General features: G+C 38.4%; 2 protein-coding genes across 15 annotated transcripts in view; one reads left to right on the plus strand and one right to left on the minus strand.

The window, feature by feature from the left end:
* SLF1 (SMC5/6 complex localization factor 1) overlaps positions 1-1422 on the plus strand; it is a 65087-nt gene extending 63665 nt beyond the window's left edge. For both annotated transcript variants that reach the window (XM_037032443.1, XM_037032444.1), the window contains one exon: positions 441-1422. In XM_037032443.1, the coding sequence (XP_036888338.1) occupies positions 441-922 (482 nt within the window). In that variant the 3' untranslated portion in view covers positions 923-1422. The remainder of the gene's footprint in view (positions 1-440) is intronic.
* Positions 1423-14256: 12834 nt separating this feature from the next.
* Positions 14257-484902, minus strand: MCTP1 (multiple C2 and transmembrane domain containing 1). 13 transcript variants are annotated; one of them, XM_037032108.1, is made up of 24 exons: positions 484147-484900; positions 282334-282448; positions 246093-246235; positions 238063-238142; positions 234542-234653; positions 225871-225909; positions 224904-224939; positions 219013-219072; positions 212774-212851; positions 208062-208232; positions 205720-205850; positions 193025-193211; positions 188225-188318; positions 169709-169811; positions 167875-167977; positions 167443-167544; positions 166989-167063; positions 164873-164992; positions 106360-106479; positions 79850-79903; positions 23037-23146; positions 20384-20493; positions 16430-16527; positions 14257-15504 (listed from the first exon to the last, which is right to left on the minus strand). In XM_037032108.1, exons 1-24 carry the CDS (start codon positions 484858-484860, stop codon positions 15433-15435), a joined length of 3027 nt encoding a protein of 1008 aa, XP_036888003.1. In that variant the 5' UTR covers positions 484861-484900; the 3' UTR covers positions 14257-15432. The 13 variants fall into 13 exon arrangements, with proteins under 13 accessions (XP_036888003.1, XP_036888013.1, XP_036888015.1 ...); XM_037032118.1 differs by lacking the exon at positions 484147-484900 and adding an exon at positions 328640-328744; XM_037032120.1 differs by lacking the exon at positions 484147-484900 and adding an exon at positions 303791-303940.
* Between the last annotated feature and the right edge of the window lie 53013 nt (positions 484903-537915).

A 537915-nucleotide genomic window follows, 5' to 3' on the forward strand; every position in this document is an offset into this window, starting at 1 on the left:
GTCTGTGCGAGGTTGTGTGGTCCTTGCACGGCTCCAGTCCCCTGTCACCAGTGGCGGGGGCGCTACTTTCCCTCTGGTAACGTTATGAGATACCTATAAGACATGCAGAATTTAAGATGAGAATATGGATTAGTTTCTGGGAACATTGAAATTCTTATTTGAGGATGGTAATGTATGAAATTTCATAAAAGATTTTTTCCATTATAATTTATACATTACTTAGGCAACTCTCATTAGGTGGTTGACTAGAATTTTGGTTTCTCTAAATGTACCTTTATTAGGCAGTCAGTGTGCATAGCCAGTTAATTATATGAACATGAGTTAGTACAAAGTATGATTGTAAACAGAGCTCTGGAAGCTTTAAATAAAGGGAAAGAGAAAACAGCTGTGAAGCTGCCAAAATAAAAATGTTTTCATATTTTGCATTCTATTTTTCACAGGCCCCGTGCTTTTACAGCAGAGGAACTCTAAGGGGGAGTTGCCCCTGGATTATGTTTTATCATCTCAAATTAAGGAAGAACTGTTTGCTATCACAAAAATGGAAGATACAGTGGAGAACTTTCATGCACAGGCAGAAAAACATTTTTACCACCAGCAACTTGAATTCAGCTCATTTTTACTCAGTAGGATGTTGCTAAATTTTTGTTCAATTTTTGATTTATCTTCAGAGTTTCTCTTAGCTTTCAAAGGGTTAACTCATCTAAATGAACTGCTTATGGCTTGTAAGAATTACAAGGAAACCACCAGTGCTCACACTGACTGGTTATTGGATCTTTATGCTAGAAATATAAAAACTTTACTGAAGCTCCCAAGTATTCTTAAGGAACTGCCTGAGAATTTAAAAGTGTGTCCCGGAGTGCACACCGAGGCCTTACTGGTGACGTTGGAAATGATGTGTCGGTCAGCCACAGAGTTTTCGTGATGATGCCAAAAAATGAGTCAACTTTCAAAACCTGTTCAGCCTGCTTTGTCATTTATATGGACTTCATAGCTCGTTACCAAATGTTGATTTGATTTGATTCAGTGACAGAATTTGCAGCCTTGCTGAATTTCAACAGCACTTAAACAACTTCTTGAAAACTTTAGTATAGGTTTTTCTGTCTTTTTCCTGTATAGAATTTGACTCAAAAGTGAAAATATAGTTTTGCTTGGAATATACTGCTTTCTTTAATGTTTATGATTATTTTGTGTCCCAAAAGTGGTATTATTTATCTATTTATATTGTATATGTAAAAAATTAATTTAAATATTTTTGTAATGTTCTCTATTCTAGATGTTCCAGGTCTTAGAATCATGGTGAGAATATTTATGCAAATGTGCACCTATAAACTTGTAGCTCCCTATTTCTTCTCTGTAGTCTTCTTGTACTAAAATACCCATTTTAGTTTTACGTGTTTCTAAAATAAACATTTCTAAAATTTACCATATTCTTTTCCTCATTTTTAAATGCAGTGAATGTGCAAAGTTTAACCATATGATATCTTGATCTGTTTTATTATAGCAGTTTATGTATAAAAGTTGTTTCTACTTATGCAATCAATAGTCTGTTAGTGAAAATTTTGCATACATTTTATTAAATATTAAGGTTATAAATGGCAACTAAAAATAGATTTCAGATTATCTAAAATCTTAATGCACAGTATGAATTTATAGAGTAGTAATGTTTTAGTTCATAGTTTTTTGCTGAATAGCAATTTATAGTAAAACGAAAAGAAAGGGTGTGGATAACAGCCGCTTTTGAAACTGGAGTTGCTTCACTAGTGGGAATACATTATGTTGTGATGCAGCTGGAAAAAAACATTAAAACTTTCATTTAGCTTTTATGTAACTAAAGTGATGATCTCCAAGCAATCAATCTGCTAAAGAAGCATACTTTAGTTTTATCTTATAAGTAGATCTTTTAACAGATAGAAATACAACTATTTGTATTTGTAACAAGATACAAATGCTGAGTGTTTTGTTACTGTGTTTACAATCTAAAATGAAAATTACTATAAGTATATCAGCTCTGATTAAAAATCAATTTTTCCTACAATTTTAAATCAGTAATTTTTTACATACTGTAAGAAATGTTTCTAGTTAGCTTCAAATATGACATCATACCAATTCTTTTGAACCTTTACTTAATCTGTCAAAGCCCCAAAGAAAATGTGATGAGAGGACACTATCTAAGGAAAATTAAAATGCCCATAGATTCCCCAGATAATGAATAAGAACATTCTTGTTCCAAAGAGTAAGACAGACATACTTTAATATCCTTGTCTAATTTCTTATTAACTAAATTGCAAGGCCAGTTCCTTTCTGAGCTTTGTTTCATTTTTTTGCTTGTTCATTTGTTTACAGTTTAAACAGCATTACTCTATACATAATTACGAATTAATATAAAGCATCTGGGTTTTAATCCCTTCTTATTTAGTAGGATTTAGCACAGAAATATTCATATAGCATTGGAAACAACAAACAAAAGCAGAGGTATACGGTGCATGCATTCAACCTCTTGCATATACTTTTGTCTCCTCATGCCCTCTCTGGAGTACGTATGTGATACACAGGAAAGCACAGGTTAGACTGTGACCATAGGGGGCGTCCCTGAGCTTTGGTGTCTTTACCTATTAAATGGAAATAGTACCAGGTATAGAGGTAAGTTAGTCTATCACCTTTCATAGCAGTAGTAAATGTTACTTTCTTTCTGGTTCTTACCTCCTCTTTAGAGTTGTAATGAATCATTTAAGTAAAAAGTTACGGGTTTGCACTGCTAAGAAACAGTTTTTGAAAACTAAATGTTCCTAAGAAATATTCATTTAGTTTTAATTAGTATATTTTATATTTGCATTTCTTAACTGCTAGTTTCTACGAGCCATGGCGACATGAAGTATTAAACACTTAAATGTCGTTGAGGACTCTGTCTTTGAGAAGGTATTGCAGTTTTGCACTTCTGCAGAAGCACAACTTGGCAAACATTAAGTTAACTATGCTCTGTGGCCTTGTTAGCAATACCAATAAATGTAAATGAACCTAAACCTGCAATGAGAACATTTATTTCCAACATAATTTCTTTTATTTTAGAAAACATAATTGCCTCAAGTCTATCTTTGAAATGGAGGAAGTAGAAATTTTATTAAATAAAATAAAATTTATAGACTTTGAATCCTGGCTTTTTAGTTGTAGATGTCTCAAAGTTACAGTAGCTGAAGACAAGGCTGAGTAATGCTGTTCTTCACTGCAATCTCCCAGAATTCATATCATAGTCAATGGAATTGTGTTTTACCTGTTTGTTTGTTGGTTTGTTTTTTAATTTAAAAGCCTGTGAGAGCCCTTATTACAATATAAAGAAAGCTTGGAAGATTTATTTTTTAATAAATTTTATTGATTATGCTATTACAGTTGTCCCAATTTTTTCTCCTTTGCTCCCTTCCACCCAGGACCACCCCCCACCCCATTCCCTCTGGCATTCCCCTAGTAGTTCATGTCCACGGGTCATGTGTGTAAATTCTTTGGCTTCTCCATTTCCTATACTGTTCTAATATCCCCCTGTCTACTCTGTACCAATCAATTTGTACTTCTTAATTACTGCGTCTTTTCCCCCATTCTTCCCCTTATCACTCCCAACTGAGAAGCCTCCAAATGATCCTCATATTTATGATTCTGTTTCTGTTCTATTCGTTTGCTTAGTTTGTTATTTGGATTCAGTCTTTGATAGTTGTAAATTTATTGCCATTTTAATGTTCATTGTTTTGATCTTTTTCTTAAATCACTTTAACATTTCATGTAACAATGGCTTGGTGATGATGAACTCCTTTAGCTTTACCTTCTCTGGAAAGCACTTTATCTGTCCTTGGATTCTAAGTGATAGCTTTGCTGAATAGAGTAAAAACTACGTTGTAGGACCTCGCTTTTCAGTGAATACTTTGAATGCTAGTATTTTCTAGCCTGAGAAGTTTCTTTTGAGAAATCAGCTGACAGTCTTGTGGGAACTCCTTTGTAAGTAACTCTCTTTTTTTCTTCCTGCTTTTAAGATTCTCTCTTTGTCTTCAACCTTTGGCATTGTAATTATGATGTGTCTTGGTGTGGTCCTCTTTAGATACAACTTGTTTGTGACTCTGATTCTTGGACTTGTATGTGTATTTCCCTCACCAACCTAGGGAAGTTTGCTTTCATTGTTTTATCAAATAAGTTTTAAATTTCTTGCTCTTTCTCTTCTTCCAGCACCCTTATGATTCAATGTTGATACAGTTGAAGTTGTCCCTGAGGCTCCTTACCCTGTCCTCATTTTTTTGGATTCTTTTTTCTTCTTGTTCTGATTCAGTGTTTTTTCTTCCTTATGTTCCAAATCATTGATTTGATTCTCAACTTCATCCACTCCACTGTTGGTTTCCTGTAAGTTTTGTTTATTCACTTAGCATAACCTTCATTTCTGCCTGGGTCCTTGTTATGCTGTTGAAGTTCCCCATGAGTCCTCATAACCAGTGATTGAACTCTGCCTCTGATACATTGTTTATCTCTATTTTGTTTAGTTCTTTTTCTGGAGTTTTGCTCTGTTCTTTCATTTGGGCCATATTTCTTTGTCTCCTCATTTTGGCAGCCTCCCTGTGTTTGTATGTATTAGGTAGAGCTGCTTTGACTCTTTGTCTTAGTAACATGGCCTATTGTAGAAAAGTGCCTATTGTAGTTAAGTTGGATGGGGTGGAGCCTTAGGTAATCACCAGGGTAGGGCAATCTGTGTTAACCAGGTTGATGGAGTCTCAGATATGGCGTTGCCCCTCTGTTGCTGTTTGTGGGGCCGGGCACTCAGAAAAGAGACAATAGCCACTGCCTGGCCTCTGTAGTCTTGACCTGGAGTAGGCTGTCCCCCAGCACTTGCCCTCATGCCAGACACTTCCGTTGCTCCCTTTATGTCACTGGTGACCTTCCAACTACCTACCACCCTGGTGCTGGAACCCAGAGGGAGTGAGTCTGCGTAAGTCCTAAGACCATTGCAGGCCCTTTTAGAGGAGACGCTTGAGAATCCCACAGTTTCTTCTGCCACCCCAACCCCTACTTGTTTTTTATAGCCAGAGGTTATGGCGATTTATCTTCTTGGCACTGGAATCCTGGGCTGAATAGTCTGGTGTGGGGTTGGGATCCCTTACTCTTGAGGTATCTTTCCCGATTTGTATCCACCAGACATGAGCGTGGTAGTGCCCATTCTGCATCTCCGCCCCTCCTATCCATCTGAATGAATGTGACTTCTTTAATTCCTTGGTTGTCAGACTTGCATACTGCTTGATTTTCTGACAATTGTAGGTAATAGTAGTTTTGTAGGTTAGTTGTAATTTTTGCTGTGGTGTGTGAGGAGGCAAGCTGTTTACCTATGTCTCCATCTTGCCAGAAGTTCTGGAAGGAGATTTCTAAGCTGTTGGAGTTAAGTTTTCATTATGCATAATCCCCCCAAATATTTGGAATATAAATGATTTAAAATGTTAACTGGAATCTCTCTAGCAAGGGTCTCCATAAAGTTGGAGTTCTTTAGCTTTTTAATTCTTAATTCTGTATGCAAAATAAAATAGTTGAAGTATATACATTTTCTATCATTAACTCCAAGATGACCAGGAAAACTAATTACTAATTCTTGTGTAAATCCAATGTGAAATTAATCAATGTTTTGATTAGCTATTATGTAGCAGGTTGTATGCCTGATGGGCTAACCAAAATAAAAAAAAAAAAGCTTACAGTCCAGAAAGATAAACTGACTTTAAATATTCTTAGTTTTATTATCTTCTGTAGAGGCTCTTGAAAAAATTAATTTCAGCTTTGTGCATTTCTAAAACTTACAGTAACAATGCTCTTTTAGTTTTTGAATGTGAATATTACACGGCCTTTAAACCAAAGGGTTGCCAGTTCAATTCCCAGTCAGGGCACACACCTGGGTTGTGGGCCAGGTCAGGTCTCCAGTAGGAAGCATGCAAGAGGCAACCACATATTGATGTTTCTCTCCCTCCTTCTCTGCCCCTTCCCCTCTGTCTAAAATAAATAAAAAATCTTTAAAAGAAAAAAGAAAAAAAAGTGAATATTACAAAGGTCTTAAAATGTAATCCCTCAATCAGTACGATTTCAGCAATTTTATTTCAGACTTAATGGACTGTGGGGTATGCTTTTGCATCCTTAGTGAACTAGGACTCATTCCTAGGTAAACACAAATGCATTAATGCTAGTGTAGTTTATATAAACAAGAAAGTGTTTGCCATTTTTGTTTATGCGGTTACAGAGACTTAAATGAATGCTTCCATGTGAAAAAATTATTGGTGGAATGTACAGTCCATATGACTTCACACACCTTTCTAGTTAAGTGATGAACTTGATGAGAGCCTGTCACTGTTGCTCCTTAATCACTAGGAAGGGGTCATCATTGAGTGACATGAGGCACTCTTTCCCTCAGGCATTTATCACGTAGCTTCCACACCAGGCATACCTCCTTTTGACATGGAGTTTGCAGAATTGAGAATGATAATTGTTTTTACAGCATGTGGATTGAGTCAGTGATGGCATTATTGAAATTAGGCTGTCCCTGTTGATGTCAAAACTAGAAAAATGTAATACTTAAATATTTCTTGTAAATTATAAAAAAAATTCACCTTGTATATTAAAAGTAAATTATGGGAGAATAAACTCTGATGGTTATTTGCTCTGATATAGAATTAGAGATTGTTAGACTAGTAAATAGAAATGGTTTCAGTATTGTTTTATTTGGTTCCAGGTATACATCTTTCAAGGTACTACAAATCCTACTAAAACAAGGCCTTTTCAGAGGAAACAAATGTAAAATATTTTTATATCATTGATTGTTAGATGTTTAAAAAAAGAGTTTTCCCTCTTAAGTAAATAGTAACTTTGGGGAACATTCAAAATATATTTAATCGTGTTTCCCAGTTTATGAAAACACCAAGCAACATCTTTGTTTCTTGAGAAAATATGAATTCTTAAGGGGGAAATATTCTATTAAGTAATTTGAAAAAGAAACTTCTTAATAATGTTTCCCAATCACAAATTCAAATGATTAACTTTTTATTACAGAAGAATCTTTTCTGTGTTTATACTTTTGTATTATAAATAAAATTATATTTTATACATTTAATATATAAATATTTCCCAATATTTTGAATATTTGAACTCAGTACTGTAGGTTTTTTTCTTAGTATATGTATATAGTTTTGGTTAGAAGTACACTTGTATACCTTTATTTCTTTTTGTTTTTATTTTAATCAAATTTATTGAGATGACATTGATTAATAAAATTATATAGGTTTTAGGTATACAGTCATACAATACATCATTTATATATTGGAACAGTGTTTACCACTCCAAGTCTAGTCTCCTTCCGTCACCATTTGTACTTCCTTTACCCCTTTTCACCCTCTTCTGCCTCCCCCAAACCCCTCCCTCTTGCATTCACTATACTCCTGTCTATGTCCACGAGTCTTCCTTTTTTCTATTATCCCTTCACCTGTCTCACCAAGTGCCACCCTCCTTCCCTGAGAGCTGTTCACTGTATCCATGAGTCTGTCTCCACTTTGTGAGTTTATTTTATTTTGTTAATTAGATTTGTTAATTAGTTTATTTTTATTTTTATTTTTATTTTATTTTGTTAATTAGATTTGTCCTTTTTTTAGGTAAAAATCTTAAAATATAACCGTTAGCATTGCATACAAATGACTGATTTTTTTTTTGTAATGCAGCTATACTGTTGAATATATACGGTCCAGCACAAATAATGCTCCTTTTTTATTACAAAAACTTCTATTACAAAATCATAAGCATGTAATCTGTAACATAACTATATCACACTCTAGCACACCATTTGACATTTTAGGTGAAATGTTCAAATTAAAACTATAAATAATTATACCCATATTATTACCCTACCAACCACACTCAAGCAGGCATCACTGCTGCTGAACCCTGTACATTCACACACATACATTTTTATTGTAAAACCAGATATAGTGAACTCTTTTCTGGCTTCTTAAACCACTTGCTGAATTAAGACCAGATAGTGTAATTAGCAAGTAACCAGTGATCACTCATTATAAAAATAATATTCCTAATATAAATAAACATGGACCAAAAATATATAATAAAGTTCCTCATTTAAAAACATCCCTAAATAGCAGTCTCCAATTAGAATTGAAAATTATTCTACATTTTTTTATTCTGACCTCCAAATCTTTATAGAATGTTCAATCCAGATTTGGTAAATCTAATTCCCGTCCTTTCAAAAGTATCTAAATTGGATCAAGTGAACTTTAATGCACAATAGTGTTAAAAATTAATAGAGAATGGCTAACTCCTTTGGAACATATGATTTAGTTCTACCAAACAATGGGCTTTTTGAAAAAATGGAAATGTGCTCAGCACTTCCAGCAGTTAAATGCACCGCAATGTAAATCTGGAGTCGGCTTTGAATTTACACCTATTACACTATCATTTATCTTAATAGTAAATGAACTAAAATTTCCAATGATTCTCATTCTTCTGTCCTGAAATGAAATAGTCATGTTGAATGAAATCATTAATCTTAAAGTGGTGACAGATAAAAAAGAACTTAGTTTGTTGTCAGTACTTCTTGACTTAAAGGTTAGGTCAGCAATGGTTAATGTCATGACACTGATAAATTTTTCCAGTGGCCAGAACGGTTTGATTTATAATAGTTTTTTGTTTTTGTTTTATGATGTGTGTATCTAGGATATCAGACTTCATCCTAAACACGTATTTTTCTATTTTGTGTTGTTTCTCTTTGGCAACACAGAGGTAAAATTACAGAGCAATAAGTAAAATTTGGTAAAATTAAAGTATGCATTTTAAAGAGGTTTTCATAAAAACAAACAAAAAATGTACCAGTGAAAATTGGGCAAAGGGATTGGGGGGGAGGAAATGGGTATGAATCATTCTTTTTTAAAGGAATTGAGAGGAAAGATTTTAGATGTTTATTGATTGAGAAGTTAGGTAACATATACAATTAGATATAAGGCATATAAACAAATCTAATCTCAGGAATAAACTTTTAAAAAATGTTTTAACAATGTTTAGTATAACAATGGTGAAAATTAACCTTTTGTGGAAACATCTTTTAGGTGCAAGTCAAGAAAAAAAAAAGAAAAATAGCAGTTTTAATGAGATTATCAGAAATAGGCTATTTTGACCAGTAATATTGTCTTTTCCTCAAGTTTAGGTAAAGCTAGATTTCTAATTTCTTATTTTCTCATGATTTCAGTTCTTTTACTATTTTTTAAAAATACTTTTAAGTACATACTCAGTCATGTTGGAGAAAATGGACTTTAAAAGATGTTGAAAGTTGATTATAAAAAGTGGCTGAACTGGTTCCCTCATGAATGCCATTTTTATTGACTGATTTTAGGGTGTTTTTTTAATGGAAACTATTAAAATGTAATGAAAATTTTCCCTAAGTAAAATTACATAGGGGAAAGAATTGTAAGTAAATATATTTCTAACAGCGGTGGTACTTGTCAAAGAATTTTGAATATTTTCTTTTCACTTCTCCAAGTTTCCTTGTAATGGGATTTATATTTATTTTTAACACCAATAGCCAATTTATTTTTTAAAAGCAGTGCTCCTGATGTAAGTAAGAATCAGTCTTAAAATTTTCTAAAGTTGTCTTCTTTAAACTAGTGTCTCCTGGATTTTTAAAATATACAGTGCATTTTTAAAATACGCCACTTTCCTTCAAGTTAGGATATAATTAAACAGTATCGCAAATCTCAATTATACACTTGTGCTTCATGCCCCTCCCTTCACAGTGAGCCTGGCTCATCTTGGTAGTGATAAGCTTCTTTGGTGTTCATTGGGAGCCCCTTCCAAGCCCCGCCTCACCAGGGTGGGTGGAGTCCTTCCTCCTTAGTAGGATTATTATTTTCTCTTTTTTTTTATTGTTGTTCAAGTATTGTTCTCCCCACCATCCTCCCCCACCCCCACCTCCTACCCTCCATCCTACCCCCTTTGGCTTTGTCTATGGCTCCTTCATACATGTTCCTTGACGACCCTTCCCCAAATTACAAAAGATTGAACTTCTTCATGCAGACACCTGTGGAGTCATGATAACATGTCTTCGGCATCAGCTTTATCTGATTTTAGAAGTACTCATGGAAGGTGAAAAGTACTTGTCCTCTGGTGGGGTTTTTTGTTTTTTTTTTCAGATTGAACACCAAAAGTAGTGAGCCCGTAAGAGTAAATGATGGCTGCACTTATCAAAGTTTGTACCTTAAACAATTTTGGAGGGAATTCACTGCTGTGTTATTAAATTGAGAATTTGTTCTTCCATCATCATAGATACGCAAAACATTCACTTTCCAACATCGATCGTGTTATTTACCATGTTAATGCAGATACAGCCAGCCATTCGGTGAGAGAAATCGGAGTCAGTGTCTTGCCACAGCCCTCCAGAACATGTTATTTTGCACCTCGTCTGTGAAGGCTAGGACAATGGCTTATCTTAAGGTGCTGTTTTAAGTAGTACAATAGAAAACACAGTGTTTTAGCAATTGTTTTATATAAATGCATTGGATGCCTACCTCATAACTACAGTACACTGGAGGGTGTATCACATCAAGGTGTTTGGGGGGAGATTTTTCACCTGCCTGTCAGGGTTGTGTCATAGTCATGAAGGATCATGGGAAATCAGGTAAGGAACTAGATGTGTGTTCTTCATGTTAGCATCGTAGTGCCACAAGAATAGATGGTGTGTGCCTGGTACCTCACCCCACGAGAGTTCCTATGCCTAACTCTTGGTTATCAAGTGCTGAATGTTTTGTGATACCCCCACCCAAAAGTAGTATTTCTCTGTTGTATCTGAAAATGCATTTTTTATCCTACAAGGGAATTTAATAAGTAATTTTTAGCAACCTCAAATAAAATGGAACACCATTTATTGATCTATTTTAAGACTACTCCAAACATTCATAGTATGTTGACTTTTCTAGGTGGGTTTCCATGTACTTCGAAAACCCTTCTATGGTTAGCTAGGTCACTGTGTTCATGGATTCTGAGTGGGTAGGAGTTCTAGGACAAAGGTAAGTGGTAGGTTTGCCATTGTGTAAGGTTGGGTCAGAGCTGGGGTTAGCTACCTCCCTTATAAAACAAACATCCCTCTCTGTATAGAAGAAAATAGATATTTGCATTTTTATCATCGTTGACACCAATAAATTGTCTTCCATGGTCTAGTATCATGTTACACACAAATTTTGACTTGTAATTGTCAATCAACGATAGTATAAAGGAAGACTGTTTTGTGGGAATGATACAGAGTTTGGTTACAAGGCTTATACTTCTCTGAGCAGCTTTATTAAAAGACGATCTCTGAACTTGGGACAAATATTGGCATTTCCTTTCCCTCACCTTTTTTCCGTGGTCCAGCTGTCTCTATAATTTCTCTTAACTATTATTACAGGTGTGTCTCCAATCAAGAGACAACCTGGAAGTGGTTGGGGCCAGGTGTGCACCTTTCTCTATGCAAGTAACGTTTCCTCTAAACTTGTTACCATTTTGAACTCTGGCAAAATAAGGTGCTTCATGTTGACTCATGATATCCTGAAGCGTCTTTGACCAGGAGGTGGAACTGAGCCTATATCATCACCTTGCCTCACCAGCAGCAGCAGACACCCTCCTCTGCCAGCCAGCTCTGAGGATCTCATCAGATGCCTTCCTCCTGAGAAGATTAAGAGATGGTTTGCAGGTTTCCTCATCAGCTCTCAGCTTGGTCACTCCTTTTCTTTTGGGGAGCATTCTGTTGCAATTCCATTTTTGCTGCAACCGAAAAAACTTTGGCACTGCCAATTTCATAACTATTTCTGTTCTTAATTCAAACAAAGACTCCAGCTTAGAATAACACTATTAATTGACTAGAGCAGAATAGCAATGCCATTTGGTTACCTTTTAAAAAATGGAGTCTCATAATTTTTCAGTGACATTTGGAGACAAAATGATAACATGAAAAACCTAACTGCACAAAAGGACTGCTTTTACATAGAACAGTTTTTTGTTGTCAATTTAGAATGTAAAGGAAGGAAGATCCCAATAAATTGACATTTTTCTGAGATGAATTATATATTTGATTGTTTCACTTTGGGGGTGAGGGAACAATTTAATTCAGATCACTACTATACAAATGTAAAAGGGAAGTCATAGGAGGTTACATTTTCTCCAGAAAAAGAATGTTTTGTGTTTTTTCTTTCAGTGAGTTATACTAGTCCTGGGAAAGAGAATTATAATGGAAAAGAATGACACTATTGTAAGTATTCATTACATTATTTTTTGTGGTTTTAATTCATACTTGACTGAGCAGTTAGAAAAGACTGATTCTAGATACTATAATCAAATGAATAGGCATCTGTACACACACACACATTCACACTTGACATTTAAAGTCCCAGAATTTAAGTAAGCATTAATTTAATAATACCTGAGGCTTTTGCAAGAAGTATAATGGTGGCTATTTTTATTTGTATTTCTGGAGCATCTACTGCCTTATATATTTTGGGGGTTTGTTTTAAGCTAAGTGAGTATACAAGTCAAAGATAAACATCAAGTTACATTTAACATGTGTAGAAATTAAAGTTATAGCCTGTGAGTGAGACTTGTTAATAAAAGAGTTGAGCACATTCAGTATTAGGTACATTTGGATATTGAGATTAAAATGGGAAAAAAATAGTTCCTAAGGTCCCCGGATAGGAGAGCTTACTACTAAAGTTTTCTTCACTTTGAAATACAGAGTGAAATTCTATAAAAGGTACTTTCAGAAACCTGTCAGTTACATTTTGCTTTAGCTCTACCTTAGCTCCAGATTTGATTTAATATATTATTCGGTTGATCATTGCCTGTGACAGGGCAAGTCACTCAGTAGGTACTTAGTCAGTATACCACAAAACAAAGTCATTTAAGGAATCTCTCAATTCAGGTTTTCCTTGTGCATAGAATGGTTTGAAAATAAGAATTTGGAATCCCTGTAGAATCTATCAGTTTGAGTCTGTGGAACTGTATCAAAATGAACCAGAAGTACTAAGTTCTTTTTATAGAAGAAAAAAATGCATTCCTTACAAATTGTCATAGTTTGGAATATGAATGACCTTCAAAGAATTTACTCACTAAAAGATACTGGAGGAAAGATATCTTGAAATACTTACATGGCAAATCTCAAAACTGAATAAAGCTAAATATAGGGGAAATAAACAGTTAAAAATTCTTTAAGACATGTCTCTTGTTTTTAGCCTACGAATGCTATAGTTTCTAAGAGCAATGACGATTCCTCTGAATATCACTTTCATGCCTCAAGACAGTTCTTCCTGGATGCTCACCCCTCTGAAGGTACTGTTTGTTTTACAACAATCTAGGATTTGGGGAAAGCCTTGTTTGTCCAAACCATGCATCACTCTCCATCACTCCTCTCTCAGCCAGCCACCCACTGCCCCCCCCAAAGAAAGAGTACTGATTATACTTAGAAAAGGGTTTTTTTATATTTAATGCGGTGAACGTATATAGTCAACATTATTATTGAACTAAACATCTGAAATTTAATGGAATGAAACAAACAAATTAGTCATCTGTTAATGGTTACTATCTACTAGGTACATCTGAGGTTGTAGAATATCAGGCATGTAGACATCTGAGTAGACACCGTCATCATGAAACATAAATCTCACACAAGATGTAATCAAAAGTTATTTCAAACAAATTACACTATCGATAAACTTTCTGTAGTAACATCAACTTCATGGAGTATTATGTTTTAGCAACGAACAGTGACGGTATGCGGATGTAAGCATGTCATGACAAACGCACTAAATAGAGCATATTGAGGTCACAGCCTTTCTGGAGAAAGGGATTTAATTGACAATCTTTCAACCATAGTATATAAACATCAAAATAGTTCTATCATAAGAAATAGTATTTAACAACACAGCTTTAAAATAAAAATACTTTAAAAATCAGCTTTGATGAGATTAGTTTTAAAGAATCTTTAGAATGAAATATATATTTCTTGCTTTTTGTTTTTCTACATTTTCCAACATAACCCCCACCTTCACCCCATCCCTTTATTATTAATAAAGTAGTGCAAAACATTGTAGCAATTTCAGCCAAGCTTAGTCCCCTACCAAGTTGGTGGGGGAGATAAGATACTCTCACCAAATTATTTCTCTTTCCAGAGGTATACTTCCTTGATATGACAGGAAGCTAGGTAGAAAAACTACCATAAGAGTCTTGGGAATGCAATTTTTTTAAATATAGATTCTATAGTACGTAGTGAAACATTTGTAAAGGCAAACTCCCCCTCCCCATAAGCAAATAGGTTTTTGTAAAACCTATTTTACAAAATAGGTTTTCATGCATTCATATTATCAACAATGATTATTTTTTTCTACAAATGAATGTAATGAAACACTGGCATATCACTGAACACATTGCATTCTCGTCTACATTAAAATCCACACTAACAACAAAAATCGTAGTATGCACTAAAGCATTTCAGTAACCTAAAGAGACAGCAGATACTTTATTTTTCTGTGAGAACACTTGAGTATTAAATATTTCTAGGTACACAGAGGTGTAATCTAAGAACAAAAGCAATATGGATGTAGTTTGCTAGTATGTTTAACTACTGAATTTTGCTAAGTTGCTAACTTGGTACAAATTAAAGTGGTGATAAATATAAAAATTCAGATAGGCAATCATTTATAAACCTGGCAGTATTTATGTGTAATCCAGTAGAGATATTAAGGTTTTAGATGGAATGATAGAAGGTTTAGAAGTTTTCTTTGTAGGATTTCAAAGTGTAGAAGATTCTTTTGAGGGGGTGAATATACCTTCACTCAGTAGCTTAAAATCAGCCTTTTGCTCAGAAATAAACGTTGGGATCTGAAATCAGAATTCATGTTAAATTGAAATATATCTGTTCCATTATTCAGGTGTTGGGACTCCCCCCTCCCTTTTGAAATGTATAAAACATAGAAAACTGTAATGGATTACTTTTCAGATAAAAATAGTCACATTAAAAAAACATTAAAATCAAATGGACATTTATATGTTATATAGATTTAATCAGAGCAAAGCATTTAATCTAATCTAGTTCTTCCACTTGTGGTTAGGGAGTGTGTATCTCCCATTGTGTCCATCCTCACGTTTGCTGTTCCAATGTGTCATATTATTATCCACAGCTAACAAGGCTTTCACACAGCAGTAAGTAAACCTTTATCAAATTGATTCTGTACAATGGAAGTATATTTTCAAAGTCATATGCCCTTGTACACTATTTACAAATTCTCTTGATCATGATAGAAAAACAAGCAAAATAAATAAAAAGCAGAAAGAAAGGAAATGCTGCTGAGGCTTGAAGGCTTTTTCTTTTATCTTCCCAAACAGATGCTGGGCTTCTCAGAGCTGGCGAGCTGGCTAGCCAAGATTGTTTTTCTTCCTTTTACACGGGCTATGAGAGGGATCTGGTTTCAGTTCTTGGTATTGCACCTGTTTAAACAGAGTTCAGAGAAACACTGGTCAGGTGGTCACTCTCTGGCAAGGGAAGGAAAAGCAAAGGAATGAAAGACTGCTTGGAGGAAAAAAGGGCTCACTCTGGAAGCTGGATGAGACCTGCAGCTGGGATGCCGGAACGATAGAATGAAACAGCGAGAGTTGGAAGGGACATCCTGCCAGAAACTGCATGGGAGCCCTGATGTGAACTTTGGTAACAGACTGGAGTTTTCACTGTCCATGAGACATTCAAAATGGAAACCATCTCCATCTATTGATTCTGAAGGGTCAGATAATGGTTCTTTGCAAGTTATTGTTTGGACTTATAATATAGGCTTAATCTCCATCCAGCCCACTCTCACGTCTGATACTAAATCAAAAACTGAAACAAAGGAAAAAATGTAGCTGTAACCCAGCTTCCAGATTTTGATAAAATGATTTTTCATTTTACTCTGAAAATAGTTGATGATTAATGAGCAATAATTAACCTCAAAGGATTTTTAAAGAATTGAGATGTGCCCCCCGTCATCACTCTTCCCTCCTCACTGACTCCAGCATATGCATCTTTAAAATTTGTTTAATTTGTGCAAATTGTGCAAAGAAGTGTTTTTCTCCCAAATGTCCACCAGCACACTTTACTCATCTAATATTCCTATTTCCCCTCTTCAGGTAACAGTGACTTCCCCAGAGACCCCAGCTGACCCTTCAGTGGAGACCTGTTCCTGACAGCTCTGGTAGGTTCCTCACGCAGTTCCGTCTCCTTCCCCATTCTTCTCTGTAAGCTTAGCACCCCAAGTGGACTAAGTTTCTGATGGCAAAATCTGCCACAGGCTCTATTAACTTCACCTGTCTCCTCTTAAAAGGCTATAAAAGTTAGAAACTAATGCTATACTAAATCAAAATAATAATGAAAAGTACATACCACTTGTACATCTGAAGGGACTCTGGAAAGGAAGTCAAGTAGTTCATTGTTATCAATTGCATAGGGACACCGAAGTTTTTTTGTAAATTTATTGATGCCTGAAAAGGGAGCAGATCAAACAGTATTGAAATCTCCAAAGTTTGGAGTTATAGAAAACACATTTCTGGCAAATGTACTAAAGTGATTCAAAGGTCTGGATTAAGCAGTCCTTTAGCCCTGACTGAATTAACCAATGCAGTCTTCGGCCATACCAGCCTGAATGCACCAATCCTGCCTGAATGAACCAACGCACCCAATTTTCTCCCTCCCTCTCTCCCTTCCTTCCTGACTTCTTCATTCCCTTCTTCTCTCCCTTTGTTGTCCCTTTCCTCTCTCCTTCCCATCCCAGTGGCTGCTGTTTTTCTCTTTGTACTTCAGTGACTTCCTTTGCAGAAAAAAGGCTCCTTATTTGGGCAACAAAAGACACCTGGCAAGAATGAGCAGTGACCTGACTTGCTTCTCCCCTCAGTGTTACAGAGTTAGAAGCTTTGCTTTAGAGTCAAAGACGAAACAACTTCCTACATTTTGGATTGAGATGGTTTTTAAGGCAAGAAGTTGTATTGATTGGTTTCCCCCTTTTTAAAAGATAAAAAAAAATTTGCATGTGTAGGGGGGGATGAGGGATGTCTGTTTGTATGCTAAATGTTTAGAAGATACTTGACCTTTATTTTATTTCAAAACAAATCTAAATGTATATCTTCTTTCAGCTAGGACCTACATAGACATTTTTCCACAGAGGACATACAGATGGCCAACAGGTACATGAAAAGATGCTCAACATCACCAGTCATCAGGGAAATGCAAACCAAAACCACAGTGACATATCACTGCCCACCTGTTAGAATAGCCATTATAAAAAAGAAACGTGTTGGCGAGGATGGGAAGACAGAATCTTTGTGCACTGTTGATGGGATTGTGAAGTGGTGCAGCCAGTATGGAAAACAGCATGAAGTTGCCTCAAAAAATTAAAAATAGAACTGCAGTATCATCAAGCAATTCCACTTTTGAGTATCTGAAGAAAATGTAAACACTAACTCAAAAATATATGTACACCCATGTTCATTTAGCATTACTTATAATAGCCAAGATATGAAAACAACAAAACTCTCTACCAGTTGTCTACCAATTGTCTATTGGATGGATAAAAAATGTGATATATATACATATATTTATATATGCATATTTATACACACATATATACACATATGTGTGTTATTCAGTGGTAAAAATAGAATGGAATCTCGTCATCTGCAACTACATGGATGGACCTTGAGGGACATTATATTAAGTGAAATAAGTCAGACTGAGAAAAAAATACCACATGATCTCACATGTGAAATCTGAAACAGAAACTAGTTTGTAGATACAGAGAACAGATTGGTGGGGTGGTCACAAGAAGAGGGAGTTAGGTGGGAGGTGAAGGGAGTCATACGGTGCAAATTTCCACTAATAACATACATAAGTCATGGGATGTAATGAACAGCTTGGTGACTTGTTAATAATGCTGTATTGCGTATTTGAAAGTTGCTAAGAGTACATCTTAAAAGTTCTCATCACAAGAAAAAAACTTTCCATTTCTACATCTCTGGCATTGGGATTTTTAGAGACCAATTTTCCTATAAAATTACACAAGATTTACATCGAATGCTTGCAAAAGACCATGCCATGTTTGACTCTCTTGGATCACTTCTTGGATTAGAATAGCCAAGAAATTAGTGACAAACAGTGCCTACCCACACTAAATTATTCAACAGTTAATCCTCTGCACTACTCAAAAGTCAGTGTGGCTAAGGGGTCAGTGGAGGTGAAATTGGAGCTATTATACAAACAAACAAAAGATTTAAAGAGATAGGAATGTCAAAATATAAAACTAGAAGTATCTATTCTATGTATTGTATAGTGTCATGTAGGATTTCAATGGGATAAGTCTATTCTTTTAAATTTGTATTGCACTTAAATGATCAAACATATACAGATAAAAATATATCCATAAACAGCTTCATATGAAATCAGCAGTCTGGTACAACCGAAGCCGTTAACTAGAGCACCTTGGCTCTCTCTAGGGTGTGTAGCAGGGTAGTATTATTCAGCAGTAGTGATTTTGGTCCCTGTGCCCCCTTGTGAGACCCATCTGAAATTTCTGGTTAATATTTCAGCAATCACCTACCACTTAAAGAAATACTGTTCTTATTTCCTTGGATGAAATAAGGCCAAACACATTCTCTAAAAATTACATTTAAGACAGCTAGCCAGTGAGGCCATGCCAGGTTACACAGCCAGATGTCCGCCATGGGTTCCAGTTTCTGAGACCCTGGGAAAGTGAAACCGGAGGTTCACCACCTATCACAACAGAGATGGCAGGCCTGACCTTAAGTTGGTTAAAGGTAATAAACTGCCACACCTCGTGCCCTGCCCCAATTCCTTCACTAAAATAGCATCTGTTTTAAATATCAGGAAGAAATGAAAGATGAGGGCGTGAACATACAACTGGGAAATAAGAACATGGTGGAAAATGCCTCTTCCCTAGCATGGTGAAAGTACTGTCTTAGCTGAAACTGTTTCTCTAAACTATCGAAATTTACAAAAGAAAAAATCTTCATTCCCCCTACCCTTCTCCTCCTACCCAAGATACAAAGGTAATGTCAGTTATGGTAAGGGTTAGGAGGGCTTACTTTTGATATGAAAAGAGGCCCAAAAAATAAGGGGATAGGAACCTTTAAACTGGAGGGCTTGGAAACATCAGACCCCCTTTTCACTATTCCAGCACAATGCTGTAAAAGCCTTCAAAAGAAAGGAACGAATGTGCTCTTTTATCTTTCTGCTTTCAGTGTTTCCTGCAGTTAAGACTCATTTCAGTTCTCTGTATTTTGCATAGGTTTAGCAGTCTTAGGTGTATGGGGGCCAGGGGCAAGTAGAGAATTCTGCTTCTACCCAACTACCGATTCGTGTGTGTGTGTGTGTGTGTGTGTGTGTGTGTGTGTGTGGTTACTGTTGCAGTTTTATATGTTAGTCAGTCTTGGAGATTAAGAATTGAATTTTTCAGCCCTGGTTGGCGTAGCTCAGTGGATTGAGCGCGGGCCTATGAACCAGACGATCGCGGTTCGATTCCCAGTCAGGGCACATGCCTGGGTTGCAGGCCAGTTCCCAGCAGGGGACACACCGAAAGGCAACCATACATTGATATTTCTCTCCCTCTCTCCTTCCCTTCCCCTCTAAATATAAATAAATAAAATCTTTTTAAAAAAAATAATTGAATTTTTCAAATCAAGAACTTTGTCAGATGGGAGGAAAACTCAAAACTGAAGAATGCTGAAACGTGGTACACGAGAACTATTGGCCTACAACATAATCGCATTAAAATTAGGACCGCAAAATATCACCTTTAACTTGGGTTCTTGCAGAAGTATTCTTATTAATACACATAAAACAGGTTTCTTATTTCTGAGCAGCCTGTCAGTGCCAAGGACCCTTTCCCTGCACCCCAAAGGTGACCTCTTAAACAGGAGGTTGTATATAGTACCATGTTTACAGACACTTCCACAAGACAAAGTACCATAGCACAAAAGCATATTGTCCTAAATGCACCACATGGATCGAAATGCCTTGTTTGTTTATGTATAAGTGGGGAAAATAAATCAGAGTGATATCTAGACAAAGCAACTCTTTGATATATGAAGAATGCACAACTACATGTTTATAGTATGATGCAGCCTATAGTGCCAGACAAGAAAAATGCATTTTGCAGGTGCACCTAAATCTTTAGACTGTTGTGATTTTTAACCAACCTGTCTCTTTTCATCATGGAGGAGCTTCATGACCATAAATGTAGGAAACTACTGACAGTGTAATTCATCCCTTAAAAATAGTTTGTTCTTAGCAGCTAAGACAGTTAAGGAAAAAAAAGGTTTTACTTACCCCAGACAAGGACAATGTATCTCAGTGGAATGAAGTAGAGGATGACTGTGAACACACAGAGGGCAACGATGGCCAGCCAGCTTAAGAATGGGACCGTCCAGTTGAAAGTACTGAATGAGAAATTAACACATTAGCAACTGGCATTTCTAATCAGGAAGTGAGGAGGCCCCCAAAGACACTTAAGGAAAATAAGAAGTTGTTTTTCTTCTCATTTCCTGGTAATGTGTATTATATTCACTTGGGGAGGGGTTTATCCAGGATAGTATTTGATCTAGTAAAGGGTTATAGTTAAGAGGTTTTTTCTTCCAGTATTATGCCTCAGCATAACACTTGGGAGTTATTTCTTAGCATTGAAGCATGTGGCTTGCTTCATGCTTCATGCTTGTGTCTCTCTAGGTCAAATGTTTTCTAATTTTTTTTTGTAAGTAAAAGAACCAAAGTTGGATCAATCTGGTTGTCTTGTTTTCAGTCACTCTTAGGGTCCTCTTCCTCCCATGCCAGAGTGAGTGCCCTGAACAGTTGCCAGGTGAAAGATCACGGCTCCCCTCCCTTACTGACACCTGTGCTTCCCTTGGTTCTGCTGCTTCTGGAGAGAACAGAAGGCTGAGGGTCTGCTTGCTTCCCTGCAGCTCAGCCCAGAGCCATCCATCGAGCCATCCATCACACTGTCCCATGTGTGAGGACACTGGCTCTTCACTCAGAAAACCCTCCTTCTGGGCAGCTTCACTGAGGGCTCCCTGTGTTCCTTCTCCTCTTGGAAGAATAAATATAAAAGAAGCTTTACCAGGGTACCTAATGTTAGAGGAAACAAGACGGCCCTTTTCTACTCCCACAATGCATTATGGACTCTAAATCTAGAACATGACATCCCCCCACCCCCCAATAAAGAGATGCAGTCCAAGAAACTTCTGAAATGGATAGTAACAAGTTGTACTTATAGAGGCTTATCACTTTGCACTTAAAGATCGCTTCTGAATCTGCTTTCTGCACAGATGTATTATAGTCTGTTTGACCCTAGGGGAATTTCTCAATTTTAAATATTTGAAAGATTACTGTGCAGAAGAGATGGCTCTTACAAGACTCACTGGATCCTATGCTGTGCTTCTATACCTCAGCCTATACTTACACCTATCTCACTACTATACCTATGGAAAGTGCTTCAAAACCCAGTTTACCCCAAGGTTGGTCCACTGTCAGGAACTAGTCATAATCTTCAACTGGCCATGATGTTTTCCAGCCAAGCAGCTGTTCTGAAGCCTCCTACCACCCAGAGTCATAACGAAACCTCTTGGCCTCAGACATTCACTAGCCTGACCTCAGAGCTGACTGAGTTGCCTTCTAGTATAAATGAGATGCTGCTGTCACGTATCAACACCCAGAGTACCTCAAAGAAAGGACAACACAATAGGGAAGTGCCCCATGTAGGACTTCACCCTGTGTTTCAGTTGACAGGATGAAGAGAGCAGGGAAACATTCTTAGAGATGGAGGGGAAAATCAAATGGAAGAAGGAAAGAGCACAGATATGAGAATCAATTTTCAGAAGTCTGAGACCGAGTGTTGCTTAGAGGCACATTTGGAAACGAGAGGAAGGCTGTTCTGTCTAATATGCTCTGAGAAAGGAAACTCAGCACCTATGCATGTGTGGAACTGTATTAAACAAAAAATCATATGAAATAAGATTCATTATCCTTTGAAACATGAAAGGCACCAGATGAATGACTATAGCATTAGTTTAAGTAATTTGCTCCTCTCAAATTCTGTGTAGGCCGAAGGAGCCAAATCTGCAGAACACCTTTGGTTATGAAAAATAAGCAATGAATAGGTATATGAAACTGGGAAAATGCAGGCTTAACTGGATATACAGCACCCTTCTTAAGTAGACCATGTAGCAGTCATTATGTAAGCCAATTTTACATAGTTTAGTAGTCGAGGGTCTCAGTACATCTTTTTACTGAAAAATCAACTGTTGTAAGTCACCTTATTGTTTATACAATAAACAGTTGTTTATATAAGTGTAGTAGTAAAAGGGATTGTTTGAAGTAAAGCACAAGTCGTATAAAATTAAGAATGTAAGTTTCATAAATTTTCATTAGATATCAATGAAGCTATATTTCCTTATTTAAAAAATTAAGGTGATTCTTTTAAATTTTTCAAAAATTCTAGGCATTTTTTAAATGACAAACCATTAGTTTATTTCATCTATAAGTTGACAAGGTGCTATATATATAATTCAATTTTTGAAAAATTTTAGAGTAAATTGAAAAAAAACCTCAACCAGTAATGTAAGTGTATCTTGATTACCTGAAATCCTCATTTTGTGTGGCTTATTTTTTTCTATCACAATTTCATATCCTGTTTAAGAACAAAGTCTTTTATTGTGAAAATGTGCTAGAATTTAGAAAGGTGTTATTTCTTCAAAGCTACAAGTATGACTTCTTTCCAAGCAATATGTTCTAAATTTCAGGAAGAAAATTGACAGAACTTTCATAAAACCAAGACTGGCAGGAGCAAAGTAAATAATGATAAAACTGAGCAATAGATCACCCAGAAGGAGTGTCCTGTGCCAAAAAGAATGTGGCATTTCACCCTCTGAGAAACAAATGGACACTCTGTCCCACAGAAGGCCAGGGCTCACATGCCAGCATCACTTACTTCTTTATCCTTTCGCCAAAGGAAGCCACTTCATCTAGGATGTTCTGGACACTGATACATACCTCCTGGATGGCATAGATTTTATTTATAAATCCCTTTTTTTCACCGTCCTAAAATACAATAAAAAGAGAGGTTCTGTATGAGTGACGGTATTCTTTAGTGCTTGAATTTCTTGACTTGTCCCTCTCTTGTATTTCTAAACCAAATGAACTTTATGTCTGATTATATGTAAATGGACACAGGGAGCCCATGAGAACTTCAGAATATAAAGGGAGGTGGAGGAGGAAGAGTAGCCAGCATTATAGTGTGCTAGTAAAAAGGTGTCTGCAAAGCAGGAGACTCAGATTCTGTTGCTTGTGCCCTGATGAACAGAAAAATATCAGTCGGGGAGGGAGGATATAAAGGTGTAAGAGAGAGGTCACATCTCAGAATGGCCAAATCCAGAACCTGTGCTGACCTTGGACCCACCGTGACTCACAACTTAGCAGACCCAGTTTTTCTGAGCCACTCACACCTAAGTTTGGTCTTAGCTCCAGACATTTCAATAGCAGAGGATGCTGGGTACAAATGAGAGGGGATGCTGGGTGCCTGTGAGGAATGAAAACTTCAAAAACATGACAGGGTCAAGTTTTTGGAACCCATAAAGTGGACACTTCTTAGTACCTTATAGAGATGATATACACAGTAAGCCCAGCCCCTCTTAGGAGTAATGGTAGCATATGCTGTGTCAGTCAGGGTTCTAACTAAACATTCCCTCCCCCCTTTGTACTTAGTTCTTCATTTTTAAACTTCGGCTGGAGTTAAGCAGACTGGTGTGCTCCAGGGAACAGGTGGATGGGGATTGAGCATAAAGCACCCAGAGAGTGGTGTTAGCCTGGGGGAGGTGTGTACACTTTGTAATTTTAGACCCAGAGGAAGAAATAGTGGTGGCCTTTCACGACTGAAGATTCTGCTTAGTAGCCTGGCATCACAGGCCTGTGCCTAGGCTGTTTGGTGGAGACTATCCAACCCTGATTCCATGACTCCGGTCCTCCATGCCAGCTTGAATATCTATGAAAATGTAGATCCAATTTCATTACTTTAACTTCTTTTGAACACTTGTGCACTGTGCCAGAACACTTGAGACCTCATGTGGCAGTTAGTGCTTGCTGAAAGCAGCCAGGAAGCTAGAATAATAATGTCGTCATGTTGCACATTTACATACTGACTTTCATTTCAGAAGAGTCTGAAGCACTTTGCACTGTGAACACTTGGCTGGGGCTGGCATCCTGCCACCTTAGAAACCTAGGGTAAGGGAATGACAGGTGTGTTTGCAGCCTCCAAGGATAATAGGACACAGTGGTACTAAGGACATGGAGGCCAGTTTTATAACATGATCTTTAGATACCAGTCCCTTAGATCTTTTGTTTTTAATTTCATTCCCATGGGAGAAGTTGCCTGCATTATTCATCTTACCTGTGCCACAATGGACTAGCAGACAATGAGGTACATGAGATATATAAGGCTCAAAGTATAAGGTAGATTATGTACTCTCAGAGTCCCCACTATCTTCAAAAGTTGTCCTTTTGTCATTGCAGAAGGGTCCATCAATTTCTCATCTTTTTTCCCTCCCCAGTAATAAAAGAAAATGCATAATTTTACCAACTTATTTTACACTTTAGAATAAAATGGATAACCAGTGACTTGAGTCCCTTTCTCGTTATCAGGTTGGTCTGCTCTAATCATCCCCATGGCCTTCAGTGTTCTCTCTCAAGCATTGGCTAAGTTCACTTACATCTATGAAGTAAACTGCTCCTATAAATATTTTTCCACATACAGAATAAATCAAGCTGGAGTGGAAGCATGCTGGTAGTACAATGAAAGTTCATTGAGAATAACATCTTACCAGTTTGAAATTAAGTCATGAAAAATAGTAGCAATAAAATATATAAAACACTTAGGCATAGCATTAACACGAAATGTACAGAATCTATATAAAGAAAACAGAGATGCTGTGTTTCTGCAATGGGACACTGAATTATAATAAAAGAATGTATTCTAAGATGGAGGCATAAGTAGATACACTTTGCCTCCTCACACAACCAAAAGAAGGGCAACAACAAATTTAAAAGCAAAAAATAACCAGAACTACCAGAAAACTGCACTATAAGGAAGTCCAGCAACCAAGGTGTTAAAAGAAGAAACTTCATCCAGACCAGTAGGAAGGGCAGAGATGGGCAGCTGGAGTGGAAAGGACATGCAGCAAGGCAGTGGCTGGAGGACCAGGTGACCCCACATTTCCATGTGGTTAAACTGGGAGGAACAGCTGGAGAGCGAGACAGACCCCGCAACTCAGGATTCCAGTGTAGGGAAATAAAGCCTTGAACCCTCGGAATACAAAACCTGTGGGGGTTGTGGTGGTGGTGGTGGTGGGGGGGGCAAACTCCCAGCCTCATAGGAGAGTTTATTGGAGAGACCCATATAGTCCTAGAACATATACAAACCCACCCACCTGGGAATCAGCACCAGATGGGCCCCAGTTTGATTGTGGGTAGTGGGGGAAGTGACTGGAAGCCAGCATAGAGCTGAGCAAGCAGCATTGTTCTCTCGGACCCCTCCTGCACAGACAGAGCCACAACACAGCAATGTGGGTTTTCCCACCCTGGTGACCACCTAAGGCTCTGCCCCTTACTGTGTAACAGGTGTGCCAAGATGAAAAAAAAAATACGGCTCAAGTGAAAGAACACATCAAAGCTCCAAAAATAGAACTAAGCCATGAAGAGATAGCCAACCTATCAGATGCACAATTCAAAACACTGGTAATCAGGATACTCACAGAAATGGTTGAATATGGTCTCAAAATAGAAAAGTGAAAGGTATGAAAAATGAAATGAAGAAAAATCTACAGGGAACCAACAGTGACAAGAAGGAAAAAGAACTCGACAGCTTGGGGCAGAAGGAAGAAATCAACATCCAACCAGAACAGAATGAAGAAACAAGAATGCAAAAACATGAGGAGAGGCTTAGGAACCTCTGTGAAACTAAACTTCCCAACATCCAAATCATAGGGGTGCCAGAAGGAGAAGAAGAACAGCAAGAAATTGAAAACTTACTTGAAAAATGAACGAAGGAGAACTTCCCCAGTCTGTCAAAGGAAATAGACTTCCAGAAAGTCCAGGAAGCTCAGGGAATTTCAAAGAAGTGGGACCCAAGGAAGCACACACCAAGGCACATCATAATTATATTACCCAAGATGAAAGGAAGGAGTGAATCTTAAAAGCAGCAAGAGAAAAGGAGACAGTTACCTACAAAGGAATTCCAGACTATCAGCTGATTTCTCAGAAGAAATCTTGCAGGCAAGAAGGGGCTGGAAAGAAGTATTCAAAGTCATGAAAGACAAGGACCAACATCCAAGATTACTCTATCCAGCAAAGCTATCATTTAGAATGGGAGGGTAGATAAAGTGCTTCCCAAACAAGGTCAAGTTAAAGGAGTTCATCATCACCAACCTCTTATTATTTGAAACGTTAAAGGGACTTATCTAAGAAAAAGAAGAAGGTCAAAACTATGAACAGTAAAATGACAATAAAACTCACAACTATCAACAAATGAACCTAAAACAAAAAAAAAGTAAACAACTATAATAGGAACAGAATCACAGAAATGGAGATCAGATGGAGGGTTATGCGTGGGGATTGAGAGGGAGGAGAAGGGGGGAAAGGTACAGGGAATAAGAAGCATGATTGGTAGGTACAAAATTGACAAGGGTAGGTTAATAACAGTATAGGAAATGGAGAAGCCAAAGAAATTACATGCCCAACCCATGGACATGAATAAGTTGGGTGGTGGAGTGTGAATTCTAGTGAGAGAGGAGTGCAGGGTGAGGGGAATAAAGAGGAGAAAACAAGTGGGACAACGTAATAGCAATAAAATATACTTTAAAAAATAATATTCTTTTTTTTTTCAGTTGAATGTATAGGTTTAATGTGATTTCAAGCAAATCCCAATGTGTCTGGAGGGGAGTGAAATTAGGAAAATGTGATAAAGTGCATTTTATAAGCAACAAATTTTTGTAAAAGAGAAATAATGAGAAAGCATGTATTGTACCAGATATTTAAGTAATTAAAATATGAAAGATAAGCACTGAAGGAGAGATTGGTGTATGATAAAGCTCCGTCATAAAGACGGAAGTACAACATTGCTGGTAAGTATGTTACCTATTGGGTGAAGATGATGTTAGATCCTACCTTAATAGATTCTCCGATCTATTGGAAATAGCACAAAACTACCTTAGCAAAACTACCTCAGATAGAGAGCTTCCATACATTCTAGAGTAATTAAAAAGTGAAAAGCTAAGCAAATTATAAAAACAGAAGAAAACATAGGTAAGTTTGTTACTAACCTTGGGACAGGAATGAACTCTCTAAACATACAAACACTACGGGAAACCACAAAGGAAAATAACTGATAGCAAAGGTTACAGAAAATTGAAAACATTATGTCAAGTCATAAATCTAGAAGGCTAAGTGGGGAAAATTAGCAGCAAATATGACAAATCAGGAGAGAGGATTCCCAATATATTCAGTAAGCATCTGAAAAATGCAGTTTTGTCTACAATAACAGAAAAAAATCACATTATGGTGCATGCAGTTGATATACTATTATGAAATCACAAAATATTTTTTCAAGAGAATATTTAATGAGAACAAAAATGTTTATGGTCTACTAGCAACTGAAAAATCAGAAAGTAAATGTGATATAGAGTATAAATAATACTGACTTTTTTTTGAAGTGGTTAGGTTGGAAAAAAGGTGAAGGGAATGTGTCAAATATTAAAAGTAATGGAAGTCTATCTTCTTCATACCTTCCTGTAATAATCAATTTTTTGTAATTAATGTGTTTTACTTTTATACTCATATTCTCCAATATCACTATTAAAGGAACAAGTGTAGAAGTAATAAATGAATTGATACTCATTGACCATGATCTTAATGGTTTATTTATCTTTTTTCTTGTGTTCTTTTTATACCTATCTTAAATTATTTTTAGAAAGAAGTAGAATATAGACACTCACTGAGCACTGTAAAGTGCTTTTCACATAGTTCATTCAATTCACACAACCTTTCTACAATGTAAGTATTTTTCTCCACTGCACAGAAGAGGAAACTGAGGCTGGGAGAAAAGTGGCAGAGCCTGGCCTAGAACTGACTGGCCAACTGCAGAGTCTGTCCAGTGTGTACCATGAGATCTTTCCATTCTACTCAGGAAGATTTCAGTGCCTACCTAGAATTCCTGTGAGCTAAACAACAGGGCAAGACTTGAAAACATTTAGAAAGTTATATTGTAGACACCATGATCAGCAAGAAAATGACCTCTGAAAACAACTGTTCGAAAGTGGAAAGTATAAGATGTGGTAGAAACTACTAGAATTAATTTCAATACAGGGGCAGGCAAAAGTAGGTTTCCTGTGCCATTGTAACATTCTTTTGAGTTCATAAAGCCATTGTAATAATCATAACCGGCATGTCTTTTCCATATGAACAACTTTAAACATATTTTTGCCCACCCCTGTATTACAATGTGCTAATGCAGTGAGCCATGATTAAATATAAGACCGTCATGAATAAGATGTATTATTTAAGGCATTTCCAAGATCGTATTTAGTATCTACTTGAAAATTGAAAGTGCTGATGTATAATTATTGGCTAAAGAGTTTTAAAAATCTGCTCACTGTTGCTTTTTCTTATTTCTTCTCCACTGTCACCCATCCTGCTAGCCCCTCACCCCGGGCCACCAAAACCCAAAATAAGATAGTCTGTAATATTGGCAAAGTTTTGACAAGCAAATGCTTTGGGATAAAATTTTTATTTTAAAATCTTTCATCAAATTCTATATTCCTCCACTGTGGTCTCCAACCAATGAAGTAATTACTCTTTATATACAGTATATGACCCAGAACTGCAATGGGTAATGGAATTGCTCTGGGTTGCATTCCAATATTTCATCCTTTTTTCACTAATGTTCAATACTTTATTAGTATAGAATAAATTGGTACATTTCTTTTATTGTCGTTTTTGCTTTCCTGTATAAACTAGCTTGGATGAAAGAAATATCATAGGGCAGTTAATCATCCAAAGGCTTAGTAGTGACACGGGTTTTTTTTTTTAATGCATTATTAAGGTTTCTTTTGAAGACTAAAAAAAAAATTACCCATAAAAAGAGCTATAACTATAAATCTGAGAACATGTGAGATTTATATTGTACAACTTTTTCTAATGATTCTATATAATTTTTAAAAATCTTGTTATTGTATTTTAAATAGTTCATAAAACATCAATAATTGCACCTTAAAATACAGCGATTCCTTTATATTCACCTATTTTACTATCATATATCACAACAAACAGTTAACTATATTTTTCCAAAGAAGTATCTGCTTCCTGGCTTTCAGATATTTAGGAAAATTTAAAGACCTAAAAATCAATAGGAAGGTCTTACATATTTGGAAGATCCTGTTCATTGATTTTCAAACTGAATAGCAAGTGCCCCCGTTCACTGAGTCTGTTCCAAAAGGGAACGAGAAGCCAGCATGATAGGTGTTGAGATGTGTACTGTGGGGATGGGTTCCTCATGCATCCAGCTGCTTCCTGTCATGGTCATTAACGCTGTTTAGAGGCCCTTCCAAAGTGGTCATCATCAGTCCTGTTGACATCACAGAAAATGAATCTGTTGAACACCTGTGCCGTATTGATCACAGCAGGCGTGTAGAAAGTTTGCTTGAAATATCAATGTTATAAAACTAATGCTATTTCACTTTCTAGAGTGAGATTGTCTCAAGAGTGTGAAGTATGTATAGGGGAGGGAAGGGGGCCACTGACTAAATCTTACATTTAGGTCTAGCATAAAATGAAACAGTCCTAGCAAACCAAGGCACAGGTTCGCCTTACTGATTTCCTAGAGGAAGCATTCAGATTTGCCACCCCAAAGAGCTAACCTTGAGCATAACTTTACTTTTCCTTTAAAGTCTTGCTAGGTAGCTTCTGGCAAAAGGTGAGCGAAAGATTGATATTTGCTATGAGCCAACTGTTACAATTTATTATTGACTTTAGCTCTTCTGTGAGCAAATATAGCCTCACATCGCAGAAAGTGTACAATTGTTTAGAATGTGTTTGCTTGATGTGATTTATTTTTCATGCAAAGCATAGTTTTGGTACACGACTTTCTTAGTTCATTCAGGAAAATGCCCTGCAAGACAAACTTTCTCTCAGGTCTGTACTTCTAACCCATGGAAAATATATTTGATAAGAGGTATAAATTGAATAAAGGCACACAAAGTGATGAAGTGTTTCCCCTGTGCCAACATTCCTTCTTTTTCGGATGTAGAAAACTATGTTTCAGCCTGAAATTTAGAATGCTAAAACTCTCACAGAAGCTTAGCAACTCACAGAGACCCTAGATGTACTGAATCTTCTCTTAGTGTCTTACTTGGTTCTCATTACATCACATCTAACCCCGGGTGACTTGGTGCCTGGCCCCTTTCCCTGATATTAACCTTAAACATAGAAACCCTCCACGGAGACATTAAAGGACTCTGAGATATATTTCAGGTTAAGAGGACAGATGGACACCAATTAAAACAGTACTTTTCCTCTTAAAAAATAAAACAGCTCTCAAAAACATCTACATTTCTGGGTTATAAAGAGGACTAAAATAAGACAAGATATGTAGAGCTCTTGGTACATGTTGTGTACAAATAAACTGTCTCTAATTGTTACTACTAGTAGTAGTATTAAACTTACGGATACAATTTCTTATTAAAAGAATTCAAATTATTGTAATCTATTTTTGCTTATATTAAAAACAATTTTTGAAATATTAGAATTCCCAAATATGACATCTTTCATGCATGTTTAGTTTCTCCCCAGAAGACATAGTGTTAACTTGTCAGATTCCAAGATTCCATTTTAGAAAATGATGTTACTTTTAAGAAGATGTTTTTCTCCCTTCTGCTGACTCTGCACATATTTTGTGAAGAATAAGCATTTACCTGGTCTTAATTTTGTTGTTTCCTCTGTGCAAGGTAGCCCGATGCTTTCCGGAACTCATTTTCTACGACGCAATTTTTAATCACACTTAGTTGCACCTTGCCCTGTTAGTTTAATGTTATACATTTTCCACGTGACTTTCAAAGAATCCTCACGACCCACAATTCCACTCTATTCCTTTATGAAATGCGATGAGATGTTGATTTACGGTAGCAGAACTGAAGTCCAGAAGTAACAAAAACAACCTTATTTGGCACCAGCCACATTCATCCCACACAGAAGCTACAACCATGGGGCCAGCGGCGAAGGGACATGTGTCTGACAAAGCGATAGGCTATTGAAGGCTTTGTGAAATAAGCCATGGGTATACGACTCAATGATAATTTTGTTCTTTGGCGGTGGGGGAGAAAAATCACATTTCTTCAGGAAGTTTTTTAAATTTTTTTATTAAGAGCTTTTCTATGTAAAATCTAGCACTTTAAAATGATCTGTTCTCCCTTTACTTTGGGCCTAGGAAACTGTGTCCTCTGGGCTGGGCAATATAAACAATAGCTGAACCCAGCTGCCATTTTTGTAATGGCAGCTGGCGCTCGTAAGGGGTATGCTGAAAGCCAGGAAAGAAAGAAGGGAGGTAAGGGAAAAGAGAGGATGGAAGGAGCAAGAAGGCAGGAGCAGGGAAACAAACGAACAAAAAAAAAACCAAGAGAGAAAAGAGGTGGAGATTGAGGGAAAGAGAAGGGGGAAGGAGCAGGGGAAAATTGCAGCAGAGACTCTCCAGGAACTGAAAGGATGGGTAGGAAGCCTGGCACTTGGCGACAAACATGAGGAAGGGAAGAAAAATATCTTGGGTTAGAAACAAAGATGACAAAGCTAAGGCCCAAACAAAACTTGTTAACTGATCTTGTTGCCTTCTAATTAAACAGAAGTAATTATTTGTAAAAGGCTGTACATGCAATATTTCATTTTCATTTAATGTAAATAAACCTGAATTTCTTGCTGCTCAAAACTCATTCACCATGTGTGTCCTAAGGGACTTGCAAATCTCCCTCTTCCTAATGATTTAAGAAAACTTCTTTTAACTGTCCTGCTAGTACTTGAAAGCTCTTAAAAGATTAGGACTATATATCAATATCAAAACCTTTGACTTAATCTCCTCACCAGCAGACAGGAAGTGAACTTTCTAGTGAGTGGCTTTATAGATTATCCCATGCCGGGCTTTGGTCCCATGAGAAGTTCTCCTTTTAGAAGGACTCCCGAGTGAAAGAAAGGGCCTAATGACCTGGCTCCGTCCGGGCTAACTCCACAGAAACAGCAACAGAGGCTGCAAAGCTGCTGTTCCCAAGGAATGGGAGAGGAACAGGAGTGAGTGACAAAGGAGACTCTCACGCAGGACAGTGCAAGTGTTGAGATAAGACTTTGTTTGCCTCCCAGGGTTTTCTGTTAAGTCCTGATGAACAGATTGTGGCAAGGTTTTGAAAATGAAAGCATACTCAGGATTATGGTGGCCTGGGACAAGCCACTGCCTGTCCTCTGACCTCATTTTTTTAAAAAAGAAAAAGGTTAACTAAAGTGTATCCTAAAATCCCTCTGGTTACCCATTTGCCATTTTACAGAGAAGACAGAGCTGTGGGTAGCCTCCATCACTCAGGGCCACCTGAAAGCTTACTTAAGGACGTTGCTGGGGGGTGGAAATTCTCCTGCTCTTTCTATGGGTTCAGTAGTTGAATCTTGTGTGACAATAAGGAACCCAAGCTCCAGCTTATTTCTGAATCCAACAGCAAATGCGAGGCTAGTTTTTCTTTTCCCTAACTTCTAATGAACCAGTTGTGGGCATATGTGTGATTTTAAAAAACATTTGAAATCATTTGTCTTTTTCGAGTGTGTCTTTAAATAGGGCTAGAGTTCAGATGCAGAGCTGCGAGGGCAGTTGGGAGTTTAGAGAAGGCTGGGCGCACTCTATTATTCTAGATGCCCACAATCACAGAGCAAATGAGCAGATTTCAGACTGGCTGTATGGCTAAGCATGGTTCAAATCCCCCCTCCACATTTCCTTAGCTATGTAATTTTGGTCAACCTACTTATTTTCATCTGTGAAATGGGGATAATGATGAAACCTATGTAATGGTTGTAAAATTGAGTGAGTTTAATCCATTATGACAAATGTCTGGAACATAGGAAGTACTCGATGCATGTTAGTCATTAATATTAATAATTTGAACAGAGTGAAAAAGGAAATAGTAAAATTTAGCATTTAAAAGTTTTGTAAGTCTTAATAAAGATGACAGGATTTCCTCTCTTCTTATTTATGATTTATCTCAGGCATATTATTTTATGTTTTTATAACTTCTTTGTCATCTAATATGATCATGGGTGATCTTGTACATGCCACTTCTCACAACCCCACAGTCACACAGTCCTTGCAATAATAGGTATTATTCTCATTCCCTACACGAGGAAACGGAAGACCAGTTACCTCACGTCCCAGCTCAAACTTCCACCCAATCCACACTTGCTCTTCTTTGGTGCCTTCAGCCATATCTGTTCTCACCTGAGATATGGGATTTGAAAAACGAGCAGAAAATTCCTGTTTGTAGTATTCCCTGCTGAAAGTTACATATTCTTCCTAGACAATATTCATTCGTGTAAGGCAAACACCTCTTTATCCTGTGGTTTTTACATGTCATTGCCAATACAGATAAACCATTAGAACCACTGACTTGTCCTTCAACAAGCCTCATGGTTGAATCAGGACCAGAGCTCATTTCATTTTAAACAGTACAAGCTTTGTCGCTCATCTACTTACCTGTGCAGTTTTTAACCAAAAAATCATATACCAGAAGGCACACACATGAAGATGCAGAACCCTCAAAGATTTGTTTTCTTGAGTAGATTCATTAGAATAATTATTTGCCTATTTACCTTTGTATAGGACTTCATGGTTGATAAAGCATTTTCCATTTATCTTCCCACTGTGACTGCAGGAGCAGGTGACTCCCCCCTTTTACAGATGAGGGTACTGAGGTTTGGAGAAGTCCAGATCTGGGCACTAAAGAGTTCCTGAGACTTTAACCAACATCTCAGGCCTGAAATTGGGCTCCTTTTCAGGTCACTGTCAAAAAGCCATCAAATCACATATGGTATCTCTTCACTATATTGTTTTAGATATTTAAACTCGGCTCTTCCCAAAAACTCATCTTGAGTTATAATCAAATTGTGTGAGAAAAGAATCATATTAGTATTGTAAACACAATGCTCTTTGTGATATCTCCAAAACCAAGTAAGGATTACTTTGTGAAATCCGGAGGCTATTTTTCTTTACAAATATTTTACAAGACAAACTTGTACCTTTCTAAAAAAGCACATCTGTTGCAAATTACTCCCTTACAGAAAGAGAGAGAATCACCATCCTTTCTTCCCATCTGAGCTTAAAAGAGATTTGTTGACATATTCTAAGGCCGGCACAGACAAAACAGCACAGGAAAGAGGAGGCGGTCAGCAGGACCAGGGCTCAGCTTTGCCTAAACTAATTCCACATGCCCCATGAACCATTAGCTGTTTTTTATTTCCTGCTCTAAAGATCTGTAGTGAAAATAATCTGGGGTAGGGAAAAGCTGCACTTATTATTTCTTTTTCCCCAACAAGATGCTGTGTTAGCAAATAGAACAGATGAGCCACCTTTCGAAAACCGAGGTCTTCAATAACCCATTTTTCAAACACGGCTGGTATTTCCTTTCCAAACAAAGATGGGCTGTGACTGGAATCAATTTCATCATTTGGATGGTTACAATTGCCAAGTTTCTGGAAATAATCGCCATTTAAATACTGGATAATATTTTTTATAGGAAGCCAACAACAGTTTTATTGCTATTTAATTTCCATGATTTGTTTGTTTGCTGTGAGTTTTCAGTGTTCTGAGAACAAGATGTTTGGGGATAGGGAAAACCCTTAAGAACAAACAGGTCAGGGGAAAAACAATGCCAAAGCCATGGTAATGCCCTGCCTGAGTCAACCGAAGGAGGGAAATTAGCATTCGGAGAGAAGCCATTTTCTCTTCTCACTATTTTGGGCTTTTCTCCCTCACTTTCCCTATGATTTTTGCACAATACGAAATCTACCGTTTTCAGACCTTGGCATAATGAAGGAGGAAATCAAGGACAAGATCGAGGCTTCAGATGAATCCTTCATGAAGATAATAGGGCTCATCCATGAAATCTGAAAAAACAGAGATGATGTTGGTACAGGAAAGGGCCCGTGAGTTTGGAGGGAGCGAGGCCATCTCTCTCTATTGATGCCGTATGGAGCACAGACCTGAAAAACAGCTGCGCGCTCTATGGGATGCTGCTGATACATGGGGCGGACCCAGTCCGCAAACCCCGTCCTTACTGCAGACTAAATCACGCTGCAGCAGACTTATTCTGAGGTCAACCTGGAAGAAAATGCCAAAGGCCCACTTTATCGAGCTGACAGCAGTATTGTTGTTTACTTAGTTGTATGGATTATGGTCTGTCTTTCCATTTATTTAGGGAGGGGAGGTAGGGAGTGAGAAAGGGCAAGAAAAACTTGAGAAGCAATTTGAAAAAAAAATCTCAAATTATTTCACTGGGGATGGCCATTAGCTTAATAGGATAAAATAAGTGCTTCAGAAATAGTTGTTTATATTCCTGAATTTAAATTTCTGCATTAAAAATAAAAGGGCAGCCATCAGCGGAGGCTATGATATATTTTCCTGGGCTGGTCCTAATGAGGCAGATGGAGGCCGTTGGCTTGAAGCCTGTTGTACATTTTACAGCTGTGTGATGGCATATATGTTACTTAGCCTCTTAGGTACTCGGGATCCCCATCAGTAACATGGAGATAACGTCCGCCTGAGAGTGCTGATGTGGGGACAGACGGGAATACCACATGTAAAGCCACTGGCACATTAGTAGATATTAAATAAATGTTCCTTTCTCCCCACTAATGGCCTTTCTTCTCCGAGTGTAACATTTCCCCCGCCTAATTTCTCTCTCTTATTTTCCTCTTTTTTCCCTGGAGTTTGTATTTTGAAGCCTGATTGTCCTTCACTTCAACCATGTCACCTCTCCATTTGAGCAGGGTTGTGTTTAGCCAAATCTCAGTCCATTCTTTTTATTCATCTAGTCAATACATATTTCTTGCCTGCCAACTATAATACATATCAGACACCATTCTAGGCTCTGAGGGTACAGTGATAAACAAGACAGAACCAAACAAAGATAAATAAAGAAGAAAATAGCAGGTAGTGAATGTACACTGAAGAAACTCAAAATAGGTGCACGTCCTGGAGAGCAGCCCGGTGCACAAGGAGAGCTGCCTGAGGCCCAGCTGCATGGCTGGGAGCTGTTTCGGTGAGAAAAATAAAAACTACTCTTGTTGTTCCAAACAAGTGAATTTAACACAGTGAAGTAGCTACACTGGTAATGAAAGAACTGAGAATGAAATGGAGTGACAGATGTTAGGAATGCTGAAAGCCACTACCGGATGAAGGGGATGTTTCTGGGGCTCAGATGCTACACAGACAAACCCACCAGCAGAAACCAGAGCCATGGCCAGGGCTGCTCAGTAGTATTCGTGACCAGGGAGGAGGCGCTGTCTCTGTCCATTGCAGAGCTGAAGCACTGAAGGGGCCCAGCCCTAGTCAGTCCTGGAAAATGCCCCCTGAAGCAGAGGTGGGGTGCTGCCTGGAGAAAGGGGTGCATGGAGAAAGGGCAAAGAGGAAAGAAAGGAACTGTCCTGTTTTTTTCCTGCTTTCAGCATCTCCCATTGGTCAAATCCTCCAAAAGCCATTGTCAAGGTAGCTGGGAAATGTGGTTTTGAGAAGTGGGGTGGGATCAACCTGGAAGCAAAGGCAGGGACCAGAACAAGCTCTGAGTGATCACAGGGAGCTATCTGGAAAGACTAGGGAACCAGTACAGGTAATGCAAATGCACAAAGGGAGAAACCAAGTTAACTTGCTTGAGGAAACTGAGGATGCATAGAACGTGGTGGCCAGGAGAAGGGAGGGTGCCAATGAAAGCCTTGTGAACCCAATACAGGAGTGGGGAACTTATTACAGGTGTGATGGGAAGCCACTGGAGTGTTTCAACCAGAGGAATGACGTGAACCTAATTTATGTTTTTAAAAGACATTCGGGCAAAATGTATGGTAAAAGAAAAACGAGATGGGAAATTACCACTGTAGCCCACAAGAGAATGATAGCTGAGACCAGGGTGGACATACTCAAGTGTTTTGGAAGTAAAGTCATGTAGACATGTTAATAGATTGTATCTAAGAGGTAAGAAATAGAAATCGAGGAACAGCCTACATTTCTGACTCAAGCAACTGGGTAAACGAGGCTGGTTTTATTGAGCTAGAGAAGAGTATAGGAAGAGCAGCGTTTAGGCCATGGGTTTGTATGACATGCCTGGTGGATATCCAGGAAGTGATATCAATAAGTGGATGGATATAAGAATCAGCGCTGGAGATGCAGATGTGAAAGTCCCTGGTATTTCACAGGTTCTTAAGATCACACTAATAGAAGGAGTCATTCAGGGAAAGGATGTAGACAGAGAGGGGCCCAGAACAGAGTCTCAAGGCTCAACAAAGCTGCTGACCAGATGAGAAGAAGCCAGCAAGGGAGACTGAAAATGACTGAAGTAGGAGAAATATTAGAAAGAGGCTTCAGAGAAGTCAAAAGAAAGTAGTTCCAGAAGGAGGGAGGGGCGACCTCTGAAACTGCCGTCAGGTCAAGAAGTACCAACGGCCTGGGCAAATGGAGTTTATTGACAAGAACAATTTCAGCTCAGTGGTGGGGACAGCAGTTGTTCATAGACTGAGCAGAGAACGTGAGTGAAAGTGGACACACTGTAGACACCTCTCTCAGGAAGTTTTGCTGTAAAGGGTTAACAAAAAATGGAGAGGGTGCTGGAGAGCACATGCAGAAGTCAAAAGGGGGACTTTTGTTGTTGTTGCTATTTTTTAAGATGGGAAATACTGCCTGACTACTCAGATTATGATCTGTCTTTAACAAGATCCTCGGTGATTCACATGCACCTTCATGTCTGAAAGGGGCTACCCCAGGCTGCCTTCTCTTGCTCTTGGAATGATCTAGCATAGAGGAGAAGGGACGCTGCAGGCAGTGGGCACGAGCTGCAGGAGCAATGTGTTTGGGAAGGAATGGGACAGAGCCCGGTGGGGAGGAGAAGCAGGGATCCCGCTTTTCCTGTGAAGGGAGGGAAGGTAAGACAGTGTGCACGTAAAGTTGGTTTGGGATTTGGCAGAAGGAGGGTATGGAGGTATGGGAGTCCCTAACTGCTTCCGTTTTCTCAATGAGGCAGGAGGCGAAATCATTTGCTGAGAGTGAGCAGAAGCAGGGGTGGGTGGAGGAGGCTGGTGGAGACAGCGGCCAGCGTGAAAGTATCTTTTCACTGGCAAATACATTGTCCTCAGGTGTGTTCACAGGCCCTGTGTGGTGATTCATACAAGCTCTGCACTGTCGTACTTGCTATCGATTTTTCATTTTAGTCTCTTTCACTGCCTTAATAAAATTAAGAATCTTATCCACCTTGCCTAGCCAGTCTCCTATTTAACCCCCTTTTATAAAGCTTAAAAGGATGTCACATTCTTTAGAGTTAAAATGTCTAAGCCAGCATTGTGTTCAATAGCCATGATCTGTTTCCATAAGGAGAAAAAAGACCCTCCTTTTGGATAAGCCCTGCCCCCCACAGAACTAAGCAGTGCAACTTGTACCTGACCCACAACCAGGCCCCTGGGAACAGAAACATATGGCTCAGTCACTGTGCCTCACTACGGCTTACTTTTTATACATGGCTCTTTTGACTTCTAAGGAAACCTCAGATAGTTCTTGGCTAAGTAATTGGAAAAACAATTGACAGTGTGGTCAGGTAGCCGGTAACCTAGGTTTGTTTCATGGTGCTGGCATGGTGGCAGAAAAATCAGTCTCTGAAATCTGTGAACAGCCCTGCCAGGCTGATAACATCTACTGGGGAATTATTTGTTGCTGCCGCAAAGGAGCTTGGTTGACCTGAGGATCCACTTGCCTCTCTCTGACTGGTCATATTAAAGGAAAAAGAGAAGGTTCCTACTGTCCTATCACAGTGCTTAGTTCTAGTAGAGTGTGTTTCTAGTCCTGGTTCTTTACATAAACATTTTTCCACTCCATATCCTGAGTGGACATTTAACCCCAGTCCCATTTGTGCCATCGAACAAGAGGCATTGTTTGGATGTAAGCTGGAAAGAAGTGGTGACCCAGAAGCGAGTTTCAATGTGGTACCTTGGAGGAGAAGCTCAGTGGGCATCGCATACAGGTACTCCTGCCAGCCGACTGTCAGCCGCACTCCTCTCCTCCTGTGAGAGCCATTCGTTCCCGCTAAAACCCCATTCCCAAATGTTCCAGAGGGGAATTAGAAATAGATACACATCTGGGAACCTCTGTGACATTAAATAAAACCATAAACACTTCAAGTTCCAGAGCATGGTCAATGCTAGCAACTCCAGCCAACGACAAACACACACACAAACTGCAGGAGAGGCTGGCCAACATAAAATCCGGTGGTTGGATCAGAAACAGAAGAAGAAAACCTCCAGTAGGAAGGAGTTGGGGATGGCGCCACCGCAAGAGGGCATGACCTTACTTCCAAATCTTTCCTCTGAGTGTGCGTTCCACGCGGACAAAGAAAATTAGTTTCCGTATGTTTTCTTGCAGAACTTAATAAATCAGTACATATTTAGAGAAATTTAAGATCATTCTGAGTCTAATAAGGTAAATTAATCTTGAATTTATAAAGTGTTTCCCTTACTGCTTGATGTATAGTAAGTTCTCAAAAATGTCACTTACCATTTTAATATTGTTAGTTATTTTTGTTACCATTAGTGAGTGTTGGAAGATAGGTTACGATAAATATTGACTTTCCCCCTATCTGATTTTTATGTTTCTATTGCTACCGGATACGCACAAACACTGAAACGCCTCTGTTGACGCACGTGCCTTGATTGTAAGCATGGAAGTTGCAACAATCTGCTCTTCCTCAAAAACACTGTGCAGAGTTGATGGAAATGATTTTTAACCTTCTGGTTGGTGTGACTTCTTGGCACGTCTACCAGTATTATGAATTAGATATTTTATCAGAGCCAAACCGCCGCTCTGCAGAAACACAAATAGGAGCATCAGTCTCCAGACAGACACAGAGCTGAGGGGAACAAAGACAGCACTGGAAACGGGCATTCATCACAAAGACTTTTTATTATTCACTTTATTAGTCGGAAGGCCCTGACTTTTCCTTGCCATTTCTGTCTTGTTTCTCTGTTTCTGAGAGTCATTTAAATACTTCTCTCGAGTAAATTGGCATTTATTTATTCCTACTGACTTAGTAGAGATAGCAGGTGATATCCCTTAAAAATGTAAAATCAGTGATTCCAGGTAGCAGCGGAAGGTCGTTTTATGGAAGACCTGTTGGAAGTGTCCTCTGGGTGTCATCAGCAAGGGGGAGAAAATTGTCCCAGTGACTGCAGTTCAGAAGCACAGTGCTAAAAAGCATTAAAAGGCAGCATAATCACATTTCAGGAAAGGTCCATGAAAGGCGGTGTTTCCTTAACATTGCTGACTGCTGTGATTTTATTTTTCTAGTATAACATGTTTGCCCACCTAAAGGTTTGCATATTTCTTCTTAGTACCTTATTAGCTTGATTAATAAATATAATCAACCTTTTAGTTGCTTAAAAAAATTAAATCATCCAGGTATGGTTTATTCCATTGTTTTTATATATTAAACTTTTAGACCTATAACATTTAAAGTTGAATTTGGCACAATTATTGGTAGAATCCTTTTATCTACCCCAAATACAACAAATTTGATCATTCTCATCTGCTTCATTAGCTAAGTAAACTCACCGCTTTAGAGGGTGTGAAATTACTCAGAACACATGTTAGAAAAGCGTTTTGTAAAACTAGTATTTAAAATATATTTAATGAGATTTAAGTCAGAGAGCAAGAAGGGGTAGAGAATTTGTCCGTTAAAAGTTCTGCTTTATCTTATTTGTGGGAATTACAGGAGTGATGAGAAATTTCTCAGGGCTCGAAGGTGGACATCAAAAGGTTTGTGGCTTTAGGCAAACATCCAAAACCCATCGTAATGCAATAAGTTCTCCAGTGTCCTCAGGCACAGCAATGCGATCAATAGAAGATTTCCATCTTCTTTCCTTAGAACAAAATTCTGGAGGTCACAGGAAGGCTCTGTGCGTGTTCTGCGTCAGCGCATAGGTGCCAATCATTGTGCCCTTAGGATGGTCCCGGCTCCCCCAACTCTACTCCCCTCCCCCCACACCAGTAAAAGGAGATGATCCACACCTTAAAGGAGCATTAGTAGGGTTAAGTAAAATATTTGATTAAAAAATTAGTCCCTTCCCTCTTTCTCAATCAGCTTTCAGTTCTTTATTCACAACCAGGACACAGTAATGACTGTGAAGCAGAANAGGAAGGCTCTGTGCGTGTTCTGCGTCAGCGCATAGGTGCCAATCATTGTGCCCTTAGGATGGTCCCGGCTCCCCCAACTCTACTCCCCTCCCCCCACACCAGTAAAAGGAGATGATCCACACCTTAAAGGAGCATTAGTAGGGTTAAGTAAAATATTTGATTAAAAAATTAGTCCCTTCCCTCTTTCTCAACCAACTTTCAGTTCTTTATTCACAACCAGGACACAGTGATGACTGTGAAGCAGAAAGGGGAGGGAGGCATCCTGAGAGTCTCACTCCTGCCTGATACTCGGCTAAACTCTTCACTTGCATTAGGAACACACTCCATGAGCAACCCAGCAGAGACCGCACTCTTAGCCTCATTTGCAGATGGAGAAATATCATCTTAGAAAGATCACAGCATATATAAGTGGCAGAGTGGGGACCAGAACGTAGATCTGTCCATAGTCAAAACCAGGGAAAAAGAAAAAACAAAGATCAGGCCTGGTGTTACAGAGAAGACCTTAATGTTTGATTAAGTAACTCCAATCCTAGTTCTGTGATCCCTCCTATGGGCAAAGTGATGTTGTAATTAGCATTCAAATTATCCCCTCATGTACTTCCAATCCTTACTAAGTGTACCAGCTGCCACGTACATCCCGCCACCATCCTTTCCAGAATCTCTGGAAGCTCTGCTGATCAAATGCAAACACTCTCCAGGACTCATTAAAATAGCTGTTCCTTCCTCTATAGTTAGACATGGCAAGAAAAATAGTTTTGTTTTTTTTTTAGGATGGAGTCTTATAACACTTATTGTATTTCTCCCTAATCATAAAGATAGTACATGTTCATGATGGAAACCTGGAAAATAAAAGCTATCATAGAAGAAAGTAAAAAATCTGGCGAACATTGTTAACATTTTAGAGTATATCCTTCCAGTCTCTCCTCTAGTTGCTAATTTTTCTATTAATCAGGTGAGTGTTGTGTGTCAGGCATGTGTCAGATGCTCTGGGTTCAATGAGCAAGAGAGGCTTCATCTGGACCCCTGACACCAAGCATATAAATTGGTTGCACTTTTCAAAGGAGATTCCATAGTGTGCACACATGTGTACATATTTGTTGCTTTTAATCTCCAAATGATGAACATTTTTTATTCCTTTCTTTGTTTTGTCATCCTAAGTAATGATGCAAAGAATATCTTTGCACACATGTCTTTGGTGTATCTTTTACAATGTTCTCGATCTAAAGTCCTAGAACTTGAAAGGTGGGAATGAAGGATACACATATTTTTTTTTAAATTTTAAACAAAAAAAGGTTTTTTAAAAGTAGATCATACATATGCAAACAGGTATGGAAAAGACCTCCTTTTACTGCCTGGCTCCCAGCCAATTTGCTCCCCTTCCCGGAAGCAGGAAGGTCACCACTTCCTTACACATTCTTGCAGAAGCTGTTCTACCCATAGGAAAGCAAATATATGTGGTAGTCAGGAGTGTGTGTATTCTTTTCTTTTCTTCGGGCATAAACAATATTATAAATACTACCATGCCTTTTTTCTTCTTAACTAGATTAGGCAGTGAGAAGACCCATATCAGTGCTGAAAAGTTTCTTCATTCTTACAGCCCCATAATAGTCCATGGTATCGATACACTGTAACTTATTTAATCATTTTCCCTTAATGGAGGTGTAAGTTCTTTACCAACAGTTGCTATTACAAAAAAAAAAGTAGAAGCCAAGCATACCTTGTGTATATGATAATTTCACACAGGTGTCAATGTACCTGTAGGATAACCTTCTGGGAGTGGAATGGTTTGGCTGCAGGATTTGCGGTTTTGTAATTTCTACACCTATTGTCCAATCGCCTTCTAGAGAGACTGTACAGCTCCCCTCCCACCTGGAGGGCGGGATGTGCCCAGGTCTGCCAGGCTGCCTCAGAGGTGAGCCGGGTCTCTTCCCCGTGCTTTCAGGAACATTTGCAGATCCAGGCTAATTGCTGCGACCATTCCATAGTGTTAGTTTGTACACCTTTAACCAAATATGTGTCTATATGAAATTTTGAATTATGTGATAATCACTTTTATTTACATGATTACTGAGTACATTATATATCGTAGATAAGGGGGCAGTGACAGTTTTCCTCTGGCTGTGGAAGGCCAAACCAGGTCAGTATGTTACAGTATCGGAGGATCATGAGTAATTTCCAAACTACTAATACAGTAGAAATTTTCTGGTTGAATGACAATAGGTATCTACCGGGATTTTTGTGCAGGAAAATTCAACACAGCAGCAGAGACAGGCAGTAGAACATTCGGGGAGGCCCACGGGCCGTCCCCCCGAACAGCCCTGGGCTGGGCCCTCGGTTTGCTGACTACTTGTGTACCCAGCTTATCCCATCTGAACTCAGTTTCTTTATCTTTAACATATGATTGATAGTACTGCTTGATTGTTAGAAATATTAAGTGACATACACTAAATAATAAATGACTGTTACTATGACCCCCACTCGTAATACTGTTGTGGAAGCACAGTCCCAAATCCAAATATTCTATTCTATTGTAAGATGTGTTCCTCCCATATTTACATAAATAAATAAAAGCAATATAAACACAGGTTAACATTGAGAATTTTGCATAACCAAAATCTGGTTGGGATAATCTATACAGATTAATACCAAAGGGCCAGGACTCTCAAATACACACACACATGCCCAAGTGTGTGTGGAAATATTTTTAATAAAAGATTGCAAGAAACAAAGAATACACGAATATCTTTTTTTAATTTAATTCTTATTCAAGTACAGTTTTCTGTTTTATATTCCCTGCCCTGCCCCCCCAGTGCTCCCCACCTCCCTTCCATTTCCGCCCCCCACCTTAATTATTGTCCGTGTGTCCTTTATACTTATTCATGTGAATCCCTCCCTTTTTCCCCTATGATTCTCTCCCCTCTCCTCTCTGTACCCTGTCAGCCTGTTCTGTATTTGAGTGTCATTGGTCATATTTTGCTTGCTTGTTTGTTTTGTTGTTTAGATTCCTGTTAAAGGTGAGATCATATGGTATTTATCTTTCACCGCCTGGCTTATTTCGCTCAACATAATGCTCTCCAGTTCCATCCATGATGTTGCAAAGGGTAGGAGCTCCTTCTTCCTTTCTGCTGCATAGAATTCCATTGTGTAAATGTACCATAGTTTTTTGATCCAGTCATTTACCAATGGGCATCTAGGTTGCTTCCAACTCTTGGCTATCGTAAATTGTGCTGCTATGAACATCGGGGTGCATAGGTTCTTTTGGATTGGTGTTTTAGGGTTCTTAGGATATACTCCTAATAGTGGAATTGCTGAGTCAAAAGGCATGTTCATTTTTAGTTTTCTTAGAAAGTTCCATACTGTTTTCCATAGTGGTTGTACCAGTCTGCAATCCCACCAACAGAGAATACACAAATATCTTTGCATGAACTTCTTTTGAGTCATTTTCAGAAGGTAATAGAGGTAAGCTCTGATTGCCTGATTGGCAAAAATTACTATGCAATTGTACCTGATTTACTGAGATCAAATGGAAAGGACACTGCATTGTTTTTTGCATGAGAAGAACAAGTGTTAATTCATGAAGGGTCTCCTCTATGTTCCATACTACACCAGGCCCTGGGAGAGACTTCTAAGCCCAACAGATGTGGACCCTACTTTCCTGAAGCTTATAGTCAGGTAAAGTACCATGACGGAGACAGTGCATGTGAGACACACTCTCGCTGAGCTCACTGGTGGTGGGAGGAGCTTGCCAGACAAGGCTATTATCTAACACATTATGCCAACAGTGAAGTAGAAGCAACAGGCTATGCCCCAGAGCAGTCAGCTCAGATATTATTGGGTTGGCCAAAAAATTTGTTCGGGATTTTCGGTAAGCTGGCTCTAGTAGCATTCGTTTGCCTTTAACTTCATTCAAAACAATTTTGTTGGATTGTATTGTGACAGCTGTCACATCAGTTCCCATTTAAAAAACATCAAAATTGGTGAATTTTTGTGTAGCCATTTCATTATTGAAGATGGAAGGAAATAAGCAATATTTTCAGCATATTATGCTTTAGTATTTCAGGAAAGGTAAAAGTGCAACTGAAACACACAAACACATACACACACACACACACAAAAGATGTGTGCAGTGTATGGAGAAGGTGCTGTGACTGACTGAATGGGCCAAAAGAGTGGCTAGCAAAGTTTCATGCTGGACGATGCTCCATGGTTGGGTAGACCAGCTGAAGTTGGTAACAATCAAATCGGGACACTTATTGAGAACAGTCAGTGCTGTACCACACAGGATACAGCCAATATACTCCAAATATCCAAATCAATAAAGTTATTAGTGGACATGAAAAATGCTTTTTTATTTTACTGAAAAACTATATGGGTTTTTTGGCCAACCCAATAGAATGCACGATTTTCACAGCACTAAGCACCTAAATAGTTTGATTTTATTTATTACCAAAGATACTTGTCAGTATTTGGATACTAAATAAGTAAGTTTCCTGGGTAGATGAATAGGAAAAATTAAAATAAAATGGGGGATCCTGGAAGAGTATCATTTAGCTTCAATTTTGCACACGGGTTCTTATAAGTTCGAAATAAGTACTTCAGAGTAATAGTTCAGTTTTTTCTATTAATAACTAGTTACATAAGTTATATTTTACTAATAGAAAATCTAATTCGATTTAATTAGAAATAGAATTTTCAAAATTAAACAAACCTTTCAACTAAAGAGCAGTAAATCTAAAGCCACGAATAATACACGTTCGCCACCCAGTGGCGCTTTCAGTAAACTGCAGTCACGTTACACTTAACTGTACTCTGCTAATTTAAGTGAAGGATAACATCAGAAACTTTACTGATAACTCCTATTTTCTACATAATTTATGATGTTTTAGCCCATAGAAATTTAGCAAAAGAACCTTTCACTTTATCTTCAACTTCCACCGTGCCGGCCATCCTCACCTTTTCCTGGCACTGTGGCTGGGTTCTCTGACTCTTAAACACCGCCATCACAGCATTTCCCTGCTTAAGAAATATGAAATAGATTCCTTTGCAGCACATTCAATAGAAGCACCTGGGCCTGATGCAAAGTGACTGGTCCTGAACTTGCGCATCAAGCTTAACTTTGTCTAGCAAGAGGTTCAAGCGTGACCACTCTGTGAATACAATTCACACTTCCCAGCCTGTCCCTGTACTGAACTCCCAGCCTGCGGACTCCTCATCCCTCCCCTCCACCTGGGGAATTTCTACCCATTCTTCAAGACTTAGCTCCAAGTCCATTGCCAGTAAGAAGCCTTCATTGAAGACTGCAATCCTTGCATCTCTCCCTGTGATGAATTTTGTCTGTAGGGTTACACTTCCCCTTGATTTGCTTTTACTACCCTCTCATTAGTATTTATTATATCTTCGGCCAGGTAGTTTTCCAGCTGATGCAGAGACCATTCGCATGTAGCAATTGTTGTTGTGTGTTTTCAAACCCTGTCCCCATGCACCCAGCTCAGTGAAGAATACGAAGCTCAATAAATGCCAGAGGGTTACGTCCACCAATCCGTAATAGCATTTCATTATTCTTTAGTCTGCAGATGACTCCCAGGTGTGGCTTCTGATCACCCTGTCATCTTTCGCTAGTTAAAACACATGTGATATTTTCAACAGCAGCAGCAGCTTCATGTCAATATATCTGCATATTCAGTGAGGAGGAAAACTGGCATGATGTTTCCTAGTAATTTAGGTTACGAGAACAGACCTTCTTTGATTACCTGGGTATTTAAGGTGAAAGTTAGGGTTAATATTGGCAAGGATTTGTCTCATTTATTCATTTCACTTTGTATGTGCGGATCAGTTGTAAGTGATTTATGAATGCCTTTCAAAGGTCACTATCCATCTTTAAAATACATCAATCTTAAGTAGCAACCTTCCACTTTGAAGAAAGAAACTTACTGTTTCACAAACACATTGGACAAGAATGTGGTTTGATCAACAGGACATAGGATGCACGAAACCAACATTTATTCATGGGACACAACCCAAGGCAGCCAGCACACTTCTGGTTTTGATTAAAACTACTGCCATGACAACTAATGGGTCTAGAGGAACACTTAGTTCTTAAATTAATTCAAATACACCCTGGACTGACAAAAGGCATTCAACTTTGCCACATGGGCCTGCAATGGTATGGCATTCCAATAGGAAGGCTGGTCGGTGTTGGTCTTCCTACGATGGATAAAACGGGGAGCACACCCCCCAACCACTGGCATCCCCAAGCTTCACTTTAACCCTCCGGTTATCAGCATACAACAGGGTGTTAATGCTCTTTAATTTGAAATAAGGTTGAAGACAGTTTTAAATGCATTTTTATAAGGCTCAAATCTCTTCATCACATGAAGTGCTACAGCAATTACTTGCCAGACACAATATTTTCCTGAATCATACACATATTGAAAATATATGCATATATACATTACAAAAATAAAATTCATGTTGACTTATCATTCCTAAAATAACTTTCTCTACTCATATCCATTTATCTCTAGACAAACAGCCATTGAAAATATGATTTGCCAAGGATTTGAATTTGTGTATCTGCAGGCAGCATATTCTTACAATAAAAAAGTAGAAAAATCTATTTACATGCCTTCAGTTATCTTTGTTGAACTTGATTTTTTAGATATAAATAACCAAACTCTCAATGTAAGCCTGACACTGATAATGAATATGTTTCCGATGGCAACAGGAAAGCCTACTACTGCGGCAATTAAATGCAAATGTTTTGAGAGCAGGCAGTATTCAAGTGTAGTCGAAGCCACTGAATGAGGAAATTCAGAAGTTAAGTGGCTCAAAAGGAGTAATTTAAACTCGCTGAGTCAGATTCTTCCAGTGAACAAGCTGCCCCTCGAAAGTAAATCTGATGTGGTTGTAAGTGGTAGAAGCTCTGTGTGTTGAATTTCATAGTTTTTATATGAATTATTCCTGATCCCTTAGCAATTTTTATGCAAAGTACACAGGGTGTCATTCTGATGGAGTTCCCATCTCTGCTCATTTAGTCAGTCAGTCTGTATTTCCTGAGTGTCCACAGGGGCAGTGCTGTAAACCAGGCATTTGGAGGTACGGTACTTCTGTGCCCTGGAAGAGCTGAACAATCCCTACATGCTTTCAGATACTTGAGAATCTTGAGTCCATTAATTTTGGGGGCAGTGATCATGAGGTAGGCAGGATTAACAAAAGAAGACCTCCTGGAGAAAGTAAGGACAGAGGATGCAGAAACACACGGATTATTATTATTGTATGCGGGTGAGAAATGAATGTGCTGAGTTAAAGCCAAGAATCCACATGACGGGGAGCTGAGGTTGGATGAAGCTGAGGGGGAAGCTGCCGTCTGGGTCCGCCTCCTCCCTCCCTGAGGGGCCAAATGCTCCCTCTCCCCCCCCCCCCAACCCCCGCAGCCTATAACTGATGTGAGAGGACCCAGAGAGAGTCTTTGTTACAATGCTGTTGTCAAAACTTAAAATTTCAGGTATTACACAGGAAATACTTGGTCTCTGGAGATACTCTCACATAGTGGCCCTTGTACATCAATACCTTAAAATAAAAGAAGGAACTAATGATCCCTCACAATACAAGTACAAAAATGTAACTCTGGTTTGCGCATTTCTAATTGTACTTTTCTTCCTAAACCAAAGGATAAGAGAAAATGTTAAGAGATACTCTGGTTTTCAACATTAAAATATTTGTATCTGCTTTTAGTAAATAAGGTGACTTTACTTTCCTTGTTCTAATAATTACAGTGTTAAATTCAAGATGGATTCCAATACAAAAGCCATGCTGGTTGAAAACAGAAATAATGCAAGCTCAGGACTCAGACCTGACGGCTACTCCGGAAGGCTCTGCTAATGGTACTACGTTCCTTGTTTGTTTGTGTGTTTCTTTCTTTAATTGAACTTGTGTCAGCTTCCCCTGAGATGCTTCACTAATAGTTGAATAAGGGCAGCCCATGCCACCAGGTGAGGCACTCCATCTGCTGAGAGTCACCAGCACCTCCTAGACGTGGACTTTCTGCAAAGCAGCCTATGAGAGCAGCATTGGGCTAGTAGAGGGGCAAATGCTTGACGACCTGGCTTGGAATTCCACTCTGTGACCTGGCATAAGTTTCTTAGCCTCTCTAAACCTCAGTTTCCTCATACGTAAGATTGGGTTAACAGTAATACCCATCTCTTAGGAAGGTTATGAGGAGCAAACATAGCAAAATGAAAATGCTCATCCGAGTGCTTGGCCACAGCAACAGTCCATAAGTGTTAGCACTTAGTTTATTTCCAGAATGTTTAAATTGTATCATGGATGCCGTGTTGTGTAAGGCAGAATCTTGAGTGCCATTGTTAGGGTGAAAGTTCTGGAAAGTGTAAAACTATAAGAAGAAATGAAAAATAAACTTTTTCACTAGTTTCAGGTATTTCTGCTGGCTTTCCATTGCTTGGGGCTGGTGGTCCTGGGCAGACAGAGTGCCCTGGCTGTCATTTGTCTCCATGAGGTGACAGCTGAGCGGGGAACGGGGGCTGCTGGCCATCAGATGGGACAGCCCTCCACAGGGGCTCTCCGGGCACAGGCGAAGGGCCCAAACACTGCCTGCTAAAGCCACGTCAGAGGAGGAAGGAATTCAAAATTTATGAAGCTGCTTGGTTTTTCCAAGAACCGGGCAACAAAATATTCCTTTGGTGTTTAAGTACTTCATGCTAAATTCTTAAGTGGAGGGAACAATAAGGAAAAAATACTGTATTAAACCATCAATACCATTGATTAACTTGAGGGAGTAGCATCTACATCCTCTCATGTCAGACTAAGAAAATGTCAGTTAGATCATCTTTCTATCCACGGCGCACGTACTCAAGGAATAATTCAGTCACTGAAACCAAACGGAACACCTAGCATCCTCCAGGCTGTTTCTGAGTAACTGATACAGAGATGATAACACAGTTCTCGCCCCTAAGAGAGCAGGCTGAGAAATCCTTAGGATCCTACCTAGAAGCATAGAAAGATGGGCAGATAGCAACTGGTGGCTTCAGGGAAGGCTTCACAGGGAAAGCAAATGACTTCGTAATCTACCGACGAGAATAACCAGGAACAGAATGAAAATCTAATGAAAACATCAATGCAATCCAGTGCAAGAAAAAAATCTAGGTAATTATTCACTGCTTCACTCCCATGTTTCTACAAATAGACTAAGAATTGACTACACTAAAATTAACCTGAAAACTATTTTTGGACAAATATTAAATGTTGGGCTGATTAGCAAACTAGCCAACTTACTTATATGCAACTCGGTAAAAACGAGATCAAGGGTCTGTGACATGCCAAGCACTGATTCCACGCTGGGAAGAGGGCAGGCAGGAGAGCAGGCAGAAATGAGAAAGGAGGCCTGCAGTCTCAGGAAAGTGAAGTGAGATAAGTGAGAATTTGAAAAATGCTTTGTGACAGGTGCCAACGAGTAGCTGCCGGGGACTCAAGCTCAAATGCCTGCACAGGCCAAGCTGGGCGAGAGGCCACCAGAGCCCAGCGCCCCAGGACAGATGCCATGTGGAACCCCAGACCCAAAGTGACCAGAACTTCCTTTTTTTTCCTAAGAGAAGCTCAAACTCCAATTTTTTTTTCTGTGAGAGCTCCTGATTTTTAAAGATTGTTTTAAAATCTTGCTCATGCTGAATTTAACCCCTTGATTGCAGTCCTTGTGTCTCCAACACACAGAGATAGTTATGGTGGATAAAGGATTAGGGCAGGGGCTTTCTCACTGGATTCAAATCCCACCCTGCCTGTGCAGACTCAGCTGAGTTTCAGTCCCACGGTTAAAATGGCTGAGTTTCAGTCCCACAGTCTTTAAACGGGGGACAAACAGGTCTTTCTCATAGGGTTTTTGTGAGAAGAAAAATATGAGCTAACATATAGTAAGCTGCCCGCAAATGACAGGTTTATTATACCCTCAGAAAAGGCTTCATTAAGGAAGAGGGGTGAGAGCTGGCTCGCCGGGGAGAGGCAGGGTTTGGACTGGCAGAGACAGCTGTGGGGTCGGGGGGGGGGGCTCCCAGGGATTGGGGGGAGAAGGAGCGAAGGCATGGACACTGCAAGGAGGCAAAAGACCCCATCTTGGAAAAGTGATGTTGCCTGGTTTGAATGGAACAGAGTACGTGATGGTGTCAGACCAGGACCCACGTGCTGGGGCTCCCTGAATGCTGCTACCTGAGCGTGGGCTGGACTTCGTGTCATGGGAAATGAGAAGGCAGTGAGGTTTTCGAGCCAGGAGTGAGAATCAGATCAGGACTGTTCTTTATGATATATTTATTCCCACCAGTGTTTACTGAGGGCCTACTATGTGCCAGGTGCTATGTTTGGCTCTGGGAATGCAGCAGTAACCAAGGCAAACAAACCAGGTCCCTGGTGCCAGGTGCTATGTTTGGCTCTGGGAATGCAGCAGTAACCAAGGCAAACAAACCAGGTCCCTGTACCATGGAACTTACACTGTGGGAAGCAGATGTGGGTTGGACTGTAGGAGCCCAGGGCTGAGGAGACCAGGCAGCTGGTTGCAGCGAGAGATGACCAGGGCCTGGTTTAAGGCACTAGTACTGAGATGGCAAAGAAGAAGAGTCAAAAGAAGTAACAGGTTGTTGGCAAAACTGAGGTTTTGGGGCTGGGGTGACAGGGCAGTTACAATGCATTAGCAGACCCAAAGAAGGCACGAAAAATGAGGAGGCTTCATCCTTGCAGAGTTGTGATAAACGGCACACTGATTGGTTGTTGGTGGCCCCATTACTGCAGCATCTTGGCTAAATGATCATTTCTGAAGAAGCTGGGTTTTCTCACCAAACACTAATTCTTAATTGAATTACATCCACAGATGTGACACCAAGGCTGACTAAACCTATGATCAGCTCCCTCCCCAAAATGCAGTATCAAAGACAGAGCCTGAAGACAAAGCATTTCATGTCAGACAACCATTTGCTTTTAAGATGGTGAAAAACAAGATGAGAAGAAAGACTCCAGAGCATTCTTATGATATACTCCCATCTGCATAGAATAAAAACGTTCCCTGGCCGGGGTTTATATGTGCAGATTTCTTTCTGCATAAACCCGAGTACAGCGAGGTCCAGGAGGGAATTTAGAGGCTTCGGTTTGAGGACTTGCTTAACACCACCTTTGTGTTTGGGAGCAGTTTATCCACAACTGAACTGCCCTTTTACCCAAGTGGATCCGTTATAATGTTCTAGACGGGGATTCCACGGCTATGCCAGAGCTGAGAGAGTGTTCTTTGGTGCAGGACACAAAGCAGGATAAAGGAGCTGCATTGTCTTTCTTGACCAATTCTTACAGAGAGACCATTTCTTTCCACTTCTAAGGGAAGGGGTTAGGAGGCATGTGTAATATATAAAAAATTAGATCGGATTGTCCTCACGTCGTTTGCACTTTCTCTCTCTCTCTTTTCTTTTCAGGGAATAGGAACAGTGGGCAGTTAGAGTGACATGAAAGACAGAGGTGGAGAGAAAAGACATTCAATTACTCTCCATCTGAGTATCTTCAACAAAAAGCCTCAGGTACTCTTACAGAGTGAAATTAGGTCCAAATCATTTTATTTATATTCTTAGCATCTAGCACAGTGCCTGACACATAGTAGGTGCTTGAAATACTTAAGGAAGTAAATGTGTTGAAGAAATGATTTGTAGAAGTAATACACATCTGTAGAAATGAATAAACAAAGTCAACTTTACATAATGAGTCTTCTAGTTAATACCTGCAAGTACCTGGATATTGAATAAACAGTGATTCAGATAATAAACTGTCCTCCTACAATAAGAAGTACAAGAGCTGATGATCACTGATGGCGTTTTAGATGCTCAAAGACATCATCGGGGCCGCAAGAACTTTCTGTCTTTCCATTCCTGCATGTTCTCTCTGGTGGTCTCGTGGTGGCAGGGTGGATGCGCCGACCAGAGGCATCACATCCGCATTCAAAACTGAATGAGAAGAGAAAGGATGGAGCCAGCGCTATCTGTCCTTTTTAAAAAAAATCAAGTAAAAAGCTTTTCTAGAAATTCAAAAAAGCCCTCTTTTTCCAGAAAACATCTCTGGCAAGAACTATATCAGATGGTCATTTGTGGATGTAACAAAATTTTAGAAAATGAGTATTTAGTCATATTTGTTGCCATCAGGTATAAAACCAGTCTTCTATGAGCACGAGAAATGGGAAAAATGGGTACTGGATAGACAGTTTACAGTGTCACACTGTTAAAGCCCTTCCCACTAGGGAAGGCCCACCCCTTCTGATTACTCAAATTATTGGGCTGGCCAAAAAGTTTGTTTATTTTTTTCCTTAACATGGCTTAGTAGCACTTAGTTGTCTTTAACTTCATTCAAAACAATTTTCTTAGATTGTATTGTGATAGCTGTCATATCAGCATACATTTTAAAGAACTTACCAAAATTGGTGAAGTTTCATGCAGGCATTTTAACATTGAAGATGTGCAATATTTTTGGCATACTATGCTTTATTATTTCAAGAAAGGTAAAAACGCAACTGAAATGCAAAAAAGAAAAAGAAAAAAGATTTCTGCAGTGTATGGAGAAGGTGCTGTGACTGATCCAATGTGTCAAAAGTGGTTTGTGAAGTTTCCTGCTGGAGATTTCTCGGTGGACAATGCTCCACAGTCAGACAGACCAGCTGAAGTTGACAGCAATCAAATCAGACATTTATTGAGAACAATCAACGTCCTACCAGGCAGGATACAACCAACATACTCAGAATATCCAAATCAAAAAAGGTACTGGTGGAAATGAAAAAAACGTGTCTTTTATTTTACAGAAAAAAACTAAACAGACTTTTGGGCCACCCTGATACGTAAGGCCCTGTATTAACTTATGGTTGTCACAATTTCCCAAGTGAAGGCAGAGCCTGTTTTACTCATTCCGCCTATCTTTTACACAGGAGGCCCTCAATTAGTGCTGTTAAATTAAAAACATTATGTTTTTTTGAAGTACATGTAAAAAGATGTTTTTAAGTAGCTATAAAAACAAAAACTATGAATTCATTTTTTTACATTTATGCATTAGCCAGCATTCTATTTGACACACACTAGTTAAAGTAGGTTTAAAGTGTAGTTTCAGGAAGGGACATGAGAAAAATATAAACAACAAATGTAAAACATCCTTATAATCTTAACAGTGCAGACAAAATTGAAATTCGTCTCTATAAGATGAAGTTAATTTCTTGTTTTTTTTTCCCACTAATGCATTCTGTACCATAAAGATAGATACATTCTTCTGGAAGTACTAATTCTTTTAAGTTTAGAAACCTTACCTGCGGTGGATCTCAGTGCAGTAAGGACTTCTCATATCCCTTGCTCCAGTGCTTAGCACTGTACAGTCTGGCCCTAGCCAGCCTCCCTCATTCTGTCACTCACAGCTCTGGTGTCAGAATATTTTGCTCCAGCCAAGTTCTTCTACTCATTCCTCCCCAGTGCCTTATGGGCATCCGACTTCCCTTGACTTCAAATACCTTGGACTCCTCTCATGGCTTGTCAGAATCTGATTCAACTTTCAAAGGTGGTTCAAACATCAAGTTAATAATCAGATAATATGAGTTTCCAGCATTCTTTTACTTTTAATTGATTTAGAGAAAGAGAAGGATGAGAGAGAGAGAGAGATTTGTTATTCCTCTTATTTATACATTCATTGTTTAATTCTTTTATGTGCCTTGACTGGGAATTGAACCTGCAACCTTGGCATTTAGGGACAATGATCAACTGAGCTACCCAGCCAGGGCCAGATTCCAGCATTCTCTAGGCTGGACATACCCTCTGCCTATGGAACATTTTCTGCCTATGTTGTGTTTTGTCACTTCAGTTGTCCAAGATTCACATAAGTAAACTATCATCTTAACCTTTCTCACTCAGCAGAGCGCTGCAGTGGCAATTGTTCCTTCTGCAGTGGCTTTGCTAGAATTCTGGAAGTGGTTATACTCACTGTTTGATGAACAATTATATTAGTATACTTATATGTTCGCTAACATTTACTATATAGGAACTGTATAAAGAACTATAATTTGGTGCTTATAATATTATGAGGTACTATTTGCATTCCCATTTTGCAGATGAGGAAACAGAGGAACTGTATCTTAGTTTCTAACCCAGAAGTCTGTAGATTTTTTCTGTTAAGGGCTATATAACAAATATTTTTACTTTGAAAAAACACGCAGTCTGTCACAACTGCTCAGCTCTGCCATGGCAGTACAAAAGCAGTTGTGGACACCAATTAAACAAATGGATGTCACTGTGCTCAAAAATGTACTGACAATAACAGGCAGTGGCCTGGATCTGGTGCATGAGCTGTAGTTTGTTGACCTCTTCTCTAGTCCAAACAACCCATTTTATATATTAGGCCAAGAGAGGAAAAGCCACTTGTTCCAGACTGCACCAGAGGCAGATCTAGAATCCAGGTCTTCTGACTGGTTGTTTATTCGTCTTTAATACTAACTGAATTTGGATAAATATTTCATAATAAATTAAGGTTTTGAAGCTATAAGGCAGGTCTGAAACTGTTGTCCAATTACATCATTTTAACCCAGGTAATTAGATTTATACATGTGGATTTTATTCTACTTCTGTTTTAAACTCAGTTTCCTTACTCGTCTTGCAGAGGACAGCGTTTCCCAGACCAGACCATCACACGCCACAACTGCATGTGTAGTGAGGACCCAGCGCTTGTTGAAAAGCAGGCTTTGGTGTGTTTGGTACTCCTGGAACGCTGTCGGGACAGCAGTCCCTTAACGAGATTCCTCAGAGTGGCTCTGAATACACATGGCTCCCTGCCAACTCTGTAACGTGGCCTTCTATTTTACCAGGGACATTCTGACATGGTTGGAAGGGGCAGGTACATCCTTTGTGGTGACAGAACAAAACTCATGATTGCTTGACCTCCTTGGCCCCATGCTCTAAAAATTTTTAGTTCTGCATTGTTGATTCAACTCTTTGACAGGAAATAAAATTTCTGTGGGGAAAGCTGTTACTCTGTGACCTTTGTTCCTTCTATTAATAGCCATGGAATGTCCTGGAAAATGTCCTTAATACTCTCTTGCACATCTACTTCTCGAGCTCTGTCATCAGCACCCCGAGTTCCTCCATCATTGTCTTAGGGTTCTGTAATGACATTAATAGCTTTAAAGAAGTATTTCTTGGAGCCAGAAGTATCATAACACTATATTTCAAGCTTTCTATTGGGACTGCAAACGAAGCTAAAGCTGAGAGAAGTTGATTGGACCTATTATAGTTTACTCTCCTGGGTAAAGACAAGATGCTGTTACCTTGACTGTTCGCGGTGACTACCTGGGAGCAAGCTGGCCTTCCCATGCAGGAACCTCAACCCATCAGCAGTCTGGGAGATGAGCTGACTCTAGAAGGTCAAGACATAGTTATCCTTCAAGCTCCAGCTGGAACTGTGGCCCCACAGCATTCTTGTCCTTGACTTAAGCGATGACCCGAGTTATATTTTGATTCTGAGCTTCCATATCTTATCAGGTTGTACATATCACATTTCAATACTTAGATCAACCTTGAAAGAGGTTCAGAATCTTCTCCAGCCTGTATAATTTTTGCTAGTCCAATCTGTCATGAAGGAGGCCATAGAAGAATTTTTTCTTTAAGTAGACAGAGGTATTTGCTGTGGATGAATGGACAGAAGACACCTGCAATGGTGTCTTAATAGTTGACACCTCTTAGCACTTAAGATACACGCAGCCCTGTGCTCTGAAGCCTGTTTTTGAAGAATGGAAAATATTAAAAATATTTTATCAAAGTGGTGGAAAAAGAGCAGTTTCCCCAGATTTCAGAATCTATCATACTGTATTAAAGTGAATAAGTAACCTCCTGCCAGGGGTAACATTTGTGGAGCCTTGACCAAGTGCTTATAAATACAGTTACCAGTGCTGTGAAGTCAATACTATTACTATATCCATTAGACAGATGAGCAAACTGAGACAATAGAGAGTTAGGCAAAGTTCCCAAGACCATTTAGCTGGGAAATGATGGGATCTAAACTGAGGAGGCCTGATTCCAGAGCCTGAATGAACCATCACTCTAATCTGCACAACCACCTGGTAAAATCTGTGTCCTTCAGTGCAGACTTGATGAATGAGAGACAAAGCATGGGTACAGCATATTCCAGTTTCCTTCCAGTAGAATACTACTGACCTATTAATCCCACCTTGTGCTCTTGTCCACTCCTGTACAGTCATAGAGGGAGGTACTCATCACAGAAACCTGTCACTGTATTTCCACATTGCTATTTCCCAGTGGTGACCAAAGTCCACACCTTGCTTCTGTAATGTTAAGTGAAGGAGGGGGGGGGCATTAAGTTGTTAACAGATAAAATTGCCCATTTGGGGGTTAACAAGGCTTGTTTATTATAGTCATTTTCTCCCTTCATTATTTGAGACTCATGAAACTCCTAGACCTTTCTATTAATCATTAAGGCCATGCACAAATATTCTGGCTCTGTCTTTTTGGGCCTGTGGTAAGATTGTACTTCTCCAGCTTCTAGAAATGACTTGCACTGGCCAATGAAAGGTGAGCAGAAATGGTCTGTGTTGTTGAGCGCGGGCCTGCGAACCAGAGGATCGTGGTTCGATTCCCAGTCAGGGCACATGCCTGGGTTGTAGTCCAGTTCCCTGCCGGCCAACTCCCAGCAGGGGACGCACAAAAGGCAACCATACATTGATGTTTCTCTCCCTCTCTCCTTCCCCTCTAAAGATAAATAAATAAATAAAATCTTAAAAAAAAAGAAAAGAAATGGTCTGTGTTGCTTCCAGGAGGAAGCCTTAAAAGTCAGTGTGTGCTTTACCATGTTTCTCCTGCCGATGTGCTAACTGGCAAAACAGAGACTGCTCTGTCAGAGCCCAAGGAGCACAACAGTCAGCGTAAGGAGCAAAGCCCCCTGCCCGCCTCTGATGAACGCATAGTATAAGCAGAAGTAAAGCAGTGTAGTTCTGAGCCCCCAAGATGTGAGGTTGTTACTGCAGCAAAGCCTAGCCTGTCCTGACTGGTCCATTCTTTCAGAAAATATTGATGCCTAATTCAAAGCAGCAACAGAGACAACATAGTAGAAGAAGGGGTTTAGGCTCCTGGCTGTTGTAAAGGCCATCAATGCTACCAGCTAACAGGAAATATCCAGGTGTTGCCAAAAAGACTGGAAATAGCAGTACAGAAAGAAAAAAGTCCTCATCACCCAGGGCTGGACCCCAGTCAGGATTTCTCTGGAAGTAGAAGTTGCAATTTCCACTTCCTGCACCTGGCCCCAGCTGACAGAAGCACCCAAGAAGCCCTAGATCTTTCCCAGGTGTCCTTAGGCACAAACAAGCATGCCCTGAAAGCAGTGTGGAGTTTTTAACCAAAAACTGGCCGGGCGGAGGAAGCCACTCAGAAGCACTGACACACACGATCCGTCAGCAACTTCCCTGACACACACGATCCGTCAGCAGAGCAGCCAAGGGCTTTTCTCTCCTTTTCTCCTTTCAGTCATGATCGAAAAGAGAGATGCTGCGAGTGAGGGGTTTAAACAGAAAGAAATTGAAATCCATGACAGTGATGACTTAATAATATTTCAAATTACAGTTTTTAGTTCAGGTAATTTAGCATACCAAATCACAGTTTAATTTCCTTCTACAGAGCCCGGGCACGTGAGACAGTGTATGGGAGAAGGGGCAAGGTAGATGGAAGAAGGCGGTGAAAATGAGAGTAAGAAAAGAAGATTTTTGAGGTCCCGCAAATGCAGGTGCCCTTGAAAGACTAATAAAAATGACCTGCAGAACGTAAACAACAGCTTAATACATGTGAAGGCCACAGCCCCGATCTTTGGGAGCCCAAGAGTCCTTGCTTCCTTTTGTTCGGGTGCAAGCTTCTCCTGCCTAGTGGAATGTGGGATCAAGTCCCCAGAAGAAATGCATAAAGTGTGCAGAGCTCTGACAGCTTTGAAAGGAAAAAATGACTTTGAGAGTGTCAGCAAAACGGAGCTGCTGTTGAATGGCATGTGTCCTTGATTGTGCGTGGCATAACGCCTCATGAAGGAAGGCAGGGTGGGGGAGCTGAATCACTTAATGATCTGTCTTTTGTTCTAGGATCAACCTCCCAGAAATAAACCACTATGCAATCCCTACTCACCACTCACCTTGCAAAGTATTCAAAAATAGCTTCCTCACATGTATCAATTAATTCACCTGGCTGAAGCAGTGTCTATGTGTTTGTAAGAGAATTGGGAAAGAATTCTCTTGCCTGAATTTCATTCAAAATAATCGCCTGAGTTCCAGCTGTGACAGGGTAGTGAGGACCAGCTCTTTGAACTTGCTTGGGAAATACTAGTTGTTCAAACTTGTCGGTATCACCCAGTCAGACTGCAGCTGATCAGCTTGCCGGAATGTTCAGCAGAGAACCTTGGAGTAATTACATGCCTTTGCAAGTACCCAAGTTCTGAGGTTAGGGGTTAAATAGCTAGGTTGAGTTTTTAGGTGCTTGAAACTAAAGTTTGCAAACTCTAGTCCAGTGACTAAAAATCACCTAGTTAAAAAAAATTCCTAGATCCCACTCCATTCTAACTGAATTAGAATCTCTTGTGGGTGGGGCAAAGGAATCTATGTTTTAAAATGGTCCCTAGATGACTTTGATAGAAACTAGGGTCTTTAAAATAGCCTTAAATTTAGCTGAGTCATAAAAATAAATAAATAACCCCCCTCATAGACATAAAAATCACAAACACAAAAGCACTCAAAGAAACAAAACTCAATCCAAAGAACTTATATAAATAGAGAGATCATACCCTTTATCAGCTAAACCAAGACAATTCAGAGAATGAAATTGGGCACTATTAATAAATAATACAGCAGGGAAATGGGGGACTCTACTAAAGCAAACCAGGACTCCTGGTTCCTTGTGTTCTAAGACTAATCTAGGCATGAAAGTTGATTAGGCTTTATGCCTCCAACCCAACAGGAAGCCCTCATCTAAGTCTTGAAGCTTGTCAAGCACTGCAAAGATTCTCACAGGGAGGGGCTGATAAACCCTAAATCCAGAGGATCTGGGTGGGAGGCTTGCACCGGCTTGGACAGAGCAGGAGAAACTCTCAGCTCCCAATTATCCTGACTAGGAAGAGAGCAGTAGAAGCCTTGACCTTGCAGTGGGAGAGTGCATACAGCAGTGACGTTTATCCACAGCAACTTCATGAAATGTGAAGGACTGATCCTCAGAGGCACAGAGGAGGATAAATCAACCAGGCATTATTCTACTCCTCACACTCATCTTCCAGTTTCCAGGAAACTCCTTTTCCCCGAGTTTTCAGTTTTATTCTCATGTGGTTTGCACAAACCACCCAACAATTATTGTCGCATGGATTTCCTACTGCTTTCTTTCTGGGGGTAACTATTGCAATAGTCTTGTAGAACAAAGAAAGAATGGGTTGTACATTTTCATTATTCAATGTACACAATGTAATCAGTGTGTAAAGGAAGTTTTAGACACTCAAAGTAGCTAAATGCAAAAGCATGTGTTTCTAAGAAATTTCACTCATTTCTTTAGTTTTAATAATGATTGTGAAATAAAGTTATTTTTGCAAATAAGTACAATGATGTTATTGCATGCTTACTTTCAGAGAGGACTTCCATTTTGAAAAATAAGCTCAAAATATAATGTTTATTCAACTGTGCATCTCTCAGAAAAAAAAATTCTACTCTTAGCTTTATGAATAAACTGCCCAATTTTGGAGCCTCCTTCTTAAAATGTGAAGACTAAAGAAAACACAGAGGCAGAAGAATCGGTATCTAGAAATTATGTGGAGGGTAAACTGCGCTTCTACAGCCCTGTGTGCAGTCGCCAGCACATGGAAGGGAAGGAGAATGTAGTTAATATGGGGACCCCCGAGAAAAAAGCAGTATCTGAGGAAACACTGAAATAATTACTAAGTATGTGTATAAAAGAGGCAAGTGATAGTTACAGGAGAAGGGGAAGAGAAGGAAAGGAAGAGAAAAATCGTTCTTAGATGATTATAAAATATATCTTATTTACCTGAGAGAGTTAAAGTGCATTGGCTATGCTTTTTAAAAACTGGTCTTAATTACCCTTGAGAGCAGAAGGCCATATGAGGTAAATATGTTTTTAGATAGTTTTCTAAAATATGTATAATTTACTCAAGGAAAGAAGGACTGAGTCCTCTAGAGCCAGCGGAGCCTCACAGGTAAATACACATTTGAGTGGATTCCTAAGGAGGATATTACGTTCGGTGGCTGATGGGGTAGATGTCTACGAAGAAGCTGGGAAGGTCCGTCAGCTAAGCACATAATAAAAATGTATTAGGAAAATACATCTTTTTCTCAGTGGACTATAATTGGCTATGCATAATAAGAAGCCTTATTTTCAGAAATGTATTCTGCATCCACAGAGCTTTAAATCTCAATAACTGTGTTATTTTTAAAACTCAAAATGCTAAGAAATATTAGTGAGAGTGACAGAAGAACCACATGGTAGATGTCATTCTACAATTTACAACTCTCTTTGACAACTTTTTTTTTCTTCTTTTAAAGCAGACTTCGTCTAAAGCCATGGGTGAAAAGTTAAAGAAGATGGAAAACAAAATTTAACTTTCCTTACTAAACAGTTTAATTGATGTTTTCAGAAATGTCACAGTACATTTAACTTTAAAAATATATCCTCTTTTATTATCCAGGAAGAATTTTCTATTACAAACAACAAAGAGGAAGGAAAGATAACTTAAAGTGTCCAGAGTAACACAATTACCTTGTTCTGCCATTTGCGCCTTGGTTTGGTGGGCAAGCCTCCCCTGTCACTGATTAACAGGCTTCCTCCTTCTAACTCTTCCCCATTCTTCCATCCCATCCACTCAGTTTTGGCTTAACTTGTCTCTTCTCATGTGGACTTTATTGTACCTGTCATTATGGATTTTTTGGTACTTGTCATTATGTCCTTTCTGTGTTATCATCCTGTTTCTGTACAAATCATTGTGGGCTGTTGAGCTGCAAGCTGCCCTGATTTGATTGCTGTGTGTATGCTCCCGTTACGGTACATGGCCCCAGCCAGGCTTTCACGGTCATTTGAGGACCTGTTCATTCATCTCGCGTTGACAGGCCATCACATTCCTCCCAAGCACTCTTTCAGTCATCCTTCTTTCTCTAGAGCCTCCCATTTCAACTTTCAGCTCACAATAGGTGACTATTTCTTCCTCTTTCCTGAGACAGCTGAGGCCACATGTGTTTGCTCAGCACCCACCCTTTCAGCCAGGATCTACCCATAGAACTTCATCCCTTCTCTTGTGCTCTTTCTTCCACCCACTCCTGTCTCTTCCGAGACTTCGATTCTCTCGCTCTAGAACTCAGCCTTCCCTACTGGTTCCTTCTAAAATAGCATGAGTTCTCCATTACTAAAACAAACCTTAAATTCTTGCCAACTGCAGAAGCTCCTGTCCCTCCTCCTCTACCCTTTCGGAGTCAAACCCCTTGGAAGGGCGCGTCATACAAACTGCCTTCGGTTTGCCTTGTGCTTTCTGCTCTTACCATTCTAGGGAAACTATGAGCATCAAAGTCGTGACTGATCTAATTGTCACTATTCATGATGTTTTTCTCAGTTCTCATCTTCCATGAGCATTTGCCATATTGAATTCTAGTGAAATATTTCTCGGAACACTTGGTGTACATGAAAAGGGCCCTTCTAATTCCCCTCCTACCTCTCTGATGGTTCCTGCTCAGGCATTTGCTCTGTTCCTTACCCTCTCTGACCCCTGAAATGGAGGCATCTCCACAGAACTGTCCTCAGCACCTTCCCTTTCACTCTCAACAGCCTCTGTTTCAGCCATTACTTTTATTTCCAATGAGTGCTTCTCAAAGTTGAGTTTCTAGCCATAACTTTGTTTGAATTCCAGGTTTCTGTTTCTAGTACCTGCTGGAATACCCAGTTCGATGAACTGGTGCCATTTCAACAGACTCGGGACAAAAGGCATACCAGAGATTTTTAGCTCCTTGAGAAAAAGAATTAGGTCTCATTTCTTTTTAATCCCTCAGAGCACCTAGCACTTTGCTTTGAACATTCCAAGTACATAACACATTGTTGCATAAGTGAATGAAAGTAAAGATTCTGGAGTTATATTCACTGAGATGACAGTTAAAATTGTGGGTATAGATTAGTTCTCTAAGGAAGAACACAATTGGGAGGTGCGGCCAAACACTGGAGACAAAGTCAAAAATTAAAGTGTTCGGTCAAAAATTAAAGTGTTCGACTAACGCAATGGGAACATACAGGGAAATAGAGGGGTGTGTTAAAGGGTGGTCAAGAGGGCAATGGGATAAGTGCATTGAAACGGTGTAGGACCAAGTGAAGTTATTGATTTCTTCAAGAAGCAAGTTTAGTAAAGTATTAAAGATGGAAGCCACAAAGGAATAATGAAGATTGAACAAAAGTGAGGTAAAAATGGAGGCCACAGGTGTGAAGCCTTCCTGAGAGAGAAGGGGAATGAAGGAAAAGAAAATTCATGGACAGATTTTGAGAATATCAGATTAAGTGAAATAAGTCAGACAGAAAAAGTGAAGAACCATAAACTGAAAAGCAACAAATAAACAAACAAGACAAGCAAAACTCATAGACACAGACAACAGTATGGTGGTTACCAGAGGAGAAGGGGCATGGAGGGGAGGTAGAAAAGGGGAAGGGGGTCAGATACAGAGTGATGGGAGGAGACTTGACTTTGTGTGGTGAATGCACAATATAATGTCTAAATGATGTACCACAGAATTGTATGCTTGAAACCTATATAATTTTATTAACCAACATCCCAATAAATTTAATGAAACTTAAAAAATGGAAAACTCACTACACTGTTCTTAATATGTGTTAGTACATGAAATATGAAATAGACATTTGTCACTGGTATGCAAAAGTTTATTAAGTGCATGCATGCATGAGTATGTAGGAGAATTAATGGAGTGAATCATATTGAATATGAGAAAAGTACCATATTTTGATTTCTTTTTACTTAATCAGAAAATTCGCACCTTCATTTCTGTGTTGTGGATGAGTACACAGATGCTCACATACCTATAGGTGACAAAGTTGACCAACCCTGTAAGATAAAAACTGATCTCTTTCTATCCTGTTGCTCTTCTACCTGTTGTTGTGGGAAGAGTCTCACACAGGAGGTTATAGTTCTGTGATTTAGACTGTGGGGAGGGGAACATTTATGAATAAATACAAGGGATTTTAATTTTCATATGACTGTTTAAGTATAAGCTATAACCCCTCTAAGTGGGTGGCCTCAAGTGGCTCCCAGATGGATAGTTTATTTTATTAAAACTAATTGTTTTGTATGTTTGGAAAATGTATAATTTTATCATCACAGAGAAAAATCTGCACAATATCATTAAAATATGAAAAGCAAACATGACTTATGAGAACAAAGAACACCTGAAATCAATAAGCATCTATTTACTTTTCCTCATATAATGAGAAGCAGACACCAAAAAATATTTTAGATATGGGTTTGCCTTTTTTTAATGCTCTGAACTTCATGCTGAGTGGAGAAAACTTATACTTGATACATTCAACTTAGAATACATTTTCAAGGTGAATTACTAAATTCTGAAAAGCTGACCTTCTAATGAAGGCACTGATGCAAGCACGGAGTTGGTGGAAAAAACCACAAAGACATAAAAATGCGTAGATATATGATCAACGGGGGACAAATTCTGAAGGAATTATCACCAGATCTCTACGGACAAGGCATATCTATTGAACATAGGCTTTGATTCCATTAATCCCCTGACAAAAGACATCAGGCAGAGTTCTGGATACCAGGTGTGTAAACACTAAGAGATCCTGATATTACACTATCTTTCCCGCAGAAATCCGAACACAACTCAACCAGATGCAGCAGTCAGCTTCCGCTGGGAATGCTACCTACCCTTTTACTACTGGTATCATTATTGAAATGTTTAATGTAGGAGAAACTGAAGGCCAAAAAAGAACATGCCTGCACTTAATTTCAAGTGACAGCTAATACGATGCATTAAAGGTATAATACTATACACATGGTAGTTATATATAAATAGTAACATTAAAAGGGGTTACAACATCCCTAAGACATCCTAAGTCTAAAACACTTAAAAAGCACATTTGCACTACAATTTATCTTAAATTAGCTTAATTGGTTTCAAGAAGCCTTCAGATTAGTGATGGGCTTTGACTCTTTCTGATTACGAAAGAGAAACACAGATGAACACTTTTTAGGCAGCCTGGTGTCATCCCCAGGTAGACTACCAGGTAACCTGTGTTACTTAAATGCCATTAACTACCAACGAGTGGTATTTTCACATATGTTTTATGTAAGTGTTATTTTCCTAAAGTTGTTAGTTATCTTCATAAATATAGCTGATGCAGAATGTCTTTACCCCCCTCTTTTGTTCTTTCTATGCATTCATTATCCAGGAACTTCTTCAAAGAGAAGGAGTGGCACAGGGGAGGCAGTGACGGAGCTTGAATACTTAGCAACCATTTTCCTGTTGAGGGTGTGTGTGTGTGTGTGTATGTGTGTGTAAAATCCAGTTACATTCTTTAGCTCGATTACTTACAAATAACTTATCTGAAGTAGAAAAAAATGAAGTAAATCTGTCTGTTGGAGAAGGTTTTTTTCCCCATATGTTATCTAGAGATAAGCCAGCCTGTACTATTAGATTTCCACTGACAATAATCGTGCATGCATTCTGATCTGATTGGGTATTACATGGTGCAAAAGGTGACACGTTTTCTCTAATATACCCCATTAGAAAGGAAAGAAATTGCCAAAGTATGAAATCTGAGGACCTTGACTCAGAAACTATGCGACTTTGAGGTCAGTGCAATGGAAAAAAAGAACTTGTTCAACCACCCCAGGCACTGAAGGTTGTGACAAGCAAACGTAATACCCGGGGCACTTATTCTGCTGGATAATCAATAAACTCTTAACACTATCAGACTGAAACAGCTGTATATTCGTTTATCATATTGCCTTGTATGTCTCCGAAATATTCAAGTACGGAATCACAGAGAATACAGATGCTGGCCCCATTCCCAAATCACTGCTGATCAGAACACTCAGCTAAGACACGAGAACCAAGAAATAGCATTTATGTGCACAGCACGCCAGACATTGGTTTTTAACATCCACGTGATGCAGTGTTTCTCACTACAGCAGAAAAGCCTCAAGCCCCAAGAATCCCTCAGAAGAGTCTTGACCGAGCTACTTACAGTTTCTACAACAAACTTTTTAGAGATATTAGTGATTTTTAAATCCTATGAGAAATGTCCTTGAACAAACGAGTAAAACACCAGATGTGAACTGTTGGCAGTTTCAAATTGCATTTTCTAAAAAGTAGGAAGGCTTATGTTTTAAGAAGAAAATGTTCCTCAACCTCCTTTTCTCACTTGACTTTTTTATTTTTGCCAGCCAGAAAGTAAGCAAAGCCTGACTTCCCGATCACAGGGCAGGGGCACCTGTCTTCCCTCATGGATGGAAGACAACAGATGCCCATCACAATTTGAGTAGGAATTTAAGAAGAATTCTTTACAACTCCTTTCTACCCCCAACTAGCTCCAAGGGAGAGCTTAGCTAGCAGGTGAAATTTTTGGATTGAATCTTTATCTCTGGGCAAAGGAAAAGATGTGAGTAGCCTCCGAGATTTCAGCAGAACAAGAATGACAATTCATATATTCCTTGACTGTGTCTTATTTTGTAAATAAAAAACAAAAAATGAAATAAAAATACATAGGATAATAACACTTGAATATACTGGGCAATATGAAAGTGCTATGTTTGCTTGATGTTTGAGATAAACTAATTCGGCACCATGTGCTGATAAACCTCAGATAAAGAGCGAGTCTCCTGGTAGGCAGTAGGGTCCACACTCCTTAATGCTAGACGGCAGTTAGAGAAGCTTTTGCTCTTTGGAGATTGTGGCTGATTTTACTTTCCAAAGACAGCCACAGTATATCTCTCATCCCTTAGATTCTCACTCAGTGTGACGTTGACACTCCTGATTAAGAGGTAGCGCCGAATCCGTCCTCTCTTAGAATCTGGGCTGGCCTTAGTGGCTTGTTTGACTAATATTAATAATATATACGCAGAAGTGACTTTCTGGGAATCTCATGGCAAGGTCCTAAAACAACCTTGTAGATTCCACTGGGCCTCCTGAAACACTCACTTTTGGATTTTCCCTCTCAGGACGGAGCTGCCATGTTGGGAGAAGCTAGCAAACAACCACTCATCAGCAGAGAGAGGCATCTTGAATATTCGGCCTGGCTGAGCCTTTAGATGGCCACAGTCCCAGAGGTCTGTCTAGAACTACAGGAGAGAGTTGGGGAAGAACTGCCCAGGTGAGGCCAGTCAACCCACCGAATAACGAAAGAATGTCTAATTGTTACTTTAGTCATTAATGTATATGTGAGTGTGTCTTATGCAAAATATAGTGAGCTCTGGAGAGAGACTAGAGTTTGAAGTTTGATTTCACTTTTGTGACTTTTACTGAGTTACTTTATGTCTCAGAGGTGTCAGTCTTTTCATCTAAAAATGTAGTGACAATAGTGGCTGTTTCTCAACGGACCCACGTTCCTCCAGCATCATTATTTCCCTGATGACTCTTAGATCAAAGCCAGAAAAAGCATGGTTACTAAAATACCTTTTGCTCTGAACCAACTTTTGAGGCATTAAGTATATTTTGTTTCCATTTACATCGATACTTCTTGTTTTTACATTGGATCTGTACTTACTTATTGAGAACACACTGGATAAAAGGCACTGTATATGGACCCACTGCAATAATTTTTCCGAATGCTCGCCTAAGACTTAGTGCCCAGGGCAAAGAGGGCTGGACCGGCATGTAAGACACATCCTCTGTCTCTACTGACTAGAATGGGCTATGGCTACGGCGACGCAAAACTGCATTCCAAGAGGCCTAGCTGTCATCTCTAGATAGGTCGACAGGCTTTGCTATAACAGGACTGGGGAGGAAAATTAATTAGAGGATTTGTTTTCTGATCTCATTTTCTTCACGTCAGACAAGTTATCTAATTCCTACACGTAGCATCTTTATTAGATATGTTAACTTGTTTTTAGGCTCAAGTACTTCTCTATTTTAGTCACATTAACTGATTTCTAATCTTAGCTACTTCTCCATTAGTCAAGTTAATCTTCCTGACACTGACCCATGGGAATGATATTTGATAAGTCAGTGCACAGCGTTATTGTGAACAGTAAATATGGTAAGGAAGGGAAAAGGACTTAGAAGCATGTGCTGTGCTATACAAATGTAAAGATGTCTCAGCCGGGCATCTCATGGCCACATGCAGCCCTAACTTCCCCTCACTCTGTTCAACAGAATGTTTAAAATAATCTTATGACATTTACTATTAAAAATCTCTTTCAAATTTGTTTCTTTCTATTTTCATTATTACTATTCAAGTGCAAGATGCCATTATTTCTTGCCATGGCCACTGTGGCACCTCCTTCCTTTGTATTCTGTTCCCTGCCCTATGGCCCACTTTTTCTTCTTAAAGAACAAGTTTCACCACCACAATTCCCTGCTTCGGAACCGCATTCGATCCCGCATTGCCTGGAGATATAATTCAAGTTTTTTAGATGATGGGTAAAGCCTTCAGTCTTTTTAGAATATTAATACCTTTTAATGGTTCACACTGTTTCTTTCTTTTATTTCAAAAGAATTATAACAAAAAGTACATGAAATTTAATATGAGATTCAATACATTGGACAATCACAGAATCTAAACAAGACAAGTTCATGAAGTACAATCCTTCTCGCGGGGGCAGAACCTTCCATTTCCCACGAAACAGAGAGAACCACGACATGATTCGATAGGATCACCACATCCTGCCTATTGTTCTAATTTCAGAGACTGGCAGACTTGGAGACGAGCAAATTAAGAAAACAAATAAAACAACAAAGCCCAGTGCCTCAATTTCCCTCTCCACTTTTTCTTCTTTCATTTTTGTCATACAACCAGGTGAGATGAGGGTGTGAGACAGAGCCCTGGTGGACATTTCCCTGAGGTGACTGAGAAAAGTACTTTGCATCAACTCTTCGGAGTTGTAGCCGAAAACCTTAAGCTGGGGGGGGGGGGGGGGAAGAAAATGGAGCTATACAAGACTCGCTGGGGTCCACAGCATGGGTTTGTCTCCAGAAGCTTCAATGTACCTTTCCAGTGTCCTTTTCCTCCCATTCCACCTGAATTTCAGGCTCCTACCACACCACATGCTCCTTGATGTGGCATACCACACGTCCTCTTACATTCTCGTTCCCCCTTCAAGACCCCAACTAAATGCCGCTTGCAACCTCTGCTGACAACTCTGTGAAAAGACACCTTCCTGATTTTCCCCACCCAAACTCTCTCCAAAACTTTATCATCACATGTTTCTCACTGCAATATAATGACTAGTTTACATAACCAAGGAATCCAACAGACAGTGACTACTGAAAGCCTATATTATGTCATATTCATCTTTGTCTACTCAGTGATTGGTCCCTCAATATATGTTCATGGAAAAGAGTATTTTTCAATCAGAGAGACACCATAACAAAATGGTTAAACCCATATGTGAGACTGGGCTTCAAGGGGTGAGGGTAGGTCTGTGAACTTAGAAAAAAGTATTTTAAATCCTTTCTGAGACTTTGATGTTTATAAAAAAATTTTATGTTTTAGGCCAAATTATAATATTAGACACTGATTCACACAGAGTGGTATGGGATGGGGTGGCGTATCTATCAGCATAGACTAAATTACATTGTAGTAGCAAAGACGGAAATCACAGAGGCCTATAGAAACACAGGTTTGTTTCTTGCTCAGGCTACAGGCCCATCATCAGGGCTGGTGCCATGATGTCTTTATTTCAGAACTCAGACTAATGGCAGACCCTCAGAGTGAACAGTTCTGGCTGTATTTCAGAAGGAAAAGAGATGGCAGAGCCCAGAAGAACTCCTGAGCTTTCTCAAGAAAGGAATCTACTCAAGATGTGGTTGAAGGTAAAGAAGAAACATTGTTACTACTGGGTTAAACCCTCTAGAATAGTTTCCTGTTGGTAGGCATTTAAAAAAACACCCCCCTGACACAATTATAGTCATATATCTGTGTTTATTTTGAGTCTAGCTTAAGTTGAAAATTTAAGAAATAGTACCATAAAGTTTTCAAATCTATTGATTTTATATTAGTTGTGGAGGGCAATGAAACACAAAAAGTACAGTGTTTTTTGTGTGACAAGATCCTGGCCAATGGAAGCATGGAACCAATAAAATTGAAGGAATACCTATCACTGCCTACTTTGGAAATCTATTAGACATTGTGGATTTTTAAAAATAAAAACATCTTGATTTTTAAAGACTTGGACTCTACCTGGCTTTGGATTTGCCCTAAGGAAAAGAAAAACATTTTTTTTTTTTAGTTCATCATATTAGCAAGAAAAATAACCCACATGCCACTGGAAATATTTTGGTGAAGCCACACTTTTCTTGAAGTTGTGTTCTCACCAAATGATGTCAACACTGCAAGAATTTCTGACATTTGCTTAATATTTCCCTTTGGCATGTAACCTAATGAAAATAGATACCTGCATTTGCATAGCCAACTCCTGTTGCAAGTTATTACAGTCAGGGAAGAATTCCTATGCATGAAGTCCTTTAGAATCTGCAGAGTCAATATCGTTAGCATGGTAAAGCCTTTCTTTGCCAAACAAACTTTCAGGCAGAATAAAAATCTTGGCACTCTGGACTCAGATGGAGCATCTGTGATGCTTGGCAACACATCTGGTTTTACTGCTTTGGTGAAAAAACATGCTCCTCGTCTCAACATACAGTGGTGTCAGCCGGTGTCAACGACTCTGCCAGCGACACTGAAAAAAACTGTGTCTATTTCTACGAACGTTGTCAACCTCCTGAGAGCCAGGGCTGACATGCTGCTATTTCGAGAGGTTTTGTCAAGAAATGGGAGTGCGGGAGGAAGTTCACTGCTGCAGTAGAGAAGAAGTTAACTAACTTTCCAGAAGACCTGTCTTGACACATTTGGTTGACCTTCAAATAAGAAGTTCTGCTTTTTTGAGGCAGAGGAAATCTAATTATTAGAATAATCCAACAGGAAAAAGTCCATTCATAGTTTGCTTTACTTGATGGATATTCTTGCCAAATTACCTAGTTCAATCTTTCCATTTAAATTCTTTCAGCTTAGCTGCCACTCTGGAAGGGCATAGGGGCAGACATGCACCTGAACATGCCAAGGCTGGCAGGGCCAGTGCTTTTGCACACCGAAGCGAGGAGTGACAAACTTCGCCCATTCGCTTACAGAGAGAAGGACGGAAGGATGGCTGGAATCATTAAACAGAACTCCTTGAATGCTATTTCTGTCTCCAGTGACCTTAATGTGAAACCATGAATATACAGTCCTTTTTAAAAAGAAATAATGTAGTACTAATGATGAAGACTTTTCCAAAGATGATCTCCTTGACACAATGTGAATTCGACGAGGGTTCCGGAGGACTCCAGGAATCCCACTATGTCTCATAAAGCCTCGGCGACTCCCATGTTGTTTGTTACTCTTCTCTTTCACCAACTCAGTGTTTTCCAGCCTGACTGCCACGAAACTGGAAAGTCATGGCCAAACGGCTGTCCAAAATAACAAGCTGATGGCTCCATCAAAAACCACTCCACAATTTCAATATCAAAGCCAAACACCAGCCTTCTTGTAGAGGCTTACTTTTGAGCTGAATTAGGCTTTATTTTTACTTGCAAAATTTGCATTTATCTCAGGTGTTTGAGGAAAATAGGCATTAATGTCAAGAGGAGGGTGGTAAGTGCAGTGGAGATGTGCCTTTTTAAAGATACTTTCTAGTCTTTGTGAAATAATTCCATTTCCATTACAAAAATGGTATAAATAAGATTTTTCTATGTGTATTAATGTGTTTTCTCATGGGGAGAAAGTTGACAGCTTTCTTTAGATTCTCAAAGGGTCTGCTACCTCAGTAAGGCTAGTACCCTCTGCCTTGGTGCTCTGTAGAGTGAACCATTTTAAGGAATGGAACAAATGTTGTGAGGAAGTGAAGTTCTTCTGTTGAAAACCGAAGCACCCCACACCTGGGTGCTGCAGTCACCAATGAATAAAACGGGCTCCTAAACAGCAAAGGAAGCACCTGCACTAGAGACGGGCACTAATCCACCCTCATTTTGGACAAGCGTTTGTGCAACAAAAACAGAAGCAATTTGGATAAGAATATTTGATTAGATGCTGTTTTTAGTTTACATATTCAGTGAATAACTTGTGACATACATGTAGAGGAGTAGGACTAAGTTAATAAGGACAAATTATGTAGAGCTCAGGTCTAGTGCTTTACAATGTAATATTTTCTTGAGAAGTATAGAAAATGCAGCTGGAAGGCCCCTGTATTAGCTCCTATAGCTGCTCTCACAAATTGCCATACACCTAGTGACTTAAACAACACAAACTTATCATCTTAATAGTTCTGCAGTTCAGAAGTCGGTGATGAATTTCACTGGGCTAAAATCGGGACATGGGCAGGGCTGCATTTCTTTTTGGAAGCTCTAGGAAAGAATTCATTTTTTTGCCCTTTCCATCCCGTAGAGGCATTCACATTTCTTGGCTTATGGCCCCCTTCCTTTATCTTCAAAGCCAATATAGCAACTCACCACCTCCTCAGCCCGCCCCCACTCAGTTTGGATTTCAGTAACGCCAATGCTCTGGCCTTGGCCATGTACTCTGTACAGGGTACGGACAGGTGCACCTTCTGCTGCTGATTCTGGGTTTTCAGGTCTCCTTGTGCTTGTTGAGCACACGGTGCGGGGCACGTGCTTTTCTGGGCCACAGATATTGGGGCTGGAGAACTTCCTGAAGCTCCCCTTCTGAGTTTGCTTAATGATAGCGAGAAGAAGGGTGATGCACTGGCCTGGAGCTCAGATCTTGGAGACCCTGAACCTGGTGCTGCCTGTCACTTTGACGATGCACTGTTGGGAGAGTTCCACCTTTGGGTCATCCAGGTGTTTCAGGGGCTTTCTTCTTGCCCTGAAGGTTCCTGATCATTGGTTTGGGCCATAGCTGTGCAAGCAGGCAGCAGCTCCCAGAGACTCTGCTGGCCTCTTCCAGTTTTAAGGCCACTTGTTATAGCAGGCCCCCTCAGATAATCCCGCATAACCTCCCTACCGTAAGGTCAGTTGATGAGCAATCTTCATCCCATTCCAGTGCCTCTTTGTTATGTAGTGTAACATATTCACAGGTTCCAAGGATTAGGACAGATGTCTTTGAGGGGTTATCATTCTGCCTGTCATACACCCCCTTAGTTGGTATGGTGGGGAAGGGCTGAAAGTACCGGTGAACAGTGAGGAGAAGTAGCAACCAGAAGTAAACAGGCCTTAGTTGGCATAGACGGAACATTCCCTGACTATGCCACCAAATACTTAAGATCATGCCTGAGGTAATTTGCATCTGTACTTTGATTTTTTTTTCCTGGAAAACCTAGTCTTAAGGAAGGGTAAAGATGCCAAACTTGGAAAATCTGAGGGTTAGTACTGGCTCTGCCACTTATTATCTGTATCACCTTTGCCAATTCATTTAAATTGGGCTGAACCACAGTTCCCTCATTTTAAAATGAGATTGAGCTAGGAGAGGGAGGGAGAGGAGGGGCTGGGAAGCGTTGATGGTCAGGGGCTGCTCAGAGGATGGCAGATCTCATGGGATCTCCTAAGTTCCCTTGGCCTGCCAAGGGAGTCCTGGGATGAGAGATGATGCAGCCCCTAATCCCAGTCTTCCACTAAGAAGTCTGGCTCACACCATTCATCATTCAAACCCCAGCCCTCCTGGGAACATCACCAGTCAGAGCCACAGTGCTGCAGACACCCTCTCCCTGGGGACTCAGCCAGGTGAGGTGTCTGGGCTGTGCTTAAGGACTATTTGGGACTATTTTGGGACTTAAGGACTATTAAGCACAAGCTGAGGCCAGAATGAGGATGTGTACTGCCCATGTATGGACAGAATACCCATTGCCTTCGAGGAGGCGTAAGGCCACAGGGCAGAGAGGCAGCCTTCTGAGGCACACCTGTCTTGGGCATCCTGCAGTTGTATGTTGCTGTGTCTAGATTAAGCAGAGAGGGTTTCTACCATCTTGAGGTCAATGAGCTCTGAGCTCAACAGATCTAAGCACCAACAGGTCCCCAACAGGAGGAATGGACCCATCCCCACTTTTTGCCAATTTTATTCTTATTTGCTCTTCTGCCCAGAAGGAAACAACAGAAGGAAGGAGCCCAGTGGGTTGGTTGCATGTCCAGTTGCCTCTCACCCCAGAGCAGAATGAGGAAATAAGTGGAACATATTGTATTATAATATATACCTCAGTTTACACCTCTGGTATGAAATGTTTCCTATAATTTTTGAGAGGACACGTCTGATTTGTTTATCATAGAATAGTTATATCACAGCCTAACAATAGATACATACAAGGAACACAAACACTGCTCCATTTCCATTCTAGAGCATGGGTGGGTCTGGATGGTTGTAGCAGGCAGAATTGTTAGATGGCTGCCAAGGTTCCACGTCCCAGGGCATTCGTCCTGTACACTCCATTCCCCCCGTGTGTGAAGGATCTAGAAATGTGACGGGACAGTCATTCCCATGATCGGGTTATGATGGCACACTGACTTTAAAATGGGAGATTATTTTTGGTCAGCCTGACCTAATCAGCAAGCCCTTAAAGGGAGGAGGCTCTTCGGGAAGAAGGAGTTTTGAAGGGTGAGAGGGATTTGACAGGAGGGAGGGTCTCCACTGATGGGTGTAAATTTGGAGAGGGTCATGGAAGGTGGTCACTAAACAGAAAGCCGACAAGAAAACAAGGGCTTCGGCCTTCTAACTACGAGGAACTGAATTCTTTGGGCAAATTGAATGAGCTTGGAAGTAGACTCGTCTGTAGAGCCTCTAGACCGGAATTCAGCCTGACTGATATTCTGAGTGTGAGGCTCTGAGCAGAGAATTCTCTCAAACCACTCCTGGACTTCTGACCCACTGCACTGACAGCTAATAAATGCGGATGGTTTTAAGCCTCTAAATTAGTGGTGATTTTTAATGCAGCAATAGAAAACTAATAAATTAATAAAATGGTATTCTACTTAAATGTGACTTGGAATTTTTTTAAAAGAGGTTTTTTCTTGTCTCCTCTTTCCCTGCTTTTCTCCAAAGCTTTAATCTGTTTTCCCTGTGTGCAGTTATTTTATTGAATAAGAAAATGCCATATTGTCAGATTAAAATCTTCTCTCATATCATGTATCAGAGTTATCTTTTTTCTTCCCTCACAGTTGGTTTGAGACGCAAAGATCCATGCACCTTGGGTATATTATATACATGCTTAGGGCTGGAGAATCTAACTGGAAGATATAGATTTCAAGAATTAAAGCAAACAATCTGTGTATTTTGAAGTAACTCAGATATGTTTCATTCACTGCATTTAGTTATCTTGATACACAGTAACCTTGACATAATGGTTGAAGAAAAAAGGAAAAGCAATGTGAGCATAAACGCCCGGACATTTTAATATCTTTTATCAATAAACATTACTAGAATGCCATGCATTTGAGTCCTTGCCTTTCCTGAGGAAAACCTGCATTCTATCTTCTGCTTCCTGATATTGCAGCTGGGTCCCATTACAAGGGGAGGACACACCACGGGAAACATGCCTAAACTTTTTAAGCTACAAAACAAAAGTTGATATTCATTAATTAGATGTCTAAGTTATGTAGATTGACCACTGTATTATATATAACATAGTGAAAAACACTCTCCTATGGCTTGTTGATAGCTCCTCCTAGGTAATTTAGCTAAGCCTTATTTACAAGATATTCTATTAACCACAAAGTCAGAATTTGGTGTCAGGTCAGAAATCAGATCGAACTGTGACTTTGTGGTTGGTGGCTGAAAAAACTCTCTATAGAGAACTGAGAATGCAGTATGATGTCTTTCTAACATTTAATTGCATCTCTGGCAAAGCTAAACATAGCATTACTACGTAATGCAGGTAAGTAAAAATATTAACAAGCCAATGATTTAGGCTAAAGTCAACAATGGATTTTGAAATGAAGAATAAGTCCAAGGATCACAAACCCTCAGCTGTGTTTAGTAAAAAGGAAGGATTCACACACCCCAAAATACCCAAGAGGCCACAATGTACAATGCTTAAGATCTAGGGATCCAGGTAAATGATGACTGAGCTTTTACCACCTTCACCCAAAGTCTTCCCAGGTGCTAAAATCAGCACTAAAGAAAAGCTATTACAAAACTACCATGTTAAGTAATTATATCTTGGTCTGCTTCAACTTCTTATACCATCTATGTAATTATGTTGAGAGAAAACACTCCAAGCTCAAATGAAATAAATGACTTCAGTTTATGCCCACACGGACCTTGTCAAGTAGCCAATGACTTGCCCTTTCATTGTGAGTGACTAATATCAATGCTGGCTCTAAAGAAAGACACTTTTCATAATCGCCCAACAATCTGCTAAGTGAAAACATATGGATAAGCTTAGGCAAAGCCTGCCAGGGGTCTTTGCTGAATGGAAAACAGGTGCTCTCATTCTGTGCCATGTAATACCCCGTTTACCCCCAAGTCCAAAGGTTATAGGACTAATAGTTGCCTTGTGGAAATCAGGGAAAGCCAAGACACCAGCCCTGGTGAAACATCTGGGACATATTTTACATACTTGCAACATATGCTTCAGGTTCAATTAAAGTGAGGCTTTGGCACATTTATTAATCTTTTTTACTTTTATCCTATAAGAGGACCCACTGACCTGACCCCACTATTATACCATATGAGAAAACAGAGAAATAATGAGAGCTAGAGGTCAATACCTGCTCGTATGGCAAAAAATACATTTGTTTTCTCATGAAATTCCATTATGCATGACTCTATACACAAACTTTAAATAGAGGAACCAATGAATTTTTTAAAGTAGGAAATTACCCTTCTCCCACTCAGACACACTGATAGCCAAGGCTTACAGCATTCACCACTGCGAGAGCCGGTCCAGAGAAGCTGGCAAATAGAAACTTGAAGAATCCTTTCATATTTCCATTTCTTAGAGTAGAAACTTTGTACTTCAAAATGTCCGCTCTAAGAATATTCCCTCTATTTTGCAAGCCTCTAAAGCCTACTGTAAACTATTACATTTGAGATTTCTTTCTGTTCAGACATGATTGTAATGGTATCAATTGCATTATGAATTAAAAAAGAAAAACCTTATATATATCACTCAAATAAAGGAGTGGATTTATGAAAATCAGCTCACAGTCCTTTCATATGGAAAACACACTGTTTGTTGGCATCCCATACAGAGTTTGTTGGCATCCCATACAGAAGAATCCAGTTGAATTACATAGTAATTTAAGCACGCCTTTCAATTAACTTCAGTAACTTGGTCTAAAAATGTGTTCAAAGGAGCGGGGGGTGTCAATTTCAGACAACTGAACACTGGATTACAAAGGTACTGGTGCTGTTTCCACCATGGCATGTTCTACTTGGCATCTATGTTTTGGTAAGCTGGCTAGCCAGGTGTGCTATTGATTTTCCACTGCCACCATCCTCTCTATTAAAAAATGACCATGAAGTGGAAATTAGTGGTATTGAATATCAACAAACTGGCTATAAAATACAGTCTGACTTCAAGCAGGGACAATGGAAGCACTAGACTTCACTAAGGGTTTCCATGTATTAACAGTTCTGGGGAAACACCCACTGCCAGAATGGATCTTTATGGTGGCTTTAATAATAAAGCAGCAACAAGCAAAGGAAAATGGCCATAAATAGATGGCAGCTAAGTGTTTATCAGCAGAGAAATGATGATTCAGAGCTAGCATGTTGAGTTAAAATACAAGCTCTCTACAACTCTACAACTGACCTTAACAATAAATCATACCATTTATTGCCATAAGTGTATGGTCTCGTTATTAAAAACAAGCACATATGTGTTTTTGTAGGAAGATTTTGTTAGTTTATGCTTGCTGATATTGCTAATGACTAAACGATGTACATAAGAAAATTTTTACATTAAAGCTTTATTAATTTAAAAATGTTTGAAAGAGCATTAGAAAGGAAAAAGTGTGTGTGTGTATGTGTTTCCATTTTCTTTTTAGCAATAAATATTAGGGAAAAATCATTTGGGAGTTAACTAATCACTGTGAATTTTTTTGACATTTCCAGTGCTTGCCGCTGGCACACAAATTCTTAAACTAAAATATGACTTTACATCTCCACTGGAATCAAAGGTCAAGGGTATAAATTAAGATACACTGTTTTTCTCCTTCCTTCAGAAAAATTTCACTGCTTTACTTTAACAGAATTCACATAGATTCTGGTGAAAGTCAAAATCCGGTTTTACATGTTAGAACTCATGAACGAGAGTCTTGCTCACCCTCTCAGTCTCCCCCGAGGACGAGTCACATCTTGAAGTGCCCGACACGACAAACCAGCATTGCTGCCCTCCCTGCCTCACAGGCCATTCTTCCGACCCCAGGCACTGCGGCAGCAGTGCGAGGTCATTCCAATCCCTCCCCCGAGTTGTCCTCTCTCCCCAGGGGACAACCAATCCAAGTAGTCCTAGGAACTAGCTGTTATTTACTGTAGACACCATCCCCAACCCAAGGAGCAATTGAAAAACAAGCCTCTCCAAACACGCTTTCCTGACCAGGAAGGCACAGGGCCATTCCAAGCCAAGTCTAGGCAGAGGGCAGTGAGCACCAGCATCATTTAAATGCCCCTCTGCTCACATGTGTTCCTTTGATCAGCAATTTTTCGAAAATTACAGATGACAATATCCATGTTCAACTTACGCAGCCTGCTATTTTTCCTCTGCTCTCTCCCCTCAAAGTGTAGCCCGATTTGTAACACTCAAGATAGGACAAATTTTTGCCCTTCAAAACAGTTGTCACTGCTGTTATCTTCAGGAGAGCTATCAAGTTCCAGACAAGCTGAATTATTTTTTTTGTCCCTGGCAGAAAAATATTTGACCCAGCTCTGGACAAAAGCGAGGAGGATTTATAGCCCTCTCTCCCTCTTTGCAACATGCGGTGGCATTGTTAGGATGATAAACAGCACCGTCCAATTTTCTGGACTCAAACACTTCAACTCCTTTGTTAACTGTCTGTGAAAACAGTGTCATGTCTACATTTCCCCGTCCCCAGGTACCCGAGCGCTGGGAAAGATAATTACCTTGTCATCTTTGTCATCTTCTTCTTCCTCGTCCTCTAGCATGTCCTCCACTACCTGCAGACAGAAACAGAAGTCATTTTCATGCTCTTAAAGGAGAGAATTTTGTTCTGTCATTTTGAACCTTTTGGAAATGAAAACTTTATTAACGTTTGCAACAGATGCACTGTGAGGGAATATTTGATCTGGAGATCGGGATGAGGAAAATGCCATGCCTTTAATTGATTAAAACCAGGGAACTGAATCCCAGTCAGGGGTACCCTATTTGTGTGAAATATTCCATGACAACCTAAAGAATCTGAAACATGCATAAGGTAAATGAACATTCATTTGAGAGATGCATGAAATCAGGAAATTTCCTTTTTACCTACTTTGCTGTCTATACTTATCAAGCGCTTTAAATTTGGAGCTAGATAAGTAAGCAGAAACAGCTCTATTTTTAATTTAGTTTCATCAAACTCTGCTCATTGAATCACGTGGGTGGTCTACAGCATAAAACTAACCATACCTTTCATGGCTCCAGTTTAATTCTGTGTATAACTGTCAAGTCTTGACTATCTCTGTATTACTTTTTGATTTTGTGGATTAGCTGATATGCTAACATTAATTCTCTGCGATTTACAATGAGAATGGATGTTATTGTTGAAAGAAGAAGTGTATTTAATAATCAAAGGTGTATAATGTGCAAGTATGCAGGTGGATATGCATACAGGTCTTTTTTTAATGGCTTCTAGTTTATCTACTTCAGCAGAATGGAATCGTCATTTTGGATTTGCCAGACAGTTTCTGTTTGCCTTGAACATTATATAACTACAGCCATTATGACTAGGACTTCGGGAGCTATATTACGGTTTTATACACCTATACATACATGCATCTACACACAAACACAACACTCGATGGAAATAAAAAATTTTTTTTCAATTGGGGGGGTTGTCGTTCAAGTAAGTGACAACTGATAATTCTATTCATGTCATTTCTAAAACTTGTAGCATTTCTACTTTTTTATCTAGTCTGCATCTCTAGCTCCAAATAAACTCAATAGATAATGTGATTATCAAATATTTTTAGCCTTTCTCCCCAGGCTGATACCTGTAGAAGATAAGAGATCACTAACCCTTCTTTCCTGGGGCTTTATGCTTCAGACAGGAATATGCATAGTCACTGAATGAAAACGTCAATAACTAAGACTGTATCATGGGGAGAGTTACATAAACTAGATAACATTCCAGGACTCGCAGTTATCCTAATAATTTTTCTCACATATTCTAAAAGCATTAACTGCTTTAAAATAATAGCCCAAACACAAACATCCAGTTCTTATGAACCAATATGGCTCAAAGCATCTAATAACCTGAGAGGCTGTTCTTAATTTAATGTCGTACTTTAAATCTTCTATTATATAGTTCGTCCAAATTGTCTTTCATTTGACATTCAGCATTTTGAATAAACTGTAGTCAAACAATGTGTTGTTTCCAGTATCACTTGAGAGTTTACTCTTATTTTGGAGACATATAAAGCAATTCAGCCTCAGCAAGAAAGAAGGACTCTTGACCTTCTCTCTGTAACGATATGCAGCCACTCCATAAGCACCATTATAAACCCCACTGGTCCAAGGAACACGGTGCTAGGTAGTGTGGCAGTACAAAATGGATAACACACAGATAATTCATCTATACTCCTATCAGTTCTCAAAAGGCTTATAATCCAGTAGAATTTTAATGAGGACTATAAGATAATTTTCCTGTTGGTTTTTAATTTCCTACAGTTTTAAAGTACTCCTATCATAGGTATACAGACTACAATAGTAATAATGTATGACTTAGGCACCATATCCCAGACTATTCCCAGCTGGGCTGTGTTGGAGGTTCAAACAGGAAAAGCAGTCACAATATTTCAGTACATTGTATTACATCAAAAGAAAAGAATTCACCAAACAACAAGTAGCTGAACTAGGACTCAAACCCAGACTGTGGGATAACAGAGTGGGGTTTCAAACCCCACCCAGTTCTTAGAAAAAACAAAACAAAAACCTAACCCTCACGAGATTTTTTAAAATGACTATAATTTTGTATCTGTAATAAAATGATGTTTTAAATTTTAGATTTACAGCTAAGTAATTTTTAAGGTTGATCATTATCTATTTCATTTTATTTTTTTGGTGGCAAACTAAGTATCCATTGACAGACAAATGAATAAAGAAGCTGTGATATATATCTGCAGTGGACTATTACTCAGCCATAAAATATTATAAAATGGAATATTGCCATTTGTGTCAATAAAGATAGACCTGGGACCTAGAAAGAATTACAGTAGGTGAAATGAGTCAGAGAAAAACAAATATGATATGATATTGATTGTATGTGAACTGGAAGAAACAAAATAAACAAAACAGAAACAAACTCACAGAGAAACATTTTGATGCTTGCCAGGATGGGTGAAAAAGAGGAAGGGATAAGATGTGCAAATTGCCAGTTATAAAAGCAGTCATGGACATGTGAAGTACAGCATAGACAATATGGTCAATAACATTTTAATAACTATGGAGGTGTCAGAGGTGTACTAGACTTATTGAGGTGACCACTTGGCAAGTTATAGATGTCTAATCACTATGCTATACACCTGAAAGTAATTCACTATTGTATGACAACTGTAGTTAAAAAATATAAATTATTAAAAACAAACAAATAAAAATTATATATACTCATTTTACGGTATACAACATGATGATTTAATCTGCATTAGATTAAGTTGTTTTTTGCTAAAATTACCCATGCAAATCATGTATCAAAAATGTCAAGGAAAATAAATGAAGACTATGCTTTTATTCCTGTGTATGAACTCTGACAATATTTTCACTAGTTATTACTGAGAATCTTACATGCCTCCCGTCTTCAGTGCTGACCATCACACTGCAGGTGCTAGAAAGTCAGAGTGGTGGTGTTACACTGTGCCCAGCAGACTGCAAGGTAATAGTGGGTGCTCAAGAAGTATTTGTTGATAGAGCGAATAGATGCCTGCATCGTCTATTCTTCATATCCTTGAACACACTTTTTGGTAAGGTGCCTATATTTCTCTCACAGAACTGAACTAGCTCTCCCGGAAAGATTTGTACTTCATTATGCAGGTTAATAAAAGCAAATATTCAAAATGTCTTCACATATCTGCCTGAAGATACAAACCATGAATATCTAACCTTTATTTTAAGATTTGGAAATCTCCATCACCTTCAAGCTGATTTTCAAAAATTCAAAACATTTTTGAACCATAAAACAAACCAAAAGCTGAATTGACACATTGTAAACTGCAGATCTTATGTTCAAGAATGACTCAAAGTGGACTACAGATCCAGGCTCTTCATTTGTGAAACCCAAACGGTTCTTACCCTTCACAAGTGGGTAATTGGCTACGCACAATTGCTCCACAAATGTGCAGCCAGAACCACCCAGTGCAACCATTTGCTTTTACATTAGGCAGAAGAGTGTTGTGTTAGCGAGGGGCCTTTGTGTTCTGTTTGGCTCTCTAGTGAGGGCTTTCCCTTCCTCCAGTGCTCTTTTAATGTTACATCATAAACATCTACAAGGGAGGATTTATAATATAGCTGGTTTCTTACTGATGCCTCTAAGCTGGTTCAGAATGTATCCCACTATTATATTTTGCTAAGATGAAGCTTAAGATGGCTTGGAAAATAAAGATAGTAATAGCACCTATCTCACAAGCTGATTGGGAATCCAATGAGGCAATGTATACAAAGTGCTTAGCACAGGTCCTGTATTGAAGTACTCATAATGTTAGTTATTAAAATAAAATCAATTTACTAATATTTAAAACATTAATGCTTGGAAATTAAATTTTATCTGTATATAATTTTTCTGTGTTCTTAATGGCATACAGAATTCTAGTTCCTGTTTCACAAACACTAAGAAATACATAGAAGGGCACAGGTTGAGGTGTGGCCAAAGATCCCCAATTAAAGTGATAATGCTTTCACAACTAATTTTCAGGCTTTACTGGTCCAAGGAAATAGATGGCTTTGAAGGCCACAGTGTCTCAGAAGCTGGGCTGCACTTGAAGACCAGAGCCCTGGCCAAATGCAATGCAGATAGAAACTGCAAACTGAGCTTTTAAATAAAAACAGTGTGCATATCACTGAAGTGCATTTAATGACTGCACAAAATTGCAACCTTTCCCAGAGAACTCACATAACACCCACTATTTAGAAAGAGAGTGCTGTAGTTCAACACTACTAAGGAAAACAAATAAAATGAAGGAGTCCTATTGTCCAATCCCAGCTCTTTTTCCTCTTCAAATAGAACCAGAGAAGGACTACTGAGCTTTGTTTCCAAGCACACGAAGTCCAGTTGCCCAAACATCTGTCAGGAATCATTTTATAACAATACATATGCATTGTATTGTTATAAAATGTATTTGTATTTCCTATATTTGTATTTCCTTAAGAAAAAAAAGAAGTGATGAAAAATGCACGTGTTAGAAAACATACATTTTTACAAAGTTGTTTGTTTTCTTTTTCCTTGAAGGGGAATATCTTAGATGGGCTCTAGAATTTTCTTTCCAAATTATGATTTTTGATTCCTTGCTTGAAAACAAGTGGTATTAATCAAACAAAGGAAGGGCACCAGGGAAATCAGAAAGATGTAATGCAAGCAGTTAAAAGTGACATGACCTTCTGTAATGTCGCCCGTCACGGACTTATATGCCACACACTGAAGGAAGGTCTGGAGAGAAACTGATTCTTGGTACTATTCCTTGAACGTAATACTAATAAAGATGACATTTTAAAAACACACATAGATAGCCCTCAATACAGCATGCCAGCTACCCTACAGCCCCCCGCCCCCAGAAAAAAAGCAGGTAACCTTTTTGAAAGCATAATGTTTCTCCTTTCTTAGTCCATATTTGATGAACATTTGTCATTACCATATAAAATACAATATGTGGCTGTACATTTCTAAAAAGCCTATTCTCAAAATAAAGCAAAATTGAATCTGTAGAATCTATGTATTTTACATAGTTGTTTAGGAGCTTTTAAAAAAAAAGCTCTTATTACTTTTATTGTGACTTTTAATTATAAGTCAATACAATTAAACAATTTATGATTTACAAGGAAATAAAATTTTATCTGGGTGAAAATGTTAATAGTGATGTTGGTAATCTGAGTGAAGATGTGACCACATGGTTAGAACTATTCCACCAGACAAAGATGTGCAGGCAAGGGGACCAGACGGACACCGAGAAGGAAGATCCGGACGGTGCAAGGAGGAGGGAAGTGAACTCAGGTAAATGTCCTATTAAAATCATTATGGGATGGTGGATACTAGTTATGCCTTTTTAATACCAATTTAGGTGCAAGTTGTAAAACTGACAGGACAAAAGGGGGTTAAAAGTTCCATGAAGAATCATGTCATATTATGATGTTCCCAGGGATAAAGTCTTACACTAATTTATACCCCTTTAAACAAAAAAAGGAACCAAAAGAATCCTGGTGGGGTCACCCTTATCTCGAGTAACACAAAGCCAAAAAGCTTCTAAAGTCAAAGCCGACACAAACCAGTTTCTTTCATATGTTTATTTTTTCCTTGGAAATAATCTTTGAATTAAATGGATGTTTTGCTATGTTCAGGATGAATAGTTGCACAATTCAAATTGCTTTACTCAAACAGTATATAAAAAAAAGCAACACTTCCAAATTAAAGAAGAAATCACTGCTGTCCAGATGTGCAACTCTGATGTTAAAAAATCAAAGAAAGAAAATTGTCACAAAAAACAAAGTTTTGTATTTCTTTCATATCCATAGAACATCTGAATGCATACAGATACTATCTGGATATACTACAAACTAAATGCCCATTTCCACCCTAAAGATACAGAAGAATTTGGGGAGAGGAATATTCTTCAACCTGGTCTAGAGTCCATTTATTTCATTTCCTGTGTGCATAATCCAAGTATAGCATGTATTTGTGTGCCAATGGATTTGTTACATGTGCAAGCATCAGATAGATTGAGAAGATGCATATAATCACCTAGATTATTTCAGATCAGCCTGGCTCTAGACTTCTGTGGTCAGTAAGATTATCATAGGTGAGCTTGTGCTGTCATTTTCACAAGAGGACATCTTCTGCTCACAAGATTTTTGAGAAAAAACTTTTGCAAAATGAATGGTGCAATTAAACCCTACATATAATTTACTCTATGTCTGAAAAAACAATAAGAACCATTAACAGGTCTGGGATATGCTGTCTCATCGAGCATATCTCAAAAGCAACTGCATGTACGATGGCTGCTTAGTTTGATTCATGCTATTAAGAATTTGACCTTGGAGTATTCCAGCTACAGTAGTCATCAAGATAACTGAACCTCTAGATGTAATAATAATTAGTGTGATAGACTCGCCAGTGAGATTGAATATATCGCAATACAAAAGAAGGCAGACTAAAAAGAAAAGCATTACTACTTACTGCTAAAAGACTTCCTGATTTTTAGAGAGACACTCAAATACAATTATTTCTTCTTACAGAATGCATTTCCTTGGCTCATTCTGGGAAGTGCCATGTTGTAATTTAGTGTGATTCTTAATAGGAAATGTGGCTTTAATGTGGCTATAAGATGACTTTTGATGTATACCACTGATTACATACAGCCTGTACTCTGCATCATCAACAACAGCGTTCTTATTTGCAGTATAATATGCTTTACTGTAAGGTGCAAGGACGGTAAATTTATTTTACTGGCCAAGACTAAGTAACCTTTCATTTTTAAGTGTCAGCTTAATATGCAGAAAAACCCTCCCATTAAAAAAGGTTAAATATAATATAAATTCTATAATCAGTATGAGCATCTTAAATGACTTTCTTCTTGTATTTCCTTCTCAGCATTCCTAAATGTTCATTCTTACACTTACACAAAGCACTGTGAATGGAATTCTCGTGTTTATTTGAACTATGTCTCCACCTAAAGGCTTCCCGATGTATTGTATTTTTGCTTGCAGGGAAATTCTAATCCTGGCTGTCTTTAGGATATTGCATATCAATGCAATTCAGTAGGGAAGATGAGTCAACTATTAACCTACAAGATACTTTTTAAATAATGCTTTCTTGAAACTGTATTATTTGTCAGGTTAAAACAAGTATGCAAAAGGTCAAAATATTGAATTGTTTAATGTGCTTTGCCAATGACATTAAAAGAAAACTATTAGACTTATAACTAATATGTTTTATAAAATTTAAATTTTCAAAGCAAAACATCTTCCCATTAATAATAAAAACATATCAAATAAAAATTATATATGTAAGCCTTGCTATATAAAACAAAATTTCCATTCCAGAGCCAAAAATTTATAACAAAAAGGCCTAATTTTAAATGTTTCAAATTTTAAAAACAACCTAAGGAATTTTTATTTTTTCAGTGTCTCATGAAAAGTCCACATTACCTATTTAAAATACTTTCTGCCAAGCAAGAAGGAGCTGCTATGGATTCTGTGAGAATTCTATGTTCTTCAAACTCCAGTCTTCTCAGAAATGTCCTTTGCTTTTTAACCCCATCGGATATGTGTGAGAGCATTAATCTACCACAACAAGAAGTTCTTAAGAGGTAGATATATAGTTCAGCACATGTAATGCAGGAAAATGCTACACTTTTGGAACTTTACAGATCTTTATAGAATTGGAAAAACAAAAAAAATTTCCTGGAGATTAATGGTAGCAAACTTTGTTAGAGATTTGATTCACTTGTTACAAAAATTCACAGCTACTGCCTACATGAAGCGATGTACTGGGAGTATAGAAGCAGGTGAGGGGAATAGGCGGACATTTGAAGAAAAAAATATTCTGATGCTAATTTGATTTTTCTTTTTCTTTTTTCCCCCTTGTGCTGAGAATATTTTGAGGCCTGAGAACATTTTTAGAAAATCGAACTTTAAAAATGAAGCATGTTTTGAATATCAAAAATCACATAGTCAGAAAATGTTATTCTTTTTTCTTATATCCTTTTTCTATACACAATAACGAAAAATATTTTTGATCTTTTTTTGTAAAGAATAATCACCTCGCAAAACACAATCTGTGTGGGTTTACATTTGAACTGGAAAGAATGTCTGTGGTGAATGGTAATTGTAGTATAAAAGCCTGAATGAAAAGAATGTTCATGAAACCTCACACAAAACCTTTGTAACCATTTTATCATGGGCTTCCCACAATGTAATACAAGAGCTCTACATTCTAGGAAAAGCTGGCCTGGTCCACTTATCATTTTGGCTTTATGTAGTGTACTGTGTGATTGCTAAATTAGCACATAATGCATTTATAATATTTATAGTACCAACACTTAGTTAAATAACCTTTATGTAAGATTTATGTCGATTTTTTTATTTCTCATTTAATGGCAAATTATGAAGAGCATGTTTCATAAAGATAATTCTCCATTTAAATTCATCAGTCCATTAAATATTAAAATTATGTTTCTGATGCAATCGAGAACAAATTTGTCCAGCTTCAGTGATTATTTGTACTCATAAAAATTAGGCTTGATTAATAAAATTTAAATGCTTGATTAAGTTGACATTTTCATGTTCTATTCTGATTTATTAAAATGAGTCCCTGCGCCCAGGCCTGGTATGCTAGTGTGCGTTTACCTTTCACCTCCTTGCAGTTGGCATCCAGAGTGAAGCTGTTAGGACAAAGTATTTAGTCTTGGATTCAGTGATAGCTCCAGGGAAACACCTTGTTCTTGGCTGACAGTGCCACCAGCACTCGTCTTTACACATTGTGCAGGGTGGAGATTTGTATAACAATAACCAGGAAAAATGTTTCTTTCAAATATCTATGGGTATGATTTGTAAAACAGCATACATTTATAGTGTTTCTGTAAAATTCAGTTACCAAGAAGCCTTAATCTGTAGAAGACTGCTCAAATATCTTCATTTGCTTTTTCTGTTGATATAAATACATTAAAAAATGTTTTGTGGGACTTCCAGATACATAGAAGGGGGATTATAGAGACACAGGAAATCCTTCTTTGGCAACGCTGTTGTCTTCGTCTACAAACTCAAAATCTAGAACCACTAGCGGCCATGTAAATCCATCCTCTCCAATAGTGCTTTCCAGGGAACAACTCTCCGGAAAAGGTAGGGACTTCTATAATGTTTAAACTCCCATGGTGCCCACACTGGCCTGGCCTGTTCTATACAGGGCTGTGTGCTAATGGTCATTTATTGAGCACTCACTATATGCTTAGCACAGTATGTTCACTGGCTCTAACCCTCACAAGACCTCAACCAGGGGGGCATTATCAGCTTTTTAACTGCTGAGAAACCTGAGGCTTAGGAGAATGAATAAATTTGTATGGCTAACAGACAGAACGCACGGAATTGAATTCCAGGTCTTTCTAATTTCACAGTTTGGGCTCTTAACCTTTACCAACTGGAAAGGGGTAGTGGTAACATTCCTCTTAAATATGCTTTCGATCTGGCCATGGGAGTGTAATTCATCTGGAAACTTTGTTATGCTACCAGAATACTTGGCTATTTTTAAAATAAGTGATATGGTATAACAGTTATTTTATTTTTCTTGAATGATGAAGTAAATTCCGTAACAAATGACAGAGAATGTCTCTGAAGGCGTGTGTAAGTCGGGCTGCCTGCACGCACTGCTCCAGTGCAACCTACGGGGTGGGGAAAGGCTTTCAAGTTACGTGCTGTTGATACACGGACCTTAGGCAACACTGAAACAAATTACGAATACAAAACTCTCAGGATTATTGGACTCCTAATAATAGCTCTGATTTATAAACATTTTCCACACACATATAACATGTGATTTGCACTTTTAGTTTATTAATGGAGGTCTTGCAGTCTCCTGACACCTTTCCAAACCTGGGGCAACAATGCTACACAAATACTGTAGGAAACCAGATGCGAACACTACCCATTACACAGGGTGTGATGATCCACAGCAGTTATGCAAACCAATCAGGGGGTCACGAGTCAGCCAGAAGGTGCTTCTGTTGGCCCCACATCCTATCTCCCTAGCCATAAAGTTTCACAGAGTTGTGGCCCCCTACAAAGAGTAGTGTGCAGAATCATTCAGAAAGAGCAAACAGGACATCACTACAAATAGGTAGTAGAACACGTCCACCTTGAGCACTGAGACCAAAACTGTAGATATCCTTTTTCACTCCGTTCCTAAGTCTTTAATTATAGAATGGACAAGATTGTAGAGGCAGATCTTTTGAAAGAACAAAGATAATAAAAATATTTGGTTAACACATGGATAAATGCTTGTTTTGGACACATTAGAGAACCATCTCAATGGCGAATTCTTTGGATCCATGGGAGGCTTTGAGGGGAGTTTAAGAAGCCGATTTTCCAAGGAGTTCCTGGGGCTCCAGGGGTCAACTGGGGTTCAAATAAGAGACAATCAGCCATTTATGGGGCGAGATCTAAAGGTTTCCTTCAAAGTTGCCAGGATAATCTATTGGGTGGGAAAGAAGCTGGGGGGTTTCAGGAGAGAAACTGTCTAAAAGAATGCAGGGCATCTCTTTACCCCGTTGCATTCTCATATGGCTCTTTGGAGAGCCTGAGCGAGGTGGGCGGGACTCAGGAAGATGGGAGCAAAAATGTAAGATTAACTCTAAGCATCTTCTATGACAGCTACCACTGACTTTAAATTCTAATTCTCTTTCCTGAGTCCCAATAGACATAAAGCGAGAAGTTTATATTCCCAAGAGGAAAATCTTTAGTAAATTGACTGTTAAAAACAGAAGTGTTTATCTTTAAATCTTTCTCTATCTAAACTGACATGTCATGTACAGGTAACACTCATCTTCTATCGGTCTATGATTTTATCTTTTCAGTTTGAAGTTCAGCTGCAGTTTGAGAATAGAGTAACATAACAGCCAATACACTGGAGAAGTATTAAAGGCAAATACAGAGTTAGACTCTGGGAGAAAGGGACAGATTGAAGTGTGGAATAAGAGTTGTGGCCACAGACAGATTGTTCCCTTTCTTCATATATGCAGCCCCTACACATGTATCTGGGATGATCTCAATGTTCTTTGGCTGCACACTCTGCATATTACACAGAGACCTCTAACACGGTACCTATTCTACTCATGTATTGGATTTCGTTGTTTGTTTCCCTCACTATAACCTGTGATGGGCAAGGACCAGGGTTTAATCCGTTTTGAACAACAGCCAGCACAGTGCCTGTAAATGTTTCACCAATTTTTGTGGAATGGAAATAATTACGCATGAAACTTAGACAATTTTTGATTTGGAAAGGAAGATCAGACTAAAATATTTACTCATTCATCAAACATTTTTTGAGCAACTATTATGTTTCTCTGTCTGAGACCTATTGCTCTGGGCTGGAATTACCTATAGCAATGGAAGATTTAATCATCGGAATAACCTCAGGCTGGTGGGGAAGACTAACAATGAGCTGAGTATTAGAACACAATAGCAGGACATGGGGTCTCAGGGGGTGAGTTCACTTAACCTCTTAGAGAGAGCATTGGTGGGAGTGGGCTGCTGGCAGGGGGTGAGAGTGTGAGAGAGGTCAGGGGCGGCTCCCCAGAGGAGACAGTACAGACAACTGCTGATTCTCCAGGCATATATGTATAAAATATTAAAGCCTTAATGGGTGGGAAGAATACTCAAAACACCTGTACTCTGACCCCAAAATTCTCTTCAAGGACTTTATCAGAGGACATTACTGGAGACCTGCTCAAAAATGTGGTTGGGATTCTCTTTGCAGCAGTAGCTGAGGTGGCAAACATATTGGAAACAAACATTTCTAAGATGAGTGTTTAAGAAAAATCACTCATGGGATGAAAACTATGTAGGAGTTAATAATCACGTGGTTTGCCAGTGATATGTGGGATACTTATATATGTTGCTGAGTATAAAAAGTAGGTATGTTAAGAGTGTGCTTAATGTGATTTAATTTTTGCAATAATAAAATGTGTATGCCAAGAACAGGGAGTATTTTTTAAAGAACAGGGTAGAACACACACAGAGAGTGTATCCACTACTTGGGGAACTACCAATATAGGAACTCTGTTCTGGGTACTGCTGTGGCAGCCCCAGCCACCGTGGTCCTCTTCTCCTGAGGCCATGAACCCACCACCACGCCTCAAAATTCTCCTTCTTTTTGAAGACAGAAGGCCTTTCCTTCACCTCTTCCTCTGTAGTGGGGCCTTAAACCCCAGGGCTAATGGAAGCCAACACCTGCCCATCAAAGCCAACACAGTCTCCTAAAACTTCCCAGTGCAGGTCAAGGAGGCACCAGGATAGCTGAGCCCTCATAAGAATGTGTGTCCTGCCTTTGTCAGACCCAGTGGCTGCACTGTCTATCCCTGGTGCCCACTTGGCTTCCAGGATTCCTCAGAACTGGCATAGCCTATGCGCCTCCATTAAGTTCAAGAGCCAGGGTGTGCTGCCCTTACCTAGGCCACGATGTCTGTCTTGATCACTGTCTCTCTAGAGGTTACCACCTTATCCTAGGCCTCAGTTTCCCCTCTATCCCTCCTTCCCTACTTCCTACTGTGTCATGTTGACCAAGTCTTTGCCTCTCTGGAGTCTGTGGAATAGGTGATTTGGAGGAGAGGCAGAAAACACTTGCCTGGAAGCCATTCAGAACTGGATTCAGGTCACACTGTGCTGTGTGAGCCTTTGCAAGTGACATAAGCTATCTGGGCCTTGGATTCACGCTCTCCCAAGTGGTCAATGGTTGCTTTCAACTAAAAGGGGCAACAAAATAACATGGGCATTGTCTGCTTCATTCTGTAGCTCTCCCCATCTTCCCACTACCTCCACATTTTGCTCGCCAAACATTCTGTACTCAGAAACAAACAAACAGAAACCAACGAGATGCACCTACAAACAATCCTGCCAGAATACAGGTGGGATACAGCTGAGGCTATGGTTTGGATGGAGCTTGCTTATAAGGAACGTCCTGTGCCACACTTGAAGCTGTTGTGGAAAGACCAAAGTAGCAGAGGAAGATACACTTTTATTTCAGAACTATCATCTTCCTGTAAGTCTCCAGGCTAGAATACCAGGAGCAATTTGGGGTAAAGTTGCCAGAGAAAGACAGGACATCCACTTAAATTAGAATTTCAGCTAAATAATGGCAATATTTTATTATAAATATCTCCCATTATTTATCTGAAATTCCGATTTAACTGGGAGTCTTTATCTTTATTTCCTAAAATAAGGTTTATAGGCAATCCTATCTTGGAGACAAATTCAGGAGGCTTCAGGGACTGGAATTTGAGGGAATTAAGAGACGTAGAAGGCCCCCCAGCCATTCACTGAGAGGAAGGAGATGGCTGCACGGTAGTGGTGAAGAGTGGACTGGATGTGGGAAGCCTGTTGGTCCGGGCCCAGAGACGGATGAGGCGTTGGTCATCAGTGTGTGGGGAGACCCATCTGCACACGGAGCGGCTGGCATAGCTAAGCAGTTGGTGAACAGCTTTGAAAGGGTTCACAGGGGATGAACTTTTCTACTGACATCTGATTGGCTGTTGGTGTCTACTTCTTTATGCTAGTGAATTTGTTGGAAAACTAAAGGTCTTATTCTTTTCGTGATCCTCCTTACATTTTTTTTTTTGCAATCTGGTGACCTTCGGAAAAAATTGAGAAAATTGCTGTTGAAATAAGCAGGAAAGAGAAAAGAGTGATCATCCATTTTTAGATGTGTTTACAGGCTGCATGACTCAGTGCTGCTTCTGTTAAGAGCAAGTATGTGGTCTTTTTTGGTACTGAGATGCAAACACAGGAGGCTGTGGCCTACAGCACTTTCCGTGGATGATAAAGCCCTGATGAAGTACGAGGATCTGACTGTATGTGAAGGTGCTTTACATGCGGAGCCCTTTCCTCTCAGCTCAGCTTTGGCCAGTCTCCTTAGGTCCTGTTAGGAATATTTCACTTATTCAATAGTTTATTTATTCAAATATTTCATCATGGATTTCTCTGCAGCAGAGAACACTGGCTGAGAAAATAAGAAGTTTGATTTACTGGAACACAGGTCAAACAATCAGATATTTCTTCGGTGACTTGTGTCTGGTGGACCATCCCATATTGTCCAAACAACAGCAGCATTTATGGAGGCAAATAAAATTCTCGAGGTGATGTCAGCAGCCTGGCAGTGTGAGAAGACCTCTGGGTCCCCCATCCCATCTTTGTGTTACAACTAATTGGACAGCTATAACTCAACAAAGGATTCCCTGCTCCACACACAAATGTGTGAGAGGCCCATGCATTGAGACATCTGAAGGTGAGCATATCAGAGCAAGCAGGGGAGATAGGATGGGGAAGGACAGAGACAGGAGCAGCAGACACAGTCCAGCACCCACAGTGGCCCTGCTGCCTTGGTAGCTATAGAGTCAGACTGCAGCACTCATTTGGCAGGTCACGAAAAGGCAGAAGAACCATCCCCGCCTTAGTGGTCAGTACACATTGCAGCTATACTCAGTGGGGGAAAAAGCCACAGATATGGGAACCTGCCTCCCTGCCCCTGCCCATCCTGTCCCCTAACTATTGCAAGGCACTTGGTAGAGGCCACTGGGATATCTCAGACACTACAGCACCACTGGGGGTTCTGGTTGCAGGGAACAAGCCTTGGGAACTCTGGCCTAGAGCCCCACCACCTGCACATCCCACCATGGGGCAGTGCCCTGAGACCAAGGTGAACCAGTCACAGAGGGGATGCCCATCTCTGGGAATACGAGGCATTTTCAGTGGCCATGGGGATATAGCTCCACCAAGCTGCTGGAAGTCCCCGTAGTGCACATAGATTACTCTATTCAGCAAAGCTATTATGTAGAATGGAAGGGCAGATAAAGTGCTTCCTAGACAAGGTAAAACTAAAGGAGTTCATTATCACCAAGCCATTATTACATGAAGTGTTAAAGGGACTTATTTAAGAAAAAGAAAATCAAAACTATGAACATTAATTAAAAAGGCAACAAATTCACAACTATCAACAACTGAATCTGAAAAAAACAAACAAAAAAACCCACAAAACAAAACCTAAGGGAACAGCCAGAACAATCACAGGTATGGAGATCATTTGGAGAGTTAGCAGGGAGGGGGAAGGGGAAGAAGGGGCAGAAGGTACAGAAATTAAAAAGGGTAATTGGTAGAAAACAAAGACTTGCTCTGTTGTACCATCTACTGGGAAACCAAGAAAAACCTCTACTTATCATCCTGCTAAATTGTTAAAAACAAAAATCAAAACTTCAAAAATACGAGTTCAGTCCCCCAAATGTCCTGGCGGAGATATAATCCATCAAATAGCATGAACAGCCAAGGTGCCCAGGTAGCTCGGAAAGAAAGTAAAGTCTCCAGGAAACAGAGTCAAAGACTCAGGAGACTGTGTTTTGAATGACCGAGGATTCAAGATTGCAGTTCTGAAATAACAAGATATAGGAAAACTCAGAAAGGCAGCTCAGCGAGCTCAGGAACAAAATCAATGCACAAAAGAGATTTTTGTTCATTTCACTCTCTTTGTCAACAAGATTGAAACTACAAAAAAAGAACCAAACAAAAATGCTGAGGCTGAAGAACTCAATAAATGAGTTGAAGAATGAACCAGAGAGCTTAGGAAATAGAGCAGACCAGATGAAAGAATTAGTGATTTTGAAGATAGGAATCTAGAAATAACTCCAAAGAAGAGAGAATTGAGAGTTTAAAACACTGAAAGAATTCTATGCAAACTGTCTGGCTCCATTTGAAAGAGCAATATAAGAACAATGGATATAACATGGAAGAAGAGAGGGAGAGGAAACAGGGAGCCTATTCAAGCAAATAATCAATGAGAACTTCCTAAAACTATGGAAAGAGCTGCACCCTCAAATCCAAGAAGCTAACAGAATATCTAATTATCTCAACACAAAAAGACCCTCTTTCAAACACATTATATTAAAATTGTCAAAAGTTAATGACAAGGAAAGAATCCTTAAAGCAACCAGAAAAAAACCCCACAAAGACTATAACCTATAAAGAAGATTTTATCAGATTATCATTGGATTTTGAGCAAAAAAATACAAATCAGGAGAAAGTAGAATCAAATATGCAAAATATTAAAAGAGAGAAATCACCAGCTAAGAGCAATATAACCACAAAGATATCATTTGGATAAAAAAGAGAAGTAAAGTATTTTCCAGACAAAAAAGCTGAAGAAATTTACCACCATAAGACCTGAATTACAAGAAAGGTTGAGAGGAAGTCTTCTACCTAAAGAAAAAAGACAAAAGAATTGAAAACTGTGAGTGAGATGACAGACAGACAGTAACAGGAAACTGTAACTCCATTTTGAAATAAATATTAAACACTTAATTATAACAAAGATTACTGGGGGGTAAAAGCAACAAAAATACAATAGCTTCTGCAATTTGGAAACAAAGACAAGCATAAAAAAGGTTTAATTTGTGACAACAAGGGGGAGAAGAAAAAGTATGGAACTTACAGAGATGAAGTGCAATGGAGATAAAATACAGTAAGAAGAAAAAGACTATTGTACATGTGAAACTTTTTTTTCATAATGTAATGTAATCACAAAGTAAAAATATAGAACTGAGACATGTAACATTAAAAAAAGGAAACTGAGGGGAAAAAACGTAGAACAACATCAAACTAAAATAACACACAGAAACATAAGGGAAAAGAAACAATGAAGATACAGAATAACTGGAAAATAAAAAATAAAATGGCATTAGTAAGTCCTCATATACAAATACACACCATCAGTGTAAATGGAGTAACTCACCAATTAAAAGGCACAGCATAGTGGGATGGATTAAAAAACAAGACTCATCCCAGTCAGGGCACATGCCTGGGTTGCAGATCAGGTCCCCAGTAGGGGACACTTGAGAGGCAAGTGCACATTGATATTTCTATCCATCTCTTTCTCCCTTGCTTCCCCCTCTTCTCTAAAAATAAATAAATAAATATTGGGGAAAAAAAACAAGACTCAGCTGTATGTTGCCTTTAGGAGATCCAACTCAGCTACAAAGACAAACGAATGAGGTGGGACCCAAAAGCCCTGAGATTTATTTGTAAAAAATTGTGTATTTATTCTTACATGTTTAAACTCTAGTCACCTTCCAAGTACTCTCCATTTGATGCAACGCACCTATTGAGCCTTTTTTCCACTGCTCAAAACAGTTTTGAATGTGTTTATCTTGATGCTGTTTAGGGCTTCTGCTGTTTTTTTTTGTTTCACCTCTTCCACATCAGCAAAATGTTCCTCTTTGAATACTTTTTTTCATCCAGGGGAACAAAAAATGTCACTCGGGGTGAGATCAGGTGAATAGGGAGAGTGAGGCATGGGGGTCATGCTGTTTTTGGTTAAAAAACTGCTGAACACTCAACCTGGTGTGGGCAGGTGCGCTCATAAATCACCCATCATGAAACGGGCAGGCGTGTTGAAAGAGTCTTCAAAAAAAATTCACGGAAGATGAATGCAGCCTCTCACAACAATGCCAGCTGATACACTGATACAGATGGGTTCCTAGAACACTCACCTAGTTGGGGGGTGTTCCACATGAGGCCCACCCTTCAGAAGATAATTCCTTTTTCTCCCTGGGTCTGACCCTGTAGACTCAAAGTGAAGGGGTGAAAGGTGATACTTCAAGAATATCAAATGTAGCTATGCTTACATCACACAAAATAGACTTCATGACAAAAAAAGTATTAAAAGAAAAGGATGGACATTTTATAGTGATAGAGGAGATCTGTGTTCATCAAAGAAGATATAACGCTTATCAACATACATGCACCAAACTTGGGAGCACAAAAATGTATGAAACAATTACTGGCAGATCCAAAGGAGAAACTGAGAAACATATAGTTATAGAAGGTGCCAAAATACCCCATTGACAGCAATGGACAGAGCAGCCAAATAGGAACTCAATGGGAAAGACATTAAATGACACATTAGACACAATGGACATAATATTTACAGAGCTTTTCATCCCCGAACAACAGAATATACATTTTTCTCAAGTGCATCTGGAAAATTCTCAAGAATAGACTGTGTGTTGGGGCACAAGACAAGTTTCAATAAATTTAAGAAGATTGTAATCATGCTAAGCATATTTAAGCATTTTTTACCAGAAAGATATGAAACAGGAAATTAACTACCAGAAGAACACTGAAAAAAAGCACAAATGTGTAGAGAATAAACAATATGCTACTGAACAACCACTGAGTCAAATAAAAAAATAAAAGAAGAGATTAAAAATTCATAGAGACAGACAAAAATGACAACACGGCATATCAAAATTTGGGGGATGCAATGAAAGTAGTACTCAGAGGAGAGAAGTTCACAGCATTACAGGCCTACCTCAAGAAACAAGAAAAATCTAAAATAATCCAGCATTTCAACTTAAAGAACTAGAAACATAAGAACAAATGAAGCCCAAAGTAAGAACAAGAAGGAAATAAAAACTATAGCAGAATTAAGTGAAACAGAGTACAAAAAGACAATAGAAAGATAGCGAAACAAAAAGTTGGATCTGTGAAAAGATGAATAAAATTGACAAACCTCTGGCTAGACTCACCAAAGAAAAAAGAGAAATGACTCAAAATCAGTAATGAAACATAAGTTATGATGAGCACCAAGAAATACAAAGGATCATAAAAGAATACTGGGAACTATGCCACCAAATTTGACAACTTGGAAGATATGGACAAATTCTTAGAAATATTTAACCTTCCTAGACTGAACCATGAAGAACCAGAAAACCTGAACAGATTGATCAACAGTAAGGAAATTAAAACAGCATTCAAAAACCTCCCCAAAAACAAAAGTCCAGAACCTGAAGGCTTTACTGATAAATTCTAACAAACATTCAAAGAAAATTTAATAACTATACTTCTTCAAGAAAACGAAACAGGGAATAGTTTCTAACTCATTCTATGAGGCCAACATCACCCTGATACCCAAACCAGGCAAGAACAACACACACACACACATACACACACACACACACACTTATGGGCCAATATCTCTGATGAACATAGATGCAAAAATCCTCAACAAAATTCTAACAGATTTAATATAAAAATAAATTAAAGAGATAATATGTCACAATCAAATGGGGTTTGTTCCAGATGCAAGAATGTTTCAACATTGCAAATCAGTTAATGTGATACAAACAAAATAACAAAATATAAACACATTAACAAAATAAATAAAGGGTATACAATCATGTCAATAGATGTAGTAAAAGCTTGACAAGCTACAACACCCATTTATGATTAACACACTCCATAAAACAGGTAGAGAAGGTAAGTACCTCAACATATATGACAAACCTCAGCTAATATAATACTCAAGTATGAAAAACTGAAAGCCTTTCCTTAAAGATCAGGAATAAGACAATGACCGTTGTTATTTAGCAGAGCAATGGAAGTCCTAGCCAGAGCAATCAGGCAAGAGAACAAAATAAAAGGCATCACTATTTGCAGATGACATAATTCTATATAGAGAAATCCTAAAGATTCCACCAAAAGACTATGAGAAACAATAAGCAAATAAAGTTGTAGAATATAAAATTAATGTACAATAATCTATGTCCTTGTATACTATCAATGAAATGTTAGGAAAATAAAAACATCTATTTGCAATTGCAAGAAAAAAGATTAAATACTTAGGAATAAACTTAACAGAGGAAATGGAGGACCTGTATACTAAGAAGTACAAAACATTGTTAAAAGAAATTAAAGAAGACACAAAAGAAATGGAAAGCTATTCCATGTTCATGAATTAGAAGAATTAACATAGTTAATATGGCCATATTACCCAAAGTAATATAAACATTTAATGCAATCACCATCAAAATTCCAATGGTATTTTTAAAGAAATAAGACAAAAAAATCCTCATATTTGTATGAAACTACAAAAGACCCTGAATAGCCACAGCAGTCCTGAGAAAAAATAATACAGCCAGAGGTATTGGATTCCCTGAATTCAAAGCTACAATAATCAAAACAGCATGGCATTGGCAGAAGAAAACCGATGCACAGACCAATGGAATAGAATTGAGAAATAAACCCACACATACATGGGCAAGTAATTTTTGACAAAATAGCCAAAAACATACAATCTAGAAAGGAGAGCCTCTTCAATAAGTGGTGTTGGGAAAATGTGAATCCATGTGCAAAAAAATGAAATTACCCTGTATCTGACACCAAACACAAAAATTAACTAAAAACAGATTGAAGACTTGAATGTAAGTCCTGAAAACAATAAAATACACAGAAGGAAACATAGGCACTAAACTTATGGACCCTGATCTCAGAGGGATTTTTGTAAACTTGGCCCCAAATGTAAGTGAAGTAAAAGCAAAAATGAATGAATGTGACTAGAACAAACTGTGCTTCTGTGCAGCAAAAGAAACCATCAACAAAATGAAGCTCAATGGGATAACATATTTACAAACTACACCTCTGACAAAGGGCTAATATCCAAAATATACTGAGGAACTCATACAACTCAATAACAAAAAACAAACAATGTAATTAAAAATGGGCAGAGGACCTGAACAGATACTTTCCCAAGAAGACACACAAATGGCCAACAGATACTCATATATACAAAGATGCTTGATCTCACAGGCTATAAGGGAAATGTGAATCAAAACCCCAATTAGATTCTACCTCACACCTGTTAGAATGGTTACTATCAATAAGACAAGAAATAACAAATATTAGAGAGAATGTTGAGAAAAGGGAACCTTTGTATATTGCTGGTGGGAGTGTAAATTAGTGCACCTTCTATGGAAAACAGTATGGAGATTGCTCAAAAAAATTAAGAATAGAGCTACCATATGACCCAGCAATCCCTGTTCTGGGTTTCTATTCAAATAAATTTGAAAACACTTATTTGTAAATCTATATGTACCCTTATGCCCATTGCATCATTATTCCCAATAGCCAAGGCCATTGAGAATACTTTGTATCCTTTAAGGGATGATTTAATAAAGAAGGTGTGGTACGTATATAGAATGAAATACTACTTAGTCATATGAAAACTCATTTGCCATTTGTCACAACATGGATGGATCTTGAGAATATCGTGACAAGTGAAATAAGTCAGGAGGAAAAGGACAAGAACCATATGATTTCACTAATACGGGGCATATAAAAAGAGAAAGCAACAAATGAACAAACAAAAACAACCCTATACACACACACAACAGCATGGTGGTTACCAGTGGGGAAGGGGGGTTGAAGAAGGTAAAAGGGGGTCAATATATGGTGATGGAGGAAAACTAGAGTCTGGGTGCGGAGCACAGAACACAACACACAGATGTACCATAGAATTGATTCCTTGAAACGTACATAATGTTATTAACCAATGTTATCCTAATACATTTAATTAAATTTAAAAAAGAAAAAATATTAACTTCTTACAAGCTGTATTCCTAGAAAGAAGGGCTCTGGGCCTAATCAGAACAGACCCAACAAGAAACAAGATTCGAACAGAGAAAAGAACCCCCAGAGTCTTTGCCATTTGAGGGAGCTAACAAACTCTTCAGTACTCACTCAGTACTTCAGCAAGCAGACTTTGGCTCAATTTGTGTCACAGTCAGACCCTGAGTCAGAAAGCGATTTCATTGATCTACTCTACTCTTCAGTCTTAATGCCTCCATTGATTAAGCAACTGAGATTATGTAGGAGGAATATCATAAAGTAAAAATAGATGTTCTTTTAAAGTATAATTTAAAAATGCCATTGAAGAATTTTTGTATGTCAAAGACATTCAAAGACTTTCTCTACTAACGTGAAGGATTTCCAGCTTTACTTACTCCTCCCATGCTCACCGGTGGGGACGGAAAGCAGTCCCCCAGATCATGAGTATTCTTTAAAGTAACGGGGTCACCTGGGGTCAAGCAGCACTAGTTCTTGTGGGGCCAGCGTGTACGTCATAAGAACTTGACATTCCCTGGGATCCCACATAAGGACCTGGGCATTTAAAAAGTGACCCCTTGGGAAAGCCACACCTAAGCGTGTACCACGGAAATAACCATGGTACCAGAGCACAGGGTTCCAGAGCACAGCAGCACTGGGTTCACATCCCACTTACTCTGTGGAGTTCATTAATATTTCCTGTCTAATTACATCATTTGTAAAATGAGGACAAAATCATGTAGAATAATTTATTTGATGCGGTATGGTGAAGAATAAAAAGAGTTGATGCCTTTAAAAGGCTTAGCAGAATACCAACATGTAAAGTTGTTTGATCATTATCTCCTCCATTTCCCTGAATGAGAGGTAAAGTAAGGTGGCTGGGGTGGGGGGATGAGAAAAACAAGGGTTTTCCTTCAAACAGTGTGCTTAAAGGTGTGTAGTGAGTGCTACTGGCTTTTCTGCAACCCCAGTGAGAAACTTGCTCTAAAGGTGCCCAGGGAGACCAGGAGTACCGAAACGCAGCCCTGAGATGAAATGTGACTGACTGGTGGTAAGGGGGGAACAGCACAAACGTCAGACGGATTGACAAGTTTTAATGCCCACTCTGCCACGTTCTAACTGCGTGCCTTTGGTGCTCCTGGCTAAGCTATTTAATCTTTCTGTCTGTTAACTGGATGTAAAGTAGTGATGGTGATACCTGTCTCATAGAGGAGCAGTAGACAAGTGTCTGCTTGGCTAACCCATGTCTTTGATTCTCTGACACTGGAGTCTCCTCTCTGAAAAAAGACCTCTTGTAGCCATGCTTATTCCTCCCATGTTCCCTTGCTTGTCATAAAGGAAGAGACCAGGGGTCACCTGACTTAGAAGAACCCAGCCCATTGGCTGGGCTGACATCATCAGCTTCTCTCTCCTGGGGGAGGACTAAATGACCTGAAAAACAGTACTTAACAAGGTGTGGTGCCCAAGGTGTCAAGGTGTCAGTAGTAAGTAGAGACCACAGTAAAGGCTACTTCCTGACATCTACTCTCCAACACACACCCAACACACACAATTTCAGTCCACAGTAACTGTGACGTGAAAAGTCAGCACAAGCCTCGTGGGCAGTGCAGGGGGCAGTTTCCCCAGGTTTTGCACTGACAACTCGAGACACATTCCCATCTTACATCCCCTTCATGTCAGGGACACTTCCGGATGAAGCACGTATTAAAGTGTTCTCTGGAAAAGCCTGACAATTCTCATGCTGGAGATTTTAATGTCATGATCGAGTATAGGTGGATTCAGATCTAGGACTTATTTCTAACAAGGCCAGCTAGGAAACAGCAGAGGTGAAACACCGGTCCTACCCATGCCTCTTTCTCACGGCCCCTCAGAGTCTGCAGCGTTAGCCTCAGGAACAACTGTTTCCTTATCCTGTCCTCCACTGTCTCAGCTCATTAAGGGAGGCAAAAGGTACTTGGCAAGGATCACATGTCATTTTTCTCATTAACTAGAACAGGCACCATGGTGGGAAGGTGATGGGGGGTTTTGGCTCCTGTGATCTGAAGTCTCCAAGAAAGGAAATGATCTCCTAAATAAACAATAAACACACACACGAAATCCCTTCCTATTTTAGTGTTAATCTCAACTATCAATATGTTGAAGACAGAATTTTTACCCATCTATGCACTTTTCATCTTTCACAGTGTTTATTTTCTTTTCTCTTTTAACCCCTTACATAAGCAATATTTCCCTGTCTCTCTTTGCTAAACAAACCCAAAGGTCATTTTGATTTATATTTTTTTAATAATTTTCATCCTAATTGAATTTTCTCAGCTGAATGTACAGATGAGGTTTTTGTTTTTCATGACAGAAAATTCATTTATATTCATTTATTCATAATTCATATTCTCTTTCTCTCTCTCCCCACCCGCTCCCCACCCACTAAACAGAAAGTTTCATAGTTTGGAATCAGCCAACAGTGTGATTAAAGCACTTCAGACATTCCCTAAAGTTTTCACACAAGCAGAAAAAATTCTGCATTGTTTTGTGGATACCAGTGCAGACTCAGGGCAAAACACTATTCTAGTGCTCCGCACTATGCAGTAGCCACTTAGCACAGTGTGGTAACTGCTACAAACAAACACTTTTTAAAAATTTATGTGTGCATGTGTGTGAATATATATGTACAAAAATATGTGATATATACATATATCATTTGTAACCAGAGGAGTGTAATAGCAAAAACCAGGGTTCTTTTCAAAAGGAGCAACCAGTTCAAATGCACAGCTGGGTATGGCAGAAAACACAATTGGACAAATTGGATTTAAGAGTTACATAAGGTCTCAACTGAGCCAGTGAATGAGAAGCTGAATAAAACGTTGCGATTGCCGCTCTGGTGTCTCGAAAGAACAGACTCTGTGACTATGTGTGTTTTGGGCAAAGCAAAGGCAATTACTGGGAGTTATGGAGTATAGTTGGCATCCCATGAAAGTTACACTACGCAGTGCTTCACCGAGGGCTGTGCTGGGAATAAAATGTCCACGGCTTAAAGGGGGAGTCTGTTAGAGAGGCGCCTGAAAGAAAAGACTTGGCAAATACTATTTTGAAGTTCTATTTTTTGGAAAAAATGGACATAGAAAAATTTACATAATATGTAACTTTCCAATAGGTTTATAAAAATTCTTAGAGAATATTAAGTACAAGGGAATACATTATATATTATTTCCCCTCTAGAAGTGAACCTTCTCAGTTAAAGCGGGAATATTGTGAAGATAACAAGTCTATAGTTTCAAAATTTTTCACTAAGAATACTCAAGCCAGTGACTAAATATTGAAGATAAGCACCCTTGTAGGATTAGAAAGCTGAAACTAAATTACCACTTTTTGCTATCTGCAAATAATCTTATTTGCAAATTTGTCTCAAGGCAACTGAATGAAAAGCAGATATTCTTGTCTCTCAACAATCTCCCTGAAATAAATGGCACAAAAAAGCAATTGTCTGAGAGAGTCCTATTTTCTTAAAGAAAACGTCTTGTATTAATTGACAAAACTACCTACGAGTCCCCATGACACCAATGCGTATGGCATTGGGGGCTTGTCTCTCAGTGTGCAATTTAAAAGCAGAGCCATGAAATCCTTGCCAACAATAATAACTCCTTGTGTGTTGGTGCTGTCTAACCACCCAAATCTCCTATTAGCAATCTCACATTTAGTTTGTTAAGCCTTACAGAAATGTTTTGAACATCTCGAATTTGCAAAGCATGTGCTAGAGACAGTGGTAAAGACAAAGGTCGGCTGAGTGTCCTGTCTCCATTTAAGATCCCACGAGAGGGACAGGCAGATCTGTTGGCAATTTCACCACATACTTGATGGTTGTGCATCCGGGTTTCTCTTTTACTTTCATGAGAAAGCCAATTATTAAGAGTGTATTTTGCTCACGTTACCATTTGAAGTGTATTTTGCTAGTGTGATTTAAAAGAGAAATCCTTTTATGTTACAGATATGTCTGTACAACCGTTACGGTGTTAACTATTATAATAAAAGTATTTCATAAGCTATTTAAGCTGATGATCAAATTACTGTTTCTGCATTATTATGGCAAAAAGTCCTGACTATAAGTCAGATGAAGACCTTTAATGGCAAGCAAAAAAAAAAAAAAAAAAACCCAAACTCCATGTAATCTAATGGAGACATATAACTACCAAGGTTTCTCATGTTTGACAAAACTTTAAATTCTAGTTAATAGTTGTGTGTACAGTTATCAAATTGCAAATGTCCTATCTGCAGAAGTAACTCCCCTCCCATTTATTTATAGATGAGAAAGCTTTCTGAAGTTGGATGTTTGCTAAGGGTATAGTGACTGAGATAATCTGAGAGGAATCAAGGTTAGTAGAAGGACAAGTGTGATTGCTCTGTGGATAGCTTCTGCTTCTCAGTCTAACACCTCTTTTAGAGAGAGAGAAGGTGGTCTCACACATCCTAAAAAGTTTCAGTAATGATAAAGAGGGCAAGGGTCCCGTATAACTTTCCCTAGGTTAAATGAAAGCTCTTTATCTTCAAGCAGGTACCCTAACACACCCCTGACACTGAGAAGAATATTTGCTGTAGTTAGTGAATGTTTATTGAATTAAGGTACTTTATACAGTTTTTCAGGCCAGCTGACCATCATCAATTCTACCTTGGTTCTAATGATAGTCCACAGAGAAATGTCTTAAATAAAATGCATTTCATTTGGTCTGATCATTAATAATTTTGATACTATGTTTTAATTCAGAATTCATTAGGTCAAAATACAAATAAAGACAATGAAAGAAATAATCATTTGGAATAACCCATGTATAATAAAAAATTGTAGTTAGTTCATACTTTGGTGTTCTCCCAATTTTAGTTGCTACAAAGATGAGTAATGTCAGAAATAGTGAATACTTTCTATTGTGTTAGAACCAAAGAGACCTTAGTTTTGAACTGATAAAACTTTTCTCTGAACCTGAATATTTATAGACAGAATTTCTGGTGTGTAAAACCAAATTCAATGTCGATCTTGTCAGAAGGACTAGACATAAGAACAAAAACACAGACAAACAAGAAAAGAGAGACTTACTGTATCACGTTGCCTGTTATCTTTCCCTGATATTATCAAGAAGTAGTTCCATGTCAATAGCAACAACAAAACCAGCGGTATCATGTAGAGCTCAAAGTTCCAGACAACAAAGAGAAAGAGCTGGAGGAGAGAGAAGAGAGGAAAAAAGATGAGTCAATTCTAAATTTCATTAAATGGACTCTCTTATCCATATGCCACTTCAAAAAAAACCCCACAAAACTAAATGCTTCAAAACAAAAAGATGTCTTGAAAACAAAACCTTGAAACTTGCTGGCATTTTTATAGAAGTACAAGTGAGCCCTGGAAAGTTACAAGTAAGAGTTTTATTTTGTTTAATTTCTGTGAAGGAAAAACTGATATCATTGCATTGTCAACAAGGCAATTTTAATTTTTCTCCTTTAGTGAAATGAGTGTGAGGTGGAACAAAATATAGTTTTAAAAAGGAGCCAGCAAAATGAGCTTTACTACATTGTCAGAAATAGCCAGTCTAACTGCCTTAATAATAAAGAATGAATTGCTACTTAGTATTAGGGGCTTTTTAAAACATCTCACGTGGATGACACAATGTAACAAGCACAATAGGCAGATGAAAATACCAACTCTACACAAGAGAGCCTCACAGACCTCACATCACAAATAAAAGCACTGCTACCAACACATGTAAAAAAGATAGGCTTAACACCAAGCACCAACCATAGAAATAAAAAAGCTATTTAAAAAAAATGCTGAAGGAAAATTCAAAATGTCTATTTCTATTATCTGTTTAAAAATACCTACTTCTCTAAGTACAGAAATGATTTTTTTAAATTGCGAGACAAATATTAGATTGAGAAATCGCCTAGGTGGGCAGAATGAGAGCATCTAAGAGCACCCGCATTGTGAATAACCAGCTGGGGATATAAAGTGTGACTCTTCCACACCCCCCCATCAGGCTCTCATAATCCTGGACAGATCATTGAGATTTTCTGGGTCTGTGGCAGCTGCTGCTAAATTAAGATCATGTTAAGTCAGATGACAGTTAAGAGACAGATTCTACTCCTGATGCTCACTAGTCCTATACAGTTTTGGCACCACACATTCTCCCTTCAGTTTCTTCCTCTGCAAAATGGGGGCAAAACGAGTATCTCCCTGAGAGGTTGTGAGAATCAAACAGCTGAAACATCTGAAGGATTTAAACACTGCTTAGCATCCAGTAAATGCTCAAAACATATCATGGTGTAAATGATATCAATACCTTACACAAGTCAGAAAGTTAATTATTGACTGAGATCCTCAAGTAATGCATATTTTAATAGTGAAAACTAGAAAGTCATCTGCCTACTAGGATTTAACTGAACCATAGTATGACTGGGAATTTGAGCCAGATGGTAAAACAAACACCTTGCATTTGATAGACCAGACGAGTTAGGAGATTTACCCTAAGCCGCTAGTGTTGAGAACAGCAGCATGGGCCATTCGCAGCCTTCTTGATAAACCTCAGCCAAGTCTACAGCCTATTCAAATGGCAGAAAAATAAAACTGTGCAAAGTGCTTCTGAGCCTTAGAAAGTCATTCTGCCTCACTGTTTTAATTTCTAAACAGAGGTCTATAGATCCAATCACTTCTAACATATTTTCTCTAATATTTAAAGTGATATTATGATATTACTGTATCATTAAGACTTTTTAAATGTGACATTAAACTTTGAAAATTATATATTTTACTGAATTACTTGATGTTTATAACCCGGATAGACACCAAAAGCATAAGTAATGGTTAAGGAACCCAAGAAATGAATTGTGGACAGAATGACGTGGTAACTGCAGACTCAGATTCCTGGGGGAACAAATCTCAATTTGCCTGTGCATCACACACAGACCACTTCTTTCCTCTCACCAGAGAGGTGAAAACATTTCCAGAAAAGGAAATATTTTTCTTAAATTAAAAAAAATTACACATAAACTATAACTGGTGACTATGACTAATATATTAAAATGTATTTTCAAAAGATAATTCTTTACTTAGGATGCAAAGTAAGTCAAATTTGGTGGACATTAACAAACATAGATGAAAAATTATTTCTGGCAAGACTCCACACTAATTCTTTACACATATATCAGTGACATTTAAGTAACCACTAGAACAGAAGTTCTTATGGGTAGGGACTTGTTCATTTTGCTCACAGCTCTACCTTCAGAGCCTGGAACAATGCTTTGGGTGCTGGATGTTCAATAAATATATATTTGCAGAGTTAATGAATAAATGGGACACTGGGTTTCCAAGTCATTTAACATAAGTCTTCTTAATTGTTTGTATTAGTAAGTGTACTATAGAGGCACCGCACAAAACTGAGCGGCTTCAGGAAAATGTGTATAGAATCATGGCCTGGGATGCCACTAATAAACTCTCCGAGGTGCATAAGGTAGAAGTACCTTGTGCTTCCAGATTCTCTTCCCAGCCTTCCAGTACAGTCACGAATGTGTGCATTACGGTCATGGTCTTGTGCATTACGGTCTGACCATAGTCTTTCATATTCGTTGTTTTTGCCGAGGACATTCATCTGACTCAGTGTGTTCTAGCCCCATATAACTTCATTTCTGAATATACCAATTGTAATTATTTTAACCTGTTGAGCATGTGTATATTCCCTCTGGTAGTATCTACTCATTGGTGTTAGATTCCTGTTTTTGCTCATGATAAACTTTCTTGTAGTGTCCACATACTGGTGTTAGTTGTAGGCTAGACATTGCATAGAGCAAACTTTCTAGATGACAGCCCTGTAAGTAATCAAGACATCTGCCATGCTTTTTCTTCTCTAGGTTCAACATCACTAGTTGCTTCAAGCACCAGTTACAAGGTGGTTTCTGGAATTCTACATGACAGCCACCTTCCTCTCAACACATACAAATCAGTACTTCAGTAGTTTTCTTAAAGTGCAGCACTCAGAACTGACAACACTTCCCATGAATATCTGGTTATTGATATGCCCTTACAACGCCAGGACCAGAACTCAGGATGGAGAAAAATATTTAAAAAAGACAAAGGAAGAAACTGCACTAGTTTTGTCTATTCTGGTAGTGTAAAAATAGTCTCTTTTCCTATTGTGTGTTTTTTACAAATCTAATTTTTGGGTAACCATGCAAGGAACTTATGATGTTGGAAAATATCTTTTAAAAAATAGTATGTTTCTGAAAACCATAAGACACTTAAAAAAGAAATTGAACAAGATACAAATAAATGCAAGAATATATTTTGCAAATGGATTTGAAAGATTAATGATGTTAAAATGTCCTTATTACCTAAATTAATATACAGGTTCAATGCAACCCCTATTAAAACACCAACAGTATTCTTCTCAGAATTAGAACTACTAATCCTAAAATTTATATGGAGCCACAAAATATCCTGAAAAGCCAAAGAAATCTTGAGAAAGAACAATGTGGGAGATATCATGCAACCTGATATCAAACTATACTAAAAAACTACAATAACCAAAGTGATATGGTACTGGGAAGAAAACAGATACGTAGATCAATGGAACAGAATAGTGAGCCCAGAAATAAATTCCCACTTACTTGGTCAATTAATGTATGACTCAGGAGGCAAGGAAACACAATGAAGTAAAGACAATTTTTTCATTAAGTAATGGTGGGAAAACGGGACAGACACATGCAAAAAAATAAAATTGGACCATTTTCTTACTCCATAAACAAAAATAAACTCTAGATGAATTAAAGATTTAAATGTTACACCTAAAACTATAGAACTCCTTAAAAAAACATAAGCAGTAAACTCTGGTACTAGAAATATTTTTGGATATATCACCTCAATCAAAGAAAACAAATGAGAATAAATCAAACTAAAAAGTTTTCCACTGAAGGAAACCATCAACAAAATGAAAGACAACCTACTAAATGGGAGAAGACATTCACCAATGATACATGTGATAAGTGGTTAATATCCAAAATATATTTAAAAAACTCATAAAACTTAACACCAAACAAAGAGCAGTTAATAAAAACAGACAGAGGACCTGAATAGGCATTTCTTCCAAGAGGAAATACAGATTGCCAACAGAAATATGAAAGATGCTCAACAGCTGTATCATAAAGGAAATGCAAAGACAAATTATGATGAGAGATCACCTCATACCAGTCAGGATGGCCATCATCAATAAATCAACAAACAACAGTGCTGGTAAAGAAGCAGAGACAAGGGAATCCTTGCACACTGTTGGTAAGATTGTACATTAGTGCAGCTACTATGGAATACAATATGGAAATTCTCCAAAATTAAAAATTCTGGGTATATATTTAAAAAAGCACTAATTTGAAAGGCTATGTGTACTCGACCTATGTTCATTGCACCATTAATAGTAATAGCTAAGATATGGAAGCAAGCTGAATGTCCATCAGTAGATGAATGAATAAAGAAGATGTGACATATATATATATATGTCATATATATATATATATATACATACATATACACAATAGAATAATTAGTAATAAAAAAGAATAAAATCCAGTCATCAGTGACAACATGGATGGACCTAGAGGGTATTATGCTAAGTAAAATAAAGTCAGACAAAGACAAATACAATATGATCTCACTTGAATGTGGAGTCTAAAAAAAGCAAAATAAATGACTAAACAAAAGAGAAGTAGACCCACAGATGTAGAGAATAAGCTTATGGTTGCAAAGGGGAAGGGAAAAGGGGATGGGAACAAAAAATAATGAATCAATACATAAAGAAATATGCAGTTCCATCCATGCTGTTGTGAATGGCAGGAGCTCCTTCCTTTTTTCTGCTGTGTAGTATTCCATTGTGTAAATGCACTATGGTTTTTGATCCACTTATTTACTGATGGGCATTTAAGATGTTCCCAGCATTTGGCCATTGTAAATTGTGCTGCTATGAATAGTGGAGTGTATAGGTTCTTTTGAACTGGTGTTTCAGGATTCTTAGGGTATAATTCCAGCAGTGGAATTGCTGGGTCAAAAGGTGGTTCCATTTTTAGTTTTCTAAGAAAATTCCATACTATTTTCCACAGTGGCTGCACCAGTCTGCACTCCCACCAACAGTGCACTTGGGTTGCCTTTTCTCCACAACCCTGCTAGCACTTGTTGTATGTTGATTTGTTTTTGATGGCCATTCTGAATGGTGTGAACTGGTATCTCATTGTGGAACTGCAGAGCATTATGCTAAGTGAAATAAGCCAAGTGGTGAAAGACAAATACCACATGATCTCACCTATAAGTGCAACCTAATCAGTAAAACAAACAAGCAAGTAAAGTATAACCAGACATTGAAACAAAGAACAAACTGACAGTAACCAGAGGGGAGGGGTAAGGGAGATAATGAGGAAAGAAGTGGGAAGGGTTGTCAAGGAACACATATAAAAGACAGATGGACAAAGCCAAAAGAAATAGGATTGAGGGTGGGAGGTGGGGGTGGGTGGGGCAGGGGAAAGTGGTATTGAGAAAATGAAGACAACTCTATTTGAACAACAATAAAAAAAGAACTATGTAAACAAGAGATCTGTGAGTAAACTCTAAATGCAAGAGCATTTTTTTCTTTATGGATATCAAACAGCAGATTTCAAAAGTTCATGTGTTAATAAAATGAGTTTACTGAACACTTACTATGTGCTATATAATACTGGGCATTCAAATTAAGATATGACATTTTCTCTGGACTCAGATTGCTAAGAATTCCTAAGAAAGAAGCAATTGTTCACTATTGTATTAGTGATATTTCTAACACTTGGTAGAGGGGAGGATGTTCTCATCAAGAGCCTTTAGGGGAAGAGGAGCATCGTTTAGCTCATTCTTTCCACACTGAGCGTCACTTCTCCCTGGGGCTCACTGGCACTAATCCTCTCCTCTTTCCTACAAAAACCAAGGCAACTTAAGGCTGGGTCCTCAGTGTTTCGAGAACAACAGGGAAAGAAGGCAGCTCAGAGAAACCCCAGGAAGACCAACACAGCGCAGGATTTGTCCTTGTTCCAACCACGGTTTTTCATAGATCTGGCGGGGTGGGGGGAGATGCAATGGACTAAAATGAGGTAAAAAAATCAAGGAATCCAAATAAATCACGGACATACCCACAGAATGAAATGTAAACCATAAAATGCCTGGCATTTCATCCCAACCTAATACTTCCAGAACCTCTTCTAGCCCGTGAGGGTCATGGAAAGAGGACCCGATGATTCTAGAATTTCTCAGTGTTAAATTAGGTAATAAGGACTCTCGCACATTTGCATAGTGTTTCATTTTCTTTGCTTCCATAAAGAAATAAAGGCATTTTTTCTTTATTTTCCTTCCTATTTCTATCACAGTCTCTGCCTTTCCCATCTCTCCCAGTGCTTTTACAATAAGTAAACTTGGACTACCTGCATTTTACTTTAATAAAACTCACGCCCCCATTCCAAATAAAACATCTAGCCCTACATTAGTTATCCTTGCTCCGTAGAGAAAAAAACTATTCTAGAAATTTGGTGATTTTCTTTTTGAAATCACTAGATAGCTATTATAACTTACCATTAGAATTCTATAGCATAAAATCTTCATGAGACATTAGTCAAATGGTAATAAGTACTCATAACCTCCTTTATTAGAAAAAGGATATTGAGAGCTTCACTCATTATTCTGGACTTCAGAAGTCCTCTGTCTATCTGCCTTGGACTGCCAGCCATGACCATGGGGATCCCTCAAGAAGCAGCGGCAGTGTGGTACATTGGAAAGAGGATAGGTGTTTGAATCAGGAGCACATTTCCATCCAAGCTCTCTGGTCACTAGTTATGTGACCTTGGGCAAGTTACTAGATGTCTCTTAGTTCATCATCTGAAGAATGGGATTTGTGGATTTACTTTGCATATTTGAGAAGGAAATCAGCCTCGTGCCTGGCACCTATAACATGCTCATTGAGCAGTAGGTGTTATTACAAGCAGGAATCTACTGGCTCATCCTATGCATAAGCTATTTGGCCCTTTTTTGCAACTCGTTGCTTTTTTTATATCTCCTAAGAACCCATAGATAATGATTGTTTTGATCGAAAGAGTGATGTTAATGAAGCCATGCCAACTACAGGAGGAAAAGATGCTGAAATGAGCACCATTTTCAATCTTTTTGTGTTTAGCTTGCTGTGATTGCATGCAATAGTAATCCCATTTGTTTATGTCTCCCTGTACACATACCTTTTGTAATACCCTCTCATAATGACACTGGGACTGGGCATGCGGCTTGTTTGGGCCACAGGGAGAGTAGCAAATACGAAACAGAGACTTAAAAAGCACTCGCACACTGGGCTTTGCCCCCTGCTCTCTTAGAACCCTGAGCTACCGTGTCAACCAGCCCAAGGCTGCCTGCTGCATAATAAGAGGCATGTGGCGCAGTTGTCTCCATCACCCCAGCTGAAAGCCACACAGCAGCCAGCAGCAGAGCTGCCTAACTGACCAGGAGCTGACTGGAGATACATGAATGAATCCTGCAGAGAACAGAAGAAATATCCTGCTGAGCTTGGTCCAAATTGTTGATGCAAAGAATCATCACTTACAAAAATGGGAGTTCCTTTAAGCTACTAATTATGGAGTGTTTTTTTAATAGTACAAAAGCAAATTGGTACATAATAATATTTCTCCAATGGGACAATGTGATATGGACAAGGAGCCTGCAGAAAACAGTTTTAATTTTATTTCTGCTATTTGATCATCACAGGAACTTGGGCAAAGTCAGTTACCTCCTTTCATTTAAGTCTACCATCTACAAGGTGGAGATGGTGATACCTGCTCATTTCACAAGGTGACTGCAGGAAACGAGTGATGTAATATATGTGAAAATGTTTTATCACTAAATACTGTCAATATAATGTCTTTCATATTTAAAATTATTTCTGAAAAATTAGAGACTAATACTACACTATGAACTAACACTACATGATAAGTCAGTATAGTAATATTCTTTGAATATTCTTTGAATTGGAGAGCATGGGCAGTGCTCCTCAGGGGTCTGTGTGTAGTAGGGAGAAAGGGTTTGTTGGGAGAAAGTCATACTAAACACAGAGGTTGCCGTTAAAATTTTTACTACTAATAAAAAAGCCCAAATCTTTACAGAAACCCATGATTATTAGCAAATGGCATTAGCATGCACTGCGGATTTTGTGAACTCTGAAGTCAAAACAATTAGGTTTTTAAATGTTAACTTTTTAACAGCCCCATGCCCATAGATATAAAAGAATCTTGTTCTGAACTAGTAGTTTTATAAATGTCAACTCCTGTCCATAATTGTTCCACTTTTAAATCCCCATATCCTTTATCTAAATTCACGTTATCTTGCCAATGCTATTAGTATCAATGTCACAAAATGCAATCCTTCATCATCCACTTGGGCAAGGCTTTAAGAACAATCTACATTTAAATCCTAAGTATTCAGAATGGCTTTTTGGAAAATATACAATTTACTGAAAGGCAAATAACATAACTTGTTGTATGAAGGCAAACAGTCTGTCTTACATCACATCGCAGAGAAAGAACTTTAGGGAAAAAGTCCTGAGACGCGGCCTGGGAAGACAGACTATTACCTGAATTTTACAAATGAGGGAGCTGAGGCTCAGGAGTTCAAAGCTGTCTAAGGACACCTCTACGGAGTGGCAGACCCAGGTCCTCTGGTTCCTGACCCGATGCGCTCTTCCCACAGCGCTCTGCTGCCTCTGTGGTGAAGGATCTGATGTGAATGTCAATGCCCTGAAGGTACTGATTTTTTAGGGACAGATTTTTCAGTCTGTAGGTTTCTGTATCTCTATTTCTTCTCCTTCCTCTTGCTTTGAGATACCCACTTTTGCATTAGTAGGAAGAAATGGAATACCACTTTCTAGGTGTTTTGGTAAAGGTTTGGCATTGCAAAGAGGTCAAAAACTAAGGGTTGAAATAAGGTCTGGGGAGCCAATTTTATTCTTCCTTTTTTCACTTAGCTCTGAATAATTACAAGTTGGCTATTGATAAGGTTCCTATGAAGTGGGGTTTTCTTCTGTCCAAAATGTTTCGAAGAGGTTAGCAAGGTGGCTGAAAAGGTAAAGATTGGAAAAATGAATGAGCTGATTACATTTTTACAGATTAAAAAAAACAAAGATTAAATAAACAAACAGAAAAAAAGCAAACCCTTTTCTCCTCAGAAGCTAAGTGAAAGTGGGCTAAGACTTCTTACTTCTATTGAAACAAGGTAAATTATATAGAGTGAACAATTTGAAATATTAAGATTTTATGGCAACACCATTTCTGAGTAGGTGAAAGACAGGCATTTTTATTTCTTTGAGCCTGGGGTGTTCAGAGTCCCCGGTATGCCTGGGCCATTCACATCATCCCATCAATTGGTGCTCTCATTGAAGCACTGTGGAGGATGCCTGCTTTCAATGATCACTCAGTGCGACATGTGACAGCATCCCTGGGGGAGCGCACTTCAGAAAAGTCATTTAAGTTGGAATATTGAATATCCTATTCTTTTGCAAACTACAGTATATTTTAAAAAGAAATCTCATCCAAAATGATTAACACTTCCTACTGTTCAGGAAAAAAGCCTGCCCTTTCAGACTAACAGCTGTGGATCATTAGCTCTCCAGTGATGAGATGTGTTTGATGAGTATTTTTCTTTCTAATTAAGAGATGAGATTCTCTGTTTGACTGTCTCTTCAAAAAGAAGGGAAGAAAAAACTCTCTGCCTACATGGAAAGGCCATCTCCTACAAAACAATTAATTATTTCCCGGCCTTTTTAGAAAATCATTTTCCTCCCTAACTTCAATTCATTTTTTCCTAAAACTTAACACATCGACACCACGCCTTCACGGTATTAACCCATTTTTCATCCAACCTTCACCCTCTGATTTTTCTGTGTTTCATTATTCAACAATATCATTTTGCAGATAAAATAGAATTATATGTGTGTGTGTGTGTGTGTGTGTGTCTTAGCAGAAAGCATTTGGGACAGAAATATTTTCTGATGTAAGAGAGGCCGCAAATTAGAAAGATAATAACTGCATAGTATTTGCCTTATGGGGAATTAGGCAAAGCTTTAAAAAATAAAAACTTAAAGGTACCTGAAATATAGCAAAACCTGTTATTTTTAATTAATTAATTAATCCTTAAAAGGAAACCTTTGTCAATAAGACTGGCCTTATAGAAGGAAGCCAGAGAATGTCAAGTGAGCCCTCAATATTCGGCTGCTCCTTCTAACAAAGCCCATCCTCAAGGCTGTAAAATTCCTGAATTAAAAACATGATTGGAAAGAGTAGTAGGAAGCAAAAAAAAAACCCAGTTTGTAAATTAATCTTATCAATGGTCTCCTCAACACTTTTTGGTACAAGGAAAGAAAGGAAAGAAGGAAAAGAGTCAACTTCCAAATATTTGGGTGCTGGGATGACGCGTCTCTCCCCTGGGGAACGTGGAAACAGGTAGGGATGTTTTGGGTTGTCCAGCTGCCCGGGGTGACATAGAGCAGGTACAGGCATTCAGTGAGTGGGGCAGGGGGTGTGAAACACCCTCACACACATGGAACTGTCCACTACTATGAGAAATGTTCCTGCCCAAATGCTAACAACACTCCTTATGGAGAACACTGACACAGTTTCTCACATAGGCCATAGAATATCCTACAGTTAACCTAGAAAAGAAGAAACAGCACATATGTATACATATACAAATATACGTATCCCAAAGAAGGCTACCTATATTTCCCAGATGATGACATGAATTATGACTTTAGCATTTGGGGAAAGACAGGAGTAGAAGGAAAAATTACACTCACTCGTATACATTTGCACTAGATTCTCTTTTGCCACCTATTTATGTTTAATACTTCTCAAAATATGCCTAAAGAAGAACCAGAGGTGAGCCTTCTCTGCCCATTTACTCCCCTGTGGATGAAGTTGGGCCACGCACATCATCATCAGAGTCTTCAGAACTGCATCTTCTGAAAGGGGGCGGTTTCGCCTTGATTTAACTAGCCAGATGGTCTCCCCACCTGCTCTAAGGTCTTTCCTTCTGGCTGGTTCCACTAAAGTCTTCATGCCACTGCCATTCAACAGAGGAGAGAAGATCAGCAAAATGAACCTGATTAACTCCAGTATCCCGAGAGACTTCGCAAGATGCTTTCAAAGTACGACACATTGCTCTCTTGAGGAGAGGCTTTGGTTTGCTTGGACAGTTTTCTAAAGTCAATAGCAGAGAATTGGTGACAAGTTGTCTCACTTCAATTTGTTCTGTTGCTTTCAGTGGCCATGCCACCGATGCTTTTTTCTTGCTCAATCACTTGTTCCTATACAAGGCTTCTCTCCTCTCTCTCAATTAGAACGAGGGCTGACGGGGCTCCCTCTGCTGCTTTCCTTCCAAATAGTTTCACCCAGACACCAAACTGACAAGACTTCTGTTGTGTTTTGAGGTGTGTGGTATAATTCATGTGTTTAGAGAAAAAAATCAAAGTGCACTCCCTACAAAATGATCCCTTATATTAATTAGGCACATTATATTGAGAGAACCATCTATGTCTGTTCTGGTGACAAAATGAGTGTATACTTAGGATTAGGAAATAAAGAAAGAAAGTGGTTGAGTTCAAAGGCATAGCTTTGAATCAAATGCATATATTATAACTTAGTTGATTTATTTACTGATAGTATTGAAAATCATTGTTTACTCAGATTTACTTAGACTACTTCTAAAATACATATCAGAAAGTCCCAATTCCTTACTGTGTGACATTGTACACTGGGTTTTTGAAGTGGCTATCTGAATCTTAAAATTCAGCACCTTAGTGCATTCATGCCTTTTTGAAAAGCATGGCTTAACTCCATCTATTAAAGAAGCAAGTGTGACAACCAGATAGGACTCAATTGAAGACGTCTTATACACAACCCATGAAAATGCCTACTGAAGAATTTCCATGAGAAAACAAACCAAAACAACCTCAAAAAATGGAGGAACCATCTAATGATAGCATAATGCGCACTACTTTCCTCGATGGAGATATTATATCAATAGAATCTGTCAGCTAGAAGGCTCGGGAAGTTATTTATTTATTTAGATATTTTCTTATTCTTTCTCCGATTACAAGTTGTACTGATATTTTGTGTCATTTTTATCAGTCAGAGATGAAAGGCTCTGGCTTTGCTTTGAGGACACTGACAACTCCAAAATGCAAAGCCCAGAGTATGTCCAACTTGAGCATCACATCAACCACACGTGAATAACTGATAAGAAATCCCTGCAATGTTGTGAATTTAGTGTTGGTCCAAGTTTCGATGTAGAATGAAAGCTACAAATGCTCTTAGATGCCTGGAGAATGCTGATTCTCTGAGGTCCCTTTCATTAGAAATTATTACTCTACCTAGGAGTTCGTAATGCCTATCGTGGTACCAAGCACAGCTGCGCTGTTTCATTTTAATAGCTTTATCATTCATGGAAGTTCTGTGTTCAAAACCAGGCTGCATGCAGAGTCATTCTTGCACATTAAAGATCAACACATACTTACTGTTTTAAATGATCATATATGAACAATTAAATGGAATTGGTGAATGGGTATTATTTGATTCAGAAGGACATGCTGGTATCAAGTAACAAGCACTCTAAAAATACTTAAGGACCACATCAAAGAAACATATAAGAATAAGTTAAGGCTATTAAGTTCTTTGAAGTGTGTGTTTCTCTAGTGTCCCATTTCTCCAGGATCCAACTGGTTCTGGAAGGACTCATGACTACCTCACCAGTATAGATAAAGAACAGTCCATGCTGTAATTATTCTCTAAGTTAAAAAAAAGTGTTTTAATGTTCGTTCTCAATTTTCCTTTTTCTTTATGCCTCCAGTGTCATTTCCCCCCCTTCTATTCCAATCATTATGTAATTTTCTGATGTTACTTCATGTCTTTTAAGTTCACAAACTATCATTTAACAAAATTGTTGGATTAAATATGATATTTTATTTAGGGATACTGTCTTGCAAATACACTATTTCTATACATATTCTAGGACTTTAGAAGTGCTGTAAAAATGTGTTAAAGCTTATTAAAGGTAGTTATCTTTTTCATGTTTAAAGAACTGAATCTGTGGCCATTACTACTTTGAAGTGGGTTATTGATCAGCTCCCCTCTGTGTGTGTAAAGGCTGTGTCTAGACACACGAAGCTGACACCAATGTTTGCTGATGTACAAAACATAAGATTTTTCCCTGAGCTTGAAATCTGGCTTTCAAGCCCTCTCCGTTGTGAACAGGTACAATATTGAGGGCAACAGCTGGCACGGAGTTGCTCATGGGGGGAAACTCCCTCTGTTCTCTACACCATGCCAGGAAGTAGGGTGCCCAGCTGACAAGCCAAACACATGGTAGTGAAGTCTGTGACACCAGTTACTTTCAAAATTAGTCCTGTAGTCCTTATATTCCCCATTCTATCTCACTGAACAGGAACACCTTTAAAAAAGCAGACGATCAATTATAGTGACTGCTTTTTTTCTGCAGCAGCTGATATGCAGAGGGGTGCACTCTGCCAAGCTTTGGGATGTTTGGGACCATTCTGATTCATCCCCGCCGAAATTATCTTACTCAGACTTATCCAAATCATCACCAATATCTTCTCTGGGCTACTGATTTCTGGTCTTCCTTTTTAATTGTTCATAATGTAACCTAGCAGTTACTGCTGGTTATTCTGTGTCCAGATTTAATATCTTCATTTGAATCTTAAAATCACAGAGCCAAAGTCAGAGTGTGTGTTTTTAAATTTTCACCCTCACAAATAGATTTAAGACCTAATAATATCATATATTTCCTCTGTCTTACCAGCTTCTGAAACTTCATCTCCCATTCTGTCTTATAATTTTCTAATTTTCTCCTTCACTGGTCTCATTCCCCCCAATCCCTCTGTTCTGGAAAAACTTCAAGAGTTATGTTTAGCAGCTCTAGCTATGTCTGAACATTTCTCTTTGCAATTCAAATAATCATTTTAGGCTGATTTTAACAGCCTCTTTTACTCCACTCCATCTTTTACCCTTGCTGTGTAATGTTTACTGATGAATGTCTTTCTCCCCATTTCTTAACAGATCTAAGTGGTCTAGTTACTGCACGGGAAGCCTCGGGGTTTGAACACTAAGTATACATTTCTCTTGGCTATTTTCCACACCTCTAAACATTCTCTTAAATGCAACAGGGCTTGTATGGCAACGGCAACAGAAGTTATCAGAGAACACTAGTTTAGACAGCAAGCAAGCCGAACTCCAACTGTTCAAACAGCCTGACTTTTACAGTGAAAGGAAAGGCCCTGGGCCAAGCCCACTGAGATGAGCAGGTATTTTTAGTTCACTTGTAGGCCAGCTCTAATGTAATTCTGAAATGTTTTCTTCAAACCAAACCCAACTTTTTCAGGGCTGTCCAAATCTGTTTTCTTTTATAGCAAGTACAAATTCTTGGAGCAAGGGAAGCATGCGTATCATTTGCAATGCCGCTGCACGTCTATGGTGTTGATGCCCGATGGCTCAAATTAGTCCGCAAAACAGATGAGCGCATTGTAATTAGCTCTTGTCAAACTGTTAGAAATACAAAAACCATTTCCACTGTAATAAAAATTACGAAAAAGAAAAATCTCTCATCTCATTGTCAGCCAAAATAGTTCCTGAAATGTCTGGTAGTTTAGGATTCCAGAGTTCTAAAAGAAGGCCATCTCATTTTCAGAAAGCTTTCATTGCACTGACATGTAGACGCTGAGATGTGTTATCTTTCAGGCATTTTTGTTGTATTTGATTGCCTATGAAATCTCATTTCTAAAAACGACCTGTTGGAGTGGACACATTTTGTTCAGCCACACGACACTGATGTATGATTCTCAACACTGAAACTGCTTTGAGTCGTTTTTTAAATCCAGCTTTTCTGAACTTTTCCTAGCAGTGTGTTAGGGTTATCAGTTTCCCCAAATAGCTCGATAGTGCATTCTGTTTCAACAAAAAGAGGACTTAATTAAGGAGACAGAATCCTATGTGCTGATGGAATCACTTCTATGTTAAACTACCATGCAGTATTTCCCAGTTTCTTAATGATGACTTACTCGGATGTTTATTGTTCAGGCAGGGACTCAATAGACTATATCTTGCTCACTATTTAAATTATTCCCAACCTTCAGGAGGGTTCTGGAGCTCTCTGGAATTATAATCCTCTCAAAGAAAAATATGTCCATTAATCAGTAGCTATTTCAAAAAGTAAATTTAAATACTAACCAAAAGGTAGTGCGGTTTGAGATTAGGTTAGATATACCAAAAATTTACCCCCTTCCTCTTGCTTTCAGAACTTTCCTGAAGATATTTTCAGGTGAAATTATGGGAATAAGTAGGACGGTATTGATGTAGCTATCTAATTTGATAAAATTACCATATATAAAACATAACATAAATTGATCATAGAGCTAAAACTATAAAACTTCTAGAAGAAAACATTGGAGAAAATAGTTGTGGCCCTGGGCTCTGCAAAGAATACATAGATATAACACCAAAAGCATAATCTAAATATGTATTTAAAAAATTAGACTTCATTAAAGTTAAAAAGTTTTGTGCTTCAAAAGTCACCATTAAAAAAATAAAGACAAGGCACACACTGGAACAAAAGAACTACAAATTATATACATATTTAATAAAGGACTTATACCCAGAGTATATGAAGAGCACTTAAAACTTAATATCTAAAGACAAATCCCAATTAAATATGGGCAATAGATTTGAACAGACATTTCACCAGAGAAAACACATGAATGGCTAAGAAGCACATGAAAATATGGTCAACACCAGTAGTCACTAGGGAAATGTAAATTAAACCACAAGGGGTACTACTTCAATCACTACGATGAATATCATCAAGTCAGAATGTACTAAATGAAGATTTAGAGAAACTGAAACTCTCACACATTGCTGGGGAGGATGTAAAGGGTGCAGTCACTTTGGAAAACAGTTTGGGAGTTTCTTAAAAAGGTGGACAAACTTAACACATCAGCCAGCAATTCCACTCCTAGTTATCTACCCAAAAGAACTAACAACATATGCTGAAGGCTTGTCCCTGAATGCTCATTTATAACAGCATTATTCACGAAACTCTCAAAATGAAAGCTACCCAGTTGTTTATCAACTGGTGAATGGATAATCAGAATGAGCCACAGGCATACAATGGAATGGCACACAATAAAAAGAAGACAGTGCTGACACATTCTAGGCCGTGGCCTCAGGAACATTACACTAAATGAAGTCAGTTCGCTGTAAAAGACCACACGTGTGAGATTCCGTTGATGTGAATCACGGAGAAAAAGGAAACCACTGGAGACAGAAACAGACTCCTGGCTGCTGAAGTCTTGAGGTGGGAACAGGAGTGACTGCAATTGGCATGAAGCATCTTTTTTGAGATGATGGTCATACAACTCTGTAAATTTACTAAAACTTAGAGAATTATGCACTTAAAATGGGTGAATTTCATGGTGTATAAATCACACTTAATGAAAGCTGTCAAAATAAAATTCAGTAACTTCCGTGAAAGTAAATTCCACTCCAAAAGCCTGAGAGAAAGTAGGCCGAAGAATGAATGATCATAGATCTTGGAGGTGTCTTGCCAACACTCTCAAAATATTTAAAATGCTACTTGGTGGCACCATCTACATGGTAATTCTTTGGGCAGTTGCTGCTCCTTTGAGTTCAGAGAAGTTTTATAGAGACAATGAGGAAATAGCTAAAGCAAACATCGGTATCAATCATTGCTAATTACAGCTAGAAAAGCAGTATCCTAGAGGTAGGCGATGAAAAAACATGGGAGCAAAATTCTACTGCCCTAAGTTGAGACTGTTATGATCCATTTTGACAAAGAAAATATTGAATTCTTTACCCTCGGATTAAGAAATGGCTGAAAAGATGCAAGAAAAATGCTATGGAAAACTTAGAGAAGATATGAAAAAAAGAAAAGGAAGGATGGACAACTTAGAGCAACTGGCTAACAGAAAAAAGTCAAACAAAGCAAAGCAGAACAAATCTTAGCACAGGAGAACGGAAACAGAGCATGCAAGGTCAGCTTCCCTGCCCAGAAGAAAGCACTGCTGGGTAAATACGACAGTTTTCTTGCTTTGCAGTCATGCTGGGAAGCTCTTTTAATTTAGGCCTAGAGTCTTAGGCTTTCATTTGAATTCATCAGGGATCTCTATTTACCAAGTTACCTACAGTACCACCTATCAGGAAATAAAACTTCTCGCCCCCACTTCCATCCACAAAAATAGCAAGAAAGCATTAGGAGGGATTTGTTTTATTTTTCTGGTCAGCAACAGTCAGCAGCTCCCTTTGGTTGATTGGGTTTGTTTTTTTTCTTGGGATATTACATCAAGAAAATAGAAATGAAAACTGCTGAACACAGCAGGAAGAGTGAAATAAATCTGAAAACCGCTTCCAACTGTTTTTATTCAAGCACTTCTAAAACTCTAGGATAATCCTGTATCTTCCTATACTCCTACAGACATTTAAAAAATTTTTTTCATGACAAAGCTTAATACATGTGCTTGTAAGTTAACTAAATTATATCAGGCGTGGAGAAGCAGGTGAGCCCTGGCAGATTTCCCGTTGTTTTTACAACCATTTGCTCTCTCTATCAATTGCTGCAATCTAACCTGGCTCCCAGGTCTGCTCTCAGCGCCACAGAGCTATTCTGTCTCCCAGGGCGACAGGTGTGGCTTTGTCCTCCTAGTGCATGACACTGGGCAAAATCCAGCTCACCTTTCAGAAGCTCACTCTTGTGGCAACACTGTACTTCTTTCCTTTATGTCTTTGCCTTTCAGACATGTTTGGCCACATTTCTATCCAGAAGTGTTCGTTGCGTTTCTTGCTCTAATAAAGACATCTACCCAGTGGCAACTCTGGATTCGGCGTTTATTGGTGTGATAGAGAGGAAGTGGTATGTTTCCTCTTTTCTAGCTCTAGCTTGATCTTGAAGAGGCAGGGGTAGGTTTGTGGCTTCTAAATATCAACTACCGAAGAGCGATATATTGCAAATTACAACGAAAGTAAATAGATTGGGGTCAATGTCAAAGAGAGGGCAATATGCTCCCTAAAAACAAAACATGTCCCATACCATCTATCATAAAGTTCTCTTAATTGACTATGTAACTGTATTTCCCTCCCCTTTATGCTTAGTCTATGCAAAATAAAGGGTAACCGGCATACAGACAGAGAGGCAGGGCCTAAAATGGAACACTATGGAAATATAGAATCGAAAGGGCTAAAAAAAATGGGCTCTAAAATTTGTTCCATAAAATTATTAAGTCTGTTTTTTCTTTCTATTAAGAAACTTTATGCATGAGAACCTTAAATCAGCTGAATCACTTTAGTGTTCAGGGAAAATAGGTTATGTATAAATATATTTACCAAGTGTGTACACGAATATAACATGTTTGTGTATATGAATATAAAATGTGTGTATATAAATGTGTACCTATGTTTTGTCTATATCTAACTAAACTTTTATTGGTCCCATGAGAAGAATGTATCCATAAATACTAAGTAATTATTTATAGGCTCCTCTCCCTCAACTGTAGAGTGGAAATATCAGTTCAATTATAATGTGAAAGTTCATTAAATGCTGTTAATGATATAGTTTATCTCACTTCTAAGGAAATAATTTTACATGGGATTAATATAGTACTGTTAATATAGTTACGGAATTTTATTATTCCTTAATAGGAATTGAAAATGAAGCCTGCTTTAAATAATTTTAATTAAGTAAAATGATTACCATGGAGGTGTAATTATACCTAAGCATTTCTATGCCCCAAGGGACCATTTAACTTTTTTTGCCTTTATAATTTTTAATTACTTTTATTCCCATATTGCAGATAGGAAAGTTGAGTTTAGGATAAGGAAAGTATTTTCTAACATATATATTAGCCCTAACTTTTCATCTCTACTTGGCTATGTTATTTCCAGAAATCAGGTGTAAAATTGGACAGGATTTTAACCAACTTTTGTGTCCTCCCCTTAAAACTGTATAAAAAGCCCTAAATATACATCTTTATAATGTGTTAAATATAAAAGAATATTCTTATATTGTATGATTTAAAGGCATCCTTTTATTAATCTACTTTAAGAACTTCTGCCTTCCTATCTTAAGATCTACTAAAGATTGTGTTAATGATAAAAGGTGTCAAAGATAAGAACTGTTCTTGATAACTGGTACCGAAAACCTGTAACAGAGAAATCCTATGCCTTGCTGAAAACCTCTTATCTTCTCACATCTTCAAGACTCACTCAGTGCCTTGGCACAGCTGAAATGTAACTGGCCTACTATATGGAAGTAGCTGAAACTTGCAATCCATCATAACCTTTCCATTCCACCATCTTCTTGACAATTACAAGGGTCTTAGTTTCCTGATTCACTGGGTATCTAAAAAAGTAGTGTTGGTTCTGGTTTCAGTTGTTGCTTTCATTATTGTTTCTTTTGCTATGCTTCAATCTCTATTCTAGGTCAAGTTTTAGTTATATAAACCTGACTTGATCTGCAACACAAGAAAGTTAGTGTGAGAAGGGACCACCATGCCTTACCAAAAATTAGTTACTTAGTTTATAATTTACTTGTATTCTCATTCTCATAACTATTGGTTCAAATACACAATGGGTACTGTGTATTTGATCCAATAAAGGATCTGATGATCCATCTGCTACCAACCCATAGTTGACCTCTTTTGTATCTTTACTCAGCACCCTGAACTTCCCTGTAGGAACCATCCACTACTCTCAGTGGATGGTTTCTGATGAAGCTGATTCCGCCTTTGGCTGCAGAGGGGTGGACACTGGACCAAGCCCTGCTCAGTGACAGCAGCACCTACTTCTGGTCACAGTCATTGGTTCAAGGACGGGCCAATCAAAACAAGTGAGACTCAACTCTGGGTCTTTGGGTCTACTACAAAAGAGAGAACATCTTGTGTTTCCTGACTGAAAGCTAGACTAATGCAGTCCTGGGATTGTTGATTATCATTTGGGGGAAATGATAAGCTGACTAAGTTGAATGCTAACACAGTGAAAACTGGGCCAAGAAAGGACAGGAAACTGACCTCTGACTGAATCAGTTGAGCCACTAGGTCCACCCATGTCTCAAAGTGTCATTCAGCCTCCCACATATACACATACAAAAAAAGGTAAAAAAAAAAAAAGACAATTCAAACATTTTAATGCAATTCTCACAGTTTTTGAAAAATTGTGAATTCATCCACCATTCCTGGCCCCACCAGACTGACTGAATTAGAACCTGTGGCAGTGGAGCCCTAGAATCTGTATTTTCAATCATTCCTGCAGTGTTCTGGTCACCAGTTCATTTGGGGAACTACTGTGGACATTCACCAAAGGCTCTCACTACTTTTTCAACACCATCAACACACGAGATGAAGTTCACATAATGCCCTAGAGGCTTCCTTAGAGAATACACTATAAAAAGATAAAGTATGCTGAGGGCCAGTTAGTCTCTTTCTGGTAGCTTTAATGCTACCATCCTCTTTTTTTTCTCTCCAGTCAAGGAAGAGAAGAGACTGCAATTATGCGGGAGAAAATTTAATGGAGGGAGGTCTCCTTCCTTCTTTTCAATAGCCTCTTGGTAAATTAAAATGGTCTCTTAACCCATCTGTGTTCTAGAAAATGGTGAGCTGACTTTCTTGTTACCTGTTTGACTAGGACCGGTCAAAGTAGGATGATCAGATAAAATATAATTTGAAGAAGAACAACCGAATCTAATTTTTCTTAGAAAATTAGGTAAACTGTATGATAGAAGGAGCTAGGTTTGTCTCTTATGTTCTTTGAATTATTTATTTTGATTATTTTGGGAATATAGTTTCAGTTTCAAATTATTTATTAAGATATTTTGTGGATATAGTTTCCCAAAGTGGAAATGGAGCGAGATCTCAATGGATTGGCTGCATTTCTTCCCAACTTTGTGGCAATGGAGATTACTCCAAATTTACCCTCCTGTGTTTCTGACTGGCTTCCAGTAAAACTCTCCACATAGCACAGTTGTTTAGAAAGGAGGTAAGCAAAATATCCAGAGAATATTTCCTGCTTTCAGGTCTGCTTAAGGGTGGTTTCCAATCCCTGAAGATTTGTCATCTATATCAAATCTAATTTTAGGCAACAGGCCCAGTGTGACTAGCTCATTAAAAAGAGATGGCTGTTTATTCTGTACAATTATCAGTCTTTTTTATATCATTAGATATTCTGAGCTAGTTTTCCCCATAATAATTTGCAAGTCCACCTTCTCATGCCAAAATTTTACCTGAGGAGCAGGCTGATTCTAGGCACAGCTTTCTATTACTGACAACTGTGACTTTTATGGAATTGGCCACAAACAATATACTTTCAGGTAGTCCCAGAAAGCAAAAGTCCCAATATGCTTTCTGGGACTTTTCAAAATGGACAGGAATTCAGTGCGGGCAAGCTGCATGAGGCCCTCTGGGTTACCCACAGTTAATGATCCTATAGAGTCTGTCCCTCTGTTTCATCTTGAGTTGGATTTTAAGGGCAAGTTGTATCAATGAATAGAAATTTCCATGAGATAAAATAGGATGTGTTCTGCCCTCCTTCACACTAGCCCACACTTTCTTTTTAATTTTTACCTTAATGACATCTCTTTTGACTGAGAAGACAGCAAGAGAATGAGGAAAGAGAAAAAACATTTCCTAAAGTATTAAGGTCATGGCTTTATTGTCACAAAATTGGCGCAAGTTTAAAAAACAAATGGCCTTCTATTTAATTAGTAAAAAAACTGCATTAAGATTAATCATCCTAAAACTCAAACAACTTTTTTGGAAGATGCTCTGTAACACTTCACTCACTTATTAGCCAACTACTCTGGACAGGATTTTATCACCTATGGGTAACAAGTTTATGTAGAGGACTCACAGGAAGTTCTGCAGTTAGCTATTCTGTGAGTACTCTAATGGGGCCTTCCTTATGTCTCTGGCAGTGGGAATTTCATAACATTCTCTTTAACATTTTTGCAGGCTAAAATAATCAGTCATGCTCTTTGGCATAGAATTTTGAGGTTTGTGAGAAAAATCTTGTCCCATTCTCATCCCATGACCATGTGGAGGCGAGGTGGCATTTTGCAGACGTATGTTTTGGTTCAGCTTCTCAACTTTTAAAAGAGTTGTCAACTGTATTCCTGTCTCCGCTGAGGCTTAAAGCATGGTCTGTCCCTAACTGGCAACAGAATATTTGCACTCCCGGTACTTGTCAAAAGAGGATAACGCTGAGTCCTTGCTGCCCAGGGCTTATCAAAAATCAGTCATGAGAACTCGTATTTATGGAAGGGTGCCTGAAGGACATACATTTCCTTTTAGATCTTCTCAATTTTATTTTGGATTTAGCCAGACCATCTGAGAGTAACATACTTAAATGTCATGGGTAGGTCATGTGAAAATAATAGGTATCATTTGCGGTCATGTACCTAGCACTGAGTGAGGTGCTTTTTACATATTAGTAATCATCTTTAAAATAACCATGCAAGATAGGGCTTAATATCTCATTTTCCAGATGAAGAAACAGTCCTAACACCATCAAATTACTTGTTGAAGACCACCCAGCAAGAGGATGGCAGAGTCACAGTTCAAACCAAACTTTGTCTGGCTCCAATTTTCATTCCCTGTATACAAAGCTAGAGTTGCTTTTACTAAACTACCTTTTTGGTGCTATAGTAGCATCTATTAAGAGAAATCAAAAGAAAGAATTCTATGAAACAGCAGTGTTTTAACTCGGGGGATTTTGCTTACATTATACACTGTTCACTTTCTGGAGGTTCTTGATTAGGAATTCTTGAGGTCTTAGTACCAGAAATAGTTGGGCTTTCATTGAGTAACAGATAAACTTAATATAAAAATATTAAGAAGATTGTGAGTCATGTAACGGATAGCTTTTTCCTTCATCTACTGTCTGGGACAATCCACTCCCACAGTTTGACCTTCCTCTGTCTAGTCCTTGACCTGTGCATTTTATACGCCACCTTCCCCACGGGCATCATTTTCTTATCCTCCCAATCTCTGGCCTTCGGTGTAATGCACTGTAACTATTCTACAGCATGTATTTTTGTAACCCACTTCTATTGTTTTTTGGAATGAGGTAGGATATAATAAAACTCAAATAAGAAGTCTGCACTTATTAGGCATTTAGTTTCAAGAGTTGTGCTAACTAGTATTATATGATATTACATTTTCATTTTGTAATCCTTATCATTACTGTGAATTAGGTCATATTATTAGCCCAATTTTATAGGTGAGGAAAATTAATCTCAGAGAGGTTAAGTAAAATGCCACATTCACGTAGAAGAGCCAGATTTCTGGCTGATTCCAGAATCTGAACTCCTAACCACTATGCACGTGGCTCTCCAGATCCATGATGGTCAGTTAAGAAGAGAAGTATACAATGCCATGGGATTGAAAGGTTACATGGGGAAAGAAAAAGGGTAAGAAAGAGATACTCTAATGGGCAGAAAAGGGATGAGTAAAAATATGAGAGAAAAGGAACGAAAGGTACTAGAGAAACAGAAGAACCCAGGACAAGGAAAGAATGTATTCACAACTCTGCCTCAACAGTGCACAGTTGTCTGAACTCTCAGAATGATTTCTCCTTGAAGTTTCAGCTTGAATGTTACCAACACACAAACTTCAACTCTTCATTGTAAACTTCTCTATCTCATTTTGTCTGAATTATTCCTTTGCATAGTATATGCTACTCTCTTTTGCTATTTTCTTGTTTTGTGTTTCTGCTCTCAACCCAAGTCGTGTCTACCACTCGACAGAAGATAGTTTTGTTGCATTTGACCTAGTAGAGGCAACACCCATGAAATTTCATAATGTTAATTCCCAGGGAAAAGCCTGGTATTTTTTCACTCCAAATAAATTCATCTCTGTTACCATCCATGGGAGTAAACAAGAAGAAGATTCAAGCACACAAACAAAAACAAAACCTACTCATTTTTTTTTTCTGATGCGAGGCCAAGAAAACATCACTTTTTAGTGTCCTTCCATAGCCAGGGACATAAAAAGTAAATGTAAAAAAAATCATTCTCAAGAAGTACAGCTATTTACATGGGCTTATATATATATCAGAATAAGTTATCACTGTAATTTGAATTTATAATTAACTCTCCAAAAAAACCTTAAAAGTCACCATTGCTGCATTAGAAAACACCTTCCCTCCTTTTACTTTTAAATTTAAGATTTTTCAAATAAAAGTTTCTTTTCCCATGAAATTTCAAAGGATATGTTATAGCTTAAAGAACGCTGTGGATTTTTAAAGTTTGCATTGGAATTAGCTTAGTGTCTCTAAATTTACAAGCTGGAAATACCTTTAGAATTTAATATCTGCCATACTGATAGTCTTCAAGAGAATTAGGTTATATAATTACTGATTTCTTTATGTCTTGTTTGGATTTGACATTCCAGATATGATAATTTCTTTGAGTTCTCTTCTTTTCTGGATCAAATCTCATTTTTTATTAAGCCAGTTCCTCATGGAGGAAATATATGTTTGGGGCTGAACACTTCTTGTTTCCATAGTCACATTCTTGGCTTCTTTCCTTATCTCCATGGAAGAGATTTCTAAACACAGACAAGATGGGTCATTTCTTAAGTTGCAATGTCTCTGAACTGAAAAAGACGATGAAATGGTGAAGCAAGACCGGGTTTGGCTCCAGGGTTAGCCCCAGACCTCCCACGCACGATGTGCACTGCTCTGGGAAAACTGTGGCCCAACCGATCATACAAGATTGCTTTGAAGATAACATGCGAACATGCTTTGTAAATGGTAAAACATTAACAAATTAAAGATAATGAAATCCAGACCCAGGTCCATATCTAGACATAAATAAAGGAAAGACTCTGGATTTTCATTCCACTGCGCCAATTAGCTGACACTTACTGAGCGCTGTTCGACTGCTCAGGAACACATGGAGCCCCAGACTTCTCTGTTAAAGGGTAGGCTACCGAAGCGCAGGGTCACACTCATAACCCAACACCGGGATCAGTAAACCAGCCGCCATTGCCAGTAGACTGAAGACTGAGAATGAAGTGTGTAAGTAGGAATACCAAGAAAAATCTTGACTACTATATGGTTATAGGCTAATACAGTTCAGAGTTGATGGCGTTCGGTCGAGGGTGTATCCAAACAGCACAAAATGGGCTTCCCCATTAAGCTCTGGCTCATTCACTTCTGCACCACTAGGTGTCTGCAAGAGCCTCCAAACCACTGCTATATGCTTCCAACTTGCAAAAAATTATAAAGCATTTACTTTACCTTTCGTAACAATGTGCCAATAAAAATACATCTACAAAGAATTTTTATAAGGACTTTGTTTAGTTTTGAAACTCCCAAACTTAATGTTACCTGTAAGGGCATGCTGGAAATGTTCTTCTCACAGCTGCCAGACACCTGACATTTTAACCATTGAGCATGGTGTTCCATCTTTTCTGCAGGGTCCTTTTTTAGGAGTCAAAGGTGCTTAAGTAAGAATCCTCTTTATAAATTAAACTTGAGCTAAGATACTTAAGAGTATAAATGCCCACAAGGATTTTATGGAATGAATATATACATTTTCTGGTGGCAAATAGAGGTGTTTGGTTCTTTAATAATAAAAAGAAGTTTGTTAATGCCAATAATATTCAGGCTAGAGAGAAGGAAATACATCCCAAGAAAGAAAGACTCCATGAAAATCTTTTACTGATCAAATAGTAACCTTGGACAATTCCTTAATGAATCTGCTAATGGTTGATTAGCATATTGAAAGATTCCTGAAAACAGGGGCAATTCCAAGGAATCTGCAGTCTCTGCAACAGCCTTAATTAATTCCACTTGGAATTCATTTTTCAACAACAGCATTGGGAAAATAAAAGTTCTGCATCTCTTTACACAAATGTTTGGGAGTTTTTATAATGCAGTCCTCCCTTTCATAAGCTATTTGTTCTAAACTAGAGTAAGAAAAGATACTCCTCATTACATTGCTAGAGGGGTGAGAAAAGTCATCCTCTACTTTCTTCCATGTAGGAAAATAAAGTTTTCAAGTAATCACCAATACCCATGTCAAGAAGACAGAGATAATTCTTCCCCAGCTTTCACAGCTTCATTTTTACTTAACGGTATTTTTTTCTGGGGAAATATTCTAGTGATTTCTTTGATCAATAACTTAAATGCTTAGATCTCCCTCTATAAATTACTTTGAAAAAAAAGTACACTTGGCTTCTTTGGCTCACAGTCCCCAATTATTCTTTGAGCTCTTTTTTCAGTCATTTTGACACAGGTTCTCTTCTCTTACTTTGAGCTATCTGATCTCTCTCTCTCTCTCTCTCTCACACACACACACATACACACACTCACACGTGCATGCACACATTCCCCTTCACACTGACTTCATGACAACTGGTCTGATTCTGAGCACTACCTTAAATTTCAGCTGCCCTGTTGGCTCCTGTACTTATAAAGTCTGAATTTATTGTGGGCCCTTGTAGTGCAATTTTTGACACATCATTAAGCTCCCTTTTCATTGGAAGCCTAAAGGCATATACAGGCTCACTGCGAAAAGCTAGCCTAAATAACGGTTAACACACATGTCATGAGCTGCAAGGGGCTTGTTTGCCAGCAGGGCAAACAGTTCACTGCAGCTCAAGCAGTAGCCTACAACGGGGTGGGTGGGGATAATGAGATAGCCACACACCACAAGTGAGTTGTTCGTCTTGTCTTCAAGCGTCTAAGAACACAGTTATCTCAGTAGGATGGTGCCCCCTGGAGAGTTATAAATATCTTTCAGAAGGTAAAGAAAAACAGTACAAAAAAAACAAAAACAAAAAACATAAGCAAAACAAGAGTTGTGAACAATTTTTTGAAGCCAAATTTCCCCTTTCCAGAACTTACTGAATCAGACCAGTAAGTTCTGAGTGCCTTTTTTGCAATATGGTTTACTTTAATTGTATGCAGGTTTAGTCTAACATTACGATGCTAATCAACCTGTGTAGCTATAATAAAGGCAATGTCAACACCTCATCAACTAATCACACTGCTTCTTTTATCCTAGACACCGCACCCTCCCTACATAACACCGAACTACTCTGAAAATTATTCATCCAAATAAACTATAATCTAAGGACTGAAAAAGCATAATAAACTATTCGTGATGTGGCCCAATTATGTGCTAATTTCTTTGTTTTAATTATTTGCATAGCTTTAATGAAGGGGTTGCTAGATGGTGGAATCATTTTTATACTTAATGGAAAAAACAAACTTGTTTTTAAGAATGAAAACAAAGACAATTATCTCTTCAATTAGAGGCATACTAATAGATATGTGTTCCTAAATTATTACCAGTGTTATTACTTTGTTTGTGCTGTCAAAACTTTTTCTTTCTGGAGCTCTGATGTTGGCTATTCAAGTTATTTTCCCCCTTTCTGTAAAATGTATTAATATCTCGCTGTTCATCAAGTGCCAAAGTAAAGGTTAAAAAAGTTCCCTAGTTTATCTACAGAAGAAAAATACTGGTGGGTGATGACAACTATGATCTTTCAAGATGCAGTTTACGAATTCATAATAACTTAAGAAAGTGAGAAAAAAATAGATTTATCAAGAAAAGAGAGAACTCTCCTAAATTCAACACAGCAAATCAGCAAATTTCTTCAGGGAAAGACATCAAATTTGAAAGGCATCAATACTTTTCTGCTGTCACCAAACTGTTATTTATGCTCATGTGCCAGCTGGATTTGTGTATGTGCGTGCATAATCTTTTTCTCACCACTGATGTCATCATTAAAGCTGTGCAAGAATTTTGATTTTCGCTTTGCACAATCTTCAGGGGAGACTTGGACATTATGGTGAAAGTTTATGACAAGTCTGCAAAGTAAGAAAAGAAGGCTTTAAGGCAGTGAGATTCCACCCCTGCAAGACGGAGGAGGGTCTCCTAACTGTGTGCTGTGGCCTGTGCAGCACACAGAGAAGAAACCACAGGGAGCAATTGCAGAGAAATGCGGTTGACTTTTTTCTTTTAAGTGGCGGGGGGGGGGGGACATTTAGTATTAGCCACTTAACACTCTCCAGAATTAGCTGTCTTTTTTGAGTTTTCAAGCGTATTCTAGAATTCTTTCAAGACATATATATCCATGATGCACACAAAGATACTGATCACTGGACATGTTTCTCAAGGTTGATACTAGTACTACTTTCTAATTGCTGTAAGCCCTGTGAGGTGTATGAAGGCTCCAAGGCACTAAGATGTTTAGGAATTTTTGTTGCTAAAAATCTCAAAGCTGCGATGAATTAATTTTCAGACCAGGTACCAATAATCAGGAGCACAAAGGCAACATGTGGTGACCCAGAGGCAGCTGATTCTAGAGTTGAAGAGCTGAGGTTGCCTGGGGCACAACCTGTTCAGAGTGTGGAGGGGGGATGGAGCCCGTGAAAGGGGTCCCTTCCTCTATCAAGAACAGGGCTTCACTCACTTCGACCGACCTGACAGCTCCGAAGTCAGGGAACTTACCCCTCGGTTTAATTCTTTCAGGGATGTTGTGTTTTTTCCACAATCTAACCCAAACAACCTATGCCCCCTCAAAACTTCATTTGGAGACCTAGTAACTGGATTACGTGATAGTGTGAGGTTATTTCACAGTATCTTTCTTAATTTGGTTAGTAGTTAAGAATGCACAGGTTTGAGGGTTTGTATGCTGGCGAGGGGATTACGGGGAAGGAAAACTTGGGAGTGGCTCCCAGATCCCTACAAGGTAGGTATGAGTTTCCCCATTCTGAAGAAAGAGTTAACTGGAGGTCAGAGAGTTTAGCTCACTTATCCAAGGTGAGAAGTCTAACAGGAAGAAGTGAGTTACGATGGCCTGGGTGTGAACCCCGGCTGTGTCCTACCAGCTCTGTGGGTTGGACCCATCATCCATGCTCACTAAGAAAGTTGCTTCTGCTTGTGCCATGACCTCCAGGACTCTCATAACCACTACATCATCACCACCATTCTGATCAGAGTCACCATCTGCATTCAGGCTGTCTTATTTCAAAGCACTTGCCCTTTTCTCAATATAGTTCCCCAAACTGGATTATGGGAAGAAATGAGTGGAGAAAAAAAAAGCCCATCTGTATGTCGGCCTTGTGTCATTGAGAGTTGCCAATAACCAGTCCTCAAGGGCTCACTATCCCGTTGGGGAGAGAAAACACACACATAGGACTGATTCAATACATAAAAGATGATATTGTGCTTTAAGCAGCAGAATGAGCGGCAAAGACAGAAAGCACTTTAGGAGTTGAGGGGTTTTCATAACTGTATTTCTTTGCCTTCTCCAGTCTCCTCTGCTTTTCTGGTTACCATGGTGGCTGGAACCAATCCAGATTCTTTATAAAGACACTCAGGGTTGAGACTTAACACTGGAAGGTTTAGACTGTGAAATTCCCTTTCCCTAGCGATTTTCTGATTTCACAGTCTGAGTCTCTGTCTTTGGAATAGATTTAAAAGACCCACCGGATTGCTCATGGCTCTGTTCTAAGTGGCAACCTTCATTTCTTATATAAACTAGAGCTGATAAAATTTGCAATTTCCTATTTATAACATCTTTGCTTCTCTTACACCACAGGTGGCAAGCACAAGGCCCTGGGGCAAATCCGGCCCTCCACCTTGTTTTTATCCACCCAGCACCTTGTTTCTACCTGGCGGCAACACCAAGCTCCTTGCCCCTAGTTAAGGAATAGTTACATTTATATAGTCCTAAAATTACATTCAGCCCTTTGAAAGCAACTGTGAAGCTGATGTGGTCCCTGGTGAAAATGAGTTTGACACCCCTGTCTTACACACACAAAAAAAAGATAAGCAAAGCAAGTATTGGATTCTGCTCTGTGGTTTAAAAATCATGGGCTTAAGATATGGAAGCAGCTCTAGTGTCCATCAGTAGGTGAGTGGATAAAACAACTATGGGACATTTAAATAATGGAATACTACTCGGCTATAAAAAATAAAATTTTTACCTATTATGACAGCATGGATGGACCTGGAGAACATTATGCTAACCAAAATGAGCCAGTCAGAGAACGGCAAATACCATATTATTTCACTCATCTGTGGAATCTAATGAACAAACTGAACTAACAAGTTAAATAGAGACAGACTCCTAGATGGAGAGCAGATGACAGCTGAGGGGGGTGGTGGAGGTTATGGCGTGAAGGGATCAAGTGAAAAAGAAAAAGAACTCGTGGACATGGACAACAGTGTGGTGATTGTCGGGGTGAGGGTGGTATAAGAAAACTAAATGGTAATGACAAAATACAATTGAAAAAAGAAAGAAAAAACATGGCCTTAAACACTATGGGCCATCTGCATCCCAGCAAGAAAAGAGGTTTTGATTGGGAATATGTTCTGCTGTATATAGAACTATTGGTAACACCAGTTGGAGAGTGCTTGCCCCCCGCCCCTCCCCCCCAGCACTGGAAGCAAATCTTCCTGTTGAAAATCTACTTTTACTTTCTTTCCCAGACAATTCTACGGTTTTGACAGAAGTGAAAATGAGCTGCAGCGTCCCTGGGGGAGCAGCAGCGCACGGTGTCTCAGAGCAAAGCCAGGGGCTAGTCCGCTTGGGTGCACCATCTACTCCTCAGTAGCTCTGTGTTCCTGGGCAAACTGCTTCACTCCTCTGTCCCCCAGTCTCTTCTCCTGTGTGTAAAATAGGAATAACAGGAGTAACCACTGTACAAGATCACGAGGGTTAAATGAGTCACTGCTTATAAAGTTCTTAGAACAAAGCCTGGCACAAGGGAAGCACAATTTAAGTGCAGGTTGGATGAGTTCAGACAGGTGAGCTTGCTGGCTAGTCTTCTTTAAAGGTTCTCTCCAGTTAGAAGGATGAAAAGTAAATGTCCGAAATGTGAGGCCCTCCCTAGGGTTTGAGGGTGGAGACTGGGACACTGCTTAATTGATCAGTCATCTCTTAAAGTGGAATGAGATTACTCCTCATGCTCAATCAAGTAAGAGTAAAGTATTAATCTGTGTTTTTAACGTTACTTTACATTTGCAAGGAGTCAGGAAGGCAGATATCCTGAGGCACGGCTCTTGGACAGGACTTTTGGCAACAATACTTAAACATTCCTTTATACACCACTGTTTGATTTAAGGCAGTAATTTGTTAACTGGGTCAACTGTTAACACATATCCCTTCCTTTTTTAGGAAATACACCTGTTTCTGCGATTTGATTTGGCTCCTAATTCAAACAGACTTCCAAGTGCTCTGAAACAAAATCAACCTAAAATTGTACACTTATCTAGAGTTACATTTAGGCCATATGGTTTAAGTTGTCCAAATGTCACAGAAGCAACAGCAGCAGCCATCATCACGCTTGACACTCACCCAGCATCTTTCCTTCCAGAATAGTATATGTTATAAAGGTTTCATTAAGACAGAGGCGTTAACCCTAATCCCAAAGGACCAGTTACTTAACTGCTGTGTTTTAGTTTTAGCTGTTTCACACTGAATTGCTACATGAGAGTTTCTCAAAGTCCATAATAGTTTCATGATGGTATTCTTATAACTGATCACCCAAACTGTGAAATCCTATGATATGGAAGAGAGGGGAGGCATGTGGGGCCAAGACCATTTTCCTGGTTGTCTGAGAAGACTCAACTAAATTATTAGACACAGTGGATTAGAGTCGGAGCAACGACTGGGATGTCATTTCTAGAGACTCCTGTAAAATGCATTGGATGAGTCTGGGCAGTGAGGACATCTAAGTGCATCACCTTAAGTCCTTACCCATCTGAACTTGAAATTTTCTATTAGGTTTCCAATTCCACTTCTAAGCATCCAGCACAATGCCAGATATAAAGGATGAGCTCAATAAATAAACGATGAGTGGACAAATAACCGCCTAATTAACCTGTTGTGACTTAACAATCAGAGAGTTTTACAGTATATATGTGGAGCAGATGTGATGAATTTAGGGACAGAAAAGGCACTGAGATGATGCTGGGCAAGAAAAATGATGGCAGGGTTAGTGGGGGCCAGTGTGGCCTGCTTGGACTAAAGGGATCCTGAGGAGTGTCACTGTTAATTCCCTCATGGTATAGTATGAGTCAAGACAGAATTCCATCATTATTTTTCCCAGAGTCGGTTCTATGGTATTGAATGTCTGTCCCTGGAATTATCTAGGCTGGAACACTGCAAAGATTGATGCTTGTCTGTTCATTAACCAACTAACCAATCAACCAACTAACCAGCCAAGCCATGTGCTCCCCTCATGGACACTCCTCTCAGATGAACAGTAGTCAGTGAACTCACAACAAAATGAGAGAGGCAAAAAATTCTGTCTTTTGAAACAGGTCCGAAATTTTATCAAGTACTTAGCACTTGCCTATCAACTCCCAGTTGAAGCCATCGCATCTGAATATCCAGAAAGTTTTATAATCAACTGTAACCATGCCCTGGGTAAATATTCCTTTACTCCCAGTTGCTGCTTTACCTGCCAACCCAAATAGGAGGGTTGGTACAGCTAGTATGTAACAAATTCCCTGCAGTCAAATTTTCACACTGGAATATTAAAAACCTCTTGGGGTTTACCCATCAGTTTGCTGAAGGTAAACCAAAATAAGACTAAATAAGATAGGAGAGTTTTTAAAATGGTAGTGGTGTTTGTTTTTAAAAATATAAAATAAAGATGGAGATGTTCCAGAACAGAATGGCTAATTCATATTTATTCAAAGTATTATAAGAGACAAAATGTTTCGCCTATCGCAGTCCATCTCAGACGGGGCCAGCACAGGCCAGCTAGGGAGGGGTAGTCCGTGTCTGGGAAGCACCAAGACACAGACCCCAACCATGGGTTTGAAGCCTGGCTCTAGCACTTCCTGCCTCTATGATCTTAGACAAATGCCTCTTTCAGAGCTTTGATTTCTTCTTCCATGCATAGTAAAGCAACAGCACTTTCCTTAAGAAATGATTATAAAGATCACATGATGACATTTGCACACTGCCAGGCATATAATATATGCTCAATAAATATTCATTCTCCTTAATTGAAAGAAACTAATTCGCACATCAAATTCTAGGACTTCCCCTACCCTAGATTCAGTGTTTAATTATGTCCTCTGGTAATAATTAGAGATCTAGAGTAATGACCTTAGGCTAAGCACTAGAAACATGCCTGCACCTGACCACCACAGGGGATACAAAGCCAAGTCCTTTGAATGAACCTGGAATCACCGTAAGTGAATCCCATATGCTAAAACTGGGTTGGGTTTAAAGCGACACTCACCTTAAACTCAAAACTGTAGCCAAGGAAAAATCCCCTTTTCCTCAATGCTCATGGGGATTCTTGGAGCCATCTAAACCGGCCTGACAGTAGAAGAAACAATGAGAATGATTTCTCATTTAAGAATGCAAACAGTATTAATAGGCAAACAGGACAACACTGAGAAGCCTAGGATAGAGAGGAACAGAGAGATGGCAAATAGCATCCTCTTCTCTCCTTTCTCATTCCTAGGAAGGTGAGGGTAAGAAAAAAGCTTTGCTTTGATCTTCCAAGGGAAGGTATGGAAGGGAAGATAATGTGAAGAAAGGGAAAGTAAGAAGGCAACTGGAACTGTTTCGGCCACTTGCTTGGGGCTTTTCATCTCTGGGGCTGCTTAAGGCTCCCATCCTTTCCACGTAACCCTTTGTTTCCTCTGCATTTCTTATTTTGGGTTGGGAGTGAGAAATACATGGAGACCAGGGCTTACTAGCTATGTGCTGCTACTGAGCAAATGATTTAAATTTACCAAACTCAGTTTCCATTTCCTAAACAGGAGCACTACAACAAGACCCAAGTACTCTTCTAAGAACAAAATAGTCTAATGTTTGCAATATAATTTAGATAGTGACACTTCCTGATTTCTAGAAAGGTGGTGTTACCACCAGAAAGATAACTAGACTTGTTTTGAAGCTGCATTTGAATATTAAACAAGCTGTTTTAATTAGCATCTTTGTTCATTTGAGGTGCCTCTTCTCTCTCTCTCTCCCTATTTTTTTTTTTTTTTTGGTGGGAAGTTGTGATGGAGAGTATCATCCTTAGGTTAAGTTTGGCCACTTCAGATAAAACATCTAAGTACTTGGCACACAGTAGGTGCTCAATGTGGAAAGCACTTTTGGCACGGGAGTTCTACAGGAGGCAGAAGAGCATACAGATGGCTGTCTAGCATGCATCCAAGGCTTAAAGGATGGAACCATCCCTTGACCCTCTAGGATGGCCAGCCCAGTTCATTAGGGAATGCAGACAGGAATTCCAGGACACATCCCTGGGTAGAAAAATAAAATAAAGGCATTACAAAGAAAGCACTTAATAGATTGGCAAAAAATAACTTAAGTCTCACATCTATGGTCAATCACAAAGATTGGCATTTAGATTGGAAAAGCTCTCAGGATATGATATTTTTCTACTAAACACAGCTGAAAAACAAAGCTGATTTTCTATGCTGTTGCTACTCACCATTTCATAGTGGCTCAACTCCCACCCCAAATGTTGCAGAATTGCATTCAGAATAGATTTGTTTATCAGTTCTTCTACCCTATCCATTTTTCAGCAGCTGATTAGTCTCCCTGGGATGTAGACACATCTCTGATCAAGAGCTGCTTGACTTTCCCATCCTTACACATGCATCTTATACCCACATTACTTATAACAAACATGCTTATATGTACATATATAAACACATTTGTATGCATATATGTCCCCAATACCGTATTCAAAGAAACATTCCAAATGGATGTATATATGCACTCATATACATATAGGAATCCAACTGAATTCCCACAGGGAAACGTGGAACACATTGTTAGAATGTCTGTCATCCATGTAAGAGGAACAGAAATGAGCTGGGCATTAAATTTGCATACAGCCCCAAGCACAGAGGTTCCTGCATGCGCACCGGTCTCCTGTTCTTGATGATGGGCATATCTGACAGAAAGATTCTGTCAGGATTAGCTCAGGAAAAACACCCCCAAGGAGATAATTTGAAGACATACTGAGAATTTGCCTCAATACATGAAAATAAACACGAAATCGGCAGCACTCTGTGTGCATTGCGAAGTTCCCACCAACACCCTGCCGCACACCAGGGGATAATCTGCTGGAGCTAATTAATACACAGTCATATGCAACGCTGTTAGAAGTGGTTGCCACTTAGGATTGATTTAGTTGTTGCAGTGCCTTAAAGAGACGAGAGAAGATTTTTGTGTGGGGAAAGAAGAGGAAATAAAAGTATAAAAATAGCTGCGAGACTAGACGGTGTTAAGGTCTCCCTCCCCGCCCCCCCGAAAGATATTAGGGAAAGTTATTGAGAAACTATTAGTATTTTAGCAAAGAAAGCTTTTCACTTGATTTTATGTTTCCTTCCACCTCAAAATAAAACACACACACACACACACACACACACACACACACACACACCCCATATAGGCATTCTCCACCCCCTTCAGTGCAGAGTCGATAGGTTGTGGCTAAGAAAAAGGGCATGTTCTACTTCACAAGCAAAGAAGTTCTTCATTAAATGCTGACATATGGACTGTGTCATCTAAAAAAACACCCCATATTCTCTCTCCATGTCTACATCTCCCTTTACTTCATCTTTCTGACTCACGCGGATTTTCAGCTAAGTTATTAATTAGTAACATGTTTGGGGGAAATCATCAAAGAGTATAGGGCCACAAATATTTTTTCTTATTAAACTTTGTGATATAATCAGGATAAAACACATCCAAATACTTAAAAATGTTCTTCCTTAAAGTGAATGTTATGGATGCTATCTTATGAATAAATAATATCCTCAATAATAATGATAGTGAAATATCACAACTGAATAAATAGAGAGGCTTTAGCAACCTGCTTTTTATGACTGAAACATGATGGAAATAATGTAGAAAAGGCCATTAGTGTAAACCCCATTAAGTCAGGCTTTGTGAAAATTTTGAGAGTTGCAATTGATTTTTTTGCCCTGATAAAAGGGTTTACTAAAGAAAATTATATAACATAAAAAGTATTTCAAGGAAGAAAGTGTTTACTTTGGAGTTGAGAATCCATTTTTTTATTTTAGCTGTATCGTTTGTATCCAAAATAGCTAGAAATCATCCTTGATTCAAAGTACTTCTATCTGGTTATATTTTGCTTTCCAGTAATTGAGACATTGCTTATTAAAAATAAAACCTACATGGAAAATGTTCTATAATATACATTTTCCCATCAGGCTAGACTAGCTTACAAAATAAAATTCAACAAAAATGCACTGACATTGAGTATGTGCTATGTACAAAGCCCTCTACCACATCCTGTAGAAAACACAAAAAACCCACAAATAACCTCTTCTCCATTCTTTATAGGCGCAAACGCAGGAGGGGAGCCAGACACATTTGCAAAGCATTTGGGAACAGAAGACAAGTTCATCTTGAGAACTAACTCTAACTATCTTGCAGTGGTAACGTGGAGTGTTTGGTTGAGATATGATACTGCCTGTATACAAGCACGCATGCTGGAACCAACTTGTAATGTCTTCCGAGAGAAAGGCCATCAGAATGGTAGACTCTGGGGCAGACGTAGTCACTGCTGCCTCTGGCGTAGAAAATACAAGGTAAGGGGAGGGCGGGACTATCCGTAAGAGACAAGGTTAGAACAGTTACTGATGTTTTATTTTCAGTATCTCTCGCAAAACAAATTTTTAACAATGGCTTGGGGACCATTAACTGTTTATTCTTATATGAATTTTAGAGTGGTTTATGTAGAAAATAAAAGCATGAACAAAGTGTTCAATGCTAAATCTGGAGAATGAAACTTAACCAAGTGTTATGTAAATGCAAGTGAGACATCGCTTTGAACTGGGGACAATACTAGAGAAGAATTTGTGGTTTCTGGGAATCTTCAACATGGGACCAGCATATCCGAATGAGATAGCCTTAGTAAGTGGAGAGAAAGGTTGTGTTTTGCAAAAATAAAGATTTTTTTGCTACGTTTCTAAATATTAAAAAAGATTAGCTGGAAGCAGCTGCTCAGTCTACTGCAAACGGAATGGATACCAAGTACCACAAAGGACTATGAAAGATCATCTTCTTCCTATATTTCACCCCAGTCTGCTTCTTAGATGTTCCCCACAAACACTGCCAGTGAGTGACCTTGGCAACCGACAAGGCTTTTGGTCTTCATCTTTAAAAGAAGGAGTTGGAGAGATAAGGCAGATTTTTAAGTTATTTCGAGCAATGTGTGGACATTTTATTTTTATTCATTTCATTAACTCACTTCTAGAACTACACTCAGTCTGCTCTAAGAGAAGTAAAGCTCTGTGGAGGCCACGTCAAGGGGCTGCTTCTCTTTTGGGGCTCAGGGCAGGAGGGTCTAGGGGACACGGACAGACGGAGCAGTGTCCAATGCCAGTGTCCATGGAGTGACTCCCTAGCCACCAACTGTAAGAACATTTTTCTGAACCTCGTTCACTCACAAGTTTCACTTTATGTTGTTGTAAAAAAAATAGATCTTTACTGTGTCTTTCACCTCCTCCTTTGGCAATTTCTGGCTTCTTTCTTCAGTCTTTTGAAATGTTGCCTCCTTTCCTCTCTTGGTTAAGTCCTTCCTCTCACAATGGATTATATACCCTTCTGTGGAAGGAACCCAGGTGGGTTTTCTATCCTGACTTCACATTAGAATGACCTTATGGCAGTGAGATTTTACTCATTATACCTGATCCCTGTCCAGTACCGGTTAAACCAGAATCACTGAAAAGCAGATACTGGGGGGTGTGTGTATGAGAGAGAGTGTGTGTGAGTGAGTGACTTCTTCGAGTGCACCCTTGGTGACACTAATGAGCATCCAGTGGAGTGGACTGTAGTCGACCAGGGTTCTCAAAGTGCAGTCTCTGCAACATTAGCCTGAGCATCTCCTGTAAACCTGTGAAGAATGCAAATACTTGAGCTCTACCTCCACCCCACCACATAGCAAACCTTGAGATAGAAGCCAAGATTTCTGCGTTTTTAAGAACCTTCCAGATTATTACAAAACATGCCTAAGTTTGAAAAACTGTGTGCAGATTATCGGCATTTTTTTGTCTAAGTTAAGATCTTTAGCAAGGTCTTATTTAAAGTGTGGTCCCCAACCGGAAGCATCAGAATCACCTAAAAGCTCTCTACCCTTGGCCAACTGAGGTTTATAATTTGGGTTTCTAACAAGACCCCCAGGTGGCACAGATCGAAGGCTGAGAAGCACCTTGTTCTAAGAACGTATTCAAAGTTCCATGCACTCTGCCAAGGAGCTGGCTATTATGACCTTATTAATAAATGTCATAATTATTCATTTCTTAAAAATAGAATCTACTTATTCTTTAGCTATTAAAACAGAAACAAAGTTGTTTTCCAATGTGGAGGCAGGTCTAAGTCTTTTTCTTACTTCATTTCCAGTTCTAAAGGTATTTCCACATCTTCTGAGAAAATGAATACATAAAAGATCACAATTCCTGATGTTTTTCTTAGTTCTGAGATATATCCATTGTACTCCCCTGAGAACAGGATTTCTGAGGTTTGACAGAGAACAAAGATGGCTTCTTTGCTCTGTGCCCTGTCCCACACACAGGAAAGGATCTCTGGGAGTGAAACAAAAAATCTTTATTGGCTTTATTAGGAGACAGCAATGTGTGTATTTGTATGTATATTGGGGTGGGGTACATAGAGAAAGAGAGACAGAGAGAGAGAAATGTCATCCCCCCCAAGCCAAGTTCATCACCCCTTAAGGTCAAGCCCTGACGTGAGGATGCCCCAGACTTCCCTGTAACAGAGGGAGCTCTGTTGTCCTTGTGATTGTTCTAAAGCAATGAGACCCAGTGCAATGGCAAAAGATCGCAACCCACCTGCTCAAGCACCTGTTTTTCCACTCTTCTATTTTCATGTGCAACTTCAGCCTCATTTAGCTCAGATAAGAACTGATCCCTTGACACTGCAGGTCCTTCACCTGTTTGGTATCCTAGCCTAAGCCTTGATCTGGGAGGGGCGGTAAGCAGGGGGAGAGAAGGACTATTGGATGATCCACATTTTTTGCTCTTAGAGAGAACTTTCTCAGAATAGAAAAGAGAACACTAAAAAAATAATGTTTTAATAGTATGCCCAAAATCTGATTAAAACCAACATGTAAAGCAAACGCTCTTCACAAAGGAATATGTCACTGAAATCTTATAATCAGAAAACTTCAGAAAACTAAACAAGGATTCAAAATCAGATGTGTAACATCATGAAGAAGCCTCCCTAACATATTAAAGTTATTTTTCTCATCCAAGTTTCAGCAGTAGGTTTGAAACGTCTCAGTCACTCGAGTTATTTCTTTCTGATCTTCTCCCCCAACCCCGTTACCCTGTGAGAAAATGACTTCTCTATCTAACCACTTAAGATGTGAATATTTGTTGTGAACCAGCTACAGCTCTAATAACCACTGATCCATGGAATCAAAGGAGAGTCCTCACAAACAATAAGCTCTTCTTGTTCCTGAAACTGCACTCTGGAACCTTTGCAAGTGTTATAAAAAGCGGGCATGACAGGTCCAAAATGCAATCATAGCCATAAGTTTCTTATGACTGGATTAATTTCAAACCTTAGAAAAGTAAGTATTTGAAGTTTTGTCAACAAAAGTGGTAACTGATAATATACAATTTCTAGGACTATGGGGCAATTTTTGCAAAATAAGATGCATCACACTTCCAATTTGGTCAACAGCTGAAACTTAAATTACCGATAGTTCAAAATATGTTGACATTGCGGTGACAATCAAAGGTTAGTTTCTCTCCCATTTCAGTGTATTGCACATTAAGAAATGCTATCATTCAGAAACAATTTGTTCAAAGGCCCCCTGAAATAGACCAAGTTCCATTCTCTAAAATGCAGTAAGTTCTTTGGTAGCAAACAAACAGAGGGATGAAGGTTTGTGATTTTGAACTCCACAAAATTAACATAGAATCAGACATTCATAGGTATGAAATATTAACCTGAGAGTAAAATATATTGATGAAATTTCAGTGCAATTAAAATCCATCGCCCTCCTCTGTAAGATGTGGCTTTAATAAGAATATGAACACGTTCACAGTCAGGTCCTGAGCAATTTGAATCCCAACCCAGAACAGAACCTGGGCACCCAGTGGGCGCGCAGTTGATATGAGAGAGGGACGACCGAGAGATCAGAATTGGACAAGCAGCTCTGTTGACAAAAGAGAATTTATCTTTCTAAAAGGAAATTTATACTTTTGATATTTTCAATATTTCAAGTTTGAAAACATCATGTACTATTTTCAACCTGTTAATTAGAAATAAAGGAATATTTTGGTACCTGCTTGGCAACTGTTTGAATTAATACCCTTATCAGTTACTAAAAAAAAAAAAACAGCTGAGAAGGCAGAAAATGATCCTCTTTGCTGTGTGTGTATGCAATGGCACTTGTGTTATTTTTTAAAAAAATAGCAAATTACAATTAATGATGTTGATTCTTTTGGCCTTTAACTGTGCTTCACAGAAATACAATTAAACAACAACAACAACAAAGAGAAATACAATTAAACAGGTCTAAACTAGTAAAGGTTCTGAAATGGTAACAGCAATTGCCTCATTGCGTGTAAGAGTCCCTGACTTCAGAAGCACTTTTTCATAATCTTTTCTACATAAGTACTAAAATATTATTCTCTATTTTAGAAGACTTGTGGATTTCTCTTTTATATAAAGGGTTGTATGAGAAACAAAACATTATGTTTCAGACAAGAGGCCTTATGATTATCAAGATTCTAGGTTATGCACCCAAGCATTCAGCTGTCTCCCACCTACATGGGGTCACAATGCAAAGTAAAGTCACCTCTGAGCAAAACCATGAACTTCGAGGCCAAACAACTGCAAAAATAATCTGTAGGCCACAGACCATCATCAAAGTCTGGAATTTATGCAAATAACACTGCTCACATCTAACAGATCTGTAATGGTGTAAGCTTTTCTAGCCTAAATAAATGAGCAAATGGAGAGCTTTTTATGGTGCAAGATTGCTACCTACAGGCCAAACTGCGGAATGACATACTCAATGCAAGGCGATTGGGGTGGAGGAGAGAAAGAGGTAAACAATTTTTATCACGGCACAAAAGTTATTTGCGGGGCAGCAGATAAGCCCAGGAGCATGCAAGATTCCATAATAAACATTAGAATGTGTATTCACAGTTCTTTTGTTTTAAAACTACAATCCAGTTTTACTCTTCTATTATTTCTTACTTTTTTCATTTTGGATGTTTCTTTATCTTCTGAAAAATATAAATTGCTTTTCCGATGGGAAAAATGTTCTCTTTAAATAATATATTCTAATAGTTCTGAATCTAGACTGATTCCATATATAGGTTTTACACTGAATCTATACTGATGATTTTGATTGTTTTTGGTAGAGTGATCAATCATAAAATTTGGAATTAGTTATCATGGTCTGAATGAATCTCATCAGGAGGCAGTGATAGAGGAAGGGACTGTTTCTACTATATATTCCCTGTCTCTGTATAACTTTTAAAATTAATCTGTTCAATAACTATTTTCATTTTTAGAGTGACTTACAGATTATATATATTTTAACCTCTATTCCTTCTTTAAGAAAATATTAAATACTTTAGGTATGAAGCTCAGATAATAGTTCCTCTTACAATAAAGGAATATGATTTTTACTTGCTCCAAAATATAAAATTTATACTGAATTCTCAGAAATGTATATAAAAGCCCACATACTCTAAAGTACAGAGATTTTAAAAAATGCAGATCTTTACACTGATAAGGCAGATCATTAGAAATGCATTTTCCTTCAATTATAAAGAAATTCCAACTCTAAAGAGAGTAGGTTTCAAAACTGAATAATATATTATGGCTTAAACACATCAACAATCTGTCACACCATATGTACAAATAAACATATCCCCCTATTACTGCACATGCCACACATGAGGCTGATGCAACATCGGAAAAGGTAGAGCAAAATCTTTCTCGTACTGTTACAGACGCTAAAGAACATTGTCAGCGTATTCTAAGATATGCAGAAAGGAAGTTAATCACTCTCCAACGCTGCTATTTTTATAGTTCAAACATTCTGCTTGCCCATCTGATGAAGATGTTTCACACATCCTTAATTTCGAACACAGTTTAGAACATATGCAGGTTGAATAAGAGAAGGCTAGTATGCTTCCTAATTGGAGTTTGGTTGTGAATAGTATGATTTTATTTATGATGTATGTTTAAAATATTTAGGTGTTACAATCTTAACTGAAATTCAATTAAAGAGTTCAAACATAACAAAATCATCAACAAGAGGACATTGTACTAATAATCCAGATGATAGTTTATTTTGATTTAGAGTCAACTGTATATGGTTCAGTACTTTTTCCCAACTAAAGTGCGCATTTGGAGCAATTAGGCGATGTAATAAATGAGTGTCACGGAATCTGTAACTTTAAAAGTGGAAGTGGTGAAGGCATCAACCGACAGGTGTTTTTTCCCAATTCTTACAGTCTCATGAAGAGCAAATGTTTTATATATGATGTTTAATTGTATGTAATTATAATATAATCATGTAATGATTAAATGCTTTCAATTTTATTTTAATTAAGTAGATGATCTATTTTGCTAGAAACAGTTTTCTACAATTAAAATGTTAAGGAAAAATTTTAATAAAGATTGAGGGTGAACCATTTCTAAAAGCAAATTCAAAACAGATTTTCTGTGAAATTAATATTTAATTCATCTAACAATATTTTCCCTCTTATATAGTTCTCAGTAAATTACATTGTTATTTGCCAACTGATTTATACTTTGTCAGTCAGTGTAACTGTGAAGAGAATTAGCAAAAATGTTCAGGATATGTGAGAGAATTATTATTTAAGGGTTAAAATTTTAAAAAATATTGCCCTCTTAGGTAAAACAGATTGCAAAGGCCTTATTATTATTTACCAGGGCAAATAAATTCATGTGTAGTTCTAATTCTACCATAACATAATTATAAACCATAATAAAGGATACGACTTTTCATATTTGCATTTAAGAAGGTTTTAGAAAGAAAATATACAGCTGAATAATAAAAACTGTGTCATGATTGGTAGATACTTATCCTAAGGCCATATCTATCAGAATCACCTACAATGACTGGTCACAATAAACAAGTGTCATTATTCCGTGGCACAACTGTAATGCTCATGGAAAGGAGCCTACTGTGCTTATATGTTGTTTTCATGTGAACTGTGTATTGGAAAAATTGCCCATAACAACTATTTTTTTCTTAGCTTGCAAAGCTGTACTTGACATTTTTCTTCTCATTTGTGTATTTTCACTGTTCTCATGCTAAACATGAATGGATTCTAAAACTAAATTCACATTATCACCATGAATTCTGAACCAGTCAGGTCTCTTGCTAGCAAGGTATGTTACTTTTATCTTTGTTACCTGCTCTGCAAACCTTACTGGTAACACACTTCCAGAAAATGCCAGCCAATAAACTGCACTAAAATAATTTTCTTTATAAAAGCACAGTGATCTTTGGCATCATTCACTATTTTCAAAGCCATAAAAGAACAGATAACAAATATATGACTCACAAATTATCAATTATGAAAAATAATCTGGTTCAGAAAGCTGCAGTAATGTAAAAAGATGGATCACTTGTCACAAACCAATAAAGGCTATTGTTTGTGAATCCAATATTTGATTTTATCATTTATGTTAGGCAACTTAAAATGATTTTTAAACCACATTACTTTTTGAAGAAAAATCACTATAAAGGTGAACATGGGGGTTGGCAGAAGAAGAAACCAGATGTATAATCTGTCATCTACGAAACAATTTATATTCTTACAATGAATCCGGCCTACAAGCCCAAGTTGCAAAGACCTAGTCAGCAAGAAGAGATGCCTGAGAAAAGGACCGTACCGTGTTCGAGTTCCAGAGAATGGAGAGGAGCAGGAACGTTAATACAACTTTGATTGTATCTTTCCTTCTGACAGGCCACACGATGGCTGGAAATTTGCAGTTATCACACTTCATGATGCAGTGAAATTTAAACCCTGTGTTTTTTTAAGCTAACTGTGGCTTGTTACACTTCGTATGTGGATGTCTCCTTTTGCTTATTTTGTGATACACAGAGAAGAGTCTGATGAGGCTGCCAAGCTCAGAAAACCTTTATGACCAATTCTCTTCCAGATTGCTTCATAGAGGGAAGAGGCACAATTCTTTTCCACCAAGAAGAGCATCTGTGCGAGTGACTGGGTCCATTTCAATGCTCTACCTGCTCTCTGATATCCCAGCTAGAGCCTTTTTACACCTGCCTGTAAACAGGACTGGAATGGCAAGGAAAATCAGAAATACTTTGTCCACAAGGCCAGTGACAAAATGGGAGCATGTTACCTAGGGGTGGCCCCATTCCTATTCCTAGATAACAGATTTGATCATCAGATGATACAGGACATAGGTGAATATCAATGGCAGTAGCAGGAATTATAACATGGAAGATAAAGGTGAAAGATAGCAGGAATCATAATGCATAACACACATAGCGGGGAATAATTTCCCCAAAATGATGTGCCCAGATGGGTATCTGTTGGGGAGACTGAAGAACAATGGAAATAAAGGTGGTCACCTCCTAAAGACATTATTGACCATGAGATTTTTTCATTTAACACTTCTTTCCTCTCCCGATTCAGTGAAGAAACACTAGAAATCCCGAAATGAAAAGAAAAAGGGCAAGTCCAAGGGTCTAGTTATCCATGCCAATGCACGGCAAGAAAAGTATAAGTATTAAACCCCAAGTTAACTCCAAACGGCCTGTTTGAGGTGTGGCTCATGAGTGTTCTTGGACATCTTCCTACTTGGACTCTGAAAAGAAGTGAAAATGAGGTGGGGGATGAACATAATTGAGTAACTATTCAATTATGGCAACTGCTAGCTAATGAAGAGCTATTACAACTAAGTTTTTAATAGAAAATGTGCTAATTGACTACGCTGGAGCTCAGAACAAGCATATGGCTGAGATGTTTGATTACCTAGTCTGGTTCTATGTCAGTGACCAACTATAACACTGTAAAAATGAGTGTTTCTATGACAACTACTGAGCTTGCTGACCAAGCAGTGGATGACCAACTTGAGGGATGAGTTTCTCCAAATATACAATCCATTAGTCCTCACATGGTGTGACTTGCAAGCTCATTAGCTGAGGTATGCTTTCTCTTGTCCCATACTCAAAACATTCACCTTTATCTCAGCCTTGGCAGAGCTTGGCTCAGACTCTTAGGCAAAGAGTATTGCATAGGGTTATTATTTTTTTAATTAGAAAGGGCACACAATCCTATGAATCTAATCTTCTTATACAAAGGAAACAAGTCAATATACTCCAACCATCTCCGAGGCTAACATTCAACCTCACGGGGAGTGAGTGAGTAGAATAATTTCTGAAGTTTCTTGGACAGGGCCTGTCTCGGAGTCAAAGACAAGCTATACGGTAACTTTCGGGAGATGGCTATTTCACCATCCACAACTCTATACAAACTTTCTATTCCAATGTCATTCTAAACTAAATTCAAAACAGGTGTTTGATGCTAAGGCTGTAACCAAACTATCCCCCTTATAACCTGCAACTCTGATAAGACTTCCCTCGGAAATATAATGGTTACATAGCCCTTGTAGGGCTTTAACAAACCCCTATTTTCTTCTTTCTGCACCATACAATGTGCAGTCTATTTGCACCCATTCAGGACTAAATTACAGATAAAGTTACAGCAAATTTGTTTTCTCAAAAAAGCAGTCAGCCCTAATATCCCTTGAGTAATAAAAGCCTTGTCTTTCATTCAGAACTAGAACTGGCATAATTTTCTCCAAGAAACAAACTCTACTTCCTGTGACAATGGACCTGTTCTTAAAATTCTGAATGGGATACAGCTCAATTTGCAGGTGTTCAGGTATAAAGGTAAAAGGGCATTTGACCCCCCAACTGGCAATTGTTGCTGTGGTAGGTAACTTCAGTCTCCTAGTTATATCATTCTATTAGATAAGCTGCCAGAGTTTGCAGCTCTGAATTACAGAGGTAGGCTCAAGTGAATCAATAATTTATACAGACATATCTCATTCATTCTGATGGTATAAAGATACATACTAACAGCCTGCTGCAGCCACGGAACAAAGCCAAAAAGACATTATTCAAAAAGAGAGAGAGAGAAAGAAATTCATTTATCTATGTGAGCAAAACCGTTATGTAATAATGACCTAATGGCTTATTAATTTTATTTTTCAACTGTTTTAACAAATACTGTGATGAGATAAATAAGCTCTTTACGAATTTCAATAAGGTTACTCTGGCAAATGCTAGGTAAGCTAACATTTAAAACTTTCAGATTCATTTTTTAAAACAATGGTATTTGGCATAGCAATGTAATACAAATGATTTGAAAAAATTCATGAATCCAAGAAGTTTACATTAACCAGCTTACTAAACCTTCCAACATTTTATTACTGAATTCCAGTACCAAATTACATTCTAAAAGATGATAATCAAATACATTTAGGAACTGTACACTAAGAATATTGTTAATATAGCCTTATGCTGTTAATCATTACCTGGGGAAAATTATATAGTGTTTTATTCACTAATACTATGACACTTTTATTAACTCATAATCCCTGTGCTAACAGTGGTGCATTAAGCAAGTTATAATTAAGAGGGCAGCAAATATTAAAAATGCCTACTTTAAAATTCTTCAATCACATTAAAGGGAAGCCTCTAACACATGAGTTCCTCTAAAGGAAAGCATTACCAAAAACAGGGTGTGTATGGTGTAAATTAATAATAGCCTAGATGGTTTAAATAATATTTCCATAAATTCCTGTTGTCTTGTCCTCAATGATGAAGGGAATCTGTGATTTAAAACATGACAAAAAATCTCTCCTAGCAACTTTAATTAGTCACTATAAACAGTGACTATAGGTCTGAAAATTTGAGGATCAGATTTATTAGAAGTTGGTCCCTTGCCCATTTTATCTCTTTCAGTTTAAGGCCAGACATGCGTCTGGCTTGGACAAGCAAACCACCTGCATTCAGGTTTGGTTTAGGAAGACTGCAAAATCCATTAGGGCAACAGATCCATGAGAAAGAGGAGAGCATGTAGAGGTAATAGTCAGGTACCATATTTTTCTGCATGCGCAAAAAACATCTTTTCCCTTCTTTTAAAAAAAACACCTTTGGGAAGAAGAGCAGATGAGAAAATCTTTTTAAAAAGGTAAATAAAAGTGCACATGTGAGAGAAAGCAAGCGAGAACAAGAGAGACCAATGCTGTGGTCTTTAGGTAAAGTCTGTTAGCCTATTCATGCCACACACTGGGGCCATCTGCTATAAATAGTTCACATTTCTGGCCTTGCAAGAAAATACTATAAGTCCCTTAAAAGTACAGGAGAAGAAAGAGAAATAATGGAGTGCCCCATTTCTGACAGTCAGGAGGGAGAAAGGAGAAATGTTCCCACACTGATCTCATTAAGATGACAGAAATAATGAGTGTGAATCTTATGTATGAATCTCACAGTAGATAGAGAAGAGCATAAATGTACCCCACATTTACCCTTTTATGATGCCTGATATACTACATTTATTCTCAACTTCATCTGATACTACTGTTGGGGGTTTCTGTTACAATATTACAGCTTTAACTTCAAGTTTTGCCGCCGAAGTCATCTGAGTCAGTCATTCAACACAGTTTTATTGAGTGTGCAGGAAAACGGGGAAGATCTGTTAATGGCAACGGGAATGCATCTCAAGCAGAACAGCCTGAATTTATTTCCTGTCACTGGTTCTAGTAATGGATTAAAAATACTGACAAATGGCATTTTTAAGTTTACAATCTATTTTATTTCCTAGTTCCTTAAACTTAGGTTAAGCATTCTAGTCAATTAGAAATAGACTTGGGTATTATTAAATATGTCTCCAGAATATTTTTGGAAGAAAAATCATGCATTTTCAGCAAACATTGATGGAATATTTTTTTCTTATGATTTATCTCTCCTTCTTAGGTCCAACACAGAGTATTTTCAAATAATAATTTTAAGCTAAATCATTTTCCAAGATTAATACCTAGCTCTCAGAAACAAAAGCTTGGGTATGCTGTGATCCTGTACATTACTCGAGCCTAAATGGTCCACAGGCCCTTGTAGTTAAGGACTTCAAAGCATCACACAGATGATTTAATTTAGCTGTCTCCACTCCAGTAACTCCAATTGCAATAAATTGGTGCACTGCGTTTATAGCAAACTGTACCTTACATAATTGATGTAATGAAGTTGGCAACACCCTGCAAATTCCAACAGTATCTCAAAATATGTCCAAGTTATTAATTTAGGATTAGAGCAATACAATGACACTGGATCACCAGCTTTCCTAATAATTCAGAAAACATACACTGTTTCCCCCTGGCATTTATTTAGTCTAATGGAAATTTAGCCCATGTGCAGGTTCATCTTAGCTACAATTAAATCAATATGGATCAATATAGATGGTTTAAACTGTTTAAGCAGCTCAGTGATAATATATGTTTGAAACTGGGGAAATATATTCTTAATGAGTCGACATTTACCTTTGGGAATATGTAATTTATACTACTTGGAGCCCAAATGACATTTCTTTACTTGCGTAAAATGTACCTCATTTAAACACAGTGAACTCTTTAAGGGTTCTTTATTACCGTATGCATATAACTGCAGGGTTTTTGGGAGCCATTGTGCGATACGACCTCAACTGATAGAAAAGTTCACCAAAACATAAGATATACACTTATTGCTTAAACCACAGGAATAATACTAAGCAAAGTGAACACAGACTTACTATTTCAAATAGGCGATTCCAGCCCTCCAACACAAAAATCAACACATTCTTTAACAGGAAATACCAATGATTGGTAGCCCAACTTTACACTCTTAGAACTCTACAGAATAATGTCAGGCACTTAGTTTTTCTTAATTAAAAACTTATGAACTTCAGAATCTCTCAATCTCTCTCTTTCCCTTTCCTTGCCCCTCTTTCTGTGCCTCTCTCTGACTATCTACTTTCTCAGTGCTGCCGTCTTTGTAGTCCCCATTACCAGCAAGTGGGGGAGAAGTAGAGTCAGTGTTTCAGTAAACCCCTTTACCTTTTAGCACTTTCATTTCCTCTATTGTAAAGTGATCTCTAAACTCCCTTTCCAGCTGTCATCTTCTATGACTGCTGAACGTTTCAAAGCCCATACACTCTCTGTCTTTGCAGGCCCCCTGCCTTTGCCACTGGGAAGATGCTCTATCCTGAAGCTGATGTTTGACAGATGTGCTCCCAGGATCCTGAGCACCCAGCTGTGGTCACACTGAATCTGCTTCCTACATGTAATGTTCCCATTCTACTGCTAGGACTCTGTGAAGGGCTCCACAGGCTTGGCGAGCACGTCTGTGTCATGCTCTACATGACCTTGCTGCTATGAGGAAATGGGATCCAAGGTAGCCACTACTTTACAAAACAGACTTGTACATCTTATTTGGAGGGTAGGAGCCTATATGAAAAATACTTAGAAGTTAGAAATAAAACCATGGTGGGAGGCATATTCTGAGAATTTTAGATATGTAAACAACAGTGCACAACCAGACAAACTAATGGATCCCAGGTTTAAAGGTCTCTAATAAATACCACCTTCCTGGTTTAGAGATACAATAGGCTTTTGCAATGGAAGAACCCAACTCTATTTAAAAGAATTTAAAACAAAATCCGAAGTTTTCAGTACTGCTGCCTAAGTAGAAAAGGCAAACTCAGCTCTCTGAGTTTCTATATTTATGAATTCATTTTCTTCTGAGTAGCAGCCATCACTTTACTAATATCACTTCAAACATATAACATCTCTTTTATATAACCTCAGTATACTAACTTGTGGTTAATTAATGGAGCGCTTTAAACCCCAGTGATCTATTATTTTAAATTAAATCCAAAAGATCTCTCTAATTGACTATGGGAAATGATATTTAATTCACCAACATTTTACAACAAAAGTGAATGCTATATTCTTTTTTTAAAGATTTTATTTATTTATCTTTAGAGGAGAAGGGAAGGAGAGAGGGAGAGAAATATCAATGTATGGTTGCCTCTCATGAGTCCCCTGCTGGGAACTGGCCTGCAACCCAGGCATGTGCCCTGACTGGGAATTGAACCGCGATCCTCTGGTTCACAGGCCCGTGCTCAGTCCATTGAGCTACACCAGCCAGGGCGTGAATGCTATATTCTTAACTGAAAACATGTAAGCATTGCCTGAAGTCTGCTTGGCAGGAACTGCAAAGAATGCCAACTATGGAAAATGCAGTAGAATTATTTGTATTTTAGTATAGTGGGTATAAAATGTCATATATTTATATAGCATTGATAAATTGCAGTAGTAGAAGTATTTTGATTCCTATGGGGAACTGGGGAACTTGTCACATAGAATGGCCAGTAGAACATGTATCTACTGTTCCGAATGACTTTCCTGCTCTAACACCTTTATTCCTGCCCTTCCAATGAAGATCTAATAGGTAATTGAGCCTAATGAAGTATGCTTTTATATCTCTGACATAATGATATTCATTTAAGAATATAAAGATTATCTATTAGTCATAAATACAGTGCAAAGTATGGACAAAACCCATCAAATCCTCATAATGAGAGCTGTTAGATTACTTAGGCCAGAATTAGTGTTCATCCCACTTCTTCATTTCAGTGAAGCACAACAATGCACCCTTGGAATCGGTGGAGAGAAGAAAATCCTCATAAGGATTTTCATATGGGGAAGATTTAATTCTATATCTACGAAGCCAAACACAATTTTTCTTTTCATCGGACTCCAATGCAGTCAATGATTTTGTATAGAGATTACAAATTCTTTTTCTTCACACTGAATATCTATGGGGATAATTTGCATTGTATGCAAACGATAGTAGATCCAAGCATTATGAAAGCAAACACAGTTAAACTCACATTAAACTTCCTTTAAAGCATGCATTCTCAATGGAGGCTATATGGCACCCAAGGGGGCAAAAATTGGTTCTTTGAGGAGAGAAAAAAATCATAAGATAGCACTATGATTCATGGCCCTCTGAAAATCAACACTCTCTGACAAAATCATATTCCTTAGTATTCAATTTCTCTCATTAAATTAAATGAATTTTTCTCCTTAGATGGTGAATATGAAAGAGATTGATTTAAGATTTTTAAAAGTCAAGTTCTATCTCTAAATTTTTGATACCATTCTTAAAAATCAGGATTGACTTCGGTTTTTATCCAATTACCTGTTTACAATTGATATAATTTCCATCTTTCCTAGCATCTCAGCTTTTCTCTAATTTCTCTGCATTACTTCCCTTTGAGCCAGTCGCTGATAACTGCTGTGAACACAAGAAATGGTCACTCATTTTCACTGTGTTACTGATCTCTAATGCTGCCACTTGGAGAGCATTGGACCTCTGTCTTCACAGCAGAGCAGAAGGGGCAACCAGAGCATAGTCACAAGGCCCAGTTCTACTGTGTCAAGACTGACTACTGTCTTTATTTATATCCAATTCTGACTATCATGGTAAAATGTGGCAAAATGGCCAGGAAAGGGGCAATGGAAACAGGAACAACAACAACATTTCAGGGTAGTTTCTCACTTGGTAAATTAACTCTAATGCATTCATAATATTGAGGTATATCTTCATACCTGATCAAAGTAGAAAAAAGGGATAACAGAAAGCATTCTACTATTGCTTAATATTTACTTGAAACAAAAGGGCATTAAAACATGTAGAGAGTGAACTTAGTATCTAAAGTATATTAATGAGTGTATTTCTATTATAATTTATAACCTTTGAAAAGTTATTACTTAGTTTCTAAAATTTTACTAAAATAAAATATGTAATTATCTTATTCATTGAAACGTTTTTCTTTGCAAAATACTTTACATGAAAGCAGTTTGCAGTGGAAGGTGCTTGCTCATTGGTTCAGAATGCGTGTTCCTAACAATTTAAATTAAAGCGGAAGGTGGAGAATTCTTCAAAGGATGAGAACCTTGGTTTAGGAATCTGGGGACAGACAGCTCTGATTTTATCACTTTATGATTTTTGATCTTAGTCAATTCTTGTAAAACGCACCAGGCACAATATTTTTCAGGGTCTCATAAAAGTTCTGAGACTAAAGCTACCTCATACAGTGATGCAAAGAGGCTGCTTTAGGTGAATGGGACAGCAGCCATACAGCAAGAAGGGGCTACAGTCAAGCATCGCTGCCCCAACTCCAACCAGCAAAGTTCATGAGAAGGTGAATTCCTAGATCCAATATCATATCATAGTTATTTTGGTGATATCCGTGATTTGTGTTTGATTATAACATAGCACAATAGCACTATACTTGAGAAAAAGTACAATAAAGTTATTTTCTCCAAGTCACTCCCAGAAGAAAATGTCCCCAGATTATAGCATCTTACTATTTCCTGCATTAGAGGACACCGGAGGGAGAGTAGAGACAATAGGATGTGTGTGATGCGCTATAAGAATTAAATGCTTCTTATCATAAATATGAAGTCAAATTTAAGAGGAATCAGCTTTTTGGAGAGTAGCACACTCTGTGGCTTATGTGATTATCTCACTCTGAAGCGCAGGAGGCCCCCTTGCTGACATCCATTAAAACAACCCCTAGAAGTGCGTTGGCCTCATTTAAAGAGAACTAAGCAGTGATGTGAGGAAGTGCTGTATCTGTATATATAACAGCTACAAACACAAAGCAAAAAGACTATACACTTACATAGACCTTCAAACTGAATTAGAACATCATTTCTCAAGAAGGATTAGAGAAATCTAGTCAAACTGCTTTGTTCCATTCATATCTGATCTGCTAAATTTCCTGATTCAGGGGTGATTTTAGCTCATTGTGATCAATCCTAAAACTAAATTTGCTCCAATTTGTGGTTTTTTAATGCAATTGTAAGAATTTATATGCACTGCTTTGTAAAAGCCACCAATTAAGAAAATCTAATTTTTCATAGGCCAATTTTTGAAAAAAATTATTCTTTCTTGGAATTCAGACAAATTTGGGGAAAATTATATTTTGAGTACCAACTTAAAGGGCCAGCATGTCCATATGAACTGGGCACACAACCTATTTACTGAAAATAAAACTGTAGTATTAGAATCTTCTAGCTGTCAATAATCATTGACTTTGTAAAAGAAATTTTAGGCAACTTTGGAGGTATAACATCTTCTAAGTCAGTGAAATTATATCAATATATAGGCTTTCTTCTTTCTTCATGCATTTGTGAAAGCAGTGTTTAAAGTACCTTGAAAATTTCTATGCATTAAATTGGAAATATTGTGTACTAACCTTAGTGTTTATATCAGAGGAAAGTGTAAATGAAGAAGGACTTGGAGGCCGAGATTTACATCAAGATTCCAGGGGTATGACCAGCACTTAGAGATAATCTTGCTTCAGTACTTGTTTCTTTGATTCTGGGGGGTCCTTCTGTTTTGCTTTTGTAGGGAAGTAACAAAAATTACATCTGGAACATTTCCAGTTTTTCTTCTAACCTTAAAATAAAATCATGGCAATAAGAGCATTGGAAAATTTCTACAAAAATCATTTGAATATTGCCATGGACTTGAAGCATAATGTTCTTGGTGTAGTGTTAGCAATGCCTCTGAAAGTTTTTAAAATAGGAATTTCAGTCGGAAACCCAAAGTCACCTTCCACATGTAGTACAATCACCCTACAAGGTACAGGAATGCTAAAACCAGAACTACTGGTGACAGAGACATGCCTTTGTTTTCACTCTGATATTTCTCCTTAAGCAATTCTCCCTGTGTAGTCCCGGCACAAGAAGGCCACTTAAAATGTTTACGCTGTTTGTAATAACTTTAGAAAAAATCCATATGTTATTTAATAGCAGTGGGCTTTCTACTCAGGGAGTACTTGATAAGGAATCCTTCAGAGCCTATTGTCTTCGGAACATTGTACTAATATCCATTGGCTCTGCAAGTCAGGTCCTCCTCCTCTGCTTGTCCTTCCTCCATTTTTTTAAAATCATTTGGCTACACAGAGCTGCCCCATGTCTTTCTCTGCATACATCATCTCTGTTTTTTTTCTTTTCCTGCATAATGGTCCAGCTTTTCTGAGAGTAGCTGTTGTCCTGAGTGTGATTCTTTACTAAAATGGGGATTGAATGAAGGTGGAGCACAAATTATCTGGAAGCAAAGGAAAACCAGGCGTTTGAAAAGGACTCAAAAGGAACGAGTAATGAATCAGAGTGGCCTCGATGAACTGCCGTAGAGGGAATTCTCAGTTTTGACACAAAAGGAATGCATGGATACCAAGGAAAACCTAGGGAGAGAGTCTCAGTAGGAAGCCTGCCTCGTAGGTTGGTCAGAACAGAGGGTCAAAGCCAGCAGCCCTCAGATATGAACAGAAACAAATGTATTTTATGAGTAAGAGTTAAGCCTTCAAACATGCCGTTTTGGAGCACGGAGCACTTCGAGGAGTCGACATCCCTTCATAATTCATGTTCATTGTTCCTCTAAGTAAAATATGTGTCTCTCTGTAGTTACTCTGTTAGGAATTGTACTTTAAAGGCAAGAGGACATTTTTGATAATGCACATCTTAAACTTTCCATTAAACTACCAAATTTAAATTCTACCTTTTTGTGCACTCTGACATTTTTGTCTGGCATTTTCATTAATTTTGCGACATACATAAATGTAGCTGAAATGTTAACTGATCAATACTTTGTCTCTCTCATGTAGCACTAGCACACCGTTCCCTAAGGACCACACAGCAGAACAGAAATTAAATGTGTAAAATATCAAATGTTAATGTTAAACACAGCGGCACTTACTGTATAACGACAGAAAAGGCTAAAACAATTCCAAATGGACAGATGGTACCACAAATTATCTACAATCACATTTAAAGATTAAAGTTTGTCCTGTAAAATAATTCTTTGACGCACACTGAAGTGTGTCCTTTTACTGATAGCTCAGTTGTCCAATTATTTTTGTGCTCATTACAGTGAGAAATGACAGTACTGAAGAGAAAGAGAGAATGTGCACTCTTTTTCCCCCCGTGTTGTACCCACTGACATCCATAAGAACACAAATGTCTGGTCAAGAGCCTGATGAAAATTAGGCCCAATTTATGAGACATTTCCTGGTCTACAAATAGATGATTCCAATAGGCAAGCAGTGCCTTCTGCACCACATCCGTCTGTGTTCGCTCTCAGCCATACGATATTCATGGCAAAATTTAAAAACCTAATTCAAAGCACAAAAACACAGACGTTCCCAGGAACATGTTCACTTATATTGTATCCATCACCTCCTCCACCGATTCCAGCTTCTCATATCGGCAGCTGGCTTTGACTCTTCCCCACAGCACACGGCCACAGTGCTGAAGAGGCCATAGCAGCTCCACCCTGCATTTCTCATTCTCTCCACTTCACTCGACATTAGGACAAAAAGTTACTCTTTTTCCACTTTGATTTCTTTGTTTTACAGTTATTTTGCAGTAGTAAATTAGAAAAGAAAAATAAAACAGAATTGAAAAAATGGCACTTACATGTTACAAAGTTTACTGATCTGGACCTAAAACCAAGCTGCATAATGGTACAAATGCACATGCTCCATGAGGCAGCTGCATTTATGAAAAAGTGGGCCAAGTGGAACCGATATTATAATAATAGACCATGATCCAGCCACAGGGAATGATGGGAACAATATGTTTGTAACAATGGGGTACTGCTCATACTCTTCCCCTAATGGAAAGCAGTTTTTTTTTTTTTAATAAACTGGCCTACAAAGGCGCTGGCTATGCAATTATATATTTGAAAAATCTCACTTTTAAGTACTCTCATCATTTAGTGTCTATAAAATAAATAAAAATCCTACAACAGATTTTTTTCCTGATTCTTAAGATTACACAGTGCATACTTAAATTTTTTTTTAGGAAGGAACTATCTGCTGTGTGACTTTGGCCAAGGTACTTAACTTTTCTGTGCCTCAGTTTCTTCCTCTGTATATTAGAAAATAGTAGTATCTATACCCTAATAAGGTTGTTGGCAATATTAAACTCATTAATGCATGAAAGACATTAGAGCTCCAAAAAAACAGTTCCCTGGCACACAAATGCTTAATAAATGCTAGTTATTATTGTATAAAATTTTCTTTGTATCAAAATTTAATCTGAGGTTAAATAAATGATTGATAGATTAAAAATAGTTTAGCATGTAAATAAAAGAAGGTCTAGGGAAAACTGGTACAACAGCATTAAGTTATGTCTATCATCATTTAATAACTAGCATTACTAGCAAAAACACTTTATTTATCTGGCATCATTGAATAAAAATTTTCTCCACACAAAAAAATTTTCCAGACTGGTTCATTGGTTGATCACTTGGTTTAGAAAGCCACTTAATTTTGGAGCCTACCAGGTGACAGACACCCTACACGTGATGCTAGAGTACCAGCGAGAGAGGCAGGGTTCCCGTTTTTGTGGAATTCTCGGTGCAGGTCTAACTAAGTGAAACTTGGTTTTATCATTCATTGTTTCCATCACATTCTATAGAATGCACTTTGGTGCTTTTTTTCCCCCCAACAAACATTTAGTGTTATTGTTTCTTCTCAAAAGTACCATTTATAGGTGTTCCCATATTAGTATGTGGTCTCGTTTTTACCATTGGTGCCAGCAGTCCCGTTTCCCACCTTTATCGCGCCCCCTTCCTTTGTTGCAAGCACCTTGCATTCAGCTTGTCTCACAGGACTGAGTCTGTTGGAAACTGACCTCCAGCTAACAGAGATACCGCATTTCTTACCTGCTGAATTTTGACCCTCTTACAGTAAAATCACTTAAGTATTATCATGTACATGTACTTCAGTTTCTCAGAATTTTGGGGTGTGTTTTTTTTTTCATCAGAAAGAAATTTTAAACAAAGTCTGCCATCTTGAATTCACTTTACATGAGTGACATCTAGAAGCCAGATGAATTATATAAAGCCTTACAAAACACATTGTAATGCTAAAGTTTTAAAAATGAATGTTCCTGAACAAATTATATAATTTTGTAGATTTCTCTGTTTTCAAATTTCACAAACAGCTGTGGGGAATGACTTTGGAAGGAGTGAATCAAAGATGGCAGCACAATCTTTTTGGTAGTATATTATTGTGTCCATGACAAAGCACCATGGAACCTGGATGTAATAGCATAAAATAGTCAAAAAAACTCAATATCATTTTTTTCCTCATTAATATCAAAGTGTCTCTATGATAATGAAAAATCATAATAAAGTTTGCTTAACAGCTCCCCTACCCCCGCTGAAAGTACTTGATATGTGAAAGAACTAAATAAAAGAGTCTTGAAAGGGGCAGCGTTTCCTTTCTAAAACTTAATGATGATGACAATCTCTTTCTTTAAGGAGACAACAACATGTCCATGGGAAGCAGGCTGCCTAACTTTCTGGTAACTTACAACATAAAGGGACATATACACTCTTTGTTCCATGTGCTCAGACATTAATGAAAACCCCATACAAGGCCTGAGAGGAGGACAGCGCTCAAAGTACTAAACAGATGTGCACATACTCATTTGAATAGGAATACCAAAACGTTGATATGTTACTAGAATTAAGGCTCTTCATGTGAGTGCCCATAATAAAGTCATATTTGGCTATCCTGGTAACTATAAGAAAGCATTAGGTACTCATATTCTAACAAATGTGACAGTAAAGGATTTCAAAAGAAGAACTCCACTTAAATTCCAAACTGAAATCCTGAATAAGCAAAAATAATGTGAAAGCAGAAAATTCCAGCTAAAGCTCGGAGGAGAATATTCTTTCGGATTTTCTAGCTTTGCAAGTTGGTCTCATCAGCAGTTTTTAAATAACCAGAGTAAAAGGCTACAAGATGAACATTGTTAGAGGAGTGTTTGGGTTTATCAAATTCTCACTCGCGCCTTTTTAAAAACTGGAAATCCCAGAAATAATGAAATGCTGCTTAAATAGGTCACATCTACTCCCAACTGATCCACATATTAAAGCATTACCAGGTAGCATTCTGCTGTCAATGATTTCCATATTTTGAAAAAATATCTCTATAGAATGAATACAAGCAAAATGAGGATGGTCAAGATTATAACTTTTTTTAAACACTAAGGACTTTTCTTGGCTCTGCTATTGGGGTTTGGGATTATGTAATATATAAAATTTTACTTTTTAGCTGTCATGGGGAAAATTGTACATTGGCGGAGATGTTTATGTTCCGGAAGTCTGGGGAGGGGGGGAGAGTGTATTCTTGGACTCAGACCTTGAGCGATCCATCAGGTTCTGCCCACGGCAAATCTGTCCAGTCAAGTCTTAAAATAGGAGTTTTAAAATGGCCACATCAACATAACTGTTACTATAGCCACAGAAACATGCAGCTCTGATTACTGAATTTAATGAATAACAATGTAAGTATAACAGTATGATCATACCACAAAAGCAGCAAGGCTCCTTGGGGGCGAGTCCCAATCAAAGCAACTATTAACGTAGTATGCAGCATTTACAAGCACCATGACACAACGCTTCGTCCTGATAAAGTTTCTTAGTAGCAGCTGTAATAGACATGAAATATTATTAGAATTTGCAGGATGAAAAACCATCAGATAGACTGCAAAATTCTTCAAGCTTACTGTGATTTAAAAAGGATTCAGAAAGTTAATAAAGTTATAAGAATATACTAAGCAATTTGGCTCATGAGTTAAAAGAAAAGAAGTATCTCTGGAGAAAGCGGAAGCAGCTGAATTATAAGAGCAATTTCTTAGCTAAATACATTCTTTAAATAATATTTTCAGGTAGATTAGACTACCTCTGTTCAAAAGGAAAAAAATCTCCAAAGGATTAATAACATTTTTTGCTACTTACATACTACAAACCTTAAATATACTTTTAACTCTCAAATCTTATTGAGGTTTTAAGATTCTTTAAGGCTTTAATTTTAAGCTATTTTGAAGTGAAATGGATAACTTAGAATGTTTTTATTTTGGGTCTTAGGGAAAAACCTGCCAAGTATTGCTTTATTATAAAAACATTTTTCTACCATTTTAGTAGGATTCTCCCTTTCTTACTATTATATCTCATTTTCTATTTCTTTCCCTCTCCTTCTCTTTAGCTCTACCTTTCTCTTGCCCAGAATGAATTTAACCTATATTTTCTTATAATTCTGGAGTCAGGAAAAAATTATGGTAACCATGTGCTTTACAAAATCTTTTACTAAAAAAGGTATATGAGAATTTATATAACTTAAAATTTAAATTTAAAATGAAGGCACAACTATACAAAGAACTAGATGATGTTCAAAAATTAGCTATAGCTGTGTTAATAATTAGAATAATATGTCTGTAGGTTAATATTTTGTTACTTCTAAATACACTTCAATGCTGATCTGGTATTTTAAGGAAGTGGCAATGTAAAATTTACTGAGGTCATAGGGAAAACTATAGGTGTGTAAATATAGATGCAAGTACATGCATACTAGTTTTAACAAGTTACTCAAATTCAAATTCCTTTCATTCGAATTTAAGGGTCTCCCTACTTGTTCTCCTTCTTGGCCCCTGATCATTTTCTTTAAGAGCTACTTTTATTAATTCTATCTCTAATTGTAGAAAAATGTAATCTGTGTTTCTATTTAGATAGATATTGCATTTGTAACTCACACACTGTCTTTAAATAACCCAAGATCCTGCTGCTTATGATAAATTGATTGAATTAAAAATAAAAATTAGAATGCTACTTCTAATGTAGCATTAGAAGACATTCTAATGCTACAAAAATTATTAAACATTTTTACAGACAAATGAGTTCTGTAAACTTTATAGGTGTATCAAATACATTGTATTTTAGCTGTGTTAATTAGAAATAAACATTTTTAAAGGGGTCGCTTAGTACTCTTTCTAACTTGATTCAAACCTAATTTAAATCCATCAGTCTAATTACAACCTATCAAGCCCAATTTAAAATTTCTTCCTGACAGAAAAATCGGAGTTCCTCATTTTCTATTTTCTTAGCTGAAAATGTCAATAAAACTTCACTGCAAAAAGATCATAGTCAAAATCTCATTAAGAAGGTTTCCCTTAAAAGATGGAGCCCCCTCTCTTGTGGATTAGAGGGAAGAGCTTTGTGCTGGGCTCACTTTACACACACCTGCACCATACCTGTGGGTGGTCTGGACAAATATTTGAACCTCAGCTTTTGGTGTTCTCATTTACACATTCCATGGCAATCAAATTGTATTTTATGTTCAAAATGATCATTCTTTTGCTAATGCATGAATACATATCCATTCTATGCAACATCTACAGTATCCCCTTTCCTTTTTGACCACCCCCTTCAATTTATTAGTTTGGTATTGTCCTCGCTTGATCACTTAAGGAAAGGAAGGGAAGAGAGAAAAAGAAAGGAAAAAAGAAAGAGCCATTTCACATGAGTAGATGATCAAAAATTTCATAGTCTTCCCCCCTCCACATCTCCAAAGTGTATTTGAATTTAGTTAGATGTTTTACAGATATAATCAGCTCTTCCCAGAGGGATTAATCTTTCCTTGCTTTTTACCTGTTTAGAGAGTCTGTTTTCCTCTTCAATGTACTTCTGTTCTTTGGGTATTAATGTTCGTAAGCTGGCTTTCACCTATACATCAACATATGTGTCTGTTATGGGTTAATATATTACAAATGTTTACAAGTTTTCATGCAGTTCAATTTGCAATAATTTCTAAACTTTCAAAGTCCTGGCTGCTGTGCTCATAAAATATAAATGTATACAGTGGCACATGCATGCACTTCCATTTCTTACGCAGGCAGGCAGCGGCTGGAGTTCAGCCGCTGCGGCAGCCGCCAACTAGAACAGAAAGTGTGGGTGTGCCAGGCAGTGGCAGAAGCGTATTCTCCAAGATACATCAAGGTTTAGAGAAAATGAGGAATGACAGAAATTCTCTACAAATCAGGAACAAAAGCTTTCATGAAACTGAACTCTTTAGCAGTACAAAAAAGCCAAAGTTAAGACTTACAGCATTAAAAATCACATCTATTTCAAGATAGATGACCCCCTTTGTTGGCCCTGTCAGCTGCTTGTTTTTCAAGACGTAGGCTTTCTGTTCACCATTTTGAATCTGCGGGAAAAGGACATGACAGCCGTCTGTCTCACGGTCTCCACTGAATACACTCCCTCGGTGACCTTTGACCCCCAGCTGCTGAAACTGACAGAGAACCCAAAACAACTGTGGCAATTCTGACAAGTACCTGTTCATTACCAGGATCAAGTCTGTCAGGAAAAATTAACTATCATGGGATTCAACATGGCCGTGAATTGAGTATGTTAAAATTTTTAGTGTTCTTATTACAGACCTTCGTTGAGAAATGACAGATATAGAGCTAAGGGTTTTTTTTTTTTCCTTGAGCAAAAGCAATACAGAGCAGTGTGTCAGGTGAATAAAACTTACAGACAGCAATGGTATAGCAACTTTGCCCAGAAAGTCAGCACTCCGATCTCGATCTTCATCATAAACTGTCACTTCAAGAACTGAATGGATATCTTTAATGTTGCTGCATAATAAACATATGTAAGAAAATATAGGACTTCATCAGTAGAGAACAAGAATAAAAATGCTTTTGAAAATTTAGATAGCTCCAGCTGATTGTGTGTGTGTTTATGAATGCTATTTGCATACACACATACACAAGGTAGGTTGGTATCTGACAGAATTTCCCACAATGCACCTTAGTTAGACCACAGTGATGGTTCTATTATCTGGAACTATGAGCGCCACAGATATTTCAAGTTATAATTTTTTAATGAAATGTAATTTTCCATCTGGATGGGTACAGAATAAATTATTGTATAAAAATAAACCACTAATAAGTGGCCCTGATATTTTTTAGGCTTTTCCTTCTTCTCCCTCTCACAATAATTTCTGTCTTCATATTACCCCACAGAAAACATCACCAGGTTTGATATTAGCAAGAGTCACAGTTTGTTTAATATAATTTTGTTTTTTATTATAATAGAGCATCTTTTTGTTTATAGCTCTCATAAAAACATTGACTTATTTCTGTTGGATTTATAGTATAACTTAACTGAAACAGAAAACAGAACGGGGAAAATGTAACACTGATAGCAACTGTACCATCCTAGAATTTAGATATTAGGTAGTATTCCATTATGTTCCAAAAACACCATATGTTAATAAACAACTATACAAGTTCCTCATATTTTTGTTTCTGAAAAAATAAGCCCCAATTGTTTACAGCATTTTTTCTTTGATCAAACTGTTTACCAAGAAAACACAAATTAAGAGAACACAAAAAATGAATGTATTCATTACTAAAAGACTGCAACCACATGTGAGAAGAGGCTTTATCAGGGCACAATCAATTAATGGCTTTGATAATAATCAACCCTATTCATTCAATTATGCATTCCAGAGAAAAACACTCTCTACAACTGTCTCAAGAACGCAAGTCTCCTGACCAGGGCTTTCATCTCTTATAAAAATGTGGAATTCCTTAAAGATAAATTGGTCAGACAATTAAATTTGATTAGTTACTGGCTCTGAAGCAGAGACATTATAAGACATTAATAAGAAATTCAGAAGATTTTTAAATACAAAAAACTATATTAAAAACTTTTAAGACGTACTTCTGTTTGGAGTTTTCCCTTATCTAGAGTTTGTTACCAAAGCCCAGTTTAAAAAACAAACAAAAAAAATGACCTTAGGGGATACTGTAGTATAGAACTGGAAGCTTTTACAGTGCATGATCAAAATGGTTTATAAACTTTTTAAAACAAAAGAAAAATTAACGAATAGGGTGTTTAGGTACCTAGGACAATACTTAACATTCTTATTGTGCTGAAATGCAACAAACCAAAACTGAAGCATCTGCCGAATCGGCGACTGGATTGTTTGCTGATTTGAGCAATGGAACAAATAGAGCTTTGTCTTGCTTGGTGTCAGTGCAATTGAGGAGAATTTCAATAGAAAGTATAAAAGGAAGAAGCAGTATGGCAATTCAGTTAATGGGAGCAAAATCCTTAGACAAACCATATGGAAAGTATAGTTTAAAAAATATCTGTGAAAACAAAGAAAAAAGACTTGGCCTTCCCCCAGGTTTCCCTATAGGAAGGTATTGCAATTATGATATTCATTGTTGCTAGCAAAGGCAGCCCAGATGCACTGAGTTGTTAATCAGTTAAGAATAAATACACACACAAAAATCTCAAAAGTAAATGTCATTTAGCACCATTTTTGAAATGAGCCCGAGGTAATGACTACTTACAATGTGAAGACTTTGTTCCACTCAGGATTGAGATTTTTGTAGACGGTATGTGTTAGCAGCCTATCATTGTTCAGTTCAACTACACAAAATGGGTCACTTTTACCTACAAGAGATTTGGGGGGAATGTTTTTAGAATAAATAGCACCCACAACTCAGAGTGTCATAATTCTAACCACATCTCTTGTTAAAGAATTTTTATTAAAAAATGAAGTACAATGAAAAACATTTCTTAAACAACATCAAAATAAAGTTAGCTGTAACTGGATGGTGTTATTCACGGTTACTCATTGAAATATAGAACCAGAAAAAAAGTAAACGAACGCAGATTATACAGCTGATATTTCAATTTCTAATTTTTTACAAAAAATAATGTAACTGCTAACTACAAGGGGAAAATGTGATGCCTGTCCACCCCTAAGTCAGTTTTTATTTAATTCTATAGCAACCATTTGAAAGGTTCGGGCTCTTTACTTTTATCCATATATTTTCTAACTCATCTGACTGGTAACTTGTAACAAATTTCTAAACAAGTTGATTTGGGGAAAACTGCTATATTGCAGAATTACAACACTTTAATCTGACTTAAGACTGTCTTCTGAAATATCTAAGACATCACAAGAAGGTAAATTAGAACCTCCGAGGCAGAAAAAAAAATCTGCCTTTTGAGACTTAACCTCAACAAACAACCTGCATGTTAAAGAGCAGTCTTTCACTTTTGTCTACGGAGAGTAAAGGGGCTGGAAGTTATCTGTTTACAACAACTTGGTTCTTCCGTAGTCTAATCTCGTCCATTCAGCAAGTATATTTCGTGAGGTCCTCAATATTCGGTAATGTCACGTCCTGTATTATAAGAACCCATAAAGTCAGAGGCTCTATGGGGGCAGCATTAATGATATTAGTGCAGCATGTAATTTGTTTGATACCTTATACAAATGACAATGAAATCAATATTTAGACAAAGCTGTCCAGAGGTCATATCTTTTAAACTACAATATTGATTTAGACTACATAAGAGGTTAATGTGCATATTATTAACTTTAATGATAAAGAATAATTGTTTTAAATGCATTGTGAATTATAGTCACAGTAGTTTACACTTCTGTGAAAGCTTAATATCACTGAAGATTTTCAATTAAATTTTAATAGGGAAAGAATTCATTAGCTAACAGTGACAGATAAGCTATGTATTCTCACACAGCAGTGTACTTACTTTCCATGCTGCAATTCTTAAAATGAGCTGTACAAACTTTAACTCACCTTTAATGTAATTTATTAATTTTATATTTAAAAAGATTTAATATTTATGTGTTAGCTCAGTGGCCTTATATACCTCAGGATAACATTACGGTAGTCTCCTCAAGTTTTGGTCCTGGGGACAATTTTCAGTAAAGAAGAGAGGACTAGAAAGTCTCCTAGGTCTGGTGCAAATTCACCTGTAACTTTGGATGTGTGTTACCTTTTTTCCCACCTTCATTCCTCTTTGCCCTGCCTGCTACTATCCTCACTTACAACCCACACACCATGGGAAATAGTGTTCAAAAATATTTCATTTATTAGACACATTGTACTAAGTTTTATTTGCCACATAAACAACACTTTTTCTCCCATATGATTCACCTACAAGCATAGAAATTCCATTCAAACAGTTCTTAAAACCTTGCTTATTCTTACGGCTAGTATTAAGTATCCTCTTTCCACCTAGCTTTGTGCTGGGCACTAGGGTGTAAACAAAGGAACAGAGAATATAAACTACTACAACCTCAAAGAGTTTATAAAAGTGCTGGAGAGATAAAAATATCTGCTATAATAACAAGAGAGAACATTGAAGCCATATTGATGATTCCTTGTCGAACAAGTAACTATGTCACTTTAGACAAGACTTTAGATGAAATGATTAGCTTTAGAAGCACATACTTAGAAGACATGTGTAACTCTCACACTCTTCCTCGGACTTCCTTTTTTCTCACATGTTCATCTTAATCTTAATTCAGTAAGAAAGGACTATGTAAAGGTAGTACTCCTGCTTTTTGTTCCCCCATTTTCACTTGCTCTACTTCAATCACTAGTCTGCCTCAGTTGAGTTGGTTTTACTTGCCCTCAAGTGACTGACAATGTGCACAAGATTCACTCAGAACTCTGCCGCCTCTCCCACAGCCAAAGGGTAAGAACTAACGCCAGAGACCAACACCTGGAGGGGTCGGGGAGGTACTTTAAACATCCACAAGCAGAGGATGAAAATCTTTATTTGATTTTTTTCACAGGAATTATATCCAATTGTGTGAAAAGTTTCCATTTAAAAAAAAATTAACCCCATGGAAAATCTCTTAAAAATCAACACCTTCTTTGTTAGTGTGTCTTTATTTGCTGACAAAAAGCAAATCTTGAGTCAGCAATTGGCTGAAAGATCTTAAAGAAACAAAATCTGTTCTTAATGTTTAACACTTTCCATGTCTTGTTAAGAAACCAATACATTTAGCAATGCCCAGGAGGCAGTAGCTATTCAGATTTTCTTAGTTGATTATTTCATAAGGCTATTCCCAGGGAAAACCGGTAACAGTCACCTGCCATTCATTACATTACTTAACTCTCCCAGTCACTGTTCACTATTGGGATAAAGGTACTGAAGCACCAGAGACCAAAACAACAGTTGGAGCATCTTCTGAAGCCACTTGTCAGTCGTTTTGCTATTTTAAATTCCAGTGCCATACTATCATCCGCAAAAAATATTGTCCTATCCGCACTTTTCTTATAACTTGAAGTCGGTAGGCAATATAATTTTTAAGAGACCATGCTATTAGACACTGTGTAAAATGTAATGGTACTTATGTTTTTTTTTAAAAAGAGCCTTTGCCTAAGATAGACCCAACTCCTATTTAACATGGCTTTAATTTATACATGATTTTTCCCAGTCTAAAATCCATTATTCTTAATGTGCTTAGAGTCATATTAAAAGACTGGATTGTGACATGAACCGATCCTTGGAAACTGTGCCATTTTACACATCTCTGAAACCTTACTCTCAAGTGTAACACCTTTGATGTCTTCTCAGGGCCTATAGGTTAAAATCCACATTGTATGGCATGGGATACAGTCTCTTAGCTTCATCTCCTACCTCAAGAGCTTTTCAGCCCCTCGCTTGAGCTACGCCACACATTTCAAATGCTCAACGACTCCATGAACTTCCAAGAGCACTGGGTAAGGCACTGAAGTTGAAGTGAGAGGACTGTGGTCTGGGGGAAGAGGCCTAGCTTTTGGAGGCTGAGCAAACTGCGACTGAACACTCATTCCACGGCCCTGGGCCCGTTCCCTTCAAAACAACACAGTGACTGTAACGGCCCCTTGCAGAGATAATACTTAGAATATAACTCACAGATGGTCTGGCACACACAAGTAGAGCATCAATAAGTAATAGCTTTAAGTAATGTCTTTTCAAGCAGAAATATATAAAACTTCAAAATGTGCTTTAAGTACAAAAATAACGAAAAACAAGTCATTCCTTGAGTTAAATCTCCTAGTGCAAAGAATGAAGATTTGTAAAATATTTTATTTAAGAAATTAGCAAATAAAGGGCAATTATAATACTATAATAATTGTAAACATTTACTGAGTTTTATATCATTATAAGTCCAACATTACGTTTTATGTTCATTTGCTTGAAGATTTTATGACCACTCTATGAGAAAGGAACTTTTACTATCCCCATTTTACAGATGAGAAAACTAACACTGGGGGATTCTATAACTCACCAGGTCACAGGGTGTAAGTAGTAGAGCTATTATTTAAACCTGAGTCTGTCTGACCTTCAGAGCCCTTGCTCTACCCCTAGGGTCCAAGTTCCCTTCAATGAAATATATTTCAATGGAAACCACTAGGCAAGACCTTCCCTAATAACTATGTCATTTCTTAGTAGTTAGTAGGCCACACACAGGAAGAACTGGCTAATGTTTTTACCACAAATTCATTCATTCAACAAATACTTATTACTTATCAGGTATCAGGCAGTGTTCTATGTGTTGAGAGATATAAGAGCGTAAAACAATGAAAAAACAACAACCTTGAATTCATGGCCTTGTATAATGAGAAAGAAGATAGATAGTGAATAACATTTGAGAGTATTTTAGAAGGCGATAAATACTATGAAGAAAAATAAAAATGGGAAGAGTGATGAGGGGTGCGGGTACGTCGCTGCAATTTTGAAAGGGACTGCCAGAGAAGGTCTCATTGATAAAAGGACACGGGCAAAGGAATGAAGGAGGAAGGGAGTGAGCCCTGGGCTACCTGGAGGGACAGGTCATGGGAAGGTCAGAGGCGTGACTGTGTCTGATGTTTCCAGGAACACCCAGGAAGTCACTGTGACTGGAGGAAGGGACTGTGGCAGGGAAGGCCACAGACGACATAGTCAGAGAGGTGCAGGGAGGGAGGCAGGCCTCCATCGGATCTGGCTATCCCTCTACGTGGAGGGGGATGGGTTTGGAGGGATCTGAGCTGACGCGTGACATGATCTGATGACTCCTGTCTGGAAAACAGGTAGAGAGAGGGCACCGGAGGAAGTAGGGAGAAGCATTAGGAGGCTATGGCAATCATCCAGAGGATAAAGAGTAGTTAGATTCTGGATATATTTTGAAGGTAAAACTAAAGGGATTTGAAGATGTCAATATTGAACAATCTATTATGCCTGATACTATTATTTGGAGATTAAAAAAAATTCATTCAGCTTAGCCAAACCTGTGCTTTTTTCTAAGCCCAAGAAGCAGTCAACAAACTGCACAGACTGGATATCAATAATCTAGCAGAGGAAAATTTAGGTAAGAAAAGAGTAGGCTATTTGATGTTAACTTCTATTTACCTTTTCCTTATAAAGAGTTATCCATTTACAGGTATCAGGGATGGATGCCAAGATCAGGTCATTACACAGTGTGTGATTTTTGACTAATCCAGAAAGTGTCCTTCTGCCACAGCATGATTCAAGGGCAATTAAAAATTAACAGTGATTTCAACCAAACCAATAGTAAATGTACAATATTGAATTCTATAAACTTACTACTAAAAAGCATACAATGTAGTTTTATTTTAAAGAAGTGGTTACACACAGTTAATGTGCTCATCTGGGTTGCTAAATGGTGCTTTAAATGACTGGCTTTTCAGTTCCTAAATTTCGCAGCCCCGACTATGTGCCATTTAAACAAATGAAAACAATCACAGAAATACCAGTGATGGACTTAACCATTAATTATCTCCTTAATTATTCCTTTCTTTCATCCTTTTCATCATTACAGTTAGACGCTGTGCTGTGTAGCCTTGCCTGCTGATAGTATCTGAGGAGTGAGGCTGTCTAAGGACTGAGTGTCGATATCTCCAAAGTGCATTATACTCTGCAAAGCTCAGAGAGTGGTGCAGGGCCATACCTGTGATGCTTCTCCTCCACACAGTAGGGCTAGGTGAGTTAAAGAATACAGCAGTATCCAAAATTGAAGTGCATTTTGTTTCTGATAATTTTTGGCTATTTAAAGAGCCTAAATGTATAGGAACACAGATTATATAATTTCATCTCCCTCTTACTCATTCCTATCCTAAGACTTCAGCCGACCTGTGAGTAACAACTGGTTTTTCCTTGGTGTCCACCATTTCAGCCCAAAAAAGGTGCTTCTTCCTGCCCTTTGCAGTATGTAAAACTGGGGACTTTGGTTTGGATGCAAGACAGCAATTGCAGCAGTGCTGAGGGAGGGTGCGGGCAGTGGGGTTGATTGCATTAAGCACCATGACAGCTAGAAGAGAATCTTAGCTTTCCTTGAGAACATGGTAATTTTCCATGTTGACAATTTTCTAGGAAGAAATAAGGATACCTTTTGAAGCATTAATTACTTGTGGAGTGTCTGCTCTTCTCGCCCCCGAATTATAAGTATGATTAAGACATAGTCCAGCTCTCAAGGCACACACAATTTAGAGGGCATGACAGACATGTAAATAACAATTACGGTGCAGGGTGGTAAGCACTGTAATAAAGGTAAGTGAAGGGTTTAATAGCAGCAATGAAGAGAAAGCATATCATGCTCTAACTCTAGAACAGGAAAGGGAAAAGGAAGGGAAGACTTTCCCCAAAGGAGGTGCCCCTGGTGATCTGTGGTGATTATATCTCTTTATCACTAGCAGTTTTAGCAGTGAAAGACAATTATATAAAAAAGAGACTAACAATTTATGATCAGGAATACTTAGCTTTAATCTATTTGTGTATCCTTTTAATATGTTCTCTATAATACAAAAATTGAGATATATGTTAATGCATCTCCTATAAAATGGATTACAAAATAAAATAAAATCATTCAAAATATACGAAAAACCTTACATGAGGGCTGTTGCATTTATACATAACCTAGTTAAATACTAAGGGCTATTTTTTCCTACAGATTTTTATAGGAAAAAAATCTCCTAAGGGAATTAAAATTGGAAAGAGACTTTTTTTTACCTTAACTCATAAAACTAAATCAATAACAGATTTTAAAGCATATACTCTATTACCTCAGTTCTTCTTATGGTGAAAAGCCATTTCTACAACAATAAAAAACAAATGTCAGAATTGTCTCCAGTGGGCATCCTTTCTGGCAATCTTCAAAACAGCACTGAGGATTAAATGAGGTGCACAGACTGGCTAATTCTCTCTCACTGTTTAGCCCTTGATCTCTGAGGTCACAACACTGACATATTTACAAAGAACTGTGGGAAAGTCTGCACCACCCCTGCTTGCTTGCTACCTGTTTTATAAGCAAGTGAATGACTTCAGTTTTTGCAAACTACTGGTTTGAGCATTAAAGTCACTCAAAAGATACTCAATGATATTCTTACTCCCAGAATAGAAAGTTAATCCTGATCCATCAGTGGTGGGCTTTGTCCAGGGGTCATTTTGCTACTGACAAGTAGCTCAGTCTGCTGGATGAGATGTGTTATAAAAATGTGTGTGGGGTGGGGTGGGGGAGGGGAACCCAGTGACCACCTCTTTGTTGCCATGACTCTGTAAACACCGGAGGCTTTGAACAGCACGGAGAGCAATTCATACTCATGGGGGCCTTTTATTTGGGGCCTACCTTGCACAAATTAAGCTCTTTGGTTTAATTTCCTCACTTGCCACAGTTTGAAATAGCTATACTTTCATCTTTTTTAAAAAATTGTAATCAAGGTTTCCATCTGTCCTTTCTGCAAACTGAAATTTCCATCATAACACATAACAATGTGATAGAGAGGGAATTCAACAGGATCCACAAGGACAAAAAGCAACGCATGTTGGAGACATCTTCCAATCCCCACCCCCCCCAACCCCCCATCACTGGGGTGGGGGCTTTGACCTCAGCCTCTTTCCCTGACTGACCTAAACATATTTTAAACACCTGATTGGTAGAATTACATTAACTGACACTCTTCCCTAGGTTCCCACTGGATCTGATTCAGAGACTGAACGATAATAACAGGGCTTCTCTTTTCTCAGTAAGTCATAAAGCAGGTTTCAAAGTGGCAGGAAAACTGAGCTGTGGCTCTTGGCCCTCTAGATCGAACACATCTTTCATATTGAGGACATTGTGATGCCCCCCTTCCTATTATGAATCAAATAAAGCTGACCTATCCATGGTTTTGAAATGTAATAGAATGCCTTAATGCTATTATTGAGGAGACCAAATAAAATGTTGTTTATAATAAACCATATGTTGATTTATTTGACAAGTATTGATGGCATGTCTACTATGAATAATAAAGGCCATGTGAACAAAAAAGTAAAGGTTTCTGGTTCCTTGGAGTTTACTTGTGGTGGTGAGGGAAGAAAAACAGAATAAATATTGGACATTAATAATAAATAGATTTTATTGTATATTAGAGAGTGATATGTGTTAATGCCACACAGAAAAATATAGAACAGGGTAAGAGGTTGGAAGAGTATGCAGAAGAGACACGGTTTATGAATGTAATTAGGGTGGTTGGTGTTGGACTCAAGTAGAAGGTGAGGTCTTAGCAAAGAACTGAAGGAAGTGAAGGCACAGCGGGGCGGACATGGGGAACAAAGTGTTCCAGGCAGGGGAGAGGGACAGCCCGAAGCCTGGGCGCTCAGGGCCCCCAACAATGGGGCTCAGTGAGCAATGGAAGAATAGGGGAACCTGTCAAAGCAGTTATTGGGGAATAGCATCATGAAGTGCCTAGGAGATCACCTGAAGTTTTTTGGTGTTTATGGTGTAAAATGCCAGCCATTTGCAAGGACTGTGCGAATAATATGTATTTCAGGATGTAGTCAAGGCTCAGATAATCATGAAACAAAATTTAAACCTATTATCAATGTCCATATTTAGTCATGTAGGACATGGGACAGTTTTTACTATTAAAGGCTTCCGAGGACATTAGTGTCTCCAGCTCCCTGCCATCAGTACCAGCAGGGTTCCCAGTAATTCCTGTAATTAAATTTCCCCACAAATCTCAAAAACACCCTGGGAGCCCATACTGCCCTCCCCCAACTGAAAATCATCACCCTTCAGCAACAGTTTTTAATCATTTTGGTCTTAGGAACTTTTAAAAGTTATTGAGGATCTTAGAGGATCTTAAAAGGCTTTTGCTTATACAGGTTAGATCTATCAAAATTTACCATTTTAGAAATTTAAAATTAGAACACGTAAAACTATTAATTATTCATTCAAAAATAACAATGATAAATTCATGACATGTTGACATCAGAGCGATCCAATATTATGCAGCCTTTGAAAAATTCCATTGCGTACTCATGAGAGGGTGAGAGTGAGAAAAGCAAATGACATCTTCGTATTATTATGAAAGTAGTTGTGACTTCACAGACCCTTGAAAGGGGGCTGGGGACCCTCAGAAGTTTGGGGCTACACTTTGAGAACCACGACAAAGTGCAACAGAAATAAAGCTTCATGTAAATATGAGTTTATTTCCTCTGAGATCTGAAAGTAGATGCAAAAGAATATGCATAGTATTGTATGTAACTATCTATATTCTGGAGTCCTAAAATTGAATCATCTTGGTATATTCTAAGAGGCTTAAAATTTATGACAAGAGAATAGAAAATAAAATGAGACAGATAAGAAACTGGGAGAGAAAGGAAAAGAAGACTATGGAATCTATAAAACTTAGGAGAGACTCTGAAAAATTATGCCCAAGCTTTTAATAGTCTAGATAAATTGTGCTAAAAATGTTTAACTACTTTATTTTCCATTAATATTTAATATAGAAACTATATGCAAGTGACTTGTTACAAGATTAGGAACACAAAAATTGTTTGGTTTAAAATGAGTATAAAAATATATCACAAGCTTCTTTCTCTTTACAAGTCACTTCTCTTTTTCCATAGATATTTTAGGACCCACAGTAAATATATATTCAATTAGATGTTCCATGGAAAGGCATGAGGTTTCAGATAATTGTCCCTATAAGTAAATTAATTAGGTGAAGAGATCTTTTGCAGTGCAATAAAATTCTTTAGACTTAAAAAAATTTAAGTACTTTATTAAGTGATTGCATCTTTTTATATTTTTAGGTAATTAAACTGAAAATTGTCATATGTCAAGCCTTTGTCATTAGAATGATATCTTTGTCTTTTTATTTCTCTTCTACATAATATCTATTCATTCAGGAGTTTGTTTTTCATCTTGGCACCTACTGCAAGATCTCAGGTTCTGAGAGGTGGGAGAACAGCCTTAGAGAGGCCAAATTCAAAAGCTCATCTAGGGTTTGAATCTCTGCAACCATGGGGTCATACAGGCTCGGTTTCAACAGTTCCAGTGATGGGGAAGTCAACACTTCCATGGGAATGTGCTGATCTATTTTTTGACAATTATAATTTTTGAAAAATGCTTCTTTACATTGTGCTCTTGTAGCCCAATGTGTCTCTGTAGCTTTCATTTATTCCATGATGTGCCCACTGTAGTAACTTTCAAGTTTGGGTATACCCCATAAGCCGCTTAGTATCTGATTAATGTTCATTACCTGCCCTCCTGTACTAGATAGTGTGGATGCCTTGCTGAGCATCTATTCTAACCATCTTCTAGCATCACTTCCAGCACTAGAGAGGCCAAAAAGGCCAAAGTGACATTTCTAGACTTTCTTGCAGCTGGGGTTGCGGATGTAATTTAGGTCGCACCCATCAGATACACCAAGATGTGACATTCAAACTCAGCTAACTGAGCATGTGGAGTCTATTCTGCTGCTGCAGACTGCAAGTAGGAATCACGACCAGAGTTGTCACAGTGTCTGCCCAGCAGGCTAATGGAGACAAGTTACTTAGCCTCTCCACATCTCACTTTTCCAATTTGTAAAGTGACGACAACAGTACCTAATTAGGTTGTTGTGAGATTAATTGTGATAATCCTTTTACCGAGTTTGGGTAGTGTCTGGCATGTGATAAGGGTTCAATGAATGTTAGTTGTTACTATAATTACTATTGTTATTACCGTTTTCCTTGAGCTATTCTCAATAGATTTGACTTTAACCAGCAGCTATCCCAATCTAGAATATATTCTGGCTTGTTTGTCAAAAAGGATAGTTTCCAAAACTGAATTCACACCACAGTGTGTCTGATGGGCCCAGAAGAGAGCATCATCCTCAACATTGCCCTTTTCTTCAATGTAACAATAGTGATGCATATGTAATTAGCTCTCACGGAGCTTAAACTCAATTTAAATTCTAAAATATTTTCTGTATTTCCCACTGTTAAAGCAAGACATCACTGTTTTGTACTCCGTAAGGCTTTCATCTGTACTTTAAAAAAATATTTATTTATTTATTTTTAGAGAGAGGGGAAGGAAAGGAGAAAGAATGGGAGAGAAACATCAATGTGTGATTGCTTCTCATGTGTCGCCTACTGGGGACCTGGCCTGCAACCCAGGCATGTGCCCTGACTGGGAATCGAACCGGTGACCCTTTGCTTCACAGGCCCATGCTCAATCCACTAAGCTACACCAGCCAGGGCTCATTTGTACTTTTTTCAAATGCATTTTTTATTTAAGTATAGTTGGTATACAATCTTATATTGGTTATGGTATATTAGTTTCAGGTATACAATATAGTGATTCAACTTTTTTATACCTTAAAAAGTGATCACACTACTAATTCTAGTAATCATCTGTCACCATATAAACTTATTGCAATATTATTGACTATGTTCATTCGTACTTTTTATTGCTCATTGTGCTGAACCAAGACTATGTATTTCAGCCTGAGCTAAGTCTATCATATAATTATACATATATAAATATACTATATGTAATACACATATATGGATTGGTGTCATATCAAATGATTTAACTATCCCCCTGAGCCAGTTTGATAAGAAAGCAGTCAATTATCTCCCCAAAGTCATTAGTAAATGGGCAGAACAGGTCAGAACAAGGACAGACCCCTGTGTCCCACAGCTTGGCTTCCCCACTGAGATCAACCCTGTAATAGCATCACTCCTCTGGCCTGACTGCTTAGTCATTTAGGTATCTAACTACATTATCGTATAACCCAAATATTCTTGTAGTAAGGTTTGTTTCACAGGCTCTCTTTTGGCACCATTTTCCAAACCCAACTTTCTAGGACATGCATTACTTATTTACACAACTATATCATAATGTAACAAAATGTAAATTATAGTTTAATTTTAAACAATGAGTTTGACATCTTAAAGCATTTCTTCAAGTGCTGAGTGAAATCCTGGAGCTAACCCTCCAAACCAAATCAGCAATTCTGTTTCTTTACTCAAAGGATCGTTTTGTAACCTTAGTTCCACAGAACTCACTTACTTATTTTATGGTATTTCTCCCTCCCTCATTTCCCAGTGAGAAAGGGACCACCACTGTCTCAGCCCATAGTCTTTTGCCTCTACAGCATATCAAACCTAATTATTAATCTCTTTTGTCATCCCACCTCTTCTTCCAGAGCAGTATCTTCCAACCATGTGACCTGCATACAAATCACACAGGATTCCTGCAATTCCCTGTAAAACACTACTTCACACTCAGGCCTCACCAGTCTTTGTGTTAAATTATGATTCTAATTCCTCTTTTCACAAATATTTGGTGACCACTGATTGATTTTAGAATACTTTTGCAGTTCTATAATTAAAATATGATTCTTAAAAAAATGCAATTACTAAAAGGAAGTCACTTTTATACCTATGTGCTGACATAAAAGAATGAATCAATGATATGCTTTCTTTCCATTTGATGCTTTTGTATAGCCTCACGTTACAAATTTGATGCCTTATATAGTATTCAGATATTTAACATACATGTTTGTAATATTGTTTTCTAATTTAAGGATATTATAATGACAAGAATGTCAGGTGCTGGATATTTCTGATACATTATAAATTGGATAAAATGTCTTCTCAAAGTAAACTATCTGCTTGATAGTCTTCTTGACAACCTTAGTTATCAAAAAGCAAACAGGGATAAATTAAGTTATATAATGGAAATAAAGCACACTTTGCTTGGACAAATTTCAATATATTTTGTGTAAGACTTAGGTCTTTTTGTTTAAACAATATAATTTTAAGATTTTTAGACAGTAAAAGTTCAAAAATTGAGAATGACATCCACAAATAACCTCTTATATTTAGTAAATGATTTTTGCTAAAAATCATTTACTAAGTATACTTTAGTAATTGATAATTTGCAAATGAAGGACTTCCATTATATTTTTATATATTATAATACTTTTAATGGAACTATGTAGAGTTTAAAGGATATATATTTTCTCTTCTTCCAACACAGATTTTAAATAATGATCATGAATTTGATAATGGCAATTCAAGTAACCAGCTATTAGAAATTCAAACTGCTACAATTCCATAAAAGAAGCAACACAACTACTTCTCCCAGGAGACCCATTGTATCTGAGGGCCACTCAAGCAACAATCGAGTATGTCTTATTGCAATCTACTCAAGCAACACACAAAAAACCATAATTTTTAAAGGACAGTAACATGTATATGTTATATATATATGTGTGGTTGGCATTTCTCCAACTGTATATAAAACTTTCAAAGAACAGGTTCGCCTTTTTCTTTTCACTTTCTTTCTCTGAATAGACCCATAATATTCAAGGAAAAACACCAAGAATAATAAATCGAAATCTCTGTATAAAATACACCTTCATGACACACACAAGCTGGAGATCACAGGAACCAATAAAAATGCAGGCAGCCTACTGATAATGAGGTCAGAAATACAAATAAATTTACTTTTAATGAAGACTGGAGGCACAGTAATCAAAGTGTTAAAATTCATTTCATGCATATCTCATTTGCTTCTTCACTGATATTTACCACGCAATTCTGTGAGAAAGTAGAGGCCTAAGATGCTCCAGATAAATGGCTCAATTAATTGTACAGAGGTAGACCTCTTTGAGCTGAGCCAGAGCTGTGAGCTCTTTATTAAAAGCACTATTCTGTAGCCCATAACCTTGTTCCTTGACTCCTCTCTGGTTTCCAATTTAAACAAGTCCCCATGCGGCCTGCTCTAAAGGGCTTTGTCTCCCTGTCATTGTTAAGAGAGCTGAGGCATCCTGGAAGTGTGAAATCAGACCTCATGAGTTGAACGGTTCCCCAGGGAACGCTGGACTGCGCAGAAGGTCAAAGTCATGGGCCGGACCATCTAAAAGTGTCTGATCGCCGGTCTGTGACACAGCAAGTTGGGGAAGGGGGAGGGCTAGACTGAGAGGACTGAAATTGAACACATCTTAATTAAAGCCCACAGACAGCAAAACAAAATGTTTTCTAGGCAGCCTGTCAAATGGGGCTTAAATTTAGCTCTGCTAATGAATCTGAGCTGCTAACTGTTATTTCTTAAGATAATAAGACTCTCACAGGAAGCTGGAAAAAAACTGTAGCATGTCTTTTTCTGCTGTTTTGCTACTTAAATATTTTCCAACAATGAAGACGGTTTTCCTAAAGAAAAAACATGGGGAAAGTCTATGCAAATAAAGGGGTAGTAAACGTCTCTCTTTAATAACTAGTAGGTTTCCAGAGTATGGGGCCGGTAAGTCAAAGGCAAGTCTATATTTGGAGCCTTGCTTTAGAAAAAGATATGCTCATTTAAATGGGACTATTTCAGTGACAGATTACGTTAATTGTAAAATTCTCTCTCTTCCTTTTCCTCTCCCTCTCTCTCCATTGTTTCCTGAAAGAGATGGCGCATTAATTTGAGATCGCAATTCACCTGGGGTGCAGAAGTTTTATATTAGTGTACCTTTTAACACAGTGAAAAGGTAGGGCATCTTTTGAAAGGGTTTCACAGTGCTCCCATATCACTGTTTCTGAAACTGAGTGGCTGGTATCCCTGGGGAGGCTGTGACCTCTTCCTTGGGAGCTCAAAAAAACAACCCAGGGGAAAACGAAGAGGGAGGGGCTGAGGAGAGAATTCTTTTCTCTAACTTCTCTTAGAACTTGAAAGAACCAACCAGCCAGGTCTAAATACTCTGCAAAGAAAGCCTCACTGGCTATAGACTTCCGATGTTCTGTTGAAGGCAGAAATTAGGATCCAGCCAAGGAAAAGAATAATTAAAAGCCAGAAATGGCAAATTCCAACATTCACTGTTTCCCACCACCCCAAAAAATAAATCAGCTTCCCCCACACTGGTCTTTCTCTTCTCACCGTCTCTCCAGTTTTAAGGAAACCTTGATTTAGTGGTGGAGAGAACCCTCCCCAGTGCACACAGGGCCAGACAGTCTCTGCGTTTTGCTTTGATGGCACAGAGAGACTTTGACCTTTTCACTGGCTGGTTGAAAGGTAAGTAAGTTGTACTGCACAGTATTTTTCAGTTAACCAAACTTTTTCCCCCGCACGAAGAATGTAGCTGACCAACTTGGAAAACCAGAGTGCCACTTTCTCAGGCTGTGAAAGGCAGCCCACAGTTTGACTGAAATTTCAATCCACTCTTATGCCTTGCTCAATGCATGTGTATGTGTGGGAGTTGTAAATTGAGGCCTTAACCACCAGGCTTAATCTCTTTTAAATCTGTATTAACCTTAATGATTTGAAGTGCACTGTCCAACACTGGGCTATTGAGACTGAAGAAAAAACTACCCTCAACTATCAACAGTTTATTAGGGGCTTAACTGAAGTGACCTACTGTAGTAGTGTTCAGCTGAACAAGGCTGTAGGCTTTTTGTGGAAAGGGAAAGAATTGAGGGTTTCATTAAAAAGTAATTTGTGCTTTATACTCACTCATTCAAAGAGTCTCAATTGCTCTTTATTCACACAGAGTTAATACAGTATCACAATGTTTCTCAATGAATGTGTTGTCACAAAAGAAAAATTTTACATTTTGAAAGGAAAAAAATTCTTTGAAAGTGTGGTAAGATGGATGGCTACTTAAAAGATTACAGAATTTCATTTTCCTGTGCTCACGTTAAATGATGAAATGTTGTAATTTAAAATTGTTTGCTAAAATTACGGAAGTTTAGGTTTATGGTTGAATCATTAAAAATATTTTTAAAATAGAGCTAAGTTGGTCTTGTTAGATGTGTCCAGAAAAAAATGTTCCAAAGGCAATTGAGCATCTTATAGTAATAGCTTCATTTACATCAGATCATAAAATATTCTTCACTTAGCACAGTTATCAGTGATTTTCAATCTCCCCTCTCCATACGCAATACCCCTAAATGGATGCTGATTTGAGGATTTGAAGACGGCACCATTGACTCGGTGCCCTATTTTCCTAAACTGTTGCTGAATATCTTGTAGAGACAGACTGTGATTATCCACTGATATATACGACATATTTTTAAAGCACTTCTTTTAACAAGTAAGAGTTGAAATGTGCAAAAAGCTTGTCTGTGCCCTACATCTGATGGTAAAGACCAAGAAGGGTCTGTACATATGTAAATACCTATCCTTTTTAGAAGTAAATATTTTTAAGTTGGTAGTGTACTCAGATATTTCGGACTTAAATATATGCTCCTCAGTTTCTGCCACCATCACAAATGTCATAAAGATGACACAAGGTCCGAGAGTGAATAAAGTCAAAGGCTGGGTTATCCCCTTGCCCCTCAATAGTTAAATATCTCCTCGTTCAATTCAGAGAACATTAGATGATAAGGCCAGAGTAGAATGAGGAATCATTATATTTATATCCCCAGAACTGGAAGGAAGAAATGAAGAATCTGTTATTTAGTATTTCCCAAATTAAAGTTTATTTTATCAGATCAAAATTATACCTCATTGAATCCCTAGGAAGAAGACTATTGTTATTCACAGTGATTTACATATCAGTACATTACAACTACTGGAAAGAGATATATCTGTTTTTGTCAGCTTTGAAGGAACATGTACTTTAACTTCCACAGTGGCACAGAGGCCAACAGGGTTAACACGGCTTGCATATTCATGAAGTTTTGAAAGTAATGACAGCTTCTCTCCAAGAGAAACCAACTATATAATTGCATTCAACTTTTGTGACGGGCAGGTTTCTAAGCTTGTAAAGTAAATAGCACTTGAATTTTTCTATAAGAAATTATTGTGCCCATTATAAATGTTCAGCGATAGTTCTGAGCACTTAGGTGCCCTCTGAGATACTGATTTGTTTAGGCTTTTCTCCCTATCTTAGATATTTTCAGCAAAACACTGTGTGTTCCCCTACAGAAAATCCTGAAGAAAAGTGAAGGTGTCTCCTCAGAGACAATGTCATTGCCCTGAATTCCTTAATCTACCTGCTGCTGGGAATCACAGGCTAGGCGTAACCTCCGCAGTGTAAAAGCAATATTATATTCCTACTACAGTCTTCAAGTTCATGTCCAAAGTGAACAAAGAGAGTAGTCGATCATTTATTGTTGACTGTTGGCTTTAATAATAAATATGGCATAATAATAATAATAATAATAATAATAATAAAGAAATCCCTGTGTCCAGATTAATTTGATTACAACCACATCAGAAATAAAAAAGAAAATGAATAAAGTTAACATTCACTGATTGCTTAGTACAAGGAGCCAAATCAGCATGTACCCAGAAAGATTACAAACTGACTTCTCTCCAGCTGTTTTCAGGTACACCGATATTGAAAGAATATTTGATAGCTGTTATCTTCTAAGGTTAGGAATGAGTTGATAATTACCTCTTCAAAGAAACTGTAAGTGCTGTAAGTTTTATCACACAATAAATAGTCATGCAACAATATGCAAAAATTAAAACTGTTAAAATATTGCTATTTTGGATAAGTAATTTGCTATGTTAGTTTTAAAGCATGCCATCTTTTAACTTGGTTTTGATTTGATGAATTTAAGAAAGGTACCAGTGGCCACGTAATAGATTTGTAAGCCAGTTGAGCAGTGATTTTCAAAGGGCCTGCCACAAGAATTTTTAAATATCTGACTATTTAGTCAGAGACAACTGACCTCTTCTTCTTTGGATTGTCAAATAAAGAAAAATAACAACAATTCAACACAACAATAGCCATCTCATGTGAATGAATTAAAATTACACCAATTTTTGTCAGATTGGCAAGAATATATATATATATATATATATTTCTAGTGCACAGCAGAATTTTAGTAATTAGTTTGTGTGCCACGAGATGAAAACGATTAAAAATCACTGTCTCAGATGGGAGAAGTACATTTCTCCCCATCAAATAAGTCAGCTACCTTTGTCGGGCCAACTTGCTGAACACACAGTGGTAAGCATATTTCCCCAAAGAATAAGTGGATACTTTATTTCATAAACAGTGAATATGCACAAAAATTGGTCATTGGTCCTATTTATTATCCATTTTGAGATGGACAATTTAAGAATTGGTATAAACATCCCCAAATTCTATAGAATTAAACAGTACATGAACAGTCCCACAGTTGCAAATTCAAACCAATGATTTAATTCGGAAAATCGACAAAATAATTACTGTTGGTCAATTATATGTTATAGAAACAATACCCAAAACAGAAAATTGAGAAACAAGAGTAATTTTGGCATTTCCATAGGTCTGTTTCTTGGTTAAAATATTTAGAACAATGTGGATATTTAGTTTAGATCCAAAATTATCTCTGGAATATCCTAAGAAATTTAGACAACTAACAAATTGGATTAGCATCCCAAACGCTAAGACTTCATACCAAATAACTGAGTATTATGTATGTTTGAATTATAATTGTTGAAGCTATGGTGTCTTACATAAGCTGATACCCTCTGAGAGAAGATATAGCATTACTCCAAATGCCAAAATGACAAAACCAGGAAGAAAAATCCCTACTGTGTTGACTGAACTTTGGAGGAGGCAACAATTCAAGTTATTTTATTTTTTATTGTTTATTCTTTATTATATTACCCTTCTTTTTAAAAAGCAGTGACGGTATAAAAGTTGGTGGCTGGCAAACCTTTGTAAGATCAACCCTGAAACTTCGTATTTATATCATGTACTTTAATAATACAATAAGGTCAAATGAAGAGTTCCATCACTAAATCATACAGACCTCGCACGCTGCTTGCTATCTATACCTGAATGTATATCTATATACACGCACAACAGGGTAATTGCAGCATTTCCTACCTGTGACGTCAGCGGCCATTAATCCTTCTGCTCTGATTACTTTCACCTGGAGAAATCCCACATCTTTCAGGTTGTGAAATATCCGCAATGGACTCTGGAAGACCCCAACATCAGTATTAGAAAAGAAAAGCCCTAAATGGTCTCAAAGGGTGTTCCAGGAAAACACTAAGTTTTGTGGTTGATTTCAGGATGGTGCTTAAGGGATTCAAAGGATATTTGTGTTTCTTCAGTGGAGGCTGTACGTCCACCATCACAAATGTGCACACACACACATTTACATAGATAACTGTTGCTATGGAAGTACATTTTTAAAGGATAAAAAAAAGCCCACAACATTTCTTCCCCATAAATAATTATCAGTAGATGATGAATGACAAATTGTAAAGTTGGAATATGTCTGCTTTTTCTCCCTTTAACCTCCTTTACCAAAGCACTCCAAGAAAGCAAGAAAGCTTTCCTCTATGGGTACGACGGTTTGGAGATTCATGCTTCTTAATTTTGAATCTTAAGTTGTTCATTATGTAATATTTCAGACTTTGGGAGCAAGAAAGTTAACATGAAATCAATCAATTATTTTTCTACTATTTTCATCTTGATGAGCAATGGAAATTGCAGGTGCTAGATGAAAGTTAAATTGTCGAAAGACCATTCTCTATATTTAATTTAAAAGACTTAGGTATTCTAAAAACCTTTTAGGTGGAAGACATATAATCTTCAGAAAAATCAAATTGATCACTAAAAATAAACTCAAAAGTCATGAGTAATTTTTCTTACATTTATAATTTATTTACCATTGTGGTATGTATAAAAGTAGAAGTAGAAAAATTGTGATAGAAGAGTCAGGTCCAAATGATAAAAAAACCTCTTTAATTTCATAAATTAGTAATGGTAGTGTTTTACTAAGTGCAGTTCTGGAAGGGATTTAAAGAGGGATACCAACAGAACAATTCCAAACTCTAATTAATGGGCACAAATACTGAGAGAATGAGCCTACGGAGCTTCACATGCCTTTGTTTATTTACAAATTGTAGCATTTTTCTTTACAAGATCAGCATTTCTACTCAGTAAATCAAAAGTATTTTTATCATAATTTTTAAAATGATTTCTGACCAGGGAGCATAAAATACTTTTGCCTAATAAAGGTAGCTATTAAAATATTACTAAAGACCACTTGCATCCCTGTATTAAGCACATGAGAACACTAAGGAGCGAAAGCTTAGTGCGATATTAACTTCATTTGTCCCGTACGACGAGCCACTGTTTACGCTGAAGCTGTGACCTTGGTATACTGAGAGGAGGAAATGCAGATATGTGTGTAATCTCATGACCTAGCTTAAAAAATGTTTAGCTCACGGATTAGCTCTTTATCTTTTATTGTTTTTAAACAGTTGTTTATCTCCCAGAACTGTTTAAGCTACCCAGATAATAGAGGTAAATAAAAAGGTAGGTCTCCCTCCATTTAAACTCCCGTAAACTAAGGGCTTAACAGTGGGACGTGTAGGCAGCAGGATTAGAATTCAGAGGTTTGTAGGCAGTTGTCTGCCTAATGTGGTAATGATCAGGTTTGGGGAGCTTCTTATCTCAGAGCTTACAGAGTGCTACGAACCAGGTAAGTCTATCCTAATGATGGGGAAGGGTTTTCTGAAAAGGTTCCTGGCCTTTCATTTTCAGAAGCAATTTTAACCAAGTTTCATTGTGACTGAAACAAATATTGTCAGTCTCATGTCTGAGCATCGTTTCATACCGCTAGTCTCCCTGCACAGGCCTATAGCTTCTGGTGCTTCAGCCCTGATGCTCTGCTTCCCATTCGGAGTAATTACTGTTGGAAGCTTTCATTTCCTTGAATCAGCTGGCGCTCGGTAATTTCTTGTGAACTTCAACTGTTCAGGCCAGTGACATATCGATTACGAAAAGAAGTCCAAAACAGCCCAAGACTTACATATATCAGTTAAGAAATAAAACTTCAAGCCATGGCTCATCAAGAGGCATCCCTGCCCTCTTATTTATGGTTATTGTAGAAGGCTCCCCAAACCTGGACGGCTTCTGAAGCCAGAAATCTCCATAGCAGAGGAATCTATGATTTGCTGTGAATCCTTTCAGCCCTCAATAGATGGGAAAAGATTGAAATGCTCTGGAGAGGAGTCCTCTTTATTTTTTTAATGAAAGGCTGTATAATATATTTTCTCTATGGCTGCAGCAGCTGTCAGGGAGAGCATCTCAGTCCAGCTCTATTACCGGAGAGGCAATACCCCATCCTATGGCATCGAGATGCTCTGAGGGGCCAGGGCTGATTGACAGCTTGTCACCGTGACGTCTTATTCCATCTCTGTTATGGAGAAAATTAATGTCACACCACCAGCCTTATGACTCGCTGTCATCTTAGAACTGCTCACCTTTTATCAATGCTCTAAATAACATTTCAAGCCCATCGTCTCACGGTGGACAATCCGGTCAAGGGACATTAAATCAGATGACTGTGAAATGTCATAATAAAAATGGAATGCTAACAACTTCTTCTCTAAACTAGCTCCTCTGGTTTTTAAACTGTGACAAGGGGGAGCAAGGGTTCAGCACACCCGTTCTGAAAAGGTCATACAATCGCTCTTGGTCTACTACCCATTACTACCCGCCCCCTATTGACCTTCCCTGCTTTCCTCCCCCAAAAGGAGAGAAAAAAAGAAAAATGGAATTAGCCATCTTTTCAGAATGTGGTGATCAAATAAGGGCGCACACAGTAATGTCTGTTTAATTTCTGGGGCTTCGGTGCTCGGCAGTGAACCACTGAATGAGAGCGACGGAAAGCCTTCTCGGGGCTCTTTCAAGTGAGAGTAGGGGAACTCATCGACTTTCCTCACCACAACCAAATTGTTAAGTTAAACCTAAATTTTTAAAAATACCCATATTCTCACATGAAAACACATAAAAAATTTTCCCATTAACCTTCTTTATACGTTTTGCTAAAACCAATGATATTTCTGAGATGATACAGCACTCGTTCATTTCATAATCTACAGAGTAAAAAGGAAACCTACTGAAACCTACTATGTAGGCCTTTGTCCTGGCATTGCTATGACTAATTAGGACGCATGTGCTATTACATACAGTAGCTTCCTGGCAAGTACATCTGTACAGGGAGATGCGGGCCTGTGCTTGAAGTTTGGGGCTAAAAACAAGTACATTTAAATGTGGTTCACTTTTTAATATAATGAGCAGAACATAACCTGAGAATTAGCTGGGACAGCCACATAGTATTTTATATTTTACTGAAATAATAATCAACATCTGGAAGAAGCATGGAAACGAATACTGAAATTCTGAATGGAAATGGCTGATTTAAAGAAGCCCATCCAGAAAAAAGAATCCTTAATAGTTGGATTATTTCTAATGACCTAGCCTGCAGTATCATTCTAATATAAGGGATTAATCCATTAAATGCAGTATTATAATATCTAGAATAATTTTTATATTAATACATATACTCATTCATTCCTTTAAATTGTTTTAATTCATGAAGCTCACTTCTGGTAATAGGAGACTACATTTGGTAGGTACCAAAATGTGAAATAATTTTCATAATTGCAATTAGACATTAGAATATGCCACACAATACTTTAGGCTCTTAGCTAGTTTAAAAAGATATACTATTTTGCCTTGTTAAGTCACCTCCATTAAACTGTTTATGATAACACCATTGGTGGGTGAGTTGTACAAGCATTAGCAGACAGCTGATTCAGTGGAGATAGCCAGAATAAATTTGCTGAGGCGCACATCCTGCTAATCTGTTTGAAGAATATTGTAGAGCATTAGTACCAGCACTTCATGTTATCTGCACAGCCTGATAAGGTACATCTTTATTAAATTCAGTTATTGAAAGGATGTCAGTCAGCAAATAGGAATATTTTAAAATCTAGAAAAAAATTAAGCGGCTCTTTGTTAGTCGGAGCTTGGTTTCATAGCTGAGTGTCTAGAGGAGCCTTCTAAACACCTGGCAGCATCGCACAATACCAGCTTTGTGATTTTAAGTGGAAAAGCTTTTCTCCTCAGTTTCATGGGTCCTGAGGTATTCACTTTTGCAAGCCTCCTCTGAGAGAGAACGGTGGAGTAAGAGCTCCCCTCTCTGTTGCTTCAAGAAAACTACATGGTGGGAAATGTATAGTATAGGATGCTGGAAAATAGGTAGATTTGGTTGTGAATATTTTGCTTTAGTAAAAATAGAGAAGGTATTTGTTTTAGGGACTCACTATTCTACCCTATCTCTCTACATTTGATCAAAAGTTATGGAAGCTTCCTTTGAATTATAGTTCACATTCACTAAAAAAATAAAAGGATAAAGGAAGGCTTCTTAAATAGTTGAAAATAAAAGTGATTTCTGTGAATACCCTCTAGTTACCAAGCCGTTAATTAATGCAAGTGCCATTAACTCCATTTCAAACTTGGAGAGACAAAGAAATATGGAATTACAAAGAGCTAATAAATTAATTTTAAAGTAATATTGTATAAACTTGACTTTCCCTTATGGGAAGGTTACCTGCATATTTATGCTGCACAATAAAATCACTGAGGAGAATCTCCGAATCTAGAACTTGCTCTGGGGGAGGCCCTGGAAGAGCCCTGGTGTACGGACATCACTGGGGGGTGAAAGTGAGGCTGCGGAGACATGTGCAGAATTTGCAGGTGCCCCGTTTTGTGCTGACTGATCTGTTAGACAGCTTCTCAGATGGACTTCTGTGACTCCAGGTAAATTATTTCCAACCTCATCTAGGCACCGAGGACCCCGAGAGGGGAGGGTTACATACGTACATATCTCTTTAATATTTCCTCCCGTTCTTTCTGCTCCTCCAGGGAGTTGACGGAGAGGTCAGAGATACTGACTGTGGCCGAAGCCGTCAGGGTGACCAGCAGCACCAGGTGGCCCTCACCCTCTTCCAGCTGCAATTCCAGCTTGTGCGTCTGTTCCCTACTGAGGGCTGACAGGTCGACCTGGCACCTACAAACAAATGTTTTGAATTAGCAAGTGGCTTTTTCCCCTGACATCAAACAGTGGAAGTGCAGGCCGCTCAGGGCTACATGGAAAGTAAATCGATAGAAATGCTATTTGGACCACTGGATGAATATTCTTCCACATTAGCTGACTTTCTTCACAAAATTCAGCCCCTGATTATATGTGTCGAATTGCTGATTTCCTGTAAGATACAAAAGAAAAAGTGCTTATCTGACTCAATTACTATCCATTGTCACCATACCCATGTATTAGCAGGGATTTCAATCCCTGGATGGCCTAGGTCACTGGGGCTTTGCTCACAGAAAGACGACCATGAGCCACCTAGAGAGGCAAACTACCAAGGGTCTGAATTTCTGTGTCACTTGGAAACAGAAATTTTTCGTTCCAAAATTTTTTGTCCAGTGGTTCCCCCGCATTCATAAATGTTGTATATAAAGCAGTGATTACAATATGCACTCTGGTGGTGCCATAACTTTGCATTTTTAAAATCATGTCAATCTATTCATAGAACACTCACAGATCTAAATAGAAAACAAACAAACAAACAAGTCTTCTGAAAACACTATAGCTCAAGTGTCATGTACCAGCACTCTCCTGAGAGGCTTCTCAAAGTGGCAGCCTGTGGACAACAGCCACTGTCTCGGGGCTAAACACCTTGTAAGCTCGGTTCATAAACAGAAAATTTCTCTTTCTCTTGGAAGAGAAAGATACTCCAGTGACCACAAGGGAGAGAAAGGGTGCACATATGAATAAAAGGTATTTAAAATAGTAAATAGCCAATTACATGACTACATGTGGTAACACATAAACAGGGTGGTCGGCTATCAGGGACAGATTCAATCGTTGGTCCTTCTTTACCCTATCTACTGTTTATTGTTTTGCTTTTAAATATTTTATTTATTTATTTTAGAGAAGGGAAGGAGAGAGAGAAACATCAATCTGCGGTTGCCTCTTGAGTGCCTCCTACTGGGGACCTGGCCCACAACCCAGGCATGTGCCTTGATGGGGAATCTAACCAGCGACCATTTGATTTTCAGGCTGGCACTCAATCCACTGAGCCACACCAGCCAGGGCTATTGTTTTGCTTTTAAATTAAACACCTATGAATAAGGCTTCAAAGCTTATAGTTATGCTCAAACACCTCTTCAAGCATGAATGGTTTTAGGAACTGAACCAGTGTCTGACATTTACCTTTTATTTTTGCCCATCAAAAATGACATCAGAGATGGCCAGTACCAGTAACAAGTGAGAGGAAGAGGAATACAGATGCAAGAAACAAAAGAGAAAAGAAATGCCCTGGTCAGTGACAAAAAAATGTGTGTTTGCTAAATGCTAACTATTGAGAAAGAAGGGAATTAAAGTCTGGCAAGTCTGAAAAATATCTTCTTAAAGTTAGAAGGTACATCAAATGATCTCATCATTTCTCTGAACACAACACCCATTTCAAAATGTGCTCTCCTTAAACTGCTTCTCCAACATTCTAATTTTAATTGAAATTAAGGTATCATCAATAACACCTGAAACATGATGAGGGTAAAATACACACCATGCCGAAAAACAACCAATCATTATTGTCTAATAAAAAGAAAAACGTCCATGTCATTTTCTACAGCATCTGGCCCAATGCCTAGTCCGTAGTTTGCTGAATGTGAATGAACCTTTAGACTGGATTAGGAGTCTGATACTAGAGAACTGAACAGAAGTTACAATTCAGATAGCACTTTTGGTTGGATAAAGTTGGGACCAAGAAGGGTCTGCCACTCACTTCGATCACGCATTTTCCAGTCCAGGCCTTGCCTCATTCTCTGGTGTGACACCTCATCACTCTTAAAACACTAACACACACTGAATCTTTCTGGAGGGTTTCCTTCCAGGCCAGTTACCATTTTGCATTGGTCATATAGATTCTGGGATACTTCTCATTCACATGAGAGTTTTTTCATCAAATGCTTTAGAGCTGGGGATGATGCTCTAAAAATAATCTGGTCCAGGTATTGCAAACTGGCAACTTTTAGATCAAATCTCTCCCATGGATTTATTGATTTTCCTTGTATTGTTTAAGTCTTGAAGTTAAATAATTTTAAAGGTAGAGTAAATGTCCTGTGATCTACTGTCCCAACTACTGTCTATGATTTATAGCTGGCTTACTTCACTTAATTCTGTACCTGGTTCTAATAGGCATAAGGATTTGTGATCCTTGAAACCTCCTTAATTTACCAGTGAGAAAACTGAGGGCGAGAGAAGTTACATGACTAAATGGAAATATTGTTCATTATTAGCAGAGCCAGGACCTGAACTGAGGGCTCTCGAATCCAACATCTAGGCCTTTTTTTTTGACCAGTCTGTCATTAAGTAATTGCATGCCCGGAGGAAGTATGTGCTGTTTGCAGTGGTTCTTACCTTGGGTATATCTGAATTCACTTTAAACAGAAAAAATTATCTCAGTTTTAAAGTACGGAATCATGTAACTTTTGTGCTTTAAATATATATGAACTAGGGAAGAAGGTTGTAAGTTATCACACTTACAAGACAATAAACTAAGAAAAAATTTTAAAAAATGGAATTTAAAAAACCCCTGAAACTAATAAAATTTAAATTAACCTCTCAACTTATAAGGGGTTATGCTTTTCTGCTGAAACTCAATTTCTAGTATCAGTGTACTCATAGAAATAGTCTCAGCTCCTATCCTACATTTAATGTTTCAGAATTTTGACGTTAATCATTCTCATGTAGAAAGTGTCTATTTATACAACTGTACTGGATGAGAGAGAATTAATGGCTTCAAGGTTCTTTTGGCTAGTTGAGGTTGAATATCTCCTATTCATCCAAAAACTCTGCTCAGGAGTAATCCTCTGAAGCCATTTTAAATGAAATTCTCCATACTGCCTGTCCATGTGTGGCTAAGTAGGTACACCTACTGAGCAATCAGCTGTATCTCTGAAACACAGGAAACGGTGGCCAGCCCAGTAACATGCCACCTTGCATTGCTCCCTGGTCTTCCCTGCCTCACGCTTTCTCTTTCACTCTCAGTGCCTGGGATTGTACCTCCTAATAAAGCACCAGCACTTAACTATTGCCTCAAGTTCTATCTTCTAAGGAACCCGGGGTAAAGCAAAGGCCATTGATAAAATTCAATCCCCTTAGTTACAGATGTCTAAAACACAAACCCGACCATGTCCCTTCCCTGGCTTCCCACCACCCATGAAATATCCTTAGCAAGGTAACACTGCCCTCCACAGCCTACCCTCAGCTTGTGTGTCACTTGCTGACTTAACTGTCAGGGCTGAACCGTCTCTTTGTGTTTGGACAAGACAACCTCTTTACCTATCTTTGCTTTGCTACTTTTTACTAATTCTCATTGTAATAACCTGCAGTCATCTTTCAATGTCAGCATCCTGAGACACCTCAAGGACAGGCACCTAGCATAGCACCTGGAACATAGTTGGTGCTCTGTAAGTTTTAAAGGACTCATGGACAAGGAGGTAAAATTTCAGAGAGCCCCAAATTTACCCATGGTGATGGCACCAGAGCAGAACTAGCATATAATGCTTTCACTCTATCACGTCTATATTGTCTTCCTAGAAAGCAGTTTGATATTTTTTCCAACACTCATTTCATTCATTCATTCATTCACATATTCCGTATTTATTAAGTACCATGCATGTCAGATCTTTGTTAGATTTGGGAGATTCAATACTCTGTAAGCCTTCTGGAGTCTCACATCTTTATCTTCAGAACTACCATAGATTCAGTGTGTTGTAGTTTTATTATCGCATATGCTTTATTAGTTTGATATTGGAAAATTACAAAACTTACTCTCTGTACCAGAGCCTAACTTATCAATCAATCAATAGAAGAATCAAAGCAATCTCAAAATGGAAGATTCCAGGGCTACTGTAATCTGTATACATAAACGGAGTAACTGAGGCTTAGAGAGATTGAGTGATCGAAGGACTCAAACGACATTTCCTGACTACCCTATCAAAGCTTCAAATTTTTTGCACTTCTAAAAACTATATGCATTTATTTAGCCACAGGAAAGGCATATGTCACATTTATTTGGTGATATTTTCCCCTAAGAGTTCAAGGAGTGAAATTTCAGTGTTTCCATAACTTTTCCTCCCCTGCCTTTTTATCTGCCATGCCTGAACTGGTGACCAATGACATTCCTATCAGATGAAACAGTTTTGTGCATAGTACCCTGGATGCTGATTATAAATGTGAGTACACTGAGGTGCAGGAAGCAAATATTAGGACTATTTGGATTTTTAAATAATTTAAAAATAAGATCATTTTCAGGAATTCTAGTCAAGATGGATGCATGGGTAAACAAACTTTGCCTTCTCGCAAAACTGCAGAAAAAAAAACTAGACTACAAAACAAATATCACCCAGACATGTCAGAAAATTGAGCTGTATGGAAGTCTGACAAGCAAAGATCTGAGGAAGCCACATTCATCCAAATGGGTAGGAGGGGTGGAGATGCGAGAGAGGTAGAGAGATGCGGGAGCCATGGAGCCCCAGAGTGGCGCAGAAAGGCAGCAGAACAGGCAGCCTCACATTCACATGTGCTGGACAAAAATTGGGAGGGACACTTTGTGAGCAAGTGATCCCAGCAGTAAACCGGGCCACCCAGCAGCCCAGGGTTCTGGTGCCAGGATGATACATCCCGGTAACTTCTGGCTCTAAAAATCAGAGGTAGTTGAGGCAATAGAAGAAACTGCCAGATTCTCAAGAGATTCCTCTTAAAAGGCCCACAAGGACTTAGGACTTAGGACTTATGCATATCCATTCCTCTGGGATTCAGCATCAGGGCAACAGCTGGAAGGACACACGTGGCATATGGGGAAAAGTGGAGTGACTAGAAACAGGGCAAGTGCTGGGAGGCAGCTTCCTTCCGGGAAAACATCCAGAAGCCAGGCAGTGGCACTGTCCCTTCTCTGAGCCTTCCCCCCAACAAGAGCCACAAAGCAGTGAAACTGGTTGTCCTGCCCTGGCGATCACCTAAGAATCCACTCCACACAATTTACAGGTACACTTTTCTACAATAGGCCATACTACTAAGACAGGGAGTCAAAGCAGCTTTACCTACTACATAGAAACAAACACAAGGAGGCTGTCAGATTGGGAAGACAAAGAAATATGGCCCAAATGAAAAAAACAGAACAAAACTCCAGAAAGAGAACTAAGCGAAACTGATACAACCAACCTATCAGAAGCAGAGTTCAAAACACTGGTGATCAGGATGCTCAAAGAACTCAATGAGAATGGCAAAAACACAAAAAACAAAATGAAGGTTACACTAAGTGAAATAAAGAGAAATCTACAGGGAACCAACAGTGAAGGGAAGGAAGCCAGGATTCAAATCAACAATTTGGAACATAAGAAAGAAATAAGTATTCAACTAGAACAGAAAGAAGAAACTATAATTTGAAAAAATGATACTATAATACGATTCTGGGACGTCTGCAAATGTGCCAACATCTAAATCCTAGGGATTCCAGAAGAAGAAGAGGAAGAGCAAGAAACTGAAAACTTATTTGAAAAAATAATGAAAGGAAACTTTCCCAATCTGGCAAAGGAAATAAACTTTTAGAAAGTCCAGGAGGCTCAGAGAGTCCCTAACAAGTTGGACCCAAGGAAGCACACATCAAGGCACATCATAATTACATTACCCAAGTTTAACAAGAAGGAAAGAATCTTAAAAGTAGCAAGAGAAAAGGAGACAGTTACCTACAAAGGAGCTTCCATAAGACAGACTGTCAGCTGATTTCTCAAAAGACACCTTGCAGGCAAGAAGGGGCTGGAAAGAAGTGTTAAAGGCATGGAAGGCAAGGACCTACATCCAAGATTGCTCTATTCAGTGAAGCTTTCATTTAGAATGGAAGAACAGATAAAGTGCTTCCCAGATAAGGTCAAATTAAAGGAGTTCATCATCACCAAGCCCTTACTTTATGAAATGTTAAGGGGATTTATCTAAGAAAATGAAGATCAAAACTATGAACAATAAAATGACAACAGACAACTATCAACAACTGAATCTAAAAAACAAAAACAAATTAAGCAAACAACTAAAAGAGGAACAGAATCACAGAAATGGAGATCACATGGAGGGTTATCAGTGGGGATGGAAATAGGGGAGAGAATGGGGGAAAAGGTACAGGGAATAAGAAGCATAAATGGTAGGTGCAAAATTGACAGAGGGAGGTTAAGAATAGTGTAGAAAATGGAGAAGCCAAAGAACTTATATGTACAACCCATGGACATGAACTAAGGTGGGGGAATGCTGGTGGGAGGAAATAAAGGGGAGAAAAAATGGAACAACTGTAATAGCATAATCAATAACATATATTTGAAAAATAAAAACAAAGCTTTCTGAATAAAAACAGAAGCCTTCATAGAATTTCTTTGGTGGGGTAATTTTTAAAACCATATTGTATGTAATTTTATCTAAATTTAACAACAAAGCTATGAAGCCTTTTTGGGATTTTTTAATATGTGGGAACTATTTTACATTAGTAAAACTAATAATACATAATATATTATAAGGTCTTGTGAGACATCATAAATCAATATCGTACCTAATTCCTTGGAATTTTGCATTGTAAAGGATTCAACATGTAACCGGTAGAGTGTTTGCAAGTTTCACAATTGTGATGAAGCTGTGTGCCATCTCAGCCACCATAGAACACCAGTGACGTTATTACCTGCCAGAGGTTCTAACTGTTCAACTGTCTTAGGGGCCATTGCTTTATCAGAGCATACTTCTGTAAACTTGTGAAGTTTCCCATTCATTCACTCAAAGATAAACTGGCCAGTGTATAAGAAATATTGCACTGAGTATAACTTCTGAGAAAATCTTCAGAAGAAAAAATAGTAACCATGAAGGCAAATAGATTCAAATCTTAATACATTTGGTGTAGGTCGAGTCGAGTTTTTGAAAAATCAGAAAGAGATCAGTGACAGAGTCCATTCTTTACTTAAGTGTTGTTCATCTTCCTAATGAAATATTCCATTCAACTCTTAGTAAAAAAATGGTGGAATACAAGGATTCCATAAAAAATGCTCTTTGGTGTTAACTGTCTGATGATCTATGTGCTCTCAGATTCATCATGCACCAGGCCCGCCCCTGCCCCTACTTACAAAGAAAGCAAAAGAACCATGGCAGCCCTGGTACCATGAGAAAAACTTGGCAAATCAGAATCCATGGAATCTCAAATGCTTAAATGCATTGGCCTTCAACTTTCGGAAAACGTTAATTTGGTTCATATCAGCAACACACCCCACATTTTCTTTATTTCAGCAGTAAGTGCAGAGGTGTCCATTTATTTTTATGATTGTGGAATTTGAAAGCTTTTGTTTTTCACCCACAACTTGCCCATTTGGAAGAAGTTTTCCTTGTGCTATATCATTAATAAAAGTCTTGTTGAAACCGAGCTCTCTACTCAAGCTTACCTCTGTAAGTCTGTTGTCAGGGGCAGCCACGGCCCTGATAACAGTGCAATAAATAAAGTCAGTAACAATTCACCAACCTAAAATATATGCACCCCAAATCAATGCCACTTTACAGGTAAACAAGCATTTTGCGCACTAATAAATAATGCTATAAATCTTGCTATACTGGATTGCAAATAACTCCAACTGAATAAAATTGCTTGACACAGGATTTACTTATTCTGCATGTTCATAAAATCAACTTGTTCTCTGACAGCACTCATTCTTGGCAATTTACCGCCACTGTCAGCCGCCAATGTTCAGATTACTGCTCCGAGTAAAAGTGTAACAATCACGAGGATTTATTAGCTGATTATCGTAAAGGTGGCAGTTCGTCTTGCCTGCCAAAATGCAGGTGATCGGAAAGTTAAATAATTACATGCAGATTAGAATTATTTCACCTTCACTTGAAATTTGTAGTTCAGTGACAGATAAAATTCGTTGTTTAAACTTGCAGTATGGTGCACAACACCCAAGTTGGTTTATTGACTACTCAGCATCTTATAGCCACTTAATCACTTCAGAACATACTGAATAGAAGACGGAGGTGAAAGGAGCATGGACTCAAAGTCAGGAGTCCTGGATCTAAGTCTCAGATCACCCAGTTCCAACACTGCAAGGTAACCTCTAAGCCTCCATCTGCCTCACTTTTCATGCCTGTAAAGTTGTTTTATGAACCACTTTCATTATCCCCTAATGTTGAGCTAATGAATGTAATAATGTAATAGTGCCCTTTAAGTTGTAAAGCATTATCATTATTGTTTCTTTCTACTCATGGTAAATTTATTTTTGTGTAATATTTAACAACCAGATGGCATTAACTCTTTAGTTTTACAATGATGAAAAAGTTAGGATACCTTGATAAATGTATAGGCCTTTTTTCTAAACAACAATTCCGTATTTTTTTAAGTATAAAGATCACTCAGACACTTTTAGACTTTAACTCATTAGTTTTCCCCTGTTGAGTTATATACACATATCTTTCCTCAATTACACTGAAACTTTGTACCTTCCACTAAGACATGTTGTTGTAATTGCCTTTTCATTAACACCTGGTATCAAATTATGTATTTATTTAGAAAAGGAAGAGCCATAACTTCTAGTATTAAATGAAGCTTCAGATATTTAAATTAAAGTCCTGCAAATATTTATGAAATACCTATCATGTGTCCGATACTCTAGTGGGCATCAAGGATGCCACAGTGTACAAAACACTCAAAAATCCTCAAGGAACAAAACCTACATGGAGCATACGTTATAGTAATGAGAAATAAATGATAATGCCCAGTATGTCAAATGGTGGTTACTTCAACTGGGAAAACAAAGCAGGATAGGGAAAAGGGAATGTCTAGGAAAGAAAGGGGTTTCAATTTTAAATAGGATTGGTACGGATGCCTCTCTAATGTGACATTTGTGCACAGACCCAAGGAAGGTAAAGAAGCAAGGCAGATGGACACCCGAGAAAAGAGTATAACAGGCTGAGAGAAGAAGGGTCCTGGGGTGAGAGAGGGTTCAGCGTGCTTGAGAAATAGTGAAGAGGCTGCAACAGCAAGGAGAGAGGGAAGAATAGAACAGCAGAAGTTCAAGGTGGAAGGATCACAGGGGCAGACCCTGAGGAGCATTATAAACTACTGTAGAGAATTTGGTTTTATCCAGATTACTATGGGAAACAACGGAAGGGCTTGTTTTGCAAAGAGAAGTTTAATTACTTACTAATGTCATGTGGAAGGAAGAACATGAGGCTGTTGCTATCATCTGCAGGAAGGCTGGTGGGGGCTTCAAACAGAATCGTAATGATCGTGATCATGAGAGGAGTGAATTCTGAATATATTTTGAAGAAAAACTTAGCAGGTTGCTGATGGATTTAATGAAAATGAGAGGAAGAAATCAGTCACAAGCAACTCCAAGATTTTGGATGTTAGCAACAAACATCTTGTGGGGTAGGGAGAGTGAGAACTTTGGCTTTGAACCTGCTATATTGGAGATGCCTATTAGATTCTGAAGAGAAGATATCGAGTAGAAAGTTGGATGTGCGAATCTGGAGTTTAGGTGAGTTGTGGACTGGAGCTGCACCTTTGTCACTGTCGATCTGAGATGGTGCGAAAGCATGTGTGAATGAAGTCATCACAGGAGCAAGTATAGACAGAGAAGATGCCGAAGGAGCAGGTTCCGAAGCTCTCCAGAACTAAGACAGGAGGAAGATGAGAAAACACTTGCACAGAGGATCAAGAAAGAGCATGCAAGGAGGTAAGATGGAAACAGTCTACTGTCCTGGAAGCAGGTGCAAACATGTCTTAAGGTCAGGAAGTGGTCGGCCAAGTCCACCTCTGCTGCTGGATCAGCTAAAATGAGGGTTGAAAACTGGTCATTGGATTCAACAACTTGGAAGTCACAAGAGACCTCCATTACAGAAAAATAAAAGCTCTGTTATTGAGTAGGCATTTAAAAAACACATTTACAAAAATCATTATACATGACCAAAACCAGAAAATAAAGAGGATAATAACAAAACCATAACACAGTAAATTAGTATATGTAGATAATCTAATTTACACAAAGTGTTCTCAAATTTGGGGGTGAATTTGGACAGTATCCTTAAAAAAAGGTTATTAGGCATTGAAGGGGTAGTATTACCCTCATGGCCAACATTTATTTATTCATCAATTATCAGCTGACTCCCTAAATAGCCTCTAACTTTTAAGTTACTACAGACGTATCTTAATTATCCCCACCACAAAGAAAACATTACAATTATGTGATGTGAAAGAGGTGCTAGCTATAGCTGTAATGGCAATCATATTATAGTAAATAAGTATGTCAAATCCGTATGCTGTGCACCTGAAATTTACGTAGTTATATGTCAAATATATTTCAATAAAAACAAACAACTAAATAAGTAAAAAACTTAATGCATAGAGTTGCAATGATACTTTATAAAAGACAGAAGACCAGAACTACAGTTTTGCTCCTATTACTTTACCCTTAAAACCAAAATTTAATTGGGAGATAAGTCAATTTTCTTCTCAACTATTCTAGCAACCAAGGAATTCTATTGTAATCTGCATTATTTCCACTGTTACCACACAACCTTTACATAAACACAAGTGACTTTACTTGCCTCCACTTAGGTATAGTAATATGTTGTTTTTCAGTGACAGAATGTGTTGAAAGTACAAATTGAAAAACACAAAGTTAGAAAGTTAGATGACCAGATAGCGTTATCTGGACATCGAGTAGATTAGAAATGATAGTATACCATAGTCGTTTCCTTTTTTTCAGCAGGCATCTTTGTTCAATTAACAGAGTGTTAACAAGTGCCTATTGTCCATTTTTATTATCTAAAAATTCAACAGTAATTCTCTTTACTGTGTAAAGTGGTTTAAACTGATATCAAATGGTGTCCTAGGAGTCATCTTGTCCACACCTGTGCTCTTGTTTACTCTAAAATTTTTTTGGCTCAGATATGTTTGGCATGTGACCAAAAATTGATTTTATGTTTTTTTGCTTTTAGTGACACTGATGCCAGATGTTTCTATTATATTTATTTATTTTTTTTTTAAATTTTTAAATATTTTATTGCTTGCAGTTTTCATTACATTTAGAAAAATATGTAACTGAAAATAAAAGTAAGCCATTCAAAATGAATGACAGTTTTAAAAACCCTTATTATTCTTTAATGGTTGCATTTGAAATCACTGCACAAGCCAGTTTTAATCCAACAAAGACACTGGGAAGCAGAGTAGACAGACAGTTGTGCCCTCGAGGGTGATGGAGCCCAGGACTCTGATTCCGCAGTCTGGGTTTTCCACCTGATAGGCACAAGCATGAAGAATGTGTCCTGCAACCCAGGTGAAGCTGGAGCCAGACACTAAATGTGGGTGGTAAACACCTCCAACAGTCAGAAAAAAGAAGAAAGAAGGATACACTTCCAACTAGGTTACTCGTTTATTGAGCAGAATATACAGAGAAGGCCTTTTAAAAGGATTAAAATGTAAATATTATTAGGTTACAGAGGTGTTTTTCTCATTTCACTTTATAGTAAAATATTAAAGGGTAATGAAAGCTAATCTTTGACCTCTCACTTTATAATGAAGAAAACTATTGTTTAAAACATAAATATCAGAATAATCAAAAAAGAGATAAATACGTTGGATTGAATTCCTGTTCTTGATTTTCTAGCATAAAATTCCATTTGCTAGCACACATGCAGTTCTTCAGGCTATATCTTTAGAGACTTGGAAATGTGAACTACAATGAAGAAAGAATTTTCTGCACTAACAAATTCTTCTGTACAGCATGCTTATATTCCAGTATTGGCAGGTTTCAATATGTTTTTCTACAAAGAGACATACAAAACTATTAAGAAGTATAAAAATAGGCTTTCAGGTGAGAAAATGGTTCATACACTCAAGCAGGCATCAAAATAACTTTGTGCAGAGATGCCATGTGAACCTCAGAAGAGTCCTTTCTTTGCTGCGTTATCGGACTAGCACGATCTGCCTCACTTACCGCTTCCTTCACTAAAACTTGGGGACTCTACCAATTTGTGAACTCCTAGAGCTAGAAGCTTATAAAGACTCTTCACTTTGTGGGGAGTTCTAGGAAACTGCATTTTATGGTAACAATATGCTTTACGAAAAGTAATATAATCTCAGATCACTTTACAGACTATGACTATGCTATTTGTTCCTTTAAGTATGGTATAGCAAGTGAGATTCTTCTTTCTCAACTCCCATAACTTTTATGTGCAATGTTTCTGACATCTGGAGAAAATTTCTGGATATCAAATTTGGATGGCCTGTCCATCACCTAGTCAAAACTGCCACGTACTGGTCAGTGTTCAAACTTAGTGTGCAGTTCACCCAAGCACTGCCTTACCATGGTAAGATCCCTTCCTTCTAAACAATAAAGATCATTTACAATAACCAGACTTAAAACAGATATTCTTGTAACAAAATTCCCCTCCCTATGGTGAACCAAAAATACCAAATTGCACAAACCTGCCAATAAAATCATCTCTTTTCCCAGCATCTTTGTCCCATGCAGTGATATCAATAATTCCACCCTTTTCTTCATAGAGATGAAAATCAAATTGTTCTCTCCACTGAGGATTCAAAGTTTTGGGCATTATCTGCAAAACCAAAAGAGTAATTATTGTCTCATCAATATCAGTCTTTAAAAAAATTTAACTTGAGACATTCAATCAAATTTTAGATACTATCTAGAAAGGCATGTAAGGGTGAGATTTGAACAAAAGCTTCCAGAAATATGAAAATGAGTCATTAGGTCCCTAGCATCTTTACTACATATTGTCTGAGAGAACCCTAAAGCATGTGTCCTGAAAACTAAAGTCACCTCCACACCATCTTGAATAACAGAATAACAGATGAGAGAAGTGCATTATATAGAAAAGGCAAAACCATTGTCTATAAGCGAAATACAGCTCATTCAGACACTAGCACTTGTTTTGTATAACCAGCCTATGCACAAAGACATAACTTGATGTCTGTCATCTCATAACAAAGGAAGCTCAGGATCCTCGGAGTTTCTTTTTTTCTTACTTCCCCATACAGGAGAATTTCTGCACTGACTACATAATAAAAAATTCTGTGGGACGAGAAAAAAGCAAGTAATTTTGGAGTGGTCAGGTAAACATGTCCTAGAATTACAGCATTGATGTATCATCTCCATTTTATATATGGAAAAACTAAGACATGGAGTTTAAGTGACCCATCCAAGGTCATTCATTACGTTTTGGTGCCTAGACTCTGAGTAAAGTCTTTGATTAAAGCTTCAGATCTCTTTCACCAAAACAGTATGCCAAGCATGTTTGTGAATTAATATGAATATGTGTGTATGTATAATCTCTATGTTGCACATACAAGAAAGATACCTTATCTGAAGTGCAATTTTATAACTTCAAGTATTCTGATAAGACACCTGGTGGAATCAATCAAGTGATCCATACCGGTTTCCTTTAAAATTCCATCCCCCATTGGATTCTACAACATCTGTATTTGTTTCCCTAGTCTTTCTAAGCAGGAGGGCATGCAGTGGCCTTTTCTCTTTTTAATGTATGGGAGACAGATCTTCAGATGTAAAGACTTTGAAAGCAGTGAAGTATGTTATGTGCAAAGGTAATGCAAATGAACCACAATTTTTAAAGTTCATAATCTGAAATTAATCAGCAATAGATCACAAAAAGAAAGAGCAAAGAGAGACACGTGTCCATAGCTGGGTTTCATATTTCATACCTAAAGAGCAGAACTATAAAAATAAGTAATGTTTTAAGCCTACCAGAACATAGAAATGATGTTAATTGATAAAGGACAAGACAAAGTGGTCATCGGTAACTATTTTTGGAATCAGTAGTTTCTTTAAAGTATGTTATTAAGCCCATGGCAGAAAAAAAGATGGCACTGGATAGATGCTATGATAATTCAAATGTCTTGTGACAAAGCTCAAATGAACTCCTATGGTATTTCGGGGGGTGGTCTGTCTTACTTATTTGGCCATAAAGCACCTAACTTTTTCAGTTTCCTTTTTTAGGACTGTCCTTTCTATACGATTTCCTTCAGGTCAGAAGTGATGTTCTCCCCCTCCATAGCTATTACACAACATACTTATTACTGCTGCGACTCTTCCTCTTCTTTCTGCTACTATCATTTATTGAGTATTTAACTATGGGCAAGGCAGGATTACTAGCACTTTACATGTATAAAATATTTATTCAATTTTCTCAATAACTTTACTAGGTAAGCACTACTTTAATTGTCATTTTTACAGATGGGAAATTGAGGCATGAAGAGGTGAGTTGACTTGCCCCTGGTCTCACTGCTGGTAGAAGCAGTAGGAGTCTTTGTTTTCTAAATCGATTTTGAAACAACTTTCAGTCTGTACTGGGGAACATCAGTTCGAAAAATGGCTCAGAGTAACCGACACAGTTTTTTATGGCATGTAAAATAATGCTACCTGTAGCATTACACTGATACTAGTATTAGTTGTTAAGGATAAGAGTAGCCAACTCGCTTTGAGCACTTTATGTGCCAGGCATTGACTTAGGTTTGTTGCAGACTTTTGTTGTTGTTGTTCAAGATGGTTCCTCCTTTTATTTCTGTGTTACAAATGAAGAAATGGAGACACAGAAGTTAAGTAGTTTACTCAAGGTCACATAGCGCATAAAGTAAGAGACGCCGTGCAATCATCACTCGTTTCTTGACAATATGTTCAAAAGTTCTGTTAAGCACTTCAAAAAGAGAAGGGTTTTCATCTTCTAGAACATGGCTATTGACTAACCACCGCTTTCCAAATGCTGACAGGAACACAAAAGAGACACGGTCACCTTGCTTTTGTACTTCTGATGCCCAAGCCGGAACTTCACGTAGGGGTCACTCAGCCCGTTGGAATCCATCGCCTTGAGGTCCCGCCCCTCGATCAACGTGATACTGACTATTCCTCGCCAAAGGTGTGATTTTCTGTGTGCATCTGACAGGCGTAAACTTTGGCTCTGAAACTTATGGTGAAAGAACACAGAGTTAGCTTATTGTGTTTTAAACCAAAGTAGCTCGTGGGCACTACCTTTTCCAATATCGCTACCTTTTTTCAAAAATAAAAATCAGGCAGTTATAAAGCTTTTAAATAAAAATAATTTATGGGTCATTTATTAATTATGTAGTTATTAATAAATATGAAATTATCAAGTCATGATCAATTTAAGAATGTGTTAAAGAGGTGAATGCTCAAAATAAAGCATAATTTTCAACTCTTAAAACTATAAGCTGTAGGTACTTCAAGAACATCAGACAATATCCACATGTACCAAACATGCCAGTGTTGAAGTTAGAATAAATATAAATATGAAAGCCCTCATCCACACTGTGATATTTAATTTTTAATTATTTATGGGTTTTTGAAAATCTTTTTTTGTGTTACAAATGGATTTTACAGGTGGTTTTTAGTTCTTAGTTATAAATTCTATGCACTTTAAAAACATCTTTATTGTCATATTAAAAGAGTTTCGGCTCACTAAAGAACTATTTAAGGTACTGAAGAACAGAAAAGAAAATCAGTATGTCCACCCAAAATGTCTTGCTGATGTTTGAAACTTACATTACAAGGTTTAAAATTTACATATGCAATTTATATTGGCAGGTATGTTTATGAATTTATTTCTCACTCTGGTATTTAAACATTTTCTTTAATGATTTTTCATTATGCTCAGTTTTAAACACAATATTTAAGTCAATGGATCAAAATTAGTAATGCTACTAAAAGTGGGAATATAATCTTTTTGAAGTAAATAGCACATAAAACAAGCCAGAGAAAGTGGCTAAATGGTTAAAATCTTTACAATCAGTGTTCAGTAACATACAAACTGCTGTTTGTTTCATATTCTTCACTTATGCTCATTTCATGAAAAAATTCAACATTTCTCTCAACTTCAAATTATTCCACTTCTAAATTATGAATTAGCTCCACTTTTAGCCTAATTCCTCCTATGTTAATGTTATAACATTATACCTATTTTGTGTACTTCCCTCTCACTTTGAATTCCTATTTTATTCTAAATCATAGTAATGCCAGACATTTTTATCTATCATCATCAAAAGTCATGCATTTCAGGGTGCTTTGATTAGAAAAATGAAAACTACATTCTTCAAAAGATAATACTTTTAATAGTTGAGCATTTCAAGGGAAATCTTTCCAAATCACATTACATATTTCCCTACCTTGAGGATCAACAAATTTTGAACGACATTGCTCCGTGGTTCTGCCTTACTAATAGCAATGTGAGACTCTGCTTCCACACCCCTCACCTTTGTGAGCTCCAAGGGCAGCCATTCAAGTGCATTCTGAAGTGCAGCAGAGGTCTCATGGAGCACCTGTGACTTCTGAGGACTCCACTACCCCACTTCAGCTAGAGCCCCCTTACCCCCATCTGCTTCACACATTGGGTTTCCACAATGGATTTGCTTTGAACCAAGGATTTCTCAGATTAAAATCATTGTTTAGGATTTATTGCACCAAGTGATCTTCAAGGCCTTTTATTTTAGTTTTAAGATTTACACCGGTTGTTATTATATAATGCAGCATGCAACTGATTTCAGTGTGTCTGTCTGAAGTCGGTTGCTGCATTACATCCACTTCTGCGGCTCTGGAGACTACCTCTAACAGCAGATGTTGAGACTGGCTTCTAAATTTTGGATCTGAAACTTTTGTTAAGAAATAGGAGTAGCAAAGAAGGAAAGAAGAAAAACAGTTTTTTTGCAAGTAAGAAGAAATAATTATCTTAGTGAAGATCAAGGAATTAATAACTACCCCTTTATAGAGAGCTTTAGGATTTAGAAGTGTGTATGTGTATATTATATCACATGGTTTTCACTAAAACTCAATGAAGCAAGAAGGCAAGGCCTGCTAATTCCCATTTCACTGATGCAGAATTTGATGTACAAAATCTGGACTTACAGGGTGGGAAGGACAAATAATGCTTTCCATGGGATCCTTCGTGCTTTCACAGAAATAAGTGGTTTGCCTAATAAATAGTGGATATGTGACTAGAACCCCGTATTTCTGAACTTTATTCCTGCTCTTCTCCCAATATTGGTCTCTGGCAGGGACTCTCTCCTAGGTTTAGAAGTGATCCTTTAAGCATAGTATTGCTAAAATAGTATTCCCCTGTTAAATGAGTTGAATATATTTGAAATTCCATGTTATATTTTTCTACATAGCTAATACATGACATCACCTTCTACTTTATTGTTATACGAGCACATGTATTCATACTTACAATATTCCGGCTTGCTGATATACATATTTAGTAACATTTTCTATGCACTCTGGAAGTAGAAGTCATACATAGCACTCAGTAGAATAAGAGTGGGCACAATCTAGGTTACGTAGCATCTTCAGTCAGCAAGGCTAACTTAGGTTCTTGAATGGTAGATACCACGTCTGAAACTTGTGTGCTCCTCCTCCCACTTTTCACATGAGAACAAGAACTTGACTTACAGGGTGGGAAGGACAAGAATGCTTTCCGTGGGATCCTTCCTGCTTTCACGGAAATAAGATGAACTAAATGAAAGTTTTACCTAGTGTCATTAGTTGTTACAAAGTGCTCTTCTATGACCTGGAAGAACATTCCCAAAACAACTTGGGAAGCTAAGAGGGAGGGGGAGGGAGAATATTTCTTTACAAAAACAGGGCTAATGAGTGTGAAATTAAGGTATAAAAAGTTTAAATGAAAAAAGGGGGATGGGTCTCCAAAAACATTCATCATATACCATTTTTAAAGTGATTTTCCCTTCATTATTTTTGTTAAATTGATACTTTTCTTAAAAGAAAATCTATTAATTTACCTGTGATTTTATTAACTGCATAGTCATGAAACAGATAAATATTGAGTCTAAATGTGAAGAATAGGAATTGGAAATAAAATTATAAGATAAAGGGGGAAGAGATAAACTTAGGTTAGTAATAGTTGAAAACATAAGTGCTTAGCATACACACCCAGAAACATCTTTCTAGCAATTTCTGACTGTGTGACTTGGGTGTGTTTTCTTCATCATGACTGTCCAGACTGCAGGCTAGGACTCCAAGTGTCCTGAGAGCGCTCTTCTGTCTCATGTGTGGGGGGTGTCTGTGTGTTGGGGGCCTGAATAGAAAAATGTATATTCTATAAACAAAGATTTAACCTGCTTAGGATAGAATTAATTACTTTTACTTATTTTCTAAATTAAACATTTGGGGAGCCCAAGCAGAACTCCTTTGAAGGAATGGTGACAAGTGGAATTCCAAAACTAAAACAAGAAAAACCTTTGGAAACCACTGGTTCTAATGCTCTCTGGGATACCTTCTGAGTCACGTGCTGCTCTGTTCCAAGTTTCTTTCCTTTGCACAGTACAGTTCTCAAAGTGTAGTCCACAGGCCAATGGCATCAATGGCATTTGGGAAAGTGTTAGAAATTCAAATTTTTTAGCCCCATCCCAGACCAACACAATCTAAAGCGGTAGGTAGGGGTGGAGGCCCGGCACTCAGGTTTCACGAGTCCTCTCTAGAGGTGGTTCTGATGTGCACACAAGTGTGAGCAGCCCTGCTTCAAATGTTCTGGGGTGTATGCACACCGGCCTTTGCCCATGTTCTAACAACTACAATGAATTACTATAATTATAACATTATGCATTGTCTGGCATGGATGTGATATATGTTAATTAAAGTCCTTCTTTAGTTCTGCTTCTCAATTTACTGATGAGGAGAGCATATCGATCTGGATATATGGAGCATTTAAAGAGAGAAGTAGCAGCCTACTGAAAAATTAGGTGAAGCTCATTTATTATTCCTTCTTAGGTTAATCTTGTTTCTCATAAAATATATCAAATAATACATATTAATTGAAATATCAATCAGTCAACCAAAAATTACTTACTGAGGCAAGGCGTATTAAACAAATATAAGATATCCCTTAATAAAATGAACATGGTACAGCTGGTACTTAGCTCCCTAATGTAGTGTTTTCAACTATGTCCCTATTGAAATAGAATTCAATCTGAGGAGGAAAAGAAAAAAATAGAAAACCACCCTAGCTTCGAAGCAAAGAAGCAGCTTTGCAAAAGGAAGAAATAATCTTCACACTTTTGAGGCAACGGCCCCCAGGTCTTAGTGGGCAGTTTGTTGAAATCACCAGGCAGGGCCACATGTGTATTTCCAACATGTGACCTGAGTCAGCTCATGCATAACAGTGTCACATTCTCTCAAAAGGAATATTGGTCTAGGGTCAGATTTAATGAAGAATATCAACATATATATCAAAGTCTGAGGCAATTAGTCAACAATATTTATCTTTAGTAAGATTTTAGAATTAATGAGCTGGCATTTTAAGGATAATATTAGTTTATGCATATTATTCCTTGAAAAGAAATGCAAGATTTCAGTTTCTAATCATACATGTAAGAGAAGTCAGGATAGGGAATGGGTTTTTGGAAAAGTAAATCAGCCATGAGAATCACAGCTCATGCAAGCTCAGAAAAATAAATAAATAAACGGAAGGGTGGAACTTACTTGTACACTTTGGTAATAAGCACTGTGAAGCTCTGCTCTGCAGAAGCCCAGCACGGGAAAAGCAGACCTGCCGCACGTCTGGATGGAAATGAACGATCAGAGCTGTACAAAGCTGTACGGGAGAGCTTTGTGCCCCTGTCAACACCTCATTGCAACCAGAGTTTAGCATGACTCCTCAGCAAACATTATTGGAAAAAAATATGTATTTGCTTCTTAAGTCACTGTCAGAAAATATCTCCCAGCACAATGAAGATAAATGTCAATGCAACGATATGGTTTCCAGCCAGTTTTCTTTAGCAGCATAATGCTGCGGTGGTCAAGAAAATAAAGGTCAGAGATTATATGGTCCTACATCCCACCTGAGTGATTCTGGTTTTCGTTAATAGGTGTAGCGGAAAAAGAAACACAGTGAGAGAAATCATGGAAAGAATCATGTTCCCAAGTCTGCTGTATCAAAAAGCTTTTGAGACTGTTTTCAGTAAGATTTTGTTTTGTTTCCAATGTCAAAAGCACTGATAAGGCTCCGGGGGAATACATGTCACATGAACAGAAAATAACTATGACCGTGTTAACTGCATCCTACATGTTAATATCTTATAATGATTACACAGATATCTCTAAAGTAACTGAAAAACTTTGCCCCATATAACAATTGCCTTTGTTGCCCTTGCTTCTAAAAAAAGCAACCCAAAGGTACCTTTAGTGCTACAGCCCAAAGCAGGAAGAGATGGGTTAAGAAAGATGCAACTGAACAATACTGGAAAGAAATGACGGTGGGGCTGAAAGTTTATATTACATGACTTCTAGAGCAGCTAGACAGTTTCCTAACAATTGTATGGTGAGATGAGAGTCATCAGTTTAATACCATCAACAGAGCGGATTAGGGTACGCCAGTCTGAAAAACAGATTAGATCATCCAGAAAGAAATAAACATGTATTGAGCAGCTATGATATGCTGGAGTTTTCATAGTCCAGTGTTTTTCATGACAAGCAATTTTAAGGTAAGGAAACTGAGGCACAGAGAAGATAAATACCCCACTCGAAGCCATATGGCTAGAAATTGGCAAGGTTGAAATTTGAATCTAGGCTTGCTGAGACCTCACTGATGATTTTCCCACTACATCTCATTTTTTGGTCAGAGACTGAGAAGTTCATGAGACAAAAGAAAGAAGTTAATTTGTACAGGATTTGTTGAAATATTTTGACTTACAGTTAGATAAAATATATGCTTGGGTATTAGTTATTGAGAGAGGGTAGTCAGGTAGCCAGAGGGGAACTAAATGTCGGCAGGTGGTAATAACTCTAGCATACACTGTTTAGAAAAGCATCTGAGCAGTGACTGCACTCCGTAAGAAATGATAACCTACTGTCTATTAGGAAGGTGGTGAAGTTGTAGAATCTTGCATATAAACTGGGAGCACTTACATATTCTAGTCCTAGTTAATAGATTTTATTAATTCCATTTATTGAAAAACTGAATCACTATTAATAGTAGATATCCTGATTAAAAACAAATCAAACCTCCCCAAAATAAAGGTCTATTTTGACTTACCATGTAGCTAAAGGAACACTCAGTCATACTAACCTCCTGATATGTGCAAATAATCCTTGGCTTTTGTTAGTGTGGATCTGATTATCTGTATACAACCTAATCCTTCCAAATGAGACCCAGGCACTGTGAACCTGGAATGAAAGGCATTGCTTGTGTCGTTACAATAGCTACGTGTGGAGTCAGCCCTTTCCTCTATTTTTAGCACAGAGGTGAACATGCTTTCATTTAATCAAATGATTCACTGAGACACTACAAAGAAAAGATAATGACAGCCTAGAAGGACGGTTTTGTACTGCAAAGCCTGGAGCGTGGAACAATTATTAACTCAATCCCAGGCACAAACATGTTCTATCTCTTCCCTTTCCTGCTGAGTTTATTCCCATGAATTGCACCTAGATGATGACGACCAACAAGCAGATTTGCTCGGCAGCCATCTACCCTCTCAAGCATGATTGGCTTTACAGAAAACTGCCCAGCGCTTTGTGCAGCCTAGTTTGAAGTGTCTTGTCGAATAATGACGCTTCGATCCCTTCCTCTTACAGGATGATTCACGCACTGTAATCCTTCCAGTTTCTTCCCTATTTCCACTGCTTCCTGGTGCCAGGAAGGTATTTATGATTACTTCAAATGTTTTAACTACCCTCCCTAAACTTAACTGTGGCCAAACAAAGTTCTTAATCCTTTACTATATTTGCTCAAAATATATACTAATAAAAATGCATCATATATGCTGCAATCTTGTTGGTTTGCTAAGTAATCTATCAATTTTTACCAGTAATCTGGTAAAAAAAAATAATGGGTTCTGGGTTTGACTTACAGAGCCTTTTTTTTTTGAGACTTTTAATTAAAAATTCCAATTTTTTTCTTGAGAGTCTTACTTTCACTCCTGAAGACAGAAATACTAGCTGAACTTTCTTGAGGGTATATGTCACATTCAGTTGAGTTGTTCAGAACCTAAGTACTTCAGCAGAGGATCACATTCCTGTTTTTTCATGCCAATACCTCTTCTCGTTGGTCTGGAGGGTCTTCCTTCAACCACACTTGTCTTTGACCCTGCCATCAGATGGGCTCTGATGTACCTCAAAACACCTCTAGAATCCATGCATTCTTTTTTTCCCATTTCATATAATGATTTGTTTCTCTATTTCTTTATATAATGTCTTGCAGCATAGCCCAGCCTTCTTCATTTAAACAATATTAAAATTTATTTTTAAATGTATTTAATTCACTACAATGTTCTCATAAGATGGTTGGTTCCATTAACTTTCAGTCACCAGAATCTAAACATCTAATCAATGAGATAACTGGGAAAAAACTTAAATGTATTAAATATTTGACAAATTATACTAACGTACCATCCTTTAACTGAAAGTTTAAAGTCTTTAATGACTTCTGACGTAGTGTAATCCAAATGGTTTTACATGATTTGTGTTAAATTTTATGAAAATCATGTTAATTACCATATCCATTGCTTAATGTTTTATGTCCTAAGAGAATTGTTTTGTTGAATTATAAATGCTATGCTTTAGGAAAATTAGAATATCCTTATATAACTTCAGTCTTTTCTTCCCATTATTTTCCTCTCAAGAAAATTAAGATACAGCAAATAGCACTGATAGTCACTTGAGCAAGTTCTCACCAAGATTCAGCTTCACTCAGCGCAACTCAGTTGCCATCTCCTAGACACATGTATTGGTCCTTATAAACAAGTGGATAAATTTTTCTTTCAAATCCCATCCTGTTTAATTCACAAAGCACATGTACTCTCTTTATGTAAGATGTCATCTGATCTATCTAGGTTTTCTGCATGTCTCAAAATGTCTAAGGAAGACTTCCATTCATACACCTTTCTTCTAAAAGTTCATCAGAATGCAAATATTGCTTCATATTCTGCCAAACGGCAATGAGGTTCAGTTATCAGAATGACCCTTGAATATAACTGTGAAAGCTCATGTTCATCAAAATTAGACTTGGTCACTGATTTGGTAAAATGGGACCTCAAACACAGCTACATCATAGAAAAACACCCATCTATCAGTGGCTTAAGAAGCTATTGCGAGGGGTCACATAAGGCAAGAAGAATTTGAAAGGGTGTCACTAAGATGAACCAAGAGACAGCCCATTTATACAGCACATCTCTATTCATCATCAACCCAAAAGGTAACTCTGCTGCTTTAAGTCTTCACCAAAACATTTATTTCTATGACATTAAGAGAGAAAAATATTGGTCCTGATCATACCATCTAGATACTACAGGCCAATGAACTCACATCTCTGGGCCTTAGTTTCCTTATTGGTTGTTGGGAACCACTCTGCCTGGTTTCAGGAGTTGTAATCGCCCCCATGGATAAGGCTGAGTGAGAGACCTCTGGACTGTGAGCCACTAAGGAGATAAAGCTTATCTCCCTGCTGCTTCTGCTTCATCCATCTCTGGCCCCCAATGCTTGGTTGGTTAGTCAGTGATGGGTAGAACCCTTCAGAGGAGGGGCAACCTAAGCCAGACATGATCACTTGGGAGGCCCTCAAGGAAGGACTCGGGGGCTGCAGCAAAGAGAAGGTGAGAGCTCCTCTCCCCCCACCGGCTATTCTGGCATAGCCCGAGTTCCCATTTCCTTCTGGGAGAAGCACTTCCTGGCTCTAACCCACTTAAGTCTGAAAACCTATGACTAAGAAGATGGTGCAGCCTTTTGATGGCTAGAGCAGGATCCAGGGTGATGGAGCATAAGGAAAAATTCACAAAGTCTTGTGAAGCCTGCTTTGCTAAGTGTGCTTTCATTGATATGTTAAGGGTCCAAGCAGGAAATAAGTATGTCTCCCAAAGTTTTTGCAACCCCCTTAACTTGCAGGCACTGGCTCAGATTAAGCCCTCAGATTTCTTTGAAATATTATCTGTTGTTTGATCCTTGCTGCCTGACATTGATTGATGAGCTTTACCTGTATTCCTGTGTATTACAAACTTAATAAAAGCTCTTGAGGAAGGAGCTCTTGGTCTTTCTCCTGTGAGAGATTGGCCACCTCTCCTCCCCAAGCAGATTATGTCTTGGTAGTTTCATTTTCATCTGTGGTGGACAGGGAGACTTGCAGGCAAAGTTGCCCCCACAATTGGTAAAATAAATGACCACTGAAGGGTTGACCTTTATGATTCAATTTATTTGTCACTCAACATATTCTCAGAAAAAAAAGACATTAGATGACTGCACCTAAATTTTTAAAAGAGCTATCTTTTAAATTTGTCTGCTTGTTATTCTAAAATAAGGCAGTTCAAGAGATTAAGGAAGGTTAATAGGGAATACTTAAGGATGAATACAACCAAATGGAAAGTATTGTATAAGTGAAAGACTAATTTGGAAAAAGAAAATGGAAAGAAGATGTTGAAAGAGTCATTTGAAAGGAAAATCCTTAAAAAGTACTGCATATGGAATCGGTCTGGTAGCAAGCCTTCATTCATAAGGATGAGTCCACACATTTGCTGTGCATAGAACAAACTCAACACAGAATGCCCCTGAATTCTGCTCACTTGGCAAAGGAGTGGGCCATATGAATTCACCATATTTGTGGGTCTTAGGAGAACAGAGACAATTTTTTGAAAAAAAGAAATCTATTTCCTATTTAGGATAATGAGACAATTCAAAAGCAGTCACTCTGTGTGTTCATGGATAATGCAAGAACACATAAAAGGAATTATTACTATTTTAGCAAAGGTAGAGAATAATATTAGTGAAGGCAGCCATCAGCAGACTGAAAGAAAAAGAACAGGATATAATAATTAAAATAAGCTTATAACAATAAAAGACTGCCAAAAAGTGTATGTGGAGGGAACAGAGTATAAATAGATGTGGTTTATACTCGCTCACTGGTCAAGTCAATGCATGACTTAGTCTAGTACCTGTGGTTGGCATAAGAGACAAGGCAACTAATCTTAAAAATTTAAAGGAGAAAAGTTATTTTCTGTGATGAGCAGTTTAAAAGCAAATAAATAAAAAAATAAAGCCCTATGAGTGTAGCATTTTCATTACAATATCTATTGCTAAGGTAGTCATGTACCAAGTGTAAATTTTCAAAGAACAAAACATTTGAAAGCATAGTAGTAAGTGCATTAGTAATACCTCATGCTGTGCATAATGCAGAATTATAGCAGAGGAAAAAGTAGATACAGCTCTTTATGTTTAAGTCATGAAGGTAAATAATATTAAATTGCAATGGCATTTAAAACAAATTCTCTGGAATTTTCATAGAAAAGAGTTCCTGTTTTCTAATTCATAAGATTTTTTTCCAAGAAAGCACACTAACTATCTAGTATGTACAGAGTGTGAGATCACTACAATAGAGAACAAATCTTCTCAAATAGATGGAGCAGATTTTAAAAGAAGGGGAAAAGCAGCTAAATGGACGCTCAAGACAGCACCGCTGTATCCCTTTGAGGTCGGTGGGCCTCTCAGCGACTAAGAATTTGGAATAAACCTGGTCCCATGAGAAAATAACTTCAAAGAAATATATTAAATATACGAAGTTCTCAGATTTTACAAATGGACAATTAGTCAATCACATGAATGACAAAAACAAAGTAGGCAAGTGAATGCATCTAAGAGCCTATTTTTAAAAGTAAATTTCTTAATTTATATTTGTTTCAAAATGACTATTCAAAACCAAAAAGCAAGATTATTAATAAAAAGGATTTAGACATTACCCTCCAAAAGAAAGACTTCACAGAGAAATAAGATCCAACCACTTCATTTTTTGAGAGGTCCTAAAAACAAACAAATATTTAGCTAAATTTTGAGGTGTTCTTGAGAATACTTTATTAGTCCAACAAATTCAAAACAAATAAAAATGCCAAAATTATATATTCTAAAGAGATGCTGGGGCTTTATAAATTGTGAATTTTCTTCTCTTGAATAAATTAAAGCTTTCATCTTATTCATATCTGATATTGGTAGTAGTAAAATGTAGACAGGATAATTTCAGTAATTTTTTGAAGAGTCTACTTACCTCTTAATTCTCAACTGCTGATTAATATATCTGAAAGTCTAACATTTTATTTTAGAAAGAACTGCTTAAACATACCTTATGCATATCTTATGCATTTGAAATAAGTCAGATGATATCTGTTCCTTTTAACAAAACAATATAACATCACAGACCTTCAGAGTATTTTTAAAGAACAATAGCAAAAATATTACTTAGAAATACATACCTAGTCAAACACATACCTGGTTTAATTTCTTACTAAAATCTTCCTAGTGTTATTATATATATATATATATATATATATATATACACACACACATATGTGTATACGTATGTGTATATATATATATAAATGACTTAGTTAACTTGAGCTTTCTAAGATAATTTAAAAGAAATGAACACTGAGCAAGATGACTGTTGGGCTGGAAACAAAGCAACTAATTCATGTTGGATATTTTGTTACTTAATCCTCAGATTTCATAATGCAAAAACAGTTCAACTTTAGAAAATAAAAAACATAATTACATACTTTTAAATAGAAAATTTGAACTACATGGATCGTTTAAACTTTAATGTTTTGCCTGCTATACCTGGGTGTCATTTATGCTAAAATTAAGGGAAATCTATGACAATTATGGGAAAGGATCAACCTTTGACATTGTGATAAAGAGGAAGCAGCTTTATAACTTCTTCGATCACGCCATGATTTTGTGTTAGCAACTAAGGTCTCAGTGGTCCGGCCTCTCAAATCATGCCTAATGCATAGTAGATGTTCAATAAACACTTGTTGATTGACTGTTAGCCACTTGGAGCTTTAGTTGGTTGAGGATACATATTCCTTCAAGTAGGATAGCAACACTATCTGAAAATAACAATAAACTAAAGTCCTTTAGGGTACGCAACAACTTGAATAATTTAAGTTTAAAAGTAGGGTTATATCAGAGATCACTTATGCAATCTACCTGTGCTTTTTACATGAACTCTATTTCTTAAAGAAACTAATTACATTTTCCCAAGTCACCTGCACGGGGTTTGGTTATGTAGCATGACTAATGGCGGAGGTCACAGGGAAGAGGTCTTGGGTTCAGGTCATTTGTTTACCATCACTACAAAGTTATAATTCATTTACATAATCAGTTTACAGTCACAGCTCTCACCTGTCACACTGAGCACATTGTCACATCAGTTTCTGAAGACAATCCTTAAAGAAAACACTGGTTTACGAACATTGGGGCAGAAACCTGAGATGGAATGACTGCAGTCTTTTCTCGATGCTACACTATTGTTTAACTCAAAAACCTTGTTCTAATTTTTAGAAAAGATGCATGTTTCCTTTCCTATTGCCAATTCTTTTCTTACTTTGATTCTCGGTTCTTTTTCTAACTAAGCAGCATGTTAAGCAACATGTGAAAAAAATTTCAAGTATCATATTAAAGAAATAATTGCTTGAAGTCTCATTCCACAAATATTTTCCCCCAGAATCAATAGCGTAAGCTGTACACCTAACAGTAAGTTTATCTTAATGTAAAATGTGTTATGGCAACATAAATGGGTGTGAAAGTCTTGGCTCTCAACTCAAGACAGTCACAAGTAAGACAACCATTTAGAATTTAAAAGTATTGTAAATTCATTTAAATGTTGCTTGCTCTAAGGTAACTAATACTGAAACCATGCCAACTCCATACTTTTCATTCTTCCTCAGATAAACACAGAGGATAAAGACCTAATTACGTAACTAGTATGCAAAGAGCAAATGGGATTGATCAATTTTGGGTGGGGAGAGATTTCATTGATTAAGGTTTTTAAAATTTAGTTATAATTAATAGAGGAGTATAGTTAATGGAGGTAAAAATACAGTCCTGTAGGAAGAGATGCTTATGCTGCATCTCTAAGAGTGCGCATTGCTGCACTTTGGAATTCAGGGGCTTTAACCACGAGGTTGACTTTATGGCATTGACAAGTAACAGTGTTGGGAGTGCAGACAGGGGCAAAGTGAGCGTTTGAACCAGTTTTATCTTTCTTTCAAAAACATGCAAGCGCCTCATTTTTCAAGTACATACGCATAATAATTTTAAATGAGGCACCAAAGAAAAACCATTCTGGTCACTCACAGTTGACAGTACTAATAACCAGGAAAGTTTATACTTGCTGTTTTTACAAAATTACCTATTTATTATCAGGATATGAGGTCTTTGTAGAAAGGATCTGATCATTGTTAAATAATGACCATTTTTGTTTTATTATGTCTGACTGACCATATGAGATGCTTAAAATTGTTTTCATTGGTGTCTCCACCATTTGTTAAATTTAAGCAGTTAGATGTTTTCACCAATTGTTAAATTGGTGATTTTTAATGTGACATCCAGGATGCGAGGTTCAACCATGCCCTGCATACTTACAGAGTTGAAAGTTGTTCTCTAGTTTAAGTTAATAATATTCTTGCCAAAAGTCTTATTAAAATTACTTCATGCAACCAACGAGTAAAGTGTTTTATAGTTCATTAAAATTATGCTAAGTGATTATGATGAAATCTTTATAAAAAAAGATACATTACTTAAAAAATAAGCCATTAAATAATAGAAGGTATGCTAATGAGATGTGACCGCAGAGTCCATATTATATTACTCAAAGAACGAACACTTCTAAAAAATAATTCTAAACTTATTGTTGAGAATATGAATTGCAACATGTGCATACATTATCACAATGGTTATTTCTCATACAATTAAAGTGATTTGTTGAAAGCATGTAAGTTTGTTATTATAACATCCACTGATAAACTCATTCTTTGCAAATACACACATACATAGTGTAAAATAATTTCTGCTTACTGTCTATAGATACAATTATTTCATTATTTTTCCATTTTTTGTTTGACCCCACAAAATTCATTCACAAAATAAATATATATCTTCTCTTCTGAGTTCATGAAACTTTATTGTTGAATGATTTAACCTTAGAATAAGTTATCAATGATGAGCTTCTTCTAAAGAATAAAATATTGTACTAATTCAAAGTATTACCATTTCTCTGCCAAATGCATTGTCATGGAAGTAAAAGTCTTTGACTGGATAATTGTCCAGTTGCCCAAGTTTAGAGAGACATTGACCCCTTTCTTCTTAAAATAACATTTTTCTATAACTACTGAACATTGGGGAGAATTAAAAATATATATGATGGAAAGTGTGCTGATAGAAACACAGCCTGCTTTAAAGGATGTTACCACACCCAGAAGAGGCGATGTTACGGACTTCATAATTATTTACTGGCTTAAATACCATTCAAACACAGCACACATTTTACACATTCTTGTTTTCAGAAGTAAGTTTAAGTACACTTTTTCCTACTAATTATTAGGTAGTAACACATTTACTCCAAATAATATGTGTCAGCCCTGAGCAGCAATTACAATTTCCTTGCTGTCAAGTTGGCTATTCATCTTGTATTTTCAACAGTAAGTACAACCCCATGTTACGTGAGTGCCACAAACAATAAGACTTCCATTGAAAGAATCCATTATTGGCAAGATGATGAAAATGACAAGCAGATATTTAAGTGATAGGGAATTCCATGAGCTGATTCACTAGTACTGGGGAGTTGTGCATATTAAAAACATTATGTACGTTTAGCTTTTCCTTTCTCCATGGTTTTGGAAAAATACAAGGAAATGGGAAAAAAGCTCCATGGTGGAGAGAATATCTGACTTTATGTAAGTTTTTGTTACAAAGTTTATATTACTCAGATTTTATATTCACCACTGATGCTCAAAAATAGGCTGCATATCACAGCCCTGATATAAAAAGCAAAAAACTTCATTCCGTACATTAAGATTCTAAAGAAGAAATGACCTATTTGTATGAATTTGATTTTAAACATAGTTACATAAAAAATAAAATACCTATATTTAAATGTAATGCAAATAAATTATATCCTCTTTCCAACAATAAAAGAGGAAAAACCCTTATCCACACAAGAATCTTCAGAGAAGGTTTAAATAATTAAAAAAGAGATACATTTCCACAAAACAGTAACATAATAAACAGGAATGTAAAACCACACAGTATAGTCACTCATCTCTTAGTTTCTCAGGAAGCACAATTTTGCCCCCCATCTGCAAAGAATAAATTTTGAGACCCTCAGGGGATGCTGAAAACCATATAATACCAAACCCTATAGACACTATTTTTCTTATACATACAGATTTATGATAAAGATTAATTTATAAATTAGGCAAGTAAGAGATTAACAATGACTAATAATAAAATAGAGCAATTATAACAACGTACTGTAGTGAAAGTTATGTAAATGGGGTTTTTCTGTCTCTCTGATACCTGATCTGATAAGCAAGGTGGCTGGGAGGTGAGTAACCGGAGTGAAGTGTACAGCATGGATTCTCTGAACAAAGGGGTGATTCACATCCCAAGCTGGATGGAGTGGGACAGTTCAAGATTTCATCACACTAAGAATGGCATGCAATTTAAAATTTAAGAATTGTTTATTTCTGGAATTTTCCATTTAGTGTTTTTCAATTACAATCCACCACAGGTAAGTGAAAACATGAAAAGCAAAACCATGGATGAGAAAGGACTACTGAACTTGAACATCATCATAGTTCCTTTATTCCCTGGAGGATAGACTTGTGGGAGCAGTTTCAGAGTGTGAGAAGGATGGCAGACTGGTGGTAACAGAAATTTCAAACTTTCCCTGGATTTTGGATTTAACGTTCTGTTCTTGTGACACCAATATGGACAAATATGGCAAATATTTTAGGAGACAGGGACAATTTGAATGAATTATCAATTGTTCACTACATTCTCATAAAAAACAAATGAATGAACTGATTTTCTTTTATTCAGTATTCTATACCTGGACTAAATTTTATAGAATTGGAAATCCCTTATGCTAAAAATCCAAAAGCCATATTACCATATACACTAAAAATAACCTGCTAGTAACCCAATGAGTGCAGAGTTACTACAAGAAATTCTGCATCTTTAACAGCAAGCTAGAAAAATGTACCAGGTTGAATATACAAATGGATTATTAATAACAAATAAAATCAAAGAATTTTAGATATAAAAACAGTGGAGTTTGATATTTATTATTAATTTTTAAATATTTTTGCAGACCAAAGAAAAACAAGTGGATTTATGTTCAGTTCATTTATCATTGAAATTAAATTTAGATATAAATTAAATGAATTAAAGAATCTTTATGTTATTCTTTTTCACAATACAATAAAATGGATTATGCCCACTAATTACTACTAAATATTACATAGTATCCTGCTCTAGCATTGCATCTTAATTATATCTGGAAGAGAGAATACTGTCACATATTCATGAGTTATAAATTTTTATACAGATATATCATAGTATTGATACCAAATGAGGAAAGCTGACTTGCATGAATTTTTAAAAATATATACTTTAATATAACACTAATTTTGAAGTATAATTACAAAGAAAAACTATAATATGAAATACAAACAGTGCAAACATTTCTTCAAGACTTCTTGAAACTTTATTTTAGTCAATTAAAAAAAAACACAATGAACGCTAAATCAGAAATATCCAGCAAGTTTCCTTAAAATGCTTTGCATTTTTTTACCTTTTTTGTGAGCCAAATTATCTTTTGGTCATAATGCTACAAAAATTGGGAAGAAAATGTATAGTGAGACTTATTAAAGTGATGCAGAGATTACCATAAATGCAAAAATATTTTAAGTGTTTTCTTCATTTACAGGAATAAAAATGACAAAAATAAAAAAATTTTAACAGCATGATTCAATCAGAATGGGAAAAAAAGACTGTCATGTTCCAGGGTCTAAAAAAATTAGTCACTATTAAAAAAGAATACTGGCTTCTTAAATAGAAATTTGAGCAAACAAGATTTTCACAAACAAAATCCCTTTGATTTTAAGGAGTATTCACATAAAAGTCAATTTTATCTTGATACTATTTGTGGCCAAGAGTGGTACCACCATTGAAGAAATTAGAACAAATTAGAAATTTAGTTTATATCTCATATATTTTACAAGTTATAAGAGCCAGTAAATTATAGGAACCATAAACTCTTCTCACACCCCAAGAGCTGAAGTGAGAAGCAGCAATGATGAAAAATTGTTCTCGTTATATGCTCCAAAGATGTAGCAATATAGGGACATCTGAGCTTTGAAAACCTTAGCCTCCATGTTCAGTGAACAGAAACAGTACATTATATGAATTTTCTTCCTTCTCTCTGAAGTCAGTTCTACCCTCGCCTCATCATTTCATTACTGATCTAGAGCAGACATTTTCTAGACCCTGTGGTACAGGTAACAGAAACCAGATGCTGAGAATGATGCTGAAAGTGACCAGAGATTAGCAAGAGGATGATTTGGCTGTGACTGATCAGTGTGACTTCTACTTAATTAAAAAGCAACACATGGTTTGCTGAAAGTTTATGGGAAAAATAAATAATTGAAGAGTGATGAAATCCCATGGTATAAATTGAAGAGGTATGAAAGAGATTTTGGAAAGCAGCTGATTGATAGTTCTCAACAAGAAAAGCTGAAAGATCACATGCTAAGCATTACCTTACTTGATCTTTTCCAACTCTTCCTCATTAGCATTGTCTGTAAATGAAATAAAGCATTTTCATTATCTTACCACTCAAGTATAGAATAGGGCAGCCAACTGGTTTCTAGAGGAAGCTTAACATTTAAAAAGAAAACATTTTCTAGCAACGACTATAAAAGACAAAAATTGTTTTCCACGCACAGCTAGAAGCAGCACCTTTAACATCCAAGCAGTCTTTCTGGTGAAAGTTCATTTATTTAATTTTTTTTTGTACAGAAAAACAGTACATTTTAAGTAGAATGGCAATTTTTTAACTATCTTAATTGTTCACACACACACACACACACAAAACATTGAGTCTCATGACTGGCAATTGTTCCTTTGATAGGGGAGGTTGACGGTGTGCCATGACTTTACTAGGTATGTATTGGTAATAAGTTTTCTCTTCAGATGCATTCAAAGTCTGCTGCTTTTAAGGCATCTTAGAATTGCCTCTACTTTCAGTTAATCTTTGATTATATCAGGATCTGTGAAAGCTTTCAGTTGAGAAAAAAATGCTGCATATTGTGATGGTTATTAGATCTTCCTGCTAAATGTTTGGCCATAATGTATCCCTTAAACTAGTTTTGTGTGTGTGTGTGTGTGTGTGTGTGTTAGTAAGAAGTATTTATGGTTACAAACTTTAATTAAGGTTATGGAGATTTGTGAAGAATGCCCAAGATCATTGGTCATTGGTATAAGTCATAAAAATCCAAAGATTTTTAAATTTCCTCTTCGGTTTTAAAAATTTCTCAATAAACATTGAGGTACTAACTTTCTGATTAACCTGTTTACCCTCTCTTAGCTTTATCACTGTCTTTAAGGGAGATGAATTGGAGAATAGGGAATATTTGAAGCAAAGACTATAGCTTATAGAAATGCTTGCCATTATTTGTGTATCAAGAAAGTGCACTTGTGCTTTTAAGAACGATTTCTCCCTCAGCAGGATTCACCATAAAGCAGGGCCATTCAGAAACCACTCACAAATTACAAAAGTACAAGAAAGAAAAGATTTCAATATCAGACTAAGTCATATAGAAGGCAACCATTAGCCTAAACTAAGACAAGGAAGTTATGGAGATGTTCTAGGATAGAGAATGAGAAAAGCATAAAATTAAGAAAGATATTTTCCTCTTTTCCATGGATAGTGGCTTTATGGGTTATATTTTCTTTCTAGATGCTTTATGTTAAATTTTGACTAAAATATGGAAAAGTAGCAGATTTCCTAACATTATAATCATTCACCATTTTTCCCCAAATGGAGCTAGGAAACTGCAAAACATTGTTATTAAATACCATTATAGGAGGATTTTACATGTTTCCAAGTACTAATGTCCAATTCATTTTGAAGCAACAAAACCCACCATTGGGTTGTGGAGATGCACTCCCAGTGGACAGGTGATAAATGCTTGTTGATGTAAAATAAGTTATTGAAATAATCAGCATCATCGGCCCATCACCACCACCAGTACCACTTTCTCCACCATCACTAAAAGGCAACTGGAACCGAAACGCTCTTGTAGCATGACGTGTTCACATAAACTGTTCCATTAGGAGACAGATGATAAACGTTCAACTTTCTCAGAAAGCAGAGTTTCAATGGACAAAGAAGGGTAATTCCTAGAGACAATACTTTGAGTCAAATAAACAGAACAATTAAGAGAAATCAAAAAGTAAAATCTCTTCACTCATGGTCATTTACCATCACCATCTAGCATCTAAGAATCTTATAAAATTTCACTCTGTAAGAAATGTTATACTACAGAAAAGAAACTAAGAACTTTAGGAAAAGTTAAATTCCAGGGTAACGCTACCTACAGACTCACTACTGCTGGTCCAAGCCACACCCCCTGACTCAGACCGCTGCAGGCAACAGCTTTCAGTCTGTAAGACAAACCACAGGGCTGGCATTGTTCCTGTCTCTCACAATGGGCTTTACAAACAGGTTGCATGGCATTGTTTTTCAGACTGGGACACTGATCTGAACAAAAGGTAAGTAGTCCTTCCCCTCGGTATGAATACGGAAGATTTGACAGGCATGAAAACCAATTCATTATTTTCTTGATTCAGTTCCTTCGGTTCTTTTATTAGACCCAGTGACTCTCAAAATGGCCCTCGATCTTATCTAAAACGTTCTGAATCTTGCGCCAAAACAAGCTAAACAGTAGCTTTGAGTGTCTCACTCCCAAGTTCCTTTTTCTTTTCCGATGGTTGGGTTAAAGGTATATTCAATAAAACTGAAAACAACAGAAAAGTTTTGTTTTAAGTGAATTCAACAGACATACTATTAATGCTGTTACCTTTTCTCTTTGTGAGATATGTTAGAAAAAAAGAGTGTTTACAGAATGTTAAACACAGGAGGTGAAGCTAATTATAGAAAAAGAAGATCCATGTTTTTGCTCTATGAGCTTCAGCTGAGAAACATGAAATCGTTTTTGATAGTGTCCTTATCTAATATTATCATAGTGTAATTAAAATTCTTTATCAGGAGCTCAGCTTTATTTGAGGCCAATAAAACATAAGTAGCATGAAAAGGTGGCCTGTGATAGAACTGCAAAACTGATTACTTTTTTAAAAGATTCCACAATCTCAATCAAATTTTTGCTTTTATTTTTTGTTGTAGTGATTTTTTTAGGCAATTAAGTGTCTCTCTATATAAGGAAAATCACAGAATGGGTACATACAGATGGGTATAATCACAGAATTATAGTACATACATATGACAAAACATAACACAATTTCACAGGTGGATATTTTGCCAAATGTTCGCTATGAAGTAGTTCAGAAAATTTTCAAAAATAAACCAACATGAAAAAAAATTCATTCACTAAAGGCCAACTAGGGTCACATCACATGTTTCTTAGAATTTTCTATTTTTTAGCTTTAGCTTTAGCCAAGCAATTTGTAGGTCTAGACTATCTGAGATAGTGTCTAACACAAATGAACTCCCTTTTATTTCACAGATTCTCCAATGAAGGAAGTTGTGGATTGCATTCTGCTAGAAAAAGAGTCCGAAAGGACTCAGACACACTATCGGACCAAACTATCATACACAGGACACACATGTATGCACTACACATTTCCAAGCATCCAAAACAGAGATGACCATTGCATCATATGACTCTGCAGCATGTCCCCCATGAAGATTCTAATCTCTCATACACACTATGCCAGAAACTTAAAAAATATATACACATACACACATACATATACCTATACATATACATAGACTCATATATGTATATCTTCATATCTCAGATATTTTTCAAAGGACTCAAGTTGTGAACTCAATGGAGAAGATTTTAATATAAGCAACTATGAAATACTTAGGCCCTTAATTATACTATATGTCTTAAATTGCTATGATTACACATTGCATGTTTTAGAGGATTAAGAGATTTAGCAGGCTGATAGGTTTTTCCATCCATTCTTCAGTTATTAATCTCCAGAACTGGCAATCCATGCAAGGAGAAATTGTTCCAGCTGCATTATACACAGTATGTATTGTCAGTATTAACAATGTATGAAAAACTCACAAGCCAATTTAGATATCTTACCATTTTTCAATGCTAAGTACTCTATTTCCAGTTAGTCATCTCTCCCTATTTTGATAGCATTTTCTTACCATTAATGTTCCATTTCCTATTTGATTGTTAGGATTTATTTGTTAATGGCTCTTGAAACTCATATTGCATTCTCCATTTCATTAAATGTAAAATATTTAGCAAAATCTTTTAAACACAGGCATAAGAGTAAACATGTGGTTTTTAAACCAGAGTCTTAGGTCCCAAAAGCTTAAAAAGATTATTTCTGAGCTAAGAATGAAAGAGAACAGAGCTCCTAAAAGTTTCCGAGTACAAGTCAATGAAAAATCATCTTCTATTTCTTCCCTCTATATCATTCTAAATAGTGAATGGGATTGTGATCATTTAGTAACTAATTTCTGGTTTACTGCATTTTGAGTTGGGGTTTCTTTAAGGTTTGTTCCTGGATAATTTGTGAAAGTTCAGTATGTCATTTTTACTGTAGCAATATGTTACATATTTCAGGCATATAAGAATTTAATTTGAAGATATATTGGATCTCTGATTGTTTTTAACCAACAAACTTCAAATGTATGCCTGAGAAATATATTTAGAAAACATGAGACATGTTACAAAATGAAGAAGATATAGTGACCTACTTCTATTTTTTAAAATTATTTAATTATTTTTAAGTACAGTATTCTGTCCACTACTCCTATCCCACCCCACCCCCCATGCTCCCGGCTCCCTCCCATTTCCACCCTTCTCAGTTGTTGTCCATGTATCCTTTATATATGTTCCTCTAAATCCCTTCCCTATTTCCCCTGAAATTCCCTCCCTTCTGGTCATTGTCAGCCTGATCTCTATTTCAGTGTCTTCCAGAAATCAAAGGCATTTTTGTATACTAACAATGAATCAGCAGAAGCAGAAATCAAGAAAAAAATCCCATTTGATATAGCAAAAACAAAAATAAAATATCTGGGAATAAATCTAACCAAGTGACCTACTTCTAAATCATTGTCATCATTAGAAACCTTAGCCCTGGCTGGTGTGGCTTAGTGGATTGAGCTCCAACCTGTGAACCAAAGGGTCACTGGTTCAATTCCCCATCAACACAACCCACCTGGGTTGTGGGCTGGACCCCCAGTTGGGGGTAGGTGAGAGGCAACCACACATTTATATTTCTCTTCCTCTCTTTTTCCTTCTCTAAAAATAAAATTTAAAATCTTAAAAAAAAAGAAATCTTCAGACAAGTGATACAGACAGATATTAAGCCCATTCTCATTAACCTACTAATTTTAAGCATGCAAAAGGTAAATTAAATCATTATTTAATATTGTTTGTGACAACCTCAGGGATTTGTATATTGAAGGAAAAAAGATTTAAAATATTTTTCCCTGCATATTTGAAGCATCTCTTCAAATCCTCACAGATATTCATCTACAACCACTGAATAATTGTTAGGTTCAGAAAGCTGGGCTAGATTTTGAGAGAAGTCATCATAAGAAAAGTATCAGGAGCAATAAATGACATGTACATTTTTTTTACCAGTCTGATGGTATATAGGATACAGATGAGGAGAAGTACACTACAGATTTATTTTAGCTAGTGTAAGTGACACTGAAGAAAGCTTGTACTTATGAGAAGGTGACTTTTACAGGAACCACTACAGCATGAACCACTGCAGGAACCACTCCCAGCGTGGCTGGGACGGAGGGTACAAGGGAGGGAACACACGTTGATCCCTGGTGAACCTTGAAGTCCACCATATCGAGAGTTTCTCTTTAATCAGAGAAAACAAGTCACTGAACACTTAGAAGAAAAATGAAGAGGGAGGTATAGAATCTAGCACATGCTTAGTAGATATTTAGTAAGTGTTTTTTCTAAATAGGTGCCTACAAATGGCCCTTGCTCTTAGTCTTGAAAATCTTGTAACTAGTGTTGCTTAACAGTTTTAGAGATATGAATAAAATAGCTAAAGAACCGCTCCACGGACCAAAGCAAAGAGCAAAAGGCCCACTTATGTGTATTTGTTAAGAATTTCCATAATGTAAAGCATTTGTTTAGAAACACAAATCCAAATCTAGGACATCAGACTAGCCAGGATATTGGGGAACTCAACCGAATTTCCTATGAGGAATACTTTATCCTTTCTCCCCACTCCACCAACTCACCTCATTTCTCTATAACCAACCCCATATACCTGGCTATTAATCACATGACCACGCCCATAAGGAGGAGCCAGTACACACTGGTCACCCTGCTCTCTGCTCCTCAGATGTGGCTGAGGTCAGGGTGGTTCCCCAGCCAGGCCAGCCTAGTAACAGCTGCAACTGTTATGCCTTTCTGAGGCACTGAGTCCTGGCCAAGCCACTTGCTTCTCTGACGAAGAAGAGAGAAGACAGGAGAGAATCCACATTAGAAAGAGGCAAGAAGACACTATTTTTCAGTTGCCACAGAATAAATCCAGTGCTATTTAGGACTTTGAAGTGGAAGGTCATGAAGTAAGGCAGGGAATAAAAAGTACTTGTCAGAAAAAGATTTCTTTCAGGAAGCTGAGGTAGTCAAAGGAATTCGAGTAAAGAAAATGGCATGAGGATTTCAGAAAGAACTATTCGTGTTAAGAGTGAGTGTAGCTGAAGAGATATAAGGACATGGAAGAAAAGATGAATAATGCTAGATTTTAGTGTGTGACTGTTTCATGTAACCCACACTTTTTCTACTCATGTTTGATGAATCATTGATGATCAAAAACCAGGCACTGAAATATTATTAAATCATTTTTTCTAATTTGAAAGACATTGTGCCTAAATAATAAGTTTGAGCATCTATGAATATTGAAGGAGTTTTGCAAGAATTGTTGAAAAGAAATAGGAACTATTCTGCCTGTGCTGACATATACTTCCATGAAATTTAGAACAAGTAGCACCTCCATCACAAGGTCACCTGGTACTTATTTGATCCTTTAAACCCTCAGTTGGATGTTAGAGTACTTAATGCATATCTCTTTAATGTAAAAATTTAGTAGACTGTCCATCTATCATCAAGTTACTCAAATAACTACATGGTTTGAGATATACAAGACCTCAGGCACTTAGGTATTTTCATTTGTGAAGTGCTTTCCCTTCGTTAAAAATAACACAGAATCCCAAAGCAAAAAAGTACTATCACCAACTTCTGTTTATTTTACTTCCCATAAATAAAGCAGACAATTTCCTTGCATTTCTATCTCTGACAGTTCTAGTCCAAACTTCTATCACCTTCCACCTGGTCTTTTGTAATAGTCCCCTAATTGTTTTACAAGCATCCTTATCTTCCATCTGTCTTCTGCCATGTAGCTACAGAGCTATTTTCAGACAGCAAACATGATTATGCCCTTCGCAGTTACAGACTCTTCAATGGCTCACCATTGCTCTCTGAGGAACGACCACAGACTGCAATGTGGCCTATGGCCCCTGCGCCGTCTGCGCATCCCTTTCCACTCAAGTTGCCACCGTGACCTTCCACACTCTCTTCGCTTTCACCTTCTCTAAGCTCCAGCACTTTTTAAATTCTTGGAAAGTAGCATGGTTTCTCTAGCCACAGGGCCTTTGCACAAGCCGTTTATGCTGCTGAAAATACTTTCTCTATTCCTGGGAAAAGCCTTGTTACCTCTTACGTATACTTTAGACCTCAGCCCCCATTTGACTTCCTTAGAGAATCGCCATCCTCCTGACTAGAACACATTCCCCTACGTTTGCTGTTACAGCAACACGTACATCTCCTCCGTGGCACTTTAAACAGTTGGCATCACATCATTACACATCTTCTTCAGTGATTATTTGACTCCCGAGTTGTCCAATGGATATAAGTTTCCTGTGTCCTAAGGGTCTAGCCCAGGACCTGGCTAAAGTGGGTTCTTACCGAGAACCAGGTCCTCACCTACCCTTCTGTCTGCACAGGGGCCTCTCCATAGGCACGCATACGTGCTCTCCCACCGGGCTCAGTTCTCATGGTGGGCACTAACTGGCAACACTGGCTGGAAAAGAGAAATTTCTTCCTCACTGAATAAAGTTACAGACACTTAAATCATGCTTAAATAGTACATATGAGTATGTGCACTCACTGTTTAATTTTTTAAAAGATAGAGAAAAATGCTCATTGATAAGAGTGAATTCTTCAATGAGTTTAAAACACTTCCTAATTCGAACATGGAGCTGTGTTTATCTACAATTTAGAGAGAAATAGCAATAATACCTTTTCAGTAGACAATACATACCAAGTTTAAATGTGCATTATTTTAAGACAGCAGTACACACATCGCTCTACTGGGTATTTGAACTTGCTTGAAAAGTTATGTCTACTGCTAAAATGAGTTACAGTCAGAACGAGCAAGGGTAGCTCCCAGCACACGAAAGCACATTGAGTTTAATAAGTAATCGCTGGTAGACTGTGGCAGAAAGTGCACTGGACAGCACCCCAATGTGGGTCAGACCTACTAGTTTTTTATGTCCCTCTGGCAATGCTGGAGTAAGCGGCTCCTCGGTGTCCTTGTCAGTTTCTCAGAGTGGCATGGAGGGCACAGCAGCACAGCCAGCCAGTGCTGGAATGGGTAACGCCCGGATGGCAGCCCGCCAGAAAGATGGAGGGTGCTCAGTTATTCAGCAAATTCCAGAAGGCACAAACTCTGTTATAACACACTTCATTTTCTTTGTTAAGGTGCACCTGACACTATGGTCAAAACAGCAAGGTCTGGGCACCTCGGTATAAAATTCCAAATGCTCAATAAATTAATAAATGTATTCCCTGAATGAACACTGTTCTTTGTCTACAATATAACAGGTCAGAAATCGGAAAATAAAATTATAATAAGAGATGCAAATGTGTTTCCTATTTTACAACAAGAGGTTCTGACCTGGAGCATAGAACAGGAAATGTGAGTTAAAAAGATACAACATACAGGTACTAGTGATACCCAGAATTCTCACAGAAACAAAGAATGGGCCAGGTTTCCACAGGCCGCTTGTCTTTATTATAACCTCCAGGCTCAGAGAAGTCTCACAGCACCCAAATGGTGTCTGAGTGCACATCTGAGAGTGAGTCTGAGGGACAGAAAGCAGCCCTACGAGGCTGTGGAGGGACTTACCACATCTCTGTGCTCTCCTTCCTTAGGTGTGAGGATGACTGAGAGCAAAATGGCTCCAAGGTCATGGTCAGGATAGTGGGGATCTTTCAGTGTTAGAGTCACATCTGTGGGCCTGTGGGGAAAAATATTAAGATTTTGAACAGTTATTCAATGAATAAGCCAAAAATGCATTATATATGAAGACTTTTTTGTTCCTATACACTCCTGTTACAATTTTTGTTGTTATTAAAGTTTCATCAATAAATTAAGTTATCCAATAGTCATGGGCCAACTGGCTACACTTGGATTCACTGGATAAGTTCAGTCCTGCGTGGGGCTCTAGGAAGGCCGTGGGGTTGCCCAAAAGGCCAGACGCCCACAGCAGCATAGAGAAACCTCCACGTACCTGCTCTCTGGTCTCTGAACACACAGAAGGCATGTGGCTATTTTCTATAAATTTGACTCCAACAACTAAATAGGTTTACTCATTGACCACTAGCTTCCTTTGGTTATTTAAGTTTTTTTTTTTAATCAGGAGTATGACATAGAGTAAAAAAAAGAATGAGAGAAGATAAAAATGAAAAATATAATTTGTTTGTATATTACAGATATACTTTAAAAACAATGTATAATTACTTAAAAGAAATTCCAATACTTACAAAAGTGTTCCTATTTTGGGGTTGTCTAAACTTATGCCTGGACAATTTTTAGAATCAGAAACACAAAGAAATCAATAATTTGATCAATACTTAAAAGATTTTGGAATTATGTATCTCTGAGGAAGAGATTATAAATTATTCATTACCCACAATCACTTTTAGAAAGCAAGCAAAGTATACCTTCAATAGACAATGCATAGTGATAGCTTGTTTCCATATTTTAATTAATATTTAACAAATAGGGGTTCATGCCCTCCATAAACCTAAGGGACTGTGAAAAGTTTGGCACTAAACTTGAAGCTTAAAATGTTGGCAAGTTAGTAATGTTCTTTTGCTTGATTAGTCACTTGCTCATTAATTTCATTCACAAAACATGTATTAATCACATATCAAATGCCACACACTAGGCTAGTTTCTGGGTAAAAACCAAGGGTCAAAGCCAAAGATAAGATCCTTGTCTTCACTGATCTTAACTTTTAGGAAATGATCCAGTTGGAGTCTCCCACTGGGAGGAAGGTTGGATGGGGTAACGTGGTCCAAATGAGAACTTTTGGTCCTGGTTTCACATCAGAATCAATTGGGGAGTTTTTACAAAAGTGCACAGTCCTGAATTCTGCCCGTAAGGACTCGGGCTGTCACTGCAGATTTATCAGGGTGGGGTCTGGAAACCTATACATTGATAAAGCTTCCCAGATGATTTTCTCATATGACCAGGGTTGAGAGCCTAACTTTCTTTTAATACTAAGTTATTATAATAGAAGAAAATTCTTTCATATAATGCTTAATTTACCAAGTCAAGGAATGATGTTATTAAAAATATAAACAGTTTTCTGATATCAGGAGCTTTAACTGAAAATAAGTAACCTGCTAGATAAAATACGTGTTATAATAGCTGTGAAGCAAATTGTTCCAATGTTATTTTAGTTACAACCAATCATGGTAATAAAATAACAACTTGTTTCTTTTATTTTAACAGTATGTAATGGATTAAGCATTATATTGTATGTATATTTGTGTGGAGGGAGATCACAACGTGATTTTAACCATTACACATAAAAATTAGTAGAAAAATCTTCATTACATTTTTATAATGATTACATGATAAAGATTTAAGGACTTTTGCAAGTGCTTTAGTACATCTATTATTTTCTTTCAAAGAGATACCTTAATGCATTATATAGTAGCATAAGTATTCATATGACTATTATTATAATCCCTCTTCTTACATCCTGAGAAATGGAATTTAATGCCATAATTATAGATATGTAATTTGTACATGGAATTTAATGGCATAATTGCAGATATGTAATTTTTTAAAGTAGTATGTGATTTTAAAAGGTAGTTTTGGGGAAAGGGAATGGTTAGTTAATATGTAAAGTAGGTAATGTGGCAACATGAACACCAAATGCTTGCATAGATTTTCTTTCTTTTTTTTTTTTAAATATTTTATTTATTTATTTTCAGACAGAGGGGAAGGGAAGGAGAGAGGGAGAGAAATATCAATGTATGGTTGCCTCTCGTGAGTCCCCTCTTGGGAACTGGCCAGCAACCCAGGCATGTGCCCTGACTGGGAATCGAACCGCGATCGTGTAGATTTTCTTAATTATCCCATATTTTTCCATTTAGTTATTTTTTGCAATAATTTATCTAACAGAGAAGAAGAAAAATTGCACTCTGTACAATGTACTCTGATTAAGTCCAGTAGTTTGCATAGCCTTGCACATAAGTCTATGGAAAATATAATATGGACTTGGTAGAAGGACAGCACAGCCCATTCTAGCTGGAGCTTAGTTTTACAATAATAGACTGTAAGCAGCACCACCTAGGGCACTTCCTCCACTGCAGTGAAGTGGGGAGCCGGCCCTCAGCTGGGTTCTCTCTTTAAGTCAAGCCTGTACTGTGGTTGCAATGAAGGACATGAAGGGAGTACAGAAAAGGCCCCCTTTTGTCCATTTTGAGGTACAAATGACCTTTGGAAGACCAATAGTGGACTCAAACTTAGTTTGACTATAACGCAGAAAGGGCTCTACAATTTCTATTTCCCTACACATCTGCAGGTGTAGAAATGTAGAGCAGTAATCCAGCCCATTATACCGCTCTCCGCTATTTCTGCCATGTGACGCAGCAGCAGCATCGAACACAAACACCAAAGGAGATTTTGCAGCTCCCTTTGCAACCCATTCTGGCAGCACTGGACCCTTTTCAAGCCTATTTTTTCTTTTGTAGTATTAATCAATCCTTAGTTCCTATGTTGAAATGCACTTGAAGAAATATCAGCCCATAGTTAGGTACAAGAAATAATATTAGTAGAAAATATAACTTTACAACTAGTCAAGCAACGGCAAGCTACTGTAACTGAGCAAATACAACTGGTCTGCTTCCATTCCACGGGCATTCCTCGGTAAGCCAGGATTACTGGTAATGGCACAATTAGACTCTATTTTGGCTCTGGTGACAAGAGAGTTGCTGTCTTTGAAGCAAAGTGCACATGTTTTATTTCCCATATGATGGCCTGACTCTTAAATTAATAACTATGACTAACAGGCATAATCTTTTTGATGCCTCACTGCAACCAGACAGGCAATGTGAGAACAAGGAATGTGTCTTTTCTCTCTAGATTCCTTTACTTAGCACTGTACCAGGGGAAAGCAGGCGTCCAAGAATTTTTCTGTTAAACAGTTGTTGAATCACATAGTCAGGGGAGATGTGATTATTTCCTTTGGGCAAATATGAAAACTGTTCTTAAGAAGGCCTGCCTTGCACAAAGGCTCACAATCACACACGACAGAACAGCAACTAGAATCCAGACCCGCTGACACTGTCCATCCTGCTGGCCCATCGTCCCAACAAGGCGTAATGATTTTACGACAGTTCAGAAATCACCTGTTTAACTCCAACTGTGTGAGATCCAGAAAGGCTGAGCCCATGAAGTCATCCTGCAGTCCAAAGTCATAGTCAAATACCTAAGAAGCCAAAACACATTATTATAAACAACTCAAAAATAAGCTTTATATAAAAATATCTTGCTGATACAATATTGGCTCTTGTCTATGTCACCAAAACAATGAAGTTTCCTAACATTTATTTTAAAAAAAAAAATATTTGTTTTTGTAAAGTGTGATAAGACATGTGTCAGAAAACATTCAAAGAAAATGGTGTTTAATATCCAACTTGAAATTTTTGATTTACACCAAGGAGAACTTTAAGAAAGATGAATAAAATAAAATAAAACATAGTAGATCATCAAACATGTGGGAGACACAGACTTTGAAGTTTCCCCATACTCTACATGGGCATTAGCGATACTGGAAGGCAAATGAGTTGGTATGAAATTCAACAAATACGTCTTTCATCCCAAACTAAAGACAATGAGAATATCATTCCAAGTTCTTCATATTTCTCGGGTCATAGAAGACAAATTCTATGATATTATAGCACAATGCCATTTAAAGCTACAAATAAGTGAAAACTGAGATATTATGATTAAAGCATTTTGTGATGTTACATTAAGATTAAGTTAGATTACGTGTTTATTGTCACAAGCAATGACTAGTGGATAATGTTAATGTGATTAACAACAACTAAGGACAAGAAGAAAGAGAATGCACTTCTTCCTTCGGTCAGAACAATTTGTCCAGTACCTCCTCTGTGCCTTTCCTTGTTCTTATTCATACTATAGTGAACAAGGCAGACAATGGCCCTGACTTATCTCCACTTAGGGAATGAGACAGCCAATAAATAATGAAATGGACATGCACAGATTAGTGATGGACACTGTGGAAACAAGTATCTAAGGGGGGGTGGTGGGAGCTGCTATTTCAGACAGGGAGTTCAGGAAGGCCTCTGGGAGGAAGTGTGTTCATATGGAGACCCCAGTGATGAGAAAGATTAAGCCATGTTAGTATGAAAAGAACATTCTAGGCCAGTGGTGTCAAACTCATTTCATAGGGGTCCACGTCAGCCTCAGGCTTGCCTTCAAAGGGCCGAATGTAATTTTAGGACTGTATAAATGTAACCACTCCTTAACTAGGGGCAAGGAGGTCGGCGCTGCCGCGGGCTAGAGACAAGGTACCGGGCCGGATAAAATGAGGTGGAGGGCCGGATTCGGCCTATGGGCCTTGTGTTTGCCACCTGTGCTCTAGGTGCAGGAAACAGCAAGCAATTAGCATGTTCAAGGATAATTATTAAAATGTCAGTGTGGTTAAAGCAGATTGAGAAAGATGAAGAGTAGAAGGGGACTGAAGAGACAGCTCAGAGCCAGATCATTTAGGGCTGATTCTAAAAAAAAATCTCTAAGTAAATGGAGATGGGCTAACTTTAATCCATTTATTAAGTCTTTCTTGTTCATTCCCTCAGCCAAGATTGATCAAGGACTTATCGTGTGTCAGACAATGTGGGAGGCACTGAGTGAACAGTGGAGAGCAAACTGGCATTGTCTGTGTTTCCAGTACAGTGAGGGAGGCATATGCTAAACAAGGAGGTGCACAGGTGATGTGTAATTACACATTTCGATAACTGTTGTCAAGAAAACAATAGGGTCTGAAAAGAAACACAGAACAGAGAAGGTCAGAGAAATTTCCAAGATGGAAAAAAATGCTAGTAGATGAAGTTTGGAGCTGTGTTTCTTCTCCCTTCCAAATAGAAACTCATACACTCGCGTACTGGAGTATATGAGCCTAAATAGGTAAGTTCTCTCTTGAAAGGACAAGCCAGTTCATTAGATCTCCAGGATATGGGAACCCATTAGCCTGAGAGAACCCGTAGCCCAGTGCTCCTGTGCCCAGTTCTCAGCACACTGTCAGAAAGCTAGAAGCAGAAGGAACAATATATACAGCAGGCCTGAAACAGTTCCTGTTTTTTCTCTAGTGCAGGTGTACCTCAATTTAAACAGATTTAACATGTAAGGAAAATCGATGTTAAAACAAAAAGATAAATACTTTTCATTATAAAAGGATTCTTAGATTGGAAGAGTCATAAGGGGATTTATTTAAGTAATAAGTTCCTCTAATGCCTCTTAAATTATTCAACCCACAGTCATTTGATTTACATACAACCTTGCAGGAGTACATTTGTTGCAGAAAGCACAGCATTCCCACAACAAATATCCTCCCTGATCAGTCACATTCCGGAGCTTTAGTCTCATGCTCAGTGGCACATCACGTGAGTATTGTGTTCATCTTTCCCACCGACACCTTGGTATTTGCAAGTGGCTGCAGTAGTGTATTTTATAACATAAAATTTACACCACAGATTAGAGAAATTTCTCCTGTGCAATCTCTTCTAACTGTACTACCTTAAGGCTTAACATTTCGGGCAGACTATAGTGATGTATAATCAACGAGAACACCTGGGGCACATCCATACACACACCGTGAAGAACTATATACCCAGTGCGTTTATTAGCGTAGACGGCCCAACTGGGTGACTCAACTTTTAAACCCACTTTACTCTTGTGGTTGAGAGTTCTTCCTACTGTCCTAGTGCTAGATATTTATTTTAGTTCTCAATTCCTGTTCATCAGTGAAGGCATCGACACGGGACAGAATGGAAACATCAAAATCCATTTGTCAATGAAATGACTACATACGCTACTTCGTTTCAAGCTCTACACACTATTGGTCAGAGGGAGCATTGCCCTCAGTGGAGTTTCAGAAACACTGGGCAGAGAAAAGCAACAAAAGGAGAAGAGACTCCCACTACAGTAATGACATGCACAGCTAACTCTGGTCAATGCTGTTGTCTACATTAATGATAATGTTAGGCACTGTGGTAAATACAGGACATAGATTTTTCAATTTAATTCTTACACAACTCAGTGAACAAGGTATTGTTTCCATATTTCAGATGAGGAACCCAAAGTTTAAAAAGTTTGTTCCTTTCCTCTAAATCCCAGGATTGAAAGAGGTCAGACCGAAATCTTGTACTGGGCGTCAGAAATGTAAAAACCATAACCTGGGCACCCACTCTCGGTGGTGCTCTTGAGAGTCGAATGTAAGCAATCACACAGGATCCTTGTTTTGAACCCCCAACTCCACTGTGCTGGAAACACAAGGCCACATCAGGTAGAAGTTGCCTGGAGACTCAGAAACAATTCTCGTCATTCTCAAATGAGTTTATAACAATAAATATTTTATCCTAATTAATGCATTAGAGAGTGGATCAGTTAAAATGCTTTTGGATGCAAGTAACAGAAAATAATTCATGCTGGTTTCAGCAAAAATGGGGATTTGTTAGCTCAAACAACTGAGATATCACTATGTAATCGTGACTTCAGGGGAGCTGTAATTTGGCAGTTTAAATGATTCATATTTTTATTCATGAATATATTGCAAAAATATTTAGTGAGTCCCTATCCCTTGCCACCTACTGTTGTAGGCACTGGAAATATACCAGTGAATAAAACAAAGTCTCTATTTCTTGGGGTTTGCATACAAGGGAAAGATGCAGACAATAAACAAATGTGTGCTAGGCAGTCATAGTGCTGTGGAGAAAAATATCTCAGGGTATGGGATAATGGGAACTACTACTGATGTAAGAGAAGATGGCATTTGAATGAAGTGAGGGTGCATAATGAGAATAGGGAGTGGAAACATACCCAGATCAAACAATATGATCCAAAACGTAAGATTCTACTCAGAAAATATATCCATGACCCATTTGCATACCCAGGCAGCTTCAAAATAACCATTTCATTATAAAAGAATCATTAAACTCCAAATCACAGAACTGACATTATAAAGCATAGAAACAACACAAAACCTAACTGTAGCCATTGCAATTAATCACCTTTAGTGCAAAACAAAAACTATTTTGCAGAATTACTGAGTGGACATAGCAATCTTCATCTCTCTGAGTCTCCTTCGCCTGTGCAAAGGAGAGGAGATAGGTACGGACAACAGTACAGTGGTTACCAGAGACAGAGTGCAGGGGTGGGAAGGTAGTACAGGGTAAAGGGGGTCAAATGTATGGTGACAGGGGAGACCCGACTAGGGGTGGTGAACACACATGCAATACACAGATGACGTATCACAGAATTGCACACTTGAAACCTATATAATTTTATTAACCAATGTCACCCAATTTAATAAGATTTAAAAAATAATGACACAGGAGATGACAGCAGTTACTTGTAGGGTCAGTGTCAGGCTCATGTGCGTTAAGCAGTTGGAGAACACAGCACAGCGCTCAGTGAGTGGTAGCTATTATTGTGATGACGCGGCTGCAGATTCCGTCCCAAGACTCAGCAGCCTTGCAGGTTCTTTCCCAATAAAGCAAAAGCAAGTACAGTCAAAGTACAGTCATGCTTTTTTTCTTTGTTTTGTTCCTGTTGATTTTTTAAAATCTAAAGTAGCTGAGATTTCTTGATTCATGTCTTTAGGAACTGTTTTTGAACCACGAAGGAAAACATATCTAAGATAATACAAACATCATTTAACTTTGGAGTAATTTCATTGGGTTGCTCTGTGGGTTATGGCTGTGAACCTATTTCTATTCCAACTATTCAGTTTCCATTTAAATGTCTAGAAATAAGACTGTCTACCCAAGCAGTGCATCAGAATAAACTATTGTGTTTTGAAAATACAGAAGCGTGGACTCTGCCTCCCAGGTCCTGAATCACAATCTTTAGGAGAGAGACTTGGACATCTAGGTTCTTTAAAGCTTTCTGGATAATTCTAAAGTACAGCTAAGGTTGAGAATAATGGGTGTATAACATCCTTTTAGAGCCCTTAAAACCTACTGAGGAATAATTTTTGATTAAGACAGTAATGTGGTCTTTTTTTAAACTTGAACCAAGCATAAAGTACTTTTTTCACTTTATACCTTAAGCTTGAATCCATATGCATTATTTAAGAAACTATCCATTTTGTTAGTGACAATCTTAGTACTATGGCCCCTAACTGAATTGCCTTGCTAATTCTTAAAATCTTTCTATTCTGTCAAAAAGCATTCCAATTTAATACCCAGATTTCGAGCTCATGATAAGGCCAAACAAGCAACAATTTATATGAACATTTTCCCCTTTATATTATTTCCGTCTCTTCCTCTGCAACTCTGGGTTTTCACTGTGTACCTTAGATATCACTGTCAGTGAAATGATAATGAGAATTTTAGTTCGATTCGGTGGAAATGGATGCCGAATGTACCCCGTCGTTTCCGACGTGTGCCAGAGCATCCCTGAGGACACGGAGCGGGCTCCAGCCGCTCGCGGCTCACCACCAAGAAGCGCATTCTAACTCCCTCTCCTCCCACCTTATTCTGAGCGTTTCCCAGCCCACTCCTCCAGACGGGTTTCCCCTCCTGCCCTTCCTGGGAAGGCATGCCAACCAACTGCAAAACGCATTCTTACTTATTTTGTACAGTCTTGAAAAATGGCAGTTCCAGGATTTTTTTTGAAAAGTATCTGTTTTTATTAGAAATGGCAGAAGGACTGCAACTTCATTGTGATTTTCAAACCTTGTTCAGTATAGGATTTTGTTTCCCTTGGTAACCTTTACAAGGACAGAAATTGGGGTCCCAATAAGGGTCTCTGTACATCGACTTCTCTTTCCTTTAACTAGAGATGGCAGGGTAGTCCTTAATATCTTCTAACTACCAACCTAGCTTATGGATGTATTTTCATATTACCTGTCACTACAGAATTGGTTGGGCCCTAAGAAGTCTTTGAGGCACAATTTATCTCTCCTCATGGAGTCTGTGGTCATCACAGTAAAATCAAGTCAGTCAATCACATAGGGCTATGGAGAGTCAATTAAAATAATGCATTTTCATGAAATTCTATTAACTTAAAATATCATTTCTGCCAATGCATTTTAGTTAGGTCTTTGTGTATGCAAGGTTAGGTAAAAGTAGATAACACCAAAAAACGGAAAAAGTTAGAAATTTTTTTCAAAAGAGGCCCTATGCAATTAATATAAAATGAAAATCGAATGAAAAATATCAAAGCATATTAAAAAGTATAAAGTAATACACAACGTAAAATATTGTCATTTTGTATTGTATTAGTCTTTGAGAGGCCAGTGATTTCTGTTTAACTTAAAACCTTTTGTAACCCACTAAGCATCTTCTGGGGGGCAGGAGAGAAGCCGTGGCTGCTCACCGCTGCCCCCCAGACACTCAGAGTGGTGGGCAGAGAGACCAGACAACCTGTGGGCTGGCTCTGCCACCTCCTTTGCTTGCAGGGTGTCCCCCACCTGCAGGCAGTGTCACCGTCTCTGTGTGCAGTACAAGTACATCTGTTACACACACCCTTGCTCTCTCAAACCAAACCAAAACACTTTTCCATCACTTCGTTTGGTTTTGAGCCAATGAAGATATTCCTTTTGAAATACACGTTTTGACATTCAGATTTTTACATAGATTAATACTCATTCTTGAACACAAGAGAAAAGCTAAAGAACCCAACCAATACCTAATGTATTTTGGGGAGTTAATTCATAACCCTTGTAAAGACCGGTACTCCACATCGTCTGGCATAGAGAGATATCCCATTACAGAAACAGAGCCACAACAGATGAATATAAAAGTAACTCCCTTTCTTTCCCTGGTTTTTCTTGTAGGGACACTAAATGACATCCAAATGGCCCAGGGGTCTTTATTCACACCTGCTTTCCCTTCCCATCCATTTTTTTCATGACTGCAGCTGCTCCATTGATCTCTTCTAAAATTCCCCAGGAAGACAATTTCCTTTACATCCCACTTGTCTTTTTAAAATTCTTTTTTCATCCTCTACTCAGGTCTTTATTGGGAAGGTATGTCCTTTTTTCTCATGTAAATATTTATTTCTTTCCAGAAGTGAGGAGCAGGAGAAACATCTCTGACCCTGCAGGTCTTCTCTTCAGAGAAAGGTGGGTTGGTGATGAACACGCTCACGTTAACAATTCTTATGCAATCACACATTATGTTCACTATTGCATTGAACTGGTTTCCTTTAACCAAAGTACACTTGAGACTAAATCTTATGTGAAGACATAGGGGTCTTGTAAGGGGTCTATTCTCCCCATAATAAATTCTAAAAAGTTATCAACTATAGACTTAGGAAATTCTCTTTCCATCGATTTTATAAACTGTCATGCTATGGTTTTAATAAAATCTTGTTGTTCTTCCCTTTCTGTGGAGAAGAGAAACAATGGGAAGCAATACATTTGAAAAGCTGAGAGAAAGGAAGGTGCCCAGAGACTTCTGAAAAAATGATGTGAGACTTTTGGTTTATGTGCCAATTGCAACAATATAAATTAAAAAGATGAGACGTGTGATGTGGTAAAAGGAAAAAAAAGGTTTAGTCACTGAATGGGTCCTCAGAACATAGGAGCCAAAAAGAATATATGACCTAAAGATATGAATTAAAGGAAAGTCAAGTATGAAAACAAAGCAAGGAATTAGAGCTGTAACCCTTTCCTTAAATTCTTCTTTAAAAAACTACATCAAACTAGAGAAAATACTTTTTTCCATCTTTGAATTTATAACAGAAACAGGAATGTTTCTCCCACTATTATCTTAACCCTTCTCATTTTCCAGGTAAAGCATTTTGTTTGCCATTGGGACTGGTAGATCCCCTGATAGAATTATTAATCAGAAAGGCTGGGCTCTGTGTAAGCTTTGCTTGTTGCGAGCTCCTATGGAGACGTGTTTTCATACATCTTCAAAGTGCACAAATCGGTTGACTGAGCAAAGCAGAAAGCGATGGACTTCATGACCCTCCTAAATGACTGGCACCAGATCTGTCCTGAAGAAGCCTGCTCCCCCTGACTCCTCTTCCCCCCTACCTCATGTTCGATCACATCATCCACGGATGAGAATTGTGCATGGCAGAATATATCTCTGGTGAAAAATCTTGTCAGAGAGACATGACAGAAAACCACCAAACAGGGATTTTCGTGTCACGTTGCATTGGGGAAAACCAAGCAATGGCTCACCTTCACGTACAGCGGCTCCCGGAGGTGGTCCACAAGAATGGAAGCTTTCTCCTCCCACACTGGGTTGAGGTTCTTGTATATTATTTTACTTCTAAAAACTTCTTTTCCTCCGATTTTAAACTTCACGTAAGGATCACTTGTGCCTGTTAGAGAAATGCAGATTGGTCCACGTTAATTGTGCCTTTCTGTGGAGGGAAGAGAATAACTCATCTACACACCAGAAAGTATTCAAGGAGTAAAAGTTCAACAAAGCTGATCACATGGAAAATAGGGTTAAGAGTTTTTTTCTAATTTTTCCTGAAACATTGAAGTGACAATAAATTATATTAGTATAATAATAATAATCATTATTATTCACCTTCTGTACTTAATACTGTTACCCTGTCCTGGTATTTTCAAAACTCTATTGTATGCTGCATACGTACATTTAATTAATGTTATAAGTGGTAGGGATTAACCTGATATTTCTCTTGGTACAATCTGGTTGACTATAAAAAGGATGATCCATGATCTTGGCTGACTTAACTAGTTTCAGACTTAGATGAGCTGCTAAAATTTTATACCAGTCTAACAGGTTTAGTTAGGCAAAAATGAGTCTCAAACTAGGCTTCAGTTTCATCCTTGGTCCCATATTCTCTCTTTCTCAGAAGCTTCAGTTTTAAATGTTAGGAAGAAATGAAGGTTTCAGAGGAAGAAATCAGGGGAAGGTGACAAATGTTTAAGAAATGATCTGGATACCTCATGTTATCCTTTAATACGGCCCAAGCTCCCAAAGATGATAAAAAAAATCAGACCTGTCAGGTAAGTTGCTCATGGACAACAGGTAGCAACAGGTGGAGTTAGGACTCTACCAAGGATGTTTGAGTCTAATGCCTGTGTTTCTTCCACGACACCTGTGAGACGGAGGGCTTTACATACCTCTACACACAGGGTCTGGCAAGTAACACCTGCTTGAGTGTGGTTGGTAGGGTGATAATATGGGTGTAATAATTTATAGTTTTAATGTGAACATTTCACATAAAGTGACATATGGTATGCTAGAGTATAATATTGTTTTACTACAGAAGTACATGCTTATGATTCTGTGATAAAAGATTTTGCAGTAAAAAGGGGTGTTACTTGTGCCAGACCCTGTATATTATACAATTTCCGCCATTCTGACTGACAAAGGAGAGCAGTCTCGATCTAATAAGTCGATGCCGTTACTAAGAATTCCTAGAGAAGGGGTATCGATGACATCCCAGGTAAATCATTCCAATGCGTGACAACTGTCATCCTCAGGAAATAGTTCTTTATACAAGGCCCTTACAATAAAATTGTGTTCGATGTGTTTCCTTTTTTCCGCTGAAGTTATAGTTGATAACTATATCTATGTGATTTAAAAATGTAAGTGGGGCTATGAAAACTGAAAAGCACCGTATAAACATCAGGCATTACGACCATGAAACTGATCTTAGACGCACACTCTGTATCCCTCCTCCCCACTCACCTCAACGACACCTAAACACTTTTGCTAAACATAAGGTGCCTTTGGGGTTTTGGCTCTTCTAATTTAATCACCTGGGGGCTCTCTCAAAACTCCCCACATCCCTCAGATAAATGTAATGCCTTGTATTTGTGTGCCTAGACCCGTGTATAATTAAATAATGGTCCCAATTTCTCATTGTAAAATTCCCATTTGGCATAGTGTAATATTATCATAATGGTGCCAACTTTTAAAAATATTTATAAATACAAATGCAGACTAGTACATAGTCACCTGTTACAATGCGTTCTCTAGGGGGCTCAATGCAACCAAAATGTTTAATATTTAAATGGCTATTTTTAGCTTATTGGTTTCCAGCTAGGGCTGTGGACCCTGGAAACTGAGCATTGTAACACACACATTGAGAAATATTAGAATCCATGTACTCATTTGTATTTCCCCGGTCAAACCTTAGATCAAGTTATTGCCTTTCACTTTGAAAATCATCTATGTAACTGCTACCACCTGTGAAAATATAATAAGCTCCATAATACCAGAGCCTCTTTTGTCACTATTTTAAAAAACCTTTAGCACTTAGTACAGAATCAACATTCTGTCATACCCATGATGCCATCTGAAGCAGTAAATACCCAATGGGCTGGAGAAATAATCCAGCTAACGAGGGTCGGTCTAAGGGTGAACGTAGGAACCAGAGACAGACTCTTTAGTCTGTGACAGGCACAAAGATTTCATGAATTGGTATAGGAAAAAGAGAAAGGCTGTTTTTAGGGACTTTGAAAACATGTTTTGATGGTAAAACTATTTTATAATCGTGTAGACTTGGCCATAGGGTGACCTGGATTAGAGAGAGCAAACATGTCAGCAAATTTCATAAAGACCACCACGGGGACAACAGATTCACACGCCCACTCATGGGAGTGAGCCACCTGGCTTTCCTCACTTCATTCTGAGTTCAGAGGGTGAAATTTGCTACACATCTCTTTGCAAGCATTGATTAGCCCTCTGGGTACTACCATTAAAATTTAATAATATATTAATAGTCCAGTTTCTTTAAGAAAATTCAAATTGCTTTCAATTCATTAATTTAGGTGACCTTTGCTGACTTAGAGTCCTTAACAGCTCAAAACTTTTAGTTTGTGATTCCAACATAAAGAACTGGAGACATTGTTTTACTTTAGAGTCAGTAAAAAATTTGTATCTAGTTTTTTATGTTTGAAAGTGTTTTTCCAAGCTTATTTCAGCTATTTATTATATGATAATATTAATAGGTATTATTTATTTTTTAAAAGTCTTCTTTGGTCAAGCATGTTTGAAAAATGCTGGTTTAAAGCAAATAAAATAGATTTCATTTTCTATAGCCTTTAAATAAGAGAATGGACTCTCCAAGAAGAAGATATGATATGCGACTTCTTTGGCCATAGGGCCTACTTTTCTTAAGTTCATATTTCAGAAACTGTTCCCCAATATCACTTTGAAAAGTGCTACCTTATTATATTTCACAGATAAGAAAACCTCACATGTTTTGGAGAGTCTTTCATTACAACAGACTTTCCAGTGAAATCAGGGAATTCACTGATTATAATGAAAACCCCAAACAAATATAAGCCATTAACATGTGATTAATCTTTATTAAATATACTATGCCAAAAAAGCTTTAGTTGGTTCAAAAAAATTTAAAAACTATAATTCATGTGCCTGTTCTGTTTTGTTGCTATATTGCATTCAACCACAAGGTGGCACTAACACTTATTAAATTCTGAAATTTAAAGTAAAGGCATTTCTGTGGCACACGTGTTCTCAGGCATTTTCTTATGCTTTATTATCATTAGCTTGGTCATGACCCTCATTAAAACATTTTTTATGGTGACAATGAAGTGAAAACAGGGTAAATAAATACAGGAGAAGAAACTAGGAAGCGCTAGCCCTAAAATAAAGCTCACTTTGCTACCAATGTCATATTTAAGAGCAATTTTTCCACATTCATTTTATCATATTGCATTAACTTCAGAATTTATTTGTAAACATTATTAATTATTCTATAATTGTTAATTCCGTGCCTCAACAATTTTAGATTATCCATTGTTTATTTCTGTACCCTAAGATCAAATTGATTTTTAAAAAATGGTCATGGTTTGTATAATGTCTTCTCGTGCAGTAAAGGATTACATGTCCCCACTGCTATGTTCGATCTTTTTCACAGTCAGGCCACCAATGTGCAGTTCAACATTCCGCGTCATTGGTCAGCCTGTAATTAAAGTCCAACAGAACCAAACTTTGAAGGGGTCCCCTCTGGCAGCAGTGAGCCCGGCGAACACCAGAGGGCAGCCTCTCTCCCCTTCAAATTGTATCGCAGATACTTAAAACGTAAACAGACATCGAATACTGTCTCTTGGTTTTCATTCTCAGGATAAATAAGCCTCCTGGTTAACAAGTTTACATCAGTCTTATTCCAAATTTACTATGCAATGAAAATAAGTAGCTACTCCTATTCAGACACCTCTAATTTTCAATAATGCTAAATCCTAATAAAAAACCACGTGAATTTGAAAACTCAGCTTCTGTATAGAAGAAGAAGGAGACGGAAGATGTACAGAGGTTGATGCGAACAAACTGACTCCATCTTTATATGCCCCACATTTTCTCTATTCTCCATTTAACTTTGGCCTCACTGGTCCTGGCCACTATACACAGGCTCTGTGGCTGTGTTCCATACGCCTACACAATGCAATCATAAAGATTCCTCTCAGTTAACAGCCTGGAATACCTAACAGCCGAGGTAAATATCACACTGGTGTCAGCACCAGCACTAAGCAATTATCTGCCACAATACCACCAGGCGGTATGCTCCTGGCTCCGCTGCATTCTTTGTCCCTCTGTCTCGTCAATCAGTAGTAGTTCAGCTGTGCTATAAAACATTTACTGTAGCAACCGCCTTTCCGCAGAGAATAACCTGTGCAGGATTGCCAGTGCTGTTTGTCCACTGCCCACTCCATCCCTGGGAGTGAATTGCCCCGTGGTAAACTCTGTTATACTCTATGGAGTGTCCCCACTTCGTTTTTGGTCTTATGACACCTTTAAGGTTTGGTGATCACTGCTCCACATTCAGACAGATAAAAGAAAGAGAAGGAAAAAAAAGACAACAAAAGAAAGAAGTGACCCTAAATAATAAGTGTGGCCAGTTAAAAAGAACTCAAATGTAAGCTGGATCTTCCTGAAGGTACCCAATTTTTCTACATATATCACAAATAACCTTTATTATCCAAATGCAACAAGGAAGGCAATTTTGTGCAATGTGGTCCTTCATATTAGAAAGAGGCTTGTAGCCCTGGCTGGGGAGGCTCAGTGGATTGAGCGCAGACCTGCGAGCCACGCGATCGCGGTTCGATTCCCAGTTAGGGCACTTGCCTGGGTTGCAGGCCAGTTGCCAGGAGGGGACTCACAAGAGGCAACCATACATTGATACTTCTCTCCTTCCTTTCCCCTCTAAAGATAAATAAATAAAATGTTTTAAAAAAAGAAAGAGGCTTGTAAAAATAAGGATGTTAAAAATTTCTAGTTAATGATGTTACCCTCATACAGCACATAGATGAATTAAAAATAATGCTGTGGTAAAATGCATAATAGAACTAAGCTAAGTTTCTGTCTTTGAGAAGGCACTTCCAGACATACAAAACAGAGAAGGTGGATATGACAGAGACTATTGTTTTTATTTTTATGAGTAATATTTTGGCATATTTTTTTAAATGCAAAGTTCAGGATACACAAGAAAAAATTATATATATGTCATATGTATATGCTGCATAATTAATTTCAGCTGAGGTAACATTTACTATTTAGCTACTTTCTTTAATTATTTAAGAACATAATATATGAATATATAGAAGAAAAATAATGACTATTTTCAAATTTCTCATTCCTAGTTACATAGAGATAGCAATTCTATTATATTTGGTAAATTAAGAAAAATAGCCTATAAATAATTATAAACATTAGTACAAGGAAGTATCATACAATGTATGTGAAATGAAGAAGTCTCATAGAATATATCCACTAAAAATATCATCTCAACCCTCAAATGAAAATCCTCTTTGTCAATCAAAACTATAATAACAATGAAAATCATTTTGTGACTCACTGATGGATTACTCTCATTAACTGGAAGAATCTTAAGACAATTATATTACAATATGATTAAAATGTAGCAGAAATGCATGGTAATTGAATAACACATTCTTTAGCAAATTCACATGCTCAAGTTGTGAGAAAAAAAAAACCTATTTGCTTTCCTGCTTTTAGTCCTCTCCACCCCAATTCATTCTCCAAAATCTATGCTTAGATACTTTTCTGACAGAAAACTCTGATGTTACTCCCTTGCTTTAAAACCCCTTATTGCTTTTTCACAGATTTCAGAATAAAGTTCAAACCCTGAGGATGTCACACAAACTGTGGTCTGCTACTAATTCTTCAGACTCACCTTTCACCAGACCCCTCATCTATAGGACGCAGCACCTCACATGCACAGCTTCTCCCCAAGGCCGCGCCCTGCTTTGTCCTGCTCCCTTGGCTGTGAACGTCCTTCACCACCCTCAGTCCTCCTTCACCGCTAAACCCCAGCCTCCTCACTGCTCGGATGGCTTTCCAGAGTCATCCCATGGACGGGACTAGGTTCTTCTCTTATGTTCCCCAACATCCTCCACAGTAAGTATCACCTGTCACATTCAAGCCTTGTTATTTACTTCTGGTCCATGGTGTCTGGCGACAACCCCTGGATTATCATGCACCATCAACTAATGTTGGCTGACTGTGTGTGTGTATGGTCTCCAAGTAACAGAAACTTGTAGTCACCAGTACTTAAATTGCACCCTCTTTATTTCCCACTCTTTCTCCCTCACTCTTATTCACTATGATTCTAAGAATCTCATTTGAATTTTATTCTCAAATACTGAATCTGAAATACATTATGTCTAATATCACAAAAGTGTTATGCCATGCCTTCTAGAATAGTAAGAATTTTGCCATTGCTACTTTCCCAAACTGTGGAAATTGATATTCATTGTAATTCCTAAAAATGGCCAATCTGCCATAGTTTTATAAAATGCTTTTTAAAAAATCTCATTTTAAGTAGCAATTTTCATATTGTTTTACTTAATTGGTTGATTGGATTTATTCAGAACAATCAACTAGAAACCACAGCAGGATAAAGATGAGTGAATATACATCACTCTTCTGTTATTATGTTGTATGTCTAATAAGTAGATATACTAAATGTACAGTGAAAACTGTCCTATTTTTGCACAAAATGGATAGAAGGAAGGCTACTTTTTATATGTACAGGGAAATTACGGCTGAAACTGCTACTTCGCTGACATCTGTGTTTTCCTCTTCTTCACAAGCAAGGAGCTAAACCACACTTTCAAGACCTTTTATTGAGGTGTGGCCGTGTGACTGAGGGCCGGGTTCTGCCAATGGAACGTGAGCACAGCGGTTTCCCACTTTCAGGCCTAGCCCATGACATCTTTCCATAAACAATCCTCTCTCCTTCTCCCCAACACTGAGGGCCAGAAGTCTGGAGTCCCTGAATGGAACCAAAGCCAAGTAACACTGGGAGTCTGGGCAGCCTTGTTAGGCCACAGTGAATATTTGGCAAAAGTGTTCCTGAGATAACCTGGAAGTCAGACTACCTGCTACTGAACCTAGGCTATACGGATGGTTGGAAAAGAGTTCTGTTTCTAAAACTGGTTGCCTTCAGTAAGTGATCATAATCAAGCAATGAGTCTAGGTGAAAATAGGATAATTTCTATGTGAAAAACAAAAATGAAGTAAAGAATTGGAAAAGCTGTTTTTAGATCCCACATAACAGAAAATAAGATTTAAAAAGTCTTTGGACAACAATAGATAGATCATTAAAACAGCCTAGAGGCCAAGGTCAGATCAACCTTCCCAAGAAAGCATGTTGGTCTTAAGGTATCTGCCATTATGCTGAAAAGAAGGAGCAATGGAGTAAATCATGTTTGGAGAGTATGTCTAAGAATGAACATTGGGTAATGTCATTGGCACACGGAAGCCTACTGAGTGTTTTGAGAGAAGGAACTTAGCCGGTTGAGGTCTTTGATTGTGTAACAGCAGGAAGCAGAATATGAAAGCCACACACACCCAAGGAGGGCAGCTCCCCCCACCTGTTCCAGATACGGCTACGGAGGGTGATAATAGATAGGGAAGAGCTTCTCAGATAGTGGAGCCAGTTGCCTCAGAGAACAATGGGCAAGGGGACTCTCCCCGAATAGTAGAGTTCTAACCAAGGAATTTCCCTGCCTTCCAGGTAAGTGGTCCAAGTAAGTGGGGATTTCAAAATTGCTATGGACAAGCAACTGCTCTAAGTCTCCCAGGCTTTCCTTGTGGTCATTATATATTGAATGTGTATGGCAAAGCGGTAGGCAGATTCATAATTCACTGGGCTACAGGAACCACATTTGGACCTGATGAAGGACGTCCTTTTATTCAGAGATCCTGGACTTAGAGCTGGATACAACGACCGTATGGGGCTTTGGGCTGTTTCCCCTGGGAAGGGCAAATGTGTTCCATGTTCAGGAAGAAGAGTGAACCAGGTATTTGGTGACTAGAAAGGTAGACTGTAGCCAGGACTGCTATTTCTTGGCAATAACTGTGCTTTTTTTCTTCCCAGGCACATAGCTGGTCTACACCTCCCAGACTCCTTTAAAATTAGAAGTGGCCATGTGGCTGCATTCTGGAGTAACTGAACATAAACCCAGAAGAGGATGTGCGTCGATTCGAAGCCTGGTGCATGAAAAACCTCCCACATGGGACTCTTATTTTATCATCTACAGGCCGATGAGAAAAGACTTTGAGGACTAGACAGGAGGTTGTACCACTAGAAGGGCAAAATAAGTTGGGTCTCAGTGACCGTGAAAAGCAGAGCTGGGGCCCTACCCTCCATCACTGGTCCTTACTAGACTGTGATGAAAGCAAGATGTAAGAGTCTATCATGTTATGAAACCATTGATAGATGGTGTTTATCTGTTTAGAATTATTTACCTTAACTAATACAAAAATTAATGCAAATCACACTATGATTACATTATTTGGTACAAATCATTTTTCAAATGCATGATTGAAGTCCTTAAAGAAAAAAAACTTCATTGATATTTAGTCTTTAAACATGCTTTTAAAATCTAATTTACAAAATATTCCATCAAGTGATTCATAGTTTATTCAAATAGTGATTCTCTACAAAGAGCTAATACTAAAAAATGTAATTCTAAGAATTTATACGGATTATATGTTATCTTAACACTTTATTAGAATTTAGTGACATTTAAAAGTTTTTATTTTTTTAATTTTACTTATTTTAACAACAGGGCAGCAACAAAAATTTTAAAAAGTCATATTATACATGTTATTCATCTTCCCATTCAGCAATATCTTCTCTTCGAAACACAGTAATTACTGGTAGTCTCATAAAAACATAAAGTCTTAGAACTAGAAGAAACATCATTCAGTCTTTCACTAAATACAAAAATCTCAGCTACAAAAGGGATGGAAGACAGGAGGTCATGTAGATGGAAGGCAGAGGCAGTTCAAATACCTCCAGGTTGGCACTTCAAAATGAAGTTCAGTATTTGTTGAGTACGCACACCACATGGCACAGAACTTTGTCGTGGACAAGTCTGTCATACATGTGCATTACAGAGCTAACCTGCCTCCTCTGGGTCTTTAGAGCTATAAGAAAGCAGCTAGTCTCTGCTTCATAGGCACCCCTTCCGCGCCTGTGTGGTCCTTAATGAACTCAGGCACTGACGCATGGTACGTCTGAGGTCATTAGAAGAAAGGCACAGTAAGCTGACAATCACAATGGAGATTGTGTTTCAGTGAGAGAATTTTTAAAGAATATGCTTCTACAAGTAAGCAATTAACAGCGTTTTTTTCTTTTCAAAATATAAGCTTCAAGAGAATGATTAGAGTTACCTCCATGTCCCTGGAGTATTAATTGCAGGCTTTTATTCAATTACAGTATTATTTGATATATTCAATAGTTATATAAGTTTTATAAGCAAGTGAAAAAGATAAGCAAAGGGAAATGTTAACACCTACAATGTAACTAAAATACTTGAGGAACAATGAAAAAAAAAACCTTTGCCCCTTATGCTAAAAACAGTTAATAAGTGTTTAATGTGACAAGTGACTTCAAAACTTGCAATTATCCTGCTAAAGCATGTCGTCACTGATAGAAGAAAAGACAGCGTGTGGAATAGTGGTAGGTGTTGTGAGTTCTTGCTCCTGTCTTCAGCACAGCATTCCCCCTTCAACTCTCTAGTGGGCTGGGGAAAAGCCCGTGGCCACATTGGTGGGTTAAGAAAAACTGCAGGGTCAATGTTGCCTTCCTGCCAACTCACTACTTTTCCTTTCCCATTAATGTGGTACTACTTTTCATAAGAAAATGAGGCTCCTTCTTAACACAAGACTTGTGCTAGTTTACAGAGGGAACGAATTCCCTAACTGGTATACTTTCCTTTTCTGAAATACATTTCACATGTTCAACCACACTCACCAGATATCTAGTATGTGCTAGACACTGGGGATTCAACAGAGCATAAAGCGAAGCCCCTACTCTCAAGGAGCTTTCGTTCCAGTGCAAGAAAACAGGCAAGGAGCCAATAAAGAGCTAGACAACATGCCACGTGGTGATAGGTGCACGAAGAAACATAAAACCCCAGGTAAAGGTCAGAGGGCCTGCAATTTGGGATAGGGTACGGAGGGGAAGCCTCACCCACAGAGACAGAAAGGGGCCTAAAGCAAAGGCAGAAGGAGCAGAAGTGCAGAGGCCCCGAAGAGTGCGAGTGTGCATGGAGTGAGTGACCCAGAAAGTGAGTGGCAGGAGCTTGGTGGGACAACAGGTCACGTGGGAAGCTACAGATCCTGGGTAAAGACTTGGGATTCTTCTTCAAGTGAGTTAAAACAGAACAGTACATGATTAAATAGATAAAAATAGTTTAAGATTGCATTGTCTGATGTTAAATGATCAGTCTTTGAATAGAGAGTATACCACAGCCTAAAACACAGAATGTACTCAACGGGCCAATTATAAAAGGGCACGTCTATTGTTTTCTTAAATTATTCAAAGTAATTTCTAAACTTAAGACTAGCTAGTCTAAAATATTTGGACAAAGCCAACCTAAAGGTTAATAGTGCATGTAAAATAAATGTGAATTTTTACACTTCTTATCTTTATGCCTACACCACATCTTTCAAAATTTGGTGTTAAGTGCTCTATATAATACAATCAAATATAAATTATTTTCAGAATCTGCTATGACTCCTGTTGATATCTATATTATCATCAAATGAGATTTAAAACCCCATATTTGCCATTAAATATCATATTTAAGGCAATGAGAATTTATTAATGTTGATGACTTGCCACAAACATAATGAGAGAACTATTACTGGGAGCTGGTAGTAAACGTCTTCCCTACTGTTCATTCAAAAATGTACCCCCAAGATTTCTGGTTCCAGTCCCTGGCCTGTAAGTGATGAGATGTCCTGCCCGTGGTTATGCTACTTGAATGACTAAGGGGATTTTGCAGATGTAATTAAGGTTACTAACGAATTGACTTTGAGTTCAGCAAAGGGGAGACTGTCAGAGTAGACCTAAATTTCCTCTTTCTGGTAAAAGAAAAGAGAGTCAAATTTGAAGAATGAGGAGGGTGTGACAGGCTGTTATGCTTTGAAAATGGAAGGGGAGCCCTGGCTGGTGTGGCTTAGTGGATTGAGAGCTGACCTGCGAGCCAGAGGGTTGCCAGTTCGATCCCAGTCAGGGCACATGCCTGGGTTGTGGGCTAGGTTCCCAGTTGGGGTCATGCCAAAAGCAACCACACGTTGATGTTTCTCTCCCTTTCTTCCACCCTTCACCTCTGTCTAAAAATAGATAAATAAAATCTTTAAAAACAACAACAACGACAAAAAAGAAAGTGGAAGAGGTCACAAGGGAAGGACCTGAGACTGGATTCTAGGAACTAAAGAAACCTCTAGTGGCAAATAGCAAGAAAACAGGAACCTCAGACTTTGAGCCACAAACAATTGAATGCTTCCAAAACTACGCGCAGAAACCTTATTTCCTTTAATCTGCCTTTTATTTTGTTGTTTTCCCCCCCTTTGACTCATACTGGCCTCACCTAGTGCCCGGACTCACCCACCTCCCTCTCCCTTGCTTGACCATTGAGCCCCCAGGAAAATGAGGTTCTGATCAGCATCAGCTGTCTTTGACAACATCCTGGGTCTATTGACTATTAAGACAGAGTTTTCAATCACACTAAACATAATATGTTCGTCTCAGTTGTGTTTCCACTTTGGACCCAGGAAAGCAGAACGACCCCACAGAAATTGGGCAGAACAGCCCCATGGCTGACATCAGGCCCAGATGCAACAATCAACTACCGCTACCCTATTGCCAATCAGTCAGCAGAAACCACAATCCTCACTCTGCTAGTCACCATGATTAGTGCTTTCTTCCCCCATGTAATCCATCCCCTGCAAGCCACTGGGGAGACTGATCTTGGAGCATAGCTACCTGTGACTCTGGGCATGGCGCCATCTCCTTAATAAATCCTACTTTCTTGGCTGCAGACTCCTGTTTGTGTCTCATTAAGTTTTGATGTGAGCAGGCAAGTGAACCTCTTCAGTCCAATAACAATAGCAAGAATGAACTTGGAAGAGGTCCAGGCAATACTTCAGCCCAGTTGACACGTTGATTTTGGCCTTATGAGACTCTGAGCAGAGAACTCGCTTATGCTGTGTCCAGATTCCAGACCCATAGAGCCTGTGAACTATTACATGGGCATTGTTTCAAGCTGCTAAACTGAACGTAAATTATTACAAAGCAAAAGAAAATGAATGTGTTCACCTTGAACTACACATTTATAGTATAATTTCAGAAATTTTAAAAAGCTAAAATTGCTGAAATTAATAAAATACTTTCTTGTAAAGGGTATCAGTGTATTAGCTACAGGGCTAATACACTAAAAAATACATAGTGGATTAAACTAGAGAGAAATTCATTCCCTTCCTTCAAAACCACTGATGGTGAGGCAATCCTAACTCATACAACAATTCCACCATTCTCAGTGGGTGGCTTCTGATCTTTGGTCCAAAACAGTTACTCTTTCTATCCAGCTTTATTGAGATATAAGTGACATATGGCATTGTATAATTTTAAGGTACACAATGTAATGATTTGATATATATTATGAAATAACTATCACAATAAGATTGGTTAATACATGTATCACCTCCAATAGTCACCTTTTTTGTGGTGAGTACATTTAAGTTCTATTCTCTTAGCAAATTTCAAGTATACAATACAAAGTATACAATGCAATATCAGTTACATCACCATGATATACATTAGATCACAGGAACTAATTCATCCTGTAACTCGAAGTCTTAACCTTCTCATCACCATTACACATTCCTCTCATGCCCCAGTCCCTGGCAACCACAAATCCACTCTGTTTCTAAGTTCAGTTTTTTTAGGTCCCACGTATTCGTGAGATCATACAGTACTCAAGCAAGCCAGTCTTCTTCTCACCCTCTCTCCCTGGAAGGAAGGTGGAAGACAGCTGGAGCAACACTTGCACATTTGTTTTAGGAGTCTGACCCAGAACTTGCATTACCCGAAATAGCCCATACTGCTCTGCTTACATCTCATTGCTCAGAACTTAAAACTTCCCTTCCAGGAAGGCTGGGGAATGCCAGCTCTAGCTGAGAAACCTTATGCCTGTCTAACATGTGGGAGCTCTTACCATGAAAGATGGGAAAAAGGATATTGGTGGGCAACTTGCAGTCACTTCCACAACCCTACAGGTGAGCCCAATACTGCATTGTGAACACTGAGTTATTCAAATTGTTATGTGTTTTTTCATGGAAGTGAGTCACATAACTGCTTTATCAAAACTTTCCCTAATTGGCCCTACATTTATTTCATAGACTCTAGACCTAGAGCAAAATATGAATAATCCCTCTTTTATGTAAGTCTTCCAAATATTTGAATCAAGTTGTCAGTGTCTTCATAAATCTCCAGTATTACTACCTTTCAATGCCTTTCCTATTCATCTTTATTTACCATTACTCACTTTCTTAAATGTTCTGAACTCATTTTAGCTTGTTGAGGATCCTTTAAAATAAGGCCTTCAGCACAGAACCTAGTCCTCAGAGAAAGTTTTTTGGCCAGGAACTTGAGTTGGCAAAGGGGGAAACGGAGACTGTAAAGCAAAAAAACAAATCAGTTTATGTTTGCAAGTGAACTTTTAGGAAATCTATGAAAATCACACTGGCTGAAATGAAAAAATGGGGGTATTAATGAGAGATAAAACTGTTCAGTACTGCAGGTGGGGTCAGTAAATGAAGAGTCTTGAATGTCAGATTAAAGAATTCTGATGTAATCATATTAACATAAAGGAAGCAACAGAGGTGGACAGTTGAAATCTATAATCTAAATTACAAATACCTACTTTTAAGTGTGGATGTCAAAAAAGTAAAACAATGGGTCCACAGAGCCATAGAAAACAATCATCTTTTAAAGCTTATGGGTGACTTTTATTTAATCTTTTCATGAATTTGAAGTCTGAAATACAAATAAGTTTTCATGATATATAAAATTTACTTTAAATATAAATTCACTTTGCATTTAATATAAAAATAAATTACCTAAAGCAAATGATATATGCATTAAAACATAATATTTATAAATATTAAATATGAGATACTTTTGAGAATTAAATGCTGACCTAACACTGACATTTTCTATAACCTAGAAGACAGTGCTTGCTAATAAACTTTATAATAGGTATGGTTAAATCATACATCAATGTTCTTTTACATCTTATTTAACACATTCTGATGTAACTAAAATATCCATGGCATTTTAAGTATTATACAAAAGATTTATGTGACTATGTGATGAAGCCAATTAAAATCTGTCAGTGGGAGCATTATTCATTGCTTATAAGTCTTCAAATTTTCCCAGCATCAGGAAGCAAGATGTCAAGAAAAGATTTTGACCACAGTGATGTTCTGAAAACCATCACCTTCAGAGTTGGTGAGGATCAATGATACCAAATACCAGAAAAGTACATGAGTGATAGGAAATGAAAATCAGAACTACAGTAAGACACTACCTCATGTCTATTAGGATGGCTACTACTAAAAATAAAGTGTTGTGAGGATGCACAGAAATTGGAATCCTTGTGCACTGTTGGAGGGAATGCAAAATGGTACAGCCCCTATGGAAAACAATGGTCTCCTCAAAATTATTTAAGAATAGAATTACCATTGATCTAGTGATCCCACTTATGGGTATACATCCAAAGGAAATAAAGTAACTATTTCAAAGAGGTAGCTACATGCCCACATTCATTACAGCATTATTCATAGTAGCCAAGATAAGGAAATAACTGAAGTGCCTGTTATTGAATGAAGGGACAAAGAAAATGGGTTATACATATGCAATGGAATGTCATTCAACCTTAAAAAAGGAAACTGTGCCATCTGTGACCCAGTGGATGAATCCAGAAGTCATTAAGCTAAATAAATTAGAAACAAAGACAAATATTGTATAATCTCATTTATATGTGGAATCTAAAAAAGTCAAACTCTTGGGGAGTAGAATGTTGGCTACCAGGTGCTCGGGGGCAGGGCAGATGGGGAGATGTAGGTCAAGGATATAAACTTTCAGTTATAAATAAGTTCCAGAGACCTAACATGCATTATGACTATAATATATTAGTAAGAATTAATTAATATATTATACTCTACGTAACACGTAATAATTCATTAATAATGTATCGTACACTTGAATTTGCTAGAAGAGATCTTTTTTTTAAATGTATTTCTTTAAAATTTTTTTTTAATTTATCTTTAGAAGGGAAGGAGAGAAGGAGAGAAATATCAATGTATGGTTGCTTTTGGTGCATCCCCTGCTGGGAACTGGTCCCTGCTGGGAATTGGCCTGCAACCCAGGCACGTGCCCTGACGGGGAATCGAACTGCAATCTTCTGGTTCGCAGGCCCGAGCTCAATCCACTGAGCTACACCAGCCAGGGCTAGAAGAGTAGATCTTAAGTGCTCTCAGCAGGAAAAAAGGTAACTATGTGATGTGATAACTATGCTAATTAGCTTGATTGGAGTAATCATTTGACAGTGTACACATATACTGAAAGATCATATTGCATACCTTAAATATATAATTTTTATCAATTACACTTCATTGATGCTGGGAAAGATAATATTTTATGGAAAACAAACAAATCACAGTGATCTTTAAAGGCTAGCCCAATAAACTAATCTGATCAAGCAAAAAAATTTTGGAAAAAAAAGTGCATGACTGGTTGAGTATAACCACGCACTTCTTTTGAGACTGAACAATAAGCTCATCTTTCCCTAATAACACAGGTCAGTAAAAAGGAGCACTGAATGTCGGGATGTGCCGTTCACAGCCTTCAGCAGTGTTGATAACTGAGTCTGTGTGCCGTAGTACATGGAATAATGACTGAAGCCCCAGTCATTAATGGTTTCAATTTTTGTATTGCTTGAAATAAGACATATTTTTTATTTTCTCTTCTCTTTAGATTTTCGCACCCACAATGTCCATTTGAACACGTAGAGATCAAAGGCCTTTCCCCAGAGACTGGTCACAATGCTGCCAGCACCAAAATACCTCAGATTCGCAAATTCTCCCAGTTCTGAAGCTTTTTACTTAAAAAAAACCCCTCCAAACCCAAGTCCTACACTCTAACTTTTCATCACTTGTGATTATGATGACAGTTCGTAAATTCTGTTTACTTCACTCTTAAAACTTGTACAGTATTATGACTGACTTCTCTTTGGCTCTGTCAGAATGAAGTTTTTTTGGTCAGAATGAAGTTTTTATTTTATTTTATTTTTTATAATTTTATTTATTTATCTTTAGAGGGGAAGGGAAGGAGAGAAGTAGAGAAATATCAATGTATGGTTGCCTCTCATGCATCCCCTGCTGGGAACTGGCCTGCAACCCAGGCATGTGCCCTGGCTGGGAATCGAACCGGGATCCTGTGGTTCGCAGGCCCGTGCTCAATCCACTGAGCTACACCAGCCAGGGCCCAGAATGAAGTTTTTAAAGTGTGAAAAATTCTAAAGTGCTATAGAAATGGAGAATGTGACTCTCATTGTGTGTGTCTGTGTGCAGAGCTGAAAAAACAGTCGCTCTTATTTATTTCTTCAACCTTTACCTAATTACTTTCTTTGTTTTCCATATTCCTTAGCAAAGTACCCCAGATTGTGTTATCATGGACCCGTGCTAAACTCCAGCCCACCGATCGTAACATTTTACTAGGAGTGTAATACAGGGTTGTTGTTTTCTTCCCTAAAGATTAGTAGTTCAAACTTCAAAACACCTGAGTTCTCTGCTATGTCCATTCACGGTTGTTACTTTGATAAAAACAGTTCACATGTATTGCATGCATACTATTTGCCAGGCACTATTCTTATCACTTTAAATGTCTCAGTCACCAAATCTTCAAAATAATTTTATACTACATCACTTTACCATTTCATAGTATGCAATCTCTTATTGCTGGGTGTAATTATTATTGACATCATTGTCGTCTATGGCACTACCAGCACGGGACTTCTCAGGGCACCATGTTGCAGAACTTCAGATGTGAAGGGTGCTTCCCAGAACTGGCAAAACAGTAGGCGTCAAACACACAGGGTGCTCTTGGAAATTCGTTCTGTAACACTCTTTTACTCTGTGCTTTTTTAAAAATTACATTTTTGGGGTGATGTTTGTTGACATGGTCACATAGGTTTCAGGTGTACATTTCTATGACACATGAGCTGTACATTGCATTGTGTGCCTACAGTGAAGTTGCAGGGTACAAAATAGTATACAAAATAGTGTACAAAAATATCTGTGCTCTGTCGTGGCTTTCTTTTCATCCATGGTGTCTGAGGTATTCATATGACCCGTGTCGAAGATAAACTGTGAAAAATGCAATATTTATAGAATTCTATGAGGCAGTATAAGTGGAAAGTAGAATCTGTCTAAGACTGGCACACAGAATATTATTTCAGGGGCAAAAGAGCACAACAGAGGTCTTTTAATAATGAATTAATTTACGGCACATCTTGGGACTCCCTCCAGTCAGTCACCAGCACAATCTATAAAACCAGAGCATGTAACTTAATGTGCGTGCGTAGGAAATAATAGCTACATTCCATGACTTGTGTCTAGGAGGTGGTGCACTATTTTTGATAAGTCAAATGCATGATTCCATGAAAGATCCAATGCTTTCACTGTTGCCGGTAAAACCACTTGGCAAGTTTCTTAATGCCCAGTGCAGGTTTAAACAGGCAGTTTTACGGCCTTTACCTGGCCTTATGCTTTGGCCTTTCACATTTAATCACATTCTCATTACAAAACTATATAAAACTTAGGAAGTCCAAATAATTGATTTTTTCTTTGCTTTTGTCAGAGATATTAATCCTTTTGCTACAGATACTCCATACATTATGACTATGAAGAACTGCACTTAAATTTCAATTTTGCCCTCCTAGCGTAGGATATATGTTTATTTTTATATTTTGATTTACTTATCTTCTTTACAGTTGTTTCAACGTAATTTTATTAAACCAGTTTTTCCCAACTTAAGGAAAATCTACTTTCTATTAACACTAAAAGCTCTGAAAGTTTCTATTACTATCTCTTCTTGAGATAGAGATATCTTTTAAAAATACTTTTACCTTAATAGCATTGAGGGGGTTTTTTTTTGGGGGGGGAGTGTGGAGGCTGAGTCATTTCCCTAACATCCATATTTCCACTCAGAAAAGTGACATTGATTTCTATTGTATTGTATTCAAGTAAAAGATTGCTGCCTCAAGAAGTAATGAACATAGTCTCCAAATGCTAATCTTTTAGTGAAATGAAAGTGCTCTTTAATAATTCTGTTAATTGGCAGTCATAAAAACGATTTTTGGAAGTAGGTTTTTTAAAACAACTTGGCATCTGATAATACCACATGTTAATTTACTTGGTTCTCCACCTCTAGCCTTATTAAAGAAACTACTTAAGATTCGGTTAACTCCAGTGGTTCAAAGAGTATTTTTTAAGAGTCTCTTCTAGAAGAATTGAAACAGGCTGGGCAATCTAGAAGGAAAGACAATGGTGGTCCCTTTTGTCTCCTTAACTTAGGCCCTGTATTAGTTTTCTATTAGTGTGACAAATTACCAGGAATTTTAAGTGGCTTAAAACAATCCATATTTCCTTTTTTTTATTTCCTCACTTAAGGATATGTTTATTGATTTTAGAGAGAAAAGAAAAGAGAGAGAAACATTGATCAGTGGCTCCCACACACTCCCTGACTGGTGATCGAATCTCAGCCTTTTTGTTGTTTGGGATGACACTTCCACCAAGCCACCCAGCAAGGGCCAACACACATTTCTTATCTCAAGGTTTCACACTTGACATAACTGAGAGATCTGCTCACAGTTGCAAAGGCTGAAGTCAAGGTGTCAGCTGCGCTGAGTCCTCATCTGGGCCTTGGGGTCATTTCTCAAGCTCATTTGGGTGGTTGGCAGAGCTCAGATCCTTGCAGCTGTGAGATGGAAGCACTGAGCTCCCAGAGGACATTCCTCTCCATTTTCAGCCCACAACGTGGCCCTGCACTTCTTCCAGGCCAGCAAGAGAGACTCTCTGTCTCAAAGAGGGCAACAGCCCACTTCACAGACTCACCTGCTTACGTTAGGCCTACAAGGAACCATTTCCCTTTGAACTCAAAGTCAATGATTAGAGGCATTAATTACATTTGCAACCCCCCACTTCTGTCATATAACATAATAGAGCATAATTATAAAAGCGACATGCCATCATATTTGCAGGTTCCACCCATTCTAAAAGGGAAGGGATTCATAAATAAGGACAGGGATCATTAGAGGTCGATTTAGAATTCTGCCTATACCACAGGTCCTAGATCCAATTTTATTCACTAATTTCTCTCATCCTATTTTATAGACCTCCCCACAAGCTCCTGAGGAAGAGGCCCAAAGCTTAGAAAAATCACAGGACTACCAACTCTGAAGCCCCCCTTGGCAAGCCTGTCTCCTCAGGGATTTCCCATGTTACTTTTCCTACGATTTCTCCCCCTGTTATGCTGGACTTCTTAAAAGTAGGGTGTGCAATGCTTTGCTTTCATAAGGCTATAAAAATTCAAAATCTATAAAGTGGTAGCATATGTACCATCAAGCACTGATAATCTAAAATGTTCTTGTCTTTGCTAATGAAATTTTAAGGACAATGTCTTATTTTCTTGTAAAAAGTTAAACTGTAATCTTCCATTTTCTCCATTATTGACACTCTACATTAATGTATTTCAAGAGCAATAATTATCCATTTAAGATGTTTTATCCTTTCACTCCATTGATTTTTTGGTGCATATGCTACAGTACAAAGAAAATGTATTGGCTTCCTTTATGATATCTATTATTCATAACAGTGAAGAATAATTTAATTTCTCAACATTATTAAATAATAATACTGAAACTGAAATCAGTAAAAAGTGAACTTTGAATAATTTTAAATACTCTGAGATACCAATTGCTTTTTATAGCTTTATTTTTCTTGCTACCTGGAAAATAAATAAGGATCATCTCAGAGTACAATTCTGACATAATTAAGAAAATATAAGTATGCTATTTAAAAAGAAAGTACAAAATATGACTTAGGAAAGAAAGTATGAGAAATGTCCTTAACATCACAACAATAACTGCTTTTTTCAATTCTCAACAAGAATCCTGCTTTTATTTCCCCGAGACGCGAATGGGCTGCTGCCCTGGAGAAGGCAGTACAAAGACATAAAGCAAGTTGGCTGTCTACAGCATCAGCTTGTCAGTGGGGCAAAAGCTGTGTTGTGTTACTGTGGCATAAGACCATAGAAACTCTTAACAGACTAAAACTCTAAAGCTGAATGCCAGAACCCATTAGAATATCCAATACACCTTAAAAATAATGACGAAGAGTCCTTGCCAAAATATTCACCGATTTCATCATTTTAGTTAATGCAATGCTGATAATAATACTGGTGTTGATTATGAAACTAGATGACCAGAGGGTTTGCCTTGTGTCCTAAAATGTCATGTGTAGAATCTCACTTAATCTTTAGAACAAGCCTGAGAGGCAGATGCACTTGTTATCCTCATTTTTACAGATGAGGATTCGCTTAGTTATTCAGTGACCGGTTTCTGGTCCCTCTCATGCTGTAGCAAATACTGTTGGTGACTAGCCATATCCTGTCTGCACTCTCAGTTTCCATAAACAGCAAGGGCTTTCTATCTCCATTCATATCTCAAGCACCGAGGACTTTCTACAGTCACAGGAGCCGCAGAGATCATGCCTGGGCCAGGCCACAGGTACCACACCTTTGAGAGCTGGCCTTAGGAAATGGCAAATGTGAACTGCTAAATAAATAACTCATCTTTTTGCTTCCTTATTGAGAATTGCTGGGGCCATTCTACACCATGTCCAAGAAGTTCCAGAAGTAACTTGCTTCGTCACCCCCTATAATGGCCTTCTGCCTTCCCTGTCTTACCCTCACTCTTATCTCTGCCTTTTGGGATTATCCCCCAAACAAATTTCAATTCCTATCTCAGGCTCTGCTCTGGAAGAACCCACCTAAAAAAACATGGTCTTGTTTTCTATGACTGACTGCTAATAATGATAGGGGAACTCAAGAGTTAAACATTTTAGCCTTAGTTGACAGACTTAAGTAATGAATGCCTGTGGAAAGGTGTCATTCCAGGAACTGGAATGCGTGACTCCACAAGGTTCTAAGCAATTCAACCTTGTGCCCCAGTGGGTGTGCAGGCAAGATGGCCTCTGAGCCACTGTGTTCCAGCGAGGGAACGTCTGTGAGGCAGATAAAGAATTGTTGACCGACAGATTAAGAAGTACTAGGAAAATCATCACTCTTATCCAATTTACCTTTTCCCTAAACCACTTACCTTCCCTTTCTTCTCCCGATCAAAAGGTCAGCTTGAGACAAGGTGTTAAGATGGTTTTTGAGGCTACCTAACCTGCCATCTTCCCAGATCCTGGGCATCTGAATAGAACGCCCATAAGGATTTGATCCTAGTCTGTACCTGTCGGTGTTGGTAGTAACAGGCAGCATGAATGCTGACTTTTTTCATTTCAGTGAGACATCACTTTTTAAAAACTGAGTGATATTTGAAGGTTTTAAACTTAAATGCACTTTTTTAGAAAACCAATTTATCTTCATTCTTCTTATAATTTATAGTTGCAGATTTTATGTAATAAAGAAGAACAAAGCTTTGCTTATTCTTTTCAAAATTTAATGAGGAATTATTCTCTTATAACTTCTTTCAATAGGTAATGCATTCTCCAAAAAAGCTTAAATATACAATTTTGGAATTGTTGCCTATGAATACATGTTAGTGCAAAACTACAATCCTTTAAAATTCTAAATAACTCAGCAGTCTATGTTTTAAAAATGTCTGTGTATGACAAGTTGGTCATTCTCTAACTATAAAGGGAATTTCACTTCAGACCGTAATTATAGAACATCTACACATATCCACAATGGACAAAACCCATGCTTAACAGAAAGGTAAGACAAATCACTGGGAGTAATAAATGGTAAAGAATATGCTAGAATGATAGAGAATGTCTTGTTTTCCCTAGAACCATTTTCTTTTCACATTCTAATGTTGACAGGCTTAGGGATGAGTTTACATAGCAAATTATTGTCAAGCTCTAAGCAACTTCTCTTTTCTCAAGAGAGGATCTGTTTACACCAGAAAGATAAGCCCTTTCTCTCTTTCAAGAGTGGAGGTGGGGCTGCTGTGCAGCAGGTCCTACAGAAACTACAAATTGTATCCTTTCAGGGTTCCTCTCCTGCAGTACAGACCCCCTGTATGTGCAGCTGACATTTGCTCCTGCTGCATCTCCCCAAAGTGGGGGGGGGGGGGCATAGGGAACAATACTAATAATAATGTCTGGAAATATCATGCTTACTATTAGGATAAAATAAATAAATATAGATATTAAACACTTGTCAATAAAATATTCATAGGAGTGAACCTTTACATTGGCATACAAGGGGCCTTTCCACGTGCAGAAAGACTGCAGTAAACTTCTCACACGTGCTCATGCCTGAAGTGACTAATACATGTTCTTTCCACAATTATTGGAGGGCCCACAGGCAGCCTGCTTCACAGTATAAAAAAAACAAAACACTTAAATGGCGTCAGAGCTGCCACCCAAAGGAACTCCCTTGTACTCCAACTCCTCAAACCTTTAGCAAGTTACAACTGGTCAAGGTCACCTTTGAACTGGGCCTAAAGCAGCTCTGTATTCCAAACAACTATCCGCGAAGCTAACAGGAAAGCAGAAGATATGACTTCAAAAAGACTGAAAATTAAAGACATTCTGTACATTTAGCATCTCTGTGTTAGCTTATCTGCACATCTACAGAAGTTCCTTCCTTAGCTCATCAACACCATAGGAATTCCTTCCTTCTCTTCACATAATTATTCCCCTTTCTCACAAGAACCCCTTACCTTCACCTCCTAATTCAAATGCTCTTCAGGTTTCTGCCTAAATCAGTGCTTCCAGACTGGCTGTCCTTTTGGATCTCAGATAAACACTTGCTGCTTCACTTTGGCCCTTTATTTTTAGGTTAACAATAGGAAAATCAAAGTCAAGCAGATGTCAACCTCTTTATCAAAGAACAACACGAGAAGGAACACTCAATATTTCTTGTGTTTTCCTGACCTTCCCCTTAAAGAGTGACTAGGACCAACAAAGTACTAGATTTCTCAAAGACACAGCGATAGGAGCTCACATTCAGAACTCCCTTATGCCCAAGTCTAATGGCCATTTGAAATGGCTGTCATTTTATGGCATCTTGCCATCTAACGTTTGGCCTGGGAGAAGTGAAATGGGCCTGACGGCCTGAGTGAGACGGGAAGGACGGTTTGGTATCTGAGAGAAGTCAGGGGCACCAGGAAGGGGAGCCCAGATGGCTTCACAGGATGCTAGGGGATATTTTAGATCTCAGGATTTCTGGGGTCTCTGTTTGGTGCTTGAGGAGTTCCGTGTGCCTGTGTGCTGTGTCAAAAAGAGTGATCAAAACTCCCAGAGACAAAGCGTAGGGTGAGCACGTATTCATCACTGGAGTGGTTTGCCCTAGGAAGTGTGTTCTTTTTTTCTTCCATACAGTTTGTGACCATAGTTTCTTATTTGTTAAAATTATATACAGTCATTGGTGGCGTGATTTTCTGATTGTCTGTTTGTGTATGTGTATGAATATGGCCAGCGAGATTCTTTAGGCACTTATGGTTGTGGTTCTCAAACTTGAGCACGCATCAGAATCACCTAGAAGCTTTTTTAAAACACAGACTGATGAACGCACATCCAGAGCTTATGACTCGAGGGTTTGGAGTGGGGTCCAAGAATCTGCAAGTTCTAATGTGACTCTGATACCACTGGTCTGGGGACCAAACTTTGAGAATCGTTGCTGTGCCTGCCTATATTTTAAGAGCATCTTTAAAATTTAAGACTGACTGTGCATGTTATAAGAACACCTGGTTAAATGAATAGATACACATTAAAAATAGAAGGAGAAAGAATCTAATTGCTAATTTCATGTGAACTTGACACAGAGATTCTTTCCTGAAGAAAGTGAACTGAAGGATAGCTCTGCTTTTAAAAGAAGAAACAATTGAACAAGGTAACTTTCTATCCCTGAACCATATTAAGAAAGAATTTTTCTTTTTGGCAAAGTACCTTTGCCTGCCTCCAGAGGGAATCGACGGGACTGTAGGGTCTCTTAAATTTTATGGAGCTCCTATTCTCATTGGTCTTGGGTTTAATAGGTGCATATAAATTTAGAATAAGGAGTCTCAAAGCTCCCCTTCCCACATACATGGAAGAAAAAGTGCTCGAAAGGAATGGCAGTTTTGGTTAAAAATAGGTGTCTTGGTTACTAAAATAAAATGTAAAACAAAAGATCTGCTGATAGCCTGCGTGTACGGGACCTTTCTTGTCTTAAGACTTTAAACTGTGAGTTAATGATTATTAGTATTACTTGGTGAAGAAATGTTAAATTATGTAAAAAAGTTTTTTGAATTGACGATTAAATACTGTTAGTATTCCTGATCACAGAAAATACTTAAACAATTTAAATTATTTGTTAAGTTTGGCTAAAAAGACAGTTCAGTGTATGCTCTTTATTATCTGGAGTGAGATAACAATGCAGACATAAAGTTTAGTTCATCTGAATCAGTTTTATTTTATGATAGGAGTCCTAATTAACGGTAAATCCGTAATGTTATCTTATAGAACAGGTAGAGAATTTAATTACACTAAAAATTAAATGAAAAATTTAACAGTGCATGGATATAAATGTGTGGGAATACACTGGATTAGAATAAGAGTATCTTTATTTTTTTAAGATTTTATTTATTTATTTGTTTGTGTATTTGTTTGTTTGCTTATTTATAGAGAGAGGGGAAGGGAGGGAGAGAGACAGGGAGAGAAACATCAATGTGCACTTGCCTGTCATGTGGCTCTCACTGGGGACATGGCCTGCAACCCAGGCATGTGTCCTGACTGGGAATCGAACTGGTGACCCTTTAGTTCACAACCTGTGCTCAATCCACTGAGCTGCACCAGCCAGGGCAGAATAAGAGTATCTTTATTTTAAAAAAATATAGTCATTTTAAACTTCAGACAATAACACATGCTATTTCATATGGATTCATTGAGTAAAAATTTTAATATCAACTATTGTATTATTTTGTATATTTAAATTTGGAGACAGAGTAAACATATTTGATAACCACAGAGTAGTATTTGGTTTTATTTTTTAATAAACTTTATTTTTCAAGCAGTGTTAGGTTCACAGCAAAACTGAAAGTGCAGAGATTTCCATATACCCCGCCCCTCTACCAACATTCCCCACCAGAGCGCTACATTGTGCCAATGAACCTACACTGAGACGCTATTATCATTCAAAGTCCACACGTTACATTAGGGGTCAAGGAATAGTTCTTAGTTATGTATTTTGTCAATATGTAAAAGCATTTGTGATGTAAATAGCATTCATGTTACAAGGAAAAATCAGTGCAGGAAAACAGTACCTTATGCTTTATAAAATTCATTATATTTAAATTCTAAAGTTTATCATCTATCATTTCATACATATATGTATAATTAAAATAAATATATATTGAGGTAATTTAAAATTATGTTTTACAAATATCAGATTAATTGTTGCCAGGGACTAGGAATTATAGAGAAAATTAATCACAAAGGATCATGAAGAAGCTTTTTGAGTGTATATATCTGTCAAACTCACCAAACTACAAGTTTTACTGTGTATAAATTATACCTCAATAAATTTAAGTTGAAAATTTTTTTAATTAAATTATTTTTAAAGATTCTTATGTATAGTAGATGACTGGTAATTCAGAAAGGAAAATGGCCATTGGATTTGGAGGTTGTTCTCAACACAAGGTAGTAAAAATTTCTTTGCTTTCTGCAGAGGCGGAGGATCTGTCTCTCCCAAACTGAACATATAAACTCTTCAATGCTCTACTTTTATGCTGATTTTGAGTATTTTGTGACTGTGGTGAGTTATTTTTAAAAACAAACAAACACGAATACAGAGGACTAGTTATATCTAGACAAATCTGAAGTCACTAAACTATTTGCTGTTTTATCTTTGTTAGGGTTACTATAAAGTGTTGGTTAATAACACTTTACTTTATAACTTTGATTAACAACACAGGCAAAGTTGTAGCTACTCTTTGTCTTTCAGCCCTAGTGTGCTTGTCTGGAAATTTTTGATGTTGCTGTTCTCCAAGACCAGGCCCTAAATTTGGACCAATAAAACTGACAGGGTGTTTTTATACCCACACCAACTTTGATCCTTTCTCAACAGCGCCAAAGGCTTGCTCCTCACCTTGAAACCCTTCTTGTGGCTCTCGGGGGCATCGTGGCACAATCGGGTACAACTGCAAATGCCCCATTTTTCTTAATTTTCCCCACAATTACCCCTGTGGAGAAACCTTTTTTTCCTTCTTCATGAGAATATGACCTCTGGTTAACTCTCTATTTCCCTGGCAATCTTACTCATTAATGAGCCAACTGTATTGCTAAGTGATATATAGTAAAAATGACCCCAGTTGGTAAATTCCATCTGGACTGGGAGAAGTAGAATCGTGATAGGAACCACGTCTTCAGGTTTTCCTGAGTGAGAAGATTCTCATGCTTGGGCATGTCTCTAGAGACTATGTCTATGGAATAGTTAAAAGATACTGGCTCCTGTGAAAATGAAGCCTTTATACCCAAGTGGCTTCCACTCCTTCTCTATGTGAATCCTGTCTCTTCCTATCTGCACTGTGTTACCTGGAGAGCCAAGGAAGATAACTCCCAGGTGGCTGTGGGGCTGCTGCCTCGACTGCAGCAAGGGATAGCTGATGTTGCAATGGGCACCTGACACTGTCCTGCTGTTGAGCTGTGTTTCCTGTCCTCTGTCTTCCTGAAGAGGAATCAGGGTGGCCTTGGAGAGCCTTGTGAGTTTGATGTTTAGTTAAACTAACAGTCACAATTGCAAGGAATGTTGTTTTATGGAATAACAAAAAGTTTTCAAAATAAAAAGACAAGCCTAGCTTACCTTAACAATTGACTTTAACAAGGATTATATTATTCTTCTTTCAGAAAATATTCTTTGATATGCTGTTACATGCCCTATAAGGTCAAAAGGGTTGACACAGTGGCTGTCTGTAAATTTACTTCCAGGAATATTTTATTTTTTAGTTTTAAAATCCTTTACCAATCAGAGACAATTGTGAGGTTTTGGAGATATGCAAATGTCTCCACTATCTAAAATAGATGGCTCCCTATATGTTCATAGCAGCACAATTTATAATAGCCAAGTGCTGGAAGCAGCTTAGGTTCCCATTGGAAAATGAATGGATCCACAAACTATGGTACAGTTACACTATGAAATTCTATGCAGCAGAAAGAAAGAAGGAGCTCCTACCCTTTGCAACAGCATGGATGGAACTGGAAAACATTATGCTTAGTGAAATAAGACAGGTGGTAAAAGACAAATACCATATGATCTCACCTTTAACAGGAACCTAAATAACAAAACAAACAAGCAAGCCAAATATAACCAAAGACACTGAAATACAGAACAGGGGGGCAGTGACTAGAGGGGAAAGGGGAAGGATTTACAGGAATAAGTATAAAGAACACATGGACAAAAACAACTGGGGGTTGGGGGGATTAGAAACGAGAGGGAGGTGAGGAGGGATGAGGGGGGTGGGCTGGGATGGGAGTAAAAGGCAGAAAACTGTACTTGAACAACAATTAAAATTTAAAAAAGGAAAAATAAAAATAAAATAGGTGGCTCCCCTCAGGGCCATCATCACCTATTACAGTTATGTCTGATTGTTTACGTACTCACTTTCATCAGGAGATTCTACTCTCTTCCATTCTGATATTTGTTTCCAAAACAAATTAACCAGATGCGTCCAGACTAGCATCAACCAGCAGCTTATGTTCTCCCCTCTTGATGCCTAAAGGTCCCCACTATCAGCTATAGATCAGACACTGTGTCTTCTGATAAAATTATGAGGAAAAGTCAGTTCCAGACCTTAGTGCAAAAGACTATTGAGGTGCTAAGGATAAACTCATGGGTCAGTTTCCAAATGTAAATCAACCTTACCACTTGGAGTAAATACCTGATACACGGCACTAGGAGACTTAAAAATTAGAATTTCTAGAATTATTTTGGTCCAAAGACAGATGATTTTGTGAAAGTGGACTGTTAACCCAGTATCAACATAAAAAGAAATAGGACTTTGTAAAAGTTAACACATCTAATTGTAGTTATTTATTTCAGAACATCATTGGTATTATGTTAATGGTTTATTATATGATAAGTCATGATAAACCCCTTCAGTCCTTTATCCTCTCTCTAACTCAAACTTAGAAGACATCTAACTAGCATTAGTGCTAGTTAGAACAAATGCCCTATCTTCAAATAATCTTAATCAGTGGGCCTATATCCTTATGTAAGTTTTGTTGTATCAAAGAATCATAATGAACACATGAACCTATTCTGAACTGGCATACTATACCAATTGACCTTTCAGAAAGTATAAAAAGGGTAATTTTGCATGTGTCTCATGACCTGATTTCAGGGAACACGTAACTAAATTCCTGAGGATATTTTTTCCTTTGGACACAATACATCCAAAACCAGGAAAATAGACTTGTAAAACTTCCTTTATGCCTCTACAAGTAGGGAATGGATCCTTTAAGAAGTCTAAATGTGGCAAACCATGAATGCAAGCTAATTAACCTCAGGTGAATTTAAGGACAATGCTCAATAAATGAACTCAGATCAACTTTTAAAATGAGTTAACCTTAAAATCATCCTTTGTTAACAGAGATGTTGAATTAAATTATACCTATTCTAAATCAAATTCATCTAGAAATAATCAAATCACATTTTAAAAAACCACCATTAGCAAAGCCTATGCGGATTCTTAAGGCAATACGATGCATGCTGATGGGCCTTACCTACACACTGCTGAGAACAGTGTCAGATGACATAGTGCCTTCCCTGGGTCCCTTTGCTTTTCATGGCAATGTAGCTATTTGCAAAGGTTCAATAAAAATTGGTCCTTTGTCCTATCTAAATATAATTAAGCGAGACAAATATGTCACCATAAGAGTATAAGAAACAGCACACAAAAGTTTCATTTAATTAGGTGTGATACGACTGCATTTCATATGTGGAAACATCACCTGCAGAGTCTCTTCAGGAAACTGGTGTAGTACCTGCTCTAAGGCTTAAGAAGTCCCAGATTCACGGTGAAGAATGGCACCCCTGGCCTCCCCTGGGAATTTCGAAGGTAGGAAGGCCTCCACGTGTGCAGCGCAGCAGCCAGCCCGGAGAAGGGCCGCCGCACCCCTGCCTCTGGATCAGAATAAATCAGTGTAAAGACCCGTGTAAAGAGCTTTCTAGGACCATCGTTCAGTCACAGAGACTTTTACAAAATCTCCAGTTAGAGGTCATCCTCAAGCTTTAGAAAACGTATGGCTCTAACTTAAAATGCAACAAGGGAATCTTTGTGTGTCAATGAGTGGTGTTTTTTGCATCTGTGAAAATAATACAGGAAAAATAGAACAGAATATTGGTATTCTGCCGAAGCTATATATATAAGGTCATAGACCATAGGAAATAGCTATCATTAAAACTGAGTCACTATGATTTTTTTAAAAGTTTCCCAGTGGTAGGAGGCCGATGAAAGGAACCACATTAACATGTACATAAATAATTGTGTCTGTATGGGGTAAAACAACTCGATTCTACCATCTGTTAGAAATGCCCAAAATGACTGACTAGCAACTCCTCCAATCACGATCTTAACACAAAAGTGCAACACAAAGCAGCTGTCAAAAGTCTCTCAAACCTGCTCAGAAATGAAGTTCTCTCTGATGATGTAGCTGCATCTCCTTCTGAGAGAGAAAAAAAAAAGGAACATTCATAATACTTAATTTTCTGATCAACTTTAATAGAATTAAAGTTGTTTTTTAGGAAGCATCAGTATGTACTATGTCTCAGAATTGGGGCCCTGTGAGGGTGAAATGGAACACCAGTAAAAATTATGCCAGTCAACGGGATAAAATAAAAGACAGCTGCCCCCAGGCAAACCAGGATACACGGCTGTTGTACCGTAAAGGAAATCCACAAGGGCCAAAACTAAACAACCCTGTGCACCAGACAGTGAGTGCATGTGTGGAGGTGGCCGCTGCTCTCAGGCCCAACCCTGCTTACAGGAGAGGGAATATGTGTAAACTCCAAACAGCACACCTGATGCATAACAGCACTAGAAACATTACTGTGCCTTGCCCACTCAGAGACTAACTCTCTGAGAGCTTTCCTAAATTACATTCTAATGACAAAATGGCTGGCGGGGCTCCTGACTTGAAATGGGCTTTGTTTACACTTAGAATACTGAATATATTTCAGTTTTATCAAGTTGATTTGTTTTTTGAAACAAAGCTTTCCAATTCGTATTCTCAGATCTGGCTATATTCGGATTAGTGTAATTTCTCAATGGGTGAGGTTTCACTAAACCGGGAGAAAAAGCGAAGCCTGGCAGGAGAGAGCCTTCTAAAACCAGGCCCTGATTTCTATAATTCTTAACCAACTTGAAAAAATTGTTCTCAGAACACAGGAAACTTTCCTTTAGCATCTGTCACATCAAAATCACAGCGTGGACATTAGCAGTTTCAGAGAAGACAGATACTGTAATTCTGCTCAATGCAGGGACTTCTAACATGGTCATTAACAGAATCACGTTTAGTTCATTCACATGGGTCACATTTTTAAAGATTTAAATTTGTTCTGAGCGTATGAAGAGAATCATCTGTCCTCTGTAGTGGGTTGTCATGGGTTTTCCTAAAGACATGCTCAAGTTCTAAACCCCAGTACCTGGGAATGTGACCTTATTTGGAAATAGGGCTTTTGTAGGGATCATCCTGGATTTAGGGTGGGCCTAAATCCAACGACTGATGTCCTTCTGAGAGAAAGGAGAGAAAGATCTGAGACAGGGTGACACAGAGGGAGTGCCATGCGAAGCTGGATGGGAGTGATGCTGCCACAGTCAAGGAATGGCTGGGGCTGCCAGGAGCGGGAGGGGTAAGGAGGGGTTCTTCCCAAGGGCCTTTACAGGGAGTGTTTCCCTGCGGCACCTTGATTTTGTGGACTCCTGCGCTTCAGAACCATGAAATAATAAATTTCTATTGTTTCAAGCCACTGAGTTTATCGTTATTTGTTAAGGCAGCCCTAGAAAATTAAAACATCCTCCAAGACACAAATCTCAAGAAATCAAATTGTAGGGAATTGCTATCACTACACGTAGCTACACACATGGCTCATACTTTTCTAGCAATACAAAAAAATCATGTCAAGACATTATATTGAACATGTGATAAGTGATAATACAGTCCTGAAAGGCCCAAACCAATTAAAATATAAATGACATTTTTCTGATACTAACTACACATGACAATTGTAATAGGGCTTCCAAACAAAACAAGGAATTCAGTTAAAAGGAGAATGTGCTGTTTATCTGAAATTAAAATTTAATTAGGCATCCTGTATTTTTATTTGCTAAATCTAGAACCCTACAATTTCAGCAGAGAAACTGCACATCTCAAAGTCACACAGTTAATGTAATGTTGAACTTGGCTTTGAAATTACGTGGTTCGACTCCCCAAGACCATTTGCTTTCTAGTCCATTAAGCTGACATAATAACACTTGGGAAAAGGCAGTATCATTCCAAGAAGCCATCTGGTTAATATTCTGCAAAACAGGTTATAAAAATGGAAGAACCATGGCCAGTTTTAACTGCTGAGTCCAGCTCAGTGCTTATTACATGTGAAGAAAGATGCTGGAGATGCAAAATTCAAGCAACAGTCTAGCAAAAAGTAAATGAGTTTTTCTCTTCCACTATTCTATACAAGGGTAATTCGAGGCATAAGGGTCACAGGATTTTGGTTTTGCTGAGCAATAGGTAAGGACATTATTGTAATGAATGTAAAAGAGTATAATAGCTTCTAATCATAATGTAATACAAATATTTTTTCTTACATTCATCTTCTTCCATGTGGACTAGAAAATCCACATGGCTCCTAGGCACGATCAGCCTTAAAATCTCAACAGTTTTTTTTGAACCATCTCATCCAATTGATCTCAGGTGCTACTGGATGCTCTCCTGAACCACCTCTCATAGTTTCCTCTCCTTCTCCATTTCCACATCCATATAATTATGGCTCAGATCCTCAAAACTGTACTCCTACATAACTGCAGTATTTCCGGACTGTTTTTATCACTTTAATCTCTCTGTCTCCATCTAATTATCTTATATGCATATAATTACATATACGTAAATTCGCAAACCTAAAGTGCTCCAATATTATCGACATAACCATATGCTTAGCATATTTGTTATTCGCAGGTGGATCTAAGATAAATTTTAATCAATCTCAAACTTTACTCAGGTTGTTTCCTCTGTTTAAATTTCTCTTCTCGTATCCATCCAACAAAAACGTCATGAATCCAGGCAAGTAAGTAAAATAGTGAAGCTGAATCCAAGTTTACATTTTAAACACTTTGGGATGTTCTCACTTCCACAAAGTAATACTTTTCTTAAGACCCTGGCCCTCCCATTCTACCTTATCACAATTCCTGTTTTTAGCAGAGACATCTATACAGAGAACAACTGGCTCCTTTAAGAGGGAGAGTGGTGCATGCACAGTGCCATCCAGACCTCAAATTGGGGAACACGACCATGCCTGCCCCATCCAAAGGGCAGCTGCTAGTCAGCTCAGACAACTGCCATCATGTCTTGCTGGACTTTCTGTGGTAGTTTCTCAGGATTACATTGACTGTACACGTTACGACCAGAATCCCACAGACACGATGTGCCTGTCTCAGTACCTCGTATCAGCAGGTCCACCGTGTCTGTCTGCCTCACTCCTGCTGGTTAACTTCGATCATTTGGTAAAGGTGGTGTTTTCCTAATTTCTCCACTGTAAATTACTGTTTTCCTCTTTGTACTTCATATGTGCATTTTGTGGGGAAATACTTTGAAATGATGAAAATATCCTGTTTTTATCATAATTCTGCACCTACACATTTAGAATCAGTTGACGATTTTTGCCTGCAACAACTGTTACTGTGTTGTTTGCTAAAGGGTCATTCTCTATTTCTATTTTTCTTTCTATATTTATTCATTGGAATTCTACTAGGAAGAAGAGCTGTGCCTTCTCTCCCATTTATTTATTTGTTTATTTACTAGTAATTAGTCATAGATACTTGTATTATCCTATGGCTTATAATCTATTATTGCTATTATTTATTTTGTTGCTGAACTTGTTCCAGCTGCAGTCATTAGATGCTCCTTTAAGTTGGCTCCTATGTCATTTTGACATTCTACCATTAATTTTTGGAGACTTCCTTACTTTCTGGCACTTAAGAATGTTCCAGGCTCATCTTGTACTTTCATTGCTCCAGGTTTGCAATCAACCATTTCTCCAGGAGCCCTGCTTTCTTTTCTTGGGGAAATTCCACTTAGAAACTCAGATCTGAGACCAAGGTGTGTTGATTACTACTTTATCATTACACCTTTTGAGATTGCTTCTAGGGTCTCTCAGCAGACAGATCCAGAAAACACACACACACTCCCACACACCTCTATCCATTTTAATTTTTATATATCAGTCTATTAATTCATACTAATACCTGTTAAACAACACAGATTTCATCCCAGCTTTCCTCTATTGTATATTGTAACTTCTTTCTCCAAGGATGAGAAGCCTGGCACTCATCTACAATACATTTACTTATCTGCTCATTCTTAGCATACACAATAAGTAGTTTCAGAACTGACACTCATGCTCTAAAGTACATTATTTATGTATAGTCATTTTGTCTTGAGTTATATAGTGTTTAATACAAATACTGTTTTACATAACCACTAAGATTATTTTATTCCCTATCTCCTGAGGTGTGGTTATATTTATATTCCATTTTGAGTTCCTCTCACATCCTAGTTCATTTCATTCATTCATTCATTCATTCATTCATTCATTCATTCAGTGCTGAAATATTTCCATGATTAAAGAGTTAGAACTATACGAGAAGATTTACTCAGAGAAATGTCACTTCCTCATTTTATCCTATTCCTGACACCTGTACTTACCTATATTATGTTACTAATCTCATTAGTTTCTGGAGTTGGCCTCTGATATAGCTTTTTGAACAAATGAGCAGATAATTCATAAGTTCTTATACTCCCTTCTTTCTTATATGAAACATTCCATATTGTCAACACTCTTTTGCACTTTACCTTTTCATTTAATTATATCTTACAACTCTTTCCATATCAATTACTGGAGATTTTCCTCATTCCTTGTTTTACAGCTTCATGGTACTTCACCATGTCAGTGTACCGGGTTCATTCAGTCACCTCTTCCACTGATGGGCAATTCATAATGACAAACAACTATGTGAGAAATCACTGTGTGCGTGTGCATTTACTGCTGTTGGGGGGCACACCTAGGATGAAGTTTGATGCCTCAATATCTGGCTTATGTAATGGAATTAAGGGTACTCTAAAAACTAGGAAAAAATCCTATTAATATAGCAAAATAAAACTACATTACTAGAATTATTTTCTTTTTCTGATCTAACTTTAACTTCATTGGGACAAGTGGTTCAATTCAATAAATATTTGTCCTCAGTTACTAAATCTGACATTTAATTTTCAAAATCTTCTCCATGTGTTTAAATTCTATATTCTAATCACACATTCATTTATTAAGAATGTTCTAGCCCTGGTTGGTGTAGCTCAGTGGACTGAGCGCGGGCCTGCAAACCAGAGTATCGCGGTTCGATTCCCAGTCAGGGCACATGCCTGGGTTGCAGGCCAGTTCCCAGCAGGGAACCCACAAGAGGCAACCATACATTGATATTTCTCTCCCACTCTCCTTTCCCCTCTAAAGATAAATAAATAAATAAAATCTTTAAAAAAAAAGAATGTTCTAATATTGACTAGTTTTTACTTAAAAACTAAACCCATTATTTGTATAAAAAAAAGAATGTTCTAATATTGACTAGTTTTTACTTAAAAACTAAACCCATTATTTGTATAGTTACTAGTCTAAAAACACTATTATTTTATTGTCTCTACTTTATTCTTTTAGGGACAGAAGATAAAAATTCCAAACTAGAGTTCTAAGTTGGTTCTTTCCACTCCCTACGTATGAATGTCGTAAGACTGGAGGAGATAAACCAGATTATGTAGTGCCAGGAACACTCTACAGGTCCTTGGACAGTGAGCTAGAGGCTTAGGGTCTCTCCTCCTTTTTCGTGGGAGGAGTTACACCAAATTCAGCTTCCTTTGGGAATGGGGGACCTCAGAGCCCACAGTTCTCTGCTGAGTAGCTGATATTTTGAAATGTGCAAATGATTCTACACAGTCTGTTTAGGGTCTGTCTCTGGTCTCTGCCCTTTACCTGGGTTCGAGGAATCCTTAAAGAAGCCCAGGCTACTTCATCAGATTTTCTTGGGGTATGGAATCCAGGACCTAAGGAATATTTGCTTTGTCTTTTCCTTTGTTACGGCCTACAAAGACCTGTTTAATCTACTTGTCAGGTCCAACAAAGCTTCAGAAAATCACTTGCTAGGAACCTCCAAAGTCCTGGTTTCTGCGATTTTATCCAATTCAACTGGGCAAATCAATTCAGAAAAACAAATGTCAGGTCTGTCAAAAGGTGACTTCTGATAAGGCTTCAAATACATGTCTCACCTGCTTAACGGTTGTGTCACTAATTATGTACATGCACAGTCTAGTTTGTCAGCAGTTTTGCAGGGACCTTGCTGTCTGGGTTGGGACCAGTTCAAAGTGTTTGAACTTGCACCACAACCTCTTCCTCTATGGTCACAGGAGTCAGATAATGTTTCCAACCACATCACTGAATCCAACCTTCTAAAAATTATAATACTATAGTTAATTTTTTTAATTTAAGCAACCATAAAAAACAGTTTTTTTTTTCCAGAAACACACAGAATAAGCTTCCAAGTGATGTTCTTATGGCCTTACCTCCTCGGTCTCGGGCAGCTAAACTTTGACCCCTTCTCAATGTAATGTCCAGTTGGTACATTCCGGGATCAGCCAAAGGGACATCTGCATTACTGGTTCCAGAAGTATTTATTTTCTGGGAAATGAGAAATATACAAAACATTATCTTTGTTCTATTTCTTCCAATGGGGGCATATATAGTTTAACTCAAAGTATAAGATAACTATCTAAAGTTTAATTCAAACTATTCAATAAAATAAACCAAGTTGTAAATTCATATATCATAATCACCCAATTCTCTGAAGGTTTGAAATTCATGAAATTCATTAAACTCAATAAAATCATGGTGGTAACAAAAATTCTTGTTTTATTTTATTTTTATTTTTATTGTTGTTCATGTACAGTTTTCTTTTACTCCCATCCCAGCCCACCCCCCCAGCCCTCCTCACCTCCCTCCCATTTCCACCCCCCATAGTTGTTGTCCATGTGTCCTTTATACTTGTTCCTGTAAACCCTTCCCCTTTTCCCCTGAAATTCCCTCCCCTCTCCCCTCTGGTCACTGTCAGCCTGTTCTCAGGGAATTCTTGTTTTACTTCAAATTAGAAATAACAAAAGGAACATGAAAAACACTATCCATGGAAAGCTCCACATAATTCAGCTGAGAAGGACCAACACAGGAATAGTGTCTGAGGTAAAAGTGCAATCAATGATGAATGGAAAATAAAGGTATCCAAGAGCAGTAGGTTGCCATACAACTGAGCTGAAAATTAAAATGATTTATGCAGGTGACTTTGTTAACTCCTTTATGCAAAAGGATTCAAACTGGTGAATGACACCCTTCTATATCAGCCCCAACATAAAATACAACATAATTATACAGAAATAAGTTCACACAGCATTTAGTTTTTGAAAGTAAATAATACAAATATAAAGGCAATATATAATGCAGCTTTCTATGGAGTAAAAGCTATTTCTAGAATTAAATATCTTTGCAAGGCTACCTTTTTTAAAAATATTTTATTTATTTATCTTTAGAGGGGAAGGGAAGGAGAGAGGAAGAGAACCATCAATGTATGGTTGCTTCTCGTGCATCCCCTGCTGGGAACTGGCCCCTGCCGGGAACTGGCCTGCAACCCAGGCATGTGCCCTGACTGGGAATCGAACTGTGATCATCTGGTTCACAGGCCCGCGCTCAATCCACTGAGCTACACCAGCCAGGGTCAAGGCTACCTTTATAGAATATCTTTAGCAACAATATACTATTTATTTAATAGGCATTGAGTTACAAACCCACTTGAAGAGGAACAACTATATTAAAATAACACAATAGAAACAGATGGTAAAAATTATATAGGTCATAGTTTATGCTTTCTGCCGCTTCGATGGAACAGGAAAATTTACTTTTTTCACATGTTTGAGATGATTTTAAATTATTATAATTCTTTTCCAATTCAAAAATCGATGGTCTTTTGTTTTGGAATAGTATGCATGAATAAGATAAAATATTAGATACCAGTCTGGCTTTTTCAGTTCCAAAGTTTACATGAAATACAACTATAAGACATCATTTTGGTGGAGGTTTCAAGACCATGATAAGAATCTTTCCAATGGAAGCAATTATCATTTAAGATAAGAAACAGCACAACTTTGGTTGATAACCCCAAATCATCATTTCTCCTCTGGTAACAGTGAAATAGAATTCTCTTTTTCTCATGACCTTCCTGTCGCTGTGAATGACAGCGTCATCCCCCAGTCACGCAGCCTGGGAATTAATGAGCCAGCTTCGATTTCTTCACTTCCCTCTCCACCACATTCAAATAGTTACCAAACTCCATCCACTCCATTTCCATATTACAACCCCGGTTGTCTTTGTATTTTACTTATTGTTACTACTAATTTGGATCGGCCTTCAAACAACCAAGGAGCAAAAGCTACAATGATCACCTCACTCTTCCCAAAAACATCTAATTGCCCCACCTCCTTGGGGTTACCGAGTGTTACAACTTAGGATGTACCATCCCACACTTTTGTTCGTATTCTTATACAAACAAATACACATACACTTAGGTTTAGTTTTTGTGGTTGAATTTTCAGTTTCTGTTTGTTGCTAACAAAGATAGCATTATATTTCATCTATTATTTCATAGCTTATTTTAGTTCAGTCATGAACACTTTTCTAACAACACATAGATTTATCTAGTTCCCTTTTATGTACATCATTTTCCAGTGTGGGAACACCATGGCTTCTTTAACTATCTCCCCACTGATGAATATATGAGTTGGTTTCAGTTGGTTTGCCACTACAGGGACCTGTGCTTTTAATTCTCTTAGGACATGATTTTTCCCCCAAAGGTTTAAATAGTTCATGCTCCTATTGAAAGGTACAAGAGTGCCTATTTCCCATATCCTAGCCAAGATAAGTTGTTACTAATTTTCTAGTTTGGTGGGCAGAAAGTATCATCTCCCTTCATATACATTTCTTGAACTATGAGAAGTGGTCTTGAAACTAGTGTAAAGAACAAGAGGGTATCAGCTGTTCACTGGGCCACCCAGAAGATACATGGTGGAGAGAGAGAGAAAAAATACCAGGGTCTTCAAAACCACTTTTCAAAGAACTGTTTGTAAGCAGATCTAATTAATGTGCAAATTTAAATTCAAATCCAGCAAACATTTGTTAAGCTACAAGTATGCTCCAAGCCTTTCACTAGGTTCTTTTATACACATTATTTCAAAATAAAACCATTAATAAATATGAAATGTACATAGATTTACTTCTTTTTAAAAAATATGGAATAAAATCTATAGGAAGGGAAAAGTTTCTTTAGTGTTTTGATAGGTATCTTAAAAGCAAAAAAAGTTTGAATGTTCAGATATTTATATTTTTATAGCTTTCATTGCTCTGTTCAGTGCTTCTTAAAGTCTTGAGTGACTAATTCGTACAATACCTGGTTTAATATTATTACATTTACTAGGTGGCAGTGGTTAATAAAATTATATAGGTTTCAAGTGTACAGTTCCACAACACATCATCTGTACACTGCATTGTGTGTTCACCACCCCCAGTCAAGTCTCCTTCCATCACCATATACTTGGCCTCTTTTACTGTTTCCTACCTCCCCTCTTTATGGGCTAGTTAAGGACTTTTCAAAAGTAATTTTAACTATAGTAGATGTTTCACTTTTGCTGTTTTAGAATTTAACACTTTGTTAAGAAATTACTTCACTGGACTTCATACATTGGCTTTTTAAAGCCTGAGTAATAACTTCATTTTTCTGTGTGTATATGGATGTGTGTATCACGTTTTATTTGTCCATTCAGTGGATGACAGCCATTTAGACTGTTTTCATATCTTGACTGTTGTGAATAATGCCGTAATGAATAGCAATGCAGATATCTCACCAACATACTGATTTCATTTCCTTTAGGTATACAATGTCTGTCCAGAAGGTATCCGGCCATGCAATATAGAAAATAGAGACATTTATTGAAGAATACACAAGATGCAAGAAACATTGTACATAGGACAGTGACACCTCAGTCCCCTTTCAAAGTAGGCACCTTAGGACCTCACACAGTTCTCCCAATTGCCATCAGCTGCCTTGTTGTATTTTCCTGAATCTCCTCAATGGCCTGAAATCTCTTCCCTTTCAAAGGCGATTTTAGTGAAAGCCAGAAGTCACAGGGCACCAAATCTGAGCTGTAGGAGGTCCTGGGTGAGTTGATGTTTCACCAAAATCTCTGCACAAGACGCAATGCATGAGCAGGTGCATTGTTGTGATGACGCTGCCAATCACCAGTTGCCCATAGCTACATCCTTCTGAAATATCTGAATCACCTGAATAATTTTCATAGAGAAATGTTCAAGCTTAACACAAAATGTGATGCAGATTCACTGCTCTACTCACTCATTTTGAGTATGATAGTCACACAGTACACATGCTCACACAATGGCATCTACCACCCCCACTGACTAGTACAGTGAAATCATCACTGTTCACACATGTACATTCTAGGCCACTCTCCTTGGCTTCCAGGTTACACTGATGTCTTGAAAACTGTTCTCATTATATTAACAATGCCTGTACTTTTTCCAGACAGACCTTCTATGCTGCCTTCACCGTCTTGTTCTCCACATCTTCCTATCTATTCTTCAAGGATCATTTCATAAGCACTTTATATCCTTTTCTCCATTATCACATTCTATCACAAATATCATATTTGCCATGTTACATTGCAAACTTTTAAAATTGAGCAACAGAGTATTTAAGGATCAACTAAGCACAAAGTGTAATAGAGGCTCTGAGGAGGGAAATATGTCTCTAAGGACCCATGATCTAGTGGAGCGGACACATACTCCACAGGCAGTTTGTTCTTCTTTCTTCTGTGCCAAACTATGGTATCTAATGTGGTTTAGCACTGTCTTTCATGAGGAACCTAAATATAACCCTAGAATCTTTCTCAATACAGTGCTGTAGGATGCCATTACCAATTGACCAAAATTGGCACTAAAAAATGAAACTATCCACTCAAAAGCTCCGAAGACAGACTGTTCTATAATGGAGTTACATCCACGGGAGAGCAGGAAAGGCCAACAATTATGGGAGAGGATTCTGAGTAGTCCTCACAGAGATAACAACAAAGAAGGGTGTGAATATGTGGACACTGATAAGAATGGGAATATTTACATGAGTCCAATGGTAAGCAGTCCCCAGAGGGTACATCATGTGCATGTGTGAGCACTGAGGTGGAAAGAATGGCTGATGTACCTTGATGCCAGGCTGAGAAGAGTCCAACCCATGGGCAACAAGAAACCATCACAGGCTTTGAAGGGAGGAGCCCTGTAACCAGGCCTCACTTAACAAACATGTATTGCCCATCTTTCATCTTTCCTGTTCTGGACTAAGTGCTTAGATTACAGAGATGAACAAAACTGGGTCTTTTCTCTCTGTAGGATGGAAGAGAATAGAGAAATCCCGTGGATATTGAACTTATTTAAAAGGTTTTATAACAGTGCAGTTTGAATCATACAGGCCTCATCTGGTCAGTGGTGATGGAAATAAATGATGAATTTGAGAGATATTGAGGGGACTTGATCAGCCACATCTGTCAACTGACAAGATGTGGGAGATACGGGAAATGGTGAGTCACTCAGAAGTGTGAGCTGAGCTCCTGGGTGGATGGCAATGTCAGTAGTAGAACGCAGAAATGGGTGGAGAAGCAGGTTCCCAGCCACCACCGTATCCAGTTCCAAGGATATCTCCAACTCCGTAAAAGAAGGAAGTACAGAACTTAAACAAATCTAGACAGACACCTCTCCTCAGGTCCACTGACCTGGCTCTAAGAAGAAAACTGGTAGGCCAATTATGGAAGGATACTAGAAATATCAAAGTACCTTTTTATATTATATTTATTTAGTTACCAAACATAAGGATATATTAGGAAAGATGTATCTGAAATGCTAGGCACTCATACAGCTCTCATACAAACTTTATCATTTTAAATCTTCTATTTTTTTCAAATTTAATGTTTATTTAGTGACTATTATCAGAACTTCAAATATACCTCTCCTTTCTCTTAAGTGCCATGCTCCACATTTACATGTGTGTTGCTATTTTTCAACCACTTTATTGAGGTATGATTGATATGTAATAAGCTGTGTGTATAACTCTATGAGTTTGGGGTAAGTATACCCCTGTGAAGCCATCACTACCATCAAGATTACAGAAATATCCAGCACTTCCCAAAGTTTCTTCCTGCCAAAGTTGTTATTGCTATTATTATTATCCATGTGTGTATGGTAAGAACACTTAGCATGAGCTCTACCCTCTTAGAAAAATTTAAGTATATAATACAGCATTGTTAACTATAGGCACTATGCTGTATAGTAGATATACTGAACTTACTCATCCTGAATAACTAAAACTTCATATCCTTTGACCATGACCTCCCATTTCCTCCTTCCCCCAGACTCTGCCAATTTTAGATTCAACATACAAGTGAGATCATACAATACTTGTCTAACTGTGCTTGGTTTATTTCCCTTGACCTGATGTTTTCCAAGTCCATCTGTGTTGTTACAAATGATCGGTTTTCCTTCTTTTTTTTTAAGGCTGCACAACATTCCATTGTATGCATGTACCAAATTTTCTTTATCCATTCATCCATCAATGGGCTTGTAGGTTGTTTCCATATCTCGGCTATTCTGAATAATGCTGCAATGAACATGGGGGTGCAGGTGTCAAGGTCCTGATGCAAATCCCTTTGCATAAATACCCAGAAGTGGAATCACCAGATTACATGGAACCACGAAAGCCTTTGAATAGCCAAAGCAATCTTTAGAACGAAGAACAATGCTGGAGGCATCACACTTCCTAATTTCAATTTGTACTACAAAGTTGTAATGATCAAAACAGTTATGATACTGGCATAAAAACAGACACATAGACCGAATTAACTATTTTGTTAAATAGTCTCTTTAACAAAAATGCAGTAAAACCAAATATCCACATGCAAAGGAATGAAATTAAACCCTTCTCTTACACCATATGCAAAAATCAACTCTACATGGGATAAAGACTTAAACATAAAACCTGAGATCATAAAATGTATAGAAGAAAACAGGGGAAAACCCCTTGACATTGACATTGGTAATGAATTTTTGGACACCAAAAGTATAGGTAGCAAAAGCAGAAATATAGAAGAATGTCTACAGTAAATTAAAAAGCTTCTACACAGCAAAGAAAATAATCAACAAAATGAAAAGACAAGCTATGAAACAGGAGAAAATATTTGTAAACCATATACATAATAAATGTTAATATCCAAAGTATATAAGGAACTCATACAATTTAATAGCAAAAATAACAAGCAAACAACTTAAAATATGGGCAAAGGACCTGAATACACATTTTTGCAAAGAAGACATACAAATATACAAAAGGTCAACAGGTAAAACATGAGAAAGTGCTCAACATCACTAATCATCAAGGAAATGCCAATCAAATCCACAATGAGATCTTACCTCATATGTGTCAGGATGGCTACTAACTAAAATAATAAAAGATAAGTACTAGTGAGGATATAGAAAAGAGGGAATCCTTATACATCTTTGGTGGGGATGTAAAGAAAAGATAAGCTCAAAGTTTTAAATTCAGAGTTCTAGGCACAGTTAGAAAATTAGGGAAGTTTCTACGACAACACTCAGAGCTTTGGGGCTGTTGAAGCCAAAAAGCAGATGTAATGTTTGAAGCAGTAAATTATAACATAAGTGAAATATACAGCCTTATAGGTCACCTACGGAAAAATCGGGAAAAAGAACTATGGAAGAGACAGAGCCTGAGAATTTGAAAGCATTTGGAAGGAGTATGACCCACATCAGCTATCACCAAACCACCATTTTTGCAGACGCTCCTTCTTAAACTACAACGGTTCCTGTGTGTGGTAGTGTCTCATGTCCTCATGTCTAACCCTTCTTTCCCTCATTTTATGTGGACCTCCAAGGTACTGTGCAGTGATCACTGACGTTCACATACAGATGCCTCTGTGGTGCTAGCTCATCACCCAGAGGTCAAAGAAGGTCAATGCTCTGTAGTTACTGAGGAAACCTTTGTGCACTTATGAATATTTTCAACAAGAACTGGGAAAAAGGCTTATGATTGGGGTACCCATCTAATTTACAACTCAAGCTGGCATACTTTGGAGAGTGAAAGGAAGTGCTGTTAATAATGACATGGCATAAACAGGCATAAACAAAACCTGTTTATGTCAGGTAAACTGAGATGCATGGTTATAGTATTTAATAAGTTAGCCTTCTGTTCACCAGAAAGATAAACTACGCAGAAAAGACAGGTCTTCAAGCTTTACGATAGTTTGTTTTGGAACCAAACTACAACCCTGGGTTGAATTCTGGGGTTTTGATTTTGCAATAGCCCAAACAAAACAAAATGGGCCTATAAATCCTCAGGCCCACTAAATGGTAATATTAACTATTGCTGGGAAAAGTATGAAGTTCAGAACAACCAGGGCATCCTTTCATGGGACTTCCACACATGATTATTCACCCTGGGCTTGTCCACTAAATCAACTGTTCTGTGCAGCTTCATTATAGCTGATAACCTTGCCACTTACACATACAGGTAAAATAACCTATGCCAAAGAAAAGCAAACCAAATTCTCTTTTCTCTATCCCGACGTACACAGACCACCCCTTTCTGGAATTACACCCTGAAACCAGCATTGTGTTACAAAAGGCAAATTCTGATGAGAAAGGACAGGCACAATATCAACTATTTAACTTCAGCCAAAAATACATATTCCCTCCACACCTTTGTTTTTTAGTCTTTAAAATGGAGCGATGCCTGCCCTGGCTGGTGTAGCTCAGTGGATTGAGCGCGGGCCTGCGAACCAGAGGATCACGGTTCGATTCCCAGTCAGGGCACATGCCTGGGTTGCAGGCCGGTTCCTTGCAGGCCAACTACCAGCAGGGGATGCACGAAAGGCAACCATACATTGATGTTTCTCTCCCTCTCTCCTTCCCCTCTAAATATAAATAAATAAAAAAAATCTTTAAAAAAATAATAAAATGGAGCGATGCCTTACAAAGGACTGTTTTACTTATGATATAAAATATATAAAACTGCTTTATAAGTGTAAGAAATTATTTAAATATAAGTAGGTGTTTGGGGGAGGAAGAGAGCCATTACAAAATAGAGGAAAGATTATAGGAGTTAAAACACAAAGACCTGTAAACAGGCCTAGTTGGAGATTAAATTGCTCTAATGCAGAGGGAAAGTTTTTTGAGTTCTAAGGGCCTCATTTTCCTTTTCTTTAAAAAATAGACTTGTCAAAATTAAAAGAAATAATGTAATTTATACTATTTTGTAAAGAGTCAAGTGATTTATAAATGCAAAGTAGATTCTTCCTGCTTTTTGCACATTATAATTTAAACAGGGGTGTGGCACAAATAACAGCCCTTTTTAATGAGCTTGTGTTCTATACCAAATCTTCTCTTACAAAATCATAAGCATGATTTTGTGTAATGATCATAGGCATGTAATTGTGTAACGATATCATGCTCCAGCCTAGTATATGATGTTTTAGGTGAAATGTTCAAATTGCTCTCCATCTTGGGCGAGACATTGCCGTACCCAACCAGCCACCCTCAGTGGTGGGTCTTGTATTTTGTGTACTGCTGCTAGTGTTCACCTTTGGTTAATCAGAGATTAGAAAATATATTAAGTTCACATTGTCTTCTACTTTCAGTACTATTATAATGCTTAATGACTGTTATCCTTACTATTTTTACCACAACAATATTTGTCAGACCTGAGAGCATGACAAATTTTGTTTGCATTAACTTTTCTGAATGTTTGTCTTTCAGTGAGTGCCCAAGAATACTCTTTCTCCCCTCACTCCCCTGCAAAAAAAAAAAAAAGACAAAACTCTGAGAAGAAAAGACTTGTCAGAACAAAGTTTGCTATACTGTCTTTACAAACCCTGGTAGAAAATTTTAAGAGTTTTGGCAACAAAATAAATAACATAGTTTTGGATTATAACTCAAAGTATAAAATAAATATGCACAATTCCATATTGATATAAATAAATGATTTGAATAAATAATTAAATAAATACAATGGGAGGGAGTAGACAAGTCTATGATGGAGAAGAATTCAAAAGAGCTTCTCAAGGAAGTCGAGCATAACTTCCTACCTTTTAAGTGGGGACTGTACCTAGTGACTTCCTTCCAAAGACGACAGCATGGAGAAACCTGGTACAAACGCCACCTCAACCAGGTGATCAAGGTTGAAAGCAATACTGAGAAGCCGTCTCGATAGTATGCTCCCTGGACAGTTTCTGATGAGCATGGCACTTTATCACTGTGCTCTTCCTTCCAAAACACATAACCTCTACCTAACCATGAGAAAAACACCAGCAAAATCCAAATTGAAGGACATCCTCCAAAATATCTGACCAGCACTACTCAAAACTGTCAAGACCATCATAAACAATGAAAGTGTAAAATGCCCTCACAGCCATGAGGAACCTAAGGATATATGAAGACTAAATAAAATGTCATGTCCTGGATAGGAACCTAGAACAAGAAAAGGACCTTAAGTGAAAACTGAAGATCTGAATAGAGTAGGAATTTAGTTAATATTAATCTATTCAATATGGGTTCATTAGATATGACAAGTGTACTGTACGTATGTAAGATGTGTAGAAGAAATTGGGTGTGGGATATGTGGAAATTCTCTGTTCTATCTTCATAACTTCTCTGTAAATCTAAAAATACTCAAGTGAAAAATTTAATTTTCAGAAGTTTCTCTACAGCTAATTCTTTCGAGTAAATAGCCTAGTGTTTGGAAGGGCACAGCTGTTCTAATTCAGTCTTTGCTTGGTCAGTATAATGATAAAGTTCACAGAAGGCATATTAGTGATAAATTAACCTAATCCCCCGCATCACCCCTTTCCCCTCCACCATTTAACAGGTGAGAAACTGGGAGTGGCGTATCTAAGGAATACAGTTACACATTAATTACGCTTCATAAAAATAATTTGGTAGTACTTCTGCTGTAAGGCTTTTAACTGCAGGTGACTGAGAAAAATTATAGCAATAATCATGCATTAAGCTATAAATCATAAGATTTGGGTGTTACTTCCTACTCTTCCATAAAACAAACTTTATTACCTCAGGCAAATAACTTACCCTCTTTGACTCTCAATTCCACATTTGTAGAAAGAAGAGATAGATCTACATTACTTCTAAATTTGCTTTTTAAAAAGAGAGAGATTCTATCCATATTTCTTTCTTTAAATTTTGGCTCTACCCCTCTGTAGTTTAGGTACTCACCTTTAAAAACATGAGGATAAAAATGGTACCCACCTGATAGAATTGTTGTGAAGAAGAAGTAAAATAATATGTGTAAAACACTTAGTACCCTATGTTAAACATGTAATATTTGGGCCCTCCCTTTGTACTCCTAAAATGACAGTCTAATTGTAGATAAGGATATAAACTCGATAGTGTGAAAGATAGATTAGTATCTAGTTGAGACTTTAAGACACGTTCACAAAGGAAGTGCTTTGAAGGAGAAAAGTCTGAGCAGTTGTAGGGAGTCACCTGTCAGGGATCAATATTGAGATTTCACTCTTTTCAGAGATCCTCAGAACCCTCCACCCATAAACTGAAATGCTCTCACCTGAGGGAGGTTTTGAGAGGACGTGCGCCATTCACAATTATTCTTAACTTGCAGTGGGTGAAAGGACTGTGGGCTGGGTGTGACTAATAACAATGGCAAGAAATAAAAAATACATTTACATTTCTGTTGGAAAGCAACTTTACACTCGTCTGTGAGATTCAGAGTTCAAAAATGTCGTACATATCACAAGAGGAGTGTTCAATGTAGTTGGTACACAAGTTTGTCACGCAGAAAGGTATTTTATAAGGGTTTTCTGTACATAAAAAAAAATCTGTGAGCTAATAATTGTTAAAGCAGAATCTACCACAGATAAGTTATAGATCCTGGAAATTATCCAGAGTTGAAGGCTGTAGATAAGTAAATACAATAAAAATAAATGCTTGCCTTAAGTTACTCAATTAATCAATACTCTTTAAGGGTCCCAAGCACCTTGCTAAAGCAAAGTTATCAACTGCTTAAGCTTTCTCAGTACTCCTTGCAAAAAAGAGACTTTTTAAACTGCCAAGACTTGAGTGCTACTATATGAGTAGATAATGTTAGGTGTCACTTCTATTTTTTTCAAACTTTCTCATAGTTTAGCATTAAACTGATGTTCCAAAATGGACAAATGTTTCTTACTAATGGGTATTCAGCATAGGGAAGCTTTGACTTATTACAGAAATGTATACTTGGCAAAGCAAGTTGTGTGCTTTCTTTCTGAGAAATCACTGGGCCCAATTAGAGACACAGATAACATTCTGGCTGAGCAGGGGACAGTCTCTCTGTGGTACCTGGATAACAGTGATTAAGATGATGACAAGTATTGATTGCCTTCCAAGCAGGGGTTTCTACCTTTCTGCTTCCTCATAGCCCTTTATTTCCTCTGGATAATCAGTGTGGTTGTGGGAAGCTGACTTGCTCCTTAGCTCAAAGGTAGAGAATATCACACAGATTAGGCCAATTTAACCCCCTAATTCCAACGACTGGTTTAGGGCTGGGAATGTGAACTAAACTTCTTCAAACTTTTTGGACCTGGATGAGAATTCTGAAACAAATAGGCTCAATCATTCTCCCTGGAGGAAATGAGGAAGAATGTAGCCAGCTGTGGGAGTGCTGGTAGCCTTCTTGGGTTCATGAGGGGAATACGACTGGGATAAAGCTAACAACAAGGAAGGCTGGATAGAGAGACAGAAATACACTAAATTCTGGGGACTTGATTGAACCACTGAGTTAACCGCTAGATTTTTCAGTTATATGGATCAATAATTTCTCTTTACAATTTTAGTCAGTTTGAGTTGTGTTGTTACTTGCAACCAAAAGCATCCCAACCAATTAAACAGCTAACATTGATAGAGCTCAAACGCTGTCTCACTTATTTTGCACATAACCTAAGGGATAATTATTCTAATTCTAGTGACACAGATGAAGAAATTGAGGATTAGAGAAGATGAATAATTTGCTTCAGCTAGGAAGTAGGTGGAGTAGGATTGAAACTGTTGTAATACCAAGAGCTCGTGCTTGTAACCACTATGCTAACACTTTTCTCCCAGATTTAAAAAAAAAACAATCAGAATGTGAATTAGACATTTGAAACTACATGGCAATTTTAACTTCTCAGACTCGAATTATATAATTCTCTTTAGTTAAAAGTTCACATCAAAAGGAAATGGTTGCTCTTGGTAAAGGAAAAAGTACTTTAAATTTTTAATATTAAAGGTTTCAAAAATCACAGAAAACTGTCATTTATTTCTTTTGTCAAAGCTCTTTTGCATATTCACACCTACAGCTGAATCTGTCCTGTTTCTATTAGTTGAAAATATAGAATTCTCTACCTGTGGGCTTGCATCTTACTTTCTACAGAAGTTCTAGTTCAACTTGCAAAGGTCTGAAGACCTAAAATCTTATCTCAGTTTCCCAATCTCACTGCCTCATTAACTGAGATATTGAACCAGCTGCCTTTTTGTTGGTTTGGTACAGTTGTCTAGGAAGTTCCCAGTTATTGATAATTGGCACACCCACAAACACTTGCACAGCCAGTGGCCTATTTTTCAATGCCGGCCTGGAAGAGTGTGTTTACACAACCAAATAAAATAGGTATCATGCCTATTTACAGGGCTAAGAATTGCACTAAGTTACTGTATCAGGTAGGCACTGTACAAGTGGTTTAAACATTTGGCAATTCAAATGGCTCCATAGGATACTCCCAGGACTCAGAGGCAAACACTTGTAAATGATACAACATTACAGGAAGAGAGTGGGAAATACAGAAATTTGCTGTCCACTTTGTGTCATGGTTTATAGATGGTGATAGGAAAGCCAAAAAAAAAAACAGTAAAAAATAATAGCCTGATACACCATCTCCTTATTAAAGACAAACCAGAACTTACATATACGAGGCCTGTCTGGAAAAGGTCCAGCCATTGATAATATAAGGAGAATGGTTTGCATGGCACCAATATAACCTGGCAGCCCGGGAGAGTGGACTGGAATGTGCATGTGTGAACAATGACAACTTCACTATATTAGTCTGTAGGGGTGGTAGGCTCCATTGAATGAGCATGTATACTGTGTGGCCATTGCATTCAAAATGACTGAGCAAGTAGAGCAACAAAGCATCAAATTTTGCATTAAGCTTGAACATTCCTCCACAAAAATTATTTAGATGAGTGAGAAGGCTGAAACTATGGGCAGCTGGTGATCGGCATCTTCATCACGACAACCTGTCCACCCACGCATCACGTCTCATGCAGAGTTTTTTGGTGAAACATCAAATCACACAGGTGACTCAGCTCCCCTACAGCCCAGATATAACGCCCTGTGACTTCGGGCTTTCCCTAAAACTGAAATCACCTTTGAAACGGGCATAGATTTTGGACTGTTGATGAGATTCAGGAAAATACTATGGGGCAGCTGATGGCATTTGGGAGAACTATGTGAGATCCCAAGGTGCCTACTTTGAAGGGAACTGAGGCTTCATTGTCCTATATACGATGTTTCTTATATTGTGTATTCTTCAATAAATGTCTCCATTTTTCATATTATGTGGCTGAATACCTTCTGGACAGGCTTTGTATATTGGGGAGCACCACACATAGAATTCCTGATCATGTCTATCTAGAGGTGTCATTTCTTTAGACCATATGCACTGACTGCAAACTTCAAACAGTCCACAAATGTAACGGTGAGAAGTAAAATTTGCCATCTCCTGTCTAAACTCCAGTGATTCTCCACAGCGGCAAATACCATGAGCATTTTCTTAAGTATCCTCCAGAAAAAAAAATTTGGCACATATCTTTTTAAAAGATGTACATATATATAAGTGAATACACTGTGTGTGCTGTTACACACTTTACTTTTTTCACCTAGTAACATCTTAACAATCTTTGGATGTTCAGCACATTCAGATCCATCTCATTCTTTCTAAGAGGCCCTTAGGGTCCTATTAAATGCAGATACCACAAAGTACTTACTCAACCTTTCATTGGTGGACACCAGCCCCCCTTTTTAGGCTACCTCACACAAGGCTGCAAATAGTCTCATCTTATGCAGATCATGGTGCACAGTTTTGTACCTAATGTGTAAATTCTTACCAATGGAATTTCTAGGTCAAGGGTTGGGTTTTCAACTTTGGGACGTCTGGGCAAATTATCAACCTCCCAAAAATATCCCAGAATTTACCTTTTCTCTAACAGTGATTGAGAGTTTCCCCTATATTCACATAAAAAATTAGTGTTATCAGATATTTCCAATAAGCCAATCTTCTGCAGAGTCACCTTTAAAGATGCACAGTTCCAAAGCTATAGAACGCATTCCCTTATTTACTTGCACGTATCAATAATTTTAAAATTTAATCAAATTTATAATTTATTTTAACACTTCTCAAAAGTGCTTGACCCCCTAGATCTTCTCTCACACACCAGCCCTAAGGAGTACTTCCTGCTAATACCAATTTATCCTCCCACCCAGCCCACAAGGCTTTTGAAACCTGCGTGTCCCTTTTTGCTCCCTAACCTGACTTCCAACCATCTAGGCATATTATTCCACTCAGCACTTTTCATTCTTTTTTCTTCTGCAGTTGTGGGGAAGAGAGAAATTGAGCACGAAAATGCTGCAAGTGCTAGGTGGCGAGTCCTGAACACTCATACCCTCAACACTGAGCATTATACAAATTTTCAAATGTCTGCCACTCTAACGACAGGGAGAAACAGGCACCTCCATGTTTTGTTTTACATAGCTTTAATTACCAATGATACTGTCTTTCCTGTCTACTAGCCATTTACATTTATTTTTGTGAACTGCCTGTGCATATATCGACTCATTTTTAGGTTGAGCTCTTTTTAATTGGTTAGTACGTGCTCTTTGTAAATTAAGAACATTAGAGAGGCTCTGTTCTAAAGGACACTGCTTGCGTGAATGGAATCAGGAACCGGGAAGTCCACTTTCAGAGCAAGTCTGACAGTATTCTCACAATTCTAGCTTTGCCTCTGCTAAATGCTGGATGCTCATGGGCTTTCAACAGAACATCTCTCTGCCAGAAGCCATTTGCTAGCTCTTCCCTGAGCAGTACAACAGAATCTAGAGTTCTTAGGGAAAACAATCTGGTGGAGGAGTGTGGACTTCCTGTTTTTCTCTGCACACAGGTGGGATGATTCTGTGTCCTACAGAAAAGGCGGCAGCCATCCCCAAACTTTGTTATTATCCGTGGTGTGAGGCCGTATCAGGGAGTGAAATTTTGGAAGGAGCTGCTCAACAATTAGGTCCAGGTGAGAGAGAAAGGACTCCAGGAGAGAAGAATGGAAGGGGTGGAACGAATTTCCTTCCACCGGTAGAAGTCAGCTGGTGTTCTGCTATGTGTAGCCATAGGGGAAAAACAGCGGGTAAGTGGCTTGGCCATTTCCGCCTCTCCGTCAGGCAGCGGAGGAGAAGCAGTTTTGCTCGGGAGAACAGAGAGCACTGATCTTCTTTCTCCGAATGTTGGCATGTCCCAGGGTGTGATCTTCAGCCTTCTTCATATTTGTCTCCACCCCCTGCCCCTGGGTGAGTTTGTCAAATCCCCAGGCTTTAGCTAATACCCATTCCGTGGGGCTCAAATTCTCCTGAGTTTCAGGCCCACATAGTCAACCACTGATTTGACTTTTCTACTTGGAAGCCTTGTAGGCAACCCAAATATCTGACATGTGGTTACATGGCAATTTCTCATATTTTGAGTTGTTAGAATAATCACATGGTAAGAGTCCTCATTCTGTATTTTAAAAACAATATAATATAGTGGTTAAGAACATAGCTCTGTGGCCTGAGTTTGAATCCTGGGGCTAACATTTTGTCTTGGGCAAGTGGCTTAACTTCTTTATACTCCAGTTTTTCTTTGAAATGCAGATAATAACAGGTCATGCCTCACTGGGTTTTGAGAATTTGGGGCATTAATAATAGTAAAGTGCTTGTAATTGTGTCAGGGACATAGTAGACACTATAGAAATGTTAGGTAATAGTGTTATATTTCCAGACGGCAGGAAAGGCTGCTGTTGGAGAGGATGAATGCTGACGTCCCCCAGCACACAGATTCCGTGGACCCAAATGCACGCAGCACTCACGGAAGTCTCCACAGGTGGAGATGCTCTAATTCCACTGCTCTCATTCCCTTGAAAAGAATTCACATGAAAGGCTAATTAGCCATGTGTGTACTTCTTCAGAAGATGCATAGAAACCTTGAACAAAGGTTCTGCGATGGTCACCTAAATAATTGTGAAATACATACCAGCTGTACCAGCTAATTTCACAATTTGACTGCGCTTCTACCCCTCTAGAGACGGAGCTGTTAGGAATGAATGTACGTATTACATTAACTTTTATCTTGGATGTTACTTCATTATGCTAGTAGTCTCCCTACTGATCAATTCAATTCTTCATTTTTTCAGCCCTCAGAAAGAAATGCTAAAATATTCAAGGACCAAAGAATAAATGAATATGAGAACCAGTATAAATATTATCTCACCACTTTTACCTTAAAATATCAAGTTATGAGTGTTTTTGAAGGATAATCAGGAGCTTACCAGACAGCAGACACCCTCACAGAAGCCCCCCTGAGCATCCCCACCCTATCCACCCCTCTCCCCGATTCCTCCTCTCTCACAGCTAGTCCCCCTCCACTCCGTTACTGTCACACGGTGTTTTCCCTGTTGGCCACACTGCGCTACGTACCCTGCTGGGCTCTAAATTCCTAGATAGCAGGGCCGGGACTGACTTACCTTCCAAGGTACCCTGATGAGGGTTTGTCAATTGATTTGAAGTTCATGAAAGACTATATTTACATTTAGTAGTTGACATTAATTGCAGTGCTTCAAACGGCATTCTGCTGAAAGGTAAGCTCTTTGAGAGCAGTGGCGTTTATCTCTTTGGTTCACTCTGGTATGTAGCTACCACAGACCAACATGATGGGCACTCAGTACGTACTAAAGCAGTGAACAGAGGCGGTACCTGTAACCTACGTACCAGTCATGGTTCCTGTATCACAGGCTGAGAATTAACCACAGGTTGCAACAACTAAGGAAATAGAGAATGAGACTGTTTATTTCTCCTGTGTACCAGTTTCCATTTCACTTTGTAGATAATGTATGAACATGCACACAGTCCCACCCTGATATGCATAAATTAGGAAAATTCAAATTTACAAAGGTGTTTCATGTAATGTTCATATTGTGGTTTAATTTACATGGTGCCTGGTTTATTTATAGTTCCAAAGGTTGGATTGGATTTCCAAGGCCTTAGAAACAGCTAAGCACCTGCTTGGCACCAAGCTGCACAACACTGTCTTTGCATTTGCACAGGTGTTATCAGGTGGTACCGGTCCCACAAAGTTTTCCTCACCAGGAACTGAGGATGTGATGGTTAAGAGCAGAGATTAACTGTGCATCATGTCCCTTTCTCTGGAGATCAGAGAAAATTTACCATTTAAAGTAAAGTAATTTTTACTTTACCAGTAAAGTAAAAATTTGCCATTTTTACTTTCAGATTAATTGTGTAAAATAAAGAGAACTTTAAAAACCAGAATTAATTAGAACTAACTAGACAGATATTTTCATCCTTCAGGAAATATGCCTCATGAGGCTGCAAAATGACCTCAAGCCTGTATCACCACGGCTTCTGTGACACCTGCTCTGCACAGTGCCTCACACAGCCCTGGCTAAATGACCTGCAGGGCACTGCGTGGGCACTGTGGCACAGGCTCACACTGCTCCCAGTGAATATTCCTCCTTGGCATGGACAGTTTATCCCCACAAAGTCACGTCCTGGGAGGAGGTTTTGGTTCCCTACACTCCTAACTGGTAGCATATGGCGGGGTCATGACTCGGGGAGCACTAATGAAACATTATGTCACTGCATTAATAAAAATGAGGAAATTCAGTAATATTGCCCTTTGTTTTATTGTGCTCCACAGATGGTGCATTTTTTTGTTTTTACAAATTGAACACAAGACCCTCTACAAACAAAAAGATTACGACCTAATTTATTGCAGTACCAGCTTTATTGCAGTTATCTGGCACCAAGCCTGCACTATCTCTGAGGTATGCCTGAAGTTCCTTTTCACACAATAATAATTTGATGTAAGTTTTAAAGAATAAAAAAATATGAGGCCACCACCATTGTGTTTCCTGTTCTCCTACGAAGACACTGTACCTCCAATGAAATTAGCCATGGTGGCGTGTTAGTAATCTGACCCCAGTCAAGATACTCACATTATTATTTCTGAGGATTATGAGTTACGAGTACCAAACAGCCTGCCCACCCTCTTTTCCTCTTCATCCCATCCCCTCTTTCTTCCATCTGTCCATTCATTAGGAAATGGATACACAAACATGGATTACGACAGGGCTTCCTCCCATTAGAAATTCATACGTTTGGTGTCTCATATAATGTAATGAAATATTAAGCAGAAAAGTTTTTAAATAAGATATATATTCAAAGTAAGTTTTCTGGTAGTGACTACATTTAAAATACATTGAGTACAGGGAGCTTATTATACTTGTGTTGAAATAATAAAAATCTACTAATGTAACTAAAGCATAATTGCTTTTCCTCTCTTTTCAACATATCAGAAGAATAGAATTTGTTGCTTTAAAAAATAGATTGTCTAGGAGTCAGAGCACAAGTAATTTCCTGATGTACTTTTAATTTTTTTCTGCCATTAATTGTAATCACTGTCATAAACTAAAGATGGAAAAAAACTGTAACATATGGCTATATAATGTTTTTTACCAAAAATATTATTTTGACTGGCTTAATGTTTCCTTGAATTTGCACCCCATAGAAGAAAAGACACAGATCAATATAACGACAAGTCCTTTCCACTGGGATTAATTTCATATAGAACTTATGCCCACTGTTGTTATGCCGAAAATACCCAATAATCATGATAAATGTGATTACAGAATCCAATCAAATATGCCATTTCTCTATCCTGAGGGATGATGAGAAGTTACTAAAATAGATAAATCATTGTCAGAAGTAAGAGTTCATCTTTGGCCAAAACACATATTAATTTCCTGCTTACCAAGCAACTAAACTGACACCACAGAAATAATCAGGAATAAGATGTCCAAATACTAGATCCCCTACAGTGAAGACTTGAAGCCACGGGTGTCTCATGCTGCTCGCTGAGTGACTGGAGGGCCCAACTCCGTTTCCTCAATTGAGAAATGTGTTCTTTACAGCAAACGACAATGCTAAGAGACTTATGCAATTTGGCTCACTCTCAGCAAAGGGCATATTTGGAGAGAGGAAGAGAGTAACATGGGATCAATTCTACCATCTTTCTCCTTGCAGAACAGAAAGAGGAAGTTGAATGTCAAATCAAAGAGTTCTTGACCCATGGCTGCTGGAGTCTACTTTCAAAGAACTTCATTTTAGACATTGGAAAAGAGGTGTCGGGGAAGCTGCACTAATGAAAAATCTGTGTGTACTGGGACAAACTGAATTCTGAAAGAGATTGGTGGCAAAGCGTCTTAAGTGTTGGCATCACCTGTTGAGCTCTTACTTCTTTAATTAAAGGATAATTAAAGAAGTTCTACTTTCCTCACCAAACTCAGGTGTGAGGAGCTCACAGTGCTGAGTACACACATTAGCTCATTTCTTGGCAAAATGAACAATGCCAGCAAGGCACTTCTGGGTATAGCCCTTCCATTAGGTTTCATAACATTTGCCTCTGAAGGAACAGCACTCTCATTCAAGGAACACGACCTCAGTCGACTGCCAAAACTCTTTTGAGGAGGTTTGAATTACTGCCCACTCGTAAGAGCCAAGTTTGTTGGAGCAGAGACCTCAGAAGAACACATCAAAATCTGGACTACCATAGAGGCTAAAATATTATTCCAAAATAGGTTAAATAAATAAAATAATATCAAATGAGGAAAACTAGTAACTCAAAAACCAAAAAGGTTAAAATGCAGAATAGTAGTTATGAAAGGACAGGTCTCCCAGGAAAGTGCTAATCTATTATATATTTAAATAGCTCCCCAGTGGAAAAAAAAATAATTATCTCGATTATCAACCCTTTATCTGGTTTTCAACACTTCGTTAATAATTATCTAATGATGCTGTTCTTTATCATAATGCACAAATATGCTATTTTCAAATTCATCAAACCAACATTTAACTACCACTACCCCTAGAACAAAAAAATTTTATCTAAGATACAATAAAATAAACTTCCCTTTACTTTTTACCACCCGAAACGAGAAAGCAGTTTAGCCATGGCTGCCAAGTTAAAGAAACTCCCGTGTCATCCTATCTTCTCTCTTAAGTCACTTGGGTCACAATCCAGTTACATACAGTATTAAAATAAAAAAACAAATATTCAAGCTCAAAATAAACATTTGAAAAGCATCTTCGCTGTTAACTCGTTAAGCTTTCAGGGAGATAGAATAAGGGCACAACCCCCACTGAGCCCCCTACCTCAGGAGAACTGCAAGGCAGCCACCCAGACAAAGTGGCAGTCTCACGCCACCAAAGAAACAGCACCAGGGTCATAAGCAACATGATATCAAGGCAGATACCAGATTTAGAAAAAACAATACCGAATGACCAACTAAATTGGAATTTCAGATAAATAATCTGAATTTTCTGGTATAAGCATTTCCTGTACAATATTTGGGAAATACATTAAAGAGAATATTTGATGTTTTTCTGAAATTCTAGCTTAACTGGGATTCCTGTATTTTATCAGGCAGTCACATGTTTTGGAGTGGGATGAGTCCCTAATCTAATTACTGGTGTCCTTATTAAAAAGGGGGAATGTGGACACACACCGGGAGGTGATGTGAAGATGAGGGTCATGCTGCCACAGCAAAGGCACTCCCAGGCCCTCGGAGAGATGTCTCAACAGATCCCTCCCTGTGTCTTCAGAAGGAACATGGCTCTGCTGACACCTTGATCTCAGAATTCCAGCATCAAAACCGTGAGACAGTCAATTTCTATTGTTTAAACCACTCAGTTTATGCAGCCCTAGGAAACTATTATGTGTACCAAATCAGCATTCTATTGTCTTTTTCAAAAGTATATTTCATTGATTATGTCATTCCAGTTGTCCCAATTTTTTCCCCTTTGCCCCTCTCTCTACTCAGCATTTCCATTCCCTCCAGCAATCCTCCTCCCCTTAGTTCATGTCCATGGATCATGCATATAAGTTCTTTGGCTTCTCCATTTCCTATAGTATTCTTAATCTCCCCCTGTCTATTTTGTACCTACCGTTTATGCTTCTTATTCCCTGTACCTTTTCCCCCATTCTCTCCCCTCCACCCCTCAGCTGATAAGGCTCCATGTGATCTCCATTTCTGTGATTCTGTTTCTGTTCTAGTCGTTTGCTTATTTTGTTTGGATTCAGTTGTTGGTAGTTGTGAATTTGTTTCTTTTATAATGTTCATAGTTTGGTGATCTTCTTTTTCTTAAATAAGTCTCTTTAACTTTTTATGTAATAATGGCTTAGTGATGATGAACTCCTTTAGCTTTACCTTGTCTGAGAAGCACTTTATCTGCCCTCCCATTCCAAATGATAGCTTTGCTGGATAGAGTAATCTAGCTTGTAGGTCCTCACTTTTCATCACTTTGAATACCTCTTGACAGTCCCCTCTTGCCTGCAAAGTTTCTTTTGAGAAATCAACTGATATCTTTATGGGAACTCCTTTTTAGGTAACTCTCTCCTTTCCTCTTGCTGCTTTTAATATTCTTTCTTTATCTTTGACCTTTGGTATTTTAATTATGGCATATCTTTGTAGGATCCTCTTTGGGTCCAACTTGTTTGAGACTCTCTGTGCTTCTTGGACTTGCATATCTATTTTCTTTACCAAATTAGGGAACTTTTCTTTCATTATTTTTCCAAATAAGTTTTCAGTTTGTTGCTCTTCCTGTTCTCCTTCTGGCATCCCTATGATTCAGATGTTGGTACATTTGGAGATGTGCCAGAGTCATCTTGCACTATCCTCATTTTTTAAAATTCTTGTTTCTTCTTTCTGTTCTGCTTGAATGCTTATTTCCTCTTTATGTTACAAATCATTGATCTGAATCCTGGCTTCCTTCTCTTTACTGTTGGTTCTGTGTAGATTTTTCTTTAGTTCACTTAGTGTAACCATTTTCTGTGTGTGCTGCTGCCAAACTCACTGATTTTTTTGAGCATCCTGATCACCAGTGTTTTGAACTCTGCATCTGATAGGTTGGCTATCTCTGTTTGATTTAGTTCTTTTTCTGGGGTTTCATTGTGTTCTTCCATTTGGGCCACATTTCTTTGTCTCCTCAACTTGGCAGCCTCCCCGTGTTTGTTTCTGTTTATTAGGTAGAGCTGCTTTGACTCCCTGTAAAAGGCACCCATCTGGATGGATGTGGCTTCTTTAAATCCTTGGTTGTTGGACTTCCATACAATTCAATCTTCTGACAGTTCTTGGTGTTGTTTTGCGATTTAGTTATAATTCTTTTTTATGTTTGCATGAGGAGGCAAAGTGTGTGTATGTATGCCTCCATTGGACCCGAAGTCACTCTATTGTATTTTTTTAATTTACTCCGGTTATAGGAATTGCTTTAGCCAAAGTCAGCCTTGTATTCCCATCTTATCCAATCCTATCCCAGGCCTGAGGCTCTGCAACTACTCAGTACTCCAGACCCTCAAAGACTGTAGAATCCCCAATAACTAAGGAACCACAGACCAATGCATAAACTCCAATGCCCAAAATGGATCCCCAGTGGTCACCCAATATGGTCACAGAGATTCCATCTACCTGCCGAGATGATCACGTACTGCTTAGCTCAGTACCTCCCTGCCAGCATTCCGTTAACCAGCAGGACTTCCTCCTTAGGTTGTGGGCAGTGTGACTTCTCCAGTTTTCTGTCCTATCTGTGAAGGTTGGTCTGTGAGCTCTTGGTCTAAGCCATCTCCTGTCCTTGAACAAGTAGCTTATTATGCTTTCAGTATAAATATGACAAAATATATTTGAGAAATACATCTCTACATATTATCAAAAAAGTACAGATTAACATAAAGAAACAAACTGCAAGAAAGTAACCTAACTGCAAGGCATTTGTAATATTGAATAAGTTTTATCTGAAAATTTGAGATAGTAAGTATATTATTTTCTAAGACAGTCCTATGAAAAGTTTTGAAATAAGATTCAGCACTTTCTGGGTAAGCCTTCAGACTGAGTTAGACCAATTCCAAACACTTTATTTTTTTTTTCAAAATTTTTATTTAATTATTTTTCAAGTACAGTTTTCTGTCTATTACTCCCATCCCGTCCCACCCCCCACCCTCCCCCCTCCCTCCCATTTCCACCCTTCTCAGTTGTTGTCCATGTATCCTTTATATAGGTTCCTCTAAATCCCTCCCTTATTTCCCCTGAAATTCCCTCCCCTCTCCCCTCCAAACACTTTAAAAAGTACTAATATTTTTCAAAATGTGGTCCACTAAACCTTCATCAACATGTTAGCCTGGCAATGTCCTGGGCTTTGTCTTAGAGGTACTGAATCATTCAGACATTCCTGGATGGGACCCAGGGATCTGCCCTGAGAAACCTCTATGCATATAAAAGTTTGAGATTTGAAATGATTTAAAGTGTTTTGGTGGTTAGCTAAAACTTTGAACTTTCTCCTAACATTTTTTTCCTACATGTGGACAAATTAGATTCTTGTCTTCCAGCCCCTAATCAAATAGCTAGAAGATCTTAGATCTAATGCTACCATCCTAAAGCCCCTCTAAAGAGGAGGACTTCTCACTATAGGTGCAGCAGTGGGGTGAGGGAACCCCAGACTGAAGGACTGTGGCTCTTGTAGGTGGTGGTGTGCAGGAACCGAATGAGTAATAAACAAAGGAAGCACTATTTGGCATGCGTACTTAGGAGCCCCAAGTTAAATTTATGATAATGGCCTATAGAACTTTTAATGTGTAGTTTCTAAACACATAAAATTTCATTAACTTGTTTTATAAAAGAAGACTGAAAGGCTGTCCAGTTCAACCCAAGTTTTAATATGAGGAAAAAATCCCAGAGTTTTCACTTAATTCTAGCCATGCAACAGTTTGTGGGTTTTTTTTTAAAAGATTTTATTTATTTATTTATTTTTAATTTTTTAAGTATATTTTATTGATTATGTTATTACACTTGTCTCACTTTCTCCCGCTTTGCCTCCCTCAGCCTAGTACCTCCCTTTCTTCCAGCAATCCTTCACCCCTTAGTTTTAGAGAAAAGGAAAAGGAAGAAGAGACGGGGAGAAACATCAATCTGTAATTGTTTCTTCCGCGCCTCCTACTGGGGGCCTGGCCCACAACCCAGGCATGTGCCCTGACTGCGAATTGAACCATAGACCCTTTGGTTCATAGGTCAGAGCTCAATTCACTGAGGCATGCCACCCAGTTAAATGAAAAGAAACTAATATCTCTCCATGGAAAAAACATTTTATTGGTTTCTTTGCCTCAGAAAGTCACTATAGCAAATAAAATGTGACAAAAATACTTACAATACTAAAATAACTCATTTTCAGAAAAGTCATAGGTATATTTTTAGGCACAAAACAATATACTTGTGAATGTTCCATATTCTTATATTTATTTACTTTTTTAAATATATTTTATTGTATTTTTCCCATTACCATTTATCCCCCCACACCCTCTTCCACATCCACCCACCCCTCTCCCTGCCATAATATCCACTCTCTTGTATGTGCCCATATTCTTATACTTAAATCAGAGAAATAAAACAATGTGTGGAGAATTGCAGGCCAAAATTTGAAGTAATAGAGTTCTTTCCAGATTTTAACAAGAACATATGAAGCATGAGCCCTTTTCATGGATTTAAATAAGTGTATTTCCACCACCTTAAATCAGAATGATAAGCTAATTTCAGTTTCTGTAAATTCATGCACTCCAAAGCAGACAATTCAATCAATTCAGACATCGTATTCATGCTTATGAATATGGTATTCACATATAAATATAAAATTATGACTGAACATAAGTCACGACCTTCAGGGTCCTTTTGGGGGTTGCAGGGAGGAGTGTGAGAACCCCAACCACAGTCTCTAATTTCTACTTCTCCAACCTCAACGTGCTGTGGAAGCACCAGGAAACCTCGTCCAAATGCAGACTGGATGCTGTGGTCTGGGGAGAGGCCTCAGCCCCTAGGATGTGCACAGACCACACTTTGACAAAGAAGGCTCTATCTAACCATTTGTCTTTGTACTGGACAGAAAAGGAGAAGAGGAGAAACTAAAGGAACACAAAAGGGAGGAAAGTGACATTATTGAGTACATCCTAGGTCCCAAGCAGATGGTGAGGGACTTTGACTCACAAATAGCAACACAATCCCTCTGGCTGGTATTGTGCCCAGGTGTGGCCTCCACGACTTAAAACACAGAGGAGAATTCAAGGAGGCAGGCAACCATTCATAAATGTTTGAAGATGAAAAGCAGAACCCTGAAGGGGTTACATAAAGGGAATATATTATGTAATAATAAGAGTGCACTTTCGACTAAAAGATATTTGGCAGTTGATAAAAATCAACTGTCTTCTATGATTGAAAGTTCCAAACTTGCCCTATCATAAGACTCATCTGGTCATGCTCCAAATCCACTCTGACCTACTGGATCAGCCTGGGTGGATTCTGATCATTCTTCTAATCTGAGTTCAGAAAACATTGGGTTTTTGTTTTGTTTTGCTCTCAGGAATTTTGAATATTTAGAGCTTCAAGTGATCTTATCCTGCTCTAACATGCTCACAAAATGAGATACTACAGAATAGAATGGATGAGGGAGGAAAGCCCCCACAGCTCCAGGGCCTGTCCACCATCACCCTGGAGGCTTTAGTGGAGCCAAGACTTGTTTCTGTGTCTCCAGAGGCCAAAGTCAATACTTATGAGAGGTTGACTTTGAGCGAGTTAGTGAGGTCTTACATCCCTCTTAAAGCCAGGTGCTCAACCATTCATTTGTCTCTGTAGCCTTTCACAGTGCATTAGTTACTTTTGGCCAATCGGCAGTAACAAATAACTCCAAAATTACAGATGCTCAATGAATAAGAAGGTAATATATTTCTCATTTAACAGTCCAGGGAAGGATTCAGCTCCTTTTCATTCACAGATCAGAGTCAACAGCTGCTCTGCTATCTTCACCAAGTGGTGTCTCAGCTTACCCCGTGCATTAACACTATACTCAGCTGGAATTTTCAGACCAGCTAAGTGTAGTGTTAAAACTAAGTCAAACCATTTGAAAACATAGAACACAAATCAGGAGGGTATCTTCTTGAGATCCTTTAAAAAGAATAAATCACGATTCAAGTTAACAATCATCATTCTGTATAAGACACAGTATTAGATCCTGCAGAAGACATGAAAATGGACAAAAGGAAAATTCCTCCAGTTCTTTTTACTTAGATCTCTCAGTATTACCCATTTGACAGATGTAATCAAGACCTGGTACCCACAGTCCCGTGCCCCGGGGTTTACCCCTCCCCACTTATGGAATGATTCCTGGATCAGACTGATTTGTGATGTGATATGCTCTATCAAAGCTGTCAAATCCCCACTGTATGAAAGACAACTATTGGGTATTAATGGGAACAAATAAGAAGAGATATAGACCCTGAGATAAGGGGAAAACATGAACCTACAGTATATTTTGATTGTCATCACTTAATACACACTCTGGAGCGATGGTATCTATTTCTTTTGGCACATCTTTTTAGGTAGTTCACTACTGATAGAGCAACCCATAAGTGCTCAGTGGAATTCTTTTGCGTTGATTTGGAAAACTAGGATTTCCAGTGGGATCTTCGTATTTTGAAGTATCATTATTTATTGGCTCCTCCTTTTTTGAAGTTCCTTCTAGTCTTATCAAGATTATTATCAATACTTTCTATAGCATATACACAGATATTTATTTGTTCATTTTCAGATTCAACAGCATAACATTTTTCTGACAATTTTAGGAATACTGAGGACCAAGTAAAATAGTTGATAGTAGTAAGAGTAATTAGCATTTGGTGAATATTTACTATGTGTAAGGAACTATTCTAAGCATTTTACAAATATTGACTGATTTGATCTTTATAAACAACTCTCCATGACTGAGATGAGGAGAGGTTAGGCAGCATGTGCGAGGTCATAACCAGTAAGTTAGCAAGTAAGCCCAGACAAGATGACTGAAAGTACATCTCAGACCCAATATTAACCTTCAAGCCTTTTGCATGTTCCTAAGAAGCCATGTGGAGTGATGTAAAAGGCACCAGCTTTGGAGTCTAACAGATGTAGATTTAAATCTTGTCTCTACCACATACTACTGTCTTCCTCTGGGTCAGTCACCGAAAATCACCAAGCCTCAGTTTTTATCAAAGTATGTTTACCCCTACAGTCCTGTGAAGTGTGAGCCACCAAAGGTTGTTAACTTAACCCAACCGTAGCAAGGCAAGTAACTCCACAGCCAACTTACCCCACTTATTGCATCTTTCAGTAGGAATCAGAGAGATGGAGGCACAAGAAAAACTGTGATATCAATGAAACATCAGAGTGTATCAAATTATGTAAAAATCTGCACTATAAAACTGCACTTATATTCAAAGTACAATGCATCTTAAGATCTAATTATTGGACAGTTATAGGATCCCAGCAACTGTTTAGTCATATACACACTATAGGGTCGACCAAGAAAATCCACTCCAAATGCAAGTGATAATGAAATAAAACTGATGGCTGTTTATCTGAGAAGAGCTGCCGTGGATGAACACAACCACGTGAAAATGACACTAATGGTGACTGCCACTAACACTCAATCCAGACATCTATCTCAAGAGATACAGGAAAAGCACCTGATAAAATTTAGTATCTGTGAACTTTTAACAATTCTAGCAAGCCAGTGATACAACTCTCTAAATCCGACACAAGTGATTAACAAATAGCAGCCTACATTGTGGTAAAATATTGGATCTTTCATCCTGAAATATAGAAAAAGACAGGATGCCCATGGTAATCAACTCATTTCAACATTTTATTTTTTTAAAGCTTTTACTTATTTATCTTTAGAGGGGAAGGGAAGGAGAGAAGGAGAGAAATATCAGTGTATGGTTGCCTCCCATGAGGCCCCTCCTGGGAACTAGCCTGCAACCCAGGCATGTGCCCTGACTGGGAATCGAACCGCAATCCTGTGGTTCACAGGCCCACGCTCAATCCACTGAGCTACACCAGCCAGGGCTCATTTTGACATTTTATTAGAGGTTCTTGACCAGACTGGTTAAAGATGAAAATGAAATTTAAAAGATATAATTTAGACAACAAGAAATAAAATTGACAGTATTCATAAACTGTCTCATCTATATATTTACCAGCTCTATTTTCACTGTAGAAATTCAAAAAGATTTATAAATTATGCATTAAAATTAATAACTTGCTAAAATAACTTAACAAAAATAAACGAAAGTAGCATCCTTTCCCAAAGCACGCTCTTTAGCTCTCCTCTACTGTGGGAGCTTCAGATGGAAAAACAAATGACTGTCCCTTCCCATAATGGTTTCAGCAGCCTTGAAACCACAAACCTGAGAAGCCACAAAGCAAGAAGAGAGCTGTCTTCCTGTTCTCTGTGGTGGCATTTGTCACTTTCACACCCATGTTAACACACTCTCTGGCACCTAACTTCTCTTCTTACACATCTGCCCTCATGAAAGGTCCGCTAGGCTGTAGTTACAGCCAGTTCTGCTATTGTGATGCTCTGAATCCGAGCTCTGCTTCCCACCCCAAGTGGGGGAAAGGTGCTGGAGCCATGAGGCTACAAGTGTACCTGCTTCCTGCTACCTGCAGCACCCAGAGCCCTTTAATGATTCCTGTGGATGAGGCCTGCTCCATCTCCTCTAGTTCTCTCATCCTCGGTTAGGGGGACTCCAGTCCTACAGTAAAGACTGGAGAATACCTTCAGGGAGCTCCAAACCTCCCAGCATCCACAGTAACTCTGGTTCCTTCATAATTCCTCTTGGATCCCCTGACAACTGATTCAAGCCCAGTCCATTTCTGCCTACTCTCAATGATGGCATTACTCTCCTCAGGGAAGTTCAGTGTAGTCTGATCCCAACACAAGCTCTGCTATCCCCTCTGTCTTGGGAAGTGTCCTGCACTGCCATGTCCAGGGAGCAATATGCTGGGACCTCACCAGCTACCCCTGAGACTTTGGCCATGGTCAAGGCAGGGCCATCAAAGGCAGGCTAGCTGTGGGGGAGAGGACTAGGCAGACCTGAGCTGTGGCTTGCTGAATTCATGCCGCATTAGTCCCATCCCCTAGGAGTAAATGAAGAAGTAGGAACCACAAAGTCTAAGGGGCAGATAAAGCTCTTTCTGATCTTAACTATGAATGGCACTGGAGGGGTGTGAACTGGAGGGGTATGAACAAAGCAAATATGTACAGAAGTTACACACAGAGCACGCTCAGCGGCGAGGCCTACCAGAAAAGCTGTGGGCCAGCTGGGTCCACGACAAAGCCAGCATTACCTACAATGCCCCAAATGCAGAACTGAAGGTGGCAGCGGTGGGGCCCTAGAGTACTCCTAGACCACAAGGCAGAGTGGATCTGAATCTCCTGGATACCCTTGTGCCAAATATTGTGCTGGGCACTTTACTTACGTTTTCTCTAATCCTCAAAATCTTTCAAACAATGGGGAAACCCAAAGTTAACTCTGTACATCTCTGGTTTCAGTTTAAAAGTCACTTTCTTAGAGCAGACTTCCCTGAGCCAATAATCTGAATGAACTTCCACTGTTATACTCTGCATAACCTTCTCCCTCATCTGTCGCTCTCTGTAACTGATCATTTGATATTCATGAGAGTGATCAAAGCCCTTTGCTAACATACACCGTGTTCATTTTATCTGCTAAATGTGCACTCGAAGTATCCGACACGAAGGCTTTCAAAAAATAATTCTGCCCCCTTGCACACATGGACAAAATAGACAGAAGTAATCAGTGAATTGCATGCAAACTACCGAGGCCCTCATACTCTCAATGTTTCACCTGTGGGACTGTGGCCACTGCAGACTAGTTAGTGTATCTGAAAATCAGAATGACATCCATGATCACATAAAAATTGTCTTAAATAAAATTTAACATTGACTAGATTTTTATTCAAATAGGTCAATCACAAGAGAGGTGAATTTTATATTTTACTCCTCTGCTAGAGTCCCAAGAAAACAAAATAGGTAAAAGTATGTAATACACATGAAAGCCCATCTATTTGTACTCTTTTCCTGCATTTTCATATAGGAAATATGAAACTGCTGGAGCAATTATAATAGGTCCATGAGAAAAATAAGTCTTTTAGGGTAAGCAAGTCTGATACACAGGTTTCCTAACTACTGGACTTCTCAGACTCCAATACAAGACTATTTATTCTAACTCTGGTGTGTGTGTGTGTGCGTGTGTGCATGTGTGCATGTGTTGGGGGGGCTATGACTGGGAGTCAGTTGACATAGTGACACTAAGCATATTTGGCTTTGGTTTGCAGGCACCAATGAACCCCACTCCCTTTCCCTCTCTAGAATGGAGTCTGACTAGTTGCTCTTGAATTCCAATAAAATCAGAATTAGGAAGCATTCTGTCAGTTCTGTGGTACATGAAAGCCTACCTTCCTGACCCTACTCATATAAATTCTGAACAAAACAAATTATGTAAGGCTAAGGAAATATAAACAAGAGCTTGAAAACAAGATCTTAATCAATCACTTTACTGTCAAATTTGTTCAGTACAGTACAGGCTGTTTCAGTTTTCACCCAATACTGTCTCACTCGAAGAGATTGCTCCACAGACCACTGGTCCAGTGTATGCTCAAATCACAACAACGTGAAGAGGCTCAGGCACCGATCAGGTGGAAACACCGACAGTATGAGAGAGCCCACATTGTACTCCACATTTAACACACGACAGTTACTTCCAAAGAAAGTAACTTTATGATCATTTTAAAAGGAGGAAACTAAAACCTGGTGATGTGAAATAATGTTGTCAAAATCATACAGTATGTAGTGGGATCTGGATTTGAACCCAGCTCCTCTGGTTTCAAATCTGGACTCCACTCATCACCCATTTTCATGGGATGTATTGAGAGATTCCTTCTCAAGCATTCTGTCACCTTGTTATACAGCTTGTCATATTACCCCATGGTCACAGTGCAGCCCACAGGGCCTTTTTTCACCATCCCTGCTATCCTGGGCAGATAAGCCATCCTGCTTTTCAGGGAATTCACCAAGCCCCACACCAGAGTTCCTCTTAATTATCTTTTAGCCTTGGGAAAAGAAGAGGTCAAGCCTACATGATGACACTTGCCAAAGCTTTTCCTTGGCTATTCAGCAGAGTCTCAGCTTCCTGCCCTCATTAGGTTTCTTTTCATCCAGACTCACGGCTCACCATCTCTCTTTTGCTGAGACTTGGCTGGAGAGAGGACTGAGAGCACCTATTCCTGAAGCATTTTGTGACTATTCTCTTCCAGCCCAGCCCTACCTCCTCAGCCTCACTGAGTAAGAAACAGGAAAGTAACTGATCACAGCCCTGTCTAGATCCACAGTGCACAGGATCTTCTGTGAGTTCCCCCTTCAAAGATCCTTCATTCACCTGTTTTCCCAAATGGCTACTCTCATAATTCACGTGCCCTCCTGGTGCTAGGACAACTCTACCAGCAGGCCAGGTTCTGATGGCCGCAGTTGTGGAAGAAGCTGACAGTGCTCTCAGGTGGGGCCATGCTACATGTGCCAGGGTGGCAAAGTGGGAGGCAGGAAGGGAAGGGTGAAGAACGAGCAGGAGCTCAGCAGCATCCCCTTCAGTGTTTCCTGCCCTGCTGTGAGCATCATCAAGCCAGAAACCCGGACATGTCTCACTCACACCTGCATTTGGTCAGCCACCAAATATTACAGACCTGTGGCATCCAGCCCCCTCTCACTCCCATATCACTGCCTTTGTTCTCCTAGTTGCCTTTCACTCAGAGAGCTGTGGGTGCCTCCAAATAGGTTTCCTTGCTTTTGGAATTATTCCTCTCAAATCTTCCTCCTCAACGCCTTCAAAATTCCAATTACAATAGCCCCTCCTTGTAACCCTTTCTTCATGCTCCAAGTTTTCATTCATGTGCACATTAGAATCACCTTGGTGTTTTTCCCAAAATTTAACCTAATGAATCAGCATAAAACCTGGGTACCTATAGTCTGAAAAAAACTCCTGGTGAACCTGATGCACAATCCTGTTGAAAAATCACTGTTCTGTGAGGCGAAGGCCAAGATTGTTAGCACAACATTGAAAAGCTGAGCTGACCTCCTTTTTCCTCCTTAGACTCCAAAGACACTGCTGTTGCTTTCCAAACCAGTTTCCTGAACTGTTATGCTAAGCCATGTCTCTGTGCCCATGCTCTTATCCACACACCTGGAAAATGCCAATACATCCCTCTAGGTTGAGCTTAAGGAACACTTCTGTGAAATCCCTGCCTCCCACGTCAGAGGTTTATCACTCCCTGCCCTGAGCTTCCTCCTTTGCTGTGTGATCAAAACAGTTCAGAAAAGTAGTATCTTAGGTGGTTCTGACATTACTGAATGAGGTTAAATCTCAAGGTCAAAATTATTCTAAGACTTCTGGCCAAGATCGAGGCAAGGTAGACACACTATGCCTCCTCGCACAACCAAAAGAAGGACAACAACAATTTAAAAACAAAAAACAACCAGAACTGACAGAAAATTGAACTGTCTGGAAGTACAACAAGCAAGGAGTTAAAGAAGAACATTCATCCAGACTGGTAGGAGGGGTGGAGTAGGGCAGCCGGGCAGAGACAGGCAGCTGGCAGGAGAGGATTCCTGGCAAGGTGGTGGCTCGTGGACTTGCAGGAGCAGGCGGTCCCACATTCATGTGCAGATAAATTAGGAGGAACAACTGGAGATCAAGACAACTGCAAAACCCAGGCCTCCAGCACAGAGAAATAAAACCTCAAACCTCTGATGGAAAGCACCAGTGGGGGTTGAGGCAGCAGCGGGGGAAACTCCCAGCCTCACAGGAGAATTTGTTGGAGAGACCCACAGGGTCCTAAAATGTACACAAGCCCACCCACCCAGAAATCAAAACCAGAAGGGCCCACTTTGCCTGTGGGTAGTAGGGGAAGTGACTCAGAGAGTGGAGCAAGCAGCATTGTTCCCTCTCTGATCCTTTCCCCATTTACAGTATCACAACCCAGCCACATGGGTTGCCCCGCCCTGGCGAGGACCTAAGGCTCTGCCTCTTACTACATAACAGGTTCACCAAGACAAAAAAATAAGGCCCAAATAAAGAACAGATCAAAGTTCCAAAAAAAACCACAACTAAGTGACGAATAGATAGCCAACCTATCAGATGCACAGTTCAAAACACTGGTAATCAGGATGCTCACAAAATTGGTTGAATATAGTCACAAATTAGATGAAAAATGAAGGCTATACTAAGTGAAACAAAGGAAAATGTACAGGGAACCAACAGTGATGGGAAGGAAACTAGTATTCAAATCAATGGTGTGGACCAGAAGGAAGCAAGAAACATTCAACCAGAAGAGAATGAAGAAATAAGAATTCAAAAAAATAAGGAGAAGCTTAGGAACCTCCAGGACATCTTTAAGTGTCCCAACATCCAAATCATAGGGGTGCCAGAAGGAGAAGAGGAAGAGCAACAAATTGAATGCTTATTTGAATAAATAATGAAGAAGAACTTTCCCAATCTGGCAAAGGAAATAGACTTCCAGGAAGTCCAGGAGACTCAGAGTCCCAAAGAAGTTGGACCCAAGGAGGAACACACCAAAACACATCATAATTACATTACCCGAGATTAAAGATAAGGAGAGAATCTTAGAAGCAGCTAGAGAAAAAGAGACAGTTACCTACAAAGGAGTTCCCATAAGACTGTCAACTGATTTCTTAAAAAAAAAAACTTGCAGGCAAGAAAGGGCTGGAAAAAAGTATTCAAAGTCATGAAAGGCAAGGACCTACATTTAAGATTACTCTATCCAGTAAAGCTAACATTTAGAGGGCAGATAAAGTGCTTCTCGGATAAGGTCAAGTTAAAGGAGTTCATCATCACCAAGCCCTTATTATATGAAATGTTAAAGGGATTCATCTAAGAAGAAGAAGATTAAAAAATGAACAGTAAAAAGACAGCAAACTCACAGTTATTAACAACCACACCTAAAACAAAAACAAACTAAGCAAACAACTAGAACAGGAACAGAATCACAGACATGGAGATCACATGGAGGGTTATCAGCAGGGGAGTGGGAAGGGGAGAGAGGGGGAATAGGTACAGAGAATAAGTAGCATAGATGGTAGGTAGAAAATAGACAGGGGGTGTTAAGAACAGTATAGGAAATGTAGAAGCCAAAGAACTTATATATATGACCCATGGACATGAACTAAAAGGCGGAGAATGTAGGTGGGAGAGGGTCTGCAGGGTGAGGGGAAATAAAGGGGGTAAATGGGACAACCACAATAGTACAATCAATAAAATACGTGTTGAAAAGAGAAAATTTTTCATATACTCAGTGCTGAGCTCACATTATGAGAGGCTTACAGAGACAGAAATGCTGAGGAAACAGCATATTCCCACTTAGAGAGTGTCCTAACCCGCTCTCTTTCCAAGAAGTACAGTCACTGAAGGGAATGCTTAACTTGTACTTCCCAAGTGTGTTCTACAATGTGAATAGTAACATTTTGAAACTGGGTTCGTTTGAAAAATATTGGGTTAAAGAATATTAAACAAAGCTCTCTTTGAAAGTGTTTGCCTTTTGCCTCCAGTGTGAATATTCAAAGGGGGAATCCCATATGCCATGTTTCCCAAAGTTATCTGACTATAGAATGCTGTTTTCATACAACTAATATTCCAAAGAATACTTCCAAAAAGATCTGCCTCCCTCATTCCCCATAGCAGCTGCAAGTGAGAAGCCAAATGAGACATAGTCTTTGGTGGTTCTATCTAAAAGAAAAAGAGGTCAGACCCTATTAACTGTCGTGGTCTGCAACTGGGCCATCTCCTAAGGGGACCTGCCACCTGGAGCTGCGTCCCCAGAGTGGCCACCCAATTCTGAAGGAGCCACCGAGAGAGGCAATGGGGCTATGGAATTCCAGTACATTACTACTTTGATGACAAAGTACAGTTATTAGAGCATTGTTTAGTAATCATTTTCATTTATTTAAGTGATTCAAATAGGTGTATATATTGTCTACTAATACAATAACTTGCACTTCTGGAATGTTTGTCAGTTGGATGTAAGCATTTATTTTGAGGATCTGGAAATTCGGAGGGGGTGGGAAACAATAACTGGTCTTCGATGGTCACGAGTGGTTAGATGCGAACTCTTCTGTGTGAATGCACATGCATCTGCAAGGCCAAGTGAGTAGACTACAGGTACATTTTCAAGTGTTAGGAAAAGCTTTCTACGTAGAATCTGTGGTTAACCATGCCCTTCAAAAAATATGGTTAAAAATGTTTAGTGGCCAAAAGAAAATTAGGCCAACCTTAAATTGATTTATGCTGTGCATAATTAGCATTTTAATAAGAAGTGAAAATGCAGTGTACCATCTGAACACTAAATTCAGATAATGATGTTCTCACTGACTCATGTAGTGAAAGTTTGCAAAGCTGCATGTCAGGAGCCCCACGTCCAGCTTGGCTCTGTTGGGAACTAGGTACATAAAACCTTGGAAAAGTCATTTAATTTGCCTGTGACAGAATATTTTTCATTTGCAAAATGTGAGAGTTGAGTTAGTTGATCTCTAAGTCACCTTTTAAATCCAAAATTTTGTGACTGTTAATTACATCCTACTTAGGTAAAGGAAGGAATGATGGAAGTTTTATAGCTGGTTCAATACTCTGCACTAATTTGAATTACTGAACTACACTTTTCAAATAAAAAGTATGTTCAGTTGCTAGTTAACTTCTCTTTAATTTTTGTTTTAAAAACATCAATTAAAATAGTAGAATGTAATAGAAATTTTTCATGGAAATATAAAAATAATAAAGAAGAAATCACAGTATGAAAAGTATTTTTTTAAAGATTTTATTTATTTATTTTTTAGACAGAGGTGCAGGGAGGGAGAAAGACAGGGAGAGAAACATCAGTGTGTTGTTACCTCTTGCGATCCCCACACCGGGGAACCTGGCCTGCAACCCAGGCATGTGCCCTGACTGGGAATCAAAACAGTGACCCTCTGCTCCACAGTCCATCACTCAATCCACTGAGCCACACCAGTTAGGGCTGAAAAGTATTCTAATGCAGCAAATATAGTTTTCAGACCTTAGTTGCTTTCTGAATACAATTATTAGTGTATGATATATAAAAATCATCCAAATGTGGACTCTGCTCTTTGTTGCAAAGAACAGGCCAGGTAGAATCCAAAAATAGTACTATTTGTCCAATAGATTTGTTTCCATTATCTAAAACTTGCATATATTTTTATCCTATTTAGTTGTGTTTGATCAAATATTTTTACAGAAATGTTTCCTGTTTCTTCTTTCCCCTGAAAAAACCTGAAACAATAACGACCTTAACACCCTCTCTTGAAAGTGATGAGTATAAGTCATATTCATCAGTATCAGTGGCTTCCTGGTAGTTATCTGGATACCTTTGGAATTGCAATGTACTTGTCAAAAGTCTTGAATATTAACATACTGTATAGTTAATCAGTTATGTTAAACAGGTAGTAAGGCTGCAAAGTCTTCTTATGTTTGGTGTATTAATGATTCTTCAGAGCTATTTACACATTTAGAATACACATTTGCAAAGAGGAATCTGCCTGTATGTCTGTCTCTGTCTATTTATCTATCTATCTACCACATGAACATTTCTCAAACACCAGGTATGGGCTTAGCAAAACTTTTCAGCTACTTTGGCTAAACTTGGAAGTAATTGTTCCAGAATAGGTTTCAAGATTTATAGCAACCACTGAACTGAAAGGGGAAAAAAAGTATAAAATAATCCTATCTTAAAATAGTTTCTAGTCTTCAGAAAATGTGGGAGGGGCTAGAGGATGATCTTGCACTTGAGGGATGTTGGAAACGAGGCCCACACTGCACAATGCAGTGTTCAGGTGTGCTGTTGGCCAGAGGCAGTAACCTTTCTCTAATTGCTGACTTGGATCATGCCATTTCTAAGGTAGAATAATTGCTACCAGAGAACAGTGAGCCATAGGAATCAAATACATTTCAAATAACAAAGGCACCTGTACAACAAAGAATAGAACATCCTCAAATACCAAACATGTGCTGTTGTGTTTAGGACCAGGGAAAAAAACTATCAAATGATTTTTTGCTAATTAGGATTTTTTTACTCTTTTGTGCATGTGTGTCTTGTTTTTAATGATTGCTCTGGGTCAAGGCCAAATGTATAATGTATTTTTTCCAACAGAGTTTCTTCCATTGTCTAAAATTTGGATATATTTTGTGTTTATCTGAGTCTCTTTACAGGAAGGTTTCCTGTGTTTCCCCACATTGGAAAATATGAAACAATAACCTCATAAATACTCTCTCTCAAAATCTGTGGCATCTCCTAACCTAAGCCCTTGGTCACTAGTCATGAGGATGTTTGGGAGACCATCCCTCACAACTGACAGATTATGACAAATAAGTCTTGGTCCCCAGACTTCTTTGTTTGAACTCTTTAGTGAAATTTTATGAAAAAAACTTCTGTTCAAAGATTGAAAAATACTTTTAATAAACAAGCATTAAAAATACTATCATTTTCTTCTATACTCTGCCTCAGTTGTTTATTCTACATTTTGATTTTTTTCACATGGAATTCAAAAACAGCTAAACTTTGACCACACCATTAAACTAGACACTCAAACTTATTTTGACTTTTTAGTTTTATTATCTAACCTCTCTCTGCATGTGTATAATCCATATAAATTATATTGTATGTCTCTGCACATATATACATAAATTATATATGTATAATCTCTGTTTATATATAAAAGATTTCTATATATTTATATATTGTATTATAATCTCTATAATATATATCTCTGTTTTAGCTTTTGACTCAAGGGAGTAAAGCAGTTATGGTACCTATGTGTATTAAGGAAACCCTAATATAAAACAGTGGGAAAGGCTTGTGGCAAGAAATGATTTACAGCCATATCAGTTCTACATTGAAAACTATCAGATGATAAAGTATGAGATTAACTGACGTAAACTTTCACACCTGACACATCATTCCCTTGTGCCCACATGTTTCCTGAGTGACAGCTTGGTCCCAATCCAGTCTCAGGTACATGAGCCATGACTCGGAGTAGATCTGAATATAAACCAATTTATCCCATCCCTCCATCCATCCACCCACCCACCCGTCCAGCCAAGCTGCCACGAAGACAAATTGATGGTCTACTGTGTACTAGGCACTGTGCTAGCACTAACGGTACACAACACCGTAAAGCAGGTTTTTGTTTGTAAGACCTGACCACGCATGAGGTTTGAAAACTATTCAAGAATTTCAAGCATAATTTGTAGGGTCTTTGGAGGAAGCAGATCAAAATGAACCTAGTTATATAATGGACCTGAACTCCTGCTACCATTCTTCAGGGTGCTCCCCCACCCAGGTAGATTTCCAGCAGGAACTATTTAGGGAATGCACATAGAAAAGGAGACATGGCATTACTCCTCCCTCTAAACACAAAAATTTCCGTTAGCTTTCCTGGGACTGTTGAGTACTTACATTGGAAGCTGTTTCTCCCTCCCTCTCTCAAATAAAACAAATAAATAAATAATCTTTTCACATTGCCAAAGAGTATGATCAGCTAGGAGAACTCAGTTATATCTGCTCATTCCAGACACATTTTGCATTCTTACTAGCCTCACCTTACATGGATTTCCAAATAAATTAGTTTATTTCTCATTCATAAGGTCTGGGTTTTACTAAGAACAAGAAGTCATCAGAAATGATTAAATATAGTAGCATTTAAAATATTTCTTTTTCTGTGTGTAGCACTTCACAGCAGTCATTTCATGTTACTGGGATGCAGAGATTTTAACAGGAGGCAGCATAGAATATAGTTCAAAACCCTGCCTCTCAAGCCTGGCTGCCTAGCTTCAGTTCTGGTCTTTCCACTGCCATTTGTGTAATGTCAGGGGTAAGTCACTTAATTTCTCTTTACTTCAATGTGTCCATCTGTAAAAAGGGGATGACAATAATCATAGTGCCTAAATCTCAGAAGGTGGTATTAAGAAATAAATAACATAGTTCATAAAAAGCTCATAGTTCATAATAATCCCATCCCACTAGTAAAATGACTGGAGAGAGACCAAGTGACTAATTTGAGTATCTCTACTAAATTAAGGTGGAATTAAAACCCACAAACTATCTCTGAAGCTTTCTTCCTTAGGCATCACCCAAAGGGATTCCCGTTATAAACCTTGGCACTTATAACAATGGCACATCCATGGCCTTGGAGTTCAAAGTGCTTCACCCATCTTGACATTCACAGGATCACTGCTTGATATTTACCAAGCACCTATGCAATGTGTGGGACTATCATCTGGCATTAAAGTGTTTTCTCAACTTTGTGGATAAAAAAACAAAATCAAAAAAAGGCAAGAGCTTCACTTTCACCTCCAAAACCATAGGAGGGGTCGATATTATAAAAAAACACTGATTCCTTCTACCACATAACCCAGGATTCTGTGCCTTACCACACACTACCCCACTGCATCTATATTTAGCTAAGACCCTTACCTATTTGTCACATTTATTTTTCTTTATCTCTTAATAAAGAAAGAGATAAATATGGTTACATAGCAGATTCAAATAGTTCTTGGGATAAAGTAAACATAAACTTTATTACAAAAAAAGCTGGAATTTGTTCATAAGCTAGCATGATGATAGAATTTCACTTATTTTTTAAAAATACAAGTTGGTCCACAGGCTATGAAAATAGCATACACTTTTCATAGAGTTACATTTCAATTAAAGTAAATAGTGACCATGGATTGAATTCTTAGGAGTAAGGAATAACTCTTAGTAATACCACCAATACAGAAACAAAACCTTTTAATTAACCTGTCTTCTAATCTTAGAGTTAAGAGGTTTTAAAGGAAAAAAATTGACTCATAAATATATTGTGTTTATTAGTATAGTAGGATATGTCATTAACTTCCATAATTATGAAAAGTCATATTTTTCTCATTTCATGTCCCTAGAAAGAGTAGTTTCCCACAAATATAAAACAGATAAATTTTAACAGAAATGGCTGAAAATTCATTGGTTGTTTAGATTTTCCTACTCTCTTCCTTTTTAAAATCAAAGTGGCTATTCTGAATTTATGATAGCATTTTCTCTCTCTGGCAGAGCTTCAAAATTCTAATGGTTATCATGTCCTGATGGAAGACGTAGCATCTGTGGAGTGATGAGCATAGTCTGTGGATCATTAGCTAATTTTTAAAAATTATTTATTGTTGTTCAATTACAGTTGTCACATTTACCCCTCACCACTCTCCCCCCACCACTCCCCTGCAACCCCAGCCAAATCCACCTCCCTCCCTTTCTTCCTCCCCACCCTTGGTTTTGTCCATGTGTCCTTTATAGTTGTTCCTGAAAACCCTTCCCATTATACCCTCCCACCTCCCCTCTGGTTACTGTCAGATTGTTCTTAATTTCAATGTCTCTGGTTATATTCTACTCGCTTTTTTCTTTTGTTGATTAGGTTCCTGTTAAAGGTGAGATCATATGGTATTTGTCCCTCTTTGCACTGTCTTGCTTATTTCACTTATCATAATGCTCTCCAGTTCCATCCATGCTGTTGCAAAGGGTAGGAGCTCCTTCTCTCTCTCTCTCTCTCTCTCTCTCTCTCTCTCTCTCTCTCTCTCTCTCTCTCTCTCTGCTGTATAGTATTCCATTGTGTAAATGTAACATAGTTTTTTGATCCACTCATTTACTGATGGGCACTTAGGTTGCTTCCAGCACTTAGCTATTGTAAATTGTGCTGCTATGAACATTGGGGTGCATAGGTTTTTTTGGATTGGTGTTTCAGGATTCTTAGGGTATAATGGTCAATTAATATTTGACAAAAGGAGAAGAAGCTTAAAATGAAGTAAAAATAGCCTCTTCAACAAATGATGTTGGGAGATCTGGCCAGCTACAATCAAAAAAAAAAAAGAAAGAAAGAAACTCGATCACCAACTTACACCATACACAAAAATAAATTCAAGGTGAATGAAAGACTTAAATATAAGTTGTGACACCATAAAAGTCCTGCAGGAGAACACAGGCAGGAAAATCTCAAGACATTCCATGTAGCAATATCTTCACTGATATATTCCCTAAAGCAAGGGACATAAAGGAAAGAATAAACAAATGGGACTTCACCAAATTAAAAAGCTTCTGCACGGCTAAAGAAAACAGCATTAAAATGAAGAAAGAACCAACTATATGGGAAAACATATTTGTCAATGACACCTCAAACAAGGGTTTGATCTCCAAAATATACAAAGAACTCAATGACTTCACTCCAGGAAGACAAAAAACCCAATTAAAAATGGGCAAAAGAACTTGAACAGACATTTCTCCAAGGAGGACATACAGAGGGCCCAGAGACATATGAAAAGATGCTCAGCATCACTAGCCATCAGAGAGGTGCAAATTAAAACCACAATGAGATGCCACTTCACATCGGTCTGGCCATCACAAACAAATCAACAAATGAGTGCTAGAGAGGCTGTGTAGAAAAGGGAACCCTAGTGCACTGTTGGTGGGAATGCAGACTGGTGCAGCCTCTGTGGAAAACAATACGGAATTTCCTCATAAAACTGAAAATGAAACTGCCTAATCTCTTCTTAAGGACAATCTCTTGGGGAAATCCCTTTTTGCTGACCACTTTCAACAAGTATATCAAAACAATCCACCATACTACCTGCAATTTTAAAAACTAAAAAACTGACTTTTATAATTCAGTTCCCAAGAGTAAGGCCTTGGGTTCTTCTACTGTGGCAATAGCTACAAGACTGCAAGTCAGATGTTAGAGTTGGATTATCATTCCACCAATCCATGCTCCATTGAACTAGATCCAAAAGAAAATCTTTGGCCCATAAAAATATGTAGCATGGACACATATACATCTTCTGTGAAATATTCTTCAAGGATATATCCTCCTATAAGGATATATCCTCCTATAAGAATGTTCATCAATATGTGTATATATGCATATATATGTATACATACATGTGTGCACATATACATACACACTATGCATATATACACATACACATATATGTGTGTACATAATATGTGTGTACCTGTGGACTTTTTTAAACTCTTAGCAGTAGGACTCAAGAAACAACTAGTCTTTTGATTAACTTCTAGCTAAGTGGGCAGATAGAAAGATCTACATTTAGGTCTTGACTCAGACTGCCTGAGTGAAGCTAACTAAGCACCTTTCTTTCTTCTGCTTTTTTTAGTCCTCACTTGATGACATGCTTATTGATTCAGAGAGAGGGAAAGAGGGGGAGAGAGGGAAAGAGAGGAAGAGAGAAAGAGAGAGAGAGAGAGAGAGAGAGAGAGAGAGAGAGAGAGAGAGAAAGAAAGAAAGAAAGAAAGAAAGAAAGAAAGAAAGAAAGAAAGGAAGGAAGAAAGAAAGAAAGAAAGAAATATTGATGTGAGAGAGAAACATCGATTGGGTATCTCTTGTATGCACCTCAACTGGGAACCAAACCCACTGCCTAGCCATGTGCCCTGACTGGGAATCAAACCCATGACATTTTGGTTTACAGGACAATGCTCCAACCAACTGAGCCACAACCAACCAGAGCAGGGCTCCTTTTTTTTTTAACCCTTCTAGGCCTTAGTTCCCTTCTTTGTGAAATGAGAAAATATATGACACCTAAATTCCCTTTCAAATACATAATTTTGTATATCTTACTCTGTGATAGTGATATTTGTTAACTCTGTAAAGTTCAAAAACACTTTCTCTCCAGCCCTCTCAATTGACCTGCATAACTGATTTTCAGAGGTGGTTAGGGGTGTTATCACTACTTAATTTTTTCCTAGCAAGTGTTCTGCTTGGTCTAAAGCACCATCCAGAAAGATTTCATTTTGGGGAGTTAGAACAAATACTCCCTTTAAAAATTTCCTCCTACTCACTGGTTCCTCATCATGAATCATTCAAAGTCTTACTTAAAAGAAAAAATATTTAAAGAGAAAGAGAAAATATCATGCTATGTGCCTCTGCCAATGCAGTCCCTAATGGGGGCCAATCATGTCAATTTTAGGTTGAAAAAAATTTAATTGCCACTAGATAAATATCGTTTGCATGAAGATGAGTTTCCCTGGACTATTGCAAATTTTAAGAGAGTACTGGGACTTGGGTAAAATTGGGCTTTTATTTTTGGAGCTTATTTTTGTAAAATGTATCTCTGTGAGTTGGAAATTAACAGGTAAAAAAGCTTTCAAAGGGGAAAAAAGAAGGCCCTCATTACTAAAAAGAAATATTCTGAATCCAGGATGGAATTCTGAGTATCTTTGATGTCTTGTCAGCTGCCTTACTTCAGGAAGACAAAAGCAATTCCTCAGAAATACATCTAATAATCTACAGTTAATAAAATACAATAAAATTGTGATATTGTTTCATCTTTGCAACAACCCTACAGGGTAGGTAAGGTTGTCCCACCCAAGTACCCAATAATTCTTAATCATAGTTTATCTAAAAGATTCATTTTTGCCATTATATCTAACCTCTTTCTGATTTCTTTTCTCTTCAAAACCATTATGAAAGGCAAGAATTACAACATTACACTATTTGTGTTTGCTCACCTCTTTCCTTCTCTTTCCCTGCCCATTACCCATTTGCCCCTTCTGCCCATCACGACTTTCCTGCAGAGGCAGGAAAACAGCCAAAGGAGATGGGAAACAGAAAGGATGGAAGAGAAACAAGATGCTTCCATAACTTTTGATTACCAATTGGCTCTACAATGCCATAAATAACTAAGTCCAAATTTGAAAGAGCATACTATAGAAACTTGGTTTTACAACATTTTATCAGTCTAAGTTGTCATTCATAGTAACAGTTTGTATAAACCATAATTAATCTGAAACAATTCAAAGAGCAATAAGACTTGTTTTTGTCATGATGTAGATATATTACATTGTGTTATTTTTATTGGCATTCGTTCATATGTAACATAAGAAAAAATTCTCAAGCAGGATCCTGAACTCACCAGAGTAGCTTCGTCCTTGTCCGAAGCTACTAGCAGAAAAGTGGAGGTTGATATATCTCTCACATCAGGATGTTCTACTTATAACATGTGGTACCCTAATCTTTTGGGCTCTGTGACTTTTCACCATGCAACATCCCCAGGGCTTTCACGGCACTAAATCATTTCCTTTAAAGTTTTTCTCTTCCAATTTGGAATACTATCTTCAAATATGTCTGGAAGTTGAACTAGTTTTCACTTTCCCTTCAAAAAAGAGGAAATCTAGATGGTTTCCATCAGTTCATTTACCTTTTCACCTTTGCTAAAACATGGGTTAATGAATATGTATTTAATAAAAATAAATTTCCATACTGTGTTTGAATCTAGCAATTTTGTAAAGGGTATAATTTTGAACAGAAATAAAACAGTCTCTCAGCATGATAGTGAGGCAACCAAAAAAAGAGAAAGTATACTAAAGCCAACTGTCATTAAGCATACAAAACTCCTCAATTCATTAATATCTTTCAATTTCACAGCTGGAGCTCCCAAAATCAAATTAACACTTTCTACTTCAAAAGAATTCAAAGGCCTTAAATATAAACATCCAAAGCCACGTAACACCAAATACAATCTTTAACTCTAACTTAATGTTATTTCCTTAATCAACTAAAAAACAAAACAAAACAGCATTCCTGTCTTTCACATCAACCTCTTGGCAGCAAGCTTAAGGAATTTTTAAAAACCTCTCATTCACTTCTCCACCCACAGATTTCTCTATCCTGGCAATTTGTATATGTCTCTGACAGCCACCAAGGAAGAGGTCTTCTGATAAAGTCATACACATTTTAGAATAAACAGATCAATCAGAAGTTTATAACTACGGTGGCTTTTCATTTAAATAGAAAGCCAAATATGAAGGTCGACAGACTTTCACTACTTTTCAACTTCAAGCTTTCTAATGATTACAAGGACTACTTTTTATTTCAATGGAGGTATATAGCTGTAGAGCTATGATTTTTTAGAATAAAATCCAAGCATAATCATATAAAATTTTTTGCATGTTTTACCTTTTAAGCAAGATCATGAGATCATAGAGAAGAAAAAATTAAATAAAAAGGTCCTGGCCTGGCACTACTTAATCCTCAAATATCCATACATATATATTTGAGTTATATATAGTATATGTATAATATATATATATATATATATATATATATATATATTACTACTACAACGTTTCTATGTCTCAGGCACGCATTTTCACAAAAAATTTTAAAAGTAATAGCAAACTATTAAATTAAATATCTTACAAATGGATTATACTATAAGTTTCAAATTGCATTTGAATCTCCAATATCCACCTTATCCTATTGCATTTGAATCTCCAATATCCTATGAGAAGGTATTTTCTGAGCCATAATCATGTTCTAAAACTGCCACGTTAATTCAAGGCTGCCACAATACAATGAGTAAACCAAAATATGAAACTTACCTTATTATAAATAAGTGGCAAACTGCAGGCACTTCTCAGCTTGCAGCTATCTAGCATAGTTGATTAGAAAGAAACAAAACATCTTTCACTCCAGTGAGAGAGCAGCACACTCAGGCTTTCCTCACTGAATCCCAGCAAGGGATGCTGGCTGTCCGCCTCCCAGGACTGGTACCAGCTTCTTCGCAGAGAGCACTTGCTGCTCTGAACTGCAGTGACTTCGAATGAGATTAAAAGGAACCCGTGATGATTAAATACCATTGCTTCACATTCACAGGATATGACTCAACTCTTTCTCAGACCAGTAGGGGTAGAGTCTTCCTTTGCAAAACTGTTAGATTACATAACAAACATCACACTGGGGGTCCCCAAGTGTTTACAAACTAACAAGTAAATTTTTCACCTGTGAAACATCTCTTTTTAGTAATTAACCTCCTCCCTGTGGCACAAGCCACAAACAAAAAGGAGAATAATAACATGGCACAAAGAAAAATGCTTCTGCTTGCTCTCTGCAGTGAATTAATTTAATGTTACCAAATGCATGTGAACTTATTGGCATCTTGACAGAGATATAAAAAGAAAAGAGGCCCCCTACAGTCACTAACATCCCCATCACTGCAAAAACAGTGTGTAGAGTAAAACTCTATTTTAACACTTAAGAGGTGACAATCCCATACAACATAGTGCATCTCCTTCACTAAGTAGAGAATTGGAAGCATATTTTCATGGTTTGCTGTTGCTGATTCCCACAGAAATCTCGTCCTGGGCTGCCGTTACCTTGTGATACTCGCTCTGCCTACCTCTCCAACTCCGAGCTCTCCTTCATCTGGGTTGTGAGCATTTCTGAAGAAACATAACTGATGTTCCATAACTCCTCTAGGAAATGTAGCGATTTTCTGTGCTTTCTCTCCCCTCTTAAGCCTTATGAATCTTGATCAGATGTTGAATCATAATACATGGATACCTCAGTCAATAAAGGGGATAGACTTACACCCTTGGAGAAAAATCTACTACATAAATTCAATTGCCAGCAACATCATCAAGGACAAAAAAAAATTTTCAAAAAACACATGTCAATAATACCAAATAGAGGAAATTATCAAGGACTGTTCAATATAAGGTAACCACATATGTAATTTTAAACATTTTAGTGGTCACATTAGAGCAAGTACAGGAAATGGAGTTGCCAAAGAACTTATATGCATGACCACCAGACATGAACAAGGAGGGGGTGATCACTGGAGGTATTTGGGTACTGTATGGAGTAGGCAAAGGGGGAAAAATTGGAACACCTGTGAGAGCCTAATCAGTTTTTTAAAAAAGAAAAAGGGAATCTGTCCTGGCTGGTGTAGCTCAGTGGATTGAGCGCGGACCTGCGAACCACACGATCGTGGTTTGATTCCCAGTCAGGGCACATGCCTGGGGTGCAGGCCAGTTCCCAGCAGGGGACTCATGAGAGGCAACCATACACTGATATTTCTCTTCTTCTCTCCTTCCCTTCCCCTCTAAAGATAAATAAATAAAATCTTTAAAGAAAAAGGAAATCTAAAATTAATTTTAATGTTTACCTCAATACACTAAAATATCACAATGTCAACATTTAATCAATATAAAATTAAATATTTTACAATTTTTGTACTAGTCTTAGAGATATGATGTATATTTTACATTTATAGTACATTTTAATTGGAACTGGCTACATTCAACTGCTCAACTAGCTAGCAGCTGTCACATTAGACAGCAGAAATCTAGAGTTTGAGGTTCATTCTTAATCCTCAGGTTGGAGTTTCAGAAAGGTCTCCCCTTACCACCTTGCCTGAAATGACCTTGCCCAGTTACTACTTTCTAGCTCATGATCCTTTTAATTTCCATCATAGTGCATCACAGCCTGGAATTTTCTCCTTTATGCATTTTTTTACTTCTTTATAATACGTGGCCCCTAACAATAATGTAGGAAACCTGAGGGCAGAGATCTTGGTATAGTCAATATTTTGGCCTCAGCCTCTGGCGTGGTAACCCGTACATAGCAGAATATAATGAGCATTGCTTTACAAATGAATAAATAAAATACAAAATTTGTGGCATAGTTTGCTGAATGAGATATCATATATCTGATTTTTAGCAAATATATTGGGTAACACTTTTCTGCATTGAAAAATTCTTTTTTTATAATGGTAGTGATCTTCAACCTGTAACATGCTCTATTTTAATACACAATATTATACATAAACATCCATATTTCATTATTCTAGCAAAGATTTGAAAAGGTACTTATAAGAATGATTTGGTCCTTATGTTATAAATCTGTATACCTATAAGACATTTATAGGAAACATTGATATATTGGCCTGACCAGCATATGCCGCCTCCTTTGGGTATCATCATTCTCATTTTTATCTGGCAAGCCGCCCACTCTTTCCTCCTCGATCCACATGTTTTGAGCCATGATGAATTGGCCCCAGAAGCGGGCATGTCATCCATGATCAGTCAGTGTGTACTAGCCACAGAGCTGCAGCAACAGGGTCCAGAATGGGCATGTGGCCCAAGCTAATTCCATGAAAGCAACGCCTCCACTTTCACTGACACTGGGAAAGGGGTTGTTCCGTTTGTAAAACGTAAGCCCGGAACTTCTGGTTGACATATCTGCCATCTATGAAGTCAGGTTGTCTGAAAAAGAGGCCATCCTCGAGAAAAGCAAAGTCAAAGATGTGAAGGCAGATAACAAACCACACCATAGTTCCTAAGTCTGGCCATGCATCAGTTCACATCTGCCCTCAGCAGTGATGATGGATGTACTAGACTGTTTGCTGCAGAATTTTATTTAATAGTGAAAAACTGAAAACTTTGCAATAGGCCATGAACAGTGGAAGAGTTAAATAAAAAATGGGTTAACCATATGAAGGACTATTATGTAGCTATTAGAAAGTTCCAGAGTATCTTGGCATACTGACAAGCAAAGCTCCTTAAAAAAAAAAAACTTTACTGTTTAAATGGAAATAACATGTTACAAAAAACACATTATCCCAGTAGTTATGGATACATAAATTTTACATGCAAATTCATGGCAAAGTGCTTGGATGGCTGCATACCAATTGTGGACAAGTGGTTACATGTGGGGAAGAGATTTGAAATAAGAAAGTGATGGGGGACCGATTTTGCTTAGCTTATTACCTACTGCATAAACTTGATAAAATTAAAATTAATGTATATATTATCTAGGTAACTTGAAAAGAATGTTACTCTTTAAAATAATTATTTGATATTTTATATCTCCATATTGAACTACATTATTGTCTCTCTAGGTGGACTACTATTCTTTTATTTTTTATAAAAAAAATAGAAAGAAAAGTGCTCATCTCCCCCACTGTCTCCATTCTTTACCAGCCCAAATTTATGCATTCTCGCTTTGTTGTCTGGCTAAAGAACACACCAAGATAGAGACGAAGAAGGGAGACAGGAACAGACAGCAAGCTATATTAAGATCTCCAATGAGCCTTATAACATTGGCCAATGTCTTCACATTTATTTTTTATCTTGACCCCTTGAAAACTCTTTTATTGACTTCAATAAAGTACAGCTTGATTTAGTCAACTGTCAACATAACAGCCAGATGTTTATAACAATATGCCTTTTATTCATTGTTAGCCTTGAATCAGAGTAAATAAACTTGCTTATTATCAATTCATTGAAAAAATTCTCATCTCTGAATTAGGCACAATTACTTTCCTAATTAACATAAAACCTAAACCCTTTACTGCTTTTTTGGCTTGCTCTAGTCCTCCAAAATCTTCACATTATCTTGGATATGTGCATACCATGTCATGCTTTTATATTCCCTTTGATTTCTACAGTATTCTTTCTTTGAAAATTACACAGCTAAAGATGCTTGGACCCTGAGGCAGGGGTCGGTGTCCTTTTGATACCAGAATGTGAATTTATTCAGTGCTGGCAAACCGATGAGTTTGTTAAGCAGCGAATGCTGCTCTATTTTGTTCTCAAAGCCCACTTACACCAATGTCCTAAAGCTCCCATCTGAAACTTCCAGAGTCTGTTGACTTCCTCCTTTCATCCTCCTTGCCTCCACTTAAGACACTAACATTATACCAAATATGCTTCAGATTTTCTGGAAGAAATAAAATATTACAGATACAATAAAAGACCCCAGATTTCCCTACTTATTCCATCTCTTTCCCTTCTCCCCAAAGGGAAACACACTACAGGGCTATCTTTTATCATCCCATACATCTTTTAATATTTTTGTTAAATATCTCTGTATCCCTAAAATGTTGATGCGTGTTTTAAGTTTTATAAAATAAAATCATAGTATATAGATCCTTTAATTAACTTTTGCTTCACATTATCTTCTTGGGATTTATATGCAGTTCTGTTCTTTTTTAACTGCTATATAGCATTCTATCCATGCATCCATTCTCCTGTTAGTGGATATTCAGGCTGTCTCTAATTTATTGTTATTGTTAAACTACTCTCTTTCTTATAAATGTTCAAGAATTTCTTTAAAAAATATATACCTAGGAATGAAATTTTAAGGTCATAGGATATGCACAGCTTCATCTTTGCTAATATCGCCAAATTACATCTCATTATAATTAGACTAACAATTCAACGAGCAAAAAATCTCCATGGTTCTGATCTTCTGGACTTTAACATTTTTGCCACTTATTTATGATTGGTATAGGATCTTACTGTTTTAATTTGGTTTCCCTGATGACTACTGAAGTTGACATTTTATTATTATTGGCCTTTTCCCTATTGGGTTGTTTGTCTTTCCCTTATTTTGGGGAGGACTATACGAAGTATAGTTCTATGCTTTTGTCAACTATAAGTTACAGATATCATCCTTTGGAGTGTCTGTTGTATTTGTTAGAATGTATTTCGTTGTTTATTATCTTAAAATTTATTGTTTTTAATAAAATTTCACTTTTTAGTTATTTATATATTTTGTCACTATAATGTGCACTTATTTGCCCAGTTTTTGAGGGTAAAATAAGAATGAGCATTATACATGTTTATAATGATTATATACCATGGGTATAATAATGGGTACAACAATCCAATGTATAATGCACACAAAACTATGGCTACACTACACATCACAAAATAAGGTACTATAATTTTTTAGTCAAAAATATGGTGAAAATTGAGTGGCCCCCAGTCATTATTCCTGACACATTCCCAATATTAACGTCAGACTGCATATCTAAAGGGGAACTGAGAGAGATTCCTATTTCCAATAAAAAGTTCAGTTCATCATTTGCTGAGCACCTGTGCTGTGCCCTGTACTATGTTGAAGGGTATAAACATGAATTATAAACATGAACCAGTGCACATAATCAGAAAATATACAGCCTAATTGAGGGAAAAAACTTGTAAGCAAATGAGGAGGAGGATGAAATGGACAAGCGACTGTGTGCCAGAGACTATGCTAATTCAGTATTTAACAGTAGTTTAATGAGATGGAGTAAATGTTCTTATGAGATATATACAAGATGTTATGGGAGCAGAGAGAAAATATTATTATCTTGCATCCCAAAAATCATTCAAAATATAAAATGGCCAAATTTGAGGTAGTATGGACCTGTAAGATATAGTAAGAAATACAACTGGCAATTATATTTTCTCAAGCAGATCTCTTTTCCCAAATAGATCACTCATAAATTAATCCTAATTTACTTAGAAGATTAATATGAATTAAGGGGACTTGGCTGCTGTGGCTCAGTGGATTGAATGCAGGCCTATGAACCAAATGGTCACTGGTTCTATTCCCAGATAGGGCATAGGCCTGGGTTATGGGCCAGGTCCCCTGTAGGGGGCGTGTGAGAGGCAACCACACATTGATGCTTCTCTCCCTCTCTTGCTCCCTTCCCCTCTCTCCAAAAATAAATAGAAATCTTTAAAGAAAAAGAATTAAGGGGCTGGCTGATCATTCATTTGAAAAAAATGCTTCCTTGGGAAACATTCATGTTTACAATCAGTGATTCAATTACATAATGACATTGTATTTATGAGAGAAAAAGTTTTAAAGGAAAAGTCATCTGTTCTTAAGAATTGCAACAAATGACATATCTTCCTATATCAGATTATTATTCTAACCCTGGAGTTAAAAATAAGCTCTTGTTCCTTGAAGAAGTTCCATGGTAAAACATTTGTAAACGAAGCATCCATATTCATCTTTTTGGTAAATATGATGTTCACATTATATTTCTCTCAGTGTAGGCAATATCTATCACCTAAAAGAAATGTGGAACAAGGGATGACTTCATATTCTTCACCCAGAAGAAAGAAAGACTCGGGCCAGAAACAGAGAAGAGTGGTCTGCAGCCACACACGTTCCCGGAGGAAAGATTAAGGGTATCCCATTTCCTTAAAGCTGCGAGCTTTACCATTTAGTCTTCCTAGCGCTGCAGCCCTCTATGACACAGAAGTTAAATGTGCTTTGTCAGTACTTGGGGTCACAACGAAATGAACTTGGAAATGGGAAAATATATTATATTATTACTATCTGAGAATTAAACTTTGAAATAAAAATATAGTAGGTCAGAGCATCAGAGCATACGGATAAATGAAAGCAGCTTTGATTGTCAGAATGATGGAAACTCAAACGCCTAGAGACATGCACATTACCGGGAGGTAATGCAGCTCAAAGTTAGGGATGCAGTGGGGAGCGCAAGTGAGCTGAATGATGGGCAGGACTCAGGCATCATCTAAAGGCGACAGCCTCTGCTCGGCTCCAGAGACCTGCCCTAATATGGGAAGGGTCCAGGAAGGCCAGATCTCTGGATTTTTCAAGAGAGGCTAGAAATCTGGGTTGTTATGTAATTACTCCTAATGTTTAAATCTGTCTCTCTACTGTGTAAGAGATAAAAAATAAAAACCTTTTGAAGGCCAGATGTACCCTGTGGACAGTTAGTTTGGGATTCTCAGGTTGAATGAACACAACCTCTGGCATGGAAATAATCTGATAGAAAGATACAGTCCAGACAAGAAAATAGGAAATGGGAGGGAGGGGGGGGAGCATGGGGGTGGGATGGGATGGGAGTAATAGACAGAAAATTGTACCTGAAAAATAATTGAATTAAAAATTTTGGAAAAAAAATAAAATAAAATAAAAAAGCAATGAAAAGATAACAAAAGAAAATCATATTATAAAAAAAAGAAAATAGGTTCAAAACACTCTCTGAAGCAAGTCTAGGAAGTGGCCATTCAAACACTGGAAACTAGTGCTCTGGGCTGGTGGCATGTCCCTTTTAATTGTACATCTGCCTCTAATTTCATCACACATGGGGCTCTAAGAACAAATTGTCCTTCTGATTCTGCACTCACTAAGCTGCTTTCTGATTAGAATTTGGTATCTTGTCTAAATGCTCTCAAAGAGAATTTGCTGGAAATTGGAGGGACTTGAGAAACCTAAAGAGAACCTCAGTAGCTATGTGTCATTGTAAATTAATAAACGGTGGCCTGCTTAGAGATGTTGCCTGCTCATAGGCACAAAATGGGCTGGGTGGGGACACTAGCTGCCAGGCCCCGGTAGTTTTACTTCCTGTTGTAACTGGAAACATTGGCATTCCAATCCTGTGCTTCAGTCCTATAAACTTTATTAGTCTGAGCCCAGCTCTTGGGGACAGATGGGCTCTGGAACTGCTGATGAGAAAGGTTCTGGGCCCACATGGCTGTGGGCCAAACTGTAGACAGTGGCAGATTCCCTAATACGAGTCTGCCTTGCAAGGCCTCTTGGGAGCTTAAGTAATTTCTCTTATAGCCTCACTTACTCTCACTCTGCCCCCAGAGTGGTAGAACCACTCTACCTGGTTCTCTGAAGATCCAAAAATGACCTAGAAGTACGAAGTGAAGAGTTAAACATAGTCCTGTCTGGGTTGCTCAGTTGTTTGGAGCATCATCTTGTACACCAAGGGGTTGCAAGTTCAATCCCCAGTCAGGGCACCTACCTAGGTTGTAGGTTCAATTCCTGGTTGGGGCTCATACAGGAGGAAACCAATTGATGTTTCTCTCTTATATTGATCTCTCTCTTTCTCTCTTTCTCTCTCCCTTTCTTTCTCAAATGAATAAACACATATCTTTGAGTAGATTTTAAAAAAGAGTTAAATATAAAACCCAATTAATAGGCGCAGAAAGCTCGCAAAAACTAAAATATATATTTGTAGTCACTGGCCCCAGAAAGCAGGCACTGTGCTATATGCTCTTTGTAGACCACCCCACCCATGTAATCCTTCAGAAACTATAAAGCAGCTGCTACTTTGGGCGATTATTCTATTTTTAAAAGTGGGAAACCGAGGCTTAAGGAGATTAACTTGACCTAATTTACACAGCTCACAAGTAGTATAGTTGGGATAAGCACCCACCACCAAACACTGCACTGTCTTTTGTATACTTTATTACACTTAAAAAAAAACATAAATTGTTATACGTCAGACCCTGTTCTAAACACTTTACAAACGTTAAGTAATTTCTTCCTTATAATATAAAATGGACAATAAAATATGCCTTTTTCCAATAAGGAAACTGAGGCAAAGAGAGGTGAATGAACTCGCCTCAGATGATACCGCCAGCAGGCAGCATGACTGGGATTCACAGCCCGGCGTCTGGCTCCCAGGCCCCTGCTCTCAGACTCTGTGCTGTTCTCACAATGGCCCCGGGGGAAGGACTGATGACCCTCCCGATCTTTCCATTTCAACTTCAGTACTATTGTGAGTACAATTTTTCAGGAGGATGAATGGAAGCACAGGGGAAAGAAATCTCTTATGTCAAAGAGACAAATCTCTTTTGTCTTTATTATATATCAATTAGAGAAACTGCAATTCTTCTGTATTTGAGAAACACAGAGCAAGTAATAGCCATAAAATGCTACAGCCCTGTATACAATCATTCTTCGAAAATACATCCAAGGAGGGTGACAAATTTAAGTCTTTATTTTTTTCTTCACTACTACAGAGGAAATGGAAGAAATACTTTTTATTTCTGCATTCGTAAATCCTAGGAGATAAAGGCTGGAAACTTTTGAGAAATCTAAGATGAAGCAAACATTCCAAAGTTTAATTTAAAGGCCAATTTGTCTTAGAACTGAGAAAATGTAATTTCAGAATAAAAGTACATCGAACATAAAAAAATCAATGTGGCTACCTCCTACTTTAAGCCAAAATTCCTGTTAACTTTAAATGGAACTTTCAGATCCATAAATTGCCCACATTTATTCAGAATAATACCTTGGAATTGATTTAGTGAAAATTACACCTGACTCATATTATAAATGTGAAAAAAAAAGGTTCCCACTTAAATAGAAAGAAAAGGCCTTCCTTGGCTCCTCTACCACTTAATTCAATTTAGACCCTTGGATGGGTCTAAAAAGGTAGCTCCATTCTGAATTCAAAAAGTCCTTTTCAGACCTGAGTCTGTTTTGTTCCCCTACAGTCTCTGCTTCTTGACTTTGTCCGTAAACTCTTCCAGGAAACTCCCACCTTGGGAGGCAGAGGCTGCCACCACCAGCCAGCCAGCGTGTGAGGTAGCAGAGAACAAAGCCGGCCGTGCTGACCAGCCTCCTTTCTCTCAGCCCCGTTCTCTAAAACAGTCCGGCCACTTTGCTGAACACATTATATGTAGTCTGGTCATCAAAACGTAGCTTACTTCTCTAGTAATACTTCTTTTTAGTCCTTACGCTTCATACACTTCCCAACATAGCCCACAAAGTGTTAAAGAGAATTGTCCTGGAATAGGAACCACCAGTTTGTAACAGAAGAAACAGGAAGAGTACAAAAAGAAAAGACTTTGGACACTATTGGCAATCTAAGGATAGTAAATAGGCTGAGAAGGCTATTTAGTTGCAAATGCAGCTTTTGAGAGAGAGGAACATTCATGTGAGAGAGAAACATCAATCAGTTGCCACCCCTATGTGCCTGGACTGGGATTAGACCTACAACCTTTTGATGTATGGAGTGATGCTCCAACCAACTGAGCCACCTGGCTAGGGCTTTTTTATATATTTTTATATAAAAAATTTTATTCTAGTTTTCCACCACCATTTAGTGGAAATCCCCTCCCCACCACAATCACCCACAGTTGTCCATGTCCATGAATCCTTTCTCCTTTTGCTCAATCCCTCCCCTCACCCCTTAGCTGTCACCCTGCTCTCTATGAGTCTGTCTCTATTTTGCTTGTTAGCTCAGTTTGTCCATTAGATTCCACACATGAGTGAAATCATATGGTATTTGTCTTTCTCTGGCTGGCTTATTTCACTCAGTATAATCTTCTCCAGGTCCATCTGTATAGACAACACTTTCTTCTTTTTTTTATTGCCAAATAGCATTCCATTGTATATAAATATCCTTGAAGAAAACATAGGCAGCAAAATCTCAGACACTGCTTGTAGCAATATTTCATCAGATATATCTCCCCAGGCAAAGGAAACAAAAGAAGAAATAAACAAATGAGACTACATCAAACTAACAAATGTTTGCACAGCAAAGGACATCAACAAAATAAAAAGACAGCCCACAGAATGGCTGTCAATATTTGCTAATTGATACATCAGACAAGAGGTCAATGTCCAAAATTTATAAAGAACTTACAAAAACTCAACACCAAAAAAACAAATATCGCAATTAAAAAACAGTTAAATCACTTGAATAGACCCTTCTCCAAAGACAACATACAGATGGCCAACAGACATGAAAAGATGTTCAATGCCACTAATCATCAGAAAAAAAGCAAATTAAATTAAAACCACATTGAGATATCACCTCACACCTGTCAGAATGGCTATCATCAGTAAATCAAGAAAAAACATGTTCTGGAAAGGATGTGGAGAAAGGGGAACCCTTTTGCACTGTTGCTAGGAATGCAGACGGGTACAGCCACTGTGGAAAGCAGTGTGGAGATACCTCAAACAACTAAAAATGGATCTGCCTTTTGACCCAGCTGTCCAAAAACATTAGTTCAAAAGAACACAAGTACTGCTATGTTCACTGCAGCATTATTTACAGTTGCCAAGATATGGAAGCAGTCCAAGTGTCCATCAGTAGATGAGTTGGTAAAACAACTATGGGACATTCACACAATGGAATTTTTTTAAATAAAGTGTAAGAACTGATTCAGAGGGCAGAACCAAGTGCCTAGAGGGAGGAACCAAGAGCTGGAAGTAATAATTCCTAGCAGTAGCACTACACCCTAATGAGAAAACCGGCAGCTAGATTTCATGACTGCTATGGGCCAGTGATTGCTGTGTGTCTCCTGCTTCCCCAATCCTTTAAAATGAGTGAGTCTATAGCAGTTTACCCATGCCAGCCTCGCCACTGAAATCTGGGTGTCATGGTGAGCTGGGGAAATAGGGAGATGTGGTCAAATCATACAGTTTCAGTTATGCAGTATATGAGGTCTGTCTGGAAAAAGTCCAGCCATTGTTAATGTAACACGATTGCAACGTTGATGTAATCTGGTAGCCAAGGAGAATGGACTGGAATGCACATGCATGAACAATGACAACTTCACTGTACTAGTCAGTGGGGGTGGTAGATGCTATTGAGTGAACATGTGTGCTGTATGGCCATTGCATTCAAAATGACTGAGTGAGCAGAGCAATGATTCTGCATCAAATTTTGTGTTAAGCTTGAATATTCCTCTGTGGAAATTTTTCAGCTGATTCAGAAGGCCACAGCTATGGGCAACTGGCAATTGGCAGCTTCATCACAGGAATGCACTTCCTCATATATCATGTTTCATGTAGAGTTTTTTGGCGAAACATCAAATCACCCAAGTGACTCAGTGCCCTTACAGCCCAAATTTGGTGGCCTGCAACTTCTGTCTTTTCCCCAAACTAAAATCACTTTTGAAAGAGAAGATATTTAAGACCATTGATGAGATTCAGGAAAATACAATGGGGCAGCTGATGGTGATTTGGGAGAACTGTGTGAGGTCCCAAGGTGCCTACCTTGAAAAGAACTGAGGCGTCATTGTCCTATGTACAATGTTTCCCGTATCTTGTATCTTCTTCAATAAATGTCTCTATTTTTCATACTATGTGGCTGGATACCTTCTGGACAGACCTTGTAAATTAAGGCTTAGTGATCGAATGAGCAGTATGATGACTGCAGTTAATAATACGACATTGTATACTTAGAATTTGCTAAGACTTTATATATTTTTTATTTTATCTTATTTTTTAATCCTCACTCGAGGATACGTTTAGAGAGAGGAAATGGCAGTGGTGGGGAGAATCATTGATCAGATGCCTCCCATATACGCTCCCACTGGGGTTCGGACTGCAGCCTAGGTATGCGCCTTTGTCAGCAATCAAACCTACAACTTCTTTGTGTCTGAGATGAGCTCCAACTAATTGAACAACCTAGCCAGGGCTGCTAAGATTTTAAATCTTAAATGATGCCATTACATACAAAAAATGGTAACAATGGGAACTGATGGATGTGTTAATTATTTTGATTGTGGTAATCACTTCACAATGTATACAAATATCAAAATAGCATATTATATAGCACATACATAATTTCTACTTGTCAGTTATACCTTTAATAAAGCTGGGACAAAAAAGTTGCCTGTGGGAGTTGAGGGGGGCAAATAACTTTTCTTCTCAGTTTACAATTCCTCAATTTAGGAACTGTACCCAAACAACTACAATAAAGAGCCTAATCTTCACCTAGACCTTAGATGATAGAATATTAGAATTCAAGCAGATATTTAGATTTGAGAGACTTGGGGATGAGTATATTCTGCCTGGGAGGTGATGTGAGTTACCGCTGTGCAGTAGATTATAAAAGAATACATCTTCCCCCAAAAAGCCAGACAAAAAAATCTCTCCCATTCCACAGGTTCTTTTCACTATGTGACTTTGACACTCCTCCCAACAAGAAGTGACAGGAGGCTCTTTCCCTGTAACAAGGACAGGATTGTGCCTATAGCAGAAGTGATGCTGTATGACTTCTGAGATTTGGTCATGAAAGCTGGTCCAGTGTCCATCTGGTTTTCTTGGGGGCTTGCTCTTAGCATTTGGTTCTCATACCACAAGGGAATCCAACATGGAGACAAAGCTAGTCAATAGCCCCAGCTGAGCTTCCAGCCAAAGGCCAGCACTAACTTTCTGGGTGTCTGATGGGCCTTGATAGTGGATCCTCTATGCCCAATTGAATGCTGTGGCATGGAGCAGAGACAACTTGCCCATGCCAAGCCCTGTCAAAGTTATATATTTATGAACAAAATAAATGGTGGGTGCTGTCTTAAGCCATTAAGTTTTGGGGTAGCATGCATTGCAGCAATATATAACTGGAGTACCTTTTTCCCTTGCCTGTTGTCTTCTCTCCTTATTTCCCATCACTTTTCTAGAAGAGAAAGCTGATCAAGTCATGTTCCAAGCCTTTCTTATTTTTCTTTCCATTTGGGTTTCTGCCACTAAACTATAATCACCTTGAGGCTATGAATGATTTCTTAGCATTAGAATAGCATTACAAATTTACTGAACAAGTCATCACAATCTTTTGTTCTTGAATCTTTAATAGAATCTCTAATGGAGTCTTAACTCATAACATGGAAATTCTGTGAAAATGACTAACAAATTAACAATACTGCTAATTTCCCTTTAATGAATCTAAGGGAAACATTTAAAAAAATTAATCCACTTGCCTATGTTAAAATAGTTTGTACTTATAAATTGAGAGATATCCTTGATGAAAACAACTTATGACTAAAAAAATACAGTAGGAAAAATCATCACACATTTCTTCATAAGTAAATAATATACTGTTTTGCCTAAATCTTAATAATCTGGCTTTGATAAACACTGAACCATGAGTATAAACACAGTTCTGCTTTATCATGTAAAAGCACAGCTTATAAGCATTTCTCAGTATTTAAGTATAACATTGGCTATTACCATTCTGAGAATTCCAATTTTTTGTTAGTTTAATACACTACATTTTTCTAAATATTAATGATTCCTTTTATAACACACAACCACTCCCAAATTTCCCCTGTAACAAATTCTTCATTTTTGCACATTCTTTTTCATTTTGCTTACTAATGCTTATTTCTGCCCAAGGCAAACTACTTGCCCTTTTATTAATTATGTTAGATTTTTATAAAACCCATTTCTTGCCCTGGCTGGTGTGGCTCAGTGGATTGATTGAGTGCTGGCCTGCAAACCAAAGAGTCACTGGTTCAATTTCCAGTCAGGGCACATGTGTGGGTTGTGGGCCAGGTCCCCAGTAGTGGGCACACAAGAGGCAGACACACACTCATGTGTCTCTCCCTCTCTTTCTCGCTCCCTTCCTCTCTCTAAAGATAGATAAATAAAATCTTAAAAAAATAAAACATTTCCTCCCAGGAAATGGTTTTAGGTACTTGGTATACAGAGGGTTTTTGTGTGTGTTTTGTTTGTTTGTTTGTTTTACCGAACATCTTTCCAGCATTGCAATAGCAAAAAACAACAAAGTTAGAAAGAAAAGATCACAAGTGAATGACATAGTAACAAGGGCAAGGTCAAAAGTGAATAGGGGTCTGTTTATTGGTAGACAGTAAAAATTCAGAGAATTGTGAAAATAAAATAACTATATCCAAATGATGTTCAACATTATAGTGCTTCTTTCAAGATAAGAAGATGTTCTGACCTCTCATTTTTAAGTTGACTCCAGGATCCCTGTCTCCAGGATACTTTGCTCTTTTCTGTCTCTATATTGGTGTCAAGAACAAAAAAGTTCAATAGCAGTCCTTGCTCTTTGTACATTACACTGGATTTAAGGAAGGCTAAATGTGGAAGCAGCTTGAAGTCAATGATTCTAGTGAACTTCTAGATTTAAACTCATTAAAGCAATTAACTGATATACCACATTGGCAGTGGAGGGGGATATTGACAGTGGATTTGAAATAATGGAAGGTACAATGGACAGTGAAGATGGTTTTGTGGGTCCCTTTCCCTGAGAGGTGACAAGACTTCTTGGGTGAGGCTAGCAGGTCATGCTTTTCAAAGTGGAACCTTAGGTACTCTGAATGGTGACTCAGAGTTAGAACTAAGGTAATTTAAAGACAGTAAGGATATGTGATCTTTATCACACACTGATGTTGTGGGCAGACTCATTCAAAAGTGCCACATTTTCTTCAGCAAAGAAAGATGGGGAAAGCACACACCAGTGTCTCTTCCGTGCCACACAAAAATATTCATATTTCCATTGTGGAGATCGTGATTCCTTGAGAGATATTTTTGCTGGAGGGAGGAAAAAAGCTAAGTCTTTCAACAGTTTCTTTAAGAGGTATTAATGACACAATTATAGTTAGTGAACAAACACCAAAGAACTTTTTCATTCTGGGGCAGATACAAAGGAAATCTTTAATAGTATGTGCTGGTTGATATAGTGAGAAATTTACAAAAGAAATAAACCTGTAACAACCAAGACAGCTTCAGCTGGTAACAACAGAAACTTCTGAGAAGAGTGGTTATAGGCTACTCAGCTTCTGCTTTGCTGAGAGCCTTAAGAGTAGTGAGGGAAAGAAAGAAAATGAACGTGTCTGAAGCAAGAAAGTAATGCAAGAAAGGTAAAAGCAAAGAACTGTCTCAAATGAGAAAATGGGTCTGCTTTAAAAAGTTTCCATACATGGTAGAAGCTCTAATTCTTGCAGTATGCTAAACCACAGAATTTTAAGCATCTTACAGAGCTAAGTGAAATGCATGGGCGCAGAACGTCAGGAACAAAAGCTACACACCATAAAAGGCCCTGCATACCTTTCTTAGAATGGGCAGAATTTTAATTACAAATTCCTTTTGTGAATATTGAATGGAACAGAGAAAGAATCTGTTGAATTTTCAAAATAGCTCCCCTACCCATCAATGAAACATGATACCATTCTAAAATATATATTATATACAACTCTTAACCAAGCAGCTGCTATGTAATTTTGTGTGATTCCATTAGGTTTTTGCTTTTTCATGATGTCTAAATACAGCAAGCATTATCATTGTTCACACACATGCAAGTAGGACTTAGGGCTGGGGCATCACACTCATTTTCATCGGGGTCCACATCAGCCTCACAGTTGCCTTCAAAGGACCAAATTACAGGATTGTATACATGTAACTTTAGGACTGTATACATGTAACTACTCATTCACAGTTAAGCAAGAGCTTGGCACTGTCACCAAGTAGAAACAAGGTGCTGAACTGGATAAAACAAGGTGGAGGGCCGGATTTGGTCCACGGGCCTTGGGTTTGCGGCCTGTGACTTAGGGGCTTCTACCATTATATCGAATCATTATTTTTAACAGCTTCCCCCTGCCCTGACTATAATGGTAATCGGTGTTTATTCTCACATATTAGAAACTTTTTTAAAGTGTAGCTTTAAAAAATTGCCTATAAAGCAGCTCTTAGAAGTAATGAATATTAATATTTATGCCTTTAACAAGTGCCTATTAATTACCTAATTTGCACCAGGTCCTTGTCTTACAATAAAAATACAACAGAATCTCTATCCTTCTAGTAAGAACAGGTAGAAAATAAATCTATAAACAAAAAATACTAACACCTAAAAAAATGAAGAAAATAGAAAGGCTAATGTAATATTGTAGAGAGAGAGAGGAGATCTTGTGCCAACAGAGAAAGGCCTGTTGCTCTCACGAGGTAATCCTGGAGTGAAGAGCCGACAGATAAGAAGGAACCAGTTGAGGCAACATCCCAGGGAAGATTGTTTTGGGAACACAGACCAGCACAAGCAAAGGGTCTGGGAGAAAAATGAGCTTCCAATCTTGGAGAAACATAAGAAGGCCACTGTGGCCAGAATGTTGTGAATGAGGGTAGAGTCAAAGGAGAGGATGGGAAAGAACTGGGTGGGGGCCTGAGAGTGTAGGGTCTTGGAAACAATGGAAAAATTTGGACTTCATTTTGGTGATTTCCATTGTAGGAACCACATGGTCTCTTTAGATAAAAAGAGACCTCTGCTGTGTGCAGGTTGGATCACAGAAATCAAAATTGTGAACATGGGTGCACCTGTCCAGAGATGGTTGCAGAAACCCAGCTGGCTTGGAAGAAAGTGAATTAAGGTTCAGGATGATTTTGGATAAAGGTCGTATGAATTGCTAATAGAATAGAACAGAGTATAAAGAAAAAGAAGGTATCAAAGATAAGTCTTGGAATTTTAGTCTAAGCATTTTGGTGCTTAGTGGTTCTATTTACCAAATAGCAGACTTTAATAAGTAAAAGTCCTCTTACCACACAATAAGGAATATATCACCAAAACTGCACCCATTTTGGTTAGCTTCTCAAAGAATCTCAGAGATCCAATTAGCTTTAAATTGCAATTATTGGCATCTGAGATTTCTGTCTACTTTTTAAAATTACCTAAATAATTTATGATGTTTTCATTGTTATTTATTTAGGATCCTATTTTATAGGTCAATGGAAGGTTTATCTTTTTTAATAGTGGAAGGTTATTGAAGATTAATGTATGTCTCTAACCAAGGACATACCATATCCCAAGATTGAACATTTAGATGTACTGGTCACCTTTATTTATTCTTTTGTTATGGCTGACTTGGGCCCTTTGCCTATTTTGGGGGTGTATGTGTGTGTCCCAATTAATTTAAAAACACACTTTTAAAAATATTAAGAACAGTAACCCTCGATCTGCAATGCAATCTCAATTTGTCATTTGCCTTTCTATTTTGTTTTTATTTTCTTATACACAAACATATGTAATTTTCACATAAATTTATCAGTAATTCCTTTGTGATTTCTTGTGGTTATAATGCAAGCCAGTTAAATATTCACTCTTTGTACTTATCTTTCCAAACTACTTGAAACTAAAGAAATCATTCATAAAATGGTTTTGGGGGGGCCCTGGATCTTAGGGATGTGACCTTCTTTCATAAAGTAACTGCATCTTTCCTGGCTGTTCTACTTTTGAGTGCTCTGTCTCCCAGAATTTTCACTCCGTGGCAGAATTTACTCGGTAGATCCTAACATTTCACACAACTAGTAATGTCATTTCATCACCTCATATCCCAGTAATAAAACTATGAAATCAGTTCAAAACACCAAGTGAATTCATTAGGGCTGAAAGCAAAACAAATCCAAAAAAGGAATGAAAAAGAGCAGGAACTAAAATTGAATACAGATGGAAGCAAATTAACAGTTTGTCTACCAAAACATCATGTCTACCTTTCACCAAAAAAATTAAAAGGCACCTAAAAGGAAAAAAAAAAAAACACCACAGCCTGAAGAGACAGAGCGAGCATCAGAGCCAGATTCAGACACAGCAAGGGTATTGGAATGATCAGATCAGGGATTTAAAACAACTGTGATTAATGTGCTAAGAGATATAAGGGGAAAGTAGATAACATGCAGGAAAAGATGAGCAGTGTAAGCAGAGACAGAAGTTCTACAAAAGAATCAAAAAGAAATGCCAGAAAACACAAACACCCTAATAGAATTTTTTTAAAGCCTTTGATAGGCTTATTAACTAGAGGAGATATGGCTGACAGATTTCTGAGCTTGAGGCTATGTCAGTAAAAACTTCCCAAATGAAAAGCAAAGAGAAAAAGACTGAAAAACAAACAAACAGAACAGAACAGAATATTCAAGGACTGTGGGACAACTATAAAAAGTGTAACCTGTGGGCGGTGTAATCACAACGCCAGGAGGAAGAGAGAAAAAGGAGCAGAAGAAATACTGGAAGCAATAATGACTGAGGAGTTTCACAAAATAATGTCAGACAGCAAACCACAGACCCAGGAAGCTCCGAGAACACCAAAACACATAAATAACAAAAAACACAGAAGGAATAATAAAATTTGAATTTAAAAAATTAAAATGTAAACAAAAAGTCCACAACTGGTTAATTTATTTTAAAAAGTTCTATATCCTGAAATAAAACCCTCTTATTTCAAAATAGATAGTTTTCCGTTGGATTTCTAACCGTGGATTCACACATTAAAAATACTTGTTGTGGCCCTGGCCGGCATGACCCTGTTGGTTGAGCACCTTCCCACAAAGGGAAAGGCTGCCGGTCCAGTTCCCTGTCGAGGAACAGGCCTGGGCTGCCCACCCGGGCCGTGGTCAGGGGGCCTACAAGAGGTTCTGATCGATATATCTTTCTTGCATCAATATTTCTCACCCTCTCTTTCTCCCTCTCTTCCCTTCTCTCTTAAATTTAACAAATAAAATCTTTTTAAAAAATAGTTTTCCTGTCAAGATAAAAAATAGCACATAGAGGGGGAAAATATCTTATTTCTTTGGGTTCAACTGTGTGAAGAGCAATGCACATCACAGTATAAGGCCTCTGCTCTTGGTCAAAGTAACATTTTCCCTGTACGTATGTTTTATTGTCAGCCCAGCAAACCTAGTGGGAATTCTGAGCCAGAGCCATGGGAGTGAGTAATTTCACTGCTAGACCCACCAAGACCCTAGTCCATCTAACAGCTTGGTCCTGAATGTGTGTGGTAGGCAGTCTGTGTGGACCTGGCAGGGTGGATGGAGGACTAAGTTCCCCTAGCAGAGAGAAACACTCTAAAGAAGCAGATCTAAGCTGTGGGAAGATCTAGTGGGAAGCGGTCCCACTATTCCCGCAGTTCCCAGGCTTCAGTGGGGAATGCCTTCTGCTGGCCAGATGGTTCAACAGAGAGGATGGGCACAGAGAACCCACATTCTATACAAACAGGCTAAAGAGTTGGTTAATCTACAGAATCCCCATCAAAGACTAAATAAATAGCTTTAATGGCTTCTAATTTAAGATGGTATATAAGAATGTAGCTATTATTTTGACCTATAGCCATCCTTTTGACATATGTAATACAGCATTTTATCCACTAGATCACGTGCTCATTTAGGCCAGGAAGTATGGGATTTTTTCTCCATGTGTGGTCAAGTACTCACATGGTGACAATCTTTTTATTCCTCCTCGTATTCACATGAGACAATGGGACTTCAAAGCTAGTCCTATAAAGAGGTGGTGTTTCCCCCTCTTCTCAAAAAGAGGCTAGCATTGTGTGGACTTGCTTTGAATTATAGGATGCATCATAATGAATGCTGTGCTAGGCTCCAAGCAAAGGTTCCAAAGGGTCCTTTCATGCTTTTACAAACTTGACAATGTATGTGAACAAGCCCAGGCTAGCTGGCTGGGTCAGGCATGAGACCACTTCAGCTAGACACTAGTAGCTGAGGCCATTCTAGACTAACCAGCCTCAGCTGACCCTACAGCTAACTGCAGATGTATCAGCGGGCCAAGCCAAGGCCAGAAGAAAAGCCCAGCTCAACCCAGCCAAAATGCCAATTTGCAGAATTATGAGCTAAATAAATGGCTATTGTTTTAGGCCACAAAGTTCAGAGGTGATTTACTATGCAGCAAAAGCTAACCAATACACTGCAATCCTTAGTGACTACCACAATAGGAGACGTGTAGAAGGCACACATCACAAGCTGAATAAATATGTTGTTGAATAAATTAATGCATCTAATACAATGCCCCTGGCATGCTAAGCATGAAGATACCCAGAGAACAGACATGGTATCTGTCATCAAGGAGCTTTCAGTACAGCAGAAGAGACAAACAATTAGAACATATTTGCACAAGGCACTGTGGCAATCCATGATAATGGTATGTTCGAGATAATGTGGGAGATTCCCAGGACCCAGATTAGAGGTAGCAGTCAGAGGAAGCTCCATTATGGTGTGATTCCTATAAGTGTCAAAAAAATGAGCAAAAGTAACTAGCTGAAGTACTAGGGGCTGTGTGTGTGTGTGTGTGTGTACTGTACAAATATAGAGAAAAGTATTGAAGGCCACAAACGACACTGCTCAGGGAAACGGGACTGAAGTAGGGAGGAAAAGATGAATAACTGTTAGTGGTCACTCTATCATCAGCTATATGGACTTCGGCAAATCACTCCATCTAAGCGTTCATTTCCTCATCAGCAAAATAGGATATGAATTGTACTTGGCACTGAGTTGTTTTAAGCAATAAGTAAGATATTCTAGGTGAAGTGCTAGCATAATGCAAGCACATAATGTATAATTAATAAATGCTGTCTATTATTATTGTTTTTATTGTCTATTGGTCATAAGTACATATTTCTTTGGATTTAAAAGTATCTCAACAAAGTAGAAAATATATCTTAATCACAGAGACCACTGAACACTACGAATATAAACCTGAATTTTGAAAAGAAGCAAATTCTTTACCTGAATTTTATATGATATGTTTCTGTAATAAATCAAACTAATAAAATAAAAGTGGAGAACAGCCCTGGCTGGTGTAGCTCAGTGGGCTGAGCACAAGCCTGCAAACCAGAGGATCGCGGTTCGATTCCCAGTCAGGGCACATGCCTGGGTTGCAGGCCGGTTCCCAGGAGGGGACTCACAAGAGGCAACCATACATTGATGTTTCTCTCCCTCTCTCCTTCCCCTCTAAAGATAAATAAATAAAATCTTTATAAAAAAGTGGAGAACAGGTTTTCCAGACACAAGGGCCAGTAAGAATGCAGAAAGGAAACAGTGAATTGTACGGCAATATGTGAGACTACAAATGTCAAATATGACCAAAATATAATGTGCAAAAGACAAGGTTCTGACTGATGAGGCAGAGAAAATACCAAGAGCCTAGTCATAAAGGGCCTCATATGTAAAGCAGAATTCAGAGTTTATTTCAAAGGCAATGAGGAGCCATTGCCACATTTTATTTGGAATTAAGGTATGTAGCAGTCTTAGGAGACAAGCAAAATACACACTTGCTACTTAAGTTAAAGTCAGACCATCTTGTGTATTCAACTGTATTCAAGTTTTGAGTGACTTCTATATAGATCAGCACTTCTCCAATGTAAAGGATTCGAAGTAATAAGACCGTGGTCCTGCTCTTAGGGAGATTCCAGACTGACAGATAAGACAGCCTTGGAAGCAAATTGTCACAACCCAACATGCTCTGTTGTTATAGGGAAATGGATCAAGTTCTATGAGTATAATGGGTTGGAAGTGCTAATTCTGGGAAATAGGGAGGTTCAGGGATATTAAGGACAAAGCTGTAAAAACTAAGGTTTGAGAGATGTGCTGAATGAACTAGGATCCCAGTCCCTGCCCGTTCCTGTGACTCCCAGCTCCCCTGTACGCCACACCGTCCCACTACTCTCTCCATCACCTCAGAGGACCATTTCTATTTTCACATCTGCAGCTTGAAGTCTCACAAGGAGATTTCAAATCCCAACACAAATGCCTTAGACATCAATTATAAAAGGAATGAGAAAATTATTATATTATATAACCTGTATAATATATAAGCTGTATTTGTGCCATGTGTTTTCTTTGGTCTACTATAGTCATTCACTTTGTTTTGGCAAACAGCTTTGGCCCATGGTAACTGCAAAAACAGCACAAAAGTGACAGTCACATATCAGATCTTCCACAAAGAAAAAGAAGAATATCATGTTGAATATTAAGATAAAATTTTGTGGAGGCTCAAAACTTAGGGACTCTAGGAGACAAACTAATAACAACTAGTGACAACGACAACTACTAAGAAATGGAGAGAATCCTTTATTTCTTAGAAGGCACACTGGGCACTATCCTCATGTGGGTCTTGATGACCGACCCATGAGTGAATTTAAGTGATAATATAAAGACTTACCATTTAAGTTTTATTAAAAAGGGTATACATAAAAGAGAATGTTCTTGTATAGCATTTGAATTAATTTGCTAAAATAAAATTTTTCCAATGTATTGCTATTTTAATTTGGATAGATTAAGAAAATTAATTTTTAGATAACATATAAAATAGCATTATTTTTATAACTGTACATTCCACCAGTTACAAAAAGCTTTATTTTTATCAAGTAATAATTGATATGAAATTCTTTAAAGGTCAATTAATCTTTTTACAATAAGTGAAAGTATGTATAGTGAAAAGCATAGTGATGTATGCATTTATGCAGCATCTCAATATAATAAAAATAAGTTTACTTGACTACCATATTTTATTATATTCTGCTACAGAAGAACCTTACTTTTCAATATTCTTAATTGGTATAATTTCTATATTTATTCACAAAAACACAATATGAGTCCAAGTCACCAGGAAGTGATATCTCAAGGGTAACAGAGGGCCCAGACAACGTAAAAGTGCATCTTGTACTTGCAAACCAAGGAGAGAAAAAGGAGGGTATGCTGTTAAGTTTCAAAGGTTTTTGATAGGTCTACCATAGCAAGCCTCAGCTTCTCCTCTGCCTGACCTCATGAAGGAAAGACGGTACCTTGTAAGGAGATTGCAACATAGGTTTAACTTAGCAATGCACTTTTTCGTGGAACTTGGGTTCATTATTAGGGCATTTGTCTGTCCTGTCCTGGGGAATGCTGGGACTTACAAAACTTTCACAGGAATCAATTTGCATGTGAGCACTTGTAACCCAAACAGAGACATTAAAAAAAAAAAAAACCTAGGGAATTTTGCAGAGTCCCAAAGAGACATAGGCTAAGGTTTCATGGAAGACAGTGTCTCATCTTTATACTCCAGGAGACCCTCTTAAGAATGGGACATTCAGCCCTGGCTGATGTGGCTCAGTGGACTGAGTACAAACCTGTGAACCAAAGGGTTGCTAGTTCGAGACCCAGTCAGGGCACATGCTTGGGTTGCATACCAGGTCCCCAGTAGGGGATGCTCAAGAGGAAACCACACATTGATGTTTCTCCCCCTCTCCTTCTCCTCTCCTTCCCTCTTCCCGCTCTCTAAAAATAAACAAATAAAATCTTTAGAAGAATGGGACATTGAGGGAGCTTCTGCTACCAGGGTGAAGCCCTGGGCACACTGCTAAGAGGGAAATCCAGTAATTGTCCCTTATAAGAGATTCCATCAGGAGTCACAGAAACAAAGGTCAGACTAAACAAAAGTCGTGCTGGTCGGTGTTTGTTCCATAATGATTCATCTTTAAGAGGAAAATAATTAAGTCTGCAAGGGCACAATATCCAGACAAATACGATGATTAATCTTTCAATAGTCTACACACCAAGGAGGGAGAATACTTTTTTCCCACCATATCTTGCAGGTTTAGAGGCCCAGAAACTCCAAGTAGAGGTTTAAATCTACTACTGAGTCCCTAAAAGCACTAAGTGTAGCCTCTTGGAAGGAGGTTAATCCAGTTTCAAACTTACAATATATTTTGCACTTGTGATCTATTGCCAGTTGCTATCATTCCTTACTTTGTAACATCTTCCTGGGGTGGTAGTCACCTGCAGGCATCTTTCTGGGGAACCACCATGTCCCTTCCTGAGAAGATACAGTTTCGGTGGATCCTGACCCAAGGCTGGCCATTCCTGACCCAGGTCTGGCTGGAATACACTATTCCCTTACACAAAGTGATGAGTTCGGAAATGATGAAGCCATCTTCAACGGCAGGCCACTGAGACTCAGAGCGTCAGAACGGGACTGGGACTCGTGCTGAAGGTATCTACAGAGACGCTTCCCCTGAGCAGGCTAACGCTTGTCAGGGCAACATAAGTCTGAAGCTGTGGGCAGTCCCCTTGGCCACCACGTGCAGGGAGCCTGCCCACACAGAGGACAGCAGAGTCCAGGGCAGAAAGAAAAAGGGAGCAGCGTGGCATTCTAATGACACTGGGAAGACCCTGGGATCCTGTCAAATCTGAAATCACGTGTATCCCTGGACATCTCAGTTACTTGAGCCAGTAAATTCCCATTTTGTTCAGGCTGGTTTGAGCTGGCTTTTCTATCGCTTGACAGTCAGAGAATTCTGACTTACTTGCCTGCATTTCCATTCACTTGAATTCAACCAGCTTTGACAAAGAACTCGCTGAGGACCAGGACATGAGCTAGATGCTGAGACTCCAAAAAGGAGTGAAACATAGTTGCTAATCTCATAGAGTTTTGTGCTTGGCAGTAAACACAAGATTTAGAAGTTCCCTCCAGGTTAGCAGGCCACGTGATTTGGGGAGAGCACAGATCATAGCTGCCTGTTCCGACCCCATCTCACGGGACCAGAATGAGGGCAAGGAAAGGGAATGACACGCAGCTGGAAATCATACTTTAGAAAACAAAACTGTCAGTGCGTCCTTAGTAAACAAAGATTAAAAAACAAAACCAACAAACTAAAACTAAAATAAAAACTAAAAACTAAATAAAACAACAGACTAATAAACAAAGAATAAAATTATTCTTGAGAAGCTATTCTATGAGAAGCAGAATATTTACCATCTGTAAAGAGTATTCTAAAACACAATAGTAAATATTATATTTACAACTCACTGTACCGAAAATAACCAGGTAGAAAAATAAATTAATAGTAAGTTTAGTTAAGTGTTAATTGTGAGGAGGACAAAAAAATTAACCCAGAGAGAATGTGAAACTTGGGTAAAAAATAATTTAGGGGTTCATTTGGAAAGTTCTGTATTTAAAATAATTTACTTTGATAAGATTAACTAATATCATTTTCGACCCAAAACTGCATGAGGAAACCAATTACCTTTCCCAACTGACAATTACTTAGTTCATACTGTGGATCAGGTACTCTGCAGGACACAGAATTGAGATGTGTCAGGGAATTTGCTCTTGACAAGCAAGGACTAGCATTTCCTCCTAAGAACATAGTAACACCCTTCATAAAACCAGAGGGGAAATTCAAGCTGAGTTAAAAGAGACCTTTCCCAATGATTTCATATTAGTATCATTCACCTTTTATAAATAAATAGTAACATTTTATTACAAAAGTTTTTAAGTAGGTCAAAATAAAAAAGATAAAATAAGAACTAGCATACAACTTTTACAGAAATAAATCTGGTAACAATACAGAGGTTGTCACATACAGCAAACTCTAAGTAAAATTAAGACATAAAGTTTGGCTTTAGCCCAAACTTTCTGAGCTCTCAGCTTTTTAATACCATTCTTCAGGGTGCCACGTGTCCCTCACTTCTATTGATTTGAAAATGTCTACAAATTTTAAAGGTATTTCTCAACTTTTCCTAAGTATTGGTCATCCACAGTTCTTAGGCATGGAAGAATATGCTGCCATGTAGCCTGATAATCCATTTTCTTCACGTGGGATATGGCTAGGAAAGCTTCAGTCAGTTTTCAGTCTGTTTCATCTCACCATTCAGAAGCACTGTGAATGGTTGTACCAAAAGAGAATTTGGGGCTTTCCAACAGCACCCTTTCCAACAGCACAGTTAAGTCAAGCTAAAGGAATCAGCCAAACCAACCTGCGCACTACAGTTAAGAAAGATATCAATACTCGGTATTCCTCTTTATTTCCATGCATCAGGGTTTATTTTGTTCTTCAATATTCTAGTAATGATTCCTTTAAAAGACTGAGCCTTACCTGAGCTGCCCTAAAGGAAAAGGGTTTTTTTTTTTCACTCTCTCTCCAAGGGCTCTTTGTTTCAGGAACAGTTTCGGGAGCAGCCAGGCTGACTCTGGACCCCAGAAGGGGATGAGATAGAAACTGAGACCCTTTGCTAGAAGTCAGGATGGCTCCCTCCTTTCAGGTCCCAGGCCTTGCCACACTTTATTCACTGGCCCAAAGCAACCTCACAAAAATATTCACAGCAAGGTGTTAATGATTAATAGTAAGTTTAAAGTATTACGGCTCCAACACTAGCCAACAATAGACTTTTAAAAAGCAAAGCAAAGAGGATGGAATATTACAGTGGAATCTCAAAGACCAGGCAGCTTGCACATTTTTAGACCAATAAGCACGCCGGCAGCCTTAGAATAAAATCAATTTCATAAAAGTGATCCCATCCGTCATTAAGGAAAGTTGGCCTTGCTAACAGCCTGTAAATCACCCACATCCAGGCACCTTCCCCCCTGCACCTTCCATGAGGTTTCTCATGTGTCGTAATATCCACCAGTACACGTAATAAGGTCCCTCCCAGCTAGTGGATGCTACTGAACATCTGTAAAGGGGCTTAGCATGGCCTGAAAGAAATCCAAAAGAATCGACATAGTCTCGAAAGGGTGAAAATCCAGAAAAAAAGTTATTTAGTAGAAACGATAAGTAGTTACCTATTGTTCAGTATCTACTGAATAACAGATGTTCCTTTTTAAAAACTTAAAACAATACTTAGTATGGCATTCAAAGGAATGACAAAAGTGGCATTCAATAGAAGTAAAGTTATTTTCATTATAAAATTAGTTGATGGTTGCCTGATGAGGACATGTTCAGTATACCTACAAATGTACCAAGAGTCTAAACCAATCAGCGCACACCCTGAGATCAATGACATTCGCCATCAGAAGGCTAGGCTGCTCTCACAGATTATCTGGAATTCAGGGATGGACATTCAACAATTCAGTCTTGACCACTTAGGGTCCCCCAACACTGAAAAAAACAAACAAATCAAATACCCACATTTCCCAGCATAGGAGGACGTACTCTAAGCAAAAGCAAAGCAGAGTATCAGTGAAAAATGAGAATGATACAAACTACAGTCCATTCACAAGGCTGAGGGGCCCAATAAAATTCTAAATGCCCCCCAAACTGGCAGACAATTATAAAATCATCATCAGATTAATTTATATTTTAAATATCTTTTACTCTGAATACAAATACTCGGAAGATGGGAACATTTTTGTTCAACGAGGGAGATGCTTGATATGCTAGCCATATTCTTTTTACTCTTCACCCTTCAGGCTATCCCTTAAATTTCAGTCTTTAAACTATAGATTAAAACAAATTTAATATAGAATGAGTCAGAGCTGGATCATCAAGTTCAATTTTAATTTTACAGTTGAGGGTGGTTAAGAAATTGCCTAGGGCCACAGAGAAGCAGCAAATAACATCAGAAGACAAATGTACTGACTTCAATGAGGGAGTGATTTCTTAGGCACCTACCTTGTATTTCTGAGCCCAAAAGTTCTTAGTCATGACATTCCACTACGGGTTAATTAATACCTTTGTCAGAAAACAATTTCCTTATATCAATACTTCAGTAGCTCAAATGTTTTCAGACAAGCAAAACAAGTCAAAAGTATCTTTGCATAAATTCCTATTTCCTTTTAGAAAGAACATGCAAAGTCAAAAAAGAAAGGCAGGTGGGTTTACTGGATTTGAAATTCTCACAAACACTAAGTTAGTGAGTATGAAATATATTCCCCAAAGCAACACAGCTTTTCAAAACAAATGACCACTGAGCTTTCCATAGAATCTTCTTCAATCAGGTCTGAGCAACTTCCACTGTTCGGAGACAGCTTACTTTCCAAAAAAAAAATATTTGTGGACCCTGTCACTGCCCTCCCTCTTGCCACTCCATCCCACCCTAGTACCACCACACTACAGATACTGTGAAGCCAGCAAACTGACCCACTCTTTCTTTGTTTGTCTTTCCAGAAAGCAGCTGCCCAGCTGGTTATATTTCCCAGCAACCCTTGCATTCTAGACAGGGCCATATCTCACCAGTGGAATAGAAGTCCAAGAGATGTGTGTCACTTAACAGCCAAGGTGAAAAGAAGGCTGTGTCTTCTCTTCTCTCTCCTTTATCTTTCTCTTTTTGACTGAACACAGAGGACTCCAAGACCTCTACCAAATAGCATGGTCCAGATATGAAAGTAGCCTAGATTGCAGGAAAGCTCAGAAACACATATACTAGATGTTATATGAGTGAGAAATCAACTTGTATTGTTTCAAGCCACTGAAATTTTTTAGTTCATTTTCTGTAGCCACTAGCAAAACCCTAAGTGACACACTGGCCTTACAAAGCAGACATGCAGATGCTAGTAGCTGCCAATAAATGTGGACTGGAATACATCAGTTTCATTATTGTTGAATTTCTCCTTGGTCTAGCCTGGTCCCAAGATCACAGTCACTGGTGAGGCCAAACTAAGTTCAATTGAAACACAGAAGTTCTTATAGTCAAACAGAACATTTGAAATCCTTTTCTGTTCTGTCACTATAGTGAGTGGTAAGATTTACTGCACCAGCACCTGAGTTCAAATTTCTGCTGCCAATTGCATCTTAAGTTTCTGAAATCGATGTGAGAGTGTTCTTATTTTTTAAGAAGAAAAAAGAGCATCAATCCCTGGTGCTAACATGTAAGATTTTTTGGGAAACACTTTACAATCTTTAATAAATATGGTCCTAAAACCTGTTCAGATATGCAAGGTTCTGATTAAAATTAAAGTTGTGCCTCCTTTTCAATTAAAACATATGCAAGATATAAATCTCCTGTGGCCAATAAATCTCTGATCAAATGATGACTTAAATACCCATGGAAATGTTTATTTTCTATTTTGCATCTGTTTTTACAGTAACTAGTGATGGCGATGCCTCCTTAAAAGAAAATAAGGAGAAAATAGAGGAGCTAATCGTGGATTCTGGACTAAACTAGGGAAGTGAGACCACGGCAGTGCCTTCCCCTCAGTGGCGCACTGAACAACCCAGGTTGGAAATAAAGGAAAGTGTAGAGTCCCACACAGTTTCTATCACAGCGGTGGCAGACGGGATGACCAGTGTGGGGACCCTTAACTTCCCACCAAACCCAAAGTCTATTTTCAGCTTAGCTTACAGTTAGTCAGTATCAGGGGTTGCGTGCATACTCACGCTCTCAAATCCTTAAGCAACTTTGCCCATTTAACTTTGTGTTGTGCTTGTCAAATAACAAGGGAGATTACCCAGAGTTTTGACAGAACTTTTCACTTAAAACTACACAGACAAAAAGTCACTATTATCTTGGAAAAGGGCCTAGCTTACCTACATTGAACATTAAAAATCAGTAAAAGGGTTTTTCCAATAACTGAAAGTAACCAATTAATTTCCTGTGTTAATTTTTAATCAATTTTCTAGAAATACTTCCTTCATGAAGATTTTCATATCTTTTTCTGATGCAGGTCATGTCTTTCTCTTAATGGATGTGCCTTTCATGGCACTGTTTACCTCTTCAATTTTTTTCTGGCTGTTTGCACGCTGCTTCTCTACACCAACAGACCCAAGCTCTGAGGAAGCAACACATCTAATTTATCTTGGTCCTTCTCATTCATCTGTGTCTCATACAGTGCCAAGCCAAACATTTTAAAAACACATGTTTTTTAAAAAAGCAAACACACTGTAGAACACTGTCAACTGGACCCCATTTGTAATGTCTTATGGAAAAAAAATCTCCCTTCACATCTCAATACCGGCGAGGATATCACTTCTGCACCTTGTATAACAAGGAGGCACTGCTAGATATTCTCTGATGAACGAAACTTCATTCTGAATAATGCCAGGGAGCAGTTCTCAAGTTAAATTCAGTAGGTCTGTATCTTCAGTAAATGTCCAGACATTAGTATTTAAAAAATATACCGACTTAATCACCTTATTAAACATTAGTCTGCAGTATTTCTTCATCTACATCATTAGGCAACTTTGAAAATCAGAATATTATATTTTTAAATTCTAGTTATATACATTGTACTGTAGTCTGAAGTCTAAAAATAATTAAAAATTGGGAGTAAAATTTTAAATAATTTTCATTTTTGTTTTTAGGTCTAACAGAGGCCTAGCAAACCCTCCTCATTTACTGTATCTACCATAGTTGTAATTTGTCATTTTTTCAAGAAATAATGAGGTTAAAATATATTTCATCTAATCTAAGACACACAGTTATTTATTTATCATGCCACTAAGAAACAAAAACATTGCCAACTAATTGTAAGATACCAAGAATTATAAGAAACATTTTAATTTTGGAATCAATGAAACGAGATACTTAGCAGAGAACATTAAGGATGAAATACACATTATGGAAATATAAAAAGAATGAAAGAAATAGTAAGAACTAAAAATTTATTTTATGATGTCTGCTGATTGTCTTTTACTAATATCATTATTTATATAATTATAGTATGTACACTTTTAAAGGTATAAAGTATATTCAGATCTTTAGTGATGTACATGAACTGTTACATTAGTATAACCTTAAGGGTCAAGAGTACAGTGGTGTATTGTATATACCCAGAAATCAGTAACCCTGGTTCCCTCCCTTTAGAGAAGACTGGGTAATAAAACAGAGCACAGAAAAAGAGTTTTCGCCATGTCATTAAATACCTCCTGAACAAAGTGCTATGTGTTTGTACTAACTATGCAAATTTTAAAGTAAAACTAAAATAGCCTCTCTTTTTAAAAATAATTGAGGAAATAAAATACAATGTGTAAAATACTTGATTTTTCTAATCCACTGGTTTAGGGAGAAAAGCAAGAAGTCTAAGCAAGACCTGTCATATCAGACTCAGTGCAGGCTTCACCGGCAGTTAGAGGTCACTGAGGGTCCTTGAAGTGTCTTCCAGAAGAGAAAATACAGTTCCTTTAAGTGGTGACATCCATCCTGCGGTTTGCAAAAAAACCACCTGCCTCTTTGCATGTGAAATAATTGTCACCCCTTTTTATTAAAGACATTATTGGGCTTCTTCAGGAGAGGCAGAATTTACCATGCAAAATGGCTTCCAGAAACAACTTGGATTATAACAAGATCTGATTTGGGGGTGTAGCAATGTACAAATAAGGGTTTCCTAAGACACTTTTTGACGTCTAAATGCATAAAGGAGAACAGAATTTTAAGGGCCATATGTACACACATTTACAAGTAGTGCTCGTAAACCTGACCTCATGCCTGAGAGGTGCCACAAAGGTCCTGGTGTTTATCCATCCCGAAGTTGCCCACTGAGGTGTAGGTTAGGGTGCCAGATAAATGAAGGTATCAGACAAATGTTCACTTTTCAGTTTTCACCCAACTGCCTCTAAATGACTAGCATTCTCTGCTTCAGGAGGTTTTCAAATCCAAACCACAGGTGGGGGTGGTGGATAAAGATGAGTGAACTGACAGATCTGTGTGGGAAAGTACATGCTACCTGTCAGATGTCTTTATAAAATGGGAAGAGTCACTTTATAAAAAGGGAGAACCTGACTCAAAATGTATGGATGAAACAAAGGACTTGAAACAATGCTTTAAAATGTTCCTAACACCTTAAAAGCTTCTCTCAGCTTCTGATTCCCAATCCCTTCTAACACTTTGCCATGATGCTGTGGCCAGGAACACATTTCGAAGTATCTACAGCAGGCATCTGGCTAGAACACATGCCACACAGAACCAGTTCCTGAACTGTGTGCACTAGCTCTCCTACCAGAACCTTCCACAGGCTTTCATCACCCATCCAAAACTGACCACAGGAATCCAAAATATGTGTATAACATCCCAAAGAGAATCTGGTTCAATTGCCACTGGATATAGCAATGCATTTTCCATGACCTTTCTCTCATTAACTGAGACTTGAAAGACTTGTAGGAGGGGATTTTTGTGGGAGTGAGTACAGGGGGGTGTCAGTAGTTTTGTCTTGGCCAATGTTAAGTTTGAGATGCCTAACAGAAATCAGAGCACAGAAGTCTCATAGGCCTTTGACTCTGTAAAGTCCGGAGCTCATGGGGGAACAGCATTGAGAGTCAGCAGTGTGGAGATGGTATCTTCAGCTATGAGCCCAGGCACAAGTAAAGAAGAAGGCTGAGGACAGAGCTCTAGGGAACTACAGCCTTTGAAGGGCTGACGGAAAGGAGGAGCCAGCAAATAAGACTCAGAGAGAATGACCAGGAAATCAAGAAATTAAAACTAATTGGTTAATTAAAATTCGATTTAAAACTCTATGGTTCACAGAGGACTAAAGATGAAGTAATTCACGTAGGCTACTGTCAACCATATTAAGTGCTGCTGAGATGGGAAATAGAGTAGTGATAAAGAATAGTGTAGTGGTTCAGAGGAAAAACCCGAAACCAGATTGCTTCAGGTTCAAACCCTGGCTGTATCACCTACCCACAGTGAGACCTTTGTCGAATTATTTAAGCTTCCAGTGTTTTCATTTGTAAAATGGGTATTATAATGGTACCCAGCTTATAAAGGTTGTTGTAAGAATTAAGTGAGTTAATATAGATTAAGCAATTAGAATAGTGCTTAACTTATAGTAGGGTGTTATTATTTATAGATGGGGTGTTATTATTATTTATCATCATTATCATCATCATCGTCTTTGGCTTGGGAAAGATGTTGACCTTGATGGAAACCATTTCAGTGAAGTTACAAGAATAAAACCTACTTTCTTGGATTGAGACAGTATGAGATAGAGAAAAGCATAAAGCAAGAAAAAACACTTCAAGGTGTGAAGCGAACGGGGAAGCAAACAGATGATGACATAGGTTGAAAGATGAACTTTTGTTCCATTAGTGAGAAATGAATAATATTAATATATGTTCATGTACAGAGTGGGAATTTTCCTGTAAAACAGAAAAATGTCCTGAAACAGGAGGAAGAAGACACCATTGCAGGAGCTGAGTCATTGAGCAATGGCTAGGATCCAGGGCCTCCACGGCAGCTGCGGCCTCAAATGGAACAGGAATAGGCCTACCATCGTGAGAGACGGTCGGCGGACTATGGTGGAATGACTATGGTGGGAATTGAGAAGACGAAGTAGAGTGTGCTTGAGTGTATTTATTTTCTCTGAAAGTATGTAGAGAAATAATCAACTGGGGGAGCTTTCTGGAAATTTGAGAAGAAAGAGTAAAAACATTGTCTAAGAAGAGGTGACTTTGTTACATAAGATGGGTAGGATCACCTGGCAGTGTTAAGCATCTATTTTAAATTTTCAGGCATAAATTTATAGTTAGTCCAGTCAGCATTATTTTAAAATATTCTTTTAAAAGCATTTCCAGTGATTTATATAAATAAAATATATAACCTTTTTTCTGTATTCTTTCCACATTAGTTGCCTTTTAATGTAATGTATTAAAAATTTATTATTTAAGTTAACTTAAGAATTCGTTTATTTCTCTACTACACAGAGAGCTATATAATACATATAAATATTTTATTATTCAATTAGAACACTTATTTTCATACTGGAAGATGGAATTTCCAAAAGATGATGATGATTTTTAAACTAAATCAACATTAGGGCCATGCCCATCATGAGTATGTATTTCAGGACACTAGTGACTGGATGTCTGTGAGATTTTAGGTTCCGAAATGCAGTATTTCCTTGTTTGAATCCAGGATTCCAGAACTGTATCCTGACTAATGTAACCCCTTTAAAATGACCCCAATATCTGCAATCCTGGCTCCTTCCCCCACTATCATTTATGGCACATATGCTGAAAACAGAACATTATCCTAGTCTTTATAGAAAAGCAAAGGCATAATTCCTATGTTTGTAGAACTTACATGCTGTATTATTTCCCACAAATATATAGTCCTACTATCCTGGATTTTGTGATGACTAGACCACTCAGTCAAATTATTCAATAAAATCTAAAAGTTGTTAGAGACCTCAAAGATATTTCTCCCAAACTTTTCCTTCTCATCTTGCATTACCTAATGATCTTCATCTATTGTACTAGAATATAAAAGTACTTTTATCTGTATATCAAAGACATTACTTCACATAGAACAGATTATAGTTAAAGCATAAGATCTTTCTTTGAAAATACTTCAGTAATGATCAGCAATTAAAAACTGGGGTGCACTGAACATTTATCCTTAAAAAGACAACATTTTAAAAGGTCAAAAAAATTTTAACACTAAAACTGCACACACATTAAACATTAAAATGTATATATTTTATGTGGAAGGGAGGGGAATGATATCCATTTATTATTAGGAAACTAGTCCAATGTGCAACTCTCGGGTGTATACCTCCCAACCAAAGGGTAGTTATCTTTTTAGGATGTTAAAATGACTCAAGTATTGTTATAGGTTTGAGTTGAGTCAAAAAATTCACATGCTCAAGCCCTAAGCTCCAATGTGATGATATTTAGAAATGGGCTCTTTAGGGAGGTAATTAGCAATGAATGAAGTAATAAGGGTGGGACCCTAATGTAAGGAGATTGGTGTCCTTATAAGAGGAAAATGGAACTGGAGAATATTATGCTAAGTGAAATAAGCCAGTCAGTGAAAGAAAAACACCATATGATCTCATCTGTAAGAGGAATCTAATGAACAAAATAAACTGACAGACAAAATAGAACCATAGGCATGGAACCATGGAGCAGACTGACAGTGACCAGAGGGCTGGGGAAAGGGGGGTAACGGTGGAAGGAAGGGTAAGGGATGAAAGAGCATGTATGAGCGGCCCATGGACATGGACCATGGTGTAGAGATTAACTGTGGGAGTGATGGGCTGGGCAGAGGAGAGCAAAGGAGGGGGAAATTGGAATAACTATAATAGAATAATAATAATTTTTAAAAAATAATGAACTATATAACTATAAAGAAATCATTGTACAGAACTTTTGAAAATAATATAAATAAAGCTACATAAGAAAGATGAGAAAAAGAGACACCAGAATGCATGTTATCTCATTATCTCTCTCTGTCTTTCTCTGTACATCCAGAGAAAACACCATGTGAGAACAAAGCAAGAAGGCCACCATCTGCAAGCCAGGAAAGAGGGCTCTCATCAGAAACTGAATGTGCTGGCACCTTGATCTTGGACTTCAAGTCTCTAGAACTGTGAGGAAGTAAGTATCTGTTCTTAAAGCCACCTAGCCTGTGGCATTTTGTTAGGTAAGCCTGAGCAGATTAATAGAAGTATATATTTATTTACCTATGTAGCTCAACTGTCTTGTTTGTTCTGATGAAATAATTGTAAACTTATACACTTAGAGTGATGGCAGAGCAATAATGTGATCATAACCTAACTCTCTGCTATATATAGCTAATTAACCTCAGTGGCTTCCTGATTCCCATGCCTTTGGCCCAATGAACCCTCTGTCTGGAAATGGATATCCCCATAGTATTACCTGGCTGTATCTTTGTCTTTTAGGTATTTAGGTGAGGGTTACTTTGGTCATCTAAGATTTTTCTCCACCACCATGCAAGGACACTATAAAATCAGACTGTCCTATTTTACTTCTAATACTCATTACCAACTGAGTATTTTTATTTAATTTTTATTGTGTTTTTCTTAATAAAATGTAAACTCAGTGAGCACAGGGATGCTGTGCTATTGGCTGGTATATCCGCAGAGTTTGAAATGGCACTTGGCACATAGTAGGTGCTCAGTCAATGCTCAGTGACAAAAGAAATGAGACCATGTACATAATTCATAGTTGCCTTGAAATTAATGTTCACAACTTACCAGGTCTGGAAAATCTCATTCAATTCACCTGCTTTGCATTAATGTAAGCAATGCATAACAAGTATGTAATCACCCAATAAAATCTTCAACTGATACTCTCCACATTACTCTAAAACTGTAAGTATCTTTCAATTCTTTATCTTCAAAGTCAAATAATATATCTCAAACCCCACGACAGAAATAACCCAAACTGGGCTTAGAAGCAGTTAGACATTTGGGCTTTGGATTTAAGCCCAAAGGTTGAAGCATGAGGTTTGAGGGCAGCCAGAACCACCGAGTGCGCTGGAAGCTAAAATGGGAGTTAGGGAATGGAGCGTGACAAGGGTGGTGGGAAGATTACAGGCCTTCTGGTACACCTGTGACCGAAGAGTTGGATTCATGTCAGTGACGATGGACGGCCACGGGAGGATTTTAGAAGGAAAATCATGTGCTTAGATATGTCTTTTAGACAATTCACTCTGGTTTCCGTACAGTGGTTGGTTTGAGGAGGAAAAGGCTGCAGGCTGGGAGGCCAGATAGAAATAAGCGTGGTCAGCAGTGAGTGCCCTGACTTTGTCTAAAGCGCCATCTGTGGCCAGCACCACAGCTAGTTATGGTGATTCAAAGCACAGAGTGAATGAGAACAACTCCTCAGCCTACTCCTCAAAGGGTTAAATGTAGAGTTACCAAAAGACCCAGCAACTCAATGCCTAGGAATTCAGGCCAATAGAGAGGAAAACATGTCTCCACACACAAACTGATACACAAATGTTCACAGCAGCATTATTCATAAAAGCCAAACAGAAGAAACAACCCAAATGTCTATGAACTGAAGAGTGGGTAAAATGTGGTATATCTGTACAATGAAATATTTAGCAAAAAAGAGAAGAAAATGAAGTACTACATATGTTACATCATTGATGAAAGCATTAGGTTAAGTGACTTAAGCCACATATGTCTTATTCCACAAGTGGAATAAGTGAATTAAGTGGAATAAAGGACCATATATTGTACAATTCCATTTATATGAATTCTCCAGAGTAGGCAAATCTACAGAGGCATAAAGTAGGTTAGCAGTTGCCTAGGACCAGGGGTGGGCAGAAGGAAAGACGGGGAGAGTGGCAGTTGTCAACTGAGGGGCCCAGGATTTCTTTTTGGGATAATGAAAATGTTCTAAAATTGACCATGTAATGGATGCACAACTCTGTAAATGCATTTAAAGCTACTGCACATAGACTTCCAGGAAATCCAGGAAGCTCAGAGAGTCCCAAAGAAGTTGGACCCAAGAAGGAACACACCAAGATAAGAACACACCAAGATATCTTGGCTATTACATTAGCCAAGATAAAAATGAAGGAGAGAATCCTAGAAGCAGCAAGAGATAAGGGGACAGTCACCTACAAAGGACTTCCCATCAGACTGTCAGTGGATTTCTCAAGAGACCTTACAGGCAAGAGGGGGCTGGAAAGAAGTATTTCAAGTCATGAAATCCAAGGACCTACATCCAAGATTGCTCTATCCAGCAAAGCTTTCATTTAGAATGGAAGGGCAGATAAAGTACTTCTCAGATAAGGTCAAGTTCAAGGAGTTCATCATCACCAAGCCCTTATTATATGAAATGTTAAAGGGACTTATATAAGAAAAAGAAGATAAAAATATGAGCAGTGAAAGCACAGCAAACTCACAGTTATTAACAACCACACCTAAAACAAAAGCAAACTAAGGGGACAGCTAGATCAGGAGTGGAACCATAGAAATGGAGATCACATGAGGGTTAGCAACAGGAGAGTGGGAGGAGGAGAAGGGGGGAGAAGGTACAGAGCATAAGTAGCATAAACAGTGGGTAGAAAATAGGGGAGAGTGCAAGAATAGTATGGGAACTATAGAATATAAAGAACTTGTGACACATGAACATAAACTAAAGGGGGGGAATGTGGATGGGGGGGTGTGCAGGGTGGAGGGGAATGATGGGACAACTGTAATGGCATAATCAATAAATCAACTTAATGGCATAATATATTAAAAATAATTTTAAAAACCTATTGCACAGTATACTTTAAAGGGGAACATTGTATGCTATGTGAGTGACATCTTGATAGAGCTATTGGAAAAGAAACAGAGATTGAGAGCCCCTCCAACAACGTAAACATTGTAAAGTGGTTGGACGGAGGCCAGCTGGAGAACACTAACACATAGGCTCTAGGCAGAGTAAAGAACCCCCCCCCAAAGAGAGAGAAAATAAATAGTCAGAAATGTTTGTTTAAGAATTGGGAGTTAAATGTGTAAAAGAGGCCTAAAAATTCTGGTTCAAGTTTATTCTATTGGGAATGAAATTACATCCATACTTATGGAGCCCAGTTTACATCCATACTTATGAAACCCAGGAAAGAAGTGTCCAATTTCTTAAAAAGATCGAAGAAAGACTCTACTGAATGATGAAGCATTAAACAAGCACTGGCTCATGAGCATCTCACAAGAAAAGTCACTGGCCTCGTATTTTCAGCTCACAATTTGCAGCACTTCCTCATTGATGCAAGTTTCACAGTTTTCACCAAGCGCGTCAGATCAGTGTCACAGTAAGCCACCTGACTGACATGCGCTGTCCTGGGTGGCTTACCCCAACTGGCTTTCACCGAACCTTTGTCAGCGGTTACCTAAATCCACAAAACAAGGGGCACAAAGCAGGCTGGAATCTCCAATATTTTCATAAGGAAATGCATCTTTTTTCCAGAAACTTTGAAGCAATGGGGGATGGGCTACTGACAGTAAATCCGTAAGAAAAGCATGGGAACTTCATTTCCATTGGGAAGAAAGAAACTTCTTGACTTGGTAAAAGAAGGTAGAATTAAAGGGTAAGACTTATTTACACAATAAATTATTATCTTTAGATTTGTTTGAAGGAAATTCCAGGGTCTTCTTTTATTATGTTTTGTTTTAATCAGAAGTATCCTTCCACTACTCAGAAACCGGGAGTTTCACTCTAAAATCAACCCAGTCTGGTGAACTGCTGTTGGTTAGAGTTGGTGTCAATTATTTCCTGCCACCCAGTAGGGAATGAACTCATCCTCCCTGGGGTAACACGGAACAAATAGAGTTGTTTTTCCACATCTTGGTGTTGTCAGAGGGTTGCCTCTAAAAACAGGAAGGAAACCCCGCCTTTCTCACACATAACTCTCAGATCTAAGACATTGCACACAGGAGCAAGAGGGAAGAGGCAAAGCACCGCATACGAGTGACATAATTATTAATAAAGCTGGGCCAAATCCCTAAAATACGACTTAAGAGACGGTGTTAGATTGAATACACATGGTTCTGTCCATGGGGCTAGGTTTTCATACCGAGTACTTTTCCTTTACTCACTGGATCATAACATTTCAAGAAGTGCTGGTATGACCTCAGAGTTAGACTAATTAGTGGCCAACATTGCAATCAGGAAATGGAAGTTAGGACAAAGAGGGTCACGCTTTTAAATGAAGAAGAAATTTTTAAAGCTTATTATTTATTATGCTTTATGCCTCGCTTTTGCTTTTATAACATTAGGTGCCTAAGTCTGGGCACATTTCCAGGCTCCTAATTCTGCTCTACTTTTTCTTTTTGTCATAGTAGTTACCATTTCAAATACACTATATGACTTACCTATTTAATTTCATCCACTTTTTACCTTTTTAATCTCTCTGTACCACACTGAAGTGTAAATTCTTCAAGGGCAGGTATCTCCACCTGTTTTACTCGCTGATGTATGCCGGGCACCTAGAGGAAAGCTGCCCCCAGAGTAGACATTCAATAAAGATTGACTGAGTGAATGAATGAACGAATGAGTTTTATTAAATGAAGTAAATTGTCTTTTTAAACATGTATTTCAGATNTTAAAGCTTATTATTTATTATGCTTTATGCCTCGCTTTTGCTTTTATAACATTAGGTGCCTAAGTCTGGGCACATTTCCAGGCTCCTAATTCTGCTCTACTTTTTCTTTTTGTCATAGTAGTTACCATTTCAAATACACTATATGACTTACTTATTTAATTTCATCCACTTTTTACCTTTTTAATCTCTCTGTACCACACTGAAGTGTAAATTCTTCAAGGGCAGGTATCTCTACTTGTTTTACTCGCTGATGTATGCCGGGCACCTAGAGGAAAGCTGCTCCCGGAGTAGACATTCAATAAAGATTGACTGAGTGAATGAATGAACGAATGAGTTTTATTAAATGAAGTAAATTGTCTTTTTAAACATGTATTTCAGATTTCATAATTACATAAGTGTGTTTTCTCTCAAAATAAGCATCCTAAGGGGCTCTTATTCTAGTTATGCCATTACTCAAAAATATTTAGGATTTCTTAATCTTTGCTTTAAGAGTCACATAAGACATTAGTCTTACAAATTTATGGCTATATATTTTCAACACAATTATAAATTTTCAGTTCAATCATCTATTTTCTTTTTCAAACCTTGTTCTAAATGACTTTCAGCTCTTCCCCTAAGTTACATTCACCCTGAAAAGGCAAATGTTTGTGACGATTCCATAGAGAATTAACAGCAACAAAAATCTCTCATTGCAAAATGACCAGAATTGAAGAAAGAGAACCCCAGTAATATCCTACAATGTTATCAATATTAGTGTGGATTGCATGCGAGTCTGTCCAGAGAGTATCCAGCCATGTACTATGAAAGAGACATTTGTTGAAAAAGATACAAAATATAAGAAACATTGTACGTAGGACAATGATACCTTAGTCCTCTTAAAAATAGGCACCTTGGGACCTCACACAGTTCTCCCAGTGTCCCTTCCACTGTTCAAAACACTCTGAAAAATCTTTTGTTAGACTCACCATCAGCTGCCTCTCATGAATGAGAAGAAGGCCTGATGTCCACATCTTCATCTCATCCTGCACTCTCTCACTCTCTATGCACCAGGTGCACTGGCCTTACTACAATTTTCTGACTGCTTCCCCTGTGGTATTGCTGCCTCAGCATCTTTGTTAGTGACTTTCCTCTACCAGGGTGCTGTTTCCCAGTGATTACTCCCTTCATCTGGTGGCCTTGCCTCTCCAAGCAGATCCTAGTGCTCTCATTGCTCCCTCTGGGGAGCCTCTGTCACTTCCAGGTATGTGAGGTTCTTTCTATTTTGGCTTTGTAGCACTGATCACAATGGATGGTTATAGAAAGGGTGGCTATTTGATTCAAACCCGTCTCCACAATTATTTAAGGGCCACCAATAATTTTTACAGTTCTTCCTAGTGGGCCTGGCACAAATAGATGTGCTCAATAAAGACATCCTTCTATTCTGTACACACTTTTCAGGTGATGAATGCCTGACAGAAACCAGGTGAGGTGCTGGGAAAAAACTGGAGATGTTTGTATCTAGATTTTGAGCAAGCTCTTTCGCTCATATAGAAATCATCACACTGGTTACCTAGTGCCTCTAAGGAAGTCCTGAGCTGATTTAAGATTTTCTTACATGTATTAAGACTTTTAATAGATAACATAAAAAATCTATTTAAAATATTACCATAACTTTTGCAAAACAGTAGTCAAATATCTATTACCTATTGGGATACAATTAAGATCTGAGTTGTAAATTTCTCCTATGGAAGAAAAAAGGTTGTCATTCAAATGGATTTGTGTACTTCCTATTGCTTTGGGTCTACAAGTCTTAATACTGTAAAATTCTTCAGATCTATTCTGTAAATAGCTAAAAGTATAAATAATAAGTAAATATTAATTAGGCAATTATTTGTTACAAGGTCAAGTGTTTTAATTATTTTAGCAAGTTTATGCTTTTTGAAATTCTATATTTCATATCTTGAGTTCTTAAATATTATTCCACTAAAATCATTTGAATATTTGATCTAGCCTCAATTCTGATATCTGTATATATGTATATATGTTACAGACAACAAAAATGGCAAATGGTATAACAGTATTATGTAACAAGCCTCACTAACTCAGTGGTTTAAAATAACAATCACCCCACTGGCCCAAAATTCAGTGGGTTGGCAATTTAGGCTGGGTTCAGTCAGGTAGGTCTTTGCAGACTCATTCATGAAGCTGCAATCAGATGGATGTTCAGCTGAGACCTGATGGTCCAAGATGACCTCACTCAGATGTTGGTGCTGGCTGTTGGCTATGCCACATGTCTCCAGCAAGCTAGCCAGGGCTGCTTCAGACACACAGCACCAGGGTTCCAAAAGCAGCAAGAGAAACACAGTCCCAATGCTCAAGTGCTTTTCAAGGCTCTGCTTGGGACATTTTGCTAATATCCTATTGGTTAAAGCAAAACACATGGTCTAGCTCAATGTCAGAGTAGGGCTCTGATATAGAGAGGCATGATTAAGGGAAGGCTATCACTTTAACACTTTACTACAGAATATAATAAGTTAACTTAAATAACCTTTTTCTTTGTTTTCAAAATAGTATTGCAATTACTGTCTTTGACTAAATAGTATGCAGTCTCTGGAAAGCAACTGTGTATTATTATAACCTATGTGTTACATTGCTTTTCTAGGGTCTTGATTCACTTGTCTGATGGCAAAAGGAATATCTTCTTTTTTCAAAATTAGAAAAAAGATCAAACTCAGACACTGAGGTATATGAAAATCAATATTTCATTAGCTCAAGCCCAGTTCCCATACCAATGAAGGGAAATAAAACTAAAAAAAATTATGTTTGCAGAACAAATATGGAGACAGTTTCTGTAACAATGAAAAAATTATACTAAATAGCAATACATATTCTCAACTTTTCAGTCAAGGACCAGAATTACCAAAAGATCTCAATGAAAGAAAATCAAATATTATGGTGGTAAACTGAGGATAGCAATGATAATTATGACTAAATACTTACAATATAATCTGAATTTAGAAGGTCCTATAAAATAAAGTTCTCAAATCAAATGAAATATTATTGGGTTTAGTAAATATTATCGTATTTTGGTTCTATAAAGCTGAGAAAAAAATAGCCTGGTTTACCTTTTCAACCAGTTCATTAGGCATTTTCTATATTGTCAAATAAGCAAATATATTAAGAGTCGGTCTCTAGCATACACTTGGAAGTCTGCAATTAGAGTTCAGTGTAATTAGAGTAGGTAGGCTTCACAGATCTGTCCCTAAACTACTTCGTTGTCCTCATCTCCCACATTGCAGAAGCCCTCTGCTCTCCAAGCACACTGGGACACTGGACTCCTTCACAATGCACAACTTGACAACCATGATAACCTCCCTCTCCTTTCAATCTCACCCATTCTTTTTCTTTCTGAAAATGCAGAGACATGTCACTTGCTGTGTGAGTGCCCTCGAGCAGAGATGACTGCTCACTTACTCCTGGAGGCCCCACACTCAGAGCAGAGCACTGTAGGCCCTTTGTCTTCCCCACAGATCTTATCCCCCCTTGGCTTGGTTCCCTGGGTGGATGGCTTTGTCCACTAGAAGAACTGAGTTTGGTAGCAAATTCATGACAAGGTGTCAGCTCAAGCTATCTGCTTAACTGAGTACAAGAGGATGAACTGGGATGATGGCTGGCGGTGAGGTGAGGGAGAGAGCAGAGGAGATGAAAAACAAGAAGTTGATGAGAGGAAAGGAGAAGGAAAAGAGGGAAGTTAGGATGAAAAGACTCGAGGAGGGGAAAGCAGGAAGTCTGGGAAGAAGGAATCCAGGGGGGGAGGAGAAGAGGTGAGGAACTAAAGCAGCACCAGCCCACAGAGAGCTTATAGTACTCCAGCTCTAGCCTTTATAGACATTGTCTTTTTTAATGGTAACAATCACCTTACAAGGTAAATACTATTATTATTTCTACTTTATGGACGAAGAAACAGAGGCATAGAGATATTGAGTACCTTGTCCAGAATCTCACAGTTGAGAAGTGAGTGAAAGATTTAACAAGCCATTCCCACTCCTGCCTCACGGAGACCTGCCCTTAAATCAACAGAGTGACGCCAGACTCTTGTCCAGAACTGTCTCCTGATCAACCTCATCAAGATCACAAGGACACAAACTATATTTTGCAAAGATTATTTATAAAGTACTTCCTCCGTATTCAACAAGATAGGTTAGAGTTTAAACATGAATCAACAAAAACAATTACTAAGGTAAGTATTTGACTTACTCTCACTTCATAAAAGAAATTCTTTCCCTGAATTCCTTCCATGTGTTACCCCAAGCTTACCTTCAGAGATGTTATAAGCAACAGCCTTATAAACTCTAATGCTGTATTTGCTGCTGGTGTGTTGCCCGTGACCTTGTATCCTGCTAGAGGAGACGGGGAGCACTGCCCAGGGGAGCTGAAATCCCGAGGCCAGCAGGAGGGCTCAGCAGTTGTGGAAGGCCTGTCTCCAACTGTTCCCATGCAGCATGTTTGTTGGATTCCCCAAGGCTCAGTTTTGTCATCAATGACATGACAGTCCCTAGCTCACAAAGTTGTGAACATTACATGAGGAAAAGCTTGTAAAACACTTAGAACCATTCCTCACACACAGAAAGCACTCAATAAATGTCACCGTCAAGTGGTATCCCTCAATACAAAAGTTCCATGCAATTTCTGTAAAATGTGCATTCTAGAAAAGGTTTTGCCTTTCCTGAAGAATTGGCATATTTTTATTTTTTTCTACTGTTGCATTAAATTTAAAATTTTCTTTCCTTTTTTCAAAATTAAGTTTACTGGAGGGACATTGGTTAATAAGGTTATAGAGGTTTCAAGTGTACATTTCTATGATACCTCATCTGTATACTACACTGTATGCCCACTGCCCCAAATCAAATCCTCTTCTGTCAACATATATTTGACCCCCCACTCCCCCCAGCCTCCCACCCATTTTCCCTCTAGTATTTTTTTTTTATGAACTCGAAGCTTCTTTTTTAGTTTTGGTCACTACTGAGATGAGAGCCAGAATTTCACTTTAACCTTAGAAGCTTTGTTTAATTCTGTTGCTTGCTGGTCTCTCATCTAACATTGCTTTCCATTCCATCTGGATTTCCCCTCACCCTGATTGTTTGTTTTGTATTGCTATACTCATTATTATAGGCTGCTTCAAATTTGTGGGCTACAGCAAAAACAATAAACAAATGAATAATTTTCTTTGTTTATGTGTGCTCAGCCACCAGGCAAGAATATTCCCCGAAAGTCAGGAACATATTGGTTTCCCCTCAATTGAACTTGCTGATTTGTGTGCAGCATGTTATTAGAAAATGTTCACTGAATTAGCACATCAATACTGAATTACAGAGAATATGATACTAAGTGAAAGTTCTACCCTAAACATTAAAATTCCAGGTCTAGATAAACAATCATGCAAGTTTAAATATTTTCAAGTTACTTCAAATTTATTTTTCAATGAGAAGTGGTTTTTTTCTTCCATTTTGGGGTCATCTTTCACAATACTTCCAATTAATGTCCTTTCTCATTCTCCCAGGAAAACTGCTGGGCTGAGTCTGCGAGTGAACTCACCATGATTACCCACCAGGATGCAGTCCCAGACTTTCCTGTTAGGCCCCCGTCAGAATGATCACTGTTTTTGGAGCTGGATGGGAAGATAGAGAGCTACTGTGCCCCGTTTCAGACGAGAAAATAAGGTTTAGAGCATCTACATGACACAAAGTTCACGGCAGCAGAGCTGAACTGAAACACAGACTCAGCAATCTCCATCTAGGTTCTCCTCACTACACTCACCTGTGACTTTCTAGAAGAGCAAGAACCACAACGACAGAGCACTGAATTAGTTACACACACAAAGCAGGAATCAACTGTTCTCTTAGTTCAGGTTTCCTTTCTAAAACGTCATATTAGGCAAACGACAAACTATTTAAATAGAAATTCTGTGGAACCGATGTATTGGTCTAGCAGGGCCTTAGATAAGTTGAAAAGGTCTACTAACAAACGAATAGTCAGGCTTCTCACCTCCCAGCTCCCAAAACAAATGTCACGTCCTCACAGAGACCTTCCCTGACAATGCATTTAAACAGCTGCCCCTCCTGTTGCCCTCACCCTACTAGCTGTCCCCTAGCATATCACCTTATCACAATGTATAATTATCTTTATTTTTCATTCGTTTTGTTTGTTCTTGTTGTTTGGGTTTTTAGTTTGTTTTGTTGTTGTTGTTGTTGTTGTTGTTCTCTGTGGGGTTTTTTTTTTTTTTGACTGGCATTGCCTGTCAAAATGGAAAGGAATAGGCCTTTCCCAATAGCTTTATGGGTCATCTGTAACCAGTATTTGTAATGTCCCTGGATAAAGTAGTATATACTACATTATGTTATGTATACAAAATTATGTAACATATTTTACCTAGTATCTTACAATATAGCTGGACAATTCATTAACAGCTATTTTAATTTGACCCTTCCCTGAAGTATTACATTTGTCAGCATCTTCATTTAAATTTACTCATATATATATTTTAAAGACTTGTTTACTGTGCTATTTTAAAAATTAGCTTAAATTTTCAAAAGTTTAGAACTTCTTAAAAACATTTAAAATATTTTCTTTCAATACTTACATTAGTTTTATATCAATTAAGAAATATAACCAAGATTTAGCCCTGGTTGGTATAGCCCAATGGATTGAGCATGGGCCCTCAAACCAAAGGGTTGTTAGTTCAATTCCCAGTCAGGGCACATGCCTAGGTGGCAGGCTATGTTCCCAATAGGGGGCGCTCAAAAGGCAACCACACACTGATGTTTCTCTCCCTCTCTCCTTCTCGTCCCCTCCCTATAAAAAATAAACAAAATCTATTTTTTAAAATATAAATACAACCAATATTTAATACATTCACCATAAAAGTTAGGTCTTCATGTCAAAGCCCAAAATATAAATGCCAAAGATAGAAGAATTAATGCATGCATGCTAACAGCCAGAAATACGTGCTGCTCAAAACAGAGAAAATATAACTAAATTATACTATTCTAATGCCTTTGTAGTCTAGGAAGCTTTATGAGAATATACTCAATATGAAGGAACAGGGTTAGTAATTTACAGGTATTTGCATGGTATTCTTTCTGGCAAATGCAAATTTCTTAAGGAAATATAAAGATCTAAAAATTGCAGCATGTCAAATGAAAATGAGTACAGGTGAGAGCAAGATTTGCCTGTTGCAGCATCTTTGCCTCTTACTCTGAGAACAAGGAAGCTTGTTTTTACATTTTTTTTCTTTCTTGCAGAACTATTTTAGTCAAGGGAATTTTAAAAGTCTCAAAATCAACTTCATGAAAATATAAAAAAGTTAATAAAAGAGATATTTTGAGAACTCTTGCTACCCAGAAAAAATATATCTATTTCTAGATCAAATGCTTCTATTTGTAGCTACTTACCCAGGAACACAGGCTGAAAACTAAGTAATGAAAAGCTGTCTCCTGAGCAGAATCAAATGGCTTGGCCCCACTCCCCACTAAACTGGGGGCTCCTCAAGAGTGAAAACAGTCATTAATTTTTGTCTTGTTAATTAACACATTACCTGAGGCAGATATCTCCTTCATATTAGAACAGGGGGGCTTACCCATTATTTCTCTTCCCTAAGAAACCTCAAAGATGGGATTGGACCAGGCTGAAACTTTTTCACTGCAACCTACTTATACTTGATATATAAGATACTTAAACTTTAACATTTTAATAAAATCTCATTAGTTTGGTTCTTACGAACTTGAAATTTATAATCATAAAGTTAACCTTTGATTTAATTATGACATTTTAAAAAGACTCAATCGCACAAATAAAAAGTATGAAAAGATTCCAATGGGATTATGCTGTTTACTGAAGAGAACAGTATTTTAAAAAAATACTTTATAACACTTTTGAAGAAAGAAATAAAGGAAGACACAAATAAATGGAAACATATACCGTGTTCATGGATTGGAAGAATTAACATCATCAAAATGTCCATACTACCCAAAGCAATTTACAGATTCAATGCAATACCTATTAAAGTACCAATGGCATATTTCACAGACATAGAACAAACACTTCAAAAATTTATATGGAACCATAAAAGACCCCGAATAGCAGCTGCAATTTTGAGAAAGAAGAACAAAGTAGGAGGGATCACAATACCTGATATCAAACTGTATTACAAGGCCACTGTAATCAAAACAGCCTGGTACTGGCATAAAAACAGGCACATAGACCAATGGAATAGAACAGAGAGCCCAGAAATAAACCCAACTCTCTACAGTCAATTAATATTCGACAAAGGGGGCAATAACATAAAATGGAGTAAAGACAGCCTTTTCAACAAATGGTGTTGGGAGAACTGGACAGCTACATGCAAAAAAATGAAACTTGAGCACCAACTTACACCATACACCAAAATAAATTCAAGGTGGATAAAAGACTTAAATATAAGCCGTGAAACCATTAAAACCCTAGAGGAGAGCCTTGGCAAGAAAATCTCAGATATTCCACGCAGCAATATTTTTACTGATACGTCCCCTAGAGCAAGGAACATAAAGGAAAGAATAAACAAATGGGATCTCATCAAAATTAAAAGCTTCTGCATGGCTAAGGAAAACAGTATCAAGATACAAAGAGAAGCAACAGCTTGGGAAAACATATTTGCCAATGATACCTCAGATAAGGGTTTAATCTCCAAAATATACAAAGAACTCATTCGGCTCCACTCAAAGAAGACAAGCAACCCAATCAAAAAATGGGCAGAGGACTTGAACAGACATTTCTCCAAGGAGGACATACAGAGAATCCAGAGACACATGAAAAGATGCTCGATATCACTAGCTATCAGAGAGATGCAAATTAAAACCGCAATGAGATACCACTTAACACCAGTCAGATTGGCTATCATAAACAAAGAAACAAACAACAAGTGCTGGAGAGGTTGTGGGGAAAAGGGGACTCTAGTTCACTGTTGGTGGGATTGCAGACTGGTACAACCACTATGGAAAACAGTATGGAATTTTCTAAGAAAACTAAAAATGAACGTGCCTTTTGACCCAGCAATTCCACTATTAGGAGTATATCCTAAGAACCCTGAAACACCAATCCAAAAGAACCTATGCACCCCGATGTTCATAGCAGCACAATTCACGATAGCCAAGAGTTGGAAGCAACCTAGATGCCCATTGGTAAATGACTGGATCAAAAAACTATGGTACATTTACACAATGGAATTCTATGCTGCAGAAAGGAAGAAGGAACTACTACCCTTTGCAAAATCATGGATGGAACTGGAGAGCATTATGCTGAGCGAAATAAGCCAGGTGGTGAAAAACAAATACCATATGATCTCACCGTTAACAGGAATCTAAACAACAAAACAAACAAGCAAGCAAAATATGACCAATGACACTCAAATACGGAACAGGCTGACAGGGTCCAGAAGGGAGAGGGGAGAGAATCATAGGGGAAAAGGGAATGGGCTCACATGAAGAAGTATAAAGGACACATGGACAATAACTAAGGGTGGGGGGCGGAAAGGGGAGGGAGGTGGGGAGCATGGGGGGGCGGGCAGGGTTGGGAATATAAGACAGAAAGCTGTACTTGAACAAGAATTAAATAAAAAATTATTTAAAAAAAAAAGACTTGAATTCAGGTCTCATTAAGGCTGCACAGAGAGTTAACCTTGGCCATTAGGGATTTTAAAACACAGACTGTAGTTCGGTCATTGTCTCCAGAAAGACCATGTGACTCTCCTCCTTGCCAAGTCTCCAGTTAACAAGAATCCTGGCTTACTATGTGTCTCTATTGTTAGCGCTAATTTGAACTCCCTGCCAAGAAATAAAGCTAACAGGAAAAACAATAACATTTTACAAATGGAACTTGTACTTATAATTAGAAATCAAACAGGAGATTTCTGTACCAGAAACGACCCCTCGGTGTGCTGAGAAATTTCACTCAGTGCAGGCCCTACATCACATTTCCCTGCAGGTACATGTGGTCAGAGCCTTCAGTTCCCAGGAGACTGAAAATTATCACTGTTGTTTTCCATTATTACAGGCATTGAAGGTAAAAAATAAAGTAAAATAAATATAATATAAACAGGGACTGTGGGCCAAGAACACAGTCATGAAAAGTTGTAAATATAAGTTCTGTTTAATGAAAAACCTTAACAAAAACCTCTTTCAGAGTCAAAACTGAGTCTATTTGCATAAAACCAAAAGGAATGAGCAGAGCTCAATGGGCACGGGCCAGCAGTTGTTTTGACCTTTCCCTGTGGGCCTAGTGTGTACACCATGAAGCTTTAATTATCCACTAACATTAACTAATATTTAAAAGAGCCAGAAAAGTTAACTGGTATTTAAAAGAGTGGAAAGAACAGTCATGCTAAGTGAGAGTAACCATGTCGCTTAAAGTCAGGGGGTGACCCAAGCCAGTGAAGAAGCACCTACTGCTTTAGCAGTGTGATTGATGTAGAAGAGAAACATAAACTATAACATACTGTGTAAATGAAAGGTATTATATTTCCTCGTAACAAGAAATTTAAAAAAAATTTTATTGTTGTTTTCATTGTCTCCATTGCCCCTACCATCACTCCCCCCCACCTCACCTATCCCCACTTCCCACCCTCAATCCTACCCTCTTTGGCTTTGTCCAAGTGTCCTTTATACATGGTCCTTGATGACCCTGCCCCTCTTCCCCCTGTTATTCCCTAATAAATTAAATTTTAACAGGAAAGACAGAAGGGCCAATGCCAAAAAGTTACAAGACCAAAGGTTACTAAGAATCATCCACTTTCCTCTGCCAATGATGATTAGCATGTATTATAGGCAGTCTCTTCCTCTGTTACTGTAGGTAGTTAACTAGTTATTAATAAGAAAAGAGCAAAGGGAATTAACCATTGAGTTTAATAAACTAGAGAGCATAAGACAGAGAGCCGTATCACTTAGAGACTCTTTCTAGAGGACTGCTGCCAAGGGGACTTAACCCTAGGAACCCAGGAAATCTCCCCGGGAAAACTGTCCGCCCTCTGGCACCAGAGTGTTGAGGAAGCAGGGGAAGTGCTGGACCATAAAGGCCTGTCAATCTAAGTAGGGCGTGGACCCATTATAAGCCCACAAAAGTTTGGGAAAGTTGATTGGTTATTTTGAAAAAGGTCCTGGTTATAACCCCAGGGGAAAACGGTGCTCTCTCCCTCTCCCTCAGTGACCCGCACTCACTCCCGCCCCCTTTGTGCTTTCTCTCCCACCCAGGAACATACACAGCCCTGTGGGTTTAGCAGCCATCGGGCCTGCAGTAGAGCACACAGGCTCTGAAGGACTAAGCTCTAACATGAAACGAATACTACGGACACTGGCCTTTGTTTGGCCTTGCTCAGGAGACAGTTGGACTTGACCATGTCAGGACAAACAGAGATGAAACCTTGGAAACCCAGGGGCAGACTTCCACCCAAATAAGTCTTAGCAGAAGACTACGATCTTGTGCATGCATCTGTGAGATGAATGCTTTTCTCACGATCCTGTGGAAGAGCCTGATTTCACAGGGCACCAGCACTCCAGGACACCCCCCACCTCTGGCAGAGGGACACAGAGGCACGGGCTGCAGCTCGGTGGCTCTTCATTGAAAAATCATGCAAACCTACAGGCTCCATCCTCACCAACAGGCTTAAGGGTTTTATGAAAACTTTTCCTTATTTTACAGGTTTCAAATTGGCCCAATTCTCTACAATTAACACATTTTGGTATAAAGTAGTAAAATAATCTGTTCTGTATAAATAAAAGTTCTAGGAAAGAGAAACTCCACACATTAGGTAACAAAAGGAGTGCTTTTTCACTCAGCATAATGCTTTCCAGTTCCATCCATGATGTTGCAAAGGGTAGGAGCTCCTTCTTCCTTTCTGCAGCATAGAATTCCACTGTGTAAATGTACCATAGTTTTTTGATCCAGTCATTGACCGATGGGCATTAGGTTGCTTCCAACTCTTGGCTATTATAAATTGTGCTGCTATGAACATCGGGGTGCATAGGTTCTTTTGGATTGGTGGGGGGCAGGGCTGGGAATACAAGAAAGAAAACTGTACTTGAACAAAAGTTAAATAAAAAAAAAGGAGTGCTTTTATTTTCAACCATTTTTGATGAAAGCTTTCTAAAATGTAGTATTCCTTCTCTGAATTTGTTTTAAATATATAACCTAATGATAATAAATCAAACTTTTATGGATGGCTGGACCATTATAAGCATCTTTATTCAGCTGCTAATGTAATAATATCTCTGCCTTCTAATTTCTTTCTCTTTTCTCTTGGACCTTAGATTATAACTGTTGCTCTCATGGAGCCGGCCTCTGGTATAACAACTTTCCTTTAAACTGCTGCTGATCAGCTTTGGAAAAGGAAAAAATTGAATTTTATATGGCACCCTAAGTAAAATCAATGAATTTTATGTGAGGCCTAGGAGTAAAAACTTTGGCTTTAGCTGAGGGGTTTTCTCATTAGTAATCTTATTCAACTATTTTTGGATTATAACAGACTTAAAGCTAACAAAAACAACAATAAAGAAATCAAAGTTACCAGTAAATTGAATGTCTTTCTACTAGAAAATATGGTTATAATATTTTCTAATACCACAGAAGTATAACAATTAGAAATACTTAGCATTTCTAAGAAAGTTAAAAGAGCACTCAGGTTCAACTGAATTTCTGTTCTAAAAATGATGCTGTGGGGACAATATAGATTTTTAAATATAATATTATTGCATTAGGCTTATATCATGTGATAACTTCTGAAAGGGCCACTACTTTACAGCTCCACCAAACAGATCATATCTTAATCATCATATTCAGTCCACTCTCCACACCATCTTGTACTTTCCACAAGGCTGTATCTCTGTCTTAACCCATTTCCCCACTTAGCTCACTGCCCCCTGACTTGACTGTGGGGATTAGGAGATGGTACCATCTGCCATTCATTCTAACTTTCAGGCAAAATCCTTCTCTACACAGCTGAAGGTGGTCTCTTAACCTGGCATTTCTTCTCAGCTCCATCCTTTGACATCCTTTGACTCAATGCCACCAACCCGATGCCAGCACTCCGAGAACAGGCTCAATCTCTCTCTGTGTCTCCCTCTCTCTCTGTCTCTCTCTCACGCACACACACACACACACACACAAAACATCTCTTTGGCTCCCTCTATAGACAATCAGCAGTCGCAAATGCCAACAACACTTTCGTAGATCTTCACTGATGAATATTCCACATTATAGCAAAAGATATCATGTTGCCATTTATCTTTTCTTTAAACAGTATGAAACAAAAGCTTCAGATTATGAATTCAATTAACACCAGTTTTTTATAATCTAAAATCATTTAATATAGTCAAAACAGTAACTAAAGAAAAACAACTAAATGTAAAAATGTCATTTGAATATTACCCTAGTAATATTCAGAAATGAGAGATGGTTTGAATTTATTCTTAACTTAAATCTGATCTAAATTCCAAGATCATTCCAAATTGTATTCCACTATTTTTGCATCTTCAAACAAGGCATGCAATGGAAATGATCTAGGGCAGGAAGACTCGGGATCAGCAGACTGAAACACAAAAGCTAGAAAATGCATTTGATATGTAGGGTACAAGATGTCTCTTATATCCTGGACCTAAACTCTCAAGCTATTTTTGGAGGTTCATCACAGGAAACATGGTTAATATCTAGGATAATTCTCCACTTAGAAACTACAGAATGTTACCAGATATGGATAAAAATATTAACTCTACAAGTGGTTAATTTGGACTCAGAAAGTGAATCCAGATCTATTTATCTTCATTACTGAGAGTTAGAGTTAAATTCTATTCCTTTGTTTTATTCTTTTGGCAAATATTCCTGTAGGATAGGGTGGGGTTGGGTAAAGATATCTTTTGGCTTCAGTATTTATTTATATTCCTCTGTTTGTGTGCCAAAGGGAAAAATTCTCATGTTAAATAATCAGGTGTAGGAACAAATGTCAACATATGCCTTGTGGCTACTTGGCTCAGCTGCCCAATACATCTGCTATGGATACCAAAGACATGAACTTGGCCCCAAGCAGCCTCTTCTTTTCAGAAAAAGCACACGCATCCCTTTTCCCAACCACTCATCTCATGAAGAGGGGATGAGCACACATCCTTATGGATATGGGCATGTGGTCTTGTAACTTCATCATTTCCATTAAGAAGAAACAAAAGAAAATGGCCACCATTCTTAACCAGCAACATGCAATTACACTAATCATGGTACACATACAAGAAGATCAATTAAACTCTGGCTAGTTCAAGTAACCAGCTCAGCAAGCCACACACACAATAAACTGTGCCCAGGAGTGCAGGTACTGACATCCTGTGCTGACAAAGGTAGAAATGAAATGAGAGAAAAGGCTCCCAAACATGAATGTTTGCACAGAAGTTTGAAAAGCTGAGTGAAATGGCAATAGATAACGTTTCAAAGTAATAAAAACACATCCCTAAATCTGCTTTGTGCTTCTCTCTCGGAAGAGTGATGAAGAGGTAGTGAGGCAAAAGGCTTTCTCCTGAAGAGGAAGCGCCACTCTCGGCGGCCAGGAGGGTCTGCAGGACTCGGAAGCCTCATTAGAAGCACTTTCTGGTTTTAAAGATCTAATAAAAAAGAATGAGCAATTAGAAGCCTTTGATTTATTGGTATGCATGTTCTCAAAGATTTTTAGTATACTTCTAAAGAATTAAGAAACTATATTTTATCTCCTTTCTCAAAATCATGCCTGAAACAAATGCTAAATAATTTTAATGATGAAAGAAATACTTCTTTCTGATAAAACACACTTGCCGTTTTATCCACTTAGAATCTGCCATGACAGTAATGATGCGCCCACAGGAAGCTCTGAGTTGTGGGGGTAGGGGTGCTGCCGTTTCTGCTGTGTCGAGTTTGAGCTCATCTTTTCACACTCCGTCACTCAGACACTGACAGGCATTTGACCCCTCACCCCTGTGTCCCTCCCCAGTGGTGAATTAGGTGCATGCATAGGGCCTAGTTGTTTCCTGCTAATGAACAGTTATTACCTGAATTCCTCTCTATGAAATAAAAGAATTAGGGTACATGACAAAAATTAGAGCTAATGAAAATTAGAGCACCCAGAATACTGGAAAAATTAACTTTCTAATGTACCTTTCATAATAGAAAGAAGCTTCCAAGGTTTAGGGTCATACAAGCAAAAGTAATGGGTGCTCACACAGCAAAAGGAAGTGTTTCTGCCAAGAGAAATCTAAGGACCATTCTCAACCTTTGCCCACATTTCTACTAGATGTTAGCTCCCTTGGTATTCATTTCCTCAACCGTGAAACAAAGGAATAGAGTTCATCAATTAGATGAACTCCGAGTCCCATTTTAGCTATATAATTCTAACATCCAACATAATCAAGATAGCTGCCACCACATTTACATACTAATTAAGAATTTTTACTTTACATGAGTTAACCTCCTTAAAATGAAATTATTCAGCATCCTAACCAAAATCCAAAGACTGGGGTTTTGTGTAACTATAGCAAATAACTTAATCTTATAATGAAAATTTTGTGACTATTGCCCAAAATTCCTACATGAAGTGATTTTTACAATGGGTGAAATAACAGAAAATGCAAATAAAAGTTAGAGCACCAAATATATCAAAAATAACTTTATTATATATCCTTCATAACAATATTAAACACTAGAATTTTTTCATGAAAATGTGACTATGGTGGATAAATTTTATGATAATTTTGTCTTTCCCTTTACCTATTAGGATTATCCTCGATGGATATCCCACTGAAAGAAGTTTTCTTTTTTAATAGATAAAAAATGGTTAAAATACAAATATGATGAGTTATATGATTTATAAAGAAGAAAAGGGTCATTATAATTAGGTACTAGACTGTGTAGTTATGTTTTATAAATAAAAAATATAAGCTTGCATAATTTTATAGTTAACATACCCAAAGACTGTGAGTAGAAATAAAATAGATGGCATTGCATATATAAACACACCAATAATTATTAATAAAACCAAATTTTCCTTTAAGCCCTTAAGGAAGACACTAGCTATTTAGAGCTCTACTCGTATTGTTCAGTGTATATAGAAGAGTGACTAGAAAAAGAAGGAAGGATTGCATGGTTGGAACTTAAAGGCACAGATGTTGAGATGAAATTAAAAGTATGCTGCAGAGGCACATGTCATAAGGAGGGAAAAGCCAGAAACTGGGAGCATGTAATTTGTGGAAAATTGTTCTCAACACATCCTACATTCTTAGGAAAAGTGTTGGCAAGATTGTTATTCCTGTTCACCTAATTTCTTTGCATATAATTCCCTCCAATGTACATTAAATATGTGAAATCAGTATGTATATGATTTGGCTTTTTAATGGCTAATTAAAAAGGGAAACTTAGAGTGGAAATAAGAAGTTTTTTTTTTTTTGCTGACACCTTAATCTTTAAAAATGTTTAACTTTGATCCGTAAAATAGAGCCTATAACAAAGACAAAATTTAAGACTATCAATCAAGTTTAGAATTTTAATCATATTTTAAGACAAAAACTTGTAAACAAGATGGCTAGAACCCATTAAGCTGCATAGACCTCAGAACCCATTAACTGTGGTGGGCAGAATTCTAAGATGGCCCCCAAGACTCCTGCCCCATGGTGTTGTGCCCTGTATAATCCCTTTCCTTTTGTGGGGGGATGAGGGTCTTGTGACTATGATACAGTAGGCTTTCCTCTGCTTAGGTTCCATTATGTGATAAAGGTGATGGGTTAGAGACTCCCTTGTTTACAATGCATTACATGAGTCTTCCTAGCAGGAGACTGGAGAGAGGTTCCTGAAGCTGGCTTTGAAGACCTAAGCCACCATACTGTGAGATCACCACCTGGCTGGGCTCTAAATGGCCTCCAGGAGCTAAGCACCCAGTAGCCAACAGCCATCAAGACAACAGGGACTGCAGTGCTACGGCCACAAGGAACCGAATTCCACCAGTAACCTTACTGGACCGGGAGAGTCCCCCAGCTCCGTATGAGAACCACAGTGTGGCTCATACCTTGATGCAGCCCAGAGAAATTATGAGCCGGGTACTCCAAAAAAGGCTGCCTGACTCCAGACCCGTGGAAACTAAATTTATAAATTTGTATGGTTTTAAGTTGCTGAGTTGATGATAAGAGTTTATTACATAGCAATAGAAAGCAAATAACCAACCCTTGACTGTCTGTGCTACATTTCAGGGCCAATGAATCTCATAAAAGCAGGATCTCAACTGCAGAATGAGTGAGAGATACCCTGAATCAAACATCCCACCACTTTGGAACCTCTTTTGTGGGTTCTAATTAAACTACATATGCATTATTCACTAGTATGGATAAGTTTCAGCAATGATCACCATTCTCTATATACCTTAACTCAAATCCAGTCCGCTCACAAACACTTCACCAGCATGTTACATTCTACAGTATTTTTTAAACTCTCACCTGTCTATTTTTTCACAGCCGTGCTGACAATGGTTCTGAAGATAAAGAACAAAGAAGAATAAATGACTCACTAAAGAACACATTCTTAATGTGACTCCTACTTGGGAAACCTTGGGCTTCTGTAAAAATCTGTACTTTTTGATAAATATTTCTCCTTCCTCCTATAATTGACTGTAAAATAGTTGTATAAAAATAAGGAGGTTTTTGTACCCCTATCACTGGTCAACTGAAGCCTCAAAACAATTTTAAATCTAAATATTTTAGCATGCTGATTTTACAATAAAATATAATTTCCCCAATAGTTGATATACTGATGAAACTTTTTAATTCATTTTTTCATGCATTCATAGCTGGTCCTTTATTAATTCATACTCTCTCAGGCATTCTAGCTTTCCAGAGAAGCCAAGTTCACTGAGATGATTTGAGAGTGACTAAAAGCTTAACCCAAGGCTCTCATATAATTCTAATCAGGTGCCTCATAATATTGCTCAAATATTGCTCAAATATTGCTCAAATCATTAAGATTTATTTGGTGCCTCAAATACTTTCGGAAGTATATATATGAAAATTTGAAATAAGCAGAGAATAAACACATACATAAATAAGTGGGAGGTTTACTTTCTCAGGTTAAAATTATGTTAAGAAAGCTTATGGAAATCCAAATACACTACAAAGTAGACGTTAGGTATCAGAATACACTAACTGATTGGCTAGATTATGTTCTGATATAACAGGATGAACCTTAAATGCCCTGAAGAACTCAGTGACAGGAGGAAGGCACTGGACCCTCAGGTGCCTTACAGAAAACTGATACATTCACTTCATAGATTTACTTGCACTGACTCTAGATAAAGATAAAACATTGAAAGTTAATTTCCTAGATTATATAATTCTATCAAAGGAATTCAATTGTCCACACAGAAAACCAAGGAATAGGGCACTTTAGCAACTTGCCTATGATATGGGACTGATTTACATTTAATCCATTTTTCAGATAAGAAAATTAATCTGAGATTTTTAAAAAGATTTTATCTATTTATCTTTAGAGGGGAAGGGAAGGAGAGAGGGAGAGAAAGATCAATGTATGGTTGCTTCTCATGAGTCCCCTGCTGGGAACTGGCCTGCAACCCAGGCATGTGCCCTGACTGGGAATCGAACTGCGATCCTTTGCTTCACAGGCCGGTGCTCAGTCCACTGAGCTACACCAGCCAGGGCTAATCTGAGATTTTTGAATTTCTATTTTAAATTGACTTGAAATTGATCAAGGATTTTTTCCTAGTATTTTAAGAATCTATTTAATGCACTTTAGTAGTTACTAAATACATTGTTTATTTATATGATTAATGAAATACTAGGAAGAAAGTTTAAGATTTCTAGTTACAGATGAATAGACAAATGCACAAACAAAGCCACATGCAATCGAGGCCCCTTCTCACTTGTCATTTTTGAAATCAAATATATAATTATGGGCGGGAAAATGGAGACAACTGTATTCATATATTAATAAAAATTATTTAAAAATGATTATGTAGAGCAGGAATCAGCAAACTGCAGTTCACGGCTGATTCAGCAGCTGCGTGTTTTGGTGGGCAACTTTTTCACTGAAACACAGCCACACCCTTTCCTTTATGAACTGTTTATGGCTACACAGACAACACTGAGTCATCTTGACAGAGAGCGCATGGCCTCAATCTGACCCTTTACTGAAAACGTGTTACAACACCTGTTCTAGTTCATCAAAAGTGAGCATTTCACTTAAGCCTGTATCGACTATATTGATAACACCTAGAAAACAATTAGATATGACTCTATTTAGAAGAAATTCTTGATTAAGTAAATAAATGGAATTGACATTAAACACACACAACCAAAATTTTATATATTAAGTATATGTTGATTCTGCAAACACAGATCTGCACAACATGGATTGTGAAACCATCTTGCTATTTTTGTTAGCATCTTTTTTTAAAGTTTTTTCAAAATTTATTTTTAGAGAGGGGAAGGGAGGGAAAAAGAGACAGACAGAAACATCAATGTGTGGTTGCCCCTCACTCACCCCTGCATGGGGACCTGGCCCACAACCCAGCCGTGTGTCCTGACTGAGAATTGAACTGGCAACCCTTTGGTTCACAGGCCAGAAATCAGTTCACTGAGCTACACCAGCCAGGGCTTCTGTTAGCCTCTTAAAATGGCAAACATTACAAATCTTTCCTTTGTTACAAAATCTCCTCTTGAGATTTTAGTCACAAAACATTTTTGATAGATTTCATTTCTTCACAGTCCTGTGAGTAATACAACTCTGTAAAAATTTTACTACCCTCTATATACAAATTAATTCTAGAACCTGGCTGAGATGAAAAGGAGTAAAAAGTGGAAATAAAAAAGGCCATGATAGCTTTAGAAATTATAGGCTATGTTTTTGTAATAAATAATAAATCCAGTACATTCTAAGGACATTATTGTTAAGGATCCAGAGAAAAAATAACACCAAGGAATGCAAGTCCATTCCCAGCATTTTCAACAAGGCATATAATTTGAACAGTCCATGTAATTTTAGGTAAATGCAAGCTCAAAAGCAAATGGTTAACACATTTTATTTCTTTCTTTATGAGGCAGAATTTTTGAGTGTCTGATCAGTATTTATTCACATCCCTGAGCAGAGTATTTTTTTAAATATTTGATTTTGCCTACAATCTACAACCATGTGGAAGTAAAAAGGCACCATGTCTACAGAAGAACTGATTTTTACTAAGGTTGTCAACTTCAGAAAAGCACGTGTCAGTCCATATGGTAAAAAGGAATTAAAATATAATATCATGTCTCAAATTGACTTCAAGGCTCAGTTACCCAAAGTTCGGATATTGTATCTGACATTTCCAACATTTGAGAGATTCAAGGGGCTATGTTAATAATTTACCTATCTTCCCTGAGGTCTTTTCACTCTTCACTCATTCAATCATTAATTCATATGCACAGATATCAAACACTTTCTGATGACCTATGTGCCGGGTATATTAGCTATTCTATCAGTATGTATGTTAGCTCACCAAAAAAAAGCCATATTTTTCTTTCAACAAACTGTTGTTAAATGCCCACAATATACTTTATATACAGTGCTAGGTTCTAAAAATAAAGAGATGACTAAAACAGAACAAGGGTCCTAAAACTTGGTTGTACACTAGATACGTTTGGAGATCTCATAAACACATTAAAGCACAGGTGGCAAACACAAGGCCCTCGGGCCAAATCTGGCCCTCCACCTTGTTTTATCTGGCCCAGCAACTTGTTTCTCCCCAGTGGTAGCACCAAGCTCTCGCTTAACTCTTAAGGAGTAGTTATACTTATACAGTCCTAAAATTACATTCGGCCCTTTGAAGGCACCACAAGGCTGATGTGGCCCCTGATGAAAATGAGTTTGACACCCTTGCATTAAATGCTCCAGTTTCATCCTGGTCCAATGAATCAGAATTTCTGATAGTGGGACCCATAACTTTGAGTTTTGCAAGATCCACTAATGATTCTCAGATACATCAAATTTTGAGGGCCATTTGTCTGGAATATGCACCATATACACACAGATAAGGAAAGTAGCATTAATAAAGTGGAAATATAAGGAAGGAAGTATTAAGTCCTGCACAGAAAGATCAGAGAGAGCTTTTCTGAAGAGGCAGGCTAGAAGATGAGTATTAACAAATGAGAAATTCGCCAACTGGATAAGCAGGCAGAGGTAAGTACCTGCAAAAGAGGTAAATCCATAAAGAAATGAATGAAGGCATGAGAACAGCATGGTATGCTTGGAGAACTGCAAATAGCTAGGTATGGATGGAACGTATGCAAAGGGAAAGTAAAGGAGAAGTTGTTGAAAAGGTAAGCAGAAGAAATCAGACCATGAATGACCCTGTATGCACTGCTATTAATTTTTATTCTATCTTGGGGACCATGTGGAGCTACTGGAGTTTTATAATCAGTGAAGTGATACAATTAGACAAATGGCAGTAGCATGGGAGAAACAGTTGGATGCAGGGAAACACATTATCCTGGGTGAGAAATAATGAGGAAATAAACTAAAATAGTGGTATTAGGAGGAAAAGGGAAAGACAGATAAAATACACTAGGTTGGGAGGGGTGAGTAGTAAAGGCATGTCCACACCATAAAATAGGTCATGAAGAAATATATGTATATTATACCCATTTATCTATATCTATTCCATTATAAACCAAATTTCATTTTTTGAAAAGAGAAGGCGGCCACTTATCAAAAGATAACTTAAATTGTTTTTGAAAAAGAAACGTAACAATTATTTGACAGGATTTTCAACACTTTTATGTTGGCCTAAAATGATAGGCGAGGAAAGCCAGAGAGGGGAAAAGACTTACACGAAAACAAAACAATACGACTTCCTTATTCAGATTATTTATGGGCTCATAGGGAAACTGTCAAGCTACAACATGTGTGTCTAAATTTACCGACTACCTTATGTCAGCAAGATTTTATAATCTAGTCCTAAAGGATTATTCCAAAAAGATTCATTATGTTGCTCTGAGACATTTCAGCCAAAATATTAATGGAATGCCATGATCCAATGCAAAACTGAGAGCTGCAGACACATAATTTTGCTGGCAAGGAAAATTTTGGATTACTTTCATTTCTCCCAGCTTCAGTAATAGCCTACTTCATTCTGTAACAATGAGGTTCCATGTCATCACTACCATTAATCTGTCAAGTATGAACATTACTTAACGTTGTGCTTTTCCCTAAGGATTTACATACGAACTTGACAGCATTGCTTGGTACCACATTCTGGCTCTACTCAGCAGAGGCACAATATTGTCAGGATCTAGGATTAAATGCCAAGTCATATTCAGACAATGGCCTAAGTTGGAAAGCAGTATTAAAAGCATCATTCTTACTCTTTGAACAAGTCCATATGATCCAGGCCTTCAGAATTTTCATTTTATTTACTGTTAAAATATATTTAAGAGTTTATTTTTTAAGATTTTATTTTATTTTCTTAAATTTTATTTACTTATCTTTAGAAAGGAAGGGAAGGAGAGGAATATTGATGTATGGTTGCTTCTCATGCGTCCCCTGCGAGGAACTGGCCTGCAACCCAGACATGTGCCGTGACTGCGAATCGAACCGTGATCTTTTGGTTTGCAGGCCCATGCTCAATCCACTGAGCTATACCAGCCAGGGCATAGATTTTATTTTATTTTTTAAAGAGAAGAAGGGAGAGAGAAAGAGAGGGAGAGAAACATCAATGTGTGGCTGCCTCTCACACACCCACTACTGGGGACCCAGCCCACAACCAAGGCATGTGCCCAGATTGGGAATTGAACCGGCAACCCTTTGATTCACAGGCCAGCACTCAACCACTGAGTCACACCAGCCAGGGCTAAAATATATTTTAGAGTTTAAAAAAATTACACATCAGAATTTCTTTCTGTATATGAATCTGTCAAAGGTGCATTTTTTAAATTGCTATTTCACCCCGAATACCTTAACTTTTTATTTATTTTTAAGAGTTTAAACATTGGTATAGTGAAGCAGGAAGCCAGAAAAGCCCATTTGTCACCTGGATGAAGATCAGGAACAACTCAAGAACATGGTCTCACTTGGCAAGGTGATAGATAGCGTGTGATCTTTTGGACCAGACAAATGTTTGTTAAGTGTGTTGTCGTCCCAATATATATACGCCATCTATTGATGCTTCTTGGCTGACATTAGCTTGATGTTAAAAATGAATCATTTGTTATGAAAGTATTTTAAATGCTCTCTTTGTTCCTTCTGTCTGAGAAAATTCCTTCACTGTTCCAAAGGCAGAGGAAAAATACCATATTGACCTGTAAGCCATAATCATTTTATAGACAGTAGTAGCCCTATTTAACAGGTACTGCCAATAGTGTATATTCATTAATATATATACCATGTAAGTGTATTGAAATTTTTATGATTTGCTACTCTCATTAGAAAGATGTGTTGTATCACTGAGTTCTACTTTTGTTGTTCAAGTCAATTAAACGTAAGTATTGTTCTCTTAATGATGAAACAGAATTTGGTCTTTTTTCTCAGCTTGCTTCCATTATAGGATTTTCTCTGTAGGAGATAGAGATGGACATAAGAAAAGTCATATGACTAGGATTTTGCAGCACTAATTAATTGTGTAGTCATGGGCAAAGGCATAACTTTTTTGGGCCTCAGTTATCTCTGTGAAAAGGGGGGATTTCATTATATGGTAGCAGAGAATCACTGATTTTCTCTTAATCTGAATCTGTGACATTAATTATCTCATGCTTTTATTTTAGAAAGGCATTTCTCTTCTAGCTCTAGTTTATATTAATGGTTTCAATTAAAATACTTCAATGTCAATCAACTTCTATTTTCTGTAAATGGCAATCCTTTGAAGTCCTTCATATCTATGGCTTACTACTTCAGCATCTGAATTCATATATTGTATTTTCCATGACTTTAGAACCAGGCAGGAAAGGAACCAGCCTCTGTAAACAATGCCAGCTTTCCTGATTTCTGCATAATTTCCTTTGAAAATACTTTGAACTTTTTTTCCTTTACCACAATCAAAAGAGTGAAAAATTAAACTGGTAGAATTATTTGTCTCCATTAAAATATTATCCATTTGTGTAAAACATTTAACTTGCTTTTAATTTTTTTAACACTTCCTTTCCTATCCATTTTCAGGACAGGTTTACAAGCAGCCCCTTAGCAAATTCTCACTTTTAGATTGTCTGCAGCAATGAATGTCTTGGGGTTTTAAATGGAATTCTCCAATGACAGCAGGATTAAAGAAAGCATTTGCCCAGAAACAAATCTCTTCCAAAATAGAATGCTTCACACAACAAATTAATTATCTAAACACAAGTATTTCACTAGCTCTTCAATATGCTTAATCATAAGTCTAGGGTTATCAGGTAAAATATAGGGTGTCCAGTTAAATTTGGATTTCAGATGAACAATGAATAAGTTTTAGTATAATTATATTGGAACATACTTATACTAAATTTTATTCCTAAAATGATCACTATATTAAGATGTATTTGCTATTTATCTAAAATTCAAATTTAACTGCACTTTTACTTGCTAAATCTGACCACCTTTCTGAATTCCATTCTGTAAAAGAAACTAAGGTAATGATAGCTGCTGAACATGAATTCCTAGTGGCCTACTCCAAGAAGAGTCTACTTCTCCCATTCCAATGTTAGTGATCCCAGCTGGTGGATGGCTTTTCTCTTTGTGGTGATTCAAGCACCCAAGCTCCTCCCATTTTGTGCTTCTGCCACCCCTAGAGACTTTCAGGGGGTCCCTTGCGTTCAGTTTACAGAGGGGAGAAGAAGAATAGATAAGGAATGTCCACTTTTTAACCACCTTGGCCCAGAAGGTACAGTAGTTTTCACTCATAAATCAGTGAGGAAAAGTAGTCATATCACCCCGTCTAGGTTAAACAGAGGCTGAGAAATTTAATGCCTTGCTGGGTACAGACTTTCTAGAGGCAACTCTATGTGATGAAAAAGAGAGATGACATTTGGTAAAAAGTCGTCTGTGCTTCAGCTTAGAACCAATGGAAATAAACGCAGTACTCTATCCCAGCTCACTCCATACCTTGGAGAGATGAAACACTGGACATATTTGAGACCTTCCCAAATATAATACAATAAATAATAGAAACAAAGTTGACCTAGTTCATGGTTTTATGTTGAATTGTTTCTCTTGGAACCGAAAAATTATCATTGTGAATCTATACCAATGTATGTCAAAGATCTATCATGAGAATCAACAAATAATAGATGCAAATTGCTTTGAGGAATTCAAATGCCATTCACACATAAAACCAAATTACATGCTACAAGTGGAGACTCTCCAGAAGATCTAGCTGTCCACTGCAAAAACCACCAGCAGCCAAATCCCCACTTCTTCTGGCAAGTAGCACTTATCCAGCAGCCCTGAAGGCTGCTTGAACCTGGACCACAAGGATCTACCACAACCCATGGGTCTTGACCTGTGAGTCTCCATGTTTCCAACTCTGAGAGGGACTCAGTTCCTTACTTGCTGTCTCATGCCTCATCTGACCTGAAACAAAGACTGAGTTTCGTACTTTCTGATTCTGTCTTCCTGTGTCTTTGTTCATCTTGGATCTCCCCCACTGCCTCTGACCTTCCCAAATAACCCAGAATTTCCCATTTGACCTGCTGTTAGATCTGCCTCACTTTCTGGACTTGTAATGATCATAGTAACACCCCTTTTCCTGGAACTGGGCTCCTGGTCAAAGTTTCCATAATCCCACTGTTACCATTTCACTGGCTAGCTTCTGTCCCTACGGGCTCTGATATTAAATCTGTGACCACTACTGATGAGCTGAATTTCCCAAATTAAATCCTTATGAAAGTGAGACAGGATAGTATGAAGCTAGGAAAACTGCCTGGCAAGTGGAATAGGGAAACAGAGAGAAACCTGAACACAATGGCAAAGCAATTTATAGCCAGGTGCACATGGTCACCAGGGCAGAAAGCCCCATTGGCATAAAAACAGACACATCGATCATAAAACAAAATAGAGAGCCCAGAAAGAAATCCTTAGGTATATGGTCAATTATTACTCTATGACAAAGGAGGCAAGAATATACAACGGAGTAAAAACATATCTTCAATAAGTGGTGTTGGCAAAACTGGACCAATACATGCAAAGAAATGAAATTAGACCACTTTCTTACACCATACACAAAAATAACTCAAAATGGATTAAAGACTCACATGTTAGACCTGAAACCATAAAACTCCTAGAAGAAAACACAGCAGTAAACTCTATGATTCACTCTTAGAAACATCTTTCTGGATATGTCTCTGGGGAGAAGAAAAACAAAAGAAGAAATGAACAAATGGGACTACATTAAACTAAAAACTATTTGCACAGCAAAGGAAACCATCAACAAAGTGAAAAGGTAACATACTGAATAGGAGAAAATACTCGCAAGTCATACATCCAATATGGGGTTACTTTTCAAAAACTATAAGGAACTCACAAAATTTAAGATGGAAAAAAAATTCCCAATCTCATTTTAAAAAATGGGCAGAGAACCCAAGTAGACATTTCTCCAAAGAGGAGATACAGATGGTCAACAGACATATGAAAAAATGCCCAATGTCACTAATGATCAGGGAAATGCAAATTAAAACCACAATGAGCTATCACCTTACACCTATCAAAATGGCTATGATCAATAAATCAACAAAAAACAAGTGTTGGAGAGGATGTGGAGAAAGGGGAACCCTGTTACACTATTAGTGGGACTGTAAAATAGCACAGCCATTGTGGAAAACAGTGTAAAAATTACTCAAAAAATTCAAAACAGAGATGTCATATGATCCAGCAATGCCACTTCTGAGCATTTATCTGAAGAAAACAAAAACTCTAATTTGAAAAGGAAATATGCACCCCTATCTTCACTGCAACATTACTACTAATAGTCAAGATATGGAAGCAACATAGATGTCTACCAACAGATGAATAGACAAAGAAGATATTGTAGATACATAATGGAATATTATTCAGCCATAAAAACAGAAAGAAATCTTGTCATTTATAATAACATAGGGGTTATTATGCTAAGTGAAGTAAGTCAGACAGAGGAAAATTATTTCATTTATATGTAGAAACTAAAAAAATAAAATAAATGAATAAATAAAACAGACTCATAGATACAGAGAATAAGTTGATGGTTGCTTAAGGGGAGGAGGCTGAGGAGGTGGAAATGAAAAAAATATTGCAGGATCATTTGTATAGTAAGGTTTAATTTACGGAAAAAGGAAATTAAATTAAAAAAATAAAATATTGATTGACCATAGAGACTTGGGTTTATTTCTGGGTTTATCTCTGTACTGTTCCATTGACTATATGCCTATTTTTATGCCAGTACCAGGCTGTTTTGGTTACAGTGGCCTTGTAATACAGTTTGGTATCAGGTATTGTGATCCCTCCTACTTTGCTCTTCTTTCTCAAAATTACATCTGCTATTCGGGGCCATTTATGGTTCCATATAAACTTTTGAAGTGTTTGTTCTATGTCTGTGAAATATGCCATTGGTATTGCAGTGAATAGATACTTTAATAGGTATTGCATTGAATCTGTACAGTGCTTTGGATAGTATGGACATTCTGATGATGTTAATTCTTCCAATCCATGAACATAGTATATGTTTTCATTTGGTTGTGTCTTCTTAGTTTCTTTCTTCAGTGTTGTGTAGTTTTCTGAGTACAGGTATTTTTACCTCCTTAATTAGGTTTATTCATAGGTATTTTATTTTTCTTTCCGCTATATCAAATGGAATTATTTTCTTGATTTCAGCTTCTGCTGTTTCATTGTTGGTATACAAAAACACCTCTGATTTCTGGATATTGACTTTGTATCCCACTGTTTTGCCAAATCCATTTATTAGGTCGAGCAGTTTTTGGGCAGAGTCTATAGGATTTTCCATGTACAATATCATGTCATCTGCAAACAATGCCAGTTTTGTTTCCACCTTTCCGATTTGGATGGCTTTTATTTCCTTGTCTGATCACTGTGGCTAGAACTTCTAATACTATGTTGAATAGAAGTGGTGAAAGTGGACAACCTTGTCTTGTTCCTGATGTTAGTGGAAAAGCTTTGTAGTTTTTGCCCATTGAGTATGATATTGGCTGTAGGTCTCTCATATATGGCCTTTATTACGTTGAGAAATGCTCCCTCTATTCCCACTCTGCTGAGTGTTTTTATCATAAATGGGTGCTGTACCTTACCAAATGCCTTTTCAGCACCTATTGATATGATCATGTGGTTTTTGTCTCTGCTTTTATTTATGTGATGTATTACATTTATTAATTTGTGAACATTGTACCATCCAAGTACTTGGTTGTTTCCACCAGCCAAGTATTGGAAGAAACCTAAGTGCCCATCAGTAAATGAATGGATCAAAAAACTATGGTACATTTACACAATGAAATTCTATGCAGTAGAAAGAAAGAAGGAGCTCCTACCCTTTGCAACAGCATGGGTGAAATTGGAAAAAAGCATTGTGCTAAGTGAAATAAGCCAGGCAGTGAAAGACAAATACCATATGATTTCACCTTTAACAGGAACCTAATCAACAGAACAAACAAGCAAAGTATAACCAAAGACACTGAAATAGAGAGCAGGCTGACAGTGACCAGAGGGAAAAGGAGAGGGAATTTCAGGGGAAAAGGGGAAGAATTTGCAGGAACAAGTATAAAGGACACATAGACAAAAACAAGGGGGGTGGAAACACAAAGGAGGTGGGGAGGGGTGGGGAGGGCTGGGGAGGTTGGCTGAGATGGGAGTAAAAGGCAGAAAACTGTACTTGAACAATTAAAATAAAAAGATAGCCCTGGCTCATGTAGCTCAGTGGATTGAGCACGGGCCTATGAAGCAAAGGGTCACCGGTTCATTTCCAGTCAGGGCACATTCCTGGGTTGCAGGCCAGGTCTCCAGTAGGGGACACATGGGAGGCAACCACACATTGATGTTTCTCTTCTACTCTTTCTCCTTCCCTTCCCCTCTGTCTAAAAATAAATAAATAAAATATTTTTAAAAATAAATAATCAAAATAAATAAAATATAACCTGATAGCCAGGGAGAATATTTATGACAGAATGAATCAAAGACAGGAAATTTGTATCCTAGGACAATGTGAATGACTACAAAAGACTTGCCTCAAGTATGACCATCATCTAGATTCTCAATATCTACAAAATGAAGCACAAATTGCCTGTACAGGTACACAAGGCACGCTACACTGATTCCAGCAATAATGTCCAATCTCAGTTTCACTGTCTTCCCTCTTTTGCCACATAATTGACCTACGGAGCAATTTACCAAACTATAAACTCACATATGCAGGCAGAATATCTAACTAGCACTTTACTGCTTAACTTTTAAATATTAACACAGAGAAAAGAATCATCAGACACTCAGGGAAAACCACCAACCTGAAAGAGACCCAAATAAGCAAACCACAAAATGAATTCAGAATAAATGAAGACCATGCAGAGAATAGAAAAATACTCTTTTAAAAATTAATTAATTTCCTCAGAGAAAGATAAGAAGTAGAACAGTGTACAACAAAAAGGGAACATTGAGGGAATAACAGAGCAACTGGAAATTAAAAATTAAAAAACTAAAACTTAAAATAAATCAGTCAATGACTTGGAAGATAAAAATCACAAAAATCGTTCAGAAAGCAGGACATGGTAGATGAATAGGTGGAGTGCAAGAAAAGTAAATTAAGAAAATTAACTGCTCAGTCGAGAAGGCCCCATGTCTAATTGGTTTGATGAGGGCAGTGTTTCTTCCACTGCTGAAACCTCTAGCACAGAATCACAATGCCTGGCATAGAGAAGGTACTAGTCATAGTTATTCAACACATCACTATACTTGATGAGTGAATAAATGCATGTCCCCAAAAGAAGAGAGAGATGGGGATGGGAACAAAAAAAGAAAACATTTTAAAAAATCAAGAATATGTATTATATGAAATAGCCCATCAAGTATCCAGGACAACTATTAAAAAAGTTCACATCAATGCTCATTATCATGAAATTTCAGAATTAGAGATAAAGACCCTAAAGCCAGTAGCAAACTCAGATCGATTACAAAGGATTAGAAATCAGAATGCCTTGAATCTCTCAAACATTACAGTCCAGATGTCAAAAGAGTGACGCCTTCAAAATTTCAAAGAAAATTATTGCTTAGCCCAGAAGTATTAACCAAACTGTAGGGTAAAGGCATTTTTATATGTGAAAAGTAGCAGACAATTCTGTCTTAAACACTTTTTTCTCAGAAAACTACTGGAGAATATGTTCCACCAAAACAAAGAAGTAGAGCATGAAAGAGATTCACGTGGGGTCTAGGAAATGGGAATCAACTTGAGAAATGCACAGGAATGTCAGGACAGCAGTGAAAGGAAGCCTTGCATGACAATGGTTCAGTAAGCCCAAAGAGCAGGTAGTCCAGACGGAGCCAGAGGATGGAGCGTTCAGCAGAAATATCTCCAAGCAAACATCTAGGAGCACCAGATTTGACGAGCTGGACTTTGGGGAAAGTTATAGTTACTAGAGAGAGAGGAAAGAATTAGCATGGATTCAAAGAAAACTTGGCAAATAAAAATCAGGAAAAGAGTTACACCTGAAAAGAAGCTAATCATGGCTCAACCTGAAAAGTATTTACAGACTCAAAAAGCTAAAGAGACTACAATGCATTTGACGAAAATTCAGCCAAGGTATATTGGGACAATGTGTGCAGAGGGGATAAGAACTAAAACACTCATCTTAGGACCGGAGGAAAGAAGGGATGCTGTGGGGGGCGCTAAAATAGGGAGAGCTCAGCAGCTCTGAAGTCTAGGCTATGGATCATGGTTCGACCTTTAAATCTATGTAAATGGGTTACTTTGATTATAATGTTTAAAGCTAATAAACGCATTTCTAGAAACTGCTATGATGTAATTAACCAACTGGCAATTAATTTTGTAAAATCGTATTTAATCACTGAATTTGGTATCTATTAGATTAAGACATTAGAAGATTCATTCAATTTAGTCAGAAATAATTTAGCACAGCAATTTTAAAAAGTTTATTTTCATATATAGCCATCTGAAAAAGCACCAGTGTAATAAGCAACAACAACAACAAAAACCATATCAAAGTTTGGCCTGGTTCGGGGGCTAACCATGTTCAATTCAGAGCCACGCCACCTGCATTGGGACCTTGGTCCCACCACTTACTCACAATGTGGCCTTAGGCAAGTTACTTCGGGGCATTCACTAAGTTCATGTACACATGTTATTTGGTTATTATAAAGCCATTTGTACTTTCCTCCCTCCACAGTAGTAGCTGGACTTTGCATTCTCCTTCATTTTTCCCATTTTGTCTCCCTGTCTTCCTTACTTCAACTTCGTTATATATCACTGGCACAAATGTTAAGGTTTTGTCAAGTGAGAAAAAGATAGCTATGCTTAAGTCAAAATTCATGCCAAAGTAAATCAGCATAAGTAAATATTACTTAATAAGTAATAAATGAGTTAATAATGTTAATATCATTGATGAAAATATAACACTTGTCCTCCAGACACATAGGGAAAAAACAAAGTAAACTCATATTGTCCACTAAAACCAACATTTTTAAGTTAAAAATTATAAGTGAAAATTACCTTTTGAAATGGCAATTCAACCATCAGTGTTGAATGAAAGCACCTAGTACTCCTCCAGCTCTTAATGCCATTCTGGGCCAACCTGCTTCACACTGCCCAGTGAGTTTTAAGTCAAGAGGGGTAGCTTTGAACACTTGCTGCCTTCAGGAGAGCAAACATGCAGGAAATAGCTTTAAACCAGTCTCCTATTCTTAGATTCAGTTTTCTTTTCATTCACAGTGGCTGATTAGTATTGTTGAATATACTTATTCAACAAACATTGCTGCCTTTCAACTCTATTCCTTCATGAAGTTATATTTTCTGTTGTGGAGAAAATAGAAGAACATTTTGAACTGGGGTCATGTGGAAGAAACTAGAACAATCTCCAAAGCAACATCCTCCTCCCACCATACCAAAAAAAAAAAAAAAGACTCCTGTATTACAGAAAAATCCACTTTCAAATCAAATATTAAAGCATTCTAAAGGATGACTTTTGGTAAAAACTGCCGGAAATAGCTCTGGCTACGTCCACAGTTTCAGTACAATTGCATTTTAAGTGTAAGAGGAAACGCCTTCTGCAGCCACATTTCCTCTCCATAAACAAGGTGTCCTCGGGAGCCTTCAGAGGCCCACCCACTCCTACCTGCTCTCCTCTACCAGCAGATATCCCATCCACGGCACAACGCGCCAGCCAAATTGCTCAGCCCAAAGAAACAAAAGTTAGAAGAGGTTCTTCTCAAAAATAAAACACACCAAAAACAGGAAAAATGGACATTGATCTTGCCCTTTTGCCTTCCAAGAGTGCTACCAGGACATAAGGGTTACAATGGACGAAACACAGGGTAAGAGTCAGGAATACCGGTTCTTACCCAAAATCTGACTTAATTTTACTGGATCTACATTTCTTCTCTGTAGAGTAATGGTGATTCCTATTTATATACATTACTGCATCCTTGAGAAAATAAAATGAGCTAATTGATGTAAAAGGACTCAGAAACTTTTTACCCCAATTGATCTCTACATCCATACATCAATGAGACCCAAATTTGTATCTCTAGCCCCCATCTCTTCCCTAAGTGCTAAATTGGCGATAAAAGGCACTTCAATTTATCATGTCTAAAAGAAAACTTTACATCCTCAACTCCCATCTATTGCTTCCATCTTTGTATATGATGCTATCATACCCTCAGTTGCCCTAGCCAAAAACATAAAAATGATCTTTAATTCCGGTCTTTTCCTCATAGCCCACACCCAATCCAGTAATAAGTCTGCCCAGTTCTGTCTTCAGGACGCATCCTGGAGGTGACCTCTTCTCCCATCACCATTGCTAAACCCTGGTCTAAACCATAATTTTCTTTCACGTGAACTGCTGCAATTTGAATAAGATCAATTGATTGTATTGATGCAATATACTGGTAGTGATAACATACTATAATTTTGCAAGTTATTGCCACCACAGAATACTGAATAAAGGGTACGTGAAATCCATATTACTTCTTAAAACTACATGACAATCTATAACTATGTCAAAATAAAAAGTTTTATTAAAACAAAGAGACTTGTACACATCATCTTATCTGGCATTCTTCATATGAGTCCCAAACTGGGAATAATCCAAATGTCCTTCAGCAGGTAAATGGAGAAATAACATGTAGTATGGCAAGACAATGAAGCACTACTCAGAAAGAAAAATGAACTAATTGCTTATATATATGCCACACCTCAGAGACATTATTTTAAATGCATTTCCTTTATAGGAAGTACAAGGACAAACAAAACTAATCTATGGTAATAAAAATTAAGTCAGTGGACAAGGGGATAAAAGAGGAGAGTGGGAGGGGTTACAAAGAGACATGAGGGGACATTTCTAGGATGATGGAAGGATTTTTTATCTTAATTAGGGTAACGGTTATACACATGGTATACACATTTGTCAAAACCCAACAAATTTCACTCTTAAAATCTGTGCTCTTTGTTGTAAGTTACATCTCAGGAAGTTATTTAAAATAATGGGTCCACATTGGTGTAGGACAGAGAGAAAAGGAGGCTAGAACACTGATCAAGGCGAGGAAGTATTTGGGCAGGTCCTGGTGCAGGCATCGTCTGTGCAGGTCAGGTGACCTGAAAGGGCAGGAAATACCAATCAAGGAAGTAGAGGATGCACATCATTTATGATAGCCAAGGCATGGAAGCAATCGAGGTGTTCGCTGACTGGCGAATGGTAAAGAAAATGTCTCACACGCACACACACACACACAGGAATGTTATTCAGCCATAAAAAAAGAAACCGTGCCTCTTGAGACAACATGGTTGGATCTTGAGGGCATTAAAAGAAATAAGTCAGAGAAAGAAAAACACTGTATGATCTCACCTATATGTGGCATCTAAAAAGATCAAATTCATGGAAACAGAAAGTAGAATGATGGGTGTCAGGAGCTAAGGAGTAGAGGGAATTGTTGGTCACATGGAACAAACTTCCAGTTGAAGAGATGCATGAGTTCTGGGGCTCCCACGTACTGCACGGTGATCACAGCTAACAATACTGCCTATAGACTTGGAAGTTGCCATGAAAGTAAAGCTTTAACTTCTCACCATGGCAACAACAAAAAATGGCAATTAGGGGAGGTAAAGGACATATTAATAAACTTATTGCGGTGACATTTTGCAATATATTCATGAATAAGATCACAATGTTCACCTTAAGCTTATACAATAGGTCAATTATATCTCAATGAAGCTGAGGGGAAAAAAGAAAGCCAAGAAATCCAGAAGATAAAGCCTCTTTTCTGTTATAACACCTCTCTATACCATAGAGTCCATGGGGAATGGGAACACTAAGGCCTACACTTTAGTCAGAAACTGTTCATTATGACTTTATACTTTGCAATTACTATAGTCTTTTTCCATGTATGTCTAATTAGTGTTATGCTTAAGGTGTAAATAAACAAACTTGTTGGTTCAGGAACACACCAACTCATAACGTGCTCCCATAACTGCACTTTTGATTACTGAGCACTTCCAGAGAATCAACAAATAGACTAGGAGATTAAATGACATGGGAAGTATTGATTGGTGGTTTTAATATTCATACTTGGCAGGAGAGACACACAGGCCAACAAACTAAAATATATTCCAAAGAAAAGGAAGCTTAGAATATAAAAACTATCAGCCTCTTATTAATGGCCTTCAACTGCCTCTTTTGCTGTGTTTTTAAAGCAACAGCATGTATTTCTAACACAAACACTCCAGCAGCACACTGCAACCAGAAAGGGAAATTGGTAAAGATATAAACAGCTCTCTCTCGTCTTCTGGAATCACCATTAAATTCCTTTTTAAAAAATCATTGTTCAATTACAGGTTTCCCAATTTTCCCACCATTACTCTCCCTTGCCCTGCCCACCCCTACCCCTCTGCTCCCTCAGTCAATCCCCACCTTGTTGTCCATTACCATGGGTCCTTTATATATATTACTTGACTAGACCCTTCCCTTCTTTCCCCTGTTATCCCTCTCCCTCCTCCCCTCTAGTCACTGTCAGTTTGTTCCTCATTTCCATGTCTCTGGTTCTATTTAGGTCATTTGTTTGTTTTGTTTATTAGGTTCCACTTATAGATGAAATCAAATGGTATTTGTCTTTCACTGCCTGGCTTATTTCACTTAGCATAATACTCTCCAGTTCCATCCATATTGTCAAGAAGGGTAGGAGCTCCTTCTCTCTTTCTGTTCATGGCATCCCATTGTGTAAATGTACCACAGTTTTTTGATCCATGAATTTACTGATGGGCACCTAGACTGCTTCTAACACTTGGCTATTGTAAATAATGCTACTATGAACATTGGGGTGTATGGGCTCTTTCGAATTAGTGTTTTTTAGGGTATAATCCCAGCAGTAGAATTGCTGGGTTGAAAGGCAGTTCCATTTTTAGTTTTTTAAGGAAATTCCATACTGTCTTCACAGAGTCTGCACCAGTCTGCATTCCTACCAACAACGTATTAGGGTTCCCTTTTATCCACAACCTCACCAGCACTTGTTTGTTGATTTCGTTAAGATGGCCATTCCGACTGGTATTTCATGTGAAGTGGTATCTCATTGTGGTATTAATTTGCATCTCTCTGACGTCTAGTGATGCTGAGCATCCTGTCATGTGTCTCTGAGCCCTGTCTGTACATCCTCTTGGGAGAAGTATCTGTTCAGGTCCTTTGCCCATTTTTCAATTGAATTGTTTGTTTTCCTGGTGTTGAGTAGTGTGAGTTCTTTATATATTTTGGAGATCAAACCCTTCTGCGAGGTGTCATTGACCAATATGTTTTCCCATACAGTTGGTTCCCTTTTCATTTTGCTAATGTTTTCTTTAGCCGTGTAGAAGCTTTTTAATTTGATATAGTCTCATTTCTTCATTCTTTCCTCTATATCCCTTGCCTAGGAGATACATTGGTGAAGATATTGCTGCGTGGGATATCTGACATTTTACTGCCTTACCTTGAATTCTGATACCCAGATACTTGGAATCTCCAACTAGCCTGCAGATAAGTCAATTCTAGGAAATTGCATCATCTTCTTAATTTAAAAAAAATATTAGACATGAAGAAAATATGTCTGAAGTATTGAATATAAAGACAGTAATTAATCAGAGTCAGTTATCTAATGTGGAGGATCAATTCTTCACTACTAAAAGCAATACACCAATCTCTTTACGTAATTTTTTTTCCTACAACACCTCTTCTTTTTAGACACTTCTATTCTGCAGATACTGCCTTTATCTCTTTCCTCCCATGCAAAACTGAGAACGAATATACCATTGACTTCCAATATGACACCAGGAAAAAGCTGAGCTATTAAAACCTGAAATACATGCAAGAATACATGTGAATCCGAAAAGGCTACTATTAATCTAAGAAGCCAGAGTGTTCATCATTTTACTCAAGGAAGAATTTGCTTTTTCTTCTACCACTACACACTCTTATTCATCTCATGGCTCTCAGTTATGACTCTCTATGTGTTGCTTTCCTTTAATTTTTTCAAACATTTCTAGGAAAGTAAAACTAAGTATTAATATTCTTAGTTATTAATTAGTTGCTTGAAAATCTTTTTTCTGCTATTCTTTCTCAAGTGGTTAATAGTGCATCGGTAACAAATGCATTTTAACCAAAAAGTATGTTACCTGAACTGACTTTCACCCCTGTTACAAGTGCATTATTATATTTAAGCAATCCATTTGTCTTTCTCTCCCATTGCACAAGAAATGTTTCCTGGGCTAAGATTTTACTTATGCTTTAGGAATCAAAATCCAAGTAGCTATAATTAGGCTCTATGCCTTCATTCTCCATAAAAATTACAAACTTTAAATCCCTTTTTGTTCAACCTTACTTCCTAACTGTTGAGACAGCTAATTATCTCAATACTATGCAGCAAGTCAGACTCCTAACTATATCCCCAATATAAAAATTACATACATTCAAAATTTATACCTTTTGCTCTATGGCATAATTATCCATATAATCCACAGCATGCTACTACCAAAATTGTGTGCAAAGGAAGAGTGTGCTCAGGAAATGAGAAAAGCTTTCACATGAATCTAATTTATATTTACTGAAAATATCGACTTAGTAAAATATATGTTTTAGATCAGTGCGTATTTTCCAATGTGGATAAGTCATATATGTAAAACCACATTTATAACACAGTACATTAAGACTTTGAAGTATTTTTTCTTTGTGATATTGAGAATTCAGTCTATTTCCATTTTACCCTGACTACCAGGAAGTTGAGAGTCAAATCAGCTTCTCATTACATAACTAATTCATCTCTCTTTAAACAAATTTGGGTTTTTTCATTTCCCAACTTCTAGAGTACTGTCTAGTAAAAATTCATTAGTTTTACTGTGAGTACATTATAAATTCATTAGTTTAATTGTGTACATGTTATATATTATAACCTTTTGGGAATCTCTTCCAAAGAACTGGTAAGATACAACAAAAGTGCACACATACCTCTGCATGTGACTGAGGGGATAAGTCTTAATTTTAGCAAAAATTAACAGAAGATAAACACTATTACATGGTCTTTAAGAAACACTTAAAGCCCCATTCCATAAAACAAAGTAGATTTTCTTTTAGCCTACATCCTTGACATTTTCAGGCCTTCTGGGGGTTCTGGGAGGACTTTCGTTAAGAGTATCAGAAGACTCAGAAGCACAATGGTGTTAATATCGAGGCCAGGATTTACACAGGCCTATTATGGTTCCACTGACATTCCCTTTCTGTTTTTCCACATTAGCAGGAGCACCTTGAGGGAATAGACTGCTATTTGCTAGTGAGGTGTTCTGACAGTGAACACAGGCTAGGTGAGAAGCTGCAAACTAGAAAATGTGAAGCCTATGATGTTTTACCTGTTTCATAGTGGATTTACCTTACCTTGAGGCTGCAAAGGAAGGTCATTGCTTTTCCTCAAAACTGTACCCTAGTAAATGTTAGGGGGCAACAAAACAACAGTATGCTCCACTAAACTTAATATATTTTAAAAATCATGTTAAGCATAGTTAAAGTTAAATAAATATTTAAAGATATTTACAAGCAAATAAATAATCATTGCCATTGATTAACAAATCAGAAGCAAACATTCATGCACTTTTTATCATCTTCAAGGCTTTTTTGACTACATGAATTTAACTATAACTGCCTTATTTTCAGCTGAAAATAGCCTATAAGGCTATTTGATGTTAATCTATTTTGCATTTGCATTGAATTTTCTTGTTTACAAAGGATTTTCATTCATGGATAACCTGAGTCAAGTCTCACCATCCTGTGAGAACAGATTTATATAAAAAGCACTAGAAGAACCCTGGCTGGTATGGCTTGGTTGGTTGGAGCACTGGCCCACACACCAAAAGGGTGCAGGATCAATTCCTGCTCAGGGAATATTCCTAAGTTGCAGGTTCGATCCCTGGTCAAGATACATATGGAAGGCAACCAATTGATGATATTTCTCTTTTTCTCTCTCTCTTTCTCTCTCCCTCCTTCCCTCCTTTTTCTCCTCTCTAAAAATCAATAAACTTGTCCTCAGGTGAGAATTAAAAGAAAAGAAGCATTAGATGGAGTTAAAAAATAGATCAAATATACAAACAGAGTTAAATCAGTCTGATTAAAACTATAAGATCCAGGTATTTTGAAGTCCTTGCAAACTCAAAATTAAAACAATGTACTTTATCATCAAGTGCATTAAAAAGCTTTTGTTAAGTAATATTTGTATGAAGCACTATTTTCCAGGATAAACTATAAACCATTAACATGGAAAAACATACAAGAAGCAAACAAGTAGAGGACAAAGATATGAAAAATGTACATAATTGCAAGAAAATAATTTAGTCTTTTATCAGTCAAAGACCAGATGCATAGCCCCAGATAACAGGTATCAAGGGTGTACAACCTTTTGGCATCTCTGGGCCACACTGTAAGAAGAAGAGTTGTCTTGGGCCACACATTAAATACACAAACACTTGCGTAAACTGATGAGCAAAAAAAAAAAGTCCATCCATAATTTATGATTTTGTGTTGGGCCTCATTCATAGCCCTATGAAGACTGTGAGCCACAGATTGGACACCCCTTGCATCACTGACTTACTTGGTTCAAGATAAGACAGATTTTTAATTTATGTAATTGCTACCAGAACACTATGAGGTAAGTGATAGTATCATGCCCATTTTATGCCTAGGGAAACTAGGGAACAGGGATTAAGAAATGTCGTTTGAGATTATATACCTAACACATGGCCATGGTGAGATTCCAACCCAGGTTCACTAACCCCACTCTACTGCCTGGAGAGGTAATCTGCTGTTGTGAACAGGAACGTGAACCTGTGAAGGAAAAAAGCAGGGCAGGCTTTTCTCATGGTCAGGTGGTAACCACAGACATGATTTGAGGGGAACAAAAGACACCTCTTTAAAATATTTACTTCACTGACTCTGCACCTTCTGGAGTTTCCTTCTTAGGTTCTGTTTTCAAAAATCCCCAGTGTGATACAGGCATTCAGGGACATACACAATCACAATCCAACACCTTAGTTTTCAACAAATAATCACAGAGATAACAATGACTCTTAACTTATGACACCCACGTGAAAAAAAAATAAGTAAAAGCCCACATTCAGGGTTGTGCCAAGACCTGAACACTCCAAGAGGAAATGGTAACCAACATACTTGCTCAACATTTGGGTTGGGGACCATGGCAGAAGGTGGATGACATGAAGAGGAGCCTTCAAAACACACAGGGGAGCACCCTCATTTGATCAGTGACCACCCTTGTGGCCAGGGTGACCACAAGGGTGGTCACTGATCAAATGAGGCCTGAGGGGGGGAAGGGAAAAGGCAAGCTTTTAAGGCTTTAACAATGGGGGCAGAGACCTTGGCAATAAGAAACTGCTGGAAAGCTTTCATAGAAGGCTCAAAATAGAAAGGCAGGTTGGTTAATTTGGCACCAGCAGATGATGAAGAGTCTGGCCAGGCCTAAGGGACCTTGAACCTTGAGACTGAGAGGCAGCGGGCAACCAAAGTGCAGGAGGTGGCACTAGGACCAGGGCGTTCCGTTCACGGCACACCATAAACTACAGATCAGGGACTCAGAATGGTCCATGGTGAACAAGGGGTCCTTGCTTTTGTGGTCCCAAGAAAGGCTTGGGACACAGCGGCTTCCCAGAATCTCGAGGTTTGCCCCAGAGGCAACTTGACAGGAGGTGAAAATTTTGATACAATAGCTGCTTTCCTTTTACCACCTCCCAGAGAAGCTCAGAGGGGATGTGAAAATAAAAATTCACTCAAAAAGAGTGAGATAATACTTCATATCTATGTCTAAAAGAATAAAGGAGAGAAAAACAGAAAAAGAAGAGGGAAAGTAAAAAGCAGAAGATGCTCAGCAGTGGAGGGGAGCATGGAGGATAGAAAAAGGAGCTCCCTGGGCTGTTTAATCACAGAAAGAGGTTCTGTTGGTGAACTGTATTTTTCCAGAAGGAAAGAGAATTATAAAAGAAATATATACAATACAGAAGGTATAGGTTTGGATCCAAAAGCCCAGTCAATAGAGCACAGGGATTCTCTGAAATGAGCAACACAGAGAAGACTGGGCACAAAATGACAGCAGAGAGGTAATTCCTAGACCCAGATTTCTTTCTTTATTTCATTATGTTTATTGTGGTGACTGGTTAATAAAATTAAACATGTTTCAGGTGTACAGTTCTATAACACATCATCCATATACGGTGTTGTGTGTTCACCACTCTAAGTCTCCTTCCATCACCATTTATCCTCACTCTACCTCTTCTACCTCCCCCACCCCCACCCCTCCTACAACTGTCAGGCTGTTCTCTGTATCTGTGTGTCTGTTTCTATTTTGTCTGTTTATTTTATTCATTAGATGGCACATATAAGTGAAATCGTATGGTCCTTGTCTTTCTCTGACTGGCTTATTTCACTTAGCATGATACTATAATAATCTCTGGGTCCATCATGCTGTCCAAAAGGTAGGAATTCCTTTCTGTGATTTTTAATGGCTGGATAGTATTACATTGTAAAAGATAGCTCTTGGTGGGAAAAAATAAATATTTTATGTGTACGAAAGCCAGAGTGATGTGTGAGCTGACGCCCAAAGGGGGATTAAAGATCTGCGAAGACAATGCCAGTCATGGGGTCCAGTACTTGGGACTCCCCTTCTGAAATCTCTGCACAGGGCCGCATAGGAGACCACTGACCTCAGTGCTCTGAGTCACTCCTAGATGCTTTTACCACTAGTAAGTGTTGTGCCCTCCACCAAAATTTTAGTGCTTGATCAAACAAAAATCTTGGAAACCTGACCCTATTTTGCATTGAGCTCCCTAAGTCTGTGCTGAATAAACAGGGAGAGACACAGCTTATAATGGGGGCAAAATGGGGGGACAATTGTAACTGAACAATTAAAACAAAGGTAACTTCAAAATAATAGGAAACTTTACAAAATACAAAAAGAAAGAAAGAAAGAAAGAAAGAAAGAAAGAAAGAAAGAAAGAAAGAAAGCAAAAGTAATTCACATCTATTCCTAATATTGGAAAATAAAGTGACTGGGAAGTTTGGGTTACATTTTTATAATAAATGGCCCCTCCTTTAGTCTTAGGAGTTTTTCTTACATACTTCTGTCTTCTTGAAGAATATTTCAACAACAGCAGCTATCATTTCACTGTGTATACTGTGCTAAGCATGCAGTTAGTAATATTAGGTAATCCTCCCCAAATAATCTTTTGTGGTAGATAGCTTCAATTTACCAAAAAGGAGACAGACATAGGTGTTTTAGGGAACTTCCCCAAGAATACACAGAGCTGGAAAGTGGCAGAATACAAGTTTGAAGACACATATGTCTAAAACCACATCCTTAACCACCAGGCTCCTAAGCTCAGGGCTGCCAGGCAGGAATACAATGCTGAACAAGTCATGGTTCAGTGTTCAAGGAGTCAATGTGGGTAGTGAGGAGAGAAAGGAAAAATAATAGATATAATTTACAAGAACATGAGGAGTTCTAAAAGAATACATAAGCTTAGCACCAATAGCCTGAGAATGAAAAATGAAGGCAGGCACGTCTGCACTAGCTGTGGAGAGCAGCGGGTGGAAAGTCTCCAGCCAGGACGAGAGCCAATTACCAGTTGACTGAATTCATGCTAAACATCCCTGGAATGAATTATTAGATTGAGTCACCAATGAGGAAGATTCTCGTTTTTATGCTCACTTTTCCAAAACAGCCCAAGGTCCCCAATATTCTTAAGCTATGTTCAATTTTATTGTCTGCTTTTTATTCCATAAATTGAAAAAAATCAAGAGTATCAAATCAGAGGAACTTCAATAAGGACCCTCAGACTGACGCTGAGTCATAGATTACTGGCTTTTTGTTTTGGAACTACAGTTACTTGGGTACCTGACCATTGTATATTTCAAAGCAGTTTTCCAAGGCTCACTAGTAAGAAAATTATTTCATTGAAACCCAAAGCTTCACTTCAAATATATTGTTTTCTTTCTTGCCCTTCATCTACAAGGCCATAATTTATTACTCAGGAAATTAAACTGAGAAGGGACAAGTTGTTATTCACAAAGCCCACTTTTAAAATTTAATACTTTGTAATATCAATAAGATTAGATCTACCCCAATTTATTTAGCAATTTAGAAGTATCTAACAAAACATAAAAGGTCTATAACCTATCATAGAGCAATCTGACTATTCAACCATTATTACCTCACAGAAATGCCCACGTAGGGGTGCACGAGGGAGCCTGCATGAGGGGGGTCAGTGCAGTGTTATTGTAGGAGCAAAAGCTGGAAGCAGCATAAACTATCACCCAAGGGGTAATTCTGAAACAGGGATTCGTGCAACAATCACAGACAATGAGGCCAGTCTACATGGACTACCACAGTAAGGTCTCCAAGATAAATTAATGAAAAACTCAAGTTGCAAAACACGTGTGGTAAGATACATATTATGTAGAAACAGCACCCCCTCACACCCCATCACATATGTATTTATATAAGGATCTCTCTTTCTTTATCCATATGTGTATATATACATACATATATATATACATACACATAATTCACACGTAATGCATAGAGACTGGGGTTGAGGAAAGTAGTCAAAGGAGATTTTATCTGCCCCTATTTATTTACTTTATTGCTGTAACAATAACAAATATCTATCAATATATTACTTGCACAATGAAAATTAAACAGTATGTTTTTAATTTCACATAAATCATAAGTTAATTTATTGCATTCCATTTTAATCAACTTATTAAAGTTAACTAGCCTGTAATTTTTAGTTTCCTCCCCCTTTGAAAGAAAGATCAAACTTCTGCATTTGCAAACTTATATGTCCCAGGCTCATTTCCTGATGGAAATTTAACTTTATGGATTTCTCAGTCCATCTAGGACCTAAGTGGGAGCAAGACACACTCTCTTTTCTTACTTAGCACTGCAAAATAGGGTCTGATAAATATGGAAGAACAAAGGAATAAACCAGCTGACCAATACATGACAACATCAGGAAACATTATACTCCCGTTTCTCAGCTTTGGTTGGGATTGAAAGTCTGGCAATTGGCAGAGAGGCATTAAGAGAATATCAAGAAAAAACTTAAATACCTTTTATTCTTGGCCATATACTATAGTGATTTTAACAGTGCTAACAATTAAACCCCAAAGCACATTAAGGGTTATATCTGAGACTTTCTTTCTTAACTAGCCCTGAAAATTAGGTTGTTAATTTTGTTTATTTGTTAGATTTGGAAGACAATGAAGACAGCGAAGACAGATGCAGAGGTTGGAGTGACGGGTCTATAAGCCAAGAAACACCAGAAAAAGAATATAGCTTTGCTTGCAGTATATTTGAAGTGAAGCTTTGGATTTGAATTACATAATTTTTTTAACTAGAGAACTTGGGAAAATGGCTTTGAAATGTGTGATGGTCAGATATGTAGTTAGCTACACAAGAGCTCCATGAAACAGATTCTCCATCAAACCCTACAGAAGGAACCAACTCTGCGGATACATGATTTCATACTTCTGGTCTCCAGAACTGCAAAGGGGTAAAATTTTATTGTTTCACACCAAATGTGAGGTTATTTGTTATAGCAGTCTTAAGACATTAATGTAGTTTCTATGGATTTACCTTTCAGAGTCTTTACTTTTAACTATAAGCACCTTGTGATTTAGCCAATTCAAAAAATGATTGCAATTTATCACTTTATATTTAACTTCCCATATTATTTTCTTAATTTTGATTGCCCATTTTCTCATATTTGTCTTATTTTCTGAATGCAAAAAGCATCAGAATCTCCCTGAAGATGCTAATTTAAAATTTTTAATTTCTATTTTATTGCCTAAATTATGGTTTTTGGTCATGAAGTCATTTTATTTGTTCTTCTATCATTTGCTGTTTTTTCTCATGTACATAGTAATGTTTTGTGTCCATTTATGTTTATGAATTACAGACTATACTGGTTAGCATAAATAACAGGATTAAATATCCTATGATGCCATGTAAGTCTGTTTCCCAGCTTGCCTCCCCTTGGTATATGTGTCCACATATGTTGGGGTAAAGGGAAGCTGACCCACTTACTTAGGCTTCCATCTTGAACTAGAAGTCTGTATCAATCACTGCATATTATCTTATTTTAATTTCCCTAATAAATTATAAATTCCTGCAATGTAAAGATTTCTGTTTTATTTACATTTCACATAGAAATTATCATAAATCCAGATTTTTAAAATTAATTGAATAAAATAAGTGAATCGGTGAGCTATTAAGTGAGTAAGTGAAAGAAAGCCAATAAATCAAAGTTAAAAGCTAATCTGTGCAAGGGATGGGCAAACACAATACTTTCGCTATATGAGAAACCTGGCAGAGGTGAATTAATGACTTAATATACACATAAGTAAAAATCATTAATCCTCAGCTCTCAATAAATATATCACCTTAAAGAAAAATTCATTTCACTGGAGCAGATAGCTCGCAATCTCTTTTCTATTATAGGTTATTCAATATTTACCATTTTAGATCTGTATTTTTCCATCCACATTTTTATTATATTTTTGCAAGTGTATAGATTACTAATGATTTACAAACAGATATGCAACAATTTGTACTTTACAAATGTATTCCTGCTTATGTAAACTCATGTCTGAGTTTTGTGCTTCAAAATCAACACCAAGAGAGGTTAAATGGAATTATGTGTAGGAATCTGTGATTTTAGTGTCTTGAATTCATAATTTTCCAAATTTGGACATTTTCCAAATTGAAAAAACCTCTTTAAAAGTGACTCAAAGTCAGCCCTGACTGGCATAGCTCAGTGGATTGAGCACAGACCTGAGAACCGAAGAATCACGGTTTGATTCCCAGTCAGGGCACATACCTAGATTGCAGGCCTGTGCCCAGCAGGGGATGCATGAGAGGCAACCATACATTGATATTTCTCTCCCTCTCTCCTTCCCTTCCCCTCTAAAGATAAATAAATAAAATCGAAAAAGAAAAAAAAGTGAAGCATTTTTTTCAATTGACTTTTAAGCATTTCAAAGTCAATTTCTTCCATTCTTTTTAGCTTATATCACTACAAGTCGGTCGTGGAAAAGAGAGATCATTGTTGTGTGGGTATATTTAAGCGAGTCTTAGAGAATAAGAGGGGATATACCAGGTGGAAGAGAGAGGAAAGGGTGTTCCAGGCAGGGGAAGCACAGAAACCCTCGACAAACTAGGATTAAAAGGGAGTGTCCTCATGATTACAAAGGACATCTATGAAAAACCCATAGCTAGCATCATACTTACTGGTGAAAAACAATAAGATCAGTAACAAGCAAGATGTCTTCCTTTTCACTCTATTCAATATTGCACTGGCAATTTTAATCAGAATAATTAGCAAGAAAATAAAAAGCTTTCAGACTGGAAAGGAAGAAATAAGATTATCTCATTTGCAGATGACAAAATCTTAAATACAGAACATCCTGGAACCCATTACAAAACTATATTACATTTAATAAATGAGTTCAGCAAGATTTCAGGATACAAGATTAATATATAAAAATTAATTATATTTCCATAGAGTAGCAATAAGCAACTGAAAATAAAATTAAGAAAACAATTCCACTTACAATAGCATCAAGAAATAAAATAGGAATAAACTTAATAAAATAAGTACAAAATTTATACTCTGGAACTATACAACATTGTTGAAAGAAGGTAAGACTTAAATAAATGGAAAGACATCCTATTTTCATGGGTCAAAAGATGACTTAACGTTGTTAAGATGGTAATATTCCCCAAATTGATCTATAGATTCAACACCATTTCTATCACAATCCCTGTTAGCTTCTTTGTAAAAATTGATAAGTTAATCCTAAAATTCATGTAGAAATTCCAAAATCAGAATACCCAAAACAATTTTGAAAAAGAAGAAACCTGAAGTATACTCCCTAACTTTAAAACTTTCTACAAAGATATAGTAATCAAGATAGTACGGTACTATCATGAGGCTAGAAACAGAGATAAATGGAATAGAATTTACAGTTTAGAGGTAAACCCTCACACTCATGGTCAATTAATTTTGACAGGTTGCCAAAAAACTAAATAGGTGAAAATATTCTTCAATAAATGGTGCTGAAACAACTGGCTGGCCACATTAAAAAGAATGAAATTATACCCCCATCTGACACCATATATGAAAATTAACCCCAAATGGATCAAAGGCCTAAAAGTAAGAGCTGAAACCATAAAGCACTTAGAAGAAATCACAGGAGCAAATATTTGTGACCTTTTCAAGTTTAGGCAAGGGTTTCTCACGACATCAAGAGATAAGAAACAAAAAAATGTAAATGAACCTTATAAAATTTAAAATCTTTTGTGTTTCAAAAGATACCATGATGAAAGTGTAAAGATAACCCATAGAATAGAAAAACATTTATAATCATATGTTTAATAAGAGATTTATATTTAGAATACATTAAATTTTTTCCCAATTCCATAATAGAAAGACAAAAGAGCCAATTAAAATATGGGCAAAGGACCTGAATAGATATTTCTCTAAAGACATATAAGTGGAAAATAGCATGTAAGAAGATGGTTCACATCATTATCCATCAGGGAAATTCAAATCAAAATGACAATGAAATGCCATTTCACACCCTCTAAGATTGCCATTATCAAGAAGATGAATAATAACAAACACTAGCAATGTTATGTAGAAATTGGACTCTTCACACACTACTGGTGGGAATGTAAAATGGTGGCTCCACTTCGGGAACCAGTCTGGGAATTACTCAAAAGGTCAAACATAGAGTTACCATATGACCCAGGAGCTCTCTTAGTTATTTACCTTAGAGAAGTGAAAGCATATGTACAAATGAATACAAATGTTCATAGTGAAATTATTAGTAATAGTCAAAAAGTGGGAATCACCCACTCATCAATTAATGAATGGATAAATAAAACATGGTATATCCACACAAGGTAATATTATCCAGCAATAAAAATAAATGAGGTGTTGATACATGTTACAACATGAATGACATTTCAAAACATCATACTAAGTAAAAAAAAAAAACTGATATTGAACCCTGACCAATCCGAATTAGGGAACAAAAGAGATAAAAGCACATTTATATCCTTAATTTTATAGATTATTTTTAAAAAGACAATTGGAGGGAGTAGTTTGCATTACATCACAGACTTGAAGCGTACTGGGGGGGATCCAAGAAAAACCACAAAACTTGAAATTGATTTACAAAACATTGTGTTTATTCTTACATGTTTAAACTCTGATCACCTTCAAAGCACTCTCCATTTGATACAATACACTGATGGAGATGTTTTCTCCACCATTCAAGACAGATTTTGAACTTGTCAATTTTGATGCCTCTTAGTGCTTCTGCCTTTTTTGTTTCACCCCTTCCACATTTTCCTCATTGGCAAAACGTTTCCCTGTGAGGACTTTTTCATCAAGGAAACAAAGAAAAAGTCTCTCAGGGTCAGATTGGGTAAATATTGGGAAGGTAGGGCATGAGGATCATGCTGGTTTTGGTAAAAAACTGCTGAACACTCAGTGCAGTGTGGCCAGGTGCACTCATAAATCACCCACCATGACAGGGGCAAATGTGTTGAAAGAGTATTGAAAAAAAATCACCGAAGCCAAATGCAGCCTCTCCCAACAATGCCAGCTGGTACACTGATGCAGATGGGCTCCTAGAGCACTCACCCTAGTGGGGGAAGCCTGTACTGCTAGGGACCCACCCTCCGGAAGATAATTCTATTTTAGGGGGGTCCCTCCTTGTATCTAATCTAACTTACAATTTAATTATGACATATATTAAATATTATTAAATATTAATAAATGTGATTTCAGGATTTTGTTCATTCTATAAGTAAAATTACATATTTACACCTACTGACATATATGCATCATATTATCTCTATCCAATATACCAATGATTCTTAGTCTTTCATTTTTTAACTAATTCTAATGCACCTGCAGAATTGGGCAGATTTCCATCAGGGACATTCATCAATAAAGAAGTGGGGAGTAGGTAGCATGTCTCTGGAATGGGAAGAGAAGGGAAGGGAAGAGTGTTTGACAACTGCCAGGTGAGATACATATTTTGTGCCCTCAAATTCTGACAAACACATATGGGGAGCTGCCTGTCTTGGATCTATTGACAGTAACTGTGGAGGCAATATTCAAAAGTTTCTGAATTAATCATTCTAATTCTGATTAAAATGATCAGAGTTTAGACAAAATGAAGTAGATCAAAAATAGTGAACCTTAAATATAGGTTCAGAATATGAATAATAAGATTTCTGAGAGTGAGGTATAGTAATTGGGAAAGCTAAATGCCAATTCTTATAAAAATACCCTGGTAGACACACTTGATCACAAAGACTGCAGACTAGTATATGCCCAGATCCCCCAAGAGTTCCCAGCATATAATAGATGCCAAATAAATACTTGCTGGACATATTAATAAAATATATAATTAAGGAAGAGAAAATGGATGAGGGAGAAAAATAAGAATGAAGTAAGAAAAGACGAAGAACAAGATGCCACAGTGATGAGACTGGGGAGATGGAGGAGATGGGAAACACAACACCAGGACTTTCTGACAGAAAATAAGACATGGAGTCACTGCCTAACACATCCAAAATAAAGAAAAAGAAGGATCACTCTGGGAAGTCATACCAAGAAACAAGTTAATATTTTGTAATTCTGTATTATTCACCATATTATCAAAGTCAACACATATTTTAATAGCAACATTTGTATGGCACTTTACAGATTATAAAATGCTCTCACATGCATTAGCTCATTCCCAACATTCTCTGAGGTAGATAATACATTATTTCTTTCAGCAGATGAAAAAAAACAGTCTACCAGAGTTTAAGTGACATGAACAGAAGCATACTAGTAGAGGCACTGGAACTGCAGTCAGTCCTGAACCCATGTATCTATCTATCGTGGCTGTCAGGGGTAGAAGCACAGAGCGAAATGTGAAAGAGGTACCAGACCTCTGTTCATCCAAACCTTTCTTGGGGGGGAAAGGGGGAGTGGGGCGAGAGGGCTTCTAAAAAGTGCTTATTGTCTTTAATTTGAATGTTCTTACTTNCATACTAAGTAAAAAAAAAAAACTGATATTGAACCCTGACCAATCCGAATTAGGGAACAAAAGAGATAAAAGCACATTTATATCCTTAATTTTATAGATTATTTTTAAAAAGACAATTGGAGGGAGTAGTTTGCATTACATCACAGACTTGAAGTGTACGGGGGGAATCCAAGAAAAACCACAAAACTTGAAATTGATTTACAAAAAATTGTGTTTATTCTTACATGTTTAAACTCTGGTCACCTTCAAAGCATTCTCCATTTGATACAATACACTGATGGAGATGTTTTCTCCACCGTTCAAGACAGATTTTGAACTTGTCAATTTTGATGCCTCTTAGGGCTTCTGTCTTTTTTGTTTCACCCCTTCCACATCTTCCTCATCAGCAAAACATTTCCCTATGAGGACTTTTTCATCAAGGAAACAAAGAAAAAGTCTCTCAGGGTCACATTGGGTAAATATTGGGAAGGTAGGGCATGAGGATCATGCTGGTTTTAGTCAAAAACTGCTGAACACTCAATGCAGTGTGGTCAGGTGCACTCATAAATCACCCACCATGACATGGGCAAATGTGTTGAAAGAGTATTGAAAAAAAATCACTGAAGCCAAATGCAGCCTCTCACAACAATGCCAGCTGGTACACTGATGCAGATGGGCTCCCACTGATGCAGTGGGGCGAGAGGGCTTCTAAAAAGTGCTTATTGTCTTTAATTTGAATGTTCTTACTTATCTAAAAGTGACTTTCTTGAATATCACCAATGATCCACTAATCATTAAATTCAATGAATTTTCCATTTTAAATCCAGTTTTCCAATGTATAGTATTTTTTTTTAAAGATTTTATTTATTTATTTTTAGAGGGGAAGGAGAGAGGGAGAGAAACATCAATGTATGGTTGCCTTTTGTGCATCCCCTGCTGGTAGTTGGCCTGCAAGGAACCGGTTTGCAACCCAGGCATGTGCCCTGACTGGGAATCGAATCGCGATCATTTGGTTCGCAGGCCCGCGCTCAATCCACTGAGCTACGCCAGCCAGGGCCAGTTTTCCAATGTATAGTATTTTTCACCGTTGACCATATCCTCCTTCTTTAATCTGCTTCTTTTTATGACCCTGTTCCCTGTCACCTCCTCTTTACCTTTCTTTTCCTGTAATTGCCCCACCTATACATTGTTTTCTTCAATTTCAAGAAGACACTTCAAATACTTAGACCTTTTTCACCTTTACTTGTACCATAACTCAGGAGCTTGACTGACCCACAAGAACTTCCCACTAATCCTCATGAATAACAATGACCAAAGGGAATTTTTTATTTCCCCTAATTGTCTTCCAGCATTACCAACTTTAGCTAACAGCATCACCATCCTCTGTCACTAAGTCAAAATATTGAGGTGAAAAGTTTTGACTCCTGTATTTTCCCTTCCCAGGCCAGTCATGAATTAGGCCCCTACTATATTACTCAGAAATCCATTCTCACCATGAGCTTCTCAATTTAGTCCACTGAGTCAAACTGCTGGCAGCCTCCAAATAAATATCTCCAAATGCCTGGCCCTCCTTCCCTCTCTCTTTTTCTTTCTCACCTATATCCTTCCTACCACCACCAGTGTCACTGCCCTTATAATTCCTCCACTCAAAAACCTTCAGAATCCCCACAATTCACAGAATGTTAAGATTCCTCAACACAATCTCAACCTTTTCATGGTCTAGTTTCAAGTTACCCTTTTGGCTCCCCCTAAAAAATTAATTTTTGATGTTTCCGAACACACCTAAGACTCCACTTTAACAAGTGACTCAGACACCGGTTCACAGTGCCCACCGAATCATGGATGAGACATGAGACAAATTCACATGGACTACCGAGTCCTGTGGAGGAAAAGGGACTGAATGGCTACTCCCTCAAGGGGGGAGCACCTCAGAATGGCTTGGCCACCCTCTCAAGGGGAGAGCACCCTGACCTTTGCCTAGACAGGCTTTTATTGGGTTTACTTTGCTCAGGAATACAGGTACAGCTCATTAGTCATTGTCAGGCAGTAAGGATCAAACAGTAGATAGCACACAAAGAATTATTAGGGTTTCTTCTAAATCAGGGTCTATTAGCTAAAGGGCTACAAGACTTTGGGAAACAAACTCATATCCTGTTCAGACCTTTATCNCACTGAGTCAAACTGCTGGCAGCCTCCAAATAAATATCTCCAAATGCCTGGCCCTCCTTCCCTCTCTCTTTTTCTTTCTCACCTATATCCTTCCTACCACCACCAGTGTCACTGCCCTTATAATTCCTCCACTCAAAAACCTTCAGAATCCCCACAATTCACAGAATGTTAAGATTCCTCAACACAATCTCAACCTTTTCATAGTCTAGTTTCAATTTACCCTTTTAGGCTCCCCCTAAAAAATTATTTTTTGATGTTTCCAAACACACCTAAGACTCCACTTTAACAAGTGACTCAGACATCGGTTCACAGTGCCCACCGAATCATGGATGAGACATGAGACAAGTTCACATGGACTACCAAGTCCTGTGGAGGAAAAGGGACTGAATGGCTACTCCCTCAAGGGGGGAGCACCTCAGAATGGCTTGGCCACCCTCTCAAGGGGAGAGCACCCTGAACTCTGCCTAGACAGGCTTTTATTGGGTTTACTTTGCTCAGGAATACAGGTACAGCTCATTAGTCATTGTCAGGCAATAAGGATCAAACAGTAGATAGCACACAAAGAACTATTAGGGTTTCTTCTAAATCAGGGTCTATTAGCTAAAGGGCTACAAGACTTTGGGAAACAAACTCATATCCTGTTCAGACCTTTATCGTGTAACTAACAGCATTCTTAGCAAAGCAGGCTTCACAGGATTTTACATATCCTTTTTCAGGCCTGATCACCCAGGGAGCCCGCCCTTTCCAGCACAGGGCTGCACCATCCTCTGTCATTGTTTCAGGCTTACGTCAGGCAGTGAAGGCAGATAGCCAAGGAATTTTTGGAGACTTCTCGTGGACTCAGGGGACTCAGGCTTTGTCAAACCTGAGGGGCAAGGGTCCATCACCCCCTTTCTCCATAGCCCCCCAAGTCCTTCCCTGGGGCCTCCATGTGATCATGCCTGTCTTAGGTGATTCCCCCCTTGGGGAATCTTAGCCATCATTGGCTAACTGATCAAGCATTGGAGGCCAGTTATGAAAAAAGGAGCAAAAGCGGCGCTCCTGCCAGGGAGATAAACTTTGTCTCCTTAGTGGCTTATGGTCTGAAGGTCACTCACTCAGCCTTAGCCACGAAGGTTATGAGGGGTTACAGCTCCTGAAACCAGGCAGGGCGGTTCCCAACAAACATGTGTCAGGCCGCCTCACCACCAGCTCATACCTGGAAACAACCCATTGCTGTCTGTACCTTCTTCCAACGTCCTGTCTCATCATTATTCCCTCCACAAAGCACCTTTTAATTATACCTCCACTCCAAAGTCTCAGTCAAAATTAATGCTATTTTTCTTAATGGTTATGTTTTGTTTTACCTCTCAACCATTGTACTCATACTTATTCATATAGGCATCTCTCTTCCTAGCAGTGTACAATTTTCCATTCATTATTCTACAAAACTCTAAGCATATAAATGTTGCACAAATGTTTATTGAATTATGGCATCATCAAATAAAAAACATTTAACTTAAAATATAAACCATTATACCAATAAGAAGCGTATGATATTTTATAACATTGATTGGATTTCTGCCCCTCCAAAAGGTATATTTTCTACTTTTATTGCTAGATAAAATACATAGTGTATTTGTAATAGAAGTTACAAGGAAGTAAACACAACTTAATGAAAAATGTTTAAGTTAATTACAGTTAATAAAAAACAATTATTTCATCTTTCTTTTTTTATTTTTTATTTTAATTTTAGAGAAAGAAGTAGGGAGGGAGAAAGAGAGAGAAAGAAACATTGATGTGAGAGAGAAACATGGGTCAGTTGCCTTCTATACTGCCCCCACTGGGAACCGAACCTGCAACCTAGGCAAGTGCCCTGATAGGGAATCGAACTGGTAACCTTTTGGTTTGCAGAACAATGCTTAACCGAGTCATACCAGCTGAGAATCTTTCATTTTTTATTACAGTGCCAACAACATGTAGCCATTTTTGTTCTACTTGCAGATCCTTCTACAAACACAATGAGCTTTGGAAAGAATAGACAAGTTTGAGCAGTAAAAGAAGACTAAGTATGATGCTGTTTGTACTCAAAGTTCCTACTCATAACCCTCAGATACAATGAGCAGTATAACCTGGAAGCTTGACTCCCTCCACTCCATTCTCCTCAATGACTTGCAGCTTCTAACTTGTGTGCTGAGGGCTGTTTTCTAGCCCTGCTACAGACCCCACAAATGTGAATTCAAATCCTTCCATTTTGGCTACTTTTATGCTGCAAAAAAACTAATAAGATTTTTTTTAAAGGAATGAAGTAAGGCGAGAAAAAAGAAACTACTAAGCTAACCACTCCCTTTGCCAAAAAAGCAGAAGAAAATATCTTAGCAGTTGGATAAAATGAAGAGAGCACAAAATATTAAACAGTAACATACTGTTCTGTAAATGCTTGACTTCCAAATGTAAAAAAAAATCAGTTCATAACAGTTTGAAAAGAGGAAAGACTAACTACAAGTATTAATTGCCATAGTTTGAGGTCATTTGGAGAATCAAAACCCTCTGCTGTATAACAAGTGATATTATAAAATAGAACCACATAAAAGTAAAAAAAAACCTCTCATGTGTTAATTCTATCATCAAGAAACAGAAATTTATGAGCCCTGGCAGGTGTAGCTCAGTGGATTGAGTGCGGGCCTGCGAACCACACAATTGCAGTTCAATTCCCAGTCAGGACACATGCCTGGGTTGCAGGCCAGTTCCCAGCAGGGAGACGCATGAGAGGCAACCATACATTGATATTTCTCTCCCTCTCTCCTTCTCTTCCCCTCTGAAGATAAATAAATAAAATATTTTTAAAAAGAAATAGAAATTTATGAATTTCTTAGAATTATAAATTTCATTAACTGTCTTTGAATTGATCGACACTTGAATTTTCCTAATAATAACTCAGCATCAGAGATAAACTAACTCTTCAGTAAAGTAAGCATGTTAGGGTAGGTATCAAAAATCTTACAGCAGATTTTTCTTTTAATTATATGGAGTTTGTTGGTTTGGAAATACCTTTATTTTTAGTGTCTTTGTCAGAGATATAATATTTTATTTCTTATAATATCTACTTGTCCACTTTTGAAATAACATGGTCTTTAAAGTTATAAACTGCATTATTACATGATAATTTTTTCTATGTTTAATTTTTAATCTTCATGTGGGAAACAAAGCTTATTTTCCTATTATAAATAAATCTAAATATACATAACCTTATCATTCATAAATTTCTCTCAATATAACTTACATAACTAGGATATCTGTTCTCTAATACAAAAAAAACCCACAGATTTTCTCAGGAGCTTAATTCTTTCAACAAAACACATCAGATTTTTTCAGGATTATTTCAGAACACTTAATGAAACTAATAAAATGAAAACCATAAAACAGAGTTTAAACAATGAATTATAAGTAGTAATATTTTATTTCATATATTGCTTCTAAGGAAAATAATTATCACGATAATGTATGCCTAGAAAGTTAAAGAAAATTCAATTTCAATCAAAAACCCAAACTCTCCAATAAAGTTCTTTCACTTTCCAAAAGCACCGCACAGTACAAACTGGGTACCACGCTACACCAGATCGCTCTAAGAGAAGTGATTTATAATAATACGAAGGTGAAAGCTGATCTAACCCAAGAGAAGATAACTGTCTCTTATTGAAGCAAACAGACGGAACTGCTAACTTCTATAACCAAACAACCCCTTTGTACTACATGCAAAGGACCACCACGCATGTCTTTTCATGCAAAGTTAGACCCCCATTGCATAAAACTAATCATCGACACAGTGCAGCCCTCTGGGATGCAGAAGACAGACTGGACTCATGTAGCAATGCTCGAACAACTGGAACTGCAGCCTGAGCCCCACTTGTAATTGATGATTCTTGCAAAGCCCCAAATTTGATGCTTGCTAAGTGTTGACTAGTGAAGTAATTTTCAAGTAATCAGGTTTTCAGAAATGTAAGCTGTCTGTCTCTGTTCTGAAAAAATACTTGGAAGAGAAAAAACAAATTCAGTATAAACTATCATGTACCCAGCCACAGGAAATAACAACTTCTCCACATGCTACTTATAAATCCTTCTAATGAATATTGTGAAATTCCTTTTCGGATTTCACAATCACCTGGGTTAATTTTCACTGACAAGTTGGAAGCTCACACTAAATAGACCTCCACAGACCACCTTGCTATGCAGAGTCATCTAAGTTTCCCCACCACTGTTTGTGGATTGGTCAGAAGTTGGACATGAAATTGCCTAAAGCAAAGTCTGGGCTGTAGCAGGCGTTCAATACACAATAGTTCTTCATCTCTTTTCAGTGAATCCAGCAGAAGACAGAGGGAGGAGGGAGGCACGAAAGGGTTTTATGAGAAAGAAGGATTTCTTCTGGCCCCTTGAATCCCCGAGTCCTCAGGACATCACGCATCCCCCGTTTTCCCACCTCCCCAAGGGCAATGCTGGCTCCTTTCATCACCCTGCTGCATTTCTGTTTCTACCCCCAAGAAAAGCTCCACTAATTGTTAAGTGATGAAACACCGATGCATCCACTCACCCTAATCCTTATGACCTCACCTTTCCAAGGGCCTCTGACACAGACACCGGTATGCATTAGTACAGACAATATTCCAACCCACTTATGGAAAATCTCCTAAATTAGCCAGAATTCAAAATAAGTCCTTTCTTTCTAACCATCTTTATTTCTTACAGAGAGGACTTTCATAATACAGAACTGAATCAAACAAAATATGACCCCGACGATGGCATTTCTCATGAAATTTGCTGAGGTCTACCCACCTTCATTCTTTTCCTCAGGCAGTGGTGGCAAAGCTTCTTCTCCTGTGATCAGGACTTGCTTTGCAGCATTCCTGGAGTCACTCTAGTGAACCACCGAAGGTCAGGTTTGCATCAGGTAATTCTCACCTGACTGATCAAAGTGTTGATTGTAATATCTGTGGTAAGACCAACACTCTCACAATAGGAAAAGTGGTTCATAATCATGGTTTTCTGGTCTTTTTACTAAACACACTTCTGATTGGCCCCTATAGCACTTTCTGATGTTCCCTATAAAAATGTGGGAAATATACTTATATCCTTCCTACATCATGTTATTAGAGCTTCCATGATTGGGTACATTGGGGGTAATTAATTACACTAATAAGTAAATAATAGCAGATTAAGACAACCAACATTTACTTCAGAGATGACATGGACTTTTATTTTTAAAGAGACTTCATTTTCAATCCCACGATTTTCAAACATGAATGATGATGCTTACCATGAAGGATAAGATGGTTGGAATGCTACGTTGTCATTTAAAAAGACATCAACACTGCCTCCATTTGTAAATGTAATCTCATCACTCCAGTAGGGATATATGGCAATAGTACTCAAATCTATTGCTAACTTTGTTAAGCATGACTGATACCAAGAAAGAGAATCCCAGACATACCAGTGTAAGAAAATCTATTGAAATGATGCTGTAGATTTTCATGGAAGGAAAGGTGAAGTCAAGTGAAACCTCTGGGCCTGGAAATTTCCTCTTTTTTTCACTTTTAGTACATATTTTGTTTTTGTTTTTGATTTTTTATTGTTGTTCAAGTACAGTTTTCCGCCTTTCCCCCCTACCCTCCCCACCACCCCAACCCTCCCCACCTAAATCCCCTGTTTCCACCCCCCTTGTTTTTGTCCATGTGTCCTTTATAGTTGTTCCTGCAAACCCTTCACCCTTTTCCCCTATAATCCCCTGCCCTCTGGTCACTATTGGCCTGTTCTCAATTTTTCCTTTTCTTTGGAATTGACACCTTCCCATTTGCATCTCCCTGCACTTTTTCTCTATGCAAAGCAGCTTCTTCTGCTTATTCCTGATTTATAGCCTCCCCTCCCCTTATTACTTGGATCTGCTTGTCAATGAACCCATTTCTATATAGACTGTCTTGTTTCCTGAGACAAATTTTTAAGACTGTTAGAAACCATTAGCTGAAATTCTCAAACATACATATATGTGTGTGTACACATCTACACACACAAATATATATTTGGCTCAAATGATCTGCTGTGAATGAGCCTCCTCTGACTCATAAGACATGTCTGAAGGAACCAATATGGCAGTTGTGACAGGCCTTTGAACGGGACCTATGGCCATTCCTAGACTGTTGGTTGGTAAAGGAGGGTCATTCTGCAAATATATGAGTACTTTCTACTTTCTGGGAAGGTGACAAAAAGTAAATTATCCTGAAAACTTGGGAAATTCAAGGTAGTCTTGAAGGAGATGGGCTATAAAAATGGAGACGGTATATTATTTAGCTATGGATGAAGACTACATTTAGAGATGAATGTCTTTCTTTTTGAAACCTTACAATTTGCATTGCTCCATGCTTTTCCATAATACTATATAACAATCAGATCTGAGTATCTGACATAGTTCTCTCCATTCATTTTACTTTTTAAAAAAATAGCTATAAGATTTTCCAAATATCTCAACTCAAGCAAATATGACCTGCTAAATTGTCTCTTTGCCCATAACCATAATCACACTTACATATAGCATAATCATTTCATCCTGGGGCTTTTTCTTTTATTTCCTTCTGCTTGTAATTCCTCCCCTACTTACTTCTCCAAATTATAGCTAAGCTTCAAAATTCATCTTCAACTCTCACTTCCTCCATGAGACCCTCCCTGATTATTCTAATTAACTGGCATCTTCTTATTTCTCAATCATTAAATATGGTGTAAAAGGAAATGCATGAATATGAATAAATTTGAGAATTATTTGAGATAACAGTAATGACAGATTTTTGTAACACATGAATTCCCCATATTTTTTTGTCTTTCTTCCTAAGAGAATATCAAGCTGGGGAGTCAGGGACAGTAACAGTCTCTTCTAGAAACAATAACAAGCTGCTCTGTCAGAGAGGGTGCCATACAGTATGGTTGTGGAGAATGGTATGTAAGTGCATTGGGAAGTTTCTAAAAAAAATGAAGTAAATTTATCCTAACTTGACATTAGCCCTTTTCCTTTCCCCTCCGTTTCTCCCCAAGGAATTCTTTTTTAAAATATTTTATTTATTGATTTTTAGACAGAGGGGAAGAGAGGTAGAAAGAAAGGGAGAGAAACATCAATGTGTAGTTGCCTCTCACATGCCCCCCACCAGGAACCTGGTCCACAATCCAGGCATGTGCCCTGGAATTGAACCAGCAATGCTTTGGTTTGCAGGTTGGTACTCAATCCACTGAACCATGCTAGCCAGAACTAGAAATTATTTTTAATTTTTTTTAAATTACAGTTTACATTGAATATTATTGTATATTAGTTTCAAGTGTACAGCATAGTGGTTAAATAATCATATACTGGACTTCCAGCCAAGATGGAGGTGTAGGTAGTCACACTGTACCTCCTCGCACAACCAAAATAAGGACAACAAAAATTTGGAAACAAAAAAAAACCCAGAACTGACAGAAAATTGAACTGCATGGAAGTCCGACAACCGAGGAGTTAAAATAGATACATGCATCCAGACAGGTAGGAGGGGTGGAGTCCAACAGCTGGACAGAGAAGAGTCGAGGCAAAAATAAAAGTGGTGCCTTGTGGACCCTGGGTGCCCAAGGCAGCAACGTACAGACCCCAGGTGTGCAAGACGGCAACGGGTAGACCCAGCGAGGCACACAAGGTAGTTGGCAGACTGGGCAATCCCACATTTACATGCAGATAAAACAGGCAAAACTGGGGAGTGAGACAGACCATGTGACCCAGGGCCCCAACGCTAGGAAATAAATCCTCGAAACACCAATTGAAAACACCTGTGGGGGTTGAGGCTGTGGGAGAGACTCCTAGCCTCACGAGAGAATTTTTTGGAGAAACCCACAGCATCCTAGAACGTACACGAGCCCACCGATATGGAAATTACCACCAGAAGAGCCCAGTTTGCTTGGGGGAATAGGTGGAAGGGACTGAAATGGGAGAGAGAGTGGAGAAAGCACCATTGTTCTCTCTATGACCCTGCCCCCACAAACAGCCTCACAACTCAGCAAATGGGTTGCCCCATCCTGGTGAACATCTAAGGTTCTGCCCCTCACTACGTAACAGGCACAACAAGACAAAAAAAATGACCCAATTGGAAGAACAAATCAAAACTCTGGAACAAATACAACCACATGACTAAGAGATAGCCAACCTATCAGACGCACAGTTCAAACCACTGGTTATCAGAATGCTCACAGAATTAGTTGAATTTGGTCACAAATTAGATGAAAAAATGAAGGCTACACTAAGGGAAATGAAGCAAAATGCACAGGGATCCAATAGTGATGGAAAGGAAACTGGGACTCAAATCAAGAGAGTGGACCAGAAGGAAGAAAGAAACAACCAAACAGAAAAGAAGGAAGAAACAAGAATTCAAAAAAAATGAGGAGAGGCTTAGGAACCTCCAGGATGTCTTTAAATGTTCCAACATCCAACTCATAGGGGTGCCAGAAGGAGAAGAGGAAGAGCAACAAGTGGAAAACTTATCTGAACAAATAATGAAGGAGAACTTTCCCAATCTGGCAAAGGAAATAGACTTCCGGGAAGTCCAGGAGGCTCAGAGAGTCCCAATGAAGTTGGACCCAAGGAGGAACACACCAAGGCACATCATAATTTCATTACCCAAGGTTGAAGATAAGGAGAGACTCTTAGAAGCAGCTAGAGAAAAGGAGACAGTTACTAACATAGGAGTTCCCACCAGACTGTTAGCTGATTTCTCAAAAGAGACCTTGCAGGCAAGAAGGGGCTGGAAAGAAGTATTCCAAGTCATGAAAAGCAAGAACCTACATCCAATATTGCTCTACCCAGCAAAGCTTTTGTTTAGAATGGAAGTGCAGATAAAGTGCTTCTCAGATAAAGTCAAGTTAAAGGAGTTCATCATCACCAAGCCCCCATTATAGAAAATGTTAAAGGGACTTATCTAAGACAAGCAAGATAAAAACATATACAGTAACGTGACAGCAAACTCACAGTTATTAATAATCATATCTAAAACAAAAGCAAAAACAAACAACAGAACAGGAACAGAACCACAGGAATGGAGATTACAGGAAGGGTTAGAAACAGGGAAGTAGGAGGAGGAAGAAGGGGGAAAAGGTACAGAGAATACGTAGCACAGATAGCAGGTAGAAAATAGACAGGGGGAGGCCAAGAATAGTATGGGAAATGTAGAAGCTAAAGAACTTGTGATGGACATGAACTAAAGGTGGGGAATGTGGATGGGAGAGGGTATGCAGGGTACAGGGGAGTGAAGGGGGGAAATGGGATAACTGTAATAGCATAATCAATAAAATACATTAAAAATAATAACAATAATATACTTTACAAATTGTTTACCTGATATTTCCAGTACCCAGCTGGCACCATACATAGTTATTACAATGCTACTAACTATATTCCCTATACTATACTTTAATCTCCATGACTAGCTTGTAACTACCAATCTGTACTTCTCAATCTTTTTATCTTTTTGCCCAGTCTCCCCAGCCCCCTCCTTTCTGCCAACCATCTGCCTGCTCTCTGTATCTATGAGTCTGTTTTTGTTTTGCTTGTTAGTTTATTTTGTTCATTAGAATCCATGTATAAGCAAAATCATATGGCATTTGTCTCTCTGACTGACTCATTTCACTTAGCATAATACCCTCTAGGTCCATCCATGCTGTTGCAAATAGTAAGATTTCATTTTTATGGCCATTTATTATTCATATTTTTATCTTTTTTTCCTCTTATTACTAAAGAAGACCCTTTCACATTTCATGTAATACTCATTTGGTGATAATAAACTCCTTCAGCTTTTCCTTGTCTGGGAATCTTTTCCTCTCTCTTTCAATTTTAAGTGATAGTATGGCTGGGTAGAGTAATCTTAGTTATAGGTCCTTGATTTTTTTTTTTCATTTTGAATATTTCATGTCAACCCCTTCTGGCCTACAAAGGATCTTCTGAGAAATCAGCTGACAGTCTTGTGTGATTCGCAGGCCCACGCTTAATCCACTGAGCTACACCAGCCAAGGCTTAGCTGACAGTCTTATGAAAGAGCCCTTGTAGGTAACTAACTGCTTTTCTTTTGCTGCTTTCAAGATTCTCTCTTTGCCAAAAGCTTCTTCTGTATCTATTGATATAATCATGTGGTTTTTATCCTTTTTGTTTACGTGGTAAATCACATTTATTGATTTGCAAATGTTGTACCACCTTGCATTCTCAGAATAAATCCCACTTGATTGTGGTGTATGATCTTCCTGATGCACTGATGTATTAGGTTTGCTAATATTTTCTTGAGGATTTTAGCATCTGTGTTAATCAGGAATGTTAGCTGATACTTTTCTTTTTTTGTAGTATCTCTACTTGGTTTTGGAATTAGAATAATGTTGGCCTCATAAAATGAACTTGGGAGCCTTACTACCTCTTGAATTTTCTGAAATAGTCTGAAGAGGAAAGGACTTAGTTCTTCTCAGAATGCTTCGTAAAATTACCTGTGAAGCCACCCAGTCTAGAGCTTTTGTTTGTTGGAAGTTTTTTGATTATTGTTTCAATTTCACTAAGTATAATCTGTCTATTCAGGTTCTCTGATTCTTCCTGATTTATTTTTGGAAGGCTTTAAGTTTCTAAGAATTTATCCATTTTATCCAGGTTGTCCAGTTTGTTGGTATGTAGTTGTTCATAACATTTTCTTACAATCCTTTGTATTTCTTTGGTGTCTGTTGTTATTTCTCCTCTTTCACTTTTGATTTTATTTATCTGAATACTCTCCTGTTTTACCTGATGTGTCAGGTTAAAGGTATGCCAATCTTATTTACCTTTTCAAAGAACCAGCTTTTGGACTCACTCTTGTATAATTTTTTAGACTCTACTTTGTTCATTCTGCTCTGATATTTATTATTTACTTCCTTCAACTATTTTTGGCTTTGTTTGTTGCCTTTTTCAAGTTCCTTGATAAAATCCAGCACCCATTTATAATTAAAAAAATCTCTCAGCAAAGTGGGAAGAGAGGGAACATACCTAAATATAATAAAGGAAGTATATAAAAAACCCATTGCCAGCATCATACTCAATGAGCAATAACTACAAACATTCCCCTTAAGATTGGGAACAAGATAGAGATGTCTGCTTTCACCTCTCTTATTCAAGATAATATTGGACCTCCTAGCCATAGCAATCAGACAAAAAGAAGAAATAAAAGGTATCTAAATTTGAAAGGAAGAAGTAAAACTGTTTTTATTTTCAGATGACATGATACTGTACATAGAGAAGCCCAAAGAAACCACCAAGAAACTATTAGAACTGATAAATGAATCAGCAAAATAGCAGAATGCAAAATTAATATCCAGAAATAAGTTGCATTTTATAAAGAAAATAGGAACTAAAAAATAGAAATTAAGAAAATAATCACCTTTACAATTGCTTCAAAAAAATAAAATACCTAGGAATAAACCTAACCAAGGATGTAAAAAACCTGTACTCAAAATTATAAGACACTGAAGAAGGAAACTGAAGAAGATACAAATAAGTAGAAGCACATATCATGTTCACGAATAGAAAGAATTAACACCATTAAAATGTACATATTAACCAAAGCAATCTATATATTCAATGCAATTCCTATCAAGATTCCAATGACATATTTCACAGAACTGGAACAAATATTTCAAAAATTTATATGGAACCACAAAAGACCCTGCATAGCAACAGTGGTCCCAAGAAAGAAGAACAAAGTTGTAGGAATCAAGCTACCTAATATACAACTATACTTTAAGACCACAGTAATCAAAACAGCTTTATACTTGTGGGGGCAACTTTGCCTGCAAAGTCCTCCATCTGCCACGGGTGAAAGTGAAACTACCAAGACATGATCTGCTTGGGGAGGACAGGTGGCCAATCTCTGAGTAGAAAGGTGAAGAGCCCCTTCCTCAATGGCTTTTATTGGGTTGTAATACACAAGAATACAGGTAAAGCTTATCAATTAGTGTCAGGCAGCAAGGATCAAACAGTAGATAACATTTCAAAGAAATTTGAGGGCTTAGTATGAGTCAGTGTCTATCAGGTAAAAGGGTTGCAAAAACTTTGGGAGACATACTCATTTTCTGCTCGAACCCTATCATATGAATGAAAGCACTCTTAGCAAAGCAGGCTTCACAGGACTTTGCGAATTCTTTCTGATGCCTGATCACCCTGGATCCCACTCTAGCCAGCAAAGGGTTGCACCACCTTCCCAGTCATAGGTTTTTAGGCTTAAGTGGATTAGAGCCAGAAAGCGCTTCTCCCAGATGGAATTGGGAACTCAGGCTATGTCAGAATAGCCAGGGGGCAAGGGTCCATCACTCCCTCTTTGTTGCAGCCCCCCGAGTCCTTCCTGGATGGTCTCCCAGGTGATTGTGTCTGGCTTAGGTTGCCCCTCTTCCGAGAAGTTGTACCTGTCTCTGACTAACTGACCAAACATTGGGGTCAGGGGATGAAGCAGAAGCAGTATTGCTGCCAGAGACAAGCTTTGTCTCCTTAGTGGCTCAAATTCCAGAGGTCACTTATTCAACCTTAGCCATGGAGGGCAGTTACAACTCCTGAAACCAGGCAGAGCGGTTCCCAAAAGGTACTGGCATAAAAATAGATACATACACCAAAGGAACAGAATAGACAGCCCAGAAATAAACCCACACCTTTACAGTCAATTAATATTTGACAGAGGAAGCAAGTACATACAATGGGCTAAACACTGCTTATTCAATAAATGAGGTTGAGAAAATTGGACAGATACAAGCAAAAAAATGAAACTAGACCACCTTCTTACATCCAAATGAGAATAAATTCAAAATGGATCAAAAATTTAAATGTTAGACCTAAAACCATAAAAATCATAGAAGAAAATACAAGCAGCAAAATCTTGGATATTGCTCATAGCAATATTTTATCAAATATATCTCCTAGGCAAGGGAAACAAAAGAAAAAATAAACAAATGGGACCACATAAAACTAAAACGTTTTGCATAGCAAAGGAAAAAATAAACAAAATAAAAAGACAACCCACAGAATGGAAAAACATATTTGCCAATATATCTGATAAGGTGTTACTCTCCAATATTTATAAAGAACTTAGAAAACTCAACACCAAAAAAAAAAAAACCCAAAACAACCCAATTAAAACATTGCCAAAGGACCTGAATAGACACTTCTCCAAAGGGGACATACAGATAGCCCATAGACATATGAAAAGATGCTCAATGTCACTAATCATCAGAGAACAGCAATTTAAAAGCGCAATGCAATTTTGCACACCCATCACAATGGCTATCATCAACAAACAACAAGTACTGGTGAGGATGTGGAGAAAGGAGAACACTTTCACACTTTCAATGCAAATTGATGCAGCCACTGTGAAAAGCAGTATGAAGATACCTCAAAAAGGTAAAATGGGATCTGCCTTTGGACCCAGTGACCCAATTCTGAGAATATATCTGAAAAAACCCAAAACACTAATTCAAAAGAACAAAAGCACCTCTATGTTTATTGCAGCATTATTTACAATCATCAAGGTATGGATGGAGCCCGGGTGTCCATCGGTAGATGAGCAGATAAATCAACTATGGGGCTTTTACACAATGGAATACTACCCTGCCACAAAAAGGAAGAAAATTTTACCCTTTGCAACAGTATGGATGGATCTGGAAAACATTTTGCTAAGTGAAATAAGCCAGTTAGAGAAAGACAAATGCCATATGATTTCACTCACATATGGAATCTAGTGAACAAACTGAACTAACAAGCAAAATGCAGACAGATTCAGAGAGAGAGCAGGATGACAGCTTAGAGGAGGGAGGATGGGGGTGGAGGGATTGAGCAAAAAAGGAAAAAGGACTCGTGGACATGGACAACAGTGTGGTGGTTGCAGGGGAGGGGAGGAGGGAAGTATAGATCGCACTCAATGCTAACAGAAACAATACATAAAAAAGAACTACCATCTTCAACACCCCAAATTTAAATTCTTACCTGTTCATGATATTTATTTTTAAATAAAGGAAGCTATACACTGAGAATTTCTTAGAATGCTAACGAGTATTAACCTGGTACAGTTTTACCTAAAGAATTAAAACCCACAAACAAAAACCTTTATATTACCAAAAGGGATAACAATTTTGTAACTATTCCATATTTTCTTAATGTTTATGAACACAAATTAATATATTTCTTGATATGATAAACCAAGAGTTTACCCTCTTTGATTTAAATGAAATCACCAAAAAATTAACTCTTTGATCATTGTTTGGCATTTATTGTAAACATTTTTTCATGGTACTCTATGATAAATTCCTTTTCCAATGAAGAAAAATATACACTAAGTATTATCTAAAACATAGTCCTGACTGTGTACATTCCTTTGTCTCAATGTCTTTCCTATTCATAGATGTCTCTCCGAGTGTGTGTAGTGCAATCAGAGACACCGCACTGTTGATGGGAATTTTGGCTATATTACGTCCACAGGAAGCCTGGGCTTTGGCCCTGGGAACTGGAGCTGGGAAAGTCATTCCCTGTCTTCCCAGAGAATTTCTAAGAAACTCCTCCATCCTGAAAGTTGTCCTTTTCCCACAGCTACCCTTAGCAAGAATATTTTTTTGGCATTCTTCCTTTGATACTGTGTTCTACTGGCATTTCTCCAGCTTGGAGAAGAGTCAGGCTCTACGCCTGACAGATTCCTGCTGGGATGGTCCCACAGAACTGTCCCCGTGTTCCTCCTCAGGCATTCCAAGGAAATTCCAGCAGATGCCAAAGCCCCTTCCACCATCACAGCAGCCTCAGAAGCAGCCATCCATAAGAGACCCAGGTCACACACACTGGGTAGTGAGATGGCAGAATTATAACTTCTGCTTATAAACATGCTGTCATACCAAAGTGAGAGATTATAGAGCTGCATTAAACTGATGGATAATCTGGCAGTAAACTTGTACTTATTGTCCTTTCAATCTAAGCTGTGCAACTGTTCTCTCCGTCTCACACACCAAGTGTTTCAAAACTTCATCTCCAAATTACTATCATTAGCAAAGCATGAGAGTGCAGCCAGTATCATCTCTCCTGAAGCTATTCCTGGAAGAAAATGAGGAAATAAAAAGAAAGGAAGTCAACTCTTTTTCAGTTTGAATTTTTAGTGACTATCCCAGGGCTACATGACTCGAGCAGATGTATAAGGTCATACAGCCCTAGTGGAATCCACACTCGAAAACATGCACAGTAAAGCTTTCAAAAAGCAACAGGACAGATTTGCTTTCAAATAAGGCCCAGATGTATGATTGCTGATGCCACTGCAAACTTCAGAAAACAGTTATTACTCATGCAATCTAGCATATTCATATTTCCTAGTATTGTTTTCAAATTCCTACCATACACTGTAAATAGCTTTTCTTTCCTGGAATTTACCTTTGACACTACTTTTTAAATTTGTTCAGGGGTTTGGTTTCATTAGAGTTCTCAAGATTTGTCTTCCCTTAAAGGATGTCAAAATTTATCATATCTAAATTTAGCAAGATAACTGAATAGGTATACCCTCTTCTCAAAGCACTTGATATAATAACACTGAGATTCAGTCAGAACACAATGGGAATTTGGGGATTTTACATTCTAACTACAGTCTATTTGTTCCAATAAAGATGGGAGGGGCCGCTATTACCACAGCTGGTCTTGGCCACAACTGCTTTCCTCTGGCAAATGGAACATGAGTCCATGTCTTTGTTATTAAACTCTCATGACATCAAATAACAAACATTATGATTTCATTGGTACTGACCCTGAAGAAATTTTAAAGGTCGGTAATAACACTGGAGGCAAGATTTTACATAAAAAGTTAGAAAAACACTTACTAGCATACTAAATAATATTAGTAAAATAAATATCTTTTTTAGCATAATCAATAAAATATACTTAAAAATAAAAAATTAAAAATAAATATCTTTTGTATTAACTGCCTTTGGTGAAGAGTTTTTACCAGGCAATATTTAGACGATTGACGTGGCCTGGTTATACAATCAAGACCCCGGAGCACATGTTGGAATTAAAACCTATCTCACTGCCAAATAGTAGCACAAATGGGAAGAATAACAAGGACTCTGGAACTCTTAACATTAGATTAGAAAGCCTCATGGCTTTCTCTGACCTTGAAAGATTAGCAGAAACTGCATTAGAAACTTGAAATATTTATGTTTGCTAGTTCAGAGAAGTCCTATCTCTAGGCAAATCAAAGCACATTCCAAAGCCAAGACTTGACAAATGAACTAACTTGATTTCAGAAGAGAACAAGGGTCCTAAAATGCTTCCAGGCCCCACAGTAAGTTACACTGGATCGGAGTAGCAGTGAGAGAAAAGCTGGGACAAAAAGAACTAGAGAAGGTAGCGTTGCAGAGAACAGGTTGAAAGGAAATATCTGTACTTGACGATTAGTCCACGGGGCCAGAGACTGGTGTGTTTTGTTCAACACTGCATACCCAAAGTGGGGACACATAGTAAGTTCAACAAATAAATGAATGAATGGACTAGGTTATTGGATCTATGTTTTTTGTTTCTTTTTTTAAACTTTTAAAATTTCACCCAGGGATATGTTTATTGATTTTTAGAGAGGAAGGGAGGGAGGGAGGAAAAGAGAGAGAGAGAGAAACATCAATGTAAGACACATTGATCAGTTGTCTCCTGTACACGCCCCAACCGCAGATTGAACCCACAACTTAAGTATGTGACCTGAATAGGGTTCGAACCTACAACCTTTTGGTTTATGGGAGAATGCTCCAACCAACTGAGCCACCCAGCCAAGGCTGTTGTCTGTTTCTTTAATCCAATATTCCCAAAGATAGGTCCTGGGTATAACTGTAGGTGGTAATGGTACATTAAAAACTCTAAATCAGGGATTGACAATGTTTTCCCTTTTCGATTTTCTAATATCATAAAGAAAAAATCTCAGTTTTGTGCTAGAGGTCTTTAACATCTCTCCCTTCTTGTTTTAAGAGAACAAAGGTGTCATCAGGCACTAAGTCTCCCAGTAACACCATCTAGCTAGAACTGTATACTTTGATCCTACTGATTTTTCTGATTTATGATAGTAATATAAAGTTTCCTTTTAAAGTAATTTATTTAAGTCACAAAATTGAGCTGATTTAAAAGTAAAATACTAGGTGAATAATAAAGGTGATAGGTACATATGGCAAAACTCAGTTGATGATACTCAAATGAGTAAAATTTGGGAGGCTCTGTTTTACTTGCCTTGGGCCTCGCATGCAGCCTTACATCTTACATTCCTGTTCTAACCACAGGGACTTGATATCAGCTTTGAAGGGCACTCACAGAGCCCTGTCAGTGTGGGGAACGAGCCGCAGGTCCAGAAGCCACGGCCCGCCCATTGGACGCAGCAACCAGTCAAAAGTTCACCAGACAAATTAACTTCAACTCTGCAGCCTCCTGGTGAACTAAAATGCAAATACAAACACTCCACTTCTCAAAACTTGCCATACATTTTATATTCATATTGAGAGAGATGCCTGTTAATTGCACCCTCACAGTTATTCATTGACTCTTTACAGTTAAGCAAATTAATAAATACATACTAGGATAATTAACTATTGACCTGAAGAAGTAAGAAAAAACACAAATTTAGAAGTCAAATATCAACTAGAAATCCTGTTAAACACCACATGGTTTTTTTTAGATGAGCATTACTTTAATTTCATAAGAAGCAACGGATAGATCTCAAACTAAATTCAGCATCAGCCTGCGTTATCTAAATTGGGAGACCAAAGTTCTTGAACTAAATTGCAAAGGTGGCATGAGTTGCTAATAGATGACATTTAATATCTGACATTCAAAACTAGAGATAAAAAAGAGGTAAATGAGAGCTGAGGTTCCTAATACACCTGTTAATGACTTATACCATTGGAGAATCAATAAATAATATTGCTTAATGACAGAAGAAATTAATGATTTTATATGTTTAACCAAGTATAACCTGATTCCCACAGTAAATTATTAAAAATAAAATATAATAAACACATTCAGCAATCAAAATGGATTTTCATTTTCCCCATTTTATAAAGGACTTCTTCATCTACAGTCTTTAGAAGTATTATATGTTGAAGCTACCACAATTTAAAAAGAAAGAGAAATAATATGGTACATTTTTATCATCCTTAATAATTCATTTTACCTGATTATTTTGTTTCTCCTTCTTCTTCTAACTTTATTGGCTTTTTGCCACTTCACAATAATTAAGACTTAGATATTGGGGCTAAGAGGGAACTGGGGAAAAGAAGCAACTCATTCATCAATCTAACTTCATCACTCCCTCCTCTTATGTCATTATACAACCAGCAGAAGTTATTGTACCACCATCCTAAATGGCTCAGAGCAACAAGAGTACCTCACTGCAGGCATACCTGAACTCTAGAATCACTGAAATACTTCTTTCTATTTAAGTAAGTCATAATAATGTTGAAGTGCAACTGTAACTTTTTTACCTCACATGGGTGCTATTGTTCAATACAATGTCTTTATAAATATACTTTAGAGTTTTGTGGAAAAGTGACATGTAAATAAGGCATTATTGCCATAACATCTCCCTTAATGATCTAGAAGAGGCAGTAAATAGCAAGCTGATGAGTTCACAGATGGTACTAAATTGAAAAGTGTTGCAAACATCAGTAAAGGCAAGACAAATTATGCAAAAAAACCTTTAACATGCTTTAAATAAAAGCAAAACATGTTTAACTCTATGGAAGCAAGTGACATTTTTTAGAGGACCCAAATATACTGTCCAGCAGAGATGTTACAACCAGCACGTAAGAACATGAAAGCCAGAATCATGTCCGACCCTTCAAAATCAGCTAACATGTCAACATGCCTTAGAAGGGGACTGGCCGTTACATATACATGAAACTTGTGATAAATAGGAGGAGAAAACCTATAATTGCATTACACAGTACCAATGAGAAGCTCAGATTTATACATTTACAACTTCAAAAGAATATGAAGTTCCTTTAAGGAAGCTTATTCCAAGTAAACCTGCTTCATCCAAAGCATGTTTGTAAGGCTAACTCTGTCTCCCAGTTAGGCAGAGCCATCTGTCTGGGCAGATTTCACATGCAGACCAAAACAGAAATAATGTGTCTTAGAAGGGCTGGGCTAGGGGCTGCAGGTGACTTCCAGTGTGTCCTCTACTTCCCATGGTGACAAATAGGGAACAGTGAGACATTCCTGTAGTTGCTAATACCCTCTGTAATAGTAGCGACAAAATAAGGTACACATTGACATCACCATGACAACCACTGCCACACCTTCATCTTCTGTGTCCTAATATGCGCCTTTGGGGAAATTTAGATCTATTTTTAATATCAAAACATTTTCAAATCAAAATATATTTATTTCTTCTTGGCCCCCAATACACCTGCTGGTTATTTTCTCTGTTTTGGTGACAGACAATGGTTGCTGAATATAAGGTCTTGAAGAATTCAGTATAGGTTCTCTTTTTGGCAGAAGCCAGGCATTCGCCTGTTCTACCCACCTGAGTTCTCTGATCAATGAGGTCTTACACACAAGGTCTTAATGTCAAACAGGCCTTCAATGTTGTTTCTCTAAGAACATATCATTCAGCTTTATTACACCAAAGAATTTATTTACACAGGAAATCATCTTACAAGTGATGAAAAAGAAAAATAATTTGATGTATTTGTCAGGGTTAACTTCAGTAACCCTGGACCCTAACAAGGGATGTATATTCAGTAGCTGAAAGTAAGTTGATTAAACAAAATACTCGGTTTCTCTCCATCCAAAAAAGACTGGAGGTCGTTGAGCCAGATCTGGAATGGTGAGCCTCCACGGCAGGCACCCAGGTACTAGCTGCTCTGGTACATCACCATCTTCGGCACGCAACTGCCACTTCACAGTCCCAGGTGGCTGCCTATATCCCAAACATCGTGTCCACCTATGGCCCCCATGGCCATGTCCGGTGGCAAGCCAGCAGGAGAATAAGGTCTTTATTCCAGCAATCCATGTGCCAGGTAAAAATTAGGGGTTCTAGTCCATTATCAAGTGAAAAAGAGAGACTATTCTGGAGGACAGCTAGTTTCAATTAAGAATCATATTTTAGTATTTAAAGCTTGCTAATTTTAAAGATTCTTTTAACATTAGTCTTTGGTTAATAAAATCAATATTCATCCTCAGCTCTTTATTCAACACAGTTTCCTTGAGCTTAGAATCTGAATAAATTTCCTATTTTTCTCAACTTTAAGAATGCTGCTTCATGGTTTTGTAGTTTGTTGTACCACAGGGATTTTTTCTTTACACTATTATAAAAGACAAGCCAAAATGAAAAAGTTTATTAAATAATAAAAGGTAAAACTTGAAGTTTTCCCTACAAAGGCCTTTTTTAAATTAGATTTCTAGGACTAGTTAAAATAGTCATGTTAGTAAGAACCATTTCCCATATTTTAGCTACAATTTTATGTATATCTCTTCATATTTAAAAAATCTGTAATTAATATATATTATTGAGGTTTTTATAGCAATCGTATGATATGAACAACTATTCATTTAGCCCCCCTTTAAAGGGGGGTGAATGAGATAGTTTTTGTGTAGCAAGGGGCTCGTTGTTGGTTATAACAGTTAACCAGGGGCATTAATAATTGTATTAGTTATTATTTAATGATTAATAATGTTTCCACAATTCTTTCTTGAGTATTTCTAGAAAATGAAAAAGTGACTGCATTAATAGAAAGCCTAAATTTCAAAAAAGTTAACTAAGGCCCTTACATGAAAGGAATATCAAATACTGCAAAATTCAAATAGATTTTTTTCAGGTGTCACAGGAGAGACAATTCTATTCCTCTTCAAAGGTAACTTGGGCCTAACTGTAAAATTCAATACTCAGGTCTCTAAGTCATGACCTGTATTTGCCTAAAAACCATGTATCTGTGTGTTCTTACAGATCATATCAGTCATGATCACCTTGTAGAGAAACTTTTTTTTCTGTTTTTCCAGGCTCTTTTCATAGTATACAATGAAACATTGCTAAGAAACACCTAAATAGCAGGCAATTATGCATAAACTTTGAGAAACACAATACAATAGAGGACACTTTAGCATCATGACAAATGGCAATGGTCCTGTCGATGAGAATGAGGAGCACGCACCCACTGCAGGTGAGAAGGTACAATGTTAAAAACTTTGGAAAACAGTTTGGTGGTTTCTTAAAAAGTGAAATATACACTTAACCATGTAATTCAGCCATTCCACTCCTTGGTATTTAACCAAGAGCAGTGAAAGCACGTCCATACAAAGATGTGCACTGGAGTGTCCACAGTAGCATTATTTACAATAGCCGGAGTGTAGACACAATACAAGTGTCCACCAATGAGTGAATGAGTAAACAAGGTGTTGTATATCCAAACAGCAGCATACCACTGCAATAAAAAGAAAGAAATAATTGATGATGCAACATGTACAAATCTCAAATAATCACGCCTAGTGAAAGAACCTAGGACAACAAAAGCAAAGAAAAGACGTGTCTTCTTAGCAGCCAAGAAATGTGTAAACAACTAGTAAGTCAAATCCCAGCGTATTTGCTATAAATTCAAACACTTCCACCACACACCCTGTGTTTACTTTATATAACCATGCCAAATAAACCGGTCAGTTTTCTAACAACAGCCTCCAGCCCTGAAGGAAAAAGGAAAGAGTAGATTCTCATAGGTGTAAAGCAGCCCAGGAGCTAACCCAGAGTTAGACACACTTCTTACTGCTTGACCAGCCCACTTTTACATTCTCCAAACCCTAGAAATACAACTGAGCACTTGTCACTGATACGCAATTTGATTCAAAATTGGGTCAACAAGTTAACTTTCTGTTTAAATACATTTTTGCCTCCCTTTCTAAAACTTCCAGTTACAAGAGGTTTTACTTAATCCATGAGCGTAGCTGGGGCCATGTCTCAGCCAAAGCTCTTCCCTCAATCTGGAGCTGCACAGAACCTTATGAGTTTGTTAAACATGCAGATATACAAGTCCCACTCCAGACATACTGTGGTAGGCAGAATTCGAAGACGTCTCTCCTGATATTCGCCCTCTGATGTTCCTCCACTCTGCCAGCTCAAACCTGATTCTTTCTGCACACTGTGCTTGCAGATTCTGAGTGGATATGAAAAGCATAACTGACACATGGGTCTGAGTACTCACAATGACATGCCCGGTACATTCTCTGCAACAGGCAAGTATATAATGGGGCAGACTGTGCAACAAATGTAGGTGAATAAGCATGAAATCAAAGCAAGGAGAATTCATCGATGATTCAAAACTTCGGAGGCATAACTAGACATGACATATCCAGCAAGCCTCTTGACTCATTTTTAGCCAGGTCCCTCCAAAATTTCTTTCTAGACTCTCTCCTATCTTTATGTAGGTTTTAGTCTGGCATATGTACTTCCCTTAGAATTGGCATACTAGTTACCTTTAAATATGTTAATTCTTCAAGTAGTTTATGGTTAACTCTTACCAAATCTCAGAGAGCCATTCTGATATTTCCATCTCTGCTTTATATTGATTTTATACTTCCCTCAGAGGTCAACACTGTCTCCAAGTTTTTTGCACAATGCTTCATTGTAACCCCATGGATACCTTTTAAATATCATAAAAATTATGTGCAGGCCAAACTAATGTGGCATTCGTGCCAAAATTTCTTTGGTTAACCCATGTTCCAGAAGTTGAACCACACATACATATAACACACTCAGGCAAAGAACAGCAATTACAATCCCTTTGACCCAGCAATCCCACTTCTTGGAACATATCTGAAGAAACCCAAAACACTAATTTGAAGGAAATAAGCACCCCTATGTTCACTGCAGCATAATTTACAATCAGCAAGATATGAAAGCAGCCCAAGTGTCCATCAATAGATGACAGCATAAGACAACTGTGGGACATTTACACAAGGGAATTCTACTTGGCCGTAAAACAGAAGAAAATTACACCCTCTGTGACAATATGGATGGACTTGGAGAACATTACGCTAAGTGAAATAAGGCAGTCAGAGAAAGACAAATACCATATGGTCTCACTCACATGTGGGATCTAATGAACAAACTGAACTAACAAGGAAGATGGGGACAGACTCATAGATGGAGAGCAGGCTGACAGCTAGTCACAGTGTGGAGTGGAGGCTAGGAGGTGGAAGGATTGAACAAAAAGAAAAAAGGACTCATGGACATGAACAGCATAGTGATTGCTGGGGAGTAGGGGAACCCAAGGGGACTAAAGGTAATGGGAAAAATACCATAAAGATTCACTTGAAAAAAAAAGAGAATATGCAACAAGGAATCCTGGAATTGTCCATGACCTCTATTGCCTTCACATGCACTCCTATAGCCTTTCAATTAGTCCTTAAGAATAGTCCCATCATGCCCTGGCTGGTGTAGCTCAGTGGATTGAGTGTGGGCCTGCAAACCAAAGGATCGTGGTTCAGTTCCCAGTCAGGGCACATGCCTGGGTTGCAGGCCAGTTCCCAGCAGGGGCCAGTTCCCAGCAGGGGACGCATGAGAAGCAACCATACATTGATATTTCTCTCCCTCTCTCCTTCCCTTCCCTTCTAAAGATAAAAAAAGAATAGTCCCATCACATACCCCCAAGTGCATTAATCACATAGTCCCTAGTTTACTGCAGGCCTCTCAGCCTCCCTATTCCCCCTCTCCTCTCCTCCCTGCTGCCACTACTGCACACACATGCAAGCACACACACGCAAGCACACCACGGATGCACATGCACACACTGATTGCCTGGCACAATCTCAGTAACCCCCTGAGAGAGATATTAGTGCAGCCTATCTGATTTCAATCTACACTAAGTGATGAAAAGACTCCCCATCTTTGAAGACAATTAGGGCTGTAATGATACATACACTTGTGCACCTAAATGTACCACCCATCCCCTAAAAAACAGGTTTCCCCAAAAGAAGAGGAAAAATGTGGCTCCAAGTCTCACTGTTACAAACATGAATTTGGTCTCCTAAAAGGAACATTAAAAAATGCCATTGAGCCCTCCAGTGGCAACATTATGAAAATGGTACGATGCACATTCAAGCACCCTGGAGAACTCTCCTGACACGTTGAAACAGTGCAGAGACCAGGTCAGGGACTGGAGTTCTCAAGTCCACAGACTCTGTTAAGTACAATCAGCCTAATGTACAAAAACGACCACTGTCCAAGCATTCAATTTTTAGGAAAAATCTTTTCTAGGTAATTCCTGTAATAGAAAAGAATGTCCTCTTAAATTTATTTACTGTGTTTGAGGTTCATCTTATATTTGTAGGTTTTAATAAACAGTTCAATTAAAACTACTGTCACAAGATATACCTGGTGAATCTATTTCTGGGTTTGAACTACAAGATGTGAAAATAAAACATAAAATGCAAACAGTATTCACTCTAATAGATCTGTAACCAAAGATTGAATGTCTTAATTCAGAGACCGCTTGCCTTGGGTTAAAGATGTTCTGTGAATTTTCTAATTATTTTTTCTTGCCATAGGCATTTTCCTGCATTTAGTTAGAGACGTGGGTACACGTACAACTCTCTTCTTCTCTAATTTCTGAATGACTAAAGCAATAGAAAAAGGCAAAGGGCGCTTGCTTTCAGTGGCTGGTGAAGACAGATGACCTCCAACCAGGTTCCTGACATCTGATTAAACCCCGTCTTCCTCCTCAATGCAGTCACCAAGTGAGACGCGCAAGCTATTGCATAGTTTGGTCACAGGCTCAGAGCCTCCCTTCCACTTCATTGTGTCATCCACTCAATCACGCATTAACTCATTCACAAGTCACCCAGCCAACATTTATTGGGTTCCATAAGTTTCTGTCCTCATGAAATGCAGAGTCTTCATGAAGTAAAGACTTCAAGGAGGGGTAGAGTCATTAATTATACATTTACAAACAGGCTACAAAAAGGAAAATCACTAGGAGCCTTGGGATTATATAACAACACGAACTTAATGTAGTCTGAGAGATGGTCAGGGAAGACCTCTTTTTTAAGAAAGTGATGTTTAAAAGAGATCTGAAACAGCAGGCAGAGTTAGTTAAAGACAAATGGCAAGGGGAAGGGAATCACACGAGAAGATTTGCATGTGCAAAGAGACTGAGGTAGGAGAGGGTCACCTGTGCCACCAGCCCAGCATCCTGCAGCAGGTGAAGCTGGAATCTCTCCCTGGATGGCTGCACCAATTTGCTTATGGTCTTTGCTCACGTCGTTTGTTGTCTTTACCCCCAGTCTATTCCCAACCCAGCAGCCATAGTGATTTCTTGAAAATCTAAGTCATTACTTAGTCACATCTCTACTTTGCTCAGACCCTTCAACACTTCACATCTGATACAGAAAAAAGGCAAAGTGCTCACAAAGAACCGAAAAGCCCCACGTGATCTGGCCCCGTGTTGTCTCTGTGATCTCCCCTCCTCTCACTCTCCCCCCTCACTCACCCATCCCAGCCACTCTGGCCTCCTCCATGCTCTGTGTCCGCCCCAGACAAGCTCCCAGGTCAGGGCCTCTGCTCCGCCTGTCCCCTCTGCCCTGTATATTTAGCCAAAAGAGTGAAGTCGATTTCACCATTGCAGGTTGAGATACAATTAATTTATGGACTGTAAGAATAACTTAAGGAACTTTATCAATGTCTTAATATTTGACTAATTATAATTTTATGTTAAAATTGTTTTACATATCTCCCCAGCTCTGACAGCCACTAGATCGCTCCTGCCGTTACTATGCCACATTTGCTTTACTAAGCAGATGCTCACTTTCAGCAGAGCTTGGTTGCGATTTTGAGGTACATCAATTTTTCTGCCACTTTCTTCTTCATACTTTTGGTTATTTATTATGTCTGACTTTAAAAGGTTTCTCATGGGTGTTGAAAAACACTGTGCAATTTTTCTTCCTCATGAGATTCTGAGTTCTAAAGTTTTTTACAAAGATTAGAATTCTATAAAGATTAGAAATATAATATGATCTCATCTGTGTTCTTGTTTCATGTCATTAAATGTTTATAATGTATATATATAAACTGAAATCTTTATAAGCATTTCCTTTTAAATCATTTTTTATTGTTATTCTATTACAGTTGTCCCAATTTTTCCCCTTTTGCCCTCCTCAGCCCATCCCACCCCACCCTCACTCCCACAGTCAATTCCCACACTGTTGGCCATGTCCATGGGTCAGTCATACATGTTCTTTGTCTAGTTCCTTCCTCTTCTTTCCACCATTATCCCCCTCCCCCACCCTTCTGGTCCTTTTCAAAAGTACATAATATTCTTCATAAAGTTATCTAGCTAATTCATCTCTTAGTTTTGTGCTACTTGTCCATCTATTCCTCTATTTGCTTAATTATTTGGAATTCAGCAATTAACATAAAAACACATAAGACTATCATCATTTAAAGTTCATAGGTACATTTCTTACCTATATCTAAAAGTCATCAATCAGGCATCAACCTTGCAAATGTAAGAAATGTTGTACAGATTAGACATGATGTTAACCTGTTGTTCCCACACAAGTTCAGGAACGACAGAAACAATGGCAAGGTGGGCCTTGGCTCTTGAGCTCTCCCAAGGCTAAGACCGGATAGCAGGTTCTGGCCCCAGATCTTTGGTAGTTGCATGTACTTGGGCAGATTCAAACTTGGTCATGCACGGTGAAGTCTTAGCAGCACACCATTTGGAATTCATCAAAACAACTCTCTGGCTTTGGAATCTCTTATCATTCTCTTCTGTTCACATTTCTTTTCATACTTACAGTTTATATTCTGACCAGTTAAATCCTAATATTTCCTTCCTTGCTGTCTGCAAACACACACAGACTCACATACAACTTTCTTCATGTTAATTAACAGCACATATTTGAAAATATTTTAGTAGGATGTTTTATACCATAAATATTAGTTATTATAATTGATTCTAAGCCAACAGGAATTCTTTTGTGTATTTTGTTCTTAAATACAGATTCTTCACCAGGTTTCACAAATCCAAGGAAATGTCACCAGGTAATACTGTATACTTTTTAAATAATAAAAGTATAACAGTTGTAAAAAATCAAAAGGGTTACATGTATTTCCATGAATTACAAAGTAGTTTTCCAATCACACCTTAAGAAAGAATTTAAAATTTTTCAGCACTACCTTTCATTTTTCACGCTATCCATTTTTATGAAACTTTATTAAGTACAAATTACATGTAGGGTGCAGCTCTGGGCACTGCCATAAAGCAGAACATACTTTCATTAGTCAGATAGCTACTATGTATCATTGTCTTTTTTGTATTTCATAAGCCCTATCCCAGGCACCAGCCTTCCCACACAAAGCTCATTCTCATGTCTCACTCAGTACAGCAGCAGCTTTGCAGGACGGTGATAGTTGCAACTCACCTTTTCATGGTCTCCAAAATAAGGACAATGCCATTGCTTTTAGAGTATTAAGAAGTCTGCAGAGGAAGATAACTGTACAACCCACTTCCTCGTTTCTCTACACCACAGTCCTCTAAAGCACATGTAGCCTGGCTGATTTCTATGAATTCACAACAGGCAAAAGTCTTAAAAATAGATCCGGATGATCTGGTGCATCAGGCCTCCATTACCCCTGGGGCATCACCCTGCTCAGGCGAGCACAGCCAGAAATCAATATTTTAGAGGGACGAAAGCATCTCAAAGGATACATCAGCAGTTCCATAACATTTTATAACACACTACTTTTTAATTTGCTCAAAGTTCTTCCTCACAACACAGAACCCTTACCAACTTCTGAACTTATTTTCCAATTTAAATTCCTGAGGAAATTTAAATCCTTCCTATTTTAGTAGCTGTAAAACTCCATTTACAATGGCATTAGAGTCTATTTCTACCTAGAAGGAGCATTCATCAAACACCTACATGCTACTGTATAGAACTGAGTCATTTCCTCTTCTGGAGAAGTTTTTTTCCTCTCCTTTTTCTTTTTGTTGGTGTTCAAGTACAATTGTCTCCATTTCCTCCCCACGACTCCTGCCCACCCCAGCCACCCCTACCTCCCACCCTTGATCCTACCCTGCTTTGGCTTTGTTCATGTGTCCCTTATATAGGTTCTTTGACAACCCTTTCCCCTCTTCCCCTGTTATTCCCTCCTTGCTCTCCTCCAGTTACTGTCAGTTTGTTCTTTATTTCCACATCTCTGGTTATATTTTGCTTGCTTGTTTGTTTTGTTAATTAGGTTCCACTTGTAGGTGACATCATGTGGTATTTGTCTTTCACCACCTGGCTTATTTCACTTAACATAATGTTTTCCAGTTCCTTCCATGCTGTTGTAAAGGGTAGGAGCTCCTCCTTTCTTTCTTTCTGCTGCAAAGAATTCCATTGTGTAAATGTATCATAGCTTTTGGATCCACTCATTTACTGATGGGCACTTAGGTTGCTTCCAGCACTTGACTATTGTAAGTTGTGCTGCTATGAACATTGGGTTGCATAGGTTCTTTTAAACTGGTGTTTCAGGATTCTTAGGCTATAATCCTAGCAGTGGAATTGCCGGGTCAAAAGGCAGTTCCATTTTTAGTTTTCTAGGAAATTCCATACTGTTTCCACAGTGACTGTGCCAGTCTGCATTCCCCAGTCTGTACTAGGGTTCTCTTTTCTCCACACCCTCACAAACACTTGCTATTCATTGATTTGTTTATGATGGCCATTGTGACTGGTGAGAAGTGGTATCTCATTGTGGTTTTAATTTGCATCTCTCTGATGACTAGTGATGCCAAGCATCTTTTCATATATCTCTGAGCCTCTGTATGTTCTCTGGAAGAGATTTAAAGCACAACTCTCTGAAGCAAAATAGTCTAGGGTAGGTAGAAAGTGACATACTTACCAAAAAAGCAAAAAAACAAAAACAAAAACAATGAACCATAGCCTCTCACTTAGTGAAAATAGTCAAAGAATATAAGAGCATAAACTGAATATAAGGTTTAATGAACATTAATATCTTTGTGGATTTAAATGCCTATGCAAAAGGCTTAGTGTTAAAAATCCACAGAAAAATGCTTACATACAGGGTGAGGCAAAAGTAGGCTTACAGTTGTATGTATTGAAATAATACAATAAATTAATAAATAATACAAGAATAAACTCTACATTTTGCATGCAACTGTAACCCTACTTTTGCCCCACTGTATACTCTATTCAAATGAAAACGCTCTTACTCATTTAAAACACAACTCTGTAGCAACTTTCAACTAAGTTCATCTCTAACCAACAAAAACTAGATTTTTCTAATTTGTTATGTCACTCTTCCCCTTTTTTCTCTGTTCTATTTCCCATTCATTTCCTGTGAGGTATTAATTTTTTAAAAAACAAAGGAAAAGCAAAAAGGAAAAGTATATACAAACTCAGTCATTTAGAAACTTAATTGACATTCTGAAAATTTTCTAATGGCTGGAATCATTAAAAGCCAGTTTGTTTAATCAGTCCCTAAATAATTGAATGTGAGAAGCAATAAGAAAATACTCTCCTAGAAGCAGTAATGCTTCCTAATTCTGGTCTTATGTGTCATAGCACAGAAGTGGAAATAACCCAAATACCCCTTAACAGGTGAATAGAAGGACAAATGGAAGTGTATCCACACAATGGATATAGTCAGCAGTGAAAAGGAATGAACTATTAATAACTGAAACAACATGAATTAGCCTCAAAATCTTTATACTGAATAAAAAATCTAGCCCTCCCAAATATACATACTATGTATTTCACTTACATACAACTCTAGAAAATGCAAACTGAATCCACAATGACATACATCAGTGGCCGCCTAGGGAAGGGGAATGAAAGGAGGGAGGGATTAAAAAGTAGCACAAGGAGCCCTAGTTGGTGTAGCTCAGTGGATTGAGCACGGGCCTGCGATCCAGAGGATCACAGTTCAAGTCCCAGTCAGGGCACATGCCTGGGTTGCCCACCAGTTCCCATCAGGGGATGCACAAGAGGCAACCATACATTGATATTTCTCTCCCTCTCTCCTTCCCTTCCCCTCTAAAGATAAATAAATTTAAAAATTTTTTTAACGTAGCACAAGGAAACTTTCTGGATCCATCATAGTATATATTTTTAAAATCTAGATAATAATGCAGATTTTACAGGGATCTACAAATTTTGAAATTCATCAAATTGTACACTGTTTACATGTGAAATTTATTACATGGTAATTATTTTACAATAAATAAAGCTTTAAAAAAACTACATCCTTATAAAATGCCACGACCACAAGGAAATCATTCAAGTTCCTGTGAAAAATTTAATCTTCCAGGGGCTCTGATTCAAGATGGCAGTATAAGAGAATCCTGCACTCATCTCCTCCCACAAACTCACCAGACCTACAGCTACAGGTGGAACAACTTCTCGGGGAAAATAAAAACGAAACACCTAAACACTGGCTGAGTGACTCCTACACCCTAGGCAAATGAGAGAAGGCCCACAATGAAAAGGGTGGGAGGGGCTGGGACACAATATGGCCATCAATTGTGAGAACAAGGGTGTTGTTAGATATTTACCTCTTGATGATGTAGTAATGAAGGACTGGGAAAGTAATACAATTCCCAATGATAAGAAAAGAGGAGACTGGTTGAAAATGGAAAGAGAAAGGAGAAACTATACAATTGGAAAAAATATAAGCAGTTACTGTTTTCAAACCCAGAGCAACATGTGGCTTAGATCTCTGGTCTGGGAAGAAGGGAAACAGAAACTCAAGTCCAGGATTGGACTTGCTGGGGCAGCACTTTCCATATATTTAGCCACTTAGTCTCCATAACAAGCCTACTAACAACAGCAGTACTAAGTGCTGCTATTATCTGCAACTAACAGGTAAGGACACTGAGGCACAAAAAAAAATCAGAAGCTTGCCCCAAGTCACATTATCTAATAAATATTGGGAAAATATAATTAAAAGCAAAATATATTCCCAATATAAATAACCTCTCTTTTACAAAGTTAAAAGAAAAAATTTTATTATTGAATAAGCATCAAACCAGAAGGCGATGTGCATCACAGGCAACCCACTCAGAGATTGAAAGAGAGAAAAAATGTTAGCCTTTTTATATAGTCAAACAAATGCAACCCATTATGAAAATGTTTAGAAGAAAACCAGTTACTAGTCCTCAAGTGAGAGGACTGAGTGCACCATTTCGCCACACATGGGGCATCTTAAACCCATCTGGTAATTTGGGTGATCATCTGTGTTAGCTCACTGACTTTGTCCAGAGGAAAAATAAATATCTCAATTTTTTGGACAAAAGGTAGTTTCAGAGCCAGGCACCCACTGAAGTGACGCTCCTCCCCTCCCACACAAACCAGGAGATAGGGGTCCAGTCTTCCTCAATAAGTACATTTCAAAGAGATGGTTCTCAAGGATCTTGAGAAAGACATTCCTGGGACTTAAAGTTGGCAAGAGCCTGTGTGGAGTTCATAAAGAGTTACACACATCTCAAAGAGTCAGAGGAAGAACTTGCAGTTACAAGTTTTCTAAAGTAAACACTCTAAGAAAAGGGAGGAGGTAGATGTCTCTTCTCTTAATTTTAAGGAGAATTAAACCACTAATTTCTCATTTGGATTTGCCCTTACTTACAGAAGTAGTGGAACTGGGATCTGAACCAACACGGTCTGGTCTACAATCTGCACTTTTACACTCCTGTTTCTTAGGAGTTTCATTTCTATTTCTTCTCATATATGATTACATTTCTAATTCTCACCTCTTTCGTCTTCTGTTTGACAAGTAATAGATGTGAGGATCAAGCTAAAAATCAGAAATAATGTGCCTCATACTGTCAATAGGATTGACTTAATTTCCAAAGATGAAACATTGTAGCAAATACAGCTCAATCCCACCAATAAATTAACCATCTGCCCACCTAATAATGCATTAACAACCCTAGAAGGTCAGGAATGTAAGGTCATTTTATATACATTCCAAATGATTATTTGTACAAGTAGTTGTTTACCACGTAGCTATATTGACCAACATATAAATCATTCAAGGAAAAAATACTTGAGGATCAGAAGGTTAAAAAAATACTTAGGAAATGAAAATCAGCAGTAATTGCAATAAACAGGCAGATTATAAAGCAACTAGCAGAATATACAAGAGACCAAAATGACAGTGAGTACACCTAAGACACATTTTAAATCAGTGTAATAAAATCACTGTTTTTAGAAATAAAACTTTATTTCTAAATTAGCTCTTTTTTAAGAAGATCTATCTCCTTTTCTTTTTTATTGTTATCCAAGTAGAGTTGTCTTCATTCATATACTCTATAGGAATTTTTATCTGTGTACTATACAAGAACATTTCTAGGGGATGGGATAACCATCTTCCTGGTATAATTTAAGGTTTTCTGACCAAAATAAGTTTAGTAAATCCATTCAAAACAAGAAAAAGGTATAATATATGACATGTACTAGTTCAAATTTAATAGAAATCAACCAAGATGAAGTTAAACAATATACAACAAAGATAGATGTCATAATAAGTGTCCCCTTGTATTAACCTTCCATAATGAATCATTGTCTTTGTTCTTTCCCAATGAAAATGCATAAAAGGAATTACTGTAGAAAGGACCAAACTGACACATATTCATTTATAACCACAGAACACATCATTAAAATAAAATAAAGTTTTAAGTACTAACAAAATAATAAATATGTAAATCCAAAGTAACATACAAAGAAAAGACTATTAAAGGTTCTAAAAAGAAGACTGTTTGTTTCACTGCATATGAAACATTGTAGTGGGAACAATGAGAGAGGGGTATATCATAAGACTGCTAATTTTGAAAGCATAATCCAATATTAACATCAGACAGTTTATTGTTCAATTTGTAATTTTCATGCTGAGTATACTTGCAGTCTGGGCCACAGAATACCTACTAGCATGTTAACTTTTTATTAAAACAGCAATAAGTTCCAATCTTTAAAACTCAAGTCAGACAATTTTACTACTCCTGCTAAAAACTCACTCAATAAAAATATCAATTAACTTAGTCTTCCAACGCACAATCTACTGAACCATTTCATTTATAATAGACCAAGGAAGTTTCAAATAATTCCCTTCCCTGTTGAATTCCTAAAAATCAACTTTGTATTCAAGATCCCAAATGTCCCAATGATGACATACCTCTACAAGCTACTTATAGTCAACCACAAATGACAACGACGATGATGATGATGACAATTATAGCAGCTAACATTTGTTGAGGGCTTACTATGTGCCAAGCAGTATCTAAGTGCTTTACATGCATTTTGTCCTCAGAGAAACCCTATGAGATAGACAATATAATTTACCCAATTGCTAGATGAGAAAATGAAGAAACAGGGTGGTAGAATAACTCACCTAATGTCACACAGCTGCTAAATGGCGGAGCCAGACTTCCAACCCATGAAGACTAGCTCCAGAGCTCCTATCTTAACTACAAGTCTAACTATTAAGAAAACATTTTGTCCTTTGCTCTCATCTACAAATAATGCCTTTCAGTGTTTAATCTCAGAAGAAATTAACATTGACTCCTCCATAGAAGTTATCGTGCTGAGCCATAGGAGGCCATAAAGAAATGTAGATGTGGATACTGTGACAAGATGCTTAAAACATAATGAGACAAAGTAACACATTAATTATATTAATTAATGAAGGTCAAAAATTTAAAGTTTAAGACAATAAAAAATACCTTTCAAAAACCACTGTGTATGTTAATTGCCCAGTTAACTATCTATGTAGGATGTAGGTGCGTAGAAATTCAGGGGAAGGAGAGAGAACTCCGTGATGTGGGATGCCATTCTGACACTTCCACTCACCACTTCTGTGATTTATCTAACTTCTGGGAACATTGTTATACTAATTTCTATAATAATTCCAAATTATATTGATGCTAGCTCTTTTCACATTATGGGTTACAAGTCATCAGTGAGTCATGAAATCAATAAAATGGGTAAAAACCTGCAACTTTATTTTTAAAATGGAATGGTAAGTAGAATGGAAAATATCAATATTATCTTAGTAAGTTTCTCAAATTTGAACATGTATTTGTGTACATGCGTGTGTAGAGAATGTCATGTAAAATGTTTCTTAATATGGACACAGTCATGAAACTGTGAAAGCCATTGTCATATTTCAAATTGATAGGAACTGCAGGAGACTGTGTAAGTTTGAAGTTCTTTTTCCTACAAAGAGCTTCCCACTGGTGAACGAACAGCTTTCTCTACAGGGCAGACCCCTCAGGCGTGGCTACCATGTCTTACTAACGTTTGTAATCCCAGCGCGAGCACAGCGCCTGACACAAAGCCAGTCTGCAGTGAATGATGGAGACCTGGATGGATACACGGGAAAAGCCAGAGATATTTTAGGAAATTAGAACTTACCTTGATTTTATAGAATTGATAAGATTGTGATCATTTAAAGAAAAGAGTAGTGGGCATTTTTAGAATTCATTCTTTCACTTCCTGACCTTATAGTAGAGCTGGTTAGGAAACAGAACAAGCGTTCTGCTCTGGGCGGGGAGAAGATGACACCACTGTGGGGATTGCCACCCCCGCCCCCAGAGTCCACTGACCCACCCCCAGCCCTGGGAATAGTGGGAAGGTTACAGGTCCCAGGACGAGGCTGGAAAAATGCACTCAGAACACTGACAGGAGCCAATGTTAATCCTTTTCTCAGAAATATAAAATTAGAGGGTGGTGATTCATGTTTTCTATTTTAAACAGGAGTACAGAGAACAAAGGTTAGATTTTTACCCAAAAAGCGGAGCATCAGAGAACCTGGAAATAAAGACTCAGGCTAATTCCCTTAGCATCTAACTACATCCTGCCTTCAAGGATTGTGCCCCAGAACTTCTCGACCACTTTTCCAGAGAAATCAGTGAGTCACGGCTCTCCCAAAGCAATCTGTACATCCCAGCACTGAACAGGCAGGAGTTCCGCCACAAACCGGCACAAAGGAAGGTGGTTCATCTGTAGCTCAGGGCACTGATGCCTAATCAGAAACATGAGAGGCTCTTAAAGGGCTACATACTGTACTTCAGGGAATTCTTTTGGTCAAAATCCACACCAAGTCCTGCCATATGGCACTTAAATCATCTTACATCTTTCCTCCTTTGATTTATTCTTTGATATTTTTCAAAAAAAAAAGAAGGAAAAGAGAGAGGGAAGGAGGAAAGAAAAGAGGAAAGGAAGAAAGAAGAGAAGAAAGAAAAATAAATGAGGGCTTCTTTCCGTGAAGGTATTAAAAAATTATCCTGGAGTGGCTCTGGCCAAGTAAAACTTTCACCCCTCCATCATAAGTGGAGTAGCGCACAGCTGTGCTGGCCCGGGGCCTGTCTGCCAGCAGATCCAGTCCTGGCCCTAGTGGTATTCACCGCAGACTCCTGATGAACATGTCCACTGGCATCGGACTGGGTTCAGCTGGCTGGAGAGGAGTTGGCAGGGAGAAGCAAGAGTATTTCCCCTCCTACCTATGTGCCTCTGAAGGATGCTCTAACCAGGGCTGTAAGTCTCTTTTGGCTCCATTCCCCTCTCTAATAAGTCCAATGTGGTACCTATTTCACTGGATGACCCCAACCACTAGGCCCCAATCACTCGAGTCACCTCTTCCCTTTGTTTGTCCAGCCTAAGGGTGACAGCGACTGCCTGCTCTTGCCAAACTCGCTTGCCTCACTCGTCCCAGTTGCACTTCTCAGCTTTCCCACCATCTGTGTAGCCAGTTCCCCATGTTACAGTCCCTCTGCCTCACATACTCAGAGTGGTATGTGCTTTCTTTACGGGGCCTGACTAACACGACTCTTCAGAAACAGTGCTAAAAAGAGAGAGAAGAAAAAATCCTGTGTACCATTAAATATGATTGGAATGAGGTCATTTCTTTGGTAAAATAAATAACTTCTTTAAAAACAGTCTTCTCCACCCTGCTCTCACTACTCAAATCTTAATAGTCAGTGTGGTCTGCCACCTGATTTGGCTATACAAAATGACTTCAGGAGGTACACAAATAATCTCTTTTCCCCCTAATTTAATAGTCATGCCCATATTTAAATGTGTTAAAACTATAGTTTTGTCTTATTACAGGTATTTTATGTGAAAGTAGACCAGTGATTCGGGGAATAACTGGAATACCATTAGCTAAGGAGGACCCAGGGGGCCTGAACATCAAAATCCTTCTGAAGGGCACGAAAACCTAACTGGGTTTTATTCCCTATCCTTCATTATTGCTAAGTCAAAATGGACATACCCTGGGAGAGAAACAAATTGAATATAGAGAAAATTACACTCAAAAGATATGTTTGGAATCTTTAATTACAAAATCTCAGGGAGTAGTATATTCATGTATTCATTCATTTCAGTATTCAGTGAGTTCCTGTTATAAGCCAGGCACTATCTGACCTGCCTGGAAGGAACAGTGAGTCCAAATCCATACCCTCGTAGAGGAAAAGTAAGAAAGCAATAGGCAATCAAATAATCTCAGTACTATAGCATTCCTATTGGGAGCAGCACACAGGGCAGGGCCTGAGAAGCTGAGCGTGGTACCCGGGGATTTGACTGCATCTGGGAGGCCAGGAATGGCTTCCTGAGGATGAGCCGATAACCGGCAAGTGAGTAGACATTAACTGACAATACTCCTGACAGAAGTAACAGCAGGGCGTGGAAGGTAATGACCAATAAAAAGCTCTAAAGGAAGAGCAGTACGGGGTAGTTGGAGGGAGCAAGAAAAATAAAGATGAGATGGTGAAGTGGAGCCCCAACCAGGCAGGAATTTTTAGGTCATATTTAAATGCTGACATCATTATCATCATATCCTTCACTTTATCGTTTAACTTTCATAACACTGTTTTGTTCCATTGTACTTGTTTTATATTTATGTTCCATTATTGACATTTTTTACCTAGGGTCTTGAAAAAGGTTTTTGTAAATTTATCTAAAATTTTTTTAAAACCAATTTAGAGAAAACTATTAAATAAATATTGTATGTGTGGTAGGTAAATGTGGCAGAAACTATGAATTAATGCAGCTTAAGAAACCCTGACATAGGAAATAAAATTGTTCCTGAGTGATTTCAATACTGGTAAGGAAATTTCACAACATTCTGGTTTGCTGGAAAATTTCCTTCATGACTTTAACTGCCCTCAAACTCTCCTCAAAACAGATGTTGATAACAGCTTCTGGCTCAATTCCTAGCTTATAGAGTGAGAACATGTGGGGTTTTAGAGCTTAATGGTTACTAAATATTGATATTTAAAAAATATTGGTATTACCCAGTTTGAGGAAATGGGTAATATTAACAAGGCCTGCCCCATTTTAGTTTTTAAAAGAATTTTAATGTTAAAAACACTAGCTCCTTTTTTTCTAATTGTAAGGTGTATGATTCATGATTCAGAACTTAGAAGAGAATATAAAAAACAAAATCTCACAACTCTTTAACAAATAAACTGTTAACATACTAATATTTTTCTTTATTATCTATGAATATAATTCTTATCTGATTTTTACATGTACACAATTCACATCACTGTTTATCAAATGTTTGTGTTTTTAAATTTTTAGATTATAATGAACATTGTTCTAGGCCATTAAAAGTGCTCCCCAATAGTAATAAGTGCACCTAGTGCCCAATGCTTGGTGTCTAATTCCATTCTCCAGTGAAAGGAACCAGGGATTCATAGACAAATGGCAGGAAATACACGAGATGAAGCTGGGGCATCTTACAGCAAGAAAGTAAGGAAGTGCCCAAGCAACACACACACCAGGATGGGAGTATGTCAAAGGGGCACGGGCCAACTGCAAGAGCCCCTGACGGCCAAAACTGGAGCAATCTGAGCAAAAAGGTAAATAAATTAGTATTAAACTATAACTCGAAGTATGTAATAAATATCTGAGTTCTACTAATATAAATAAATAACAATAAATAAATAATGGGGGAGATGAACAAATTTCTTGCAATGAATATCAAACATTTATTTAAATAGTCCATTCTCAAAGAAGTGAAAGGTAACTTCCCACTCCTTCAGTGTAAGCCGTGCATAGCAACTTCCTTCCAAAGACACAGCACGTGGGGTGGGAGGGAGGACAACTTTACAGAGAAGTCTGGCAAAGATCACCTCAGCCAAGCGGTCAAGGTTAAGATTAATTATGATATGTTAACATGTTATAGTGTGTACCCTTGATAAGAGGTGATGAAAATTGCACTTTATCTCTGTAATCCATCTCCCCAAAATCCATAGCCCTAGTCTAATTCTGAGAAAAACAACAAATCCCAATTGAGAAACATTCTGTAAAACATCTGCCCAGTACTCCTCAAACCTGTCAAAGTCATCAAAAATAAGGAGAGTCTGAGAAACTGTCATAGACAACAGGAGCCTAAGGAGACATGACAAAATGTGATTCAGTGTCCTGAATGGTATCCTGGGACAGAAAATGGACATTAGGTAAAAATGAAGGAGATCTGAATAAGGTATTGACTTTCAGTTAATGATAACGTACCTATGTCAGTTCATTAACTGTGACAAATGTGCCCTGGTTAAGCACGGGGTGCTGATTACATGGGAACTCTCTCATTTTCCTTATATCAAAAACTGTTCTAAAAATAAAGTTTATTTAAAAATGCATACCAAAAATATTTTGAAAACATTTTAAATTACCACATCATAATCCAGAAAGTTTATTATAATTAAGAATTTGCAAGTGAGCAAAATAGAACCAGAGACATGGAAATAAAGAACAAACTGATAGAAACCAGAGGGAAGGGGGTAACAGAGGAAAGAAGGGGAAGGGTCTTCAAAGAACCCGAGGACAAAGACAACAGAGGGAGGGTTGAATGTGGGAGGTGGGGGTGGGTAGAGCAGGGGAGAGTAATGGAGGAAAAATGGGGACAACCGTAACTGAACAACTCAAAAAAAAAACACAGAATTTCCTTACTGATGAAAACTTGAGCCATTGCCAATCTGTCCCTATTTAAAGTAAGGGGTGACGAGTAATACTACATACATATTTGGGTTAGACCTTTGATTATGTCCTAACAACAGATTTCTAGAAGTTCTCTCTATTTTTTTAAAAAGTCAAAATAACCCATTTACCTTCATTAGCTCTAACTGCAATAATAACCAAAAGCATCGCTAAGTCTCATTACACTGTAAAACTTTTCTGAAATAAGTTCCATTCCTCTAAGCAGTAAGGAAAATATCCAGAATTTGGATTTGACTTCCAGCCTTATTCACTGATTTATGTATATTTCTTCAATAAACATATGAGTAACTGCTATATACTAGGCCAATATCCTATTAGGAAAATCATTCAACCACCATAAAAGCTGACACCCCCAGACACACAATACAGGGACCCCTCACAGAACCCTCTCTTTTGACGGCTGAAGACCATCTCCAGATCCTGGCAATGACAGTGTGTATGAATGGTAACTGCTAAGCACTGGCAGACAAATTTTAGCAACACTTGATACTCCAGGTCACGGTGTGATTTTGTAGCTAAAAAAGATTCTTCCCACATTAGCATTTGGTGACTTTTGAAAATACTTAAAGATTTAAAGTTTTAAATCTATAACTCATGATATTTTTTGTAGTATTCTTCATCTCCTCTAACTTCACTGCCCTCTGGTGCCACCTAATGCCAGTCTTCTCCGGCACGTCTGTGCTGCTTCATCTTCCCACCAACGTTATTCTGAGCCCAGGTGTAACCCCAGCAGCAAAACTTCCCTTCATTGTCTTCAGAATGCCCGTGTGTCACTGAGCTCTTCAAAACTGTTGCCATTGTTTCCATGACGTCTAATTGTTTCTTCCTAAAATGAGGAATCATTTCGAGAAGCGTAGTAATGATGTCTATCAGACTGAATTCCTTGGAAAGGTTCTCTGCAATGGAGAGCTGCATGCAGATGGTTTATTGGGGTGAGGGGATGCCCCAGGAGATACATCCGTAAGGAAGTGAGGGAGGCAAGATGGCAGAGAGGGAGAAGGTGACCCACAAAGCAGTTCCAGTGGAGGCCTGCCTGGTCCTACAGGGATCCCTAGAGCTGGGACTTCAAGGTGCCCCGAATCAAGGAAAGAGGGCTAGGCCTTTAAATCCCCTCATTAAGCATCCCCTTGCAGCAGGACAACCTGGGGAGAGGCATTTTTCTGTGGCCAAGGGCAATGCCCGGCTGTGAAACCAATACAGTCTATCACCACAGCAGTCAGGGGAGTGGTGGGTTGGAGATGTGGCCACACCACCAGATGAGGGTACCTGGGCTGAGCACCGAAGTTTCCTGTATAGGTCTGTCCTCACTAAGTCTTTGCCTGCTCATTCACTCTCACCAGTGGATCTTAAATTAAAAGGATCAAGCTATTAAAGATGAAATCTATAATCAGACACATATTTTAGTCAAAAAGAGTTCTGTTGGGAATCACTCTGCCTGGTTTCAAGAGTTGTAACTGCCCACCATGGCTAAGGCTGAGTGAGCGACTTCCAGACTATGAGCCACTAAGGAGACAAAGCTAATCTCCCTGGCAGGAGCATTACTTCTGCTTCATTCATCTCTGCTCCCAAAGCTTGGTCGCTTAGTCAGAGACAGATAAGACCTCTGGGGGGGAGGAGGGGGCAACCTAAGCCAGATACCATCACTTGGCAGGCCATCAAGGAAGGACTTGGGGGGCTGCAACAAAGAGGGGATGATGGAGCCTCGCCCCCCAGTTATTCTGACATAGCCTGGGTCCTCATTTCCCTCTGGGAGAAGCACTTCCTGGCTTTAATCCACTTAAGTCTAAAAACCTATGACTGGAAGGGCGGTGCAGCCCTTTGCCAGCTAGAGAGGGTTCCGAGGTGATCGGGCATAAGAGAAAATTCACAAAGTCCTATGAAGCCTGCTTTGCTAAGAGTGCCTTCATTCATATGATAAGGGTCCAAGCAGAAAATGAGTATGTCTCCCAAAGTTTTTGCAACCCCCTTACAGACACTGACTCAGACTAAGCCCTCAGATTTCTTTGAAATGTTATCTACTGTTTGATCCTTGCCACCTGACATTGATTGATGAGCTTTATCTCTGTATTACAACCTAATAAAAGCCGTTACCTAATAAAAGGTTTACCTGTGTATTACCTGTGTATTGACGAGCTTTATTCCTATGTATTACAACCTAATAAGAGCTGTTGAAGAAGAGGTTCTTGGTCCTTCTTCTCTGAGAGATTGACCACCTCTCCTACGCAAGCAGATCATGTCTTGGTTGTTTCACTTTCATCCGTGGTGGACGGGGGCACTTGCTGGCAAAGTTGCCCCCACACACTTCTAAGAGCACATATTTCATATCAAACATGTGAACTAGTTAAGGAAAGAAGGCGCTCCTATGGGCAGCTCCTAGCACGGTGCCTAGGGAAGCACTCTGTAATGATACCAAAAGCATCATTATTCTTAAGCATTACAGTCATTTTTTGGAAGTGAAAGAAAACAACATAAAAACTAAAATATAAATAATATAAAAAGACCAATAGTGAGATAAAGACATCTAAGTTCCCAGCACAAAAATCTGAGGGAGAACCCTTCAGATGCCTGTCTGCTTAGAAAAATTAGGAATCACATTACAACATCTATATTTGAGAAATAAAATCCCTGTAAACGTAGTTGTAGCAATGCGGGGAGTTCTCAGTAGACAATTTCAAACATGTTAACTAAATCCTTTCTTTGAAAAGAGTTTAGGATGCATACAATGTTTTATTTGAAAAAGTTCACCATTGTACAGGTATTGGAAAATTAAGAAAGAAATATTAAATATTTTTAAAACTGATGGCTAATCAGTTCCTTGAGGTATTTTATATAAGAGCCAAAACCATTCAATAAATATCAGAGAATTAAAGTCCATTTATGTGATACCATATCATCTATCCCTAATAATCCTCTTAGTACTTGAAAAATTAAAAATTTTTCTTCAATTAAGAGAAACACCATGTATTAATTATTCCATTTGATTTTACATTTGTAGGGTATCTACTATGTAGAAGGCATATAGTTAGCAAAGGAAGTAACTAAAAGTGGCCCCTTCTGAGACTCTCCACTTTAGGATGTGGTAAAAAGAAAATCGCCAAGTGTAGGAAGGCTAAGCATTATGAAAATATTATCTACAAAGTGCAGGCAGCCCCTGGCTTCCTGAACTGGTCAGGTTCCAGAAATTCATTAGAAAGCTGCTACTGGCTTCGTTTGTCCAAAGAAGCAGTGTCATTGAAGAGGTCTGGTTTTCCAATGAGACTGCCTAATTCAATGCTAGCAGTTGCAGCCCAGGATCTGGGAACAAGAAGTTATGAGTGACGGGAGGAGAAGATGGCAGTTTCTCATTCCCTTGCCAGACCCAGAGCCATTCTATGGCAAATATCTGCATTAAAGAAAGTCTCCCTCCCCACACCGCTCCACTCAAAGCTCTACCATTTTCCAGTCTCGTAGTACCTTCTCTCCCACCTTAAGTCCTGTAGCACCCACCCCAGCCCAGGTCACTGCCACGAGTTCTACAGATTGAGCTAATTCCCGTCCATCCCATCTACTCTGCCCCCTATTCAATCCAAATATTAGGAGGAAAGAATATAATTGAAATAATTTATGCTAGAGTGTGAATGATCATCCCTTAAGGCTCCAAAAGACACTGGTGTAATTTTAAAGAAAATACTTAAGCCAAATGTGGAAATCAACAGGCCATTAGCAATGATGGGTGAGGGAAGGCAATGGAGAATAATGGTATTTATTGAGCTATTACTGTGTGCCAACAATTTATACTCTTCGCTGGACTCTCTTAACACCCTCAAGTAGGTATCTTATCCTCCCAGTTTCAGAGAAGAGGAATGTGAGGTTTGGAGAGGGTAAGGACCTTACTGTGAGCTCTGGAAGACAACTCACCTAGGTTGGGGTTTTTTGTTTCAGTTTGGTTTGGTTTATTTTTTTGCATTATTTTTTCTCTTCCTTTGTACTGAAACCACAGATCCTCTAAAGGTGACACTTTTTTTCCCAGAATGTGATAGCAGGGACAATAGGAAAACCTGAGGCAGTGAGGGGTAAATACCACTAAAGCACATTTGTAAAAATGAAATAGCTTCTAAGTAAGGTGTAGGTCAGGAATTGATTGTATTCTAGGCTCTTGAGAAAGAGAGGAGAGAATATCTCAACTTCTTCAGTGTATTTAACTCCTGGGGATCAGCATCTCCCTAATGTAAAGTACATTTTATAGGTTATTTTCCAACATTCTAGGACTCAACAAATGTGCTAAGCTGTAAGTTAACTGGGATACCATCATTTGTACCACAGTAGATTTGAAAACTAGTCATTTCATCACTCTAACTTTAGAAATAGTATAACCCATTCAAAAAGAAAGGCATAAAAGACTCTAGTGGACATATTTTTAACCCTATACTCTATGCTCATTTTATATTAAAAACACAGGAAAAAGCAGTCTCCCTCTGCCGGGCTGGAATGAGCCTGTGTCCCAGTCCAGTTGCTGGGTCCAGCAGCTCACAGGAGATTTTTTGAATGGCTGATCATTCATCTTCCCAATTGCTGATTATTGACCAAAACCCAAGGGGACACTGGAGATTATTGCCTGTCAACAGCAATCTGATTTGCCTTTAAGGACCTGCCTCCCTCCCACTCTCAATCCACACCATCTATGTGGAATATTCCTCACTCCTAGCCTCAAAGGACACATACGTGACCTGCCACTCTCCTCATCCCTGGGCCACAGTGGGCAGAGTGTGGGTCCAAATCATCCCACGAGACTCCCTCCCAACAACTACAAGGAAGATGTATGCCAAGAGCTTCTGGGGTCACCATGTAGAGAAACCTTACCTGAGAGGATGCCCAAAGCCAAGAAATTTGGGGAGAAGGAAGGAAAGAAGGAGGCGAGGGGCAGGCAGACAGATCTAAAACCAGACCCAGGAAGAACTGAGCTCCTGTCACTTACAAAGAAAGAGTGCTGAGTAAGACATCCCGGATGCCTGGGCTCCGTCTGTCTCATTGGGCATCACCATTCCCTACCCATCTCTCCTCAATCTGTGATGTGTCCCTTCCCTGATCCCAAGCCTAGCATGCTTGGCAGGACCTTGTGGAACCAACCCTGGAAGCAGGTCTCTCTCCTCACCCCTGGGACACTAAGCATCAATTCTCCAAAAGCTCTCGACATCCCACCCTCAGCTCTACCCATCTTCCTTCTCAAAGGCCAATGCCCCAAGCAGAAAATCAGGTTTCCAGGCAAGGAGCTCTGAGTTAGGTAGGCCTGTGTTGGTTTATTTTATTTTATTTTTATTTTTTAGTAATGTCTATTTATTTTTTACTCTTTATTGTATTTTTCCATCGCCTTTTTGTTCCTTTATGGCCCTCTCCCCCAGGAATCACCACACTGTTGTCCATGTCCATGAGTCCTTTTTCATGTTTGCTTAATTCCTCCAACCCCTCACTTCACCCTGCCACTAGCTGTCATCCTGCTCTCCATCTATGAGTCTGTCCCCATTTTCCTTGTTAGTTCAGTTTGTTCATTAGATTACACATATGAGCAAAATCATATGGTATTTGTCTTTCTCTGACTGACTTATTTCACTTATAATAATGTTTTCCAGGTCCATCCATGCTTTTGTAAAGGGTAAAATTTTCTCCTTTTTTATGGCTGAGTAGTATTCAATTGTGTGACTGTCCTATAGTTATTTTATCCACTCATCTACTGATGGACACTTGGGCTGCTTCCATATCTTGACAATTGTAAATAATGCTGCAATGAATGCAGGAGTGCTTATGTTCTTTCAAATTAGTGTTTCAGGTTCCTCTGAATATATTCCCAGAAGTGGGATCACTGGATCAAAGGCAGATCCATTTTTAATTTTTTGAGGTACCTCCATACTGTTTTCCATAGAGGCTACACCAGTCAGCATTCTCACCAACAGTGCAAAAGTGTTCCCCTTTCTCCACACCCTCACCAGCACTTGTTGCTTGTTGATCTGTTGATAATAGCCATTCTGACAGGTGTGCAATGGTATCTCATTGTGATTCATTTTCGTATCTCTGATGATTAGTGACAATGAGCATCTTTTCATATGTCCATTGGCCATCTGTATGTCCTCTCTGGAGAAGTGTCTATTTAGGTCCTTTGCCTATTTTTTTATTGAGTTGCTCGTTTTTTTGGTATTGAGTTTTGTTAAGTTCTTTATAAATTTTGGGTATTAACCTCTTATCAGATGTATGAGATACAGGTCATCTTAATACATGTTCTCCCATTCTGTGGGTTGTCTTTTTATATTGTTGATTTCCTTTGCTGTGCAAAAACTTTTATTCTGATGTAGTCTCATGTGTTTATTTTTTCTTTTGTTTTCCTTGCCTGGGGAGATATATCTGATTAAAAATTGTTATAAGCAATGTCCAAGATTTCCAAATCAACTCCAGATTGTGGGCTTCTGCATTTTATGGCACATTTATTTTTTTTAAATGGCCATGTTATTATGGACAGGAAATGAGTACAGAGAGTTGAGAGAACAAAAGCCTATTCACACTAACACTGGTGCAAATCAGACCAATTCTCCCCACAGCAGTCACAGAGTGGTAATTAAGCCTCTGTATCTCCTGAGATCCAGAATTCCCCTGGTATTATTTCCTTAACTGTACAATACTCCAGTACTCTAGTATAGGAATCTGACTTCTCAGTGGTTCCATCCCAAAGCAGAATCTTTATACAAGATCTAATAAGAAGGAAGTGCAAATTAATTTCTTAATATTAACAGGAAACTCCAATTGTGACCAAATTAGGGTTCCAGTTGTATGCTGGCCTCCTCAGTAGATCAGCTGCAGGATACAACTGGTTTTTTATCTCTAGGCACAACTGCACTTCCTCCTAGGAGGCCAGTCCACAGAGCTTTCCTAAGAATCAATCATGTATTGTGCCAGGTTCTGGGATAAATAAACATACAAGATCATAGTTGAAAATTCAAGGACTCAGGTCTTAATTTTTTTCTAGTGCTAATGAGGCCATCCTGTTTCATGAGAATTATGACTGAATTCTTCTTTTCTCCCAAGGCTACTAATGGAGGGTTCTGGAGTCCAAGGGCAGACAGTCAAGGACTTCCTTGCTTGAAGGTGAAGGCATAATGTTGGTTTTGTGTACATTTGTGTTTCTTTGTGAGGGAAATGGCACAACCTTCCTTAGTTTCTGAAAAGGGACCATGATCCCCAAACAGGATGAGAATTAATGTTACATTTCTTTGCTGTTTTTATGGTGTTTACTTGGTTATGACTCTGGCAAAATGGTACATAAAAAACAAATAAAGAAACATCACATTTTTCCATGCTAGCAGATAAAAAATATGTTTGTTCTAGACACTCTTTTGACTTGAACATGGCTTATGCCATTTGATTTTTTACGAGATGTTCTTTCCTACTCCAGATGGCAGTAATACTTGGGTGCTTGGGGCAGCCCACGTTGCCTGGGTGGTTGTTCATCAGAGTAATTGGCTGGGGAGGTCAAGTACAGATTGGCAGACTTGTTTTGGTTAAGGGCTTGGTACAATTTCTGAGCATTTACACTTGCCTACCAAACATATTAGAATCTATATCCTGAGCTTTCACAGAGTAACAGGTGGGCTGGCTTATGGCTGCTACTTGAAGTTCAATTGTTTGAGGGGCTTACAGTCCCAGTAAGAAATCTTGACGTTTCCTCTTTTTTCACCCTATACCATTGTGTTAACAAGCGTAATGGTGAGCTCTGACACACTTTAAGTTTTCTTTCTGGCTTCAGTGCACTGTTGCAAATCCGTTTCATAACTGTGAATATTGGCTGTACATGAAAAAATCAAATTTAGGCTTTACATCTAAAAGTATAGAAAAATACAAAATTTAAATCAAATCTCCATTATTGTGCTTTAGATTTGTTCAACAAGTAGTCTTTCTAATCACCCCACAATTATAATAAACAATACAGACTTTTAAGTGCACGCCTCCTTAGAATCCCTTTCCAAAGTTTTTCTCTTTTTTAAATCCTCACTTCACTTCACAAAAAAATATGCTCTCTACAATTTGCAGTGGTAACGTTGGATCACGGGCTTCATCTCATTTTCATCCCTGCCTGGGCTTGGCAATGCGCTGTGAGAATCTCTCCCCTGAGCACTGATGATGGACAATCAGGCTGTCTTTGCTGCCATCAGGTACCTTCCAATAGTGCTCAGTAAAACTAGCAATAGGAAGAATGAAATGTCATGTTTTTCTATAGGGAAAGATATTTTCTATCAACAGGCATTTCTAATTCTTATAGACATTTAAAATGCCATTATCTTAGTAGAGAATGACAGCCCCAACATGCTTCTGAATCTCCTTACAAAACCCCCCTCTCTGTGGGTGCAAAGTAGTTCCATGCATAGCAGCAAAGCAAAGCTACTCCCACACAAAGGTCATGGACTTTCCTGAAGATGGTTCTCTTCTTCATGGCCAAGCACACGGGCTCTCAAAACGGCTTTAGTACTTGTTGAAGTCCAACATCCACCCACAGCCCTCAAGGTCCTATTCAGTCTGGCCCCTGCCAACCATTCCAGACCCTCCTCTCCTCTATTTACCTCTTATTCACCAAATTTCTGCTGCCTGGGTAATTGTCTAAGTGCCTTCTGCTCTGGTTTCCTCTGCCCAGAACACTCTGCCACAGCCCTCAGTTCCTGCCTCTCCCCCGATCTGGCGGACTCCTATTCCTTGTTTTATTTCATCCTAAATGTATCTTCTTTAGGAGTGCCTTCCAGGCTCCTATCCTTCCTTCAGGATCAGGCTGGGACCTCTAACAATTCACTCCTACAGTTCTCTGTGCTCCTCTGAATGTTATCATGCTTATAATTGATAATGATTTGTGTATGTCTAAAAATTTAATGGCTGTTTCCTCTACTATATCAGGAATTAGTGTTTTTTATCAAAGTATCATAAGGCACCACACCTACCAGAGGGTAGATACTTAACAAATATGTGAGGAAGAGAGAGAGGAATTATCGGCATTGCAGTGTAAGGAGATTTCCAGGTACACGTATATATGTGGGGCTGGTTTGTTATACAGAATGTTTAACCAACTCTTTTGCCCACTCCAAAACACCTGGAGAAGAGCTACATGACAGTGCTCCCGAGCAGACGCAGCAGCTCTTTGGGGTCGGGGAAAGCGGTGTAACATGGGAGGTAGACTCCTGAGCTCTGGAGCCAGCCACGTAGGAACAAAGTCCCAGCTCTGCCACATGCCAGCTGTATGGCCTTGAGGAATTTTCTCACCCTTTCTGAGTCTCCATTGATTTATCAACAAAATGGGACAAAGAATTCTTGCTCCTTTAAAGTTGTCTCAAAGATTAAATGAAGTAATACCTGGGAAGCGCTGAAGGTGTTGACTTTTCAGCTGGAGAACTTCCAGCCAAGATGTAGGCATAGGTAGATATGCCTTGCTTCCTTGAACAACCAAAAGAAAGTCAAGGACAAGTTTAAATACAAAAAACAACCAGAGCTGCCAGAAAATTGAACTATATGAAAGTCTGACAACCAGGAGTTAAAGAAACATTCATCCGGAATGGTAGGAGGGGAAGAGATGGGCAGTCAAAGCAATGAGGATGGGAAGCAAAGAGGCAGACCAGGCAGGTGAGGTGGCAGCTGGAAGACCAGGCAGTCCCACGTTCACATGCAGATAAGCGGGGAGGAACAACTGGGGAGCGAGACAGACTGCACAACCCAGGGTTCCAGCATGGGAAACAAAAGCCTAAAAGCCTCTGGCTGTAAAAACCTGTGGGGATTGCAGCAGTGAGAGAAACTCCCAGCCTCACAAGAGAGTTTGTTGGAGAGACCCACAGGGTTCTAGAATGTACACAAACCCACCCACCAGGGAATCAACACCAGAAGGGCCCAATCTGCTTGTGGATAGTGGGGAAAGTTAATGAAGGCCAACTAAGCAGTAAGCAAGAGGCATTGCTCCCTCTCAGACCTCTCCCCCACATATGTCACCACAAGGCAGCCACATAAGCTGCTCTGCCCTGGCAAATACCTAAGGCTGCATAACAGCTGTTATGCAGCTGCACTGAGACAAAAAAAAATACGGCACAAATGAAAGAACAGATCAAAACTCTAGGAAAAGAACTAGGCAACAAGGAGACAGCCAACCTATCAGATGCACAGTTCAAAACACTGGTAATCAGGATGCACACAGAAATAACTGAGTGCAAACACAAAATAGAGGAAGAAGTGAAGGCTAGACAAAATGAAATAAAGAAAAATATACAGGGAATCAACAGTGAGAGGAAGGAAATGGGGACTCAAATCAATGATCCGGAGCAGAAGAAAGAAATAAACATTCAATCAGAACAGAATGAAGAAACAAGAATTTTAAAAAACAAGAAGAGGCTTAGGAACCTCTGGGACAACTTTAAATGTTCCAACATTCAAATCATAGGGGTACTAGCAGGAGAAGAGAAAGAGCAAGAAATTGAAAACTTACTTGAAAAAATAATGAAGGAAGACTTCCCCAATCTGGCCAAGGAAATAGACATGCAAGTCCAGGAAGCTCAGAGAGTTCCAAAGAAATTAGACCCAAGGAGGAACACACCAAGACACATCATAATTACATTACCCAAGTTTAAAGAGGAGAAAATCTTAAAAGCAGCAAGAGAAAAGAAGACAAAAGGAGTTTCCATAAGACTATCAGCTGCTTTCTCAAAAGAAACCTTATAGGCAAGAAGGGGCTGGAAAGAAGTATTCCAAGTCATGAAAGGCAAGGACCTACATCCAAGATGACTCTCTCCAGCAAAGCTATCATTTAGAATGGAAGGGCAGATAAAGTGCTTCCCAGATAAGGTCAAGTGAAGGGAGTTCATCATCACCAAGACCTTATTATATGAAATGTTAATGGGACTTTTCTAAAAAATATCAAAATTATGAATAGTAAAATGACAATGAACTCACAACTATCAACAACTGAACCTAAAACAAACTAAGCAAACAACTAGAACAAGAACAGAATCTCAGAAATGAAGATCACATGGAGGGTTATCAGCAGGGAGGGAGAATGGGGGAAAAGGTACAGGGAATAAGAAGCATAATTAGTAGGTACAAAATAGACAGGGGAAGGTTAGGAATAGTGGAGGAAATAGAGAAGCCAAAGAATTTATATGTATAACCCACGGACATGAATTAAAATGGGGGGGGCAATGCTGGAGGGAGGAGGGGTACAAGGTAGAGGGAAATAAAGGAGAGAAAAAATGAGACAACTGTAATAGCATAATCAACAAAATATACTTAAATAAACAACTGTGACTTGTTAGTACTTAAGAAGATTTTAACAGTTATTATTACTACCAAGATACAGATGTTGTACCAGATTCAAAAGACTTTATCTTTTATCTTGCCTATTCCTTGTTAAAGGAATATTCCCTAGAGGGGCGTATTCACAAAAAAGTAGATGCTAAGAAAATAATTTGTATTCCTGTCCAGAGGTCTTAACACCCGGACCAGCAATTTTCAAAAGGTATGTGCTAGAGGCACACTGGTGTGCCACAAGAACTTTTAAAACATGCAATACCTAGTATTTAATTAGGGACACTGATGTCTTTTCCTTTAGATTGTCAAATTAAAAACTGACAACACAACAATAGCTGACCAGTGTAAATGAATCAAAATTATACCTATTTTTTTAATCAGACAAGCAAATATATATATTGCCATGCAGCAGAATTTTAATAATTAGTTCATACATACCGTGAGATGAAAAAGGTTAAAATCACGGACCTAGACTACCATCCAAATTTTCACAGGCATTTAACAATGTGATTGAAAGTCAAGATGTAGATATAGAATCCATAAGGAGAATGAGCTGAAAAATATTCAATTATAAGCTCTCAGAACTGAGCCCCCAAATAAAAATTCATGCATTTCCATTTCATTATATCTTCCTGGATACTTTTTCCAACTAATAATAGCACATTTCTCTAGGTGTCTCTCCAAAGCCATGGTGATTCTCAGATCCATCAGCAAGGCTGGTGTGGAAGAAATGCCAGACTCAACCGCGAATCTCTAGTCTGGGCAGCAGTGCCTGGCACTGTGCCTGGCACTCGCGCACTGGTGTGGCCGCACTCATTGGTGGGGTAGTGGGTACCCAGAAATTATGCCCCTGGCAGAAAGCAGACATCTTTCACCCAAGCTCTGCCACTTACTAACTATGGACAGAAACAGGACTACAGCAAATTACTTATCTCCCAGAGAATTTTCCATATATAAGATGCAATGAACAATACTGCTCTGTCAAAAGTGCTGTGAGGTGTTAAGTGAGTTAATGTATATATTCTACAATGCTTATTTAAGACACTGTATAAAAAATACCTAGAAGAGAGATCTACTTTGTTTCTTCCCCCTAATACCATGCCTTTCGTGGAACAAAAAAAGCATTAATGACAGAAATGAGATGAAGCTATAGAATATAGAAAATACACAATTACAAGGGTGTTGTAACTTATATCATGTCCCTAATTAAAAAAAACAGTAACAGAAATACTAGTGGTGATCTAGTGGGTACTTGATAAGGAAGAATTTTTTAAAGCAGAACTGAGAAGTAAAAGTTGCTCTCAAAGGAAAGTTAGAGGCATTCCACAAGTGAGAAGTAAGTGATAGAGCCAGGATTAAGCCTGAAACCAAAATCTGCTGTTACACTAAACCTGCTTTTATTAAATTTACTTGTTATGAGAAAACCTTCAGAAAGAAGAAAGAGGGGATGGAAATGGCAGAGGCAAAGAAGAGCTATAATGTCACTCCTGAGGGGGGAAGAAGATGGGGCTTTCGAACTGCGTCCCAAACTTCCCCTTGCGGTTCTGTTTCCCTCATCTGGGCTTCTCGGGCACAACCTACTTCAGACAGCCTTCCTGGGTCGTGCTTGAGGGCCAGACGACCTGGATCCAAACTAGACTGATGTGTGACTCTGGGCAAGTCACCGAATCTCCTGTGGCTCGGTGTAGTCATCTAGAAAACGCAAGCAGTAATAAACCTACTTCAGAAAGTGTTGTAATAAATTAGTGAGTTAAGACATAGAAAACAGAACAGTGCTGAATGTGCTGTGTGTTTGGCTACAGTTAATAGCAGTTTTAAAGTGTCATTTTAAAATGGCCCCACCTGCTGGTTAGCTTTATTTAGGTCCAGGGTGAAATGATACAATTGAGCAAAGAGAAAGAACCCAGCACAGAGTGGGCTGGGGAGGACCACGTAACATGTCCTACCACATGTAATACAAGGTCAGAAGGTGGCATGTGTATTGTGATTTAACAAAATTTCATTCAAAGACAAGGTATTAAAGGCTAAGCCCCACCAGAGTAAGTACCAGTATGAAGAAGATCATGAATACTTGTGCAAACTAGTTCACATAACCAATTTCTGACACTAAATGCAAACAAAATTTGTGTAGCACTTGAAACTCACTGGAGTGATACTTCGAGAAAAAATTTTAATGTGAAATGGGCACTTGTGAATAAACCACTCAGGATTCAATCTAGATACAATTAAGAGGACGAATAAAGAAATGAAATGATATAAGGAATTATTTTCAAGAAATAAAAAAGCCACTAAGACTCATCAACAGAAATAGCACATTCTTTAAGCAGCCAACACCAAAGCCCCGCTGCCCAGATTCATTTGCCCCTAAAGCCTGTGGCTCCCTACTCTCTGAGCTTCCTGCGATTATGAGAATACATCTTTATTATGCCAAAGGTATCACTTTTTCTCTAATAAAAAGCTGAACTATATCAATAAAGAGCTTACCAAAAGACCTTCTTATTCTTTTATTTGTAAGGATCATTTCGTGATGATAAAGCCAGGCCAGCCTTGAAAATACTAATGATAGATATTAGTTATTCTGACAACTAGATTTCAAAAGACGAAGGGAATAATTCAATGACCTCTTTTCAGTGGTAGCTATAAGATGGACACTTAGAGGAGAAGGATTATTCTACTGAAGAAAAGGCTCTCCTTATACATCCGTTTATATTCAAAGGCAGATTATTCGTCCCCTTTTGTAGAACACACCCCACTGTAAACCTCAAAAGCTGCCTAATTGGTTTTTTTTTCTCTTTGGCAGAGCTGGTTACAGCTCCAGCACAGCCACCCAAACTAGATAAATGGAACCCACCTGCAAATATGATGCTACCATTGACATTTAGAACCATCAGATTACATTTAGAAGTGGAGAAATATTGCAGGCATTCTGGTTATCTTTAACTCTATGAGGTGTGTGAAAAAATAGGTATGTGTATGAGCCATTCCTGGTGAAGTCCTGCTGTGTGCGTGTGTGTGTGTGTGTGTGTGTGTGTGTGTGTGTGTGAACAGCATATGCCAAAGCAATACAAAATGTCAAACCATCAGAGAAGTCAATTATTTCAACTTCAATGCCAAAAAATATACATATAAAATATGCCTCTAGTAAAAAAAGTGCCTTTCTTGTTTTATTTTTTATTTTCCCTGCCCCTGTTCTCAGAAACAAAGAGAAGTGAAACAACTGAAAGGCAGGTAGGAAGAGGGCAGAGAGTGAAGAGCCACCCAAGTAACACACCAGGAGTCCTGTGACAGAGTTAGATACACTGACTACCACTGATCACCCAAGATGCACCAAGATTCCTTCACGGGCAGTTCCATACAGCCCCACCTCACATTCTGGCATACACAGGGGAAGAAAAAAGTTGAAGACAGAGAAAGTGAAAATGCCAGGTGGAGAGGAACAGCTGTAAGAATGCTTTTCAAAGTTCTCTCTTCCTTGAAAAGAGGCTGTGGGATTGGGGCCTGGGAAACTGCAAACTGGAGGTCTCCCTCCCATCTGCCTGTTCCCCTCAGTCTCGCTCAGCTGACCCCCACAGGGCATGCTAGAAAGTCACAAAAGCACCAGCCTGAGGTGAGAGTGAGTGGATGCTGCCTGAGGAGCCAGAAGGAGTAGAGAGGAGCTGAGGGCTGATGACCAAAATGGGTAAGTAAATGTTTTTTCACTTGGAACTGTTGGGTTGAATGGACATATATGCAAGGAAAGCCAGAGAGAACCAGGCGAGGTCACAGTCTCAGCTGGACCTGATCCCTGTCCCTCACCTCCTGCTTCCTTGTAAAAATGGAAGGACACAAAGAAAGGAGAAAGGGAGGGAGCAGCCTGTCTGCTCTGGGCCAGGGTCAGGGGGGCCGTGCTGATTCAGGCTGTTCTGACCTCTAAGGAGCCCAAGGATCGGCGACAGCTCTGCAGCGACACAGAACTTGTCTGCAAAACCTATTTCGATCTCAAAAGATATTTTGGAAAACACTCAGACTTCTAATCTTGTGTGCTGAAAATACTATTCAAAGGCAACTGCAAATGCTGGCCTTTTCTTTGATCAGAAGCTATTTTACATTTCAATAAAAGTATGGGAGTCAACTATGGCTTAAAGGCACAGGTAGAATATGGTTTCTATTTGGAGAATATCTATTTGCAACCTTCAAAACCTGGTCACTTGCCATGCACAAACCAACCTTCCATCTCAGAGAGAATGCATACTTAACACATTTGAAGTACACTGCCCAAAGAGCAGGAATTTCCAACAGAGTCCATGGATTCTAAACCCTTTTATTGTAACTGTTTCTTCAAGTATGTAGCCACTCTGATATCAGGAACCTTAAGTGTCTGTCATAGGGATATGTAGGAGGTTTTCTTGTTTTACCTGATTTTTTAAAACTGACAAACATGTTTTGCTTTTCTTTGGCACGGTAGGAAAACTCGCTACTTTCAGGGCCTAATGCTGCACAGAAAAATAACTATTTTATTCAGGAAGAATATAAAATAACTACAACAAATATCAGCTTTTTAAGTAAATAAATGACAACCTGCCACTCGGGAGCCTGGTGCCCTCAACCATTCTGCATTGCATGCAAATTCAAAACTCAACCCTCCCTCCCCTTCTCCAAGAAAAGGACTTTGCAATAACAGCACTTATGAACAGAACCAAAACAGATCAATGGCAAAAGGAAAAGGAAAAGCGTGCTTTGACCGATTCCTTCCACTTTTCCTTCCCTGAAGGTTCAGCCACAGGCTGGCCTTTCCAATCTTTTCCATCTTCCCAGGCCCCAGGCCAGGTCAACACTCAGCTCTCAGGGCCTGTTGTGGGCTCAGCATGGCCTCCTGCCTGTGCTGCCAACTTGACCCTCCTAAGGCTCACCTGACCCTGCTCAAAAGCCACCAGGGGTCACTGCTGCTGCCCTGGAGATAGCCTACATAGACGGCTCAGTCTGGCATGCTTTCATTCGCACCTTTATTTCCCACTCTCCACATGTCCACACCCTAGGCCTCATCCCAATGCTGATCCCCCCACTTCTTAAATACACAGGGCACTTCCTCATCTCTGTGCCTGTGGCCAGATTCTTTCCCCCTTCCCCCTGTATCTAAATCCTGACCACACTTTGAAACAATGCAGAGGCCATCAGGTGGAAACACCCTCAAATAACTGCCACTAAACCTGTGGCTTACCTGCATCCACCTTCTGGCTGAAGCTACCACTTTCCCAGGTCTCTAGGATCACCTCCCTTTTGCACATCCTTACCCGCCCCCATACACATCCTTAGGAACCTCATTCCATTGAGTTCCCCCATTTCTCCCTTTAACTTACTTCAACTACTTCTCTACACACTCTACTCATCAATCCACTCAAGTGCTAGTCATTAAAAAAAAAAAAACTAAACTAAACTAAAAGTCTTCCCGATTCCATCTCAACATTGTTCTTCTCACTCTCCTACTACCACTTTTTTATCCTCTGGAGAGAGCCAGACAGCCTGGCCCTCTCTCGTCCCCACCTCCTCTTCCCACACACCCCTTAACCCACTGCATTCCGGATTCCCTCCCACCACTCCTGGTTTATTTGTAACGGCATCGCATGGCAAACAACATATTCTTGGCAGTGAGAGGGGAAAGGAGGCATCAGACATGAGCTCTCTGAGTGAGAAGGTCAAACTAAGAGCTAGATTCAGTCCAGCCATACATTGTATATAGCCTTTGTGGTGTTTTTAAAAATACAGATTATGTCAAAAATTCAAGATTCTGGAGACTTCCCACAAAACCCCAGATTTCTGGCTTCTACCAAAGAATGCAGAAACTCTGGCAATGCTGCCTCTTCACTGTGTGGCGGGGACCAGCTGGAGCTGAGCAGCAGCTGCCCCCTCGAAGCTGCCCCCAGCAGCTCCCCCCTGCTCCACCGTGAGCCCCACCCAACCCTCGTTGCTCGTCTTCTTTACCCTGATGACAGAGCAATGGAGTTTGAACACTGGCTTCAAGTCCGTGCTGCTCAATAAAAATAAAAATGTGAGCCACATACATAATTTTCAATTGTCTAGTAGCCACATTTTTTAAATGAAAAGGAATAGATAAAATTAACTTTAATAATATTTTATTTAATACATTGTATCCAAAGTAGTATTTCAACATGCAAGTATTATATAAAATAGTAATTAGTTAGATAATTTTACTTTCTTTTCTTTATGCTAAGGCTTCAAAACCCAGAGTGTTTTTTACTCTCATGGCACAATTCCCACTGCCAATAGCTTTACATGGCCAGTGGCTGCCCTGAGGGACAGCGCAGTTCCAGAAGCAAAAAATAGTCTTGCAAGTGGAGAGACAGACATTAGGGAAAAAGAAAAAAGCAGGTGGTACTAAGGAAAAGGGTGGTGATCTTAAAAAGCAGGCATAGTGAGAGCTTTAAAAATAGGGGAGAAGGGAGTGTGGACACAAAGAAAGTGAATGGTGCTCAGTGAAAAGATCAGCTCTAGTCCAGTGCCCCAGGGGAAGAAATGCCCCAATAGAATGTAGTAGCAAAGTAGATTTTCTGGAGAGAGGCTTTGGTGTTTTACAAACGGTCTCTGTATGAGACGGGAGATCTGCCTCACCATGAAAAGCAACTGGCCAAGTCTCTAAACCCCAGTACACACCCTTGGCACCAAAGAGGTGGCAGAATGGACCAGGCTAGTGAGGGCAGGATTCTTGATCAAGATCGGGACTTCAACCCATTGCAAGGACACAAGTTTGAAGAAAAGTGGCCATGACGCTGGCAGGAAAGTACGATATCTTGAGCTAAGATTCCAGAGCAGAGTTTAAGACTCAGGGATCAGAAGTGAGTGAGGATATGGCAGCAGGTTGCCTGGATGTGAGGGCACAAAGTCAGAGGCCAGGCAAGGAAACCTGGGTGCAAAAGCGGGTGCCGGCAGTGGAAGACCAGCTCCGAGAAATGCACCCCTGAGCCAGAGACTTCAGAAACAGAAACCACCGCTCCATCCTTCATGTGAGCACAGAGTGCAGCCTTTAGTCGGTGTCAGGTCCTCCCTCCATGCCTGCTGACATGACCCAGAATTAAAGGACAAGCTGAGAAAAGGCAAGCTACCAGCTGGGAGAAGAGGGGATTGTCAAGCACATCTTCCAGGCTTTAAAAGACTCAGAAAAAGAAGGTATTAACATCATTACACAACTGCAAAGAGATTTTGAAACTTTTCCAGAGACCTTATCTCTGAACAGCTCTGGTCCATCCGTTCACAGCATCATTCATTCAGCAACCATTCACTGAGTGGTCTTCCCTGAACCGTTTACAATGCTGATTAAATAGGTCAATTGTACCAAGCCTTGCCAAATTCCACTCTGGCAGTGCTGGTGTAGCTAGCTTGGGCTTAACCAAAATAGGGTGCGATTACTAATGTTGAAGGGGCCTCTCTGAATAAAACCAGTGGGATTAGGAGGCATCGATCCTAAACGTCCAGAGGTCCACTTATCTATTATACGTTGTAATTTTCCATATTGGCTAGGACCTAAGAGAATGGGAAATAGGCTGGTATAAAATATCACGAAAGAGACTTTACAGGAAAATCATTCTCTTAAGAAGGCAGTATGGAGGATTTTCAAATCTCATTATATGAAAAATACAGTTTTTCGCATTGCTTACATTCAGAGGAGTGCTAAATACAAACAATGGAGACATTAGGAAAATCATGGCCTGACATTCTACTGATAAAAAGAAATTCTAATAAAAAGCTGGTTACAGTGGAGGGGAATGTCTGTCCGAATAAAGCCTTGAGTTGCTGAAGGACAGTTTTCACTTTCTCCACCTGATTTATAAAAAGCCATGTAAAGAAAAGGTTGATAGTGACAAGGAAACCCAAATGGTGCGTAGAGTTAAGCAGGCAGGAAAGAAAATAGGTGGTACTTTTAATGGTGCTGACCAGTCAAAATTCACAAATACAGTAAAGATTATTTGACAAGTGAAAAAAATGACTTGAGGAAGGGTGCCTCACACCTTTCAATAATTATAGAAAAATAAACATGTCCAATATAGGTATGCTTTATACTGTAATTTTAGGGGGGAAAGGCAAGCTTATATAAAGCAAGTTCCAGGACAATACCTATAGAAAACACCTATTTCATTCACATTAAATAAACCCCCCAAAAGTCCATAGGATTCAAACAGTGATCCTCATTTATTAAGAAAAGGTTTTACTTAGGTTGCTAGGCTTATTGAGGCAGGGAAATATGTAGTATATAGTAAGTTTGCCAGAAAAAAAGAACAAAAACTTTCAGATTTAAAAAAACTGATGACTGCTTATCCAAAACAGGTGTCTGCTATGACACTGTAAATAGCTATGAATCAACAACAACAACAAAAATGCATGACCCTAATTTCTGAATCTGCAGGTTTTGCCAAAGCTGACCCTGCTCTCCAAGAAAACCACACACTCCTCGTCAGCTAGAGCTGGCAGACACTGTGGTAATTGTCGTGAGCAAAGAAATTACACTATATGTTTCCTGAAGTACCAAAGATACATTATTCACCTTTAATTTTGTAAAATCACCTCTTATTTCCAAACAACGGGGAAAAGAAAACAAGGCAGAAATGTTTGTTCTATTTTCTTTATAAATCTATTAATCCTGTTTTCCTCAGAGCATGTATTCACTTTTCCGTGATAATGTGCATGTGCTTGCCAAAGTAATACAACTTTTTTTTTCTTTGTGAAGTTGTGAGTCGCCAGTACTGCCTTGGCTAATTGGGAGCTACTTTTGCCACCAGACCAAGTAAAATAATGTATACCTTAAATTCAATGAAAAGGACCATCCAAGCTCCCTATTGACCACCCATCATCTGTGACGGTGGCAGTGGTCAAACTCTAATATACTGTTCGATAATAATAACAACAGCAACTGCTAATGTTTACCGAGCCTCGTTTCAAGTCAGTCTCACACAGTATCTGTGTTACAACACTTCCATTTATACAAAACATACAGCTCTACTCAGATGTGCCGGACACACAGGACAGAATCCAAAGGTTACAGGGAACAATTCCACTCCAAAGCAAACCTCTCACTCCTGGAATGACCTGAAGATGCCCCTGTTTCCAAGAACACTGTCACACAGCAAACTTACTTCGCACCCTGCTCTACAACGTCCTGCCCCACCCCCAGCACACATGCACTTTGAAAAAGCTACTAATGGTACTTTTAGGCATTTTCATGATTAGAGTTTTTAATGGTTTTCATCGTTTCCCTTAGGTATACTTTTTAAATCTGTGCCTCCCCAAGATGAAGTTATGTTCCTTGAAGTAATATTGAAGATACTTGAAAACTAGACAGCAAAAATTAACTCGTCACCTTTTTAAATAGGTTTTGAAAATACTTTCTTTAAGGGGTGAGACAATTAACAAGATGAATTTCACATATAGAATTAATTTTAGAAAATATTTGTCCACTTTTTGTCAGAGCACACAGATATGTTTCGGAGATTTCATCCCAATGAATGAATATTCCTGTTACTATGTTTTGAAAAATTTAGCCACTTTTAAAAATATTTTTATTTTTTATTTTGGAGAGAGGGGAAAGGAAGGAGAACAAGAGGGCAAGAAACATCAATGTGAGAGAGATATGCTGATTGGTTGCCTTCAGTGTGTGCCCAGCACACCAAACATGCAACCCAGGCATGTGTCCTGACCAGGAATTCCACCCCTGACCTTATGGTTCATGGGATGATGCCCAATGAACTGAACCACACTGGCCAGGGCAATTTACCCACTTAAAAATTCTTGCTTCTCTATGAAGATAATTTTAACCAAAATGAATCTAAAAGAAAAACAGTAAAAGTTTAACATTCACAAACACTACAAGCTTTTTTGTTAAGACACTGAAAAATGCAATATGTTCATCCCGCACTCTTCATCCTAAAATACTGACTTTCTGATTCTAGCATAATACAATTTTAGTAACTCATCAAGACAGAACACATAAAATTGGCATATTTTTGATACGCACACAAATTGAGACAGCATCTTTCCCAACTGTGCAGCAGAAAATGAAATGCATCTGGTGTGACAATATGGCCCAACACGTGAACAAGAGTCAGTGGGATGTCTTTCTTGTTTTTTCAGAGCAAATTAAATAGTGCACATTACTTAATGTGTAAGACATTCTCAAGTGTGCTATTCTGTTTCGAAGGTATATTTGGCTAAAGAAAACCTAATCTCGAGAGGGCTGGCAGGGCCAGGGGAGGTAGTTTGTTCAGTTTTAATCACGGTTCATCGTGACTTCCTAATCTCTTTCCCCAGCAACCCAATTTGATTTTTGGCTTTTGCTTAACATCTCTACCCAGTGTCAGAGTGTGTGCACATATGTTGTTGGGGCCTCATGATGGGCTGGGGGATGGAGAGGTGGGGAGTATTTGGGAGAAGGTGGCTGGTGCCAGGATCACACAGAGGACACGAGAAAAACTGAGCAATATGACTTGTTTTTTTTGCAACACATTTTCTTTCTTCCTTGAGACAAAGTTCTTTTTTATCTAGGAAATCTGGAGATGAATTTAATGCTTTTATTGTATTTTCCTTCACGTGTTCCCATCTGTCCCTGTGAACTGTGAATAAAACTGAAATCTACATGTGCTACACACTCTATCCCCATACCCAAATATTTTTGTACATGAGGTGCTGGGAGAGCCGGGAAAGATCTCTGAGATATGTAGGGCACTTGGAAGGGTGCTGCCCCGGGGAAGCTTATTCCTGGACACCTTACCAAGCCCTCCAACTCCATTTCTTCCTCTTCCCCACTCAGAGAGGTGCATGGGCTCTTTTGAGTAGGGCAAAGAAGTATTTAGAGAGGGCTGAGGAATCTTCTCTTCTGAATTGGTGAGAAAGTGCTACAGAAACTTAGATTTCTGGCTCATAACAGAGAAAACTGTCTTAGGGAACAAGGCTCCATCAGCAGGAGATGTTGGGGAGCAACGATTGTGCCTCACCCTGGGACAGTGCCCAGCACAGGACAAGCCCCTCAGGGTTTACTGTTCCACCTACACCCCACCCTTCTTTCACTTATTCTTGGAAAGGTATTTTAGCTTTTTTATTCCTTTTATGTCTTCATTGAAATGCTAGTTCTTTATAATGGAAAGCTTCTTTAAAATATAGATGGAATGATTAATTATGTCATTTGTAAATGTGATATAATAGATATACAACAATCAATCACAGAGAACAAGAACCAGATTAATATAGCTAATCCATCATAGAACTGATTCTAGGCATGGAGAAGAAACTGAGAAAGTCCAGAATGTATGTAAACTTGCAAGTATTAGTCAATAAGACTGATGGAAGTCATCTGAGAAACAAAGTAAGTTCTAAAAGTTGTCATGGAAAAAGATGCTGGAGAAGGACTTAACTATAAAACCCCTGGCATTTATTAACCATGTGACCCTGAAAAAGTTATTTTAATTCTTTGAGCATTGGTTTCCTAATCCATGACAATGGCAACAAGAACTTCTGTCACGCAGGTTTGTTTGCTCTGAGAGTTAAAACATGCAAGGCTACAAAGTGCCCGGCATATGGTGAAGGCACACAAAATAATGTTAGTTTAGTGTCTTGTCCAAAATGGATTTAGGTCTTTTGAATACAAAATTCATATTTACATAGCAATATTTTTAAAATAAAAATTGATGGTGTCTGAAAGCTTCTTAGCAAAAATAAACATAAAGATCCATTCAGAATTCTCTGCTTTTGCTTTGAAAATGTTTTGCTTCAGTGAACTGCAAAGTAATTTAGTAAGTTAACATTTGCAGTAATATATCTACCATACAAAATAATTCAATTATTATTTATTTTCATTATTCTTTATTGCAAAAGTCCATAAAAACAAATGTAAACAGTACCCCACTCTAAAATTCTTATAATTAGGATTATGTATACACTCAAAAATAAACACACTTTAAATACGTAGTATTCATCTATATTGAATTTAAAACATCCTTTTAAAATGACTTTTTACTTTACTTTTGGAACCAGAAACAGTCTCTTGCAAGGTGAAGGGAAAGGTAGGTTTACTTAGCCTTTCTGTCAATACTATCTCTACCTACTCTTCTGAGAATAACTAAAACGACATCAGGTGGTTCCTTGAATATCAGTAACATCAGGCTGCTGCAATCAAATGTTTTTATTAAACAATAAAACACTCATATTCCGCTTTACTTTCTGAAACTATACTGACAAGCTATAAAAATTTTCTACTGAAGGCACGTCTATTCTCACACCTTATCCTTCAAAACATGGCCTACGTTTATTGCAGCTCTAATCCAAATAAAGCTGGGATGTATATGTCATTAATCTAAAAACAACTGAGTCAAAATAACGAGTTTAAATAAACTAAGGTATATTGAAAGGAAAGAGTTCTGTAGGTCCCTGGCAGAATGGAACTTTCAAAATATTTGCTAACACTAACTCGAGCTGATAAACATTTACCAGGGGCGAGCCTGCCCTCAACAACATCGAGGGAGTGGACGCAGCCGCTCAGTGGAGCGCCTTCGGGACCCTACCGGTTCATTTTTACCTGATTCTTGTCTGACCAAACGTGCGCGATCAGAGGCAACATCCTGTAGAAAGCAGAATACTTGAAGCGCAAACGCTTCGGATGACTATTAAATCTTAGAAAAGGCCATGACTAACTCAGATGAGACGTTCAAGCTGCGCGCTTGTTAGGCGGTGATGCCCTTGCTACGAGAAGTTTGGAGAAGAGCGTGTGGGTACAGGCTTCTGCTTCAAGGCTTTCCCCCCAAGCGATTGCCTCGCATTTACCACCAGGTCACCTCTCCGCGTTTCTATTTCTTTCTGCAAACCATTTTTTCAAATGCTAGCCTCTCTACACCACCAACATACAGGGTTGTAATCTTTTTACGTTGTTGGGTATGTTTATCTTTGGACAAGGTTGAGGCACAGTGGAGAGTCCTCAGTCACCTCCAAAATTTACCCTAAATTATATCTAGCTTCATTCCTCTCCTATGTGGCTACCACGAATACTTCCACTTTCATTGGCAACTCATAAAGCTATTTATGTCAAAAGTCAAGTCAGGGTGCAAGTCTTATCTTCACTAACCAGGAGCTGGACGTTTTTCTCTTTCCACTGTTTGGTTTACTCGATAGCACCCGCTCCCCGCACCCCGCACCCTGCACCCCGCACCCTGCACCCCGCACACCGCTCCAGCCCGCGCCAGCACCTCCTACCCAGGCACCACTTCCAGTTTATCCAAAGCTGGAGGCGTGGCCCCAGGCAACAGCAACTCACCTGGCTGCTACCGCGCTCCCCGCCTTTCTCTGGCATTCGCTTCTCCGGGCTCTGCTCCGGCTCTGCAGGAGGGGGAGGCGGCTCCAGAAACTGCTCCAGGTTGGTGGTGCCCGGCAGGGAGGAACTCTTCTGATGGCATAAGAGTGCCGCGGTGCCCCGACGCCGGGCACCCTCATCTCGGGCACGATCGCCCCTCGGGGGTGGCTGGGGAGATGAGGACAGGGAAGAAGAAGCTGAGGACGAAGAGGGAGCCGAGTCTGGGGAGCGTCCGCCAGGAGGCGTCCCTCCGCCTGCTCCAGGCGCAGCGGGCCCCTTTCCCGCGGGGAGCAAATGCTCACGGATCCGGCGGCGCAGCGTGGAACCCTGCTCGGCTTTGCCGGGACCGCCCGGCTCAAGAGCTTCTGTCGAAGAGCAGCACAGGTTGGGCTGGGAGGAGGAGAAGACGCGGTCCAGCACTTGCTTCCGTTTCTTGAAGCCAATCCATCTACTGCCCGTGCCCCCGACGCCGGCCAGTGCTTCCCGCCTGCCACCTGGGGGCGGCGGGGAGGGTGACGGGGTGGCCGCAGGGCGTCGCTCCTGGCCCCCTGCACGCCCGCTGCTGCCACTGCCCTTACTCTTGACCACCCCCAGCTGCAAGTTCTTCCAGAGCCGGGCCTGGAAAGAGGAGGACGCTGCCGGCTCCGGCGAGCCCGCCGCGGCTGCCCGGGGCTCCATCCTCCACCCCCTGCTCCTCCTCTTCTCTCCTCCTCCTCCTCCCTCACCGCCCTCCCTGGCTGCGCCCCCTCCCGGAGCCCCGCGGCGGCGGCGGCGGCGGCGGGGGGCGCAGCAGCAGAGGCAGGGAGTGCCCGGCGGCTTCAGGCCAGCCCTGGGGACAGACGCTCTTGCCGCGGTTCTCCGGCGGCGGGACTCCGGCGCCGCCTCTTCTCCCCGCACCTGCCGGGGTGGGCTGGCGCTGGCGCTGAATCCCTGCAGCCGAGCCTGCAAAGTTTCTAGCTTCGACCTCCACGGCTCCAGTCCACTGGAGTCCCCCAGGCCGCGCCCTGCCTCCCTCTCCTTGCTGGTTCCGGGCTCAGAAGCTACGCTCACCCGGGCGTACGCGTCCAGCTGCACCAGGGACCGCACCTGTCAGCGGCTGGGGAGGCTGCCTCTAAACTGGACGCAGACGCGACTCACACAACTGGGAAGGTCGAGCTGAAGACACCCCGGACCAGCAGCCCCGCAGAAGCTCCCCTGGACCATCCTCCAGCTCCCAAGTGGGAGGACAGGCGGACCAGAGCCGGGTGGAGCTGGTTAGGGATCGGAGCCAGCTTGCTTCCTAGAATCCGGCCACAGTTCCCCAGGCAGCTCGCTCCGGCCGCCACTAGACACGCCCGCCAGCAATCGTCTGGGTCTGATGAAGTGAGCTGAGCGGAGATCACGCGCCTTCGGTGGTGGGTCTTGTGGGACGTCCTCACGGAGAAATGAACCCGATTCACTTCTGGGACTGAACACCACTGCCCCCGCCACATTGCGCGCCCCGAGTCCAGAACGAGAGTTCTGGGCTGACTTCATCTCAGTCCACCTCACCCCTCTCGTTATTTATGTATGGACTGATAGTTTCTCTTACAATCAGGGTCTAGAGATTTCCGAAGTCTGACTACAGGGCCAACCCTAAAGTTCCGGGAGTTTACAGTGGACGACGATGTGGAGGATGCGCACTGCCTCTGACCCCATTCCAAAGGAAGAGAATCTTGCTCTTTTTACTCAGTTGCATATTCCTGTGGTTACTTGATTTACTTCATTGCCAAGGCAAATGGAAAAGGCTTTTTAGTTCATTCAGACGTTGCTTCTCCCCAGATCTACTCATCCCAGGGTCTTCTAATGCTAAGAGAGCCTCTTCCCCCTTCGACTGCCCTCTGCACCCCTAAAGGTAGAAAACCTGGAAGAGGTCCCTGAGCCTTTTAGCACCACGCTGATTCCAATGCCATTTAGCTGGCAGCATGCCATCCACGTGTTACCAAACTCTCTAAGCCTTTAATTTGTCTATTTATCTTACCTTTAAATAACAAATACTTAAATATTTATTGAGAGTGCCTACTATGCGGGCACTACCAATAGACTATGAGGATGCAGCTGCTGACCAAGGGAAAGAGGGCCCTTACCCCATGGATCTCCGATCCCAGGGGGAGAGTCAGAACAGACAGTTTCGGATAGGTAAAAGTCCCATGGAGACCGTGAAACAGGCTACCACAACAGTGTCTGTGGAGGTTGGGTTGCCAGATAAATTGTAGGACACCCAATTAAATTTGAATTTCAAATAAGTAATGAATAATTTGTTAGCTTATGTATGTCCCAAATATTGCATGAGACATACTGAAGTGCTATTTGTTGTCTATCTAAAATTCAAATTTCACTTAGTGGTTTGTATATTTATTTGCTAAACCTAGCAACCCAAAAGAGTTTGGAAGGTTTTGATTTTTTGGTTTGTTTATTTTTTACATTGTGCATGCAGGGAGGGTCTCCCTGAGGACTCAGCTCAGTGCCTGAGGCTTTTTTGACCACAAAACAATTACCTGAATATAGAGCTACTCTAATAGCCCAAAAGGAAACTGCAATACCTAGAAGTGTTCTCTATAACATATTTTGGAAAATAACAACACGAAAAAATATTTTGTTACTAGTTTTTCAAGAACATGGTAAACAAAGTATGGAGAAGACAAGTAGAGAAATGTAGGATTACTGTAGAGAATTTAGAAAAAAATGACCACTGTTTCTCCCAGAACTCTTCATAAATATTTAAGTTTGTAATATTTATATGATATGGACTCATATGGATCCATAGAGATAACTCTACACAATTCAACCTTAAACTCATACAGTCTCATAATGATGTATTTGGTTGACTTTCATACCTTCATATTTTCATTTTTCTCTTTACCTAGTTTTGTCTTGAATGCACTATCTCTCAGATACTATCTCTGAGATTTCAGGGTCTGAAATCTATGATCCCAAATCACAATTATCTATTCACATGAGTTCACTTATACAACTTGAAAGAGCATATATCACTTTTTCTGAACATCTGAAGTGGATTATAAAATGTGAGGCTGCCCTGTAAATTGTACATTATATGAAGTTGTATTGGATATGGTCTCTGTCATCAAATGTTGTGGTATATTTAAGAGAAGATACTTATTTTTAAATAGTTTATTTATTTACTTTTGGAGAGAGAGAAAGGGAGAAAGAGTGGGAGAGAAACATTGATGTGTGGGGAGGTCCTGGCCAGGAACCCAGCCACATGCCCTGACCATGAATCAAACTGATGACCTTTTGATTTGTGGGACCATGCCCAACGCACTGAACCACACCAGTCAGGGCAAGAGAAGATATTTATTAAAAGCTCTACAACACAAGGGGAAAGTAAGTGGTACAAGTTGATCACTGGGGGAATACACAGGAGTGAAGAATCACTTCTGGCTAGACTAATAAAAGGTTTCATGTTGGAGGCATCACCCGAGCTAACATCTATTGCAGGTGATGGGGTACAATAAGAAGATAGATGGCCACCTGCAAAAGAAAACAAAATTCATGGCACATAGCAAGACTTCAATAAGTGTTACCTATTCTTTTTATTGCAATTTACTATCCATCTTAAATATTGACAGAACAGCCCTGCCCAGGTGGCTCCATTGGTTGCAGAGTCATTCATGCACCAACAGTTTGCAGGTTCGATTCCCAGCTAGGGCACATACCTGGGTCATGGGTTTGATCCATGGCAAGGGCACATGTGGGAAGCAGACAATACATGTTTCTTTCTCACATCAATGATTCTCTCTGTCTCCCTCCCTCCTTCTGTTTCTCTCTCTCAAATCATTTTTTAAATGCCTGCAATGGACTGAGTGTCTGTGTCTCTCCCAAACAAGTAAAATATATATATACAGAGCACCTATTGACTGAATTAATATGAAATGTATATATATTTATAATATATATAATATATAGTATATATGAGGTTGGGGAGGTGACAGGTAATGTAATATCCAAGCAGAAACCTAAAGGAAATGGGGGAGGGAACAAAGTCAATCTGAAAAAACTTTTCTCAAGAAGAAAGAACATTGAATGCAGTAGGCTGAGGCAAGAACTTGCTCAGCTTGACGAATGGCAAAGAAGACAGCATCTGGAACAGGGAAAGGGGTATGGGAAGAGAAGATACGACAGAGATAGCTAAGGGACAGATGGATCACTTAGGGCTCTGCAGGCAACAGTGAGGATTTTGGACTTTGGTGGGATGGGAAGCCACTGGAGGGCTTTGGGTTTCTTCATAATTCAACTTGAATTTTTAGGGATTCACTATGGCCTCTATGTTGACGATAAAGCAGAGGGAAGGAATAGGTAGGAACATAGTTTAGATAGGAGCTATAACTCCAAGTGAGGAGCAGTGATGCTTTTGAGTGAGGTAGGAGGTGGAGGTGGTAAAAGTGGTTAAATTCCAGATATAGTGTTTTGAAGACAGAAATGACAGGACATGCCATGGTTAGGACATGCAGTACTCAAGCATGATGCTAAATGGTTTGCATCATTGGACATATGTTATTCTCACAGAGATCTCATTTTATAGATCTTGCAAATCACTTCTTGAGTAGCTAGAAGATCCCAGGTCTACAGGATTCCAAAGTCACACAATTTTTTAATTTTAAAATTCATAAGTAAATAGAATAGAATAATCAAAAGAGTCCTCAAAAGACACACTGACCCATGTCTTTGCCTTGGGTAAGCAACGAGATAGACTTAGAAAGAATCACAACTTCCCCTTGATGAGAACAAGGCTGTGCATGCAAGCACAAAAACAGCATCTCTGAGACTATTTGGGTTAAAGTGCCAACTAGCTGGAACTTCAGGTGCTCTCTTGTAAGTGGAGATCTGGCTGTCATGCCAGCTCCCAGTACTGGGCCAGGTATCTCCAGGCCCTCGTTTCCTCTCAGTCTTTGAAATGGGGATAGTAGCATCAATTGGCCTGACCCACCTCACAAGGACCCAAGTAAAAGTCAAACATAGGCAGCATTCTTGATGATGAGTTAAGCTTGTCCTCAAGTGAGATGTTATCATCACTTTGTTATCAAAAACAAGAAAGTGCTACCAGACCAAGTTGTACTACTACACATGGAGAAACCCTGCCTGTGTGGAGAGGATTTTGAACTTTTCGAAACCAGGAACCCAGACATCTCTTCCATGTGTTGAGGTGCCAACATACCGCCAACTCAACAGAATAAATTCTCCAGGTATAAACTAGTTTTTGCCTTTTTCTTCCTTGAAAGTTTTCTCATCAGTTCTCAAATGCCATTTAATGTCTAAGTAACTTCAAAGGAGTTATTTCTGTTTATTTATTTAACCTAAGCCACTTCCTATTTTCTTCTTAACCAGACTGGAAAACAATACAGGAATTGTGCATGTGGCTTAAATTGGAGCAAAATGGGACTTGAAGCTGTAGTTACACTAAAAAAAAAAATCAATTGTCCATATAAAAGAAGAGAAGAAACAATTTGTTGGAGATTTGGAGAGAGCAGAAATTTCCCCAAGCCCATCCCTCACGTCAATTCTGAGCTGCACAAAGACCGAAGACGTGGGATGTGGCCTGGGGTTGCCCCTGAGGCAGACCTTGGGGCCCAGTTTTTCATTAGTAACATGAAAACATAGAACTAGTTTCCCTCTAAGATCCCTTTCTGCTTTAAACGTATGCAAGCTTTTAAAACAGTTCTCCAAGGTAGGATATAGTGCATCTCTTCATTCCTGGTTTGATTCCCCACTTTCAGTGGTACATAAAAAGGTAGGTACTATTGGATGGGCATGTAAATAACCCCCTTTGGATGTACGTACAATGTTGCAGAAGCTATTACAGCCACAAACTCTGTTGTGCTGGCATCTGATCTCTCCACCTGCAGGCTTTCTTCCAAACCACACTCCCCAACCCAGATGCCTGGAGCAGCTCTCAACCAATGACTGCAGGCAGTAGATGTGTTCTTAGCTCGCTGATGCCACGAGAGGGGCTCAGGTGGCACAACTCAGGCAGGGACTAGCTATTTTCCAGTCCCAGTGTCCTTGATGCTAATTGGCTTGACAACACACTCTTTCTCAGCTTCCTTTCCTTCCAGTCTCACGTATCCCCTTCCCCTAAGGCTGGTCCCTGCACCTCACAAACACATTGCTTGCCTGTGAATTCTATCACAAAGTCAGCTTCTGAGAAAACCCAAGCTAAGGCACAATATATGTACATTTTAATGTCTAGGTAATGAGGTTCCCAACTTGACCATTCCATAAGAAACAGTAATGTTCTCCAGCAAGATTCCTTTGGGTGATACAACCCTTTTATATGGGAAGATAAAGACAATTTATCCCAGAACCTACAATCTATCATCCCTTGAAAGAGAGACCTTTTAAGAACAAGAGTATTCACCTATGATTTACCTTCTTGATATAGTCCACTGACCTCCTAGAGCAGAAAACAGGTGGACACCCAGCATCCATTACAGCCTGGAGAAGTAGTCTCAACTGATTGTGGTCATTCTGCCCCTTTGTCAGACCTATAACCAATCACAGAAACTAGAAGGGCACATTACTTGGGACTGAATTTAACTACAATGAACACAAACCTTAAACGTGTTCAAGGAGTCTGAAGGTCACCACCTAGACCTAATAAGACAGTTCTTCTATCTTACTGCTCCACCATGCGCACCTACCATTCCCAAAGTCACAATATGCTCCAAGATCATCAGGGGAACTCCAGCCACTTACAGGCAACTTCCAGCCAACCAGCAAACAGGAGGAAAGGGTGGAAGAGAGCATGTCTCTGCCTTTAAAGTTACTTCCCAACGCTTCTTACATTCCAGAGGTTAGAACTCAGGCACATGGCCATGCCTAGTCATAAAGATCTTTATTCTGGGCAGTCAGTGTCCAGCTAAAAATCTGGGTGTTGCTATTGAGGAAGAAGGGGAAGGTGGGTGTAAGGGAACAACAAGGAGACTCTGGCACAGACCAGTATTCGTGTGACGGGCCTCCTCACTCATAAAGAAAAAGCACGAAAGAAAAGATCTCTTTTCTTAATCTACATGTTTTGGTGTTTGGTGCAATGCACAGAACTGCTGCAGCCTTCTCATTCATTACAAGTCTGAGGATGGCTTGAACACTGAAGTTGGCAGGAAAGAGAAGTGGAAAAGAGCCCAGTTCTTGATGATGTCATTGTGCTACAGAATCAGTCGATCTAAGGCCTTCCTTAGCTCTGATCCTACTATTATGTAGTTATCTGTTAACTACTAATTAGAAAATGAATTTATCAAGTTTTTTAACTTTTTTTTAGATCAATGAACTGATCTAGTTAATTTATCTAGGGTTTTTTTTTGCCATTTTAGCATTATATTAGTCCTTTTTTCTCTGTCCAAGAAATCACCACAAATTTAACTTCTTAAAACAACACCCATTTATTAATTCGGTGTCTGTGAGTCAGAAGTCTGGACACAGTGCGGCTTCACCAGTTCCCATGTCACAGGACAAAATCCAAGAGCTGTGCTCCTTCCCAGACGCTCTGCAGAAGAATCTGCTTCTAAGATCACTCAGGTTATTGGCTGGATTAATTTCTGTGCTCTTGTGGGACTGAGATCCCTGTCCCCTTACTAGGGAGTCACACTTTGCTTCTAGAGGCTGCCTGCATTCCTTGGCTTATGGCCAAAGCTTTCTCATCTTCAAAGTCAACACAGGCAGATTGAGTTCTCACACTTCAGATCTCCCAGGCCTCCTCTTCTGCCTCATCTCTCTTACTGACTCTTCTGCCTTCTCCTGACTTTAAAGGCTCATGTGATCACATTTGGCCCACCTAGATAACCTGGACAATCCAGCAAGGTCAGTTGATTAGTAAACATAACTACATCTACAATGTCCCTTCACACCTGTAACTATATTAGTATCTGATTGAATAACTAGGGGATAGGAGCCTTGGGGGGCACATCTTTAGAATTCTGCTTGCCACAAGTTTCCTATGGCCCAAAGCATCCTGGTCAACATATCCCTATTGTAGACCAGAAGAAAGGACACATCCTTCCCCCTCCCTGATCTGCCTCATTCACAGTCTTAAACCCAAAGTAACAGAGTTAAGACAGACCAATGTCCCTTAGTGGTAAGAACACTGAGAGACTGGCTGAACAGGGCAGCCTCTTTGCTGTGTTATTTTGAATCTGGCCATTTTGCTAATTACAATCATACTGCTCCTCACTTTTCTCCTAACATGACGCTTTCCAGGTGGCGATCAGTTTTTTGGGTTATTTCAAATCCAATCCCCTAATTCACACATTTTTCTCTGAGTGAGAAAAAATCGTTATTTAGGAAATATACATTATTGATGTCAAACCAGTGCCTGAAACTTTAGCTGCTTTTCTGGCAAGCTCTGTTTTTAAAATGCCTGCCTAGAAAATACACAAGCAAGAACTAGTTAGAAGTAACTTGCAGTTTTATTCCGAGATGAACTTCTCTCAGAATCCCATGGGGAAATAGAAAATGGAAGGAAAGATGAAGTAGCTAAATGTGTATTAGCATCCTTAGAAAAATAAAACCCAGCACGTCTTTCTGAAGAAAATTACCTTCAATGAAACCACAGTGGCTGAAACATTTATTCAGACCCTGACTTCAGGCCTGTATATCCACCCCACGAGCTTGTTTGAATCCTGACTTCTGCCATCCTCCACATGTAAACCTCTAAATTCTAGCCATTTGATTATATAGATAGTTCAGGAACTGTAGTCTGCTGTGCTAGAACACCTAAGAAGCCAAGATACAAGGGAACTCGGCCCAGATCTCATATAAAGTCCGTGGTGGGACCAATGAGGTCATTGCAAGCAGCAACACCTTTCAGGGGCCTGAGGTCTGAGCTATCCTTACTCCCTACTATGCACAGTGTTCGCAAATGTATTTCTCACTCAACTCCACCATTCAGCAGATTGGATGTAACCACAATTTAACACCCCAAGATCAAGTATCGTTTGTCTCTGTCAGGGTACCTCTGACAATAGCCTGAACCAAAGACAGCTGGCCCAACATCGAACAGCTTCGGCTGGGGCTGCACAGCAGCACCTAGGAGCTCTGCACGTTTCCCCCGGCACTAGGCTAGAAACCAAGCTGAGGCTTGAAAGTGGCTGCTACAAATGAACACAGTGTCACTCACCAGTTATAGGGGCTCTCATCTTTATATCGGACCTCTGGGCATTGAAGAGAATGGATATATGGCAAGAGGATCAGGGACCTGTAGGGGCAGTTTTGCATCACAAATAGTATGGTGGTATCAAAAATCCGTGCTGCCTACTTTTGTGCAAATGTGCAGAAAAATATAGCTCCTTTATGTTTTCTGTAACTAATCTGGTTTCCCTTGAAGTAATGTCAGTCAATCAGAGGTTAATGGACAGAAAAATAATGAATTTTTAAACAATCATCAAGATTTAATTATTTAGCCCTGGCTGGTGTAGCTCAGTGGATTGAGCGCGGGCCTGCAAACCAGAGAATTGAGGTTCGATTCCCAGTCAGGGCACATGCCTGGGTTGCAGGCCGGTTCCCTGCAGGCCAACTCCCAGCAGGGGACGCACGAAAGGCAACCATACATTGACGTTTCTCTCCCTCTCCTTCCCTTCTAAAGATAAATAAATAAATAAAATCTTTTAAAAAAGATTTAATTATAAACAATCCCTTTAGAAAACACCTGCCATCTTCTTGGGACATGTTCATCCCTCAGGTGGCCTTCTCTGTCCTTGTTACTTACTCTTCCTGAGAAGGCATGGGTGGATGGGAAGAGGGCGTGATTCTGACATCTTCATGAAAGCAGGAATGTGTCAGGGTATGGGAGTAGTGCCATTGCCTCTTCTGCTCTGAGGAAGATGTCCCTTGTGACCTGGGTCACCTGCTAACATTCACAAGCAAGTCTCCACTCACACAACCTGGTCTCCCCCATCCAAAACAGAGCCCAAAGAAGCTTCCAGATGGAGTCAACCTCCCATTGGCTGGCACTGGCAGAGTCCCTGACATCTATCTGCCATTTCCTTCATCCAGCCCAGTGGCTCTCAACTCAATATCCACAACACAAGGGGTGAGACAGGCTCAGAAAGGCTGACTCTTGGGGCCTCCTCCTGCCAGCCATGGGACACCACTCCTTTTTTTTTAAGGAGTTTATTTATTTATCTTTAGAGCAGGAAGGGAAGGAGAAAGGAAGAGAAACATTAATGTATGGTTGCCTTTCGTGGGTCCCCTGCTGGGAACTGGCCTTCAACCCAGGCATGTGCCCTGACTGGGAATCGAACCGCGATCATGTGGTTGGCAGACCCGCGCTCAATCCACTGAGCTACACCAGCCAGGGCACACCACCTACTTTTTAAAGCGGCTGCATCCTAAATTGGTTTGCAATTGCTCTGTCCACAGGGAGTAGATAGTTGGAATTCTTGCTCTTTAACCTCCCTCTCCCTATCCCTATCTGTATCCCTATCCACATCCAAATCCCTGTTCCTAACCCTGTCCCCACCTCTATCTCTTGCCTTTCTTCCTTCCTCCTGGACTGTCCTTAGGTATCTAGACAATGTCTATTAGTCAAGGTTATAGCAGGAAATAGACGGCACATTCAAACAAGAAAACTTTTATGTAAATTTAATAAATTTAATTACCTTCTAACATATGACTCTCAGAATGTGGGCCAGGTACCTGAAATCTTTTCAGACCAAAGCTGTTTTCCAATATTTTTAAGAAGTTGTATGACTTTTTTATTCTTAATCTTTCACAAGTATACAGTGGAGTTTTTCAGTAGCTCCATAACATGTAATATTTACAACAAAGGACATCATGAACAAAGTAAAAGTCAAAATAATGGGGGGGGGTCATTTGTGAAATATATAACAGAAAGAGATTAAAATGAAGAATTTATAAACAACATCTCAATGGATAAGAAAAAGATTAAAAACCCAATAGAAAAATAAGCAAAAAAACATATACAAGAAATTCACAAAAGAGAACTATCTAAAGCAACAAAGAAAAAAACATGTTTAAACTTCATTATGATGCAATTTAAAAAAATTTTATTACAGAGATTAGTCAAATGTCATCTTTGTTATGGGTATGGCAATGTGAATTTTTAAAGTCACTTTAAGAGATCAATGTGGCAATCCCTATTTAAAGGGACATAATACATAACTCTGGAAATTCTACTCCTAGGCAACTTCCCACCCCCCACCTCCAGACTCCGCACATCGTCTGGAGGCGTGTTTAAAGATTGTATTTCAGCATTGTTAGAAATAGCAATAAAGGGTAGCAAAAGGGCGGGGGGGATCTGAATGCCCTTCAACATAGAAATGATTGTACAAATTGTGATTTATCCATACTATGAAATTCTGTGCAGCATATAAAAAGAAAGGGATAGATCACTATGTTCACATAAGGTCACCAAAACGTTGCTGATCACACACAGACACACACAGAGCTTTGGGGATAAGTTTGGATTTGCTAATGATTGTCAGGCTCATATCTGGGAATTCCCAGCTTAAATACAAAAATAAGATGACAAAATTGGTATTACATGATTCTGTCAGATAACGTGACTAACGTGACTTTGGTTTCAAAATATTTATTTTAAATATCTTTTAACCAATCTTTGTTTATAATACTGTGCAAATAAATGATTTTAAAGCAACTATTTTGCAGTGCTTTGCTCAACTAAATTAAGTTTGGGTGTCTAACCCACAGCCCACAATCTCCATGCAGCCCAGATGGCTATGAATCTAGCCCAACACAAAATTGTAAATTTACTTAATTTTTTTGCTCATCAATTTTCATTAGTGTTTGTATATTTGATGTGTGGCCTGAGACAACTTTTCTTCTTCCAGTGTGGCCCAGAGACACCAAACAGTTGGACCTCCCCCTGCTGAAGAAAGATGAAATCAATAAGATAAAGGGGAAGAGAGGATAAATAATAATTATGTTGAACCTATTGAGAACTGTAAAGAAATTGCTTTTCTACCACTGCAACTTTTAGGTGTAATGAACAAAAAAAGCATTTCAGTTTGGGAATCACTTAGTCAACTTGAATTAGAGGTAACTTGACTAATTTTACTGTAGTAGACATAGTGAAGAAGAATTGCATGTACTTCAGCCAAGGCATTTTTTTAGTGTTTCTGGATTATTTTTGCAATTTATTCTCTCGGGTAATAAACCAAATGACTAAGATTGAGAGACATGAGCAACTTTTAAGAAACTTCAAAGTTTAGAATTCAACAAAAGGACCCAATAAATCAATTCAGCAGACACATCCTAAGTACTCCAAAGTGCAGAGACTATCCTGAGTGCTAAGTAGACAGAAGATGAGTCACACTTGATCTCTGCCATTGCACAGCGTATATTCTAGGAAGGGAGCTATGACACATGCATACATAACGATTAAATAATAAAAATTATTTCTTCACTTTAAGAGAAATAAAAGGTGCTTGAGGGATAGGTGGAGGAAGAATTGCTGGCAGATGGGATGGATGACACGCGTCAGAGAGTTTCCATAACCCTTGTGGCTCTGGAGTTAAGCCTCAGAAAGTTGATAAGATTTTGTCTGACCGTTGGAGATGAGGTGCAGGAATGCAAAGTGGGGGGAAAAGCTTAAGTAAAAGCTCAATAGAAGAAAAGTAAGATCATGGGCAAGAATCATCAAACGATCTAGTTTGTCCAGCTTACTTCCGCAAATATTTGGATTGGGAGCCAAATACTATGTTAGAAGCAGGGTATTGCCATACTTTATTTATACAGGATGTGTATCTTGAATTTTACCCTAAGTAATGAATGGCCACGAAATTTCTTTTAGGCAGAGAAATGACATGGTTAGAGCTGTGCTTTAGAGAGCTTACACTTAACAGACAAGGGCAAACTAGAAGGCGAGAGAACAGTTAAGAATTATAATGGCAAGAAGATAAGTAACCAGAGCCTTAGAGCCTTGGGCTCAGGCTGTGGCAAACAGAAATAGTCTAGAAACCCAGGGAAAAGTGAAACTAATACATACTGAGACCCTATTTTACCCTTGATTTTTTGTATGTGAGCCTTTGTAATTCTCACAAGAATCCTAGAAGGCAATATTATCCTCCTTAACTAAGGCTAAGAGGGATTAAATAATTTGCTAAGTAGGTGTGTCTGATTTGAAAATGCATATTTTTTTCTAATGTGACTTTTTACATTCTTGAGTAAAATTGACAGGACTTGCTCGTGGATTAATGTTACGGAATAAAAGAGGGACATGAGTAAAGGATGACTCTCTGGATTTGACCACACATAATGGAGATGGAGTTTCCACCAATAAAAATAAAATTCTAGAGAAAATATAGATGGAGGAGGAGGAGGATAATCCAGTTTTAGACACTTTGAGCTTGCATCAGTTCAAAAGTATTTCCCCATACTCATTGTATCTAATTTCTGTTACCCACTATTTCTTATTCACTCACTCACATCAGGCTTTAGTCCCTACTATTCCACCAAGACTGGTCACGTGAAAGTCACCAATGACCGCCTCATTGTTAAATCCGAAGGCTCATTCTCTACTTGAATCTTAAATTATCAGCAGCATTTGACACAAAAGTGCTCTCTCTCCTCCCTGATAATTTTTTGTTTCTGTTTTCTAAGGTCTCATGCTCTCTTACTCTTCCTCCTACCTCACAGATAAAACTGTGTCTTCTTTATCTCCTTTGCTGGGCCTTCCTCTCCTCCCCAAACTTGTAGTGTGCCAGGGCTCAGTCCTCAGTCACTTTGCCCTTTCTATCCATGCTCATCGTCTTGGTGAGCTCATCTGGAGTCAGGGCTTTAAATACCATTCATACACCACCAATGGTCATGTTTTTATTTCCAGTCCAATATCACCCTTACATCCCAGACCCCTATAACCCAACATCTCCAACTGAATGTCTAATAGATGCTTCAAATTTAATGTGTCCAAATTTAAACTCCTGATCTTCTCCACCAAACACGTTTTACCTACAGCCTTCCTAAACTCAGTTGATGGCAACTCCATGTCTCTAGTTAGTTGTTCAGGCCAAACATATCTAATACATCAGGAAGTTCTGATGGCTCTGTCTTCAAAATATATCCACAAGCTGCCCACTTCTCATCGGCTCTACTTCTACAAGTCTGGTCCCAGCCCCATCACGCCTTGCCCAGACTTGCTACAACAGCTTTATAATTGGCCTCTCAGTGCTACCCTTACCACCCCATAGCCGATTCTCAGCAATGTAGCCAGAATGATCCTTTAAACATGTAAAAGACTTTATGTCATTCTCTGCTCCAAACTCCCCGATAGCTCACCCATTTCACTAAGGATAAAGGTCAGAGTCCTTATAAGGGCTGTCAAGATCCTACACAATCTGATTTCTCGTTTTCTTTCTGACATTCTCTCCTACCACTATTGCTTAAATAAACCAGGCACACCTGTGCCTTAAGATTTTTGCAATGGCTATTCCGCTGCCCAAAAGGTATTTCTCCCAGAAATGTGGAGAAAACTCCTTTGCTCCTTTTTGCGGAGCAAACTCCTTTGCATTCTCGAAGACCTGTACAAGTGTTTTCTTCTCAGCAAGGTCAACCCAGGTCATTGTCTGGAAGAGCACCGCCAGCACTCCCGTCCCCACCCCTGCTAACTGCAGTCTTTATTCCCTTCATCCCGTCTCATCTTTTCTCTTCTTTTTCATAGAGCTTCTCAAATACAATCTAATTTCTGTATTTTGCTTGTTCGTTTGGTTATGGTTTCTTGTCTGTCTTTTGTCACTAAACAGCAAGGCCCATGAGGGCTGGTAACTTTGTTTTATTCACTGATGCATCCCCAGCACCTACAACATTACCTGGTACTTAGTAGGTACCCAGTCAATAACCATTGAATAAATAAGATTTTTGCAAACAGAAATTTAATTCAAGAAATCTTTAGTAAGTATTTAGTTTGCTCAAGATTCTGAATAGATCTGGAGCACAGGAAAATGTTAAAGGCATATTTGAAAGTCATCAGAATAATTTTAAACGCTGAAATGTGGAAATGTATGTATCACCAGGGGGAAATTCATGGAGGCAAAGGAAGGCAACTGCAGATGAGTCTTGGCTGTAGAAGGACAAACAGATGCCAGCAAAGGATAGAAGGCGAGCTCAGAATCACGAGCACACAACTACATAAGGAAGTGTTCATGGGGAAAGGGAATGTTAACAGTGTGAAGCTCAGTAGAAGACAAAAAGGACTACAAACTGGTATCAGATTTGGTGTTTGTATCTCCAAGTTACTATGACCTTAAAAAGAACAGTTATTAAAGCAATTATTCATAAAAGTTATATGGGTGTGGTAAACCAATCTGCGCTAGTCTTTTGGTTCTGTGATTGTTATAATAAACTAACTTATACCCCCCGCAAAACTTATATGATACCCAGTTATAAAAAGAAGGCAATGAAATCAAGAAAAGATTTTATTTGCTACACTAATGAAAAAGCCAAATACCTATAAGAAACACTTCATAGTATGACCAATATTTATTAAATATTAAAGAATCCAAAATCTTAAAATATTTCTATTTCATTTCAACTTCTTCATTTGTGGGTCACTTGGGTAGTAGTAAAAAGTAGACAGCAGGTAGCACTTGGACTTGAAAAAACTGAGTTGAGTTCAGGTGTTGCCACTTTCTAGTTTATGACTCTGGGCACTTCGCTTCACCTCTGTGAGTCCGTTTTCTCCTCTTTCAAATAGATTGAATTACATTTGCCTCATCTGCATCACAGGATTAATGGGGAAAATAAATGAGATAGTGTAGGAGAATGAATAAATTATAAAAATCATCATTCCAGGGGCAAAGTTTTCCATAGGCAGCACATTGTGTTAAGGGAACCTAGTTCTTTAGCTCGGCGATGGCTTGACCAGGACCTTAGGCATCGCAGATACCCACCGTCTCATCTGTAAAATAAAAATATGACCACTGCCTTGTTTACCCTATTTGACCCCTCTAAGGCCTCTAATGAACTGCTATGTAAAAGTGCTTTGCAAACTTTAAAGCACTATGCATTGGTGAGGAAATAACTACAGATTCTCTGTGTTTAAGAGTCTGGTAACAGTGGTCCTCAAATTTCAGTGTGTCTAAGAATCACTTGGGGAGCTGGATAAACCTGCAGATTCCAGAGGCCGGCCCCCCGAAAATTCCTAGTCAGTGATCTCAGAGAGAACTAGGCATCTACTTTTGGAACAAGCTCCCAAAGTGATTCTGTTTCACACAGTTAAATGGCAGAGCGGCAAGACAGGGAGTGTTGAGGAGGTATGAAAACATTGGGTAGAAAGGGGGACAGAAAGAAAGTGGGCCCCTTCTTTATTCCTGCTGGTGGAGACCTAGAGGTTGGGAAAGAGTCACCTTAGCCCTGGCTGGTGTAGCTCAGTGGATTGAGCGCGGGCCTGCGAACCAGAGGATCGCGGTTCGATTCCCAGTCAGGGCACATGCCTGGGTTGCAGGCCGGTTGGTTCCCTGTAGGCCAACTCCCAGCAGGGGACGCACGAAAGGCAACCATACATTGATGTTTCTCTCCCTCTCTCCTTCCCCTCTAAAGATAAATAAATACATAAAATCTTAAAAAAAAAAAAGAGTCACCTTATTCTGAGTCCTTGGGTCTCCATCTTGACCCCTACTGGGGAGGGATGGTCTTTCTCTTCACGGTCTAGAAAGCTCTAGAAGCTTTTTTCTAACTGTAGGTATTTGGTCAGAAAGTAGACTATAAATACTACTGACCATTTGTAAGTTCAAAATTGGAATAGTCACTTGAACGTTGATGAAAATTAATATAATAGGATATGGAATGCGTTTCTATCACAGTGTTAGCCTCTCCCAGTCCCTGATGCCAAAATTACTTTGAAAAGAGATGATCATTGTGGAAACAAGCACAGAACTCTTTCCTGCTGGCACAAAGGTGATCTCTCCCCCAGGCCTCCCTTTGGCTGTGTCTCAGACTTTTGCTTTATGAGTGCCAGACAACTCAGTTTAAAAGGAGATGGCCGTCCGAGTCCTTCACCGATTGATTTCACAGAGCTTCCACTTGACCTTGAAATAAGTGCTCTTTTCACCTGCAAAAATACCCTTCCTACCCTTAAAGTGTATCATGTTTTCAAGGGCAGGACAGCACTTTCCCCATATTTAATCTGAAACCATGCGGTAGTTCTGCATAGCAACACAATGATAAGGTCGATGGTTGTTAAAATAAAAACAATGAATGAAGCAAACCTATGTAAATTTAAAAATTAAGTCCATACTTCCTTGCTTTGAAGATTTCTCAATGATAAAAATTCCCAAATAATTTTCATCTCCTTTAAAAACTTTCCTATGTTTATTTGCCATGGATGATCAAGAAATTTAAATATATTCCAGGGGAAGATAAATAAGCCATATCTTTCTCTCAAGAATATTACAAATTCCACAAACTTTTACTCTAAGATCAAGTGCCCCAATTCACTTATAAGTGTGTGATAGTTTTTCCTTAACAAATAATCCCAAGAGTTTTACTGTACTTCAGGTTTTTTCCTGGATTGCTATTATGCCACTTTATGTCCGTGTTTTATCATATGAAATGGGATTTTTTCCTACCCAGGGGAACGTGCATGAGCATTTTACTTTCTTTTGCTGAAGATGTATACATGCTGACTCTGCTTTTGAGGACATCATGAAAAGATGTTCAGGCACATAATTAAGATTAAATGTGCCTGGTAATACCTTTAATGGGGATGATCATCACCCTTTTCCCCAACCTGTGTACCACAGCTGGGCTTTACTGTGCGGGGGAGGAAGATGGTTAACAAATGATGATACATCAACCAGTGAAATGCAGTATTTCCATTAAAATCACAAATCTGTAAGCTATGCTAATACTGCAAATGGACATTTGTAACAAAACAGTGTTTGCTTTCAAAGTAACTGCAAAATATATAATTTATATGCTGTTAAAAATCATTACTGTTTACTTAAAGCCTGCTTTCAACAAAAAATACTTGATCACTTTGAAGGGTGTATAAAACAAAAGATGATAATACAAATTACAAGAAAATTTAAAAGTGAAAGGAAATAAAGTATAACTATGACAAACATTCATATCTAAGCTAATGTAGTCAGAAGTTAATTTAGTGAAATAAAGTGTTATGTTCCCTAAGTTGTTGTTTCTATAAAGTCAAGTGCATAATAAAATATTTTTTAGTCATGGCTCATAGAAAATGCCCAAATTAGATTTATGAGGAAGTTGTTTCTCTGAGACAGAAGATGTGTTCTGACCCCTTGGACTATTGTTTCTGGAGTATATTATTTGAACATGAAAAGACTAAAGACATTGTTATAAACATAATTCTTTGGGTGTTGATCTCTTCTTTTGGAACATAAATTCAATCAATCTAAATCGACAAACATGAAAAGCCAACACATATAAGACACTATTCCGTCTCCCTAACTTATAAAAAATGCCCTCAAGAATCACTAGTGTCTGCTTCATACTTTACAGATAATTATTCCCCTTTCGCTGAAACAAGCTTTTCCTGATTCTAACAAATCGCAGCACATTTAGAGGTAAATTACCATTGCCTGAGCAAATCGCATTAAGTGCTAAATTTATCTGAATAATCCAAAACAATTACCAGGAAATAAATGTTTGTAGCTCTTAAGAGCTAGAATTCTCAATACCTCAGCAAAGTATTTTAACCCAATGAAATGGTTCCAGAGAAGTGAGACTAAAATATATATCACTACAATCTTGGTGTGTATTCTATACTAATTACATTTTAGTCAAATTAAGTATTAGAAGAAAATGACTCAGAGCTTCTAATACATTTAACTGTCTACAAGATCACTGAGTCCCCTCAGGTTTGTTACTTGCCTTCAATAAATTTGCATTGTTTTCCTTTGGAGAAGCCAGTTTGGCTTCTGAGAGGCCGGAGAGGACAAAGGACAGCAAGAAAGTTCGGCACCTTCTGATGCCGAGGAAACAACGAAGGGAAAAAAAGGAGCAGTGGCCAGGGGTCCAACAAGGACTTTAGGGAGCGAACCCAGCAGGAATGAGAACAGGCAGGCACGGCCCAGCTCAGCCAGAGGTCAGCCGGCCCTAGTGTAAGATGGTCCAGTCTGCCTGCTGACATAATCAATTCCCAGCCAGCGCCCTTCACAGTTCGTTTCTGAGTCACAAACAGCACGGAAGAATGAACCCCCCAACACCATCCCCTCATCGCCCCGAATGCCAGCATGTTAACGCTAATATCTGCTTGAGTTCCCTAAACTTCTTCAATTGTGGACTATACTTTTTTCCCCCTTTTTCTCTTGTCTTTTGAGGGGTTTTGCTTTATTTTTTTCTGATGTCAGGATTAACACTCATCTTTTCCATTAAAATTTAAATATAAAGTTCCACTATACTTAGCATGAAAAGCACTTGTGAGAAATCCGCGGTTTAATTTCTAGCTCCGTCTTAAAGAGCAGGTTGAATTCATTTTTATTGCTCAAAACATTACAGTTTAAAAATTTTTGTTAGACTTTAAATTCCAGGAGGCAGGGACCAGGAGGTCAGACACCATATCCATTCTGTTCATCACTAAGTAAGCATCACTCAGCAGAGTGTTGATAACACAGTGGCTCAGCATTTCCATCCCCCAGTGTGGGGTCCACTCCAGCCTAAGGCATCAATACAGAGTATGAGACTGTTCAAATGAATCGGCTGCCTTTCATCCTGTCGGCACAGGGCAGGGCAGTGAGCGACCAGGAAGGAACTGGGCTTTGGGGCAGAGCTGGCCTCAAGATTCTTCTGTCACACACTAATATGGTATAAAATTTCGAAGACTCTCACTTTCTGAGATTAGATTTTCTTTAATTATTTAAATAAAGTTACATACTCTGAGAGAGTTCCTGTACCTCCCCAATGTTTCTGAGGATTGTAGGGAAAGGGACCCTCACACGTCTGTTCTTTCTTGCTCTCCCTTCTTGCTCTGAGTTTGCTTCTCAGCCCCCACCTGGACCTCCTCTCCTGCAACTGCTCTCCTTCCTCTCCCTCACTTCACCCTAAACATGGGCCACACAACGGAAGTGCTATCAACACAAGACTCTTGAGGGTAACAAGGTTTCACTAAGTCTTGACTGCAACCAAGAACAAGACAACGCAGTGCAAAATACAGCTTTAAATTCAAAGCAGATCTCACTGTCCCTAAAAATGCTTTAACTTCCAACCAGATGGAAGTTTTTTCTTCCTCAGATTCTGATTTGCTACTGGGTGCTTGGCCATACGGGACCTCATGCAGTCTCTCCTTTCTGTTCACTCCTCTCCCTTCCAGAAATTCTGTCCTCTCCAGTCACTAGTGATCAATCTAAAAATTTATGTTACTTTACTACGCAGAGCCACTCCATTTCTCGAAATTTGCCTTAGACTGGTTGTTGGCTCCTTTACATAACCAGAAACGAGCTCTCTTCCCCTTAAAGGGATTCTATTGCTGTCTTGGAATGCTAATGCCTGATGGTAGTCATCTTTTCCAATAGCACTTTTCCTCTTCCGTGACTGTAGCTACTTGGATGTGTTCAAGCCAATCAATTTTTCTCAGTCCCAGTTTATTTGCCTACTTCCTTTAGTTGTTATGAATATTAAATGTAAAAGCCAAGCCTAACACTTGCCCAATGATAGCTGCTAATATTATTAATCACAGGGGATTTCCCTTGGAAAGGGTAATTAATAACAGCATCACTTGAATAGTATTGGCCACCACCCCCAGCCAGCAGCTGGCGTGCCAGGCTGGAGCTGAGAGTACCACACTCTGGCACGAGGGGCTGCATTTCCAGATCCCCTCGACACCTTGTTTTCTGGCAAATATATAGTTAGAAATATTAGGCAAATCATCACTTCCAGGAGTTAAAAATATCCCCACCACCTCCCAGCAGCAAGGGATGGTGTTCTATCTTGCTTATGTTGTTTACTTCTTTCTCTTGGAGAGGAGCTCCGAGCTGGACAGAGGCCCAGCCATGTGCTACACGCCTCTGCAGCCCGCTGCCTACCACTGCCTACCTGCTCTGAGAGTAAAACTGCAGCCCCAGTCAGGCAAGGGTTTCATTTCCCAATGAAACAAAAATCGGACGATAGATAATCATTTCAGCTGACAGATTATTTAATGTCAGTTAATGTCAATGAAAAAAGAGCCAAATTTAAGGCGAATACCAGGCACTTGAATCAGGTCCCATCAGCCTACTCTTTGTTGCCAGGTTTTCTCTAGACCAAGACGTGGCTCTGTCCCTCCTCCCTCCCCTCTCTTCTCTTTTCCTTTTCCCTCTTTACCTCCCTCTCTCTTGTATCTTTCTCATACATTCTGGGATGATTTCTACTCTTACAGAACTTGCCCTGAACCATAATCTAGGCAGTCTCTTAACAAAGGGAATGGTCCAAGTACCTTTGGCTCTGTAGTACAAGTCCTGGGCACCAGCTATGTGGCAGGCTTTCTGCTGTGTGGTTTACATGCATAATCTCAATTATATTCCCAGCAACACAATGAAATAGGTAGTATACCCATTTTAAAGGCAGAAAACATACTCAAGAAGGTAAGTGCTTGATCATGGTTTAGGTTGAGTCTCATGTCTTTCACCACATTCGTCAGAACACCAGTGTACCTCAGCTCAAAGGAGATTCCTACCTAGAATTAAAGAATTCTACACGTCTTAAAATTGTTCAAAGTCTAAAATATTTCCAAATCTGTTTTCCTCTACCAAAGTGGGGATAGTGTGGCATTCTTGTGGAATGCAGGAATAATCCACCATTTGGTGCTAATTTGATAAATTAGTGGGTCCTATCTGGTCATACATGGGTGATTAACATATTTAGAGCCCTAGGAACTGCCTGGACAATGGAGTGAACATTCCCAGCCTCTGTACTTCTCAGTTCAGCCTACATCATGGTGTCTTTCACTGTTTCAATTCCCAAACTTCCATTATGCATTTCTTCTTTTAAAAACTACCTATCACCTACAAGAGCCTCTGCTTAATATTCAAGGCTCTGGACAATCTGTTTCCAATGCAATATTTAAGCTTTATCTTCACTGGCCCTGACACCTAGATAGCTTTTCAGTCACGTGAAGCCACTCAAAAGACCTGAGCCTTTGCCTTACCATTTACAATGCTCTAGTTCAGGGTGGAAGAGAAAGTAAATTCATCTTCAGTAAAAAGACACAGAAACTTCCCACTTTATACCTACTAGGATGGCTGTAATCAAAAATGTGGCAAACAACAAGGGTAGGCAAGAATATAGAAAACCTGGAGCCTTCGTGCATTGCTAGTGGGAATGTAAAATGGTATATTCACCACGGAAACAGTTTGGTGGTTTCTCAAGTGGTTAAGCATAGAACTACCATGTGATTCAGCAATTTCACCCCTAAATATATATACAAAAGAATTAAAAGGAGGGACTTGAACAGATATCTGTACACCAATATTCATTGCAGAATTACTCATACTAGCCAAAAGGTGGAAACAACCAAATGTCCATCAATAAATGAATGGATAAACAACATGTGGTACATACAAACAATGGAGCATTATTCAACCATAGAAAGACTGAAATACTGATATAGACTTCAACACGGATGTACTTTAAAAACATCACACTGAGTGAAGTAAGCTACACGCTACATATTATATGATTTAATTTATTTGAAACAGCCAGAATAAGAAAATCTGTAGAGACAGATATCAGATTAGTGATTGACGGGGTCTGGGATCCAGGGAGTGACTGCTTCATGGCTATCAAGTTTCCTTTTGGGGTGACAAAACAGTTCTGAAACTAGCCAGTGCTGATGGTCACACAACACTGCAAGTACTAAATGCCACTGAATTGTATACCTAAAATGTGAAAATAATACATTATATGTTATGCGTAACTTATTACAATAAAATATTTTAAAGTCTACAGAACTGACTTATAAAAAACTGCTCCATTTATAGAAACTCATTTATCCAGAGATACTTGCCTTGAGGAAAAATGGACTCCAAGCCTAATGCAACTAATATTGATTTGAAATTGATAAAAACAAAAAAGTACCCTCAATTAATGTCAAAGGAAAGGAATTGGGTCCTCTTTTTTCGCTATTAAAACTCTAGGCATAATGTATGACGTAGTACATGGTTAAGAAATACAATTAAAATTTTTTTAGAGAATATGGTAGTATTACTATTTTGAGAAATGTATTGAACTGTCAAAGTGTACTGGATTCAAGTCAATTCAATAATCATCCACAAGAAATATTCACAAGGATTTTTTAATTTTTATATCTATATTCCTGAGAAACTCCATGAGAGTGAACCTGGGTCTAATCTCACCATTACTAGTTATATTTCAGACATCTCCCATTGCCACCAATTACCTATTAACCTATTAATCAGAAGTAAAGAATGAAAAACACTTTGCAGTCTAAGCAAACCAAGAGTAAGGACAGCCTTGGTAAATTCTCACTTTTGGGGAACTAGTAAACAACTACAAAAATTACGCAGCATATCAAATCCAATACAGCAGTTAGTTTCTATAAAAATGTTTTTCTTTCCAGATGACTTATGACAAATACAATCAAAAGGGGAAACATGCATTTTTTAACCACTTGGATCAATGTGCTGCATAAAATTTGCAGTAATTGGAGCTTCAGAAGCAACATAGCCCTGCAGACTCCTCGATCCTAGTCCCACAAGATTCAGTTTGGACTTCTGACCTCTTCTGACCACCTGCTTTCCCAGGTGGCTGCCAAAAGTGGCAGAGGGGTAGGTCCTACTGCTCAATAACCCAGTGGCCATGATGATCAAGCCCGTACCACTGAGCCAGAAGGTGGTGGTTGGATGTTGTAAGGGCATCAACAATTCTGGCAATTTCTACAAAAACAAGGGCAGACCATTCAAGGTGTGCTGGCCCACAAGACCCAGTGAAGCCAGGCTTCCCTGGAGCACCTCAAGGCGTTTGATGGGACCCCTTTGCCCTGTGACGGAAACAAAGCAGTGGTGCTTCCTGCTGCCCTCCAGGTTGCACACCTACAGACTATGCAAAATTCGCCCTTCTGGGATGCCACAAGGTTGGCTGGAAGTATCAGGTGGTGACAGCCACCCTAGAAGAGAAGAGGAAGAAAGCCAAGATCCATTACTGGAAGAAAAAATAGCTCATGAGCCTATGAGAACAGAACGAAAAGAACATGGAGAAGAAAACTTACCAATACAAAAGGTCTTCAAGACTCGCAAACTCCTGGACTGTGCCCAATAGACTATTTATTCTTTATGCTTGGCCTGGCCTGCCCTTCCACAGTGAAGCAGACAAAAATGAAGATAAGCATGTGTTATGAAGTCATAGCAGAGTGAGGAAGAGAACAAACCTGTGGGAAGAAATGTACTATACAGGCTGAGTCAGAGTCCCACGAGAGCCCCAGGGAGAGGATTCAGTCCAGGTACAGAGCCAGATCCTCTATAACTTAATCAGGCGCAAGTTCTCTTGCTCAGGTGAACAGACAGGCCATTCTGTCCCAGCAGCATGCTGCCCCCAGGCTTTTCTACTCAGTGTGAGAGATCCATCCCGTCCACTTAATGGTCTGCGTTCTGAAAGCAGTGAATGCTTAGATACCTACAACAAACCAGCATTTCTAAGTAAAGTAACATTTTTAAGTAAGTGCCTTAACACTGAGTTAACAATACCAAGTTAATGTTTTCCAACAGTTTCTCTCTTAAGATATATTCACTTTGGACCATGTATAACCAAAAAGCTGCAAACGGGGCTTTCCAAAATGATAAATACTAACATTTCTGCATGCCACTAGTAGAGTGAAACTGTTAAGGTCATGATCTTTGGAATAAGACTTTGTATTATTCAGAATTATGCTCTACCCCCACCCCCACAAAAATCCATGTCTTGGTGCTGGAAACTGTGAGTATATTCTCTTACATGACAAAGGAAAATTGAAGTTGCTGATGGAATTAAAGTTCCTCGTCCGCTGGCCTTCCCATAGAGAGAGCATCTTGAATTACACAGGGGAGCAATGTTATTGCTAGGGCCCTTAAAAGCATGTAAGGGAGACAAGTGAGGAGGTGGGAGTGATGCAACACGAAAAGGACACGACTTGCTTCTGCTGGCTTTGGAGTTGTGGGAAGGGAGCCATGCGCCCAGAGAGCAGGCAGCCTCCAGAGCTGGAAAGGCAAGGAAAGGAATCACCCCCTGGAGCCTCCAGAAAGGAATGCTGACCTGCTCAACCTTGATTGTAACCCACTGGGACCCTTGTCAGACATGTGGCCTCCAGAAATATAAGATAATAAATTTGTATTGGTTAAGATGCTAAATTTGGGACAATTGGTTTTGCCAGCAATTTACAGGGTTCAATTTCTGACCATTTTTTAGCACCTGTAGGAGTTTGGGTAGGCTGCTTGACATTTCTATTCCCATTTACTTATCTGTAAAATGAGATTAATAATACTACCTACTTGAGGATAAAATAAAATGAAGTAATAATTAAAATAATGCCAGGCTTGTAATTAGTACTCAGTAAATGTTAAGTGCTGTTATTGTAATTTTATTATTTTTTGTATCCACCTTCCTCTTCGACATTTATCATGAGAGTTTCCTGAGAACCGTATTTCAAGTGTTTGGGGTTTTTTTATTATTTAAGCAATACAAGAAAGATGCCTGCTAAATGTTTAATAGCCTTAAAGTCCTGAATTGCCTGGGGTACCTTCTTAGGATGTTTTGATTTTAGCTTTAAATATATAACTCATCTTGCTTATTTCTAACTTGTTAGAACAAGCTGTGCTACAGCATTTTTAAAAGAACTTTTTACTTCCTGAGGACTTAATTACAGTGCTGCTGGTTGATGAGTTTGCATTTCAAACCGAGACCTTGAAATAAACACAGTCATCTCAGTTCTTGATACAACAGAGTGAAAGTACTTTCTCTGATTAGCTTGTTGGCTTAAGAGCACACCATGACAATGGGATAAAATTAGTCACACTTGCCAATGACCTAATATTTAGTACAGATGTAGGCTTTTTCTGAACTTTCCTTTTTGAAAAATTTTGTATTTGATATATTTGGTGTGTTTATGGCACATCTAGCCATTTTGTTTGGGAAATGTAATGATATGATTGACTTAAATATTTATATTTTCACAACAGAAAAGTTCCATTAGACATAAAGTATAAAGCCATTTTATTTTTAACAGATCCTGGAATCCTCTAAGAGATCCCAGTTCTAAACAATGTTCATCTTCATGACTACAAAGTGTGAAGAGTCCCACCTTTGTACTCTTAATGGTTGTTAATAATAGAAAAGTCTTATATTGTGATTAACAGCAATATACATTTAAAGTACGAAAGAGCACTGTTCAGAAAAGAGGTTTTAGTAATGTACCTCATCTTTGCTAGTTTCAATGGCGGGCAAAAGAGAATGCACTGAGCTTCCTTGTTTGTCATTCACTTATTCAGCTAGTCATTCTTTCAACAAATGTTTATTAAGCTTGTGTAGTGTCCCAGGAATTGTAAAACTCCCTCAAAGCTAAGTCATGTATTGTTTAGAACTAGGATATATACATGTGGTCTAATTGATTGTAAAACCCACAAATTCAGAAGAGCACTGCCTCTGGGGAAGGTAGAGAGATGGGATGGGTGAGGAATATGCAGGGAGCTGCAACGGTATAGAAACAGGGTGCAGCCCTGGCTGGTGTAGCTCAGAGGATGGAGCGCAGGCCTGTGAACCAAAGCATCACTGGTTTGATTCCCAGTCAGGGCACATGCCTGGGTTGCAGGCCAGTTCCCCAGTATAGGGTGTGCTAGAGGCAACCATACATGGATGTTTCACTCCCTCTCTTTCTCCCTCCCTTCTCCATCTCTCTAAAAATAAATAAATAAAATATTTTTTAAAAAGAAAAGAGGGTCCAGAATGAGAGGGGAATCCCCAGGAAACCCTCAGAGACCTTGGTTAGGGGATGGAGGAGCAGATAATAGGGAAATTAAGATACTTCACATTATAATGGCAAGTGGCTAGCTGTGCTTTCCCTGAAGAGAAGCGGTGCTGCCACCCAGGGCAAAAGGTACAGCCACCCGGGGCAAAAGATGCAAAAGGTGTGTACATGACTTCCAGAATGTATGGTGACTCGTGGTGTAGCCAGGGTTTTGTACAGTGCCTGTGGGAGAAGCAAAAAGCAGAGGCCCCTGGTCACCGAATCATGCTTGTCCTGGCTGGAGATGGCAGCCAAGAGAAGGCAAAAGATACTGGCAAATGTAGCTCATCGTGGGTGGAGCCACATAGGAGGTCATGTTGGAAGCTCCAGGTCAGTATTTAAGGTAAGGGTGCATGAAGAGGGCTGAGACAGTAGATAACAGCTGTGCTGGTCTGTAGTGAGGCGGGAAGCCCTGTGAGAGAGATTTAGCCTTGCTGCCTGTAGTGAGCTGGGCAATTTGTAGTCAGGATTCAGCCACGTGGCCTGGGGTAGTAAGGGGCAGAATGGCATGCTGCTGCTCTGACTGTGCCTGCTCTCGCTGACTCCAGAGCCAACAAAGACCCTGTCTTGCAAGATGCTGACCTGCTACCACGCAGACCCAGACTCTGTGTGAACTCTTGGGACTTGGGTCATACAGAGAGGCCACTCTCTTGGCACTTGTGCCTTTATCGGACTTCACCATGATCCCGGTGCCCGTGCACGTGCTTTCCTGGACTGTTACACAGAGGCTGAGAACGACGTCCCCCAGACCCTGAAAGGGAGAGGGGCTGTGAGAGGACAGAGATCTGCTTGTGCAGCTGGCTTAAGATGAGGAGATGGGGAGCTGTTGGACTTTGTTTTGGCTTATAGCCTGGTGGAGAGCAAGGGAAGTGCTGGGTCTCATGAGACAATAGGGCTTGGAGCATGGGTACTCTCAGCCCCACCAAGGTTTGAATCTTGTAAATAAAATCCTGCTTGTCTCAAAACTGATTGTTGGGTCATGTACCAAGGCACCACATGAATAGGCCCGTGTTTGCTCAGCTATAGTATGGGTGGTGTTGCATTTCAGGGCTGGGTGGTAGGTCCTCAGGTATTGGTTCTATAGTAATGTTTTATAATACACATACACATTATTTACATTCATTTTGTGTATCAAATATTCATTTCAAAAAGGAACAGTCAATTTATGCCTTAAGGAGGTTGTAGTCTTATATGATCTCCAGAACTTGACTATTTCTTATATTCTGCACTGTAACTATAGCCACTCAGTCCTCAATTTTTAGGAGTGTTGCCACTTTTTTTAGGGGAAACAAAAGCTATATACATCTAATTTTTTTTAAAAATCCTTGATTAAACAGCATTGTGAACTCACACATGACTACTTATCCAGACTCAAAGGCCTGAGGATCATCACTGTCCGATGAGATAAGCAATGGGTGCACTTGCTTGTTTCCTACCTGTTTTCTTCTACAGGACCTCTAGGCAGGGTCAGCCCAAGGCAGTCCTCGTCTGCAAAATAGCGCAAAATAGCAGAAAGTTGACCTAGCTCCAGTTCTACAAGTAAGTCACTGTATGACCTCATGGGTTTATTTCTGGGCTCTCAATTCTGTCCCATTGGTCTGTGTATCTGTTTTCCTGCCAATATCACACTGATTTGATTATCATCATTTTGTAGTATAGTTTGAAGGAGGGTGTATGATACCTCTGGCTTAGTTCTTTTTTCTCAGGATTGCTTTGGCTGCTCAAGGGCTTTTGGGGTTCCATACAAATTTAGTGATGTTTTGTTACAGCTAATATACATAATGGTGAAAAACTAAAAGCTTTTCCTCTAAGATCAAGAACAAGACAAGGATGTCCAGCCTCACCAATGGTATTCAACACAGTACTAGAAGTCTTAGCCTGAGCAATAAGGCAAGAGAAAGGAATAAAAGTCATCTAAATTGGGAACAAAGAAGTAAAAGTATCACTTTTTGAAGCTGACATGATTCTGTCATAGAAAACTCTAAAGACTCTACTAGAAAAACTATTAGAAACAATAAATAAATACAATGAAGTTGCAAAGTAAAAAAAATCAATGTACAAAAATTTACTGCATTCCTATACACCAACAACTAAATTTCAGAAAAAAGAAATGAAAAAAAAATTTTCTTCTGCAGTCACAAAAAGAGATAATTACTTAGAAATAAACTTAATCAAAGATGTGAAGGACCTATATACTGAAAACTACAAGCATTATGAAAAGAGATTTAAAAAGACAATGAAATGGAAAGATATTCCATGTTTATGAATTGGAAAAAATCAACATAGTTAAAATGTCTGTATTACCTAAATCAATATATGATTAATGCACTCTCGATCAAAATCTCAATGACACTTTTTGTATGTCATTGGGATTTTGACATACAAAATGCCTAACTTTACTTTTTTATTTATCAGTGTCAAAATGCGCACATATGTAGCCTATCTTCACAAGTGTCTAAAATATAATTAAAATATAAAAGCATTTTTAAAAGTTAGGTGCTAAAGTTTGATGCTCTCCTGAGTATTTTTGTTATAAGTATATGAATTCAGTAAACATTTGTAAAGAAATTTCTGTCTATAATTCAATACAAATAATAAGGTACAAGACCACAGTGTGATGGAAAAAAAGGCAGATGGACAGCCAGACAAGTCTGGGTTCAAACCTTGAGTTTGTTTGTTATTAACTGTGTCATCTTTGTCAAGTAGCTTTATTCCTTTGAAACTATTTCTTCACCTGTAAAATGGGGTAATAATACTAGCTTCATAGGATTGTTGGAAAGATTAAGTAAAAGAAAAATACTAATGCACACAGATATATGCACCCCTAAATATATTTCAGCATTATTTATAAAAGTCAAGATATGGAAGCTACCTAGGTATCCATTGATAGGTTGAGTGTGTGTGTGTGTGTGTGTGTTCACAGAAACAGAAGTTTCCAGAGGAGGAGGGAAATAGATGAAAAGGATAAAGGGGCATATAGTCAATAATACTATGATAGGTTTACATGATGACAAATGATTATAAGAATTAGTGAGTTGATCAAGTTGTAAGGTATAAAAATTTCAAATCATGATACTGTACACCTGAAACTAATATAACTAACATAATGTACACTAATTTGTAAAAGATTATGATAGTAAACTCTACTATTCTCTGCTGGTAGGAATGCAAACTGGTACAGCATCTGAGGAGAGACATATAGCAACATCTATCCATGTAATGCACTTCTCCTTTGAACAAGCAATTCCACTTGAAGAAATTTTTCACACAGCCTCACACAATTATGAAGTGACATTATATGCATGGTTGCTCACTATTGGATTTAGAAATAACCTAAACCTAATTGTGTAGGTTAAGAAATAACCTAAATAGCTCATGTTGGTGTGGCTCAGTAGATTGAATGTGTGAACCTGAGGGTAGCCAGTTCAATCCCCAATCAGAGCACATGCCTGGGTTTCGGGCCAGGTTCCCAGTAGGGGGTGCTCAAGAGGCAACCATATATTCATGTTTCTCTCCCTCTCTTTATCCCTCCCTTTCCCCCTCTAAAAGTAAAAAAATAAAATCTTTTTTTAAAAAAGAAAGAACCTAAGTACACAAAAATAATGAAACTTTCAATACATTCACATTCATACAGCAGACAATTATGAAGCTATATAAAATGAGAAAATTCTTTGTGAAATAATTATATAAAGTGATCTTCAAGATAACTTGTTCAGTGAAAAAGCAAACTACAAAAAGAAAAGTAATTTTTAAGAAAGAGATATTTATTTTAATATGCATAAAGTGTTTCTGTAAGGGCTCACAAGGACTGTATATATAGCTTTGATGACCTCTGAGGAAGGAAAGTGAGTCTCAAAGACAGAAGGAGACTGCCTGGGAACTCTTCTGTCCCTTTCAAATTTTGAACCATCAAAATATCCCCTATTTGATAAAGAAAGAATGAATGGATGAATGAATCAATGGGTAAGTCACAATATCTGACATAAAATAAGTGTTCAAAAACTCTTAGCTTTTATTCTTTGTCACCACCACCTAAATTATTTTAAAACTAAATGCATACATTTTAACCCTCTAGTAATTTCCCAAATAATTTTAAATATTCAATATCTTAGTTTAAATAAATAAACAGTAAACTTGCCAGGTTTTTAAAATCCATATTTTTCTATGGCATCAGTTGCAAAAAATGAAATAGAATACTTTACTTTCAACAGATTCTGATTCTTTATTTTTAAAAAGGCCTATTTCCAATCCAAAGTGAACTCACAGACATTAGGAATGAGAGAACAAGCTCGAGGCACCTCTGAACCTCCCCAAAGGGAACAAGATGAACTCTGCCTGCAGATCCAAGGCAAGTCATCATTTGAATTCCACATCCCTTCGCACTTGACCTTTACAGACACCTTTGATCAGCAGAAAGAAATTCCCTGATTAAATAGCCAACAAACAAGAAAATGTTCCAAAAATGGGAAGAGGCCAACAATGCTACAAATCCAATAATCCAAGCAGTTGAAAGTATGAACAGAGTAATTTGATTTTACTGTATTTCCGATTTTTATTCAAATTTTTATACTCAATTAAGGCAATCTCCCTTTACCTACAACCTTCACCTTTCTGATTCCTGGGTCATTTTTAGAATCCCTTTGGATTCTTAATGTACTGAAACAGGTTTGAGCCCATTTGGTGTTTCTTATCTTAATTCTCAGGTTATCTGCTTTCATCTTTATGTGTGTTGGTTCTTTCAAAAAAAGATAGGTGGAGATAGTGGTGCATTTTTCCCTTTTGACTGCATTTATCACATCTATCATGCCCTTGCTTCTTGATAAATGTTTAGTCAACAAAACACGTGTGTGGATATAAGGATTCTATGCTATGAGGCAATGAGAAGTCAATAATAACCCAAGACAAGGGTACTACAGGTGAAGCCGCTCCATTTTGCCCTAAGAGTCACATCGGGAGAAGAAGAGGGCTTGTGGGTCCAGAAAAGGAGGAAGCTCTTGTGGTCTTAATGGGACTGGAAATATAATGTTAAGGAAAAGGCCCTGTTGGGCACTAAAGTGTTAGGATAAAGGAATGAAGAGGTGAGGATGTCCCAGAAGGGAGGTTCAGGGAGCTCCATACCTACAACAAGGGTATGAAGAATGGAAAATCTAACCACATCTGTCCGGGAGCTATCAGCTTAAAGCAGTTATTTCCCAAAGAGTGGACCATATAACATGAGAAGCACTGCATGACGTTAGTTGATACAAGAAAAAGTATTTTGTATTTTAGTAGCTGAAAATCCCACTTGCAAAGAGAGGCTAGAATGATCTGAAACAAGCAGTGGTAAGGAATTCCATTCAAGAGCACCCGCCTGTCGTCAGTACTACCTCTGGCACTTCCGGTTCCTCAGGCGGACCCCCAGAGCCCTCAGCAGCCAGGTAAACTCAGGGAGGGAGGGAATTCTGATGGAGTGCAGCAATAAAAGAATCTCAGGACCAGAACAGCCATTGTACTTTGTTTCCCCCACACCGGAGGCCTCATAGCCTCTGCTGCACTCTGCCTAGGGTGGGAACTTCCACCCAGACTGACGACATGGACAGACAGGTTCAGCTATATGCCAAGAGACTCAGGGTAGTAAATTTATTTCAATTTTAAAAGTGAGTCATCTCGGTTTTAAAAACTGTCAATAGTACTTTATAATTGCAGGAAGTTCACTCATGTGACCAAAAATTGCGAAGTATGAATTAATTGTCTTAGGAGAGCCATAACAGAGAACCACTAAGTGGCTTAATCAACAGACATTTATGGCCTCTGAGTTCTGGAAGTCCAAAATCAAGTTGTCAGCAAGGTTGGGTCTTCTGAGGGTTCTGAGGGAGAATCTGTCTCATGACTCTCTCCTGGCTTCTGGTAGCCTCAGGCATTCTTTGGCTTGTAGATGGTATTCTCTGTGTATCTTAATATCACCTTCTTTCTATTGGTGTCTGTGTTCGTGTGAAAATACCTCCTTTTTATAAGGACACCAGTTATTTTGGATTAGGGCCCACCTTAATAAACTTAACTGAATTACCCTCTTAACAATCTTATTTCCAAACAGGATCACATTCTTAAGTATTGGGGGATTTCAACACATCTTTTAGAGGAGGAGGCACAACTAAACAGATAACAAAGGAATGATTTGAATGACTGGCTTAGCGAAAACTGTCCATCCTGGCTTTAGTTTATGTAAGTTTACATGTGTCATTTTACAGCTGTGCTATCTTGGGCAAGTCATTTAAATTTCTATAATTTGTTTCCTTATTTATAAAATCAGGAAAATGAGTTAGATCAGCAGTTCCCAATTTTTTGGATGTTATGAAGTACCTAAATTTTCAAAAAAGAAGGGAAGATATGACCAAAGTCCTAAAACTTAATTTTTCCAAATGTGGCAGGGGGTGGGTGATTTATCATTAATCCCACTTCTCCTTTCTCTTGAGCACACAGCTAACCTGTATTTCTCAGCCTCATTGGCTGTTAAGTTTGGCTACATGGTGAATTCTGGCCAATGAAATGAGAAAATAGAAGTGATGTGCTCCAGCCATGGCCAACGAAACCCTCCCTTGTGAAATCTTCCTTCTCTTTCTACATTTGTCTGCTGGATGGAAGAGACTTTGGGGACCTCAGTGAGGGCAGAGCCACAAGAGGAAAGTAGCTTGGGTCTCTAAGTGAACACAAGCAAAACTCCCTATATTCAGATTTTACTTAAGACATGAACTTGGTTGGGTTAATCCCTTGATATCTGGGAATCATAGCAGCTATCATTACTTATCATAACTTACAAGGTGTATCCAGACAAAGTCCAGCAATTGTTATTATAATGAGAACAGTTTGTGTGATGTTTATGTAACCTGGCAGCCAAGGAGAGTAGATTGGAATGCTCAGGCATGAACGAGGACAACTTCACTGTATTAGTGTACTAGTCAGTGGGGGTGGTAGACACTGTTGAATGAGCTTGTGTACCGAGTGGCTATTGCATTCAAAATGACTGAGTGAGTAGAGCAACGAATCTGCATAAAATTTTGCATTATGCTTGAACATTTCTCTGCAGAAACTCTTTGGATGGTTCAGAAGGCTTTTGGGGATGATACAATGAGTTCAGTGCAAATGAAAGTGGGGCACAAATGCTTCAAAGGTGGTCGAGAATCTGTTGAAAGCAATCCACATTCTGGAAGGCCTGCAACAAGGAAACACCTGAAAATGCTGAACACGTACAGGCTGCAATCAACAAAGGTTGGAGATTGACGATGCAAGAACTAGAAGCTGATCTGGGGATTCTGAAAACTACTGTGTCCAAGATGTTAATACAGGATCTTGGCACGAAACCTGTTGTGGCAATATCCGTTCTGTGGCTTCTGCTACCAGAGCGGAAGCAACATCGTACCGTGGTTGAGAGAACTGTGTGAGGTCCCAAGGTGCCTACTTTGAAGTAGACTGAGGCATCATTGTCCTATACACCATGTTTCTTATATCTTGTATCTTCTTCAGTAAATGTCTCTATTTTTCATAGCACGTGGCTGGATACTTTCTAGACAGGCCCCATACCAAGTAAGGACATTAAAAAGATATCTGCTACCATAAAGGACATTTTAACATCAAAATTATGGGAAGCGTACAGTCTTTAGAGGATCAGTTTTTCAGATTTTAAAGCTAGTTCTCTGAAAAACTCATTGCCTTGAAACTGATTTTTCTTATTTCACTATGAATGAATGAAAACTTCATTACAGACAGTTATTGGTCCATGGACCAACATTGAACGTCTGGGATAGGTGACTATCCACTCCAGAACTCAAGTGACAAGCTGATAAAGTTGTCAGGGAGCGGACTCTCTACCTCACCGTCCTCTGTACTGCTTCACTTCCACCAGGCTCTGTTCTCATGGGCTTCCAATCTCCAGGCTAATGTGAGCATAGCTTTGAGGGAAGAAAAGCCTTCCTCCTGTTCCTCCTTGAAAAGCCCCTGGGTGGCTTAGTGCTTACCCTAACCAAGCACTGCAGCCCTTCCAGGTCTGAAGCCCCGTTAGTGACGGGAGCACTCTGGCTTGAAGAAGCGAGAGAATATCATAGCACCTCATGGCGCTCCTCATGGTTGGATGCCATAATGCTGCAGAAGACCTTACACACAGAGTTTATGCATCTTTTCAGTGGGATTTAAAGCAAGCAAGGGAGAACTGGTTTACAGTGAAGCACTTTGAATATAAAGAGTAAATAAATAATAATCAAGCAGGCAAAGTATTTCACATAAAATGTGTGTTTATCTATACCAAGACAAATGTAGATGCCAAATTTTGGGACTTAACCAGGCCTATTAATTTAAATGTGAGCTTTGTGTTTACTTAGGAGCATAAAAACAAATGAGGTAAATTTGGGATAGTTAAAAACAAAGTTTCTCCATCTATCATAATATTTTATATGCTATTAGAATCATTCCATCTGTGAGAAAAGATTCAAAATAAAGACATTCAACACTTAGTATTATTAAGGCCTCATAACAGTTTTCCTTCCTGAAATCTATTGCCTTTCTTCCTTCTTAACTTGGTGCTTCTTAGTATAATTAAATGTGCTTTTTCTTTAACTGAGTTTAGTACAAAATTTCAGGCTTTCTGTTCAAGTCCTATAGAATTTAGTATCTTTCCAAATCCTTTGAAAGGACTGTGCTATCATTTTGGTTTCTTTCATTCTAATTATGCCAGGATACAAAATATATTTTCTACTTTTCAACCATCTAACCTGGACTCATATACTGTAACCCAGGGTATATCTTCCAGAAATAATTAGGTAGCGAAAAATTTTCAAACCAGTTCAGATAAAAAGTACAATATTATTCTCCACTCACTGGTATTTTTCAGGCTATTTTTCTTTTCATATTTGTTGTCATAATTCAGTCAATAGTCCTTTGATATAAATTCTCAACAAAGTAATCAATTTGTTTCTGTTCTTTTCTGTCCATACTTTTATCTTTTCTCTCATAGGCAAACATAAATGCTAACTCTTGTTTTTATTGCTTCAAGGCTCCGTCTGTTCTGAATCACCATGTAACACTGTATTTTTCCCTCTTAAGAAAGAAAAAACCCATGTCCTACGCAACTGCTTGCTATTTCCACTCCATCAAAATATGTGGATCAACCTCTGTTTTGGAAATCAATTGTTCACAATTATTAAGATGATGATTGAATGTAAAAATAAAATTCAGAGTTTTTTTTAAAGATAGCCAACATTTCTAAAGTATGGTCAAATATCAAGGAATAATCAATTACTCATTCTTTAAACACATGGTTTTTGATTCCCGGGTCCTGCCAGTCATTACGGTCTTGGAGCAGAGGGCACCGCACTAACCTGAACACTGGATCCAGAGGAGGCAACAGGATATGAACACATGAACACTCACGACAAAAATGCCTTGTTGTGAGAAAAAAAACTGGGTAAAGAGATAGAGAGTGACTGATGGAGAACACTTAAGGAAGTCCTCTCTGAGACCACGGGGATGAGAAAAAGACAACCAGGCTTTGGAGCTGGGTAGTGACAGCCTTCCTGGCAGAGAGAATACATGTGCAAAGGTCTAGCGGCTGGAAAGAGTTCACCGAAGTCAGGGCATAGAAGGGAGGCCAGTGTGGCTAGATCATCATTTTCACTCATCTCCACGATCACTGTTAAGTCCACTTTAGAAACATTTTTTCTCGTACCTAACGTACCATTTTAATTTCCTAGAAAGTAACTTACTGCTTGACTTTACTAATGACTTACCCAGTGAGTGAGTCTGTCTCAGACACTAGAAAAGGCTTCTGAGGGTCAATGTTTTGAAAGCAGCTACCACTCCAGTGGTCAGAAAGAGTTAATACACCTCCCAAACACCCACTTTACAGCCAAGAGATTCCATATACCCCGAGACAATCTGGCTAGGTATTTGTCACCATCTGGTATTTAAAACAAAACCCATTGTGCAGAACTGGCCAGCATTTTAAAAACAATACAACAAATCTAGTTTTAAATGCATGCATCCATTGTAGCAGGCTGTGCTAATCTTTGCCTTTGAGTGCTCTGGTTTTAATAACATTTCAAACTTCTTAACAGAATGTCATATAAAAAGGAGTAAAGAAGCAGGGCGTGGATGCCACTTTTGAGCTCAGCAGGATGCTAATGTCTGCTCCATCTGCTTCCTGTAAGTACTGGGTCAATCGTGAATCAGCCAACTTGAATCAGACAAAGTGTGGACTGCTTCCCCAGCTCTGCTCCTGTTCTGTTGTAGCAACTGGGGGAAGAGGCTTCCTGGGCAAGGAATGGGGTAATCATTGAGAGGATGAACTCTGACATTACGGAGACTTGAGTGCAAATTCTAGGCTGGCACTCACTGGTATTTACACCTCAATCCCCGGGTAACTTACCTGACTTCTCCAAGATTCACTTGTAGCAACTGTAGAAAGATAATCACTACTTATGTGATTCGTTGTGAGAATTAAGTGCAAAAATGTGTAAAAAGTATGTGGCACATACCACATGTTCAACAATAGCAGGTACTATTTTTTTAGTCTTAGTAACAAATTTCATTCTTCAGTTGAGCAGAGGAACCTGAAGCAATTTTCCATCCTCATAGAAATACCATGGGTTTTAAGGACATATAAGTCCACCAACCTACCAGGGCCACCTTGTACCAGTTCAATTGCTACATCCACCCGGTCCCCACTTATTTGAAGAGAGGGACCACAGAAGGACCACTGACCTAGTGGCCCCCATTGATGAGGGACCAGAAATTTAGACATGTTAGGTAAATACCTTGCAAGGTGATTCTGACATGACCTTTTTGCTTCCCTGTACCTTCTCTCCAAAGGTCTCCTGGATTTCAAGTGGGAGAGAGTAGCAGCTAGTAATAATGCCCCTTCGCTCACCAATTCTACAACAGCTCTGTTAAAACCCCGTCTCTTAGATATCAAAGTTTAAGAGAAATTTTAAAGGAAAGCTGTTTCTCACACAATAAAAGTTCTAAAACATTTTACCCTAGATAGAATAGAAAACACTTGAAACTTACAAATGATTTCAGGTACTCATCACTTGATGACAATTTGTGTTTGTAACTTAGTAACAGCCAAACATCTTATAAACAACTCTCTTTCTTTAAATCAAAATAGGATCTGTTAAAATGTCAGATCACCTATAAAGAATACAAAACTTGAAACATTACTTTCAGAAACAACCTGGAGAAAAACAATTGCTAGTCACTTTGAAGATCCCTCTACTTGGTGCTGGCACACTGGACCACTGATCGCAGGATTCCAAAGGCTGGGATCCCAGCCCTGGCCCCCGTGGGCAATGCATGCAGATCCAGCTGCCTCTGCCTGGGTATGAGAACATCAACAGGAAGCCCCGAGGCACTGGCTGTTTTCCAACCACTGGCGATCTCTTTTTGGCCTGTGCCCCAAGGCTTTAGCCCCATTTTAGAGATGGCTTATCTGGAAAGTCTTCCTCCACAGAACCTCTTAAGGGAGTGATCCCTGTGCCACTGGAAATGAGTATGTGGCAATGACAGAGTCCTCTCTCAGCTTCTGTCTCCCTCTGACTTCACCTTGTACCACTCTGCTCCTTATTCAGCCTTTGTAGCCTTTTTTCAATTCTTCTCACACAACCTGTTCTTCCATTTCTCAAGTCTGAGAACATGATGTTTTTTCTAATTGGAATGCTTTGCCCCAGAACCAGCCATATAATTTCCAGGGTCTAGTGCAAAGTTAAAATGCAAGCATTCTTTTTGCACAGCAAAGGAAATCATCAACAAAACAAAAAAACTCTGAGATGAGAGTTTACTCCCAGATGTGGGGTTGCTGGGTCAAAAGGCAGATCCATTTTTAATTTTTAATTTTCTGATAAAGAGTTAATACCCAAAATGTATAAAGAACTTACAAAATTCAACACCCAAAAAACAAACAACACAATTAAAAAATGAGCAGAGGACCTGAACAGACACTTCTCTGAAGAGGACAAACAGATGGCCCATAGACATATGGAAAGATGCTCAATGTCACTAATCATTAGAGAAATGCAAATTAAAACCACAATGTGATATCACCTCACACTTGTCAGGATGGCTATCATCAATAAATCAACAAACAACAAGTGCTGGCCAGGATGTGGAGAAAAGGGAACTCTTTTGTACCTTTGGTGGGAATGTAGATTCCCACCAAAAGGCCATTGTAAAGCCACTGTGGAAACCAATATGGAGATACCTCAAAAAATTAAAAATGGATCTGCCTTTTGACCCAGCAACCCCACATCTGGGAGTATATCCAAAGGAACCCAAAACACGAATTCAAAAGAACATAAGCACCCCTGTGTTCACTGCAGCATATTTACAATCAGCAAGATATGGACACAGTCCAAGTGTCCATCAGTAGGTGAGTGGATAAAACAACTATGGGACATTTATACAATGGAATACTACTCAACCACAAAGAAGAAGAAAATTTTACCCTTTGCAACAGTATGGATGGACCTGGAGAGCATTCTGCTAAGTGAAATAAGCCAGTCAGAGAAAGACAAATATCACATGGTTTCACTCGTATGTGGAATCTAATGAACAAACTGAACTAACAAGAAAAATGGGAACAGATGAACAGATAGAGCAGATGAGCTGATGGGGAGGTAGGGAAGGGGGTAGAAGGATTGAACAAAAAAGAAAAAAGGCTCATGAACTCAAACAACAGTGTGGTGATTGCTGGGGGGAGGGGTATATAAGGGTACTCTTTCTGACCATTGGAGTGGTAGCTACTTTCAAAACACTGACCCTCAGAAGCCTTCTCTAGTGTCCAAGACAGACTCAGTTACTGGGTAAGTCATTAGTAAAGTCAAGCAGTAAGTTACTTTCTAGGAAATTAAAATGGTGTGTTAGGTACAAGAAAAATACAATAAAGGTTAAATAAAAGAATAAATAAAAACAAAATAAAATGCAAGCATTCTTATTAAAAACTTATTAAGCATTTGAAGATGGAGACAGCGGAGCTTTACACCAAGCTTGGGGCCCTTTTAAGCGTGGGGTGCTGAGCAAACGCACAGGTCTCACACCCACAAAAGCTGGCCTTGCTTGTTCTTCCACTCCTCACATGGCCAGCTCATCATCAATGAGGTCATCATGTCTAGCTATTCTCTTTCAGATCCCTTTTTTCCTGATAGCATTTCTCACAACTTTAGAGATTAATTAGTTAATTAATTAGCTTATTTTGGGTGGAGTCTATTTCCCCTGTTCAACTTCTGGTTAGACTCTAAGCCTGTAAGGGCAGAGGCTGTGCCTAGTCTTGGCCATGGGTGGATCCCCAGTACCTAGAAATGTATAGACATTTAATAAAAACATGTTGCATGGGTAGCTTAATTTACTCTCTCTGCTTTTAGCTTGAAGCTCCTTTTAACACTGAAATCTTTGGTGCATAAAAGGAGTGATCAGTGCCTGCGCTCAGTCGGTGGAGTGGCATGTACTCTCATCTGAGAAACTGCCTCTTCCTTTCCCAGATATGGCTTGCTTTCAAGAATCATTTCACTGCTTTCATGATTTCTGATCTACTAAAACTTTCATAGTTTTCTTGTATAAGGAAGACATCTCAGTCACTTTATGAGGCTAGTTTAGAAAAGAAAAAGGTGGGTATGATGATGTGTCTGGAGAAGTGAAGGAGGGGTTACTTCGACCCCCACAGCTGCACTGTGCTCTGCCACACCATTGCGGCACTAACCTCCCTGAGTCAGCACAAACCCCTGTGGTCGAAAGCTACTGCCCCACCAAGAATGCCCCCACTCAGACACCAGCCTCAAGTGGAGTCAGTAGGACCAGCCACACTTCTGACTAGCCGGCTACTGCACTTCAGTTCTCCAGTGAGAGAGCAGCACAGGCCCCCCAAGCTGGTTCAAAATGGCTTAAAAGAGCAAAGGAAGGAGTTGGCCTGGGTTTTTATTGTGGTTTGAGGTGAGGACAGGGTGAGCCTCACATGCTTGGAAAGGGAAGAAGGAGGGGTGAGGTTTAAAAGCTGTGTTAGCAAACAGAAATATGAAGGCAGAGTCCTAATTACACGACCTAAAGTAGACAGAATGTGCTGTGATCACCATGTACCATCACACAGCCTCAAAAGTTAGCATGCAAATTTTGTTTCTTCTGAACTTATTCCTGCTTCTTCAACCCCACTGGATTATTTTGAGGCAAATTTTAAGCACCAGACTGTTTTGCTTAAAAAATTTTCACCACATAGCTCCAAAATACGGACTTTCCTTTTGAAATACTACTACAATTCCATTGTAAGACCTAAAAATTTTTTAACAATAATTTTTTCATACTATAAAACATCCATTCTGTGCTCATATTTCCACAGTTGGCTTATAAATATTTTAAATTTATTTTCTTGTAATTTGGATCCAAAGAACAGAAGTACAACTTGTTAATATGATTCCTAAGTTTCTAATAATTTACAGGTTCTTAGTAGAACTAATTATGTTTTCCTTGCAATTTTGTTGCTGATGAAACTAGGTTGTTTGTCTTATGGAGATTCCCTCAGTCTGGCACACTGTCAGTGGTTCTGTGCATTCCCACTGGGAGACATGTGTCTGGTTTCCTTTTTTCACGTGATGTTAGGAACCACGGAGAGTTGGTTCATAGATCAATAATTCACTAAGGGTTGTGCAATGATGATTTTCTAATTCTATCATTCCTTCTTGATTAGTTAAAAAACTTATAAGTAGCAACTTCTCTTTATCACTTGCTTTCTCTGAGGTATATTTCTTAGAAGAAAATGACAATAAATGCTTGCTTCTTTCCCTGTAACGTTATTGATAATGAGTCAGTTTCCTGTGTCCTTGGAAGTCAATCTTTGAGTTTATTGGAGGCTTTTACGGAATAACAAGCATAAATGGTAGGCACAAAACAGACAGGAGGAGGCTAACAATAGTATGGGAAGTGGAGAAGCCATAGAACTTATATGTACAACCCATGGACGTGAACTAAGGTGGGGGAATGCTGGTGGAGAAGGGACAGGGCGGAAGGGAATAAAGGGGAGAAAAAAATGAGACAGCCGTAATAGCATAATCAAAATATATTAAAAATAAAAATAGTGCTTTAAACTCATGAATTTTAATATATTTGATTTTATTAGTCTTATTAATTATAAAATTTTTAACCTCAAGCCAGTAAAAACCAGTTCAGCCTGACTCTTGACCCCAGTAGTCTTTGCTAGCATGCTCATTGTTTGTTGTGACAAGGCTAAGCATGGATGTTCACTTGAACCAGACATTTCTCTAAGATGCTCTTGTTCCTTTCCTGGGAAATGGTACTTGGAGATCACAACGTGAAAACTAGAAGTATCTGTGGTTCTTCAGTTTGTCATAGCATTGGTTTATGATAGGGGATCTTTTCTGTATTTTCATTCTCATTTTGAGTGATTTTGTAAATTCTAACTTCCACCTTCATTAACTTCATACTGTTACAGAGTTTTAATATCCCATCAGGGGTTACTAGAGATTATAAACAATTATTTATAACTTATCAAAGCCTAACATAAAAAGCATTTTATTTCCTTCCAGATACTGCAAGGACCTTGATAATTTTATTCCATTCACATTTTCTCTCAATTTATATTCTATTATTGACTTATATAATTTAAAAGGATATGCATTTTATTTACTGCCTATGTTTTCCTCAAGGACTTTTGTGATGTCAAAACTTATAATTAAGTCTTTTAACTATTTTGAGTTTATTCTGGTGTATGGTGTAAGTTGGTGGTCTAGTTTTCCTTTTTTTTTGCATGTACCTGTTCACTTCTCCCAGCACCATTTATTAAAGAGACTATCTTTACTCTGTTGTATGCTTATGCCCCTCTGTCAAATATTAATTGACCATAGAGATGTGGGTTTATTTCTGGGTTCTTTAGTCTGTTCCGTTGATCTATGTGTCTCTTCTTAACTTGGTACCAGACTATTTTGATTACAGTGGACTGGTAGAATACTTTGATATCAGGTATTGTGATCACTCCAACTTTATTTTTCTTTCTCAAGATTGCTGATGCTATTTAGCACCTTTTTTTGTTCCATATAAATTTTTGAAATATTTGTTCTGGATCTATGAAATATGCCATTGGTATTTTAATAGGAATTGCATTGAAACTATAAATTGCTTTGGGTAGTATAGACATTTTAATTATGTTAATTATTCCAATCCATAAACAGGGTATGTGCTTCCATTTATTTGTATCTCCCTTAACTTCTTTCCTCAATGTTCTATAGTTTTTCAAGGACAGGTCTTTTACCTCCTTGGTTAAATTTATTGCTAGGTACTTTATTTTTCTTGTTGCTATAGTAAATGGGATTTTTTCCCCAGTTTCTCTTTCTGATATTTCATTATTAGTGCACAAAATGCCCTCAATTTCTGAATATGGGCTTTATCCTGTTATTTTTTCAAATTAACTTATTAGGTCAAGTAGTTTTTTGGTGGAGACTATAGGGTCCACCACACTACCGTGTCATTTGTGAATAATGACAGTTTTACTTCCTTCTTTCTAATTTGGATGACTTTTATTTCTTTTTCTTGTGTACTTGCTGTGGCTAGAACTTCCAGTAATATGTTGAACAAGAGTGGGGAAAGTAGCACCCTTGTTTTATTCCTGATCTTAAGGGGAAAGCTTTTAGTTTTTGCCCATTAAGGATGATGTTGGCAGTAGGTTTCTTCTACATGGCCTTTATTATGTTCAGGTATGCTCCCCCTATTCCCACTTTGCTGAGTGTTTTTTATTACAAATGGGTGCTGGATTTTATCAAATGCTTTTTCAGCATCTATTGATATGATCATATGATTACTGGCATCAAAATAAAAAGGAAACTGACTGTATGGGAGAATATATTTGCCAATGAGACATCAGAAAAGGGTTTAGTCTCTGAAATATATTTAAAAACTCATATGACTCAACACCAGGAAGGCAAGCAATCCAATTAAAAAATGGAGAAAGGACTTGAATAGACATGACACTTCTCCAAGGAGGACATATAGATGGGCACTGTGGAAAATAATACAGAATTCCCCCCCCCAAATTAAAAATGGAACTGCCTTTTGACCCAGTGATTCCACTGCTGGGAATATACCCTAAGAATCCCAAATCACCAATTCAAAAGGACTTATGCACTCCTATGTTCATAGCAGTGCTATTTACAATAGCCAAGTGCTAGAAACAGCCTAAGTGCCCATCAGTAAATGAGTGGGTCAAAAGGCTGTGGTACATTTACACAATGGAATACTGTATAGCAGAAAGAAAGAAGGAGCTCCTACATTTTCTGACAGCATGGATGGAACTGGAGAATATTATGCTAAGTGAAATAAGCCAGATGGTGAAAGACAAATACAATATGATCTCACCTATTAGAGGAATCTAATGAACAAAATAAACCAATAAGCAAAATGGAACAGACTGACATCAACCAGAGGGGAGAGGCAAGTGGAATAATGGTGGAAAGAAGGGGAAGGCACTAGTCAAGGAACATGTATGAATGACCCATGGGCATGGACAACAGTGTGGGAATTGACTGTGGGAGTGGGGGATGGGCTGAGCAGAGGAGGGCAAAAAAGAAAGAAAAATCGGGACAACGGTAATGAAGTAACAATAAAAAATTTAAAAATAAAATAAAAGTAAATGTATTTTATTTATATTTTCAACATTACTTCATACTGTCAGTATTCATTTAGACTTACCCTTTTTAGTGTTTATCATTTCTTCCTGAATCTCTAAGCTTTCATCCAGGATCTCTCTCTACCTGAATAATAATTATTCCTTTAGTGAAGATCTTCTGGTGAAACACTCTATCTTTATGTGTCTGAAAAAGTCTTTATTTTATCTTTATTTTCTCTAGTTGGAAATTATTTTGGTTTCAGTAATTTGGAAAATACTATACATTGTTTTCTGGAGTCATTTGGTTTTTTATTTTTTTCTTTTTACTCTGACTACTATTTAAAATATCTTCATCTTGACCTGGCTGGTGTAGCTTGTGGACTGAGTGCGGGCCTGAAAACCACACAATTGCGGTTCAATTCCCAGTCAGGGCACATGCATGGGTTTCAGGCCAGTTCCCAGCAGGGGCTCATGAAAGGCAACCATACATTGATATTTCTCTCCTTTCTCCTTCCCTTCCCCTCTAAAAATAAATAAATAAAATCTAAAAAAATTGTTTAAATAAAAAATAAGATATCTTCATCTTTGAAATTTTTTAGCAATTTTACCATGAGTTCCCCAGGTATGATTTTCTTTGTCTTTAATTTATTTGAGATATAATGTTTCTCAAAACTGTGGCTTGATGTCTTCTACCAGTTTTGGAAAAAATCTTTAGCTATTATCTCTTTAAATAATAGGTATGACCTCCTCTGTCTATCTCTTTTTCTCATTTTTCTGGAACTTCAGTGGAATGTGTCTTACTTTTTTCTGTTTCTTCTTTGTGCCTTTCTTAAGTATTTCAAATCTTTTGTCTCTCTGTACTTCTTCTAGATATTTTCTTCTGACCTATCATTTGCTCATTAGTTCTCCCTTCAGTGGTATCTTCTGATCTTCTATAAAGTCCAACCTTGGAGCCATTAATTTTAGATATTGCATTTCTCATTTCATTTCATTTTTAGGTCTTTACAAAAGGTCTTGACCTTGTTTTTTATTACTTAATCAAATTATCCTGTCTTGAATTCTATTATCTATGTCCTTTGGAAATTTGTTTCAGTTTATAGTTTTTAATGATATTGTCTAATTTCCTTCTATGCCTTTTATTTTTTATTGAGTGTCAGGCATTATAAATTGAGAATAATAGATGTACCTTGAGCCCTATGATATAATCTTTCTCCAAAGAGAATTTACTTTTACATTTGGTAAGAACCATGAACACTGCAATTTTGGATTTGCTTGATACAATAAGGAGTTGAAATTATTTAAAACTGGGCCTCAGCACCTGAGAGCACTGGCCCAATTTCTACACACCCTTACTTGGGCAGTAGATAGATCTATGGGTACCACCCCAATGACTGGAGATTAAAAGGTAACTATCACCAGTTCATCCTAAGATGTCCACTGATACAAACTGCTCCAAAATATCCTCACTCCTGGGGGAAGACACGAGCAAAGATGGGCAAAGACTGGAGAAAACGAGCTCTGCAGGGGCTTTAGAAATGGTTTCTATTAATTTTATTTGTAAGGATCCCAAGTTCCCTTCTTCCAATTGTATTTTGAGAGACTTCTTCCCAACTTTTCAATTGCTCAACACCCAACTTTGCTTGATTGATGTGATATGTACGCTGTTTTTGTCTTCCAGTGTCCTTTTGAAAAGTCACCGCCCCATCACCCTTCGTGTGCTCCTAGTTGGGCTGTCAATCATTGTGCCCTAGTGCCCCAGAAGGCCGGGCACACACAGACTGGGTGTGCCAGTTTCCTACTGCTGCTGTAACAAATTACCAAACACATAGTGGCTCAAACAATACAAATGTATTTTCTTATAGTGCTGGAGGGGAGACGTACTAAGGAAGATGGAGGTGTCAAAAGGCTGTATTCCTCTGGAGGCCACAGGGGAGATTCCACTTCCTTGCTTTTTCCAGCTTCAAGAGACCACCTGAACTCGGTGGCCCATGGCCACAATCTCCAGCTTCAAAGGCAAAAGCTTAGCCACTTCCAACCTTGCTCTCTCTCTGACTTTGGCTTCTGTCTTCCTAGTCACCTTTTTTCTGACTCTGAACCTCTGGCCTCTCTCTTATAAGTGAATCTTATAAGTGAATCCACTGGGCCTGTCAAAATAATCCAGGATAATGTAAAAATCCTTAATTTAAACACATCTGCCAAGTCCCTTTTACTCTGCGTGGAAATGTAGTCACAGATTGCAGGGATTCTCCATCACACTGAGTCAGTCTGAGTGCCAGTTCCTGTGGCCATAGAGAATACCTGAGACTATAGCCCAGTCAGAGACAATTTCTCAATGCAAATGTTGAGAAACGTTCTCTCTCTGCCAGTGTTGTTTGTCTGAGGCGCGGTGAATGGCTGGCCATCCTGCCTGACACATGGAGAGAGACGAAAGCAGACTCATCTCACTACCATGATTCAATTCATTCTCTTTTTGATTAAGTTCTTTTGAAATTTTTTTGCTTACTAATAAAATTATTTATCTATCAAACTAATCTTCAATCTCTAAACAGATGCCAGGTCATTACATTATCCTGGTTTAATTGATTCATACAGAAGACCTTATTTTGTACTCTGACTTTTTGTGATCAGAATTTTTGCCTTTCTTCACATGAGAAAAAAGAAAAGAAAAGAAAAAGCTACAATGTGGCATCTTTCCAGTGAGACTATAACAGCACCTTTCCTCCTTATGCCAAAACCCTCTTCAGGGGCAGATTTCTCTTCCAATTACCGTTGCATTCTTAGCTTTAATTCTTTTTCCAGAATGACTCATTTGTTTAATTTTCCAGTAACATTTCACCAAGCTGAATTGAGATACTATCTACAAGGAGCCTAAGTGATTTTCTAAAAATACTGTATTCTTTGTAGAAAACAGAACTCTGAACAAAATTTAAGTATGCATTTTTAAAGACATCTAAATTTCTTTCATAACAAGATACTACATTTTCCCTCCATTTAGGGACTTTCTTCACAGAATAGCTTACCCCATAGAGAAGCACATCCAAGTTTAGGTGAGTTATCAACTACATAGGTCTCAGGGCCCTCTCCCCCACAACACTCATAGACATACACAGACAGACACGCACACACAACTTTAAATTGTCAGCCTTTCACATGCTTCGTCATATTTCTAATTCTGGATTACTTTCCACTTGTGATTTCTCAGCGCTATTATGTACAAAGCCCCATACTTGTACTTCAGATTTTAAAACCCCGTGGGATTGCCAGGAGGTCCAGTCGGGCTTCCTGTGACAGCCCCCAAGAGCCACTAGCCCACACAGTCAGTCACCAGCACCAGTAATTTTGGCTCTATTGCCAGCATGTGTGCTGTTAGTTGACATTTTTATTTTACTTCTGCTAAAATTAACCTCACTTAGAATACAGTCTTTTTGTTTCATCAGTATAATTACTGGCCCTAGATTGCCTTCCCAAAGCTGTTGTTTATAATGATTCATGTAGCAGAAAACATACAACCTGGTTCTTGAGAGCCAAGCAATGAAAATTTAACCCTGTGGCAGAGAACATGCAAAAAGAGTAAGTAAAAAAAAAAAAACAGTGGTATAGATCTCTTCCTGTTTTAAGTGGATCTTTTTTTTTTCATGAAGGAAAGACACATACAGACACCAAACAAACACAAACTTGCACTTTAAAACATTTTGTTACTCTAAAAATCTCAGAACAACATCTATTTGGTAGCGCAGGTAAATTGTAAACTGGGTAAACCATATGCAAGATCAAAATGAGGGATGACTTCTGATGTTATTTCAAGAGTGCCGTAATGAGAAGGCCCTGTTGCTTCTTCAAATGCTTTCTCTGTCCTGGAAAATCACCATTTTACCATTAGTGCTTCATTCCTTTAGCTTAAGAGTTGGATATGGTTAAAATACTAATACTCCCAAAGAAGTTTAGCCTTAACTTCATCATTCTCTGTATGAAAGACGGGCAGGTTCTTCCTAGCATCAAGTTTAACTTACAGCAGAAGTTCTCTAACCCTGTCTGCACATTAAAATCACCAAGAAAACTTTTACAAAACACACCCATAAGGGTGCTTTTTTTACAACTGAATCAGAATCTCTAGGGGTGGGGTCTGGGCACCAGTATTTTCTTAAGTTAAAGTGTCCCATGTAACTTCTAATGGAGAGGTATGATTATGAAGCTAGAGAGCCTAGGAGTGAGGAAGAAATGGAGAAGATAGAGTGCCAGACATACAGGGAGGGTACAGTATAGGCAGACTGAAAACCCCGCCCAGGGAGAAAAGAATAAAAGAGGGCCAGACCTGACAGGCCTATACATATTTGAAGGAAGTCTTTTTCACACTCGAAATGCCCACCCCACTCCCACACCTGTGTGCATATACTCTAGGTCTCTCAGACAGGTGGGTCCTCCTCTCCTTAGATGGAAGGTGTCACCCAAGCCTTGCCCATTAGAGCACAGCATCCCTGGTGATGAGTTTGGCCTGAGCTAAACTGGGCCCCTCAGAACCAATCATCTTTAGAGCCACAACTTCCACCTGAACTGTTGAGATAGATGCTCTCTCTCTCCACTGAGACTGCTAAAGTGGTAAGATGAAAGGCTAGGTCTGCAAGTGGCCATCTGACCATACTGATGGGAGAGCCGCTGGGAATGAAGCCCACACAGAGGAAGCAGAACCGGGATGGAGAGAGTCGATCATAATGGCATCCTATGACCTGCTGGTTCTTGCCTGGCACCTTGCCTAGACTTTACAGGGCCAGGTGCTAATAAGTTCTTGTGCCTGAGTCATATTGAGCTGTTACAACAAAACGACTTCTGAATCATAGACCAGTAGTGAGGCTGAAATTAGTCAATCCCTGGGTTCAGGGTCAGATCTGTTACTACCATTACCACCCATGGGGTAGGCTCGTTTGACTCAACTGGGGTAAAAGTTACTAAAGGCCATAAAAAAGAAATTGAGATTCTTATAGTGTCTCAGAGTGAATGCCTTCGTCTCCTCATTTTAGTTGTAAATAAATATCACAAAGAAAAGTTATGACTTTAACTGTGTTTTTAATTTTAAGAAAAATCTATAATAATCTTTTGCTAATTGAATTAGCTTGACCTAGATTAATGATACTATCAGTTAATTATCACCAACAGTCAATCTCCTATAATAAATCAACCTCCCATAAAAAGTCAGTGTATAACTTTAAGTGAAACAGCAAAAATTTATGTAACATTCTAATAAATTGGGGTGTATATATATACACCCCAATTAGTGATATATACACCCCAATTAGTGATAAATTAGGGGGTGATATATAGTCTCATTTGGAACTTATAAGACAATAATTCTCGAAACTACTCAAATCCGTGTCTCAGTATTTCAGGAAAGCTGGAGGTCCTTTCTAGCAAACAGAGAAAAATATTCAATTTTATGATGACGGGGTATAGAATAAGTTTGTATTTAACTTAAATTTCACAGTAACTGTTTTGAAAATACTTGTCACATGTAATGGGGGATCCAAGTCTTATCTTCTCAAATCTTGTTTCAACAGACTGCCGTTCTTTCCTGGTTCTTTATAACTACTTCTAGCTGGAACTGAAAATCCACTGAATTCAGTTATACTTGTTGATGAAAATTGATTTGTATAAAACAAGCTTCCAATCTCCTGATCTCACAGGTCTGTACTCAGGATACTCCAATCTTGCGTTTACTGTGTGAAACAAGTAGGATGTACAGGGGGTGGGGGGGAGGCGGGGGTTAGAGATGAGACCCCCCCAGGTGTGTAGGAATGTGCTCAGGGCCAAACTGCAAGTCAGAAAGTCCTAGCCACAAGGCCAAACCACGACCTGTGGGTGTGCCCCAGGTCAAACTAATCATCTGGTCCCCGTTCTAATTGAAATACCTTAAATTTGTTGCATATTTCGTGCTCTGTGAACAGCTAGCACGCACATTTTGTTCACTNCGGTACGGGGGGGGGGGGGGAGGCGGGGGTTAGAGATGAGACCCCCCCCCAGGTGTGTAGGAATGTGCTCAGGGCCAAACTGCCTAGCCACAAGGCCAAACCACAACCTGTGGGTGTGCCCCAGGTCAAACTAATCATCTGGTCCCCGTTCTAATTGAAATACCTTAAATTTGTTGCATATTTCGTGCTCTGTGAACAGCTAGCACGCACATTTTGTTCATTGATTGTTTCAAAGTTGTGTTGTTTTAATTCCCACTTGAGAGCTTTCACAGCAGGAGTGGGACCAACTGGTGTTTCAGTCGTTGGGTAAGAGGCTGCATATGGGAACCTGAAGTGACTGCTGCCACAATTCTCCCTTATGCTAACTGCCTGTCACCCCACCTTAAAAACTGGTGCCCTGACTGACCTGCTTTGTCTTCTAGCCTTTGGCCTGCCATCCTGGTTTGGAGCCAGCCATTGCTTAGATGGATTCCTAGCACTGCAGTAGCTGTAGTCCTGGGGTGAAGGATGTTTTCTCTAGGAGTTTGCTTCCTGAAGCAGATGTACTCTGCCTCTAATCCAAAGGGAGCACACAGGGACCTGACTCCAGGTGATCTTCACGCCCTCTCGTCCTGACAGGAGCCTTGTATCCCATCCTACAGCCTCCATCAGACCAAAGCACGGGGTCAGCCTGTCTTCCACCCTGAATATTTCAGCCAAGACAAATCTTCAGAAGAATTATTCTTTTTCTAACCAATCTAATGAATGCCTGTTGTCTCCTCTTATCTGAATAAAGCTCCATCTTCTTTTTTAGCTCAATGCAAAAAAAGAAAAATGTTCTCAAGTCATGATGAATAACCTGTTGATGTCACAAGAAAATAAGAATATATTGCTTCGCCCTGGCTGGTGTAGCTCAATGGATTGAGCACAGGCCTGCGAACCACACGATCACAGTTCGATTTCCAGTCAGGGCACATGCCTGGGTTGCAGGCCAGCTCCCAGCAGGGGACTCACGAGAGGCAACCATACATTGATATTTCTCTCCTTCTCTCTTTCCCTTCCCCTCTAAAGATAAATAAATAAAATATTTTTTAAAAGGAATATATTGCTTCTAGCCTAAATATTTGTAGAATATTTATAAAGTAATTTTCTTATGTTTTATCCTTTCAACAGCTTGGCAGTTATAAGTGTAGTGTTTGGGATAGGAAATACCTTTGTATTTTGCTAGATCAACCATCTTCCCAAGTGAATAGCAATCTTTTCCTAATGGGCCCTCACCCAACATGGTAACATTCATTTTTAACTCCATCCAAATTTCAGAGAGAATTTTAGCACCTGTTTCAAGTAATATTTTTCATACATTTAAACACTATTCTGATCTTCAAATGACTTCAATTCTAGGATTTGCGTTTTTAACTCTTTTCTTATTTGCAGCATTTCTAAAAGACTGGTGCCCTTTTATTTTCTTTTTAAAGATTTTATTTATTTAATTTAGAGAATGGGGAAGGAAGGGAGAGAGACAAATATCAATGTGTGGTTTCCTCTCACACTCTTCCTTCTGGGGACCTGGCCTGCAACCCAGGCATGTGCCCTGACTGGGAATCCAACCAGCAACCCTTTGGTTCACAGGCCAGCACTCAATACACCGAGCACCACCAGCCAGGGCAGACTGCTGCCCTTTTAGATTTTATATTTTAAATGTCTGTTTAAAGAGATGATTCACAAAGTTTCAATCACGCAGAGCTCCAACAAAATAAGTCAATGCTTCTTTTCTGAAAGGCCAGATATTCTAATGTCAAACCTGACTTTCAGCAGAGGGACCAATCTCCTGAGCAGTTGGTATTGACGCTGATCCTATACCTCTTATTGGGGGAAGGCATTCCATTGTGGAAGTCCACCAGTGAAGATGCCATTAACCCCTAAAACAATTTCTAGAAAATTCCTTTCTGAGCTTTCCACTAAGGTTATTTTCAGAAAATCTTTAAGGCAGTATTTCTGAATTATGTTGCATGTTTTACTATTTCCCTGAGAAGATAATTCTTTTTAAACTTAAAATAAAATAAAATTAGGTGGTTATATAACTTTTGAAAATAGTTAAGCAGTTTGACATGCTAAAGTGCGTGCTAAAGAGGGAACTAAAGGAAATGCTATTTCCCAAACTTATTTGACCACAAAACACTTCTTTCAAGGAAAAACTATTAAATGCCCCAATGAAAAATTTAGAGCCACCAAGGCAGCTTCAGAGGCAAATTTCTCTTCCTCAGTGCCCTACTCCACTCCCAGCTACCCGCACTCCACTATCACCTGTACCACTTCTCCCTGGCAATTCTCCAGGTTTCTTACCCTTAGCAGTGTATTCTTTCTGGATTTACATCAGCAGGTGCTCACTCCCTGGAAAGCCTTTTCTTTAGTGAAAGAATGTAATTGTTTTTGTCTCTAATTCCTGTAAAACGACAGGTTGCTGCTTCTAATGTGTGCCATGACATAATTTTATCTTCTATATATTTGCCCCACATAATTTGATTGCCTCATCTATTTATTTTCAAATAGTGATAGCTTCTTCCAACAGGAGCTCTGACACGTGCTTTGCTTCCTGTCAAGAGAGTCAAGTCAAACAAACACAGCTGCTTGCTGCGGCAGAGGTGAGGGTAGAAGAACCTTCTTGCCAAGCCTCTACTACCACGCCCTGCACCTCCTCTTTCTCATCCCTTTACCTCTGTCCTCTGAACAAAAATGCAAATCTGTTGGCTTCCTGACACTTAAGAATGATCTGGAATTTCAACAGGACTGACTTTGTTCTCCTTCCTCTAGACCAAGGGAACCAGAAATCCAAATTGAAATGAGAGAAGAGTGAATCTTTCATGCGAACCATGCTTTTCAAATTTGTTCCCCATTGTCCTGGCTAGTTATCTCACATCCAAGAAGGCACCCCTCTCAGCAAGGTCCCTACTCACCAGCTCTGCATCAAATTCCACAGGACTCCAGGGTGACCAACCACTGAGGGGTTTCCCAACACACAGGACTTTTAGTGCAGAAGCCAGAAAGTCCTAGACTCACTGGAATTGGTCACTTTGTTGCCAAACAAACGACCTTTCACAGGGTCTTTCCTAGTAACAGCATAGAGTTTGGGTAGCAGAACTCCTTTCATGAGATTCCACTTGATAGCTCTTGCTTCCAGGGAGCTAATAACCAGCAGGAGCCCCACCAAGACCATGACTCAGTGGGGTGTC

The sequence above is a fragment of the Sturnira hondurensis genome, unplaced genomic scaffold, assembly GCF_014824575.4.
Source record: "Sturnira hondurensis isolate 20B ecotype Veracruz unplaced genomic scaffold, ASM1482457v3 Scaffold0021354, whole genome shotgun sequence".
Lineage (NCBI taxonomy): Eukaryota > Metazoa > Chordata > Mammalia > Chiroptera > Phyllostomidae > Sturnira > Sturnira hondurensis.

What these genes read in the sequence shown, in the direction of transcription:
- MCTP1 (XM_037032108.1), bottom strand. Translation starts at nt 484,860, where the DNA reads ATGGAGCCCCGGGCAGCCGCGGCGGGCTCGCCGGAGCCGGCAGCGTCC. An exon ending in AGGAAATATTAAAGAGATAT is followed by an intron (nt 188,319 to 193,024) that starts GTACGTATGTAA and finishes GGGGTCTTCCAG; the next exon opens with AGTCCATTGCGGATATTTCA. An exon ending in ATACATTGTCCTTGTCTGGG is followed by an intron (nt 16,528 to 20,383) that starts GTAAGTAAAACC and finishes CTCCCTTTTCAG; the next exon opens with GCATCAATAAATTTACAAAA.